Source organism: Martes martes (genome assembly GCF_963455335.1).
Source record: "Martes martes genome assembly, chromosome: 13".
Lineage (NCBI taxonomy): Eukaryota > Metazoa > Chordata > Mammalia > Carnivora > Mustelidae > Martes > Martes martes.
This window is the reverse complement of record NC_137901.1, coordinates 24653993-25208080: the sequence shown is the minus strand read 5'-3', so window position 1 is coordinate 25208080 and position 554088 is coordinate 24653993. Positions and strand designations below refer to the sequence as shown.

The 554088-nt window shown below is 44.5% G+C and overlaps 4 protein-coding genes and 2 pseudogenes across 11 annotated transcripts; 1 reads left to right on the top strand and 5 right to left on the bottom strand.

Annotated features, from left to right (window-relative positions):
• Window positions 1-52478: 52478 nt before the first annotated feature.
• SMAD7 (SMAD family member 7) lies at window positions 52479-82611 on the bottom strand. Its single transcript, XM_080820867.1, has 4 exons — window positions 81314-82611; window positions 79946-79999; window positions 73937-74011; window positions 52479-54363 (listed from the first exon to the last, which is right to left on the bottom strand). Exons 1-4 carry the CDS (start codon window positions 81924-81926, stop codon window positions 53825-53827), a joined length of 1281 nt encoding a protein of 426 aa, XP_080676993.1. The 5' UTR covers window positions 81927-82611; the 3' UTR covers window positions 52479-53824.
• A 77347-nt stretch (window positions 82612-159958) lies between these two features.
• Window positions 159959-494066, bottom strand: DYM (dymeclin). Its single transcript, XM_080821087.1, has 17 exons — window positions 493763-494066; window positions 467218-467409; window positions 440064-440116; window positions 430595-430688; window positions 429474-429607; window positions 417340-417412; window positions 397506-397631; window positions 395982-396124; window positions 363580-363762; window positions 359508-359686; window positions 357618-357743; window positions 346147-346260; window positions 344525-344619; window positions 266601-266703; window positions 225137-225319; window positions 212974-213087; window positions 159959-160958 (listed from the first exon to the last, which is right to left on the bottom strand). Exons 2-17 carry the CDS (start codon window positions 467355-467357, stop codon window positions 160809-160811), a joined length of 2010 nt encoding a protein of 669 aa, XP_080677213.1. The 5' UTR covers window positions 467358-467409; window positions 493763-494066; the 3' UTR covers window positions 159959-160808.
• LOC308353925 (tropomyosin-like) lies at window positions 228209-229077 on the bottom strand (annotated as a pseudogene). Its single transcript has one exon. The product of its transcript is annotated as a tropomyosin-like (transcript).
• Window positions 494067-503483: 9417 nt separating the features above from the next.
• Window positions 503484-504059, top strand: LOC308354242 (large ribosomal subunit protein uL22-like; annotated as a pseudogene). The gene has a single exon. The product of its transcript is annotated as a large ribosomal subunit protein uL22-like (transcript).
• An 8473-nt stretch (window positions 504060-512532) lies between these two features.
• On the bottom strand, window positions 512533-518200 carry LOC308354433 (UPF0729 protein C18orf32 homolog). Of its 4 annotated transcripts, none has more exons than XM_080821869.1 (3): window positions 518076-518200; window positions 514410-514600; window positions 512533-513236 (listed from the first exon to the last, which is right to left on the bottom strand). In XM_080821869.1, the coding sequence occupies exons 2-3, from the start codon at window positions 514572-514574 to the stop codon at window positions 513171-513173; spliced, it is 231 nt and encodes a 76-aa protein (XP_080677995.1). In that variant the 5' UTR covers window positions 514575-514600; window positions 518076-518200; the 3' UTR covers window positions 512533-513170. The 4 variants fall into 4 exon arrangements, with proteins under 4 accessions (XP_080677995.1, XP_080677994.1, XP_080677996.1 ...); XM_080821868.1 differs by having other exon boundaries at window positions 514410-514597; window positions 518076-518182; XM_080821870.1 differs by lacking the exon at window positions 518076-518200 and adding an exon at window positions 517495-517624.
• An 840-nt stretch (window positions 518201-519040) lies between these two features.
• RPL17 (ribosomal protein L17) lies at window positions 519041-523367 on the bottom strand. 3 transcript variants are annotated; one of them, XM_080821866.1, is made up of 7 exons: window positions 523277-523367; window positions 522484-522536; window positions 522356-522396; window positions 521280-521414; window positions 520935-521033; window positions 519895-520086; window positions 519041-519126 (listed from the first exon to the last, which is right to left on the bottom strand). In XM_080821866.1, exons 2-7 carry the CDS (start codon window positions 522521-522523, stop codon window positions 519079-519081), a joined length of 555 nt encoding a protein of 184 aa, XP_080677992.1. In that variant the 5' UTR covers window positions 522524-522536; window positions 523277-523367; the 3' UTR covers window positions 519041-519078. The 3 variants fall into 3 exon arrangements, with proteins under 3 accessions (XP_080677992.1, XP_080677991.1, XP_080677993.1); XM_080821865.1 differs by having other exon boundaries at window positions 523005-523292; XM_080821867.1 differs by lacking the exon at window positions 523277-523367 and having other exon boundaries at window positions 522484-522815.
• Between the last annotated feature and the right edge of the window lie 30721 nt (window positions 523368-554088).

Genomic DNA, 554088 nt, shown 5'->3' with positions numbered 1-554088 from the left:
CCATGTTCTCTGTGTGTTCGGCGAAGGAAATCTTTCCCAGAGCCGCCTCTGGCCTCTGCCAGTGCTGGCAGAGACCTCCAAGGAGCCCCTGGCCAGGCAAGGAGCTAATGAGAAGATTTCCCACAGTCTGGCCGTCTTGGAGAGCGGGGGCATAGTCTGGGGCCTGGGGAAGGCTGGGAAGGAGTGGTCCAGCGAACGTGGGTGGAGGACACTTGTGCCCCCCACCTCTCCAAGCTGGGAACTCTGGCCTGTCCGAAGGCATGGGATCCAGCCAGTCCCGCAGAAAATAGCTTTTGCTCTAAAGATGTGGCGTGCCGCACGTTTAACCACCCCACCCCCCAAACCTACCCCTTCCTTAGAAATCTTACTGGAGCATTTGGCAAAGACTTATTTTAGAAAGATGGAGACTTGGGCCTGGAAGCTTCTAAAAGTCAGCAGCAAGTGGCTGTCCAATCCCAGTGGGTCAAACCAGTCTTTCATCAAAGGGGCCCAAAGGGGCCCAGTGATTTATTTTCCTGTGATGACATGTCCCTGTTTTGCACAATCCCTCCCATAGCAAGACACTGGGGACACTGCCTCCTGGTAACAGATCCCCCTCAGGGGTTCTCTCTGATTAGAACTTGCCAGTCTTTTAGCATCTTGGGGCAGCGACAAGAGCGTCCAGCCCCCACTTCCTGCGTCCCTGGCCTGGTCGAGACGGCAGCCAGCCCAGCCAAGGAGCCTGGCGAGGGCGAGCTGAGTTGGTCACTGCCTGTGACCGAGTCACATGGAACTGTGCAGGGACAGCCAGAAGTGCACAGATTGGTAGAGGGAGATAACGTTTTAATTAAACAATCGAGGCATTTGTCAAACAAAAGTTTCTACAGAAATGCAGTTTACAAACACGCAAGGGTGTAGAACAAGAACGTGGAAATCAGCGTGAAAGGCGTTTGAAGGTGGGAGAGAAGGTGGGGAAATCCTACCAAACAACTGTTCACAGAGAGGGAGAGGAGCTTTTTCTGGGTGATGTAGTCCTGGTTCCAGAAGCTTCTAAGTTACTGAAAACTGTGAAACACATCGTCCAAATAATAAACATTTCGATCCTGCATTTCACCACCGTCTCTGCTGATGGGTGTTATCCGTCCCCCTGAGGGTATGTTCCATATGTCCTGGGGTCTGTAGGAGGGAGGAGAAGACAATTTGGGATGCACGAGGTAGGATGTTGTGTGCACACGCACCCGGGACTGGGAAGAGCCTTTTATGAGCCAAGGTAAAGAGCAGGAAAAGAAGAAATTGAGAGGGAAGACGGTGCTGTGCCTTTAATACTAAGTCTATCGCCCCCGCAACTCCCAGGGGCTTCAGAGCCCTCCACACAACGTCTCAGGTGGCTGGACAAAGTAAGTGGGTATTTTTGATCCCCATTTTACAGATGAGAAAGCTAAGGCTTAGAGAGGGCTCATCACTGACCCAAAGCCAAGGGCTGGTCAGCAGGAGAGCCAGGAGCACTGTGAGAGCCAGGTGGCCCCTCCCCTAGCCCAGAAGGCCAATGAGCCCTGGCAGCCTCTCCCTATTGACCCCGCTGAGCACAGCCCCCGGGAGCCACCAGCCACACCAGCCAGACAGTGGGCTGCCCGCTGGGACCCCGGGGCAGCCGGCACGGTCTTCCCTCTGCGTCTTTTCTGGCAGAAAGGAGGCACGTGATGAAATCAAGGGATTTGGGTGGGGTGGGGAGAAAAAGCCGTGTCGCAAAGTTTGGTGCCATTATGTAAAACGATCCGTTGTAATATATGCAAACCGTCCCCTTGGATCTCCAACACACCAGCGGTTCTCAAGGTGGGTGGGAGGGGAGGGAGATTCTCTTCAGGAGGCTTCCGAGCCAGGCAATCAACATCTGAATTGCCTGGGAACTTCTCAAACTATACTTGGAAGGAGGACACCCATATACACCAGAGTTTTCAGAATCCTGGCCTCAGGGAGCCCCTCTTCTTACCGGTGGGGACACAGGTGCCGTGCCCTCTGTGGGGAGTGAGAGAAGAGGTGTTTAAGGTCTCCCGTTCCCTCCATCTCTCCATACTCACTCCAGGACCGTAGCTCAGAGGTAAGCACGAAGAGCTTACAGCCATTCTTCCCGTCTAGAAACAGCAGGCGATGCCGCTGCAGTCCTCACCTCCGTCCACTGGACAGGTGTCACCCGCTTCTCCGAAGTTTGCATTAGCCGCTCCGCATTACAAAAGACCCACATGAGTGCCCGTTTTCCCTAACCTAAAGCAATCCGAAGAGGATTTTCACTTTTATGATAAAACAAAGCAAGAGGTGAAAATGGCATTCAGCGTTTGCTGGCAGAGCCTGGAGAGAGGCAGAGGTGCCCCGAGCAGGGAGAGCCGAGCAGTCAGGCACCTTCCCCGGGTTAATGGCAATTGCTTCTTCACTTTGTGGCACACCGGCTTCTGCAAGTCCTCATAGGAACATAGGTACGCTCTACTTTCAAACAGCAAAGGAGGCCTGTATCGGAATTTGCCGTCCTAAGTGGAGTGAGGCTGGCCGGCAGGTTCACAGTCGGGGGAAGGGCTCCAGTAAGTAGCTTGAGTGCAGAGCAGAATAGATACCACAGACTCGGGGCTGTGTTAGGACTTCTGTGGGGCCCCAGAGCACCTCGGCCTTCGTCGGCTCTCCTCCTTCAAATAAAATTAAAAATGTGGGCGTGAAGACAAATAGATTCCTGTTACTTACTAAAACTTTTTTTCAACCTAGAAATTAAATTCTTGCTTCTGATTTTAAAAGACATGAAAAGTGTTTTGCAGGCCCCTAAAAGTGTCATGTGCCTGAGGTACTGGGTCTAATGGGTCCATCAGCCCTGAGGGAAGATCACACCTTCCCTGCTGCCTGCCTGGGTGAGCAGGGCGGACGGGTGTGCACGGAGGTGGTCAGCAGGGCGCGCATGCTGCCGTCTGCCGAGGAAGCAGCTGGCCCCCTCTGGAAGTGGTTGCAGTAGGGCTTCTGCCCCAGACCGGCTGCTGGGCAGATGGCCCGGAGCACACGACGAGCAGCAGTGTCTGCCTGGCCCAGGAGACTGGCCCCGAGAGCCCAAGGCGGCACCCAGCCCTAGTTCCTGTACGCAGCACTTCCACACACATGACCTTGTGATGGGCTCACCAGAGTCCGGGAAGAGACTAATTAACATTCTTCTACCCATTTTACATCTGGGAAAACTGAGGTTTAGAGAACCGTGATAGTTGAATGGCACTTTCTGTTTTCAAATACATGTTCTGGTTTGATCCTCACAACAGCTCTGCCAAGTGACAGACACTTTGGACTCCATTTTATTTCTTTTTGTTTGTTTGTTTTTAAAGATTTTATTTTATTTGTCAGAGAGAGAGCACAAGCAGAGAGAGCAGCAGACAGAGGGAGGAGCAGGCTCCCCACTGAGCAAGGAGCCTGACCTGGGACTCAGTCCCAGATCCTGGGATCACCACCTGAGCTGAAGGCAGAAACTTAACTGACTGAGCCACCCAGGCGTCCCTTGCCTCCATTTTAAAGGTAGGAGGGGCCCTGCACTGCTGCCTTCCTCATCCAGAAAACCTCCTGGTGGGTGTGTATGCGGACCAGGATCCTGGCTCCTGGCCTCCAGTACCCATGGTCACCTTTGTGCCCAAGGCCCCTTGTTCTGCTGTGTCCCCTAGTTCTAATTGACCCACTGGCTCCCAGGGACAAGTAGGGGCTCAGGCCAGGACACTTGAGCCCAGTGGTCATCCAGCAAGACATAAGGGGCACAGCCCTCAAAGGGATAGGGATGGGTGGGAGAGGGGTTCATGGCTGGCACTTCACTGGTGCCTTTAAGCCAGAAGTGGATTCTGCCTTGAGCTTGGCTCAGAGGAAAAGGACAATTGCTGGGGCTGAGGAAGGGACAGTAATTCCTGAACCATGTCAGGAGAGGAGAGGGTGCTCGGGGTCTATGTCCGTTAAGTATCACCGTGCAATTCTGTGTACCTAACTATGAACTATGTAACTATAAAGCTTGAAATCTCGGCGACTTCCGACCCAGATGTTCACTGCTTTTCTTTATGGGTCTACGGATGGGTTGGGGTTTGGATGATCTTGGTTGACGGGCAGGGGAGTCAAGCCCAGTCTCGACCACGGACAGTGGTTGGAGGTATAGTGTGCACCTTCCCTTACTGTTACTTCCTCCAGGAAGTTCTCCCTGACTGAAACTCCTCCACCGTGCTCCAGCAGCTCCCAGGGATGCTCCTACCATGGTCCTGCTCACTGTTTGTGACCATGGGCATGTGGGTGGCCAGTGCCCACAGATCATGAGCTTGACCTCATCCCCTTTGCATCTCCAGCAGCAAGCCCCAGGCCTGGCCCAAGCAGGTGCCAAGCAAGCATGTGGGGGACAAGTGGGTGAACCGTGACAGTGAGGTCCAGGCAATAAGTGACAGAGGGGCTTGGGAGGGAAGAGCTAAGCTACCCAGACCAGTACAGGGTCGGGGGGTGCCCACATGGGACAGGGACTTCCAGTGGGGAGGGCTGGAGGTGGCCTTGGGGTCCTGAGCTCTGACAGTCCCAAGAGGCCCCCGGGGGGTGGATTTTTCTGTGGTTGGGGCCAGAGCCATGGCAAGTAAGCCAGGGCCTTTGTGTAAATGAGAAGGCGATGCCCTTCCTCCCTCAGGGCTGCTGGTCCTAGCCTGGACCCGTCAGCCACCACAGATGCGTTCAGCCAGGCCCTGGTGTGGGACACACTCTGTGCGTTGTGTGAGAGATTCCTGAGGGCGTGGGGGGGTCTGGGGAAGGGTGTGTGCACGCATGTCTGGGAGTGTGCGAGAGTACGGGGGAGTGTGTGTGGGGAGGTGTGTACACACGTGTAGGGTGTGTGCACGGTAGTGTAATGATACGTATACATTTGTGCCGCAGTTTCTCAGCGCCCTCGCTGGCTGGCCTCTGAGCAATGAGGGGTGAAAGCAGAGGCAGGAGGGTCCAGGTCCCAGAACTAGAAATGGGGTGTCTCCCAGAGGAGGTGACAGTGGTTTTCATCCTGCCCCATGGGGACGAGGCTGATGTGTGCCCCTCAACAGGCCATGAACAAGCTGATGGTCGCCGGATGGGCAGGCCACACGCTGGCCCTCTGCTCAGGCAAGGCCTGCCTTCCTCAGCGTGTTGGCTACTCAGTGAGGGGAGCGGTGGGGACAGGCTGAGCAGAGGACTCTGGGAAGGAAAATGTCCCACAGCGGGCAGAGGGGCCTGGTCTCAGAGGACCGTGGCTCAGGCGGAGACCCCGGAGGGCTTGTGGCCAGGGCTACAGGAGGGACTACCCTGGGAGAGGCCTGATTCTCCGAGGAAGGGGCTGCACGGGACCAGCAAGGGAAGACTGGGGCTGCCGGGCCAGAATGCGCCACAGTCCCCTTCGGTCGGCCCCAGTCGGCCTCCTCCCCGCAGTCCCATCACCCCCTCGGACTGTGCAGCCTGAGGTCTCAGAGAGGAGCCGCAGGACCTGAGTCTCCTCTCTCAAGGGGATGCTAGGACTGGGCCCCCGCGATAGGGAAGCTGCGGCGTCCAGGTGGCCGACCCTCCCCTTGCCGCGGAGCCGGGCTCACGGGGTCCAGGAGAGGGTCGGTGGCTCCAGAGGCCCGAGGGCAGCAGGGGTCCCGAGCCAACACTTGCTGGGGAGAAGACGCCCCCCAGAAGAGCTGCGCTAAGACCAGAATGGGGTCTGCAGGGGACAGACAGCTGGCTCCCCTTCCCTGGTGAAGCTGCTCCGGGAATATGGGATTCCCCTTTGGGAACTCCATTTCATTAGGCCCCTGGCCCAGGGTGGTCAGCAGGCTGGGAGGGAGAGGGGAGCTGGTGCTCAGTGAGCAAGGACAGGTGGCAGGAGCCCCACGGGTGCCTGAGAAGGTGCCAGGGGGATGCATCTGTCCTCACAGCTCCGGGGAAAAGGACTGGGGGGCTGGACACTGAGAGTGGATGGTAGACCTTCCCACCCAAGGACAGGATGGGTGGGGCCCAGCAAGTGGTGCGGCGGGCAATGGCCGAGGGTCCACACACGTGCACCAGCCTCCCCAGGAAGGCTCCCCCAGGAGCTGCGACCCACCCTCCCAACAGTGCGGGAAGCACCCCTCCTTTGTGCCGCAGAGCTCCCGCTGGGAAACTCCTCACTCCCCTTCTAGTCAGAGGTGCCATGAACGGAATGGGGCCTCCTGAGAAGCCTGCCTTCCCTTGATCCCTGCAAACTACTTCAGCCTTCCTCGCCCCCCAACCCCCACCCTCCAACTACTCCAGCCTGTCAATCTGTGGAGGGGAATTGGGCGCCCACCCTCCCATCGTACAGATGAGAACACTGAGGCCCTACCGCGCAAGGTCAGCAGGGCGGTGGCCACTCACAGGCATTGGACTGAGCACTTCTCAGCGTCTCACCACAGCCCAGGAGACCCTCCCTCTGTGTCAGGGAGACTGGGAGAGGTCAGCTGGCCCCCGCTGGGACCATGAGGAGGAGGAGCGGCAGCATTCTAAGAGGGTCCCCTCTGCCTCCAAGCCCTGGCCTGACTCCAAACCCCAAAGCTCACTGTCTCACACACAGCCATCAAATCAGAGAAGTCCGCTGAGACACACAGTGTCTCTCAGTAACGTCTGCCAGGAGACGTGTAGTGAGACTGGCAGGTCGTTCAGTGTGTCTGAGCCTCAGTTTCCTCTACTGAAATGGAGATACCGTTGTTACAGTGCGCGTCCTCAGAGCCCTGCACAGGTGACATTTCTCCTCCGTCCGAACCACCAGGCTGTCCCACCTCACCGGCTGCGTGTGGCTTTTCTCCTGGATGGGAAGGGAGGTGAACTAGCACATGTCTGCTCTCCCACTGGGATCTGCCCGGACAGGGGTTGGGGTGGGGCTTGGGTGAAATTGGAGTGCTTTGAAATTGGAACTTCGAGTGTTGGCCTTTCCACCCCCCATGGAGGCCCTGACAGGTGAGCTGATGTGTCCCCCCCACCTAATTCCCCCTCAAGCGTCCCATCAGCCGACCCTGATGCCAGCTGGGTACAAGACACAAAATGGGAATGGAGTCTTACCCTAGAAGACACGGGAAAGGTCCCCTCCATACCACTACCTCCCCGCACCCGGTGTTGGCAATCTAAACACGTACTTAGGACCAGTCGGGGTTCAAGCCAACAGGACAGCCCTCTCCCGTGCCCCCGCCGTCCACCAGGTCTGTGCTGGGGATGAGGACACTGTGAGCAACCCAGGGGTGGAGGCTGGCTGGCGAAGGAAGCCGGCCAGGAAAGAAGGGACTGTGACTCCCACAGAGCACATAGAGCTGCACCCTCTGGTGACAGGGTCATTAATCCCTGGGCAGCGGGGGGCCCCCCATCAGATGGGGGGCTGACCCGGCCCGTGAGGTCAGCCTCAGGGTGGGCTCACGGTGTGCAAGCACATGAGAGCAGGGCAACCGTGCTGGGGGAGGACCTCGGAAGGCAGGGGGTCGGCGGGGGGCAGCTAGTCTCGGATGCACCAGAGAATTAGAGGTCGGGTCTGGGAGGACCTGGGGCTAATGTGTGGGAGGAGTGGCCTGGCAGAGTCACCAGTGAGTGGACATGGGCTTCAACTGCAGGAGCAAAGAGGAGCCATGGGAGGCTCCTTCCTTCCTTCCGCCTACAGAACGGGGATTCAAGGGGAGAGACACGGATTACCAGCTCCTCACGCAGGTGGGAGACAACTTGCTGGGGAAGAGACGGGCTGGCCCGGGTTCCCCAGGTTCTGATTCCCACACGGGGTCAGCCCTCCCCATCCGGGGCGCCTGGCCGGGTCCAGAATGGAGGTGTCGTTACGGTAACTTACCTCTTTTCATAGAAAACTTTCCTTGACAATTTTTTGGGCAGAAAAGGTCGGAGAGGGGATCATACACACCCTCAAGTTCTCAAACAGGGGCACTGTGCGCTTCACACTTTCTTGATGACTCAGGGTCATTTCGACAACACTAATGAGCAGACGGGACTGTAATACCGAATTACCCTTGGGGAAGATCAAGGTATATCCCGTCTGCTTTGCGTTTTTAATGAGTGCATCTGCATTTTACAATTTTCCTGCCTCCTCTCTCATCAAGCAGCTCTTCTTGCTACTATCAGTATACCTGTCGTGGCCTGAGAAACTAGACCACCGGACTTGTCAGAACCGCGCGTCAAGCAAGAGCAAACGGGCCCCGAGGGGGGCCCAAAGGGCATTTTTATAAGCAAAGTCTATGAGCCTTCCTTCGTAAACAGACTTTTCATCCTCTCAGAAACCATTTTTGCCAGCTTTCCGTCCCATGATGACTTCCAAAAGTGGTGGAACCACCAGATAAGGAAGGTTTTGCGGACTTCAGATTCAAGTTGTGTCAGTTCATGTGATCCTCCTCCTGGCCTGGGAGGCTGCCGGGCTGGGTCTTACACCAGTTTTCCAGGGAGGAAAGCAGAGCCTGAGGCTGGGGTGGGCCAAGATCAGACAGTGAGTCAAAAGGAATCTCATGACCACTGGCTTGGGCACGTCGCCCCAAGGCCACAGCAGACCTCCCATCCAAAGAACTGAGGAGAAGGAGAAGCCGCAGCCCTGAGTTTGTGGAAAGAGCCACTGCTCCCAGTGATCGTCCTGGTTTCACACCCACCAGCTAGGCGCCCGTGGAGGCATTGCTTCTTTGGGCCTCAGTTTCCCTATCTGTAAAAGAAGCATGCGTATATCTGTGTTCCATGGATCCCCTTTGTGGTTCTAGAGTTATCTTCGCTAATTAGCTGGAGAGGGAAGGAGGAGAGAGAGAGACAGCTAGAGTAACAGTTGCTTTGTCTGAAGTCCCCCTCAAGCCCCCAGAAGCCCTCGGCCCCATGATTTAATCTCCCTTGTGATGCCTCCCTTCCAGTCTAGTCTGCACCTAGGCTGAGCCACCCAGTAGAGCTTCTAAATTTCAGATCAGTGAGCTAAGGTTCTACAGGCCTTGGGGGAAAGGTCTAGAAATAATGACAGCCCATAGATGCAGCGTGTCTTGCCGCCCCGGGGAGAGACCACAGCACCGAGAAGGGCTTGCCGGTGGAGCTGGACCCCCAAATCAACAATTCTTTAGCTGCTTTTGTCTTTAGCGCCCTCCACCTATGTCCTGGGCCAGTGTTCAGCTTTAGTGCACTTTCCTCACCTGGCAGGCTCCCAGGTGGCCCAGGATGGTCCCAGGAAGGGGAATCAGAAGGTGGGTCCTGTCACTCTGGGGTGAGTCCGCGGAAGGCATTGCCCCTGGAGAGGCACTGGGAGAGAAAGCCAAGCGATGACTAGCTGACGACACCGGCAGTGTGTCCCGGGCTCCCCATCCGCCAGCTGGACAGCCGGCCCGGCCTCGTGGCCCCTGCCTGCTGGACCCCTTCCCAGCCGGGGCGGACACAAGCAGAGGCCCGCTGATCTGCTCGCTGGAGCCCCAGCCCTCCCTGCCCGCCGCGACAGCACGGGCCGCCCGGGGTTGGCGGCTTTCCCGGGCTGCTGCCTTATTGATTATTTCGGCTCCCTTTCTGCTGGGGATGTCAATTTAGCGGGTTCCTGGGATGGCTGTGTTTTAACCTCTCACCCCGGTCTAGACTCCGTCGGCTCCCGCTGTCCCTCAGCCGGGAGGAGATGGAGGGCCCCGGGTCTCTCGGGCAGGCTCTGGAGCCAGCGGACTTCCAGGAACAGATGCTGGGACCGCCCGGCGGCTCCGCGGCCCCGCCAACCTGCCTCCCTCCAAACCGGCCCGGTGAATTATTAAAGATGCAATTTCCTTTCATCTTTCCAGTAAAATCGCTCCCTGTGCCGTGATCCACTGCCTTCCTGTCACTGGCTGGGCAGGGGCCTTGGCAGGACCCTTCTTCACCCCACTCCTTCCTAATGCCTGGGCCCTTCTAGGAGGCTGGAGGGGGCTGACCCCCTTCCTAAGAGGGTCCAGGAAGCCCAGGAGTCTTGAGAAAATGGGTGAGGCCGAGGAGACTTGGGAGTAGAGTACTGGAGCCTGCGGTCTTGCAGCTGAAGGAAAAGGAGCCCAGAGAGGGGTGGCGGGCAGCCCCAGGCGGCACAGCAAGCCACCGGCAGACACGGGGCTAGAACGCAAACCCCGCTGACGGTCTCTCCTGCTCCAGCCCCAGAACAGCCTCGGGAGTCCCAGCCCTCTCCCCCAGGACGAGCCCCCCAGCACCTCCCAGGACAGGGAGCTGGGTCAAGCTCCTCATTGCATCGATCAGTCTCTGAGTGTGATTTACAGTCTTGGCTTGTTATTTACCAGTCAGTCCCCAGCCCTGCTGCAGCAGGCTAGCTGAACGTAAAGCCATAATTATTCCTGCCCTCTTGTCAGTATTTACTGCTTCGGTTTTTGCTGTTTACTCTTGGTGACCATCACTGAGGGGCTGGTCCTGGCCCGAGCCTGCAGCCGCCGCATGATCCCAGCCCCAGGCCCTGCTCCTCCCGGGTCGGAAAGCCGCCTCCCAGGTTGCCCCAAAGACACCAAGTGCTTTGCCCTCTCCTGTGCTCCATCCAAACTCTTCTCTGAAAGGGTGCTTGGAAAGTACTTCGGGTTTTCAGCTGGTGCCCTGGTGTCCAAAAAGAGGGGATGCCCTGTGCCCCACCGTGAACCAACGGTTCTGGGGCTCCAGATAACCAAAGTCTCTTAGTCCAGGAGTCAAGTTCCCTCAGCCCAGGCAGAGGGATCCCAGAGCGGCCCTCGAGGCCACCCACTGCCTCCCCCTGCTTGGGCTCAGCTGCATGGGCACAGGCTGCAGGGGGAGAGTGGGCCCCAAGGCTTTTCTCCATGACGGAACAGAAAGCCTCTCCAGACGAAAGGGGCCTCCAAGGACACAGAGGAAAAGCCTGCTCAAGAGGCAAACCCGCACCCACCCCCTTCTTGTGGCAGAAAAGGTTTCTGAGGCCCCTGTTAAACTCTTGCTCAGACCCTGATGGGCCAGGGTTCGGGTTACTGGCCTTTGCCCACAGCTTGACCCAGCCTGGCTGGTGCACCCCACCCTCCCCTTACCAGACTCCTGGTCCTAGGGTACCCCAGCCCCTCTCCCAAACCCTCCCTACATCCCTCCAGCCTCTGAGAAAGGGGAGTCGGAGTCCTCCCGAGAGGACTCTGAGCCCTTCCTCACCCACCTGTCTGGAGCACCCGCCGCCTGAGTTCAACTCTCCCTCTCGTCCTTAGTGCTGGAACCAGCTGCATGGACAGCTAACCTCTCCTGGCCACTTCTGTGTGTCCGGCACTGTGGTGGATCCCTTCATGGTCTACCTTTTACTCCATTTCATGGAATGGGGCCCTTACAACCGCCTGTGTGGTGGGGCTCATCATCTCCACTTGGCTTAACATACAACAAATCTTCTTCTTTTTTTTTTAAGATTTTATTTATTTATTTATTTGACAGAGAGAGAGCAGCAGAGGGAGAGGGAGAAGCAGACTCACCTCTGAGGAGGGAGCCCAATGCGGGACTCGATCCCAGGACCCCGGGATCATGACCTGAGCAGAAGGCAAACTGAGCCTTCAGGTGTGTCAGCAAGTCATTTTAAAGCGAACAATTCAGTGGCACTTAGTACCTTCAGGGTCGCACAGCCACCACCTCTGTATATCTTCAAATCCTGCTCATCGTCCCCAAAGGAAGCCCTGTACCTATTAAACCCTTTCTTCCCATTCCCTCCTCCCAAACCCTTGGCAACCAATAATCGGCTTTCTGTCTCTGGATTTACCTGTTCTGGCTATTTCATATCAATGGGATCCCACACTGTGTGATCTTTTGTATCTAGCTTCATTCACTCGGTGTAGCTTTCAAGGTTCATCCGCATTAAAGCGTACCTTGTGAGGACTCGGTTCCTTTTTACAGCTGACTATTCCGTTGTATGATCTATGCCTTGTCCATTCACCCCTTGGTGAGCACTCCCATCTTACAGACGAGAAAACTGAGGCTCCAGGAGGTGGTGGAAGGTCCCCTTCACCCTCGGGTCTGCTCCTCCCAGGTAGGGGCCCCACCTGCGCTTCCCCCATACCCAGGACAGGGCGAGGCCCTCAGGAAGAGAGCCTGACTGCCAACAGTGGAAGCGCCGCTGCCGCCGGAGGGGAGGTGGGGTCCCAAAGCGTGCCTCTGAAGCCGGCTCCCACGTTTGAAGCCTGGCTCCGCCCCTCCCTCGCCGTCTGGCTCCGCCCCTCGCCGCCTGGCTCCGCCCCCTCACTCCCTGAGAGCTGTGCCTGGGGCAAGTCACCCAACGTCTCTGTGCCTTTGTTATCTCATCTCTAAAAGGGAGATGATGACAATAATCCTGCAGAGGGTGTTGTAAATATTAAAGGAGCTACTCCTATGCACAATTCTAGAAAATGTATACTTCCTAGAGTGACACAAAGCAGCTCAGTCAGTGGTTCCCTGGGGACGGGAGGAGGGGTGAGGAGAGAGAGATTCCAAAGGAAGGGTTCTGAGGAAACTCCTGGGGCAAGGCATTCATTCATTATATGAATTGCAGTGGCTTCAAGGGTATGTATGTGTGTCGGAATTTATCAGCGCCTTCACTTCAATACGCATCTCTTATTCTATGTCAGCTCAGCCTCACTAATGCTGTTTAAAAATCTCACCTGAGCTAATCCACCTAAATCACTTAGCGCTGTTCCAGGCACGGTGAGGGCTGTGTGAATATTAAGTACTGGTGTTCTGTCCTGACCCTGCCACCAATGCCCCCCACCCCAGGGGCTCCCCTTTCTCTTTTTATCATGAGCACTTCAGGGCGCCCCAAAAGCCCCACAGGCTCCAGGCAGCCAACCATGTGTCTGGCTAGCCACGTGGGTACGTGCCATCAAACTCCTGAGATACTTCGGGGACAATTGATCCATAGCCACCTGCCCCTCTTCTTACACCCCTCCAATTCCCACTGTCTCCCCCAGCCCCCCATCTACTAACTCAGGGGCTCTGTTCCAGCTCGGTCCTCACCATTCAGTGCCAATGGGTAGCAAATATTTTCTTTTTTTTTTCTTTTTATTTATTTTTTTGACAGAGAGAGACAGCTAGAGAGGGAACACAAGCAGGGGGAGTGGGAGAGGGAGAAGCAGCCTTCCCGCCAAGCTCGGAGCCGGATTCGGGGCTCGATCCCAGGACCCTGGGATCATAACTGAGCCACCCAGGCACTCCAAGGATATCAAATATTTTAAATATCACCCCGTGTTAGAATATCTTCACCCACGATCTGTCCACACGGTAGGTATAACTTGGCCATGTCAAGACCCTCCCAAGCCCATGCATCCAGCAATGCCACTGCCTGGGAACCCCGCCACAGCAAAAAGGAAAAGGAAACCCCAAGAACGTCAAAGACTCTCAAAGACTATCTGGCCCAGGACGGTCCTATCTGGACATAGGTGATTATTTGGTTTTCTTGGCTTTTCTTAAACATTTCCTCTTCCTTAAACTGCTCTAAACTCTGAGCAAGAGACTTCTGCTGAACAGGGACCAAGGAGGATATAGACCTTGACTCCATTTCTGAGGCTGGGCTGGGTTGGGGGAGGGAGACAAGTGCAGGGTCAGGACCCCGGGCAGGAGGCTCCGCAGCCTCCTGACTCGTGCCCTTCCCAAGGACACCGACGCACTTGGGCAGGATGCTCCCTGCTGTCAGGAAGCGAACCATTGCACCATGCTGTCTTCTAGGGCTACATGAGTGTGGTATAGAGCAGGTAAGCATCCAAGAATGGAAGGAAGAGATACAGAACACACGCCTTCAGGCCCCGTGAGAGACCCTGGGAGCCCAGAGCCTGACAAGCATTTGTGTCTTCTTGCATGAAGAGGAGGCTGCAGCCCTTGTAGGCGGCCCTCACCTCCTCCACAGGAAGACCTCCTTCCCCCCTCTTGGGCAGGGCCACCTATGGCCTTCCCTACTCCCAGACTGTCCTTCTCTCTGATACCACTCTTTCCCCACCTCCCCACAGACCTTGAACCCCTAAATCAGCATCTCCTATTTGGCCGTTCACCCTTGCCCCAGTACCCTGGGATCACCCTCTCCTTGCACACCTAACAGACACATGGCCAAGAACCCATGTTGCCCAGGGGCTAGGGCAGCCAGGTCTGTAGGAGAAAAGACCAGGTCTGGCCTCACAGCTCCAGTCCTGCAGCCCCTCGTCCAGTCTCCTGTGGCCCCACACACTCACAGCTGGGTGACAACGCCAGGAGGGCAAACGCGTGGGGTTTGGTCTAACACACCCTTCCGAGCTGCACTGATGCACCTGGCTTTGCCCTGCTGCCTGGTCTTGAGCCCGTCTCCGCCCCCTAACTTCAGTTCATAACAACCAGGAGACAGGCCAGAACAGAGGTTTTAACATAGGGTCTGGGACACAGGGCAGGCAGGATGGAGGGAGGGCTGGGCACTTCCCACCCTGTCCCTTTGGTTTTAGTCTGTTTTACATACGGGGTGATGGGGACCACCCAAAGGGTCCTGCTGCAGAAATTCCTATTCTAACAGACCATGTTCCTGTAGGTGCACATGACCCCAGGCTGGTGGGGAGAGCCAGACCAGCCTGAGCCAGAAAAGATGCCCCAGGATGCCCCTTGTCTTCTTCCTCTGTCCTCTTCCCATCAGGGGCTCAGGGGGTCCTCCTCCTCCTTCTCCCAGAGGCTTCAAAGTAGGGAACCCGGCCTGGGAATCCCCACACAACCACCCCAGCTTCCCCAGTCTCTTAGGACAGGTGCCTCAGAACCAGGACCAGGGGGGACAGCTTTCCTGGCCAAGGAAATGAAGGACAGCTTCATTAGTCATAGTCCTTTAGCAAGTGGCTCCCATCCCATCTGCCCTGCTTGGGCTAGGGAAGAATGTCCCCTTCATCCCCTGGCCACTCTCCAGTCACCCCCAACCCCGCCCAACAATCTATGGCTGGCTTCAGGAAGCCCCTCTCTGGCAAGGGGAGGGATGTTGGAGGATAGACCAGGCACCAACCCCCTTGCCCAGGCTCTTTGGACCTTTTGGGATTCCAGACCTCTCTGAGAATCTAAGGAATGCTATGGATCTTCTTTCTAGAAAAAAACCACACACTTGCAGTCTTCTACTCTAATCTCAGAAGACTTTCAGGTCCATCCATTGGCACCGTGTGTGTCCCCAGACCCTGGTTAATGGCACTGGAGGCCCTGGCGTCAGAGCAGCCCAGGGTGGTTTTAGATGGCAGGGTGCTGGGCTAGAATCTTGATACACAAAAGGTGCTAGACAAGCTTGGATGAAGGAAAACACTCCCTACCTGCTGTGATGTGGGCGGTAAGAAGGGTGGGCCGGGAGGCAAGAGCCAGACGTTCTGGCCTCCACCATAAATAACCTGGAGACCGAGGTCTTATTTATTCCTTCAAGGTCTGCCCACCCACTCTGTGCCAGCAGGGGGATATGGCGAGAAATCAAACATGTGGACCTTTAGAGGTGTTCTCTGCCCTTGCATTGCCTATGGTCTGAAAATCATCATCAAGAAAGTTAACAAGTGAACAGAGAGATAAATATACTTTTTTTTTTTTAAAGATTTTATTTGTTTATTTGACAGGCAGAGATCACAAGTAGGCAGAGAGGCAGGCAGAGAGAGAGGAAGGGAAGCAGGCTCCCCGCTGAGCAGAGAGCCCGATGCGGGGCTCGATCCCAGGACCCCGGGATCATGACCTGAGCCAAAAGCAGAGGCTTTAACCCACTGAGCCACCCAGGCACCCCTGAAATAAATATACCTTTAGGAGGGGGTAGGAATTCTGGCCAATCTCCGGGGTTTCAGTTTCCTCACCTATACAGTGAAAATAACTCGAGCTATTTGCTGGTGTTTCTAAGATGAAGAAATGAGACAACTTTTGCAAAAATATTTAACACTGAGCCTCGCACAGGAAGGCTCCGTCTGTAGGAGGTGTGGCTGATCGGCAGAGAGAAGTAGGCCTGCCCTCCCTGTGGTGCAGAAACCAGACCACCACTGCCCTGGCCAGCCCAGACTCTGTGGCTACATCATTAGGCAGCATGGAGGGCAAGCAGGTGCATAGGATGGGGTGGGGGTGGGATGGAGCTCCACGCAGGATGAGACTGACCCCTTTGAAGGTCAGGTTGAAGCAGTGGACTAGAATTGCGTCTTTGCAGGGCTGGGTTCTAAAGTCAGTACAAATTTCTACTTGTGGCTTCTGTGGACCAACTTTCTCACCAACAACAAGTGAAAAAAAAAGAGTAAAAAATATATAGTTTTTAGGGATTTTATTTCTTTATTTGACAGAGATAGAGAGCACAAGCAGGAGAAGTGGCACAGGGAGAGGGAAAAGTAGGCTCCCTACTCAGCAGGGAGCTCAGTCTCAGAACCCTGGGATCATGACCTGAGCCGATGGCAGAGGCTTTAACCGACTGAGCCACCCAGGTGCTCCGAGTAAAACCTATTTTTAAAATAGGTTTGGAGGGGCACCTGGGTGGCTCAGTGGGTTAAAGCCTCTGCCATCGGCTCAGGTCATGATCCCAGGGTCCTGGGATTGGGATCCGCATCAGGGCTCTCTGTTCAGCAGGGAGCCTGCTTCCCTTCCTCTCTCTCTCTGCCTACTTGTGATCTCTGTCTATCAGATAAATAAATAAAATCTTAAAAAAAAAATAAGTTTGGAGCCATTATAGAGGCCTAGAGGCCATGATCCTAAAGAGAAATCTGCAGAGACGAGTTCAACATTTTGGCCTTTTTCTCCCGCTTTGCTGAAGTTGAGAATATACAATTTTACTGGGTTTGGGAAAAAGGGCTGGAGTAGGTGGAGTTTGAGTATCTCCAAGGGAGAGGAGCAGCCATTATTTTTTTAAAAAAGCTTTTAAGTGGGGACCCTTGAAAAGCACATCAGAAATAGATCAGCCTTCACAAAATCGAAACCTAACGTCAAATAAACTTAAATCCAGATTGAGTTAAATGAGCTGCCTCTTCTCTCACTCTCTTCCAAAAACAAGAGCCAATCCTCCATGGACCATACAGAACCTCGGATTGTTTTTATAATATATTTTCCATACACATGGCTGGCAGTCAATAGAGTTTACCGGGCATACTAGGAGATAAAATCATATGACTGAAACCAAGAGGGGGAGAAAAAATGGATAATATCAACAGACCACAGGAGATTCAGATACTGGCATTTAAAATAACATTGTGGAATAATTGTGATTAATATATTCAAAAAATAGAAGAGACTAAAAAGTTGAAGCAGAGAACTGGTAATTTTTTTAAGTTATCTAATGGAAATTTTGGAAATGAAAAGTATAATAGTCATAATTAACAATGTAATGGATGGATTTAATAGCAGGTAGATAGCAGGTAACAGAGGATGAGTGAATTGGAAAACAAGGCAGTATTAAATATTGAACACTGAAGTACAGTGAGAAAATTTGATGGAATATAAAATCAGGGCATAAGAGGAAAAACACTCTTTAAAACAAAACAAAAAAATCTCTGAATTTGCCCCCACAAAGCACAGTGTATATGGCATGTATGTTCAGCATTCCACAGTGTGGTGTCCGTGTGTGTAATGAGATGTGAGCTCACAGACAACATGTGATAAAGAGCGCATCTCTAAAATTTAATTGCAGCATTTAATTGCATAAAAGATAAGAAACTGGAAGCTTCATGCATTAAATATAAACTTGAGACTCCATGGTGTATCAGATGGAGGGAGAAAGCGAGCTTTGGAGCCTGCTGCTGGAATCCTTCTGTCTCCTACTCTCTGGTGGCCCTTAGCCCTGTCACATAACCTCTCTGAGGCTGTTTCATCCTCTATAAAAATGGTGTCACGGCGGTGGAGGCGGGGGGCGGGGTGGGGAGCCTGGGTGGCTCAGTGGGTTAAGCGTCTGCCTTCAGCTCAGAGTGTGATCCTGGGGTCGTGGGATTGAGACCGGCATTAGGCTTCCAGCTCAGTGGGGAGCCTGCTTCTCCCTCTCTCGCTCCCCCACCTGTGCTCTCTCTCTCTCTGTCAAATAAATAAATGAAATCTCTTTAAAAAAAAAATGGTGTAACCTTGTCATGAGGATTGAAGGAGGTGGTTTATGTGCAAGGTATCCAGTGGGCCCACCGCAAGTGACAGAGAAACCAATGGCTTTGTTTGGTCTTCAGGAGCTGACTTCTCTTGGATTCCTTTAGCACTAGAGCTCTTACTCCAGGGAAATGTCTTCATTCTAGATTCCCCCACCCCAGCTGAGAGAAGCATGTGGTATATTCATTTATGCCCGGGAAGTCCTTCAGAATGTTTGCTTCCAGAGGGAGCAGTGCAGGGAAGAGACAACACTTAACTACTAGGGAAGGTTCTGGAGTGGTGGGCCTTCGGACACAGGCAGGCCTTTGAGGAGAGGAGCTATGGGTCGGGGATTCTTCCTCAGGTCTCTTGACCCACAGCATGTGGGTGATCTCCCCAAGGCCCACCTGTGGCTCTTACCCTACTGACCATCTTCATCAGGTCACTGGCCTTCTTTTGATACCATAACTGACAGATCTCTTTCCTACCTCAAGGCCTTTTCCCATGCTTTTCCATGAACCTAGGTGGTACCTGTCCCCACCTTTTTCATGTCCTACTCCTACTTCAGGTCTCAGCTCAAATATCACTCACAGGGGACCTTCCTTGACTGTCCCAGCTGAATTGTGTCCCCTGTCATGACCCTGACTTCACTAAGAAGTCACTTTGTGTTCTTATTTCTTATCTATCAATTCTTTCTATTGCTGAAGACAGCTTCTCTGGGGCCCTGACTATTATCTTCATTCTGACTCTGAGACCAGTAGTGTCAAACCCCAGGCTCTCACTCACAGAATATCTCTGGAGCATTGACTCTGTGGGGCATGACAAAGGTACTGGGGGCACAAGGTGAACAAAACAGACCAAGTCCGTACTCTCGGGGATCTGGAAAGAGACAGGCATAAACAGACACAAAACCTGCGAGAGGTGCTTGTGCAGTTGAGGAAAACAACTCTGTAAAAGGACACGCAGAGGGAGCCCGAGAGGACAGATTCCATTGCATATGGGGGGAGGCACAAAGACCTCTCCGGGAAGGTGATAGTCAAGTAAATCCTGAAGGAAAGGATGATGTTGGCTAAGACGAGGGGTGGGGGGTGGGGTGGAAACTTCCAGAGCTTCAGAAAAGGGTTTGTTATGCTTGGCAAAATAGGAGATCGTGTTTGTGTTTCTTTGGTTTCCAAAGCAAATTGTCTCTTGTGATTTAATAACATAAATCAAAAGCCTGAAAATATGCATACCCTTTGACCCACAAGTCCACTTAGGAATCCAGCCACAGGAAAAACAACGTATGCACATATATTTGTGTATAAAGACACTAACTAAATGGGAAAAATTAAAAATATGGAGATAGTATCAAATGTTCGAGGTGAGGGAAGGGGTTAAGTCAATGAAAGTCATCCACACAATGGAATACAGTGCAATTATTAAAAACACGTAGAAAAATATTTCATGATTTAGGGAAATGTTCACAACCAATTGTTAAGTCGTAATCCAGCCAAGTACCATTTTGTAAAGAAGAAACTGTGTAGAAGCCTTTCAAAGGTGTAAATACCAAAGTGTCGACAGTAGTTAAATTCATGAACGGTGGAACTCTGGTTGACTTCTGCTTTTTCCTCTTTTTACTATCCTATCGTGTTGCGCTTCTCCCAGTGGGTGCATTCCAAATTAATTTTGCAATTTGAGAGTGTTATTAGAGTAACCTAACTGTCCCTGATACATATTCGTTTATGCTCTGAAAAGCTGTGTATTGAGCACCTACTTTGTGCCAGTAAGTAGTTTTCTGGTGATAATGCACAAGCAGACAGTGACATGACTAAGCCACTCACATCATACTGGGCCAAGTGCCAGGAAGGGCCCTGGTGGGGGGCCGAAGGGGCCAGCAAGATTCCCCTCTGACGGTGGAGTGACCGAAAGGACAGGGCAGTTTTGAGAATGATGTGGAAGCAGGAAGGACGTTCTGCTTGAAGCACGAGACAAAGTCAACAACTGAGCGTGGGCAAGGGTGGGAGGGTTGAGGAAGTGTGAAGCTCGAAGGACAGCACAGTTCCCAGAAAGCTCAGAAGACCTTCCAGGCAATGACGAGGCCCTCTTGGAAGTTTACGATGTGCCCAATCGGCCCAGCTATTGGATTTTCTCTGGCAAATTTCGACTATTTGGAAAGGTCGGGATTCTCCAAAGATGTACAAGAGAGAAAGAGAGAAGCCAGGAATGGGGAGGTTGGAAAATTGTAGCTGTTGAGTTGGAAGCCTGGAGGATGGGTGGGGTGGTCAGAGAAATCGAGGCCTGAGACCAAGTCACACCATGCCCCTGGGCTGCCTGGGGAGGACGGGTGTGCGGGAGGTGAGGCAGTCAAGGAACCAAGACTTGGACCACGGGCAACCCCATGGAAAGTCCCAAGAGGCTGAGGACAGAGCCAGCATCCCGAGGAATGATGGTGCGTGACCAGGATCAGAGGTCAGCAGGCCTCCAGCGGGAGGAGGCAGAGAGAGAGAGAGGGTGAGCTCAGGATGTGAGCGTCAAAAAGAGCTGGGTTGGAAGCTGCCATATGAGCAAAAATGGGGCCCACCTGCCCACTGGTCCTGAGATGGAAGTGGAGGAGAGAAACACTGCCTCAGCTACAAGGGCTGGTGGAAAGCAGCGTCCTCGGGGACCACGGGACATTCACTCAAGAGACTGAGGCTCCAGGCATGCTTGTAATGGCAGATCTGGAGAAGGCCAAAGAAGGCGGGAGGCTGGGTCAGATCGGGGATGCCCAGAAGAGGTAAGCATCCGGGTGACAATGGATAATTCTAGAAAGCTGGACTCCTTTCAGGATGGAGAAAAAGAGGGATGTGAGTTAGCTCTGTTAGTGTCCCCAAGTCCAGTGCAAGTCCAGAGCAGGTCCAAAGCAGAAACAAGACTCATGAAGTCTGGCTCTCAGTGGGGATGGGAAGCCCTAGTCACCACGGTTGGCTCTTCTGGGGCTCCGTCTCCAAGCATGAAGCTGGATGAACACCCAGCACCAATGAGGAAAGTCACACGTCCTTGGGTCACACAGAGCAACAGAGAACTTGTGTCCTACAGCCGACTCAGGGAGATTCACTCCAGGCCATGCAGCCCAGGGCTCACGCCACCCACGAGGGGCTCTGGGCACCCCACCCCCCAGGAGGAGGAGACAGGGTGCATGGGGCCTCCTCCTCTCTCTCTGGGAAGCAGTGCTGCTCCCCCCCCCCCCCCACGCATAACCCAGCAGGCTATGCATGACTGTCCTGACTCACTGGCCCTGGGTGATCCTCCCCTTCCAAGCATTCCTCCGGGTTTTAATGCAGTGCTGGACTTGTTAAAAGAGTAAATTTAGCTTTTATGGGAGAAGCAGCCGGGCTTGGTCAGAGAGGCTGAGGCGGGACCAGGGGTCCCCGGGCTAGCCCCCGCCCCTCAGGGAGAGCCTGGGAAGATGCCTCCTGTCCCCTTCCTCACGGACTACCACCGGCCCTTGCCACTGCTCATTATCCTGATGAGAGCCAGCAAGGAGAGAGGAAAGATGGGGAGGGCATCCCCACAGGTTGTCACCAGCTGCGCAGCTGGGGGAGGCCAAACCACGCTCCTCCCTGGGCCTCATCTCTAGAACGGGAAGATCGTGCTGCCGCATACCAGGGTGGCTGTGCTCTCTCCAGAGTGACAGGAGAGAAAGCTAGAGGGCCAAGTTCTGACCCAAGTCAGGGTCCTCAGATCCCGAGACAGGATTATGTCTGAAAGAAAATGGGGGAAATGATGGGAAAGTGTGATAGAGCCCTTACATCAGGGTACACATCGGACTCCAAGTGAGAGATGGGAAAAAATCGGGGGGTGGAAGAGTCCTAGACCACTGTGGGGTCTAAGGAAGGCTCAGCCAGGCCATCGGGAGTCCTAGAGCCGAAGTCAGTCACTGACAGTCGAGTATCTCCCAGTAACGGGCCTGCCTCAGCGTCCCCGCCGAGCTGGGAGCAGCCTGTGGGCCTCGCAGCCATAATTCCAGTAGGCAGCCCCCAGGGCCCCGGGTCAGTTCTGCTCCCGTAGTTGGGAGACTAGAGCAGGAGGCCCAGATCCAGCCCTGGCCTCCTCCTTCCTCCTGTGGGGCCAAAGATTGCCTGGGTCAGCCTCTCTATGCCTCTGTTTCCTTGGCAATCGAACACCCACCCAGGGAGGAGGCCCTAACTAACACCCAGGGGGTGTTAGTTAGTTCCAGGGGAAAGTAGTGAGGAGTTCATTATGACTAACAAAGCGACTAGCCAGGCCTGAGTACATCAGCACTTGGGTTCCCCTCTACCCACTGAGGCTGACACAGGGGTTCTCAACTAAGGAAAGAAAGCAGTGCCCCAGGGGTTTCCCCTGCTGTCAGGGGACCAACAGACCTCTCTCTCATCCTCTCCCATTTCTTCTCTCCTCCTTCTTTCTACCCCTCCTTGTCATTCCCTCTCAGAACATCCCTGAGCCTGGTGACCACCTCCTCTGGGAAGCCTTCCTGGCTTTCAGTTGCACAGCCCTCTCCCTCCTCTTTGGAATCTCACTGGCTTTTAGAATCCCACTAGCCAGGAAGGCACTTACAGGATTTAAACATCTTACCCCCACTTGGCATGGAGCTCCCAAGAGGCCTGGCTTGCCTCCTGCCTCCCTTAGCACGGGCTGAGCACACGGAAGTCTCTGGATTGATGGATAACTCTCCAGAATGCCAAGCCAGCCCTTGGCAAAGCCTGCTACCATGGGGGCAGGGAAAGACTTATGTGTCCTGATTCTATTAATTAAGCTTATCGCCTGTCTGCTTGGCCTCCCGAGCCTGCGTAAGCGTTCCCGTCTGCTCTTTGTACACGCGTTTCCGCAGGGCAGGTGAGCAGGACTGGACAGCTGTCTGAGGCCTGGCACTCCACCAGGCAGGGGGCATCCGTATCAAGGACTCGACCCGCCCACCCCAAGATCACGGAGTCTGGGGGACATGGCCCCCCGTCTCTAAAAAGTTTGCCCCTCGGGTGCCCGGGTGGCTCAGTTGTTAAGATTCTGCCTTCGGCTCAGGTCATGATCCCAGGAGGGTCCTGGGATCGAGCCCCGCATTGGGCTCTCTGCTCAGCGGGAAGCCTGTTTCTCCCTCTCTCACTCCCGCTGCTTGTGTTCCCTCTCTCGCTGCGTCTCTCTGTGTCAAATAAACAAACAAAATATTTTTTAAAAATAATAAAATTATTGGAGTAATCTAAATCTATTTTTAAAAAAAGGTTGCCCCTGTCAGAATGGGACGGAGGACCTGGGACCAGAGGAGTCGAGAACCCTCACCTCTGTCTTCCCAACCCTGTGGGAATAAGACGAGGGTCCATGAACAGTGCTCCTGGGGCAGGAGAGGCCGGGGAGCCCTCCCCGCCCCCCTGCCCCGGCCCCGACCCGACGAGGAGCAGCAGGCCTGGGCTGCAGGCAGTGCATGTGTCACACGTGTGACTGGTCTCGAAGTCTGTTTCCTCCCCTGCAAAGCTCTGGAGGGGCTTCCCCAACACTGCCTGTCCGGCCCCCGCGGGGTGCCTCGCTCTGCGCTAGGCCTCAGGCTGGAGGCTGGGAAGTGTAGGAAGCCTTCTGGCAACTCCAAGCTTAGGAACCCAGCTGCACCCACAGAACCGCCTTCAGGGACGTGGCCATGGCCCAGGATTTGCCATGTTCTGAAGAGAATCGGGTTTACATGGCCACCCCGGCTTGCCCTTTGTTCCTGCTCCACTCCCAAGGACACCGGGAATCCCCCCCTGCTCGGGTGGGCCTCCTAACCAGTGAGGCTAAGCCAGCTGTGGACTGGGAGACCTCCTGCAAGGCCTCTGAGGCAGCCACAGGCTTCCCTGTGAAAACAGAAGTCTGTTCCAGAGGGTGTCTGCCCCTGGAGCACAGCCAAGTCTCTGCCCTGCCTCTCCCAGGCTGTGTGACCTTGGGCGGGTCATTTCCCTCTCTGGGCACAGATTCCTGTCTCCAAGATCCCTGCCTCTGTAAGTGAGGGTAAGGGGCTTTGGTTTGGGAGGCCTGGTGGAGGCTGGGGAGAGTTTCTTCCTCCTGTAGAAGAAGGCAGGTGTGAGCCTCCTCTGAGGCCCAGTGCAGGTTTTCCAGGCCCCCATGGAAGCCCAAAGGTCCTGTACACCAGAGGTCCAGGGGCTCTGCAGGACAGACAGGGAGGGGGATGGAAGGAAAGCCAGGGCCACACCAGCCTGGGCCTGCACTGGTCCGAGAAAGGACTGCCTCCCCGAGTTCCCCCTGTGTGGGCCTGCGCTCCCCAAGGAGGGCCAGCCCTCTGAACCCCTGGCTCCCTTCGGCTGGCTCAGACACCAGATGCCTCCTTGAACCTCCAGCAAGTTGCTTCCCAGGCCAGCCTGGGCACAGAGCACCCCTGCTCACGCTCTCCCACTACCAATCTACCTGCCCTCCCCCCACCCCCACCCGGCTCAGCACCCTCCCTCTTACCCAGTGAATGTCTGGGCTTGGGATACCCTCAGGCCTTAGCCTGTGTCTTGTTCCCAGACCACCAGGGCCATGCCCAGCCCAGCCCAGCCCACCCAGCCCTGGGAGATTTGAGCCTCAAACAGCCACTCAGGGACCCTCCTTGGCTCTCCATGTTGTAAATAATGTCCAAAGAGTACTGTTCACTGCAAAACATCTCCCTAGCCTGGCTGGCTTCTCTGCCCTGTTCACGACCACTCCCGAAGCATCACTGTGGGATCCATTAAACTGAACCCGGACGGTGTCAGAGCAGCCCTCCCTCCTTCTGGCCTCTCTTCCCAGAATGCTTCTTATCCCTGCGTGATTCCAGGCACCCTTAGCTGCCTGGCCTCCCCTCTGCACCCCAGTCTCAGCTCCTGCTCCCACAGAGCCTGCCTGGAGCCCTTCTCTCAGTTTCCCCAGTGTCTGCCCAGTCACTGCCTGTTGAACGAATGAATGAGTCAACAAATGAACGGGCACATTTCTATCGAAACCATGTTGGCAAGCTGCCTAGGCCCCAAAAGAAAGGGGTTGCATTAAGCCTTAAGTCAAATAATGAAACAGCAGGGAATTGGGTGGGTTGGGCCAGGCAGGGGATCGAGATGCTCGGGAGGCATGACGTGAGGAACAGTGGCCTTCTGGGGAAGGAGGAGTCCTAGGGGCGAGGTACTGTGTTTCCAGACGGAAATCCACCTTGCGGTGGGCAACTGGGTCACGCCACAGAAATTCCGAGTCTGCACAGAATGTGGCTTACAGAGCAATCCAGGCAGCACACCTGTCCTCCCTGGATGTAGGATCTGTTCCATCCTAGGGACATTTCATTGTATCCCACCAGAACCTGTGGGGCAGGCCTTACTATCGCCATTTGGCAGATGAAGAAACTGAGGCTCAGAAAATTTACTCTACCCAAGAACTCTTAGTTAGAATGTGAGGCAGAATTTGAACCCAGCTCCCATCTTACTCCGAAGCCCTTTCTCTTTCCTCTGTAATTCTCTGCCCTTTGCCCCAAATGTAGTCCTCCTACCCATTGTTCCATCCTATGACCCTGGAGGGTGGCAAGACGAGGATAAATGGGGACACCTGGATGGCTCAATCGTTAAGCGTCTGCCTTCTGCTCAGGTCACGATCCCAGGGTCCTGGGATCAAGCACTGCATCAGCCTCCTTGCTTGGGGGGTGGGGAGACAGGGAGCCTGCTTCTCCCTCTCCCACTCCCCCTGCTTGTGTTCCTTTTCTCGCTGTGTCTCTCTCTATCAAATAAATAAAATCTTTTAAAATAAAATAAAATCTTTAAAAAATTAAATTTTTTTAAAAAGGGGGGTGCGCCTGGGTGGCTCAGTGGGTTAAGGCCTCTGCCTTCGGCTCAGGTCACGATCCCAGGGTCCTGGGATCGAACCTCGCATCGGGCTCTCTGCTCAGCAGGGAGCCTGCTTCCTCCCTTCTCTCTCTGCCTGCCTCTCTGCCCACTTGTGATCTGTCTGTCAAATAAATAAATAAAATCTTTAGGGGCGCCTTGGTGGCTCAGTGGGCTAAAGCCTCTGCCTTCGGCTCAGGTCATGATCCCAGGGTCCTGGGATCGAACCTCGCATCGGGCTCTCTGCTCAGCAGGAAGCCTACTTCCTCTTCTCTCTCTCTGCCTGCCTCTCTGCCTACTTGTGATCTCTGTCTGTGAAATAAATAAATAAAATCTTTAAAAAAAAGGGGGGGGCTGGGGCACCTGGGTGGCTCAGTGGATTAAGTCTCTGCCTTCAGCTCAGGTCATGATCTCGGGGTCCTGGGATCGAGCCCCACGTCGGGCTCTCTGCTCAGTGGGGAGCCTGCCTCCCTGCCTACTTGTGATCTCTGTCTGTCAAATAAATAAATAAAATATTTTTAAAAAAAAGGGGGGGGTGAATGCATGTAGTCACAGGGTCTGTGGTCTCCCTCCAGATGGATCTAAAACAGCCAAGTGCTCTGACCAGCCCGTCAGAGTTGTCCCTACCCAGACCGGCCACAGGGCCTGGGATCCACCCCATCTGATGCGGGCGTAGAAGAGGTTAGGAACTCTGGATTGTCATCTCAGCACGGCTGCTAGCGGGCTCTGCGACCTTCTCTGCCTCTAGAAATCACACCCACAAGTTTGAGGCTATGTCTCTCTCTCTCTCTCTCTCTCTCTCTCTCTCTCTCACACACACACACACACACACACACACACACACACACCTTGCCCTCCAGGCCACTGCCGTTCATTTCTTTAGCTGCTCAGAGCAGGGCCTGCTTTGTGCCAAAGAAGTGGTCTTCAGCACCAAAGGAGCCTTCCCAGACCCAGAAGCGCCTGCAGGTAGAGTGTCTCTAGGAAGAGCCAAGACCTGAGTTTATAGGTCACCACAGATTCTGGAAAGTTCCTGTCTTTCAGGCCAGTCCTGAACGGCCAATCCTGAACTTTTGACCTTCACCTCATTCCTTTATTCGTTGACAATCTCCTGAGCAGCTCCGATACACAAGGCCGCAGACAGCCAGGCAGAGGGGCGCCAGCCAGGGCATTCCGCCCCCCCCCCCCAGGCCTGCTGGAGGGGCGTGAGCTGCGTCGGAGGACTGGGGCTGGGGGGTCTGGCAGTCAGAGCATTCAGCTTTAAACCCCAGCTCTGCAGGACCCGGGCAGACCACCTAACTCCACTGAGCTACCCTTGCCTCATCTGTGAAGCTAATATTAATATTTTCTTCGTTTGGAACTGATACAGTTTCAAAAAATTAAATAAGAGGGGTGCCTGGGTGGCTCAATGGGTTAAGCCTCTGCCTTCAGCTCAGGTCACGATCCCAGGGTCCTGGGATCAAGCACTGCATCAGCCTCCTTGCTTGGGGGGTGGGGAGACAGGGAGCCTGCTTCTCCCTCTCCCACTCCCCCTGCTTGTGTTCCTTTTCTCGCTGTGTCTCTCTCTATCAAATAAATAAAATCTTTTAAAATAAAATAAAATCTTTAAAAAATTAAATTTTTTTAAAAAGGGGGGTGCGCCTGGGTGGCTCAGTGGGTTAAGGCCTCTGCCTTCGGCTCAGGTCACGATCCCAGGGTCCTGGGATCGAACCTCGCATCGGGCTCTCTGCTCAGCAGGGAGCCTGCTTCCTCCCTTCTCTCTCTGCCTGCCTCTCTGCCCACTTGTGATCTGTCTGTCAAATAAATAAATAAAATCTTTAGGGGCGCCTTGGTGGCTCAGTGGGCTAAAGCCTCTGCCTTCGGCTCAGGTCATGATCCCAGGGTCCTGGGATCGAACCTCGCATCGGGCTCTCTGCTCAGCAGGAAGCCTACTTCCTCCTCTCTCTCTCTGCCTGCCTCTCTGCCTACTTGTGATCTCTGTCTGTGAAATAAATAAATAAAATCTTTAAAAAAAAGGGGGGGGCTGGGGCACCTGGGTGGCTCAGTGGATTAAGTCTCTGCCTTCAGCTCAGGTCATGATCTCGGGGTCCTGGGATCGAGCCCCACGTCGGGCTCTCTGCTCAGTGGGGAGCCTGCCTCCCTGCCTACTTGTGATCTCTGTCTGTCAAATAAATAAATAAAATATTTTTAAAAAAAAGGGGGGGGTGAATGCATGTAGTCACAGGGTCTGTGGTCTCCCTCCAGATGGATCTAAAACAGCCAAGTGCTCTGACCAGCCCGTCAGAGTTGTCCCTACCCAGACCGGCCACAGGGCCTGGGATCCACCCCATCTGATGCGGGCGTAGAAGAGGTTAGGAACTCTGGATTGTCATCTCAGCACGGCTGCTAGCGGGCTCTGCGACCTTCTCTGCCTCTAGAAATCACACCCACAAGTTTGAGGCTATGTCTCTCTCTCTCTCTCTCTCTCTCTCTCTCACACACACACACACACACACACACACACACACACACCTTGCCCTCCAGGCCACTGCCGTTCATTTCTTTAGCTGCTCAGAGCAGGGCCTGCTTTGTGCCAAAGAAGTGGTCTTCAGCACCAAAGGAGCCTTCCCAGACCCAGAAGCGCCTGCAGGTAGAGTGTCTCTAGGAAGAGCCAAGACCTGAGTTTATAGGTCACCACAGATTCTGGAAAGTTCCTGTCTTTCAGGCCAGTCCTGAACGGCCAATCCTGAACTTTTGACCTTCACCTCATTCCTTTATTCGTTGACAATCTCCTGAGCAGCTCCGATACACAAGGCCGCAGACAGCCAGGCAGAGGGGCGCCAGCCAGGGCATTCCGCCCCCCCCCCCAGGCCTGCTGGAGGGGCGTGAGCTGCGTCGGAGGACTGGGGCTGGGGGGTCTGGCAGTCAGAGCATTCAGCTTTAAACCCCAGCTCTGCAGGACCCGGGCAGACCACCTAACTCCACTGAGCTACCCTTGCCTCATCTGTGAAGCTAATATTAATATTTTCTTCGTTTGGAACTGATACAGTTTCAAAAAATTAAATAAGAGGGGTGCCTGGGTGGCTCAATGGGTTAAGCCTCTGCCTTCAGCTCAGGTCATGATCTCAGGGTCCTGGGATCGAGCCCCGCATCGGGCTCTCTGCTCAGCAGGGAGCCTGCTTCCCCCTCTCTCTCTGCCTGCCTCTCTGCCTACTTGTGATCTCTGTCTGTCAAAAAAATAAATAAAAATCTTTAAAAAAAATTAAATGAGATCATGAACGCAAATTATTTTCACCAGATTTGGTCTGTAGTAAGTGGTCAATAAAAGTTAGCCATTAAGAGCTGAACGCAGCCTAGGAGCGGGACTTTGCCCAGCCACACCTCACGGCCCACCAGGGGCAGGAACAGGGCTGGAAGGCCAAGCCCTGGGTCTGTGCAGTGTGCTCAGGGCAGGCCCACCGTGCTGAGAAAGGCAGAGCCTGGGGGATCTGGCCTGTCAGCCCGAACGCTCTGAAGCACATCCTCACATTTGAATCCCCCTCCCGGAGTCACGGGCTGGGGCCCTGCGGCTCCTGGGGTTCCCTGAGGACCGCTCTCCCCTCAGAAGCACACAGGGACCGCACCTCCCCTCGCCAGACACGCACGCACGCGCCGGGCACCCAGGCAGGATGTGGGCCCCGAGTCTGGCAGGTGTGTGCGTGGCCCCTTCTGCGGGATGGGGAAGATGCCAGCATGGTCGTGGTGGAGGGTAAGAGCCCATTTCCAGACGGCGCTGCCAGGCCTCACCATGTTGCAGCTTGTTGACACGGTGATGGCATAATTATAGTTTCAATCACAGATTAATAATAAGTCATTTTTGCAAACAAGGAGGCAGGTCTGCACTGGAAAGGGCCCCAAAGGGCCTGTCGCCTCTGCTATCTGAAGCTGCTGGCCGCTGTTTGATGTTTTCTGCCTAGTCGAGACTTTTCGAAGGTCGATCATAACAACCACCACCACCACCCAGGTAATAATATCCCTGCCTGCCCCATGGGGCTCCAGATGGAAGGAGATGACAATGGAATTTGCTTTGGAGAAGGCCTGTAAGAGATACGTGTGTTGATCAAGATCCAGGGGGGAATGCCCACAGGTGCTGGTTTGTGTGCCTGGGATATGTCCATGTGTGAACATGTGTGTGTGTTTGGGAGTATGTGGGTTCCCGTGTGACATTAGCAACGCCCAGAGGGAACCCCACCCCAGAGAGGCCCAGGCCCTTCTCCTCTCCCTCCTCCACCCCCAGGGGCCTGTGCTGTAAGACTGGGAGCGGCTGAGGCTCTGGACCTCCAAGGAGCCCCTGGAGAGAGCTTTGGGGTCCAGCAAGGGTCCTGGCAGGGTGCAGGCAGCCTGGCACCCCCTGGGCCTCCCAGCTAGGGCTGAGAAGCTGCTGGGATGGCTCTGTTCGGAGAGGGGTTGGCCAGAAGCTAATAATAACAACCTTGACAATAGCAACCACTTACGTGTGTGCTGAGCTTTTCTCTTTCCTATTCTCTATTATCTCTGTGATCTCATTTGATCCCACAACTGCCCTGAAGGAAAAGAGCACAAACCTTGTGACTCCCACTGGCCCCAGTGGAAATGGGGGTTCGAGGAGGCAGGGGACCTGCTCAAGGTGACCCCCCTGCTGGGCTCTGAGCCCCGGACGATCCTGCAGCATAGACTGGAATCCTGGCCCTCTGCTGGGGCCCCATATGGGCCTCGGCTGGACCATCCACCCTCTCCGTGATGGGTGGCCCAGGGGCCAAGGGGCAGGCAGCACCCAGAAACCCAAATCACATTTGCCAACTTCTCTCTGGCGCCATGGGGATGACAGCTTGAATCTGGAGACTGAGGTTCCAAGAGCCGGACAACCTTGGCCGACCTCTCGGTGCCAGGCTCCACACCGGTGGCTGAACCTGGCCTCTCAGACGGGAGTGACTTTGTGAGCTCATTCTCCATGGCCCAGCCTGGCCCAGGTGGTTTTAACAACCCCGTGGGTGAGGCCCTGCCCAGGCACTGTCCTCCTGGTGCCCCAGGCAAGAGCGCAGAGCCCCAGCCAAGGGGAGTGGCCAAGATGGAGGTGAGGAGGAGATGCCCACACAGGCTTGGCTTCTTGCTGACTGGCCCTGCTCCAGGCCCAGGGGGTCCCCGGCTCTTCCTTGGGGAACCTAATTAACGTGCCTGCCTGAAGGTCAGGCCTGGTGTTTGTTCCGAGAGCAAAGGGGCCACCACGCTGCTCCACTGCTCAGCTGTCTGACCGCCATGCAGTTCAAAGCAATCGGAGGCGAGTTCAATGACGGCCAAGTGGAGGGAGGGCCGGGGGAGGTAGGCGGATCGTCCCATTTCTCTGCTGGGGAGACTGAGGTGGAGCATCACACAGAGGTGAGGGATGAGTCAGGCCAGGGCGCTGCCTGGGCAGCCCCATAGGGCCTCATGGGCAGGAAGCGGAGCCCAAGCATGGGTCCTGCCTGAAGGGCTCACCCGGAGCCTCTGACAGGGCAGGCCTGTGGAGCCCAGACGCAACCAAGCCCCTTGTCTTCCAGGGGCCATCCTGGGGCTCTCAGGACCTCTCCTCAAAATGCTTCAAGAATGGAGAAGAGTGAGCTCCCAGGTCTCTAACCTGGTACTCGAAGGCTCTCCCAAGGGTCCCCAGCCGACCACTCTAACTCTCTAGCACATCTGGAAATTACCTTCCTAGAGCCTTTGCCTGATCAACTCCCCCACCCTCGCCGCCCGCTCCCCGCTCCCCGCTCAGTGCCATTCCTCCTTCTCTCTCAGCCGGAAGCTCAGTCAAACCACTGCGCAGGTTCCTGCCTCCTTCTCCAGGTCCGCGCCCGCATCGTCTCCTGGACCACCAGACGTGCGGCTGCTTGCTGTGGCCTCGGAGCCCTTGGAGAGTGAGGTATATGAGCTATTCGCTAAGTCAAGTCCAGGCCCCAGAACCCAGGCAGGGCTGAGTACCCCCTTTCCTGTGTCCCCAGGGGCTCCAGCATCCCTTCCCCGCGCCCCCATGGGAGGGCTCCAGATCCACGCTCTGGTTAACAGACCCAAGAACGGAGGTGTTTCTCCAGCCAGTAAGTTTTAAAATACAGTTTCTGGGGGCGCCTGGGTGGCTCAGTGGGTTAAAGCCTCTGCCTTCCGCTCAGGTCATGATCTCAGGGTCCTGGGATTGAGCCCTGCATCTGCTCTCCTGAGCAGAGAGCCTGCTTCTCTCTCTCTCTCTCTCTGCCTGCCTCTCTGGCTACTTGTGATCTCTGTCTGTCAAATAAATAAATAAAATCTTTTTAAAAATAAATACATAAATGAATAAATAAAATACAGTTTCTGCTCTTCTCTACCCCAGAGCTTACTCCCCAGCATAAGAATATTAGACACATTCTTCCGTTTTGACTTTGTTTTTTTGTATTTTTGCCTCTGTTGCCTGCTTGTAATGATAACATATAAGAATTCTTAAGTGCTGCTTCGGGGTTGGGCACCGCCCCAAGTACATGGACAATATTAATACCTCTGAGTCCTACCTAACCCTCTAAGCTAGCACTTTTCAGTCGGGGTCAATTTTGTCATCACAGGACTTCTGGCGATATCTGGAGACATTTTCGGGTGTCACAGCTTGGAGCAGGGCATGCTCCTGGGATCTGTGAGTAAGAGGCCAGGATGTTGTTAAACATCCTATGGTGCAGAGGATAGCCCCTCACCACGAAGAACTGTCCAGCCCCAAATGCCCATAGTGTTGAGCCTGAGAAACCCTGCTCTAAGACCTAGCATCTAAGGTAAGGCCTATGATCCTCATTCCATTTTACCACTGAATAAACAGAAGCCCAGAGAAGTTAAATAACTTTCTGAAGGTCACACAGCTGGTCAGCAGGTGGCTTTGACCCAAGCTGTCTGAGGCCGCATCCACACATTTGGCATCTCACTTCATCCCTATGGCCGGGACCCCTCCTTGTGGGCAGCTCTGTCTGCCTACCCACAACACTGAAGCCATCTCCCACTCAGAGGGTCCCAAAGTACTTAGCCACATTCCACTAGCCCCAAGAACATGGGACATCCTGCACCAAGCCCTGCCCCCACCAGCCTTGAAGCCCACATTGACCCCTTTTCTCCAAATGGGGTCGCAGCCCCATGCATGACATCCAGTCATCTCACGTGCAGGGCCTTATATGAAAAGCAGAACGGCAGGGCCATTTACCCACAGTTGGGCCTCAGTCAGCCTTCTGTGGTTTGGCCTATGACATGGGGGAGTGGGTATGAAGGCTCTGGTATAGACAAAGATAGGATGCCTGGTGGACAGATGTGAGGCTAAGGACTGTCAGTTTGCCTCTGGGAACCATGGGGGCCTGAACTGGAGAGGAAGGAGCTTGAAATGAGGAACCTGTTGGGGCCTTCCAGACTGCAGGCAGGAGGAAGAGATCCAGAGGCAGAGAGATGCCGGGACCAGCTCTGGCTGTCTCGGGATGCAGGCTCCTGCTGGGCCAGGCCTCCAACCACTCTTCCATTTGGGAGGCAGTGGGTCAGGAAGAGGGGCCCGGCCTGAAACTAGATGCAGAAAAAGCCAGCGGGTGCCATGAGACATCTCCCCGCTGCTGGCTTGTTGCTTCTAGGGGGAGGCAGCAGAGAAAGAGGCACCTTTCCTTCTCTCCATCCAATCTGATGGACAGGGTCTGGCACAATCCAAGCGTCCCTGACAGATCCTGCTAGAGAGGCATGGAGGAGGAGGGAGGGAAATATGGCAGCAGGAGACGTGGGCCAAAAACAAGAAGACACTCCAAGGGGACATGAAATTGAGGAGAAGCCACAAGACGAAAGATGAAAACCCACGGAGGAAGAAGCCCAGCTCAGGGGTAAGATTAAGGCTCCTTCCTGCAGGAACCCTTTACAGGTAGCGCAGGCCTCCCCTGGGCTCCTCAGCTTGGCTCCCTCCCTCGGGCCTCCCAAGGATGCCCACTTCCCAGAAGCACTCCCTCTGCTTCCCTGGAGTCTACCCAGAGTAGGTGTGGCTGCCTCCCTTGTAAATGCTCAGTCCTCCCATGGCTTTAAGGTGCATCACCAACTCACAAGTCTTCTCTTCTTGTATTAAAGAGCTCCCTCCTGCCTCTGCAGGAGGTCTTCATGTGATATGCTTAAAGAAAAGGGAAGAGGCAGGAAAAGCAGAAATATAAAGTACATTATTATGCTTTCATATATTATCTCATTCGTCCTCATAACAAGCTTGCTGCTGTGTCGCCAGCACCTTGCGCAGTGCTGAACAGAATACACATTTGTTTGCAAATCCCTGGGTAATCCAAAAATGAAATTAAGAAAACAATTCTATTTCCTTTTTTTTTTTTAAGTTTTTTATTTATTTAAGTGATCTCTACACTCAACGGGGAGCTCGAACTCAGGACCCTGAGATCAAGAGTTGCATGCTCTTCTGACTGAGTCAGCTGGGCGTCCTAAACAATTCTATTTCCAATAGCATAAAAAAAAAATGAAATACTTAGCAATCAATTTAATAAAAGAAGTGTAACACTTATACTCCAAAAACTACAAACCTTCGAAAGAAATTTTAAAAGATCCAGAAAATTGGAAGAATATCCCAAGTTTGGATGTGAGGGTGATCTGGCTGCGACATCTGTCACCCCATTGATCGCCAGTGTTGATTCGGTGGATCTGGCTGGCTAGCGGGTGTCCCCTTCCTCCCTCACAGCTCCATGTGCTTCCCTCCCGAAGCTGTGCGCTCCAGCAAAGAGGACAACTATCCCTGACAGAGGAGAGGACTGTTCTTTGGTCAAGGGTATACGAGTAGCTGCACTCCCCAGCTAGGACCTCCAAACAAGCTCTCAAGACTCTCTGAAGTTTACGGGTCAGGAGACTTAATGTTAGGATGGCAGTCCCCACTAAATGCATCTACAGGGTGCCTGGGTGGCTCAGTGGGTTAAAGTCTCCGCCTTCAGCTCAGGTCATGATCTCAGGGTCCTGGGATCAAGCCCCGCATCGGGCTCTCTGCTCAGCGAGGAGCCTGCTTCCCCCTCTTCTCTGCCTACTTGTGATCTCTCTCTGTCAAATAAATAAATAAAATCTTAAAAAAAAAAAAACCTTTATAATAAATAAATAAATAAATAAATACATCTACAGATTCAGGGCAATCCCTATTAGAACACCAGCCAAGCTACTTGCAAAGATTGACAAGTTAATTCTCAAATTCAGATGGAATTACAACGGACCCAGAATAGCCAAAACAATCCTGAAAAGGACAAGGTAGGAGGACTCACAATTTCTGACTTCAAAACTTACTTCAAAACAACAGTAATCAAGACAGTGTGGTCCTGGCACAAGGCACATAGATCAATGGGACAGAATTGAGAGTCCAGACATAAACTCACCCATCTATAGTCAACCAATTGCTGACAAGGGTGCCAAGACCATCCAATGGAGAAGGAAGAATGGTTTTTCGACAAATAGTGCCCAGACAACTGGACATCCACACACATGAATTTTGACCATTACCTCACACCATAGATATAAATTAACTCAAAATGGATGAAAGACCTAAATGGAAGCATTAAAGTTATAAAAATCTTAGAAGAAACTTATAAGGGTAAACCTTCATGACCTTGAAATTGCAAAAGATTATTAGAGATGCCTAGATTTCTAGGTACATATCTAGCTACACTGGACTTCAACAAAAGTCCAATAGATGCATTGATCTTCAACAGAATTTAAAACTTTCGTATTTCAAAAGACACCATCAAGAAAGTTAAAGAACAACACACAGAATCAGAGAAAATATCTGCAAAGCATATATCTAATAAGGGACTTGCACCCAGAACACGGAGAGAACTCTTACAACTCAATAATAAAAGGACAAATTACTGAATTTAAAAATGGGTCAAGGAGGGGGCGCCTTGATTAAATGCCCGTCTTCAGCTCAGGTCATGATCAGGTCAGGTCCTGGGATTGAGCCCGAGCCCTGCAGTGGGCTCCCTGCTCAGTGTGGAGCCTACTTCTCCCTTTGCTCCTCCCCCATGCTCGTGTTCTCTCCCTCTCTCAAATAAATAAAAATCTTTAAAAAAATAAAAATAAAAATAGGCCAAAGAGATGAATAGATATTTTTCCAAGGAAAATGTACAAATGGCCAAAAGTACATGAAATGACGCTCAACATCATTAGTCATCAGAGAAATGCAAATCAAAACCACAATGAGATACCATTTCATAGTTTCTTGGATGTCTGGATTCAAAAAGTTGGATAATGATGAGAATGTGGAGAAATCAGAGCTCTCCTCCGTTGTTGGTGGGAATGTAACATGGTGCAGCCACTTTGGAAAGGAGTTTGGCAGCACCTCAAAATATTAAACATAGAGTTACCAGATGACCCTGAACTCCTAGGCATATATATATATATGAAGGGAAATGAAAACATATTGTCATAAAGAAACTCATACACGGATGTTCATGGCAGCATTATTCACTATAGGAAGAAAATGCAAACAACCAAAATGCCCATCAACTGAGAAACAAATAAATGAAATGTGGTATATTTATACGATGACAGACTTTTCAGCCAAAATCACTATACCTTAATATAAACTATGAACTTTAGTTGATAATGATATGTCAATATTGGTTCATTGATTATAACAATCCAATGCCACCCTGTACCACACGGGTGTGGATGTGTGGGATGGTGGGGGAATCTGTGGGGGGTGGTGGGGGGTAGGGTGGGTGGCAACTTTGGACCTTCCACTCAGTTTTGCTGTGAAATTAAAATTCTTGTTAAAAATATATTAATTTTTTAAAAGATTTTATTTATTTATTTGAGAGAGAGAGAGTGAGCCAGAGAGCACAAATGGAGGAGAGGCAGCAGGAGGGAGAGAAGCAGGCTCCCCACTGAGCAGGGAGCTTGACGTGGGGCTCTATCCCAGGACCCTGGGATCACAATCTGAGCCGAAGGCAGATGCTTAACCGACTGAGCCACCCAGGAGTTCCCAAAATATATTAATTTTTTTTAAGAGTTAAAAAAAAATTAAAGTGTTGATACAGGCTACCGCATGGATGAACCTTGAAAACATGTTAAGTGAAAGAAATCAGTCACAAAAGACCACATACTATATGATTCCATTTATAGGAAATAACCCAAACTGGGAAATCTGTAGAGACAGAAAGATTAGTGTTGCCTAGGGCCAGTGGTGGGGAAGGGATTGGGAAAAGTGGATGATAGCTAGAGACTACAGGATTTCTTTGCAGGGTGATCGAAAGGTTCTAAAATTGATGGTGCTGGTTGCACATATGTGAACATACTAAAAACCATTCAATTATACTTTTTAAAAAAGATTTTATTTATTTATTTGACAGAGAGAAACACAGCAAGAGAGGGAACACAAGCAGGGGGAGTGGGAGAGGGAGAAGCAGGCTTCCCTCCGAGCAGAGAGCCCGATGTGGGCCTCAATCCCAGGACCCTGAGATCATGACCTGAGCTGAAGGCAGATGTTTAACGACTGAGCCACCCACGCGTCCCTAATTATATATTTTAAATGGGTGAATTCTATGGTATATGAACTATATCACTATAAAGCTGCTAAGAAAATGACATTATTGGGGCACCTAGGTGGCTCAAGCTGGTTAAGCATCTGACTCTTGGTTTCAGCTCAGGTCATGAACTCAGGGTCGTGGGATCCAGCCCTGCATGGGGGCTCTGCACTCAGCAGGGAGTCTGCTTGGAGATTCTCTCCCTCTGTCCCTCCCCTCACTGTCTCTCAAATAAATATAAATAAATAAGCAAATAAAATCTCTTAAAAAAGAAACAAGTAGCTTTTAAAAAAATAGAGTCCATGAAAATATCTAGTACAGATCCTGGCTCATAGTGGGTACTCAATAGATATTTGGAGTTTGAATGGAGGGACAGGTGGATGGGTGGGTGGTGGGTGGGTAGACAGATGGGTGTGGATGGTTATCTGGAAGGGTGGAGAGGTGGGTTCTGGACAAAGGCTGACTGGGCCTGTCCAGCCTTACCCTCCTCACCTAGCTGCCTTTTCTCTCCTACTCCTCCCTCCTTCCCCTGTCCCTGACTCCAGGCCCATCCCATCCCATGCCGAGACCCACCCTCACAGCACAGACCCTCCTCTCTTCCTCCATGAAGGCTATTCAAACTTTCCCCATCCTGCAAGGCCCTACCAGGCCCCACTTCCCGCAAAGTCGACCTGGCCTGTGTGGCCTGTGTGGTCTGTACTCCTTCTAATGTACAATATTTGGTGGACATCCCATACCACCAGTTACTTCCTATAGATGACCCTGTCCTGAGATTCAGCTCTGGAGCTTGGGGAGGGCACGGGCCTTGGCTCCTTCCCCCTCTGCTATCCCAGGGGCGGTTGGTGGCAGGCGCTGGGTGAAGACACTGCATTGGCCCCATGGGTAGAAAGTCATGGCTTCTCCCTTGGCGGAGGCGGGAGGACCGAGGCACTGGTAGGAGGAAGGCCCTCTGTAGTACCAGCTCTTCAGGGAAGGGCTAGGCCCAACCCCAGTGGAGGCTGGGCCAAAACCTGACCCCTCAGCCAGCCTGGGGCTGGGCTGGCAGGGGGGACGCAGGCATGCTGGCCACAGCGGGGGCCAGGCGTGGGCGCCTCCCTCCCTCCCAAGCTGGGGCCGACCAGCCCCGGGCAGGCTGGAGGCCTGTTTGCCTTGGCCAAGGGCCAGGGCCGCCCCGCCAGTGAGTAATGCGTGAGGACCGTCTGGCTCCAGTTCAAGGGAAACGGGCTGGAGACGGGGCCTCCTCAGCCTGCACTGGGCTAGGTTCTGGGGGCGGCTTCCCAGAAAGTGCCTGCTTTAGCTGACTCGGGCCACTGCCCGGCCTGCCGTGCCCCCTCCTCCTCCTTCCCCTCTCCCCTTCACCTTCTCTTCCTCTGCAGAGACGCAGGAGAGATAGATCTTGAGCTCCCAGAAAAGGATCCTCAGTCATGGCCCAGTTCAGGGGTTAGGTAGGGCGGCAGGAGGGGAGGGGAGGCCTCAGAGGCTCTGGGAGCTCCTATTGGAAGCACTAGTGCTAGAAGAGGCCTTCCGCTTATCTGCCCACAGCCCAGGGTTCCAGATGAGGACACTGAGTCCCAGAGAAAAAAAGTGACTTGCACAAGCCCCACAGTGAGGTAATTGCAGCAAGATAAGAGCCCAGCCTCCTGCTCCGAAGGATGGCCTTGGTTTTAAAGCTGCATGGCTCTCCTGATGGAGGGACACCGCCTAGGACATTCCCGTCTGGAGACTGGGTCCTCCTGAGAGCACTCCCAAGGGCTTTTGTAACTTTACGACCCTGCCCCTGCTGAGTGGCCTCTGGCTGCTTAGGACCCCAGTGACCATCAGGTGGGAAGGACGCCATGACTGTCCCCACCACTGACAGGGGCAGGGACTCTCAGCCCTCCTGCCTGCAGCCAGCCACGCCCCATACTTCTCCCTGCCTCCATCCACGGTCAAGCTTCATAGCTGCAAACTGCAGCAGATCATCCTGGCCGAGTTAAACACAGAAGGAAAGTCGTGCCGGGATCTGGGTAGGTCACAGAATCCACAGCAGGCGGAGAGCTTCTCCATAGCAGAGGTATCTGCCAAAACCACACCATAGGGGCGCCTGGGTGGCTCAGTGGGTTAAAGCCTCTGCCTTTGGCTCGGGTCATGATCCCAGGGTCCTGGGATCGAGCCCCGCATGGGGCTCTCTGCTCAGCAGGGAGCCTGCTTCCTCCCTTCTCTCTCTGCCTGCCTCTCTGCCTACTTGTGATCTGCCAAATAAATAAATAAAATCTTTAAAAAAAAAAAAAAAACACACCATAAACCTGGCCTCCGGAGAACCCACTGGCCCCGCCACGGAGCGGCAGATGACTCTTCTCTCCCCACTGACATCAGCACCGGACACCCAACACTGGACCGCGCCGCTGGCCCTGCAGACACTGCTGTTCCCCCAGAAACAGGATGTGGCTACTTCCCACCCTCGAATGACTCTGCTGCATCCCTGCTTCTCGGTTCCCAGATCCTGATGCCAGGGCGGAGCGGGGACATCTGATTGGCTAATCCAGCTCACGTGCCTCTCCTTGGCCGCTAGGGAAGCCGGGAAAACAGGTGTTTTTGTCCTTTAGCCTCCCCCAAGCCAGGTGGAGAGCCCAGGTGACATAGAGCGAATCAACAACAGACATCCTCTTGATTGCGTTCCCTGCCCCGCCAAGTCCTGGTTTCTGACGTCCCCGCCCACGCGATCAGAAGTGAACAGACGCACAGAAGGCTGTTGCAGAAGGGCTTCGGGGTTCGGTGCGTAATTGTATTATGTAAGCAAGATTCTTAGCGTAGGGCATGGCACACAACCGGTGTTGAACGCAGTCAGGTTCTTGTCCATGAAGAGTGTGCGCCGACGGACGAGCAGAGGCTAGTTGGTGACGGGATCTGGCCTGGGTTGCGTGACTCCTCTTCCTGCCCTCCCACAGCAACAAAGACAGAGGTTAGAAGAAAGTGTTGTATAAAGTGGTGTAGAACGTGTTTTCACACCAGCAGGAGAGACTGGAAGGCTTCTTGGAGGACTAGATTTCAGCTGAACTTTGAGAGGAAAAATGAATTTCATCAGATGGGGCAGCGGTGGAGGTGGGGGTGCATGCCAGGTGAGGGGCCTGTGCCAAGGTGTGGAGGTATGGAAGTGCATAGCTTTTACAAACAAAACCGCTAGGGATGTCTGGGTGGTTCAGTCCGTTGAGCATCTGCCTTCTGCAGGTCATGATCCCAGGGTCCTGAGATGGAGCCCCATGTTGGGCTTCTTGTTCAGAAGGGAGCCTGCTTCTCCCTCTCCCTCTGCCTGCCTCTCCCTCTGCTTGTGCTGTGCTGTGTGTGTGTGTGTGTGTGTGTGTGTGTGTCAAATAAATAAACAAATAATAGAAAGAAAGAGAGAGAGAGAAAGAAATTTCTAGTCCAGGATGGGAGAAAAGCACATGGTGGGGGAGGGTAGGGAGCAGAGGGGGAAAAGAGGAAGGTGACTCAGCTTTCCAGCAGATGGATCTGAGCTGCTGGTTTCCATGTTCAAGGGCCCTTTATACGATGGGCACCAAAAATCACTGAGAGGGGCACCTGGGTGGCTCAGTGGGTTAAAGCCTCTGCCTTCGGCTCAGGTCATCATCCCAGGGTCCTGGGATCGAGCCCCTCATCGGGGTCTCTGCTCAGCAGGGAGCCTGCTTCTCTCCCCACCTCTCTGCCTGCTTGTGATCTCTATCTGTCAAATAAATAAATAAAATCTTAAAAAAAAAAAATCACTGAGAAAGCAACAGGAGAGGTCATTTCTCTGCAGAGGGCTCTCCGATGAGAGGTAAGCTGTGTGGGGCAGGGGGTGACTCCCCGATAGGGAAGATCTGGTCACAAAAGGTGCCCCAGAACAAGCTTCTGGCTGGGGACAGTCTAGTTACCAACAGGGCTTTAGCACTGCCGAGGAGACTCTGCAAGTCCAGGGCCAGAGTGGAATTGCTAGAGATGACAGAGCAGAGGCGGCTGATGGGTCCTTCCTTTCCCTTCTGCCATGCAGCCCTCAGGCAGGTTAAGGGGGGAGTGGGGAGGAAGGGAGGGAGGGAGGGAGGAAGGAAAACATGGTACATACAGTATTCAAAGATGATTGGCACCCAAATGAGAGACTAAAATAGCATAGGTGAACTCATGAGCCCTAGGGAACAAGCGACCCCAGATTCCAGAGAGGAGTAGGGGTGCTGTGCGCCAGGCCAACACGGCAGCCTGTCCAGATGAAAGCAGAAGGATAGAGGCCTGGGGAGAGAACAGTGCTGTCTGACAGGTTTGATGTGCAGCAAAACTGTATGGAGAAGAGCCTGAGGAGTGTGAAAAGCAATGGCAGAAAGTGCGGTGAACTCTAAGAACATGAAAAGAAGCTGGCAAGTCTCAACTCCAGGTATATCAGGGAGTTGTGCAAGAAAATAAATACAGGGGCACCTGGGTGGCTCAGTCGGTTAAGCATCGGCCTTCAGCTCTGGTCATGATCCCAGGGTCCTACTATCCCCGTGAGGGGCTCCCTGCTCATCGGAGAGCCTGTTTCCCCCTCTCCCTCTGCCTGCAGCACCCACTGCTTGTGTTCTCTCTCTGTCAAATAAATACAATCTTTAAAAGGGAGGGAAGGAAGGGAGAGAGGGAAGGAGGGAGGGAAGGAGGGAGGGAAGGAAAGAAGGTAGGAAATGCAATCAGAGTCTACTCCAAGGCTCAACAGTGAAGAGTCCTGGCAGAAGCTGACTTAAGTATTGATGAGAAGGGACCCAGTGTGAAGATTCAAGAGAGCTAGCCCCCCAGCGAGAAACTGACTAGAACTTAATAGATAATATCTAAAATTGGTGCATTGAGAAATACTAGAATAAGGGAATTATTAAGAAACATGGTGATGATGGGGCGCCTGGGTGGCTCAGTGGGTTGGGCCTCTGCTTTGGCTCGGGTCATGATCTCGGGGTCCTGGGATCGAGCCCCGCATCGGGCTGTCTGCTCAGCAGGGAGCCTGCTTCCTCCTTTCTCTCTGCCTGCCTCTCTGCCTACTTGTGAGCTCTGTCTGTCAAATAAATGAATAAAATCTTTAAAAAAAAAAAAAAAAAGAAAGAAACATGGTGATGGGGCACCTGGCTGGCTTGGTCGGTGGAGCGTGTGACTCTTGACGTCAGGGTCATGGGTTCGAGCCCCACACTGGGCTCAGAGATTACTAAAAAAATAAATAAATAAATAAATAAACAAACTTTAAAAATTTTATTGAAAAAAGAAACATTGTGATATAATCACAGTTGTAATGTAGATTACCTCTGAAACTGTCCTGAACACACTGAGAAGGGCTTTTACATTTTTCTCAACACACCTCTGCACCTGTGGATATTTGCTGATGAACATCTTTTTACATTTTAAACCAATAAGATGGGGCACCTGGGTGGCTCAGTGGGTTGAAGCCTCTGCCTTCAGCTCAGGTCATGATCCCAGGGTCCTGGGATCGAGCCCCACATCGGCCTCTCTGCTCGGCGGGGGGCCTGCTCCCTCCTCTCTCTCTGCCTGCCTCTCTGCCTACCTGTGATCTCTCTCTCTGTGTCAAATAAATAAATAAAAACTTTTTTTAAAAAATCAGTAAGAAAAAAAAATCAGTAAGAAATTTTAAAATACTAAAAAAAGGAAGAGGAAATATGGCCATAAATACCAAAAGAAACACTAGAAGAGTTGAAAGCATTTTCTGGTAAACTTAAGGGAGGGAAGGAAGGACAGTGAACCACTGGTTTTCACTGTAAGGCTTTCGGTAGTCTTTGACTTTTTAAATTTTGTGTGTGAATTATTTTGAAAAAAAATTAATTGAAAAATAAATGACCATAAAGAATAAGAAACCAAGAGGAAAAAATAGGCAAAGATATAAATAAGAAATTCATATGGGGTGCCTGGGTGGCTCAGTGGGTTAAAGCCTCTGCCTTTGGCTCAGGTCATGATCTCAGAGTCCTGGGATGGAGCCCCCCACTGGGCTCTCTGCTCAGCAGGGAGCCTGCTTCCCTTCCTCTCTCTCTGCCTGCCTCTCTGCCTGCTTGTGATGTCTGTCTGTCAAATAAATAAATAATATCTTTAAAATAAATAAATAAGAAATTCATAGAAAAAATGCAAATGTCCCTCAAACACATGAAAATAATTCACCCCTCCCCTGCTCGATGAGGAGAGAAAATGTCGGAAGTGGCCAGGCATTCCCGGACCTGGAACGTGTCCTCAGGATATCACGGAAGGGCTGGGGCTGAGGCTTGCAAAACCATACGATAATGTGATTTTATAACAATTTAACAAATTTTCTTAGAGCATCTCCTACATGGTGGGCCCCTTAGAATGTACTTTTTAAAAATCCAAAAGGGATGTGCTCAGATGTTAGCAGGTGCTCTGTGATTGTGGGGCCAGAAGTAATTTTTTTAAATTATTTTTTCTTCTTATTAATTTCATCTCTAATTTTTAAATAGTGAACATAGGTTGCTAAAGAGATCAAAATAAATAGCAAAACAAATGGAACTTTATTTATACATTTACCTATTTTTGAGCACCCCCAAAATAAGACCTAAAACGAAGAATATTGGCTTGGAAAAGCAGCAGCTTATGAACCTGCTCAGACACTGGGGATTGTATGACACACCAGTGTTCTGCCTCAGTGCCCAAAAGGGTCTAGTACCTATTAGGTCCTCAAAATGAACAAACTGAACAATCAAAATTAAGCAGGGTCTGGTGGGAGACTGTACGTACGTGAGCCTCCAGGATGCACACGGGATACTAAAAACTACCCAGAGAGGTAATAAAAGGGTTACAAGGAGTGTTGCACATAAAGCCCTTAGCACAGTGCCTGGCATTTTGTAAGCGCTCAAGAAATGTTAGCTCCTAGGGACGCCTGGGTGGCTCAGTTGGTTAAGCGGCTGCCTTCGGCTCAGGTCATGATCCTAGGGTCCTGGGATCGAGTCCCATATCGGGCTCCTTGCTCAGCAGGGAGCCTGCTTCTCCCTCTGCCTCTGCCTGCCTCTCTGCCTGCCTGTGCTCGCTCACTCTGACAAATAAATAAATAAATCTTTAAAAAAAAAAAAAAAAAAAAAAGAAATGTTAGCTCCTATTAGTACTATCAATAGTAGAGGTTGTAGATATTGTTGCCGTAACAGTACCCAGGATCCCAGAAATGCCACCACTCGCGCCAGCAGCCCATCCACGAGGCTCTTTGTCAGTCCCCTCCCAGTCGTGACAACAGTTTCCTTTTCAGCTGCCTGCTGCTCTCCTCCTCCTCTCCCTTATCTTCCTCCTCCCCAGCTGCCCACTGACCAACCCGAGGACGGCTGCGAGGCAGGACAGCCTGAGTCTTCACCTGACACTGGCCACCAGGTCCCAGGGATGCCACCACTGGAATGTCCAACGCTCAGGCGTGGTGCTCCTGCGCGTGCGCTGACTGGGTCCTGAGAGAGAGGGAGAAAGAGACACCCCCAGGGGAGAAGGGACTGCATGCCATTGAGTCCCTCCTTAAAAAACAGACTCTAACAGCAGTACACATGCACAGAAAGTGTGCCGGTCCTGGGGGTACAGCTCAGTGAATGTCACAAACTGACATCTCACCTAAACAGCCCCTTGATTGAGCAGAACCTCATCAGCCCCAGGAGCTCCTCTCCCGCTCCCTTCCTGACGTCTAACACTGGGATCCATTTTGCCTGATGTTAGCGTGATACACGTGAACTTCACATTCATGGAATCACGGACCGTGCGCTCTTGTCAGACGCCTTCAGCTCAGCGTTCTAGCCATGAGGGTCACTCTGCTCTTATGTCTGGTTGTGGTCCTTCGTCCCCGCTGCTGCGTGATGCCCACTGTATAAATTAACCGCATTTTAAAAAAAAAATCTGTTCTACTTTTGATGGACATTGTCTCCAGTTCGGGACTATTTGAAGAGCCCTGCTATGCCTATCCTTGGACACATCTTTTGTTGCATGTACATGTATGCATTTCTGAAACAGGTGTGGTTATCTTTAGAGGGTACTGCCAGTTTTCAAAAAATCACTCAACCATTTCATACCCACACCATCTTCAGAAGAAGGTTCGAGTCATCCTGCTCTGTCAGTCCCATCCATCATCAAGGGGTGTATCTTTTAAATGAATACCAGCATCTTTTAAACTCAGCTCCAATACTAGACATGAAAATGAACGGTCTGCAGAAATGTCTGGGATGTATTATTAAGTGACATAAGCAGGTTGCAGGCCGATGTGTATACCACGGCTTCATTTATAAGACGTGTATATGTGTGTGTGTGTAGGAGCTGAGGCCAAATTTAGAAAGGGGATGTATTAAAGCCTCCGTAGGCTCTGGGAGTGGCTCTGGAAGGCATAATTTTAAATGATGACATTGAAGATGGTTTTTACCTTTGATTTGGGGGTTTGGGGTATTTTTAAAATTTGAAAACAAAAGTCTGTATAAATAAAAGGAAACTCTCCATCCCCCATGCTCTGTTACCAGTACACACCATTCCATTACCAAGGCTGGCAGCCCGACCCTGTCTTTCTTGTTATTCCCAGCATCCTCTCCTGCTCTGGAATTACCCTGGGCAGGGCCTCTGGGACAAGTCTCCCAGGCACTGTAATTTCCCTGGCTGCAGTGTGTCATTAAGAGATCTGGTGCTGATGACACAAAGCCCAGATGCAGCGAAGATTCCAGGCCCTGATGGGACAGGAACACCTGGCCAGGAGCAGGCCTCCTGGCAGAGATACGCCTAGAGTCTCAAGCCGCCTCAGCGGGATGTGGGCCTCAGGAGGTCTCTGCACCTCCTCAAGGAAACAAACCCAGAAAACTGCACTTGCCAAGCGGCAGCCTCCCAGGGGTCTCGGGGCTCACATCAAGGGGTGTAAAAGGAGGCAGACCTGACTGCTGCTCTGCTGCTCGCTAACTCTGAGGCCCTCCCCGGGCCTCCATCTCCTCATCTGTAAAATGGGATAATGACAGCCCTTACCTTGGAGACACTACCAAGTGCCTGGCAGAGAGTGCCTGACACACACTTAGCCTTTGGTAAATGCAGCTTGCCGTGACTGCTGGGCCCCGGGCGGGGTGGGGGAGCTGTCATTGTCACGGTCACTCCAAGAGGCAGAGTTTCACGTTCACCTTTTGGGGGACAAATGCAAGAGTGCACTCCTTTCTTTTCGCAAATATAAAGCAAGCAGACTCACTGTTGTTGGGGGAAACTGAATTCACCTGAAACTCAAATGCATGTATTTTAGCTGAAAGGTAAGTAGTCACTCCACATTGGTTCACCCAAGGAATATCTTATCTATCGAATGCTAGGCCCTGCTCTGGATACTAGGGATATGGCGGTTACCGGAGAGAAGCCTGGGCCATCTCAGAGCCTTGTCTCTGCTGGGAGAGTCAGCTGCTAGCAGAACCTACAAACAGATACATCATTAAGTGTTAGACAGGTAGGGTTCCTACAAGACAGATGACGTCAAACAGTGCTGTGAAGACCACTGAGGCAGGATAAGAGTGATAAACCGGGAATGCCCCCTGAGGATTCAAATCAGTGTGTTCACTTGAGCCGGGCCTCTGCTTCCGGAACTTTCTCTCCTTGGCTGAGAGAGGAAGCCCAGGAGGGTGCTGGCCTTGGCGGAGAGTCGGCGGAGAGTCAGCGGCCCTGGGCTGGGCTCGAAGGGTCCAGGTGGCTTGCTCTTGAGGAGATGGGTGGGTTGAGGAGGAAAGGGGCCTCGAGTGCTTATAGGAGGTGAGGAGCAGGCTGGCGGGGGGGTGGGGGGTGGCATTTTCAGGAGGCCGTGGGGAGACTGTGCCCTCAGAGGGCACCCCAACAATCCCTCCAAGGGCACCCGTGCAGGCGACCTTGCGGCTCACACCCTCGACAGTGGGTACTTACTGCTCCCCTCCTACAAGCCCAGAGCCAGGTATGTGCTCTGGAAGCTTCCAGGAAGGATGAGCGCTGGGGCCCGACCCGCAGGAGCCCCAGCCGAGCTGCAGATACAAGACCCATCTTCACGAGAAGCAGAGGGCACCGCGGATTCGGGGAGCACAGGAGTGTGAGGAACAGGTCCCGGATGCATGTGCACAAGCAAACTGCCCGATCTCAGCCACGTAACACGCAGAAGGTGTACCTTCACACGAGGTCCGCCGTGGGCCCTGTGGCTTCTGGGGGCTGGGATCCAGGGATCCGGGCTCGCACCTTCCAGGTCCCTGGGGCAGGGGGACGGGCTGACCAGGCTTGCGATGCTTCAGCCTAGACAGGGCCCCCCCGCCCACGCATCGGCCAGAGTGAGTCGCATGGCCCCGTACAAACTACAGGGGCGGCTGGGAAAGCAGGAGCACATGGCTTCTCCCCAAGTGACCCTTCCTTCCCGCCAGGATGTGGCAGGCTGAGCGGTGGAAGAGGAGTCCCAAAGGGATGTCCTCGGACAGAGCAGATGAGTGTCGTGTTTTGGGAAGGCTAGTCCTGGGATAGACTTAAGGAGAGCTGCCCGGCCTGGCTCTGCCATCCCCAGGCTGGGTGACCCCGCTAAGCCACTGACGTCCCGGGTCCTCAGTTTCTTATTCCAACATGGGGTTGATCAGAGCCTCCCTCCAGCACCATTAGCAGAACGTGTGCGAAGGTGACATCATTATCTCCGAATTAGCCATATTTTCATTCAGGTTCAATGCAGCCCTAAGAGACACATTCTCTTTCTACCTCCAGGGCCTCTGTGTCCTGCCTGCAAATCCAAGGCCCAGTCTCCGTCTCCTACTCTTCTACCACGCTGGACCGGGGATAGGCACCAACGTGGCCCGTCACCACCCCCCCACCGAAGCCCTCACCTAGCTTCTTCCCCAGCCCCCTACCCCCGCCAGCCAGTAAATCGTCCCTGAATTAATCAAAGTTCTTGCCCTGGTCCGAACTCACCAGGGCCTCCTCCAGTGGCCACTTTGGGTTCAGCACATTAATCGCAGCTGGGGGTGGGGAGAGACCCCATTTTTAGAAAATCATTACTTTCAGAAAGAGAAGGGGGGCTCTTCTGGTTGGGGAAAACTGCTGAGCTGGTAGCTCAGGGCTGCTGTCAAAGCACCAGGAAACCCGGGGCTAGGCTGGCTGCTTGTGGCTCAGTGGCCACAGCTTAGGGGCTCCCCCTCCCCAGGGCCAAGGCACCCCAGCCCCCCACCTGACTCCAGCTAGCATGTACCTCCTGCTCTAGGCCTGGGCTCAGCAGTTTGCTGGTGTTCGGAGCAGGAAGGGATCACCCTGGCCCTGACCACCTCCCCCCCCTCCGCGGTGGATTGTCTTCCTTGTGTGGCCAGCTTGGGCTACAGCCCCTGCCTGCAGGTCCGGGACAAAAAGAAGTCTGGGGACCCCTGATCAAAGCTGCTGCCTTGACTCGAGCATCTAGCAGATTAAATGATATGAAATTGCCGTCCTTGTAGGTCACGATGGTCAGATCGTAGCTGTCCCACGTGGCTCAACCTAATTACCATATGGCCAGCCCTTCAGAGGTATCTTCTCGCTGATCCCCCCTCGTGGCCCCACGAGGCAGGTATAAGGTCCATTTTGTTTCAGAAATTGAGGTTCAGAGAGGTTAAGTGGCTTGTCTGAGGAAGTACTCAGACCTGGTCTATCCGACTGCAACACCTCAGGGCCAAGTCACATCCTACTTGGGGTCAGACCCCCATCCCACCTGCCCCCACGCTCACTCATTCAGGAGCCGGGCTTCGGCTGTTTTCTGCCAACAAGCTCACTGACAGAAAGCCCCTCGGCAGGCGGAGTGTGGGACCCAAGTGACCCACAGGGGAGGCTGCGTGTGCTGGGCTCAAGGGTGATCAGATCAGTTCAGTCCTTCCAAACCAGAACTTGTTTTACAAAAAAACATGCCCAACGCAGTCACCTCACCCCATGACCCAGGCCTGCCCCTAGAGATCAGAGAGCAGAGAGATGGTGAAGCCTGACACTGCCACAGCCAGGAGCTGTTAGGATAGCGGGTCCTGAGTGGGGCCCCAACCAAGGCTTCAGAGTGCCAAGAGCTCCTGGGTTCAGTAGGGGAAAGAGAATCCTACACTGGGGATGGCTCTTTAGGGCAGGCATTTTTAAAAGGCGGAAGGCTTTCTGGAGGAGGTATGGCCTGAGTTACATCCTGAAGGTGCAGGAAAAGACGGCCAATGAAGAAGCTGGCAAGCACTTGCTTGGAAGCCAGGAGCAAGGTGTGTTTGAGTCTCCTGGGGCCAAGGGACTGTCAGGGGGAGGTGAAAAGGTGAGGTCTGCAGGGGCTGATGCTAAAAGGCCAGCCCCTGGGACGAGAGGAAGGCAGGCCACGGAGGCGTCCCAAGGCCCTGAACTGAATCATACGAGTGGAGCCTGAGAGAATGTGGGTGACAGATTTTGCATTTTTTAAAAATATTTTTATTTATTTGTCAGAGAGAAAGAGAGCACAAGCAGGGGAAGTGGCAGGCAGAGAGAGAAGCAGTCTCCCCGCTGGGCGGGGAGCCTGATGTGGAACTCGATCCTGAGACCCCAGGATCACGACCTGAGCTGAAGGCAGCTGCTTACCCAACTGAGCCACCCAGGCATCCCAGACATTTGCATTTTCTAATTACAGATTGAATAACACAGGAATGGCAGGATTTGGTTATTTCACATGGCAGCCAGGGCCAGGGAGATGAGAGAACCCGGGTTTCTGGCTGTGGCTGAGGTAGCCACGGGTGAGGGGAGATACGGCCACCAGAGGGATGGAGCTGCCCGGGGAGAGGGCAGAACCCTGCAAGACACCCCAAAATGTGAGGGGTGAGCTGAAAGACAAAGAGGAATCGGGCAGCAGGAAAGCTTTCTTCCAATGGGGGGGGGGGGCACCTTCCCTGCCCTCCGTTAATCCAAACCCCAGCTGTGCCGGAAGCCCGGCCTCCTCTGGGAGGCCCAGGTGGTCCAGGGTACTGGCCTCACTCCCCTGTTGGGTGGGCGTGTTGTCCTCCAGCATCCCCCGAGGGAAGGTGCCCCCCACAGCAGTCCTGGTACTCCTGGCACATGGAAGGCGTTCGGGGAGGACTGGGTGAAGGGGATGACCACGGTGGCCAGCAAACCCCCAAGCTCCCCCTAAGCATTGCAGCCAGCCATGCCTCCAGGGGCCATGTGCCCCCACCCCAACTCCAGCCTCCCAGGGCTGCAAGTCGAGTCCAGGTAACACAAGAAGGCAGCTTTCTGCCTCCGGCATCAGAGGCCCTGCTGTCCAGGCAGGTGGCATCGTGGTGGCCCACCTTCTGATCTTGAGTCTTAGGGCTGTCACCAACAGGATCCCATCAAATAGACGTCTCCGCAGGGTCCAAGGACGAAGACCTCTCAACCCTGGAGTGAGATCCTGAGCTCTCCAAGCGCCATCTCCCTAAGTGACCTTTGGCAAGTCTTTTAACTTCTCAACACCCACATTTTTGCAGAGGGGTCCTAGTGGGGATTAAGTAATTCCCTTAAATGCTTAGCTTAGCATCATGCCCGGCACCTGGTTACGCATCCAGTAAGTGGCAATTATTATTATTATTAAAGTGCTTCCTGCAGGCCGATGCAAGTCAAGAGTAAACGAAAATGGCTTTGCCGGCTCCCTAAAGTAACACCTCCCACCCCCACCCCTCCTCCACCACTACCACCCCAGAGTTAATTAAAACCCTCCTTGGGTGTTTTCCAGACAATGGGATTTTACACTTATTCTGGGTTGCAGAACTAGAATGGAGGCGGTTTCACTTCAACCAATAAAAAGCAAAAAACTGCTTTGATAGGTAGTAAGCTCCCCATCACCTCATGTGTAACAAGCCAGTCCGGACCATTTGGCAGACAAGCTCAAGCATAAATGAGAATGCATTAGTATTTCTCACTACACAACTGTATAGTAATTCTACTGAATGACAGCGGTGCCTGTAGGCCGTAGGGCTTTGTGTCATTATTTGGCAAAATAAAATATTGATAATCCTACTTTGGCCCTCCAAAAAGGTTTTTTGAAATTGTACCAGTTTGCAGTATCCAAATTTTTTTTTTTTTTTTTTTTAAGATTTTCTTTGAGAGAGACCAAGAGAGCACAAGCAGTGGGAGGAACAGAGGGAGCAGCAGACTCCCTGATGAGCAGAGCCCAACGCAGGGCTCCATCCCAGGACCCTGAGATCATGACCTGAGCCAAAGGCAGATGCTTAGCCAACTGAGCCACCCAGACACCCATGATATCCAAAATCTTAACTCCCACTCCAGAGAGACCTCCCCATCCCCTCGATCTTAGGTTCAAGATCTAGACACCCACACAACCCTGTCTGGTGCCCAGTTTGGACCCACCGCTTGTGCCAGAGGCCTTGAAACCAAAACCTGGCTTAGATCCAACAGCAGAAACCCCAGGGGCAGGGGCAGGGGCAGGGGCAGGCCCAGGGAGGTGATTCAGCTGCAAGTGCCACTGGAACTGTGGCGAGCCAGCAAACAGAGAACAGTCACAGGAAGAGCTCTGGCAGACAAGGGAGAGATCGCAGAAGAGGACCTGGACCGGGTTCCCTGCAGCCAACTCCACGAGTGCCCGGTACAGAGCTTGGGAGAGACCTAGGAGGTGGCATGATCCTTTGCCCACCATCAATACTCAACCTCCATCAACCTTCCCTCTAGGTCCTTAGCCCTCAGGGAAGCAGTCTTGAAATCCAGGGTGACAGTGACCTTCCTCTGGGAAAGGTGCAGTGGGGCTTAGGGTTTGACGTCAAGTAAGGAGTAACCACCAGAATCCGGAGGGATCCAGGTTCCTCCCTATATCCCATCCCCCAGTGCAACCTCCTCCCCAATCAGCGAGATGAAATTCCCTCTCAATCGTTTTGAGCTGAGAAACTAGCCCCCCACTTTGTAACTCAGGGATCCCTGAGGTTAATAAATTCAGGACACCAGGCCAGTGACAGCCTAGAGTCACTGGGTACTAACAAAAAGAGGGGTCTTTGAGCTACCGGAATAGATGGTGGCCGAGCAGGCTGTCCTGAATGTCCCTTTTGTGGCCCACCTCCCCTTCCTCCCCAACCAAGCACTGGGCCAAGACTGACCCCACTGTCCTGGATTCCGATGGACGTCCCCTCCTACTCCCCTCCCACCAGAAGAAAAAGGAGCTGGAGGACATGGAATCAAGTATACGTTTTAAAAATTGTTTAATGGAACATAAACTCCTTTAGAAAAACATTCAGCCAGGTGATAACACCCATAGAAAAAAACACCAATCTCGTGTTTATCTTTTTTTAATTTGGCATTTGTTATTTGCATTTATATTAAAGCAAAGTGCATCTTTTCTTTATTTTTCTTGTTTATACACATTGCACAATACATAAATAATGATGCTTATAAAACGTCTTTATATTTACAAGTAATAATATATTTATATATAACATAAAATACATTTTTTCTTTAATAAATCTCAGGGTTTTTTTTTTTTTCAAGGAGTCCTTTCTCTCTCAAAGCACTACAATGCTAAATTTCCAATGAGAATGCTTCTCTTGTTCATTTAAACCTTTGTAGTTAGAAAAATAGCTTATGTTAAAGTCTAAACATGCTCATTGAGCTAAGAGCAGTGTCAACGTATCATACGAGTGTATGAGTTGTAGAAGAAATGAAAAGAAGAGTTAGGTGTCAGCCCAGGGCGGTACCTTGGGTTATGATGGACCGAATCCTTCTTGGTGGGAAGGGGGGCTGCCGAGAAGTCTCCCTCCCAGGGCTGCTCCCCTCGCTGGTCTAACAGCAGAGCTCAACACATAGGCGGCAGAGGGGAGGAAAGTGCTGAGCTGGTTTTCTGAGTTGGGGTTGGGGGGGAGGGGGCACGACCTGATGTGACCAGGGCAAGGGAGAGGCTGAGGGGCTTGGGAGGGGCCCTGGGAGGGCAATACTGCACGGGCAGCCCTCGGGAAACCCATCTCAGAGATATCCAGGAACAGATGACCAAAAAAGACACAAGGACAGCAGGGTGGCTGGAGGGGGAGAAGACAAGCATGAAACAACTGGTTCTGGTTCAGCCTCTTTGCAGGGCTGCTTCTAAGAAGCCTGCAGACAGGCCCGTGTCCTAGAAGGGGAGAAGCAGGGGTGGGGGTGGGGGGAGGCTTTTCCAGGGATGGGGGACAGAACCTGGCTCCTGGCAGCTGTTGGAACCCCAGCTGCCAGCTTGCCCAGACACTGCCGCTGCCCCACTGAGCATGTCCACAGGGCAGGAGAGACAGAGCTGGGAGCACAGACCTCCCCGCAGGGACACCTGTACGAACCACAGACGCACATGCACTCGCCCACCCGTCCGCCCTGACAAGGGAATCGAGGACCCCCAAGTGAGGGCCTGCTCCCCATTCTTACACTGCGTCTGGCGGTACAGATTCTTGCCTCCCTTCTTCCTCCTGGGCTGTCCTGCCGGCCATAGCCCGCCACCCCCGTCCCCCCGCAAAAAAACCCTGACCGTTTTTTTCATAAGCTATTTCTCAAAGTTAACAAAACAAACTGAACATAAACAGGAACGACAAGAAGCGGGGCGGGGGTGGGGACGACGACGACGACGACGACGACGACACGCGACGGACCAGAGAGTCTGCATGAAAAGCAAGCACTCGGGAGGAAAATATTAGCAGCAACGTCGTTTGGCCTGGGCCCGCGCGGCGCCCGCTCCGTCCCCGGCCCGCGCGGCTACCGGCTGTTGAAGATGACCTCCAGCCAGCACGGGCAGCTGCTGATGAACTGGCGGGTGTAGCACTGGCCCCAGCCCTTCACGAAGCTGATCTGCACGGTGAAGCCAGTCCACGGCTGCTGCATGAACTCGTGGTCGTTGGGCCGCCGCAGGCTGTATGCCTTCTCGTAGTCGAAAGCCTTGATGGAGAAACCGGGGAACACCTTGTGTACCAGCAGCGTCCTGGAGTCCGGGTTGTCCAGTGTGGCTGACTTGATGAAGATGGGGTAACTGCTGCGGTTGTACACCCACACGCCGTCCACCTCCCGCGTGAGCTGGATGCCGCAGCCGATCTTGCTCCGCACCTTCTGCACCAGCTGACTCTTGTTGTCCGAATTAAGCTGTCCAAGGCAAAAGCCATTCCCCTGAGGTAGATCATAGAAGATATCCAGGGAGGGCTCCTGGACACAGTAGAGCCTCCCCACTCTCGTCTTCTCCTCCCAGTATGCCACCACGCACCAGTGTGACCGATCCCCAGGCTCCAGAAGAAGTTGGGAATCTGCAAAACAAGATGGCGGACATGGTTGGTGGTGATGGGGGCTGACGGTTCCCTCTTCCTCCGCGACAGCCCATGCCCACCTCAGCTCTCGTCGGGGATGGTGGTGGTGCTGGGTATGCGGCCAGCTCTGGAGTCCTCGTACAGGGGCGAGGGATGGAACAACCTGCCTTTCAACACGGGGCTCCCTGGGGCACCTTGTTCCTCTCCCTACACCCCACCCCACCCCCCACAGTCAAGTCAGGGACCCAGGACACCAGTGTGTTTGCCTGTGGGGCCAAAGGAAGCCCTTCCCTGCAGAGCTCAGAAGCCAGGGAACCCTTAGGAACTCCACCAGTCCCAATTTGGGGACAAGAAAAGGCCTTCCGATGGCCTGGAGTTATAGCCCTTTAAATTCAATGGGACCTGAAAAGCTTACGGCTCTAAGAGCCCCTGGTCCTCCTCAGGAGAAAACCAGGACCCAGAAGGCCTGTTGTTCGGGCCTCACAGATGACACAGCCGGACCCAGAACCCAAGTCTCCAGACTCCAGGGTCCCCCCACTAGGCGGTGTCTGTGTTTGTCACCAACTTCTCAGATCAGCACCTCGGTCATAAAGGAGCGCCATCTGATAAAATGAAAGTGCAGGTGGTTTGGGGCATAAACATCTATCTTCCTCACAGAAAGAACTACGCTCTCAGTGTGTCTGTCAGCAGCAGCTCTGTACACAAAGGGCGAATTCAGTCAAAATGCCAAATCACAACACACGGATTGGTGTTAACCCAGACTACCTTGACGAAGCTTCCTCCAGCCCAGACAGAAGATTATGTGTCTGGGATGGGCTGACCTTCCCTCAAGTGCCCTTACTCTGCCTGTTGTACCCCCCTCTCCCCCATCCCTCCTCAGAAGCATGGAGACACCTTGCCCTGCCCCCCTCCAGGTCCCCCCTGCCCAGCTTCCCTAGACTTGGTTCTTCCCACACGCAACCAGGAGACCGGGGTGATTCTGGTTAAGGTGACTTTCCTAAACAGACACCCAGAGCTCTTTAAGGGTGTGGGGGGGGGGGATCCTATGGAGGGAAAGGGAGGCCCCAGCGGCTGGCATTCCAACTCCTCCTTAAGCTGGAGCCAACGGGGCAGGCCTCAGACTGGGAACCATAAATCTCCCCAGCCAGGCCAGGCTGCAGGAACGCAGGAACGCTGTGGTCTGCGGCGGCAGGGCGGAGACCGGAAGTCTTGTATTTGTTAACAAAAATGGGGAAAGGCAGAGGCCTCCTGCCTTCCCCTGCAGCCCCGCTTCTCACTCACTGGGGGTTCAGGGCCTGAAGGTGGGGGCTGGCTGTGGGATGGCCGATGCCGACAGAGCACGGCAGCTGGGGGTGGACGAGGGCTCAGGGACCTGTGTCCTGCTGCCCCAGCAGACTGGGTAAAACCCAGGGCAGCTCTGCACACAATTGCTTCCAACCTTTTACAGGCATGTTAGGACCTGGGAAACCAGTCAGCTCCATTAACTTTTTTTTTTTTTTTTTTAAAGCAGTAGCCAGTCTCGCATGGAGGTGTTCTGTGAGTAAGTCTGTACAACGTGCACTGTGACCCACGGAGGCAGCCATACACACCCTCACTCTGAGTGGCCACTGTCTCCTACAGACACCTTCCCCCGCCCAAACTGGCCTTCCCAAACGCCGACCCAGCCAGCCAGACAAAATGGGGAAGCTGACGGCTCCCTGCTCTCTCTCAGTAACACCCCCTCCAAAAATCAACCCCAGAAAACCGGCCTGTCACCCCCAACCCGTGGTTCTCTGAAGCCTCAGCGTGAGAGAGGCTGTAAGTCCGTGAGTGCGAGCAAGCATGTGAGCGTTTGCGTGCGTACACTCTGGAACATATGGAAAAACAAGAGAGGGACAAGGGCTCCAAGCAGAGGTGACTCATCAGGCATTAACTTGTTTCTGCAGAGTATCCATCAACTGCTAATAAACTCCCCGAGTGCTGGCAATCTTTGAACTTTCTTGTCGAGGGAGCTGGGCTCGGGGGCCTGTACCGAAGACCCGTGAGATCTGTGTCAGAGTTCTCTGGCGTGCAAGTTTGCTGGGGAGGAAGGCATGCCCGCCCTGCTGTTTTAGGGAGGAGGGTGTTTTGAAATGTAAGAAACTCTACCTTATGCTTATTATCCCCACTCGGGCAACAAACCTGGTCTGGAAAGATGATGGGGAGATGGGCAGGGGTGGGTGGGGGGAGTCGCTGGGAGGCTGGTTCAGGAGACCCTGGGTGGAGCCTCAAGATACTTTGTTTCATGGAGCTCCTCCTGAAACCTGGCACCAGCTGGCTGGGAAGAGGAGGAGGGGTAGGAGGTGCAGGGTAGGGTTGGGTGGGGTGGGGGCCTGGATCAAGTTGCCTGTGCCAGGCCCACCAGAAAGGGGTGGGGGGCTTCCCACCGGCTGCCCAGCAGCCTCTGGGGGCGGGGGGGGGGGATGGGCCTGAGGTTAGATTGGCCCAGAGCCCTGGGGGGAGGGGGAAGGGGAGGGAGAGAGAGAGGGACCGGGTGGGCGGAGGGGGAAGAGTTCTGGCACATTTCTCTTTCATCTGTGTAGCCCTCCAGTCCACCCAGCAATTTGCCACTAGACATCCCTGGAAAAAGCCTTTTTTTCTGTTGAGGTTAATGGCCAAGCCCAGATCACCAGCAGCGATAGGTGTCCCTGTGCATGGACAAAACCCTGGGAAGCCCACTAGGTGCCCTAAGCCGCCCTAGGACCCTCGCCAGCTCCTTCCCAGCCCTGCCCCATGGCCACCCCCAGCCTCCCAGTGGCCAGCTACCTCCTCTCAGAAACATGCCTTCCAGCAAGACCATCCCACCAGCGAAGGCCTCTTTAACACATCACACTTCTGGGGGCCTGGGACACCACCCTACATTGCCAACTCAGAGATGTGCCCCAAATTCCCCACCACTTGGGCTCATTTCTGGGAAACACTCAGCATCACCTTCAGAGAAGCACAGTTCCCTGAACTGGGCCACAGCCCACAACCATCTCCCCACAAAGGTCAAAAGGTTTAGCTCCTAGAGGGGCTCCCCGGGCCTCAGGGGGAGAAACGGGGAGGCTCTCACACAGAAAAGCGTCCCTCATTCCAAGAACTAAGGAAGAACCTCAGAAGCCTGCCTCTGACTTTTCCTCATGGATGCTGATACTTATCCTCCAAAGGCAAGACTCGCAGGCCCTTGTTAACTTCCCTCAGCTTTACAACCTTTTCCGGTATTTTCAGCAACTTCTCTGCCTCCTCCCGAAAACTATACAGGGGCTTGTTTTAAAACTGTATTTGTGCATTTTAAAGCATCCAAAAGAAAAGCTGTGTTGTAAAAAGCCAACTAATCAGATGCCTGCTCACAATTTTTTCTTTTTATTACAGTTTAGGGAATTTCTGGAGCAACCCCAGAAAAATGCTGAATCCGCCTAAAATTCCTTTAAGGTTGTTTTCCCCTCCCCTTCCTCATTTCCCTTAAAGCATAAAAACCTACCCCTTAAAAGGAAGGGGGGGGCTGCTGAGAAAGGAAAGGATTTTGCTTGTGTTTGCACTTGCATTAGGGAAGACCACTTACCAAGAAGCTCCCTGCCTCTTTACAAAGAGTTATTTAATTACCCTGGTCATGAATGAACAGTCCTGACCCTTCTAGAAGACTGGAGACTCATGAATGACTCGCACGCCCAGGGTTCTCAAAGGCAGTGGGTGACTAGACCCCAGAATTTTCCAAGGCGTGAGGACATGAAGAGAAATGGAGGGAGAGAGGACAGACCAAGCTCAGTGCCTCAATGGTACCATTTCTGGTCTCTTGCTTATGAAGTTGACCGTAAGGGCCAGAGAGGCAGGACTGTTCTAAAACACCCCGTGGTGCTCTGGGGACAGGGCACGGACAGGAGGCCACTGGTGCCCGGCTATGCCATACAGAGGAGTGCTGCTGCAGAAGGTCCCCGAGATTCTGGCCTTTCCAGACAGGAACACAGTGGGGAACCAGGCCAGTACAGACTGAGCCACAGCAGTGGGGCACACTGTGTTACCCGTGCCCAACTGCTGGGACACAGGGGACAGGAGTAAAACGTGGGCAAGGAGGGGTCTAACCCACTCTCCTCTCTGCAAGGCTCTTATAAAGAGGGTATCTCGAGGCACCTGGATGGCTCAGTTGGTGAAGCATCTGCCTTGGGATCAGCTCATGAGATCCCAGGGTTCTGGGATCAAGTCCCACATCAGGCTCAGCAGGTAGTCTGCTCTCTCAAATAAAATCTTTAAAAAAATAAAGAGAGACATCTCTGCCAAAAATCCCACAGTGGGTCAAGGCCTGTGTGCCCCCTCCCCAGCGGCCCAGCAGAGGGAGACTGGGCAGAAACAGCTGCTTTCATGCAGATGGCTAAGGGCAAGCAAAGGGCACACAGGGAGACACACAAGTTAAACCCAGCAACCCTGGAACGCAAACACGGCCACACCTCGCCTGCCACAGGTCCAGGGTCCTCCCTCCTCGGGACTCAGGCGCCACCAAAGGTTGCCTCATCCCGTCCTCCCCCCACCTCAGACATCTCAAAGGTTAACAGCACCCGTCAGCCCTGTTCCCCACCCTGGTCAGGAAACTGGCTGTCCCGAGAGCAACCAGCCCACTTTGGAGACAAGGACTGAGATAAGAGGGGCCATCTGTCCCATCTACTCTCAACCCAAACTCTCGCAATGAACAAGGAACCCTGCTGGGTCTACTGTCCAAGCCCCAAAGACTGAAACCTAAAGCAGCCATGGAGAAAACCCATTGGGTCTGAGCTCCACTCATGTTCTGGAGGGAACTCCCATCTGCCATGTTTACGACCTCGTCCAGAACACCAAAGATTCTGCCAGGGCTCCCTCTGATTCCTACAGACAACCCTGGAGTTTGGAACGTGTTACCCATAGGGGTTGAAACAAACTCCAAACACTTCCCAGTTAACCCTGAAAACGCTCAGACTCAGCCCATCACCACGAACCCCAAGTTCCCCCACCAAAGAGATCAGGAAATGGATTCTGGTTGGTAGAAGGCAGGACCGAGAAGGTTGGGCTGTTTCCAGACTCTGCAACAAGATCTCTTCATTGAGGTGGATGGGGGTGGCGGGGGGAGAGCACAGGAGGACCACAGGGTCTGCTTCAAAGGCCGGAGAACTTGCTCTGGGGTCCCTGTGGTCCAACCAGCTGGGATCCCCAAAAACTGGCCCCCGGGGAACTCGGACTGTGCGATACCCCCACACCCGGGGAACTCGGACTGTGCGATAACCCCACACACAGGGAACTCAGACTGTGCGATACCCCACACCCAGCTAGAGTCCGACACCCTTTCAGACCCCTCTCCCACAGCACCTTGGCAGTGACTTAAGCTCCCAGAGCTCCCAGGGCCAGCCTCACAGGGCTGTTGTGACAATCTGATACAAAGTGGCCAGGGGCCATGACCTGGCTTGTGCTATACATGCTGGTCTCATCTCTCAGACATCCTGCCTTGGGTTCTCCAACTTCTTGAAAACGCTTCCCAATGCTAGCCACCCCTTCTCCCCCCAGGGGAAAGAACGGTCTGGGTCATGCCCATACCTAATGAGCATTTACTACGTCCGGGCCCAGGTGGAAGGGATCACATGACGGTATGCGGTCGCATCCTATTAGTGTTTTTACGCTGTGGAAGGGGGGAAAGAGGCACCGATCACTTGCCCAACAGAGCTGGAACTCCGGGCCAGAACAGTGGCCGACGTGAGCCGCGGTGGGCTGCTACCTCTGACCTCTGACGTTCCTGGCCCTCTCCAAATACTGGAGGAAGAAAATTAAGTGTCCTTCAGAACACGCCTTGGAAACACGATGCCTACTTCCCATTTGACTTCACTACTTCCCTCTCAATGAGGACCCCGAGCGTGGGGTCCAGCTCCCCTGCACCAAGCGGGGGAAGGAACCGGGTTCTTTGCCAGCAAGCCGTTCTACGATCTTGGCCAAGTGGCTTGCCCTCCCAGAGGCTCAGTCTGACCCAACCCTAACTAATACAGAGGAGGCGAGGACACAACAGGTCCCCCCCTCCAGGCTCTCCAGTCTCTGGCTACACTCTTGTGATTCACAGAAGTGCCCCATCAGTATGAACACAGGTTCCATTTATTTTTACTACCTTCCGGAGAATAAGAAAATCACGCTGGGGAGCCTGGCACATTTTTGCATTTAATTTGCAACAATAAGACAAAACAAAATCAAAAGGGAAAAGAGATTTGAGCCAGATTTTGCTGTGTCCCTCTGTAAACTGGTTTCTTTTTAAACGTGGGGAGGTACAAGCTGTATGTGCTCTTTCGTCACTCACGGCTCTCAGGAAGAGGAGGATCCCCAAGGGGAGGGTCTCTGCCCGTATCACCACTATGCTTCCCAATGTCCACCCAGGCCTGGCCCCCTCAAGTTTCTCGCCCATCTCCTCTCTCCTCCTGCGAGCTCTTGAGCTCACCGGTCCGGCAGATCCTGCTTATCATCTAGGAGACTGAGACCTGACTGTGCCTTACGACCAGTTACTAAAGCTAAAATGGACTCCTCTACCCCCGACTCCCCCAACGGGCCCCACCCATGTTCCCCAAGGCCCCTCAAATGTCCAAGGCCAGCCCCCAGCCCAGGGGACCCTCCTAAGAGCAGTATCTGGCCAGCAGAGACTATAACGGAGGGCAGTGCCGGGCAGGGGAGGGAAGCCACACAAATCAAAAGCTCCCGTCTGTCTCGCCAGCCGGGCTGACACGGCTTCCTGTGGCCCAGCCTTCAGCCATGCAAATTATAGCGTGTACCCGGCTGCCTGCCTTCTGAGGAGGCCCGCTCTGCCCAGCTCCGACAGGACTCAGAGGAAGGGTGGGGACTCCCTGCCTGGCCAACTCCATTCATAATATTTACAGTAAATGGGCCTCTGGCTGTTGAGTGTGTACCCAGCCTCATCATTTCAAGTTCGAATCTCAAGACTATTCCCCTCCGTGGCGCACCCTGAAGTTCCCACCGTGACCCACCCTCCCCCTAGAAAGGGCATTCACCCACCTGCGTACACACAGCCCCCAGACCTGCACGGCACGTATCCACCATGGTACCAGGTAGGACCCCGGCCACACTCCCAGAAGACACAACAAGCGGGACCATCACCCAATAGGAAAATGTCCAAATCATTATCTCCAGGCTTACCCCCCCCAGCCTCCCTCCTCGAGAGAGACCAGAGATCCCCCCCGCCAAATTCCACATGTGGATTCCCTAGTGGGAAGGCATACATGAATCCAACCAAAAAATCATTTCTTAAACGAGCAGAAAGTCCCTCATCTTCTTCTCTGCACTGACCCCGTCTAAGTATGTGGGCTACATGTTCAAACTCCGTAAGCATCTTCATAAAAATGGATGCATACGTCAAAGGTTTTGAAGGACACGACTCCCAGAGGTACAGAACACTTCCCGCCTGGTTCTGCGGGTCTTGGGGCTTTTGCTGTGGGGCCCTTTAATAAAGCCCCATGCACAACGACCTCCAGTACCCCGAAAAGCAGCACAGTATTACAGGACCCAGACACGGGCCCTGCCCCTCCCATCCCCCACAAAGCTCCTGCTGGACTCCAGCTTTTCTAGAGGGTAGGAAAACCGTCGAAGACGTGGAAAAACACAGGGAGAAACAAAAGTCCTTTTCATCCCTCCCCTCCCCCAGCTCCCCTTGTTCCACAACAATTATGAAAACTGTTGGATGGGATGGCATTTTGAACATTTACTGCATTCCGGCCAATAAATTCCAATGCAGGATCCGATGGAAAAGCCTCCCTCTCCGGCCAGCTCCTGGCTCCCCGCCCCCATGCTCGCTCCCAGAGCCATCATTCCTCCTCTTTCTTTACAACCCAACACCGGGGCCTGGCCAGGCCCGGCCCGCACTGTACTCACAGGGAAAAACAACAGTACGACAGACTGGAGACAGTGTGCAGACTGGAAAAGTTAATCATTACTTCTGTCTACCTCTGTAATCTAATCTCTCTGGCTTTGACACACTGGCTGTTCAGCCACCCCAGCCCTTTCACCCCCAAAGCACCCAGGGCCTCCCAGGCCTGGGGGTGCCCGCCCCGTGAAAGAGGAATGAAGCCTCCCCCACCCTTGACTGCCATGGCGAGGCCCCCAGAACCCACCAGAAATCGCCCGCCGCTCTGTGCCGTGTGCCCCACGTTTCATAGGACTCTGGGCCTCCCATACATTTGGGTTCCAATCTGGCTTGTATTACTTGTGGAGAACCAGGCCGCCCGTCCCCCACCACCCCGGGACAGACTCGGCACCCCCACCCCTTGCGCTGGGGCTCCCCTTCAAAGCCATCTAGCTGCATCAGGGAGCATGAGGGCTGATCTGAGTCCCCCGCCCCACGCCACCAGTCCACAACAGACACACGGGCCAAGATGGCGCTGCCCTACGATGCTGCCCCAAAAACCAAACCCAGAGTTACCCCATGAGCCAGAAATCCCACTTCTGGATGTGTATCCAGAAGGGCCCTGAAGGTTAATGGCACACATGTTCACAGCATTTTTCACAACAGCCAGAAAGTGGAAGCAACACAAGTGCGTCCACTGAAGGATGAATGAAGGAAGATGTAGAGACACCTACACTAAGAAAGGACCGACACTGTGACGCAGGCTAGGACACGGACGAACCTTGAGGAGGTTCTGAGGTGTGCCATCAGCCAGCCACAGAACGTCACGTCACGTGTGGGATGACTGCACCCCTATGTGGTACCGAGCACAGTCAAATGCAGAGACCGAAGCAGAAGGGGGCTGCCCAGAGCCCGGGGTGGGAGGCCGGCTGGGGGGCTAGGGTTTTGAGGGGACAGTTTCAGTTTGGGAAAGAGAAGTGGTCCCGGAGAAGGACAGTGGGGGAGGCTGCCCGGCAAGGAGACGGACTCATGCTGCTGAGCTATGCACTTCAAAACGGTCACGATAGGAAATGTGGAGTGTATTTTGACCAAAAAGAAGTTGGAAGGGAGGGGCACCTGGGTGGCTCAGTGGGTTAAGCATCTGCCTTAAGCTCAGGTCATGATCCCAGGGTTCTGGGACTGAGCCCCCATCCCCCATTGAGCCCCGCATCAGGCTCCCTGCTTCTCCCTCACACTCCCCTTGCTTGTGTTCCCTCTCTTGCTGTCTTTAACAAACAAACAAACAAAAAAAGTTGAGAGGGAAAGGGAGAAAGAAGAAAGAAAAAGACACAAAACAGAAGGCCCCACCTCTTCTAATACTTTCCGGTGCTCCCCATTAACCTGGAGGCCTTATGTACAGGTGATTCACGGGTGGGCTTCCGCCCATCACAAGCATAAAGGCCCCCTGAAAATGCATGCAAATTTTGGTATGCATATGCATTTTTATGGGGAAGGATTCCTCAATTTTCACTCATTCTTGGGAGAATTTGCAAGCCAAGAAATGTGAAGAACTATAATGTTTTTTTATTCGAGCATTCAAGAGGCCATTATCTACCCACCACCTCAGCAACAGGGGGTCTCATTACCTCCCCTCAAAATCCAAGAACCAAAGACCACACAAATCACAGGATGCTTTGCAAGTTCTGCAAGGCGACTTGCTAGAGACCAGTCCAATCTCTTATTTTGCAGATGAGAAAAACTTGAGGCCCTGGAGGCCACCGGCAAGCAAAAAGCTCCACCTTCAGCCAGGAAAAGTCAGCCAGCCCCTAAGGACAGACACCTTGGGGGGGGGGACCTCTCCCTCCCATTGTCATTCTCCAAGGCCCCTCCCGGGACTCTTGCATGCCCCCCACCACAGGCCTCCTCCTCCAGGCAACACCCCACAGCGGGGGTCTTCACTGTGACCCCACTGAGCTGGAGATGGGGCCCATCTATTTTTAAGAGCTGAACTGTGCACCCAAGCTCGCAGAAGACTCAAATAGCTCTTTCGCTCTGGGTTACTGATTAATGAGGGGGAGGGGCCGTGCTGGCGAAGAGGCTGCCCTGGGGCTGGCAAGGTCCCCTAGCACCTTGAGACCCTTCCTGGCCCCCCCATTTCACTCTGCCTACTGTGCAAGGAGACACTTCCAACTTCATGAGGGCCTGTGGGAGCTGGGGCGGGGGGTGGGGGTGAACGGGACAGGGTGACAGGAGCCGCTTGTGACCTCTGAGCGGCAGACGCAGGAAGGTGCGTCCAGAGAGCCCAGTCATCGCCCGGCGTCATGTTGTTTCTGTTCCTGCTGAGCGGCCATCCCAAGTTCAAAGTAAAAAGGCAATTCTGAAATGAACAAACCCGAGAGCCACGAACAGTCCCTGGCCAGTGAACTGGCCTGTTTGCTGACAGGAACTCGACAAGATGAAACCGGAGTGGAGATCAGTTCTTTCCTTTTCTGCCCTGGATCAAACCCCACACCAAACCAGCTCTCGGACTGTTCCGGCCGGTGGGGTTCCACGGCAGAGCGAGAAGATCAATGGAGCGAGTGACCTCCACGAACGGAGCCCTCCGGTGGCCGGGGGCGGGGAGAGCGTGGAAACCAACGTGCTCTGGTCACTGCCTATTAGATCACCCCACACATCACCACCGAGGTGCGCCGGGACCCCCCCAACCCCCCCGCATGCTGCTGGCATCTCAGAAACGGCCTTGACCGGCAGATTTAAAATTAAAAAGCGCGAGATGCACCCCCAACTGGGTGCATTCAGAACCGGAGTTCTAAAAGGAAAGTCACGCTCTAGGGCGTTGAGATTGCCCCTGCCCTGTGGCTGTCCAGACATTAATACTATCTTCAGAGACATCAGTGTCTCTATGGACCTTTTCCCCCCACCCCGCCCCGGGGCTGTGGTCCCACAACCCAGCCAGGGCGCGGCTGGTCACCTCCCCTCCACACTGCACACCCAAGTACTATCTACTATCAGAGTCTGGATTATAACTGTACCTCCTAATGCCACTGCTGTTATCTTCGAAATCAAGGGGAGGATGGGGGAGGGGCTGGAGCGGGAGGAGACAGACCTCTGTTTATCCACCAGCTTTGTTTTATCTCAACTCTCTGCAGACCACACAACCAAAGCAGAGGCAAAAGCCATTGAGAGCAAAGCTCTGCCTACCCTGCGTGCTCAGACAATCCCTCCAGGGGCCCATCCCTGCACCTCTGCCTCGTCTTACAACACCTCACCCCACCGCCCGCCTCCAGAGCCCAAGGGTCCTGGCTCCTTCCGTCCTGTGGAAACCGCCTGAGAAGCTGCCCTCCATCTGTACTCCGGACAGATCCAAATCCCGTTCCAGAGCCCTCTACGCCTCACTGACCCAAAAACACCTCCAGGAAAAATTTCTACCAGGGGCCCCCAAACTGCATCCTCCACACCTCACGGGGCCTAGCACATAGTAGGTACTCAATAAATCATCACTGAACCAGAGACATGCTGGCTTCTCCTGAAGCAGCTGGGTACCCCCCACCCCACCCCAGCTTTACACCCGCCAGAGGGAGGTACAAGTGAACCTAGCTGGGAGGAGAACACGCCTTCCAGCCAGGGGTCAGCCAGAAAGGCCCAGGCCCCCCTCCCAGTGCCTGGTCGGGGTGGGAAGAGAGAAGCCCCTGTCCTCAGCGACTTCCCAGCCAGCTGCGGCAGATCCACAGAGAGGGGTTTCCAAGCCAGGCGCCAGCCCGGCAACCTCTGTGGGCACACCACCTGCCCACAGCATTCTGCCTTGGCGTCCTGCTCTGTTTGGACAAGTTCCGCTCACCGAGTGTTCTCAACAATACTCTTACACACCCCATGGCTCTTGTTGTGTTATGAAAACAAAATAATGCACGCTAAGGAAAAAAAGCTGGGGTGCGGGGCGAGTGAGTGGGGAGAGGAAGCATGGCACACATGAATCTCCTTCTGGTCTCCATCCTAAAGGGGGTCCCTTAGCAGCACGTGTTGCAGCACTGGCCTGTGTCATCCGAACAATGACATCATGGGGTGGGGTGGGGGACGACTCAGAAACCCACAGATGAGTAAATGGAAACTTGTGTTTTTATACCCAAGGACAATATCCCACCTACTTCTCCATACCGCATGGGACTGTGGCAAGCCCTCTTGCTGGGGGAAGCTTCTGGGTGACTGGTGGGCCCCATTACCCCCTTCCCCCACCACTCCTCAGTAGCACCCTAGAAGCGTCGTCTCAGAAGGTAAGGAATTCCTGGGGGTTGTGGGGGTGGACACGGGACTGGGCTCTGGCTGGAAAAACCAAGCCAGCCTTGACTCCCCACCTGCCCCATGCCAGGCACCCATGTTAGGGGAACGTGAGGCCGGGGTAGAGAGCTGCAGGCATGAGCAAATTCTTACCTCCTACCCCTGACCAAAAAAATAAGTTTTTTTTTTTTTTCCCTTTTGCAAGTTAAAACTGAGCTAATGACACTGGGTGGGGCTCCGTGTTGAGGACCTCAAGCAGCCAAACCAAAATTCACTTCCAGCCAAGAGCTGCTTGGCCCCACCATTTGGGGAAGGAAACTGAAAAAGTCATGAAAGATTCTTTAGTGAACCAGGAAATAAGGCTGCAGTTAACATTTCAACTGAAGGTGACCCTTCTGGTCAAATATTTTTTTTAATAATAAAAATAACATAAAGTTCTCAAACAGCTCCTTTCTTAAAGAAAATGGCCTAAAAGTCCTCGTGGGAGTAGAAGGAAGAAGGGGGGTTGAAAACCTGAAGAAACAACACAACAACAACAAAAAAATTCAGGGCTGGCCTCCTCTTAGCCATACCTTTCACGAACAACTTTTTTTCTGGAGTTCTTATAAAAGGAATGATGCAATTTCCTGTCTTATCCCAATATTTCCTGTTCGCTTACAAGGTGAAAGTTATCACTGTTTTAAACTGTCCTGAACTCCACAAAAAGCTCCTTTTTCCATCCAGGGCCCCCATTCCCAGCACAGAATCTCCCCACCTTAGAATGGAAACACCTTTTTTAGAGTCGGCTTCGTTAAAAAGTCTCCGATCTTTGTGTGGCAGACAAAATCTCCCGGATCACAACTTCCCCACTCCAGATCCCCAAGGACACCCCACAGGGAGACGTGGAAGGGGGTCGGGGGCAGCCCCAGCGTGTTTGGGTACAGCCGTCGCTGACAAAGTCAATGTTGCTTTCTTGGTATGTTAGCCACTAAATTGAGAACTGGACCTCAGCTGTTAATAATATCTTCCCGCTGAAAATAGCCCCGAGAGGAAGCCTCTCTGTGACAGTAGGCACCCGGCCAGACTCTGGGCTGGCCATTCAATCCCGCGCGAGGAAGATGGTAGGACCAGGAGTGACCTCCCAGTGGCTGTGATGTACAGTAACCTTTCACGAGGCTCCTGCAAAGGGAGGGCCCCCGGGGCAAGTCACCCGCCTCCCTCTGCAGCCCTGTAACCTCAGTGGGGATGTCACACAGACCAGGGGTCCCAGGCTTTGGGGGATGGGGACAGCCCCAGCATCGTACTTGGTTTCCAATCCCTGGGCTGGCCAGGCAGCAGGGAACCAGGCTGGGTAGACCTGGGGGGAAAATACTATCTGGGGCAGAGAGGAAACAAGGGCACTCACCTCCCTTGCAAAAAGGTCAGGCTCGGAAAGAACCACAGGGAACTTTCCTGCCTCTCATTTCTGCAACCCACATGGAAAAGGGAAGGTCAAAAAAAAAAAAAAAAAAGAGGGGCGCCTGGGTGGCTCAGTGGGTTAAAGCCTCTGCCTTCGGCTCAGGTCATGATCCCAGCATCCTGGGATCGAGCCCCGCATGGGGCTCTCTGCTCAGCAGGGAGCCTGCTTCCCCCTCTCTTTCTCTGCCTGCCTCTCTGCCTCCTTGTGATCCTCTGTCTGTCAAATAAATAAATAAAATCTTTAAAAAAAAAAAAAAAGAAAAGAAAAAAGAAAAAAGAAAAAAAAAACACTGAGAAGTGCCTGCTTCTCCCCACTTCTTCAGCGAGTTAAGAGTTAGAGAAGACAGGCCCATCCACGGGAGCCCCTAAACCCAGGAAACCTCAGAGGTGCTCTGGGAACAAGTGCTTCTCAACAGTAGCTCCCAGGTACCTAACACAAGTCTCTCCATGTTTATTCTCTGGAATCACTGTTCTTGATTATCCAAGTATCAGCATGCATTTAAAAGTGACCACAGGTCACTACTTTTAAAAACTGGGGTAGAATACATGGAACATAAAATGTACCGTTAGTGACAGAGTGCATTCCCAGAGTTATGTAAGCATCAGCAGTACGTTCATGGTTCCAGAACATTCTTTTCACCCCAAAAGGGAACTCTGTCCCACGGGCCACTTTTACAATCTCATTAACAAGGGCAGAATCAGCTGGAGGAAGGTGCAAAGTTAACACACCTTGTCAAGCTTCTCATCAAGCAAAAATCTTATCTGAGAAGAGGCTCATTCAGCGAGATACTCAAATTCTTCCCTAGAGAGAATGACACCTGCGTGGCCACCAGGAGAAGCCACCAGAGTCCGTCCCCCCACGCCCCTACCCCGCCGCAGGAACACAGATCCCTCTGTCCCTCGTCCCAGGGCTTCCTCAACTTGTCAGCACCTGGGGAGCTTCACATCCTGGAAGCCCACCCGCACACTGTGATGCAGAAGATCCCAGGGTGTCTAACATGCAGGAAAGTCTGGGACCACCACCCTAGGCCTCGTGTCCCCCCACCTGCTTTACAGTTGCCGCTGTGGGTTCCAAGCCCAGACTGAAGCGAACAGCTCAGCACGGCTGTCACCGCGCACTGGCAAGAGCCGGATTTCGGGACAGCGACAGTGACAGCAACAATAAATGCAAAGGAAGCCAAACTTGAGCATGACTTTGGCATTTCTTCCCTTTCCGTTGTCCTACTGGCTTGGAGCTTGCCACAGAGCCGCCCCCCTCCCCCAATAGGTCTAGAAGTCCACCCGGCTACAGCCAGGCTCTGCTAAGGAAAGCTCCAAGGAGGGCGGTGAGATTTCATGTGCTAGACTACAGCTGGACGTGACCCTGGAAACTGGCCCTCACCTGGCCCTCTCCCCCTTTGTTAGGAGGCCCTGTTCTGCCTTGGTGACAGAATGCAGGAGGCTGAAGCCCGTCTAGTTCTGGCCAGAAGAGCAGCCCAGATTTGCTCCAGAGAACTCTGTCTCCCTGCACTTAACCCTTGCCTGCCTACCTCATTCTTTCCCGGACAAAGGGGATTTCATGAATGAACCCTCATCCAGGGCTGAGAGCATGGCCCAGAGCGTTGCAGATGCCTGAGCTGCTGTCCAGAACTGGTCTTCACGGGGGAGTGGGTGTGCACCAGGTGAGCTGGTCCAGGCCAGAGTCATTACACTGGCATTTAGGGAGCTGTGGGCTGGGTCCTGAGAGATCCAGACTGTCTGGATCTGGCAGGTTAAATAAAGAGTGGGGTAGGTAAGGAGCTCACTCACAGTCCCATGTGCTGGTACAGCTGACTCCCCCCAGAGCCTGCTTGGATGAGCTCAGCCGTCCTTCTCCACCACCACCACCCCTGGCATTAGAGACCTCAGTGAAACCACAAGCTGCTTGTTCCCAGGCAGAGGAAGGAGACATGAAAAACAGATCGGCACCCAGGTCCAGATCCCCAGTGTGCCATCATCATTCCAAGCTGGACAGTAAGTAACTGTTCCCATGGAGCTGATGAACTTTGCTTAGAAACAAGATGGAATCATCTTTCCTAAGCTACTTGGTTTGAATCAAAGTTGACCATGGACTGAGCCAGAGCACATTTCCAGATTATATACAGCTAATTTTGAAGACTTCTTTCTCTGTAGCAATCACACACGCCAGCAGGGATCAGAGAGAAGGAAGAGACAAGTCCCAGGAGTGCCCACTGACCTAAGGACACTCCCATCACCCAGAAGTGGGAATGAGAAGCCATACATGCTGTGTGTTTGTTTGTTTGGGGTTTTTTTAAATACACGGTTCTTAAGGCCCTCCCCTGGGCTGGTGGGACCATGTCTCTCCGATAAGCATGACTCTGAACAGCCAAGAGTTGGGGCTCCGTCAACGCACTCCCAACCCCTCAAGACACCTCAGTACCCACATCAGCATTGCCCTCCACCTCCTTCCTTGAATTCCATGGTGGCATCTCTCTAGAAGTTTAAATAACTACAAATTGTTGGCCTCCAATCCTGGCCCCAACTAAGGCCAGCTCCAGACATGAGTACGTACAGAGAGGAGGACGGAGGTCGGGTCTACAGCTGAACAGCCCAGAACTTGCAGGTGAGAGAGACAGTGTTCCTCCAATCCACCCAGAACAGGACAGATGAGCTGAAGGAAAACTCCACAGGGAACTCCAGACAGAGACTGCAAAGATGGCAGCTTCTAGCACATGCTTTTGATTACCAGTGATACAGGCAAAGCTCTGGGAGCAAAATCCTCCTGCTTCCACCACCGGGCCAAACCTAGAAGCTTCCCCTCTGCATCAGACCTCTCCAAGGTGGGTCCTCCCCAGGCCAGGACCTGCTCCAACAGCAAGGGCCCACTCTGAAGCTCCATGCCTTTCAAAAGGCATTACACACACAACTGAACTCGGGGCTGCCAAATCAGGGCCCAGAACCAAACCACAAACAACTCCCCCACCCCCAAAGCACATATCCTCATGGAAAGGCTGCTCTGCCATCCACCTACCCCTTCCCAGAGGAAGGAACCCAGGCCTATCCCACAGCCTGCCTGGGGGCCCCTGCCTGCTTATGTGCCGGTGCACAGTCGTCTATCTGTACGTCTGCAGCACATACACGAACACGCACACACACAAAACCATGCACCAAGCAATCCATCTGTCTCAGAGAGCCGGCTGTCAGAAATGAAAGTACAATCTCCTGGAACCGAGTCCCAGCCTTCTAAAAATGTGCCGTTTTCCCAGACTGAGGAAACTCGCAGGGGTGGGGCGTGTTTCACTGCGAAGTCCCGAAGGCCTGGGCCCATCGCCTCCCCGGCCAGACCCAAGCTGCAAGGCTGGATTCCAAACGCAGGCAGTGGGCCTGCGCCCAGGGCTCCCAGCCACCCACTCCCCTTCCCCGCAGGAGAGGGAAGGGCCAGCCTCGGAGTCACCCCGGCAGTTCAGGAGGGGAATGCCTTTGAGCACACCCCCACCCCAACCTCCGAGGCACCACATTTTCACATGTGGCTGTTTTTTCTTTCCCTTCTTCCCTTGCCAAGAGAATCAAGCTCTGGCTCCCGCTCCCGACCTTCCTCCCACCCTAAACTGAGCCCCATTCATGAAGCCTGCTCTCAGCCAGGGCAGGACAGGAAGGAAAACAGCACACAGGGCCTGTGAAAGACACACTCACAGAGGTTATTTCAAGGGGGAGGAGGGGGCAGATCCTGGCGGCCGCTTTCACCGCTCCCCACCTTGACTGCCGCTTGCCCCCCCTTCCCGAAGCAGGCTCCCACCCTCCAGCCTCCTCTGACCCCTTCCCTTGGGCAGCCTCGTCCCACTTGGCCACGGGCCCTGCCCCATTCAGCCACGCCGCCACCACAGCCCCCACCAGCCTCATCCTCCAAGGTGGACACACCCAGGCCACCCCCCTCCCCTGATGGAAACATCAACTTGGGAAGGAGGAGGTTTGGGCTCCCTCCATCTGCAAAACCCTCATCCTGGACCCGGGCCATTAAATCATCTTTTAGGAGGCACTCTCGCTCCAAAGGGCATAGCTCCGGGCTTTCTCCGTGCCCATCACCTCCCCTCCTGACACCCCCAAACCACTGGGCACCAACCCAAAAACCAAGTTTCTTCAATTTCCCCACACAACACATTATTAATAAACTGCTCCAACTCTGAACGGAAAGAAGAAAGAGCTCAAACTTTGAAGCCTTGGGAATTAGTAAATTAAGAGCTAAAATTCAAAACAAATGCTCTTTCATGTGGGGGCCCCCTGGTCTTTTTCCTTTTGCAGTTTGGTTAAAACCATTGGATCCCTTCAGAGACAACCACTCCTCACTAGCAGCTCCTTAGTGATCTAAATGGTTCCAATTACCTTAGGGGGTAGTGATGGGGGCAGCAGTTAAGTCACTGTTTTACACACACACCCCCTCCCCGTTTGGGGAGGGCTTTGGGGACGTGAAGTCAGGCGCCCGCCCATCTCCGACGGGGCTGCCGGGGGCATGCTGTGCTGTCGTTTGGCTCTTGGGCCAAGGGAAGAGAAGCTCGGCCTGGTGTCGTCACTTCCTCCAGCAGAGGAGACAGACAAGATGTTATCAATGAGACAACCCTTCCGAAAAGCCCCCCCCCCCTTTCAAAAGCTACCACTTCCCTTGCTTATTTCATGTGGTTCGAAGGGGCTGGGGCTCCTCCCTACACGTTCAAGATCTAAAAAATAATCCCATCTAACAACATCCTGAGTGTGTTCTTTTGCCCAGACCCTCTCCTCTTCCTGGCCTTCTTTCTTTCAGGAACTTTCTCAGTCTTAGAAAGCAGAGAAGACGCAGTTCACGCGTTCCTGCAAGGGGCAAGTGTTCCCTGCTTCACCGCTGCGGTCCAGCCCCGTCCTCATGCCCGAAGCCCCGCCCCCTCTCCAAGTCCCCTCTCCTTCCTGCTCACTCCTCATTAGGAGCTTTGTGTAAACAAAACCCTCCTGTCCCAGACAACAGTCAGAGTAAATACTGCCCTGAAATAAAAACAAACAAGGGTCTTCCTAAAGGCGTCCTCCAAGCTCAGTTACCAGAGGAGAGCCTAGGAGGGTCTGGCCGGGATGAGCTGAGCATGACCGTGGCATGGAAGCAGCGCCTGACTCCCAGAAGTGACCTCACAGAAGGGGGTACACCACAGTCCCCCCTGGAGATAAATTCTACTGCTTCCATCCAAGCTGCCACGATCCTATACCAATGTCCCAAAGCAAGAAAGACAAATGCATGGAACTCTGTGGAATTCCGCCCCCCCCCCCCCAGTCTACTTTGCCTCTTGCTCTAGCGAGCTCTCAGAAAACCTAGTGACACCATACTGGGGTGCGAAAATCAGGTGTAAGCCGGATGTCTTTGGAAAAAGAGGAAAATGCTTCCCACTTACACTGCTAATGAGTTTCTCCAAGTTTATGACTCTCTTCTCCTGCCTCTCAGGGACAAGGATGCTGGGCTCCCCAACGCCCCTTCCTCAATCCTGTGACCCTCCAGCACGCCCATGGACCCTGAGGAAAAGCTTCCCTCCCAGGTAAGCCCTGTGAGGTCTACGGTCTGCAGGGCCTCCATCCTGTGGCTCCCGGGCGCAGATATGCACTAAGCTAGACCGGGAATGGAACCTTTCACAGAGGCATAGAGGACAGCTCCAAGTTCCAGAAAGGTGGATCCGTCCCTTTCAAACTGCTCCATGCACTAAGGACAAGTTGGAAAAAGATTTAAACCCATCAACTAATGAGACCCAAGTCAGCCAAGTGCGACCCCCCTGAGCCAGTAGCTTCTTTCACAATAACCAGGAAACAGAACCCCGCCAGCCCGCAGCTGGCCCCCACTTCCTCATCCACGGAGCAGGCACAGGGGACCACAGAATGACAAGCTCAGGGGCCCGAGTCAACACGGACGCATCCAGTTTAAGCACATACAATTGAGAATTAATCCCAGACCCGCGGGGACAGCAGCAGGCCACCCCCATTCCTCCAGCGTTCAGTCATTTCAAGAGGTCTTGAAACTGCCAGGACAAGTAAGAGAAAATGTCTCACCTGAAAGCCCCCCAGGGGCCAGATAATTCGTTCCCCCTGTTTCAGCGGAGGAAGGCACAGCATCTGGACAGTCCGCTGTGGATTTGAGAAGGAAAGGGAAATAAATAAATACGCAAATAAATAAAAACACCAAGATGAATTTTTAAGCACATTCTAAACAGCTTTAAAGAGAAACCACACATTCCAAGCAGCTGACTCCTGCTGCGACGCTGATTATTAACGGACTGCTCAGGCTTCGCTGCCCACGGCAAGACAGACCACAGCACCTTGTCACCCGTCTGGGCTCTGGGCAGCCAGTTAATGATTGGTCAAGTCAGGCTCCATCACAGACTGGCTGGAAATTTCTCTTTTATTGCAAATCCCCCATTGAGAAAACCAGGTAGTTCCCAAGGTCAAAGAACGCCTGGGTTCTGTTCTCAACCCCCACTGCGGTCTGCCTACCAGCTATCCCTCCATCAAGGGTGAAGACTCTTTGCTCAAATCCTGTGGCCTCTCTGCCACTCCCACAGACCAATCTCTCCCTCACCTTGTGAAAGACAGATTTCCCAGTTCTTTACGACTTTTTCAAGACTGCCCTTGGGCTGAAAATCTTTTTTTTTAAATCTTATTTATTCGAGGGCCACATGGAAAAGCAGGCTCCCTGCCCCACGCCTCGCTGAGCAGGGAGTCCAACGTGGGGCTCGATCCCAGGACCCTGGGATCATGACCCAAGCCAAAGGCAGACGCTTAACCAACTGAGCCACCCAGACCCCAGCTTTTCCCTTTTCAATTGACGTATTTAAGTAGTATGGGAAAGCGTACACATCTCAGAAGAACCCCGTGAATCCTACTCGTGTACACACCTGCGTAAAGCCACCACCACCAGATCAGGACAGAGAACATCTCAAGGCTCCCAGCCAGAGGGGAAATGTTCTACCTCCTTCCAGGGCTGGTCCAAACTCCTCGTCTCTGGAAACCTTCCCGGGCAGCCCCAGACCTGTAAGGCTCCCCCTTCCCTGTCCTCAGCTCCCATAAAATCTTCCTGGCACCCAGCACTTGGGAGTTCCCTTCTGCCGTCTTTCCTGATCGTTTACCTTCAGATCCCGCCTGTCCTAGCTAGACTAGAAGCTTCTCTTCAACATCTGTCACCCTCGGGTGCTCAGCACAGTGACCTGAATGTTCACGAGGATCATTAATGACAATTCTACCTGAGAAACAGACTCGACAGCCTCCCTCCAAGCAAATAACCAAAAAATAATGCCTCCGAACCACAACTAATTATGCCCATGAAACAAAGATACACACAAGACCCTGTAAGCTCTGTCACGCACCACTGCCAATGCCAAACTTCCAGAGAGCCCTAAAAAAAGGCTGGCTCAGGAAAGAGGCTTGCTTCCTGGTGTCACCCAAGCACACAATTCCAGCCCCCCAACCACCCCAGGTGACCAGCAGCATGTCCCCGGGGTGTGTCCTAACCAGCTTCCCACTGGATCCACTTGGCCAGATGGGCCAATAGAAGCCAAAGTCAAGAGCAGCCCGGAGGCAAAGAGCCCATCAGCAGTCTCTGTTCCCCCCTCAAAAAAGAGGTGGGGGGCTGAGCAGGGCTTACACAGGACCCCAAAACCACCAACTCTGGGTTTCTCCCACCTGCCCTTCCAACTACTAATCCCAGGACCCTCCCCTCCCTTCCCAAACGTCCCTGCATTTCTTTGTGGCTGGAAGAACAACTTTTCAAAAATTCTCACCAGGGGAAGGGGGAGCGCAGGCCCCGCAGCGGTGGGCAGGGGAGAGAGAAAAGACTGCGTGTAATCTCGTTTTATCAGGGTGAAGTGTAATTCCTAACAGGAATATACAGTTTTACAGGATACACTTAATCAAATGCAAAACAATAGGGGGAGCAGGAAATGGAGCTGCTTGTTAACTGGTGGAGACCCTGCTCTTTCTAAACTACTTTGATGGCCTTCACCATGTTCTAGAGATAGGCCCTACCTACCCACAAGCGGAAGACACACCTCCCCCACCCCCGATAAAGATGACAACTGATCCACGGCCACGGCCCCCTGCCCTCCTTCAGCTTTGGGCTGGCTGAGTCCCAGGGGCCAAGTTGTTTCAAAGGAGGAGCCCAGCATCTCAGGGCAGAGCTGGGACCACATTCAGGGTGTCAGCCCGGCTCAGATCAAAGGTAAGCCAGCTCGGCACCGACAACCACAAGCGTTTTTATGAAATGGTGCTCTGCCCTTCTACAGAGCCTTTGATCTCAGGAGGGATTTACAAACATTAATTAGGCCTCCCTACCACCCCTGTGAAGTAGCAAAGTATACCTGTTCGACCCGCACCCGGGTAAACTGAGGCGTCCCTGACAGTCCAAGGGGCCACCCAGTGAGCTGGGCCATGCCCAAGAGTTCGGTGCTCATCTCGCCCTTCCCACAGCTCCCCATCCCCAGGCATACCCCCCCCCCCCCACAGGCGGACAGTCCCAGCATCCAGCCTGGCTTCGAGCTACACAGCTGAGCTACACAGCCAGGTGCTCATAGCTCGTACAGGTCCAAGAGGCCACACACCTCCATCCCTCACCCACTAAAAAGCTCCAGCAAGACAGACCTCCAAAGTTAGTGTCGAGGTCTCCGCCCTGTGTCACCGTTCTCCAGAGCCCAGGCTGCACACACACACAGAAGTTCTAGGCCATTCCTGGCTCTCATCCATCGTTAAACATTATCAAGCACCCAGTAAGTGCTGGGTTTTCTGGGAGGAAAAGACAGTCCTTAAAAGACGCAAACCTGGGGACCAGGCAAGGAACAAGCTGTTCAGAGGGGGGTACAAGGTGAGGGAGCTGGAGATCCAACTTCTCTCACCAAGAGAATGGTTCCTGGAGAGCCTGGATGTTCTGTCAACTTAGTTCTGAGCTTCTTAAGGGGCACCAGAGCCAGAGGAGCTCCAACCCCACTCCCCGCCAACCACATCTGTACCCTCAATGTACCACCTCTGCCCCCAACCACAAGCCCCATGAACCCTGGGGACAGCACAATCCACGGCATCAGAATCATTCACATTTTTAGACAGGCACATCACCAGGCATGTAGAATGAATGAATGAACCAGTTAATGAGCCAATGAATGAATCATTTAACTCTTCACTCTTTGATCATCTAGATTTAAAGAGGTTCAGAAAAGTTAAAAGGCATGCGTTAAGAAGTAAAAACAGGGCTAGATCCCAGACTTCCCAACTACGCTTTGGAGGCCTGATCCACCCAGTGGGTACCGATCACCTGGGTCCCCAGCCTACTCAAGTGGTGTCTCCAGCAAGGACCCCCTCCCACCAGTCAAGCCGTCTGCACCATCAGATACAATACGGAGGACACAGGGAGCGGAGCCCACAGAGCACTCCCCTCAGCAGCGCCAGCCCATACACCAACTACTACTCTGAAACAGCACATCCTTATTATCCCTTGTGGGAAGGGAGGGAGTCTTCTTGACTTCAAATAGCCCCAAGTCCCAGCCATCTTGCCCCTAGGTTCACTTAATGTCTAACTCTTTCCCGGAAAATCCTGCTGGTTTGGGACCACCCGGCACCCACATCTAGAAGCTACCCCAGGATGGCTTGAACCACAGCAAAATAGGAGCTCCCAGCTTTAAGCCCTGGAGTTCCTCCAAAGGCCGCAGAGGTACCAGGCCCCAAGGCCTCTCTTCCCAAGCTGGAGACTTCCAAGAAGGGATTCTCTTAGCTGTGCGACTGGCTAAAATTTTAACAGTTGTCCATTGTAAAACCTTGCAACTGGTTCTCACCTAATCACCTAAGACCAAAAATCCAGCCTAGAGCTCAGACGCTTAGGAACACAAGCAGCTGATCTCAATTCCCCAGCCAAGTATTCTCCTCCCGTGTGCAAAGTGAAGACAAAAACCTGGGGCAGCATCACATCTGTGTGTGTGACTTCAAGGCCCGGGTCCCTGCCCTATCTCCAGCCCCACCATTCCCAGACCTGGCTGCCCGCCAGGGTATGAAGATAATTCTTGGGGGGGCGGGGGGTGAGTGGTTTTGCCCCTTACCACCTCCGGTCCCTACACAACAGCTCCTTTTTTCTTTTTTTTTGTTTTGTTTTGTTTTAAACAAAACGTTTTTGGGTGAGTAACCAGCTTGTTTGAGTTTCCGATTGGCAGGCTAATCACTTCCTACTGGCTGATCTTGAAAACTTTTCTCCCCCTTGGAAATGGCACACTCCTGTCTTTGTGGCTTCTCTGTTTACACACATTTTGCTACCTAATGTCAACACTTGCTAATGAATAAATCTATCACTCCACTCACAGAAAATGAGGTCCTGTCCCTGACAAGGACTGCCTGCATCCCATGAACGGATTTATCCTCATGTCCCTGCAGGAGACCCAAGACAACGACACCCTCCCTTTCTATGCTTTCAGGTTTCCACAAGCATTTATCGACCCCTAGTAATCTTTACTCCTGGGGCCAAGGTGAACGGTCTCTCTCTCCTATAAGGAACCCCTCCAGATGGGAAGGATGCAGAAGTTAAAACCAGAACAGGGCAGAGATGGCCCCTTGCAGGACGAACCTCACGAACACTAGGTCTCGATGTCAAAGCCCAGCCAAGCTACGTTCTAGAACGGAGCTTTGTGGTGATGTTTGTTACAAATACACAGAGCCGGTTATCTCCTCATTAATGACCATTTATCTGGTGTTTTGTAAATCGAAAGCAAAATATCACGGGCTTTGCAGGCAGTGGTTAGCCCAGCACCAGGCAGGCAGCAACGCCTCCCGACTTCAGGGAGCGGAGGAGTCCCGGGAGGGCTGGCTGCAGAGCACGGGCTTCGGTTACACCGTTCATTAAAGTATTTAATTTATGACAACGCCCCAGCAAAACTTTTAATTAGTGGGGGGAAAGGCCCAACAGCCAAAACTCATGAGGCGGAAGGACTTGTGGAATTCCAAGAGAGAACTGGGGCCCAACCCTTCATGTCTCCTGCGCCCAGAACCTTGGCAAAACAAAAATGTCACAAGGGTTGCAGTTTTCAGGTACCGGGACACGGGCCTGAAGGCCCAGGTTATACACAGTCCCTGCTTTTCAGGGGGTGACTCCCTCCCCCCCCTCACCGTGCAAGAAGGGGCTCGAGGACACTGGGGCCCATCCCTGTTGGCACTCCCGAGCCCCCGTTTCGCTGCCCCGCTGCCCCCTGGCAGTGTGTGCCCCACAGGGTGAGCCCCTGCCCAGTCAGCCAGCAGCTGAAAGCAGACGACCGCAATGGGGCTGGTGCCAGTCTCAAATGGGCTTCCGCTCTGGCCCCACGCCACCCAGTGACAAAGCAACAGGCAGGCAGAGCTATGCTGAAAACTTGTGTAGTCCCAAGAATTCTGAGAAAACCCAGGGACGAAGTGACTTCCAGGTGTCCTCTGCTTCTGTCGCCTTTACTTGTTTTTGTTTTGTTTTGTTTTATTTTAGAGAGGAAAGGTGTCCCAACCTACTGGCACAGAGACATAGTAACAGAAACATCATTTCCCTGATAAAACATCTCTATTGGCCAGGTAGGAAGGCTTGTTTACAGATTTTCTAACCTCTTACTTTCAACCAAAGCCTTCCCTGCACCTTTGAAATAGTCTTCCCTCTCCTCAAATTATCCGTTCTTCTCACTGACTCTTGGCGCTCACAAGGTCTGCATTTTCCCAGCAACCTGTCCTATTTGGCGCTGGAGACACTCTGCGTGGATCAAATTCCACGTGTTAAAGCTGAGCCAACACTGGTGAGAGTGAAAATACATTAAAAAAAGAAAAAAGGAACACAACGTAAAGAACGCCTTTGCAAAAAAGAAAATCGAGATAGATATTCATTCTCTCTCTCTCACACACACACCCCAGCCACAACAAAAACAGAAAAATCCACCAAACTTCCAACAGAGGAAGCCCAGAATCACCTCGGGGCAAGCCCAGCGCCTCCCCAGAGCCGCTGCCTCGGCAGAACGATCCGCGGTCTAGAGGCTCCATGTCTAACTTAAGATAGGAAGGGTATTTTTAAAATCATCCACTCACCAGTTGGTTTGAGAAAATCCATCGGGTATCTGGAGTAAGGAGGAGGGGGAGACTCTGGAATTAAAAAAGTAAGAGAAAATAAAGGCCGAGCCATGAGAGAGAGAGATAGAAACTTATGATAACAGAGGCATTCTTTCAGCCCAACTGTTTGTCTTAGCTGTGGGGGTTGGAGGCAGGGCCGCGAGGCGGTGATTGCCTTGATATTTAGCTGTCAGATAAACAAAAGAGGCCGCCTGGCGCCAGCCTCGGCGCTCCGCTCCTCCACGTCTGCAGCCGCCCCGCCGCCGCGCTCCGCCGGCCCGGCTGGAAAGCACCGGCTCGGCCCGGGCCGCGCACTTCACAGTTCACGGGGCGGGGAAGGGGACAAAGCCCCCTCCCCGTCCCCGACCCCGCCCGCCCGCCGGGGGTTGCAATTCACCCCCGCGACCCCCGCCCCCGCCGTACACGCGCGCAGAAAACTCGGGGATCCCCTTTCCCAGCCCACCCGGGAGACGCGCCCCAAGTGCGCTGGCGAACTTGGGAGGATCTGCGGGAGCCCGAGGCACATCCCCCGCCGCGCACAGAGACGTGGAGAAACGGGAAGCGGTGGAAAAGGCTGAAGGAGGCTGGGGTCTCAGAAGGGAGGCCCAGGCCCCCGGCGCAGTTAAGGGGCGGCAGAGGCTCGGAGGAGCTGGGGACAGACCACCCTACAGTCGATTCTCTGCTTTACTGTACTGGAAGAAACGAAAAAGCTGGGGATACCCAACTTCTGACCACTGGCTCTTTTCCATCCTGGCTGGCGGACTTGAGAGTGAGAAACCCAGCTGGGCCTCCCATCCTAACCCCCTCTGCCCCAAGACCCCAGGGCTGCGCGGCCAAGGAGGATCCCGACGTAACTCTCCTTATTTACTAAACACAGAGACTTCCAGCCCCTACCACTCGTTTCTCCCAACCTTCCTTGGCGGGCTTGGCCAGAATCCAACTCGGCCACACACCTCAACGCTTTTCCGGGTGCACGGGAGGCTTGACCCCCACTTCTCTCTGCACCCCCTAGCTGATGTGGAAATGAAGGCAACTCATTTTTAACCTCGTGCCTGGGAAAAATGTGCCTGGGCAATGCCCACAACCCACCTAGGGGCAACAGAGGAGAAAAACCTGGAAGGGAATACCCAGGGAATGCCCTTGCAATTTCCCCATGTCCTGTCTCTACTTTTGTCCCCAAAATCTTCCCAGGAGAGAATGTACATCGCCCCCCTCATCGCGCGCGCGCGCGCGCACACACACACACACACACACACAGACAAGCCCCGGGGGGGTTAGGGGGTTCTTCCACGACTTGAGCGCCAGCGGAAGGGAAAGGGAGGGGGTGCGCGCAGATCAACTTCTTACCTAGTTCGCAGAGTCGGCTAAGGTGATGAGGGTTGCAGCACACCAGCTCGGGGTTGATCTTCCCGTAAGATTCACAGCAACACAGCCTCTTGACTTCCGAGGAATGCCTGAGATCCGGCCACCTGAACACTTTGCACAGCAGGAGGGGGAGCGAGTAGGACGAGGGCGGCTGCGCGAGCTGCGAGCCGGCGGGCGCCCCCAGGCCCAGCCTGCAGTCCAGGCGGCCGGGCAGCAGGAGGCACGCGGTGCGCGTACCGCCGCGGGACTCCACGGCCTGGAGCAGCAGCTCCAACTGCCGTTCCTTCAGTTTCTTGAGCACCGAGTGCGTGAGCGCCTTCAGATCCGCCTCGGCGCCCCCGGCCGCGCCGGCGCCCGTGGCTGGGGGGTGGGGATGGTGGTGACCTTTGGCACCTCGGACCGCCTTGCCCAGGCAGCAGCCAGCCCTGCCCGCGCCGCCGCCACCGGCCCCATGTGCCCGGCCGTCCGTCGCCCCTTCTCCCCGCAGCTCGCCTCCTCCTCCGCCTCCCCCCGCGCCCTCCTCCCCGTCCTCGCCGCCGGGCGCACGGCTCCTCCAGAGACGCCGGACGAGCGCAGATCGTTTGGTCCTGAACATGCGGGGCGAGGAGGCGAGGAGAAAAGTCGTTTGCCGGCTAAGGAGCGAACATGACCTCCGCACACCATGAAGAATTCGGGCGCCGAGTTGGGGCAGCAGGCGCAGGCGATAGCAGCAGCAGCAGGGGCCCGGGCAGGAGCGGCGGCGGCCCGAGGGGCGCTCCGTGGCATGCGCCAGTCTCCCGGAGGCCGGGGCGCGCGCGGGGGCCCGGGGGCGCCCGCCGGGGCTCGGGGGCCTGCGCTCTGGCTGCCCCACCCCGCGCGGCCCGCGCCGTGCGCGGCTCTCGGGCTCCGGAGCACCCCGGAGGAACGCGGCCGCCGCTTCCCTGGGGGCGGCGAAGCCTACCCCGGTCGGCGCCTCCCAAAAAAGAGGCCCCCCCGCAGCGGCTCCCGAGAGTCGGGCTCGCCAGCCTCGGCTTCCTACATGGAAGATCCGCGGGGGCAAAAAACGAAAGGCGTTCGGCTGGGCTGCTGGAGGGAAGAAAAAGCCTCTTTCCCCCTTGCTAAGCAACTTAATTTGGGGGTGGGGAGAACAGGCAATTAAAAAAAAAAAAAAGCAGGCACGCGATTTATTTTTTTCCTCTATATCCTTAGTAACCGGATCTCCTCGAATTCCGTGCACACGAAGACTCGGGGGAGGGGGCCGAGTGGACTTCACCCCGCATGAGATGTCTGGCGAAATAGGAAGGCTCTCAAAAATCTAAGAACCAAATATGCAAAGCCCAAAATGAAAAACACCACCTCCTCGCACCCCCGGAGGTCTGGGGGCGTCCGGCTGGAGCTAAGGTTTAAAAAAAGAAATGTTTACAAAGTAGAACAAGACGTTTGAGGGGTGGAAAAAAACGTATCCACGAGTTACATCCCCCTTTTTTCCTTGCAGAGCCCCGCTGATCTTCCTCTCCTTTTCTTCTGCCAAGAAAAAAAAATCGTATATTTTTTTAATCCACAGAAAGCTCTGGCTAGGCTGCTTCAATCCGCGGCATCTGGGTGTTTCAGGGGAGTCTGGTCTTTCCTCCTGCGCTCCCGGGGGCCCCGGTCCTCGGCGGGGACTTCCTCGGGGCTGGCGGGGGCGCAGGGGCAGAAGATGCTGCTGCTGCGGCGGCGGCGGCGGCGGCGGCTGCGCCCGGCGGGGCTGACAGCGCGGGGGAGGGCGGCGCGGCGGCGGCGGCGGCGGGCCCCTGGCGGGTCGCGCGCTCTCGCCCTCCTGGGCGCAAGCTGTTCACTGACGCGGGGGCCGCCGGCGCCCCCTCCCGTAGCCGCGCCTGGCCGCCGGGACTCCCCGCAGGAGCTGCTCGCCCCGACCCGGCTGCGGCGGCAAGGAGGCCCGGGTGTCCTCACGCCGCCTCCTCCACCGAGACTCTCCTCGTCGCGCCCGGGAGCCTCCTTGTCCCCCGTCCGCCCTCTCCTGGCGCTCGGTCCTTCTGCCGCCGCCGGGGGCTCGCCGCGCCCCAGTCAGGGTCTCCGGGGCCGGACGCTCGGCAGCTCGGCGCCGGCGGGCTGGCTCTGTCTCGGGCAGCTCTCTCCCGCGCGGCGAGCGTACCGAGCACGGCGCCCGGCTGGCTCGACTGGCGCGGCTCGGGGACAGGGTGCTCCGTGCGCCGAGCGAGTGAGCGAGTGTGCCCGCGGCTCGCCGCCTCCCGCAGGGCCTCCCGCCCCCGCCCCCTTCCCTCCCCCTTCCTCCCCCTTCGCTCCCCCGCCCCCAGCCGCCGCCACCGCCGCCGCCTCCTCCCCGCCCCCCGCTCCCCCCACCTCGGGCCCTCTGCTCTGCTGGTTCCACTGCGCAGTGGCGCGCCCGGCTCCGGCCTCGTCACGTGGCCGTCTAGACACCCTGTCGCTTTAAAAAAAAAAAAAAAGCGATTGTGTTTCGCAAACAACAGATCGGGTTTCTAAAAGCTATTTCGCCCCCCCACCCCCCCGCCACCGCCACCCCCTCCCCGGTCTGCAGAAGGGGGACCATGGTGGGGGGGGGTAAAGGTGGGGAGCCTTGCAGCTCCCAGAATCGATTAGCCCTGGCAGGATCAGAGGAGAAACGGGAAGACCCGACAGCACCGAGCGGGCTTCGCTGGCGGGTTTTGGAGCGGAACGAACCGGTCGGTGACCCGATTTAGACCCAGCCCGGGGAGCTTCGCGGTGGCTGTCCCGCGCGCGCTCGCCGTAGCGCTTCATTCATTCGTTTTGTTTTAAAGGCCCTGGCGGTGGATCCCCTGGCCGCGCGGGAGGGAAGGGGGAGGAGAGTGCTGTCTCCGTTTAGAAGACATTTACACCGGACTGGACCCAGGCCCTGGGAAGTGTGCGCTGAAGGGAACAGCCGGGCTGCCGAGGGCGGGGAGGCGGCGCGAAAGTGACCTCAGCGGCGGCCGCGCGCTCCCTCCCGCCCTCTCCCGCTCCGGGCTCGGGTTTCTAGGACTGCCTGGAGAAGTGTGTCTTGTGCACAGCTCTGGAATGCATTTGGCAGGCTGACGGGCTGCGAGGGGCAGCATCCTGGCGGGAGAAGGGGCGGGGGCGGGGGGGGGGGCGCTCTCCGGCCGGCCGCCGGCAGGTTTCCTCCGGAGCCCGGAAGACCTCCGGCACCCCGCCTCCCGGCGCGGGAAGGTTACCTTTCCTAGCCGACCTGCCTGGGGCATGCATATGCATGCAGGGCCTGTTTCTGAGCCCTTCTCGGCCCCGAAGCTTTCAAGGTGCTTAGGGTCATAGAGTTTATCGCCTGACCCCACGTTCGGGAGAAGCACAGACCCAGCTGGCAGGTTACTGCAAGGAAATGGGTAAGGCCTCGGAACGCACAGGACCAAAATGCGTTTATTTCGTGAAAGCTGATGGTACTGAGAAGCGAAATGATTTAAATATACACACATCACTATTGACGAGGCCACTAGTTGGCATGGTGATCTAACCTCTCAAATTATTCAGTGAAATAAAAATTTTTTAAAGTCATTTACAATTGTACTATCAGGACAATAATAAAACTCATGGGGATGAGATGAACGACGAATCTTTATAAAAGGTAAAACGTACTATTTTCATTATCCCAGCTAAATTATACGTTCTTAGAAGGAAAAGGGATAGATAAATCTTAGCTTTACAGACCCTTCCCGTCCAACAACTTCAGAGGCCCATGATTTACCGTACATCCTTAGTAAACATTTAGGAATCAATTCAGGACAACCCAGAGGAGCATTTGGATCACTCCCCCCAAATCTAACAAAAGCACCTTTGGAGGTAAAAATGTGAGAGAAAATCAGCAACATTGATTACACGATCATCTCCAGGGAAGGGAGTCCTGGAGCTTATTCACGGCTGCAGAAATGTATGTAGGAGAGGGCAGAAGCTGGCATTCTAAACATTTACTTTGAAAGGCCACATAGCTGCAGTTGTATAAGGTCATAATTTTATTGTAAATAAAAATGTTGCCTACTGAAAATGGCACTGAGACTGTGGGGGTGGGGGGTGACTTTGTAAAGAAGCACCTTGCAAAGACAGCAGCCAAGAAAGCCCAGAAGGAAATGGTCAGAGGGGAGGTTTGGCTGTGGGTGATCCTATCATCACAGGTGGGAAAGACAAAAGAGACAGAAACCAGATTTCTGGGAAATGTATAATATAACTCATCTTAAAAAGGCTTCTTAAGAATCCCAGACTGGAAGTCAGAAAACCTGGTTCCAGGCTGGGGCTCTGCCCTCCTTGTGCAATAACTTGCACCAGTGGGGATCCTCACGTTCGACTTACACTTGGCAGGGATTAAAAAGCTTTCTGGCAAGTTTCCTGCCCTCTCAGGGTCCCATTCCTTCTCTCTGCTCTGGGCCTCGCTGGAAGACCTTTGCTTTTCAAGAGAGGCTAGGCAAGGCTGCAAAGCGACAAGAAGACATAAACAAACAGAGAAATCAAATGTCATAATTCTAATGAACCATCTCCGCTAAGTGGAGAACGTGCAGTCTTTGAGAAATCTGGCCAGTGGTGCCAATACTCTGAGATGAGAGGCCAGAGCACACACACAGGGCAGGTAGGCTTAGTGGGTGTTTCAGGAGCTGAATCTGACATCACAGCTTGTCTGAGTAGAACATGCATATACTTGCAGAGCTATGTTCCCATATAGTGTAATTGTGGGTGTTTGAATTCAGGCGTCGCCTCTGCCTTACCCTCTGTACACGGCTTTCCTCCATTTTACTACCCTAGGTAGATGACGGGTGGGAGGAAGGACAAGTTAGCTACAGTGAATGATTGGTCCTGCTTTATGGCTCCCGGGCATCCCCTGAATCAGTCGACATCCCAAGCCCGCCTGAGAGCCAGCCCCACTGCGCAGCATTCTTGCTCCTTTCCTTTCCAAGAAAGCAGCCTGGCCATGGAGGACCTCCTGGCCGGCTGGTGTGCCTAGAAAGGGAGTTCCTTTCCTTTCCACCGGAGCAAATGAGACTGACAAGCACCCCGTTTCAAACTATTCTGATCCTTAGGGGAAAAAAGAAAAAAAAAAGAAAGAAGAAAAGTTTAGGAGTTCACCAAACTATTGTGAATGAGTTTGATTCTAATCACTTGCTGGCAGGGAATATGGAATAAAATCTCTCATTTGCAGTTGTTTATTTCCTGTTGTGGCTTCTATTTTCATCTTTTAGTCACTTTGGTGATAGTAATCAAACCCTAATCATGGTGCAGCCACAAGTCACAGAGACCAAAATAACTTGCAGCAGAGTTCTGACAAACAAGGATGGAGTCAGCTGAAGACCTGGCTACTTCATCACTGGCCGCCGGCCCCCAGAGGACGGCAGGGGCTGCCACTTGACTGACCGCCCGGCTGAGCATCTAGAGGCAGGAGGAAGCCGGAGGGAAGCTGGTCCAAGGCCCCTGGGCTCCCAGGAGTCGGGGCCCGGGCGTGCACGAGGAAGACCTGCCGCCCAGCGGCAGACTCGGAGGAGAAGCAAGCGGACCCTCCACACTGTCAGGGGAGGGAAAGAGGCAGCGAAAGAGACTCTGCCAACTCCACACCTACAGGCATCCGTCCACCGAAGCCAGCTTCTTCCTTTCCGTCCTTTCCTCATCGCCGGCGGTTCCGGGAAGAGAGGAGCCCAGAGGCCCCAGAGCACACGTGGGTGGGTGTGCGCTGGTATAGGGCTGAGGACAGGGGTGAGGCAGGGAGGAGGATTTTCTTCTAGCAGAAGCCAAAAGAAGAAACCGTTGAAGAGGCCAAGAAAGTGTTGGAAAATATCGACATTTCTTGCACAACCGTCCCCTGAAAAATGTGTGAGTGAGCTGTAAACCATCCTGAGCTGGCAGCAGGACAGATGGAAGCCATGGTTCATGCACAGAAGACCGCACGAGTGAGGCCGATGCGACAATCGGCACTTCTTGGCTTCTCTTAGAAGAGCAAGAACGTAAGTGAATGAAAATGCATCTAATTCACAATCCAATAGAGATGTTATACGCCCCAACTCATCAAATATTCCTGCAGCACAGACACGCTGTCAGCTGATCCATACCGTTTGCCAGAATGAGAAGAACATCGTTATGGAGGAATGAAAGAAACGTCCAGAAAAAGTAAAGATCGAGGACCACAGAGCCATCCAGATACATGGTCGTGTAGGGGATATGGTTTCTTCCAGGGAGGGGCACCGGACAGCTGGCAGAGTGGGCTGGGAAACCACCGCAGAGAACTTTCTGTACCTTGATGAATTTGGCACCACGTGAATGTGTTACTTACTCAAAAAAATACAAATTTCACGATTTATTATTATGATTTTTTAGAAATCCCTGCCTGTTTTTCTCATTTCCTGAAATTTGCTGTTCTGATGTCCTTGTAGAAAAAGGGCTAGTTGGCAAGGTCCCACGTGGAAGTGAGGCCGCAGACAGCTTCTCTCTCTGTGGGGCAGTTACTACAGGAAGGCTGATGACAACAGAGGCCAATGTGTCATCCCAGACGGCATGGGTGGAGGCTGCCTCGTCATGACCCTGGCAGGAGTCAGTGAGGAAACACGCCAGTCCTAATCAAAAGTCATTCTAGATATCAGTCAGGTGCAAGTTCTAACCCAGGACGGAGGGCCTCATAAATACTGATGTCGCGACGACCAGAAGTGCAGGAAGGAGCCTGCCCCATCTGAGAACATGAGAGCTTTGCTTTTTAGAACAGAGGTGTGTCCACATGTGTCTCCATCCAGTCAGCTATCATCGATTCAAGACCTGGTGCCAGGCACCAGGGGAGACCGCTGAGGGATCTGAGGGTGGTACCAAAGAGCCTACGCCCTCAAGAATGATCTAGAAGGGGGCTAGAAGTAGGGAAATAATCAATCCTCACCAAACGTGACCAAAGCTTTCCCTGACAGTAAATGCAGGCACTTGCCTGGAGAATGGAAAACCAAGCCATTTTTTCTGTCTGGGAGGGAGAGGTATTGAAAGGTTTCTCAAAGAAAGAAAGATTTTAGACTAGATGGGCTGAGCTGACTAACCGGGCAGAGGGGCTCAAGGTATGAACGGTCACATTCAAAAGGAAAACACGAAAGAAAGAGACAAACTGTAGTTTTCTGCCAACTTAGAGCTAACTCCTCAAAACCCACGCCATGCTCGTCACTGCAAGTGTACCACTATGTCTAAAAACATCCCTGAGCCTCAGGACGTCCGTGATGGATGTGAGGCCCCTGCCATTGGTGTTCTGGGGATCATCTCCCTCAGAATAAAGCTTTCTTCATAGAAAGGGATGGCAGGACCCACACTAGAACATCTGCAGTTACAGGAAATCTTCTCCTCAAATAACCGGAGAAATCTCCATGATCTCCCCTTCTCAGATCAACAGTCGGGCCTCACCTGTGTGGGACTGGTTCGTGTCATGAAACGATGCCAGTTTCAACACAAGGGGAAGGGAACTTCCACAGTGACGTAGGCCTCTGACAGCTCAGAAATGGGAGTTCTTAAGATAATGCTCTCAAATGCCAACGACAAAAAATTACTATTCACCACTGCAGGATACGCAGACATACGATTTGGATGATTCGCACAGGCACTAAAAAAGTAGGATTTTAAAGACAGCAAAGCAGGGATGCCTGAGTGGCTCAGTCGGTCGGGTGTCTGCCTTTGGCTCAGGTCACCTCCCCAGGGTCCTAGAATCAAGTCCCACCGTGGGTCTCCCTGTTCAGCGGGGAGTCTGCTTCTCCCCCTCCCTCTGTCTCTGCCCCCAACTTGTGCTCATTTGCGTTCTGTCTCTCTCAAATAAATAAATAAAAATCTTCAAGATATTCAAGATAAATAAATATATAGACAGCAAAGCAAGAAAATAAACCTTGAGCCTAACTTGGACGCCCCTTAATGAGCCCTGGAGTTATTCCCTGCTGTCCAGGCCTCAGGCAGCACAAAGTGGGTGGGGGGGGGGTGTCTTCATTTGGGCCTCCATTTTGACCTCAAACTTTCTAGCTGGTATCTTCTTTCCAGCTTGTTTGCTCTCCTCTCAGGAAAAAGACCCTGAGGGTGAAAGCATCCCGTGATGGGAACCGAAACTACCCCCTCAAGCTACAAGGACTGCCCAGAGCCAGCAAGACCCCGCCCAAGACTGACCCTGAGACCTTGACGGATTTTACCTTCACAGTCTACCTGCGGGTAGGTACCCACCCACCTTTGCCCCACCTGGTCCTTGCATAAACCTCAATTATTTCCAGCACTTTGGAGACAGTTTTTGAGATTCATCCACCATCTTCCCAGGATGGGTCTCCCTGAAATAAATTCTTATTTCACCACGCCTTATTCCTTTGCCTCTGGATTTTTGACAGTGGGGAGTGGCTGGACGTGATCTGTATGGGACCCCCTCAGTCTCTTGCACCCCTGTGCCCTGGCTATAAAGCCACACTGGAAACAGATTCTCCCTCCCACCAAAAAAAAAAAAAAAAAAAAAAAACACCAACCCCCAAAAAACCAGATTCCCAGCTCCTGGTAGAATTGGATTCCAGGGGCACCTGGGTAGCTCAGTGGGTTAAGCGGCTGCCTTTGGCCTCAGGGTCCTGGGATCAAGCCCGGCATTGGGCTCCCTGCTCAGCGGGGAGCCTGCTTCCCCCTCTCTCTCTGCCTGCCTCTCTGCCTACTTGTGATTTCTCTCTCTATCAAATAAATAAATAAAATCTTTTTTTAAAAATTGGATTAACAAATTAACCTGAGCTGTTTTTCTGATTCTCTCCCCGTCCCCAACCCCATTTTTATCTTTCCCATTCCAGAAGTCCAATTAGGAGATGGATTTGGTGCTCATTTCTGCCTAGAAAGTGCTGGGTTGGATCCAAGTAATGAGACATCTGGCCATGGTGAATCAGCCGGGGCTGCGTGCGGAAGGGGTGAAGGACGTCTGTAGTAGGAGCACAAGTCATGCTGACCACACACGCTGGTCGTGGCCCGTTCTGGGACCCACCAAAGGAGCCCGGCCCCATGAGTGATGGTGAAGGAATTTCTACTGGTGAGTACCTAAGGGAGCGGAAGAGACCCTCAGCCCTGTCTTGGGATCAAATATACTTTTCTGCCATGACTAGTTTTGAGGCCCTAGGAAAGCCCATTTCCATAGTCTGTCTGCTTGCTTCATACAACAAACACTGCATTAACAAAATCTTGTGTGTGCCAGACCTGGTGTGAGGTTCCCAGCACAAAGCCCTCACCCCGGGGTTGCTGGGTTCTGGCGTGGACACCGCTCCAGCACAAGCACTATGTAAACGAAGTCGTATACAGATGCTAATTATCATGATTATCATGGATTCTGAGGTGGGGGGGGCCACCCCGTAAGCTCATTTTGCCTAACCTTCCTGGTAGGAAATGAAGTTTTAACTGGAGATCAGTGCCCTAGGGGTAGGGTAAAGAAGGAGGGAGCCATTTTTCTGGTGTCTGGGACTTTGTGTGGGTTTCCCTGGGACGAGTCAGGACCGTGTCAAAGGAAGGCCGGCATCAGAGTTTAAAAGCAACGAACCCAATAAGCTTGGGAAGTCGTTTTCCTAGAATGAGAGAGCATGAACACAATAAAAAGTGTTTCTTGTTCTTTTCTAGCATGACTATGAGTCAGAAATATTTTCCTATGTCCTAGAAATAACTTTGTTGGGAATTATGACTGGCAAGGAAGAAGAAGTAAAGAAGAGGGCCACCTTCCTGGGGAAAGACATGCCCAGCGGGTGGGGATGCCGTGTGCGGAGTTCAGCCCCGGTCCACCACCAAACCCCCCATGAACTTTGGCAGTGAAGGCTTTCCAGGTCGGGGGAATGTGATTTAGCATTGCTTGTCCGGTCTTCGGTGAGAGGAGATCAGAAAGCTGAAGTCATGTGAGGTGGGAGCTAGCAGCAGTTTTCAGGGTTACCTGGCCCAGATTCCTCATGTAGTACGTTTTTCACATGCTTCATTATTTGGTATTTTTAGTTCTTTTTATATTTTATTGCTCTTTGAATAGGTAACATATGCATAGTGGGACACAATTTGGAGAGTCCAAAAGGACACAAAGAGGTAGAGTAAGACTTCCTTCTACCCAGGACCAGGCTGCACACACTCCTCCCCCCCGCAACCCTCCCCCCAACCCCCGACCCCCTGGAGGCAGCCCTCCTTATAGCCAAAGATGCAGAAACTGAGTCAGACGACCAGGCTCACCTGTGCTTTGAAGAGCAGCCCTACAGAGCCACCTGCCCATGTGACATCTCCCCTTGGATGTCTCAAAAGTGAGCTCAAGTTTCTGTACCAAACAAGGGGTCATTTTTTTAAAAGACTCTATTTATTTATTTGACAGAGGCATAGAGAGAGAGAGAGAGAGAGACCACAAGTAGGCAGAGCGGCAGGCAGAGGGAAAGAAAGCAGCAGGTTCTCCACGGAGCAGGGAGCCCTATGTGGGGCTCGATCCCAGGACCCTGAGAGCATGGCCTGAGCCAAAGGCAGCTGCTTAACTGACTGAGCCACCCAGGCGACCCCCAAATAAGGGGTCTTCTTCCCAGAACCTGTTTCTCCTCCCGAGCTCCACCCTCAGAAACTTGCCTCTGTTCAGTAGTGGGAATCTGTCTTTCTCCCTCACTTCATATCCAAACCAGACTTCAGCACCTTGTCAGCTTTACCTTCAAGATGCACCTCAACCCCTCTGCTTTTCCCCAGGTCCTCCCAGTGCAACCTGCACAACGCAGGCCACCAGCACTCTCTGGTGGGTGGTGCACACAACGCTTTGTCGCCTCCGCTCTTCCCTCAGATCCACTGCTAAGGTGGGTCTCGGTGCTCGCCCGGACTACACCACCACTCTCAATAGTCTTCCTACAACCCTTGGAACAAGGACAAAATTCCCTTCCTTGGCCTACAAGCCTTGGGTGACGTGGTACTCCTCCTTCCCTTCGCCGTCACCTCAGTGTCCTCCTTTCACCACAGGGCCTCTGCACATGCTTTCTCTCAGCCTGAAATGTTTGTCTCTCCTCTCCTAAGGCTCTTCTGAGCTCCCCAGTCTTTGAGATCAGGTCACCCCACCCATATCTATGCCCCAGGCATCTCCCTTTGATAGCACTGACAATACCTGAACTTCTAGATTTAATTCTAATTCCTTGGTTAATGCCTGTCCTCCAGTCCCCAACTGTAAACTCTTGTGAGGGCAAGGGCCATATGTGACAGGACCTCAAGCACTGTGAGAGCATAGAATGGCGACAATTATTGTACCAGAGGAAAGCACAAAGCACCTTACCATTGGAGCCAGGAGTGCTGTGTTCAAGGACCAAGTCTGTCAGCATTGGCTGTGAAATGGGGAAAATAATACCAACACGGAATGGTCTGGAGATGAAATGAGTGAACTTCTGTCCAAGGACACTGCAGAGATGGAGCTACAGAATCATGACGTAAAGAGAAACTTCAATCAGGCCTTTCCAAGCCTAACATTGAGTAGTGTCTGCTTCTACAGGCCGGTTGACCGGAAAGCACTCTCTTTGTGGAATTACTGCCAGATGCGTTTGTACAGTACATTTGTTTTGTTTGTTTGTTTTTCAAGATTTTATTTATTTATTTGATAGAGAGACAGGGAGAGAGGGAACACAAGCCAGGGAAGAGGGAGAGGGAGCTTCAGGCTTCCCGTTGAGCAGGACTCCAGGATCACGACCTGAGTCGAAGACAGATGCCTAACAACTGAGCCACCCAGGTGCCCCTAAATTTGTTATTATTTCATGGCTATATATACAAATATACAGCTCAGGCCCCTTCCTCTTTTTCTCCTTGAACGAACAAGAGCATATTAAGTACATTCTCATGGTGAGGATGGCAAAGAAAGTGACACCAAAACAATCTGAAATTGATCATTTGTTTAAAATTGCACAAACGCGCAAACCTTACTTTTTGAAAAAAACAAAAGAAAAATTGCCAAAAGAGGCCTAGGAAAACACATATAGGCTCGCTTGGAAAAGCCCAGAGCCCTAAATTGTTGACAAGGTTCTGGCCTTTCCAAAGGAGCCCCATGTCCTTTGCATGTGCTTTTGCATCTAACAGATCCTGATGCAAAGAGGGGACGGTCTCAGGCAGTGGGTGGGGTTAGAGATCCCCAACTCTTCTTCTAACCCTCCTCAGGCTGAAGGGGAGGGCTTCCTCCTGGCACATCAGTCTTCTACTGGTTCTCTGGTTCTCTGTCACACCAGAGACATTCAACAGGCACCTAGTCTATCTGCACACTAAATCCCTCAGGATGCTAGAGTAGGGGGACACACCCATTCCATGCCCCCCCACCTCCCTCCACCCTGCCACGAATCACACTCACCCTTCACCCCAGTCAGCTGTCTCCCAATGTACTCCCCTGGCTTGAGAAATGCAGAAGTAGATGATTCGATTAAATCCCAGCTCAACTGGGAAAATTCAGGCCCCAGAAGGCACTCAACAAATGTGTGTTCTCTTCCTCCTCCTCTCCAGGTAATGGATAGGGACTGCCAGGAGTTTCCTCTTCCAAGAGAATACAGTCCATTGCTCCAGAATTCCACTCTCTGCCTCCACACAGCCTTCCAGCCCAACACTCAATCTCTCACGGAATATTCTTGACACTTGAAAGGATCTGGCCAGCACATAAGCCAATGTGGCTGCGTTCTTTAATTAATATTTATTGAGTGTCCCTATTCGTTGCCTGGCAAGCACAGTATATAGCTAAAATATCTATTTCCTTTCCTCTCCAAGAAAATACATTCCTGGACAACTCAGGATCATTGACAAGCCAAGTAAAGGAGCAGCACACTCTGACAACAGTAACACTGAGTTGGGAGTCAGGGAGGGGACAGAAGCAGCACACAGGGGTCAGGAGATAGGAGCTGGAGTCCTCTGATCCCTGCCCAGCTACAGTACATCCAACAGGTAGTGTCTCTTCTTGGAATCTGTCTACACAGGTGTAATTGATAGTATCAACCTGTCTGCTTCCTAGGGATCTTGTAGAAACTAGGTGATATCGTGTAAGTGATGTCTTTTGCAAAGCTTAATACACTCTACAAATTCCAGATGTTTCTCCCAAGTAAAATCTTCGGTGCCTTTCTTGGTAGACACAAAAATTGAATCAGGTTTAAAGAAAGGAAACCCAGGGAGGTAAAAATCTGACAAATGCCAGTTTGAGCATCAGTTTAGACTCTGAGGCTCTGATCCAAACTACAGAAGAGCTCCTTTATTCTTGGAAAAAATACTAACTATGTTTATCTTCAGTTATATGAGTTATCTGTATGTACATGTATATTATACCCCCTCCGACACACACACATTTGGAGGAAGGGGAATCCATTGGAGGTCCCTTTGCAAACACTGGGAGCTGCGTAACTGCAAAAGAAGAAAACTCTAGGCAGATACAGTATGAATAAATTAGACCATGAATGAATATGATACAGAGTTAGGTGTGCAAACTTCAGAATTTTAACTTCATACAATCCTGGCAGATATGTAAATTGGTATGATCTTTCTGGACAGCAGTAGATAATTTCAGTCAAGAGCCCTAAAGCGGGTGCCTAGGTGGCTAAGTCGGTTAAATGTCTGCCTTCAGCTCAGGATATGATCTCGGGGTCCTGGCATCAAGCCCCGAGTCGAGTCGGCTCCCTGCTTAGCGGGGAATCTGCTTCTCCCTCTGCCCCTCCCCTACTCCAGCAGGTGCACACACACTCTCTCTCTCTCTTTCCCTCAAATAAATAAATAAAATATTTTAAAAAGCCCTAAAAATGTTCCTATCAATAGGGGCATCTGGATGGCTCAGTCAGTTGGGCGTCTGACTCTTGGTTTTGATCCGGTGGTGATTTCAGAATGGTGGGCTCGTCCCATGTCCAGCTCCAAACTCATCAGGAAGTCTGCTTGAGATTCTCTTCCTCCCCCTCTGCCCCTCCCCCACAAAAATAAATAAATAAATAGTCTTTTAAAAAATTAAAAAATATTCCTATCAATAAACAAAATGTGGTCTATACACACAATGGGATATTATCCAGCCATGAAAAGGGAGGAAATGTTCTGAACACGTGTTGTAACATGGATGAATCTTGAACAGATTACGCTGTGTGAAACAAGCCAGTCACAAAAGTCCAAATATTCTGTGACCGCGCTGAATCTGAAGTACTTAGAGGAGTCAAACTCATAGAAACAAAAGGTTGAACGGAAGTACCAGGGGCTGGGGAGAGAAGCATACAGAGAGTTAGTTTAATGGGTTTAATGGGTTAGTTTAATGAGTACAGAGTTTCAGTTTTGCAAAATGAGAAAAGTTCTGGAGGTGGATTGTGGCACAACAGTGTGAATGTACTTTAATGCCACTGAGAAATGGTCAAGATGGTAAATTTCAGGGGCGCCTGGGTGGCTCAGTGGGTTAAAGCCTCTGCCTTCGGCTCAGGTCATGATCCCAGTGTCCTGGGATCGAGCCCCGCATCAGGCTCTCTGCTCAGCAGGGAGCCTGCTTCCTCCCTTCTCTCTCTGTCTGCCTACTTGTGATCTGTCTGTCAAATAAATAAATAAAATCTTAAAAAAAAAAAAAAGATGGTAAATTTCATGTTATGTATATTTCACCACAATCTTTTTTAATTCTAAATATTTTATTTATTTGTTTGACAGGGGGAGAGAGAGAGACAGAGAAAGAATAGGGGGACGGGAGAGGGAGAAGCAGGTTCCCCACTGAGCAGGGACCCTGACACAGGGCTCCATCCCTGGACCCCGGAATCATGACCTGTGCCGAAGGCAGACGCTTAACAAACTGAGCTACCCAGGCCCCCTATTTCACCACAATTTAAAAAAAATTTTCCTAATTTATAACCCAGTAATCCATCTACGAATGTATCCAAAGGGCATAATCAGAAAAGACAGTCTTGTTTGTACAAGACTGTTGACTTAAGTCCTATTCTTGAAAGACTAGAAACAACCTAAGAGCAAAATAATAGTAGAATCAGTAAATAGATTACAGAATATCTGTTGGGAAACACCATGCAGCCATTAAAAATCTTGCTTTAGAAGAATACATAATGACATGGCAAAATAGTCAAAGAAAGAAGATCCAAAACTATCTACCCAGGGTGATCTCAATTTTGGAATATGCATACTGCTGTATTTGCAAGGGGAAAAGATCATAAGAGAACAAACCAGGGGTTATCTCTGGGTGGTAGCGATTATAGAAGCATTCTTTTTTTTTTTTTTTTTTTTTTAAGATTTTACTTATTCATTTGACAGAGAGAGAGATCACAAGTTAGGCAGAGAGGCAGGCAGACAGGTGGGGGGGGGGGGAGCAGGCTCCCCGCTGAGCAGAGAGCCTGAAGCGGGGCTCGATCCCAGGACCCTGAGATCATGACCTGAGCCGAAGGCAGAGGCCCAACCCACTGAGCCACCCAGGAGCCCCTATAGGAGCATTCTTATCTTCTTTATATGTTTCCTAATGTTCTGTGATGAGTATGTAATAATTACTTTTATATGGGGAAAATGATAAATTAATACAAAAAAGACGTTAGAGCCTACAAGAGTGTCTCTGGATCCCTGCTGGATACCAGCATACCTAGGTTCGCTGAGGAAGTGAGGAAGCACAGGTACAAGGTATGACTCCATTAAGCTCTCTTGCAGATGAGTCAGACCTGTGATGCCCATTGTCTATCTACAAAGTACCCAGGGCACGATGTGGATATTTGTGATGAATATTTGTGCTTAGGTAACCGTGGCCCCACATATTTCGTGCTGCTTTGGGGCCTCTGCAGCAGTCTTGCTGAAACTTTGGGGATATTTATATCAGCAATTGCCTAAAGATTATTTGTCAGAAGTAGGAAAGAAACATAAGGTCAGATGTGTATTTCATGCTTGAAGAGGATGTGGTTGACAAGTATGATTCATATGGGTTTAGCTAAAATGTCCAAAACAGTCTTCGTTACATGTTAAATAGAGGTATTGGAAGTTGACCAACTGAAACTATAAAATATATTTGAAGAAAAGCTTCCATTTTCAATGGCACCCAAAAAGATAACATCCTTAGGGAAACCATTCCAAAAATACGCATGATCTATATGAAGAAAATTTTCAAACACAAAAGAAGACTTGATTAAATGGAAAGACATACCCTCTTCTTGGATAGGAAGATTCAGTGATACAAAGTTGGGAATCTTTTTCAAATTAATGTATAATTTAACTTGATCCCAATGGAAGTGCCAAAAGGATTTAAGCAAGGGATAGGCGGGGGTGGGGGGGGGTGGGGGGTGGAGAATGACCAGGCTAATAGACTAAGCCTAGAGTTTAAATGAGACACAGATGCCAGGTAAAATTTGAAAAAGCAGGGGCACCTGGGTGGCTCAGTCGGTTGAGTGTCTGACTCTTCGTTTCGGCACAGGTCATGATCTCAGGGGTGTGAGATGGAGCCCACCCTGTCAGGCTCCACACTTAGCGGGGGAGTCTGCTTGAGTTTCTCTTCCCCTGCCCCTCCCCTTGCTCACGCATGTACACACACACACGTACATGCTCTCTCTCTCTCTCTCAAATAAATAAATAAATCTTTAAAAAAGAAGCTGAAAAAGCAGAGTGTGGGACGGGATGAGTCCGACCAAATGTTAAAAAACAATATAAAGCTGAGTAATATTCCATTGTATATACACACACCACATCTTTTTTATCCACTCATCTGTTGATGGACGTCTGGGCCCTTTCCGTATTTTGGCTATTGTGGACATTGCTGCTATGAACATCGGGGTGCATATGCCCCTTCGGATCACTGCATTTGTATCTTTATGGTACATACCCAGTAGTGCGATTGCTGTCATTTGTAACCACGTGGATAGAGCTAGACAGTCTTACGCTAAGCAAATTGAGACAGAGAAAGACAAATACTATATGATTTCACTCATATGTGGAATTTAAGAAACAAGATGATGAACAGAAGGGAAGGGAAGAAAAAATAAAATAAGATGAAAACAGAGAGGGGAGCAGACCATAAGAGACCATAGGCAACAATGGAGGGTTGCTGGAGGGGAGGTGGGTGGAGGGATGGAGTAAGTGGGGGGATGGGCATTAAGGAGGGCCCTGGATCACCTGGGTGGCTCAGTTGGTTAAGCGACTGCCTTCAGCTTAGGTTGTGATCCCGGAGTCCCAGGATCGAGTCCCACATCGCACTCCCAGTTCCATGGGAAGCCTGTGTCTCTCCCTGACCTTCTCACCTCTCATGCTCTCTCTCTCTAATAAATAAATACAATCTTAAAAAAAAAACAAACAAAAAAAAAAAAAGGAGGGCCCTGGGTGTAATGAGCACTGGGTGTTATATGCAACTGATGAATCACTAAATCCCACCCTTGAAACTAATAATACACTATATGTGAACAAAACTGAATTTAAATTAAAAAAAATTTTAAGACACTCTAAAGCTTTAGTAATTAAAATAATGTTTTACTGACACTGGCATAAATACAGAGATCCATGTGATGGAATTGAGAGGCCAGAAATTGGTTTAAATATAGTGCTTTTGGTCAATTATTTCTCAATAAAACTTTTGAAAAAATATATAGTTTTTTCAAAGAACCCACTTATGGCTTTGGTAATTTTCTATATCATATGTCCACTTTCTACTTTGTTAATTTTCACCCTTTTTAAAGTGTTTTCTTCCTTTTTTTCTTTGTGCTTAATATGCTCTCTTTTTCCCCTTCCTAATTGAAATCTATTAATTTGATCACTGATTTTTCACCTTTCTTCTCTTGTAATATCTGCATAAGACTGCATGTCTTTCAGTAGGACTTTAGCTGTAGCCCTCAAGTTTTGACACTTCATGTTTTCATTGTCAGTTAGTTAAAAATATTTTCTAGTTTCCACTTGGCTGTAGGTTATTTTAATTAATCTAAAAAAATTTTTTTAGGTTGAATCATTTATTAGTTTAAGTACTCTCTACACCCAACATAGGGCTGGAACTCCTGACTCTAAGATCAAGGGTCACAGGCTCTTGCGAATGAGCCAGCCCGGTGCCCCACCCCATCCCTCCCCCCCTCAGGTTACTTTAGAAGTATGTTGCTTGGTTTCCAAACATTTGGGGGATTTTCTAGCTATCTCTTTGCATCTTAGTTTCACAGTGGTCAGAGAACGTACTCTGTATGATTCCAGACATATATGGAATTTAATTTTGTATGGAAATGGTACCTCAAACCAGTGGAGAGAAAATTTATAAATAAATAAAATTATATTTATATTTATATTTATATTGTATTTATATATTATACATAAATATATATACATATATTATACAAATATACACTATATATACATATATACACACATATATATATTCTATAAAAATTATTTATCCAATAAATAGCATCGGGACAACTCATGAGGACATGGAGGAAAAGAGCACTGGTTATCTACTTCATTCCATAAAACAGAGGAAATTTCAGATGGAGCAAAGATTTAAATAGAAAAACTAAAGCCATAGCTGTATGAGAAGAACCTAAGGGGGAATTCTAAAATCTCAGAGTAGGAAAAGTTTTTCTAAACTCAGAAGCCTTAAAAGATTGGCAAATTTAGCCTACATGAAATACTCAAATCTTTGCTGGCCTAAAGTACCCCAGACTCGCTCTTACAGGTTTAGGTGAGAGGGCAAATCCTGGGGAGGGTATGTGCAGAACTCTGCACTGTCGGAATTTAGGACTCAGGAAGTCTCATGGCCATGAGAGGAAGTAGGGGAAGAATTTAAAATCCTGGGACATGAGGAGAGCCAAGCATCTCACCGGGTTAGAACAGCATATGGAGGGCGACTGCGTGGCTCAGTTGGTTAAATGACTGCCTTCAGCTCAGGTCATGATCCTAGAATCCTAGGAGCGAGTCCCGCATTGGGCTCCCTGCTCAGCGAGGAGTCCGCTTCTCCCTCTGATCCTCTCCCCTCTCAGGCTTTCTCTCTCACTCTCTCTCTTAAGTAAATACATAAAACCTTAAAAAAAAAAAAAAAAAAAAAAAGGAAAAGAAAAAGAAAAGCATATGGAGGGGTGCCTGGCTGGCTGAGTTGGAAGAGCATGTGAGTCTTGATCTCATGGTCATGCATTGGAACCCCACACTGAGTGTCGAGATTACTTAAAAAAATAAAATCTTAAAGGAAGGAAGGAAGGAAGGAAGGAAGGAAGACAGGCATATAGGAATCGTCATAACTTTGTCCCCAACTTGCTGGGAGATCTGGAACGTGTGCCTCGGCTTCAGCACAGCCATGTCAATTAAAGCCATCAATTGTCCAGGCTCCTAACTGGATGTGTGGTCACAGTGGTGGAAGCCCTCCACACTGAGCATATTGCTCAGGAGACTGGGTTCCATCCCTGTCTAGGTACTACCACTCAACCAGCCCCATGACCATAGCCTAAATCCCAATGGGTCCCAGTTCCTCAACTATCAAATAGGGGTGTCATGAGAAGCAGTGGTGAGGAGCACCAACACTGGGGTCAGACCACCTACCTGGGTTCCAGTCTTGGCTCTGCCCCTTACTAGTGATGTGCCTTGTATTCACATCTGTAAACGGGGTTGACAAGACTGGTTCCTTCCCCGTGGGATTTTCCTGAAAATTAAAGAGATTAATAATTTTATTAATATATGTAAAGTGCTTAGAAAAGTACCTGACACATAGTCCACGGTCTGTGGGTGTTAAGGTAAGTCTCTCCTGGATCTTGTTATGATTATTTAAATGGAACTGAATTTGAAAGAGACCAACTCTTACTCTAAGAGGTAGATGACTTCATTTGTAGTCAAAGATGAAACTTTAGATCCTGACATAAGAGATGCTAGAAAGTCTTTCTCCTTGGGAGTTATGGACTCGGAATCGGGGAGAACTTTAGAAATGATCAATAAGAGAGATCATCCGGCCTGTTGGAGGACTTTCAGGGACTGAGAATTCTCTGCTTTCAAGGAAAACTGTTTGTCCCTTGGCGGACTTTTTAGTTAAAAGGTTGACCCCAAAGTGAGCTGAAGTTTGCCCGCTGGTAACTTCCATCCATTCATCTACTTCCTGCCTTCAGCAGCTGTGCGGCAAACAGTGTGCGACCACGTGCCAGGTCTTGAAGGCTCTCACTCTCTCCTCCCCTCCACGCTTATGCGCCAAACATGCCCTGCTCTGTCAGGTGATTGCCGCACACCCCGCACCAGCATGGTCCCCCTGCTCTGGGGATCCTCAGTTGGTCAGCACTCTTGCTGGAAGTTGGAATGGCATCCAGATCACAGTGGTTTGGGTCTGGAATATCCTAGGCGTGAGAGTTGAATGAATGAATGAATGAATAAAGTAGTCCAAGTAGTAACATAACATACCAGAACTATCATCTCCCTTCTATCAACACAGCCTCTGATTACATCATTTTCAAGAAAAGCTTCCAGAACTCATTGGTTGGGGGATGCAGGCATGCCTCCCCAGTCTTTCCCTCCCTGGGGAGGTACGGCTGTGGGACCCACTGATGGCTGCTCCCCCTCTGGGAGATGGCCAAAGGAGCAGCCTAACACCAAAAAATAAAAGAAGATGAAATCAGAAAACAAGCATCCTAATCACACAAAGAAAGAAGCCTGCCAGTGACCAACTCAAAAAGACTTTCTCTTCTGATAGATTCAGGGTTATTGGGGCATTGATTAGTGCTGCCCCACAAATAATTCCGATTCCATTCACAGGCACAGATTGAAACGCATTTCCTTGCGCCCCTAAAGTACGTGTAGCCACGTGACTTGAGAGTGCAAAGCCAGTGGCAGAGCCAACCTCTCGTCCCATTTTCCCGCCCTTGGCAATCATGCACGCTCAGAGATGAAACCTTCTCTGTGGGGGCCTTGCAGATCAGCTCGGCCCCTGCCCCTCCGCCCCCTCCCCCCCGCGCGCCCTGCCCCCACGCCCCCGCCAGCCCACTATGGATATCCAATACAGGTGAAAAATAAGTCTTTGTTGCTTTACCACTGGGGAAGAAAAAAACCCCAGAGGATGTCTACTTCCACCCGTGAAACCAGCCTATTCCCAGGCAGTTTGGAGAACAGAAAATGAAACCCCATGTGCACAAAGGCCCAGAGGGAGAAGGTCTAGAGCCTGCCATTCCCAGCTGTGGGCCTGGGAAAGTCGCTTGCCTACCCCAGGCCTCAGTTTTCTTACCACTAAAAGAAGGGGATTTAGCTTGATGATCTTCCGCTAAGGTTCTTAAGTCCAGTGCATCACACAGAAAGACATTCTTTTGAAGAGTTCACTTTAAATAAACTCTACAACTAATGTGGGCCTCGAACTCACAAACCTGAGATCAAAAGTTGCACCTCTACTGACTGAGCCAGCCACGTGCCTCAAAAAGACAATCTTAACGTGGGATGCTCTCACTGGGGGAAACTGAGTTAAGGGTCTACAGGATCTCTCCATTGTGTTTCTTACAACTGCAGATGAATCTATATTGCTTTAAAAAAAAGGGGGGGGGCACCTGGCTGGCTCATTTGGTAGAACATGTTACTTCTACTCTTGATCTTGGGGTTGTGAGTTCAAGCCTCATGCTGAGGGCAGAGCTTGCTTAAAAACAAAAAATCTCTGGGGTCTCTGGCTGGCTCAGTCAGAAGAGCATGTGATTCTTGATCTCAGAGTTGGGAGTTCAAGCCCCACTCTACCACTTTGGGGGTAGAGTTTACTTAAAAAAATAAATAAATAAAAATACTTAAAAAAAAAAAAAGATAACCCAACTTTAAACCTGAACTCAGTTCTCAAAAGGACAGATTTATGAGTTTGATGGCATAATTCTGCAAGAGAGGAAGCCCTCTAAAAGCCTCCACGGGATGTCCTGGGTGTAGGGCAAGTTGGCCCTGTCCCCTGTTCCTCCACCCTGCCCATGACTCTACTCCACCCATCTCCAGACCTCCGGAGAAGTCTCTGGAGACCCATTCAACTCCCAACAATGGCAAACCAAGAATTCCCATTCTCCTGCTTAACTTAGCCACAAAAACTAAATATTAAAAAAAATACAAAAAGGTAATGCTGTAATACGTGTCCCTTCACAATGTGAAAACTTTCAGATAGCTGCATTTTTTATTTTTTTTTAGATTTTATTTATTTATTTGACAGACAGAGATCCAAGTAGGCAGAGAGGCAGGCAGAGAGAGAGAGGAGGAAGCAGGCTCCCTAAGTAGGGAGCCCAATGCGGGGCTCAATCCCAGTCCCAGCACCCTGGGATCATGACCTGAGCCAAAGGCAGAGGCTTTAACCAATGAGCCACCCAGGTACCCCTCAGACAGCAGCATTTTTTTTTTTTTAAAGATTTTATTTATTTATTTGACAGACAGATCACAAGTAGGCAGAGAGGCAGGCAGAGAGAGAAGGGAGGAAGCAGGCTCCCCGCTGAGCAGAGAGCCCGATGCGGGGCTCGATCCCAGGACGCCGGGATCATGACCTGAGCCGAAGGCAGCGGCTTTAACCCACTGAGCCACCCAGGCGCCCCAGACAGCAGCATTTTTGAGTGCTGGAATGACAAGTAAATTCTGGTTGTCATGCTTTTCACTTTTCTAGATTTTCTTCAATAAAAGAAGTTATGGAAACAAAAAAACTTTCTTTAAGGAAACAATACAACTCCTAGTCAGTGGCAGCCGGGTGAGCCAGATTGTTAGAGGACGCGGTAGAAATAAGAACTTTAAGGGAGCATTAGCCTGGTGACCCTGGGAGAGTCGCTTTATCCCCGGGCGGCTCAGCGTCCCCTTCGCTGGACCTCACGTCAGTCCTCTGATGGCCCTTGGAGGTCAGAGCTTGAGACAGAGCCGTGGGCAGACTCTGTCCTTCCAGCTCTAGCGTAGCCTTTGTTGAGCTGTCAACAGAGCTCGAGTCATTAACATTTCTCCCAGCCCCAGTTTTCCATGCATAAAACTTCCAAGGACCTAAGCACGCAATAGAATCTGAGGAATCTGAAAGACTAAGACTAGTCCGATTAACGATGACAGGGTGACATTTTTGGTGACCTACAGACAGTACAGTAGTGGGAGATCCTCTTTAGCAGTGGGCAAACTGAGACACAGTTGAATAAAAGTTTGGTGCTGGTGTTGCTGGTCCTCGAGGTTTCCTCCCTGAAGACGCTCCTGTGTCCAGATCCATGGGTTGGTTAAAGGATTCTTACTGCCCCATAGAGCCGAGTCGAGTGGAAAACCCTCGTAAGCGGGACGGGCACAACTATTAGACCACTCTGTTTGCCTCCTGTGGGGGGGTGGGGGGTGGAGAGAGGCATGGTGGTCTTTCTCAGTTCTAAAGTTTGATGTTTGAAAATAAGTTGATTTTATCATTTGTAAATATTTCATGGACGTATAACTCACACTCAGAAAAGTGCATGAATCATAAGCATACGTGAATTTTCACAAAGTGAATACATCCGTATTTTGGTGAATTTTCACAAACTGAATACATCCATATCACCCGCTCCTAGGTCAAAACCCAGAACATCGCTAGTACACCAAAGCTCCCTCATTCGCTTCCTGCCTGCTATCCCCAGCGCCGATATCTACTCTTCCGACTCCTCACACCCGAGATGGCTTTTGCCTGCTTTTGAACTTTATGTAAATGGGATCATTACATTACTTTTTTTTAGGATTTTAAGTAGACCCTACACCCAATGTGGGGCTCGAACCCACAACCCTGAGATCAAGAGTCCCAAGGTTCACCAACTGAGCCAGCCAGGCACCCCTAATGGACTTTCTTTTTAAGCAGCTAAAAATTTAAGTTTAGCTGTAGAGAAATTTCAAGACGGTGTTGTTCTTGGTTTGGGCAACATGCAGCAGGCTGCTTTAAAACCACCCTATACAGACCATGAAATGATTTAAAAGCCAAATTATTTCACTCTGCCTGATCACCTCACCAACCGAGTCTCAGCAGTCTCTCTCAGGGTCTCTGTGCTCCGTTGCTAGCCCATCCCCTTCTCCTGAGAACATCTAAGTCCTGTGATATTAAAACCCTACCCAGACCAGTTTTTGTTTTGTTTTGTTTTTTACTTTTTCTTTTAGAACAGTTTCATTTATGTATCCTTTTTTAAAGAATATTTTTTGAAGAATATTTTTAAATTTTAAAGAATATTTTTTAAAGAATATTTGAGAGAGAGAATGAGAGAGTGTGAGCACAAGCAGGAGAGGCAGAGGGAGAGAGACTCCCAAGCAGGCTCCATGTCGGTCGCTGAGCTAAATGTGGGGCTCGATCTCACGACCCTCACTCATATCAGGACCTGAGCTGAAACCAAGAGTTTTAACGGTTAACCGACAGAGCCACCCAGATGCCCGGGACCGTTTCAGATTTACAGAAAAGTTGCAAAGAGAGTGCAGACAGTTCCCATATATCCCATACTCACTTTCCCCTATTGTTAACATCATAATGTTGCTATGGTGCCATTCCTCACGAGAGCTCAGAAACTACATCAGTATACAGTATGCTATTATTAACTAAACTCCGATTCCACCAGTTTTCCCTAACATCCTTCCCTCTTCCAGGATCCACCCAGGATACCTCATGTCTCCTTAGTCTCCTCTGGGCTGTGATAGCTTCTCAGATTTTTTTTTTTTTTTTTTTAAGATTTTATTTATTTGACAGACAGAGATCACAAGTAGGCAGAGAGGCAGGCAGAGAGAGAGGAGGAAGCATGCTCCCTGTCGGGCAGAGAGCCCAATGTGGGGCTCGATCCCAGGACCCTGGGATCATGACCTGAGCCAAAGGCAGAGGCTTTAACCCACTGAGCCACCCAGGCGCCCCAGATTTTCCTTGTTTTTGATGAGCGTGACAGTTTTGAGAAGTTCTGGCCAGGGATTTTGTAAGATGTCCCTCGCTTGGGTTTGTCTGATGTTTTTCTCATGGTGAGACTAGGATTTGGGGGAGAGGGGAAGTGCCGTTCTCATCACATGAGATCAGGGATGCCTGCTAGTAATAGGACCGACCACCAGTGATGCTGACCTTGGTCACCTCACTGGGGTAGTGTTTGCCAGGTACCTCCTCTGCAAAGGTACTCTCTCTGACTACCTTTCTACACTGCATCCTTTGGAAGCAAGTCACTAAGGGCTCTCACTGAGGGGAGATAGGATTAAGCTCCACTTCCTTGAGGGGAAAATATCTACATAAATTGTTTTTGTTTTTGTTTTTGTTTAGATTTTACTTATTTGACAGAGAGAGTGAGACAGCACAAGCAGGCAGAGCAGCAGAGGGAGAGGGAGAAGCAGACTGCCCACTGAGCAGGGAGCCCAATGCGGGGCTCGATCCCAGGACCCGGGGATCATGACCTGCGCCAACGGCAGTTGCGTAACCAACTGAGCCACCCAGGTGCCCCAATATCTACATAAATCGTTGGAATTTTCTATATCGGAGATTTGACTTTTCTCCCCCATTTATTTATTTATGCACCGATCATTTCTTTGTATCAGTAGGAGTTCCTTCGTAGATGCTTATTTGATACTCTGGATTAAAATCCAGTGTGACATTATTTATTTATTTACTTATGCTCACACTGTTCCAGCCTTGGCTGGCAGGAGCCATTCTGGTTGGTGCCTTGGACATATCCCCACCCTTTTGATCTTGGAGCACTTCCTTACTTTCTGGTGCTACAACCTACTCTAGGCTCATCTTGAGGATTTCCTGCCCCAGGGCTAGAATCAAATCAACCACTTGCTCAAAAAGTAGATTGGTGTTTTCTTTTTTTAAGATTTTATTTTTTTATTTGACGGAGAGAGACAGTGAGAGAGGGAATAAGCAGGGGGAGTGGGAGAGGGAGAAGCAGGCTTCCTGCTGAGCAGGGAGCCTGATGCGGAGCTCCATCCCAGGACCCTGGGATCATGACCTGATCAGAAGGCAGAGGCTTAACGACTGAGCCACCCAGGTGCCCCTAGATTGGTGTGTTTTTGTTTTTGTTTTTATAAGATTTTATTTACTTATCAGAGAGAGAGAAAGCACAAGCGGGGGGAGCTGCAGCAGAGCAAGTAGAGGGAGAAGCAGGCTTCCCGCCGAGCAAGGAGCCTGAAGTAGGACTTCATTCCAGGACTCTGGAATCAGTCTGAGCTGAGGGCAGATGCTCAGATGGTTGTCTGAGCCACCCAAGCATCCCAGATTGTCGACTTTTTAACTCATCTTCTCCCCTCAAGATGCAAGCATTCCCCAGGGTGGGCAATAGCCTAGCCTTATTATCCAGTAAAAACCAGCCATTTGTAAGCAACTTTATTGTTTTTTTTTAATGGATTTTATTTACTCATTTGAGAGAGAGAAAGCGGGAGTGAGCAGGAGCAGGGGGAGCGGCAGAGGGAGCAGAAGCAGCAGACTCCCCTCTGAGCTGGGAGACTGACACAAGGCTCCATCCCAGGACCAGGAGATCATTACCTGAGCCCCCCAGGCACCCCTGTAAACAACTTTAAATCTAGTTTGGTGTTCTGCGGGGGTTTCCCCCTGTTTGGGTTTGTTGCTATGATTGAAGTAGCTCTGTGCTCACCTGTGTGCCTACCTACTGCCTCTTCTTCCCCATGGGTTTCAGTTTGCTTGAAGCCTCCTTCATCGTTCACTGTTCTTAGACTGTGGTGTAGACCCGCCCCAAGTGAGTCAGGCTGTGGAGCTGGGAGAGTACATTAGAGAGGTCCTCCTCTGGCAAGGCCTCCGGCCTGCCTGGCTGGAAAACTGCTATATAAAGATAGATAAGTAGCCAGCTAGCTACACACACACACACACACACACACACACACACCCAAAAGGGAGAAGGCACCAGAGGGAGGGCGACAGAGGCATTTGCTCTGAGAGCTAGTGTTCAAAGGGGAAAAACAGGGAGGCACTTGGGCAATGCGGCGCTGCAGGTCTGAGCTGGCCTGGGGTTTTAGCACAGGAGGAGTGAGTTCTTCAGAACAAGACCAATTAAAACCTTTTAAAGTAATTGTTCCCCTGCCTTCTTTCAAAGTTGAGCCCTAATCACCTTCTCTTCATTCTTCCCACCATTTCACCATTTGAAATTAAACCCTTTGCTTCTCTCCCACTGCCACATCTGGCCCTTCACAAAAATGCTACTTCATGCATTTATTTGCTGGGGGGGAGAGTGGGGGTTCGCGGGAGGGGACCCTGACACTTGCTTTGCTTACCCGGAAATCACTATGGGCTCTGTCCCACCGGCATCCCCTCCAACCCCACACCCACAGAGCAGAGGGGAGGCGGCAAGGGGCCCCAACAGGCTTCCAGAGCACCCACTCACTAGGTGGTAAAGCCTTATGGCTGTTCCCCCCAGGTGTCCACATTACTCAGCCTCTCCAAGCCTCAGTGATAGGGTGGGCAGGGCCTCCCTGGGTCAGGGCCATAAACCTGTTATGGCTCCCTGAAACATGACACATCCAGTTGACATCACCTGTCCACCTTCATTCTTCTTTCCCTCTATCAAAAGTCCCTTCCCCGTCAGGGCCTTGGTGCTCCTCCCCACAGGTCCCTTTGCAGGAGGATGGTACAAAGGTCTGAAGGCCCTGAAGGGACAGGATGTTTCCCCATCCTGATAGAATAATATATAATTAATGGACCTGTGCAGATCTGAAGGTGACCTTGACCTTGACTGAGGCATAAATATCACCGGAGCTGGGCACAGAGTACCTCACTGAGAAAAGCAAACTGCTTTCACCTCTTTTATTCTTACTTTCATTTCCACGTTGCCTCTGCATAGTATCCGAACACTTTAAGAAGGAAGACCCAGTCTCTTAATGGGTCAGACAGCTCTCTGGTCTCTCCTTTCGGGGTGGAGGGGGCGTCCACTCTCCTAACACGGGCCGAGAGGGGCGGCGATGTGCCTCAGTCGCTCAGCCGGTTGGTGGCAGGGCTGTGACGGGAACCTAGGCCTCCAGACGCCTCTCGCGTCTAGTAGGCGCTTCCCATAATGGAAGGCTTCGCTCCATTAAAAGTTATTTTAGGGATTCCACAAGCCCACCACCATCCCCCCCAAAGTGGAAAATTTATGTAAACGAGTCAAAATAAAGCAACAGTTTCTTAATAAGTATGTTTGGAGTTTCACTCCGGACTCAGGCGAGGGGATGGGAACTTAAAGCTTCCAGTGTTCTTCTCTATACAGCGAGACTATTTTTAACAATTTAAGGACGTATTCAGGTCCACAGTCAAGCCCAGCAGAGCACACCCCCAGACCACCCCCCCAGGTTAGGCAGGGCGCTGGTTCCGCCCCGCCCTCTCCGACGCATCCCCTCCGGGTGACCCCGGCCCCGCCACCCTCGCCGCCCCCACCCTCCCGGCACAGGGTGCCAGGCGTGGCCGCGGCGTCAGCCCGGTCCCCTCCATAACTGCATCCTTCTCCCTCTCCGCCCCCCCACCCAGCCCCGCCCGCCGCCCGGTCCCCCTGGATGTCGGGGGAGGGGCCGAGGGACGGGACCCTGCGGTCGCGCCGCAGCCCGCACCCGCGAGGAGGCGGGCTAGGAGCCGGGGAGGAGAGGGCAAAAGGAGAGGAGCATTATTCCGCACGGGGTGCGGGGGAGGCGAGAGGGCGGGGCTGGGGGGGAGGACGCTCCCGGGGGACTGCAGGAGGCGGGGTCGGGGGTGCTCCCTACTTGTCTGAAATAGCCGCCGGGAACAGCCCGGCTCCCGCCCGCTTCCGGGCCGCGGGGGTCGGAGGCCGGGGTCGCCCGCCGAGCCGGGCTGTGCGCGCGCCCCGGGCCCCGGCTCTGGGGGCGCTCGGCGGGGGGCGGCGGGAGCGCGCGCGCGGCGGCGCCGGGCGGAAATCGGGCCCGGCCGTACGCCGTCTGCCCGGCGCCGCGCTCCCAGTGCCCGCGCCGCCTCCCGGGGCGCCGCGCGGGTGGCGCAGGTAGAAGCTCGGCGGGGGCGGGGGCCACCCCAGGGCTCAGGTTCCAGCCGCTGGCCGGGCCCCGAGCTGGGCGCCGCCAGCGGGCCGGCCCGGGAGCCGAGAAGGCGGAGCTGCGGCGCGGGCGGGGCCCGGACTGACCCCGCCCCCAGGCCCGGCCCCCGCCCGGCTGCTCCCGCCCCCCGCGGGTGCAGCAGCCGCCGGTGGGGGCGCCCCTGCCGGGCGCCGAGGCGTGGTGGCCGAGCGGGGCGCGGGGACCTGGGCGGGGCGCGGGCCGCACAGCCGCGGTGGCGGCGGCCGACCTGTAAACCTTAATGACAGCGATCTCGCCCGTCTGCGCCGCTGACTCACGCGGTGACCCAGCCTCCAGTCACCCGGCGGCCTCCCTCCCGCCCTCTGGCCTCAGTTTCCCCGGCCGCTGAACAATGAGGCCACTGTGTCGTTATTCATTCCTCAGAGCCCATTCACCCGGGGAGCACCGCCGCCTCCCCAGGGAAGGGACCGAGGCGTCGAGCTTTTAATTATCCCTGGTGGGGGCGGGCGCGGGGAAGGCGGCTCGGCGGGATAATGAACACAGGGACTATTCCCCAGTCGGCTTAAACTCTTTTAAACCGTCCTTCCCACTTCATCCTGTTTGAGTTTTACCCGTTCCTCTCCACTCTGGTGGGGCTGCTTGCAAAGCAGTGAGATGACTCACCCCCTGATTCGGTGGTTTCTGCCTTTCACAAACATGGCGTGGTTGATCGATTTACTCACGACAAACTTGAGCGCCTACTACGGGCCAGGCCCCGTGTGGTTCGCACTGAGGATCCGGCCGAGCCAGTGACCCGCCGGGGCTTAGGCCCAGCCTGTCCCAGGAGCCACGATGGAAGCCTCCCACTCACTAGTTAGGTCCTTGTGTGGGAATCATAGGATCGAATTGCTGATACAAGCAACAGTGGATGAGTGTCAGCCGGGTGCAAAAGAATACGTACTGTGTAGCTCCTTTGCGAAAACCCTAGAAAAGGCCAATCTACTCCAAAATCCATGGAAAGCCCATCATTGGTTGTCTGGGAGTAGTGCCACGGGAGGTGACTGGGATGGGACAGGGAACTCTTTGGAATGATGGAAGTGTCCCATGGCCATTGAAGTGGCTATGTGGGTGTATATAGTTGTCAAAGCTCACCATACCCTAAGATGCGTGTGTTTTATTGTACGTTGATTAAACCTTAATAAACTGACCGAGGACGCTCCTCTCCTCTCCTGGAAGCTTTGTCAGGGTCACATGGCTAATCAGCTTCTGCATCATTCTTAACATTGAGAAAGCTTTCAGATAAATAGTTTAAAATATTATACTCATGTCACTTCGGGGAGGAAAGGGGATTCAGGAAGGAGGAATGAGAGCTTCAAAAAGAAGGCTTCGCTTGGGTTATTTACCGAAATCTTTCAAGCCCTGAATATTACTGTTACTATTATTATCCCCACTTAACAGTGAAGGAAACAAACCCAGATAAAATGACTTGCCAGCCTCACTACACTTCTCCTGGCAGACGTTACTGAGAGACACTACGTGTCTCAGCGGACTTCTCTGATTTGATGGCAGCGTGTGAGACAGTGAGCTTTGGGGTTTGGAGTCGGTTCAGGGCTTGGAGGCAGAGGGGACCCCCTTGGAATGCTGCCGCTCCTCCTCCTCATGGTCCCAGCGGGGACCAGCTGACCTCTCCCAGTCTCCATGACACAGAGGGAGGGTCTCCTGGGCTGTGGTGAGATGCTGAGAAGTGCTCAGTCCAATGCCTGTGAGTGGCCACCGCCCTGCTGACCTTGCGCGGTAGGGCCTCAGTGTTCTCATCTGTACGATGGGAGGGTGGGCGCCCAATTCCCCTCCACAGCTTGACAGCCTGGAGTAGTTGGAGGGTGGGGGTTGGGGGGCGAGGAAGGCTGAAGTAGTTTGCAGGGATCAAGGGAAGGCAGGCTTCTCAGGAGGCCCCATTCCGTTCACGGCACCTCTGACTAGAAGGGGGGTGAGGAGTTTCCCAGCGGGAGCTTTGTGGCACAAAGGAGGGGTGCTTCCCGCACTGTTGGGAGGGTGGGCCGCAGCTCCTGGGGGAGCCTTCCTGGGGAGGCTGGTGCACGTGTGTGGACCCTCGGCCATTGCCCGCCGTACCACCTGCTGGGCCCCATCCTGTCCTTGGGTGGGAAGGTCTGTCATCCACTCTCAGTGTCCAGCCCCCCAGTCCTTTTCCCGGGAGACAGTGAGTCGGAGCTGTGAGGACAGATGCGTCCCCCCAGCGCCTTCTGAGACACCCGTGGGGCTCCTGCCACCTGTCCTTGCTCACTGAGCACCAGCTCCCCTCTCCCTCCCAGCCTGCCGACCACCCTGGGCCAGGGGCCTAATGAAATGGAGTTCCCAAAGGGGAATCCCATATTCCCAGAGCAGCTTCACCAGGGAAGGGGAGCCAGCTGTCTGTCCCCTGCAGACCCCGTTCTGGTCTTAGCACAGCTCTTCTGGGGGGCGTCTTCTCCCCAGCAAGTGTTGGCTCGGGATTCCTGCTGCCTTTGGGCCTCTGGAGCCACAGACGCTCTCCAGGGACCCTGGGAGCCCAGCTCCGCGGCAAGGGGAGGGTCGGCCACCTGGACACAGCAGCCTCCCCATCGCGGGGGCCCAGTCCTAGCATCCCCTTGAGAGAGGAGACTCAGGTCCTGCGGCTCCTCTCTGAGACCTCAGGCTGCACAGTCCGAGGGGGTGATGGGACTGCGGGGAGGAGGCCGACTGGGTCCGACCGAAGGGGACTGTGGCGCATTCTGGCCCGGCAGCCCCAGTCTTCCCTTGCTGGTCCCGTGCAGCCCCTTCCTCGGAGAATCAGGCCTCTCCCAGGGCAGTCCCTCCTGCAGCCACGGCCACAAGCCCTCCGGGGTCTCCGCCTGAGCCACGGTCCTCTGAGACCAGGCCCCTCTGCCTGCTGTGGGACATTTTCCTTCCCAGAGTCCTCTGCTCAGCCTGTCCCCACCGCTCCCCTCACTGAGTAGCCAACACGCTGAGGAAGGCAGGCCTTGCCTGAGCAGAGGGCCAGCGTGTGGCCTGCCCATCCGGCGACCATAAGCTTGTTCATGGCCTGTTGAGGGGCTCACATCAGCCCCGTCCCCACGGGGCAGGTTGAAAACCACTGTCACTTCCTCTGGGAGACACCCCGTTTCTATTTCTGGGACCTAGGACCCTCCCGCCTCTGCTTTCACCCCTCATTGCTCAGAGGCCAGCCAGCGGGGGGGCTGAGAAACCGCGGCACAAATGTACACGTATCATTACACTACTGTGCGCACACCCTACACGTGTGTACACACCCACACGCGCACACCCCCCCACACGCATACCCCCACACATGTGCACACCCCACAAGTGTACAAACATGCACACCCCCACACGCGCACCCCACATGCACACACACCCTCCACCCCACACGCACACCCCCACTTACACCCTACCCCACGCCCCCGGAAATCTCTCCCACAGCGCACAGGGTGTGTCCCGCACCAGGGCCCAGCTGAACGCATCTGTGGTGGCTGATGGGTCCCGGCCAGGATCGGCGGCCCTGAGGGAGGAAGGGCATCGCCTTCTCATTTACACAAAGGCCCTGGCTTACTTGCCATGGCTCTGGCCCCAACCACAGAAAAATCCACTCCCTACTGGCCTCTCGGGACTGTTAGAGCTCTGGATCCCAAGGCCACCTCCAGCCCTCCCCACTGGAAGTCCCTGTCCCATGTGGGGCCCCCCACTTTGTACTGGTCTGGGTAGCTTAGCTCTTCCCTCCCAAGCCCCTCTGTCACTTATTGCCTGGACCTCACTGTCATGGTTCACGCACTGCCCCCACATGCTTGCTTGGCACCTGCTTGGGCCCAACCTGGGGCTTGGGGCTGGAGGTGCAAGGGGGACGAGGTCAAGCTTATAGTCTGTGGGCACTGGCCACGTACATGCCCATGGTCACACAGTGAGCAGGGCCTTGGTAGGAGCATCCCTGGGAGCTGCTGGAGCCCGGATAGGGGACCTGTAACCCCAATGGGGGGAACAGTCAGGAGAAACTTTCTGGAGGAGGTGGCATTACAGGAAAGTACACACTTGCACCTCCCACCACTGTAACTCACTGCATGTTCTCTGTGCCCCCATCGTCGTAAAGGGAGGCCTTGGTGTAGGCCAGAGACTGGGCCTGAATCTCCGGCCTTGGGAAAGGGTGTCTGACTCAGCCTCAGTGTCCTTGTCTATGAAATAAGAATGTCAGCTTTGTCCTTGTGAAAGAATAATTGAGGTAGCCTAGAGAGGTGGGCGCCAGGGCCAGATAAACTGTTTTGGAATCCCAGCTTCATCACTATGAGCTCTTCAGCCTTGGGAAAGGGAGCCCATCCCTGATTCAGAGTCCTCATCACGTGCTAGGCTGGAGCACAAACGTGTTTGTTGTGCTCCCCTGAGACTCACAGCCCGCGCCCTGGTTCGTGGAGCGGCATGGCAGTGACCAGGAAGTGCCGCGGCCACTAGGTGGGTGGCCACAGATGCGGGCTCTGAACTTGTCTCCTCCAAGCTGGCACGGTGACTGGGAAGATGGCGGTGCCACTCATGGTGGTCTGATCGCTTTTGTAACCTCGCCCTTCCCTGAACACAGTGCTCATTTGGCTGCAAGCAGATTTCTGTTATCATCGGCAGCCTGTCATTCATCTTCTTCTTCTCGGAATAAATATATAAATACCACCCAGTCCAGCTGTTCCTCAGACAGAGTGTCCCTATGATGCAGCCATGCCACTCCTGCGTACATACCCAGCAGTTGTGGAAATGTGTGTCCTTGTCTGTGATGGGGTCATAATGGGAACGACTTAGCAGGGAGGTTCATGGCGGCACTATTCACTATCGTCAAAGGGTGGAAACAACCCAAATGTCCATCAACAGACAAATGGGTCAACAGAAAATGGTTATTCACCCAGCGGAATATCATTTGGCCATCAAAAGGAATGACGTGCAGATACACGCAAAAACATCATGATGGGCCTTGAAAACATTATGCTAAGAGACAGAAGCCAGATGCAAAGGTTGCATATTGTCCAATTCCATTTATTTCAAGTGTCTGGAACAGGGAAACCCATAGAGTCAGAAAGTCATGTTGGTGTGGAAGTGGGGAGTCTTGGTGGAGACAAGTGGGTGGGAGAGTGATAGCTAAACGATAGGAAACTTCTTCCCTTTTTGGTGGGGGATGAGAGAGAGAGGAGGGACAGAGGGAGAGGAAGAGAGAGAATCTGAAGCAGGCTCCAAACCCAGCGCAGAGCTCAATGCGGGGCTTGATCTCACGACCCTGAGATCATGACTTGAGCAGAAATCAAGAATCAGACACTCAAGCAACTGAACCACCCAGACTCCCCAGAGCTGCTGCTGCTGCTTCTGCTTCTCCTTCTTTTTTTTTTTTTTAAAGATTTTATTTATTTATTTGGCAGACAGGGATCACAAGTAGGCAGAGAGGCAGGCAGAGAGAGAGGAAGGGAAGCAGGCTCCCCACTGAGCAGAGAGCCTGATGCGGGGCTTGATCCCAGGACCCAGAGAGCATGACCTGAGCCAAAGGCAGAAGCTTTTAACCCACTGAGCCACCCAGGTGCCCCCCCAGAGTTTCTTCTTGAGGTGAGGAAAATGTTCTAAAATTGACGGTGGTGATGTCTACATATGCTTGTGAATATCCTAAAAACCATTCAGTTGTATACCTTGAATGAATGAATTGCATGGTATGTGAATTATATCTCAGTCAAGATATTAAACAAATACGTGTGTAATTATGAGGCCATTCCTTCTGCCCAGAGAATTTATTGGACTAATAGAGATCCACACCATGAGTGGGGACAGTCTTGGGTGCAGAGGCCCAGCGTGGGGTCCTCCTGGTAGCCCCCAAATATCTCTCCAAGCCCACGGACACCCCTCAGCCAGACCACCCCCTTGTCTTTCATCTGTGGCTTTGCGCGCCCACAGCTGCTCTGACCCTCCCGTTTTCCTCTCTCTGCATCTACTGCCTGGGAAACCCCTCCTCGTTCACTGTTCTGTGCCAAATCCACACACCACCCCGCCATGGCCAGGCTCGCCCCGAACTCAGTGACCTCTGCCATTTCCCAGGAGGTCTTCTTGTTCCTAGGGAGTAAGACTGTTCAGTTGTCTCCTTCTCCAGAATGAGCAGACACTGTCCCACTCCCACTCCTGGAACAAACTGGGTGCTGAGTAAGTGCTTGTCGAGTTCAGTAGAACAACAGGTACTTGAACTGAACCAGAAATCAAAACCTTCCACCTGAAATGCTCAACCCTGAATTCAGATTTTTCTTTTACTAACTCACTGCTTAAATTAATTTTTTTCCTAAAGATTTATTTATTTATTTTGGGGGGGGTGGAGGAGAGAGAGAGAGCACACAGGGAGAAGTGGGGGAAGGGACTGGGAGCGGGAATCTGAAGCAGACTCCCTGCTGAGCTCAGAGCCGGCTGTTGGGCTCAGTCTCAGGACCCTGAGATCATGACCTGAGCCGAAACCAAGAGTCAGTCACTCAACCAACTGAGCCCCCCAAACACCCGTAAATTCCTTTTTTTTTTTAATCTTGAAAAGCACCTAATGAACCAGTTTGAGTTGAAACCAAATTTATGCATTTTCTAAGTGCATTCAAGGTGAACCAGGATACAATTAGCACATAATGTTTTCCAAGCTGCAAATTTCCCAGGGTGAAGAAGGGCCTCACGTCCTTTGATTTGGGTGTCTCCCTTCCTCACCCTCTCTTGCAGGTCAGAACCCCTGCCTAGCCCTGAGGGCCCTAGAACCTCAAGGTTCTCACCCCTCCTTGAAGCTTGGTGACATTGAAGCTAAGGCCGATTATCCCCTTTTACAGATGAGAGACAGAATGGGAGCGGGTAAGGCCTCCGCGAAGACCGCAAAGGCAGCACTGGAGGCCGGATCTTCCCCCCAGCTCTTTGCACCCACGGCAGGAAAAACATCTGTCCAGTGAATTCCCTAAAGATGTCACTGTAAAAAGGCTCATGGTATTAGTCCTCCCTGGGGAATTTGTAGACGGTTCTTGGGGAGCAGCGGTTTGTTAAAAAGGCTCACTGTTTACGGGTCTAAATGATAAACTCTCCGTAGAAAAGCACCTGCAATCGTTGGCTTTGTGTCCTCGGCTTTGTGCTCTCCGTGGGGCAGGAGCACAGGCTGGAGGGGATTCTGATTCAGCAGGTCGAATGGGTGGGGAGGGGAGCTCTGCATATTGTAACCGTTGGGGTTCTGCCTCTCACTGTAGTTTGAGAACAACCGAGGGGTAGGAAGGAGCACTAGGTTTTCGGAAGCAACCAGATTTGCTTATGAAAGGAGGGAAGAGCAGAGAAAAAGGGAGGGACCGAGAGCCCATCAGACTATTTCCTGTGATAATCCTTTTCTGGTTGGTGAGGTGTATACAGTAGATGCTTGATAACTGTTGCATATACAAAAAAAAAAAAAACCCTCAACAAACAAAACACCTGTTGCAGGTGCAGAGAATGAATGCCTGTCTGGGACAACAGGGCAGCGAGCAGTTTCTCTGTGCAGCCTCAGAGAGCCCTGTAGAACCCTACAAAGGTCAAGTGCTGTCCAGAAACGCTGCCACTAGCCACTTGTGGTTATTTAAATTAAACTAAGAGGCCAACTTCCTCAGGTGCACTTGTCACCTTTAGGGAGCTCAGTAGCTCCCCCAGGCGCCTGAGTGCTGATGGGTCGCTGGCCTGGGAGGGCTCACGGATGCGGGTGCCAGGGACCAGTTCTCATCTTGCCTCCAAGTGGGCTTCAGGGGAGCCCAAGAGCTTGCTGGAATCAGAGCCTCCTGCAGTAGAACCTCTAGCCCCGGGCTCAGTGGAGAAGAAACCCGATGCTCTGATACATGGGTATTTATGCCATGAAACGATATAGCTATGTTCATTGTTTGGTTTTGAATATAAATCCACCTTAAATCTATCACATCCTGCCCCAAGCAGAACTCAATGCTTTCTTGGTGAGTGGTGGTCTGTCCTGCATGTGAATCTCACTTCCTTGGGCCATGGCTCCAGAGCACTGTGAAGGTGAGCCCCTCATCCTGTTCCAAACTGACCAGACCTCCAAGTCTGATCTTTATTCCCCCTTTGAACAGCACCTTTCCCTCTCCTTTCTTCATTTACTCAACCTTGGATTGGGTATCTGTTCCTGCGGGCAGTTACAATTGTACATAAAGTATGAGTTCAAAGGTTTTGACTGAGGTCTCACCAACAAATAAAGAGCTTGTGTTCCAGAGCATGGGTGTTTGACATCTTTTCTGGTTCAATCCTGCTTCTAGGGGGGGTATTTTATTTTATTATTTATCTTTTTTTAAAAGATCACTTATTTGAGAAAGAGCAAAGCGTGCAAGAGAGAACACGAGTAGGGGGGAGGGGCAGAGGGAGAGGGAGAAGCAGACTCCCTGCTGAGGAGGGAGCCCAATGGGGGGCTCCGTCCCAGGACCTTAGGATCATGACCTGAGCCAAAGGCAGACGCTTAACCGACTGAATCACCAGACACCCCCTCCTATGGGAGTTTCAGAGCTTGGACTTTTAGTCCGCATGTTACCACTCATGGTGAATACAGTTACTGTGCTCAGCAATTAAGCGGCTCCTGCCCCCGAAGCTTGCTTTAAGCTGCCCACGCCTACCCTGTGTCTGACAGTGGGGACAAGACCTAAGACTACCTTGAAAGTTCTGCTCCTCCTTTCCTTCTTTTCTTTTCCCTCCCAAATATGGGGCTTTGAGTTTTTCTATACCATGAGGCACCAGATCCTGGCTTTGAGGCCATAGGGAGAGCTTTGGGGAACAGTTGGCTCTGCCAGAAAAGGGAACAGCTAACCCACACCTCCTGGGGTCAGGTCAGGATACTCCCATCCATCCGTTCCTCCTTTCGTCAGAGGCACACATTCTGGGCATCAGCCCTCTCAAGCGGATTTGCATTTTCAAGTAAGAACTTGGGGAGAACAGTGTTTAACTTAATAGAGTTACTCTCTAAGGGTGGAATGTCATGTCTGGGGAACGTATTTTTAGGCCGAGTTTGTGGCCCCTGGCAGCCCCGCCGGGTCCTCAGAAGTGGCAGTGGCTGAAGGGGGGACACAGCTCCCCAGGCCCAGGCACCCCAGATGGAGCCCAGGCCCAGAGCTCTCCAGCCTTCTGCTTCGCCGCTTCCTTGGAAGACAGGAACAGACCGTTGTTTTCTTCCTGAACGCAACATGGAGGGAGTGGGGCGTGGGTGTAGGGGGTGGGGTGGGGGACGAGCACGGATTCATTGCCCCCCACCAGATCCACCCTCGGGAGCCTACCAGGCACTCAGTCTAAGGGAGGATCTAGGAAAGTGGTCACATTCAGGCGGCCTATTTTTAGGATTAGTTAGGATTCTTCATACCCCAAGATGGCTATCCAAATGTTTTGACCTGTAACCTCAGAAAAAGTTGGGGATTTTTGGCCTCCGTTTAGTGGTGCTCTCCCGCTGTCATCCTATTTCTGTTTGGACCACCTACCCACCTGCTTCAGCCGGGGTGGGGGCCGGGGGAGCAGGGGTGCCACAGTGCCTGGCTCCAGGGGTCCCAAGCAGTACATTTGGCCACTCGCCACCGACACAATCCAAAGGCAGAGGAACCAGCGAGCGGTGGAGAGACAAGAAAGGAATTTATTTCAATGAGGCCAACACCAGGAAGACCCAGGACTAGCATCGCAGAGACAGAGACTGTCTCCAAGCCCCGAAAGCCCCGACCCTTCCTTTCCTCCCGGTGCTTGGAAAAGCCCCCTGACCAGGCAATGTCAGATTCTGTTCTTTCCCTATTTGCCTGTTTTCCTTAAGAGTTTATTTATTTATTTGTCAGGGAGAAAGAGAGCGCGCAAGCAGGGGGAGCGGCAGGCAAAGGGAGCAGCAGACTGCCCCACTGAGCTGGGAGCCCGATGCAGGGCTCGATCCCAGGACCCTGGGATCACGACCGGAGCCAAAGGCAGACGCTTCACCGACTGAGCCACCCAGGCGCCTCTGCACTTTCCCTGTTTATAAAGGTCTGTTCCATTTTGACCAGTGAGGCTCAGTTCAGCCCTTCATTGCCTGTGGCCTGGAAGATTTTTCCATCTTGAGTTTCGCAGCAGCCATGGAGCTGGGCCTGTGGCTCGGCCCTTCCCCTTCTGCCCCACAGCAGAGCCCTGCAGGGCAGGAGGCACCCAGAGGCCCGACGACAGCCCCGTCTGTGAGAACCAGACTCCCCTCCGGCAGAGAAGAGGATTTGGTTGAGGAGACACGAGGTGCGAGGGTGCAGCTCAGGGAAGGCTCAGACCCCAAATATGATTTTATACAAACAAGACGGTCCAGCAGCTTCTGGCTCTGACTGGAAACAAACTGGCCTTTCTGCCGTCCTTTTTCCCTCCCTTCAACCAAATATGCTCTCTTCTGTTTTCTCCCCCACGCCGGAAACTCTACTTAGGATTTTTAAATGGTCCCAACTGGGGAGAGGAAGTGGGGTGGCCGAGGGGAGAATTCCACACGCAGTCCCAGTCCGCATCCCGCTGGGCCGAGAGTCAATAGAACAGCCCTCGGGCTCCCGGCGGCAGGAGACCGGACAAGCCACGAAGTATTTATTTTCTGTGGCTTTGCTCAGGCCTCTGCAGACAAGAGTTTTTATTGAATCTGGCCCCAAAACGGCTGGGATTAGGCCTTGCTTGGCTACTCAGAGAGAAATAAGTGTTCTCCAGAAAAAAAAAAAAGTGCCCTCTCCTGCCCTCTCCTGCCCTCTCCTGCCCTCTCCGGTCCTTCCCTTCTTCCCCCTTTTCCACTCTCCCCACGTGGTTTCTTTGTTCAAAAGTTTTCCAAGATGTGCTTGTACTGAGGGAGAGAGTCGTGTTTTTCTGAGAAGCCCAGCATGGCTCCTCTCTCTAGACCTGAGCTGGGCGGGGGTTGCCACAGCTCCTGCCCCCCCGGCCTTCACTTCCCCACAAGCCGAACTCCAGGAGAGAGGTCCCCGGGGAAGGGAGGCCTGGCCTCTCTGCAGCCTGCCAGGGATTGCGGCCCTGCACGGAGGGCGGCGGGGTCATTGCCAGGCCTTGCCCTACGGCTCTGAGCTCGCAGCCAGCCCCAGGCTCCAGGGAGCCCCGGTCACAGCAAATGCAGCCTTGTGGAAGGGACAGCTAAGGGGGCATGCTGAGGGTCCTGGCGGGCCGCCGATTCTTCCCGTGGTCGGAGGCCCTGTCCTGGTGGAGCCAAGATTGGAATCAGGCAGAGCCGAGCTCCCCCAGCTAAGGTTCTGGGAGTCCCTGTTGGACCCTGGAAAGTAGGCTACCGAATGCTCTAGGAGGCACACAAGTTGGTGCCAAAATCATGCCCTGTGGCTGTGCCTTGAAGGCGCTGGCCCGCTGTCCTGGGGGCCCCTGGGGGCCCTTGGGGCTATGAGAGGGTGCATTCTGTCTAGGAACCTCTGCCACCCTGCGAGCAGGAGAAGGTGCCAGGCCCCAAGGGAGGCACTGACGTGCCAAGCCCAGGGGTGCTCCAGCCCCTGCCCGTGCCCCCGGCCGTTTGCTCTGCTTTCACAAACTTGGCTGCGGTGTAATTGCTCTGAAGGCCCTCTCCGGCAACCGGGTAGCCTCATTTCTGTGACTCATTCATTCATTTATTTACCCAAGGAACAACTGCAAACACGTAAAATAGCTCTAAGAAGATGGTGTTTGGGGGCCTCAAAGGGGAGTGGCTTGGCACTTGCGAACTGGAAACAGGAGAATCTCGGGGAAGGAATTAGATCACCCCCCAAAGCGTGTCTCTGCCTCTGCCTGGGCCGGAAGACAGCCTGTGGGGGGCACAGAGAGCCTCCCTGGGAGAAGGGGCTGGGACTGGCTGACTGGCCCAGGGTCAGCTGTGGGCTGGCAGGAAGAGGGGCCACATCTCTGGAAGAAACACCAGGGTGGGATGGACGTTGCCTCTGGAGGACAGAGACACACGGACACGGGGGTCCAGTGAATGAGAGACCTCTTGGACACAGGCTGTGGCATGAAGCCAAGGAATTGTCACGGACCGAGCCCAGCCATGCTGGGTCTGGCGGTTTGTTCGTCTGGTTCCTTGTTCCCAACTTGAAGACTGTCTGTGTTGGGGGGATGAGGTGGCCTATCGCTGGGGTTTATTGTGGGGTTATTATTAATAATGCGCACACTCTTGCTCTAGGGATGGGGGAGATCGGCCTGCCAGCCCAGACCCTGGAGCCCCTTCCTCCCTTCTCTCCCTCCCTGCCAGATTCCTCAGAGCCCAGTGGATAAGATTAGCGGGTTCTACTTCCCAAAGGCAGAGCCAGCCCTTGGAGGCTGGGAGCTCCAAGACCCGGGTCAGGGGCCAGACCGGGGCAAGGGAGAAGCCCTCATTCAGAAATGACTTGAGTTGGGAATCCTCGGGGTCACTCTGTATAGCCCTCTGTCCCGCTCCGTGCTTCCAGGCCCCCACTACTCTCCAGAGTCACAACCCTAAAGACAATTCTACGACAGGGTGAGTGCTGGGGGCTCACAGAGCAATGGGCAGGAAGGAGAAAGGGGCAGGGAAGCCAGGGCTGGATGCAACCCCAGAGGCCCCGCCTGCTCTAGGCCCTTGTTCCTGTCCCTACTCCCTCCACCCCCATCCCGACGGCTACCCTCGCTCAGGACTGGCCACCTCCATGCCCATCTACCTCTTGTGCCTGATACCCCCAGGGACCCCTCATACGCCCTTGGCCTATCGGCTGTTCACCCAGGCCGTACCAGCCTTTCACCACGACTAGTCTGAGCAGAGACACCACTGAATTTGCAAAGGAAACGTGTCCTCCCACCCCACCTCCAAGCCCTGTGAGCTCAAGGAGGGCTGGAGAGCAAGCACCCTGGGTGCCACGTTTGGCCTGCCTCAAGGCGTTTGGTTGTTTTTCTGTGTGGATGAAGGGTCTCTGCCACTCAGCTGCCGGCTCCTGGGCCGTGGACACACACACACACACACACACACACACACAGACACGTCCCTCCCTTCAGTGAGCTTCAAAGAGGGGAAAAGGGCACGGACCCGATCCTGGCTATTCAAATGACCATGAAATGACTGGTGGGGTGCACCTAAAATTCTGTGCTGGCAGCCCTCAGGAGCCCGGAACTCTAGAACTGGTTCTTCTGCTTGGTGCTGTGGGATCTTGGAAAAGTCACCTGACCTCTCTTAGGTCTCCTACTCAGGGAGGAGATTAGATTAGCCTATCTGTAGAACCTGCTAGGAATGAGGCCAGGAAGAGGTCATAAGTCACAGCGGGGTCAAGTCATTCCCAAGTTCCTCCTGGGAGGGGTGTTAGGGCCACCCAACCTCGAGGCTACATAAGATGCTGATGTTGTCTGCAGTTTCTAGATTCCCAGCGGATGAGTGTCTCCCCTGAACTCCCAGAAGCTCTCTTCCAGGAGGGAGGGCCACCACACTGCCCTAGACCCAGTCCTCCTTTCTCCCCAACACCAGCCTGCCAAGACTGCTGGTCTCCCACTTGGAGCAGAGCTTGACTCTGAACTCAGTGACCCCAGCAGGCTGGCCCCCCACTGTGTCCTGATTTAACCTTCAGATGGTCCTCCACCTCCCTCCCTCCATAGGTGGGGACCTTCGGCAGCACAGGAGCCCAAACAGACTGGTTTTCTTTTTTCTTTTTTTCTAAAGGTGTATTTATTTATTTTGAGAGAGAGAGAGAAGGGAGAGAGAGAATCTAGGGCTGACTCCCCACTGAGTATGGAGGCTGACGCAGCACTCAGTCTCACCACCCCAAGGTCATAACCCAAGCTGAAATCAAGGGTCGGACACTCAAATGACTGAGCCACCCAGGTGCCCCCAAACAGGGTGGTTTTCTAGAAATTCTAGGGTTGCCTGGAGGCCCACCCAATGGCAAGGGGAGGAAGGGGCCTGAATGGACACCATGGGTTTGTCAGCCTCCGCCGCTTGCCTATCCAGCCTTGGCTGAATACTGTCCCCCACCCGCCAGCCCGCCACTATGCAGACCATCACCTCCCTGGCAAGAGGCGAGTGGCCTGTCATGGTGAGAGCTGCAGGCCGGGCCAGCCTGGGGTGTCCACATCTCCGGTGACCCGCCTCTCCGTGGTCCCCAGCTATGCCTTGTTGTATGCCCTTGCCGTTTCCTAGGCCCTCCCACCGGGGACTTTTCCAGGATGGTGATGCCATGGACCATTTTCTCCTCTGACTCCTGCCTTGGCTTCTAGAATGTCCCCAAGGCTCCACTTCTTCTTTGGGGGATGCCTCAGTTTCCCCTGCATTGTTCCCAATACAGGGTCCCTTGGGGCCCGTCATCTGCCCCATCCTCCCTTTAATGCTCCCAAGAGTGACACGTTCTAAATCAAGCCTCCAAATGCTATCTGCGCCCGGTTCCTCTCCCAGCTGGACCTCTCTTCTGGGCTGCAGACCCGCGCACCCTGCTGCTGCCGGGACCTACCCCGGTCTCCCGCAGAAACATCCAGCCGCTCCATACCCACGCTGCCCTCTGCCACTTTTCCCTGTCTCAAAGCCAGAGTCTGTCCAGTGCTTTGCCTCCGCCTCGTCCTGGACGGCTGCTTGCCCCACCCTTCAGCCAAGCCCCTGCCTCAGCTCAGCACCTACCTGCATCCCTTCCATGGCTGTTTGCCCCCCTCCACCAGCCTGGTCCAGGCCACCAGCATTTCTCACGCAGACCCTGCAGAAGTCTCTTGACTGAGTTTCCTGCTTCCCTTCTGGTCGCCCTTCAAACCTTCCTCTACGTGACAACCACTGGGAAGTTTGAAACGTGGGAGCCTGGATATGCCACTTCTCTATCCAACCCCTATCCAAGCCCCTATCCAAGCCCCACTGCTCGTAGGACAAGATCCTCTTTAAGCAGCTTGGACCTTTCTTCTTCTCAGCCCCTGGCTGCCCTCCTCTCCTCCTCCCAACCTTTTCTCCGACTCCTCCACCCACATTCCAGCCCTTCTGCCTCCTCCGAGTTCTTCCAATATACTGTGCTTGACATTTCTGATATATCATCCCTGCTCTGGAATGCCCTTTCTCCCTTCATCTAGCAAACTCCTATTCATTCCTCAAAACCCCACTCAAGTGCCCCTTCCCCTCAGAACCTTCCCAGGACCTGCTGGTCTGTATGCAGGAGTGACTCCGACTGTACTTTGGTGTTTCATGGTGGGAAGCACATCTAATTAGCTTTCAAGGTGGCAGCTCTTCCTATGGCCATGGTCCATGGGGAATTCGGAGCCCTGAGAGGGAGCCATAGAGTGTTCAGATGGGAAAGAGGTCATCACACAGCCCTGCACTGGGTGGGGCTTATTGGTGGGGACTTATCCACCGATAAGTGTGATGCACCTGGCAGAGCCTGCAGGGTTAGCCATGCCCACACTGTGTCTCAGGTGAGAACTTTGTCGGGAGCCTTCTCATGTATGAAGCAGTGGCCCACCCTAAGGGAACTTTCTGGGGTGCGTGCGCTGTATCTTGCTGGGGTTTGGTTAATGCGGTGTGTTCATTTGTCAAAACCCTGAAAATATATACTTAAGATTTTTGCATTTCATTGTATGTGTATTTTACATCAAAAGAAAATACACTTTAAACAAATATTGGATTCTGGGGAGTGACACGCACACTGAAGTATGTCGGGGGAGGTGAACTGAGGTCTGCAATTTATTTTGGAAATGTGTCCTGCAAGTGTGAGGGATGGAGAGAGAGAGGTTGACGGAAGAGTGTAGAGCAAGGACCGTAGATGTCCGTGACGGAGTCTAGGTGGTGGGTGAACACGGATTCCCTGCAGAATTCTTTTAACTTGGCTGTATGCTTGCAATTCTAAAGCAAGTTTTATAGTAACATGCTAGATGGAGAAAGTGGGGGTCCAGGGCTGGAGGAGCACCCCTTCCCACTCCTGGGGAATGCAGCCCAGGCTTCCACTGGGAATCGTTCCAGGTCCCCTCGGAGGAGCCTGAGACTGGTGGGCACACAGTTTTTGTTTACACGAACTACGTGACCTGGAGATGCTTTCTCGGATTCAGGAGAGGTTCTGCAGCCCCCTCGGGTGTCCTCACAACCTCCCAGGGAGGAGGGCTGGGCGGACCCTCCTGTGATTGCCGTCAGGGTAAGTATGGCTGCCGTGTCCGTGCCCCCTCCCCGCCCGCAGCACAAGGCTCTGTTATCGTGACTTCTGTCTGCTCAGGGCTGACCGCTACCCAAGGAGGATTCTCCGTGTCCTCCAGTGGCCACCCCTGCACGTGGACTCCCCGAGGCAGGGGCCAAGCTGAGTGTTCTCTGCACCCCCAGCACTTGGCCCAGTGCCTGGCATGTGGTGGGGCTCAGAACCGTTTGCTGAGTGAGGGAATGTTCTTGGCTATTTCTTGTCACCCACCAATTTGGCCAGCCTTGGCACCCTGCCTGTGCGTGGAGCTGAAGGTTACTCCAGCCCCCAAGAGTCGCCAGGAGAGACGCCCTGCAGTCACTTCCCTAGTGGGTGAGGGCGGTGTCTGGAGCTCAGAGGCCCTCTGTAACTCTTGTCAGGATGGAGCTACCCAGTCTGGAGCTCTGAGCATTCCAGAACTTTCCTGCTCCCAACCAGCTCCATCTGCCTCCCGCCACCCCGCTCCGGTCTTGCCCCCAACCTCCACCTGGCGTCTTTCAGCCTCTGTGCCTTTGCTCACCCCGTATCCCCTTCCTGGAATGCCTTCTCCAGCTCCCCCATCTATCTGAACCAACGCCAGCCCCCACTGCCCCCTGCCTCCCAGGCCTTTTCTTTGACTTGGGTGTTGCTCACCGGCCTTTCTGCCGGCCTAGCGCCAGACGGCATTAATTAATTATCCAGCACTTTTTCTGTGTGCCCAGCTGATCTCCCAGGCTCTACCTGCTATCCACACCCCTCCCCTTCCCCCGGGCTTGGCATGGTGACCAAAAGGGACAGGCACCCCGGTGAGCTGGTTGACAGAGAGAACCAACCTTCGGAGCCAGGGTTTCGGTCCCCGGTCCAGCATGGGAGCCATTTTTATGAATGAAGCATCTGAAATTGAAACCCGCCCACATGAGGGCAACAAGCAAGGCCCAGTGCGGCTGCCGGGCCTCCAGCTGGAGAAGTGGGGACGGGAGGAGACGGGTCTTCTGGTTCTCGTTTCTCCAGCGCCTCACCCCCACCTCCCCCTGGACCCAGAAGGGGTCTCACATTGGCTGGCTCCCCCACCTCCTCCTGAGCGGCCTTCTGTAAAGTGATCTTTCTATATTGACTTAAACTTCTATTTAAAGAGGAATTCCTCATAATTACTCAGCCGCAGAGAGCTGACGCTGTTTGGCTCTGTTTATTTCGTTTCTCCTAGTGACTGGCAAGATGTCCTCAGTGGCTTTAAAGAGCAGATATAGACGAATGACCTGTTGGTCATAAAATAAAGTATGATGCTCTTTTCTGTCCTCATGGGAGACGGCATGAAGAAGGGACGTGCCTCACCATCCTGTCCCGTCAGAATGCCAAACCCAGTCGCTTCTGAGGCTGGATTAATACAGCACTTTTACAATTTTTGGAAGGTACGCGGATTCCCCGGATGGGAACGTGGGTCGTGTGCAGTGTGTGTTCTGCACACGTGCTATGAAACACTTCTTATGCACACACACAGACGTTCACACCCACACACGGTCTCACAAACGGCGCAGGGCAGACACGTCGCAGAGGGATGAAGTGGGGATTAATACGTCTATTTTTTTCTTCAAAAAAAAAATTTAATTGATACTTGGCTTTCAGTCTAGTAGTGAAACTAAAATAGTTAAGTTATTTATGTAGAAATGTTCCCAAGGCACTTTCCTCTCTTCCCCCTGCCCGCCTCTGTCCCCTTCCACCCCCACCCTCCACACAATGACCTTACAGAACATTCGGGGAAAATTCTGCTCTGACAAACCCACAGAGATATGCTGGGCTTGGAGGTGGTGGCAGTTTGGGGGATTGGGGGTGGGGGAGGGGTACCGCACTGTGTGCTCGCCAGTTAATCCCAATGAATCTGGAAGCATGCAGACGGTAGGGACAATTGTCACGCTTCCTCAAATGTGACCCAACTCACCTCACACCCACCCCTGCAGCACCCCTACCCCCCCACTCCCCTCCACTGCCCCTGCTTCCCGTGAGCCCTGCTCAGTGCCACCACACCACAAACCCTACAATGCCTGCCTTTGGGGGGACCTTCCTGTCACTACAACCCTTTTTGCATCCCTTCCTGAGGTTTCCCACCGACCGGTCCTTGAGCGGACCCCTTTGTACTGGGGCAGCCCTCAGAGACCCCCCTGCCTTCTCAGTGCATCCTTTTCCAGCGGCTGTGTGTGGCTGCCTTTGTCCCCTCTGAACGAACAGGGCCTGTGCCTTGAGCCCCTGCAGTGTCTCCACATCACCTGGCACACAGGTGGGGACCAACGGGGAGCAGGTGGGACAGGACAGGCTTGCCGCCTTAACATGACCCAGCTCAGGAGCCCAAAAGATGTCTGCTGTTGACCAAGTGCCCTTTCTGGAAACCTCCTCTCTGTGGGCACACACGGAGGCCAGCCATGCAGGCTCAGAGTCAGACTGTGGGTCGGACAAGGAGTAAATGGCACATCCCCCATCAGCTCCTCTGTTTCAAAAATCGTAGACAGGGAGTCAGTCCCCCGAGTCCCAGGCTCGTCTCTAATGTGTGGCGATGCCGCTTCCCTTCCTGCTCTTTCAGTGGCCTGGCTTCCCCTAAAACCAAGAGGACCACGTCTATAGAAGAGGTTGGGTGGGTCAGGCCAGCGTGAGAAGGGAGGGCCTCCCCACATCTGCTATAGGCCAGGAGCAGCCCTGCTCGGGTGTCCAGAAACAGAGCAGGTGGGGCGCTGCTCTCATGGGCTTACAGTCTAGCAGATCTGGGGTGCATCGGGATCACCTGGGAGGCTGTGAAATACAGAATGTTGGGCCCCAGCTCCAGGGTTTAGTAGGTGTCTGGGGTGAGACCTGAGAATTTGCTTGTCTAGAAAGTTCACAGACAATGCTGACGCTGTTGGTCTAAGGACCACACTCTAAAAACCACTGATCTAGCAAATCCCCCAAGGAACAGAACCCGGGGCAGTGGTTTTAAAGGAGAAAAAAATAGGTGGTATTGAAAAAGAAAATGGTGTCTGAGGAGCCAACAGCACGTGGCCTCCGGACCCTCCGCCCGTCAGAGCCTTATGACCTCATCGGAAAAGCCACGGGAGTCACCGACCGGAGGATGGGAGAATCGGCCCGAGGCGGGAGGAGGGTTGGCATTTCAGGAAGTAGGCTGTGGGTAAGGGTGGACAGGCCGGGGCCAAAGATTCTGGAAACCACAGAGGGTGGGCAAGGGATGAAGAGGAGGCCCCGAGCCTTCCTCTGCTCGTCTGGGCTGCAGCTCTCCTCCCAGACACCCCCCCTCCCCGCCCCCCGGCCCCCAGACACGGCCGAGGCCTGGCCCGGGCCGGCGAGACCTGGGAGCCTTCGCTGCCCACGACACCTACTGTTTTAGAATCTGGAGAGCAGATGGCTCTCCTCGCTAAGCAACTCGGGAAACAAACAGTTTGCTTCAGGGCTTTCTTTTTTGAAGCTGACTTTGTTGTTGGGGTGGGGAGATGTGTGTACAGAGAAGCTTCTCAAAGTGATGACATCACAAGAATAATAAAATTGCCACTTTGCACGCTGTGTCTTTCACCTCTGCGGCGTGTTCTTCAAATAACCCCAGGTCCATCCCCCTTATCACCAGCTCCAGGGCCCCGGGTGGAAGCCGGGGGAGAAGGTGTCCCCCGACAAACAGGAGGCTTCGCGGCCACTCTCTGAGGGGGTTGGGGCCTCGCCTCTGACAGCCTTGGTTTCCCTCTCTTAAGAGTGGGCTGAGCCAGGTGGCCTTTCGGGTCCCAACCCGTGGCCTTTACCTGCACAGAACCGATCTTCACCGGGAAGACTTTCTTCCTATGGAATTTTCGCTTTATTGTAGGTGAATTTGACCTGGATACACAGAAGTGTTTCTTTTTTTTTTTTTTTTCTTCTTTTGTGAGGGTATGGTCAGAGGTGGCTCCAGGTTCTGGGGGGCCCTGAAGCTTCGACGGTTTGTGAGGGCGTCTCCCTAAGAGGAGTCATACAGAATTACTACTGACAATTAGGTGCCGGGCCCTGGCAGCAGCACAGGCTAGGAGGTGCCCCGAGGCCTAAGCTTCTTTGCCCCGTGGAATATCTTCTCCGGGTGCGGTGAAAGGCCCGCTATTGTCCTGGCCAGATGTCAGGGTCCGGAGTCCCCGGGACCCTTGAGAACGTCACGGGCTTGAGCTGGCACTTTGCAAACCTGAGTGTCTCCTGCGCCCATCCTGTCCTGGCCCATGTTTTGGCCTTGACATTGCGGTTGCCAGGCAACCGTCTATCCTATAGGAATTCACACTCGTCCTTGCAGGCAGACGCACATTTAATTTCAGACCCAGAGCACTCAGTGACACGGGGTGTCACCAGCCCGCGCCCTCACAGAAATAACCCGAAGCACGAAGTCAAAAGTAGCCGGGGGAACTGATACCCGCATTTGATCTTATTCCCCTAAAATAGCTTGGTCCTGTTTATGGGGCCTCAGCGCGAGAGGGGACGCGGGAGCTTGGCTGTGCTTGCGGCTTCCTCCCTCCCCCTGGCCACTCGCCTCTCTGCTCCCATCGCCAGAGGCATGGCAGTGACTCAGGGCCCCGAGCGTGATGTAACACCCTTGGCTCCCGGGCGGGATGATGGGGAACGTGTGACAGCCTTGGAATCCCAGGCTGGACCCTTGGTGCCCGCCTGCCAGTTCTTGACCAAGGTCAGGTGCAGCTGAGAGCTGGACTCTTGAGCCCCATGGGGGCGGGGGAGGAGGGCCCACGGGAGACAGTCCCAGGCCTCGGCTCCATGGGAACGCGCCTCTGTCCATTCTCCAGAGCAGCGGTTCTCCCCCCTGGCCCCACACTAGAATCACCCAGAGAGCTTTAAATAATAGAGATCTGACCTAACGGGGAATAGATTCTCACATTCGGCCTTGACTCGTATTAACTCCCCAGGCCAGAGGCTGGGCTTTTCCCTCCTGGCAAGCGTGTCTGGGGCTGGGGCACCCCTGGGCTCTGACATCCCAGGGCCCTCGTCTGACTGGAGCAGGGCTGCCTGTCCTGCCCAGAGCCCACCCTCCTTAGGCGCCCAACTCCTGGCCAGGCACCAGGGCTCTGCTGCGGGCATGCCATGGGCCTGCTTGGGGCCAGGCTTCCCTATGTGGGGGCACCTGGCCCTCAAGGGTGCCGGGCCTGGCCTGGGGTGCCGGGTGGTGGGGCTTTCTTGGGTGGCAAGTCAGGAAAGCAGAGGGCAGAGCTGGCTTTGGAAACAGCATCACGGCGGTGCGCGTGTTGGCAACAAAGGAATGCTGGGCTCGCAGACAAGCACACAGAAGCGTGCACTGGACTAAGCATTTTTTTTCCTTGGTCAGTTTAGTTTTAATTTTTTAAGTGGTAAAAACACATCAAACCTGCCCTTTTAGCTCTTTGTTAGTGGACAGTCCAATAGTGTCACCTATACTCACATTGCTGGGTCTCGGATCCGCAAAGCGTTTTCCTCTTGCTGGACTGAAGCTCTGTGCTTCCGGAACACCACCTCCCTGTTGCCCCTTCCCTGCAAACGTCTTTCTACCTTCTGTGTCCCTGAGTTTGACTAGCGGTTTCATGGGAGTGGAACCCTACAGTATCTGTCTTTTGGTGACGAGCTTGCTTCATTCAGCATAATGTCCGCAAGGTTTATCCGTGTTGTTGGCCGGTGACATGATTTCCTTCTTTTTGTTTTGTGTTTTAAGATTTATTTATTTATTTGTTGGTTTGACAGATAGAGATCACAAGTAGGCAGAGAGGCAGGCAGAGAGAGAGGAGGAAGCAGGCTCCCTGCTGAGCAGAGAGCCCAGTGGGGGGCTCCATCCCAGGACTCTGAGACCATGACCTGAGCTGAAGGCAGAGGCTTAACCCACTGAGCCACCCAGGTGCCCCTGATTTCCTTCTTGTTTGAGGTCAAATAATATATAATCCACAGCGGGCTTTCCTTACTCACTCACCCGCCAGGGGACATTTGGGTTGCTTCCGCCTCTTGACGAAAGTGAACAAGGCTGCCACGAACATGTGTGCGCATGTATCTCAAGACTGTGCTTCTAGTTCTTTCGGATAAATGACCAAAGTGGGATTGCTGCATCAGATGGTAATTCTGCTTTTTAGTTTTTTGAGGCATTTCCCTATGGCTTTGCTCAGTGGCCTCACCATTTTACATACTCACCAACAGGGCCACAGGGATGCCAATTTCCCCACATCCTCACCCACACATTTTTTTTTCTTTCTGTATCTTTTTTTGAATTATGGCCATCCTAACAGGTGTGAGGCAATAGTTCATTGTGGTTTTGACTTATATGCCTTTAATGACTGAACATCTTTTTGTATGCTTGTTAGCCTTTCATATATCTTCTTTGGAGAAATGTCTAGTTAGGTCCTTTCCTTGTGTTTATTTTTATTTTAAGGTTTATTTATTTATTTTAGAGATAGAGAGTGAGCATGAGTGGAGGAGGTGCAGAGGGAGAGGGAGAGAGAAATCCAAGCTGACTCCATGCTGAGCGTAGAGCTGGACACCAGGGCTCCTTCTCATGACCCCGAGATCATGACCTGAGTTGAAACCAAGAGTCAGACGCTCAACCAACTGCGCCAGCCAGGTACCCCCTTTCCTCATGTCTAAAATCGGGTTCCTTGGTGTTTTGTTGTTGAGTTGTAGGAGTTCTTTATATATTCAGGATATTAACCCTTTTTCTGATATATGAATTGCAATTATTTTCTCCCATTTTATAGGTTGCCTTCTCACTCTGTGGACTGTTCCCTTTAACGTGCAGACCATTAGTCAGTTTTGCTTTTTAAGTAAGTTCTACACCCAGCGTGGGGCTTGAGCTCACAACCCTGAGATCAAGAATCACATGCTCTACTACTGAGCCAGGTGGCGTCCCCACAATCAGTTTTGAAGGACAATATAGAGCTGGCCAAATAATTAGGAGCATTAATTTAAATACAAAAATCTCTTTGGTCTATTTCAAAATTACTCCCAGACAATATGACACATGTTGGGTATGAAAGATTCCACCATCGTGAGCCCTCTTCTCCCCTGTCCTGTGCTGGCAGCAAAGCACCCTTTTCCTGCATTTATGGGCATCATTGTATCCACACCCTGTTCATGTGTATTTATTTTGTTGGTGTTTTTTTAATCCGTTCTGTGACTTTCTTTCCTAGCTTTTTTTTTTTTTTTTTTTTTGAGAGAGAGTGAGTGGTGGGGGAGGGTACGGGGGGGCGGGGGAGAGAGAGAATTTTTTTTTTTTTTTTAGATTTATTTCTTTATTTGAGAGAGAGAGAGAGAGAGAGAGTGGTGGAGAGGGACAGAGGGAGAGGGAGAAGCAGACTCTTCACTGAGCAGGGAACCCACGTGGGACTCGATCCCAAGACTCTGGGATTATGACCTGAGCTGAAGTCAGACGCTTAACCGACAGAGTCCCCCCAGGTGCCCTTCATTCCTAGCTTAATATAGTATCTTGGAGGGCTTTCTGGGGTCAGTTCACAGGGGTCTCCTTGTGCTTTTCAATGGTGAGGTGTTATTCCAGAATTTGCAAGGACTACCAGTCTTTGTTGGATGGAAAATATCCTGAAAAGACAAAGCTTAGGAAACATAAGGGAGCCGGTGACGGGGTGAAGGGAAGGGAAGCTGGATGTGGCGGGGAGAAGGGAGCTGTTTGTTTCCTTCATGTAATTCTGTTTCATCTAAGGGCTGTTGTCACAAATAATTAGATCTCCATGTCCTGAGTAGGCCCAGTGAATGGGGCTGGTTGCGGGGCTGTGGGGAGGGGGGTGCGTTTAGTTGAGGCCCACCATAGCCTTCAGAGCCCCAGATCCTGGGTTGAGCCTGAAGTTCTTCTCCCTTGCAGATGCAGGTTTTGACCCCTGTAAGGAGCCCAGGGTCACCGTGCCCTTTGGCATGACCCAAGGCTTTCGTCACACCTGAACACTCCACCCTTCGTAGGCAAAGGTTTCTTAAGACTTAGGCCCCAAGTTGGGGATGATCTGTGTGTTTTACTTGAATCTGAGCCTGCCCTAACTGGGACCTGGGGCCGGCCCCCCAACCCTGGCTTCTGGAGCAGGTGCTCCCTGGTGGGGTGGGGGTTTTGGAGCGGGGCCTGAGAGAGAGAGAGAGGCAGGGAAGGAGAAGGAAGGGCGGGGGGTCATCAGGGAGCATGTGAAGACATTGGGGGAAGGACCCACATGCCCCTACCCAGTGCACTCCTGACTTCATCCTCCCCCAAGTTAGCATGTATGAAGCATGGGAAACCGTTCTATCATAGGGGATTAGTCATTAAGTTACATTAGAGACTTGGGAATGCCGGGGCCCTGGCCTACAGAATGGGGCTAATGAATGTCCTCTTCCTCCAACGTGTGTTTGTCAAGAATGGGGATGAAGAATTTCTGCAGAAACAGCCTGTCGTGGCCAAAGAGCTTTCTGTGAGGAGGGGTGCCCTGAACCTGCCTCAAGGGAGGAGGAGGGCCGTCGCTTCTTCAGGGCCCTGCCAGGAGCCGGGTTCACAGCCTAGCCCGGGGTGGGCGCTCAACCCCGAAGGCATCGTGACTGGGCGAGTCAAGAACCTGAAAGAAGGGCCTCCGTCAAAGCAACCCCACCTCACTGGCCCTCACGCTTTGTTCCAGGGCCTCACCTTGCTTCCTCTCTTACTGGCTTTCGGGAGGTCAGCCCCTCCTCCTTGCCTCACCGGACACGGACACGGCACTCAGGCTCTCCCCTCCCGCTGCCTCCTCTCTCCCTCCTCCTCTTCCTCCTCTTCCCTCCCAGCTTCATCCACCTCTTCTCTGGCCCTTCCTCCGGCTACAGGAAGGAGCCCCTGGTGGTCTTCTCCATCCCAGCTGTGTGTGGAGGACTCCCACGTGCATATGCGCACCCCCCCCTCCCCGCTTTCTCTCCTGACCTCGGGGCTCGCACATCCACCTCCCCAGACATCCAACGACCTTCTCAAACGCAGCAGGATGAACCTCAACTCCTGACCTCCCCCGAGGCTGCTCCCAGGGAGGGCTCCCCACAGCTTGGTCAGTGGCAAGTCCGTCCTTCTGGGACTCAGGCTAAGACCCTGGCTGCCATCCTTGAGCTCAACTCTCTCATACCTCACATCCAGTCGGCCAGGAAATCCCACTGCCTCCAGAAGTTTCCATTACTCACTGGTGTCCCCGTGCCCACCTTATCCCCCCCACCCCCACCCCGCAGTCTAGTCTCAACAGAGCACCCGGGAGAATCCTTTTAAAATGCAAAGGCCATTTCACCCCTCTGCTCCAAAGCCGAAACCCTCCAATGGCTCCTTGTCCCACCCAGAGCAAAACCTGAAGACCCTACTGGCGTCTGTTACGGCGATTCTCACAACAGTGTTCTCACACCAGCTGTATCCACACCTGGGAACCTGCTAGAAATGCACGTTCTCAGGCCCTGCCCCAGACCCACTGAGTCCCGGGCTCCGGGGGGTCGGGGAGCAGCAGCCTATTAGTAAAGCTGTCCAGGTGATTCGGATGTCCACGCGAGTTTGAGACCTACTGTTCTACCAGTGACCTACTCCCTCCGGTCTCCCTGACTTCATCATCTCCCCTCCCAGATCAAGGACTCCCTTCCGGCCCAACAGGACTCCTAGTTGACCCCCAACCGCTGCAGACACACCCCTGCCCTAGGGCCTTTGTCCTGGCTGTCTCGTCTGCTCACTCCCTCCCTCCTCCCCCTCTTAAGTCTAGGCTCAATGTCATCTTCTCATCTGGGCCTTCCCTTCCCACCCTACTGATGACATCCATTCTCGTCCTCATTAGAGCCTGGGTTACCTCCTGATGCTTCATACGGTTCACTTACTGACGAGGCTGCTTGCTGGTGGCTGACTTCTCCCTCTAGAACTTTTCCCAGCTCCACTGGGGAGAGACTTGCCTCGAGTGTTCACTGATCATCCTGAATAGGAGTCAAGGTGCTGGGCGCAGCATGTGTTTGTTGAGTAACGCATGAATGAACGCACGAATGAATGAAAGTCCACACAACCCCAAACAGCAAAAACTAACACTTATGGAGGTTGTACTTTGTTCTGACCTTTTTCCAAACATTAGCTCTACTTCTCTCAAGTCCCCTGTAGGCAAGCAACGTGATGCCTACATCAGAGAGGTGAAGTGTTTTGCAAAAAGTTGCCTAGCTCGAGGGGGTTGGTGCTGGGTGTCTCTGATTCTGAAGCTTCTGCTCTTTCCCTGATACCAGGCAGCTACTTCCAAATGCCCTCTGCCCATCCCCCTAGAAGGTCACTGCAGCCCCCAGCCTCATGACACTGCATACGGAAAAAATGACACAGCCCCCCCTCCATGTGATCTGTGCATCAGAGCCTGAAGGAGGGAGCACCTGGCCCTCCCAGGTCCGCCAGTGGTGAGGAGGGACCTGGAGAGTGGGGTGGGCTGTCGTGGCAGCCGGCGGCCTTCCAGCTTTCTCTAGATTCTCCTGCAGCCTTTCAGAGAATGTGCCCCTTCACCCAGTCGCTAAGCAACCGCCTTCTGCAGTGGGTGGGAACCGATCCGTTCAGGATACGTTAGGAAACCCTTACTGAAAATAATTACACCCTCCTCTGAGCACGACGTGTCAAAACACGCTTGGAGGATCCTCAGTTCAGGCAGAGCCCAAAGGCCAGCCCCGTTCCTCAGCCCCCTCCCTCCCACTCGCTCTTCTCTGCCGGGTGCACAGACCTCCCTCCTCCTACCGTTGGCAGAGCTGGGTCGGCGGGAGGTGGGGGGGAATGGGAGGGGGGAGAGCACCAGAAAAATCCACATCCCATCTCTCTTTGATAAAGTTGATTTATGTATTTATTTAAGTTATCTCTACACCCAACGTGGGGGTCAAATTCACAACCCCAAGACCAAGAGTCACGTGCTCTACCAACTGAGCCAGCCGGGCATCCCCGGGCCATATCACACCCCATTTCTTTTATAAACCACACTACTTAGCTGTCACTGGGCTCAGAGGATGGGCATCAAGTTTCCAGTAGGGTTGAAATCAGGGCTGCCCTGGGAAACCCAGGCAGATGTAGCTGTGGGACCTGATACACAGTCCCCGTGGCAGGGTCAGGCAGACCCACGCTCCAATCCCGGCAGGACCTTGAGCCAGTCATTTGACCTCTCTGTGTCTCAGTTCCCACCTCCATAAAATGGCCATAACAGTTCTGCAGGGTTTCGATCGTTCTCTGCCATTGAACCGACCAGTGTTACTCTGGTGTGACAGAACCGGGCACGTGGTAGGGGCTTCCTGGAGGTGCTTGACCCCCTCATGGGATGAATGTGGCTTCACAGTGAACGATCACACACAGAGCATGGCTTGGTAGTGAAGACATTTGGAAGAGGAGACAGATCGGGATGGGCTGGGATAATCGGGGACAGCCGGCTTGTAGGATGATTTGTAAAGTCAGAGGCCCAGGCAGGGAGCCAGCCAGGGTGCATCAGGCTGGAGGGTGAAAGAAACACTCAGCCACATCCAGGGGCATCTTCTTCACTTACTCTCCATCATCACCGTTCAGCCTCCCTGGGATGGCAGTCTGTCTGTGTGGTTGTCTGTCCTCTCAGTGCCTGCCTACAGCAGACACCCGGTAGTAGTTGTGGTCTAAGCTGGGGCCAAGGGCAGAAGCACCCGGGCACATCTAGGGTGAATGGGGTTTGCTTGGCCACCGCGCTGGGAAGGGGAGCCCAGAGGGTGAGGCAGAGGCCTGCCCCAGCTGTGGGGGTCAGCAAGGAACTCGGGCTGAGTGGGAAAGGTGGGGTGGAGAGGCTCAGGGCTGAAGAGTCAGGACCCCACACAGGGGCTTTATCCTGCCGGCTCTGGGGTGGGAGGCAGGGACCCTGCGGATTCTGCATTTCCTGAAGATAGAACCCAGCGGGGAGCTGCATCCCTGCGAGGACCGCACCCCAGGACAACAGCTGTGTCGCTGCCTAGTGCAAGTGGCCATGAGTGGCTCAGAGGGAACAGAAAGATTGAGGCCCTGCCTCATCCCTGCCCATGACCCACCACCTTACTTCGGCTCCCGGCTCTTTCTCACAGACACCTACACAAGTACCTACGGCTGACAGCTTGGCCAGCTTTCTCAAGGTTGGATCTTTTTAATTTTAGTTTTTCTTTGTGAATTTTTAGAATATCAAATAATACATGTTTGCTGGAAAATACTGAAGCAACACAAAAGTATGTAAATAAGAAATGCATGTCTACCCCGACCCCAGCGACCTGCTTCTTAAATTCCACTCCCCGGGAGCTAAGAGTTCTCTCTCCCCACATCCTCCCTCCCTGCCCCCCAACAATCACAGTGTTCTATTCTTTATTACTGTTCAGTTTTTCAGCTTTGATTCGTCTCATTTCCACACATTTGGACTCTCCTTACACATATGTCTCCATGACTTGCTTTTTCACTCAAAGCACAACATCGTGGAAATTGCTGGAAGCCAGGGCCATGCCTGACATTCGCAGCGTGTGGTGGTCTGGTTAATTGCATTGATGGGCATTTGGGTTGTCGCTCATGTCTTGCTAATTCAGACAAAGCTGCACGGACATCTTTCCAAACCCTCCTGCCGAGCTTGTGCCCGAGCTTTGGGGCGCTGTCTTCCCAGACGTGGAGTCGCTGGGTTGAAAGTCGGGTGAGTTTAAGTGTTGGAGACCTGTTGCTCAATTAACCTGGCAAAAGGCGGCACCTGTTTCCTTTAAAGCTGCGAATGTAGGCTGTCTTTTCCCATCCCGCACAGCCCTGGGTGGTAGTGGTCTTTTCTTCTCCCAAACCGATAAGGGAAAAATACCATCTCATTGGGGCCGTTTTGTGTTTCCTCTTTTCATGCGTTTACAGACCATTTTATTTGAAGGGGGGAGGATTTCTTCTCCCCATCTTTGGCTTATATTTCTATCGGGTTCTCTTTTTTTCTCATCTATAGATTCAGGATGGAAATCCTTTATATTTTACTTATGGTGTCAATATAGATTTTCTCCTGCCGTGTCATTTGTCTTTCAACTTTGTTTATGACGTCCTTTACCCGTCTCTCAGTGTTTAATTATCCAAAGGATTCCTTTCTGCTCTCCGGGAGTCCCGCACCTCTCCAGTCATACCCCTGGGGGTAAAAATGATGAGGACTCAGCGCTTGTTGGCCTAAGAGCCAGCCCGAAGGAGCTTGTTGTGACAGAGGCATTTTTGTCAAGCAGGAGCAGGGGGACCCCAGGCCTCTGGCTGCCCCTGGAATAGCCCCATCTACCTGCAGGAGCCCCCGACTTCCCCTCCCCCACCGCCGGGCTGTGGACGGACTCCGGACTCCACGGCCCATCACGACCCCATCACCATCCTGCTGGGAAAGGAGAGCAGGACAGCAATGGCTCCAAGGCACCCAGATAAGGGAGGTATGTTAATGGGCTTTTCTGGAAGGGGTAGGGCTCTGGCTGCAGTGAACAGACCCATTGACCACAGCACAAGTCTGCTGGAGGTGTCAGTGTTATCTCCCGGGCCTCTGGAGGGCACCTCCGGAGAATGGGTCAGCAGCGTTGGCCTCTGGAGCACAGCCTCCCCATCTCGAGGCCAGTCCCACTCAGGAGGAATGACCACAGCCCTTTTTCTGTTAAATGTTTGGGGTTCTTTCTGTTAGAAACCCATTATACCTAAGCCGTTACAGGTACTGTATACTAAAAATACTGTGTGCTAAAAATCATAAACATCACAGAAGTGAGCCGCACGGAAAGTGCCAGCCACGTGGAGCTTCCCCCAGGCCTGGCGTCTCCAGAGAGCTACGCAGAGTTTCTGTCTCCTCTTGCGGTTCCGTCCTCAGCAGTTCTGAGCAAGCAGCGTCCACACCAGCTTGATTTTCCGGGGTCGCGCTGTTGCACTACGTACAATAGTTCCCAACAACCTGTGAGCCTCACGCTTCTCTGTGGTCGGGCTCCCGTTCCCGGGCCCTATCGTTCTGGGTTTCCCCCCACCTCTTAAAAAAAAAAAACCTTCCTTATCATGAAATAGGCAGAGATAAATGTGTGTTAAAGACAAATGTACAGCTGAATAGAGGATTATCAAGGAAATGCCCACAACCAGCACACAGATCGTGGGGATGTTTCCACCACCCAGAGGCCCTCCCCCACCCCCCCACCCCAGGCCCCTTCTAGTCCCAACCTCCTCCTGGCCGCCCCCTCCAGAGGTGACTGCCATCCTGACTTCAAAAGTGATGGTTTCTTTGCTTTTCTTCGCATTTGTCCCACCGTGGTTTGGTTTTGCCTGTTTGTCTCCTTCTTTGACTCCCCGGGTCAGGCTCACTGGGCAAAGGCAAGGCCTTGTGTCTCCTACGCCTAAGCCTAAACCTAATCCTAACCCTAACCCTAACCCCTGCCCCACCCTCCCAAGCGCTCTGCGGGCCCACCCTTCACCCCACGGAGAGAACTCCCCGGCCTCCAGGCCCATCACCCAGGGGAGGGAACTCCTTCTCTGCTCTTCCCCGAGCAGTACCGCCTTGGCGGCAGCGTCTTCCCTATAAAGTGAGTTCTCAGGAGGACCGAAGGTGTTAGCGGCCAGCAAGCGTTTGGCCCAGTTTCTGGCATTTAGTAAGCAGGACACAAACGTGGGCTTTTATTCTTGAAACTTCCCACCTCCCTGACTCGGCTACTCCTACCCTGAGCCCTTGCGGGCCGTCTTCCTTCCTTCCCCAGCACGGGCCAGTACGAAGGCCTGGCTTTTATGACTCCCTTTGTCTGGTGACTTTCTCCTCCGAGGCTCTCTGCTCACACTCTCTTCTACTTTCTGAAAGGCAAACAGATCTCCGCTACGTATCGGCCAACTACTCCATGCAGGCTCTCTCTACGCGTTATCTGCCATTCTTACGTCAAACAGAAGTAGGCTGCAGCTCTCTTTTACAGATGAGCAAACCGAGGCTCCTAGAGGTGAAGGGATTTTGGCCAAGGTCATGGAGTTGGGAGGGACAGAGCTGGGAGTCAAATCAAACAGGGAGGATTCATCCAGCACTGATGCAAGCCCATGAAGCAGCAAACCCCTGACCACGGATCACAAGGGCTCCAGAAGGCCCTTGTGCATCCTAGCCTTTCCAGGACGCCAGGCACTAGACAACATCCAGAGTGCACATCACTCTGGGTCCCCAGCCCTCCCTAGGCCTGGGCCTATCCCAAGGCAGGTGCACCCATCTGACCCAGGAGCTTGAGCAGAGGAGAGAGGGCACACGCAGGCAGCTAACCTTGAATGAGCTCCTCCTGTGTGCCGGACCCTATGAGAGGTGCCTTGCAAACACTTGTTTTACTTGTTTTTCACAACTCTGAGATAGGTGATCGCTATCCCATCTTGCATAAAAGAGGCTCAGGGAGGTTAAGCAACATGCCTAAGGTTATACAGCACTGGGGTTCATTCCAAGTGCATTTGAGTCTGGGCTTCCCTTCCACAACTAACTTATTGCCCTAATGTGGGCAGACTTCTGGGGTCAGCTGTGGGTGGTCCTGAGCAAATGACTAAGTTAAGACCCATACTCTTGTAAATAGAAGGCACCATCCCTGACTCATGGAAATGGACATTTGTTGTTGTTGTTGTTGTTGTTTATTTATTTGACAGACAGAGACCACAAGTAGGCAGAGAGGCAGGCAGAGGACGGAGAGGGGGAAGCTGGCTCCCTGCTGAGCAGAGAGCTCGATGTGGGGCTCAATCCCAGGACCCTGGGATCATGACCTGAGCCAAAGGAAGAGGCTTTAACCCACTGAGCCACCCAGGCACCCCAGAAATGGACATTTTGGAGACTTAAGAGATGGGAATTACGTTGATACCCTAGATCAATTTGGGGAGTACTGTCATCTTAACAATAGTAAGCCTTTTTTCTGGTTTTTTTTTTTTAGATTTTTTATTTTTGAGTACACCCAACATGGGACTCTAACTCACAACCCTGAGATCAAGAGTCACATGCTCTATCAACCAAGCCAGCCAGCCCCCAAGCCTGTCAATCCATGAGCATGGGATGTCTTTCCATTTATTCCAATCTTTAAACTTTCTTTCAACAATATTTTGTAGTTCTCAAATTACAAGGCCTACCTTTGTTCCATCAAATTTATTCCTAAGTGTTTTATTCTTTTCGATGTTACTATAAATGGAATTGCTTTCTTAATTTCATTAAGAAAGAAATTAAGAAAGATTGTTCATTGCTAGTGAACAGAAATTTTTGCATATTGATTTTGTATCCTGCAAACTCGCTGAATTGTTTACCAGTTCAAATAGCTTTTTTTTTTTTTAAAGATTTTATTTATTCATTTGACAGAGATCACAAGTAGGCAGAGAGGCAGGCAGAGAGAGAGGAAGGGAAGCAGGCTCCCTGCTGAGCAGAGAGCCCAATGCGGGGCTCGATCCCAGGACCCTGGGATCATGACCTGAGCCAAAGGCAGAGGCTTTAACCCACTGAGCCACCCAGGCGCCCCTCAAATAGCTTTTTGATGGATTCTGTAGGATTTTCTATGTACAAGGTCGAGTCTTCTGCAGACAGAGGGAGTTGTATTTCTTCCTTCCATGTCTTTTCTTGCCTAATCACTCTGGCTGGAATGTCCAGCACAAGGTTGAACAGAAGGCATGGTAGCAGCGGTCTCTGTCTTGTTCCTGATCTTAGGGGGAAAGACTTCAACATTTCACTGTGAAGCACCATGTCCATGGTGGGCTTCTCATAGAAATCTTTTATCAGGTTGAGGAAGTTCCCATCCATTCTTTGTTTGTTGAGTGTGTGTATGACAGGAAGTTTTAAGATACAGTATCACAGTGGCACCTGGGTGGCTCAGTGGGTTAAAGCCTCTGCCTTTGGCTCAAGTCATGATCCCAGGGTCCTGGGATCAAGCTCTGCATTGGGCTCTCTGCTCAGTGGGGAGCCTGCTTCCTCCTCTCTCTCTGCCTGCCTCTCTGCCTACTTGTGATCTCTGTCTGTCAAATAAATAAATAAAATCTTAAAAAAAAAAAGATACAGTATCATAAGAATGGTTCAGAAATGACAAGAGGACCAGCTCCCACCAGGGCTGACTTGCTCGCTACCTGGGGAACTCAGGGCCACCTGCCCCACCCTTTGCCCCCCCACCCCCACCCAGGAGGGAAGTTGTCTGGGTCCTCAGATTCTACTCAAGTCTCAGGATAGGAGGGCTCTGTCTGCATGAATGTACCCCCTTCCAAGACAGAAAACATCACAGCGCTGAGGCTCTCTGGGCTCAGACAGGGCTTTCTTCCTCCTGCCTTGTGATTGGACACAAGCCGAAACCCCGTTCTCCTGCTTCCCTGGTCCCCAGGAGAGGCCCCATTCTTCTGGGGCAACTCATGCGCCCCACCCGCTCTGCTGTCACGCCTGGGCTCCCGGGGCCTAATGAAGATAATGAGACCAAGGAGGTATTTACGGCGCGTCTTCCTGGAGGAACCTCATGGCTTCCCAGCCATGACCTCAGTGCTCACGGGAACAGCCTCGGGGGCACCAGGCAGGTGCTGACTCGCAGGAGGAGGAAACTGAGGCCCAGGAGGGAGAGGGTTCACCCAAAGATGCTGCCCTGAGGGTTCTGGGGAAAGAGAAGCCTTCCTGCTCCTCCTTCACCGAACCCATGGGAGTCAGAACAAAGATGCAGTTAGGTCCATTTACTCCTCGTGTGAATCTGGGGGCATCTGGTTAGGGTTAGGGGAGGTGGGGCATCTGGTTTCCACCCCCCCTGCCCGCATGCCCCTCCCTGTCTTCAGGTACATTCATGGGACCTGCACGCCAGCACCCGCCTGACTGGGCATCATGGAGGAAGCCAAGGCCAAGGCTTTGCCCTCATCCCTCAGGGAATCTGAGGGGCGGAGCGAACCAGCAAGGCCAGACTGGGGACAGAGGTGGAGGGTGGGGGGTTGTGCCCAGAGCTCGCTGGAGCAGCTGAATTGAAGCCCTAAGGGGCCTCGATCTGGGGCTTTGAAGGGCCGGTCCCGGTGCCCACTCAGCAGGTCGCGAATGGGCAAAGTGGTCTTCGTTCAGGGCTGCTGCTCCCCAGCCCCTGCCAATGGCCCTGTTCAGGGTTAGGGGAGAGGCCTAGACAGCCCCCTCTTCAGATCCAGGTCCACCCTCCACCAGCTTTGGCACTGGGGGCTGGTAGGCCCCGGGAAGGCCCTGTGTCTCTTTAGCAGTGCTCGGCCGGCCTCCAAGCCAGGGACTGACCCCACCCCTCAAACCCTGCGCAGATACACAGCTCAGGGGCCCCGGGTGCCTGCCGGCCCGCCGGCTCTTGGGCAGCAAGGCCTCTTGCTCCCTGGGGCCCTGACCTGGCTCATCCCCACTCTGCACCTGAGCTCAGGGTGTGGGGGCTCCCGGCCCCGGAAGAACGGTTTCTTTCTTTCTTTCTTTCTTTCTTTCTTTCTTTCTTTCTTTCTTTCTTTCTTTTTTTTTTACTTATTTGTTTGACAGACAGAGATCACAAGTAGGCAGAGAGGCAGCCGGGGGTGGGGGTTGGGGGGAAACAGGCTCCCCGCTGAGCAGAGAGCCCAATGCGGGGCTCGATCCCAGGACCCTGGGATCATGACCTGAGCTGAAGGCAGAGGCTTTAACCCACTGAGCCACCCAGGCGCCCCAAGAACGGTTGGATCCACCGAGCCCCCCCCCGCCATGCTCTCTGAGCATCATCTCAGTCAACCCCACAGAAGCCTTCAGAGGTGGATGCTTTCATTAGAGCCTGTCACAGATGGGACATTTGCTGTGTCCCGAGGCACCCCCCCAGCACCCTCCCTCACCCCCCACTTCCTGGCCCAGTGGAGGGGGAGTTGGCGTGGTTGCAGCTGGCCAGGAGCTTTGAGGCTGGGGTCCTCTGCTGTGGGAGCTGACATCCCTTTTGTGGCCCCATCATCGAATTCTTCTCCTTACTCCTCAGGTTATGGGGCAGGGCACAGCTCCAGCCGTGGTGGTGGTGGGGGGGCTACGTGGGAGGGAAACCCCATCTGCCCAGGAGCTGGAGCTCCATGTGCACGTTGGGGCCAGCCCCTGGGGTGGGGTCCTTGGGAAGGGACTGCGGCAGAGGAACCCCCTACCCTCACCTGCCACCAGGCTCCAGCCTGCAGAGGGCCCAGCCTGGCCTGGAGGGGAGCCGAGGCCCAGGGGACAGCAGGGGAAGTGAGCCAGGAGTCCGGGGCAGGGGCTGGGAGCACCTGCTGCCGAGCCCTTGAGCCCTCGTGGGCCCTGATAGGCCTTGGACCAGCCCTTCCCTCTCAGGGTTGCAGCCACAGCTGCAAAGCACGACCTTCCCTTGAGTACGCCCAGCACGGGTCCCCCCGACTCCGCATCCTGGGACATCCCCGACCTGAGCCTCCATCTTGGCTGCAGGTGTGCATGTGTGTGTGACAGTGTGTGGTGTGTGTGTGAGAGTGTGTGCGTGTGCGCGTGTGCCAAGTATGTCTGGGAGCTTGGGAGTGAACATAGGTGTCTCCAAAAGCCTCGAAACCAAGCCCAGCCAGCTTCCCCCCTCCTGGAGTTGCTGAGAGTGAGACTGCCCCCCAGCCAGCACCGGGAGTGACCAGCGCCATGTGCCGCGGACATAGGGGGTGTGTCAGACAGGAGGGTGGGCAGAGCCCACTGGATGCTCTGGCTCTAAATCGTCACCCCCAGCCCCTCGAGCAGCTTCCCCAGGGGAAGGGGTCGGGGCCTGGAGAAGAGCACGGAAAGCTACCCCCCCCCCCCAGCTCATCCCAGTTCTGAATATGAGGTCTCTGGGGGCACCTTGCTGTGGTCTGGCCTGACGTCCGATGGCCTGCAGGCCCTCAGGATGACACCTCGGCCCCATCCTCTGGTCCTGGGCGGCTCTGCTCTCCAAGCCCCCTGAATTTCTGAGGGCCCCGCTGGTCCGGAGTCATCCCTCCGGCTTCTGGGGAGTTGGCTTCAGAAGCCCGAGTCCTGGCCTGTTCCTGTTCCAGTCGTTTCCCCACGCGTGCGTGGATGCCTTATTCCCATCACAAAGTCCCAGGTGTGGAAGCGGCCTCCTCCTCTTCTCCGCTCGCCCCCAAACTCCCGCCTCCCTCACTGACGGCCGCTCCTTCTCTGGGCCGGCTGCATGGGGCCGAGTCTCATCACTGCGGAAAGAAGGGGCACAGCTCTGGAGTGGGGGTGCTGGACTGAGCCCCTGTGGCCCCCTGGTGACCTTCTCATAGCCTCGGTTTCCCTTCTGGAAGCTGTGGCTGGCTTGTCTGGGTCAGGGTTGGGGGAAGATGGGTGACTTTACGGCAACAGTGAGCTGCTCCGTGTCAAGCAGCCAGGGGCTCAGCCAACGCGGGTCCTGACCCTTCCCTGCTCTCCATTCCCCATGGGGCCTGGTGGCCTTCAGTGCCCAGCGGCACCTGCCTTCACGAGGGCCCCTGCGAGCCTGGGGACAGTTCCACGGTAGGGCTGCAAGCCCTCACCTGTGCCAAGCCACACTCCTGCTCAGAACCCTGGGGTAGATTTGTCACCTGTACCCATCTAGCACCAGACTCTGACTTCCTTCCCCTCCTCCCCAGACTGTCTCCTCCTCCCCAGGTGTCCCCAAGACACCCCCACCCCCCAGGGGAAGACAGCCCTGCCCTTCCCCCTCTCTGTCATGGTGCACTGAGTGCCCCCCTCCTTGCGGAGCCCCACCAGCCTCCTGGCTTCTCTTTCAAGTGGAAGGGACAGGAAGATGGAGGGGACCTGAAGGCCGGAAGGAGAGGCGAGCCCCCTCCCGCCTGTTCCAGCGTCCAGGTCAAGGCGAGTCGGTTCCCGGAAACATGCGCTCAGCTGCCACAGCACTGGGAGGGGCGGGGACTGTGGTGGACACGACCCATGACCTCACCTCTTCTGGCTCCGGGGTGCAGCCCTGCCCACTCTGGAGAATTCCATGACTCAGGTAAGAGGGGTGGGGCCTTGCCAAAGTTTCAGAGCCAAGGTCACACCGCCCTGCCCTCTATCGTCCCTGCTGCGTCTATAGGAGGAACGTAACAGGACCACTTGGCTGAGGGAGCAGCCTCGTCAGGAGGACAAAGAAGGGAAGCCAGGAGGGGCCCAGAGGGGATTTTTGGGCAGTTTGGGGCTCTGGGGAGTCGGAAGGCACAAGATCCTACCTGATTCAGCCTGCAGGATGGGGAGTCTAGGGAGTAGCTCAGGAAGGCAGGGGGTGGGGAGTAGGCCCTGGGCCTCAAGGGCTTCCTTCGCAGATGGGAGGCAAGGCTTAGGGCAGTCAAGTACATTTGCATGGGTTATGCACTGCTTAACTCCAGGGGGCACCCCACACACAGACTTTGATGTGATGATGGCTCCATTCTCTCTTTTCCACACGCACACTCATGCATGTGCATACACCCATACACACACACACACCATTCACATGGCACCTGGAGAGTGACTTCCCATCAGTGTCCTTATGTGCACACATTTCTTCTGCCCCGTTTAAAGATGGCAGCGGCGAAGTAAAGGTGTGACTGTAGAATGGACTCCATTAATGAGAGCAACAGGTTTAGAATGGAAGAATGAATTGCCTTTCCTCTTAAACCCCTTTTCCAGGCCTGCTCCACGTTCCCACAGTCAAAATTACCGTCACAACCCTCACTAGGACCTACTAGGGTCAGGCTTGGGGCCCCTGGCCTCTTTGGCCCAGGCCTTGGCTGAGCAGAGCCACTTTCCAACCCCAGGACTTGTCTCTTGCCTTTGCACCAGCAGGGCCCTTCCTCATGGTGTCGCCTGTCCAGACTTAGAGGCACAGTGGAAATGTGACCTCACATGGGGCAGCTACCCTGCGCCTTGAAAGGTCTCATGCCAGCCACCCCCACCACCCTACCTGAAACTACAGTCTCTCTCTTTCCCCAGCTCCTTCTCCTAAACCGGGGACACAGAGCCCCTGTTCCCCATTACTGTCTCCCCTCCCCTGCACCGGCTCTGATTCTGAGTGTGTAGACAGCAGCTGGTAGCCGTTCTGCAGCAGAGGATGGAAATGTCCTCCAGCGTGTCCCTGGGATCTGGTGCTGCCCCCACCGAGCACCCCACTGGACGGGTAGACCATTCCCAATCAACAAATTCATGAGAAAGATACACAAGGGAAGGAACAAGCGTGTCAAAGAAACAAGGCAGCAGAGCAACTTGCTGAAGGGTCAAGTGGGAGGAGCTTCTTCAGGCAGGGTGGGCCGGGGAGGAGGCGGCCGTCAGAGGACCGGGATGGAGGGCGGCCCCGCCGGGGACTCGGAGAGGCCGCTGGGAGGCGTTGGTGCCGGCTCTGCATCTAAGGGTAGTTCCAGGGAAAGAGGGGTCCAGCTTCCCAGGCCGGAGCTGGAGGATGGTGGGGCTCTGTCCTGAGTGAGTGTTGGTGAGTGTTGTGGGAGTGTTGGATGTGTGTGTGGGAGCAGGGACACTGCCTGGGGGTGCCCAACAGGAGAAGGAAGCAAGTAGAGAGAGTTAAAGGTGAAGGGGTTGAAGTGGGACCACAGTGGGAACCAACTCCTTCATAGGTGAGGGTCCGAACCCCCAGTGTCACAGAATGGGACTGCATCGACCCTTGGATAGCGCAGGGTCGGGGGCCCTGACCCCCATGAGCTGAAAATCTGATCGATTGATTGATTTTAGAGAGAGCGAGAGCACGAGCAGTTGGGGCTAGGCAGAGCGGAAGCCGACGCAGGGCTCGATCTCACGACCGGAGCTGAAACCACGAGTTGCACGCCTAACCGACTGTGCCACCCCAGCGCCCCGAAAACCTGCCTGTGGCTTTTGACACCTTCCCACCTAGAGACCTAACTCCTTCATAGCGTCCTGTTGCTGAAGCCTTACCAAGAACAGAAACAGTCGACTAGCACGTGGTTTGTGTGTTCTCTGCATTATACACTGTATTCTCACCATGAAATAAGCTGGAGAAAAGAAATGTTAAAGAAAATTCTAAGGAAGAGAAAACACTTACAGTACCGCTCTGTGGAGAATCCGTGTTTAGGTAGACCCGGGAGGGTCAAATCTGTGTTGTTCAAACTGTATTTGGAGATAGGGTCTTTGAAGAAGTAATTAAGGTAAGATTGCAGAGGGTCCGAAGCCAGTATAAGGAGTCCTTAGAAGAAGGGATTAGGGCACAGCCCAGAGCACACACAGAGTGGAGACCATGGGAGGGAGGATGCGGGGAGAAGCCACCACCCGGGAGCCAAGGAAAGAGGGCTCTGGAGAAACCAGTCCTGTGGACACCTTGACCTTGGAATTCCAGCCCCCAGACTGTGAGAAAGTAAATATCTGTGGCTTAAGCCCCCTAGTCTGTGGTATTTATTACGGCAGCCGGAGCACACCAACACATCTGGGTTCAAAGTTGGGGCAGGAGAAGGGGCATGTAAGTGTTGGAGGGTGGGGTGCATGGCCCTGATTTCCCATCTGGCTACGCTTCCCACCCCCCACCCTAGGCAGGGAGGCCTCCGGCGCTGCCCCCATCAGGCCTCGGCTGGCGCTGAGGCTCAGCCCTCTTCCCCTACCAATTCCTGAAGGAAGGCTCAGCTCCTTTGCAACGCACCATGAACAGGGGAGCGAGCCTGGTGGCTCTTTCAGAAACACCCCCCAGCGCACCCGCATCCCAGGATACGGGGGCAGCAATGGCCCCCACCCAAGATGCCCAGACATGTGTGTGCATGCGAATGCACACACACACACACACACACACACACACACGCGTGCACGCACGCCAATATGTCATCTATTAAAATTCCAGTTTTACGAACTTGTTTTAAAATTGCCCAAAGGACATGGAAAATAGCCGTGCTTTGAAGATGTGTGCATTTTGGAACGGCCGCCTCAGCTGACATCTGGTTTCCCGGTCCCTGGACTAGGGGGAAGGCTGGGTCTGGGCTTCCTGTTCTCTGGCGGGGGGCGGGCTGGTGTAAAGGTGTCTGCACCCACCCAGCTGCTCCTCGCTCTGCCAGCATCCGCTCCGGCCGGGGCTCGTGCTGATGTGGGGCTGGAGGGGGGGCAGATGGCACCTGGACTTAGGCCTGAGAGGGCCTGGAGGGGCCAGGCCTGGTGCAGCCAGGGGCTGGAGCCCTAGTGTGGGACTCTCCTTCCAGGCTGTCCTCCACCCCTACGCACTGGGGAGCACTGCTCCTTGGCTGGCCTTGGTAAAGAAACACCTTCCCCAGCCCCCGTCCCCCGACATCCCTTTGCCCCCAGGCCCCCACCAGCCACTCCCTCCCCAGCACGTGCCTTCTGAGGCCAGCTCTCCCCACACTCTGTGGGCAGCAAAGGCGCAGCGAGTGGGCACAGACGCAGAGTCCGGAACGAGAGCCGGCTCATTCTCTGGGCCTCAGTCTCCTGTCTGTCTAATGGGGATGACCTCCGGCTGCTCTGAGGAGGCGGCGAGGGCCAGGGACTTCCAGACGGCAGTCTGGCTCACTTGGAGGCCGGGAGGAAGATGCCATTTGGCAGGGGCGCTGCCCCCTGCTCCCCCCCCAACTCCCTGGAGGACCTCCCGGGGTGGCAGGGCTGTGGTTGGGCCACGGAAGCCCAGGAAGGGAGAACACGGGGCTGGTCTGGTCTGGAATGGCTTCCTGGAGGAGGCTGGATTTAAACTGGGTCAACTGGGCGAGGCCTCATCAGAGGCAGCCAGGACCCACTTCCACTCCCTCTACCCCCCACCCATGAGACAGACAGCCCCTGACAAGGTCCTGCCAGGCCAGGCTCTGGGCAGAGCTTTCCAGGGCTTAGGGGCTCCCCTGCCCCTCCCCCATCTCTTCAACACTCGCTCTGGGGGAATTCCTTCCATGCCGCTGTCATCTACGTGAATTCAGGTCAGAACCAACATTGCCGGCAGCCTGCTGGGGGCATCTGCCTCCACTAAGCCCCCTACCATCCATGAAGCCCCCATGCCCTGGGCACTTCTTGTCTTTCATCTCCAATGTCTCCCCAGCCCTGGTCCCCACATGCTGATCCTCCCATTCCAGACCCCGGACCAAGGCCCAGGGCGATCTTGCGACAGGCCCGTGCTGCAGAGATGTAAGCTAGGTAACCAGATTCTCTCCAGGACAGCCAGGGGACCACAGTGGTCTCTGCTGCAGCAGCAGCGGCCCTCGTGAGAGCTGTATGTGTGGGTATCAGCTTTTGCCGGTGGGACCCCCAGGCCTCAGCCCCCGCCAGGCACCCTTGGGCCCAGGTGCACGGCCTCACTTCTCCTGCCCTGCTGTCCCCGAGGGCTTGCAGATGCCGGCATGGCCCTGGATGGGCCCCTGGAGCTCTCTGGAAGAGCTTCCGTGTCTATTGGAGTAGGGGCCCTGACAGCGACTCTGGGGGCACCAGTGTCGTCTAAGCAGCAGGGGCTGGGCTGCCTGGCCGAAAACGACTTCTGATCCTGGCCTGGAAGGGGGACAGGAACTGGGGGGGACACAAGGTGGGGAAGGGTAGTCCAGGCAGAGAGTGGGAGCCGAGACAACTGGATGAGTAAGGGACAGTCTTGGGGACTGAAGCTAGAGCTGTCCACAGGGATCTCCCTTTCCAGCCCTGGTCCCCAGTGTACATAAAATCAATGGTCGCCCCGGGCTCCTGGGGGACCATCAGTCCTAAAGCCCCCATGGCCTGGGGTGGGGCAGTGCTGAGGCCAACATGATTAAGGCTAGGAGTTCACGAGGCTCTGGGGGCCAAGCTGGGAGCTTGGAGACCCTCCCAGGCTGGGGGCTCCTTCACGTTATCCCTAAGAAAGTTCTTGGGTTCCCCAGCCAGGCCGGGTGGGCCCCCTCGGGAGCCAGGCTGGGCTGGGCTGGGGAAGTTGTGCTATGGTGAGGACAGATGTTTCCAGTTTGAGGGCTGGGGTTGTCATAAACTGTTTGTTCCCCACCAAATCCTGTTTCCTATTAAGCGGACTCTGGGAGACGGGGAAGCCGCCATTCGTTCATGCAGCCTGTGTGTGGGAGCCCGGACGAGGACGGGGCTGTGGATGTGTGAGTGACCCCCACTCCACACCTCCTGTGCTTCCATAGGCCTTTGGCCTGGGAACTGTCCCTGGGGTTCTGACCCGTCTCACCCAACTGTTGGGTCTGAGAGCTGGGACTCAGGAGCCCTGGATGGGGGTTCTTAGGGGCAGCCTGGCTCTGGCCTTTCCCTCTGCCCTGATCATAGCTGATCTGTTGGTTATCTGTCTACTCTGCTTCCCACTCTCTTCTTCCTGTAGGAGTCTGATGTATATTCTGGTATTCATTCTCGTCCACACAGCTGAGCCAGCCTGGCTCCAGATCCTGATTAGTTTGCTGTGATGGTGGATTCCTCTCCTGGCACTGATGGTTTAGGGATGGGGGTGGGAAGCAGGCTCGGGCATGAAAACGTGAGGGGACTTCTGGGAAAGGAGCCCCACTCCCAGGCTGTGTCCTCAATGAGATCATGCCTTGATGCAACACCAGGAACTGGGCAACCCTCTTGTGACTATGAGGGGAGCCAGCCAGAGGGTGTCAAAAGCTATAGACAGGCAGAGTTGGTGTCCTCAAGATGGTGTTGGGTTGCTGTATTAGCTTTCTCTGGGACTTCTATCATGTGAAATAATACTAGCTCCTCCTTATTACTGCTTATCATGTTTTAGAAACTGTGCTAAATGCTGGCATCATTCAACAAATATTTCCTTTTTTTATTAAAGATTTTATTTATTTATTTGAGAGAGAGGAGAGAGAGAGAATGATAATGGGGAGGGGCAGAGGGAGAGGGACAGAATCCCCACTGAGCAGGGAGCCCCATGTTGGGACTTGATCCCAGGACCCCGAGATCATGACCTGAGCCAAAGGCAGATGCTTAACTGACTGAGCCACCCAGGTGCCCCTCAAAAAATATCTCTTTTATTTTTTTTTATTTTTATTTTTTAAAGATTTTATTTATTTATTTGACAGAGAGAGATCACAAGTAGGCAGAGAAGCAGGCAGAGAGAGAGGAGGAAGCAGGCTCCCCGCCGAGCAGAGAGTCCGATGTGGGGCTCGATCCCAGGACCCTGAGACCATGACCCGAGCCGAAGGCAGAGGCTTTAACCCACTGAGCCACCCAGGCGCCCCAAAAAATATCTCTTTTAAAATTTTATTTTAGTGGGGGAGAGAGAGAAAGCTAATGGTGTTGGGTGTGGGGAGGGACAGAGGGAGAGGGAGAGAATCTCAAGCAGACTCCTTGCCAAGCATAGAGCCCAGTGTGGGGCTTGATCTCACAACCCTGACATCATGACCTGAGCCGAGATCAAGAGTTGGACGTTTAACCAACTGAGCCGCCCAGGCGCCCCTCTTCAATAAATATTTCTTGAGGTCAGGTACTGTGTTAGGTGTGGGATGCAGACATGCAGAAATCAGACATAAATCCCTGTCCTCGAATTTATATTGTCCATGCTTTAAGTATTACCTCACTTAAGACTCAGTAGCAGGGGGTAAAATGACAGCGGCCACAGTTGGGCTCATGCGACGCACTCCTGACCCCGAGGGAAGCTAAAGTCTTCACCGTCTAGGATTCCCTGCAGCTGGGGCTCTGCATGCGGCCAGCTTTCCCCAAGCAGAACCAATCAATTGGCTGATACTTAGTGTGGAGTGAGCATTGAGGGTAGCAGGTGCACGGGCACTAGGGCAATGTGGTGGTGCTGGTGTCCTCTGAGGCAACTGCGGGCAGTTAGTGACTGGCCTCTAGCTGCATGGGTGGGTGCTGGTGCTGGGTGGGGCAGCAGCTAAGCTGTCTCAGTTGTGGGGAGCGGATGGGTGTTTCTCCGGGCTGAGCAGTATCCAAAGTTAGTTTCCGGTCTACCCCAGAATTTGGTAGCTACCTAATGCCCAGAAATAAGTCCTTTTTTGCCTAAATTAGCTCGAGTAAATTATGTGATCGCTGTAAATAGCATCACGTTAAATGTGCCATTGACTTCAGAGGAGATGGCCAGTAGATGGTGAGAACCCACCAATGGTGGGTGAGAAGCCGGAGGCCCTCATTACCCACTGGGAGAGTATCAGGCCAGATGGGTTCCTCCCGTGCTTTGGAACAAGACCACGATCAGATGTCAGGCTGAGTGCAGGAGTGGGATGGGGCTTTGGGATTATCTTCTTTGAGGAGGGTGCATGGTGCTCTTGGTGCGGGGCAAGACTGTGTGGATGCGGGGTGGGCGAAGGGAGGAATGAGGTAGAATCCTCCTGCCTCCCAGACACAGGAGCAATGTTAGCTTCTAACCCATGAACCTAACACCCTCCACCTGCTTAGGTTTTTCATTTCTGTCACTATTTTCTTTTTAGGTGGATCCCTGAGTACCTAATGAATTTCTGTGTATGTGTGTTTTAAATATTTGAGAGAGAGAGCGAGAGAGCGCATGCAGGGGGCAGGGGGAGAGGGAGAGGGAGAATCTGGAGCAGACTCTCCGCTGAGAGCAGAGGGGAGCAGTGAGCCCCCGCCCCCCCATGCCCCTGAGACCATGACCTGGGCTGAAAGCAAGAGTCGGACGCTTCACTGACTGAGCCACCCACGAGCCCCTGGATTTTTTAAAATTTTTTTTACCTAGTGGATTTCTAAAATTCTATTGTAGATGGTACATTTTTAACATTACATTTTCTGTTTTTTTTAAAAATATTTATTTATTTATTTGACACACGGGGGTGGGGGGAGAGAGAGAGAGAACAAGTTGTGGGAGTGGCAAAGAGAGAGGGAGAAGCGGGCTCCCCACCAAGCAGGAAGCCTGATGTGGGGCTCTATCCTCGGACCCCTTGACTATGGCTTGAGCCGAAGGCAGACGCTTAACCAACTGAGCCACCCAGGCGCCCCTCATTTTCTGTTCGTTGTTGGCATATAGAGATGCTAGTGACTTTTGTTTATGATCTGGTATCTGGAAACCTTGCCAAGTCTACTGGTTTATTGGTAGATTCTTTTAGATTATCTACATAATCATGTCATCCGCAAATAATGACAGTTTATTTTTTTTCCCAATCTAATCTTTTTTTTTTTTTTGAAACATATTGCACTGGGCTAAGACCTCAGGCACTATTTTCCCCCAACATGCAATGATGTTGAAAGAATTTTTACAGTAGGCACCTGTATATCCACAACCTAGACTTTACCCAGTCTACCGTAGACGTATTATATCATACATCTATCCATCCTTCTATCCATCCATCAATTCATCCTTTTTTTCCCTTTTTGTGATGCATTTCAAAGTAGCTGCAGGCATCAGTGCTTCTCCCCTAAATGCTATAGAGTGCATATCATTACCTAGTATTTTTTTTTTTTTAGATTTATTTCTTTATTTTAGAGAAAGAGAGCACATGAGCTCGAGTGGATGGAGGGGTAGAGGGGAGGGAGAGAGCGAATCTCAAGCAGACACCTTGCTGAGCATGGCACCGGGCTGGATCTCATGACCCTGAGATCATGACCTAAGCTGAAACCAAGAGTCGGACGCTCAAACGACTGAGCTATCCAGGTGCCCCTACCTAGTACTGTTTTGAATAGACGTGTTCTTGGACATCTTTTTCTTGCTCCCAATCTTAGGAGGGAAGTTTTGGTATTTTAAGTAGGATGGGTTCACTCCAGGTTTTTTGTGGCTATCTTTATCAGATGACACTTCCTTGTTTTTCTAGTTTGCTCAAAATTTATATTATCCAGTGACTTGAACTTTATAAAAAGCTTTGTTCACATCTATTATCATTTACTTCTCCACCTTCATTCTGTTAATGTGAAGGACTGTGAGTTTTGAATGATAATCCAATTTAATCATGATGTATTTTTACATATTGCTTTTTATACCTTGCTGGTTAGTTTGCTAACTTTTTTTTTTTTTTTTTTAGATCTTTTACATCTATTATGACGAGAGAAACTGGTTTGCAATTTTCATTTCCTATACTGTTCTTGTCAGATTTTTTTATATATATAAGGATATACTGGTCTCTTAAAATGAATTTGGTGGTTTTCTATTATCTAGAAGAGTCTGGGTAAGATTGGCATTATTTATCTCTAAGATGTTGGTTGAATTCACCAGCGATGTTATCTGGGCCTATAGATTGTCTTGTGAGATTTTAAATCAGGGATTCAATTTAGGCAATAAATGTAGGATAATCCCAATTTTCAAGATTTTCTAATGTCAGGTTTGAAAAACCACTTTAAAAACAAGAAATTTGTTCATTTTATCCAAAGTTTAAAAACGGCTTTATTGAGGCAAAATTGACGTATGAAAACTGCACATAGGCAAAGTGCACAATCTGATTAGCTCCGACATACGTGTGCACCACCGAAGCACCTCTACACCCAAGGCTGTCCCACCTGTTTTCCTCTGGTTTTTCACCTTGCCCGTTCTCTCAGTTGTGAATCTGCTCTTAAGTTCATCCACCGAATTATTAATTCTTGTTATATATTTTTCCCATTCTAGAATTTCCATTTGGTCCTTTTTCATAGTTTCTAATTCCCTGAAATTCTTGGCCACACTTTTTTCTTTTCGGTTTTAAGCAAAGAAAGCATAGTTGTTTCAAATTCTGTAACTGATACAGCTGGCGACAGTGGGAGTTTCTTTATTCTTGTTATTTTTCTGTGATGATTTTAATTCATATTATCTGATCTTCTCACATACCTGGATTTTTTTTTTTAAAGATTTTATTTATTTGAGAGAGTATGTGTGAGCGGGGGGAGGAGCAGAGGGAGAGGGAGGAGTAGACTCCCCACGGAGCAGGGAGCCTGACCCAGGGCTCCATTCTAGAACCCTGGGATCATGACCTGAGCCGAAGGCAGATGCTTAACCGACTGAGCCTCCCAGGTGCCCCGTGGATATTTCTGATTTTAATACTAGAAGTTTTCTTCCTGGCTCATAGATGGTGGTCTTCTTGTTAGGTCTTCACATGGTGGAGAGGGAGAGAGGTCCCTCTCATGTCTCTTTTTATAAGTGCACTAATCCCATCACAGTGGCTCCATCATCATGACCCCCTAAACCAAATGATCTCCCAAAGGCCCCTCCTCCTAATACCATCACATGGAGAGTCAGGGCTCATTATATTAATTTTGGGGGGATACATACAGTCCATAACCCTCCGGAGATAATATACATTTGCTAGCACCGGGACGCATTAGTAATTTGGTTTCACCTCAATTCACATTCAGGGAATGTGATTTAGAAGCCGGGCCACAGCATCCACGGATAGTCTACTGATCAGAATGGAGAGTTAGGTACTCCAAACCAACCTGCCAGCAAAGAACTCAGAAACCTGGCCAAAACATTTTAAAATTTTGCTTGAAGTCCTGCCAGAGCCAACAGGATGGTGAGGTAGTACCCGGTCAGTTGTCAGAAACTGCTTTTTTTCTGGGGGTCTGTGCTATTCCCATAGTCTAAGGAGCTGGCCCTTCAACTTCCTTAAAGTCAGGAGAATGGGTAGTGGCTGCCATGTAAGACCTGACCGACTGGGAAGGGCAGGGCAAGGCGGGTAGTTCCTGATGAATCTCCCTTGCTTTGTGTGAACCCCCAATGGATATACCTTGAGATTAAATTTTATGCCTTAGTAAAGTTCTTAAAAACATACAAATGTATTAGGTGCTGTGAATTGTGTGCCATAGTCCACTCCTCGGCTCTTCATGTTCATAGGAAGCTTGGCTCTTCGTCAGAGAATAGAAACCCTGACCTCCTTGACTCTTGGAGGCGACATAGGACACTGGAATAACCCTGAATTTGGCGTCAGAAAGCCCAAGGATCAGTCCCGAATATCAAATGGCAGCTCCTGAAACTGCAGGCATGGTGCCTAGGAGGGAATTAAAGAGACCCAAAGGGTTGACCTTGCAAACTCAAGCCTATAAAGTATCAGCAAGTACCACAACTCTAATTTATGGCTCTGGAAAGGAGCGCAGAATGACTCAGTTATGCAGAAAGATTTAATGCCTGAGGCAAAACACTGGCTCCCCAGAACCTAAAGGACAGTGTGTTGCCTAAAGAATTTTAAGAGATCCTTGCCCTAGAAGCATCCCCCCCAACCCCCAGCCTCTGAACATTTCTCTTCACCTTAGCAAGCTTGAGGAAGTTGCTAAGGGTCCTGATCGGTGCTGGTCCTATGTTCCTCCCTCTCCCCACCTTGCACGTTTCCAGCTCCTGCGATTTCCTTCAGGAGCAGTGGGCTTTCTGGACTTCACCCCAGGGATCTTCTCCGTCTCTGCCCCTGAGCTCTGCCATAGCCCTGCTTCTGCCTGCACTGCCGAACCAGGAGCACCCTGGGGTGCCAAGGCTGCTGTTCACAGTTCCCACACCAGCCTCAACGGGGGACTGTGGGCACCAGAGTTACCGTTTTGCAGCTTTTTTGCACAGCGCCTTGAACTCCTGATAGGAACGGTGATACCGAAAGGGGCCCATGCTTTCAAAAACAAATATCGTGGCAGAACCATTTGCTGATGACACAGCGCAGTAACAGTTTTGTATCTTGGGGAAGATCAGACGTTAACTTCCATCCAAACACAAGATGGGCCTGTACTGCCTCATTCTACACATTTTTACTTGGTGGAAGACACATTTCTAAGCAAATTAATGCAAGCGCAATTCAAGTTTGTCAGTTAAATTTATTGTCGCGTAATAAATCTTTCACAAAAACCAGGAGGAGACTCCCGGTGGGTCTCCCGAGCTGAGGCAGTGACGCAGTGGAGTCTGGAAGCGTGTGCCCACGTGCTGCCCGAGGCTGTGGCCGCGGCTGAGCTTTCAGGCCAGTGAGCACTTCCGCTGCTTGGTTCATTAAGAGGGGGGCGGGGGAGAGGAGCCTGCTGGAGAATAGGGCTTTGGAGGCACCTTGGTGAGCCAGCTGGCCTGGGGAGGGAACGGTGAGATCCCCTCATCAAGGGCTCTGTGGTTGTTGGGCCTCTCTGACTTTTGGGGGACCCTATTTCCTCCTGCCCCAAGAACCGACAGGCCTGCAGCCTAGTGATTATCCCATGGCACTGCCCAGCCCTCAGTCTGGGACCAGTCAAGGACAGGTCCAGGTCCTGACAGAGGTTCAGGTGCTGCACATGACCCTTTTAACATTGTGTGTTTTGGTTTAAAGGAAAGGAAGCAAATCAAAATGCGCTGGAAACAAATTCAAGCTGTCTCTTGTCTCCCCATATGGGGAACACGAAACAATGGCTACCTAAAATGATCGCCATTCAGACTGGGAGGACGGATCCTTCCACCTTCAGACTGCCTCGCCCCCGGGGCTCGACTGAACAGGAGCCTTTACCACGCCTCGTCTGTCCGCAGCCCTGTCCGTGTGATCTCACAGGAGCCACCCAGCCACCCGCGGTGACAGAAGAGGACTGCACAGAGCAAGACCCTAGGAGGCCGTAGACCACCTGCACTTGCCTCCTGTGCCCAGACACCAGCGATGCCCCTTTGTCTGTCCGTCCGTCAGTCAGCCTCAGGGAGCTTCAGCTCCAGTGCCTGTGCTGATGATGAAGATGAAACTACCTGGTTGGCCCCCAAAAGCCCACCAAAGAGGTAGAGCAGCCCAGGCTTTCCACGGGTAGAAGCCACACAGATGGGCATGATGTGCTGCTGTGTTTGTCACCTTTCCAGAGCTTGCTGTGACTGAAGATAGTTCCTCCTAGGCCCTCTGAGATTGGGATGGACCAAAAGGACCCCGGCGTTCAGCCCAGGGACACAGGGAGAGGAGAGAAGCTAGTTCCCGACAGAGATTAGGCAACAGCCACCTGACCTGGGGTGCTCAGTCTCACTTGGGATTACATGCTTTGTATGCAGAAAAGCAAATACTTTTCGTGTCTTTGAGAATGAGACGAGGCTCCTCATTCGGGTGGTCGTGGACTCAGACCCTGACTCCAAAGGCCCATCCCACTCTGCCCTCAGTGCCCGCGGCTTCGGCAGGCATGCTCTGCTCAGGGCAGCCCGGGCATGGTTTCCCTCAGAGAAGCTTCTTCCTCTAGTTCAGGGCCCAAAAGAGTTTAAACAAAGTCAGAAATGAAGAGAAAAACATGTTTTTAATCTCATGTGGAATACTGTATTAATCAAATTGGTCTCCTTTTCTCCTAATAGCCTGGTTGAAGAAAAAAGATTGCTTTCAAAATGAAGCTTTTCTTTTCCCAATGATTAATACAGAGTAGATTAACTTAATTTGTGCTAGACTCCAATTTAATTCAGCTACAGCTCAGAGGCCAAAGCCACAGTAAAGCTAATCTGAGCTTTATAAGGAGCCACTTCTTTCTTTGAAAGATGCAGAGGATCTGATCTAAAGGCTCACATCCCATGGCCCCGGCACAGTGTCTGTTCAATCATGGGCCCTCTAGAAGGCAACCCCGCATACATATGACTTTATTTCCTTACTAATTCCTGTCTCGTCATCTTTTCAGATATTTCTCTATGTTGAAAAAACACACGTACACACACACACGTACACACACACACACACACACACATGTGTGCATACACTGGACCAAAACAAAAATCTTGAACATGCAAAGAAAAAAACAGTATGTACTGGTGAAGTGTTACATGCCTAAGGCATCGGGTTCCTGGAAAAGCTCTAGATTTTTGGTTTAGAAATAAAATTGCATGTGGAATAGCAGGTTTTTACATTTATTATTGTTGCGTACCCCCCTCCCCCCTTTTTTGCACTACAATCTAAGCTGAGTGATCTCCTGCCAACCGGCACCAATTCTCCACATCCAAGTGTGTCAGGGAGGCACGCCTGTGTGATCCTCTCTGCTGGAAGGTACATTTGGCAATCTGTCTACTTCTGTTCCCCCAGGAAGAAAGTAACTAGAAGGGCTGCTCGGCTGGAGGGAGGTGAGGGTGGGAGATGGTGTCGGCCCTCAGTCGGAATCCATTGTGAAGAGTTGGATGTCCTGGGGGTTCCAGTAGAGGCCTACTGCTGAGTTGTAGACCAGAGACCACACATAAGGGATAAAAAACTCTTCAGGCTGCTCCTCTTCCACATATTTGAATTTCAATTCTGGAAATTTCTGCAACAAAAACAAGACGATTTTGTGATCTCACAGTTCTGTGCAAAAGCAGTGTCGAGGTGTGCGGGGAAGCCCGCCTCCCTCACTGGCCACAGGGCCCCAGAGCTCTGGGGCTTCCCTGGTCATTCGCAAATGACTCCTGAGAAAACGTGAAGGACACGGAGGAAAGACGAATAAGCCCGTCAGTGCCTGTCTGCTGAGTGGGGAGCAGGGACCCGAAGAGGGGGAGGCAGGAGGACAGATGTCTGAGTGGAAACGGGCCCTGCATGGGTGACAGACGCCTGGCTCCTCCTGAGAGGCTTTGCCTTCAGGGCTGAGTCACCGTGAGGACGAGAGCTTTCCTTCACAGTTCCTCAGCCTTGACTGGCAGGGACAGCCCCGCGTCCCGTGCAGACGGGTGTTGGGGCGGCCTGCCGTGCGCGGCTCTGCCGGGGCCTCCTCCTCGGGGCCCCGGTGATGGCTGTGGCCTCATGGAGGGAGGCTGGGTGATCCCTCGCCGGGGCTCAGTGAAAGCTTCAGTCTGGCTCTGTGAACACAGCCAGGCGACAGGGCCTGCGCTCCGCCGGCCAGCTGGTGAGCGAGCACTGTGCCTGGAGCGCCTTCCCAGGATTTGGGTTTTTCAGTTTCTAATTTTTCTCCCACCAGGGCGGAGGAAGGGATTCTCACTCCAGCGGCCTGAGGAGCCGCCGGTCTCCTCAAGGCCCCTCTGGGCACCTTCCCTTGCCAAGGTGACCTGGGCAGGACTTGTGACAGTCGGGGCCAGGAGAAGGGCAGGCGACAGTGTCCTAAGAGGAGGGGAGTGGCGGAGGGCAGGCGGGGCACCGGAAGAGACGAAGGGGAAACAGACGTACGGGGAGCGCATGAGGGGACGTTTTTGCCCGCCCGGCTTGCTGCCGTTCACCCACACACGGTGGCCAGGCACTTAATAACCTGATGAAGGTGTGAGTGACTGCGACAACTAACCACATCCTGAGGACCAAGCACGTGCCAGGCAATAGTAATGCTTTACGTATATTGTCTCATTCAGTCTTTCATTCATTAGGCTGGCCGGGTGTCTGCAGCTCTGTGCCGGCCCAGGGCTGCGGGGGGCAGCGGGGGGCAGCGGCCATGGGCTGTCCTCTCCTCACGGAGGGTGCGCTTTCCTGAGGGGGAGACAGACTGCGGCAGCAATGACAAAACAATGAGAACAGGTTAGTCAGACGTGGAAAGACAGGACGCTCCAGAGGCCTGAGGGAGGCCGTGGGGCAGCCAGGTGAAGAGGGAAGGGTGTTCCTCCTGCAGCGCCAGATGGAGGCGAGGCCTGTGTGAGGCAGCGGCACAGCGGGCCGGAGGGGGGAGGAGAAGGAAGTGGAGGCGGAGGAGGTGGTGGAGGTGGAAGATGTGGAGGTGGAAGACGGGGAGGAGGAAGCATTAGAAAGCAGAGTCCAGACCCAGGAGGAAGGGGGTGGGGACAGGCCTGGTCCAGGGGAGAGGCAAACAGGCCTAAACTAAGACGAAGGAGCGGGACGAAGGAAAGCCACTCACTCACCCATACAGAATCGTAGGAATTTAATTTTTATTTATTTATTTAATTAAAAAAAAAAAAGATTTTATTTATTTACTTGACAGAGAGAGACAGAGATCACTAGTAGGCAGAAAGGCAGGCAGAGAGAGAGAGGGGGAAGCAGGCTCCCTGCTGAGCAGAGATCCCGATGCGGGGCTCGATCCCAGGACCCTGGGATCATGACCCGAGCCGAAGGCAGAGGCTTAACCCACTGAGCCACCCAGGCGCCCCAAATTTTTATTTATTTTTAAAGATTTATTTATTCTATAGAGAGAGCATGTGTGAGTGGGGGGAAGGGCAGAGGGAGAGAGAGAATCTCAAGCAGACTCCCCACTGAGCACAGAGCCCAACACGGGCTCAATCCCAGCACCCTGAGATCATGACCTGAGACAGAAGCAACAGTTGACCGCTTAACCGACCACCCAGGCGCCCTTTATAGGAATTTTAAGAGAGCATTTTATAGTAACTGAGACTCAACCCCTACGTGCTGGATCTTCAGAGTTCCAGAAAGATGAGAGAAGGGCAGAGTAAGGAGGAGATGCTTCTGGCAAGGTGAGTTTTGAGTTAAATCCTCAAACTGTGTACAGGAATTCCTGAAAGGGGGTTACTCTGGTCATGGATGTTACTTCGACATACCACACAGAGCGCAGTCCCGTCACAGCTTTAATGAAAACCAACTCTAACCCACGGCTCTGAAGGCACTCGGTAAACACACACTACACACAAGCGGGGTTGGTAAGTGGTCTGAACTCCCCCATTACCTACTCCCACACCCTCCCTCGCACTCTCCATACCCCATACTTCGGAGGCCCATGCAGAAGGCCTCTGGTGTAATGAAAACCCCAGCCTTTTCAGTCCTTTGTTTTCATCAGTCGTAGGCTGAGACGACAGTGGCGGCAGTGACTGCCACTGAGGGGACAGCTCCTCCCAGCGGGCTCTTCCCGGCCTTCTGGCTGACACGGTTTGGTCAGCTCAGGCAGATGACGGCTGCCGACACTTACTGATGTGACTGGGCTTTAGGGGGGCCCTCCCCACGCCCTGTGCTGCTTCCGGCCTGGCCCGGCATCCTCAGGGATGATTTTCGGAGGCGAAAATGTACCTCTGTCACGGAGTCAGTTGTGTTGTCTTATAGGTCGCAACACAACAATACTCCTTCCCATGAGAAACCCATGTTTGCAGCAACAGGGCGCGGGTGGTGGCAACCAGCAGCTGAGCGCACCCGAGCACCACGCTGTGGGCAGTCACCCCAAGGTCCTGCTGAGGCCGACACGGCCAACGCCGCTGATGGAAGGTGAAGCAGGGCCTGGAGAGGCCAAGTGGGTTCTAGGTCGCGTAGCACATGGGGTGGAATTGGGATTAAAGTGTAGGTCTGACTGGGTGGGAAAGTCAGCTTGAAAAGTGACAGAGAGCTGTGGCCATGCAGTGGCCAAGCTCTGTCCTTCAGTTCAACTCTCCTAGGCTGCATGGGGCCCCTCAGGGAGAGCACTGTCCTCCTCGGCATGGCACAGACCCCGGCTCACTGCTCGTCCTTAAAGAAAAACCAAGCCACAGGGACGTCATCATCATCAAGAATGAGGAACTGTGTTTGAAGAAGAAATTTACCCTCTAATAACAAGGATGAACATACTAGTTCTTAGAACGGCCCCAAACTTGAGAAAACCTCTCACACCGACCCAGAGAGAAGTAAGGGGCTGGGGTGGGGGTGGGGGGGTGGACAGAGGTGGTGGCCTGAAAAGGTCAGAGTCCCCATACTGCTCTTTAAACTAGACTAACAACACCCTACATTTCTAAGTGGTAATGTTGCCAACACGATGCACTTGCCGTTAGAGATAGGAATGACTAAAAGTGTGCAGCCTTTTCTCCATCCAGTGATGTATCTGGGGGTTTTCCTAAGGAGGCCTTAGGAAAGGGTGTCAGACAATCCGCACCAGGCTGTTCCCTGCCTCTCTGATGGTAGAATGGAAAAGGGAACCAGAAAACCAATGGCTTTTGTAAGAACTCCCTCTGACTTAATTAAAGACGCTTAGGCTAGAGTCACTCAGTGGCTGGCACAAAGTTTTCTTGCCTTCATGATTTTGGGGAAATTCTGATGACTGTTCAGTGTGAGAGAGTAATGAGTCCAAGCCTGCCCTTCGATCGTGCATGGGCAGATCTAGGAAAAGGCCACTAGAAAAAGTACCTGGCATCCCCACTACTATCCTTCCCACCACTTCAGCCAACAGAGCTGAAAACACCTTGTTCTCACTGTGGCTCAAGTTTACGTCAAAGAGCAACCCCTCTCTCACTCTGGTAGTAAACGTAGTCCAGACTCTGAAGAGAGGAAGGCACCCAGGTTGGCAAGAATACCCGGTATACGGTATGTAGCAGCAGATGAAAGACAGCATATAAAACGGTATAAACTTTACGGCTCACATCTGTAGCTCACAGAACTGATCACCTATTATGCGGTGGGCAAGTTCAAACACTATATTTAGTCACTCATCTAATCCTTGAACTAGGAAAAGCACTTAAAAGGCAAGCAGATAATTTGAGTTTTAGCCCCATCTTTTCCCACTAATTCATTCGTTCAGCGAGTAGTTCCCAAGGCCTGTCGTGTCATGAGCTCAGGACTAAAAATCGAGCTGAGTGACACACATACGATCCTAGCATTTAAGAGCTGGAAGTCCGGGCCTCGGGAGCTGGGTGACCTGGGACAAGGCTCATACCGTCACTCAGGATCTTAAAACATAAAGTTTACTCTGAGATTTTGAATTTAACCGTCCCGTCTCCTTCACAGGGTTGTGACAAACTGAATGAGCTGGTGGCAGCCTGGGGGAGAGGGTAAACGTCAAAAGGTCCTGAGCTGTCCTGTGGGTTGATGAGAGATGGTTTTTAAGTCTAAGCCCCCCAATTGCTTAAAACTGAGACAAATGCGGGGCTGTGGCTTAGCTGCTCTGTGGCCCGAGAGCTTGTGGCTAACGGCGTGGCGGTCCAGCCATGACCCTGCCGTGCTGGCTTGTGAAGGGCCAACCCCTACCAGACACTGGACGCCTGCGTCACGTCGCTGGAGCAGGGACCACCAGACACAGCGGAAGCAAAAGAGCAAGTCCAGACAAAGCGGCATGAATGCACTTCTATTCCTGCAAAACCTGGATACTGTGGCTCACGCACACGCACACGCCCCTGAATTTGCAGGACCAGTTCCCCTCTCCTCAAAGGAACAAGTGAGCACAGGGGTAGTATTTCTTGGGTTCTTTGCGCAGATCTTTTCACCGACACTTAAAAGGTTCAGAACAGAGGATAAACCATAAATAGCAGGAAAAAGAAGAGCACGTTCTCGAAATCTGGCTACACACATTTTCAAAGCACAAGGTAAAGAGCTTCCTTTTTCCTGCAATGAGTTGTTTTTAAGACAGTGTACTGGGAACATTTTAAAAGGGTGAAATAATAGAAATTATGAGTGTTTTGGAAACACTCTTCAATCAACCTGACTGAATGTGAATGTGGCCTCCGTAGAACAAGCCAGGTTCAAGCTGCAGTGAATTTGCGCCCCCATCAAATTTACCTGTCTTGCTGGATAGAGCCAACATGGTTAGAGATTTAAATAGACATTCTTAAAAATATGTGCTCCTCTAATATGTCTTAGACATCTTGAAAGCTAAGGAAAACAAAGACAAAAGGTTTTATTTAGCACTAATGACACTGGGGACACATTTTGTCAGGATTCAGTCCAAGAAATATCATAGTTTGAACGTCAGATCAACAACCTAGAAAAAGTCACTCTTCTCTTGATGTTCCTTTTCAAGCCTATGGAGAACAATAATGCCATCCTGTGATGGCTGAGGGAAGTCCAACTTCCTCACTTGAGTGTCTTCGTTCTGACCGGGCCGCCTGGGCCCTCCCAGGCCTTCCCAGCTCCAACATCCGTCCACATGTCCTCTAAGCACAACTCCTCTCTGGAGTTCCCAAGCCCCCTTTGGGCTCTAGCCAGGGGCTGTCGGATGGATGTGCTTGAGGACCACAAAAGCTCTGGGAAAGCACAGGAGGGCCCCTGGGGACACAGGGGCTTTGACTTGATAGTTATGGCAAGAACTCTCTGGAATGGGCTAGCAGAGGGCAGGGTGCTGGTTTCCTTGGGCCCAGGCTTTTGTCCCTTTCTTTCTGAGACAGTTGTCCTGTGACTTAGCTCCATACGGAGAGAAAACCCATCCCTCAAGCTCAGAGCTTGGTCTCAATCCAAAGCTACTTACAAACAATCCGGTTGTTTTGATTTTTGGAGCCAGAGGTAATGCTAGACTCTCAAGTTTGGCTGGAATGTTTTTATCAGCTCCAGTGAATCAACCCACCACAGTGGGACATCCGGACGCCCGGCCCAGACACAAAGCAAAGGTCTGAGTTGGTGATTGAGACTCGGGTATAACAAGCAGACCAAAAGCTTTGAAGACCAAGTCTTTCTGCTGTCAGTCATGTGATTTGGCGAAAACCCACAGGAAGTTCAGTAAGCAGATGTAGGGCTCCACTGCAATAATTTTGATGACCACGAAAGTTCAATGGAGCTTTCCCTGTTTCACCTAAAGATGACAGAGATAGCACCAGAAACTCTAGCAAGCTCCTGGCCTGGCTCCAGAAATGCAGTGCCGTGTAAAATCAAACCGCGACATAGCACGTTAGAAAGAATTCTTTAAAAGCCCACATTTAGCCTCTGAAGGGAGTTGTGAGGGGCAATGGTTGGGGGCAAGGCGGAGGGCGGAGGGCAGAGGGGAGTTCCTGTTAGGGGCGCACGCAGTGTTGGCGGTGGGCAGGTTCTGTGTCGATAGAAAGCCAACTGGTTTCAAGATCTGTTGTGAGACGGCAAGGTGAAAGCATTTACTACATACAATGGTTTTATCTGGGGGTGCGTTTGGGGAGGATATCCAGCTCCCCTGCCCTTCTCTCCCTCATATGCTATGACTGTGCAACACCGAGTCCCTCTGTGATGGACCCTTAAAGTAAACCCCAGTAAGTACCAGCTGCATCTGAGGCGCCGTGCTTGGGGCTCAGGAAGAGGGAAAGGAGGAAGAACTGGTGTTTCTCTAGCAGGGGGTATAATCTGGTAGGAATAAGAACAGACGGGAGCATGGCACAAGAAGGAAGGACAGTGCCCCGGGAGGGCGCCCTCCCCAGTCCCTCTGGCTAATACCCCAGGATCACAAGATGTGAGGTGGGCTTGGGCAACAAACTCCAGGAGAAATAAGGAACGGACAAATCAGGAAGCATCTATATTCAGCTGCATTATCATCCACACAAGCCTGGGCTGCAGTCTCTTCCACGTGTAACGGAATGAGTTACAAATGGATCAAACGTCATTACTGAACTGACAGAAAGAAGACAGGCTCTGGTCTATGAATAATGGAGATGCAGAAGGGGGACTTCTAGTTTATGTCAATTTCAAAAGTAATGAAAAGCTCAATTCAAAATATAGAAAATTAGAAAGGGCTACTTTTTAAAAGTTAGGAATTAGGAAATACGATGCTAACATTACGAAGCCCATGATGAGGGTGGCTCAGCAGAGAGTCACTAAACACTGCAGATCTGAGAGCACTGCAGCTGGCTAGGAGTGCGGGGGGGGGCATCTGAGAAGCAAGCTACCCCCTAAAAGGAGGGTTACAGGTGGGCAGGCACCTGTCCTGGAAGCTCGTGCCAGGCAACCACCCACCTCTTGCTCAGGATAATGGCTGGTCACCTCTATCTGCAAGTGACACTAACAGCTTCTGTGACCAGTGGTCAAAAAACTTTTAGGAAAAAATAGATGGAGAGACTAGAAGGATGAACCCACGCTTGTGACGAGCTCTCCCTAAATCTACCATCATGCCCTCAACCAGAATCTGAAACCCAGCTGAGTGTGAAACCTGAGCAAATGTCCCTGGCTAGACCCCTCCCTTACAGAACCCAGGTTAAGGGGATCACAGAAAGGAGGATGTCATCAATTTTAAATTTCTCTCTCTTTTCTGAGGGCTGGTGGGATGGTGCGAAGGAGGAAGGAAGGATAGGTAGGCTCTCCGGCTGCAGGGGAAGTTGGAGAAAAGCCCAGACAGGTGGGTTCTAGCCTGTAGGGACGGGTCTGGGGACAGGGAGGGAGCTGACACTGGGTGTGGAGAGACCCTCATGAGCCCCGAGCACACCTCGGGGCCTGGCAAGTAGTGTGGGGCTAGTGCCCCGGGAAGACGGAGGGTGGCAACAGGGAGGTGGGTCTCCAGGGCTGGGATGGCAAGTCCAGTTCATTTGGTGAGAGAATAGGTTGGGGACGGATATTTGTAATTTAAAAGTCATTAGCTCCGAGGCTACAGTCCAGTTTGCTAAATGTGTAAACTCCTCAAGACTGACCTGCATTATTGAGTCAAAGCTCTTGTTCTGGAGGCGAATCAATTCCAATTCAGGAGGCTGGGAGGAGGAGGGGGACAGAGGTTCCAGGGTGGGAGGTGAAAGGCCAAAGTGGGGTGTTTACTGGCAGGACTTTGTTGAAAGCAGGCCCATGGCTGGGCTGGTGGCAGGAAGTGCCTGTCCTTCTGTAGGAGCTCATCAGTTTGGATAGGACCCAGTTCTCTGACCCGGAGAGTGCGATCCCAGAAAATAAACCTACTATTAGATAAAATTCCCAGTAGAATATATGCTCCTGGAGGGCAGGGATTTTAATTTTTCCACTGATGTGTTCCCCCCCCCCTCCCGACCCCCCTCCTCCCTGCTGTGCTTAGAATATTGCCAGGGGCTTCAGAACAGTTTGCTGAGTAAATGAATGAAGGAGTAAATGAACAAATGTGTACAAACGGTTGTTTGTAGAAAAACCTAGAGCTGTTTGGGGGTGGGGCAAGGGGAGGAGTTTGGGAAATGGGAGTCACGCACACCGAATGAACTAATGGAGTAACTGCCTCAATTTATTTGGAAGAGTGAGCCAGATTAAGCCCATGTCACTTTGAGAAGCAGATGAGCTGACTTACCGGGATTTGGGGGGCAACAGTTCAAATCTAATAGATTCATTTACTTCTCAAACTGCCATGCTCCTTGCCTACCACCATTCTGCCATATTGGATTCCTGCTGGTAGAAAAAACCAGCCCATGGATAATGGATAATGTTGGTATACATTAAATCAACATTAAAATTAAAATATGTTCAATGTTCATTAAACTATGTTCAAATATGGTCAATGCCATGTTTTATATTTCAAAATACATCTAAATATGGAAAATGATGAACTGTTTGGATGTAAATTACAGTCATGGACTAGACAGATGCATAATATGTTAACAGAGACAAGTTCCAGTTTTAATCAGCCTTTTACGGTTACCTTGTCAAGGTCACGATGTGGCCAGATGCCCTCAAATGAACACTTAAGTCCTAAGTGCTGTTTCAGTGATAATCTTTCTTTACACTATTCTTTTTTTCATAATAATATGTGAACTAGGGGAGCGAGAGAGAGACAGATTTGGAGAAAGATTCTGAATCATGTTTAGATAAATTCTAGCAAAACAAGGATCCTTGCTGAGTTTGAAATGGCCATGCATGAGGAGTTACATGAGAATGACATGTAGAGGACATGGGGATGTGGGGACAAGGGCAGGCAGGAGGCTTCACTGGCACACCTCAGCCCAGGCTGGGGTGAGTTCAGGTGATAAAAACACAGCCTTTGCCACAGTATGTCAAAGACATATGTGGAAAGACGATTCCAACTGAGACAAACTGGGAAAAGCTGCCTCTAATTTCTTACAATTAACTTATTGAGTTAACTTCTTTGAACATTCTCATTAGGATTTAAGTTATAAGCAAATGTGATAGTTTTTCAAGACTACAAGGGGATCATCCATTCTTAGAAAAGTCACGCCTTCATTATTCCTTCCTTGGCAAGAAGTTAAAACTAGCCTCTGATAATCAGCATTCCCAGGCACCAATTATAGATAGGAGGATTTTTCCCCCTGCTTATGGAAAGAACAAGCTATTCCAAGTGTTATGTGAGAAGCCTGGTGGTTGCTAACCCAATGTTTTCCTCACTCTAGCCGGAGAAAATCCTACTTAAAAGCCATGATCCTAACGGCAAGTGTTTATCACCTAAAATTCGGGTTCAGTATCTTCTATGGCCGTACTTCCCAGTGACCCAAGCATGATCCATGAGGGGGTGACCCAGATCTGTGACTTCCTGTCAAATGCCACAGTCTTGGCCCCATGGTTATTACAACATGGGTTGTCAATGAATTAAAAAGACAAAATGAGATTTGTTTACTTCTGCACAGTCGTGAGGACTAACAAAGAGTATCAGGGAATCTAGAGGAAAGGAAACAGAAGCAGAATGCTCTAAAATGAGCCGAATACTACTTTGTGCCAAAAAGCAGAATTTGGTATGAAATGAGTCTTAGATTCAAGGATGACTGTGTCTGGGAAGTTCCAAAATCATAAATGTGAGGTAATTCCATCTAGAAGATGTGATCCCCTAGCTTCCAAAAAGACAGGTTGAGGTCAGTTAGAAAAACCCATATTACATTCCTGAGCCTTAATTTTTTTCCTTCTTCTGAGCCTTAATTCTAAGAACTCGGGGAACGACAGAATGTCAGCACTAGAGGGACTGAATACCCCCACTCCCACATACTTATTTACTCCTACCTTTTAAAAAGAAGGTACAAATAAAACAACAAAAATCTTTAATAGTCCTAAGGTATACGAAGTTAACTGAAATTTACATTAAATGACTACTAGATATGTTTACTTTTTTTTAATACCTTAACTTTTTTTTTTTTTCAAAGATTTTATTTATTTATTTGACAGACAGAGATCACAAGTAGGCAGAGATGCAGGCAGAGAGAGAGAGGGGGGGAAGCAGGCTCCCTGCTGGGCAGAGAGCCCGATGTGGGGCTCGATCCCAGGACCCTGAGATCGTGACCTGAGCCGAAGGCAGAGGCTTTAACCCACTGAGCCACCCAGGCACCCCTATACCTTAACTTTTTAAAGAAACTGTTCTAATATAGTGAACATATTCATTCCCTCCACCCTCCACGCCTTCAAACTCAGGCTGTTCTTTGAGAAAGCAACGGACACTTCTCCAAGATTAAAAAAATGCCATTGATAAATTAGTTGTGTTTTTGGTCTCTTGAGGTCAGTAAACACACTGACTATAGTTAAGTGATCCAAAAGCTTGATTTGGTGTCATGTATCAGAGGATGCTCTCTTGATTTGTGAAAGAGCTAGCAGTGGTGAGATGTCTAATTGGTTGAAAACCTTAAGACGGTAGCCGAGCAATAAGTGCATCAGAGAGAACGAATCAAAACACTTCGTCTGATTGTTCTCCGGGAAAATACCAACAGGTAGAAGCACACACAGAGCAAAGTGGGAGGTCGGGCAGGTCCCTGAAGAAGGGGGCATGAGAGAAAACACTAGCACAGCAGAGCTGTGACTGAGAACTAGGACTGGAAAAAGAACAACAACAAAGGGGAAACCGACCCTGCTCTATATTCAACTACATAGCCAAGAGAATGGAATGGTGTAATCCCTCTCCAACTGGACTATCACAGATGTATATAATTTAGAATTTATACCCGCTATGTCAAACTCACAGGAGAATAAAAAGGCCTGTACAAAATATCCAGGGAATATAAGCTACATATTATTATTTTTTTATTTGGAAAATTTTTTTTAAGATTATGTATTTATTTGAAAGAGAGCACCAGACAGCATGAACAGGGGGAGAGAGGCAGACTCCCCACTGAGCAGGGAGCCCGAAGCGGGGCTGGATCCCAGAGTGCATGTGTGCACAGGACATTTCTCCAGGCAAACTCCTCCCATTCCCTCGCCCCTGCCAAAAGATACTGATACTGGCATCAGTATCAGCTGGGTAGGCACTTACTAAAACACGAATTCTCGGGCCTCACATAGTCCGTGATTCAGGAAAGCAGAAGGAAAAAAATTACCAGAGCTAAGAAGAATTTCAGTTTTGGAGACAGAGCCGTTGATGGGAGTGAAGGTTCGGGATCTGGGGTGGGGGCTGAGACCACAGATGGTTAAGGTATACCCGAGAACTGGACGTGGAACGCTTTAGACACCACTGAGACAGCTCCCTCATTTAGAATGTGGGGAAAGCGAGGCCTACAGTAACAGTGATTTATTTCAGGCCTCAAGGCTAAAGCGTGACAGAGATCTAACAAGAAATCAGTATTGGGGCCACGGGTGAGGCTGGACCCCAGACACAGAGGCCCAGAACCACTGGCATGGACCTGAGAATAAAGTGAGAGCTTTCGGCAATAAAAAATGGGGGAAGAATCAGCGGAGAACGGTGCGTCAAAGCCTATCCGGTGGGTCCAAACTGCGCAAGGAATTTCCAGGCTTCCCTTGCATGCAGCCATTTCACGGATAATGAACTGCTTTTACGCTCTGGCTGTCTACGTGTAAGGACATGGGCGCTAACAGGGGACAGACCGGGGCACAAAGCATGCTGAGCTCCGGCTGGCCCACAGCAGCAGGACTCCTCCAGGCCTGCAGTTCTAGCGGGACTGTGCATGCAGGACCCCACCTAACAGCTCAGGGCCACGCTGTGCAGCTGTCCCAAAGCCCGCCGCGGCGCCCCACGCAACGTGGTCCAGCGCTCTGGGAACAGAAGTTCAATTCCCCTTCTTGGACAAAGGTCTCCCTGCAGCGAGAATGGGAAGGCAAAGAGTATGAGGAGCTGAAGGACGGATGAGGAAGTGGTTCCTTCTAGGGTTCCAAGAAACACTCCGAGAGGGCGCACGCAAGATGAATGAACTGGCCCTCGGAACAGTGGCCCTGGTGCCAGCCGGGGGTCGTGCTGGCGCTGGCCCTGCCATGGGAGTGCATGGCCCCCAGCCTGGCCTGGGTTTGAGGGATGAGGAGGGAGGGAGGGGGAAGGCTGCAGCAGATTTCAGTGTCTTTCAAGTCCTACTGGTCACAGGCCCATGTCCTCTGCCATCACCGTCTCCTGCTTTCCTGAGGTCGAGGCAGGACCTTGACGATAATTCCGAGACTGGAGAGCCACGGAGTGTCTCAGGGTCCTTCTTTATTCTAGCACTGAAACTAAGCAGAGCAGCTCACTGGAGAGAGTATTTTTCTTGTCAGTATTATGGAAGGAAGGAAAAACACTTCAGATGCTCGCTTTCCAAAACCCACACAGAGAGAGGGCACCACAGGAGAGCCCGGTGATGTGATCGCAGGTCATGCACGACCGGGGTCTCGGGCCACAGGCTGCCACCGAGGAGCCACCCAGAAAGCTAACACAGGTAAAGACGTTACTACCTGTGGCCTGAAACGAACATCGAAGCTTCCATTTATGAAAGCCTGTTCTTTTTTTTTTTAATTTTTTTATTTTAATAAACATATAATGTATTTTTATCCCCAGGGGTACAGGTCTGTGAGTCGCCAGGTTTACACATTTCACAGCACTCATCATAGCACATACCCTCCCCAATGTCCATTTCCCCACCACCCTCTCCCGTCCCCCCTCCCCCCAGCAACCCTCAGTCTGTTTTTTGAGATTGAGTCTTTTATGGTTTGTCTCCCTCCCAATCCCATCTTTTCATTTTTTCTTTTCCTACCTCCCCCCAACCCCCCCCCCGCCTTGCATCTCCACTTCCTCATATCAAAGAGATCATATGATAGTTGTCTTTCTCCGATTGACTTATTTCGCTAAGCATGATACCCTCTAGTTCCATCCACGTCGTTGCAAATGGCAAGATTTCATGTCTTTTGATGGCTGCATAGTATTCCATTGTGTATATATACCACATCTTCTTTATGAAAGCCTGTTCTTTACGATCGGTGTATCCCTGCATGTCCCCCTTCCTTTGCAAAAAGGCACAGGTTTTGTGTCATTCCTTCCTGTGTGAATTTAAAAATTGGCCCACATCTAAAACGCTGGCCTCCGGGCAGGTTAGAAATGGAACTGCACAGATAGAACCCCACACGATTTCAATGTTTTCCCACAATTTTCTTGAGAAGGGAACATTTCACAACTTTGTGAATGAGCCACACACCACGGGCAGGTGAGAAGGTTGTCTAGAGCGGGCAGAGCAGCGGTACCGTGCGGCAAAGCCAGGCCAGGCCAGCCCAGAAGGGCGAGCGTGCAAGGGGGCGAGGGGGGAAGAGGGCTGCTCCTGGGGCCACAAACCTGAGCCACGGTGGTCAGGAAAGGCAAGACAAGGAAGCTGGGAGTCCTATCTGTCTCTTTCCTCCACGGCAGTGGCTCTGTGTGCTACAAAAACGGGCAGAGGAGGTAGAACTGGAAACATCAACGAAGGGCGCTGGTCAGGGCCACGGGGGCCTGGGTCGGAGAGCTGCGGCTGGGCCAGACGAACGCTTTGCCCCCTGTCCTTTCTGATTTCCTAACTGACACGGACTAGAAGTTGTAACAGGCAGGCAGTTGGTACTTAATGCTCCTCACGGCAATGGTCACACTTACCGGTTACTTGAAATGGAAATAACACCGGGATAAGGAAGCATAAACTTTTAAGATTAATAACGTATCTCTGCCATAGAAGCCATGAACAGTACAATGGAGGGGAAATTCGGGACGTCTGAATTCAGACCTGGCTCCAACACTAATTAACTCGGACAAATCATGTCACCTCTCTGACACTTAGTGCCTCATCTGTGAAGCATTACTGCTGACGAGGCTCACGTGGGGCTGGGGGCCCAGCCGGCAGAGGGGGCGAGGGCACGCTGGGCTAGCACCTTGCTCTGCTTCGTTCAAGACATGCCACAGAAGGGCTCGGAAAGAGCCCGTCTCTTGCCCTGTGACAAAGGTCATGACCACCAGCAAACTGGGAAATAGAGGGACTCCTTCCTTCTCCGTTTTGGTCTCTACCATTATCTTTTTTTTTCAAATGGGTCCCCCAGAAGGGAAGCAAAATGTCTGCAGGTGAACCCTTCAAAGATCTATAGTCATTTCCACAATAGGACAGTGGCTTAGCAGGAAGGAGCTTCTAACATGGGCTCTAATTATGCCACATTTACATATTTGAATAAAGGAAGACACAATGCTTATCTTTCCGTTCACTTCCAGGGACTAACCATGGATAACTCAATTTGTTATATGCTGCAAGCATGAAAATTAAATAAGACTGAATTTACCTGGAAAATATTCACAGAACATTCTAAAGGATATTTCTAAGGGAAATCCTAAATTTAAATAATCAACATACTGTATTTCAGGATTTGGATATAGGAAGCAAATAATAAAATGTTCTTTTATACTTGGAGTTTATTTAGAAAAGAGAATATAAATGTATGTCTTTTTTTTTTTTTAAATCACAATTTGGGATAAATAAGAAAACAAAGTAAAAACTATAAACTTGGGCACCTGGGTGGCTCAGTGGGTTAAAGCCTCTGCCTTCGGCTCAGGTCATGATCCCAGGGTCCTGGGATCGAGTCCCACATCGGGCTCTCTGCTCAGCAGGGAGCCTGCTTCCCTTCCTCTCTCTCTGACTGTCTCTCTGCCTACCTGTGATCTCTGTCTGTCAAATAAATAAATAAAATCTTTAAAAACAAAACAAAACAACAACAAAAAACTATAAACTTCCCCTAAGGAGAATACTGTGTGCTCAGCACGAAATGGATGACATCTAAATTCTGGGGCTTTTAAAATAGAGCTTTACTTTTAAAAGAGACAGACTAAGGGAGAAATCTGGCCTTGTTACAAAGAGTAACTAACATTGTTAGTCATCTTTCCGTGGTCTCCCCATCCTGGTGGGCACAAACACTTTCTGATGAAGAAAGATGTGCTGAGACAAAGCTTCTGATTCAACCCCTCCTGCAAGGTGACCTGCTCATCTCTGAACCCTCCCCTCCTCTGCATTAATATTTACTTTTTAATTACAATCGCTTCTCGGCCTTTTGGCTAAGATCAAGTGTACTTTTTAATTACAGCCACTGATGCTTTAACAGTTATGGTATTTTAACACAATATTGGATACAAAATAATGGTCTTCTTTGCCATCTGGCTGATGGGTCCCTTCATTTGTTGTGACTATGCCAAGACCCTGACCAAGTGGCTGATTTGTGGCTGTTTTCCTGGCTGTTCTGGAGCTCTGGGCTGCGGAGTGCCACGGGAGGCACAGGCGGCGGCCACACGGGGCTGCAGTGCTGGGCGGCGGGCTGGGAGCCCAAGCCGAAGGCTTGCTCAGGACCATCGGGAGGCCTATTTCCCCCATGTTTCAGTAGGGACAAGTGCCCGCATACACAAAAGTGGAGAACAGTGTGCCCATCAACCAGCTACAAGTTATCGACTCAAGGTCACTTTTGTTCATTTATCTCAAACTTCCCTCCTCTGAATTACTTTGGTGCTAATCCCAGACACACACTTTTATCCCTAAATACTAACTGATATATTATCAAACAGGTTAAGAACTTTTTGCTCTTCCTTTAAGATACCCAATATGAGACTAAATTAAGTTATAGAGTAATTTTTTTTTTTTTTTAGAGAGAGATCACAAGTAGGCAAAGAGGCAGGCGGCGGGAGGTGGGGAGCAGTCTCCCCACTGAGCAGAGAGCCCTATGTGGGGCCAGATCCCAGGAAGCTGAGATCATGACCTGAGCCGAAGGCAGAGGATTAACCCACTGAGCCACCCAGGCACCCCTAGAGTAATCTTTTGTATCAACATGTTTAAAAAAAAAAAAAAGAAAGAAATATGGTCCCTGCTGCCTAGCATGAACGCAAATAGAAAAAAGACTCACTAGGGCCTCAGTCGGTTAAGCATCTGATTCTTGATTTCAGCTCAGGTCATGATCTCAGGTCGTGAGATCCAGCCCAGTGTCTCAGCATGCAGTCTGCTAGAGGTCCTCTCTCTCCCTCTGCCTCTCCCACCACACTCTGTCTTTCTCTTATTCCCTCTCTCTAAAATAAATAAATTTTTTAAAAAATCACTTAAAAAAACCAAACGATTCTTTAACATAACATACTGTCAGAAGACACGATGGACTAACTGCCCGTTCTGACTCTGAGGGAGGGTGGGATGTGCACAAACAGATCCACGTGACCTCCTAGCCCCTGTTGCCTCTCCTGCACATGAACCATCAAAGTGAACTCTTCTAGGTCCACTGAACATTCCAGGTAATTCCCACCTCCATGCCTTTTCTGAGACTGCTCTTCACGGCCACCATGTCCTTCCCACCCCATTATCATTTCCTGCAGAGCTGGCTCAGACGCTCGCCCTCCTCTACAAAGTCTTTCGTGGTCCTGTCCGGCGCTTGGCGCCTGCCCGCCCGCCACGGGCTCTGTCTGTCCATTTCCCACAAGGGCCTTGGCCTGGAGAAAAGGCAGCTTCTGGTAGCATGCCATCCCAGTTAGGGGGCAGCTTTACTGAGGGAGGAACGGTACCCCCTGCCAAGGGCTATGTGGCTCAAGACAGAGAACAGAGACAGACCCCGTGGACAAGAGCAGTTAGAAGAGGCTGATGAGACAGTGGATGTGGGTGGTCCTGAAGGAGGGACAGTGGGGTGGGAGTGTATCCCAAGCAAGAAAAAGGTTTGAACCCTCGTATCTACTGACCTGCCCGAGGAGCTCCAGTAGCGAGGGGCACGTGAGCAGTGATGAAATCTAATCATGGTACTACTCTGTGGCTTAAATAATCCTTATGGTTCCCATGAAAACTCAAGGCAGAGAAAATACCGAAAAAGACAGGCAGAAACTCTGCACCAGGGCGTTTATAACTTAGGCGTGGAAATAAACCATCTACAAAAACAACTGTAAGACAACATGGAAGTGTTAAGTATCACATGAAGTGTGCAAGTAAGTGCAACTTATGGAAGTCCAGAGAAGAGAGAAATGACATTAAGTGAGGGCATCAAGAAAGGCTTCAGGGAGGAGGTGGCAGTTGGGTGGTGTGTAAACAATGGGTATGATCTGGCATGTGAGTGGGGGAGAAAGAACACTCGGGCATGGAGGCAGAAAAGGACAAGGCTGACCAAGGACCACCCGGCTTTCAGGATGCTTGGATATGGGTAATGGGACTATAAGGAGTGATGTGAGGGCAGGTTCAAGGAGACTTGCCAAGCCCGACTCGACCAGTCTGTGCAGAGAGCCACTGAGTCTTTGTGAGCAGGGAGGGGCTGCACGTGGTTTTGGAGGATTACTTGGGAAGCAATGGGCTGCATCTAGAGTAGGGGTAGCGAAGTCGGCCCCAGGAGCAGAGGGGCTGGGACGGGAGGGCAGGGGTCCAGGCGACAGGGGCGACAGCCTGAACCCAGGCCATGGCAGTGGGAACAGAGCAGCAGTGGCCAGGCCACTGAGGGAGAGGTGGGGAGCCTTGGCAGCCTGTCACAGCTGCCAAGAGAGATCGGGGGCGGGGAGCGCCTGGGTGGCTGGGTGGATTAAGTGTCTGCCTTCAGCTCAGGTCATGGCCCTGGGTCCTGGGATGGAGCCCCGCATCAGGATTCCCTGCTCAGCGGGGAGTCTGCTTCCCCCCAACCCCGCTGTTCCCCCCCCCAACTTGTGCACACATGTGCACGCACACTCTCTTTTGCAAATAAATAAAATCTTAAAAAAAGAAAAAAAAGAAAGGGAAATGAGGCCTTGCAAGTGACCGGTCCAGAAATAATTCCAAGAGTCTCCTCTGTTGACGGTCATATGTTTGGAGTCCATGAGCTTTGTTACTTTTGTTTTTCACTAGAAACAAAGGAGCAGACAAATAAAACCCAGTCTCTCCTCTGTCTGGCTCCTTACTAATGAGTCTTTATCTTGTGATAGGGTTTCTTGGAGCTTACTCGCCTCTGGGAAAGGGCCCTCGGCAGCACACTTCACCATGCCTTTGTGTTTAGCTCAGCAGCAAGTGCCGACACAAGCCCCCTCCCTCCTCCTCCCAGCCTCCCCCAACCTGCCCCCACCCTGATAGCCTCACAGCCCAGGTTAAGCGAGCTGTCTGGAAGGGCCATCAAAATTCTGCCCTTTCGGCCTCTGTCTTTCAAAGTTCTAAAAACGGGAACGAGCGCCTGGGAGAAAGTCCCAATACCTATTTCTGAAGGGAGACATCCTGCTTAATTTTGTCGGGTCCCCCTTGTTCAGCATCCTGTAAGTATTCAAGGGCAGTAACGATGGCAAGGGGCAAGGACAGGCTGATCGTCACTGATGGGCTTTTTGATCAGAGTCTAGGAAGTACACCCTTCTCCTGCTCAAGTTCAGGTCCTGCTGGCAAGTGCCCTGGTCAGTCCCCAGGCCTTGACTCTGGGATCTCCACAGCCTGCAAATACACAGAGACTGATGCACAGTCCTCCTGCCTAAGGGCAAAGCCAGGAAACTGCCTCCCACAGTTGGGGGAAAACCAGCAAGCCCTTAAGGCTCCAGGGATAAAAGTTAAAATGGATTGGACTCAAGGTGCCTCACAGCGCCTGGCCCATCTCTCATGCCCAGAACACACATAGTTGGTAGTGCTGTTTGCCCTGTGGCTTTCCCCCAGCTTCACTCCTGACATAGTGGGAAAGGAAACAGGAGCCTTTGGGACACATTAGGGTCAGGGTTCCAGCTTAGAAAAACGGATTCTTCTTCAGAAACGTGCTTATAAACTTCATTCCTGGGATTGTTCCCCATCGTATTCCCTCTCATTTCTGGAAGTCAGGGATAGGGATGGAGTGGGTAATGGGAAGGAGGAGATATTAATAACCTTGGAAAGCCACTTAGGTACCTTGATTCATCTAAGGGTGGAGGGCAACACTGTACCCAGGTAGGAGCTTTCTGCACCTGGAATATTCTGTTATCACCCTTTCTTATTCATTTCTCAACTTCCCTTTCTCCAGTGTGGCAAAGTCTGGATTTACGTAGAAACCTACTGATTGGGACTTTCACTAAAGGGGACAAAGAGTACAAGCACATATGCGGTAAGTGCAGAAAAACACAATAAACCTCCTCAGAACCCTCCCCTGGAGATTTGTGTATCTGTATGATTTGCCATACCTCACAGGGGCCTGTACTGGAACTCAAGTGAGAAGGACGAGGGACAGAGAGCAAAACTGTGAATTCTTCACAAAAGATAAAAAGCAACATGTTCCTCATCTACGCCTGAAGAATTTCTCTCTCTTACCACGCAAAGCCCAGGAAGTAAGTTATGTTGAAGTTATAGTTTGTAAGTAAATGAGTATATGGACAGAACTAAGGAAATATGTAAGTGAAAGACACTGTATCCCCGAGCCAAGAAGCTGAATGTGGTTTAGGACATTCCCCGACCCGGAAGAGCTTCCGGGCTAGAGGACAGCCCTGACCAAAGGGCTTGATTCAAAGCACGCAGCGCTCTCAGAGCTGGGCTGACCAAGTGGGAGGGGAAGACTTTGCTGAAATGGTGATAACTTCCAAATCCTGAGAGAAAGGGGGTAGTTTTGGTAGGGAGGAAGCACTTGAGACATCAGGGAGAAGCATGAATAGAGGCTTGTACACAAAAGCAACCACAGTGACTTTATCTTTTGAAGGGAGATAGTAAACCCAGTCATTCCCCAAGGGATGAGATGTTTTTATATTTTACTTCTTATAAACTGACAACTTGTAATTTACAAGCTGATACAGAACCTTAACATAAAACCATATACATCATAAAAATTTTTAGTAGAATGACCGCAATGCCTAGAAAGGCAGCATTTTTAGGCAGGTTCCAGCTTGGAAATACAAATTCTCTGATTTCAAAATGAGGGGTTTCATAAAGCTATTCACTGGCCAAAAAAATTAACTTCTGAGATTTCAATTATTTTAAACTACCATTTTTTAAATTTCATTCTTCCCAAAGTCACTTGCTGCTTATAAACAAAGTGCCTTTGAAAATAAACATGCAAAAATTTATATAAAATGCATAATTCCAAAAATAGATGAACTTTGGGAGGCCCTCAATAGCAAACTCTATGATTTCATATTCCTTAAAGAAATTGTTAACAGTTAAGAAATTTTACATTCACTTTCTTTTTTTTTTTTTTAAGATTTTATTTATTTATTTGACAGAGAGAGATCGCGAGTAGGCAGAGAGGCAGGCAGAGAGAGAGGAGGAAGCAGGCTCCCCGCTGAGCAGAGAGCCCAATGTGGGACACGATCCCAGGACCCTGAGATCATGACCTGAGCCGAAGGCAGAGGCTTAACCCACTGAGCCACCCAGGCACCCTTTACATTCACTTTCTAAGGGCCACTCTGAATTTTCAGCTATGATCTCTTTGATTAAATCCTACTTAAAAATTAAAAATAATATAAATCTCTACTAGACTGATAACAAGGGAATTTTTGGCCTTTGTGCTTATGCATAGAGAGGCTAACATGTATTTGAGATCTCCAGCAAGAGTGTATTAAGTTCTATTAATAAATCTTCTGGGACACTGTGTTCCAAATATACATTTTTCCTTTTTAGACTTCTAAATCTATAATTGAAATAAATCTAGTTTTAATTTTTCCCATGTTCAAAATTGTAGTTTCTTTACTTTCAAATGCTGTTTTGCAATTCAACTCCTTGGTTACTTATTATATACCTAGTATTAATCTATAGTCATAATTAAATATTGACTCTTAACACAGATGCCCCATCCCTACGGGTTGTTAAGTTCTCAACACATTATTTTCTCAAAATTTTTACTTGAAGAATTTAAGTTAGCTAGTCTTATTTCTCAAAGTACTTAACTATTTAAGGTGTACTTAAAGCTACTTGTTTAGGGGCACCTGGGTGGCTCAGTCATTAAGCGTCTGCTTTTGGCTCAGGTCATGATCCCGGAGTCCTAGGATCGAGACCCGTGTTGGGCTCCCTGCTCAGCGGGAAGCCTGCTTCTCCCTCTCCTACCCCCACTGCCACTTCTCTCTTGCAGTCTCTTCCTCTGTCAAATAAATAAAATCTTAAAAAAAAGCCCCTACTGTTTCGCTAATCCGTTGCTAGAGCTGAGATAAGAACTCAAGAACACAAACTGTCTGAAAATGTTCACTTAAATCTCAAAGCCCTGGCTCGGGTTCTCTGTGCAGCATTATCACTAAAACCCCCACACAGGGTTTGGGTCTTTATTTGAGAGAAGGCAGGGGTATCCTTGATTTTTCCCATTCTCATTTGCATTAAAACCATTACCTCTGTTAACCCTGAGGTCCATACACTCATCAGCATAACCTCCTCTCACTCGTACTGCCTTGCTCATCTCTCTCTTTTTTTTTTTTAAAGATTTTATTTATTTATTTGACAGACAGAGATCACAAGTAGGCAGAGAGGCAGGCAGAGAGAGAGGAGAAAGCAGGCTCCCCACGGAGCAGAGAGCCCGATGCGGGGCTCGATCCCAGAACCCTGGGATCATGACCTGAGCCGAAGGCGGAGGTTTTAACCCACTGAGCCACCCAGGCAACCCTCTTTCTCTTTTTTATCAGTCCTAAAAAATACACCATGACATTTACCACCTTACCTAATTTTTACAATTCAGCAGTGTTACGTACATTCACATTGTTGTGAAAAATCTCAAGAACTCCTTCACGTTGCAAAACTGGAACTTGGTACCCACTTAACGCCTCCCCTTCCCCCCAATCCTGGCAACTAACATTCTGTGTTTCTGTGAATCTGACTACTTAGGTTTCTCGAATAAATGAAATCATCTGTCTTTTCATGCCTCACATGAAACAATTCACATGATGACCTCAAAGTTCATCTCTTATTGTATCATGCATGTGACAGGATCGCCTTCCTTTTTAAGGGTGAGTAATATTCCACTGCTTGTATGTACCACATCTTGTTTATCCATTCAACCACCTTCTGGCTGCTGTGAATACTGCTGCTAGGAATGAGGGTGTGCAAATATCTCTTCAAGACCCTGCTTTCAATTCTTTTGTATATACATACACACAAGTGGGATTGTTGGATTAAATGACAGTTATATTTTAAGTTTTTTGAGGACCCTCTAAACTATTTTCCATAGTGGTTGGACCATTTTACCATCCTACCAACAGTGCACAAAGGTTCCAATTTCTCTACATCTCACCAACAATTTTTACTATAATGGTTGGGCTGTTTTGTTTTTGTGATTTTTTTTTTTTAATAAACTCCATGCCCAGTGTGGAGCCCAGTGTGGGGCCTGAACCTGTGACCCTGAGATCAAGACCCAAGTTGGAATCAAGAGTTGGATGTCCAACTGACTGGGCCACCCAGGCATCCAAGATTTTTTTTTTTTCTTTCCCCTAAATTAAAAAAAAACAACTGCTATTACGTGCCTCATAGTTAAAATATACTATTCACTGAAGAAAAATTTTAAAACAGGGATTAAAAAAGTATTAGTTCCACGATCCCAATATAACAAATGTTAAACATTTTGATAATATATTCCTCTAGCCTTTTTTTGAGGGGCGCAGAGATCATATTTCAGGAGAGGGGAAACAGGTAGAATAATTTGATTTTCATGTGCAAATAGAATCAGAAAAGAATCTTACATATTGATAAAAATATTTTTACCTTCACTGAAATCTCTTTAATGCTTCATCACTTACCATACACACTTCATTCATTTTTTAAATAAAGGGGTCTTCATGTACTCCCTCACTTTTTTAGCCTTTTAAGACTTCTTATTTATTGGGATGCCTGGGTGGCTCAGTGGGTTAGACCTCTGCCTTCGGCTCAGGTCATGATCTCAGGGTCCTGGGATCAAGTCCCGCATGGGGCTCTCTGCACAGCAGGGAGCCTGCTTCCCCCCTTCTCTCTCTGCCTGCTTCTCTGCCTACTTGTGATCTCTCTCTGTCCCTGAATAAATAAAAATCTTAAAAAAAAAAAAAGACTTCTTATTTATTTATTTTAGAGAGTGAGAGAGCACAAGCAGGGGAAGCAGCAGGCAGTGGCAGACGGAAATGCAGGCTCCCCCTGGAGCAGGGAACCAGACGTGGGGCTCCATCTCAGGACCGTGGAATCATGACCTGAGCTGAAGGCAGATGCTTAACCAACTGAGCTACCCAGATGCCCCTGGCCTTTTCTACTGTGAAGTACAACACACATACAGAAAAGATTGTGAGTACAAACATATGACGATGAGATCAGCGTAAGGCAAGCATTCACATCACCATCACCCGGCTCTGCACAAGCACATCCACAGCCTCCCTGGTTACCATGAAGTGATGGTAATCACTTCCTTCGCTCTTATAATCATACCACCTACATTTGAATTCCTTAACACTACAGATGAGTTTTGCCTTTCCTTGAACTTCATATTAGTGGACTTTTAGTTATTATATTGTACCTGGATTCTTTCATTTGCATTGTACTCATGAATTGCATACATATGGGGTGTGTGGTGGTTCATCATTTGCATTCCTACACAGAATTCTATTGTTTGAATATACCGCAATTTATTCATTAATTCTGCTGCTAATGTCCAGGTTATGTCCAGGGTTTCACTATCATGAACAACGATGTGATGGACATGCCTGTACATCCTTCCTGGCACACGAGGGCATGCACTCAGGTCAGAGGTATGCTGAGGGGCAGAGCAGAGTGTGCATGTGTTCAACTTTAGTTCAACCCCTTTCCTACTGTCTGTACAATGTCGTTTTTTTTGTTTTGTTTTGTTTTAAAGACTTTCAACAACCGCACTAGCCCTAGTCTGTTGCTTTTCTTATCCCTGATCCTGCCGCTCTATCAAACCCTCACTGGAAACTGTTAAAGTCTCCTTGGTGGCTGTCACACTTGCATCCTGGCCAATGTGGCCTTCTGTACTCTGGTCAGACTTGTACCTTCCCAACACACCACGAAGAAACGACTGTGCAGCGTGTACCTATTGTATGCAGGGTCTCAGGCTGAGCGTCAGGGATAATAAAAAGGAAGACGGCAGGGCCTTGACATCATGTGTTACGATGGAGCTGGGAAGATGGGCGCACAGGAAAGAAGGTGAGTCTCACTGCAGGCAGCACTAAGCGGCTAGGAACTGGGGTAGATGAGGAATGTTATGGAAGGAGCGGGGAGGTAGGGGCAGGGTGTTACGTGAATGCCTTGGGGAGGAGAGTTGATCTTGGCTGGGCCTCGAGGGAAACACAGGCTGAGCAGATGAGCAGAGGCCATGGCTGGGCCATGCTATGTTTAGAGAACAGGCAAGGATGAGCGTTACCTTCTAACAATGATCCAAGCCACCTACGGCTGCACGGGGACAGAATCTCTCTCCTGAATGGCCACTTGAAGAGGAAACTTGCAGCCAAATAAGATATATAACATAACAAAAAAATTAAAATCTGCCCATTAAAAACATTGCACTTAGTCACAAAAGTGACAGAACTCCAAAATATAGTTCTAAAAATATGTATGGTACTAGGCCACTGAGAAGGGACCACTTGGAAGGGTCACATTCCCTTCCAAGGCCTAGAAAGATTAGCGATGTTACTGTCACAGGCCACACAGGACTCCAAAAGTGGCCCTCACATTCTGTTGGTCATAAAGGGGCAGGTCAGGGAAAGACTATTTGACCACAAATACACCATCAGCAGCTAGCAAAAACTCACAGCATCATCTTTCCATGTAAACAACAGCAAAGGACTTGCACACTTTTTTGAGGCTTCTCTGCTGGATGGCATAGCCTGATCCTGGGGGTTATGGCACCCCCTGAATGCAGAAGTGAACCGTGGTGCACATGGAGGCAGGAAACCTGGATCTGGGCCTGCACGTGCCCCTACCAGTCCTGTGACCAGGGGCAGTGAGTTGATTCCCGTAACTTTCTCTATTTGTAAAATAAAGGCCTAAAACAAGGTTTTCTAAAATATCTTATCACTCTGTTCTTGCAACTGATGCCAAGTGAAGGAACATTTTTTTGGCCCACTTCCTTACGAATGAGGGAAGCTCATGCCTCACTTCTCTGTAGCTTTCTTTAAACAACAAAATTTCCCACAAACCCTGAGACTTCAGTGCTTGATGCCGCTCCTGAGAAATGAATGAACTCCAGAAAACATTGTTTAACACAGATTTGGTTAGCCTGGGCTCCTGGAGAGGAGATGTTTTAGGACAAATCAAAACCACCGAAGAAATGAACTAGAAGCCCTGAACTTGGCTGCCTTTTTCAGACCTTCAATAACACGTGCACGCTCCTCTGCTGAGGATAAGAGTGGAAAATTAAAACAAGGAAGTGGCTTCTCCTATTTCCCCTCGAGGAGTGACTGCATTCCAAACCATCTGTTTTATTGGACTGGAAAGTGGCACACTTGTGAATGGAGTCAGGTCAACTCTTATGGGGAGGATGGATATATCTGCATGGAATTGATAGGTCTTTTCACAAGTATATACACTAAAGTGTCTTTTGAAAATCCCAAAATCAGGGAAAAATCCATTAATAGCGAGTTTTCAGCTTCTGTGTCCTGAGAATAGCATGTATCCTGAGGAGATATGGGCACAACAAAACAGGTAGTACAAGAAGTTGGTTATGGAAAGACCAGAGCTTCAGAGCTGGCAAATGCGGCTCAGCCTTACTTTACAACACAGAACTTTCTAGATGGAGTGATGGGTGAATGAAGTAACTTAGTCCTGCCAGAGCTACTGATATGAGCACAAAAAACAGTGAATAAACTGTAAATTATTATAAATCAAGGCATATTTCCAAGCTACTATTTAGAAAGTATCTTCCTATAATTCCCTTCAAACTAAAATGTCAAACCTACCAATGAGTTGACTACAATCACTCAGGAACTGATCTGTTGTGAGAGTTCAGACTAGTGACTGAGCCTGGGGCTGAGGTCACTCACTTGCTATTCGAAAAAACGAGGCCTTGAGATCCTTAAGGACAGAGATGGCATCAGCCCGCTGTCCTTGAATGACCCCAGCTTTTCTTCAGGGTCACGACCTCCACAGATGTGCAACTTCTGCTATCTTTTCATGAACAGTACATAAAAGTTCTTATAAGACACCAGAAAGTGAGATTCACATGTGTTGTTTTCTTTTCCTTCCTTCATTGTGCCAGGACTAGGGGCCCTTGGTCTTCACTCCCGCTAACGCTACTTGCGGGCTGCAGGTCTCATGAGCTGTGGCTCCCGATCCCTGACCTAACGTGCGGATCAGAGAGCTGAGCTTGGTGAAGGTGTATCAAGTAAGGCATCTCAGGCTGTGAATTAAGGGGCTCACAGCCATCAGCTGGTGATGGAGTGCATGACAAGGACCTTGAGCCTCCTATTTTGGTAGTTTAGAACTTACTGTCCTAGTTCTTGGCTTTGTTCTAGGGAAGTGCGGTTGATGGATAAGCGGGAAAATAACATTGGCTAATGATTACTGAGAGCTTACTTCGAGCGAGGAACTCTGTACTTACTGTCTCTTGAAGTTCCCCAGCTACCTCAGGAGGCAGGTCAAGGTTATAAGACAGACCCACCCCTGACGTGAGACACTGCACAGAAAGGGTTAAGTAACCTGCCCAACACCACACAGGTGTGAGACTCGCTCTGAAGGCCTACAGCATCCTACCTGCCTCCCCATTTCTGCGCTTCAGGGCACTGGTTTTGGGGTCTGTATTTGGTCCACAGCCATCCATCATTTCCACATTCTGGGAAATCAAGGTATCTCAAAACCCTGAGGGGTTCGAGCCGTTTCTTTCCTTAGTCATTTGCTTACCATTCCTTACTATTTTTAAAAGATTTATTTATTATCTGAGAGAGAGAGAGAGAGAGAGACAGAGATAGCAAAAGAGAGCACGAGTGAGGAGGAGAGGGAGAAGCAGGCTCCCCGCTGAGCAGGGATCCGGACTTAGGACTTGATCCCATGACCCTGGGATCATGACCTGAGCCAAAGGCGCCAGACACTTAACCGACCAAGCCAACCAGACGTCCCATGATTCCTTCTTTAAAAAGGAACAGAATAGAGGAAGTTGTTTCTTTGAATGCTACGTTAGAAACTGTGCCCGTCCTATGCAGGAAGCCTCCTTAAGGGACAACCACCAGTGGAGTGAGGAGCAGTTCTCAGTCAATACTAGTTGAACACATACACAAGAGGCAAGAAAATCCCTACTGCAAATAGCAGCTTTGTAAAAAGAGGAATGCTAGCCACTGGATGTTGGAGATATTTATTCAAGGACTCAGAGGTCCAAGGACTGTGGGGGCCATAAATAAATACAATGATCAAGAGCTCACATGGTTCCTTGCACCCCACTCTACCCTGGTCTGAAAAACCCTCAACATTGGATTTGGTGTTTTTCTTCAGTAGGGACTGTTATCAGTGAGAGGCTATGGAGGGAATGAAAAGAACATGTACAGAGGACCAAAACACTCACTGGTTTTTCATTTTCAGATCCCATAGCTTAGGGCTGGATGGTTAGAGATGAAAGCAAATCTTTTACAGCGCCTACCTGGCATTATTTCTCATCTCTCTGTCAAGAGGAAGAATGCCGAACGTACAAATTTGGTAAGACTGATATTTAATGGCAGGAATCATTAGAAACGATGAAAGAACTACACAAACTATTTGAATACCCTCTTTGGTGAAATTCCTCTAAGGCACATTAAAAAAAAAAAGATTTATTTATTTGAGAGCAAGAGAGTGAGAGAGAGCATGAGAGGGGAGAAGGTCAGAGGGAGAAGCAGACTCCCTGTTTAGCCGGGAGCCCGATGCGGAACTCGATCCCAGGGCTCTGGGATCATGACCTGAGCTGGGGGCAGTCGCTTAACCACCTGAGCCACCCAGGTGCCCCTCCTCTGATGCACAGTTTAAAATACAGACTGTGCTTTCATTCCCCCAAATATGGTCTTTTGCTATAAACACATTAAAACTGAATGGAGATCACCCCTGACTAAAAGTTACCACCCACACTAGTCTGTGTAACATTCTGGGATACAACTGAAACCACCGCCACAACGCTCTGGATGCAACTCAAATTCACCAAAGCTGCTCTCTGAGTGATGAAGAGAGAAAACCATTTATTCATTAATCCTTTATGGAACCCGCTTCTCTCTTCGGGGTTCAGGCTATGAGCACGGCAACCAGCCAGCAGAGGCTCAGGGCTGGCTTTGTGACCGTAGATACATTTTTAGCAAATAAGAGCTATGCCTTTCAAGGGGAAAAGTGCTCACTGGTATTAAGTTTTTGCTAACTTGGGGGCCTAAAATAAAAGTTAAATGGAGACTGCAGAGCGGCAAAAAACAATCGAAAGGATTTCACTCCTACCTATTATCCGGCGTATCCATTAAATACCTCCTGTTTAGTGACAGGGAGAGGGAGATAATAATGGCAAGACTGCGAAAGGTCTCATTCACAGCATCTTGTCATAGGAACTCCTGAAAATTCAACAAGGCTGTTTCTAGCGGCTCCCGCTATCAATTAGCCGGCAGCCACTTCCCCTGCAGTAATAACTGCCACATGAACTCCGTGCATTACCTCTGGGCCTGCTAATCCCAAACACAGGAGGTCGCAGGCAAATGCGGCACCGAACAGACAGGCCTACGACCGCACGCCCTGCTAGTCAGATTTTGTTGTACAAAATGAAATGATTCAGGACGTCAGAATATCTGAGGTAATTTAGCCTAGTTCCGCTCCTTAAACATATGAACTAGATTATATACTTTGTAATAGTTTAACCTTCACTTACCCAAATATCTCTGCCACAGAGCTACATGCTTCTCTTTTTTTGGGTTCCTCACAGTTCCACAAAATTTAAACACCGATCTGTGGTCTACATTACAAGGCCATGCTGCCAATAAGGTGACTCGCGTCATGTGTAAAGGCCTTCAGTTTTGAAAATCAAAGAAGTCAGTCCTGTGAAACTGACACTTTGGGTTGAAAGACGAAGGTCATGTGCAAAAATATAACAATCCTGTTCCCCAAAGTCACCTTTTTTTAAAAAAAAAATCTATGGAAGTAGCCCCTGACCCGATGTGCGATCTGGGGGCTACTTCCATAGATGTAAGCCCTCTCCCTCCAGCAGCACCTTCCCCGGTGGGGTTCCTCAGACCCTGGTACTGATGGAGTCCCCACCGCCCGAGCCATGAAGTACTGGACACTAAGAAAGAGTTAATGCTCCTCCTGAACTCTGGAAGAAATCGCATTTCGTCAGTGAGGTTTGGCAATGTGAGAAACCCTGTAACCAATTTCATTTCCTGATAAATGAATGGTCCATGGGGGAAAGTCGGCCAGTGAGTTTCGGAACTGTTGAGAGCTTAGCCTTTACTGAAAGACTCCTGGAAGGAGCCAGCCTGTCTGTTGCTTATCACGGCTGAGCCAGCCGGCCCCATGCAAACAAGGCGGCCGCCAGACTCGGTTCCCAGCTGACGGAAGCACCGGGGAGAGGCGGGCACAAACATGTGTGATCCCTTTAAGAACTGACACTGCGAGCGTATCACCCCCCCCCCCACCCCATTATACTGGCCTTTTTAACCTGTATGTCTGGAAACACATGCCTATTAAAATTATTTTAGAACAGCAGGTTTAATGGTCTTCATCATTTACACTTAATTCCACCCCCCAACTCAAACCAAAACACCCTCAGCATCCAGTTCAGATTCCGATTTGGGGGAACGCAGTGTCTAAAAACAGACAAAGGCTCAGATAAACAGCAGTCACATGCAGAAAGTCAATCGGAGGGCAGTTCTGGAAGCCAGAAAGTACTTCAAAGTACCCACACCAGTTTACCTGAAATGTAAGTAGCCTAATGAATCACAAGGCCATTTACCTTCTAAGCTTGAAATGAAATAAATACTTGTAGGTTTAAGTAAACCCAAAGGCAATTCTCATAAATATAACCATATATGCTGTATTTATACTTCAAGTTTTTAAAAATCTTAAAGAATACTTCTTCACATTAATTCAGAATTGGTCAAAGCATATACTTTAAGATATACTCGCTGAATTCAAGTAAATTTTCATCAACGGTTAACCGGACGTTTAAAATATCTAATTTGGCCTTGCTTAGAAAACACACAAAATTACCCTATATAAAATAGTCAAATGAACACTCGAAGGCAGAAGAAGGGAAAAAAAAAACCCCTCTAAATAATAGCTTGAGGCCCTTAATTATAAAAAATAAAGCAAACAAAATCTGAAACTAGTGAGCTTTCAAGAGACTGGCAGGCTTGGCCTGGCGGCGAGAAAACCTGGAGCTGATTAGCCCCTCCCTTGCAAATTCTCGTCCCAGCCTGGAGGAGGAAATGCTGGGGGTTTACAGGGAGGGGGAACGCTAATTCCATCTCCCAAGAATAAGGCATAAAATAAGGGAAGAGGGAAAGCCAACGGGTCCTTCAGCTTCTACTTTCACCATTGAATCCATAGTTTCTTCCTCTTTTTCCATGGTTTTGGGACCATAAGATACATTCTTTCTTTGACTTCCATTATAGATTCTTGGTGACAGTGGGCTGTTCTGTCTTCAGGCCCAGGCTACGGAGAGAAGTCTATGCATTCACTCGAGGGAATCAGTACTAAGTTGGCTTGATTTAGGACAAATAATCTGGTGACAGAAAGGAGAGAGGGAAGGGAACGGGAGTTTCCTAGATCTAAGTTGTGACCCTGATCGGTCATGCGAATTGAAAAAGATGGCCACTTTCACACCAGGTCTCTTTCGGGTCTATACAGTTTATAAATCAAGAGCAAAAAAACACACTTATAAATACTGGGTTTTTGAACCACTTCAAATTTTAATTATCCATGTGTAAAATAACTGTGCGTGGTACTCCTAAATTCTGAAAATAAGCAAAACTGGAGAAACTGAAAGGTTTAAAAATAGGGCTCATTACCTGTGGTAGGGGCATTAGTCTGGTTCTTAACATGAAAAGAGTTATTTAAAGGTTAATCGTCAGTGCTTTGTAGAACAGAGCTACAAATGACTACTGTATTTAATAGCCAAAAGCACATCTGAGGCCTTTAATTAATCTCAAGAACTGTTTCTTGTAAGTATTCTGCAAAGCACATGGGTTTCTTATGCAGTAAGTTCCAGAAGAATGAACATGTTTTTCTGTTTTCTTCTGAATGTGGCTGCTTTTGGAACCTTGTTCAGAAGCTTGATGGGATGGGCTGGGGTGGGGGGAAGGATTAAGGAGTGGTGGGGGGGGGGGATGCTGAGATCGCTGTGGGAAAGGCCTGAACATTGTGGGTGGGGATCCGGGGGCGAGAGGTGGGTGGGGGGAGTCAGGCAGACAGGACAGGATTTCCCTCAGAGGCTCATGGACTAAAACTGTTGCTTCAACTTCTGCCTTCTTGCTGGTGAAGGGCGGCCAGCAGGCTTTTTGTCAGCTAGGAGATGAATGAGGACTCAAGATCCCAGGGTCTGGACAGTCAGGAATGTGTACTCAGGGTTACACATACCCTCCTGGGTACTCAGGAGGAGGAGCCGGGGAAACCCCCTCTTTCAGTGTGTTTTTCCATCCTTCAACGTTCTTAGTATACTTGAGTCACAGTCCTCACCCCTCTGAGAGCTAAGCATGCCGGGGGCACGCCAAGCCTGAAATGTGGGGTCCTCTCCCACTCCCACTATTCTGTATGCCCGTCCTCAGACTTCCACCCAAGGATCAGTCACTTGGAAACGTGAGTATAGCTTCAGCAAACAAGTATAAGCTCTCTATAGCCGAGGACATGTACGCACAGACAGACTCAGTGAAGGATGAACAGGGAGCTGACGACAGGGTCAGAGAGAAAACACATTTCTGGATCCTTCCTTGGGAACCTGGCAATGGGTACGATGAGCTAAACTATAGATGTGAAATTCCATCCACGTTTTGATGATGGCGGGAGAGGGTGATGCTATAAAATGTCAGGATTTTTCCAACACTGAGAATTCAAAACATTTACTACTGTGAGTCTTGGAAAGGAGGAATGGCAGTTTAAGTTTTGAGGTGGGGAAGCAGAGGGATCAAAAGAATGTTTACTCTGTTTTATAGAAAAAAGAAAGTTTTATGAAGTGCTCTTTCCAGTGGAAGACATAATTATTATTTTCTGCTGGGAAACATTCTGGCTAGTTTACAGTAAGGATCTGATATAACATGGGAAGAGTTTAAACCCCACACATTTAAAAGCTTGCTAGCACACATTTTCCTCTGTTGAGACTAGGGTAATGTTTACCCTTCATTTTGATAGAGCAATGTCAGAAATGTGTTAGCAGGAGCACCCTGTCACCGCAGAAGCAGAACGGCATCCACATGAATTCTCAGCAAGCAGGCAAACAAATAAACCCGACCCACACTTAATCTCACTACTCAAAGTAAGTAAATGTTTTCCTTTTGGGGAAGGATCTTCCCGTCTGTGCGTGTGTGTGTCCACATTTGGATGAGTGAACGCACAAACACATACACACAAGCATGTATGTATAAATATAGACACGAACATCGTTGCATCATATGAAAAGTGTTATGATGTTTTTGAGTCTGGAAGACACATTAAGAAAAACTGCCATGGCTTTCTAGTTTTAGATGACACTATAAATTATTTTCCTACTTTTGGTTTACTCTCCATGCTACAGAGATTATGCCAGAAGTAAACTACTGAATGTATGTTCTGGTAAAACATCATATTGTAATTGTTCAAGTAATTTACCCCCCCAGTGTAATAAGAAGCACTGTGTTGTCTAGGGTTTGAGACTATAGGCCACACAAAATGAGCTTCATACTTTTTATATGAACGTTTATCATATAAAAAGGCAGGAACAACATAAAGTGTAGCATGTTCCCATCCTGACAACTGGGAAGAAGTGAGTCATACATTCTGCCTTCAAACAATCTGTGGAGGTGCCGAATCAGTGTGGTTTCAGTGACTCCCAGAGTTCTCCCTGGGAGCGCCACAGACAGGCTCCGGATGCCACATGGCACACCACTGCTGCCAGGCCCGAGAACTTTCTGGCAGATGAGAGGCTTAGATGGAAAATCTTTTTCTTGTTCCACCTAAAGCAGCTCGGTCTTTGAGGGCAGGGGTTAAATCGCTTTTATTCTGGCATAAGGACGAGCTCTAGGATCTGCGAGAAGGGACACAGAGGAAGAATGCTCTTGAGTTCTCTGGAGGACTGCAGCCTGTAAAGCTCCTTTTTCCCAAATGTGAACTCTTTAAAGGATCCGACCGCCAATTAGCTCTTTGCATAAGTGGTGAAACACACAATACCCTGTACGGCCAGGCAGCCTCAAGAAAGTACTTTTTCCTCTTGGCCATGTTTTTCTGGTCTCTGGTTACATTTTTGGTCTTTTGTTTGGTTTTGTTTCTTAAAGATTTTAAGTAATCCTTACCCCCAACGCGGGGCTCGAACTTACAACCCGGAGATCAAGGAATTGCATGCTTTACTGACTGAGCCAGGCAAGTGCCCCTCCGGTTAAATTTCTAAATTGAACTCCGGCATCTGTTAGGTGAGAATGACCAAACTGATTGCTTCCTTTTTGTTTGTTTATTGAGATTATCCTATCATGACATTTGCTAATTTCAGTATTCAATGTGATCAGTTTTGCTATTTGGATGCATTTCTGTAACCGTCACAACAATGATGATATAGTCCAGTTCCCTCACGCTAAGAAGCCCTCTCTTGCCTCTTTGCACCTACCCTTGGCCCAAGGCAGCCACGATCTGCTTTAAGTCACTGTTTTGCCTTTTCTAGCATTTAAAAAAAATTATTATTTTAAAAGATTTGACAGAGAGAGAGAGAGAGCTAACGAGCGCCCATGTGTGAGCACATTGGGGGAGGGGTGGGCAGAGGGAGAGGGAGAGAGAGTCCTAAGTAGACTCCGCACTAAGCGTGGAGCCCAAAGCTGGATTTCATGACCCTGAGATCATGACCTGAGCCGAAACCAAGAGTGAGATGCTTAACTCACTGAGCCACCCAGATGCCCCGTATTTTATTAACTTCTAATCATTGGATTTAACTTTGATGATGCTATATTACAGTAATCGTAAAGTGTTTTTACAATTACTGAGATTTGCTCCATGGCTCAAAATCTGGTCTATCTTAGTCTAAATGTGCCATGTGCATTCAAAAAGAATGTGAATTCTCCACTGTTAGGTGAGATGTTCTATGAATACCAATCAAGTCAGAGAGTATTTTCCAGATCTCCCATGTCTTCGTTGATTCTTTTTTGTTTAGTTGTTCTACCAAGTGCTGAGAGAGGAATGTTAAAATCTCCGACAATGATAGCAGAAATGTCTCTTTCTCCCTTTAACCCTGCCAGTTTTCTGCTGCATGATTTTGATGTTCTGTTACTGGTCCCAATACACCTACAATTATTTATGCCCTCCTGTTGAACCATCCTTTTGACCATTATGAAATATCCCCTCTTTCATTCCAGGTTTTGGTGTGAAATCTGTTATTATCTGATATTAACAGACACTTTAAACCTTTTTATGCTTCCTGTTTGCATGACACCTTGTTTATCCCCCCATCATTTGCTTTCAACCTATCTATACCTTTAAAGTTAAAGCACCTCCTTTGCAGACATCATATAGCGGGGTCTTATTTTATCCTTTCTGACATACCCTGCCTTTTAATGAGTGTTTAGTGCATGAACATTTTATATAATTATTGCTATGACTGGGTCTGGGTCCACCACCTTATTTCCTGTTTTCTATCTGAATCTTTTGTTTTGTTCTTTTGGTCCTCCTTTCCTGCCTTGTAGGGGAGGGTAGAATCATCTAACTATTTTTTAGATTTCTACTCTGTTGGCTTTTTAGCTATTCACTTTTGTATTATTTTTATAGTGGTTGCTCTAGGGATTACAATATATACTTCTTTAACTTTTCACAGCCAACTTACAGATAATAGTTTACTTCTTCATGTAAAATACAGAACATCCTATGGGACCACATCCATCCTTGCCTATCCTTTATGCTATAATCAGCATTTACTCAGACAGCTACCACTCTGGTAAATACTCGTTCTTTTCCAAAAATCTGAGTTTCCATCTGGGATCATTTCCATTCAGCCTAAAGAACTTCCTTAGCATTTTTTAAAATGCAAGTGTGCTGGCAACAAGTTCTCTTGGTTTTCTTACACTTGATGTGTCTTATTTGCATTCTTGAATGATCTTGTCACTGGATATAGAATTCTGAGTTGACAATTGTTTTTCTTTCATACTTGAAAGATTTTGTCCCATTCTCTTCAACACTCTACAGTTCCTAACCAGAAGTAATCTGTTAATTGACAGTTGTCCTTCCCTATGTACTATGCTATTTTCCTCTTGGTCCTTACCACTGCTTTCAGTACTTCTCATGATGGTGCGCGTTGATGTGGGATTCTCTGTGTTTATTCTGCTTTGTGTTAGCATCTTATATTTGCAAATTTCTGTCTTTTTTTCCACTTGGTTCTTTTTTATTGTTTCTATTTCTCGGCTGAGACTTCTCATTTCTCTGCTGAGACTTTCATGCATTGAAAACACGTTTTATGCAATGAAAACATTGAGGAGAGTTCTAGTAACTGCTTTAAAATCCTTGTCTGTTAGTTCCAACATCTGGTTCATCTTGGGGTTGAATTCAATTGATTTTCTTTTATGTAGAGAACGTGTTCCATTTTCTTGGTTCCTTGGATGTCGGGAAATTTTGGACTGCATCCTGAATAATATTAAGTTGTGGAGATTCTTGTCTGGGTTTGAGCTGCAAACTCTGTATTTTATGTAGCAGCTCTGGTCGCTCGTTCAGAACTTTTTCTTTAGCTCAGCTGCTCAAAGTCTGGTCTATAGACGTGTGGTTCAAGGTTTAGCCAGAGGTGTGGGCAGATGCCATTTAGGATCCCCTTTTCTGATTTCTCTTCTCCTGAGATTCCTCCACTATTTTCAGACTTCTTAGATTCTCTGCTTCTCCTTTCTGGTTCTGCAGGATGGAAAGGTTACAACTTTCCCCACACACCCCTTTTCTGCGGTGTGGGCCACGGACTACAGTTAGCCCCAGGCTAAGCGTCTCAGAGACAGGAGGTAAGTCTGCTATTTCCCATCCTCCAAGTCAAAGTACAGTCGTCACTAGAGTCTTCCTGCGTCTGCTCACCCTTCCTTTCTTCAGGGTGGCAAGTCTGGTCTTCTTTCAGACTTCTGGTTTTTGGCTGAGCTGCTGTGTTTCCGACACATGGTTCAGGGATCACTCGGAGTTGGGGACAGACACCAGACGCTGTTTGGGGATCCCTTCTCATGCTCTCTCCCTTCTGGGATTCCTCTACTCTCCTCAGCACTCATGCTTTCCCAGCTTCACTTCTGTGGTTCCTCAGGCCCGAAAAGCCAAGTGTTTCCACGTAAGCCCCTCACCACCATGGAGTAAACTCCAGGGACAGTGCTTAGCCCCAGGCTAAAAGCCAATGACATGGAAACTTATGTATATAGCTCCAAGCTCCCTCCCCTAAATGAGCAAGAACTCCCTGTGGGAGTTTGTTTGCTTCTACTCACTCTCCAGTGCCTTCAATACAGCTGTATTTTGTATTATTTGTCAAGGCTTTATAGCGGTTTCTGTAGGGGGTGTCATGTGGTGGGATCTTAGTTCATGAAACCCAGAAGCAGGTGTTCTCAAGCTGATTTTCAACCACACTGTCTTCATTCAATAATATTTGATGAGTAGCTATACTGTGCAAGGCAGTGTATTGTGCTAGACGCTATGGGGGGATGTAAACAAAGAAAACGGCGAAGAACTAATAATGAAATGGAGAGATTAAAATATATTCACATATTTGTATATAAGATAGCATGGGAACTTTTTTTTAGTAGCTTAAAATTGAAAATAATCCGAATGTCTACCAACAGTAGAATGAATAAACCTGGACTATTTACACAACCTAATACTAATACATGGGTGGAAAGAAACAAACTTCAGGTAAGCAAAAAACATCTCATAAATAATCCTAAATGAAAAAAAATAAAGGTGCAAAGAAAAATAAACTGCATGATTCCATTTAAGAAAAGTTCAAAAATGGAAAACCATATTGTTTGGGAATATACACACAGATGGTAAAATTATGAAGAATAAGACAGTCACCTCCAAAGTCAGGACAGTGTTTTTATTTCTAGGACTTTTGGGCGGTTGGCAATATTCCATTTCTTTGATCGGAATAGTGACTTCATGGATATTCACTTTATAATTATGTAGTCATCTATATATGATATTGCTCACAATTAAAAAAGCAAGAAGGGGGGTGGCTTTATTAATAAATGAAAACTTGATTACATTCTACACACAATGCATGACCAGGAACCGGTTATATTATTATTCTTATGATTCAAAAGACTTCTGGAAATGGGTATAAAACATGTTTCTTCCAATCTCACTGTAAGACTAGTGAGCAATAATATAGTTTGATAACAAACACAGGTCAGGTTTAACTTCTCCAATGCCAAAGGAAAACTCACTTTAATTGCTTTTTAAAAACTGTTTCTTTATTTTAAATGTAAAAAGGTCATTTCTATTTGAAAGAGCATGGAAGAAATCTTTTTGATGAGCACAGACCCTTTCTGGACACAAATAATTAGCCCCTAATTTATCATTTTTTAATCGTGGGGTTTTTGTATCTTCGATTTTTTAAAGAGGGGCACACTGGTAGTGATCTCCATAGTCTAGTAATCGGCACTGTATTGGTCAGAGATTAGGAAATCCCCTGGAATAGTTGTCCACATTCATGTATTTTGCTGTGATTGGGCTGAAGATTTTACCTATAAGTTTTCAAAATGGATTAGGCTGCTTCTAATAATCATGCAGTGCTTAAGGTACTCCTTGCTACCCTTAGAGCTCTCAGGCAGGAATCCTGAAAGGAAGCTGGATGTGAATTGCCAGGAAAACAAAAATTGTTACATTCGTTAATTATCCCCAATTCACTGATAGGCATGAACAGTATTACATTCTTCATAGAACCAGGCTTTCACGGTCCTGAGTCCTCTAACAACAAACGCAGTATAAAGAAACTTTAACGAGAATGGCCAGATGCGCACCAACACCCTCAGTGTGACTATTTATGTGCCAATCACTGCTCTTTCCAACTTGCCCCAGAAATTAAAGCCACCATAACGAAAGTAGTTTTGTTCCTCCAAATGAACCAGTTTTGCTATGTGTAAGGCATTAGAGTAGCGGACTTCAGTTTCTTTAAAAAGTCTTTTATCACCTTAAAATTTTCAGAAGCTTTTGGGATGTGTAAGCTCAACTAAGAACATCTCTTTAAAAGTCACTAGAACCAAACACAATTATTTCATTTTCTTATTCCTTCACTTAAGAAAATTATATTTTTTCCCTCTGACTTGAGTACTAATAAGCAGAACCACAGAACAAATTATTGTAATTCATTAGTCATCCTTTTTTCAGAAATAGTTCATTTTTCACTTACTACCCATTAAAAAGAAGTAATTTTGTAACTAACAGGGAGCTTTGGTCATTACACAATACTTTGTAAGGATTACAGCAAATGACTTGAACAGTAGCTGTAAAGGCACTGGAACAATCTCAGTCATTAGCCTACGGTCAACCTAATGGAAAAGTCAAGACAGAGACAGACGAGAAATGGATCTGGGTCGATTTTTTTCTAACCACCACAGTAGACTCTCTCCTTAGGAAATTCCTGTTTGTGAATTACAAAGTTCTACCCATACCAAAGCAAATAATCCTATCAAAACCAATAGCAGAGATTTAAAGATAAAACCACACAGTTTTGGGTTTCCTTTTCCACGGGAGAGTATCAACATTTTCCACAGCTGCCCTTGCAGGGCAAACATGTGTCCCTCGGTCGCTGGAAACCATGGCTGGAAAACTGGGCAAAGAATTCTTTGACTACAGAACAGTCAGATTTTTATCACTTTTCAATTATGTGTTTTGGTTTTCATGACTATATTTGAGATGTAATGATAACAAAGACTGAGTTTTATACTTTGGGGTAATGAAGTAAAAACTAGGTTTAATCTATTTCACATTCATTGCAAAGAAGAAAAAAATCCCATCAGCTGCTTATTAAATCTACCAAAGGTTTAATTAAACAAAAATAATGTAAAATACTATAGCAAATACCATGTGTCAGACTGTTTACTAGGAATGGCTATTCTAAAAATAAGTATGACATGAGGTTGCTGCAGGTGTAGTGCCATTTCAATACTAGGTATGAGAAAATGCTCTATGAACGAGCTTTCGATAAAGTAGCAATGGGTCTCACTTCGAACATTTTAGGGTTACTCTACAACACTGAGTAAGGTACCACTGAAACCAAGAACTAGGTGTACTATGAATGCTTTAGGTTAAACAAATTGATCTGACAGGCATATAGATTTGTGATTTAGGAGGAGACAAAAATTTAAGATTTAAAAGAAAGAACAGTTGAAATTTATGACCCAAAGACAAGACGGAACTGAAATAATCTTGGACAAGCCATTAGATTCTCTTTAGCCTGCTTCCTCACTTATAAAATATATAAATTATCTTTATATTTCTTACAATTGTTGGGAAGACTAAATAAGAACACTCATATAAAAATACCCAGCACAGGGGTGCCTGGGTGGCTCAGTCTATTAAGTGTCCGACTCTTGGTTTTGGCTCAGGTCATGATCTCAGGGTCATGATATCGAGTCCTACGTCAGGCTCCGCGCTCACCGTGGAGTCTGCTTGAGATTCTCTCTCCCTCTCCCTCCACTTTGCACATTCCCTAATAAATAAATAAACAAAATCTTAAAACAAAACAAGACCTAGCAGAGGACCTGGCACAGAGCAAGCTCTTAGTAAATGAAATTAGTTGATAAACAACGAAGGAAAAAGAGCCAAAAGAGGGATATTTATGTCAGAATGAAGAGCAGATACAACATTTTAAAAGACACAGATTCTAACTTTTTCCTACTATTTGTTTAATTTATAAAGTAATTGCATTATCTTATATTGGAGTTACATGTAAAAGAAATCTACTTTAATCATGTAAAAGTTTTATGTCTTTTGTAGGAAAGGAAGATAGAACCACTCTGAGTCTATCAAAGCTAACCAGTAACCCTAGCCATGACCTCCTTAGCTTTCATGAGGGCAGGGATTTGTTAAAAACCAGGCCATACAATTGATGCCCTAATCTGGTAAGTCATCTGGATCACTCAGAGAACCACTTAAAAAGACAGACTCCCAGAAAAAAATGGGGCACCTGGGTGACTCAGTCAGTTCAGCATTCTTTTTTTTTTTTTTTTTTTTAAAAGATTTTATTTATTTATTTGTCAGAGAGAGAAAGAGCGAGAGAGCACAGGGAGACAGAGTGGCAGGCAGAGTCAGAGGGAGAAGCAGGCTCCCTGCCGAGCAAGGAGCCCGATGCGGGACTCGATCCCAGGACGCTGGGATCATGACCTGAGCCGAAGGCAGCTGCTTAACCAACTGAGCCACCCAGGCGTCCCAGTTCAGCATTCTTGATCTCAGTTCAGGTCTTGATCTCAAGAGTTGTGAGTTCATGCCCCATGTTGGGCTCCACGCTGGGTGTGAAGCCTACTGAGAAAAATAAAAATAAAAGATTCCCAAGTTCATCACAAAACCACTGAGAATCTGAGGTGAGAGGCAGAAATTTGCATCTGAAAACAGTGCTCTAGAAGAAACCCTCATCTTGAAGGAAGGAGAAATGGCATGAGCAGATTTGTTCTTACATAAGACCCATACAGAAAGGATTCTAACATCCACATTATCAAAGTTCTATCATGCTTTCTACAGTCCTTGTTCTCAAAAAATTGCTCAGAGGGATTTTACTGAGGGACTGACTCTCCCTGGATAAGATTTCCTGTTTGCTTCCCCACCAATGTGTAGACTGGTGACTTGGAAAGCTCAAACAACATCCCGCATGCGTGTGTGTTGGGGGTGTGCGCGCATGTGCATTTGACATCACGTACTTCCGAAGACAGTTCTCACAGGAGGATCGAATGGTCTTAAAAATCAGCTGCCAGCATTACCACAGTGGTCTCCTGAACCACTAATGAGCTAGTGTTTATTGTTCCGGAAGACAAAGATGTAACTTATGAGTAAGACTTGGTCTTTGTCTTTCCTGGACAAGAAACTCAAGAAGCTGAGAGCAGAAGGGAGAACCACTCTGACTTTTAAAACTTCTGCAGAGATAATTTTGAATCTGGGAAAACCTCAACAGGAATGTCACCAGCGTACCTTTTCTTAGGATGCAAGCCCAGGACAGCCCTGTACTTTTCACGCTTAGTGCTTCCTAGAGTCCAGCCAAAAGTAAAAAAGAACTGATAACATTCCAAAAAGAAGAGAGAAAACAGTAAGAAAAAATTAAGTCTAAATTCATAAAAAAATACAGAAGAAAAAGCCAAAAAGGCCACTGGAACCATTAAAGTAGTCACAAACTAGCAGCACACTGAGTTTGAGGAAGAGGCTATTGGCTGGTGGGATGGTGCGGGGCACTGGAGCTCTAATTTCCCTGTCGGAATGCGACCGGCTTATTATCAGTGTTTGTCTGGACCTGAAAACATGCATGCTCTACATATCCCGAGGAAAGCAGAGGGCAGTCGTCAGAACGATCAGCCTGGTAGCTCCACCATGCTCTTCCCTTTCCAAGAAAGATTCAGAAATAGAATGAGGTCACTATCTGAATAGTTTCCTCTGCTTGAACTATAATGGAATCCGTGCCAGCAACAGCCAAGAAGAGATACTATTAAAAATTCAGTGGGGCCCATCTGCACAGGCAGTATCCTGTTGACGGGGACTCCGAAGTGGAGGTCAGATCAGTGTTTTGTAGCTCTCAGAATGCATGAGTGTGGACTGATACTATAGGCTTGAAAAAAATGTAACTATTTCTACAAAGTGACTGGGACTTCTGCTTTGAACTTTGCTCCACTATGGTATTTTGGCATGAAAGCTGACCTTGCAAAAAGTCTATGGAGAGTTGTTCTCTAAAGAATGTTTAGTTGAAGCAGCATCCTGGACCCCCACCCAGTGGTCAATGAACCCCCTTCTCCGCCTGCCTCCTTTCCAGCCAGTAAATGGGAAAGTGCCCACATGGGCCAGTGTCGTTTCAGATACATCAAGTTAACAAACCATGAAGGTCCCTGCCCTCCTGGAGTTTCCATTAGCTGCAGAACAGGAACGCAGTATGGTAGGTAACAAATAGCGTGGAGAAAGAAATACAGGAGAATTAAGGGGACTGGAAGTGTGAACACTGAAACCAGAGGTCGGGGCAGCTCTCAAGGGGATGGCGAGTGGAGGCGTGTGTAGACATCAGGGAGAACAGTGGAAATGCAGAAGAGAAACCCAGTGCAGAGGGTCAAGAGTGGAGAATGATCTACCGCTGTGCTTTTCAAACTGGAGCTGACATCAGAAATCACCTTTGGGGCTTGTTCAAGCATGGCTGGGTACCAGCCCTGGAACTTCGGCTGCAGGAATTCTGGGGTGGGGCCCGAGAATGTGCATTTCTAACACATTCCTATGGGATGCTAATGCTGCTGGTTCAAGAGCTATGCTTTGGAAACCAATGCTCTAATGCTTATTTCAAGCACTGAGTCACTAAATAATAGTAGACCATTAAATTGATTTAATAGGTCTGCCTGGCAATTTAAAAAAGTAAAGAAATAGGAAATATCAGAGCTCATCACATTTACTAAGGGCAAGTGAAACTTTTATCTTTTATGAAACTTTTGTTTCAGTTGTATAGAAATATGTATGATGCATTTTTTGTTGTGGGTGGTGGTCAGAAAAGTTTGAAAGCCACTAGTCTAATGACATTAGTGTGTCGTTAAATAACATCAACCACATGAATCTGCTGGCGGGAATCTGAGATTCCTACTCTTTTAGTGGGACATGAAGCTGAATTTGCCTTGGGTCTTCTCTTTCACTCACCCATAAATTTCCCTCTGTTTGGATTTCTCCCTTTTCAACTCAGTCTATGGAAACCTCACCATCCCTTCAAGACAGAGAAGATCAAGTCCAGGTTTCTCCTTCAGACCCTCCCAGGGATGTCTCCTTTCCCTGCTCTGACCTCCTCCAGAGCTTAACTTCTCTACCGCTCATCGGACATGCAGCATAGATGGCCCTGCTTTGTAAGTGACCTTTGCAAGTGGTGCCTTTTCTCTCTTGAAATGTGACACCTTGTTTGAAGGCAGGTTGGTGTCTTAGACACCTGTGTTTCCCCAACAATGCCCTGGTAATGTCCTGTTTAAAGCAGACTAGCAGGGCGCCTGGGTGGCTCAGTTGGTCAAGTGTCTGCCTTCGGCTCAGTTCATGATCTCAGAGTCCTGGGATCGAGTCCCACATCGGTCTCCCTACTGAGAAGGAAGCCTGCTTCTCCCTCTCCCTCTCCCCCTGTTTGTGATCTCTCTCTCTTGCTGTGTGTCTGTCAAATAAATAAATAAAATCTTTAAAAAAAATAAAATTATAATGTGTTATTTGTATATGTGCTACCAATGATGATGATGAAAATTTAGTAAAGGAACAAGGGAATGAACACAGTCTGAGATATAAGTTTGGGGACAGAGGTACAGGGGTGGTAGAAATAGGGCAGAATGCATGGTAAACAATCGGCTGGGGGAGCTTAGTGCTTAAGGGCAGGCACAGCCCCAAACCACCCCCTCTCCGCTCCAGAGCCTGGGCCAACAGCTCCTTGGTACAGTATGCCACAGAGAAAATCCTCACTTCTCACTGGGGTAGGACTAAGTCCTCTTGATGCTTTGCTCTGATACTGTGAAATGGATTAGAAGAGCCAAAGGACCAAAGAAGAAATCAATATTTTGGCCAAGAGGAAAGAGATATAAGGAATCAAGAGAGGGGGTGGCAACGTTAATTTGTTCAGCGTCTGTGCTGCCTGGGTGAATCAGGGTGGGCTGCGCTGGAACTTGAAGCTTGAGTAGTTCACGTGACAAAAAGCCATGAAGCTGTGAGACTGTGGGAGGACAGGAGGGAGGAGGCAGGAGCAGCACGAGGAAGGCACAGATGTGCAACAATACCATCCATGTGGAGGCAAGTCAGCAGTCTGGAGCACAGGAGCCACGGGGACAACAAGAACCAAAGTCAACAGTGAGGCTCCGAGGGGCCCTGCGCGTGGGTTCAAAGCAGTGTGGGCCTAGGAGATACTTCTAGCTAAGGGAGCCTCGGGAGGAAGAATGGGGAAGTGGGGACGCCCGTTAGGAGGCTACGGTAACACACTGTGTGAGATGTGGGGAAGCGAAATGGGGCAGTGGGAACATGGAGGGAAAAGAGAGATTTGGGAAATCATCAGAATTCACAGAACTCAGGGTCTAGTGGCACTTCTGAGTGAGAGAGGATGCTGACTGGTTGCATTCCCAGGGTAAAAATCCATGGAGACACAGAATAGTGTGGCTGTCAACCGCTGATGGTAGTTCCTGGGGGACCCGGAGAAGGGACACCCAACAGCAGGTGGGCACACCAGGGTGGCCCTCAGAAAGCAGCTCTGGGGATAGAGAACGGACAGAGAAATCACAGACACTTGGGATGGGGATGGGGAGAGACTCCAGCAGGAGAATGGGGGCAGTTTTTAAGCAAGTCAGTAATAAGAAGCTATGAAAAATTCTTGAAATTTCAGTTAACTGTATTTCTCTTTCTATAATAAGCAACAGTGGAAGTAGTCTAAAAAGTGAATATAAAATAAAGGCTGTAAAAATAATTTAGTGTGACACTGGCTATCTACGCTTAATTCCTATGGTTTATCAAGAGAATGAAATGAAAATTTCAATTAATGTCAATAACTTACATTATTCCATAACTTCCTATTTAGACTAAAAGGGAAACTAATCTTCTGGTTAATTCTCCCTGCAAGACACGACCTATCTTTCAAACTCGAGATATATGGTTAAATTCTAAGTGCTCAAATGACAGATAATTCACGAAACCAAAGAAAAGAGGGAACCTGGAGACTCTGTGTAACTGAGAACAGGTTGGAGCGGAAGTGGAACGAGAGCCTGCACAGACGGGGATGCACCCGGCCCCGTTGTCAGGACACTCAGGCTGCTCGCTAGCAAGTGAGATGGGAGCCAGGAACATGCCCCGCTGTGGAGGCAGACAGTGAGAACTTGGAGCGGTGGCTTCCAACTCAGCTCCCGGAGGACACACTAACTTTATTTACTTCCTTCCAAACCCTAAAGGAGAAATAAGCAACTTAGGATTTCAGAGCCTGTCCTTTATGTCTCTGTTTATGCAGGAGAGTCTGAAAAAACTAATTACCTGGTATCGCCTTTCCCAGACTTCACTGAATACCAGTAAGAGGAGGATGTTTAGAATGACATTAATACTATTTACTCTGAACAGCCAAGTTGTTTAACAATATAGACAGATTTATCCAAAGAGTATATGTTCCCACACAGGATATTACACAAATATTTTAGAAGGCTATGTCAAATAACGTTTGATTGAAAAATATTTTATTTGGTTGAAAGTCAATTACTATGCCATGGGCTTCCAGATCTTCATGTTTACTTGCCCAAAATTGGAAGAATAATTCTTCTACAAATTTGGCTTGAGTTCTATAATGCAAGGGAAACTTCAAAAACTTTTGGCTCATCTGCAGTTGACATTAGCTAACTATTTCTCATGAGTAAGGAGCACTGTGCTTCTCTTAACAACCCAAAGGGTAGTTGGAAAGAATTCTGAATTTTCTTAATGTTTAATTTATATTTTAAGAAGGAACAAACCAATAACTGCACACTATTCCACACTTTCATAAAGACCTTATTAAAGCAGCATTTCCAATTTCAAACAACCTCTTTTATATGTGTTGCATACAAAGCTATTATTACATACCCGACAATTATTTTATCAGTATATATTAGTAAACCACCCAAAAGGCAAAATAATGTGCTGTCATGTTGTATAATACAAATATTATTCAACACACAGCTTGAATTTTCAATCAACTCTAGATACAGCGGTATTCCATGAATTAAACTCTAGAGGTTTTAAGTGATTCATTTTGTTATAAACACTCAATCCAAAAAGATGATTAAAATAATTGAGATAAGACTTGATTATAAAGATAAACAGCTTTTTTTTTTTCCTGGTAACATCTGTGGTAATAATGTGCTATCATTTAAACCAACTGAAGATGACTCACCATCTGTGAATAAATATAACTTAAGTTTCTTTTCTAGTACTGGGGATGGTTTTCTTTCTTTTCTTTTCTTTTCTTTTTTTTAACTACATCATCCCTCCTCCACCATCTGTCCCTCTTGCAATCACAGAGTGAGATGGTAAACTCAAGTAAGAAGTACAGTTTCTCGCTATGTTTCAGAACAAAACGAACTGGCCCACTTAAGGGATTTATCCATGACCTTGGTTTCCATAGGATATTAGTCTAAATAAGAGTGAACTGGCCTGGGACTTTCCACAGATCAATTAATCTCTCTTTAACCATACTCCTGAAAAAATGAAGTTATATTTTCATTTGTATGTTACTGTCTCCAATATAGAGAAGTCTTTTTCTCCTGAATATATAGTATAATGAAGGAACACCATATCAACATTCAAACAAACATTCAAACTACTACCTAGTGTGGTACTTCTAGGTAGTATAGTATAGCCTGTGTACTATAATTCATTTCACTTTAAGTATTGTAGTGAACTCATTAACGTTCGCTATCTGCTACAGCCTGGGGAGGGGACTTTGGGCCAGTAGCATTCACCAAAGGAATTAGAAAATAAATCTGGGATTGGAAACAGTAGGAAAAAATGGACTAAAGACATGAGTAATGAGCAATAAGCCAAAAGAGAGGCGCTAATAAGGTTTACCACAGGGTAGGGATAGATATAAAAGAAGAGGAGTACCTGGTCTGACAGCACAGTAAGGAAGCAGTGGTTGTCCACAGAACAGAAATGAGACGGGGAAAGGATGAGCAACTGGGAGGGTACATAAAATTCTAAGAAGGTGGCCTAGTGCCCAGGCCTTGTTTCCAAAATACCATTTAATAAAAAAATAAAAAGAAAAAGACGGGGGAACCAGAGCTCACTGGAGAAGTAGTTGATTCTAGGACTGGGGCAGGAAAAACACAAGATGAATCTGAAACACCTTGTGCCGCAGAAAACCAAAGGTGTGCTCAAAACAAGAAGGGGGCAAGTCAGAGGACACTGGCACCAACCCGGAGGAGCGCCCACGGGCCAATGCTAGAACCGTTCGAACAACAAAGGAAGTGGTAGAACTGAATTATAATCTATAACAAAATACAGAATTATCATTAGGTAAACACCACAGTAAGAACTGTGCAGGTAAGATCCACTGATGGATGACAAAATGGGCAAAAGTTTGAGGAGAAATAGAATATTAGCAAAGTCTCGATCCTAAGACCATAATTAATTACAAAGGGCAGAACAGTGACTGTTCACAGGAGAAATCTGGTAGACACCATGTTAATCAAATAATCAAGGATACTCATCACCAGTAATGGGACATACTGACATCACGTACCTCCTGATTCTAGGAACTGAGAAGGATACAATATCACCTCTGTGGGTACTTTTCTCAAATATGCATACCTTCAGTGTAATCATGAGAAAACATCAGGAAAAAACAAACTGAGGGACCTTATGCAAAGTGACTGAGCAGAACTATCCACACCATCAAGGTCACGAAAGGTAAGGGAAGACGGAGCAACAGTCACAGGCTGGAGGAGAATAAGGAGACATAACGGTTAAACGCAAAGTGAGATCCTGGACAGGACTGGGGAGCAGAATAAAGAACACCAGGAGAAAAAACTGGTAAAAATTACATAAGGTCTATAATTTAGGTGACAATATTGTACTCCCATTAATTTTCTAGTTTTGGTAGTTGTAATATAGTTACATGTGTTGTTAACATTAGAGGAACCTGGATGAAGGGTTTACATAAACTATTTCTACTGTTTCTGCAACTTTCCTGGTAAGTCTAAAATTATTTTAAAAGAAAATGTACAACAAAAAATAGCAAAGTGGCACAGATTCAAATATCTTCTGCCCACCCCAAACAAAAATGTTTCTTCCCTAACACCGTCCTTGTCTTTCTCCTCTGTATTTTTCCTCCCGTTCACTGCTGCCTAAAGTAGCAAGCATTTTACTTATTTATCTGCTTGTCTTATTTATTTTATTTGCTTATTTCTCTGATTATCTGATTACTTATTTACTTATTTATCTGGTTGTATTTACTTATTTATCTGATTATCTCCCCCACCAAAAAAATAAGCTCTGTGAAGACAGGTATTTTTACCTATTTTGCCCATCGTTGTATCTACTACCTAGTGTGCTACTTCTAACAAGTCCCCATTTCCTCTCCAGAGCATTTCATTTATCTTCTCGTCACATTTACTGAGTAGCTACTAAGTACAAGGCATTGAACCAGGCATCAAGGGGATGCAGATAAGCAAAACATGACCCCCCCTTCTCAAGGAAGTCAGAGTTGAGAGGGAGAGAGAAAACATTTGAACAAATACGTACAGGCTGGAAGAGGACAGGAGTCCCACCAAATTAAGTATGAAACACTGTGGCCATGTAGAGGAAGGAGGCCTAGGCAGGGTGAGAAGTAAAAGAAAAGGTTTCATACAAGTTCTCAAACTCAGCAAGGCCTCTGTATACTTAGGATTTGGATAAGCAAAAAGCAAAGGGGTGAGGGACTGATACACTGAGAAGAGAGAACCAGGTAAGCAAATCCGAACTCCAAACATGCAGGAAAGAAGCAGCAAAAGGCACAGAGATCATGCTGGTTGGCTGGCACACTGGATAGGGAAAAGGAAAAAGAAAAAAGAAAAAAAGGAAAAGACTGGAACAGCACCTAGGGGTAGACTGTGCACGGTCTAGCATTCCAGTCCAAGGACTCTGGGCTCTGTCTGGTAGCGACAGGGCACTGCCCTCTAGGTAGTTTGGAAGAGGAGGAGGATGTTACTAGAGCTCTGCTCTATAAAAATTCTTCATGGCACTTTAGAAGATGGAAGTCTAGACTCAAGAATTACAAGAGATCTTTGGGGTCATCCTCTATGACTTTCTACAATAGGAATCCTTTCAATCTATTTTCCGACGTTGTGGATTTGAGTCCCTCTGCCATCCGGTGCTCTTCTCACACTTACGATCACGTACTGAACTAACACCTGTCCTGATTCAACTTCTACCCACTGTCCTCTGGCCTACAACGCACTGCGTAGTTCCTCCTTTACAGAATCGTCCTTACAGTAGCTGAACACAGTTTCTCTATTTTCCTGAAGTCCTCCCTTCTCAGGCTATACATCCTCTCTTCCTCACCGTCCTTGAATTACAAGTTCTTTCCAGTAACGTCACCCGCTTCTGCACACAGCTTGGTTTACTGACTTGATGCTTGCCACATTGCTCCCATATCCTACAGTGCTCTTCCGAACGCCTGTTTCAGGCTCGTTAAATATCCCTACATTCTCGGTCCATGCAGGGAGTCTTCCGACCTTACTTCTTAAGTGAAACCCAGCTCTCCCCTTAGGACTCTGTATCCCCCAGAGCCTTCGGAAGTTAGACGCTGCTCATTCTTTCACATTCCGGACTTCTACCAGGGTCTGGAGGTGGGGGTGGTGCTTTGCTTTCATTATTGTTTCATGATTGTTTCCTGGCTATTATTCCTCTACCTCTAAACAGAAAGCTCTGCCCCTATGAGGCTGGTACCAGCTTCCTCTGGCCCACGCGGCTGGCACCTACTGCCTTCTGGGCTATGGTCCCCTTGGCTCCAGCATCTGACTCACAGTCTTTCTCTCCACCCCACAGCTTATTGCCCTGAGGGACTATGAAGCCTATGTGAGTGGGCCATCCTCGGCTTCCCAGTCATGCGCTGCTCAACCACACTGACTTCCGTTCACAGGCATAGCACTTCCGTCCCTCACTCACGGCCAAGGCCAGACCGTGTCATCACTGAGCTATGCTCAACTTCTGATGTCTTCAGTCTAAATATACTGTTCTTGAGGCCCATTGCCATGACTTCCACCATACCCACTCTTTGCTTGCACTCAAAGCCCCTTCCCGAAGCTTCTGTGACCCTCTCCTTCCAGCCTCCTGAGAGCTCCACTTCTCTCTCGACTTAGCTTAGACACCAAGATCCACCACTGCCTGCGAGCAGCCACTCCCATCTTTACGGATTTCTGTATTGGATCCCATGGAGCAGTTCAAGTAAATTGGAAAACCCGTGCACGCACATGCAAACACACACACACACACACACACACACACACACACACACCCCTCAGAACAAAAAGTCCTCCGAAGCCTTACTTCACATAAGAGTGGAAACCATATGAATTCTTACATTCACAGAATTGTCAGGAAGGGAGGCAAATCCCAGCAGGAGGGTCTGGCGAGCTGTCACCACCAGTGTTCACTTTACTGCCACACGGTGGTGCCATTCCAGCTGATAAACACGAACCCCACTGCTCTTTCCTTTCCAGAGAACTTCTCTAAGTGGTTACGATGACTCACGTGCTATTGTTTTACAAACTCTGTTGTTATAACTGAAAATATTTTCATCTCCTACAACAATCTCTCTCTCAAGCCTTCATAAGCAGTGGTGTTCTGTGATAGTGCTGAAAACATGGCCCCCAAAACAGTCACTCTGGACCAGAAGTTAGCTGTGATAAAACACTATGATGAAGAAGGCCACGTGCCTGCTAGGATGCCCTGTGTTTTTAATTCGGGAACGAGCACTCCAAAAAACTGAGAGGTGATAAAGGCAAACACTAATAAGAAGCGTTAAAGCAAAGACAGGCTACCGTGCTGCACGTCTTGAGATGCCACTCAATGTGCCCTTCACGTCTTTTCTTATGAGAAGATTAGTCTTGGAGTAAGAGTTTTATATCATGAGATCACTTTGGAAACACACTGACATGCAAAAGGAAGTGTGTTCTTTTTTTTTTTTAAATAAGGGTTTTTTGGTTTTTTGTTTTTTTTTTTTTTGTTTTTTGTTTTTTTTTTAATTTGGAAGAGAGCACACGCGAGAGAGCATGCACAAGCAGGGGGAGCAGCAGGCAGAGAGGGAGAGGGAGAGGCAGGCTTCCCACTGAGCAGGGAGACTGACGTGGGATTCGATCCCAGGACCCTGGCTGGAATCATGACCTGAGCTGAAGGCAGATGCTTAACCAACTGAGCTACCCAGGTGCCCCGGAAGTGCCTTCTTAAGATACAATAGTTCCCCTACCTATGCAAGAAATGCTTCTCTTTCCAGAGCTACATGCAGGCAGGCAGTGAATGTCGTGGGGACTCGGAGTGTGGACTTTGGAGCCAGACTGCCTGAGCACAAATCTCCCAGTTCCACACTTTTCTAGTTGTGTGGTTTTCGGGAAGTCATTAACCTCTCTGTGCATCTGAAAAGTTAGGGCCAAACACTACCTACCTGTAAGGCTCGTGCGGATGGAAGGAGTTCATAACTGAGCCGCTTGCAGCTCCACGGGGCCCTGAGGACACACCACATGTGGGCCAGCGGTGGCAGTCAGCATCCCCACCACCAGTGGGGCCTTCCCATCAATGCTTGATACTTACAAGACCGAATTATTTCACTGGGTCAAAAAACATACGGTGCTTCTTTATTCCCAGTATATGGCTTACTCACAGTATATGAAGGTGTTAGTCCTCCTTTGGCAAGACTGTCAGACTCCTCTGCATCGCTGTTCTGTGTGCCAGCATGGAGGAGAGGACGAAGTGCTTAAAGAGCCTTTCCTAGCGCCAGTACTAGAAAGTGGGACGCCTCTGCCCAGCGTCTGCTCAGACACAAACGCTCAGCCCAAGTGATACCCCAGGGCGAGGTTCCTTCTCCAGTCTTACCTTCAGCCGGTCTTTGGGCAGCGCGACAGCCCCCTGCTTGATGATTTCCAGGACCCGCTCCACCGACAGCTCAGCCCCCGCCTGCAGCAGTCGTGAGCTGAAGAAGGTGATCACCTGGAATGCAAAGGGTTCGTTTATGAACAAGTAGTTGTACCAGCTGTGTTTTTAGGAGGCGCCCTGCTCCCATGGAGGTCCCACTTCCCAGGGTGACCCGGCTTGACTTCACGAGCTCTCCTCCGCGCTGTCCTGTCTGAAGGGGTCGAGGACTGCGTCAGAGCCGGCCTCGGAGCCCTCCGGGCTGATGCCCCCCACTGTGGCTGCGGCAAGCCTCCCGAGCCCGGCTCTTTCTGCCTGCGGCCTCGCCCTTCCTTAGCCAGACTTCAGTGAGAGGGCAGCCCCCCTCAGAAGGTGGGAAGAGAATGCTACAGCTTTAAACCCGTCAATTTTGAGGCTTACTAGTAACTCTCAAAAAAAAAAAAAAAGGCTTAAATGAGAAAGGAATTGAAGCTAATGGTGAAAATGATGTTCAGGGGATTGTTTATGAATTTAATTTATTCACTGCACTCTTCTCCCTGAGCAACGCGATAATGAACAGCAAGCTAGGACTTCTCGTTTTGTGCCCCAGCGCAGCCGGATGCTGGTAACACAGGAGCATTCTCAATGTAACACTGTCCTTTAATATCTGTCCCTCAAAGTGAAAAGAATGTCATTATTTTTTTGAGGAAATCATTTTAAGATCACGATGCTAATAAATCAAGAAGACTATATGTCTTTTTCTTTTTATTCAAGAGAGTAACTTAAGTATTTATAGTCAGACACGCAAAAATATAAAAATGTTCTGTTAAAAATTATACATTTTCATGTATAGGTTTTCTGTTTTATATGTAAAAGATAAACACTAGTGTAAAGAGATTACCTAACTGTAAAAACAAAATAGTTTTTTAATACTCATTAAAGTATGATCATTAAAACTAATCTGGACGATTAGCTATCCTGTGCCTTACTAATCCTGAAGGCTTCACATTATCAGCAGCAAACACAGTACTGGTCACAGTAAGGACACTGTTTATCATAGTAAGTCCAAATCTGTAACGCAAACATGCTGCCTGGTAATTTCTGTGCATCCGGCTCTGGTGAGATGAGGCTGGTTCATTGCTGCTTCTACCCTGTAACGTAGCGCCTGTTCTAGGATGAGGGGGACATCAGCTCAGCCATTTCCTTCTTGACACGTGTACTTATATTGTACTGCCTTTGATTTGTGGTTCTTTTGCAGGAACCATACCCACCCTCCCTTTAGAGGGTTTATTTAGTTAAATCTAGATATTATAACCATCAATAACATACATTACAAGGACCTGTAAGTGAGTGATAGGTGAGAGCACCAGCCAAGCCTTCCAAGCTGAGAACCCCCCTCTCCTCCTGGGGATACTGTTGGCAGCTGGCACGGCTGAAGCCTGGCAGGTTGTCCGTGCTAATACTAAGAATGAGGAAAACTCCATGTGTTTATTTTTAGATGAAGAAAGGAAAGCTCTGATACTATCTTCCCAGGCTTCAGTGGATGGTGGCTGCGACCTCTGGGGTGTGTGTACCCATCCACTTTGGAGATTCTGGATGGAGATAACAAAATGTGTACAATCAAAGCTAGGCAGACGGCACAGCGCTCAAGCATGGGTACCTCAGGCCACCATGAGAGAGTACGGACACGTCGCATCATCAAAGCAGCAAGTGATGCAATGGGAATCTACTTTGGTTCACTCTGTGGTCTACACAGACTTGCCTCTAAGCCTCAAGGAACTCGTGTTCCCAGTGGGAGAGCCGTGGAGCAGGCAAGAGACTCCCTCTCTAAATAAGTTCCTGTTTTCAAACTGGCTCTCATTTGTATGTCTTAGGCGGATATTCAGTTCTTGCATTTGGATGCACACTACTTTAAAAAATGATAAAACTACCAACTTCCAGGAGAAAAGTAAATTTATGCATCGAAAGCAAAGGGAACGGACAGCTACTGCATGTTTACTATAGCCGGAGAGCTCCTCTATTAATTAATTCTCGTCACAATCCAACAAGCTGATGAAAGCTCTGTCCTACAGACTCTCCGGGATGAGAGAGCGAGTTGCTTGACCCAAGTCAACCAGGTAAGTGTCCGAAGTGGGACTGGTACTTGGATGTTCCTTCTCACTTTACCATGTTGTCTCCAGCAATTCTTGAGTAACAAAAGGCTTCGTTTTCTTCATGGAAAATATTCGAGATGAAAGGTTTAAGTTGCGTAGCCCCAAATTTCATTTGGAGTCAGGCTGCACCATTAACAAAGAATGTGAAATGAATTCATTCAAAGATACAACTTGTAATTCCTATCACCCAGTTAGAATTTTTGCAGACAACAGTGTATTTAGTGATGATGATTTTAATAGTTAGGTGGCTTTTACCTACTTTCATAGGAACCATTAAAATTGTTAAGATTGATGAACTTTTTCCCCTCTGAAAATGTTTGCAGAAGTTACAGTTAATAATAGAAAAAACTGAGAGTGAAACCTTTAGCAAAATGGGAATGAATGATATGTCAGTGCAATTTAAAGGCAACCTTTTCAGAGGAAGTTTCTTCTCCGTGGGTGTTACACAGCTTCCCTCCACCCACCATATTTGGCCACAATTCCTAAAATCTAAGTAGAGCACATTACCTTCAATTACACTATTAGTTGTGCACAGTAATTATCCAAGGTCATGTTCTGATTAATCAGCTGTACCCTTTGAGTAATGTCAAAATCACATTTAACAACCACTTATTATGAAACCAGTGAGTGATCACTAGAACACAGATTTATAGAAATGAGAAGTTAAAAAAAAAAAACGAGAAGCTTTTGTAGGGCAGATGAGGGTATGTATTAGGCATTCTTGCTTGCTAAATGGTCACTCTTCCAAAAGGTAAAAGTAGAGAGCTAAGCCATTTTCTTCTCTTCTATAAAAGATAATAAAAATGTTTTTAAAAGTGAAATCCATATGTTTTCTCATTGATCCTGGGTTTTCCTCAAGTTTTTGTGTCTTAATCAATACATGTGTTAACAACCTATTCAGTGGGAGAGATCTCCAGAAGATTTACAAAGAAAACAGACATTTTCAAGAAAGATGCAATGTAATTGGGAGGACAAGAAGCAGATTAAATAGGCATAATTAAACAGATTAGACATCATGGTACTGTGTACAACTTCAAACGACTGTGAAGTGCACAAAGTCAGAAGGCATAGTTGGGGTCCTGTCTCTGATACTGACAAGCTACCTGACTTGTAGAACTCAGGGTCTAGAGCACCTACCAGGTGTCAGAGGCTTAGGTTTAATTCCCAGCTCTGCTTATGAACGTAGACAGGTTATTTAACTTTTTTATGCCTCAGTTTCCTCATCTATAAGTGAGGAAAGATAGAGTGCCTGCCTCATGGATGGATACTGTTAGAATTAAATAAGTTAATACCTTCAAAGTGCAAAGAACAATGCCTGGCACATGGAAAGGGTTCATAAAATGTCATTATCATTGGGTGTATATCTCAGTATCTTCACTTATAAAATGAAAAAGTTGCCCTACCTACCACATAGGAAACACTTATAATACATGTGAAACTTAAGAATAAATCAAACCAGACAGGAGTAGCAAGTGTGATCTACTGAAAGTAAATTCCAGGAAAGTCTGCTGGTTAAAACCAACATGATCATTATCAGTTTAATGCATTACTGAGGGTCAATTTAAAACTCTTCTATTTTTTTTTTTTAAAAGATTTTATTTATTTGACAGAGAGGGAGGGAGAGAGAGAAAGAGAGAGAGAGAGCACCCACATGAGCAGATGCAGAGGGAGAGGGAGAAGCAGGCTCTCCGCTGAGCAAGGAGCCCAATGTGGGGCTCGATCCCAGGACCCTGGGATCATGACCTGAGCCAAAGGCAGCCGCTTAATCGACTGAGCCACCCAGGTGTCCCAAAACTCTTCTATTTTTACTTGGTGAGTTTATGTATTACCTTCCTCTTTCAAAAACAATTTGTATTTTATTATTTCCAGAAAATTTAAACAGTACAGTGTTGGGGAAGTTTTCATAGTTTGCAAAGTTTTCTTTTCTCATGAAAGAATGCTGAATTTTGACAAATGTTTTTTCTGCATGTATTGGGATGATTGTCTGGTTTTTATCCTTTAGCCGTTTAATTTTGTGAAGTACATCAGCCTTGAATTCCTGGGATGCATGATAACTGAGCATGTTGCATTATTCTTCTGATAACACTGCAAGATTTGATTTGCTATTTTGCTGAGGATTTTTTGTGTTTCTATTTATGAGTGATACTGACTTGTAATTTTCTTTACTTGTAAGGTCTTTATCTACGAGTAGCATTAGGATAATAACGTCCCCATAAAATGAGTTGGGAAGTATGTCCTCTTTTTGTATTATCTGGAGGAGTTTGTATTGAAATAGTAATATTTCTTTCTTAAAATTTGGAAGAATCCAAGGGTGAAGACATCCAGGCTCGGAGTTTTCTTTGTTGGAAAAATTTTAAATACTAATAATTCAGTATCGTTTAAAGATATAGAACTATTCAGATTATCTTTTTTTCATGAGTAAGCTCTGAAAGTTTGTGCCTTTCAAGGAATCTGTCCATTTGATCTAAGTCATCAAATTTATTGCCAGAAACTTATTCATAATATTACCTTATTATCCTTTCAATGTTCCTGCTATCATTCCTGTCACTGGTAATCTGTGTTTTCTTTCTTCTTCTGGGATTAATTTTGCTACAGATTTATCAGTTTTATAGTGTTAAGGTTTTTTTCCCTCCCAAATAACCAGCTTTTGCTAACACTGATTGTCTTTTCTTTTTTAATTTCACTGATTTTTTGTTCTTTCATTACTTCCTACCTTTTTCTTGCTTTGGATTTAATTTACTCTTTGAAGTTTCTTAATGTGGAATCTTATTAAGACCTTTCTTCTTTTCTAATAGAAGCACTTAATACTATAAATTTCCCTTTAGCTGTATTCCACAAATTTTGATATTTTTCATTTTCTTTTTTACTAACTTTATCATTTTTGCTGTTTCCTTCTATCTTTATTTTTTTAGTTTTGAATTTTTTGAACTTTTTTTTTCATGTTCATGTTCTTTTTTTTCATATTCAGTTAGCCACTGTATTGCTAAGTTTAAAATATGTTCTCTTTAGGGCACCTGGGTGGCTCACTTGGTTAAGCAATTACCTATGGCTCAGGCCATGATCCTGGAGTCCCAGGATCTAGTCCCACATCAGGCTCCCTGCTCAGCAGGGAATCTGCTTCTCCCTCTGACCTCTCCCTCATGTTCTCTCTCCCATTCTCCTTCTCTCTCAAATAAATAAATAAAATCTTTTTTTTAAAAGATTTTATTTATTTATTTGACAGACAGAGATCACAAGTAGGCAGAGAGGCAGGCAGAGAGAGAGAGGGAGGGAGGAGGAAGCAGGCTCCTCGCTGAGCAGAGAGCCTGATGCGGGGCTCAATCCCAGGACCCTGAGATCATGACCCGTGCCGAAGGCAGAGGCTTTAACCCACTGAGCCACAGGTGCCCCAATAAATAAAATCTTAAAAAAAAAAATATGTTCTGTTTACCTTTGGCCTCCTCTCTTTGATGTACAGGTGTACTGTTTACTTTCCAAATATCTGGGGGTATTTTCCAGATATATCTCTTACTGATTTCTAGTTTAATTTCATTGTGGTCAAAGAACATACTCTATTATGATTTTAAATCTTTTAAATTTGTTGAGGTTTGTTTTATGGTCCTGTATATGGTCTATCCTAGGGACTGTTCCATGATGATGATGGGTACAATGTTTTATAAATGTCAATTAAATCAAGTCGGTAGTATTGTTTGGGTCTTCTATATTGTTACTAATTTTCTATTTATTGTATCACTTACTGAGGAAGAAGTGTTGACTTCTCCAATTAAAATTATGGATTTGTTGGGGCGCTTGGGTGGCTCAGTGGGTTAGGCCTCTGCCTTCGGCCCAGGTCATGATCTCAGGGTCCTGGGATCGAGCCCCACATCAGGCTCTCTGCTCAGCGGGGAGCCTGCTTCCCCCTCTCTCTCTGCCTGCCTCTCTGCCTACTTGTCATCTCTCTCTCTCAAATAAATAAATAAAATAAAAAAAAAATTATGGATTTGCTAATTCCTTCTTGCAAATCTATCAGTTTTTTTGCATATTTTGAAAGCTCTGTTGTTAGGTGCATCCATATCTAAGACTGTTATGTCTCCTTGCTAAACTGACCCCTTTATCATCACACGGTTGTCCCTCTTTATCTCTGGCAATGCTTCTTTTAATGAGGTCTACATAGCTGATTGTATACTAACTCCAGCTCTCTTTTAATTAGTGCTTACATGATAAAACTTCTTTCAGCCTTTGACTTTTAACCTACCTAGCTCTATTTACAGTAAGTTTCTTACAGAGAGAGAACATAGATTTTATCTTTTATCCAATCTGAAAATCTCTTTTAATTGAGGCATTAATGGGATTGTTGACATGACTGGATTTAAATCTCCCACACTGCTTGTCATTTTTCTTTGTTCCACTATTATTTAGTCTGCTTTTTCCACCTGCCTTTGGATTAAATATAATTTATAATTCCATTTTATCTCTATCTTGGGCATACCAGTTCTCTCTCTCTCACTCTTTTTTTTTTTTTTTTGGTGGTTGGCCTAGAGTTTATAACAGCCATCTTGCATTTATCAGTCTACCTTCAAATAATACCATAGCATTTCACGTTGTCAAGAACTCAAGAATTTTGCCCTACTTGCAAGTGAACAAGTCAGTTTTGTGGATCCTGGAAGGATATGGAGATTTCTGGGTCAGTGATGAAGGACAGCTGTTTGTCAAACAATAGCAGCGACCAGAACATTAGCATTTTTTTTAATGGGTTCTCCAAGCCCCAATTTGCATAAAAGTGGTTTGATGAGGGATGGGTGACTCCCTCACATGTAGTGGGTTATAATATAGGAAGAGAACTCTGAGCTTAGGGAACCCAAATCTTTTACAATGGTCAGTAAGTAGGTTTACCTCTTGCTCCTGAGGGAGACACAGACATGCCCCCACCCCACCCCTATGGTTCTCTTTGCCTGGCAGACTCTGACCCTAGATTATCTGTGCGGCTCACTCTCTACCTCCTTCAAGTCTTAGCTCAGATGCACCTTCTTGGAGAGACTTTCTCTGACTACGCTCTTTGGACCTGCAATTCCCCACCCCTACTCCGACCAGCACTCATTCCTCTTCTTTTTTTTTGGGGGGGGGCTCAAGAAACTTGGTCGATGTTGATGTCATTTACTGAGATAAGGAAGACTGCACAAGGAAGAGCTGATTCATTTTGTTTGACTTTTTGAAGAAAATAAGGAATTCTGATCGAACCTTCTTCAACATTTGTGGGATTGTCAGGTAGGCAACTGGACGCACTTGTCTGGAGCTCAGTAAGGACGGTCGGGTTCGGAAATACACAAAATCTAACATGACTTTTACACTGCCCAGAGATAAGAACAGTTCTTGCCTTTAACACACTGCACATGTTACTATTAATTGCCTCTGCTCTTTACTTATATTCAGCTATGAAATTCCTTTCACATCTTCTCTCATTTGGTGTCACAATTCTATTGTCCTGTTCCTTAATTCACCCAGATCATATCACCTATGGGTTAGATGGGAGGGATATACAGCAGTGGCTCATAGATATCTGGTCATTTGGAAAACATGTTGGAAGGATCTGCGGAAGTTGAAAGTGCTCCAAGGTTAGTGCCTCCTGTCTCAGATATTCAACACTGCTGACTGTCTTAATGAAAAATATCAACTCTGAACTCCTTGTCAGCTAAAAATAACAGTAATTCAGATTCTCTTTTACCAATACTTTTCAAGGTTAACTCCATGAAAAAAGATATAGCAAAGGCTTGCTGGAGCCAAATTTCAGGGGCATTTAGGGCAGGGAAGGGGAAGGCAAAGTGCTGAAAGAAGCAAAAAGTAGAGATGCTATTTACAGCTCTGACATGGCATTCTTTTCAAAATATGCAAAAGAGTTTAAACAACTTTTTGAATGAACTTCCATTGTGCCTGCACTATTTTGGATGGCAGTATTCAACAAAAAACTGTTGGACAACCTGACCATTTGAAATTTTACTTTAGGTTTATCTAAGTGCACACTGTAAGCATGGAGTTTCTAATCTGGCTTCAAGGCCCGGCTGAGTGACTTACCGGCTAAGTGACCTTGGGCCAACAATTTTTCCTCTTAAGCCCTGCCGGGCCTCCCTGTTTTAGGGGTCACATGAGATACTGTATATGCAAATTATCTACAATCAGGACCTACTCGAATATGTAATCATCATTTAAGACAATGATTCTTAGGCTGGGATTTGTGTAAAAATCACCTGAGAAACTGTCACTCAACATCCTGGTTTTCTTATCCACTAAGTGGGATAATCAAACCTAGTTTACTGTTTACTGGTTTAAGAGGAATTAAAAAAAAAAAAAAAGGAGAAGAAAAAAAAGAGATAATGTATATGAAAGTACTTAGCCTCATTCCTAGCACTTAGCAGGTGCTCAACAACATTCAGGCATTTATTTGTGTAGTTTAAAGAAGCGCGTAACAGCATATGGCCAAATGTTTACCATAAGAGGCCCTTTCTGCTGAATACATGGGAGTATAAGTGGCCCATTCTTCTGTCAGCCACAGGAAAGTGAACCCTGGATGTAAGTCCAATTAACACCCTGCTTCCATTTCCACATGGTCATCCACCGTGTGATACGCAGTGAGGTCCCTTCTTTTCCTCACCTGCACCTTGATCTTCACGTCTTTCAAAGGAGACTAAGTTTTGAATGGGGGTAGTGTAAACCCTTTCCATGGTTCTCGTGTGCCTTTTCAAAAACGAATAATGGTCTTTCTGAGATGTTTTTAAGGATGTCAACTGTTAATCACCTTGTTACTAAGAAGGATCCTCAGTTCTATCATTGGGGGAATAAAGACTGATTTGACATCAGAAGTGATTTTGAGAGAGAGAAAGAGAACTGTGAAGTCTCCAGGTTTGTGGATATGGCTAGATGTTTTCAGGCAGTGAGTGAGAAACTGTGGGAACATTTAGCGAAGGGGTACAGTAGTTAGGCCTGATGATTACAAACACGAGCATGGGCTTTGTCATCAAACTGCCTGGTCTGAGTCCTGGCTCTATGACTTTCTGAATGTGTGACTGTGAGCAAGTAAAAATCTTTCTAAGCTGGTTTATCTATAAATTGAAAATTAAAATGAAATATACCTCATTCACACCCTTTTCCCAGAAAGCTACTACGTGGTCTATGCTCCCACCAACACAGAGCAGTAAACCAAGAAAGAGGAAGACAGAGCGGCCGATGTCAATCAGAAGAGCCAAGTGAAGGAAATTCCCAAGAAGATGCCACAGCTGGGCATGAGAACCAGAGCACAACATGGCTGGGGCAAAAAGCAGGAAGCAGGTCTCCAAGAAAAGGATAGAAATGAAAATTTTATTGGGTCTGCTTGACCATTTTGAGAGGAGTTTAGAGTTATGTCTGGAAGTCTGAGGCTGTATGAGAGACTAGATGTCTGTAACACATAATCGAGAAATTTGCCTAGAATCCAGAGCACATCAAGTATCTGCAAGAAAATAAACAACAGAAAAACTGGAAAAGGACTTGAATGGAAACTCACAAAAGAGGAAATCCAAATTGGGGGGCGGGGGAATATTCATCCTCAATGGGAATCAAGAAACTATAGATGGAAACTATAATGAGATGCCATCACAAAACTGACAAAACTAAGTGTTCATGGGAAGTAACAGAACCTCTCACACACCACTGGTCGGACAGTCAAATGGTAGGACCCCACATTAAACAGTCTGGCATCATACCCACTGCCCAGGAATTCCACTTCTGGGTGTCCATCCAAGAAAGAGGTATGTGCATATGCTTACTTACGACCGAACTTGCATATTTCTACCTGTGTGAGCATACAATGATTGAATGTCTTCCTGAATATGAGTAACACAAGGCCAAGGATGTTGGCTCTTGGGTTTACTCTTGTGCCTGGTACTGTGAATCATTATTAGTTACTCAAGGAATGATTGTGGAATCATGAAAACATGAATTCAAAAAGACATATGCACCCCCATGTTTAAAGCAGCATTATTTACAATAGCCAAATTATGGAAGCAATCTAAGTGTCCACTGATTGATGAGTGGATAAAGAAGATGTGGTACAGACACACAATGGAATATTATTCAGCCATAAAAAGAATGACATCTTGCCATTTGCGACCACATGGATGGATCTAGAGGGTATAATGCTAATGAAATACGTCAGAGAAAGAAAAACCATATGACTTCACTCATCCGTGGAATTTAAGAAACAAAACAAAGAAAAAAAGAGACAAACCAAAAAACAGACTTTTAACTATAGAGAACAGACGGTTACCAGAGGAGAGATGGGTGGGAGGATGGGTGAAACGGGTGAAGGAGATTAAGAGTACACTTATCCTGATGAGCACTGAGTAATGCACAGAACTGCTGAGTCACTGTATTGTACAGCTCAAACTAATACAATGCGATACATCAGTTACACTGGAATTAAACAAAAGGAAAAAATAGAAATATCCTACATATAGTTTTCCTCAGAACTGTTTTCATACAATATCTTCAGCATTTAAGATTTATTTATTTATTTATTTATTTTTCAGGCGGAGATCACAAGTAGGCAGAGAAGCAGGCAGAGGGCGGGGGGCAAGCAGGCTCCCTGCTGAGCAGAGAGCCCGATGCGGGGCTTGATCCGATCCCAGGACTCTGGGATCATGACCTGAGCCGAAGGCAGAGGCTTTAACCCACTGAGACCCCAGCATTTAGTAAGCATTAGCATTTAGTAAGATGATCCTATTATATATGGATGATTTTTTTTTTCCTACTCATTTGCTCTACTACAATAAATAAATTACCAATAAGAAATGTTAGTTGTTTTCCAGAGTTGAATGCTACCTGTTCATGGTATTTGGTTTGCTTGACAAATTACTGAATATATTTTTTGCCATTTTCTTTAAGTTTTTCTCTAGTATCCTAATGAAAGAGATTAATCTGTGAGGAAAAAAATAGTTGTTGAATCAAACTGAATTAGAAAACACTAATACAACAACAGAAAATTTAGCAAAAATACCTTTAGAAAAGATAGAAAGTAAAAGTCTACAGACCTGTGAAAAATATTCTACCATAGTAGAAAAGAAATTAGCCAAAATTATAATGAAATGCCGGTTTTGGTATAAAAAGACAAATACTAAAATAAGTATAATACTCAAAGCTGCAAGAGTGTACGTAGTGGGACAGGCCCTCTCATAAATCAGGTGTGGAAATATAAGATGTTTTACAGGTGCATAAACTGCCCAGTGTTTCTGGAAAGCAATCTGGCAGCATGTGTTGAGTCTTAAAAATACAGATACCGTGACAAAAATTAGTATAATTCTAGTCCTAAAACTATGCCAAAAATGTAACTGAAAAATAAGTTGAGATAAGATTTATTTACAAACTGTTCATAAATTATGAAGTAACATAAAGTAAGTGAAACACCCAAAATGAGTAATAATGGGATAATGGTTAAATATTCTTTTGAGGGGTGCCTGGGTGGCTCAGTGGGCTAAGACTTTGCCTTCGGCTCAGGTCATGGTCTCAGGGTCCTGGGATCGAGCCCTGCATCAGGCTCTCTGCTTGGCAGGGAGCCTGCTTCCCCCCGCCCCCCTCCCCCCACCTGCCTCTCTGCCTACTTGTGATCTCTGTCAAATACATAAATAAAATCTTTAAAAATAAATAAGTAATCTTTTGGGACATCCATAATACAGGTTATACAGATATTAAAATGGGAGATTTTCAAAGAATTGATGATACCACAGAAAAATGCTGATGATCTAAATGCTAAGTAAAAATGGCAGAATACAGAACTATATAAAGAATGATCTCAATTCTATTAAATATATGTGTGTGTGTGTATAATATACACAGACAGAATACAATAATTACTATGGCAGAAAAAACTACAAATATACACTTTATGTTCAAAGAAAGGATTTTAACTTTCGTAGTTTTTGGCAAGGTTTCTTCAACTTTTGCTGCTTTGATACTTAAAAAAGAATCATAATGTCTCCATTTACACTTACCAGATCGATATTCTGCATTATATCCTGAAATGAAGGATGCGTTCGAAACTGTTCAAAGAGATCTCGTTTGTAAAGCAGTGCATACACCAAGTTTGGATTGTGGTGAAGAGAATTTGTCAGGCAGGAATTGATGATCTCTAACATCATTCGAATCACTTCTTCGATGACATTCAAGTCTTGTGCCTAATAAAGAAAGAAAAGCCACACGCACAGTGTTTTTCTCCTTAACACAGAATTAATCAAAACGAGAGTAACTGCTTTAAAATTGAAACTTTAGGGGCACTTGGGTGGCTCAGCTGGTTAACTGTCTGCCTTCAGGCTCAGGTCATGATCCCAGGATTCTGGGATGGAGTCCCATATGGGGGCTCCCTGCTCAGGAGGGGGACCTGCTTCTCCCTCTGCCTGCCGCTCCTCTAGTTTGTGCTCTCTGACAAATAAATAAAATGTTAAAAAAAATTATAACATTGAAAAGATAATGCAAAAGAACCTGTCCAGGTGACTTTTGTCAAGAATCTTCAGAATTAGGTTTATCACTTAATAAAGTATTTGAGTAAAAATCCTTTGAATTCAGATGGTCTCAATTAGGAACTGAACATACTAATATATAGACTTGCCAATCTGGAAGGAAATTTGGGGCTTCCTTCCCCTCCCTTACTAGATCCTTACTGGCCTTCTCATTGTAGCATCACCCTAAATCATGAGACTTCCACAGTGCAAAGTGGTGGTTGGGTCTTACCAAGTCCAAGAAAAGTGCCTAATTCAGAACATGACCTCACTTCTCTACACTGTCATTTCAACCTTTCTATTTACAGATAAATTGCCTATTGTTTTGTCTCTTTTTCCTCAGTCAACAGTCTTTGGGAATCTAAACAAGTAACAGTTACAAGATGGCAAAAACAATCAACAAATCTCTTGGAAGAAAGAACAATGGAAGGAGCAAAAATACAGGTAAATACAATGGACTTTCCTTTTCCTCTTGAGTTTTCTAAATTATGTTTCAAAGTTGTAGCAAAAAATTATGACATTGTCTGATGTGGTTCTCAACATATATAAGGGAATATATAAGACAATTATATTGTAAAACAGGGAGGGCAAAAGGATATAAAGACAGAAAAGGTTTCTACTCTTGAATTGCTAAACATCAACAATACTAGATTGTGACAAGTCATGCATGCATACTCTTTATAGCAAATCTACAGAAATCCACACAAAAATACTACACATACATCAAAATGGAATTCTAAAAAACTGTTCAAGTTTTTTGGGCAGGCAGAAAAACAAGACAGACATATGAAAAAGAGGGAACAAACAGAAAAAAGCGAAATGGCAGACTTTGGCAGAGTAGATAAAAAACACAAGATGCAACTATATATGCTACCTGTAAGAAATTTCAAATAAAACTCACTTCAAATATAGTTAGGTCGAAAACAAAAGGATGGAAAATGATATATACCATGTAAATATTAATTGAAAAATTAATCTGGTAGTGACAGATGAAGTACAACTCAAAGACTGTGGCCTGCAGAGTAAAAAATATTTACTATCTGGTCCAGTAAATAAAAAGCTATGCTTATTCCCACACAATTTATCTCAGCCCATACAGCATATACAGAGTATAATGTCCAGCATTCAACCAAAATGTATGAGACAAACAGGTAAAAATAACCCACATCCAAGAGACAAATGGGCAGTATCAGACAGAGCTACAAAGATAATAAAAATATCAAACAAGAAATTTAAATGAACTATGATTTACAAAATCTATATATGAATCTACATATGTTTGGATCGATGGGGAATTTCAGTGGAGTTGAAAACTGTAAGAAAGTGACAAATGTAAATGCTAGAATTTAAAAGATACATGGTATTAGCAGTAAAGAACACCTAGATGGTTCAACAGTGGACTTAACAGAGTCTTTTTTTTTTTTAAGATTTTATTTATTTATTTGAAGAGGTAATGGCTGAGCATTAAAATAATGAAAGAATCAAACACTGGTCCAAGAAACTCAGAGACTATCTCCCAAATCCACTCAAAACAAAACAAAACAAAAACACACACATAAACACATCATCTTAAACTATGAAAACTAAAGACAAAGAGGAAATCTTGAAGGCAGCCAGAGGAGGAAAAACACATGAAATATGGAGACACAAAGATCAGAATTACAGTAGACAGCTCATGAGAAATTAGGCAAGCCGATCTAAAGTGAGTGGCGCCATTACAGTGTTGAACAGGAGTCTAGCCACCCTTGGTCACTTCTGATGGAAAAAAGAAATTGAAAATAAAGTTGCTCAAAGACACCTTGAAGCTGAAACCCTGAGTCACACTTTTTGGGCCAACTCCTCTTGGAATCACTCTTCTAATTTGCCTGGTACTTTGGACAGAGCAATGGCGCTTCCCAGCCTGGGTCTCTTTCAGGCTCTGGCTCTCAGTAAGGTTGGCCCCTGAAGCTTCTCCTCCTCTGTGGTGAGGGCAGTATGCATTAAGCTGAAAAGTTACTTTCCAAATGTGAGGAAGAGGTCAGACTGCTGGTTCAGAACTGGGGAATTATCTGGAATGTTTTACAAATGGTCGCTACATCAACAACAAAAAAGATAATTACAAAATGTATACATTACAACACGTTTTTAAAAACACTTAGCATGGGGGCACCTGGGTGGCTCAGTGGGTTTAAGCCTCTGCCTTCGGCTCAGGTCATGATCTCAGGGTCCTGGGATCGAGCCCCACATCGGGCTCTCTGCTCAGCGGGGAGCCTGCTTCTCCCTCTCTCTCTGCCTGCTGCTCTGCCTACTTGTGATTCTCTCTCTCTCTCTGTCAAATAAATAAAATAAAATCTTAAAAAAAAAAAAAAAACACTTAGCATGGTGCTGGCATTCCCTTAAGACATTGTTCCCAAGGGTGCTCATCCTCAAGCCCAGCTGGAAACCCTAGGGAGAGGCAGACAGTCTGGCAAAAAAGACATGGGTTGGGATAGCAGAAGCAGCAAAAGGAGAAAGCAGCCTTCCTGTTAAAGATTAGCTCTAGGTTTCAAGGCCAGCTTCCCGCAGGCTGGGGGCCTGGGGGGGCGGGGGTCAGAGGGAGGAGCAGCAGCAGGGCGGGCCTAGGGTGCTCGTAGTCTCATTCAGACCAAGCAGAGCCTGGTCCAGCGTCCTTTGTGTATGGAGGTGCTCCTCTTCGATGCATTTCAGCTTATCTCCCAAATCACCGATCGTCTTCTCCCACTTGGCTACCCATCTCTCAGCAAACTCAGCACTGGTCTCTGCCTCCTTGAGTTTAACCATGAGAATCTTTGCGTCTTCCCCACCGCTGTCTTCCTTCTCAGAGTGCTGTTCCTCAGCAGCACACATACCCCTCGGGTTCTGGTCCGTCGCTGGGATCCGCTCATCCCCCTCCCAGCAGCGGGACTCCGCCAGCTCAGCTCGTTCCTCTGGGCGTTCCGGGTCCCCCTCTATAATCACCAACTTCTGAGCCACCTCTTCAGACTTCGATCGGCCTCTTCTGCAACGTGCTTGGTCTCTTTGAGTTGGATTTCCTGGCGTTCCATCTTTTCTCCATCTCTTACAGCTCAGCTCTCGAGAACCTCCACACCTCTCGCTCTCATCAGCAGCTTTCTCTGCTTCCTCCAGCTTTTGCAGGGCTGTGGCCGGGGCTCCTGGGTGTGGGCCAGCTCCTCTTCAACCAGCTGGATTGTAGGGTTCAAGGAGGCCACCTCGGCCTCAGCCTGCTCCCGGGCCCGCCTTTCCCCCTCCACCTCCAGCCGCAGGTGCTCTGCCCTCTCCTCTGCGTCATCTTGCTGCTGAAGACCCTGGACCTTGAGCTTCACCGCCGCCATGGTGGTGGTCCCGGCCACGGTGCCCACCTGGCCCCGGCTCACGCTCGCCTGCTTCCCTCCTCCACTTGGCACTGCAGCTGCCTCTCCCACATTTTTATTTTTATTCATTCTGAAAGACACTGATTTCAAAAGCAAAAGAATAGCAACGCATTATTGGTTTATGGCATCCAATTTATTTCTGTTTCCTCATTTCTATGAGCAAGGAGGCAATAAGCATGTTGGTAGATCTGTCCTTCTGTTTCTCTGGGACAGATTCCAGGAGCTGGTAAAAATAGTGGATTTGTATTATTAATAAATGTTGCTAGATCACTGCTTAAAGAGCAATGACAACACATGTATGCTGACAAGGGAGGAAGGCTCTTGCCCTCACTCTCACCCACACGTACACTTATTCCGTTTAACACTCATGGTCCGAAAGACTCATCACTTCTGAATGGTTATGTCAAAATTTCCCAAAACGGGAAAGGATTTATCAGTTCTTCCAAGTGATTCATATATTCAGAGTGACTCTAGGTTCACAAGTGTCATCTTTTAAAAAACATTTTTGTCATTATGTACTGTGTCTCTTAATCCATGTTGTTTATTAAAGTTTACATTTTACTGATATTGCTATACCATCTTCCTTTTTTTTTTTTAAAACATTTGACAGGTATATGTATAACCTTCAGGCCTTTAATTTTCAAACTTTCTGTATTACTGAAAACATATATAGTTCAAAGCAACTATATGGCTAGGTTTTAGAATTTGTAGCTCTAACCTGATAGTTTCTGAATTCTAAGTGAGTCTGATTCACTTATATTTGTCATTGCTGGTACTTTCCATTTATTCCTACCACCACGTTTCGTGACTTTTAAATCAGTTAGCTATTGCTGTGTAAGGAACTACTCCAAAGCTTCCCGGCTTAGAATAGCAATAACCCTTTGTCTTGCTAATCATCTGGGCTAGGCTTGATGGGCCAGCAGGTCTCTGCTCCACGAGGTCACTGGGATGCTCAGCTGGAGGTGGGAGGATCTCCTGGTAGGACAGCTCGCAGGGCTGGTAGGCTGGTGCTGGCTTGTGAGGAAAAGGGTGGAGGGCACAGCTGGGCTGGGGACCAGGGTCTTTCATTCTTCTGCACGTGGTCTCTTTGGGGCAGCAAGAGCTTCTTCACAGCATGAAGATTCTAAGAGATCTAATTATCTATTATCAAACTTTTGCTTAATTTTAATTCCCAAGGAAAACTATCCCAGTAATCATAATTTACAATTTATTTGAATCTTCAAGTTGCTACTATGACAGAATCGGATTAAGTGAAATCCTATATGCTTCATCTTTAAAAAGCATTGTTGGGTAGTAATTACTACCGTGTAAAAAGATGAAAAATTAGCATGAATTTGATAAGCATTTCTTTACAACTACAAAATCATCCAAATCTCAGTATTTAAACAGACCTAAATGTTATCTAATCACATCACCATTTGGGTGTCAGAATTTCAAATGGTATTTAGAGAAGTTTGCTATTTGATTTTTTTCCCAGGAAGATTAAATGAGGTACCATTTGTAAAGCTCTTAAAATAGTGTGTAACACACAATAAGTACCATGTGAGTGTTTTTTAAAACAATGTATCTGAAAGAAGAAAACTCATTTTAATCTTAGACATTATTATAATAAGAACGAAAAGATAAATGCCTTTCCAAAGCTGGTAAGTTAATTCAATTACTGTAACTACGAAGAATGTAGAAATCACATTTCTTAGTGTTAAATAAGCCCCAGATACCACCTCCATTAATTTGCAAAACTGGCCCCTTTGAGGAGTTGTATAGAAAAGCTGACTTCCATTTCTGGAATAATTTAAGGTTTTATAAAAAGACGTGTTTTAAAAACCAACCACGTTTCCTCTGTATTGTGTCAAAATTAGCTTTGTCAGAGATAAAATCTGATGGCTCACTGGTGGAGCAGCAAAATATGTGCAGAATATCACGTCTTTTTCATTCATGGTTTTTTGTTTTTTTTTAAAGTACATACAGCTTCCATTCCAGAGCCCAGATCAGACTTTCTTCTCAAAAAAAAAAAAAAAAAAAAGAAAAAGAAAAGCATATTTTGTTATAGAACATCTCAAATGTTAAAACAAATATCCTTAAAAAAAAAAAAGGTCCCATTTTCAGCTGCTGCTGCTGGGTTTTGCCCATGCTGGTAATGACCACTATACACGTTCTGTGCTAACCTGTGATTTTATGTCTAACAGACAAGCTGGTAGTTACCGGAGTATCTTACCCTGTCAACAGTACTCAGAGTTGCCTCATTATATAAACTTCCTTTTCCTTTTAAGAGGGAATTTATACAGTTAAATAGTTTCAAATCATTTATTTTTAGTTTCCTTAAGAGAAGCATATGTATCTTGTTTGTATTAGTTTTGGGGGGGTTCCAAGAGAGTTGTCTAAATTTCCTGCATTTTCAGCAGAAAATAAAACCTTCAACAAAATTAATGGGACTTTGCCAAAGTGGGGAAGAGGGGGGAGGAAATGCACAGGCAAGCCTCTTTTTAAAGTTAATGTGCAAATGGCCTTCAAAGCCAATCATTTGGTGATAGACTCTTGTTATCGTTATGTTGTTAATTTACTGGCACACATACTAAAAAGCTTTGTGACCAGCCAGAACTGGATTTGTCCCCACATCTCCAGCTTCTGATAGCAAGAACTAGCTTTATGTTACATGCAAAACCACCTCTGAAGACGAAATCCTGCGACCAGAGGAGACAATGTGTAACCTTAATAATGTGGGGGCCAGAGAAGGGGGGCAGGGGAGGGGAAGGCAGAGTTATGGTGCCATGGTTCTTGTGTGGGGATGTAAAAACGATGTGGTCTTTTTCATTCCTTGGACAGGGTTTGAACATGGACCACAAGCCTGAACTGGAAGCCTGGGAAGTCTGTTACTGAAAACATGCTTACTGGTAGCAGGAAGGCAAGAGAATGGTGGCTGCTAGTGGACACTGGCTAACTTTCCATGTTTTTCCATACTTGGAAAACAGCCACAGAACTCACAAAAAAGGAATGTTCTGATGGAATCCAACTTAGCTGCAACTCCCAACAATCACATTACTTGAGCAGGCTACCCACACTGGGCACAAAGTGGGGTGAAGGCAGTGCCTCTCCTACTTCCCCAGGCCCTCCTCTGGTAGAGAATGAGCATGTATCTGAGTCTCCAGCTTTTTTGTTTTGATTTTTAATATTTAATGTTTTGCCTTAAGAATTAGTATTCATTTCCACTCTTCTTCAAAATATATTGGTGTTTTACTATAAAAAGAACTACTCTTTCACATCCTATGAAAAGTAAAATCTGAGTAAAGTAACTCTCTAGGAAGATGTATCTCCTTTTATAATGGCTTTGACATTCTCTTTCACCCCATCAGAGAGAGAGGAGCCCCCCATTACAGTCTCAGCTCTGCCAATAAAGAGCTGTGTGACCTTTGCTCGGTCACTTCGCCCGAGTGGAAGTTATTTTTAAGTCTCAGCTTCCATAAGGAATGTAGAAAATACTGAATTTCGAAAGCAAATTTTATTAGAGGAATTGAACACGTAAGCAATGTAGAAAAAGCTTTCGGATGACCTCAAACTTCAGTAAAATCCAGAATTTACTTTAGATCATCCTAGCACTTTGAACTGAGTCACTGTTAGTTTAGAAGGGAAAAACACTCAACTACCTTTGAGAGTAAAAATGTGGAAGGTGAAGTTTGAAAATAATCATCCTCTAAACCCAGAAACCTACTGGTTCTTCTAGAATGCATTAAATTTCAAGGCTTATTATCTTTGATATTGTTAATGCACAAAAGGGAAATAATCTCTACACTTTTGTGCCCCTTTTTCATTCCCTCTCGGGAAGAAGAGTCAATGTGCTCTGAATCACATACAGGAGAGCTACAGCCCAGTTTAAAAAAAAAAAAGGAAAAAGGCAAAACAGAGGTAGCTACATGTCAGTGGAGAGAAGCTCTAGGTTGGGTTTTGCCCTAGACTGGACAATTCACCGCCTGGGCCTCAGCCCCTTCCAATGCAAGATAAATGGGCTCTCTGGGGTGATGCAGGGAAGCATTCTAAGTGACCCAGACAGGCTTCTGCTTCGGATATGCAAAGACTGCCTCTCTTACTCTACCAGTGAGAAAAAGCCAGATAATTTAATAAATCATAAGTCTTCCCAGGACCATCAGAGAATGATTCTGGAAGGCAATCAAGTGAAATGAATTCTCTAGAGGGACCAGCCCCTCTAAAGAGAGAAGGAGCACAGATACTCTTGCTTTTGACAGAGCACAGGAGGAAGACACGTCCTCACGGAAGTTGACAGAAAGAAATCAGATAAGATTTCAGTAAGTTCTTAAAGGCTACGTGTGGTCTAATGTGTCAGTCTGGAAAGCTGGAGCCCCAGGTACAGTGGGGTTTGCACTCACTGGAAAACTCTTTTTCCACCTGCCTTCACCAGGTGCTCATGAGAAAGATGAAGTGTGGAGGAGATGGGAAAGAGCCGTCTATCTAACCCTGCTTCCCAGACCCTCCTCTCACACTAAGCAAAAGCCTTTAGCTCCTGGGGCAGCAAACTCTATTGGCCCAGAGCACCAGGAAATTTCCATTGCTTCCAGGGGGAGAAGTAGAAACATAACCCATGTGCCTCTGAATGAGAAGCAGGAAACTAACCTCCAGGACACAGGCAGATATCTGTTCCTGCAGGTGGAGGGACTGAGCAAAACCCTCTAACACGGGGTTAGGGCAAGAAACCGTGTTGGGTGCAGAATCCTATCCCTCGATCCTATGCTGCCACTACGGAAAGGGCAGGAACCTCTCACTCAAGGCCAATCACAGACACAGAACTGCCAAGACGAGGAGGGATAGAAATGCTGGGGAAGTCCCATTTCTAAGACCCAGGCACACACAGGGACTCCCCAAGAAAGAGCCTGGACCAGGACAACAGAAATACCCCTTCTCTGACTCCACTGCAGGGACTGCTAAAAGCAGAGGTTGGTAGAGCAACACTGAACAGAACCCAGGCCCCACTTTCACGCACAGGCAACAACCATGGGGGCATGTCAAGCCAGTAGAGTTCTAAAGACAAAACCCAAACCCACCCCTGGTCCTAACCAGAATGAGCCAACTCCACATCAGCAGAGGTGTGCCCATTTATAGGCATACTTTTCACTCCAGACTCTACTGTCTTAGACATAATGTCTGGTATTTAATAGAAAATCGAGACACATAAAATAAATCATATGTTCCTAAGTAACATAGAGAGTATGATGTGGTAAGTGCTAGGGAGAGAGCAGTGATCCACACAGGTTCATACCTTCACATGGGTTATCATTTAGAGGAGATTCACCCTGGGGGGTACAGGTGCTACTTGGGGGACTTGGGGAGAAAGGGGAGAAGTATAGCAGAGTGGTTAGGAACACGAGTTCTAGAGTCAGGCCTGGATTTGTGCCCCAGCTTTCTCATCTGAAAAATTAGAATATTACCTATTTTATAGGATATGATTAAATAGTAATGTATTTTAAAAATCTGCTGTCCTGCTTAGCAGATATAAAGTGCTCATTACATGGTAGTTACTGTGATTACTTATTATCAACAGGCAGTGACCTGTCTGAGTTCGTGGGCAGGTAGAAGGAAGTGTACGCACAGAAAGCCTAACAGTGAAGAGGACCACACTACAGGGAGGAAATCCAGTTTGGCTAGAATGTCAAATGTTGGGGGGAGGTGACAAGAGGTGGAACCAGATCAAACAGGTCTCACAGGTCAAGTCAGATGAGTGCCAGACTTCCCTGAGCACAAAGAGGACCTTCGGGCCTCCTTCTGCTTCAGAAACACCCAAAAAGAGAAGGAAAAAACCACTTCCGGCAAAAATGCAACACTGGAGGAGAAGATGATACAATTCTGGAAAGGTCCAGGGAGAGGCGTTTTGTTTTGTTTTAAGATTTTGTTTATTTATTTGACAGAGAAAGACACAGCGAGAGAGGGAACACAAGCAGGGGGAGTGGGAGAGGGAGAAGCAGGCTCTGCTGAGCAGGGAGCCCGATGTGGGCCTCAATTCCAGGACCCTGGGATCATGACCTGAGTCAAAGGCAGATGCTTAACTGAGCCACCCAGGCGCCCTGAGGGAGTGCATTTTGAAAACCTACAGGGATAGACATTCGGACACATGATTTGCTACCCACAGTGCAAAGGGCAAAAGAAATGGGAAAGAGCGAGCAGAAACTGAAACTCAAGAGTGAACTCTGGAACTACCATCCAAAATTTTGAAAAAGAACAATAGGCTGACATTTTCTAACAGAACAACACATAGTACAAAGCTATACTGCATAATATATTAGAAATGGCACCATATACAGAGGATAAAAACAGTGAGAGACAGAACCCAGAAATGCACCCAAGGATGTGTGGGAATACAGTAAATTATACGGATTGAATTTCATACCAGAGGAGACAAATCATCGAATTATTGCTACTGGGCTAAGTAATAATTAAATAGAAAAAAAATGTAAAGGCTAGATCTCTAATTAATTCCTTCAACAAAAAGAATTTCAGAAGATTAAAAGGTTAAGAAATAAGCTTTAAGGGGTTAGAAAAAATACAGGTAAATATTTTCATCTTCTTGATCCAGGGATGGGGTGAGAGACAGGGACGTTTTTCAGTGTTTTAGAAATAGAATCTCGAAAGGAAAAAAAACACAGTTTGGAATACATGAAAATTATAAGTCTTTTGAAGTGAAAAACGGAGTCTCATAAATGTAGAGGAGACTAATAGCAGCTAAGAAAAAATATTAACAACATATTCAGGAGGAGCAAAAGCACATAAAGAAATTCTACAAATCGGTAAGAAAAATATAAACAGCCAATGGCTTGGTGCTAATCAGGGACACAGATGCAATCAGAGTTGTTCTTAACAGAAGAATGCAAGGCCTCCAAGTCATTCAGAAGAGCACAAGTCATATCAAGAAAGCAAACAAAATCAAGCCAAAGAAAGCAGGACAGAAGAAAAGACCAAAAAAATCAATCAATTGATTAATCAGTTGGAAAATAGAGTAATACCATAAGAGATAGGTACATACATGCATTTGTCTCTTTTAAAAGCAGACAACATGCAAAACAGGAAAAAAGGGGGAAAACACACATATAAAACATTAGGGAAGGGAAAAGAATATAACTATAGATATGGAAAACATTTCAATGAAAATTCTCTGTATAATTCTCTAGGAGAATTGACAATCTGTGATAAAAATGTAAAAATTCAAAACAATAATACGATATATCAGTGAGGTTGTAGGAGAACAAAAACCTCTCATGAAATGTTAGTGGGAATGCAAAAATGGTACAACCTCGCCGGAGGGACATTTAGCAACATATAACAAATAATATGCATACGCACTCTGAATCAGGAATCCCACCTTTAGGAGGTGAATACGCGAGCAGACTCACACAATTATGAGACAGCATACCCACAAGGTTAGTCATGATAGCATTTGTAAATAATGAAAGAAAACAAAGTGTCCATCAATAAACTATGGTATCTCCAAATAACATAATACCATGCAGGCAGGAAAAGCAATGAAGAGGTCTCTACACCAATATGGAGTGACCTCTGGGAGATATCATGAATACAGAAAACAGTACACACTGTGTCATCTTTGGGGTAAGAAAGGATCTGGGACTGTAAAAGTGTGTGTGTGTGTGTGCATACAAAAAGAAACTGAAAGGATAAACTAAAAATAACAAAAGGGTGCCTGGGTGGCTCAGTTGGTTGAGTATCTGACTCCTGGTTTTGATCCAGGTCGTGATCTCATGGGTTGTGGAATCAAGCCCTGAGTTGGGCTCCTTGCTTAGCGGGGATTCTGCTTGAGAGATTCTTCCCTTCTGTTCCTACCCCTCTCTCTCTGTCTCTAACTAAAAACAGAGGAATCAATTTTTAAAAAAGAAAAATAAAAAAGAAAATAATGGTTACCTACAGAGGAAGGGAGGAAACAAGGAAGAAGAAATATGGACAGAAGCAAGAACTTTCTGAGTAGATCCTGTTACACAGTTTTAACTTTGGAAACAAACATTTTACATATTCCAAAATTGAGACTTAAAAAGAATTCTCTAAAACTTGACAATAAACTGAAATGACTTATCAGAATTGTGACATTCCGGTGTCTTTGAAACACAGTATTATTTCGACTGTACATAAATAGAATCTTATTAGAATACTAAGTAGACTGCATTCTAAGGACAAACAGATAGGAAATCTCAAACTTAATAAATGGTCTAATTTTTAGGAGACATATAGGTGACAGTATTTTCAAGCTACCGATGATCTAATGAAAGTAAACAGGGTTAAGGTTTTTTAAGAATCAAGGTTTTCAGTGTAAGAGAGGAACGAGAAACATAAGACCAAATAAAAAAGGAAAGCTATAAACTTCTAATGTTAAATACGAATTTGAAATTGTAAACATGATGTTTGTTTTAAAAATATGTATTTTCTAATATAGTCCACTGAAAAGGTCTAGTAATGATAGCCAAACAGCAACAAAGAGTATCAGCGGTCAGATTATATTCTCTAGACAACATTCATGACCAAAAAAACAAGCAAACATACAAAGAAAGAAAACCCAAGTCTCCTTGAAAGGATGACTTGACTAGGTCTGTGGCAGAATGTACACAATATTAGTTGGGACTTCTCACACTAGAAATCAAGAGAGCTTGCAATGACTAGTAGATTGTGTTAAAGGGACACAGAAGTCAATATGATGTGTTATCCAGTGACCAAAGATGAAACTTCAAAGAGCGATGGGATTTCTGGCAGGTGGATTAGATGTTTTAGGCCAAGTCTCCCACCTGAGAATGGCTATAAAAACTTGACATGTGTGGGGCACCTCTGTGGCTCATTTAGCTGAGGGGCCGACTCTTGATTTTGGCTTTGGTCACTATCTTAGTGTCCTGGGACTGGGCTCTGCCTTGGGCTCCATGTTCAGCAGGGATTCTGCTTGAGGACATCTCTCCTTCTCCCCCAGCCCTTTACCCTACTTGTGCTCATATTTTTTCTCTCTCTCAAATAAATAAATCAACCTTGAAAAAAAAAAAAGTAAACATTTGTATATACACAAATGCATATTCATACACTGTTTAATGGCCTCAGAAAGCTATCAAGTTAGTAAAAAAATTGTAGATCCAAGATTTGGGAAAACAGGAAAGTCGAGAGAGGTGAGCCTGGCATTTAAGCCATGTTTCCCTTAAAGATATTTGCTGAAGTATAGTTGGGAGCCTCAGAAACTGAGTAGGTAGAGAAGCTTAGCAAAAGGTTTGATGGGCTCATTGGAATTAGAGATGGAAAGGGCAAATACTGGGATTCAGGATCTGTCAAAAAAGAGGGACCCAGGTAATTCCTTCCAATTTTTTTGTGGAATTCCAAGGGGTACACCTGAGTTCTACAAATGAAAAAGAAATAGACCACCCCTCAGACAGACTCATGTACAGCTTTGAAGCATCTCTATCAGATTGGACTAAGTCAATCTGGGTGTAGTATCATTCCTAGCCTTGGCAGCTACCACAAGCAAAAATCCTCTCTGGAGAAAGATAACATCATCCAAGTCCTCAAATTATCTCCATCATTCTTCATATAAAATGTTCGGCACTCAATAAAAATAACCAGGTACATTAAAAGATAAGACCACATAACTGAAAGATAAGAGAAACAACAGACAATAGAAACAAGCCCACAGAGAAACATCAAACATATGCTTTAAAATAATTGTGCTTATTAACAAGTTTGAGGACAAGACTGAGAATTTTTACAGAGAACTATAAACTACAAAAAGAACTACATGAAAAAACCTAGTAGTTAAAAAATACAATAACTAATGAAGAATTTAATGGTTGGCTTAAATAGCATCTGAGACATAACTGCAGAGAAAATCAGTAAAGTCGAAAATAGTTGATAAGAAAACATCCAGAATAAAGAGAAAGGAGGAGAAACAATATTTTAGAGATCAACACTAGCTGAGAAATACATTGGGCAACAAATTCAAGAATTATGAACTCTAAGCAGGATAAATCTAACAAAAATCACTCTAAGTACATAACAGTAAAACTACAGAAAATCAAAGAGTAATTTTACTAACAGTCAAAGGACAATCTGTGATAATCCTCTGTCTGTGTACTTAAGATTTGCACATTTTTCTGTATTTATGCAACATTTCACGAGAAAACTTTTTTTTAAAGAATGTAATGAGTTCAAACACATTCAATATATAAAACTCCATGAGTTTAGTAATGTAATCCTTTGAAAAATGAGAGAAAGAGGAATCTCTCACCTCCCAAACCCACCAATCCATTGGAAGGCATTATAAATAAACGGGGCACCAGCTTCTTACTCTAAAAACTGGAGATTAAAAGGGAATAATAAGCCTTTGGCTTTCCTTTATGAACTGTATTTCAACCACCCCATCTGATGAAGAAATGTTCTTCTAGGAAAAGTATAGTTAATGAATGTAGAAGGAAAAATAATGTTGGGGAAAAAAAATGTTGCAATTCTTAACTAATTGACTCATTTGGGCAATACTCATCAGTGGTTAGAACTGTGCTTTGATGTGAAGCAGAACTTCACAGAGCAGAAATCAGGCTGTCCCCACCTGTAACCACCGACCAATCTTAGCCTCATCAGGAGTAAGTAAGACAACCACGCCTCCTAATGTGTGGACCAAACAGTACCACCTACGAAGTAATCTGGCCAAGAAAGAAGAATCTGAATCTACTCAGGCCTGTAAAGCTAACTTCCATTTACAGTAAATATGAGGGAGAGAACGAGGTAAACACTACCAGAGGAAGCCAAAAGACATGCTTGGGATGTGGAACATTCTACAGGACAAATGGCTATTTCTGCAACATAATGATGGTATGAGGGGAATAAAGGGGGGGGGTCACTCTAGATTAAAAGAGACTTAATAGACATAACAGCCAAATGTATGAATTTTTATTTAGAATTCTGATGTTAGCACTGCCGACAGCCTTATGAGACTGTCGGAGAGATCTGACCATGCTGTGTATTAGATCACACCTAGGAAATATTGCTACTTTCATTAGGTGTGATAATCATACATGATTATGAAAGAAGATGTTATTTTTAGAGATACATATCAAAATATGAGAGGTTAAAATTCCAATATTTACTCTGAAATACTGAAGCAAAGAAGAAGGTTCAGATGAAAGATATATGATGAAATCTAATGGTTGAATCTAGATGGTTGGCATATCGGGGTTCATTAAATACCTTCTGCATTACATCTGAATTTTTTTTTCACAACAAATATTTTGTTAAGTTGACAAACTGAATGAAAGGGAAACTTGTCTAGGTAAACACAAGTCATTCGACTTGTCCTATAATCAAATTAAAAAGAGACAATAATGAAAAGAATAACACACAAAAAAAGTGAAAGTTGTTGGGGGATAAACTGTTGAAAATGGGGACTACGCTCATCTAGTTTTATGAGTAATGCCTTTCTTTATACCTTAAGGGAATATGTAATTACTATGCCATTTAAGCTTTTATTTATTTTATTTTTTAAAGTTTTTCTTCTTTTCTTTTTCTTTAAGAGAGAGTGAGCAAGTGCGTGAACAGGTAATGGGGAGAGTAAGAGAGAGAATCTTAAGCAGGCTGCATGCCCAGTGCAGACTCCAACTCAGGGCTCGATTTCATGACCCTGAGATCATGACTTGAGCCGAAATCAAGAGCTGGATGTTTAACTGACTGAGCCACCCAGGTGCCCCTAAAGATTTTTAAGTAATCTCTACATCCAACATGGGGCTTGGATTCACAACCCTGAGTCCAAGAGTCACACTCTCCACTGTCTGAGCCATCCAGGTGCCCCACCCTTTAAGCTTTTAAATCAGAAAAAAAAGTTTCTCATTTTTTCCTTACATGAGGATAGCATAACTGATTTCAAAGTATGGTAAAGTTAGCTCAAAAATGAAAACAAAAGCCAATGTCACTAAAATACTCAATATATATATATATATACACATCAAAGTCAACGCTGCTGAAAAAATTCTATAACCCAAGTAGTTTTAGGAATTCTAGAATTGTACAATACTAAGAAATCTATTGCTGTAATCAGAGTAAATACTCAAAGGAGAAAAAAGTTATGGCTGTCCTGGTGGATTTTTAAAAGTAATCTGAGAAAAGTTAAATTAAAAAGTTGTTTGGTAGGGGCGCCTGGGTGGCTCAGTGGGTTAAAGCCTCTGCCTTTGGCTCAGCTCATGATCCCAGGGTCCTGGGATCGAGCTCTGCATCAGGCTCTCTGCTCAGCAGGGAGCCTGCTTCTCTTCCTCTCTCTGCCTGCCTCTCTGCCTACTTGTGATCTATCTGTCAAATAAATAAATAAAATCTTTAAAAAAAAAGTTGTTTGGTAAAGTAAGAGAAAGGGCCTTCATTTGAAAAATGCAGAGTGGACACAAACACATAATTCACAAAACATAAAAACATTAAGATATATTCACTTTTGTTAGATTAAAAATACCCATTAAAATGATAATGCTATCCCTCTCTTTTTTCCCAACATTTCACACTGAACACAAATAATAAATCTAATTCCCAGTGTTGTTAAGAAGAAAGGAAATGGGATTCTCAACAGAGTCCTGATGGAAGTATAATCTAACACAACTTGTCCAGGTTTCAATGTATCAATATATACTAAAAAAGCCTTTAAGAGTGCACAGACTTCTGTGCCTGCAATTGTAGTATCAGATATTTATCCTAAAGACGTAAGACTGTGCTCAAGGACTTAGCCTTGTGGATGTTTACTGTGTAATAATGAAAAATTCTCATTACCCCTGAATTCGTTTTCTATCGCAGCCATACCAAACCACCACAAGTTCAGTCGCTTACGACAATGCAAACTTATTATCTCACGGTTCTGAAGACATTTGGGTACGTTTGGCTGGTTCCTCTGCCCTGGGTCTCATGAGGCCAAATTCAAGGCGTCAGCTGGGCGAGGCTCTTATCTGGAGGCTCTGGGGGAGAATCCATTTCCAAGTTCATTCAGGTTGTTGGCAGAATTCAGCTCCTCCTGGCTGCAGAGCTGAGTTTCCTATTTTCTTGCTGGCTGTCAGCTGGAAGTCTCTGTTAGCAGCTTCAGGCTGCCTGCATCACATCGCCCCTTCCATCTTCAAACTGGCAATGGCGTGTCAAATCCTTCTCAGCTTTGAATCTCTCCAACTTCCCCTTTGGGCATATCTCTTCTACTTGAGCTGGAGAAAGTGCTCTACTTTTAAGGGCTCATGTGTTTTGATTGGGACCACCTAAAAAAGCCAAACTAATCTCCTGATCTTAAGGTCCATAACCTTACTTATATCTGTTAAGTCCCTTTGGCTGTGCAACTTACCGTATCCACTAGTTCTGGGGATTAGGACCTGGACACTTTTCAGAGGTCATTACTCTACCACAATTACTCAAGGGTCATTACACCTACCACAATCCCAAATGTCCAACAGCGGATGATTGGTTAAATAAACTGTAGTACATCTGGACAATGGAATACCATGTAATCAAATGATGGATGTCAGACAACTTAGAATGGACTGATAGAAGGGCAGAAGTGAAGAAGTAGGTAATAAAGCAAGTTCAGTAACATGTTAATTGTGGAGTCTAGGTGGTAGGTATATGGGTATTCACTGCAAAAATTTCTCAGCTCTTTTTGAATATTTGAAAATTTTCATAATAAGATGTTGGGGAAAAAACAATCAGCCCAATCTTTTAAGCCCTACCTCCCCCCATCAATGGTCTTCAAACGGAATTGGGTGAAAATCTAGGCGTCTATGAGAATTCTAGCAAAGCAGCAGCAAATAAGCTTTTGCATAAGGTTTACAAGGAGACTAAGTTTCAAATAGCATTAAATATCCCTCCACTTTATTTTTCAGATAATTGGCCAAATTAAAATAGGAAAACAATAATACAGGATGCATTTTTTAAATTGTTAATTTAAAAACCAACGTATATCTTATGCTTGAGGCATTTTTATTTTCAAAAAAGAAGTTCTCTTTAAAATAATTAACACAGGGGCACTTGGGTGGCTCAGTGGATTAAGCCGCTGCCTTCGGCTCGGGTCATGATCTCAGGGTCCTGGGATCAAGCCCCGCGTCGGGCTCTCTGCTCCGCGGGGAGCCTGTTTCCTCCTCTCTCTCTCTCTGCCTGCCTCTCTGCCTACTTGTGATCTCTGTCTGTCAAATAAATAAATAAAATCTTTAAAAAAAATAATTAACACATAAAACAAAAGTTGTCTCGATTTAATTATTTCTCAATGGGAAACAACAAACCTACCCCACAGTTCAACAAAATTTGATCAAACAGATTCTCGGTTGTGACAAACAAAATATCAAATAACCACAGAAGACAATGATTTCGCAAACAGTAACGGAGGGCCCACATGGTGACCTGCAGCATTGTCTGAAGCACTGAGAACAGGTAATGAGGATATAAAATAAGTGACGTCCTTGACCTTTATTTCACCTTGGGAGTTAGAAAATTCTGTCTAATTTTGTAAGGTAGAAATTTCTCAAAAACACTTCTTTCAAGATACGTAAGAAATTTTACATAAAATTTTATAGAAGGTAAATGTGAGGTTTTACATAGAAACATCACATTGTGGATGTAATTGAGGAATGCTGAACCTCAATGTAGACACCAAAAACTATTTTCATGGCCTCAAATCAGGAGCAATTACTCTGTATCTTAAAGACTTCCCAGTGTTATGGAAACTTAGCCAGAGCTACAGAAGAGGAGTACTGCCACAACAGTGAACAGCCTAGGCTCTGAGGTCAACCTCACTGGCCTTGGAATCCCTGTTCTACCATTTACTGCTCATGTGACCTTGGGAAAGATGCTAAACCTGGGCTTCTTTATCAGCAAAACTGTTACAGTAGCGTGGCAACAAGATAATGAATATAAAACACCTACCCCAACGTCTAACACCCAGTAGCAGTTGCTAACTGTGCTCTTACTAGTGAAAGCAACAGTAACAGTGAATGAAAGTTTCCTGTTACATGCTGATGTGCTTCCAAGGTACAGGAACTCTGCTGGGACTAAGACAAACAACTGTGATGTTTCTGACTTACGCTTTCATGTCTATTCAGAGAGAAGTGCCTCCATGATGCTGAAATTTGCATTCTAGAACATCTGCGCACATTGCAGTGAAGTGCACCGAGCTACCGTGAATCTGAGATCTTTAAGAACCTAAATGCTACTGTTATATTAAATGGCCCAATCATTTAGGAAATGCTGTGTTCAAAAATACTCCAAGTCTAATGCTGAAACACAGGTGACCCCTGATGGAAGACAGTTTGATTTGAATCCCACTGCGTTATAACTATATTCCACATAATGTCCGAAGTTGTATTTATGGTTATCTAATGACTGGGATCAATGCCTACATTTTGCCCAAACAACTGCCAATACTTACAACTCAGTCAAGGTCAGCAGCAATGAGGGTGACTCGGTCTTCTGCTACAATCAGAGCAACAGATCACTGAGAAAGTTACCATGGAAACTGCCTATCACCCATTCAGAAACTTCGGGAGGCAATTCTGTATTAAATTTGCAATTTATTTCTTGTGGCAGAAACAAATTTTTTAAAAAAGCAATTTGACAGTCCTTAGAGTAATGAAGAAGAGTTACAAGAAGAGTTACTAAAATAAGATGTCTTTAGTCTGTCATTGGATTTCCATTTTCAAAAAGCCTCAAAGGCACCCAAAAGTATATATAAACTCAGTTTTTATCTTACTATTGTCTGTGATATAGGGTGATAAAATACAAATTGTTCATTCGTTTTAATTTACTTTTGGGGACTGGAACTTATTAACCTATGACACTGACATGGATCTAACAGTTCACCTCAGGATCAGGCTTAGCAATCAAAGATGCCATGCACTGGGGCTGCCTTCCATTTTGCTAGAGAGTGCCGACTTCTTTGTAAGAGAAAGATGCCTAATTTTACTCTCTGGATATTTTTCCTGGAAAACAGTTTGTGGAAACAACTACCAATATGTAAAGGATAAAATCAAAATAGGATGGGAAAAACCCAAATGTGGCATAAAGGAAATCCCTTTTTAGAGGCAAAGAGAAAGTTGATACTCATACAGAAGCAGAGAAAAAGACTATTAAAAGGAGTCTCTTCATCAAAATCTACTTGGCAAGAAGGAAAGTGATTCCCCCTTATCTCCTGTTCTACTTCTTTCGTCTACTTGTAACAATTGGGAATAAGGAAAAGATTTTGTTATCAGGAAGGTATGAAATGCCAGCAAAAGACATTTTAAGATAATGAGAGCAATGTTAACAAGAAAACTTTCAAGCACAAGTCTTAGCATCAATGGTAACAACACTCAAATTCACTTGGTGGCATTTCTCTTAAAAGCACAGTGACAGTACCAGGAAGTAATATAAAGATGTAGCTTTCCTACAGTTTATAGACCATTAAGTAGCAATTTAGTGAAAAGCCTTTTTGGCCGGCTGTTTTTAAGTAGGAGACTGGCAGTTTCAGTCCAAAGTCAGAGATGTTGTCAGACCCGCACCAGCACAAGTGGGACACACTGTGGGTGCTGCCTCACCACGTGGGCATCCATCACAGGCTGGGGTGGCAATACAAAGCTTTTTGTAGTGGATGCCATTCGCTTCACTTCAGCAAGGACCCAAATGTTCACAGCAGCAATTCCAGAACAATCTCTACCTCATTTCATCAAAAAAGCCAATGTTCACTTAAAATTTTCCTGAATATCGTTTGATTTTACCAAGAGATCACACCAGAAGCTAGGTGAACCAGAACTCTCAAATATCCAAAGAACTGGAAAATGGCGGTGTAAAATCAATTTTAGCAATTTAGTTACACTTTTCTATTAAAAGTGCCTCTCCAAGCAAAATTTTTCAGAAGCAGTTTTTCTCCCTATAGGTGTCTGATTTATACTGAGGGAACATGTTATGACATTATTTGAACTAATTCACTGGTTCTTATTTATTCAACAGTCACTGTTAACTCTCTCTGATGTGCCAACAAGCCAAACAGACAAATGATGATAACCTTTTTAAAGACCTCAACTTTATGTCAATTAAAATTTGAGGAAACTGGATGGGGAATCCATCCAGCTGGACAAAAAGAGTACAAAGATTTTTAAGACAGACAAAGACATGGAGGGAGATATTAACAATGAATTAACTGCATACACCAAATGCTGGTTACAAACTGCCTTTTATAAAAGCTCTCAAAACAGTTGCTGTCTGTTCTGTACCCTTCTAAGAGCTTTGGTAACAGCAAGGACACTGAACACCTGCCCAGGATTCTGTGCTCCTCTGTAATTTACTGGCCATGGTAGGTCTGGTTCAATGTACTTCAGGCAGCTGGGAAGTTTTATTAACTCCTTCAGGTTACCGGGCTAATTGATGCAATTTAATCAATCCTCCCAGTAGCTACCCATTAGCCCACACAATATATTCCCAGGTGAAATCTGCCATTCATTTAACAAATACCAATTGACGGCTGTTATGAAAAGGTGCCCGACTAGGAGCAGTATGGAAGCAGGGACCAAAGATGTGACCCCTGCCTGTACAGAGTTTTGAGTCCAGTGGGAGAGGGGTGAATTGTGGGAAATGTAATGAAGGCAAAGAAAAGGAAGAAACAAGAGTATAAACTAATGCAATTTAGACAGAGACTTCGAATAAAACAGCACAGGAAGGGTCCCCCATTTAAGACTTCACATCAGAATGCTTTTGGGAGTTCCAGTCAGTGTCCTTAGAGATCTCCGATTAAATAAGAAAACCAGAAGTAGGAGAAAACGCCTAATTGCGGAATGTGTAATTTTTTTTTAGCAGTTTTAGCTAATCTCTCTTGAATTACCAACAATCAGACGAAGGTTTACGGCGTGAGGGTGCTGATGAGTCTGTTACTCCTCAGACTCTGTCTAATTAGACGGAGAATAATGCATTAAACTCAATTTTGAAAATGATCCCAAATATTTACTGCACATGAGAGTTTGGTTTCCTGTTCTTATTTTTCTTTTCCCTAAACTTTAGTTTTAATTTTATCAAAGTAACGAATGAGCCTAGTTTAAAAGTCAAGACTACTACTAGATTTGAAACAAAACAAGAGCAGTCTGAAGCCACCTTCTGCCTCCCTCTAATCTCCCCGCCCCCTGCATAGAGGCAAGGATTTCTGAACCATTTTATCGGTTTCCTCTGACATTTATATTCTTAATTCTGAAAGAGTGTGTGTTGGTCTCTCAATTTTTAATTTAAAATCATCTATTTGACTTCTCACCCTTAAAAAGAGGTTTTTCCTCTTCTAAATTAATTTTAAAATCAGCTTAAATTTTTCTAGTTTACTATACTATTGAAAATACCCATTTTTTAAGCCACCACATGAAAATGAGAACGAAGAAGAACTGACGTCTTTCTAAAGTGCGGAAAGAATTGAAAGCAAGATTTAACTGGGAATTTGAGAAAAAGATTCTGCCTCAAATGTTACGACCCTGCTTTGAGACAACAGCAGTCGACCAAGGGGACTTTTAACTGTGTTATCTGCAAAACAAGGGACGGGAAGAATCATTTCTCATGCTCTTGGTATTAGAGTTGAATCTGAGACTGTGAGACTTGGCATATTTTCCAGAGCACCTTCTAAATTCTGTTAGGCCTCTCTTAACTGTACCCCATGGTCACTCCTTTTGACGGACAGATTTCTTTTGCAACTCTCAGAATATGACGAATCCTAGGTGGTTGTTTTATTCCTTTTCTTTTTCCTCTTTTGTTTTCTCCTCTTTTCTTTCTTAAGAGTCTGGCATTCCCGACAGGCACAAAAGTGATCCTGCTGGCTTTCTCTCTTGCTCCTGTGCTATTAGATTTAATTTGTGTGCTTTTATAACTTTGTACTTACGCCCACGGGCTTTTGAACAATGGGCACCCATTCAATGAATCTAAGAAATAAATGACTTGATGATTGTAAGTGCTTTGAACTCAATGGACAGAAGGCTCTACATAAGTAATATAATAGTAAGGACAGAAGAATATAAGACTGAAAAGAAAAAAACAACCTAAAGCTTTTTTGGAAGCCGAACACACACACACCCCTCTCCCTCCAACATCCTTTGTTACACAGCATGCATTTTCCTCATTTGTACTCAGTTCTTAAAATCTCTTCCTCTGTATTTTTATAGATGAAAATGACAAACATTTGTAAAGCAAAAATGCTTTAAGGAGTATTTCCTTTGAACCATGGATGTGATGGTGACTGCGAAGCTTCCTATCTTATGTAAGAGATGCTTAAATAGGTTCAACAATCTCATGGAAGTCACCCCAGGGCTACCATGGGACTCTCTGGAGCTTCCTATAACAGGAGTTGTATAAACACACTTTTGATTTTAGTTCTTTCCACTTGATTTACTAAGTTTACTAAGCATAACTTAGTTAAAATCTGATATATAGATTTAAATTAATCAGGATATTTAGGTGCTGTGACGCTTATTATTATAAATTATTAAAGTACTAATATAAAACTTGCATTTTCAATAAGCTTCACTCTTCTTACCATCCGTCCACATAAGAACTTCATAAGCTGGGTATGTTAATAGAAACAGGGGTACAGACATATTCTAAGGTAGGAAAGGCTGAACAGGAGGAGATTGAGAATAATTATCTTTGTATTTTTCTTTCCGTCCTAGACTTCAATTTAAAAATCTAATCTCCAAAAGATTTTTCTCATGATTCATCTAGGTACCTATTAAAAATAATTCCCATTTTTACATGCCCAGATACCATCTCTGTTTTGTCAAATCCAGTGGATGTGTTTCAACCTTCATGTTGTCCTCAGTCTTTTTTTTTTTTTTTTAAGATTTTAGTTATTTATTTGACAGAGAGACAGCGAGATAGAGAGAGCACAAGCAGGGTGAGTGGGAGAGGGAGAAACAGGCTTTCCGAGGAGCAGGGAGCCCGACGTGGGGTTCGATCTCAGGACCCTGGGATCACGGCCTGAGATGAAAGCAGCCGTTTAAAGACTAAGCCACCCAGGCGCCCCCGTCCTCAGTCTTCAACCCATAGTTGGCTCACCATTTCTTCCTCTCTAAGACACACCTACCTGGTACCACGCACATGGTGTTTCCCCAATTCCCTGTTACAAGCATTTCCTCTTCTATCCAACTTCTGAAGGTTGGAGGTCCCTCAGAGCTCTGTACTGATCCCTCTTTCCCTCTCATGCCACTTTCTCTCGCACTGTGCTCTTGTCAATTGCCATGACTTTGAATATCTTGTTCAGGTGGACAACACCTATATTTCCACCTCCAGGAGAGACTTCTCTTGAGTTCCAAGCCACTGTACTGTCATCTCTCACCAAGCTGATTTAACTGGCCTTGGTCTCAACTCTGACCTCTTTAGAATCACTTGTCTAAAACGCTTTTTTTCAAAGGTACACCTGACCAGTTGCTCCACTGCTCAAAACCCTTCAACAACCTTTTCCTGAAGTATGGATAATACCCAACTCCTTTCAATGAACAGCCTGCCAGGCCTGGCATAGTCGGACAATAACCTCTGCCTCCAGTCTTATTTAATGCGACTCTCCAAGACATTCTGGCTTGTGTACATTTTGCTGAATAAACAGAACTCTGTCTACCTGCAGGGCCTTTGAACATGCTGTTTAAAACACTCTACCCCCACTCTTGCTCTGGCTCTACCAGGTGTCGTTTAAATCTTCACAGAGCAAATACTCCATCTCCCCAACACCCCAAATTTAAATTAAGATTCTCAAAATTCTCTTGCATTATGCTGCAGTTATTTTCCCTAACCCTATTTAAAATGTTGTCTTTATTTGCTTGCTAAATGATTGTGGTTTTTTTCCCTCCATCAGATCCTGAGGCAGGGTAAGGTCCATTTCTGTTCATTCATCACTGTATACTCAATGTCTGGAGCAAAACATGGTATAAATAAAATCATGTATTTTGGATGGATGATGCCCTCCTTGAATATATACTGTGTTTCGCTTTTGTATTTACTGTTTTTAATCCTATTTAAAAACAAAGATTAAGTCATTGATAACAGGACTGTCATGCTTATTTTCAGATATAGAAATTCAAACTCAAAAAAATTAAGTAATTTCCTTACTATCACACAGCTAATAGGACACAGAAGTAGAATTCAAATCCAGGTATGTCCGAGGCCGGAGTCTGGACAAATCTTGTTTCTTTTCTTTTTTTCCACTAGTGTCTTTTAAAAAATTATTTATTCGAGTACCAGTCTTGTTTCTTTATACTCCATTTCCTCCCCTCAAGTGTTATTTTGAAGCAAACTCCAGACACATCTTTCAGTCATTAACATTCAGTAAGTATTTCCAAAAGATAAAAATTTTTCTTCAAGGGGCACCTGTGGGGCTGAGTCAGTTAAGCATCTGACTCTTGATTTCAGCTCAAGTCATGATCTCAAGATCCTGAGATCAAGCCCTGTGTTGGGCTCTGTGCTCAGCAGGGAGTCTACTTGACATTCTCTTTCTCCCTCTCCTTCTATCCTCTCATCCCCTGCGTGTGAGCGCTAATAAATAAATCTTTTACAAAATATTCTTTTAAAAATACAACCACTATGCCATTCTCACACATAAAAGAGTTAATAGTCATCTCTGAAAATTATCAAATGCCCAATCTAATCTAATTAGGTTAAGAAAAAAAGGCCTTTTTTGTTCTTTTTTTAAAAAACAGAATGAGGATCCAAATAAAATTTTTATAGTGCAAGTAGTTTTTATTAAAGTGTGTTTCTCTCTTTTTCATTGCAATTTATTAGTTGAATAAACCAGGTTATTTGTCCCATATAGTTTCTTGTAATCTGGTTTTTGGTGGTGGCAGTTAAGGTTTTTCTGTTCTGGATCTTTCCTGTAAATTAGCAGCTTAATCTAAAGGCTTGATCATATTAGCTTTGATTCTTTTTTTCTTTTAAAGCAAAACTATTTCATAAACGGTGGTGTGTTCTGCAACAGAAGGCACATGATGTCTGCTTGTCTGTTTTTGCAAGTTTAGCAGCCACTCATGCTCCATGCTTGGATGCATTCATTTATTAAGGTTTGCAAAATGGTCATATTCTAATTCTATCTTTTTTTCAGTTTTTGGCTGTAAAACTTCTCCAAAGAGGAACTTTTCCTTATCTATTGTTTTCTTCCATCTTATAATAAAAGGCAGGATAAATTCTTTGTTCCTTTTAGTGTAAATCTGGTTGCTAAGGATGCTCAGTGCTATGCGACTGGGTTGGTCACTGTTTCCATAAGTTCAAAGGACAGAAGTAGAATGACTAGACATAGCTAAAGATATTAAACAAACAAAAATATGAGTCCATAGAAATAGTTCCTATTCAAGCTAAGATCAAAGGGGTTTTACTCAATCTCTTCTATTTTACATCTGCATATACTGTTGCTGTGCCAAGAATCCAGGTTCCCAAGGCAATGGAGGAAGCAAAATTAGAATACTGCACAACTATTCATTTGTTTTATCTCACATTACACACGTGTTTCTTGAAATAACAACACCAAGGCTTCTACATAAATATGACTAGTAAAAACAGTTTAATTTTTTTTTTTTCCAACTATGTTTTCAAGGTATAGCCTAGAGTCACTTGGTTGGTTGGTTATGCCACCAACTGGATATATATTTAGGTTTATTTATTTCAATGTATTTCAATGTTAGAGGCTGCTCTTTTAAATTTCCTTTTATAACCATGCTATATGTGCAATCACTAATATTCAACTCAATTCTATAGGCGGAAGTTTTGTTCCTTTAAGAACTATCTATGTAGTTCTTCAATTAAATCTAAAGAATAAGGATTATTCAGAGGCTCATTTTATCCCTGTCACTTTCCTTCACTCTTATAGGTAGGTGTTCAAAAAAATTTCTACCTTCTCTTTTTTTTTTTTTAAAGTAAACTCTACCCCAACATGGGGCTCGAACTCATGGCCCCAAGATTGAGAGTCACATGTTCTACTAACTGAACCAGCCAGGCATTCCCACTGTTTTGTTTGTTTGTTTTGTTTTGTTTTGTTTTAAATACAAATAGATACAAATGGATATCATCAACCTATCCTGAGGATGATTATGTGGTGGCACATAGACTTTCTACAGAAATATCTCTCATTCATTTTTACAGTTGCATAGTACCCTACTGTGCAAGTGCACCAAAAGTTATTCAACCAGTTCTTCTGGACTGAGTTTTAAAGATCAGTTTGGCTGGTTTCAGTGCTCCCATATAATTTTATATTATATTTATATGTAACTAAGTCTTTTTAATAAGTAGACTTTTGATATGTATCTATTTTGTTGCTTTCTTTTCATATTTTGTTTTTTAGGTATATTTTCTGGTATTTAGGAAGTTTGTATTTTTATTCTAATGGTAATCTTTATATGAATAACTGTATTAAATTTCTCTCATCCCCTTATTTTTTTTTTAATCATTTTCTATTGGTTCCCTATCATAAGCAATACTGAAATTAGCTAATTTCTTTTACTGCCTACTTCTCTTCCAGGATCCAAAATGAAATAATATCCTTTAACTCCCAGCTAACTATAATCAGCAAGCTTATTTTACTTTTCACATGCTCTCCCCATTTCCCTCTCCACAGTTTAAGAGTTATATCCCTATTGTCAGAAAAACAGCCTTTACTTACTATACTTGCTCCTTCAGGTATATCATTAAGTGTTCCACTAGTAAAAAATGTAGATAATGCTCACCACCAGCCTTTGTGACTGTCCAATCAGCGTGGTTGTCTAAAGCTCTTTCTCGATACAGAGGCTGGCAAACCATGAACCATGGGCCAGATTGTGTTTGTGGCCTATTTTAATATGACCTTTTGAGCTAAGAATGGTTTTTACATTTTTAAAGGGTTATATATAAACCAATCAAAACAAAAACTAGATACTCCATACAAAGATAGGCAACAGAGACTAGCATGTGTCCTACAAAGTCTAAAATATTTACTCTCTGGCTCTTTATCAAAACCCTTTGCTGACCACCACTCAGAGAGAGTAGTGGGAGACGGACCTTAGGAAGGAAACAATATTTGAGTTCCTAGATTTAGTAAGATTGTCTATGTCTGTTATACTTGGAAGTCGGCCTGGTGGGATATAAAACCCCTGTGCTTTCTTTGAGTATCTTAAAAATGTGATTCCATCTTCTTCTGGCATAAAACACTGTTGTCAGAAAGTCTGCTGAAAGCTTCATTTTCTTCTGTTTAAAGTGCCTGGTCTTTCTGCCAGCTATGCCTGAACTACCTTCTCCTTATCTCTGTGTTGGTACTGGTGGCCCAAAGCACAGAATATGTGCTTTCCACATGCAGTTTTGACTCTTTTTTCTCTTCTTAATTTTAGGAACGTTTTCTTGAAGTATAGCTTTTAGCAGTTTTCCTCCTTTTTTAGGGATTCCTATTTTATAGTTGTTGGATCTTTGCCTATATTCTTCAGTCACTGTCTCTCAAAGCCTTTTTCTTTCATTCCTTTTTGCTTTCAAGTTTTCACCTTTTCACGTTCTATTACTCTTAAGGCATTATATTTATTTACTTAGTAAATACTTGTATACAGCTGACATTTCTAAAATGATTCTTTTATTTAGAAAAAAATACATTGTTTAATAATTCTGATTTATGTTTTTCTGGTTTTTTTTTAAAGATTTTATTTATTTATTTGACAGACAAGTAGGCAGAGAGGCAGGCAGAGACAGAGAGAGGAGGAAGCAGGCTCCCCACTGAGCAGAGAGCCTGATGCGGGGCTCGATCCCAGGACCCTGAGATCATGACCTGAGCTGAAGGCAGAGGCTTAACCCACTAAGCCACCCAGGCGCCCCTATGTTTTTCTGTTTTATCTTTTTTTTTTTTTTTTTTTTAAAGTAAGCTCTACATCCAACATGAGGCTCGAATTCACGACCCTGAGGTCAAGAGCCACCAGCTCTGCTGAATGAGCCAGCTGGGCACCTATTTTATCTTGTATGATTTTCTTAGTTTCTTTTAGTTATTTGGAAAAGTTATTAAATAGTTTTCATCTATTTTATGGGTACATCGCATGCTTTCATTATCAGTACAGATATTCTTATTCTCTTACTCTCTTTTATCTTCTACCTTTGCACTGCATTTGAATGACATTCTCTTTTGCTCATTTCTAGTGAAGTTAGCTTTTTTTCCTAAAGAGTTTATTTATCTGAGAGACAGCATATGAGTTAGAGAGTGAGAGAGAACATGAGTGGGGGGGAGGGGCAGAGGAAGAAGCTGACTCCCTGCTGAGCAGGGAGCCCCATGTGAGGCTCGATCCCAGCACCCCACGATCATGCATGACCTGAACCAAGGGCAGACATCAACTGACTGAGCCACCCAGGTTCCCCTGAAGTTAGTTTTCCTAACACTTTAGGAGGGAGAGGTGGGTCAAGGTAGCACTTTTCTAGTCTCAGGACTGTAGGGCTATAGTATGAAGTGTTCCTAAATATAGTCATGCCCTTTTTGGGATCTCATGGCTCTCTTTTCTAACCCTACATTTATCTGAACTTTCTTTTTCTTTGCTTAGTGTCCCTGACCTCCTCTGTGGGCTTATTTCTAGTAGCTTCACCTTAGTGTGGGGCTTGGCCTTCAAGGAAAACTTGAGCTGTTTAGTTTTAAAGGTTCCCAGGGCCCACAGTCTAAAACTCCTTCAGCTCTTACGGCAGACAGCTTACATTCAACCATGAATTAGAGAATGCAAAATCCCTAGTGGTTTCATATTGCTTTCCTCAAACTGGTCTTTCCAGAGAGCCCATTCTGGCTACTTGGGGATCCTCCTGTTCTCAGATCTCTCAGATATCTCTTTGGGTCCTTCTAGCTCCTCCCACACACACTACAGGGATCTTGAAGCTCTCGGTAGTCCTGGTTTCACATGGCTACCCCGCATTCTAGTTTGCTGCAGATGTTAGTGTGAGTGAGTGAGTGCTGATGCATTCTATCTGCTGCTTCCGTAGGAAAATTTCAGGAAACTAAAAAACTGTAAAGCTAGGTCTGTCTTCCAAGAATTCTCTTCACAAAGCTGATACTCTCAACCACTCTCTATACTGACTCTAAGTTAAAGGCCCTTTCACTATGTGAGATTCAAATGAAAACCTCCCAAAATTTTTACAATGCCTTCTCAGAGAAGCCTTTCATTTGCAGCATTCTATAAACCATAAACTGATTTATCTTATGTACAAATATGTCCATCACTCAGTGATATCTACAAATGTCTGTCTCAAATCCTTAAAGAAAGGAACGGCACCACGATTCTGTATTTCTTATTGAGCTCTTCCTGTGCTGGCCCGCTACTGTTCTATAACCCTAGGGCACACTATTCACACTATATTCCAGGCTGTGTTTTAGGGGCCATTGTTCACACAGAATGTGATGTGGGTGGAGTCCCCTCTGACTGTGCATTCCCACAATCCTATACAAACCTGTTGCTATCTGCCCAGTGTATCCTCACGGAAATGATGGAACCAGAGAATGCTAATGTTAAGGAAATCACACTAAAATATCTACCTCAAGCTAGATTTTATTTTTATTTTTTAAAGATTTGTCTATGTATTTTAGAGAGCGAGAGACTGCATGCACGCAAGAGCAAGGGGCGGGGTGGGGGGGGGGAGACAATCTCAAGTAGACTCTGGGCTGAGCACAGAGCCTAACACAGGGCTTGATCTCAGGACCCTGAGATCACCATCTGAGCCAAAACCAAGAGTTGGATGCTCAACTAACTGAGCCACCCAGGCTTTCCTACTTCAAGATATACTTCAAAGGCAAAGAAATCAAGGGTCAGGATGGTGAAATAAGTTGCCCAAGCTCACAGCAAATTAAAGGTAAAAAACACAGAGCACAGGTCTTCTAATTCCCAGGCTGTTGCTGTACCTAAAATTTTTCTGGTTTACTCCTCAATCAGCAGTGGTTCAAGACGATTATCAATGTGATCCAGATCATGTCCTTTCCGGCCACAATACCCTGAATTTTTGAGATGTGAACACCACCCTGTCAAGCTCCAGGAGGCTCCTTCCTCAAGCCCTCTGGCTTCCCTGTTCCATCTTGCTAGAACACGTCTTCTGAGTAGCCACCCGACTTGTCTTTGCCCAAATGTTACCTTCTCAATGAGGCAAGCACCCCACTGTCCACGCATTTACACTGCTAATTTCCCATTGCCAGCCCTCTCCAGCCCTTCATCCTGCTTCATTTTCCCATGGGACCTTCTAACATTTCATTCATTCATTCACCCGTGCTGACAGTCATTAGATACTGCTCTTCATTAGAACATAGGCTTCACGAAGGAGGAGATTTTTATCTTTACTGGTATCTTCACAGGGCAGAGGGAAGTACCTAAAAAAATAGTAGTAGCTAACAACATGTGGGATGAAAGAATAAGGAATTTTAGAAACCATATGGAGTGTGTTTATACATGCATTACTCTTTTGTAGCTGTTACTACCAACTGTTAACCTGGAGAGTGTTAGTAATGATATGATGGAGCATTCACAATGGGTATGGGAAATTCAGTACTTGGAATTGGTTAATGAGCAGAAGCACTACTCATAATGAAACAAAAGTTACTCTTATCTGAATTAATGAGCAGTATAAAACAACTTCATAAGAGAGACAGTCCTTAATTACTAAAGGCTCAGTACCTTTTAGCCTTAGAATATGACCCTAAAAAGGATGCCATTAATTCAATCACAAAAATGGTCAGCTGGCATTGCATATTCCAGAAAAAAAAGATAGGTTTGAGAGCAACACAATACTCTCCTTGTGACCTCAATCAAAATGCAAACTTGAGGTCATAGAAGATACCAGGTGAAAGATTACAGGGACCTCACATGCGTGAAAATAATTAACCATGTCCCAAAGATTATTGAACAAGCATGCTAAGTAATTTCATTTCCCTGGCACCAAATGCATCTAAGGACCAAATTTAGTTCTTATAGGTCAACTTTCCAAAAATAACTCCTTTGCTGTATTAACAAATGAAGAAAATACATTCCAATCATGAAAAAGCATCTAACAATGGTCAAAGCACAAATTAAACTGCCTTTCTACTTTCCTACATGTACCATTTCTCATGACTGAGATCTCCAAATTCACATCTCAGAAACTCAGGTAATCCATGAATAAATTAATAAATAATTTAGGCTAGACTCTCTCTGTTGTTAATGGAATCTTCTAATAGCTGAAGTCTAGATAGACACTGATGCTTTCTTGTCTGTCCTTGCATTTGTAAGGTGATCCTCAAATGTTCCTGTGAAGATTAAGAATTTTCCAGAAATCCATGAAATTTCCAGAAAAACAGGCAGAGCTGAATTCTCAAATATAATTTGTTTTCATAAATTTAATCAACTAAGGAAAAAGCTGAATTTCTACTCATACAATGAGTAAGATTACTGGTTTTTCGGGGTCTTATTTAGAGAAACAAAAATAAAGTGCCATTTATAAAACATTTGCAGCTTTGACTATAATCAACTGTAATAATAAGATACCAGCTCAAAAAAATTCTTTTCATTTAAACCCCTTTTGTAATACTGCTTTTTAATAACCTTCATAATAGCCGAATTAAAGGACCCCAACAGAAATCATTCATCCCACATAAAACAAACATTGCCTTTTCTTCTTAGCTTTGTTTTACAAGCTACATTATTTCCAGATGACGCTTGAGGGGACTATGGTTTCAAGAATTAGATGCTTAAATAGACAGCTGCTTTCTATTTGCCATGTAAATCAAGGATATATCAAAGAAAATTCCAAATAGTAGACTTCTTTTCTTCCTATTCAGAACTACCAACTCAGGCAGAAAGGGAGAGATAAAGAAATCAATAAAAATGTAAGCAAATGGAAAATTAAAATTTGGATTTCTTAAATAAATAAAAGAAAATTTGGAGACTGTCAGGAAAAGGTATTTTCATATAAGCTCTGCACAGCAGCAGGTAAGAATTTTTTCAGTACAACAGGAAGGGGAAAACACTGTGATCACTAGTTTTTACAAATCTATCACACAGAGCTACTGAATTTAATATGCATGGTTTTTCTGTACTCTTTAAACTTTGCTTAGAAAGTTAATTAATCATTGCCAGATTTCAACGCAAACGCATCCCATTTCCTTTTATAAGCCAGAGGAAAGAAAATAAGAGTTATTTAAGTATTTCTGATGATAATTTTTCTTAAAAAAATCCTTAAAAAGAATATTTTGCCATACTCCTTAAGAACAGATATAGGACAAATTTCCTCTTGAGGAATAAAGAAATGGGAATCATCTTTCCCTCAACAGAGGTGTGTTTTCTAAAAACAAAGAATTTTTTCTAAACAAGAGGGGAATCCTCCGACTAAATATTGTCCTTAGAATCCTAAGAACATTTCTGAAACTTGTAATTCAGAAGTGTACTTAAAGATTTTTTTTTTTAAATTTAGAAGTGTATTTAAAGCCAAGTTATAATACAACCTAGAAAACCAGTCTGATTATGTTAAAGTCAGGTCCAGTTTATAATTAAAGTGGTGGTGGCAGAGGGGGGTTGTTCACTTGCTAGAAGCTTTATTTATTTGAATTTTAAAATCAATTGTAGTAAGGAAGAAACTTCCTGGGACCTAATCAACGTGGGGCTTGAGACCTATATGAGATCAAAACAGTTGTTTCTTTCTTTCTTTTTAAGATTTTATTTATTTATCTGACAGAGAGAGAGCACAAGCAGGGGGAGCAGCAGAGGGAGAGGGAGAAGCAGGCTTTCTGCTGAGAGCAGAAAGCTGAGAGCTTTTTGCTGGGAGCCTGATATGGGGCTCGATCCCAGGACTCTGAGATCATGACCTGAGCTGAAGGCAGGTGCTTAACTGACTGAGCCACCCCGGGGCCCCAAAGCTGTTGTTTCTTTTAGAGATGTTCACCAACCTTATTCAGAAGATTTTTTTTTTTTCAAACAGCAGTTTCTACATTATGAAAATAACTATAAAGATCTTGATTCAAATTTCATGATCTTTCTTGAAGATCTGGTTGATCCTAGAGCTGGAGCAGGGGAAATACCTGATGAGTTAGAACATCTTGAAAGTCTCAAAGGAAAAAAAAAAACCAACACAAAATCACCAACACTTGTGATTTTCTGTCTTTTGAGGACAGTCATCTTGGTGGTATAAATGTCACCGTGGCTGAAATTTGCACTTCCTGACCATGACATTGAGCATCTTTCAATGTGCTTACAGGTCACTTGTATTGTCTGCTTTGGAGAAATGTTTATTCTGTTCCGTTGCCCATTTTCTTTGTTAATTGCTCTCTTGCATCACAGTCCAACAGGGTACCCAGTTGGCTTTCAGTGAGATGATTCAGGGGTCCATGCACTGCCATATTGTTGGACCCTGGAGTCTCACACCAGATTTCCTGCATCCAGCTAGCACGTGATGAGAGACATGTGGAAGATGGCTCGGGGTGGTGGTGGCGGGGGGTGGTGGTGATGATGACATCACTTCCACCTACATCCCACTGACTATAGCTGGTCTGATGCTCCCACACCCACCAGACACATGTATCATGGAAAGTAGTGCTTAGCTGTATAATTAGGCAGAGATGGGACTGGTGAGCATCCCAATCACTGGCTCACCCAAGGCCTCGTGGGACATCTGGCATTCAGGAGGACTGGCTGACCGACTAGAAAAATGCCAGTGTGAGCCACTGCTTTGCTCTTGGTGGCCACTCTGGTGTGGTTCACCTTAGGGGCTCTGGGACACACTCAGCCCTGGTATATTTCTAAGATCAGGGAGCATGCTGAAAAGTGAGGGCCTCCCTTTGGGGTTGAGATTCACCCTTTGGTGCCAAATAACAACTGAGGTGTCCCCAGACAGATTAAAGACGCTTCCTCATGCTGCTGCTCAACTATGAGTTTACGGTGGCTTCCGTTGTCTCCTCCTCTACCTGATGTCATAGCTCTCCTGATGGAAGTCTTCCCCGTCACCAGAGGGCACGCACACATCTTCGTCTCCTGAGCTGGCTCCTGTTGTCCCAGAATCCCTCCCCCAAACATGAACTGCACAGCGTAACTGCAGTAGCTAAGGCTTACTCAACACTTGCTATGCACCAAGGATCCTCCCTGGACTCGTTCATTCATTTAATCCTGACAACAACCCTGGGTAGTAGGTTCTACTGTCACTCCCATTTTACAGATGGGGCAACTGAGGCCGGGAGAGGCAAAATGACCTACCCAAGGCCAGACAGCTATGTAAGATACATAAACTACAGAACCAGGTTACAAAACAGTCACCATTTTTAAAAGATTGGACTATTTGTCTTTTTTTGTGACTGAGCTATTAAGAATTCTTTACATATTCTGAATACTAACTAGTCCTTTATTGGATATAAGATTTGCAAACATTTTCTCCCATCCTGTGGGCTGTCCTTTCACTTTCTTGATGGTGGCCTTTGAAGCTCAAGAGTTTTAAATTTTGATGAAGTCTAAGAGTTGTCTGTTTTTATTTTGTTACCAAAGATTTACTCCCATATTTGCTTCTAAGGATTGTACAGTCTTTGCTCTTACATTTCATGGCTATGGTCCATTCGGAGTTAATTTTTGTGTATGGTGTGAGCACCTATCACATGCCAGACATTGTGCTGGACACGAGAAATCCAAGGGCGATGACGTGCTGTTTTCACCTCTATGCCCTTATTCAAGAAGCATAACCCCAGACTGTTTTCCCATTTCAATCTCTCCTTTCAAAATACTACCTGGCTCAAATTGCAACTCCTTGCCATGAAAACTGGCACAATTCCTTCCCTACTTCCCCCAAACTGTTCTCTCCCTTTTCCAAAACCCCCAAGTTTGGTTACAGACCTCTTACAAAATTTGTCATACAGAATTGTATGTAGCCACTGAGAATCCCGGTGTATAGGTGCTAGGCCCTCTTCGTTTTTACCTCTCATACCATGCTAAAGTAATCCCCAAACAGAAGTTTTAGCAACATCCTGATTAATGTCCCCATCACTGGAATAAACACCCAAAAGTGATTCCTTCAAAAGTAACAACATCTAAAAGGAACGGTTTTAACAAAGGCAAATTTCATCATTTCCAACTCCTTGGATATGACAGCTCATCCCAGATAGTCATTCCCATGTTCTAGCAATGTTAAACTCTCTATCCCAGCCTCTATACCCCACAGGAACATCTCCAAGTGACAGTCTCACCCAGAACCAACATTGAAATACAAAAAGTATTATGTAGTACGTATGCATATTTATGACTATGTATGTGAAAGGAAGTGTTTTAACACTAGCTCAGTAAAGGCACACACGTGTAAAACAAACAGCTGAAGATATTTTTCAAGATTACCTATCCATCAACTGTTTCAGTCAAATGAATTTAAGATTTGAGTTAAACAGTACACGCTAACAAGGAATCTTAAAAATATAACTGCCTAAAATACAAGGGAGGAAAACTGAAAAATCCCTGAATTCAAGTTTTCTTGTTATGTGGAATCAGTTCAGAATATCTTGTAATATATTTCTGAAGAAATGAAATGTCTAAAAGCAAATATAAATGAGATAAAAGACTCTGAATAAGAGTTATTGGTTCAGGGTGGCTCAGTCAGTTAAGCATCTGACTCTTGATTTCAGCTCATGTCATGATCTTGGGGTTATGGGATCAAGCCCTGTGCTGGGCTCTGCAGTCAGCGGGGTGTCTGCTTGGGATTCTCTCTCTTCCTCCGTCTCTCCCCCACCATTTGCTTGATGCCTGTGCATAAGCTCCCTCTTTCTCCAAAATAAATAAATAAATAAATAAATAAACCTTAAGAGTTATTGGTTCAGAAGGTTAGGTCAAATGGCATACTCCAGGGTTAGCAATATCTTAGGATTTCATGCCGAGTGATAATGATAGGCCATCAAGACTTGATCAAAACAAATTTCAAATACATGGTGCTTGCTCTTTAGGAAGTTAGAATTTAAGACAGCGAATTATTAGATCAAGTAGAGGTCGAACAACCTGTTTTATGTGTACTGAACTAAAAGAAAGAATACTACAACTACCCTTTGAAAAGAAAGAAGCAATTTAAACATGTTTTTAAAGCCATCGCTATACCCACTGTGGGGCTCAAACTCATGACCTTGAGATCAAGTCACATGCTCCACCAACTAAGCCGGCCAGGTGCCCCAGAAAAGAAGCAATTCTGACATAAAGATCATGCACAAATTAATGAGAAAATATATAATTCAGCTTAAAAATTACACATGTCCCCTACATGTGAGAAACTATCTTTTTTGACTAGGGAAACAACCAAACCACTCAAATTTCATGTCTTAGAGATATAATTTAGATCTGAAATTCTGCAGTTTCGGATGCCTGCAAGAGAAGCAGAGGTGTGGACACAGAGCTTCATCCTCATCAATTAATTGCTTAATATTTAGCCTACTTTTTTCAGCCCAAGACAGAACAGACTCATGCCTTCAAAGTACACTCAATCCTACCGGGAGAGAAGAATATCACAGACAAAAAACAATCATAGGATATGAAACAGCATATATTTACTTATTCCTTCTGTGTATGTGTGCATGGATGTTTGTGCACGTCTGTGTGAGTGTGCTTGCGTGTCTGTGTGTGTAACAGATCATATATTCCACTGAAGTATTTTGATCTCAAGACCCTTTTATATTCTTGGAAATCTCTGATGCTCTCAAAAAGCCTATTTTTATGTCGATAATATGTACTGGTATTTATCATATTATGAATTAAAACTAAGAACAATTTAAAGCACGAGAATACGCAAGTACATGTTCTGTGAGCTGCCAATGAAACGATCACTCATCATGAAGCCTCTGGACAACTCTACTGTTCAGTCATGGGTAAAGGAAAGTAAAACTGAGAACTTGGAGAACCACTGGAATGTGTGTGTGGACACATACACAAAGACACATATACAGACGTTAGTAACATTATACTTGCTTAGCATTCAATGATAAACTCTTAGCTGCTATTTACACTCTAGCTGATTTTTCTGATTCTGTCTCCTTCATCTTTTTGGCTGCGTCTTTTTAGCTTATGTCCTTGCGATTACTGTTTAAAATTAGATGGCAGAGTCAGTCCTATAGAAAGGTTCCCAGGTTGGTTGATGATCAAACGACAATATAAGGGGCGCCTGGGTGGCTCAGTGGGTTAAAGCCTCTGCCTTCGGCTCAGGTCATGATCTCAGCGTCCTGGGGTCGAGCCCTACATCAGGCTCTCTGCTCAGCGAGGAGCCTGCTTCCTCCTCTCTCTCTGCCTACTTGTGATCTCTCTCTGTCAAATAAATAAGTAAAATCTTAAAAAAAAAAAAAAAAAGGACATTATAATTTGGTTCCTTATGGTTCCACCTAGAATAAGACTTAGATTCCTCTTATCCTAAATACTTGCCAAGATGATTGTCAGAAATTAGGGGAAAAAAGCTTAGAGGACACTGTAACAATATTCGTAATTTAAAAACCACAGGTATAGGTTTAAAACACAATTACAGCTCATTTATTATTTTTGTTTCACTTTATATATTTAGGTCTGTCGTACATGACTCAAGTGGCTTTAAAAAAAAAAAAAAGATGCAGAAAGATTCTCCTTTAGCAATTCTCCCCTGCTCTAGTCACTGAATTCATTTTTAGGAAACCCTAAAGACAGCAAAGTGCAGCCACGTGGCCGGCTGGACTGCACATGCTTTCCCAGATGTCTTTACCGTCTCTGGAGAGAGGCTGCAGAAACAGCTCTCTCTCTCTCTACTCAGCATTCTCTCTCCCAAAGAGGACTTGAGTGCAGTTTTTGTTTTATTTCCCCTTCAGCAGCCAGGGCAGTCCCCTCATTATCTAGAACTTGGGGGAAGGCTTCGGTCTCCCCCGAGCTGTCCCACCAAACAAGCCCGTACTGAAGGATGAACACTCATGCTTTTTTAACTTGCTATTTGTTTTCTATGTTGTTACTCAACGGACTTGTGAATTACACAGTACAATGAGAATAAGTGTTTTCTTAATAAACTCAGAAAGCTCCAGGCAGACTAAGAGTACTCTGTGTATTACAGTGAGAAGAACACATGATTATTTTTGAGCACTTATTCAAACCCATCTGATCCTGGTGGGAAAGGACAGTCACAGCTCGGATAGAAGTGACCTCTTACGCTGTCAGGGACCCACTGCTGCATTTTGACCTTTTCCTTCTCCATCTTTTACAAATACGTGGTCTACAGCATGAGTCCAGGACACAGAGTTTTGTGTGGCTGTTGGCAGAGATGTTTAATTAAGATTTCTAGGGAGGGGAAAAAAGGGAGAAACATTTTGTTTTCCCAGTTAATGACCAATTTCAAAGGGAATGACAGTGGGAATATGGTTTCAAATACACAGATCACTTACAGTGTTTTGCACTGTGGGAATGACAAGGGAACACACTCAGTTACGATGAAAGAAGAACACAGAGCAGCACTGACTTCTCTCGTCACCACACGGCTACCTGGCAGGAAGGACCCCGCTGCCATCACCATGGACCCCGCTGCCATCACCACTACCGAATCGGGGTGACCCACCCTCTGCAATGAACTCTGAGGAAAGGCGGCAAAATTCGAGTTCATTAGCCCATCTGGAGTCTGTTGTGATTTGTAAAGTCTCTCACACACAAATGTTAAAATAAAAACTGTCAATGACAGATTCCACGTGGAGTTTTCCGTGTATTTCTATGAAGCAGATACTTTAAAAAATTCATTTTTACCTAGTGAAAATTTAATGCACGAACAAGTAAGCAACTTAAAAACTATCAGGTTCAATAGTAGAACTGGTGTATCTGTTAGGAGCTTAACCTGTCCTTTCATTGTATAATCACTTTCATGACTGGCAGATACCATTAAATATGATCTATTTTCTCAAAGACATAGTGATTTTCTGGTCTCTGATTACAGGAGAATGCTGCTAGCACACCCTCAACACTAAATTCATTCAACACATTTTTGTGGAAGAAATGACATAGAAGTGCTATGTAAGCAAATGGTAATTATATAAAAATAATAAAACATTTATAGAGGAATTGAAGGGTTTTTTTTTCTTTTCTTTTCTTGGAGAGGGAAGGGTAGAGGGAGAGAGATTCTTAAGCAGGCTCCAGCCCCAGCACAGAGCCTGATGCACGGCTCGATCTCACAACACTGAGATCATGACCTGACCCGAAATCAAGAGTTGGACGCTTAACGGACTGAGCCGCCCAGGAGTCCCTGAATTCAAGTTCTTAATAAACGCAATCCCCACAGCCACAGAGGCCCCAACTGAGGTTTTCAAGGAATGATTAGGAAGAAATATTTTTCTTATAACAAGTTCCGGCTCGGATAGAAGTGAGCTATTATGCTAATTTTTGGAAAAAGCTGAGAATATTCAGTTAGCAGGAAAATAAAGATACTATTTTTCTTTTCAGTAAAAGAGAAGTCCTTTGGAATTACAAACTTAATACCTTAATGGGAATGACAGATCATCACATCACACGCATACACAAAATAAATAAAAGGGAAGAAAAACAGCACGAGTCGGGCTGTGGCTGCACCCAGCCATCTCTGTTTATCAGCACCGCTATCGGGACTGGGGGCCGTTCCCACAGTCTCGTATCAGCACAGCCATTTAGAAATGAAACAAACCACAGGAAACAAAACAAGTCGCCGGCTGTCTGGTATGCATCACCACTTCAAACTCCCAACTTAAAAATTCTCTCATGAAGTTTCTAAATATCAACCCACTGAGAGTTGTCCTTGTTAGAACTCGATGGACTACTTCTGTGGTCTATGACAAGATAATTTTTAGCATCCTCATCCAAGCCATGTTCCAGAATGTAAGGAAGGTCCCGGACAGTGGCTCTGCCCTGAAGGTGCTCCTGGTATTCTCCTTCCTGTCATTCTAGCATGCTCACGCCTGTGCCGCTCCCATTCCACTCTGCTGTCATTCTCTGAGGTGAGGTGGGAATAAGCTCTTTATCTGTAAAGTGGACGACACCATGGCAACACACGAGTGCTGTCCTCCGCTGACCGCGGCTCCCAGGACCAGCGTGGCGCACTGAGCCGAGCGGAGCCATTCAAGAGTGTCTCTCCCCGGAACGGAGAACTGGGGCTTCAAGACTGGTCAGGTGGCTAACGATAGGATGCTTCCAGGGCGAGAGGAAGGCTGGAGTGGCTATTTTAGGTCCAAGTCAACACATAGGGAAATCTGGCCAATAGAGAATAATAGCTCAAGAGTAAAGCGGAAGCAAAGGAACCAGAGCTTAGAATCTGAAGAGCCTCAGAAAGACAAGATATTCTTGAATCCAAAGGCTTCTCAAGTTCAGGTTCTGGTTCTCTGTGAAATCGAGCCCCTGTACCTCTGTCCCTCGAGTTCAGTGACAAACCTCTGCATGTTTTCTGTGAAACCGCTCCTTTTGCTTCCGTGTAACTAGTCTGAGTGGGTTTCTCGCCTGAGGTAACAAGGGTCCTAATTATTAACAGTCACTGGCTTAGGCTTAGGGTTGACTTTCTTTAACCACTTGTTAATAATCACTTAAAAGTTTCCCCCTTGATGTGAGACAGCACTCCTTTATCTGCATATTAGAGGCACCAAGATCATAGTCAGACCTTGAGAACAGAGATCGTTACTTCTGAACCTAACAATGAAAGGAAAACTTGTTACTGACAATGTAAGGTTAACTACTTACGTAATCTGGTAGAGGAACATCGTTGGCACTCAGTGACCCTCTCAAGGACTGTGTGGCTTGTTCCAGAACCTTGTTGTGTTTTTTAGACAGCAAGGAAAACAAACTGAAAGAAACAAAAAACAAAAAAGGAGAGAAATAAGTGTCTCCTTTTCTGGGTTTTATACGGTATTATAGTTCTGCAGAATGTCATATTCTAAAATACACATGTATGATTTTTTTTTCTTCATGCCTGTGTTAACAGCAGGATCAATGATACTATTGATATAACAAAAAATAAAGTGAGGAGAATGTTTAAATTACAGGATTCAAAAGAATAAAAAAAAGTTTGACAGCTTAAAATACTACTGCAAACATAGGAGAATTTTCCAGTATCGAGGAAAGAATAGTGGACAGAGATTCAGACAGACTGAGGGGCACTGGGCTTCCTGAGTCACTCTGAGGGCAAGCTATGACTAGCCCCTTGGACTTGTACCTCAATTTCCTCATCCTTCAAAGAAGCGTGTTGGATTAAATTATTTCTCTAGGATAATAGAGTCAATCACTTTCTATCACAGCTTTATCTTCTTCTTTCTTAAAACAATGACTTTAAATATATGTATTATAAGATTTCCACTTCTGGTCATGATGGACTAACCAGCCCCAAATAACCTTCCTGCTATTAATAGTTTAAAAAATGGACAAAAGATATGAAATGACTGTGCTGGTGCACAACATCTGCAGTGCAGGACTGGGATCCCTAGAAGAGAGTAAAGAAACGTTCCAGACTGGGACCCAGGGAGTGCACGGCAGCATCATGACAAGCTGAAAACCCAGAGGTGTCAGGGCTCGGGGATGTGTGGCCGGTGGAATTTGCAGGCATATTATTCAACTGGGGAGAACTCCAAGAGGGAGGTCCAGAAACCTGCTCAAGAGTCTTCTCCACTTGAGGTTCAGTTTTGTTTTACCTTCTGAGGTTAAAAGTAAACCTTACACTTTCTGCTCACACCCACTGCCATGACGCACAGGTAGCTACTATGTACCAGCACTTTATTGTCTGTGATCCCAGAAATGTTAAAGGTGGCAAGGCTGTACATACACATGCATCTTTTTTATTCCACCCAATGTGTACTGTTCCGTACTTCACACTTTTTTCATTGAACAATATAGTCCTTGATCTATTCAATAAATGTTGAGGGCGAGGAATGGACATCTAAGCATATGGATATACTATAATTTATTTATCTTTAGCCCATTATTAATCAATCATTGCAACGTTTCCAGTTTTTTTTTAAACAGCACTGTGATGAACACCCTTGTATATAATTTTTTAGCATATTGAAGTGAGACTATGTACAGGATAAATTCCTTGAAGTAAAATTGCCAAGTAAAAGAATAATGGAATAGGACAGTAAACTGCATTAGCCGTATACATTTCAAATATACAAATTATTTTGTAAATGATGAAAATAAAAGGCAAAAATTTGTTGGGGTAGTGTACAAAGCATATTCACATGGAAATGCATGAAGAAAAAAATTACTAAGGTTCTTTTAACTTGTTAGCAGCACATTTGAGGAATAAAGGGAATTTCAGGAGTTTTTTTGAGACCAAAGGAACTTTGACGGTCAGTTCTTGCACAGGGCATGGCAAGTCTCAGAGGCATGAACTGATGCCCAAACAAAAAGGGAAAGCACTAAAAATGCTTGGAAGAAGTACACTTCTTGGTATTAGTCAGAAGAAGGGGGGCAAGTGAAGACAGACAGTGGCCTTTGTTGAGTTTACAAAATACCAGCAACCTGCGGTTCTGTCTGCGTCCTCCCAGCGTCCCTTCAGAGGACAGCAGAGGTAATCCATGGTACCTTCCATCAAAACTGAAGAGAATTCTTAAACAAGTTGTAGGAATCAAAGCAAAAAGGATCTGAAATTGTTTCTTTAGGAGAAGAAAGGCTAGTTTTTGTTTATTTTCAAAGAGAATACTAACAATCTGCTCTCCTTGTTAGAAGAAGACAAAACAAGGAAGTGAGACTCAGTTCTAATGTAAGCTCTTTCATTTGGGTATCACAGAAAATCTGACTGGTGAGGGCCGAAAGTGTTGACCGGTCCACCTCAACATGCTGTGGCTACTGCTCCCAGCTGTTCCTAAGAAAGCTGGTGTGGGAACAGCTGATTTGAGGCCACTTCACGTTTCCTATCACGAATGAGAAACAGCATTCACATTTGACTTCAAGCTGTTATTCTACAACTTAACAGGCTTTTCCCTCAGGTCTTAAAGCTAAAGAGCTTTCAATTTTTTTTTTTTTAAACATTCTAATTCTGGCTCGCATTTAACTTTTTTTTTTTTGTTTTAAGATTTTATTTATTTATTTGTCAGAGAGAGAGCACAAGCAGGCAGAGCGGCAGGCAGAGGCAGAGAGAGAAGCAGGCTCCCCGCTGAGCAAGGAGCCCTATGCGGGACTCGATCCCAGGACCCTGAGATCATGACCTGAGCCAGCGGCTTGACCCACTGAGCCACCCAGGCATCCCCGCATTTAACTTTTTAAGGCAAAAGGACCTAAATGTATATGAGACATGGCTTGTAAATTGCTGAGAAAAGTAACTTCTGGTGAAAACTTTGCAATCAAACTACAAGTCCCTTAGCTTACTGCCAGTTAGAGTGAATGGTAGAGATGTATGGTGTTTGCGTGAAAAGGGGTAATTCTGAGCGAAACTGGCTTTCAAGTGTACTATTCACTCAGGATATCGCTGCCAGAGTCCTTGTTTTTAATCTTAGAAAAAGACTATGTTTTTCTTTTATACAAGTATGTTCACTACAAATTGGCTTAACAATGGAAAACTGAAAATCAGAACGCTGACAACCAACAGCATGGGTTAACACTGTGGGAGAGTCCTATAAGGAAACCTACAGAGCAATGGAAAGTTATCTGGGGCTCCGTGCAATACGGATAAAGCTCCAAAACAAGGGTATTTTACACACAAGGATTCTAGTGGAAGAATGCGGCCAAAGTAGTATTATTTACATAGTGTATTAAAAATGCAAAAATGATATTACCGATCTTCTACAGATAAAACGTGAAATAATAAACCATATGGAAATGATAAATACTATATTTAAGACAGCCATTCTTCACAGAGAAAGGGAAGGAAATGGGATCAGGAAGGAAAAAAAATAAGGGATTTAGCTCTCTCTCTGAATCTTTCTCTTGTTCTCTCTCTAAAATGTTTTTGTTATGCTGGATACATACACAGGGGATTGCTGTATTACTCTATCTCTTTGATGAATGCCTGAAATATTACATACATTTAAAAAAATGGAATGAAAAGAATACACTATCCTGAAGAAAACAGAGCCCCTGCGAACAGCAAGCACTTCAGAACAGAAAGGAGCATGTGGATAGACTCTGCATGGTTAGTCCAACATGCGATATGCTCAGAAAACCACCAGCTGCTTTTGCAAAGGGCTGCCGTTCAGGGCTCACAGGCAGCGGCAGGAGACGAGGCCAGAACAGAGATGGTTAGGACGGACTGTGAAGGACCACTTAGAGCACACTGAAAGCCCTGGACTTGACTCAACATGGAGAAGCAGCTAATGGAACATCAATCTTACAAAATGACAGAAGAGACACGGTCCTTGCTCCCAAGGAGCTGAAATCTGAGGTGGTAAGAAAAAGAAAAGGCCTGTAATTCCGAAATCGGAGGACGCCGTGGGTCTCCAGAGTGCGCTGCGGGAACACAGAGGAAGGCTAGGTACATGTCAGAGGAAATCTTCCCTGTGGCCTCGAAGGTCAGGGGCTTGCTGGTGGGGAGACATACGGGGGAGGGACAGTACGGAACTCAGAAGGGGAAATGGTGTGCCCAGAGGCTCAGAGAGGCTCAAGGGAAGGAGTCCCATGGCCGAACGATGCGAGTCCACGGGGTGAGGGCCGCAAGAGAGGAAGCACAGCAAGACAGCGACGCGCCTGTTCGAAAAATCATGCTACGAGGTTTGCATCTCCACTCAAGTCACTGAGGCAGGCAGTAAGTCACACATTTATCAAGAACCTACGATGTGCTGGGCAATGTGCAAAATGCCCGGGAGACAGTGACAAGCAAGGGCAGCATGGTCTTTGTCCTGCCCTCCTGGAGGGGCGGCTGGTTGGGGGAGGACAAACCTACACAGAAGGTTCTACTGGCCGAGCACTGAGGGCCGGCGGGACACAGATGAGGCTGCCCAGCTGCCCCCAGAGACAGGAACAGGAAGGCACGGCTGGAGGGGACGCCTGAGCTGGCTCTGAAGGAACCGTCAGGAGTGAGCCAAGCAAGTGAGGCAAAGGTAGAGGTCGTCTGCGCAGAGAAAGGAGTGCAAGGGAGGACAGAGACATCTGAGCACTATCGGCATAGGCAACAAGATGGCACGTGCATTCACCAAATGTTGCATTTGTGGCGGAGCAGAGCATTAAGGCTGGGTCAGCAGTGGGGACAGTTTATGAAGTGTCTCTCATGTCTCACTTAGATCTTGGACTTTATCTTGAAAGCAGAGGTTTTTGTTGTGGTGGTGGTTGTTTTTTTGTTTTGCTTTTTAAGATTTATTTATTTCTTTGAGAGAGAGGGTGGGATGGGCAGAGGGAGACAATCTCCAGCAGACTGCCTGCTGAGTGCAGAGCCCATGAGATCATGACCTGAGCTGAAACCAAGAACCAGATGCTTGACTGAGCCACCCAGGTGCCCCTTGAAAGCCAGAGGTGTTTTATGACAGCAGGAGACACGAAAGCAAAGCTGCTGTGTCTGGTGTTCAGGTGGAGAGTGTAGGGCAAGAGATGGACAGGAAGCGATCAGTCCTTGTTCATGTGTGTCCTCGATCTCTCCCCAGTGTGCTCTCATCCCATGGAGGTGATCCAGTTCCTGCCACAGAACCTCAGGGCTCTAGGAAGCCACGTCTGAAAAACACAGGCCCAAGCAGTGAGGCACAAGCACATCACTACTGCGTTTGTTTCAGAAAGATCCCTCCACCCCTCAAGGGGAGGATGACAGGCAAACAAGTGCCTAAGCAGAAAGATCCTTTAGGTAACTAACCTCACGGCTCAAAATAAGAGAGCAGGAGGTAACCAAGCTAAGGCAGTACGGGCCACTAGGAAGGCAGAGAGATACAGAGACAGTGACAAAAGGGAGTCCCGGGTGACTCCAAAGTTCCCGAATGGGAAACAGCAGCTGGCTGAGAATGTGACCGAATGTGCCGGGAAGAGAAGAGCGTCAGAGAAGGCAGAGAGCCCAGGAAGCCCACGGCTGTGCCCCAGCAGCAGGAGGTACTAGGACACACACACACAGCTCGCCGCTCATCAAACCATTAGGTGAGGCCAGTGCTATCATTATCCATCCTGTGTTTGGTTTTTAGGGAGGATAATCAAAGCAGAGAGGAGTTAAGTACTTTGCTTAAGGCACAGGACTACTAAGTGGTGGGGTTCAGGAGTCAAGTTCAGGGGCAGACCAAGTTCCAGAATCTGTGCTCTTAATGATTCTGCCATGAAAGCCAGAGATGTGCAGGAATATCCAGATGGAGATGGTAAGAAATACACAGCGGGCAGTTCAGAAATACGAAACTGGTGCTCCGGGAGAGAGCAGGGAACTTTTGAGGGTTATCGGCATCAGTGGCCATCACACAAGTACACGTGACCACCCAAGGATAATGTGTCAAGTGAGAAAAGAACAAGGTCAGGATTCTGGGAAACACCAAGACTAAAAAAGGGAAACAGCAAAGGGGCCTAAGAGAAATAGAAGTGGAAGAACAAAAAGTGAAAGACATTTTGGAAGCCAAGAGAATAGTCTCAAGGGGAGAGTGGTCATCACTGTCAACAGGTAAAGAAGGATTAAAGAAAAAAAAAAAAAGAAACAAACAAAATCACTGGATTTGGCTCAAGGAAAGAAAACAATGGTGACCTTACCAAAACCTTTCTTGGAGTGGAGGAGGAAGCTGAAGGGAACCCGCGTGGTTGAGAGAGAAGCCAGATGTAGGGAAGTGGGCAGTGGGGGGGGCAAAGAGCTAGAGTAAGACCCTGAAGGGAAAGCAACACAGAAGGGTCACTTCTGAGGAGGTGGCAGGGGGGCTCCCTCCCTGAGGACTGCAGACCTTCCCCACGACAGCCTCGCCCCCCTCACAACTTGTAGTCACGCCCCCCCTTCCCTCATCATGGCGGTCACCAGAGAGACAAGGAGCACCTCAACTCCACAGAAGAATGGGAAGTTAGGAAACTGAGGTACAGAGTTGACAGTGCATCTGAGGTTAAAGTTATACAGTGTAGTGAACTCAAACTTCTTGACAAAGCCTAAAGAGTTATTTTAAAATGTCAAGATATACAAAATATTATTAAAGTTATTAAGAGCAGAGCTGCAGATAGAAACCAAATCTCCTTACGCCAAGCCTGAGACTTTCTCCTCTGCAGGCAGAAACTCCTTCTTCATGCAGGAAGCCCTCCTTTCCTCTCTCTGCGCATCTGAATGCTACCCATCCCTCAAGGCCCAAGTGTGCACTGCCCATTCCATCCCATCTGTGAAGCGTCTGTCTAACCTGTGCTCACCCTCCACCTGAACTACACTAACTTCACGCCTCAACCAACACTTCCATATAGTCTCACACTGTGCTTACCTTGCTTTAATCAGCTTTATTGAGGAATCATCAACATAGACTCCAATTATCGAATTTTAAGTATACAATTTGATGAGGTTTGAAAAACTGAAACAATCATGGGCCTCACCACCGTAACTGTGATGTAGAACGTTTCCATTCCCAGGACGCTCCCTGTAGCCCTCTGCAGTCAATCCCCTGCTCCACCCCGGGCAACTGCCAACCACAGACCTGTTTCCTGTCACCGCGGTTCTACCGTTTCTAGATTTCAGGTAAATGGGATCACAGCCATTACTCTTTTGCGTCTGGTTTCTATCACTTTAGTGTTCCACCCACGTTGTTTGGTGTATCTGGAATTCATTCCTTTTCATTGCCAAGTACCTTTCCGTTGCATGAACAAACTTCAATTCGTTTATTTATTTATTAGTTGATGGACCCTTGGGTTGTCTCCCTTTCTGAGCCATTATGAATAAAGCTGCTATAAACATTCTCGCAAGTTTCTTTGCAAACAAATGTCTTCATTTCTCTTGAATAAATATCACGATATTTGTTTAACCCCGTAAGAATCGGCCCACCTGTCCTATATTCTTGCTGGCACTTGCTAAGCCAGTCTTCTTAGCGTTAGCCCTTCCCGTGGGCGTGAAGATTTCGCTGTAGTTTTAGCTTGCGTTCCCCTAACCGACTTTCCTGTGCTCCTAGTTCTGTTTGCTGCTGTGCGTATTCAAACCTTGTGCCCATGTAAAACAATGGGCGGTTTCCTTCTTCTTCCTGAGTTTGTAAGAGTTCTTTATAATATTCTAGATATAAGTCCTTTATCAGGTATTGTTTTGTAAATAATCTCCCCCAGACCGGCAGTGGGGAGGGAGGGCGGAGAGGTCTTTCTTTTCATTTTCTTGACAGTGTCCTTGGAAGAGCAAAATTTTAGAATTTGAGGGCATCCAATTCATCAACTTTTAAAGAAAGATCTGTGTTTTTTGGTGTCCTAAGAAACCTTTGCCTAACCCAAGACCCCAAAGATTTTCTCCCATGATTTGATGTATATGGTTTATAGTTTTAAGTCTCCTATTTAAGGTCTGTGCTCCATTTGGATGCAAGAGTCAAGGTTTATGTTCTCCCAGTTGGTTTTTTGCATATGAATATCTCACTGTTCCGGTGCCATTAGTTGATAAGACTATTCCTTCCCCCTTAAATTACCTTGACAAGCTTGTCAAAACTTCACTGACCATATATGCATGGGTGTACTTCTGGACTCTATTTCATTCCACTGGTCTATAAATCTATTGCATACCAATAATACCACACTGCCCTGACTGCATTAGCTGTAATTTATAGTACATCTTGAAATCAGGTAGTGTGAGTTCTCCGTAAGTTTTCTTTGTCAAAATTGCTTTTGGGTGTTCTAGGATTTTTGTATAGCCACATAAATTTTAGAATCAACTTGGCAATTTCTACCAAAGAACCTGGTGGGATTTTGATAAGACTGTGTTAAATGTATAGATAAATTCTAGGATCTTAACAATACTGTCTCTGACCCATGAACATGGGATCACCTTGTTTATTTAAGTCTTTAATTTTTTTAAAAAAAGATTTTATTTACTTATTTGACAGAGACAGACACAGCGAGAGAGGGAATACAAGCAGGGGGAGTAGGAGAGGCTAAGCAGGAAGCCTGATGCGGGGCTGGATCCCAGGACCTTGGAATCATGACCTGAGCCCAAGGCAGACGCTTAAGGACTGAGCTACTGAGGTGCCCCTGAAGTCTTTAATTTTTTTAAAAAATGTTTAATTAAAAAAATTTTATTATTGAAATACAGGTGACACACAGTGATATATTAATTTCAGGTGCGCAACATAGTGATTTGACTGGTCTTTTAAAATTTCTTTCAGCAATGTTTTAATTTTCAGTATACCCATTTTGCATGTATTTTAGTTATGGTTTTTCCTAAGTTCTTTCATATTTTTATGCTACCATAAACAGTATTGCTTTTAAATTTTGATTTCTGATTGCCACATGAATATCAGAATACAATTACTGTTATATACTGACCTCTGTATCCTTTGACCTTGCTAAACTTATCTCTTTCAATTTTTTTGCAGATTAGGATTTTTTTTAAACATATGACCATGTTTTATGTGAATAAAGCCAGCTTTAAGTGTTCTTTTCCAATCTGAATTTCCAAAATTTCTTTTTCTGTCATTGTACTGCCTAAGACTTTTAGTACAATGTTAAATAAATGTGAGAGTGGATATCCTTGCCATTTTCTTGACCCTAGGAAAGAATATATTCAGGACTTTAGCTATAAATTGTCCATAGATGCCCTTTATCATGTTGAGGAAATCCCCTCTACTCCTTGTTAACTGATTTTTTAAAAAATCAGGAATAGATGCTGATATTATTAAAGTTTTTTCTGTATTATTCTTTATCATTATTATTATTTTATATGTTATTATTATTATTAAAGCTCTTTCTGTACCTACTAAGATGGTCATATGGTTTTCTTCTTAAGTCTTTTAAATATAGTGTATTGGCTGATTGATCATGGAATGTTGAGGCAACCTCACATTCCTAGGATGGATCCCACTGGTTATTCTTTTCTGTGCTGAGGAGAAATCATAAGAACGACGCTAGCTGTCACTTACTGAGAACATACTCTGACTCTATGCGAAGCACCTTACTTACCTTTCATAATTATTAACTAAATTAATATACAACAGGCTTAAGGGGGGGTACTAATACTTTCATGACATTACACAAAGGAAACCAAGGCATTAGAGAGGTAAATTAACTTGCCAAGGATTATACTTCTCATGAGTGGAAGAGGTAGAATTTATACCTTGGTAATCTGACTTTCGGTTCCGCACTCATAACCACCTCATTATCTCTCATCGGGAGATTTGTTTTACTGATTATGGTGACGATTCTTTTTCTAACCTTCATGATTCACTCCTACTCCCCTCTTTTATGAACGGAACTAACCACTCTCCTGAAAAAAAGTGACTTCATGACACAAGGCTGAGTCAGTTACAGTACCCCTTCCCTGGATCACAAAAGATAGGTCACTGGACATATGCTCTAAGCTGCGCCAGATGGAAACTTTCCCTAAGATTTTTTCTACCTAGGAATGGTGACAAAGACTGCTTTTCCCCTTGGTGAGAAGACTGCAGAGATGTGAATCTGGACATGCCTATGGCCACAATTTAGCTTCATGGAGAAAACCCACCCGCAAGGAGAGAGAATGAACTTGTGCTGAAACAGTGGAAGAGAAAGACACAGAGAAGGAAGCATAGGAACTACTCTGGGGGTGCTCACTCCTCAGTTCAGGTCTCTGGAACCTCACCTCTGGACCCCCAACATCTGTATTTCTTTTGTGAGCTATTCTCCACTGAGCATCTCTTAAGACAAACCTCCTTCTTCATACATGCTAGGGTCTGGTGTGGCTTACTCCTTCATCTGAATGTATCTATCTGTTCAAATGTCATCTCATCTGGTTTCTGACTCTTTAGACAAATACCTAATTTTTTATGGCCAGGACATTATCCGCCCCCCCCCCCATATTTTACTGCATTAGAAAAACAAATATTCTCTCTCACTGAGATAGAAATACAATCGACTTACACGTCTAGTTTTCCTGGGAGTAATCTTCCAGTATTTTTCATGTGTGTTCGAAACTAGTTGACAGCAAAGCTGAGAGGGGTTGCTGCCAGACCGGATTTGGGGTATAAGAGGAGAAGAGTCAAGGATATCATCAAAGTCTTTACCCTAAGCAAATGGAATGATGAGCACATCATTCACTGAAAAAGGAAAAACTTTATAGGGAATAGGTTCTAAGGAGATCTTCAAAGGTTCCCCCCTGGATATGGTAAGTGTGAGATGCCTATTTGTTACCCAAGTGGGAGCTTCGAGTAGACATTCTGGCTCAGGAAAGAGATTCTAGTTAAAGATATGCATTTGGGAACTGAAACATGAAACTGGAATTTAAACCCATTGCAATGGATGAGAAAACTCAGTATTGAATATAGAGAGAAAAAAGAGAGACCAGGAAAGGCTCAAAACCAAGCTAGAAGTGAAGGAAGAGTAGGTGCTATGTATTTATACTCTGGAACTCAGGCAAGGTCCAGGTAAACAGAAGGACCAGGTATTAAAAAGTGGGGTACGGATGAGGCCAGAGACAGGAAGAGAGACTGAAAATCTGTATTTAAAAAGTCAGACTTTCAGTTCCCCTCTCCTCCCCTGCTCAGCCCAATGAGTGCCTTCCTTTTTGCTGCCAGAAAAAGAGAAGTGTTCACCCTTGAAAGGATGAAGCAGAAAGTGGGTTCTGACATATAAGGCACAACTAAGGATGAGTGTGGTGTCCTAAAAGAGGGTGTCTACGTAAGAGTCTAGAGGTCAAACACCGAAACCTCTGCCTTCAGCAACAACCTCCCTTGCCCCCAGCTACGTTTGTACATTCAGGGGAAATACCAAGGACTACTCTCAGGAAAAATTGAGAAGTATAATAAAAATACTCCACAGATACAGACACGGGGAGAGGGGGTGGTCCTCCAGAAACCCAGTCCAGCTGGAACAGTGTTAAGGAAGCCACCAGTCAACAAATTCCAAAGCGAGCACACAGGACTTCTAGTCACTTCTTTAGTGCCTCACTTTTACATATGAACTCCGCCAAAGATCACCAGACACAGCCACTAGTAACAAGGAAGAAAGAAAAAAGGAACCCAAATGAAACCAAGATAATGCAGGGAGAAGCTGAGAACTCCCCAAATGTTACCATTACTAAACTAAAGGAGGGAAGTAAACATGTCAGCTGTGAAACAAGGAGGAGGTGGTATCAAAAGGAATATCGGACAATAAGAACTAACTCTTGGAAAGTGCAAGTATGATAGCAGAAATGAAAACTTCAACGAAAGAGCTGGAAAATAAATCAGAACTTTCCCAGAAAGTGGGACAGAGAAGACAAAGAGATGGCAAGCAACAGAAAAATGGCCAAGAAATGGTCCACAAAATTTAGCAGAGGATATTTTAAGACAAAAAAGAATATGGAAGAAGGAAAAAGTGGACATTATTAAGGAATTATTTCAAGGAAACTTTTCAAAGCTGGAATATATGCCTTTCCCGAAAGAGCCCACCAAGAATCCAGAAAATAGGTAAAAAAAAAAAAAAAAAAAAAAAGAAAGAAAAAGAAATACCCCCCCCTCACGATAGCATATGACTGGAATTTTAAAACACTGAAGACAAAAGAAGGTCCTAGAAACCAAGAGAGAAAGAGAGGGAGGGCCATACACAAACTGTCAAGAATTACTATGGCATTAGACATCTTGACAGCTACAAAATAGTGAGTAGCGCCTTTCAAACACAGAATGAAAATGACTCAAAGGGAGAATTTCGAACCCTGATACATTTTTATTCTAAAGGTTAAAATAAAGATATTTTCAGACAAATTGTCTAAGAAAGTACATAGCATATACTATATGGACCATCGGTGAATAGTATCTCGTTACAACACTATAAGCACCAGCCACTGATCTAACCTAAAAGTATGTGCACTTGTAGTGGGAGAATGGGAGAACATGCCCCCAGCGTGCGTGCTGAGTGCGTGCGTGTGTGTCCAGCTGCAGGGAGTCTAAGGAGATGACTACTACTTTTGCAATATTAGTATGTTCACATAAAATGTTTTTCCAGATCTCTGCTTCTCGTGAAGAATCCTTCTATTTATTCAGAGAAAGTCAAGCAGACCAATGATTGCCAACAAGAGCCAGGGAGCTTGTCGAAGACAGACCGAATTGGAGGTGAGGGAGATGGAAACAAGTGCTGGATGGCTCTAATAAACGTGGGAAAAACCGGAGAAGCTAAACACCTTTGGCAAAATAAAAACTCATCAAAGTCTATAAAGATTATTACTCATCTTATGAAATATGTCCCCTTGTACTTAGAGAATATGATATAATTAGAAACTTCCCAGGCTTTTCCTCTCAAACAATATATTATTTGTTTTAATATGCTGCTTCATGCCCAATTGCTATACTTAAATGTATGTTTTATTATACATACAATACATTATGTGTATTGTAAACATGGGGTTTTCTCCCGAAATGCTAAGTTCATTTATAGGCCTTGATTACAGATATTTTTTACAGTGTTCTGCATATAACAGGGTCTAAAATATGCTTGCTACTAATGATTTCTCTTTCTTCTTTTCTCTTCTGCCTTTCTTACTCCAATAAAAGAAACTGCGAAGACATCAGTATTTCTACCTTACAAAACTGGAAACACGAGACCTTTATTTTTAGTAAAAAAAAAAATAAATAAAATCTTATTTTTAAGGATCTAAAATTAAAATGAAGGAGATGGTTAACTACATAATTATCTTCACTAAGAACACTGACATTTATAAAAGAAGCAAGGTCAGAGGAGAATAAACTGCCCATTCACCTTTAATTGACTTAATAACCATAAACATTATTTTACATATATAATAAATAGCTTAAAACTCATTTCTATCCAGGACAAGTGCTAAAATGACATTGATTTTATGGCAAGTAAGGCAGAGGACAAAATAGGAAACCTCAGTACCAATAAATAGCTACCTGACTGTGAAGGAAGTATCATGAAAATGCAAATGTTTAGTGGACTCCCAGTATGGACAGCAATGGACAGAAATTTGGGTCCATCCTCACACTTGATCAGCTCGGATCTATATTCCATATTTCAATACTCTAAGAAAAATTCAGTAATTCATCTTCTAGAAAAACCCTGAAGGTAAAAGCAAAAGATACAAAGATATGCATTTATAAAACCTAGTAAGGAAAGTTCCCACCAAAAGGGCACACACTGTACAACTGTGTAACCAAAAATTATATGTAGAACCAAAAATAGCTAGCCATGCAACAGGGCAAGGGAACTGACTAAACGATGGGTCTTATTAAAAAAATGCTGACGGGCACCTGGGTGGCTCAGTTGTTAAGCATCTGCCTTCGCCTCAGGTCATGATCCCAGGATCCTCGAATCAAGCCCCACATTGGGCTCCCTGCTCAGTGGAAAGCCTGCTTCTCCCTCTTCCACTTGCCCTGCTTGTGTTCCCTCTCTCTCGCTGTGTCTCTCTCTCTGTCAAATAAATAAGTAAAATCTTTAAAAATAAATAAATAAATAAAAATTAAAAAAATTAAAAAATGCAGAAACTCAGGAATTGAATTTCTACTGGTTAAGGTAACAAAATGAGGAAGTCATTAAGAGAAAACTGAAAGGTAATTAACAACTTTAAAAATCATGCTACATGAATTATTACGGGTATAAATATTTTGAAAGTAATGGATAAAATACATGATCTGTCAATACACAATCTGGTAACTACATTACAAAAAATATGAGTGGGTGAAATAAGAGATTCCATCTTTAGGTTAAAGTCAATTTTATTTTTTTACAAATGTGTTCATGTGTGTTTTTAGCTTTAAAGTCATTCAGTGGAAAAATGTCATAATGCAAAAGGTTTGTTTTCTAAAGTAGATTTTTCCAATTTTGACTAAACTTGGTTAGAAATGCTATTTAGTAAGAATGATCTAATTAAAAATTTTGTAATTTGATTTATCTCAAAGGAAAAACTTTATCCCTAATTTTAACTGGATATTATACTTAAAAATGGATACTTAACTGGATACTATACTTAAAAATGATATTCTTATATAAACTTAAGTATAATGAAAGACCCGAAGTATGTTCTAATTAGTACACATTCTAAAGATAACAAACTTACTAGAAATTTTATGGTATTTTATGGTATTTTCAAGTGTATTATGTAACAAACAGAAACTGATTTCCTGACTGGAAAGAGCTTAGGTTGTCTTTCTCAGTTACTTTCTTCGTCCCTTGAGAAAACTGCACGCCGAGCAGACAGCAAACTCATCCACTTAAAACAAAAAAACCAAATTCTGTAGCACAATGTCACTAATTTATGGCAACAGTTAGGACTGAAATAATATTTAATGACAAAATTCATCTGGAAAGTGGGATTATCCCCCAGTGAACACAAGCAGAGTCAGGACAGTTTAGAAGTTACTATCACAAGTTGGAAGGCACTTCCTAAGTAGAAAGAAATTTCCTCTCAGGGGAAGCCTACCAAATCAAGTATGTTTACTATATGTCAGATTTTACAAAGATAGTCACAGGAAACATGACACTAATCACTGTATTTAGAAAATGTTGCAGAATACCTACTTTTCTATTATAACACCATTTATCAGGAAGATATTTTCCAGGTGTTGAATCCTTAATAGTGGGGATCCCAACTAGAACTTTGGGATTTCTTTTGCTTAGCTCTTAATCTTAATTTAGCAAATATAATTAGTCTTTGGGAGGGCTATAGGAACAGGAAGTCTTAATTGGAATTATAGGTCTTTACTAGTAAATGCCTTTTTTCAACTTCTGCCAGACTCATTACTATTAAAAAATCTTTAGATTTATGAAAACTTTTTACTTCAACTTCCTTTCAACCTTTGTGTACTTAATTACTAATTTATACTTGCTCTATATGCTTTTAATATATATCTTCCTTTATCTTTTGCTTGTATATTTATCCCATTTCTTCTCTGAACATAATTTTAAGGGCACAGATGTCCATTCCTGTTCTTTTCAACTCTTCTGCAAGGCCTATTGTGTACACACAGTAAGTTAGTTACTCCCCTTCCCCCACATTCTTTTTAAACAAATATATCCTGATCAGCCAAATTCTTAAAAAATATGGCTGATGATTGGTGGAAAAATATACTTTTAAGTTCAAGTTTAGAAAGACCTTTTAGAAAAACCAAGAAACCAAATATATATTTATAGTAACTTCATTGGAAACCCACCTCTACACCATGACTCATTCTCAAATACAGGAGCAGCCCCCGCCCCTCCCCTAAAGACATAAGCCCAAACCACAAATAGAGAGAGAAAGATTTCCATGTATGAATCAGTGCCCCATGGAAAGCTATGAACTTTAAGTCAAAGTCTTATTAATCTGATTTAACACAATTCTCAACAAGCTAAATTATTAGCTTTCCTTAGCTAAAACTTCTAAGTAAAAAATTAATAATAATAATAAAAAAGGAAAAACTTAAGTGTAACCAAAAACATGGAGAAGAGTTCTGACGGTAAAGTAAGAGCAAACTTAGAAATCCGCTATGGTTTAGCATGATGGTCCGTGTTTCTAGACACTACTCTGCAGTATCAAGTTTCAAATGTACACGAGGTCTTGCAATTAAAAACCCCAGGAAGACGGCAACTGCAAGCTCTCTTATCTAAAATACTTTTAAATCATTTTAAGGTAGTGTTTTCATGAAACATACTTTTGTTATCTGGAGTATGTAGAACTCCTAATTCCCAGGGACGCTAGATAAACAGGGTATCACTTAATATCACTTAAATAGCACTTTAAAACCCTGTAATGTTTGAAAGCAGAGTCCCTTTCAGTTCTGGGTTAAGTTCAAATGGCAGAGTTACCAGAGTATCAGAATATTTCTGATATAAAGTTACAATGTGTTTTAATTAAAACATATTTCACAATACAGGACATAAACCAAGTGATCCTCACAAATAATTACTATTAGATGTGCTTTTAGAACACAGCTCTTTCTTATAACTGCCAGTAAATATAGAGGTAGAATTCTACATCGAGTTGTAAAAATATCACCATTTCCAGACAAATTAGAATGCAAATGAAGTTGGGCATAACCTGATAAAAAATAATCTCCTATTTTAAGAACTGTGGTTAGTATTGAACCACATAAAACCCCCAATTTTCCTAAGACCCCGACATAAATTCATGCTTTGTGCTCCCTCTGCTGGCTCTAAAGCTATAGTTAATCCCAGTCTCAAGAGGTTTTTTGGTACAAGGCAATCCCATTACAACACTGAATGGCACTGGTATATTGTATTTGGGATCTCAAAGATGTAAGCCAGCTCCCTCCTTTAAGTACTGAGGAAAAACAAAAGAAGAAAAAACAACTTGACCAAAGGTCACTCAGGGTGCTGAGAAACACACTTTGGACTCTGATCCAGTGGTCCTTCTACTCCATCACGATCTCAGTCAGTGTCTCATGTACAAGACTACTACTGAATTATACTTTGCTGCGAGCTACCTAAAACGTGGTATCTTTGAGCCACACAGGCTTTCCACTGCCCCATAATTACAACTGATAAAGGCATTTGACCAAAATTCAGTGCAGACATACCAGGCTCAAAGAGTTCCGTGATTCTAATTTTCTTGGACAGGCCCTAATTAAAGTCACCTATTGTAAAGGTTCCTAACACACTGAATACTTAAATTTCTCCAGTGTGCTCCTACCATTTGCTTACAGGAAGTCATATGCCACCATATTTGTCTCAGAATACCTGGTCACCATATAATATGTCTTCATGTTAGTAAAAACCATAAAAGTCATTTTGTTGATGATGGGAAGGGACAGCACCATCTATCCAGTGCCTATTACAAACCAAGGATAGGGCTGGGTCTTTATAGAAATTTTTGCCCTAGGCAATCTGTGAAGAAGGCATTACAGTCCTTGTTTTACAGAGAAGGAAGCTGAGGGAAAGTTAACTTGCCCAAGATCTGTTTGATAGCCAAGTCTCTACCACTTCCTTTGTACCTAACTCTTTTGGTATTTTGTTCATTCTTCAAGCAACAGAGATAGTTACAGTAAACGATGCTCCCTTACCACCGGCACCATCACCACCACCTCCTGCAGAAAAACAAGCTTTGAGCAAAAGAGATTTTATTAAAAACATGAAGCTGTGAGATTTCTTTTAAAAGGCGAGGGTTAATACTTCATTTTTAACAGAGTAAAGTACATGGCACATACCGCAAATATTCATTAACTTGTAGCCTACGTTAGTATTTAATTCCAATTGACTTTTGTGTAATGGATGCATTTAATTATTTGTCTTGTAGTCAGTGTGTGGAAAACTGAAAACACTAGCTCTGGTCTGATAACAATACTATTTACACAGACACAAACAGTCTGGGATTAAAGAATTTAATCTGTTCAGACAAAAAGTAAATATTTATTAAGCTAAAATATACAAGTCTATCTCTGTAGGGAAGAGACATTTGTTTCTTGATGAAAGATATAAATTGTTATCTAAATCACTGGGAATTTTATTCAAAGTGAAGTTTAAATTCTGTGTTCCTCCTGAAAACAGAAAACGAAAGACATCAGTGCCTATCCTTGTTCTCTGGGAGTGTTACTTATTTTCACGGAAGGGAATCATGTTAAAGTATTCAAACAGGAAAGTGGTGTTAAAATGAATACAATTCTCAAGAACTGACTGGTAACCTATTTGGACAATACAAGGGATGTCAACATTTTAGATACGAGAATGTCGGGGTACCTGCCTGGTTCAGACAGTAGAGTATATATGACTCATGATCTCGGGATCATGAGTTCAAGCCCCACGGTGGGCATAGAGATTACTTTAAAAAAATAAAATAAATTAAAATATCTTAAAAAATCGCTCTTTTAAAAAGATTTAAAGAAAGAACAAGAAATGAGAAAGTAGCCTACGTTAAATGTAGACTTAAGGAATTTAGTGGAAATGACAAATGAATGTAAATCTTGCATAATATAAGTAATGTGATAAACTTGTTGCCCGAGGCTCTATAGGAAGCATCATATAATATTTATGGATATTGATTTTTCAACTGAAATGACAGATAAAAAAAGCCCTGTGTTTGATGATCTGAAGAAAGGAATTTAAAATAATTCAGACACACTTGTGTTCAAACACCAGTCCTTCACTTACTAGCTGTGTGAACTTGGGCACTTGACTTTCCTGCGACTCAGTTTCCTTCCATGAGGACAGCGACTGCCACGGAGACTTGCTGGGACTGCTGACTGAGAGGAAGAGAAACACCCTAACTGGGAGTGTGAGGAAAAGGCCACCAGTCTGTGCCAACTGATTATCAGCATGGAGAAATGAGGGCGCTGGGTTACCAGCTATGTCAACTTTCTTTTCCTTTTTTTAAGATTTATTTATTTGAGGGGGCAAGGAGGGAGAGCCGAGCAGGAGAGGCAGAAGCAGAGAGAATCTGAAGCAGCCTCTCCACTGAGCATGGAACCTGACGTGGGGCTAGATCTCACGACCCTGAGATTATGATCTGAGTGGAAACCAAGAGTCGGATGCTTAACTGACTACGCCACCCAGGCGTTCCCTAGCTATGTCAACTCTTAACCGATGTATGTTAGCAACGAATTCTGACTTTTTATAAATACTGTGCAAACCAAATACACCAGCTGTCAGGGCTGGGTCTGGACCACCAGCTGCCAATATTAGCTTCCCTTTTGCAGAATTATAGGAAGTGCTCCATGCCACCCAGAGGAGAAAGCACCTGGACTCAAGGTTGTTCTGGGGTTACACAGATATTCTAAAGCAAAGAGATGTGTTCTGGCAGGAAAAGTCAAGAGCGGAGCTTAAGATGATTTTATGAGAGAAACTCAAAGCAAAAGTGTGTCTCCCTGACACAACATGGTTTTGATATAGCTGAGAACTATATTTACATTCCAATTTAAAATCTTTTTTATATAAATGTATTTTTTTATATAAATGTATTTTAATCACTGATTCCGCATCTAGTTCCTTGCCCTCTGAACCTCAGCAATATAAATCCAAATTTACTCAACATATGAATGTTGACCAGACATGTATTTCTTTTATTGACCTTTTCAAGAAATGAACTTCTGGTTTTATTGATTTTCTCTTATGGCTTTTCGGTTTTCTATATCACTGAGTTCTGCTCTCTGTCTTTAGTCTCCTTTTTGGGATTTAATTTGCTCTTCTTTTTCTAGTTTCTTAAGGTGGAAGCTGGGGTCACTGACTTGAGACTTTTCTTCTTTTCCAACATGCTATAGGCATTTCAGGCTATAAATTTCCCTCTAAATACTGCTTTAGTGGCATTTTGATCTGCTGTATTTTCTTTAGCCGAAATTACTTTTTTTAAATTCCATTCATTTCTTCTTTGATCTATGGGTTATTCGGAAGTATGTTATTTGATTTCCAAATTTGGAGGATTTTCCAGAGAGACTTTTGTTATTGACTGCTGTTACAATTCCTTCATGACCAGAGGACATGCTTTCCATGACTGGAATCTTTTTTGTACTTACCAAGTCTTGTTTGATGGCACAGAACGAGATCTTTCTTGATAAATGCTCCCACGTGCAAATGAGAAGAAACTGTATTTGGCTGTTATTGGTTGGAGTGTCCTATAAACGTCATTTAGGTCAAATTGGTTGATGACGTTGTCTGAGTTTTCGATATTCACACTCATTTTCTGTCTACTTGTTCTACCAATTATTCAGAAAGAAGTATTTAAATCTCTAATTGTGGAAGTGTCTCTATTTCTACTTGGATTTTTTTTTTTCCTTTTTAATTTTGAAGCTCTGTTCTTTATTTGGTGCATAGATTTAAGATTCTAATAGTTCTTCTGTCGAAGTGACTCCTTTTGTCATTATGAAATGGCCTTCTTTATTTCTTTATTCCTGGAAATACCCTGTGCTCTCAAGTCACTCTGTTTCTTTTGACCACTGCTGTTGATAAGGTTATGTCTAGCACTTTGCCATTATTTTTCTCTTGGTCCCGCCCATTCTTTCTTCCCCATTTCCTTTTTTTCTGCCTTCTTTTAGATTATTTTTATGATCTGATCTGTTGGTTTATTAACCACTATAATAGTGGTCTGGAAATTCTATTAGAACAGTGAGCTGTGATACTCACAGGACTCACCCCCTTCTTTTCCCATCCATTAGGGATTAGTTTCTTTTGCTGTCTGATGCCCAGTACTCTGAAAACCGTGGTTTCTTATGTTTTATCTGTTTTTGTTGTTGTTTTGGGATGAAGGGTAAGTGAAAAGCAATTTTTAAATACTTATATAAAAAAATACAGTTTTAGAAATTTTGTATAGAAGCTTATTAAGGAACGCTAGAGAAAACCAAAGATTTTTTATTTTCTTCTTCACTTGAAGTTGTACTGTACAATTTTTCCCAACCTCTCATAGTCACACTATTTTAAATTTCACCCTGATTTCTCAAATATGACACTAAGTAAATGTTTACCTCACTTTGTGTAGAAAATTTATTCCCTTAAAATAATCCCACTAATTACGTGCTTTGTAGCACCATCTTTTATTTGCACAATTAGTCTCATGTTGTAGATTATATATGCCAATCATTCTAGTCTTTTAAAACTCATTTTTCTTCACTGTAGAAACCAACATACTAGGTATTCTCTACTTTTTCAGATAACACTGGCACCGTGAGGGAAGACCATAAAGCAGTTTTGCATTTCTGGTTCAAGCCCACCATGCCCTACTTCACTTCAAACACTATCCATGTTGATCTGCTCATTGGTGAACAGGTCACGCCTTTGCTCACACTGACCTCCTGGCCTATACTTCCCTTTCCTACATCAGTCTGCCCAGCAAATTTCCACCACCCTTCAAACTTAGGGAAAAAAAAACACTCATCATATTTTCTAGTTAGCTGTATCCAGTTTATCTCCTTTACTAAAATATAAAGTTCTTGAGCAAGAAATAATTCACTTTGGCCTTCTTGGTGCCCAGTACAGTACCTATATATTTAAAAGGTTCTCAAAAAATGTTCAATTGTGGGTGCCTGGGTGGCTCAGTCAGCTAAGCACCTGCCTTTGGCTCAGGTCATGATCCCGGGGTCCTCGGATCAAGCCCTTCATCTCGCTTGCTCTAATCTCTCTCAAACTTTAAAAAAAAAAAAAAAGTTTAACTGAAGGAAACTCAGAAATAGAAATAATTTGGGATGCAGCATGTTATGGACTGAATGTATGTGTTCCTCCAAAATTCATATGTTGAAGCCCTAACTCCCCAGTGTAGCTGTATTTGAAGTAAGGAAGTAATTAAGGCTAAATCAAGGTCATAAGGGTGGGGCCCTGATTAAACAGGATTACTGTTCTCCTGAGGACAGACACTAAAGAATGACCCCCCCCTTGCCCCTCTGCCTACGACCCTGCACAAAGAACAAATCATGTGAGCACACAGCCACAGAAGGCAGCCATCTGCAACCCAAGGGCAGAGCCCTCACCAGACACCAACCCTACTAGTACCTTGACCTTAGACTCCAGCCTCCAGAACTATGAGGAAATGAATGTGTGATGTTTAAGCCTCTCAGTCTGATATATTTTTTTTATAGCACGTTGAGCTCACAGATACAGGGAGGTGGTTAAGATGAGGCTGTTCCTCTCTCCCAACTAGAAGGCAGGTAGGGTTCTTGGGTCTCCAGGGCCAGTAGTACAAACTCTTCAGTTGAAAAAAAAAAAAAATTATTTCTGCCTTTTCTCCAGAGGGCTATACTTGAAACAGTGCTGCTCTGCTGTTTCATCCTTAGTCATTACCAGCATGACTCCCTCCAAACCAAGATCAGATTGGCTGTAACCCTGTTTACATGCAAATTAACACTAAAAGAAAGCTCAATTCCCTAAGGACTGGGTTACTGAGGTATCAGACAAGCTCACATTTTTATTCCATCAAAGAGTTCTAGTTACTCTAGCTACATCTCGGAGGTGTGAAGAACAATCACAGTGCTTCTAGAATGTCATTTATAACAATAAAGCGGAAGAAAGAACGGAGTCTGGACAGGGCTCTGGTTTCAGAATGGGGTAACCAGAGAGGGCTCTACTGAGGAGGTGATATTTAAGCAAGGACCTAAAGAAAGTGAGGGTGTGAGGTGTGCAGCTATTTGAGGAAAGAACATTCTAGGAAAAAGGAATAATAAATGCAAGTGAACTGAAGAAGGACACGTTCAAGTCAGATTATTGGTAAACATTTCATGAATCTCTTTAAATGATTTTCTGAAGCTTAAAAAACCTAAAACACATCACTATTATTTGCCAAGATCACTCCATCTCACTCCTAGCAAAAGTAAGTTTCATCTTTCTTACTTAAAGCTGGAAATTAAATTATTATTCTTTAGCCATCAATCCCCTGCAGAACGGGAACTGGAAAAGCATGCTGCTGCTGAGAACATCTTTAAGGTTTACCTTAATGCAAAATGAGAATTACTATATTCAATAATTCAAAACAGGATGGTGAAAAGTCTGTTTGCTTCTGAAAAGTGAGAACTGGCACAGACAGTGAGATGTTAGCTGTATTATGTTGAAGCCAGAATGAAAAATAGTTTTCTAAACTAACTTCTCTTTAATTCCTGAATTATCATCACAAATAAAAGGCACAAAGCTGCCAGCAACATCAGAAAGCTCCAAGTACTTAATACTTTAAGTTAACCCAAACGGAAACCAGGCTGAGCATGGATAACTGGTTGCTGGGGTCACCGCGACAGCAGAGCGTGGGCCCCTCGGGTGCAGCACCAGCACTAGTGAAGGGTCCTGCACACATCCCCTCATTTAAACCTAGACTCCACCCCCCACGAAAACGCCAGCACCTGCAAATCAGACTCAGCAATGGGTCTGCTAATCCTGGCCAGAATGTGCTACTTTATTCACAGTTTCTTTTTTTAAGGGAGGGTATGATGTACCACTTTCAAAATTTGGAACTTTAATTTCCCCTGTTTTGGTGATCTATTGAGCTCCAAACGGAGTATTTAATAATAACAGGATAAGGTCCGTGCCAATTTGCCCAGGATAGTCCCAGTTCATGCATTCTGTCCTCGTGGAACGATAAATAAGAGTCCCCTTTTCTTCTCCTAAAGGGTCCTGGTTTGATGGGTAAGTTATATGGTCACCCACTTGATGATCACTTCCTTTTTTGCTTTGCCCATTCACTGTCTTTCTCATTGCGTGAAGAAACATGCTGATCTGCCACCATTCTTTCCTCTGGGGATGAGAGTTGCCCACAGCTCTCCTCATCGCCGGGGCTCTCCGTGTGCACAGCACAGCTGTCTCCAGATGGCCCCACGGCACTTCCACTTGAATTTTCGGTCTCCTCTCCTCCCACACCCGGTCCCGTCCCAGCTCCTTCCTCCTAAGTGAACCCTTTGTCTCCCTCGCCTACTCTTGCCTCTGTTTTCTTTCATGCTGCCCCCCATGCTGGGAACAACCTACTGATCTACCAAATTTCTATCCTCAAATCACTTTTTAAAAGTCACTTCCGTCAGTGAAGCCCACCTGAGAGCACCCATCCGCCCACCTGTCCTATTTATGGATCAAATCTGTCAGACTAACCTCTCAGAGGCTCAAATGTGAAATGTTTTTGCTATTATATTGAGGTTTTCACCATATTCACTCACATCAAAAACAATGCGACTCCTGACAAACTTTACAATATCCAAGTAGGGCTTTTAGACCTATACTATAGCTATAAACAACAACAACAACAACACGGAAAATACATAAACCAGAGAGGGATCTTACTAAAAATGATAAATCCAACTCCTGCTTTCAGAGGCTCGAGGGATAGTCAGATGTGGTTATTTGGATGCTGAAAGGAAGACCATCCTCATTGGTAGTACACAATCTAAAAAAAGACTCTTTCCTGGGGCGCCTGGGTGGCTCAGTGGGTTAAGCCTCTGCCTTTGGCTCAGGTCATGATCTCAGGGTCCTGGGATCGAGCCCCGCATCGGGCTCTCTGCTCGGCAGGGAGCCTGATTCCTCCTCTCTCTCTCTGCCTGCCTCTCTGCCTACTTGTGATCTCGCTCTGTCAAATAAATAAATAAAAAACATTAAAAAAAAAAAAAAAGACTCTTTCCTAGACCCAACTTTAGTCAGGTTCCTGAGTATGAACACCTTCCATCCCTGGACATGTCCTCTAGGAGCCCAGTGTTAAGAATCCTGTCAAGCTGATTTGGGCAGAGTCCCTCGACCCTTAATATCTGGTTAAATATTCATCCTCTAAAATCCCCCCAGGTCATAGCTAATAGCCCTAGCCTGCCTTCAGTAAGAATCCTGTTGCATCAGTTTAGTAAAAAATCACCCTACTTCTGGGCGCCTGGGTGGCTCAGTGGGTTAAACCACTGCCTTCGGCTCAGGTCATGATCTCAGGGTCCTGGGATCGAGCCCCGCATCGGGCTCTCTACTCGGCGGAGAACCTGCTTCCCCCTCTCTCTGCCTGCCTGCTTCTCTGCCTATTTGTGATCTCTCTGTTAAATAAGTAAATAAAATCTTTAAAAAAAAAAAAAAGAACTACCCTACTTTCTTAATAATTTTCCTTCTGCTGACACCGACCTCCCCCCAGTTTGCTGTTTGACTAGAAGCCCATTTTCCTTTGTCGTAGTCAGAGTTGAGAGCCTAATCTCTCTCCCTTATTCCAAAACCCCAATGAAGCAGTCCCCCTCAGTTAAGTCTGCCTCACCTTCTTCAACAAAACCCAGAAAGAAGTACACAGGAGATGGGTATTCTTATGGGTATGTCGTCAGTGGGTACGTCGTGGTACAAAGACAATGAAAGAGATAAGTGAGTCTTTAAGATGTGGCTGTTCATAAGTGAGAAATTCCCCTCAAGAATATGGGTACAGGGGCACCTGAATGGCTCAGTCGGAAGAGTGTGTGATTCTTGATCTTGGGGACATGTGTTCGAGCCCCATTTGGGGTGTAAAGATTACTTAAATGAATAAAAACGTAAAAAAAGAAAAAAGAGTATGGGTATAGTTGCTACGCCTTCTTCAGGGCAAAACAATAATAACAACAACTTTGGATTTATAGTTCTGGTCAAGCTTCTATAGTTCTGGTCAAACACATGGAGTACCCAGGAAGCAACAGAGGATCTACCGTAACAGTATTTTGCCCCCAATGCAGTTTTAAAAAGCAAGCAGTCTGCATGTACTGTCTGCTGAACAATAAGTTAAGCCCAGAAATGACCACATAACAAGAATGCAGGCAAAGAGAGCAAAAGGAGAATAAGAACAAACAACCCAAGAGTCACTCATGGGCATAAATGAGTTGCTTTTACAAGTCTGTAATCAATGCCTCTTAGTTTCTATCACGATTCTAGCTCATGTGGACCCTCCTTCAGTGGAACCACAAGTTATTAATGCACACCCGTTCGGTGCAGACACAGGTTGCTATTGTCATCATTATATCCACAAGAGGAAGGGAGGGACTAGAAAACCAGACAGTGAGGGTAAAATAAAATGTCTCTAAACCATGGTAACAGGAAATGCCACAGACTCTTGCAATAGTCATACCAAGTGTCATACAAAATTTTGTAGCGTGGACACCTCCTGTTGCAGTTTAGTGCCTGGGCACAGAAATCCAAAGACACTGAGTGATTCTTCAGAAGGCATATTAAAAAAAAAAAAATTGGTGAAAATTAAGGCTCTTTTCTTTCCATTAAACTAGACTACCACAACACATTGCTTCAATATCTTGTTTGCTATAGTAATGTTGTTATACAAGACAAGGAAACAGCAAGAAGGAAAAAAAAAAAACCCACAGATGATTGCCCATTGAGTTTCACTGACCAGTATTTAATCCACAGTGAGGCTCTCCAACCTGACCATTCAAGGCTAGTAGAGACTATCGTACAATCAGCTAACCTATGAAAAGTGTTCCCCAGATGCGCTTTTCTTATTGAACACGTTGAAATAAATACACCGGCAGCCATGTATTCACTGGTTCTAGATTGATTTGTTGATACTTCCTTTACTTTCTACAGAAAAGATACTAACTGCTACCTTTAAGTGCGATTTTGTAAGTTCAGGACTGAAGGATATGACATGAATCCTAAAAGGTGGGCCTACCTTAACAAGACACAAATTGCTCTCTCTGCCAGATTCCCACTGCTGCCACAGGCCCTGTGTGCTAGGATGGACAGACCATATATTAAATTCTTTAATCTTCTACTGTCAGGAGTAACAGGACTTGAATCTCCTACTGGCTTATACTTTGTGCTACTTGAAATGAATGCACATAAGAAATTCCTAGCGTCAGCCTGAGGTACAACAAGTTTAACAAACATTTTAAAACTCTATATAAATGTTATCTGGACTAACACACACATGCATATATAACAGTTAACTATACTTCTAAATTCCCAGGAAAACTTCTTATTTGGTTTGCTTGTCTAATGACAGAAGAGTAGCACAATTCGTAGACACTGAATGGAGGAATAACAAGGGAGCTCTAAGACTTTAAGTCACTATTAGAAATTATATCCAGTTGCAAACTGCTTGTTTCTTTTCCTAGTGGCAAGTAAAATGTACAATTTATTCTCTGGGGTGCCTTGAAAACCTGCCTACAGATGCTTGCTTTATGAAATCTGGTTAAAAACCTTTTGAGAACAGCTTGTATCTGCTATTACTTTGAGAAAAAAAAAAATCAAATCTATGTCAAAAATTAACACCAAACTTGGACACCTGATACATCAAAGTAAGGATTTTTGTAAGGATTAGTAGCTTTGAAAACCAGGAGAGACTACATGTTTAGACAGTAACAACCACACTAAATGGTCCATACACAGAATTTAGAGGAAGAGAAATACAGTTTTGAATTTCTGGATCTATAACCTACACTCTAATTTTAAATTTTCATCAGTTTTATTAACTATCTCCAAGTGAAATTGTGAGTGTGCAGAGAACAAGAAGTTCAAGACCTTAAAAACAATTAGTTTAAAATATATAATCATCAAACAATATCAGATTTGTAGTGGGCTTTTTAAGATGGGTCAAAATAATTTGAAAGGCAAAGTTACTTCATAAAATCATACTGTTGTTAAAAAGCTTGATGGGAGGCAGTAAAATGTTAAAGATGGGACTTTTAGGGCCAGAATATTTGCATTTCCATATTGGCTTTACCATCTTCTAGCGAAGTATTAAGATAGCCCATGCATCACTTCCCTTGCGTATGAAATGGGGATAATTAACTATCTCAGAGAGCTGCCTCGAGGATTAAAATAAAAATAGTTAATAATTAGAACCATGTCTGTTACAAAGCAAGAGCCCAATAAATAGTGGCTACTATTATTAGCATTACTGGGCAAGGAAAATATTTTGTCTGCATGCTCCACGATACAGCCTTTAGAAAATCTATACTGTACATCTCAAGTTCATTTAAAAATTAATTTTTAATGAACTACCTATTATAGACGGCTAGTTCATAGAATTGTTATAGAAAACGAGCGGCCTGTTGGAACACATCTGACTCTAGATCAATGTAAGAATGCACGGGGGACAAATGCCTACGAAAATGAGGAACTCTTCAGTTCCCATTCCAGCTCAGATCTACAGGGTGGAGACTAAAAATGTAACAGGAGTGAACTGAGATTTTTAAAAAATAGAAGCAGCTATCTATTGAGAGCAATTCATTCTGCACACATGTGGTGAGATGCGTTTCTCTCTCTTTCTCATGCGGTGACATTCAGTGAAGATGAAACTCTGATCAGAGTAGAGACTCTGAGAGACTTGGATTCTACTTCTGCTTTGTTGTGTGGTCTCTGCCAAACCATTTAATTTCTCTACAGTCTCTTCTGCTTCCTCATCTTTTATAAGATAGAAATTAGTAATTTTGTTGTCCATCTAACTTAGAGGGACGGTTTTAGAACAAATGCCACTCCTACTCAGGGCCACACTTAAAAGAATTTACCTTCCTCATCAAAAGCATGACAACAGAGTTACTGAGTACCAGTATATTACTTCAACAAATGTTAACTTCTGATTTATGTCACTGCCTATTTAAATTCTGGAAGTCAAATAAATGTAAGGGCTGGCATCATGAAGTGCCAATGCATGGAGAGTAGGCGGAATCACTTTTCTTCCATATATGGGAAACCCTGTAAGTTTCAGTCTCTCGGACATTTAGTGACCAAGAATATTTCTCTAATAAGCAGTTATGCAAATCTGCATGTCTGAATATGCACATGGAATTCCCTACAAATGGCAGCCCCAGGGGAAGAGCATCTGATGGCGGAATTCTGTACCCTCTCCAAGTCCTCCATACACAGTCTAACCTGCACGAGAAATTTTAATTTGTTATTTTCCCTGTTCACCTTCAGGAACTCCGGTTATACCTATACACCCACAGGTAAAATGCTGCGATGTGAGTGTCTCCTTTACCAATGCTCTATACCTGAGAACATTTGCAGGGGGGAGGAATCACCATTTTTTTGGATCACATATGAATTTCATACTGTTTTTCCCTAAGATTCTGTCATTTCTTTCTAAGTTTGTTACCATATGCCCAAATTCTCATAACATCTTTCTCCCAGAATAAGTATCTTCTGTTATGTTTTAATTATTGATTTAATCTAAATTTCTTCCCTCTGGACAATACACTGTACACCTGGATGATAGTTCAGGGCACATGACCATGGCGGGCTAGAGCAGCATTTGTTTTGAGTGGGGTTTTAATGCCACTGTAGGTCTTCAATAAATCTTACCAATATTTGTAGACATAACACACTGAAAACATTTTTAAAAAACATTTCCAAGTAGGAATAGTGTAACAAATCTGTCTGCTTCTCTACTAAAGAATTTTGAATTAAAAAGGAAGTTAAATAGAATTTTTAATACATACTGTGATATACTTTCTTATTTCTTATCCATATTTCTGAACCTTCATTCTGTTACCACTATTATGGCCGGTAGCCTCCATAATTTATTTATGCCAAAGGAAAACTGCAGGGGTGGAAGGTGGTGATAAAGCTTGTTAAAACTACTCTATTTTCAGGTTATTTTATAGTATTGTGCTTAAATTTCAAGAGGCAAAATTTAAAGTAAAATAATTTTACTTTTCCCTTTGAGTTTCTTCTGCTTGACTACAGTTACCTGAGAAAATATTATTTTTGTATTTTTACGAGGCACCTTTCAAAGCATACTGATACTGCTTTGATGGTCATGGTTTACCATATAAATCCAAAAAGTAGAAAGTTTATAAAATATTTAAGGAAAGGAGTAATGAATGGCATATGCCAGGCAGTTTTACTACATAACTATAGAAACTATCACCAGGATACTTCATTATCTAATGATGCTATCTTGAATGCTTTTTTGAAGATGTAGTAGCTTTATTTATTTATTTATTGAGGGAGAAGGTGGGGGGCAGAGGCAGAGGGAGCACCTCAAGCATGCCCTATGCCCAGTGCAGAGCCCAATGTGGGGCCTCATCCCATGACCCCAAGATTATGACCTAAGTGGAAACCAAGAGTCAGACACTCAACCGACTGAGCCACCCAGGCGCCCCTGCAATAGTATTTTAATAGGATTGCCACCTATTGCTTCTGGCCAAGAAATCTCTGAAGAGCGGCCATTTTGTGGACCTAAGTATCACATTACATGCTAATGATGAGCGGACTAAAAACCACACATTTTCTGTCCTCCTGGAGCTTACAGTATACTCTAAAAGAGAGAGACAGAGAGAGAGAGAATGTGTGTGTGAGCAGAAACATAGTATCAAGCATAACAATGGATTTGGGTATAAGGGAAACCCCCCGTGTAAGGAAGTAAGAAGTGTAGAAAATACGGAGTAGAGTAGAAAAAGAAACATTCTGAACATGTACAAAGGCCTAAGATAGGAAAGGGATCAGCAAATCTTGGAAAAGAAAGACCGTTGGTGTGGCTAGAGAGTATGCCATCCCAAAGACAGAGGGTGGCCACGGAGGCCATCTGAGCAAGGAAGAGACGGAATCTGATTTCGATTCTCTTCAGATGCTTGCTTGGTGAGGGACTGGGGGCGGGTGGACTGTACTGAGAGCAGAGGAAACCACCACTACGCGTGAGGTGGGGATGGTCTGAGCTGGCGTGGCTGGCAGTAGGCACAGAGGAAAGAGGACACGTTCCATTTACATTTTAGAAACAGAACAGAAATGGATAGAGGATGGATGCAGGAAATGAGGGAAAGAAAATCCTGATGATTCTCACGAGATGGGCATAAGTGTCTTGATGGCGGGAGATACCACGCCAAGACAGAGGAGACAAAAAGAAAAAGTTTGTGGAGAAGGGTTTAAGAGTTGGCCTGGGAGATGGGGTGTGAGAGGGGTGAGTGGTGATGTTAACACTGGCAGCTGACAGTGTGGGGTTGGAGCTCAGAAATGCAGCTGGAGTTGGTCATTTGGGACATACTGCCACATGGATGATCTGTAAAGTCATAAAAGGAGATGGAAATGCCTAAGTAAGAGCTTAAGTGAAAAGAGAGGAGGGCCTTAGGAGCCGGCCTTAAGGAATTCTAATATTTACAACAAAGGCCTAAAAAGAAATGGCAAACCTGTGGGAAGAAAGCCAGGAGTACGCTGTCACAGAAGCGAAGAGAAGGTGGTGGGCAAAGCCATCCACCTCAGCTCTGAGACCAAGCAAAGATGGTGGCCGGTTTGTCCAGAATGCACAGCTAACGATTCATTCTTTTAATTCTTGAGAAAAGAAAATCCCAAGTCCCCAAACCAGAAAACATGCATTAAAAGAGTGATTCTAAAAAAATTTAACTACATGTTGTTTATTTTTCCCAACTTTTCTGATCTGAATTTACCTGTTCTGTTTTGCCTTACAGGCACTGAGTACTAAAGAAGTCAGTCTGAAGACCGAACACCACATTACAGAACACAGAATAAGCTTGATGACAGGATCAAGTAGTGAATATGTAATTCAAAAGGAAACCATAATGGTTTAAGTGGAATAATGCATTTCATTTCATGCTGCAGAAGTGGCACAGAAATCAATAAAGCACAGAGCCACAACAGAATTATTAAGACAGTATCATATGCATGAAAAATTATTACTATGGCTTCAAATATTTATTCATGACTGATTTAGTGAGTGGTATACACTATGACAAGACTGTTCTAGTAATTTAAAAAAAAAAAAAACTCTTTTGAGGAAACTCATTAGAAGATTGTCCTAGATTTACGCTTAAGATGTAATCCTTTTTCAAAGCAATCAAATGGCACCAGATGTCATTTTTCTAAACCACAGTATAAAAGACATACCAAATGGCGAAAACACTCCTAAATTTGAAAGTACTACAGTTTAGACATGATTTAACATTGTGCTTATTTAGAATAATAAACCAATTCAGTTAGAAAAACGTCCCTTCCCCCCCAAAAAAACACTATAAAAATTCTAAAATATGCTGAGAGAAATTTTCTGTGATCACAGATCAAGGAACTATGTCTCTTTCCATAAACCACTGTATGTCTTTGCCAACTAATAAAATGATATTACATTATGCTGGTGAAGAAGAAAAAAAAGAAAAACCAGAGATACACACTTAAATTGCGGCAGTGGAGGGAGGGCAGAGAAAAAACAAAGGAGAAACTTATAATTTAAATTTACATAATTTTTAAATGCTTAAAAAATTTAAAATTCTTAAAATGTCATGTATACTTCACTAATTTCCACAACTATTTGTATATATCATCTAGTTTTTGTCCAGATGCATATAATATATAGTTGTTTACAGCAGTATATCATTTTACATTCTTTCCTCATTTAACATTATATCAAAAGTTTTCTGTATTTCTATTTTTCTTCATAGTATTTTTCAAGGCTACATCATATTCCCTTGAGTTGACAGAATGTAGTTTCCTTGACCAATCCCTTATTTGGTTCCTAAATATAACTCTTTCCTAGAGTTAAGTTATTCCCCTAGGATAAATCCCAAGACATTAGCATTTCAATAATTTTTGGCAGATATTTCTTTATCCACTATTTTCTACCATTTTTTACCTTACATATGCAATTACAAAATAATCCAGGATTATACCATATCTCTAGTATACTAAAACAATTTTTTAAAAAAGATTTTATTTATTTATTTGATAGAGATCACAAGTAGGCAGAAAGGCAGGCCCTTTAACCCACTGAGCCACCCAGGTGCCCCTATTAAAACAAATTTTAAGGGGTGCCTGGGTGGCTCAGTGGGTTAAGCCTCTGCCTTCGGCTCAGGTCATGATCTTAGGGTCCTGGGATCGAGCCCCGCATCGGGCTCTCTGCTCAGCAGGGAGCCTGCTTCCTCCCTCTCTCTCTGCCTGCCTCTCTGCCTGCTTCTGATCTCTGTCAAAATAATAAATAAAATCTTTAAAAAAAATTTTTTTAAATGGTTGAAAAGTTATCGGCAGGTGGACTTAACAGGACAATCTAACATTGAAACAGTAAGAACTCCACCACCTCCTGAGATTGGAAGCACCCAGAAGCATTCTCTCAGAGATGCTATAAAAACAATTTTTATACTGGAAAGAAGTCTGCAGTACAATGACCGAGGTTTCTATCTATAGCAGTAATTCCTGTTAGACTAAGGCAAAGTTCTTTAGGGATAAGCTGATACCTCTATCCAGGGACTCAGTTACATTTTAAACACTGTGCACTTTTGGTGAAACACTTTAAACCAAAAGCTATTTGAGACTGTTCGGTGAGTCTGAGATTGCTCCATTCAGGCATCTGGCTTGCTCTGCTCTTCTATGTAACAGTTCTGTTGAAAGAAAAATCTGTCACCTGCAGACTAGCATACATTTGACCACGTGTCCGCGTGGATGCAGAATGTTAGTCATCTACAAACGAACACGGCACAAAGGCGACCAGATCTCTCCTTTTGCGAAAATCCCACGGTGGAGGTTCCTCGCCCCCTGTCCCAGACTGCACGAGCTGGCACGTGGTGGCGCGGGAAAACCGGTGCGGGGAGGGGGGGGGGTCACTGCCTTCACTCCGGGGTCTGTGTCGCCAACTACTGTATTTCCTCTCGGCCATTCAGAAAAACTGGTCCAGGCCTGGCAGAACTTGGGGGCTGAGACAAAGCACATTGGGTGTAACAGGCCTGGAATAAGGTGAGAGAAGACGGCTGACAGCCAGAGAGGGGGCAGGCTTGCAAAGGGACAGCATTTCGAAAATGCCATGAAGTTCTCTCAGACTATTTCCTCAGGGGATCGACCTGATCTACCACAGCCTGACATTTCACAAGGGCTTTTCAGTCCTAAGGAGGGCCCTCCCTGCACTGAAAACAGACCCTTTGGAGGTACAGACCCCCCCCCCCCCACTTGGCTGGGAGTACTGAACACCTGCCCGCAGATGAGAGAGGGACCAGAGTGGGCAGGGGCCGAGGCGCTGCAGGAAAGGTGCTAAAAGAGGAAACAGAAAACATGAAAGAAACGCTGTTCCAACTTGCAAACAAAGTGCACTTCAGCTCTGCCAGGAACTGGGTGAAAGGGGCTCAGGAATCACAGGCGGCTTGGGCGGTGCGCTGCCTTTACCTCTCCCCTCCCTACCTTCTTTGCACCTCCTGACTTTGTCATCCTGGTCCCTTTCCCTCCACTGCCTTGTAGCTCTCCAGGTGTCCCCGTATGCCTCCCTCTCCTGTCTGTTCCTGTGATGGGAGGGCTGTGACCCCAAAGACAAGTGGATAATGGCCTCCATCACAAATGGCAAAAGACCCAAACTGCTGCCACTGGTGTTAAAGCAGGTGAACTGCGCAGTTGTGAGGTGTGGTCAGACACATGAGGAGGGGTATGACGGAAGATCTGCAATGAGGCTTAGTGTCTGGCAGGACAGATGTGTACATGAAGACATACACAGAGAAAACACAGGAGAAGTACAGTTGATGGCAGCCTTACGTGCCAACTTAGACAGGCTATGGTACCAATGGTGTGGTTGAACACCCACCAAGACACTGCTGTGAGGCTATCTGTGGGTGGGATTAACATTTGTAATAAACGAGATTAACATTTATAATCAGCCAACTTTGAGACAAGCAAGTTACTCTCTATAACATAGGTGGGTCTCCTCTAATCAGCTGAAGGCCCTAAGAGCAGAGACTGAGGTTTCCTGAGGAAGAAGAAATTCTTTCCCAAAATTCTAACACAAAAGTCCCGTCTGGGTTTCCAGCCGCCTGCCCTGCACTGTGGATCTAATATTTAAGACTGCAACATCAATGCTTACCTAAATTTCCAGCCTGCCCCAACAGATTTCAGACTTGCCAGCCATTACAATCCAAAAGCCAGTTCCCTAAAGTAATTCCCAATTTCTCATTCTCTCTGTACACATGACTGCACATGTGTACATCCTACTGGTTCTCTTTTTCTGGAAAAACCTTAGTCAGGTAGGTACGCTGGTAAATAAGAGCAAGAATAATTAATGTTGCCTGTTCAAGAGGTTCAGTGAGTAGGGGGCAGCTCTCTCTGTTCCTTGTAAACAGACAAGTTCTGTCCCTGATTCATAAAACTATCACTTCCCCAGTACTCCCTTACTTTACCTAAGTCAGTTGAAAGTAAATGGTTTTACTTTGGTAAATTCTTCCATATTATATGCAAAAGAGTTTAACTCTATTATTTTCACTTACTTTTCTATCTCTGATTCTTTTGTTTCTTTCTTTTTTTTTTTTTTTTAAAGATTTATTTATTTGACAGAGAGAGCGCGAGAGAGCGCACACGCACACATAAGCAGAGGGAATGGCAGGGAGAGGGAGAAGCAGGCTCCTGCTGACCAGGGAGCCTGATGCAGAGCTGGATCCCTGGGATCATGACCTGAGACAAAGGCAGACGATTAACCAACTGAGCCACCCAGGCTCACCCCTGACTTTTGATTTCTTAAAAATGTCTCTACTGACTCAATGAGTCTGACCAATATCATTATGAGTCTACAAATGTTTCTGCCACCAAGAACATGCTGTCAACTTAGATGTCACACTATCTTCTACTCTTTTTTCTTTTCTTTAAAAGATCTTATTTATTTGAGAGTGAGAGAAAGCAAGTGAGAGCAAAAGTGCACAAGCTGGGGGGAGGGGAGGTGGGAGAGGGAGCAGCAGACTCCAGGCTGAGTAGGGAGCCCGACGAGGGCCTCAGTCTCAGGATCCTGGAAGGCAAGACGCTTAACTGACTGAGCCACCCCACCCAGGCACCCTATCTCCTACTCTCAAAAATCAAAGTGTTTTCACTTAGATAGCCCGTGTAGAGTAAAGCTTTTGTATGTTTCTTCACCTGAAAAGATCTATTTTAATTCAAAACATCTGCTACTTTCAGAAGATGTTTGTGGGGCTTTTTCCTTCTTCCTCTAAGTCATTCCACAGAGGAGACACTGCCTCAAGCATCCTACCTAGCTAACAATACAGGGCTGGTGTAGAAGTCTTCTCTGACTTACAGAAATGTGCGTTTAAAATGCCAACTGCAAGTACAAGGCAGTAATGTCAAACTATCCCTCTATTTTGGTGCATGACAGACATCAAACAGCAGGTGCTGGTTTTCTCTGATACTTGACATCAATGCCTTGTTTCTTTCTTACTACTCCCACCATTGTTCTGTTTGATCTACACTTATCCATGACACACTGCATTTGCTGATTTTATAACCACTCTGTACATAAATAAAAGGAGGAAGAAGTACAAAACCCAATGGATAATTTCTACCTTCTTATAAAATCAAATTTGCTTAGTTGAATGTGCTTCTATCAAAACATGGGGGGAAGTACAGAGCCAGCTCTCAGGAGAGAACTCAAAATTCACGTGTAATTAATGGCAACTGTAGAGTCCATTCATACACAAATCAGAGTGCTCCCGACTAGTATATATTAAATTAAAAGATTTCCAAATGGAGCAAAGTCTAGAAAAGTTCTGTCAAGTTTACACGACAACTGTGTGGTTGAGAGCTTTTCTCTCTCCCCTGAAACATAAAGTACTTAAGAAGACATTTGCAAGGAAACAAATCCCAGCCATTATTTTAAGGAATCATTTCGCATCATTTCAAATATAAATTATCATCTGTCATCATTTCACTGATACACGTCCCCTTCGAACATGCAATCAGCAGTCACTTAGAGCATGCAGCATGCAGTAAATGGACAGCAGAGTTAATAACCTGGAAGCATAGGATCTGAGAATGTGAGAGCAAGTTAAAGACAAGAGTTCCTCTCCATTGTCACTGAGGGTCGAGAAGCAATGCTGAAGCGTAGAACAGTGAGAGTGGGGGAAACACAGTTTGTCCAACACATAAACATATCTCCGCAAGTGGCGGCAGGTATAACTGAAAGACAAAGGAAAAGGAGAAAAGGAGAAAGAGAGGAGTTTTCCTTCGAAAAAATAAACCATTCTCAAGTCCTCAGAGCCCTCTGTGTATTTCCACTAGATGGTACCCAAGAAAAAACAACTGTTAAAAGAGAGTATTAAAAAGATAAAAAGGAATACAAGCAATCTGATTTAAAAATGGGCAAAAGATCTAAACAGACACCTCATCAAAGAAGATATACCGATGGCAAATAAGCATATGAAAAGATGCTCTACATCATATATCATTAAGGAAATGCAAATTAAAACAATAAGATACTGCTACAAACCCATTCGAATGGCCAAAATCCAGAACACTGACAATACCAATGCAGGGGAGGATGCGGAGCGCCAGGAACTCTCCATTACTGCTGGTGGGAATGTAAAAATCATATGGCCATTTTGGAAGACAGTTTCAGCTTTCTTACAAAATCAAACATACTCTTACCATACGATCCAGCAATCACGCACCTTGCAATTTACCGAAATGAGCTGGAAATTTCTGTCCACTTAAACACCTGCACATGGGTGTTCATATCAGTATTCGTAATCGCCAAAACTTGGAAGCAATCAAGAGGTCATTTAGTAGGTAAACAGATCAACTGTGGTACATCCAGAAGATGAAGATTATATTCAGAGCTAAAAAGAAATGAGCTATCAAACCATGAAAAGACACGGAGGAATCTTAACTGTGTTATTACTTAGGAAGGAAGACAATCTAAAAAGGCTACCTACTGTATGATTTCAACTCTATGATGTTCTAGAAAAGGCAAAACCCTGAAGAAGGTAAAAAGATCAGTGGCTGCCAGAGGTTAGTGGGGAGAGAGGGATGAACAGGCAGAGCACAGAGGATTTTAAGGGCAGTGCAATATTCTTTTTTTTTTTTTAAGGATTTTATTTATTCATGAGAGACGGAGAGAGAGGCAGAGGCAGAGGGAGAAGTAGGCTCCCCGAGGAGCAGGGAGTCCAATGTGGGGCTCAATCCCGGGACCCTGGGATCATGACCCGAGCTGAAGGTAGATCCTTAACCATCTGAGCCACTCAGGTGCCCAGTATTTTTTATGACACTGTAACGGTAGATACATGTCACTATACATTTGTCAAACCCACACAATGCACACCACCAAGAATGAACCCTAACATAAACTATGGTCTCTGAGTGATAATGGTATGTCAAGGTAGGTTCATCAATTGTAACAAACGTATCACTTCCAGTGTAGACAGATGACAGCAGGGGAGGCTGTGTGTGTAGGGAGACGGAGTACATATGGCAATTCTCTGTACCTTCTGCTCCATTTTGCTATGAATTTAGAACTGCTCTTAAAAGGCTATTTAAAAGTGAGGGAGATACTCTGATGGGGGAAAAGTTACAAAAATACGATGGTGTAATTAGTTAACCATATGAAATCTGCCTTGCTAGAGCAAAGTGGTCTGAGAGATCCTCTCCCCACAATAAGACAAATACGTTCCTGGAAGACAGGCAATAATAGTCCCGCCATTTGGAAGATACCACAGTAGAAGGAACATGGAATCAGGAGTTGGAAAGCTTCAAAATTTGGATCCAGCCCAGCCACTGGAAGTTTTGTGACCGTGAGGATTTGATCTCTCCAAGCCTCAATCCCACAAATTGTAACACAGAAGTAAAAATATTAAATTATTCCAAAATTTTGAAGTGATATTTAAAAATATAAAAGAATTATTATCATCAGAGCAATTTCACTCATGCCACATTTCAGACCACTTGAAAAGAACAAGTTTGAAAGAGGGAAATGCCAAGTCAGTCTGACAAGGTGAATCAACAAAACCGTGAACACATTAACATCAACGGATATGCTTAAACTCCTAGTCACTGAGAACCTTGTCTAAAAATGCATGCCAAAAGTACACCAAGTTCCCAACTTTTATTTTGGGAATAAACTAATAAAATTAAATTAATAGATTAAAAGATTAGAAATAGGCACATTTCCAAAACTTGGGACATTTCAATCACCCACTCAACCTATTAACCAGCCCATCCACTCACTGGCAAGCAGCATCTACTATACGTGGCAGGTAGGAACTATGCACGGCCCTGAACATGGCATGAGGAAGAAATTACACACAATTCTTTCCCGGGGAGATTACAAGATAGAATCAAGACACATATTAGACAATAACAAAAGCCACACCGAAACTGTGAAATTAACAGCCTTTCTCAGTTCAAAAAACGAATCGATTTTTAAAAAAATTGAAGTATAGTTGATACAGAATGTCATACTAGTTTCAGGTGCACAACATAGCAATTCAACAAGTCTACACCCTATGCTATGGTCATAAGTGTAGCTAGCACCTGTCACCATCCAACACTATTTATAATACAACACTATTTACAACACGACATTCCCTATGCTGTACCTTTCAACCCCGTGACTTACTCATTCCATAACTGGAAGCCTGTATTTCCACTCCCTTCACCCACTGCACTCATCCCCTTACTTCCCTCCCCTCTGGCAACCATTAGTTTGTTCTCTTTTGGGTCTGTTTGTTTGAAAAAACAATCAGTTTGTTGCTGTTGTTATTAAGAGACAGTTAAGTGCGAGGGAGGGGGAGGAGGAGAGAGAATCCTAAGCAGGTTCCATGCCCAGTGCAGAGCCTGACATGGGGCTCGCATGACCCTGAGATCATGACCTGAGATGAAATCAAGAGTTGGACACTTAACCAACCGAGTCACCCAGGCATCCCGAAAAAACAGTGTTTTTCAAAATATAGTGATTCTAGCCCAATGACAACAAAATAAGGTGAAATATCCAAGAATAATGTACAAATATCTATGAAGAAATCTTTAAAAAGGTAATAAGAAAAATTTAAAAGAAGTGATAAAATGGAAAGAAAATTTTAGATAGGAAACTCGAGGATTATAAAGTCACCAAATGGTTCGGGTGTCTAAAAATTCATATTCTCAAAAATATCAAGAGTTTTAAACAAAGAAACAAGACATGTTAATTCTGAAGTCCATATAGGAAATTAAACATTTAAGAAAAGCCATAAAATACTAAAAAACAATAGTTCTAAGATGAGACTAGTTCTATCATTTATTAAAAAAATATTTAATAATAATAATAATAATAATAGTAGTTCTACCATTTATTTAAAAAACACTGTAAAGTGGCACTACCAGAAACAGTTTGGTACAGTGCATGAGTACAAGAACAATAGAAGAGACTGAAATAAGATAAGAACAGAGTACAAGGTAAAGGTAGTATTTTTTTTTAAACTGGTTTCTGGTTTCTTTTCTTTTTTAATTTTTTAAAAAAAGATTTTATTTATTTATTTGAGAGAGAGAAAAGGAGAGAGAGAATGAATGAGGGGGAGAAGGTCAGAGGGAGAAGCAGACTCCCCATGGAGCTGGGAGCCCAATGCAAGACTCGATCCCAAGACCCTGGGATCGTGACCTAAGCCGAAGACAGTTGCTTAACCAACTGAGCCATCCAGGAGCCCTAAAGGTGGCAGTTTATTTTTAGTTTTTAGGATTTTATTTATTTGAGAGAGTGAGAGAATGAGCAAGGAGAGCGGCAGAGGAAGAGGGAGGAGCAGGTTCCCCCACTGACCAAGGAGCCCAACCTGGAGCCCGATCCCAGAATGCTGGGATCATGACCTGAACTGAAGGCAGATGCTTAACCAACTGAGCCACCCAGGCGCCCCAAGGTGGCACTTTAAAACAGAAGATCAGATGAATTATTCAATAAATTGTATTGGGATAACTGAGTAGGTAACGAGGAAAAAACAGAGATGACTCTTAGCCTCACCTCCTAAATCAAAAGAAATTCCAGGTTGATCAAAGATTGTAAGGTAAAAATAAAACAACAAAAGTTCAAAAATAAGCCATATACTTGAGCACCATTAAAAAAATGAGTCATAAATCTGACCACATAAAAATGGAAAATATAGAAGAGACAATCACTTTTTCACTGTACACCTTTTGTACAGTATGAACTTTCTGCCATTTTCATGTATCACAGACATAAATTAATGACTGAATAGTTTTTAAAAATTGAAAGGGGCACAGGAACAATTATTTCAGAGGGAACATGCTAAACGCAGGGAGACTTAGACAAGTTCAAGAATCTGAAAGAAGTTCTGTATGGCTGAGGTATATTGGAAAAATGGTAAAGGTAAGGTAGGTTCGTGCAGTGCCTTGCGAGTTATAAGACTTATCCAACATGGAAAACTAATGAAGGGTCTGAGCGGGGAGCAACCAGATATGGCTTACTTCTTTTAAGATGCATTTCTGCAATACAAAGATAAAACTGGCAAGGGGCAAAAGTTAAAAGATATAACCAGAAGCACCAGGAGTGGCAAAGCAAAAAGACCGTGGAGCAGCCCGTGCAACAGTTGATGCAAGTATTGCTGACGATGGCTTAGAGCAGGGGACAGCAGACTTAGAACTTTCGGAGGTGAAACCAGTGGGCCTTGCTAACTGATTGGAATGGGAGATGGTGTCAGTGAAGGAAGATACCAAGAATAATTCCCTGATTTCTGGTATTAGGGGATGAATGAAAGTATATTTTCTGAGATAAGAGAAACCAGAGGAGGGACAGGTTTTATGGAGATGATGAGTTTAGTTTGGGATATGCTCAGTTTCAGATACTGCCACTGTGAGATGTCAGCAAATGCTGCTATACATGTAAGCTTGAAGCTAAGAGAGCTGTGGACTAACCCAGAGATAGAGGTGGACATAGACAGACACATAGATGGAGGTCAAACTTTGGAGAATGTATATGAGATTATGTAAGGTCAGAGGGAAAAGACAGGACCCGGACTAAGAAATTCCAGGATTTACAAGCTAGAGAGAGAGAGCTGCTGGTGGAGAATACTCACTGGTAGCTCGAGAAGTCAGAAGAGAATCTAAGAATGTTGTCAGAAGGTGTTTCAAGAGGGCCATGGTAAGGCTATACCTTTAAGATGATTTCCATCTATGCTAAGCATATAAATCTTCAACTTTCAAGCTGTGTGACTGAAACAGTGAACACATTCTTAGAAAAGGAGCTCCTGTTCAATTTAGAGAAGTTCCTTCCTCTTAATTTAATAACCTTGAAATATTCTTTATTATTATTTAATAGAGATTGAATGGAAATAGCCCTGGTGATTAGCAGACGCATGAGAGATGTAGTCTCATTATGAGAAAAATCCTTTGGTCCCACCACTTTTAGCTTACAGGGAGAAAAAAAAAAAAAAAAGGAAAAGAAAACAAAAACCCAAGAAATGACAAACGAAATACAACTAGTTCTTAATGATTATCTTTTAATCACAACTCTATCATGAAGTCTGCCATAGTATTTTCACAGCAACTGTAATAATGGTAAAAAACGAATTCAAAAATGTAGTCAGACCTAGACTTTGACACTGTTACTTTGAATTCAGTTCAATTAATCTGTATTCCTTAAATATATATCAAGGCACACCAAAAAACGGGCTTTTAATTACATTACGCTGTCATTATTAGCTATGAGCAGCCACTGGATAAATAGTATTTATTGCTTGCTGAGCAAGATTTTAATTATGAAATTATTTTAAAAATATGTAGTCTACATAAAATCTTTCAAAAGAAAGGCACAGATAAGAAAATGCATTTAAAAATAGTATGTTGCACTTCAGCATTTCACAGCTATACCCAACAAAAGAATCTCTTCCAGTCATTCTTAAGTAGTTATATGGCATCTGATTGAAATCTTGCTCTGACAAAAAGATCAACATTCCAGTTATCTTTTTCTAAATACACTCATTTTTAAATATTCCTAAAACATAGTGGTAATATTACTATTACCTTCTATGAACTGAACAGTATAATCCCTTTTGAGAGCACAGGATCACGTAAGTTTTTAGCAATTGCTCATATCAAGCTGGTGACCAAATGCAATGCATTACAGAACAATCTTACCAGTCCTTTGCTTTGTAACTGATCTTTGGAATTAAGTAAGTAAAAGTCATCTTGCTGAGCTTGACTTCATTCTAAAATGTGAAGCTCATTTTGAATACAGATTCTCTCTCATCCTCAACACTGAGAATACCTTCATGATTTCTTCTAAGAAAGTTATTAATAAAAGTACTGAATAGGAATAGGTCAAGGACAGATCTAGAAAAACGTACTGTGAGATCTGTGTCAGCCACTGGGCCATATACAAACTTACTAAGCAACAGCTGTTTGAGATGTATTTCAGCCATTAATATCTGAAGAAGAATCCGAAAAACAAACAAACAAAAAAACAAAAACACTTTTTACTTCTTTTTCCGACCTCATATTCCACTGTGATAATTAAAGAGGTATCACAATCCCCATTTTAAAAACGACAAAACTGCAGAATAAAGAAAAGAAATGACGACACAGAGACTGTCCTGTCACTTAGTCATGGAAGAATTCCACCCAGTGGAATCCACCGACAATTCAGTCATACTCAGGGCCAGAGGCTCCTGACTCCAGGAACCAACATCCAAGCTCCGGACCGCTGTTCTCTGGAATCCCCGCAAGTCCTGTCCCCGCCCATTTCTCCCAAACCAAAGTCTTAAGGGGCTGATAATGTCTAAGACAAGGTAGGGTTAAAAAGGGTTTTAAAAACAGGTTTATAATTAGCTATTTTTACTGAGTCCTGGAAAAGACTCTAGGACTCAACTCACTGAAGGAAAACAAAACTTTAGAAAACATAAAAACTGTATTAATGTGGTAGAGATTCACATTTTGAAGCAAGTGATCACAGTTAATATTAACAGTAAAGAGACACCATGTATCTCCTGATAGGATCACAGCAGAGCTTAAATCTCATGCTGAGCAATCAAAAGAATCCAAATTGAAGAGTATTACACAAAAAACAAAAACAAAAAATGTTCCATATTCTTCAAATTTTAAAAGACAAAGAAAGGTGGAGGAGCTGTTCCACACTAAAGGAGATAAGAGAGGGCAACTAAATGTAACATGATTCTGGGATTAGATCCCAGACCAGGGAGGGTCACAAGGCATTTCTTTTTTCTCTAGAAAGGAAATTAGTGGGGTAAATGGCAAAATTTGAGTGTCTATAGATTAGACAATGTTAATTTCCTGGTTTTGATAAATGTTTTTGTTTTCAAGAAATAGACACTGAAGTACTTGGTGGTAAAAGTGAAGGTATATCATGTCTATAAATTCTCAAATGTTAAAAAAAAAAAAACAGACACAATGCAAATGTAAAATTTTACCATTTCAGGACTCTAAGTGAAAGGTGAATGAGAAAACTTCATACTTGTTTGCAAATCTGCAATTTCAAGATAAAAGGTTTTTAAAAATGAATAGAGTATTAAAACATGAAAGTCATTTTTTTAATATAAGAAAGAAAACAGAGCTAAATCTTTTTGATATACTGGATAATATCCATTTTAAGATTACGACATTCAAATCCAGAGCACTAAAATGTCACTCTGACCTCTATACTTAAAGCTTAGGACATCAGAAAAACTAGAGCGTGGGAAGTAAGCAAATGTGGTCTGGAGCTATCCCATAAAAAACAGTCACTGTTACTTAAGAGTTGCATTTTCATAAAAAATAAAATCTCTTTAGTGCCTTCTTATATGAAAATGTCCAAGATTATGCAATGTATAGTCGTGAAATGTTATTTGATATGGTTATGCTTCACCAAAGTAAAGTATGAAAATGTTCTCTTCTAGAACAACACGTAAATCTGTAAAAGATCTCTAAAACCACCAGTGAAAGAGTGATGCTTTAAAAAGATCCCCGAGTCAGGCTTTCTAATAATGTATTTTACAGCACTTTAGCAATAAAATTATATTCTCATAGCAACTTTTTAAATGATTTATATGCTTAACAAACTTTAAAAAAAAATTGAGGTTGCCAAGGAGATTAAACTTTTTGGGCTATCTAGAATATTATGTGCATCCCTTTCCAATGTCTATTTAAAAAAAATTTTTTTTTAGAAAAAGCTTGTTGATAAATTCATTAGTAGGTATAAAATACCAAGAAATTATATTAATAATGAATGTTTAGAACCTCTATGAAGAAAATTACAAAAATCTACCATTGGGCATAAAAGAAGCCTTGATTAAATGAAGAGACACCAGCATGGTTCTGAATGGGAAGACAAACAATTATAAAGGACACCATGATCCTTTACAGACTTGAAATCCCACTAGGAGCATTAAGTTGAATTTCTACCCAGTTATGACATCTGGAAATAGAAACAAAAGTCCAACTTTGTCTCTACCTGACAGCCTTTAAATATATGAAGAAACTGTAAACCTCTTAATTTTTTTTCTCTGATTGATATTAAGCATCTTTTCTTTCATCTTTCATGGGCTATGGTTTCTAGATTCTTCAGTCTTATTACTCTCCTCTGGAGAATCACGTTGATTAACTTTTCAGCAGTGTAACAAGGGCAGAGAGGAATATTTTCTTACTGACAGTATTTAGAATTGCTGGCATATGATGATGATAAAGAAGGAAACTTTTAGTCAGTTTTATTATAGTTTTAAAATTCTTTACAGATACAAGACGGAGCATTGCCAGAATCACTGGTATCATCCCACCCTTTGTTCTTAAAATATGGCAACATAAGTGAACACATTATTCTAGATGTGTTTTGGGCAATGATGAGTAATTTATATTCTATTAGTATACCTTTAAATTGTATATGTTCAAAAACTAAAATCAAAAGGGGGGCAGCACCTGGGTGGCTCAGTTGGTTAAACATCTGCCTTGGGCTCAGGTCATGATCTCAGGGTCCTGAGAAAAAGCCCCAGGTTGGGCGGGGGGGTCCCTGTTCAGTGGGGAGTCTGCTTCTCCTCCTCCCTTGTCCCCCCCCCTCAACTAAATAAATCTTTTTTTTTTAAGATTTTATTTATTTATTTGACAGAAAGAGATCACAAGTAGGCAGAGAGACAGGCAGAGACAGAGGGGAAGCAGGCTCCCTGCTGAGCAGAGAGCCCAATGCGGGGCTCGATCCCAAGACCTTGAGATCATGACCTGAGCTGAAGGCAGAGGCTTAACCCGCTGAGCCACCCACCAGGCACCCCTCAAATAAACAAAATCTTAAAAAAAAAAAACCTAAAAACCAAAAGGAAAAAATCTCCTCAAACTGAAAACCGAAACAAATGATTTAACTGTATATTGAGTGATAAAAGTACACAAAGATTTTAAAGTTATAACAAATTTTTTTAAGATATAGAACTGATCATATATATTCAGTGGCATATATTCTAAGGACAGAGACAAAAAATTGTAAACTTAATTCACTAAGACGTAGTAGTAATGTTATTATTACCTTGAAGCAATTAGTTGTATATAGAGAGACATACATATATGGAAAGAAGAATAAAGAGAATATATTAATGCAGTTCAAAAAATCAAATTAGAATTTATGTTAAATAGCCTTAAATCTGAATCAAAACCGTATGAACTATCCTTTAACCCTTTCAAGAATTTGTATTTTATGGACATTGGGGAGGGTATGTGCTATGATGAGTGCTGTGAAATGTGTAAACCTGGCGATTCACAGACCTGTACCCCTGGGGATAAAAATACATTATATGTTTATTAAAATAAAAAAATAAAAAAAAATAAAAAGAATTTGTATTTTACTAGTTTTGTCCACTGAAGAGATCTGAAAGAAATGACAGACGCCATAGCAATTAGCACCCCTATCACCCACCACCAACTTGTGGTCTCTAAATTATTTAGATAGAAAGAAACCAGAGCTTCTTGAAAGAATGGTGGTTTCAGGGGGCCTGAGTGGCTCAGTTGGTTAAGCAACTGCCTTCAGCTCAGATCATGATCCCAGAGTCTTGGAATCGAGTCCCACATTGAGCTCCCAGCTCCACGGGGAGTCTGCTTCTCCTTCTGACCTTCTCCCCTCTTGTGCTCTCTCTCAAATAAATAAATATATAAAATCTTTAAAAAAAGAAAGAAAGAAAGAAAGAACGCTGGTTTCTAGGTCTGAGGCAGGAAATGTGCAAGACGAGCCTGACACATTCTACTGGCCTCAGAGCAGGAAAGCAGGGTAAATATCAAAGAAGAAAAGTGTCCTATCAAAAGACAACATAAGAGTCTCCCATTGGCCAAAGACGGCACATTCAGAAACCAAAAAGATCACTCTGCAAGTGATTGCAATATATAGTATTTATATAAAAAATGAAGAGTTCATAATAAAACAACTGAAAAACCAGAAACCAAAATGTTTTGTTTACTACTGAAGGTAACAAGGACATTAATCACTCTTTCTGAAAATTAAATATTAAAGGAAAAGAAATAAGCATTAATGCTATCTTTCCAAGCAAACCTACTTGGGAAGAAAGAATTCTATCTAAAAAATATGTGCGTGATATTATAATTTAAAAGTTTCCTGGGGCATCTAGCTGGTTCAGCCAGTAGAGCGTGAGACTCTTGATCTCAGGGTCATGAGTTCGAACCCCATGCCACGTGTAGAGATGACTTAAAAATAAAATCTTAAATTTTTTTTTTTCCTTTTGGCAGCCTGTAATGAAACAACTAATTCAATAAGAGATCATCAATGGATGAAACCATCACATGAAAGAACAGTGGGGCAATTTAGAAGGAAGAGATTAGGCTATCACCAACTGAACCTACCAATTAATCTTAGTATCTCTGGGATAATTAGACATTATATATCTTTTGATACACTGCAATATGAAATATACAGGAACGCTTATGAAGAACTTTCGCCAAATCAGTGAAAGTAAAAACAAATTAAAGGGCATAGCAAAATGCAAACAGATAAACCCAGAATGTGGGATATTCTATAAAACAACTGATTGTTGATCAACTTGTCAGAGGTGTGAGTTAAAAGAAAAGAAAAAGAAAAAGGAAGGTGGGGATACAGGTCTAGATCAGGGATCAGCAATCTTTTCCTAAAGAGCCAGACAGTACATACTTTAGGTTTGTGGGCCATACCATCTCTCTTACAACTACTGAACTCTGAAACTAGTGCAAGAAAACAGTGATAGACAAGATGCAAATTAACAGTCATTGCTGTGTTCTAATAAAACTTTATTTTTAAAAATTCTGACCCTGCTCTACATTGAACTAATCCTAAGAGACACAACTATTTAATGTGCTGTGAAGACCTCATCTGAACCTTGATTTGAACTAACCCAAAAAATGAGGTATTTTTAAATCAGGCACAACGTGAATATAGATTTGGTATCAGATTAAGGAGCTGTTAATTTTCTTGTGTGGACAAATGAATCACACTGATGCAAACAGGTAACAGGTGCTACAAATGAGAACTAAACACAGGGAGACTTCAACGGATCATAGAGGTAAAGAATGATTTCCCTACGAAAGTAATGATCCAGCCAAGATTTACAGGATGAATAAAGACAAGCAGGAGAAGAATACAAGCAGAAGGAACAACAAAGACTAAAGATCTCTGTGTTGACCTGGAGGGAAGGAGCAGTAAAAGGGGCCAGATTACAGATGAGTTTGGTTTTCACCCTAAGAACAGTGAGAAGCACAAGAAGGGTATTAAGCCATTTCAGGATGCGATTTGCATTTTGAAAGGATCAGTCTGGCTGCAGACTGATGAGCCAAGAGTTGGTAACAGACCTCATGGAAGTTACTGCAGTGGGATTGGGAATCAAGGCGATGAGGTAGAGAGAAGGGGCAGATATGACAAAGTTATTCATAAGACTCAGGAAAGCATGCGCTATGGTAGTGAGAGGAAGGGAGGGTCAAAAATGACTCCCGGGCAGGGCACCTGGGTGGCTCAGTCAGTTAAGCACAAGTCTTCAGCTGGGGTCATGATCCAGAGGTCCTGGGATCTAAGACCCAGCCCTGCATGGGGCTCCCTGGTCAGCAAGGAGTCTGCTTCTCCTTCTCCTCCCTGTGCCCCCCGCCCCCCACATCCCCACTTCTGCTCTCTCTCAAATAAATAAGATCTTTAAAAAAAAAAAAAAATTAACTCCCAGGCTTCTCGCTTACATAAAAGGTGTTGTCATTCACTGAGAAAAGAAACAGCAAAGAGAATCAGGAAGGGCAAGAAATGGGCAAGATTTCCATTCTAAACACATTGAGGTTTGTGATAACTCTGAGAAACTTGGAAGGATGGTATTAGGCATTTGAATGGACAAAAAGGTCTCAGAGATTCAAAGATAGGGTTTAGCCTGAAGATACATTTGGGAGCCATACAGGCCGGAGTGGCTAAGATCACAGACATGAGGAGTAGAGAGAATAGAAGGAGGTCTAGGAGTGACCTTGAGAAATGCCAACATTTAACAGTATCATAAGATCACTTTATTTTTTTTAAAGTATTTTATTTATTTATCTGAGAGAGAGAGAGAGAGAGAGAGGGAGAGCACAAGCAGGCGGAGCAGCAGGCAAAGGGAGAGGGAGAAGCAGACTCCCCGAGGAGCAGGGAGCCCAGTGCAGGGCTCGATCCCGGGACCCTGGGATCATAACCTGAACTGAAGGCAGTCGCTTAACCAAGTGAGCCACCCAGGCATGCCTCGTAAGATCACTTTAAATCTAGATTGAGGAAGATGACCCTTCACAGAATTGTGAGAAGTGGCCGAAAAACCAAAACAAAACAAAATAAAAAAACAGAACACAATGCAACAAAAACAAAAACGCAATGAAAAGAAAAAGAAGAAACCAAGAAGAAACTGTCTTAATGAAGAGTCATTAACAGTGTCAAACACAGCTGAGAGGGCAAATAAAACAGAAATGCCCACTGGGTTTAGCAATATAAAGTCACTGAGGAGCAACAAGGACTGAGGTTAGTAACGTCCAAAAATACCATTCATTAAAACCCAACCCTGGGTATAAGACTTCTTAGCTTCAATCCCACTGATTAGGTCATCCACATGCATTAAATTTCATTAAGTTTCTAGGGGAGATTTTGACAATCCCCCAAATTTATAAAATAACTCACACAACTTTACACAGTATAAAACTTCTAATACAATGTGGACATGTCATGACATCCAAGAAAATAAGCAAAGGAAAATCTGAGACGAATGTCAGGAAAGTACACAACAGTGGTGCAAGCACAGCCCTTGAATCATTTAACTCCTTGGCAGCAGAAGTCATTTTTCCTGGAGTTAAATCTACTGCCAGCAATGAAGGTCCTGGGAATCTCTAGTATGAAGGATGAACAGACTGGCCCAAGCGCCGGAAAATATATTGAAAGGAACAATCTAGTGCTAGCTCAGAAGGGATGAAATGACCTCATATCCCACCACCAGATCTAGAAAGTAATAAAGATTGTAACAATAAAAAAGGATCTCTTAACAATAAACATTACAATGTAAACATTTCTATGATTTATTTCTCAGTTGCTAAAGAAATCAAAATAAGAAAAATCCCCAGGTTTTGTGTAACAAACATTTTAATCAACTAGAATGTACACTATCACTGACACTTGAAATTTAATCAAATTCTCTGCTGATTTAAAAAATCTTCCAATAAGATCTTTCATCCTAAACTAGCTACTTATTTTGGGATATACATGCATCAATAAAGACCTAAAATGTAAACTTGTGGAGGAGCTTAAAAGATAGCCAATTATTTTAGGTAGCAATTTCACAATGTTTTGTCAAATTACTTGCTTCCTGTCTCTAAAACATTTGTTATAATCACATATAAATTTGGTAGTATCTATAGAACTAATCATATGTTCCTTTAGGGACATATTTTATTTCCAAGAATGTTTTGAAAACTTCAACCTGTCTTTGATGACTTGATCACAGTTCACTTAATAAAATCTCATTCTCCTCTTTTTATAGAAAACAAAGTAGTTAAAGGCACTGATCTTCATACACTACCAAAGTAAAGGAGACACAGCACTTGAAAGTAATTTAAAGTTTTGTAAGCAGTAACAAGTCATATGTACCAGATATCTAAGTATTAGTTAGACTAAGCAGATGGACACTTACATGGTACTCATTAAGTATACCACTGTCCCTTGTCTTAAAGATGATGTGACAATCTGTATTTATAGGTTTGGATAAGCAAGATCTGCATTCCCTCCTATGTGGCATATGTATACAAAAAATGTCTTTGACTTTGGACAAAGCAACTATTTGAAAAGAACGCTGTTGTGGCTTTCCATTACAGACATTTGCTCTGCAAATGCCCAATAAGGCCATGTAGCAATGTACAGCTGGCTGGGTTCCCAGCAGTGCAAAGTTATGCTATATGGCTTGAAGTTGTACTTCCATGTGTTAATGGCATGTTGCTGTCTGCTCTACTTGTGGTCTCATAAGACAGTCTAAAAATCTACAAACACAGACATTCATTCCAAGTTCCCTGCTAACATTTTCATGACCTGAGAGTTAGGAGGAGGGGAACACTGATGGGCATTTCATAAGGAAGGAAAATTTACTTGGTAAGAATTTCTTGATTGGATTTGTTTACAATTATATTTTAAAAGGAGCATTTCAATATGTTATTATGCTCCTCCTTGTGCCAAGGGAAGTGGTGGATTGACAGAGCAGCCATTAAGATGACGACTCCCACAGATGCCAAATTGGTTCCAGTGGGGGTGGAGTTGATTGAAGGGGGGGAGCACATGTTCATTACAGAATTAGCTATCAAAGAACTCAGCCTGAAAGTTAAAATTATCTTTATACATCATCTGGAGACATGTTCAAAAATTAAAAGACATGTTTTTAAAAATCTGGACTTTGGGGGACATTAATGATGACTATACACTAGATTCAGAAGTGTTCCTCAGTCCACACACATCTGTCTACACGGAGTAATTTGGGGTGTAAACACTAAGAATGTAATGGAAAGACTGGGTTCGCAAATAAATATCTATAAAATAGCATATTTAGCACATTTTATGACCATCAAAAAGCTTGCTCGCTTCTAAAGTATTTATATTTTTACAAACTCCTTCTTGACAAGAAGGCATGAAAGGATTTACAACCATTGTAAGATTCTCCTGAACAATCAAGAGTTCTGAGTCTTGATTTTTCAATACACATGCCGCAAGTATTAGATCAGGGGGGTTAGATAATCTGGAGCCATGGAAAAAGCCCAATTCTGCTGAGACTGATAAAATATTTATGTCACATCCTTTCTATAGCAGAGCAGGAAAACGTACACCCCAGATAGAGCGCTCTACAATCAGAAGAGTTGAAAATCTATTAAGGTCATTAAAAATCTGGACAAGTCTTCTTATATCAAAGTTATGCTAATAACTCATCATTAGGAGACCAACTCAGAGTTGTTTTTCTGCTGTGGTCATGGATGTACGCTGTAACAGCCACACTCCCTCACCCTTTCACCCACATGGGTGTGGTGACACACACACTGAACCCACGTCGGTGAGCTGGCGGCAAGGATTCTGGGTGCTGTTACAGGAATGCGGTCATCATGAAACTGAAGCTCACTGGCGTAGGCGGGTGGAGATGAAAAGCCTGACGTTGGTCCCAGTAGCTCAAGCTCTCATCAGCGTAACTACAGTACGAGCCTGCCTGCCACAGTAACTGCCAGACACACCAGGACACCTCTCTGGGTGGGGGAAGGACAGGCCATACCTTCTTTTGCCCCCGGGTCTTTGCACCTGCTGACAACTATCTGGAGATGTTCATTCCATCTCCTTCCTTCTGGCAACCCTGTCCGCCTCCATTCTCCAAGTGCGACTCTTCTGAGGCTTTCCCTGACTGCTTCAGACACATCTAGAGCTGTCCCTTCTAGATTTCCATTGTGCCTTGCACTTACTGCCAATATACAACTTAATGAAATGCTCTTATAAGCGTCTTTATATCTGTCTCCCCTTTCAAACATAATCTCTTAGAGGGAAGATCCTGAATTTTTACTCTTCTTTTCCTAGCACCCAGCACAAAGGCTGGCTTTAAGAAAGCACGATATTGATTAATTCACTAGAGAAAAGCTGACAAAAATTAATGTTCCATATCCAATGATCCACAAGTTACTTTATTTTGGGAAGTTTTCATGCATTTATGCTACACTGACAATCACACCTCAGGCTGGGCTGGGAGAGTCATAAACATAAAATTACATCCTTCCTTAGGAGTGAGCAAAGGCCTATAAATCATTGGGAATAGGAAATCGCACAAGTTCCTAAGGCCTAAGTTTCTCAAAACTGCTAATTTAAAAAAAAAAAAAATCTTCAGAGAAGGGGTGCCTGGGTGGCTCAGTGGGTTAAGGCCTCTGCCTTCGGCTCAGGACATGATCCCAGGGTCCTAGGATCGAGCCCTGCATCAGGCTCTCTGCTCAGCCGGGAGCCTGCTTCCCCCCCCCCCCCCCGCCACCGCCTGCCTCTCTGCCTACTTGTGATCTCTGTCAAATACATAAATAAATAAAAATCTTTTAAAACAAACAAACAGATACATAAATAAATCTTCAGAGAAGTCTAGGATTTGTCCACTTTTCAGAAGTAGAAAAGAACCAATTGTCTTAATCACCTCTACCCTCCAACCAAACAGTTCTTATTTTCTTTGCACGTTACAACTGCATATTCTTACTAAGTGGCCAAATAAATCTAGGACACTAAGAGGTGTAAGAACAGAAAAAGAAGAGAGTATAAAGAATTAAGTATGAGAAGAAAAATAAGTAGGTAGCATGGGTTGAAATGTATCATGCAAAAGACATGTGGAAGCCAGCACCGCAGGCCCTCACCTTCTTGAGAGATGGGCTTGTCACACCTACTTAATTAAGATGAGGTTATTCTGGAGCAGGGTGGGCACTTGATCCAATATGACCGGCATCCTTAGGAGAAGTAACAGAAACACACAGAGAAGATGACCATGGGACAAAGGAAGCAGAGACTGGAGCAAGGCACCCACAAGCCAAGGATGCTGAGGACCGCCAGCAAACACCATAAGCTCGACGAGGAAAGGAAGGCTTCTTTCTCCTACAGGTTTCAGGGGAAGCGTGGCCCAATTTGGGACATCTACCCTCCAGAACTGTGAGACAATAAATTTCTGTTGTTTTAAGCTCCTCATCTGGGGTCATTTGTTACAGCAGCCCCAGGAAATGAAAACAGTGGGAAAGATGTGTCCATTCCATTGGCAATGACATGGCCATGACGAGGTGCAGCCATCACAACCCCTTCCCCAGAGGGGAGTGGACTAGAAGATAAGGAAACAGAGAGGAGGACTTAACCGCAGAGGTGGGAACAGCAGTGACGGGAAGGCCTTTCCGCCTGCTTCAATTTTATCATCATTTAAAATGGAGGACTCCAAACCGGAAGAAGACGGAAAGGTCACCCAGCAGTTCTCAAGCACTTCCTGCGACCAGAATACCGACAGCTGCCCTCCCCTTGCAGTTCAGGCTCTACCGGCCCCTTCTCTCCGCTCTAGAAAGCACATGTGCAAGCAAGAACACTGAAGGGACATTTCAGGGCTAACTTTGGATCCACTCTCATTTATTCTACAAAATGAACAATGACCTCATAATTAGAAACAAATTACCTTCAAGTTACCTCAGACCTTAAAGACGACGTCTCCTGACCCACCAATTCACGAGGCTCCGCTGTGCCTTCCCTCATCCAGTCTTCATTTTCACTGTTCTCAAAGTCCCTAGTGTGTTCATTCACTTGCCTATTATCTGTGTTCCTACTCAGCAACCCCCAAACTTCTAGTCTACAGGGCAGGGAGGGAGAAGGAGAGTCAGCTGATTACAGCACAGCCTCATGTTAAAGATATCACAGGGGGCGGGGTGAATGGCAGTGGGGAGGAGGAGACAGGAAAAAAGGATTTCAGGGGACATGACACCTAGGCTAGGAGCTGAGAGATGAAGAGGAGAAAGACACAAAAATATCGTCTCTGACCTAGTGACATTCACGAAGAATAGTATTAAAGCAGAAGCAGAAGCAGGTTTTTCAAAAAGGCTCCCAAACTCTCAGATTCAGGCCACAGATTTTAAGTCTTCTTGAGGTCCTCTTAAAGTCCTTCAGTATTTTCTAGGAACAAGTAATATAACTTAGAACAACATAAATTTAAAGGAGCAAAGGGCCCTATCTTTTCTAAAATGGCCAGAATTACACACAAGATATATAAAAATCTGCTGCGCAAACTTTATTCTCCAGAAAGGAGAGCAATTCTCCCTTCACACTTCAACTGTGTATAGGTGCTGACTTATTTTAAATCCGAGTGATGCTGGCTGCTTTCAGCATCATTTTTCACTTAAAAAATGCTTTGATGCTTATAATCTATCATTTCAACATTAAATTGATTTATAAAGGTAAAAAATGTGGCTTTAATAATTTGCAGTTGTGGCTTCTGTGTTTCAGATGGTAATCAACTCAAGACAGACCACCACCAGAGCAGAAATCTGGAGGAGAGTGGCGGGGGAAGGGACAGGATGCTCACGTCTCCTTCAAGTAATAACGCTGAGGCTCCGAGGTGCAGCTGGAGAGGGTAATGTTTCTCAGTGTTCCTGGACATGTAATGATTAGCTCAACCTCTCAAGAAAGGGGGCACAGGGTTCAAACACTTGACAATATTGTGATTTTTTTTTTAAATTAAATTTCTCTTTTACCCATCATTAATCCTTAGAGGTGGTCAATAGGAAGGACATTGTTGGTGACAGACTCATCTCCATAAATTCCATTTAAAAAAAATCAACTACTAGTGTGCTGCCAGATTCAGTGGAGAAAGGATGATCTTTTTGACCAATGCTGCTGGACTAATTATATACCCAAGTGCAAAAATGTGAACGTTAATTCATACTTTGTAACATAGGCAAAAATTAACTAAAAATGAATTACAGACTTAATGCTAAGAGTTGTAACTGTAAAACTTCTAGAAAACAAAGGAGAAAAATTTTGTGGGCCTGGGTGAGGCAGAAGAGATTTTAAATACCAGAAGCATAATTTGTAAAAGAAAAAACTGGACATTTGGATGTCATCAAAATAAAAAATACCTGTTCTTTGAAGGATGTTGTTAAGAGAAAAGACAAGCCGTGACTGGTAGATATAGCTTCACAAAACACACACCTGTAAAAGAACTTGTATTCAAAATAGATAAAGAATTCTCGAGGCGGGGGGCGGCGATGGGCAGAACAGGTGATGGGGATCAAGGAGGGTACTCATCAGGATGCGCACAGGGTGATGTATGGAAATGCTGAATTACAATATTGTACACCTGAAACTAATAATACAATGTATGTTAAGTGTACCAGAATTTAAATTAAAAACAAATAACACCAAAAACCAACCAACCAAAAAAAAAAAATACAAAAAGAACTCTCAAAAGCCAAACATAAAAACCCCAAACAACCCAACATAAAATGAACAGACATTTCATGGGTGGCAAAAGAGCACAAGAGAAGATGCTCCACACTATTGGTCATTAGGGAAATGCAAATTAAAAGCATGAGATACGATTACACATCTCTTAGAATGACTTTTACAAAAAGACAGTACTAATTGTTGGTGAGGATGCAGAGTGACTGCAACTTTCTTACACTGCTAGTAGGAATGCAAAATAGTACGGTCACTTTGGAAAAGAGTTTGGCAGTTTCTTATAAAGTTGACCATACATGTACCATGAACCCCAAAACACCATTCCTAGGCATTTATCCAGCAGAAATCAAAACTTACATTCCTCCCAAATTCTCTACCCAAATATCTGTAGCAGCTTCATCATAGCTGCCTCAAAAGAAAAACAGCCCAAATGTCCTTCAACTGATAAGCACGTCAATGGTGGCATCCTTCCGGGGTTACTACTCAGTAATGAAACAAAAGGAATGACACAACAACATGGATGAATCTCCAGACTCCAAGATGACATTCTGTATGATGCCATTTACATGACAATCTGGAAAAGAAAGAACTACAGGAAGAGAATGGGGTTCAGGGGGCTGGCAGGGTGTGGCTACAGAAGCGCCAAGGGAATCTTTGGGGAGAGGACCCTTTCCTTCATCTCGAGTGTGGTGGCAGATACCCGACTCTATGTGTGCGGCAACTCAAAGGACTGTGCGTTAACAAAGGAAAACTTTCTGCGTACAATAGAACAGATTATTTACTGTCCTAAAGAAATAGTAACAACCATCACCTACAGTGAAAGAAGAGCCTGTGCTAGTCAAATAGACCAACTGCTTTCAAGGGAGGAAGAAAATCCGGCTGCAGATCCCAAGCTCGGCTCTATACACCCCGTTCGAGCCGACCACGTGTCTCAGCAAAAACCTTTCATACTCAGCCCTTTGTAACCTCTGTACACTCCTGAAGTTTCTTCTTCCGTGCCCTCATCAAAAGTTCCTTTTTATTCTCAAAACAGGACTACTATTAGACATCTGGGAACAAAACCAAGTGTTTTGTGCAATGATAGAAACTGAACATCCCACCATAAATGAACTACGTAGTCAAGTTAGATAGGTTACTGAGAAAAGCTTACCACACCCAAAGTACTACAGCGATGGCTCTTTCCACATCAATCTGTGTATTGGCCCAAAACAAACAAAAGGCTTATTAGAGAAGAATTATTTCTAGAGGTCTTAATGGAAGTCAGAGGAAATAGTCAATGAAACACTAAATATTTAATTCAAAACACTCAGTATACTTGGTTGGTAGCCTGATATATGCCTTATAATTAATAAAACAGACTTTCTCCCTAAGAATCTACATTCTATCTGTTAACAGATAAAACTCTACAGAAGGCAGAGAATGGGAGAGAATAAATAATAGAACCAATTACAAAACTCAATCTACATGTAGAAATAAATAAAACAGAGAGTGCTTCTACATTACAAATATATAAGAAAATGCATAGCATTTAATCAAATGGACCCATTATTTATTATTTTTTACAAAAATGACTTCACTCATGACACTAAAATACTATTATTCTACTGTGTGATGTCCATCTTTTAGATGGATATAATACCTTGAATAAGACATCACCTTTCGAGAAGTTTGAAGACCTTAAGATCAACGTCATAATTCCATCATTTAGAGAAGTATCTTCTAATTTTCCCGAGTTCCTTATGCACGTTGCTAAAGACAGAAACATGTACATAAAGCAATGGTGCCCCTTCTTCACATGCAATCTGACATGAAAGTAGAGTATTTCAGGGATCGTAGCAGAGGAAAGCTGCTCCGGGAGCAGTAAGGGCCCTGGGAGCTCCGGGTACTCATGTTGCCACTACCAAGGATGATATGAAATCTAGAGAACAAAACACAAACTGCAAAGCCATAGTCACCCAATCCTGGACGTGGGAGGGACCATACTTAACTTTCCATCAGTCTCTTCTATGGCGCCTCCGAAGCTGAGTCACCAGTGTCATATTAGTCCTTTCCCCAGTGAAGCCAAAACACAGGCCAGAGTCGCACTGTCCTACGTGAGACACTGAAATGTATGAACCAGCTACTGCTCCCCTTCTGGTTATTGGCAACCACATGCCCACTTGGCACAACCGAACACAGTGGGGCAGATCTATCTGTGTCTGGTTCCTCTAAATCAGTGACCCCTCGAGGTCCAACTCGAATGACACAGCCACTCAAATGCCTCATGCTGTACTAGCACTAGAGCTGAAAGATTACCAGAAGAACCTCACTCAAAGTCTTTGGACTGCAAAACTAATGAGTTTGCCCTGAAGGGGCCCACTTTGAACAAAAATTGATAGTGCCCGGGGGACCTGGGTGGCTCAGTCATTAAGTGTCTGCCTTTAGCTCAGGTCACGGTCCCAGGGTCCTGGGATCGAGGCCTGCATCAGGCTCCCTGCTAGGCAGGAAGCCTCCTTCTCCCTCTCCCACTGCTCCCCCTCCTTGTGTTCCTTCTCTTGTCTCTGTCAAGTAAATAGATAAAATCTTTTAAAAAAATCGATAGTGCCTGATCTGATTTTAATTCTGCTAACAGGAAAAGTAAGAGGTAGCAGACCAGAAAACTCCAGAAGCAAACATTCATTGATAAAAAATAAAAAATTCTTCTTATAGTGACAGGTAGTTCTATCTACCTCCCCAAATCCTTCTTCCTTGCCAGCCCAATGATGTTTTTAGTTACAAATGTGATTTTGCTTTCGCCTACCTTTACCTGATGAAATATTATTCACCTTTTAGGGTCTTGATTAAATTTATCCTAGGTTAGAATCACCCCTTCATTCTATGTACCTATGGCATTCTGTACAACTTCTCATTTTCTGCCTTGTATTACAGTTGGCCACATAGAAATTCTACTGGATTCAAAGAGAATTTATTCCTAAACTATATTTTCCTCTTTTCCTTAGGCAGAGAAGAAACTTTGATGTTGTAGGCATTAAAGACCCAGATAACGCAAAAATGGATGGACTGGTTATACACGGTTTCTAGTTGGAATTCGATATAATACCCAAATAAGAAACTTTTAACAGTTGGATTAAAAAAAAAAAAGTCCACTGTAGCTTTATAAAATTGCTTATCTTACTCCAAATATCATACGGGTAGCAACATTTTTATTCATTCCAAAAATATTTACTAAAACTTACTCTGTAAAAACATTGTGCCAGGTACCCAAGAGTAGAAAAATAAACCCAGGCCAGACTAAGTTGAGCAACATAATATACTGAAGGATTTCTCTGCAGTCTGCCCCTAAGGGCCTTGACCTTCCCAGAAAGCCATGTGACCCCACTCCCACAGTCCATGGTTGTACTATTGCAATCCCCTCTAGTTTCTTGTTTTCCAGTGATTAGAAAAATGTACTTGGTGGGGGAGGGGCAGCTGTCTGTCTTCCAGTGATCCATTTCTCTACTAACAGACTTTTAGTGAGCACATGTGGCAGTAAATAAAAACTACACTTCTCAGCTTCACTGCTGCTAAATGTGGTCACATGATGAAGTTCTGGCTTACCAGACTTAAGTATTTCATGGCAGCTTCTGGGCATCTTCCTCAAGAGTCACCTGGTGCTTTGTCTTGCTTTTTACTCTTTGGCCCCTCCTCTTACCTTATGGCTTGAACTTAGATGCTAACTGGGGCCAGATCAGACCCTAAGGATGGTGGAGGCATACCAAAAGGAATTTCCCCAAAGGTGTCCATGCCCCAATCCCTGGAACCAATGAATGATACAAGTCAAGAGGGAACTGGCAGATGTAATTAAGACTACAGATCTTAAAACAGCTAATTCTAAACTATCCAGATGTGTACAGTCTAATCATATGAGCCCTTTAAAGCACAGAACTCCCTCTGGCTAGAGTCAGATGTGGCAAAAGGATAAGTCAGAGTGCTTCCAAGCATGAGAATCGCTGGATGTGCCACTGGGCTTTAAGATGTAGGAATCCATGTGTAAGAACCAGAGAGAGGCTTCTAGAAGCTAAGGGAAGTTCCCCAGCTGAATGCCAGAAAGGTAAAGGTGACCTCATTTCCACAATCACAAGGAACTGAATTCTGCCAACAACCTGGAATCTAGAATAAGATTCTTCCTAGGCCTTCTGATAATAGCCCAGCAGGGCCAACAACTTGGTTTCAGCTTTGTGAAACACGCAGCGGACACCAGCTGAGCCACAGAACTATGGAATAATACATTTATGTTGCTTTAGGCAGTTTAGTTGGTGATGATTTGTTTTAGCAGCTAAAGAAAACTAGCACTTACTGGAGCAGAATTTCCATCAGACCTTGAAGGCATGATCTGGACTTCTATTGGGAGAAAAATAAAATTCTTTCTTCTTGAAACTACTAGGATTGTCAGTTTTTTTCAATTATTCACAGCTGAACCTAAATTTGACTGATATACTTGATGAAATCCTTTTAACATAGCACAGTATCATCATCACTAACATCTAAAGAATAACAGAGGCAAAAGTGAAATACTATTTCAAGCTGTGAACACTTTATATACATATATATGTAATGACAATAGTTCGCTTTTAAAAAGACTATTTTTACTTTCTCAATTGCAACAGAGAGATTGTGTGTTATCTAACACTTAGCATGTGACCCAATTTTAAGAAAGTCTTTAAAAAATGGTGTCAGTTTGCATCACTACCAATGTCTAGACCAGTCAGGATTAGTAATTACTTACTGGATACAATAAGGTCAGTTTACATCAGCAAAAGAGATGCAAATGGTTTGGAAGGAACGAAAAGCACAATTTCAAGCAAGCACTACATGTCACTGTGAAAGAAAAAAACAGTTAAGGCTTAAAAAAATGCCTAAAATCTTTCAATCATTACAAAATATTCCATTTCATGACTGCAATATAAAAACATACTAGAAAACCCTCACACCACCTTTCTTCTTCATAAGGAATCAAAGACTTCTGCAAACAACATTTCAAGCTAATTCAATCTTCATTTTAACATGAAACATTTGATTTCTAGATATGTAAGGAATGCAACACTTGTGTCAAATCTTTAATAATTTAGTTAAACATTTTTGGTTTTGTTCTGGAATCTTTTATTCACACTTCAGGTGTCACTTTTGGATAATCTAAAAAATTAAAACCTTTTAACGCCTTTCAGAAAGGACTTCGGTTCTCCCTTTATGTGAAGGTGGTCTGTGAAATATCCATTAATACATAAATGAAAAAAAAAATAAACAGCCATTCTCAGTCATGTTACTTGTATTTTAGAACTACTTTGATCAAGTATACCCAATTTAAAGAACCAGTATGTGGAAAGAAGAAATTGCTTTACAAATGGTGAGACTCAGGAAGGAAAAGAGAAATGAATTCTGTGAACTGTAACAATGAATAAGAAGCAAAAACAAAGCCTTTTAAAAATAATCATGTAAGTAGGTAGGAGAAGGTGAAGCGTGCACCCCAAAAGGCAACTACCAAGGGCTGGGCCCCTGAGGCAGTGGATGGACGCAGCTGCAACCCCACGTACACCCAGTTGGGTCAGATCAGTCCAATCAGGTCTTCTCTTTGTTAATATCACTTAGCAAGGGGAACCGAGGAAGCAGCGGTCAACCATTTGACCTGGCTCTCCCCAGATCCAGAAACAATTCTACTCCTTGCTGCCTAATGAAACACAAGACACACCTGAGATTTAGGGGCAGTGACGCTAGATTCGTGTCCTTGTAGAGAATTCTCCTGCAGCGGCTCACTCGGGATATCCTCACGCTAAACGATATAAAGCAAGTTATCCGTAAGGGTCTTCTATTGTGAGCCCAGGGATCACTTGAGGGGACAGCACCAAAAGGACAAGTTACAAACAAATGCCTGGGAAGGGCTTTGAGGCTCATGAATAAGGAACAGTAGTGGTCACTCAGAATCAAGTCTACCATTTTTCCCAAACTCTGTATTTGGAGAAACGGAGGGTTGGTTAATGCTTCAATATGTTAAACATTGTTCTAAATGGTTTCTATATTGTTACTGAATCCTCACAACAATGCTACAAAATAGAAACTATTATTTCCCACATTTTATTTAATTTGAACAGCTAGCAAGAAGCAGAGGTGGGTCTCACTCTGCCTATAATATTGCTCACTTTCATACACTGACTCTCCTATACGCACAAGAATTTTCTTTCCAGAGCTGTAAGTGTACATATGTGCAAACAACTTAAACGTCCAAATACATGGCATTATTTATTTTATTGGATAAATCAATGATATTTCAAAGCCATGCTATGAAACTCTCTCTCCCACCACAGGTGATACGCACACAAAAATGCTTACAAAATTATATACGCTATAGCCTGCTTTTTTTTTTTTTTAACATATACACACGTATGAATAGAAAATCATCTGGACTGTTACATACTAAGGCATTAGTCTAAGGATTACTCAGAAGTGGGAACTATGGTTGTCTTCAAGCTTGGCTGTATTTTTGTAGTAAGTCTGTGCAGCCCTTTTTTTTTAAAGGCAGGCTCCATGCCCAACATGGGGCTTGAACTCACAACCCTGAGATCAAGACCTGAGCTGAGATCAAGAGTCAGACGCTTAATGGACTGAACTACCCAGGTGCCCCAGAGCCATATTGCTTTTTTAACCAAACTATTATTTTTGCATAATCATTTATTCTACAATTATTACTTAGGTGCCAGGCACTGTTATAGGTACTTGGGATACATTCATGAGGACAAAGATTCCTTTCTCTCTCGTGCTTATGTGGTTAGAAAAGAGAAACACAGGCAGTGAAAAGTCTTGCTTTGCTCTCACCCCATAACCATTTTAATCAGTTTCTTGTGTATCCTTCCAGATTTTTTCCATGTAAATAAGGATAAATACAAACAATATTGTTCATCCCAACTTAACAATCATGCACTACACATACTCTCCCCTGCCTTCCTTTCTTCGTCTGTCTCACAGCCTATTAGTACCCGTACTTTGTTATGTAGCTGAACACTGTCTACTGGGTCAGTGCAGCACATTTTTATTCAAGTAAATCTCTACTGGGGCGCCAGGGTGGCTCAGTTGTTAAGCATCTGCCTTCAGCTCAGGTCATGATCCCCAGGTCCTGGGATTGAGCCCCACATTGAACTCCCTATTCAGCAGGAAGCCTGCTTCTCCCTCTCCCACTCCTCTTGCTTGTGTTCCCTCTCTCGCTGCCTCTCTCCTTCTCTATGTCAAATAAATAAATAAAATCTTTTTATAAATAAACAAATAACTAAGTCTCTACTGATGGGATACTTGAGTTGCTTCTACCCTTTTGCTGTTATTAAAAAACACTGCCCAAATAAACTTGTATACTGTCATTTTGCACAAATACAGGTATGACAGTTGGGCCAAGGAATAATGTATTTGGAATTTGGATAGACAGTACCACACGGTTCTTCAAAGGAGTCGTACCAATTTATAGTCCCACAGGCACAGTTTGAGAGTGTCTGGATATAACTGCACAAAAAGATTTTTCTAATCCAATACATAAAAATATAATCTCGGGGAAGTTTTAAATTGTACTTTTCTCATTAGAGTAAAACTGAGCATTTTAAATATATTTAAGGGTTGCCCGATTCCCTTTCACATAACTTTAAAAAATCCTAATTTTTGTGAATAGGTGACCTTGAGGCAAATTGCTCAGTACCTTCAGGGTGTCTAGATGCAGCTATGGGCCTGGCTTCAATTCAAGTAGGTATTATTTTTCCTCTTTTGAGAAAATGTCAGGAAAGTGAATAGCCAGGATTAGACTATGTGGACAGTAACTGTGTCTTATTAGTTCCTCTACATCTAGCCATAAGGCTTGGTGCTCCCTAGGTGTCCAATCAAACATGGGCGAAGTAAAGAAGGCACCAAGAAAATATTTTCTTTGGAAGTTTATAGCACAACAGCACCACCAAGGGGAGCTTCAGCTCAAGCATTCCCCCCATCGAATTTCCTGCAGACAGATCCTAAGCCACAGCAAACACATCATCAAATTGCAGACAGTAAGACTGCTGTATAAAAGCTCCTTGCAAACCATCTCTGGGTTCCGCCCTCCAGATTTAATGGTGCCCCTTCACCTCCCTTTACAGAACGTCTGGGGCTGCCGCTGTCGGAGTGAATGTGCGGGCAGTCACACTGCCACAGGATAACCCTGCTCTGTTTTCTCAGTCCAAAGGCAAGATCAGGCCAATATCAACCACTCAGGTGACCAGCAAGGGCAGTGACTTGAGCATTCACAGGCTAGGAGCTCTGCCCACTTACTCCAAGTAAAGACACCATGACTGGAAAGTGGGCATTTCCTTCGGAACAAAAGAAACTGAACACAGGCAAAAATCAAGGGAGAGGACGTCTATGTCAAATGTAGATTAAGCAAGTAAAAAAGAAAAATGCAAAGATAGCATTTGAATGAATTCAGCTGAATTTTCTATTTTGAAGAGAAATACAAACATTGATCTTAAGCCTAGAATTTAAGACTGAAAGTAGTCATTCATTTTTCCCAGCTATACTGAGGAATAATTTACGATGGCCCTGTAACAAGTAGGACCCAAAGACGGCTACAAAGGAACCGAGCCTTCCTGTGTTTATGTCCTTCTGTGGTCACCTCCTTTTGAATCCGGGCTGGTCCCGAGACCTGCTTTTGACAGATAAAATGTGGTAAAAGTGATTTTCTGGGATAGATGAGCTAGGTCAGTTTCTGTCACTCTTGGGATGCTTCCTTTTTTCTTTTTTTTAATTTAATTATGGTCAACATAAATATTATATTATTTTCAGGTATACAACACAATGATTTGCTATTTAGGGGATGTTTCCTCTTGTGAGAAGACCAAGCTTGCATGGAAAAGAATGAGCGGCTCTAGTCAACATCTCAACAGACCCCCCCAGCTAACAGCTGGCATCAACTACCAGTCATGAGCCAAGGCCACACTGGACATCCAGCCCAGCGGCTGTCTAGCTACACGTGTATAAGAGACTTCAAGCGAGCATCACTCAGCTAAGCAATCGCTCCACAGCACTGTGAGACGGAATTCTAAATCGTTGTTTTAAGCAGCTAATAAGTTTTGGGATGGGTTTGTTATGCAGCCATAAACAACCAGAACATATTTTATAGCCACACCCAGGCAAGGTGAGCAATGAACTTATCAATTTAGTACAGTAACATTCCCAGCTTCTGACTTTTAAAGAAAGAGACCAGGCCCTCTTAACGGGGAATAAACATGATTTATGTATTCTGTGTATCCCCTTTCCCTTCCAACTCCTTGATAACTATGTTCTCAATAAATATTTATTAAATGGAAGCATGAATAATACAAAATAGCTAACTATTGATTATATCGATGGAAGGAAGTAAGGGTATAATTAATTCAGAAATAGCAGATATTTAAAAGTACATACAATGAACTCTGTAATACAGACACGTTCATATTCACTCCTCTCCTCCATCCTCTGAAAGGGTATTAGAGCAACGGTTCTTAATCTCAGAGCCCCTTTAGACTCCTAAAAAAATTATAGAGGACCCAAAAACTTTCCATGTCAAGATTATACCTATAAGCATTAACTACAGCAAAAATAAAAAATGAGAAGTATAAGAAATATTTAATTCATTTAAATCTAATGATTAACACATTACATGTTAATATAAATAACATTTAATAAAAAAGTAACTCCTTTTGAAAACAGAACAAAATGTCTGAAGAGTAACACTACTTTCTATTTCTGAAAATCTTTTACTGTCTGGCTTAACAGAAAACAGATCCTCATTCCTGCTTCTTAAGTCAATCTTGTTTTAGTTGAAGCATATTAAGAAAATGCAGTCTTAGACTATACGTGATTAGAAAAGGCAGGACCTTTTTTTTAGATTTTATTTATTTATTTGAGAGAGAGAGAGCGAGAGCGCGAGCACGCATGGGCACAAGCAGGGGGAGGGGCAGAGGGAGAGAAAGAGAGAGACAGACTCCATGCTGAGCAGGGTCCACAGACCCTGAGATCATGACCTGAGCCAAAGGCAGACGCTTAACCAACTAAGCCACCCAGCCACCTAGTGCTGGAGGACTATTTTAACATCCTTTCCAGAAAATTGTACATATTCTGCTTAGATACTATAATAAAATTCAAGTGGCAGTTTCTTAAAGATTAGTTAAAATATGAAATCAGAAACAGTAATAGAAGATTTTTTTGAGTCTTTTGCATTAAGACTCATTGGTCTCTTTGTACATTCGATGAATCTTTTCACACATGCTTAATTTTGTAACTTCATGCTTTGGCCATCTGAAAAATATTGGTTTGCTGAGTTATACAGAGCTCACAAATATTGATACATTTCATCACACAACAGCCCAAATTGCCACACTTACCACCATCTTCGATCTCATCACAAAAGTCTTTAATTATTGGGAAGCTGTCAAACCCATGATCCCAGTATGAGTTTTTTAAAATTCTAATTTTTGCTTGTAAGTTCCAATTTTATCATTGGCAACCAACACTAGTGGTTGTTTTCTCTGAAGTGACAGGCTCCTTTTATTCACTTTAACGAAAATGTCTGCCAAGTCTAAATAACCACAGACTGTCACTCATTCTTTAACATAAAAATGGTATCTTGTCCCAAAAGTGGCTAGTTTAGTTCACAACACAGTCAGACACTCACATTCCTTAAGACAACCACGACAGCCCAATCTATGGTAGAAGTGCTTTATGTGAATCGGTTTTACCACACAAAATATCTCAAAGACATGTATCCAAAGGTCAAGATTTATCACAACTAATCAGTTTTACTATGTCACCAAGGACATAAAATAAAAGTGGCTTTCACCCCTTTCACTGCAAGTGTGCGGTTGTAAAAAATCAGGGAGTATTGGTACAATTCATGGCCATTTGCCCTGACTTGTTGTACCCCAACGTTGCTTTTATAATACTGGTTCAAAATGTCAGCACAGTGGAAATGCCAAATGACACCTTATTATAGAAATAGCTTAGACCCCAGGGAACCTGGTGGTCTGTGGACCACACCCTGAGAACCTCTGCATTGGTGTGAGCCAAGAAAGAAGACTATGGAAACTCTACAGAGTGGATATTCGACTCTTTGTTAACAGAAAATCTGAGTTTAATGTGGTTGACACCTGTTCCTCCTGACCAATACTTGTCAATGCCAGGTAGGACATAAAGAGAAGCACGAACACTTCTGGGCTCAGGTCACACCTGGATTCCAATTTCAGCTCCATCACAGCAGGCGGGAGAGTGTGGTGACTCACATGAGTCGCCAATGACTGGCAGTATCTAATATGTGGCAGACATATAGAAAATATTTGATACATGATTAAATGATCCCCAAATACCTACCCTTACTTTATTTTTATTTTTAAGATTTTTATTTACTTATTTGTCAGAGAGAGAGAGAGCACAAGCAGGTAGAGGCAGAGAGAGAAGCAGGCTCCCCACTGAGCAAGAAGCCCGATGTGGGACTCAATCCCAGAACCCTGGGATCACGACCTGAGCCCAAGGCAGCCACTTAACCGACTGAGCCACCCAGGTGTCCCTCCACCCTTATTTTAAAACAATCACATATCACATTATAAAATATTCTGTGAAGAATCAGGATATGTTTTGAATCTCAGTGACTGAGTGGTTCTAAGTGAGAAATTTAGAATGATGTATTAAGGTACCATTATTATGTTAAGTAAAAAATGTACAATGTTCTTATGCTTCAATATGCTCTTGTCTGGCTAATAAAGGTTAAGAAAATGGGCACGTTTTAGATGGAAAAACAACACTAATGGCCATGTCATATCGGGTTCCTATAGATGTTCATCTTAATTTGTGGTCCTCAAGCCGGGAAGCCCCTCAGATCTTTAAAGCAGGGTTCCTAAGAAAGTGTAATTTCACCATCAATTAACTCCTCTCCTACGTGGTTAGAAAGGTTTTGGCTATGTGCTATCCTTGGGGAAAACTGTCACTCATCTTGTTCTCCACAGGGAGAGTCTCTCACTGAACCCCAAGTGACAAAGCCTGCGAGATGATAGGAGCTGTCTGAGACCCCACAATTCACCCTCCAATCTTCTCAACTGCTACTAGAAGATCAGCATTGGTTTCTTAAAAACAACAAGGGGATCACAGGCTTAGAAAGGTTGACAGCAACTCACCCAAGGCAGGATATAATAATAAATGTCTTGTACACAGATTATTCGCATGCTTTTAGTTTAAAACTTCCTTTATAAGAAGCACTTGGCAATGGAAGGTAGTATAGTATTGCGGATGAAAGACAGATGAAGGTTTAAATCCCAATATTGTCACTGTCCAACAAGGTGATCGTAGATAAATTATTTTTCTGAGATTTAACTTCTTCTCTATAAAATGGAAATAGCAACACCCGTCCATCAGATAACACAAACAACACTGTACAGGGCCCAGTACGTAGCGCATGGCAGAGACCAACGGTACAAAAACCCTTAAGTGGTCGTCCATATGGCATGCTGTTTCTACCTCACCTGTCGCCAGGAGATTTTAACTGTTTCAATCCAATTAAAGTGTCAGAATGTCATCATTCAAATACCGCCTGAGCCACCAGGAACAAGGCCTGCTGCTGTCTGTCCTTGAACCAGGAAGATTAAGCACCTGGTGATTGCTATTCGTAAAGCGATTCACATATAATAACTCATTTATTCCCCCTGACAGCTCTGGGAGGGTATGCCCACTTATAAAAGAGGAAACTGAGGCATTTTAAACAATGGACCACTGTGACTGCTCGGAGCATTTGTTAATGTCTGCGACAGAGAGTACTTCCCTACCTTCCCAGCAGCTACCTTTCCTCACCTCTCTCTTCCTCCCTTCCAGGAGGCAGTCTCTCCTCCCTTGCGCGGCCCTGTCCCGACTCCATGGGATTCTGCACGCCCTTCCACTAGACACACGAGTCAAACTCAATCTCCGAAACTTCTGTTCACTCCTATTTCTCCTATTCACACAACCCTTATTTCTTTGTCATGGAAAAGGTGCTTTTTACAAAACGTCCATGAAGCATGTGCAGTTCGCCAAAAGGAAAATGCTTCCTAAGTCACTTTATTTCTCTTATCTGGCCTTACCATTTTCTAACATATCAGGTATCACACTTATGTTAGAAAAGGGAGGGGGAGAGAAAGAGAGAGAGAATACAGGAGCATAAATGCATGCCTTTTTTCTGTCTTTTGTTCCAGGAAGAACACTAGGCAAGGAGCTGGGAGATGTGGTTTCTACGTCTGCCTCGGCCACAGCGTTCCCTTGGACTAGTCACATAATATATCTAGGTTTCAGTATTTCTGTGTGCAAAACATGCAAACTTATCTTGGATGTTCTATAAAGGTCCTTCTAAACCTAAAATTTTGTGACTTGTGTTTAAAACCAAGATATTCTGTTTACATCAAAGTCACTCAAAAACAAGGCTTTAAGGGCCGTGCTAATGACAAAGACACCTGAGCAGGAGATTCATTATGACACATGACAAAGCTGTGTGTGGTGAGGCCATTCAATCCTTTACTACTTCTTCTAAGACACATAAATCCAATCCTTTGGCAAGTGACATACGAAACCTAAAATAGTATCAGCTAGCTACCTGAATAACACGGTGACAGGTTTTTCCAACTGGCAACAGAAAGGCATAACTAGGTAAAGACTGTAGGGACATAATTTCCCATGGGCCTCTCGAGTTTCTACAAATCTTGAAAGCAGAGGCATTGCTGGCCTTGTGCTCTGGACCATCTTTCCATGGATGTCTGCAGAGCGAACAGATGTCAAAGGTGGAGACAGTGTCTCCCTCTAGAGTAGAGGGCAGTTTGTTTGCTATCAAATACATTAAAGATGTCTCCATGCAAAGGCTGGGCAGGCTTACGTGGACCCTATAATAAAAGATCGGAGTTTCCGAAGCTCACGGTCCCTCTTCTGTAATGCAACCCACTGCATGTACAGATGTCACCTGATCTTTGTCACACTGCTCTGTGAGCATGGGGAACCACACAAGAAAATAATACTCTGGCTCCTCCCACTGCTGTGGTTAATAGGCTGTCCTCTGTCTCTGACCCAAGAATACTGAGTCTCTACCAGGACCCATGAGGCTGTGGGATCTAATTTGTTAGCTTATAAGTTGGGTAAAAATCTCAGATCCTTTATAGCAGATAGGAATAGGGGCTTAATAATTCATGGCTAAAGGACAAAGTATGAACTCTCCCCATTACCTCTACAATATGACTACAACATCCTATAAAGCTCTATGCAAGTTATTTCAATGTTTAATATCCCATGTGACAATTCTGTTCATAAAAGTCTGTACTTCTAAGAAAAATTCAGATAAATGTAGCCCATGCTACTTTAAAAGTTGGTATTTTGAATGGGCCAGCAGTCTAAACCAATTGAAATTAAACCAATTATTAAGTTTTCACATGTCCCATCAAGTCTACTGAGACACTCTTATTGTAAAATACTAGCCATCTCTGATAGTTAGAAATTTTCTATTGGAAACAGATTTTCAACTGGGAGCTAAGTGCTCTCAATGGAACTTCTTAAGAAAAGGCTAAACTAAAAAGCAAACTATGTCAGATTTTAGTTTACTTACCTTCAAAGTAGCACTTTGCAGTGCTACTTTGCACTGCACTTTGCAGATCCTACTTGCAGGAAGTGCAAGAAGACAGATTCTCAAGGCGAAACATTTTTCCTTCCTTTCTTGGCTACTGTTATGCCAACATCAAATAAGGATTGGCAAAGTCCAAAGCCATGGAGAAGGTGAAAGTTTTTTATTGCCTGGGTATTAGGCAAAAAACACTTAATTTTGTCTTTTAAAATAAATCATGTAAGTTTAATAGAAATACTTCCACTGCAAAACTATTGCTCAGACCTCCTACCAATGTAAAGCATATTCTTGAGAACTCTCTATATTCAGTGAAGTTTTCATTTAGTGAAATATTTGGGAAATACAGGCAATGTGATGATTCTCTGGGCAAGGATTCAGAATCCAGGAATATTAACAGAGTGCAAGAAACTTTTTTGTAGAGATGTTATCCAGATTTATTTTTAGGTTAAAATTATTTCAAAAATGTCATAATACTGTAATAGAAAAAAGAGAGCTGTTAAAGACTTTGCAAGCCTCTGATAACTCTCGCAGCACTCACATGAAGTGCACATATGCTATTTTAGAGATGGAAAACAGAACTCACCAGGATTTCAGAACAGAACTAAACTATTTCTTATAACCCTTAATAACATAAAATTCCTCCCCTAAAGAAATAATTTCCTGACTACAATGATATCAGATAATGATAAGCATACAAACTGAATTAAAGATTTGAAAAATAAAGCCAATATGAGTATAAACTAACAATTTCTGGATACAATGAAGGGCCTTAGGCTGAAATTAAAATGTAAAATATCTCAAGGAGAACTTCGGCAGTGGTAGGCACACAGCAAAACTTGGTAAGTACTTCAGTGAATTAAAAATAAATTCTAATGTCAAGGATTAGGTGGAAGAAAAATATTAGAGTCAGGGTGGAAAGATACACAGTTTTTGTCCTCTTTTCCACATTCACCTCCCAGGATAATATCTGCAGGACCTCAACACATCTGTACCTTCCTCAACTAGCAGGTTTAAGAAGGAAAGAAAGAAAGAGAAAAAGATTTTCCACAGTCTTTGCAACTGTAACTCTATGTATTTAGATATATTATTGGAAGGAAGTTGAAATGAGGGGTGAAAGTGGCAAATGGAATGATCAACAAGGGCTTGGTCTCCTTATGGCAGAGAACAATCTGTTTAAGAAAACCCCCAGCAGCTTGGATACATGATCCCATGGCAGGTGAATTACTCTCAGAGACAATGCTTCGTGGGTCTCACTCTGCCAGTGCCATGCAAGGAACACAGGCTTTTAATCTGGAACATTTGCCAGTTGTGTTGCACCAATACCCTAAACTATTTAAGCCTCGTCTTCTACTAGTCTTAAATATAACAAAAAAGAAACAAGTGGTGAGATACTAATGGTGATAGGTATGAACTTACCATTAAATGGACCTTATTTTAAAAGACAGTCCTCCTGAAATATCATAACCAAGAGAAATAACCAGATAGGCTACTATATTATATATTTGAGTATTTTATGTTGTGTAATATAAATTCATCCCAACAACAAACAGACCATTTGCTTCTTAATATTCTCTTGTATGTTTTCAGTTCAATGTATTGTTTGGTGCAGAAAAAAAAAAAAATCAATCCATGAAAACGTAATTCAGTGGGGAAAGTTGTGAGGAAGCCTGACGTGGTAAGGTAATATCAGAAAGTATTATTAAAAGCAAACTGTCTATTTTCCTTTGATTCCATGAGCCATCCTGAAAGATCTTTATTTGTCCAAAACACTAGCGCTAACCATTCAGAGTTAAATAGCCAACCTGGTTTTTGCAGTCTTCAGAAGAACACTGGGTGACTTCAATGTCTATTGTTACATATGCAGAGCAGAACAAAGACGCTTACATAAACTGACACCTTGGGGTTGGTTAGACAGACAGAAGAAGGAGAATTTGCAAGAGTCTATGTTCATTACTGGTGGCTGTAAATGGTAAGAAAAAGTAAAAGCATAAATCATGGATTGAAGAATTTTTAAATTCTCAAATTACATGATTAGATTGTACTCCCCCCAAAAAAAAACTCCCTCTGTACTACTATTAAAAGTCGTAATTAAAAATCTAACCTATGCTTTATACTATTTTATTGTCAAGAGGTTTGAAAGACCAGAACATTTTCGAGGCTCTGTACAGTCATCAACTTCCCTAGCTCCAAGCAGCAAGAGGTAGGTACAAAATGCAGCCCAAGACCAATCGACTTAAATAAAGTCTCAGAGTGATGGCTGCCAGAACTAAGCCTAAAATCTCAGACACCAGCCCATCCTCTAAGAATCAGTCATTAAGTACTTATTAAAAGTCTACAGTGTGCTTATCTGAGAGTTGATCTCCGTAAAGGAATGCAAAGAAGTATAGCACAAATCTTTTCTTTCCAGTAATTGCTACTCTGCTTAGGCAACAAGATTCGCAACCTCAGGCTTGGCCCGTGGGTCACAAGTACCTGCACTGGTCAGGTCAAGATGTTCAAGTTCTCTCTCTCCAACACCCACCTCAGGAAGGAGCCGCATTTCTCAACAGGTAACTTTCTCCTTTCCTGGCCCCCTGTCCCTGCTCTTCGCCCAGAAACCGACTGTGACCCAGGTGATACACAGGGCTGGTTGGGTTCTTACTCTTTGTAATCTGAACAGGGAAACAGGAGCTACGGGGATGGGGGGGCAGGAGAGGGGGTGTCATGGTGGGAGGTTGGCCATTACAGGTTTAAGGTAAAACGTAACAGAGGGGCAGGAAGCTGGCAGAAAAGCTCTACAGAAGGAAGAGCTGATACCAAGAACTGCCTCAACTTTTTCCCCAGGTCCAGACTGCATTTTATTCTGACACAGAAGTGTGGCTGTGAAAGGACAGGGAACTGCCACGACTGGGTGAGGTCAGAGCAGCAGACACCTGCCAGTATGCTACAAGGAGTAATGGAAGACTGAGTGCGAGAGGCAGGACCCCAATCATTTACTGTAAGGCAGGCTTCCTCAGCCTTGGCACTACTACATTCTTTGGTGTCCTGTGTATTACAGGATGTCCCTGGCCTCTACCCGCTAGATGTCAGTAGCCTCCCCTGCCCAGTTGCAGCAACCCCCCCAAAAAACCCCAATCAAACCAACCCAAAACCCCACAAAACAATGAAAAAACAAAACCTTATTCCAGACATTGCCAAATGTCCCCTAGGAAAAAACCCCCCACGGCTGAGAGCCGCGGCTCTAAGGAGGTTGAATTGTAACCTCTGGCAAAGGGAAGCCATGGACTGATTTTAAGCACAGAGAGTCATTTTGTCAGATGCGCTTTTCAAATGGAAGCGGCAGCGCAGAGGCCGACCGTGGCAGGACGGGTAAGGAGGAAAAGGACCAGGCAGGCTAGTGACACAGCACAGCTGAGGATGGTGGACATGCGGACCAAGGCAGGCGTGGTGGAGACAGGACACTGGGCACAGATGAATGCGAGTTTCAACGGCACAGTTAGACGGAACTTCTCCAGGACACAAGTGGATAAAGCATTTAAAGGAAAGGGAGAAATGAAGGAGAATTACTTGTAGGGTTCCGGTGTGGTTATTTAGGTGGCTGGGATGAGGGCTATCACATTATCACTTAGGACAGGGAATTTAAAAGGAAGAACAGGTTTGAAAATGAGTTGTTTTCAACTTAATAACAGTTTGAGGTAAGTGTGGGATATCCGAGTAGTGAGGTTAGTAGAGTTTGTGTTCGCTCAGTTGAGACTTACATAGACTACGTGGTACGTGCTGGGGCCTCTACAAATATTAACTTCACTTAACCCCCACCACATCCACTGAGAGAACAACTACTGTCACCCCATCTTACCACAGGGAAGCTGCTGCACAGAGAAGTTAAGTAACTTCTCCAAGGCTCCACAGCCGGTAAGTTTTTGAGCTGGGATCCCCAACTCAGAGTCTGTACTCTTAGCCACCAAACTAGCATGCCTGCCTCAGGAAAGAGGACTGTGAGTGTAGATTTGGATGGTTTTCTGTACACAAGGCCTGGTAGGTGAAGTCACAGGCATGTATGTGAACTCCTAGGGAAAATGAGCAGAGAGAGAAGAAGAAAACCAACGTGGCATGAAATACTGAAGGAACGTTATGCGTTAAGTCAAAGGTGAAGGCGAAGCCAGAGGAAGGAGCCAGTAGGAGAAATGGCAGGGGCAGTAGAGAAAGTCTTAAGGGCAGGAAGTAAGTAATGACGTCTTTGTAATCCCTGACATACCCTTGCATATAATCTACTCTTTATAAATGTTTTTAATTAAGTATAATCCCAAATAATGTATCAAATACTCATACTTTCAGAATAGTCAAAAGACTTCAGAGTTGAACAAAACTCAAATCATACATGCTTGAGATTTTTCTAAAATACCAAGAGTTTATAGAAGATACATTGTCAGAGAATATGAAACAATAGCACAGAAACCATATGAAATCATTCCTTACATTTATGTCCAGCTAAAGCAGCTTTGAGAAGCTTTATTCACACCCTACTTCACAGCAATGTAACATGTTACTCTATTTTGCATTTTGTTGAAGATCACAGGAAATATTGGCTCTTCTAGGTTTTGCAACTGACAAATACAGAACTGTGTGGTCTCTTCCTAAAGCAGGATTTAGAAAATGTGTATATGAAACTGATTACTTCTCACTTGAAGGAGTTACTGGAGCATCTGGTGAATCTTGAGCTGTACTGCTATAATGAGTCTGTGTATCTAAACAGCTCTCGTTAGGCATTCCTCGTCATACTTTACAATCCTATACCCTAAACACAAACATTTAGTAGAAAATGAGTTTCCTCAAGATGAAAAAAAAAGTTGGCCCCCATTTCCAATTCAAAGCAAGTATTTCCCACAGGGATAAATCTCGATTTCTAGGTCCGAACTCAAGAGTATTTTCCAACCATTACTGTGTACAGAAATCATCTGGGGATCTTGTTACAATGAAGGCCCTGATTCAGCAGGTCTAAAGCTGGGCTGACACTCGCATTTCTAACAGGGCTCTCTCCCCTCCTGGATGAAGATGTCCATCCACATGGGCTACTCACGTGTGGCCCCTTGAGCCAGGAGCACTGGCAGTACTTGGAGACTTGTCAGAACTTCCAGCCCTCCATGGGACAAACACACCATACTGACATCAGCTGCTGAAACTGATGACGCCAGAAACTTACTTTCAATTATTTCTTTTAAAAATCCATTTATTTACAACTCATTCAGTTTTCTTTTTTGTTACTGAAGATAGGACCTTCTTTTCTCTCCATTCCTTCCATTATTCTAAGCTGTGCATCTAGTAGTGAAGCACCTTCCACAAGGCAGCCCCAGCTGGTTCTTCCCGGCTTTTCTCTTCTAATCCCTACACAGGTCCACAACATGCCAGTTGAATGGAACTGGTTATTTTCTAAACAGAATGTCCTTTATCACACTCCCTCCTGTTCTGTGTTGTTGTGGTTGGTGCTCTTCCCCCTCAGGCCAATCTCGAGAGTCATCTCTCTCTACTCACTTTGCCAGATTTCTTAGGGAGATGTGATCTCACCACTCTCTGAGCCAACTACTCACCCTCATCCGAGGAGTTTTTCTCTCATTCTAATACTTACTGCATTCTGCTATACACTTGCATATACTTGTCTTATCTCAGCTACTGAAGTAGAAGCTACCTGAGGGCAGGAATTTTTAAAACTAATTTGGATATACCTTGCAAGGTGTAACACAGTTCCTCACTAATACAATGTTAAATAAAACGCCATTAACATCAAGTAAAGCAGTATTCCTTATTGATGATAAACTTGATCTAAATATTCCTAGGTTACAAATCTAAATTCTGTTTATTTCTCCAAGTACAACTGGTTTTCTTCTTTACTCATCACAGATAGAAAATTGGGCACAGTATTTTATTCGCTTTTCAACTCTTAATACCTAGAAAACGTTTATTTAATCTTGCTTTACATATGTTATCAGAAAATAAATTGTAAACCAGTTAATTTGCCAATTTCATACTGAACAGGCCAAACATTGGTGTATCCATTGAGGAAAATGAATCCTGTACTGAAACCTTCCCCAAACCATTATGAAGCTCCACATACACACAAAAAAAGAGACCGCAAAACAGCACAGTATCACTGAATCTCTCTCATTAAATCTCTGAACTACAGCATAGTAACAAAAATTAATATTTAGAAACTAAAGACTCTTCAGAAGACCTGGAAGAATCTGAGGCATGAGGAGATGCTATTTGTGCTTTAAGTCATCGCGTTAGTGTTAGTAAAAAGTTAGTCAATAGACAATCACAAAAGTACAAACCCAAAAAGTAATCCAATATAGTATTAAGTCCAACCTAAATTAAACAGTGAGTCACTGGAAATATCCTCTGCTAAATTCTGAGGATAAATATAGAGACCAAGAACATAAGTTAATGCGGAGCAACTGCTAAAGAAGAGGCCAGGTCAATGAGCATCTCTAACCAATGGATGCCAAGTGAGATCTGAGTTTAAAAGTGATATGGACTTGCTATCACCACCAATGACAGCAACACAAGACCTCATTATCAGAACCGCACTGCCCCAAAAGCAAGACCCAGAGAAACAATCTGACTTCACTGACTTATGAAACAAATGTTCTATTTGAGAGCCACTACAACAATCTACCTTAAAGACCAAAAAGTATCCACACATGTTTAAAAAAAAACAAACAAAGAAACCCTACAAATGATATTCATTCATCATTTGTTAATTAGGTTTCCTACCTTAAAGAGCATATCTTTGACCAAGGGTGGAGAAGGGACAGGAAGGAGTTTCTGGTGATGTTGTGAGAGGCAGAATAATGATCACCCCCAAAATATCCACCTCCCAACCCCCCAAACCTGTGGATGAGTTGCCTTATGTGGCAAAAGGGACTCTGTGGTTGTGATTCAGTCACGGACCATGAGATGGGTAGATGAGTCTGGGTTACCTGGACAGGGCCAAGGCAATCACAAGGATCCTCAAAGTAGAAGAGGGAACCAGATGAGGAGATCAGAGTGATGAGATGTGAGGAGGACGCAACAGCTTACTGCTGCTGGCTCTGAAGGTGGAGGAAGGGGCCAGGAGGCAAGGGAGACTGCAGCTTCTAGCAGCAAGAAAAGGTTCTCCTCTACAGCCTCCAGAAAGGAGCCCAGCCCTATAGCATCTGGATTGTAGCCTGTGTTGAACTTTTAATCTATGGACTGCATAATAAATTTGGGTTGTTTTAAGACACTAATTAGTAGTAATTTGTTACAACAGTAATAGGAAAGTGAGCTAACAGTAAAGTGCTATTAAGAGAATTCTCTAAAACAAACACAGCTACCCTGTGTAATGTGATGCTCTGCAAATATGCGAAGATTTAGTTTGCATTACTAAGAAATATACCCGCTCCTCTGTAAAATGCTAACACACAAAGCCTAAAATTAGATTTTATGAAAAGACGGGAGAGGTAAATCCAATTAACTTTGATCAAGAAAGTGGGTTAGAAAATAAAGCAGAACAAGGTATGTTCAACTAAACAAGAAGGTGATAAATATTAAGCAGGAAAATTTGATATTCCTTGTGCATAACATTAAAAAGGGAGCAACACAGTACCCATTCCACTGAGTCAGCCAAAGGCAAAGTGCGGTATTTCTCTTCAAGCTCCTATTTACCTGATGATCCTCTGGGCAGCGTACTGATGGAGAGAACGGAACTGCGCCGACATGTTCGCTAAAGCAGCCAGACAGTTGGTGTGAAGGTACTTGTCCTGTAAGGAAACAGAAGGGTGAAAACAGACATCGAGTCTTCTCTACGTCTGAAGCAAGATTAACTGGAAGCAAACGTAAACTCGATTGTCACTGATTTTTAGAGCGTTCAGGCCCACGATCCCTTTCCTCTCATTATAAAATCCTGAAAACTCCGTTTTATTCACTACACATCTGGAAGCTACATCTGGTGCAAAAGATTATGATGCTATTTGTCGTCGCCTTTATCCCTGTCCTGGTGCATATCAGAACTATTTCACTGCAGAAACATTAATACTTAACTATAAAGAGCTGCTGAAGAACCTCACAGTTACACAGACTGTAGCATATACACCAAAAACATCTTTTTTTGTTTTAAAGATTTTATTTATTTGACAGAGACACAGCAAGAGAGGGAACACAAGCAGTGGGAGTGGGAGAGGGTGTAGCAGGCCTCCCACCAAGCAGGGAGCCCGATGCGGGGCTCAATCCCAGGACCCTGGGATCATGACCAAAGCCAAAGGCAGACACTTAACGACTGAGCCGCCCAGGAACTCCCATAATTATCTTTCTGAAGTCAAAACATTTTCCATTTTTAAACATGTCTGACTCCTAGAGTTTCAGATAAAAGACTGTGGACATGTATCCACGTTAGCCTCATTATAGTAAACATGACCATTTCTCTGAGCTACAAATTCTGTACATTGTTTCTCTATCAAGCGGAACTGAAATTTGCTCCCAGATGCTGCAAATACAATCCAGCTAAAATTTTCCTTTTGCTCTTTAAAGTATTCATTCTACTTTTCTTTTCCATTTAAATTCATATTTCTTGTGCTTGTATCTTCATACACTTTGTTGTTGCTGCTTTTAAAGAGCAAATCAGGGGCGCCTGGGTGGCTCAGTGGGTTAAGCCTCTGCCTTCGGCTCAGGTCATGATCTCAGGGTCCTGGGATCAAGCCCCGCATCGGGCTCTCTGCTTGGCGGGGAGCCTGCTTCCTCCTCTCTCTCTCTGCCTGCCTCTCTGCCTACTTGTGATCTGTCAAATAGATAAATAAAATCTTAAAAAAAAAAAAAAGAGCAAATCAGTTTTAGCAGTCTAGCAAAGAGACATCTTTTTTTTTTTTTTAAAGACAGACATCTTTTATCTAAATATGCCCCACTGCCCATTTTATATAAAATAACTCTAATCCACACAACCTATTAAATATTAAGAAACAGACACTATATAAGGTAGAAGGAAACATCAAAGCAAAAAATGATGATCTTTTTATAATGTGTCATTAATATTTATTAATATTTTAATATTATTTTATGTTGAAGTATATATTACATTATAAAACATGAATTACTTTTAATTAATAAAAAAGAAACAGACACTATACACATTACTTTAGGATCATGTATTTCAGTGACTATACGTACATCTGTTATTTTTTTTTTTACCATATTTCCTGAAAATGTTAGTATTCTAAATATTGAGATTGTTTTAAACTACAGGCCCAACTGTACTATACATATAAAGATAAAAATAATTGCTATGGAATACTTACTCTTGTCCTCGTCATGTTGTACTGAATGGTTCTTATTACAACCAGTATCAGAAGACTCCCCAGTGAAATTTCAGTTAAAACCCGTTCTGAATACCAACTAATATTTTTTAATATCTGTAATGGGGAAGAAAAGTTTAAGTAAATATGACTGCTTCAGGGAAAAAAGGATTATCCATGTCTACAATCTCAGATAAGCCATGGCTTTGCTCTGAAGGTGAGTTAAATAATATAAAAGTAAATTGTGAGACTTTCAGTTCAAGATAGCAAAACAGTGCTGAGGTGTTCACTTCTCTTTCCTCCTTCCTTCTTAAATAGAAAAGAAAAGAGATCTGGAAAACAGGAGGATATCATTAGTACACAAAAAGGAAATATATTTGAAAGACAGGCAGCACAAAGGCAAGACAGAAAAATTGGAAAAAGTGGAAATAGGAAAACTGAGGAGTCTCTTGAAAAGTAGAGTTCTCTCAACAACCACAGAAAACCTTCATACTTGTGCTCAGGAAAAGCCAAGAACAAAAATAAGCCAAGATCCAGAAGATCCATGCCATGTTCTGCTCTGGCTGCTGAGAGCTGGTAGCTCTGGTGCTCACATCCAGGCACCATAAGCAAGAACTGTTTTCCAGCTTAAGCTGGTGCAGTTCTACAGTGGATATGAAGGATGGACATCAGAGAGAGACAAAAACTGGACACTGCAGATTTGTGATTTGAAAGACTAATTGAAAAGTTCTCTCAAACAACAGCAATAAATAGGCAAAAAGACAAAGTATGAGAGAAAAGCAGAGACCTAATGTCTACTTAGTAAAATTCCAGAAAGTACAGACTAGAAGGAAAACAGAAAAATTAGTAATAACTAAAGTTTTGCTGAGGAGAGGAAAAACTTCCAACATTATGAGGAGAAATAATGAGGAAAAGTAAAAATAGTTTGGTAAAACTTCTGAATTTGTAGTATGTAATAAAATTTTATTGGCTCTCAGATAGAAGAAGCAGGTTATCACCAAAAGAGAAACAAGCAAACTAACATTAGATTTCTTGTCCTAAACACTATACATCTGCATAACAAGAGAACAAGGTCCATACATTTCTGAGGAATGGATTATGATTCTAGAATTCTATACCTAGAGAAACTACCACACAAGTATACAAACAAATAAAGACTTGGAAGTATGCAAAGAGTCAATATGAACTGCTCATGCACCATTTCTGGGGGAAAAAAAACAAACCACCACACATGTAAGTATTTAGCTGTCCATCCTCTCCACTGTGACAACAAAAGAAAAATGACAGATCAAGAAATTCAAGAGGAGTGGGGCACCTGGGTGGCTCAGTGGGTTAAAGCCTCTGCCTTCGGCTCAGGTCATGATCCCAGGGTCCTGGGATCGAGCCCCACATCAGGCTCTCTGCTCAGTGGGGAGCCTGCTTCCTCCTCTCTCTCTCTGCCTGCCTCTCTGCCTACTTGTGATCTTTGCCTGTCAAATAAACACATAAAATCTTAAAAAAAAAAAAAAAAAGAAATTCAAGAGGAGAATAAGGACTACCAAACAAAACCCAAAAGCAACAACCAACCACAATCATAATCCATGAAGTCAGAGAAATAAAATTAAATCTAAGTAATATGGTTGTACCTCAGTTCTTCCAAAAAATCATTAAAATGGACATTTCTCTGGTAAATCTGCCCCCCAGAAAAGTCCAAATAATAGGAGGAATGAGAAAGGGGGTGTCAAAACAGACCAGAAGAATAAAAAATAGTAGAGATACTGTGTTCAACTTCATGCAAGTGCACACGAGTGCCTCCACAAAAGATTTTCACTCAGTTCAACTATCTGGCAAGAGTCCCAGATCACCTAGTACCCGCCATTACAAATAACCAACCCTGACCTGTTCTGCAGTCTCCACTCAGAGGCTGGCACACGGCAAACACCCACTAAATGGTAGCTGAGTATTGTTTGTGAGGTAAAAAATGTAAATGTGTACGCATCCTCATGTATTCATGACTAAGGATGTAAGTGGAAGAGATAACCTAATGCGTAAAACAAATAACAGTTGAAAAAATTCAAAACAAGGAGTTTTGCCAGTTGAACCTTTACAAAGAACAGTGAAGTGCCCAGTCCCTCTGACTTAGTATCTAAGGCACCAGTTCTCAAAACGTGGTCCTGGGACCCTGTAGGGGTCCCACAGACACGTGTGGACAATTTTCAAGGCCAAAACAATTTTCATGGTAATACCAAAACATTACTTTCCACTCTCATTCTCTCATGAGCATACAGTTGAATTTTTCAGGTGGTACATAACATGGCTGATAATGTAACAATTTTAGTACAGAAGCAGACATGAGAATCTATCAGTCTTCCGTTAAGGCAATTTGTTCAAGAGATTTGTAAAAATGTAAATGCCATTCTTCTTGCTAAATTTTTGTTTGGCAAAAACAGTTATTTTTCATAAAAATATATTATTGATGTATTTAACATGTATTGGGGTTTATTATAATAACTATTACTTCCAAATGACCTGATTAAATATTTTTTAAATATCTCAATTTTAATTTCTAGTATGCTAAATGTACAGAACTAAATCCCACAGAAAAAAACTATTTGGTGTCCTCAATTATTTTTAAGTGTAAAGACCAAAAAATTTTAGAACCAATGCTCTTAAGTCTCCAAATAAATACTAACACAGGATACTCATTAGGCAACTTTACTAGTGAGAGAAGTCTCTGTCTTTTTAAAGGCCACACATTTGAATATAGTTCAGTTTCTCCTCTCTCAGCTCCTTTATTTAGAAACAAATTGTCATAACCCATCCTTATTTGAAACAGAGGTCATTAGTTCTTAACATCTGCTTGTGTGTGTCAGTTATAAACCTGGATGGAAGAAATGTTTTGAATAAAAGTAGTCTTATTCATTTAACATTCAACAAATATTTAAATGGTATCCACATAGTAAACTTATAATGTCACTCTAAAAATTAGAAATCCAATTTAGTCTTTACATAAAACTTTTTCTTCCTGTGAAAAATATATTATTGTTTAGAAATTCTGGTTGTGTTTAAGAAAAATTATAAATAACTGGTTACAAAGCTCACAAAGCTTCCCATGGGACATCAATGTGTAATGGGCAACATACAGAAAATTCTTTTTGGTAACTTACCTGTAGTCATTGACCTATTCAGAACCTATTTAAACTATTTAACTTACAAAAGCAATTCCCCATTTCTTGTACCCAATATTCAGACATACAGTTTAATAGTCATAGGCTGGTATCCTGATTATACAATTTCATGGACAACTAACTCAAATAATATGCAAAAGGAAACCTCTCAAGGATCTGAAAATGTCTTCCTTCTTAAAAAGGATATGAGAATTGCTTGTTGTAGGTCTTTTCCTAAGCTTTCCCGTCATACAGATTTGGTTTTATTGAGTATCTCTTCCAAATGTTTCTATGCTAGAGTACAGTAACATACTGTATAATATCAACTCTTTAGAATATCAAGTATGTTTAGAAAGGCAAAAAATAATTAACTTCCATATTCCCACAACTGACATTAACTGTTAACATTTCACTTTTTTAAAGATATAAATCCCATTTTAGTCCCCCAAAGTGAGAATACACTATCAACCTCAAATCAACCACTACCTTGATCGTAGTCTGTACCTTTCCAGTCCCCTTCAAATGCCTTCTATGTACACACACTCCCTCCAAAGCCTAGGAGATTCCTTTGTGTATTTGCTAGTTTATAAAAACAATACCATGGTGTCTTAGGTTGAATAGTGTCCCCCAAAATCCATGTCATCCAAAACCTGTGAATGTGATCTTACTTGAAAATGGGGTCTTCATAAATACATAACCAAGATGAGGTCCTACTGGGTTGGGATGGACCCTAAATCCAGTATGACTGGTGTCCCTAGAAGAAGAGGAGGACACACACAGAAACAGGCACCCACGTGAGAGGAGGATACGACATAACAGACACACAGAAGCTGCAAGCCAAGGACAACAAAGACTGGTCACCAGAGACCAAGAAGAGGCAAGACCTGTCTCCTAGGTCTTTCAGAGATACCATGGTCCTGCCGACACCCTGCTTTTGAACTTCTAATTGCCAGAACTCTGACATCAATTTCTGTTGTTTTTAGCTACCTGGTTTGCAGTAATTAGTTATGGCAGCCCTAGGAAACTAGTACATGTAGGTATTTGTTTGCATCTTATTTTTTTTTTCACTCAAATGTTCTCGTAACCTATGGTCATTAATAAGCAGCTGTTGCCCCAAGCCACTCGCCCAGGACCAACTGGGGGTTCCGCAATTAATGTAGAGAAGACAATGAAGGACCATGGTTGATATCCTTCTTACTGGCTGACTTTGGTTCCATACTAGTTAAATATCTGAATATCACTCCTACTGCATCCCATCTAAGTACTGAATAGTACTATAACCACATGTTCTTGGGTCCACTCTTCTATTAATGGAAATTGGGGTTATTTCCATTTTTCCCCTAGTAAAAAAAAAACAATGTTACAAGGTAGATTCTTACCCTTACTACCCAAAATCTCACTACAGGATACTCAGAAACCAGGGACTCCTTACTCTCCGTATTTTCATACTCTGAACATTAATTATCAGTTAAGTCAGTCAGGAATCAAATAAATTTTAAAAAGAAAAATAATCTGTAAAACACCCGTTTTAAGCGACTCATTTTTCAGTACTTAAATGACTTCAAAAGCGAATCTCCAAGAGTTTTCGAGGAGGCAAAATTGCAAAGTCACTGAATAGCTTTTTTTTTTTAAATAAACGTAGGCTTGGGTCACTATAAACTAAAAAGCATAGAGCAGCAGTGTTCATCACAACAGCATGAATCACAAGCAGGTATTTGACTTCAATTTTTTTCTTTAATTTTATTTATTTATTTGACAGAGAGAGCCAGTGAGAGAGGGAACACAGCAGGGGGAGTGGGAGAGAGAGAAGCAGGTTTCCAGCCTGCCCTGATATGGGGCTCGATCCCAGGACCCTGGGATCATGACCTGAGCCAAAGGCAGATGCTTAACAACTGAGCCACCCAGGTGCCCCTAAATTAAGTTTTATTAAAATTAAAAATTCAGTTCCTCGGTCACACCAGCCACACTAAAAGTACTACCATCTCAGACAGCACAGAAATTTCACAGAAGTTAAACAGCCTGGTATAAAGAACACCACTGTATCCAGCACTGTTTTCTTAAATGCTAATATTTTGCTTCTGACATCCTGAAGTCCCCTAGCCACTCCTCACTGATCCTGTCCTCTAACCTCTGGCAGCATGAATTTGATACTTCACTATCATCAGATTTTTGAGATTTATTATTATCAATACATGCAGCTCTATTTGATTCACTCTAGCTGTTCTACAGTATTTCATTTATGTTAGCATTTATTTGCAATTTTTGAACACTACAAACAATGCTATAATGCACATTCATTCAAATAAGCTATTGTGACTCTCTGAAAAAGTTTTTCTTAGGAACCAGGAAATGGAATTGCTGGGAGGTTCAGTATCTACTTCTGCAGGTCTTGAATAACCTGCAGAAGTAGATACTCAACCTCCCAGCAATTCCGTAAGGAACATAAAAGGCCAGATTCCTTTCAAAAGCTATTCTGCTCATTTATATAGTATAAGAGCATCCTCCTTCTCTACAACCTTACCAATTCTTAACAAAGCTTGTAATTTCTGCCAAACTGATGAGTACAAAATATTTGTTATTTTAATTAGCATGATCCTAACAAATCAGCAGTCTGAATATCCTTTAAAAATGTTTGCTGGTCATTCAGGTTTTTGTTTTTGTTTTTTTTTTTATTTTATTTATTTATTTGACAGAGAGAGAGGTCACAAGTAGGCAGAGAGGCAGCCAGGGAGAGAGGAAGAGAAGCAGGCTCCCTGCCGAGCAGAGAGCCCGATGCGGGGCTCGATCCCAGGACTCTGGGATCATGACCTGAGCCGAAGGCAGAGGCTTTAACCCACTGAGCCACCCAGGTGCCCCTATATTCTGTTTTTTTATTACTTTGCCTATTTTTCTATCGAAGATTTTGGTTTTACTAAATGATCATGCTAATCCATCTTCCTGTCTACATCCTGTTTTCACTTTTATTAACCATGAAAGTTTTTCATTGTAATGCAGTCAAATTTATTAATGTGTTTATTCATGGTTTATACATTTATGCTATCTTGAGTTCATAAAAACATTATCCTTTAGTTTCTCCTTGAAGATTTTAAAGTTCAGCTTTTCATATCTTGGCCTTATTAACACAAGTGCAGTATGTCCTTATATGGGGGCAAAATCATCTAATTTTACTCTTCCTCTGAGATAAGCCAAGATCTCAATCTCAGCACAATTTACCTACTTCCGTCATACATTTGTGTTGCCATATGTGAGTGTGTAATTTCTGCACTCTCCAAATTCTTTTGCATTTATCTTTTTTTTTATTCTATTGTTAATGGAACACATTTAATTACTAATGTTTTATAACTAGTCTTATCTGGTAGGATAACTCCACATTGTTTTTCTTCAAAAACTTTCTATGCAAAATGTTCTTCCATGTGATTTCAGGGACTGCAATTGACACTTGAACAAAGCAGAGGTTGGGGTGCCCAACCCCCTGCATGCACAGTCAAAAATCCATCCAAAAGTCAAACTTTTGACTTCTGAAAATTTGCTTAATGCTAAGCTTACTAAGGAAGAGAACATACATTTACAGTACTATATTTATTGAAAACATCCATGTATAAGTACACTCATACAGTTCAAATCTATTTTGCTCAAAGGTTAACTGCAGTTGATTAAGTCTCACAAAAATCTTGAGATTTTGATCAGGATTGCATTCAACATAATGATTAATTTGAAAGCAAAATTAACAACTCTGTCACTGAGTCCTCCTACCCATGAACATGGTATCTCTATTTATTAAGTCATATTTAATATCCTTCATTTAGGTAATTTTTGTCATAAAAATATTATACTTTCTTTGTTACACAATTCTCAAGTTCATTACAGTTTTATTGGTATTATAAGTAGCATCTCTAGATCACATTTTTGAAGATTTATTTTTTGAGAAAGAAAGGGGGGCAGAGAGGAAGAGAATCTCAAGCAGACTCCCTGCGAAGCATGGAGTCAGATGGAGGGCTCTGAAGCTGAGATCACAACCTGAGCTGAAATCAAGAGCTGGACATTTAACCCACTGAGCCACGCAGGCACCTCTCTAGAACACATTTTTGAAGAGCTTGGTTACTGGTGTGTAGAAATTGTATTTGTTTATACATGGATCTCAGATTCAGAAGATTTGTTCAACTTTCCTAACAGTTCAAATACTAGACTATCTTGAATTCTCTATGTGGTCAATTCTAACATCTGTAAATACAGACATTTAGATTTCCTCTCTTTTCAAGTTTAACTAACCTGCTTAGAGTTTTGATACAACACTGAAGAGGAGTGGTAATACAGAACATCCTCTTTGTTCTAATTTCCAAGAAAATATTTCTAAAATTCTCCAATTGCGTACAATGCTTTTAACTGTAGATTTTTATAGATGCACTCAATTAAAACAAAGAATTTCTTTTCTACCCTTATTTTGTTGAAAATTTTGTTTTGTTTATCATGAATAGGTGTTGAATTTTATCACATCTTTTTCTGTATCTATTGAAATGAATGTATGGGTTTTCTCTCTTAAATGTATAAGTTACATTAAGAGATTTTCCAATATTAAATCACCCTCACATTCATGGAATATTGTTATTGACAAAGATAACATAGACACATTCCCCCCACCTGCCTCTCCCTGCTCATCAGGGAGCCTGCTTCTCCCTTTGCCCCTCCCCACTGCTTGTGCATGCACATGACTCTCTCTCTCAAATAATAAAATCTTTTAAAAAAATTTTGTAAGTATAATTTTTATAAAAGGGAAAATTTGGAAAGATACTTCACAAAAGAGGATATATAAGCACATGAAAAGTACATGAGGTCTGAGGAAATGCAACTTCAAGCCAAAATGAGATACCAGAATCTATTTCATGGACAATTATATCCACAGCTAAAAATTCCATGTAAAGAACTTTGTTAGAAACATTTACTTACTCATTTTTCACTACTACATATGGAAAGGAAAAGAAAAATAAACAAAGGTCAATATGAAAGTCAAATTCTAGAGGGGAAAGAAATTTGTTTAAATACCTGAATTTGAAACGTCATCTGGAATATCCAGAAATCCTTACAGAACTGAGTCTGAATATGAACGGAACCTAATGTCTTATTGGAACATAAACATTTTTAACTCTTTCTTTTCTTGATCATCTTTCTGGGGGGGGGGTTATCTTTGTCTTAAACGGATCCCTGTCTTATCATCTCCTATTTTGGCAGTCAGTAAAGTTTAATTTTAATGCGAACTCCTACTCTAACTTTAATTACTAAATAAGAATATAAAAAAGCACAGAAAACAATATAATAAAAAGTGTATCCATATTTGAATTTTGTCAAATCTCAACATTTTTGTCATATTTGCTTCAAAGTTCTTTTTGGTAACTTCTTGTTTTATTTTGTTTTCCATGCTGTTGAAGCAAATATAGCATTACAGACATAGGTGAAACCCTGCTGTGTACCCTTCCGCATATTCTTTCCCCTTTTGTACTCTCCAGATGTAGCCAGCACCCTGCTGGACTCTGCAGGGTGCTCTCAACATTTTCAATATTATCAACAGTGCTGTTGGATGATCGTTAATCAGCATGTGCGCTCTATGGGAAAGAGCACATACGACCTTGGGGTAGAACTGCGAACTTAGGGTTAGACACTGCTTCAGTTTTATTATAGTCTCTTCAAGCTAAACACACACCTGCCCTTGACCCAGCAATGCTACCCTAGGTATACACTCAAGAGAATGAGGGCACATGTCTGCCGATGTACAGGTGCAAAAATGGGACAGCAGCCTTATCAAAAATAGTTCCAAACTGGGGGGAAAAGCAATTATTTACCACCAAGAGAATGGATAAATATACTGCAGCATATTCATACAATGGAGTAACACCTAGAAATACAAAAGAACGAACCGGTAATGCAGTAACACAGGTCAATTCAGCAGTACTCTTGACTGAAAGAAGCCAATACAAAAGATAGCACACTGTACTTCAAGGAGAGAAAAAAACTAATCTGTTGGGAAGAAAGTCAGAATAGTGGTTCACTGATTGTTGTGGGGTACTGGCCAGGAAAAGGCATTTCTGTTATGTTAGAAGTGTTCAGTAACTTGATCTGTGTGGTAATAACACAGGTATACGCATATGCAAAAACTCCTAAGTTGTACCTCCAAAATTTGTGCATTTTATAGTTCAATTTAAATGTTTTTACTTTTTTAAAAAAGATTTTATGTATTTGAGAGAAAGACAGAGACAGCAAGAGAGAACACGAGTGGGGAAGAGAGGGAGAAGCAGATTCCCCACTGAGCGGGGAGTCTGATGTGGGGCTCGATCCCAGGATGCTGGGCTCATGGCCTGAGTCAAAGGCAGATCCTTAACTGACCGAGACACCTAGACACCCCAATTTAAATGTGTTTAAAAATTATATCAGTTTTTGTTTCTTATTAAAGATTATAGGGGTGCCTGGGTGGCTCATCATTAAGCATCTGCCTTTAGCTCAGGTCATGATCCCAGGGTCCCAGGATCAAGGCCCACATCGGGCCCCCTGCTCAGTGGGAAGCCTGTTTCTCCCTCTCCCACTCCCCTAGCTTGTGTTCCCTCTCTCGCTGTGTCTCTCTCTGTCAAATAAATGAAATCTTAAAAAAGAAAATGCTATAAAAAATGAGAAAATCAGTACAAATATATTCTCTGTGGTACTTTACTAAACCATAAGAATCGAGAAATTTGTATGTTTTATCCTCTTTCTACAGTGTAAAGATTCCTTAAATCTTAGTTGAAATGATGGTCACACCATATAAAAGACAAAAAATAGTTTTAATGGAACATCTTCAGAGAAGAGTAAACATGCCACAAAAACCCTACTGAAGACAAGAAGAAAGAAGTGTTTGTAGCCTATGAAGCATGAGATCCCTAACCCCTTCTTCCACTAGACCCCCACAGCAGTTAGACTGGAAGAGCCCCTCTGAGAAACTGATCAGCCCAAAGAAAAGGCCTACAGAGAACAGAGAGCCCAGAGAAACAGACCATGCAGAGAGAGTTAAAAGCAAGTAAAAGTCCTGCCCACACACAGAACTTACAATCAACTTTTTAGTGCCTTACTTCTAAATAAAACAAACACTGATCACCAAACACTTGACTTAAGCCTCCAACATGGCCAAAGACAGAAGTCAAAAAAGAAAACAAAACTAAGAAGATATGCAATGTATTTTAATGTACCTAGAGGGAATTCTCCGTTTTGTTGAGGTATGGGAGCTGAATTAGTGATGGATACATGAATAAAAAACTGGGCAATCGTGTGCTACAGAAAAACCAAAACATGAACAAGAAAGGAAATGCAATGATCATACATTACATGGCTGAGCTAAGAATACTAGTTAATCATAAGCATGAAAAAGCTGAGTTCTCAAGCTGAAAATGGTAATAAAATGGAAGAAGGGGTAAAAGCCTATGAGTGGAAAGGGGGCTGGGGAAGTCAGAAGGAACAGGCATGATGTGCAGGAAGGAGAGCTAATTATGACTTATTTTCCATTTTAGGAAGAGGATAGCTAATATCTAAATCTGGAAAATCAAGAAATAACAAAATAAGAACGTTATTTAGAAACATGGGCAAAGCACTGGTCTTTGGGGAGTGGGAATCAGGTGTAGTAGGATAGACATGGGATGTATTATGTTGCACTAAAACCTGGTACATAAGTTTTAAACCTTCTATATAAGTTTTAAAACAATGTGTACATGTGTTGGGGTGCCTGGCTGGCTCAGTCAGTGGTTGTAAGTTTGAGCCCCACATTGGGTGCAGAGATTACTTAAAAATAAAATCTTAAAAAACACTATATACATGTGTTGCTTTGACACAAAGAAAATACAAAGAGGAAGATAAAAATCAGTTTGGGGTTGGAACTGACCCATAAGACTAAAACTGAAAGAGTTAAATTATGTTACATTGTTTTCAAAAACATAAAACAACTTTTCAGGCTTCTCTTTATTCCCTATTCTTTCATTTACTCTGTATACAAGATGCAACCTGTTTGACAATTTCTGCCACAACTAAGAAGGGGAAACGAAACACAGAGGAAAAATGAACTCAGTGGCAGCAAAAACATTTGCCTCAGTTACTGAGGAAACCATTTTGACAGAGTTTTTAACAGTGGCTAATAGTCATTCAGAAAAAAAGCACTTCATAAATCTGAAGACAGGCACACCATTTCTAAGTCAGAGTCTTGTGGAAACATCTACCAGAAGGAAAAGCAGGAAGAAATGCGAAGGCTGCAGTAAATCTTGTGGAGGGACCTGCCTATTCTGTAACTCTGAAACTCTAAGCAAAGTAACAGTAACTTACCACTTCGTGAATTGATCTATTAAAGCCATCGTCTTCCGTGAGGATCAATAATATTATAAGGGCCATATACACATGGTGTGAATTTCTTTCTTCGACATGATACAGAATCTCAAGAATTGGTAAAACCTATCAAATAGAAATTTTAATTTACTATTTCAATTACTTTAAGACAAATGTTCAACCTTTATGCTTTTATTATACACTGTTTTAATTTCATAGTTATAGGTTTCTTTAAAGGAAAAAGAAAACCACACAAACCAGCATACGTCTGAAAGTACTTTCCCCACGTACAGCTCCAACACCGATAGAGAAAACAATCACCCTGGATGACAGTGTGCCACCACGTAAAGAGTGGGTCTGCAGAGATCACTTAGTAGAAGTGACACTGAGTAGAAGCAGGTCTGCCTCTAGCCTAGCAGGAACTTATACACAATAATGTATTCTTACAAATACTAATGTGTCAAACATTACCTTAATAGGAAAGATTGTAGAATAAAATTATTAACAAAATCAGATCAGCCCAGTAAATTTCCTACCAATAACACATTTTCTAATCATAGTCCCAATATTATAGAATAAAGGTAAAAAGACAGATAAGGACCTAAGTTGAGACATTATCAAAATAATCTATATAAGTTAAAAAACAAAAATGAACATTAACCCTCCATTCCCCACTCCAAAAAAAAGCCCTCAAAACAAAACCTTTTAAGTGTTCACTGGTGTATGTCATCACGTAGAGATGTCTGTTCCTGCAAATTCTTAGGTACCAACATACTTACCATGGAACTTTCTAGAACAGGTGGTGTTCTGGGCTCTCTGCTCACTGCCGTCATTTCCCTTAGGATACATCATGCTCAGAATTGTCTCTGCTTATTCTCACTCACGCCTCAGTAAACAAGCCATCTCGCAAGTTTTTACTCACATAAGCAGTACACTGTTACATCTAATTTTACTACTTAAAATAACAATATTTCCCATAGATAGCTGGTGCGCAGACAGGTTAGCTCATCACGTTTTTTGTCCTTAGTGTCACTTTGACATGGAACATACTCTTCAAATGAATTCTAACATTCCATGTTAACTCATTATTTTATCTTTAACACTGAAAAAATGGCCACCGAATCCCTGGTAAATCCTGCTGTCAACCTGTAAAACCTGGTACAGAGGGAACATTCCTATTGTCACCAGCAAGCTGCTGGCTATTTAGGGATGTTCACAATTCTATTAACGTATAACTAACCCACAGGTATCTCTGTAGAATGTATTTCAATTATAATATTAACACCTTGGTGAGGTAAGGTTACTTTCCACTCAGAGAAACATTTTTGTTTACACATTAGTTGCAAAGGGAAATTCGTGATTCCCTACCAGAGTTTTTCACTCACATAATAAAGGAATAGTGTACATGTAAGTTGCTATCTGGTATAGGTACCCTAAAGAAACTCTAACAACACTCCCAGAACTGAGTTCAGGCAGACCTCAAGCCTAAGCCTCCCAAAGGGCTGGGACACATGGGAAACCAAGCTTAGCCATGTTCACCAGGAACTTGCTGTGACTGGGACTGGCTATAGGAACTTGGTGGGTGGACATTTAGCATCTGAAAAGAACCACCAGGGTATAAAAACTTGAGAATGGTGGCGGTGCTTCCTGAAGGACTCCATCAGGCTGGATCCTGGGCAGGGAGAGACCTGGAGGACAGGGAAGCCATGTGCCGTGTCTCCCACACTGTAAACTTCATATCCCCGTCTGCGCCTGGTGGCAGGTCCCTGTCAATCTCTCAACCATCACCTTTGCAACCAGGCAAACGTACCTTACCGTCCTGGGAAAAGAAACTGCTCTTCAAAAGATTAAACAATACAGAAAGTTTGAAATGTGTAGTGTGATACTTACAAGATTTTCCATATCTGTGCGAGCCAACATGTATGTTCTAACATTACTATTCTGATGGAGCAACGTGTACAAGAGGAGAGTTGCCTGGTCAGATGTCTGCTGTTCACACAGGGCTGTGTACAAACTGTTGAAGTTAATCTGGAAAGTGTGTGGAATTGATGAGGGGAAAGGACTGCTGTCTGGAACAGAGAAACCACAACATTTTTAAAATATTATGTCAGTATTTTCTGGACCATGCCTCATGTAAATAAGAAAAACACTGTTCACATGTACCATACATTTCCCATCAACTTGGTATGTCGCTACATTTCAGATTCAAAATTTCAATTTATATTTTAAGTTTTACTTGAAGAACTAAACTAATGTAAAGCATGGTGCCTAGAGTTGATCATACTATTATAAAACTGAAATTTGTTGAGAGAGTAGAACTGAAATGTTCTCACCAAAGTAAAAAAAAAAAAAAGCTGGGACAGTTTAATTCTCTGTACTATCTAAACCGAGGCTTTCCAATGACTAAATATATGTGCAAATACTACTTGAGGGCAACTTTTTATCTTTAAAAAAAAAAAAAAGGCAAGCAAACTAAGTCACATACTTTGACTTTATTAGGATTTGTGCATTGATATAGCTGAACGAAACTGGCTATAAGAACACAGGAGCTTAAATAAGCAGAGCTACAGACCCAGGCCAAAGGTGCTTTAAGAGATATAATTTAAACATGGCAGCTTACATGTTCTGTTACCAAAACTATATAACCACCAATCCCAAATAAAAAATATGGAGACAACGAATACAGAAGTTTCTAAATAAAACAGTAAATCCTCTTGTAAGGGTTAAAAAAAAAAATACAGGGGCGCCTGGGTGGCTCAGTGGGTTAAAGCCTCTGCCTTCGGCTCAGGTCATGTTCCCAGGGTCCTGGGATCAAGCCCCACATCGGACTCTCTGCTCAGCAGGGAGCCTGCTTCCTCTCTCTCTCTCTGCCTGCCTCTCTGTCTACTTGTAATCTCTAGCTGTCAAATAAACAAATAAAATCCTTAAAAAAAAAAAGAAAAATACAGAAGTTCCTAAATAAAACAGTAAATGTTCTTGTAAGGGTTAAAATATCTTTTCCAAAATCAGCCCTACTTCAAGCTGAGTTAATTTTTTTCAAATGAATAAGTATGGCTCATTCACCAATATCCCTAATCTATTTATGAAGAAAAGAGCTAGGATAACATCATATCATTCAGCTAGTTTTATTTTTTTTTTTAGTTCTTATTTTTATTATTTATTTGGTTAGTAAGTTAACTCTACATGGGGCTGAAACTCATGACCCTGAGACCAAGAGTTGCACACTCCACTGACCGAGCCAGCCGGGCGCCCCTCTCTAGTTTTAAAGTATTATTAGCATCAGTATGTTCAGCATTAGGTTCTACACTAGAATATGGTGACTCTCAAACAACTATCGGAAAATGTATATAATTTTTTGGTAAACCTTTTTTTAAAATAGAGTGACCAACATCATGAAAACCATAAATCACAACCCATGTGGGAAAATTCCTGATACTGCAAAACTAACAGTGCCCTTTTCCTACCAATTAATTGGACTTGCTCAGACACTGAAGCCAGCAGAGTAAGCAAGCCAAAAACGAAGGAAAGACAGGTCCATGGACTTGGAGAAAAGTATAACCTTATCAGATAAAACACCAGAATGTGATAGCACAACAAATTGATATTTTAATATCTTAAAAAGAACCAAGACTTTTTTAAAAAAGAGACAGAACCACTAGCAAAAAATAACTAAATAAAAATAAAAATTTAAAAGTACTGCTTTAGCGTCTCCAAAAGCTTAACTCTTACTGAAAAGAAATGTGTGCCAACGCCGTCTTTGATAGTACAGTCCCATACCTCTCAGATTCTTCTAAACTGTACATTTGTGAGAATTATCTTAAATATGTCTTCAATTTTACTACACAATGCCCTCACTTTTCCTCCTACATTTAAAATACAGGTTATTTTTTCACTAACACTGTATTTTTGACAGTTGTTTTATGTGACTAACTTATTTTTGCAAAGGATGGTGAAAGGAAGCATTGCAGGTAATCTGTGAGTATGCAAATGACTAGAGCATCTATAGAACTCTCAGTGGAGGAAGATTCTGGAAACGCTATGCCTCATTATGCAGTATGTGTTCGCCAGCTGTATACACCTGGCTGCAAATGGAATACGTGTGTTGTGTGTCTCCATAACATTTAAATATTACTAGCTAAGAAGTGCTATGAACTAAGTCATTATACTGACAGCTTTCCATGTATTATCCCTAATTTAATGCATACAATGGTCATGTCATTATTTTGACCAGTTTCACAAAGGATGAAATAAAGGCTTGTAGAGATTAACTTTTCCAAGATCAGCCCCAGGTAAGTCTTCACTACTCCATTACACTGCTTCTTAAAATTATGGCAATAATATAGTGACTTTGTACTATAATAAAAACCCGCTTAATTTTTATAAGAACCCTGTGAGGTAGAGATTATAACCCCTGCTTTACAGATAAATATATTGGTCTTTAAAGAATAAAAAATGGGATATGAACCCAAGGCAGTCTAACTTTAAAGTCAATGTTCAGAATCATTGCACGAAACGTTCCACCAGAAAGATGGCTATCCCCAAAAAGTAACATCTGGCCTGAGCATCAAAAGTAACAATAAATACCATATACTGAACATCTGGTTATGTTGTAGAATGTGAGCTTATTGCTTTCAAACATTACCTTGCACGGTACTTATACAAATCCTATTAGGTGATGTTATCCCCATTTTACAGACAAAGCCAGTTAGGCCTGATGTTAAGCAAACTGTAGGAGGCCTCACAGCTCTGAAGTGACAGAATTGTGGCATAAACTTAGATCTGCTTGACTCCAAAACTTGCTCTCTTAACCAGTAAGCCACGATGGAATGGTAATGGAAACAGGAAAGCATTCTCAGATACATGAGTTTTCATTTTTTTCTCTATCAAATTGTTTGAGACTCCCTATTACTGTTTTCCCCTACAAATAATAATACTAGTTGGCAAATGTACCCCCAGCTGGCACACTCATGCACTAGTAAGAAACATGCATGAGAACTCTGGAAAGGAACATGGTAACACGTATCAGAAGCTTTAAGAATGTTCCTACCCAATAACTTCACTTCTTAACCCATCTTAATTATACTAGTGTTCCATAATTCTTGAAAATCTAGCTACTGTATTAATCTGGCCAATGGCGTATAATCCCCCCCTTTTTTAATGGGGTGTAATCTTTTGATTAGAGATTACTCTTTCAACATGGAACTAACTACTCAAGCTCTACCTCAGGGCAAGCTAGAGCCCATGGGCAAGCCCATCGCCTGTTCTGGAAATAAGTTTTAGTGGAAACCAGCGATGCTCACGTCCTTATTATCTCTGCCTGCTTTTGTGCTTCGACAGCAGAGGTAAGAGGTAGTGACAGACAACGTATGACCCCACAAAGCCATCTGCTCCTTTGCAGAAAAAAGTTTGCAGAGTTCTAATTTTTAGTTTTATAAAACTCTAACTGGAATACAGACTTTAAATGAGAAACCTCAAACAACCTATCATTTGGAGTTTTCTGGTTAGTTCCTATGTCTAATAGGTAGGACAGGCAGATCTAAATTAAGCAAACTCTGGCTTGGTTATCTCTAGATAAAAATGTAAATTTAAATGGCTATAAAGAACCACAGCTCTCATCTAAGTTTTATTTGACCTTCCTGTGAATACAGGAAGAAAATACAGGAAGAAGAGTCTGTGAATACAGACAGAAGAGTCTGTTTTTCTCATCTTTAACCAACATGAAAATATACAAATTGAGAATCATCTTCACAACTACAAAAAAATAAACAATATGTATAAGCAATACCCTCTTTCCTCATAAGAAAGACTATTCAGGGGTACCTGGGTGGCTCAACTGGTTGAGCATCTGACTCCATTTCAGCTCACGTCTTGATCTCAAAGTTGTGAGTTTGAGCCCCGTGTTGGACTCCACAACGAGCGTAAAGAAGGGAGGGAGGGAGGGAATGAACAAAGTAGCACAAACCTTGCGTATTCTTAAAGGACATAATGGCTTGTCTGTAGGGGTTTGGTGCCTCTGCAGCATCAGTCAGGTTGGCCAGCACCAGCAGAAGCAAGAGACTCTGGTTGGCTAGAGGGGAAGACAGTTCTGGAGAGGCAGCTGCTTTGCTGCCCACACCACCCAGTGTGAAGACAGTCCAGAGGCCAGCTTGAGAAGAAAACACACAGTTAAGATGTGCTGGGAGTAGTAAGATGGATGTACATATTTCTGTATGATATTCTATAATTTTTAAAAATTCTATAATTTTTAATTCTATACTTTTTAATATTTAAAAGTTTGAAATAACCCTTTTCAATTATTAAACAGAAACAAGTTCATTACTTGAAAATTCTCATATTGCCAAAGGAGGTAAAATTTTTTAAGACTACCACTCCCTACTCCCATAATTCCACTTCTACTTCCCGTAGATAACCACTAATAAGTCTCCTATATCTTTCTAGATTTTCTTAATATAGCAAAACATCTACATAATTACAATAAAATTTCATGTATAATTTTATACCAATATCTTTGAAAACTTAAGCAAAATATTAAAATATCTAGGAAGATACAAAATACCAAAATCGGCCAAAGACAAAAATCTGAATGGACAAATAACCTTAAAAGAGTGGGAAATGGGGTCAAAGAGCTAGCCCTAAAAACCAAATCAAGTCCAGATGTTTACAAGTAAGTCTACCAAGCTCTCCCAGTACAGACAATTCCTGTATTATCTAAATAGCTCCTAAGTACACAACAAGAGGCATATTCACACAACTCATTTGACAAAGCCTGAAAAAGGTACAGAAACTGAGTAACGACTGCATTTAAAACAAGAGGGCATGGACTGCATGGAGCACTGGGTGTTATATGTAAACAATGAATCATGGAACACTACATCAAAAACTAATGATGTACTAAAAAAAAAAAAAAAACCAAAAACAAAAACAAAAACTAATGATGTACTGTATGGTGACTAACATAATAAAAAAAATTAAAAAAAATTTAAAAATAAAACAAGAGGGAGAAATGCAAAGCAGATGAAACCTTAGAGAAAAATTTGTTAAAGGAACAAATTCATGATAATCAGGAAAGTTTTGTCTCTGAAATGCAACAACTGTCCATCATTCTAGAAATGTATTAATTTACAGGCGTACCTCAGAGATATTGCAGGTTTGGTTCCAGACCACAGCAATAAAATGAATAGTATCGTGTTAAAGTGAATCAAATGAATTTTTGGTTTCCCACTGTATCTAAGAGTTATGTTTACACTATACTGTAGTGTATTAACTGGACAAAATAGCATTATGTCTAAAAAATCAATGTACATATCTTAATTAAAAAATACTTCAATATTAAAAAAATGCTAACTAACCATCATCTGAGCTTTTGCTAGTTCTAATAACTGACTACTGATCACCATGACAAATATAACATTAATGAAGAAATTTGAAATATTGTGGGAATTACCAAAATGTGATACAGAGATACAAAGTGAGCAAATGTGGTTAAAAACATGGGGATGATAGGCTTGGTCGATTCAGGGCTGTCAAAAACCTGAACAAACAAACAAACAAAAGGCAGTACCTACAAAGCACAATCAGCCAAAACACAGTAAAATGAGGTATGCGTGTATTTCTAGTCAGTTTGAAAAGATTGAGAGAAAGATAATCTGGCCAATTTTTAAAATTAAACCTAAAACCTATTAAGAATTCTTACAAGCCAGAAAAGTAAAGTAACCTCTTTTGATTTTAAAGTATATCTAATCAGAAATCCCCACTGACCACACACTGGAAGAACTCCCATCATTATCACCCACATTACCACCACACTACTGGTGCTCCAAGCAAAAGCTTTAGGGCAAGGGGAAAAAGAAAGACCACCTCCTCACCCCCCAAAAAGGAAAAATATTTCATTATTTGCAAGCAACCTGACTATGCACTGTCCAATAGAGTAGCCACTAGCCACAAGCCACTGTGGGAACTAGGCAACTGAAATATGTTTAGTCCCAAATGCATTGTGCTGTAAGTATAAAATACTGAATTCTGAAGACTTAATACAAAAGTAAAAATTTCACACTAACTTTTTAATATTGATTCCATGTTGATATTATAATATTTTGGACATATTAAAGAGTATTGTTAACATAAACGTCAACTGTTTTGTTTTTTTTTTTACTGTCTGAATAAAGCTACTAGAAAATTTTAAATTACGTATGTGGTTTGCATCTAGGCTCACATTTCTTTCAGACAGAGCTTCTCTAAGACATCAAGAGAATCAACTGACACACTATTAGAAATAATAGATTTTGTTCTACAACTAAAAAGATCAACATATAAAAAAATAAAAAACCTACCTAACACACAAGCAATAAATAACTATAAAGCCCGATCACTATAGCAACAAAGCCAATAAAATCTTCAAGAATCAACACAAAAGAAATGTGTAAGACCATCAGAGAGATAACCACAGACTTTGAGACTGAATTAATATATAGGCACAACATATTTCTGGACAAGAAGGCAATACCCCTAGGGGCACCTGGGTGGCAGTCAGTTGAGCAACTGACTCTTGGTTTCAGCTCAGGTCACCATCTCAGGGTCATGAGACTGAGTCCCATGTTGGGCTCCATGCTCAGCGTGGAGTTTGCTTGAGATTCTCTCTCCCTCTCCCTCCGCCCCTCCCACTCATGCTTTCTCCAAAATAAATATGCTTTTTAAAAAAGGCAATACTGCAAAACTGCTCCTCAGTTAATCTAAAATTCAGTACAACTGCTATCAAAATGCCAAGAGGAATTTATGCAGTATTTTGTAATACAGAGCAAATAAAATATTGCTGGATATAAAAATACATAGGAAATGGTTTCTAAGAAGGACTAACCTGGAGAGGAATGTTCTGGGTTAAACAGCAAGGCTTTTATAAAGCTAAAGTCACTTAAAAGCATGATACTGGCAGGAGACAAATTAGTCTGATGGACTAAAAATGTGCTCAAGTTCAGAAACAGAACCACATATATTTGGGAATTAACCTTATGATACAGGTAGTATTCCAAATCAGTGAGAAAAAAAAAATTCTAGAAATGTCTCTGGGACAGTAGAATTTAGTCATTTCCACAGTATTTAATTTTAAAAGTATGTGTGTAAAACTTGAGTTGAGAAAGGCTTTTTCTCATACAGAAAACAAAATCAAGAAGATAAAAAGAACAGTAAGTTGACTACTTAAGATATGAAATACTTAGATGTGATTAAATATATCCTAAACAAGTAAGAGAGAAGAAAGTATCTACAACATACAAAACAGAAAAAGATATTTATTTTTTAAGAGACCTCCTGTAAATCAGTAAAGAAAGCCAACAACCCAAAATAAAAGTGGAAACTAAAAATTCAAAGCAATAAAAGAGAAATTAATGTGATAATAAGATCATCCAAGAAAACAAAAAAAATTTTTTAAAGATTGTAACACAGATTGGTAACGGTATATAAGAAAATAACCAACAGTGAGAAATCAAAGTGGTACCAGATTTTTGAAGGATATTTGGCAGTTCTCCTGGAAACTAAAAATGCACTCCCCTATCAACCCAGCAATTTTTTTTCTTATACTAGAGAACACTTGAACAGGCACACAAAGAAGCATGTATAAGAATATTTAATAATGTTTATAAATGTCAGATAACAGAGACAATGTAAATGTTAACCAACAGTAAATGGTTACAATAAGCTATGGTTTATCTATACTATGGAATACAGTATGAGTTAAGATATCTACGTATTAACAAGGAAAGATCTCTAAGATATACTAAGTTTAAAAAAAAAAAAGACAAGCTGCAGGAAAACTGAGACAATAATTTAAAAATTACCCACCAAAACCACGTGTGCGTGTGTAAATATTAAAAACAAAAACAAAATAAAATCTTTAAAAGGGGGGGGCGGTGCCTGGGTGGCTCAGTGGGTTAAGCCTCTGCCCTCGGCCCAGGTCGTGATCTCAGAGTCTTGGGATTGAGACCCACAATGGGCTCTATAGTCAGCAGGGAGCCACTTCCCCCTTTCTCTCTGCCTGCCTCTCTATCTACTCGTGATCTCTCTCTGTCAAATAAATAAATAAAATCTTAAAAAACAAACAAACAGGAAGGACTCCAAAAAGCAGACTCTTAACTATAGAGAACGAACTGATGGTCACCAGAGAGGAGATGGGTGGGGGATGAGTGCAAGAGGTGAAGGGGATTCAGGAGTGCACTTGTCATGAGCACTGAGCCAAGTACAGAACTGCTGGACCAGTATACCACAGTGCACCTAAAACTAGCAGAACACTGTTAACCTTATGGGAATAAATTTAAAACTTAAAAAAAAAAACAGGAAGGAAAAAAAATTTTAAAAATTTTAAAAATAAAAAAATAAATAAAAATAAATAATAATAAAAACCCAGGAAGGACAAAGTGTACACCATATTGGTAACAGAAATTACCTCTGGCGTGGAATTCAAGAAAGACTTGTGCTTTATTTGTATACTTTTTTTGTAAGAAGAATATAACCATTTAATTATTTAAAAATAAATGTAAGACAATAAAATTAAACAGAACAACACAGACCCCAGGGATATATGATTATGTAGGACATGGAAAAACTTGATTAGTATCTCATTAAGTGAAAATGCAAATCACAGGACAGTTATATACGCACACAAATAATATGCCCCCTTGTTTTTTAAAAACTGTAGCTACATCCCTCTGCACGTAAAGGCAGCTACAGGTGGCTGGCAGGGTACACTGCTAACCGCAGTTAGCTCTGGCCACGGGCAAGGGTGAAGGGCACCTGAGGAGTCTCTTACTTCTTCCCGTGTTTCTTCAGTGGACTGCTCTTCTACAACATGTACGGATTCAAGCACAACTCTGTTAGGAACATGAAAGAAACAAGCAAGGGAAGAAGAACATTCCCTGGTCACCAGCCCCAGAAAATGTGATGCAGTGCACACTGGGGATAGGACTGTAATTTTGAAAAATTGAAAAAGCACTTTCTGACAATTATGGAGGGATAAACACCAACACATGAACACTGAGCAGACCTGAGGGGGTGGCAGTGGGCGTGATATTTTAGTCTTTGTACTCGGTTAGTTTTTTTATTATTATTATTACTTATTATAACGGGCAGATGGCATTTGTAAAGAACACCTTTGTTAGGGAAATTAAATGTTTTTGTAAAGAAATTTTAAATGGATGGCAAAATAAGCAAAACTGAAAAATGCTATTTTGCTTCAACAAACATAAGCAGATACTTTTAATTTCTTCTTTATTCCGTCAACAGTTCAGAGTGAACATTTATTCATTCGTTTCTAATATTTTACATCTTCAATTGAGCACACCGTACAAAACGACCGCACGGATACCGACAATTTATCTTTTCTTATATGATTGTGGTCCTGCAAATCCCAAACTTTTCCTGTGAGCCAGTGGAATGACTACTATTTACTCTGAAGAGGCTGTTATTGCGGGGTGGGTAGAGAAGGTGAAGAGTCTTCCTGAACAAATTTTGGAGGTCCTAAAGGTGTATACTGGGAAGCTCAAAGTGCGCAGCATATTCGGAATAAACCTTCAGTGTAGGCACAAGCAAACTTGAGGCCCAGCAAGAGAAGTGAGGGGAAGGATTTTTTTTTAATGTAAGAAAGACTTTGAGATGATTGAGACAGAAGAAAAATTTCTGTTAAGCACTGTTCTCCCTGCTTTTCATTAGGAAAATCCAGGTATTTGAATAAAAATTATCAACTGACAACTGATTATTACACATCACAAATTTAAATTTATTCAAAACAATCTTCGTGAGACAGCTGAAAAACTTGAAGCATTTCATAAGAAACTCAAAATCATTTAAGAAAGTCCAACCAGCCTCCAAGTATTATTTGCTTTGGGACTGATTTGTTGTTTATCTTAACATTATAAAAACTTTCCAGTCACTTCCTTCCACTCAGAGTATGCTCCATGACTGTGTACCCCTACGTCCACCACCTGTGTGTTCCAGGATCGCAAGCAAAGAAAAACACAATTAGGAAGTTCAATCTGCAAGAAAAATGATCATGAAGTGCTCTCCGAGGTAAAAGATAAGTGGCTTTTTGCTTGTTTTTTGGATTCTCTTCAGAGCTGCACATCTTCATGACTAGGAGAAGAAATAAGAGCTGACTGGCACTGGAAGAATTTCACAAAATTCTGAGGGCACAACTTCACTTCCCTTTTTCCCCCCACTTCAGGTTTCCCCAAGCTGGCGGAGAAGCCACATATAATGTCAAATTCTTTATTGAGAAGCTAGCACAGCCCAGCCGGCCCCACCACACGCAGCCTCCTCCCTATCCCTGGTAAATATTACTGCAATGCTGCCTCTCCTTATAGGGAGAAAGGAGGCAGCCTGCCATTGCCTACATTGTCGTTTAAACTGGCCCATAATGTTGGACCAGAATTCTTCCAAAAGTTCGTTTCTTTTTGTTGATCCAAGCCTCTGATCTATGACCCAAGAATCTTAGTGGAATTGCATTTTCCTGTTGGCAAACAAAATTTCTCTCCACCAGAAAAATAAGGGAAAGTTACAGTATATTTCCTTCTGTTCTAAAAAAGCAAATTAAGGATGGTCTCCCAAGTTTTTTAATTGTATCCCTCAGGTCTTCCAAATAAACTCTTAAAATAAAATTGATCTAACTAAAACCAGAAAGTACTGAAATCAACTAAAAGAACAAATCTGGTGTTGTTGATTCAATTTTTTTTAAAAGCACTGATTCAAAATTATTTATTCTTAACAATAAAAATGTGAGGAAAACACAAAGTATGACAAACAGAAACATCAATAAAATAATCAAGGAAAAAAACAAAGTGTTGAACTGAAGCTTAAACATTATTTTACTAAGCCAATGAAATTAAGGTAAACTGCTATTTTTTTATGTTACTGAACATGCTACTTGCCAAACTAAAATTGATCTTTTACATCTAACAAATGCATAACATTAATTATTCAATTGGAATTATACAAAAAATAGTGATACTATACCATCTTTGGTTATAAAACCAATGCTAAAAGGGACATATTCATACATTTGGACCTATAATATCATAACGAACCAGGTATCAGGAAATTTTAGGAGAAAAATTTAAGGAGAAAGTAGGTCAACTGTTAGAAATATGTATGAAAGTTCTGCTAGAGACATTTCAGTCAACACAAGTAAAAGACTATAATCAATCGATAAGTACATAGTAAGTACCTATTAGGGTGAGGTGCTATGACAGTTACCAAAAGTACAAAGAATAAAAGAAAAAAGTCACACTGGGCCTCTAAAGAAGTTAACAGCAAAAGGAGAAGATGAGCAAACCACCACAATCCAATTTTAATTTTTAATTTCCGTAATGATCGAACAGGGGCACCTGGATGGCTCAGTCAGTTAAGTGTCTGCCTTCAGCTCAGGTCATGGTCCTGGGATCGAGCCCCGAGTCAGGCTCCCTGCTCAGTGGGGAGTCCATTTCCCACTCTGCCTCTCCCCTGACTCGTGCTTTCTCTCTCTTCTTCTCTCCCTTTCAAATAAAATGTTTAAAAAAAACAACAGCTCATAATGGTCTAACAAATACATCTAACTCTTAAACACCTGTGCATTACCTGGGCTATGTGTAAAATAGTAAAACAGTAGGAAAAGACAATGCTACCATAAAGAAATGGAACAGGGCAAACCTGGGGGGGGGGGGAAGCCAGCTACTTGATCCTAATACCACACTCCCTTTTTTCCTTTTTATTAATAAAATGCCCTGGGACTGAGCTGGGCAGGACTACATTTCCTGGTCTTTCCTGCAGCACACTACAGCCATTTGACTAAATTTCAACCAACGGGATATGACTAGGAGGAGCATATGCAGTTTTTCAGTCATATCCTCAAAAAGCAGTTATTTTCTCTTCACATCCTCACTCTTCCCCTGGGCTGGAACCAAGGCTTATGGGAGGCAGACAGATTCAACTTTGTCCATGAGGACACCACCCAAGGGGATGGCAAAACAAGACAGAAGGAACTCTGGTCCCTACATGACCTCAGGACACAAACCTGCCCACACCCCTGGACCAGCTTAGAGTTTTGTGACAGAAATGTAAACCTTCTATCTTGTTCAAGCCACTGGTATTTGACCTCTAATGAAAAGCCAAACCAATATCCTAACATCATTATGTGTTGTAACATTCCAGAATATTATTGCTTGGGTCTCACTTTTGTTTTTAACAAACAATCATAATTTTAAAAAAAAATTCCTTGCACAAAATTTTTAAAAACTTTTATAGGTGAGTGTAGATTCACATGTTCTTATAAAAAAAAAAAATACAAGGGCCCCTGTGTAGCCATCACCCATTGTTCTCTAACGGTAATATCTTATGAAACTATAGTACAGTATCACCACCAGGATAGGACATCGATATAGTCAAAACACAGAACAGTTCCATCACCGGTTAGGAGTATCTGCAGGGGAAAAAAAATACTTGTCTGATGATCACTAACTTTGAAGTTGATTTCTTTTAAGGGTCGCATACCAACCACGCAGGAAACTCACCATCCCCAGCTCTGTCCTGACTGCCCATGCATTTCTATGCGGTCAGTTCACCGTGTAGTAATGGCCTGCTACAGACTGGGCAAAGTGCAAGACACTGGACTGACCGTGATGAACCCAAGGACACTGAGGCCCTAGGCATGGAGCTCACAGTCCAAAGGAGAAATGGACACAAAACAGAGACAAGCAAATAAACTGCACTGCATTTGTGGGGGACAAAAAGCATGTTACCTAAACGTCCGGATGATCCTTGAAGGTAAAAACCAGCCCAGAAATCCATCAATAAATAGACTTACACACTCATTATGAGTCTCAACCAAAGATGCTATTCCACTTCCTCCCATTTTTTAATTTTCTTTCTTCTTCCACATCCTTTCTAGCTTGGAAAATCGTTTAAGGTCCACAATAATATATCTGCTCTAATACATAAAGCAAAAAATAACTCTTGCCTCCTCTCTGCTCTCCTGGCACTTTGGTTACGTCTTTCCCCATCACTCACTGCACCTACGGACCTCCATTACACTTGTGCACGGTATACATGCCCGAGACCTCCTGTGCACTCCCTGATGGAAAAGAGCTCCATCTTTTTCATGCTTTATATCCTTACAGGGGTCGGCCTTCTTTTGTTCCTTTACTTACTGATTTCACTTACTTGTTTTTACTTTCTTACTTTGGTTACTTACCAAAGAATATTTTCTTTATTTTTTTTCTTTATTTTTATTTATTTGACAGAGATCACAAGCAGGCAGAGAGAGAGGAGGAAGCAGGCTCCCCACAGAGCAGAGAGCCGGATGCGGGTCTCAATCCCAGGACCCCAGGATCATGACCTGAGCCGAAGGCAGAGGCTTTAACCCACTGAGCCACTGAGGCGCCCCCCCCCAAAGAATATTTTTAAAGTGTATAAATAATACAGATTTTTATATTTGATACTTCTAAAAGTTCATAAATACAGATTTTATATTTGCTATTTAAAGGAAAAGCTTGCTATTTTTAAAGTTCTAAATACTGTCAAAATTGGCTTTAATCCTGTATTTTAAATTACAGTGCCTTCAATGCTGATGAGGGTACTATGGGACAGGTACTTTTAGACACTAGTGGTGGGACTATAAATAGGTACAATCTTTATAAAGGACAACCTAAGCAATGCATGGAATAAGCATCAAAACTATACAGATCAGGGTGCCTGGGTGGTTCAGTTGGTTGAGTGTCTGACTCTTGATTTCGGCTCAGGTCGTGATCTCAAGGTTGAGACTGAGCCCTGCATCAGGCTCCACACTGGGCATGGAGCCTACTTAAGATTCTCTCTCCTCTCCCTCTGTCCCTTCCCTTTCCCTGCTTCACTTTTTTTTTTTAAATACTTTATTTATTTGACAGAGAGAGAGAGATCACGAGTAGGTGGAGAGGCAGGCAGAGAGAGAAGGAAGGAGGCTCCCCACTGTGCAGAGAGCCTGATGTGGGGCTCGATCCCAGAACTCTGGGATCATGACCTGAGCCGAAGGCAGAGGCTTTAACCCACTGAGCCAACCAGGTGCCCCTCCCTGTTTCTCTTTAAAAAAAAAAAACAAAAAACGAGGGGGGCGGGATAGTCCTCAAGTGACTCCTTTTTCTATGTAACCAACTTTAATAAGAAAACATGACCATGATGAGCACTGGGTGTTATATGCAATAGATAAATTATTGAACGCTACGCCTGAAACTGATGTACTACGTGTTGAAAAAAATAAAGCTATAAGTCAATTAAAAAAAGAAAACATGATCCCTGCGACAATTATTTTTTTCATTTTAAAATGAACATAAAACAACAATATACACAATCTTGAACTATGGCTGCTCATACTACAGTACTGGGGAAGAGGGAGAAAGTCGCTTTTTACATGTGTTTACATTCAAAGCCTCTTAAAATATCTGATGACTGCTAGTTCCTAAAACAATTTTGAGCCAAATTCAATTTTCCTAACACAAAACAACATGATATTACTACCCTCCAACCTGTCTCCCAAAAGGAATGCTTCAACTATTTCAAAAAAGAAAAAAAATATATACCGTAAAGGAACAGAGGAAAATATTTTAAAAACTGATAGGACAGTAAAACATTTTATCTACCTGAGTGTCTGAAATCTTTCAAAATCTCTGATGCACAATATAAGCCATATGGAACTTTTTTTAAAAAAGTTTTATTCCCAGGGCTCTTGGATGACTCAGTCAGTTGAGCATCTGACTCTTGATTTCGGCTCATGTCATGATCTTAGGATCATATCATGCCCTGCATTGGGCTCTGCGCTCAGCACAGAGTCTGCTGAGAGTCTCTCTCCCTCTGCCTTTCCCCTAACTTTCTCAAATAAATAAATAAATAAAATCTCTAAAGTTTTACTCCTTTAAGGAAACAGAACTGTTAAAAAGTGAAAAAAAAAAAGTCCACTGAAATAATTCAGTATTTACGAAGATGATACCTGTTTTTGAAAAGGAAAAACAATGAAAGGTAATAGAATTCATCTATCTCAGTGAAACTCCACAATCACACATCCCTAAAATATACATTTACAAGATCCTAAGATCCATTAGACACTATATTAAAGTGTAAAGCAGGGACGCCTGGGTGGCTCAGTGGGTTGAGCCTCTGCCTTCGGCTCCAGTCATGATCTCGGGGTCCTGGGATCGAGCCCCACGTTGGGCTCTCTGCTCAGCAGGGAGCCTGCTTCCCTCTCTCTGTCTGCCTCTCCGCCTACTTGTGATCTCTCTCTCTCTGTCAAATAAATAAATAAAATCTTTTTAAATAAATAAATAAAAATAAAGTGTAAAGCATTAAGAAAAACAAAATGAAATCTAGTGTCCTCAGAGATAAATCCTATCTCATGCAAAGATACTAGGTAAATTAACTGTGATCCATGAAATAAGAAAGGGGTCCTGTGAGTTCAGAGGACCAAGAGCCCTTCCTTCCAGAACAGGCCCCTATCCAGTTCCCAGTAACCTCATTCAATCGGGTTCCGATGCTTGCCCCTAAAGCAGTGTTTCCCAAAACAATGCACTGATGACCAGAGGGATGGTTAAGTCTGGCATTTAAAAAGAAATCTTCAGTAGTTATGCATATTAGAAATATAAATAATTAGCACATCAATCTCAATTTTCAAAGATATTACCATTTGGTATAAGGATAGAGTAAAAATAGGCTTAAGATTTTGAAAAAATGGGGCGCCTGGGTGGTTCAGTTGGCTAAGCAACTGCCTTCGGCTCAAGTCATGATCCTGGAGTCCCAGAATCGAGTCCCGCATCGGGTTCCTTGCTCAGCAGGGAGTCTGCTTCTCCCTCTGACCCTCTCCCCTCTCATACTCTCTCACTCTCTCTCTCTCAGTAAATAAATAAAACCTTTAAAAATAAAAAAAAATTAAAAATAGGGTATTTACTCACCTCATAAGACTTTTTTTAAAAAAAGATTTTGAAAAAAGAATCATTTCAAAGTGAAATAAGTAAATGAAAATTCAAGTTGTTCTCACATAACACAAAATCATAGTGGTTGCATGGATGTGGCTGAGCTGGGGAAATGCATATCATATCACTAAGCATTTGGCAGGTACATGTCCACAGGAGTCCCCCTCTTCACACTGAAAATGCCCTGTCCCCACAACATCTGCCCATGATGCTTCATGTGTAACTCCTTGGCATCCTGGCCACCCTTCCACATGCTGGTGATGAGGCATTTCCAACAAATGTAAAATGTAGGTGTGTGCTGATGACAGAAGAGTAACAGCAGTACCTTTCAACAAGTTTTAACCAAACACACCCATTCACTCCTCCTTCCGCTGGGGAAATTCAACCAAGTAATAGGTCACCCCTGTGAAAATCCCAGGGCCTTATTATGTCTAGAATTTTCACTGTTACTATAAACCTCTTTGGTCTCCTGCGCATGGCCATATTACTGCATACTCCTGGCTTACATGACTGTTTTTGTTGCTAGACTGTGGGTTCGCTGAGATGAGTGGTTTCCATTCTTCGCTGTGGTTCAATTCCTTTGTACCCCCCAGGGCCCAGTACCATTTTTTATATTAAATAAGAAAATAATGAGTAATTTTCAGTTTTTCACTTCTGCAAGAAAATTTACTTTTTATGTAAAAATAATATGAAATTCTTCATCTTCTCCAAACAAAAATCAAGATTGAAGTGTGAATCATGTATAAGATTTTGTCAGAAACTATCTAGATTAACACTATGATTAATACTCAAAAACACAGAGAATAAATTTAAACACAGTATTAGTAACCAAAGAGAATAGATTTGGAATCTACAAATAAGTTTCTACCCAGTAAAATCTTAGACTGACTGCCTATGTTAGCATTCAGCGTCCACTGGCGAAGGCGTAAATATGAATCAAATGACTGCCCATGAACGATGCAGTACAGGTGTACAGTATAAAGCACAGACTTAGTCCTAACTTCAGGAGCCGACATTTTTTTTCCATGTAGGTCTCCAGGTGTTACTTTTCTGGGGATTATAAACCAAGAATCTGTAACTGCTACTTCCTGGTTGAAAAATGACATTCCAGAAAAGATGAAAAGAATTTCTTCTCAAAACTCTGATCGTTTCAACTTAAAAAGAATTTTTAAATGCTTTAAAGATATCTACCATTAAAGAGCAGGATGGGAACTTAGGAGACACTGGGAAACTAGAATCTTTAAAATGAGAGGACAGGGGCGCCTGGGTGGCTCAGTGGGTTAGGGCCTCTGCCTTCGGCTCGGGTCATGATCCCAGGGTCCTGGGATTGGGTCCCGTGTCGGATTCTCTGCTCGGCGGCGAGCCTGCTTCCCCCTCTTTCTCTCTGCCTGCCTCTCTGCCTACTTGCGATCTCTGTCAAATAAATAAATAAAATCTTTAAAAAATAAAATAAAATGAGAGGACATCCATCCACAACTATTTGAAAAAGAGGATTCGAAATTCATGAATCCAGAAAGTTCCCATGATATAAGTGTGGCAAAATGGGAGTTACAGGTGGTAAATCTGGGATATGCAACCTCCAGAGTGAGTGCTGTAGATCAAACGGTCCGAAAGTTCTCATGAAATTGAAACACCCCCAAGGCATTCAATATAATTCAACATGCGGTTAATACACACACTGACAGTAGTAGTCTGCAGAGTGAGTGAGAGGGAAAAAACAGTAGAACCCTGTGTTTCCCCTAAGAAATATGAAGACACTAAGCTTTAGTGGCACACGTTATCCAGACTGACACCAGTACCCACACTCATCCCATCTGTCAGGAAGTCACGTGTCTAGCATACCAGTAACCCAGGAACTGTGAACAGAAATGGGGGTCCTCCTTGCAACAGGGGTAACACAGGCAACTCCTTCCTTCTCTTGCAGCATAAAGACATGTTCCATGGGTTAGGCTTAATTAACTAGGCTTAACTAAACTGACTCTCATAAACATCTATTTTAAAAATAATGGAGCCATAAAACCGTTTTAAACTTTCTGGCAAAGAAATCACATATAGAATATATAGCAAACATTCCAGTTGTAAGCAAACACCACCACAAAAGACAGCAGAGGCAACCTTCTGTTACCTGTGTGGGCCCTGTGAGATGCATTTTGGAAAATAAAAACAAAGACAATACTCATCAGATCTCTGAAGAAAAATGACTCTGAAATACAGTTATACCCACCATTATTAACAGTGAACATGGCTGTAAATGTGTATGTTCTTTGGGATATTAAATGATGAAACTATGAAGCCATCATGATTAGCAAGACTTTTAAATACTCATCCAGATGACTGTTAATAATAATTTCTGTAATATCAAAAAAGGTTTTCTATATTGCTAGACATAATTTTATATACTTAAAGTTTGTACTGATTCGTGTTTTTCGGAAAACATCAATTTTGTAGATGTCTTATACATGATACAATAGTATAACAATTCGCTTACATCGGGGCCCGCTATAGGAGGTTATGCGGATGGGATGATCAATAATGTGTAAAGACCACCATGCTCCTGGGACTGCTGAGGGGAAGGGGTATGAGCGAAGAGAAGGAAACTAAGGAGGAAGAAAAAGAGGAGCTTCTGCCATTCAATGATGACCTATACTAATTATGTTAAAACCTCACCAAGCATTACATTAATTCGCCCAATTTTACAGACGAATTAAACTCAACACTAAGTTCTTTACTCAAGTCACAGAGCTAAGCAGATCTGCACCCTGTTGCTCTGAGTCTAAGGCAGATAGTCTCACCCAGTACCCTCACTGCCTTTCTGGCTCGAAAACACTAAAGGCAGCCCCTGGCCTTAGTTGTGGATTACTAGTTGAAACCTCACCATAGATCAGTTCTTAAAGCATCTGGGATAGAACAGGCCTAAATTCAATGGATTTGCTACGAGGAGCATTATTCTGTGGTTCACAAATGAGCCCAGTCCCAAATTATCAGCCAGATTCTTGACTTTTCAACCCCATCCACGGAACGCTGCTTATTGTTGTTGGTTTTGCATGGATTGCCTTTTAGGTTCTCCTACCTTCTGTCCATGTTGGTAATGCATCTGCATTTTTTTTACTTCCCCCTAAGGAACCATCTCTCCCGGGCACTTTGCCCCTTCCTTATGGTGAGTAAACATCTCCTAAATTATCTCTTTGGCAAGCATGCTCAGATTCTTCAACGAATCCACTGTCAGCACTACGTTCAGGGTGCCCACCACCCTAAGACAGGAGACAGGTAGGGGTGTCCTTGTAACACAATGTACTGAGAGTGTTACTCAGTCACATGGGGAAAAAAGATCTTGCTCTCCTAGGACATTCCCAGCAAAGCTTCCCCCAAACAGCCTGTGAGGTGCTTTCCTGCCTGTGAGCTGGTGTGCGCAGGTGAGTGACCGAGCTGCAGGTGGAGAGGACGAAGGCATTTTCAGTGCACGGACGGTATCACACAAAGCTGGTCAAGCACGACCCTTCTGCATACCCAGAGCTTCGGCTGGAGGCACGGAGCGAGGTAAGGCTGGAAAGAGGACGGGCTACGAGGAGCCCGGAGGACAGTGCTTCTCTGGGAATGCTCGCTCCTCTGTCCAACTCTGAAGGGCACCAAGCAGGCCAAGAATTCAAGTACTTTCTGAAGTTCATGCAGAAGAATGACCATTGTATAAGATTCATTTTCAGGTTTACCTATGATGGATACTGACCTATTATTAACGGACTAAATCAGTCACGGGATACTGTATTTGGTTTTCATAAACTAGAAAAAAGAATGACTAGAGCTTAAGGAAATCCTAAGTCAGCCTCCTGTCACAGCCTGCCTGCTATGCAACGCTTGTCCGTGCTACCCAGCTCCTCATGTGCACACCTGCACGCCCGGACCCACGCACAACAGGTGTTTGGGATTCCGGCACTACCCCTTTTGTTTTGGATTGGTCACGGTCTTAAATGATGCACTTCAAGCTTTTTAAATTATACATTTGTTAAATCAGCTTCAAAATGGTCAATTAAGAGGTTGTGGGTTCTCTGGTGAGCCCTCCGGAACACAGTGATGCATGACTGGCAAGACCACACTCTACCAATCAGACACTCGTCCCCTGCTGGGATGCAACCAGCCAGCAGGCTGTAAAGGGAGGCTCACAGTGCTCGGAGTCCCTCCGATAAGATGCCTCTCTCCTGGGCCATGAGGCCAAAAGCCTCGCGAGGACAAACTGTCCAAAGCTGTATGTAGAACTGATTACTTACCTCCCCCTAAGAGAGCATCAGGACTAACCGTATTATGTCCTACATCCTTGCTTACCTCCATCCGCAAAGAGCTCCGAAGCTGCTTCACACAACCAGGACAGCTCTTTCTCAGAAGACTTAGCAAGTGCTGACTTGCTTTTTCTCTCTCTACAGCCCATGTGCCACAGAGATGAGACTCCATTACTGGTCTCAACTACCTCTCTCCCGACAGTCCAGTGACCTTCCGACACCCCCATCAAGCCTTGCTACCATCATCTACAGACATCACTGTCCCTTCTGCTCATTTTCTAGTAACTTGAGCACCTGACTTCCTACCTCTCCCTCAACAGTACTCCGGTCCTCATTTTAAGCCACCCAATAACATGCCTCTTAAGCCCTGATCTGCTTATTCACTTCCTCTGTGCTACCTCAACTAGCCATTCCCATGGCTGCACCCTGCCACGAGTTCTCTTTACTAATAATGGCACCACTACTACAACTCTGAACCCATGCATTCCACTCCCTGGCCACCACCTCCCAGCTTTCCAGGTCACCTCCTCTAGTACCAGACTCACACGACTTTTAACCTTATCATGTCTATCAACACCCCCACATCCTTGCTTCCCTCCTCACCCAGCTAAGATTCTACAGATGGCTCCAGGATCGCTCCCCTGTCCCCCTGTATTCTTCTTCCCAACTCCCCTACTCCTCTCTTCCTCATCATATTCACCTAGCCAAATACCAACCTTGATGAAACCCAACTTTCCACCAACACCATATCCGAGAGCAGATCTACGTAGCTGAAGAGCAGCACACAACCGTTCCAGTGGCTCTAAGCTCATCACCACAAATTTCCAGTGAACCCTAAGCTCTGCCCACACTGCTCAGGGCAAAAAGAAAAACCCAGTGTGGGAAGAAATGCCATGAGGTTCCAATCACATATCTGCTACTTCTCCAACTGGGCTGCATGAACCCTTGGAGATGGACCATGATGTGCTAAGAATAAGTGAGGCCAGAAAACAGACATGGTATTTTTTCCTGAACTACTGACTTTACACAAAGATTTCAAGGAAGTTAAATAAGTCAATGAACTGGCATAGAACTGCATCTTAATAGAAGTGAAACAAACATGGATGTGGTCACTGAAGCATAACTTAACGTGCATTCACTCATAAGATAAAATATAAAACCTGAGTGTGTGCCAAGTGGCTTCTGACGAACTCCTACGTCCTTAAGGTTGCACGCTCCTTTGTCTCAGCTATTACAACTAGGTTAAAAAAGCACTGGTAATAGCTCTTATGGTTTTCTCAACAATGCATAAATTACTATGACTGGCAGAATTCAAATCTGTTTAACAACAAAAAAGATTCTTTGTGAAACTGTTTTTCTTTTGTTCTTTCTTAACTCTTAACATAAATGCTGTCATTTGTGGGGTGCCTAAGTGGCTCAGTCAGTTAAGCCTACAACTCTTGGTTTCAGCTCAGGTCATGATCTCAAGCTCCATGTCGGGCTCCATGCAGGGTGCAGAGTCTGCTTAGGATTTTTCTTTCTCTCTCTTTCTTCTCTCTCTCCCCCTCTCTCCCTCTATCTCTGGCCCACCCCCAGCCCAAAAAATATTAAAAGAAAACATTATAGTTTATGAAGAGTATAGCAAAAATGCTTGGGGAATGGGCCCCAAAAGTGGTTTGCAGAGAAGGAGAGATACAAGGTTCTAGCTCATCCCACTGTTTTCTGGTCACTATGTTCTGATGATAACGCCTATAAATAAACCATCCTAGAAAGCTGGTTTATTATGATACTGCCTTGTCTTCATCCACTATATATTATCACCCAAGTGTAAATTAGGATTAGGCTAGTTAAAAGTAACAGACCTGTGTAATAATGGCTTCAATAAAACTCTAAAAGTAGGTACAGCAGAGCTTGCATTTTGTTCCATGATGGTCAAAAGCCATGATACTCTCTTGTTGTTCCACTATGTATGGTCTGCATTCCTAAATTTACTCATGGTCCAAAATGGCTAAACCAGCTCCAGCCATCACATGTTCATTCAAGTCAGCAGGACAGAGATAAGTACACACATTCTCCTTAAGAACTCTACCTGCAAGTTTGCCCGTATCACCTCTGCTTATATTCCCTTAGCCACAATGCAGACCATACATGGTTGCAAAAGGTTCTAAGAAATGTGACCTAGCCTTGGCATCCATGTAGTCAGCTAAAATGAAGGAGGAGACAGACTAGCAGTCAGGGTCAAACCATATTTGAATAAATCCTTTGCCATGTCCCCTAAACATGCCCTTTCTACATGAGATGAGGGAACAGCTAGTTTGTTAGACATACCCTGCCTTTTTGAGCCCTTTCTCTAACTTAGCTCAGGGGAAAGTGTGTCCCGATAAACCAGTGAGTTTTATGAACATGAGAGCTGGCAGAAACACTGGCAGACTTACCAAGACACCTTAAAAAAAAAAAAAAAAGATTTATTTATTTGAGAAAGAGAGCGCGCATGCATGCATGCAGTGGGAGATGGTGAGAGAGAATCTCAAGCAGACTCCCCACTGAACATGGAGGTAAATGAGGGGCTTGGTCTCAGGAACTTGAGATCACGACCTGAGCAGAAACCAAAAGTCGGCTGCTTAAGTGACTGAGCCACCCAGGAGCCCCCCTACATGTCCTTAAAAAACAAATGACACAAGCAACAGGATGCCTCAAGGGTTGTGCTACTAATCATACAGCAAAAGGAGCAGGTATAACTTTGGCTGTAATGTGACAAGAATCTGCCTGCTTCCTGATTTGACCAAGGCAGGAACAAAACTAACAAAAGTTACCGCTTGGATTTAAATTGTACCTTTTTTCCTCATTGGGAATCAAACTTTTCAAGTATATAGTAATGCTCTTTTATTTTCATAATGTACCCTAATGACCAAATAAAACTTGGTATTATTTGCACATTTTTGGTGTCTCCTACTTTAACATTTAATTTACTATATGCAAATATATACATATACAGAGGGATAAGGACTGAAAAAGAATGAGAAAAAATGGAAACCGCTGATTTGTTACACAGTGAAAGAATTATAGCCTAGCTCTTTAAAAATTCATTATTCTAATGCTCTTTGTGCAGTAATGTTTTAAAGATTTTTTATAAACACACACTCACGGTCATATACAGCTAGCTTACACACAAACAGCATACAGTATGGACAAAGATAGATGGTATCATGAAAACATCATTGGCTTTGAAGCCACACATAATTTTAAAGCCCAGTCTCACCACCTACTGGCTGTGTGACTTTGGGAAAATTAAATGATCTTTGTAAAATAAGGATCATACTCGTAGCCACTTACTGTCTATTGACTCTCATTTCCCCCACTGATCCATAGTGTAGGGGGCCAAAACCTGCAAGCTCTTATTTTCCAAACTCCTTTGCCTGCTGTCCTCAGATCAGAGCAGACAATGGGAGACACCAGCAGGAGATAGGATGGGGAAAAGAACAGGGAAGCCATTTTTCTTTCTGCTTCTGGTGGGATGGCTAGCAGATACAACCATGGTTCCAATGCCTTCCCGCTCAGGTAGGAAGGCTCCGGGGTAGCGGAGCAAAGTGGGATAGTCTAGAAATTATCTCAAAAAGTAAACAATAGATAAACCCGCAAATTGTTATTTACTCAAACAGCACCATCTCATGAGCAGTATAAATATGTACACAGGCAAAATTATTTTTGCTTTTAGAAATATTCCTGGAAAGTTATATACTTTAGAATAATTACTATTGAAAAGACCTCCTCTCTTAAAGCTGGTATCTGTCAGTCTCTCTAACTTTCTAAGATAAACTGTGGGTTAAGAATTGATTAACATCAGAAAGGCAGAGGAAGTATTATTAGAAAGAGTTTTAAAAAGACAAGTTTAAAACGTGCCCACATTTACCCTCAATCTATATCATCAGGACTGTGAAAGTATAATACATCAGACTATGAAAATAATGTAATTCAGCAATTTATGAAATTTTCAATTGCAAAATTATCTCAACTTGGCTTGCTTCTGTACCAAATGGCCCCCAAAATGGTACTGAGAGCCAGCAAGTCTTCCAACTGGACAAAGTTATGGTTAAGGATATTAAAGAGGAAGCCTACTAAATGTGTTCAACATCCTTTTTAATCATCAAGGCAAGGGGGTGAAATTACCTTAATTTTTAAGCAGAAAGGCTGAGGGAACAGTACATAAGGTGTTTAGAAAACAAAAGTAAGACAAAAGTACATAAGGTGTTTAGAAAACTAGAGAAATGGACACAGGTGAGAGGGGAGAAAAGATGAGGAAGAAAAACGGTGAACAATATGTTTAGCATTTAGCATGTTCTAGGCACTTACTCACTACTTATATATACGTTATATAAATGTAACAAAAGCCCACAGGGTAAAGACAGTCTAAGTTCCGTTCTGAAAACGAGGAAAAATTAGGTTTCAGTGAAGTTAAGTAACTTAATCAAAGTGACACAGCTGGTAGGAGGCAGGGCTTGGTTTCCAGCTCACATCTTTCTCTCCCCACTGCTATCCCACTGGGGAGGACGGCTAGCTGCTTCTCTCCCTCCCTTTCTTTTGCCTGGTCTCTGCCAAGTACAGGACCCCTACTGCTCACAAAAGTGAGTCTAGAGACTCCCAGGCACCACAGTGAAAGGTACCTCCCCCTCGCTCCCCACCACTCATTCAACTGGATTCAGTGAGCCTTCTAGGATCAGGGTCTGGCTTACAAAGACTATAAACAAGTACAAGAGGAGAAAAATGAAGAGATGCTTACTAGAATTCTGCAAGGAATCATCATTTCATTTTTATAAATAGGGAAAGGCTTAGAGAGATACTTAACTTTCACGAGATTGTAGAGATAATTAGCTTACTCATAGTAAGGGTTTGAATCCAGGTCTGGTGGTCTAGTCCAGATTATTCAGAATCTTACCTAGCAATTCTGGAAGGCTCAAGAGTGAAGATAAAGCTGAAATGTACAACACTAATTCTTCCTCCTAGTGATTCTATTCTTTCCCGAACATTTTATTATGAAAACTTTTAGACATACGGAAAACTGGAAGAATTACACAGTGAATACCCATAGACTCACCACCTAGATTTTACATGAACATTTTGTTACACTTGTAATAATATCCCTAACCACCTATGCATCCCTACATTCATCCATCAATGTAGCTTATTTTATTAATGCACTTCTTTCTTTTTTTTTTTTTTTTTAAGGATTCCATTTGTTTACTTGACAGAGAGCACAATCAGAGGGAGCAACAGGCAGAGGGAGAGGGAGAAGCAGACTCCCCCCGCCCCGAGCAGCGAGCTCGACACATAGCTTGATCCCAGGACCCCAGGATCATGACCCAGTTGAAGGCAGACATCCAAAAGACTGGGCCAGTCAAGCGTCCCTTATTAATGGATTTCAAAGTAAGCTGCAGAAACATTTCATTTTTTAATTTTTATTTATTTTTTAAAAGATTTTACTTATTTATTTGACAGACAGAGATCACAAGTAGGCAGAGAGGCAGGCAGAAAAAGAGGGGGAAGCAGGCTCCCTGCTGAGCATAGAGCCCGATGCAGGGTTCGATCCCAGGACCCTGAGATCATGACCTGGCTTAACCCACTGAGCCACCCAGGAGCCCCTGCAGAAACATCTTAAAAGGGAGTCTTTGAATAACTCCTAATACTGAACTTTAAAATATTATTTGTTCATGTAAAAGGTGGTCTCAAAACTGTATCAGCTATAATTTATGAGTATTTTACTACCATTCACAAATTCTGTCAGCATGTAATCTTAAATAGATCAGCCTTTTTTTTTTTTTTGGTAAGATTCTATTTATTTATTTGACAGAATGCGAGAACACGAGTGGGAGCAGCAGAGGGGGAAGCAGAAGGAGAGGCAGGCTCCCTGCCAAGCAGATCCCAGGATCCTGGGATCATGACCCGAGCCAAAGGCATCTGCTTAACAACTGAGCCGCTCAGGGACCCCTAGATCAGCCTTTGCATTTGCTCCAACATCCATGTTGTAATTAATACAAATTAAAATGGCTGTTTAATAAAAGCTCACTAACTTGTCTGTGATAAAATTAAGCAGTTTGAAAGCATATCTATTTTAATTGCTTCATTTTTCAAATAAGATTTACCTTCTCAAAAAATTGGAATTCCCCGATTTTAATGTTCTTATTTTTAATTCTTTACTATTTTAAAATTCCACAATACAATAAATTATGTCACAGAAGTCTTAAAAACAGATGAAATCAGTGCCTAATAAAAAACACATCTAGCAAGCCTTAGAAATTTATTCCTAGGATTTCATCTGAAATTGACTGCTTTATTCTATAATTTTCCTGGTGAATATGAATGAATTTATTTCCCAACTATGTGTAGCAGCATGAAAGAGGCCTCAATCTTCCCTTCCAATCTGTTGAGAAGGAAATGAGCATAGAGGGCTGGCATATTGACTTTCAAAGCCATTTCTGGAAACTGCCTGAGGAGTGGTTGTCAGCAAATTATGAGAATAAAAGAAGTAAAAACTGTTGTTTTGACACTGTATTACTTCCAATGGATATCATCTAGTAAACAGCTTTTTTAAAGTCTAAAATCTGAAATAATACTTTTTTCAGAGAATAATTAAAAGTGAAATAGCTTATGTTACTACTCTCCAACTAAATCCAGGCATTTTGGGTTGCAGATACTAATCTAAATGATCCGTGTATCCCTGCAAGGAATCTCTCCAAGGAACCACCACAACGAAATTAATTCTATTTCATACGTCACAAAATTAGTTCAGTCCTGAAAATAAAGGAGGAGGAAAAAGCCATTCTATCACCTGGTCTATAAAATCTACCAAATCATTCCAAGCAAAAATGAATTGAGAATATAATTACTGTTTATAAAGCACTTTCTTTTTCTCAAAGTTCAAAGTGCTTTAATTAGAAATGTTTTCACAACTATGCCTCTTTCTGAGTGCCACATACTTTTTCTCTTACTGTAGTTTTTCTTTCTCTCAGTGAGTCAGCCCAGAAAAAGCCAAAACTGAACAGAAAAATAACCATCACATAAAATAAGTTACAACTACTACACAGCATACCTTTCGTAATGAATTCAATAACTTTCTCAATAAAAGTAACAGGGAGAGATAGTTTTAATCTTCAAATTCTACTTTATTGATTTCTCTACTACAGCATTTGCCTAAACAAATAATCAGGACTTTGGCCTTATAATTTGGCTGGGACACCCACCACTGCAAGCAAAGGGAAAAAAAAACATTTTTGATGGCTCATTCAAATGGAAAAGCCATATATCAGAAGTTATTGTGTAAAACCTCAGTACTTGTGATGGAAAGCGCAGTCTGGCAGAACACATTTAATTAGGGTTGGCTCTTTAAAACACTAAATACTCAGTTATAATCACATTACAGCTTTGTCTTATAAAGAAAAAAACACAACAAATTTCAAGGTCAACCCTTTCTTGCTTTTACTCTTTTTTTAGGCACCAGGGGTAATTAAAAAGCTTGAAAATATAAGAAAAGACAAGGTCAAAGAAGGACAGCATCAAAAGAAAAACTAAATAAATGTTACATTTTTCTAGCTCACAATATTAAGTATTCAACATTATCAGTAATTCTTTTAGTGACTATCTGAAGACTCTATTAAAACCCAAATAGCAGATTTTCATAATTTATTTAAATTAGAAATCTGAGTAAACTTCTAAATCACTATAAAATCATTGGCTTTTTCCAAAACAATTTTTTAAACAAAAGTTATCTTTTAAATATTACTATGTAATATTCGTTATCTAGTAGTGACCATTTTTGTGCTCCTCCTAGGTGCCTGGCTCTTTCTACACTTGCTCATTTGATCACCTCAGTATCCCTACAAAGGAAGGCATTATCCTCATTCACCATGACTAATCCGAATCACTAAGAGGTTAAGTAGCCCAAAAACACCTAGCTGAAAGACTGCAGGGCTGGCATTCAGTTCTAGGTCTGCCTGATACCAATAGCCAGTCTCACACTTGCTCCTCTTCCATAATTCCAATTACCAAAATCTAGAGCCAGTCCCTCCAAAGGTCAATGTAAATGGTAGCCTCGAAATCAGTAAAGAAAATAATCTGTTTCTGGTTGTTGTTAAGATTTTATTTTTAAGTAATCTCTACACCCAACATGGGGCTTGAATTTACAACACCAAGATTAACAACCCCAAGATCAACCCACATGCTCGACTGAGCCAGCCAAGCACCCAAAAAGAATCTGTTTCAATCACAGAATTACTTTTGGAGGGGCTCCTTAAACATCCCTTTATACATATAAATGCCCTTTATACACACCCCCAACACATTTGCGAGGTTGGGATAGGCTGTAAGTGACCTGCTTTGGCCACACCATAAGCAGGATTGTGGTTTAAAACAAAGAATGACTGACACTGAAAGATGTCTTAGCTATCAACCTACAAGAGACCAGTGGCCTCCCACACAGAATTTCAGCAACGGAATTCCAGCATGACCTACTTAGTACTATTATGAACTGAAAGTGTCCCCGTAAAATTCATATTATCAAAGCCCTAACCTCCAATATGATGGTAACAGAAGATGAGGCCTTTGGGAGGTGATTAGGTCTACAGGAGGTCATGAGGGAAGAGCCCCCATGTTGGGATTAATGGCCTTAAAACAAAAGGAAGAGACACTAGAGCTTTCTTTCTCCACCCTGTGAAAATATAGGTTGACCATCTGCAAGCCAGGTTGAAGGCCCTCACCAAAAATTAAATCTGCCAGCACCTTGATCTTTCCAGCCTCTGGTACTGAAAGAAATAAATATCTGTTGTTCAAGCCATCCAGGCTATGGTATTTTGTTAAAGTAAGGTGATCTATTTGTCACCACCACACAGCTGGCTCCATCACATCACAAATCAGAGGGGTACGGGTCTTCAGTCATTTGCTTTGCAGAAGATCTTTAATGGGGGGGGGATACTCTTACAGAGTAAAGGATTAAGTATCAACTGCTTTACATACTATAACTAAGACTACCAATAGTACTGGTATCTTTGATTAAGTGAACGCTTGAAATAGTTATCAGAATTCAGGTTAGGTCAGCACCAAGTCTTTCTGTATTAAAATCTTTGGCTAATTTTATACACAAACTATCAAAAAGAAAACATAATCCTTTCAGTTAAATTAGTGAATAAGAAATGATCCCATAGCAATGGTTGTCAAGGCAAGTTCATTTAGGAAGCAAGGAGAAATCCCTTGTGGGCAGTATCTATTTAACAATCAAATTTTCCTTTCTGACTGTCACTGGCCAAATTCTGCACCACATAAAATGACAAGCCAGTTGGAGAAAGAGCAAAAACATGGCTGGTGTTTCAAAACGTCTTTTACATAAATTTTAAAGTATGAACAGACCAAAAAGATATTCTCTTAAATTTTTAAACTGTCTTACATAAGTTTTTCAGAGATTGTCTGACCACTCATTTCATCTAAATTATTTTGATTTTAACAAGGAGCAACAGAGCTCCAATGCAGGTTAAAGAAAAAGTTATTTACATGAGGAAAAATGGTGTATCATTTTAGAAGTGATTTCGTACACAACACCTCATTTATTCTTCAAAATAATCTGGTAGGAAAAAAAGTCTTATTTATCAGCTTTAGAAAGTAGGATAATGAGATTCAAAGAGTTAAAGAATTTGTCTAGGATCCATGCTAAGCTGGGACTCCATCCCAAATCATCGGAGTCTCAATATCAAGCTCTGGAAATCTCCCTTTACCCACAAGGACTTCCAGGAATGCCAGAGAAGTCCACTGAGAGATGCCTGTGCTGTAATCCAAGGGCCCTGGTGTAAACTCACAAGAGGCCCGGCCAGCACCTCCTGCCACTGGGGGGCTACCAGCTCCAGCCTCGTGAAGATCCTTGTGGGTAAGTCCTACAAGTCAGGTTCTGCGGGAACCCTCATGAACTCTACCGCCTGCTGCCTGGGAAAAACCGGCTACTGCCCTCACCGCTAATCCTCCCTGGGATTCCGGGAAATGAAATCCAGTCTCTGTAGAAAAGTCACAAAATCCCTAGATACCTTAATTTCCTTTGTTATTTTACATGTGCCACCTACAGAAATGACCTGCTTTCCATAAAGGAATCATAATGCGTCCATGCGGCCGCAATATGGTGACAAGGACATAACCCTGAATGAAAGAGGAAGCCCGAAAATGTGTTTAATGATGATCCAGAGCTGAAAACAAGTGCAAATCTTATCTTTGGCTGAAATTATGGACCATAATACACCTAACAAAGTGATATTTGAGATACACTGAATGTTGTGTGTATGAAACCTTAAGGGGGTTAGACAGGACATAAAACTACAGGCATAGCAAAGAGGAAGAAGATGAGGCTAACAAAAATTCATTAAAAACTGAATATTATCTGCCAAAAGAGTTAAGTAAGATTTTAGTGTAGATTAATTTTTTAAAAATGCAGTGTCCAGAATCCGCTCCAGTCTGTGCTGGAGTACTGCAGCGATGGTTAGACTTCAGGAAAAACTGGGTAAACTGATAGAGCAACAGAAAACAATGACGAGAGCAAGAGAAAGAAAAACCAAGATGATACAAGAGGAGGAGGTCAGTTGAAACCATTGGAGCTGCTCACAACATGTTGCCCAGCAGGTAACAGCACTGGCTCAACGGTCTGCAATGCTGGGCCTGCAGCAAAACAGATCCAAGCATGGGGAAGGGACCTGGACCATGTGAGTGGTGCTAAAATGGACCGGCTACATCAGAATCATCCAGAAAGCTTTCTGAAAATGGATATGATCCGGCCTAAGCACAGGTGTAATGATTCAGAAATTCCAAGGTGTGAGTACATGCATGAGCATTTTTTTAGAAGCATGCCAGGTTGATCGCTGATGTTTGGAAGGCACTACAAGACCTTTATCCGCATTTCTCCTAATCTTCGAATTCTACAATTCATTAAAAAACACCACACTTGGGGCGCCTGGGTGGCTCAGCTGTTAAGTGTCTGCCTTTGGCTCAGGTCGTGGTCCCAGGGTTCTGGGATCGAGCATCTGCTCAGCGGGAAGCCTACTGCTCCCTCTCCGCCTCCCCCTGCTTGTGTTCCCTCTCTCGCTGTGTCTCTCTCTCTCTGTCAAATAAATAAAATCTTCAAAAAAAAAAACCCAAAACACATTAACTGAAAGCACTCTTTCCTAAACAGTAAAGTGACGAATCAATTGGTGCCTCTTCCATTTTGTCAGCATTTTAGAGATATATCTAAACCAAAAAACTATAAAGAGGAAGAAAATAATTTTTTTCTTGTACTGCAAAATTATGAAAAGGCTTGTTGACATGTATTACTATTACAGGTACTCCCAGGTAAAGTAATATATTAATGTATAATTGATTCTAACCGCTACTTTCAGTGAATGACATAAATCACACATAAAACATCTGAAAACAATTTTTTTAAAAAAGAACAAAATCCATACAAGTAATTTTCATTACTCTCATTAACTGGAAAAAAAAAAAACCTAACTCGTGGTCATTAAAATATATTAATAATTCCTCCATTCATTTACTAGCTTCTATTCAAACATCATGGAAGCACTCACCAAATACCGCAGGACCCATAATAAACAGAAAGGAGCAGGGATGTGCTGCATGTTGGAACAGCTAGTCCGGGATACACAAACTGAGAGCAGCCTAGTTATAAGAACACCTAATTGTCAAAATTCAATTTTGGTGCAACACAAGTGATACTGTATTAAGAAAGTAGATTTTAAAATGCAGAGGAACTCTCTATTTCTTTATTTTTGCTGACAAAGAAATAAGCATCTGTTTTTAAGGGTAGTTCAATATTTAATCTACTCAAGTTGATAAGTGTGCTGTAGTTGTGTAAGAGATGCCCCCTTTCAGGAAATAACACATCCAAGTATTTAGAGATAAAGGGCCATGACGCATGTAACTTACCCTCAAACAGTTAAAAAAAAAAAAAAAAAAGGGTGTGTGTGTGGGGGTGTGTGTGTGTGTGTGTGTAGAATGAAAGAGGAGGAGGGAAGGGATACAAACACAGAACTAACAGGATGAAATGGTAATACTAAATCAACCTGGATAAAGGCGTAATTTTTTGTAATACTTTTGTTTTGGGAACTTTTATACATGCATGAACTTATTTCCAAATAATTTTTTTTTAAAGATCATGAGACAGATAAATGAGAAAAAAAAAAACAGCAAAATGTTGATCATTCTTAAAGATGGGTTATGGATAGATGGTCATTCTCCCAACCTCTTGCTTTTATCCATCTTTGTAATTTTCTACAATAAAATGTTAAAAAATAAAAATAAAGAGCATGTGAAATTATGTACGTAAGTTAGCTACTAAAGTGACTGGAAAACAGAAGGCATTTAATCATGACAGATGTGTTATTATAAACTGAATTCACTCTATCTGGAGTGTAGACGAGTTACTAGCATTTAGTATTTCGGTACGTGCAGCAAGTATTTACTGACAGGCCACAGATGTAAGGTGCTCTGCTGGAGACAGCAGTGAACGCGCTCACATTAAGTCAAAAAGTCACATTAAGTCAAACACCAGCTGACACACTCAGGACTCAGGTTACGACGAGAAAGGACAGGAAAACAAAGGTTAAGAGTCAAAGGAACTGAGCTCAGTTCCAAACCAATAACACCTCTTTCCTAGGTGATCTTAGAAAAATCTTAACTAGGAACATCTCTTCATTAACCATACTATAAAAAGGTAAAACCATGTATTTGACAAGGTTGTTATGAGAATAAAGTGAAATATATGAAAAGTGCTCTATAAACTCTCAAGGGTTACACACATCTTAGTTTTCGTTGTATCGTATGTAGAGGCCAGGTATGGAGAATAAGGTCTGTACACCATAGTCCATGGCACAAAGAAGAGTTAAGCATGCCACAGCAGGGGCCCCTGGGTGGCTCAGTGGGTTAAGCCTCTGCCTTCGGCTCAGGTCATGATCCCAGGGTCCTGGGATCGAGCCCCGCATCAGGCTCTCTGCTCAGCGGGGAGCCTGCTTCCTCCTCTCTCTGCCTGCCTCTCTGCCTACTTGTGATCTCTCTGTCAAATAAATAAATTAATTAAATCTTTAAAAAAAAAAAAAAAAGCATGCCACAGGTGAAGAGCACACCTGGCTAGGAGAGAAGAGGAAGTCTTCGTGGGGAAGGTGGTACTTGAGATGCCCCTTAATGGATGGATGGGCAGAATAAAGTCAGAAGAGGAAACAGGATTCTAAGTGAAAGAGATAATCCAAGGAAAGACATGAAAGGGGGAGAGCGCCAGGCATGTAATGAGTAACAGAGTTCCTGCTAGAGTCTGGGAAACAAACAGCAAAATAACCAGAAATATATCTGAAAAACTGAGACTAAACTGGAGAAAGACTTGCCTAACTGCTGGGAGGGTCCAGACGTGTGGTTCACTACTTAGCTAGCACAAGGAAGCTCCTCTTCCTCTCCCAGTGCCAACAAGACTTCACCATCCAAAACTAGAAAGTCTCCAAAATAAGGCGCTCTGTTTCAAAGGGAATTACTCAAGCAGCAGATACCAGGCATATACTGCTATGTAAAGAAATGCTTTCTACTGAGTTTCCAGAAAAAAACTCAATCCCAGTGCAAATAAATTTAATCCAAAAGAGTTTATAATTTACATTTGGCTTTGGAGTTGTTTTTTTTTTCAGTGAGGAGCTTCCAAATCATATTTTTCTCAAGCCAATATTAAAGTAAGAAAACTCCTTAACTACCAACCAAAATATCTTCAAAAGTGATCGCACAACTGAAGTTAAATTTCCTTGTCAACTTGACTAATTTTCATGGAATGTGACTTAATTCGAAATTACACAACCATATTTTCTTTTTCTTTCCCCCATAATACATAGCTGTGCTTTGGAAGAGAACACCCTTTTGCTGTTTTTTATAAAATTTTGAGTCGCATATTGTGAAACAATGAATAATCACTCTTATCATTACTTATACCTTTATATGAATAGATTTATGAAGATGTAAGAAGCTATATAAAATGTCTTGTGACCATAGTACACTAAAAATCTAGGTCCATTTTCTTTACTTTTTTTTTCCTTTAAGATTTTTATTTATTTATTTGAGAGAAAAAGAGAGCACAAGCGGGGGAGCACAGAGCAAAACACAGAGGGCTGGATCCCAGGATCCTGGGACCATCACTTAAGCCAAAGCCAGATGCTTAACCGACTGAGCCACCCAGGTGCCCCCATAAGTCCATTTTCATGTCGTTAACTAATATTATTTTTTTTTCACCACTACCTCCCCCAGACTCTGAATATTACGTTTTTTAATGGTAAGGGGAAAGGCCATAGAATCATCAAAAGTTATATGGAAAATAATCTTAGCAAGTATCCATCCTGATCTTCTCATTCAGTAGACAAAGAAACTGGAAGCTGGGAAAATTAAGGGACTTCCTTCTGGTACCCTGCTAACTAGATAGGGCAGAGGTAAAGTGTAAAAGCTCTTTGGCACCTAGTACTAATGACACCACATTACCATACTGGACATTATTCTGATAACACGTAACTCCAAGAAAAACTAAACATAACACACGAATCTATGTTTGTCCTTATAAAAAAAAAAAGAGTGCAAAGTATTGCCTTTGTTTTGAAGAAAGCAGTTAATGAACTTATACTCCCATCTCTTCCCCCCAAATTTTCAACCAGGGGCATCTGGGTAGCTCAGCTGGTTAAGCGTCTGCCTTCAACTCAGGTCATGATCCCAAGGTCCGGGGATCGAGCCCCACATCGGGCTCCCTGCTCAGTGGGGAGTCTGGTTCTCCCTCTGCCTCTGCCCCTCTCCCCTGCTCATGCTCTCTCTCTCTCTCAAATAAATAAAAATCTTCAACGAAATTTTAAAATCTTAAAAAAAAATCTTCAACTACCCTGAAATATTGGAAAATATTAGCTTTTATATACTTACACCAGTTTAATGATGGAAAAAAAGAAAATACTAATGGATTATGAAGCCTTTCCACAGGATGAAAGCAGCCATTGCTGTGCTGCCTTCAGAGACCATGAGTGCGCCAGCCTGGTACAGCCTCGTCATCTGAAATGAGGGCAAGTCAGAGGACGAACCTCGGCAGGTCCGGCTTTCTAGGGAGCCTGCTCATCACCAAACACAAAGCAATGAGGGAGCACAAGTGTAATTCAAACCATAATATTAAAAGAAATCAAGGGAAGGCAAACCTAGAAAGCCTGGCCCTCAGATCAATTCCAAAAGTCAACAGAGGTCTCTTAACCCAAAGATGTTCCCAAGACCACTACCAAGTCCATTATCAAACAGGACTACATTTTCCTATCGTACTGATATTCCTTCTGGAGTGCGGCGAGCACGTCACAGCCATAATTTTGCTGTGGATTTCAGCCCTGGGTAGCATTCCTTCAAACAGCCCAACTGTGCACGACGTGGTACATGTACACTGCTAGTTTAGGAAGAGCGCCCGTGCCAAAGTACCAGTCTGCTTTTTGTTTCTCCTTTAGAAAAAAGCAAAAGTTCAGTTTCTGAGACTTCATGTGCCACAGACCCGCCCCACTAACACCAGGGAGAGCCAGAGCTAGACTTGCCACCCCTCATGTCTTCATGTCCAACATCGTGAAGCAGAAATGAGGCTTTACTGTTGGGTGGGAAAGGATTTTCTGCAGTTAATGAAATCTGCTTCCAATCTGATAAAACCCACATTTGTGCCACTTTAGAATTTAATAAAAAACTCTTCAAAATGTGCTAATTTGTTGCTGAGCAAATGAAACCTTGAGTATAACAAGAAAACTACACCTAATTAGCCATGTAAGATCTTAAGCAATAAAGCCTCTAAAATAGCACGATTTCCTCAAAGCACAAGCAATAAAAACTTCCTAAGAGCTTAATCGCATTTATCATGTGCAGCTAAAATTCATATGATGTGCAGATTTACAAACATTATTCTTGAAAAATGGTGTCTTACAGGTAAACAATTATTTGCATACATTTCACTGCATCAATCATGGCACTAAATGGAAAAAAACATTTTAAATTACTTCCAGTATTTCACATTTAGCCAGCTCCACAGAGCCACCAGTGGTAGCCAGACAGAATTTCTTATGACGAATTAGACAAACTCTGTCTACATCAAAGAACGGACAGAATCTGATTAGACTTACTTGCTACTCCTGACGCGAGCCCATAGAGCAGTCCTCCCCCATCCGACTGCTGTGGGAGCACATGTGCTCCTGGAGGGGGTGGCTTTTCTTGTCTGATAAAGTTATACAATAAGGTTTTCACAAGTTTGCTGGTATATGGAAGACTACACAAAAAGAAAAAAGAAGAAAATCAAACTCATGGTTATGGAAGTCCCCTGATTTTGTATAGTATCATCTATATAATCTGTTAATAGCAAAGGGATTAGCACAATTCAAAGAAATGTAGCACTGTCACATAAGAGGGAAGGCTGTGGGCTCTGAGATCAGACTTGAGGCTTAATTCCAGCTTTCCTGTTTCTATGCCATAGCTGTTGGTCAAATCACTTCAACTCTTGAGCGCCAGTTACCTTACTGGTAATCTGTGTAACAGGTGACAATATTATAAATTCAGTGTATTATATAGTACCTGGTACTCGAAGGGAGGTAGTAACACAGAATCAGTAGGGAAAAGCAAGAATTAAAAAGCAACAATATAAAAGACTACATATTTTAAGCATGAAATTATTCAATTTATGCACGCATATGAAATAAATATATATATATCTACTCTTTCAAGTAATGGAATGAGAGAAGGGAGAGAACGCAGGTGAAAAAGGTACGTGTCCACAAAGAAAAGCGATAAATCAATTCCAGCCATCTAGAGAAAACTCTGTAATAGACTCCTGAGCCAAAGTGCAGGCTCCTTCTCTATTACCAGTGATTTGCAAATATGTTCCAAACAGCCTTACAGGATTCTGTGACCGTATCACAGGTACAATCAAGGGAGTGAGAAGGTGCCACACAGATAACCCAGGCAACAAGATGTGAAAAAGACAAAGCTCCTCCCACTCTCTGAGAACTGTAATTGAAGCTACTTTATTTGTAATTGTTTTGCATTCGCCAGTTCTGTGAAGAATGTGTTCACAGAAGACACGTGTGTGTGCGCGTGTGCACGCGTGTGTATTTTATCTACCCCAGCCCTGTTAGGAGACTGTAAGCTGCTACTCAAGAGCAGAACCCCCCCCTACACGTGCCGGCACATGGTTAGCGTGCAGTAAGTACCGTGACTGCATGCGAGTAGGAGCAGTCAGCTAAGAGGCTGCTGGAGTAGTCCAGACACAGGGTGACTGCGTGGAGATGTGGCAGTTTCGACAGGACTGGTGAAAAGGGGAAGATATGAAATAATTTCAGTGGACAAGCAGGACTGGCTGAGCGCATAGACATAGAGAATGATGCAGAAAAAGAAGAAAGAGGGCTTCAAAGTTTCACTTCTAGAAAGAAAACACCAGAGAAGTGAAAAGCCATGGAGATGAAAGGGGCAAGGAGGATGGACAGCTGAAACAGGAAAGTGGAATTTGGTTCCTTATGCATTGGGTTTGGAGTGTGGACAGAATCACAGAAGGAAATGTCTGGCTGGACAGCTGGGACAACAGCGAGGTTAGAGGACAAGACCAGAAATAAAGATTTAGACACTAAGAAGTAGAAAAATGTAAAAGAGAAACGTACCATCGACCTTGCATCAAGTACTTGTGGCTGATGCTCTGTCGCAAAACTTCCTTGTGGAAGAGTTGACAAGAAAGGAAAACCACCATTGTTGATACAGCTTCAACCGAGATTTCGTACGTAATATCTCTGGAGAAATAGGAAACAAACAGAATAATGATCCCATGGGAAATTAGGACTGCTCTTTTCTAAAGAAGCTATACATTTAAAAACACAATCTAAATATTCAACGTGTTACTAGATTATAAAGAAATACTAATACATTTAACATAAAAATTAAGGGGTGCCTGGGTGGCTCAGACAGTTAAGCAGCTGCCTTTGGCTCAGGTCACAATCCCAGGGTCTTGGAACTGAGTCCCACATCAGCAGGGAATCTGCTTCTCCCTCTCCCTGCCACTCTGCCCATTTGTGCTATCTCTCTGTCAAATAAATAAAACCTTAAAACACACACACACACACAAACACACAAATTAAGTCAAGCAAATATATGAAGCCCTTTCCCAGCCATTAGCTCTTATATGTGGGTCAGGCATCCCATGACTTTCCTACTTTCCAGTTCCCACCCTCCGCTGAAGAGCAAGTCTATTGGTGTGTAACGGAAGAGTTACCAGCAGTGTTCGGCTTGGAAGATTCACCCTAAAGCTCTACATTCATCCTTGTTTAGTTATAATGCAGAATATATTCTGGAATATGCAGAGTGCCAAACTGAAGAGAAGTCCCCAGTACAGGAAAGAAAACGATGGCTTTTCGCAGTGATAATCACTTTACAATGAAAACAACGGTATATCCTAACAACCTCTACCTCTACTGTCTGCTGCCTCAAAGCCAGCTCTGCATGGTCAGCAAAACGTGTACAGGGAACACAATATACCTGTTTTATTAAGCATGTTTCTCCCAAGATCATCAGCCCCCCTTCAGAAATAAATCTTAGATCAAATAAAAAGGAAACAAAGTTTTGGCTGAGCAGGAAGCACAAACAGGAATAAATGCCTTGAGAAATCTTTAGTTATTTCAAAAGTATAACATGATTTTCAGGGGGACGAGTAGCAGATCAGGAAAGTGGAAATCTCAACCAACACAGCAAAAAGAGTAACAGCTCCAAAGGAATATCAAAATACTGTGACACGACTGAAATACTCATGGAAAGTACCCCCCACCAAAAAACACTTAACACCTATTTAAATGAGGCTCATTAACCAAATTAAACATGACTTGATTCTAGAATTGGGCAAGTTTAAATTCTGCCAGATATTTTAAGGAATTATTGCTTATAGAAATCTCTTTTAAAAATAAAGTATATGAGGCTGCCTGGGTGGCTCAATGGGTTAAAGCCCCTGCCTTCGGCTCAAGTCATGATTCCAGGATCCTGGGATCGAGCCCCGAATCGGGCTCTCTGCTCAGCAGGGAGCCTGCTTCCCCCCACCCCCTGCCCTGCCTGCCTGTCTTTCTGCCTACTTGTGATCTCTGTCTGTCAAATAAATAAATAAAGTCTTAAAAATAAATAAAGTATATGAAACAGAAGAGGTCCAGGCAAGTGATATTATGTAATGAATAAATCTCAGTTCTACTCAGAAATCTCACATTCAAAAGTACTGTAGAACAATTCCCTCTCCTGAAATTTTCATAAGTAGTGTTGTAAATATTAGCCACAAAAAACACAACTCTTATATTTGTTCTTACTCCTTGAACTGAATGAAAGACAAGCCTGACATGTCATGCTATGATTCATTAATTCTTCATAATGCTGATCTGACTGCTTAGAACCCAAAAGATTTTGCATCACAGTTATCATTTATTCATTAGCCTATGCCAGTCAGAAATCCACTCTCAATGTCAACTGGCTAGGCTTTTAGCTAGGTCAGGGCTTAAAGCCAAATCCTGAAGAGCAAAATATGTTGCTACAGGGTAGAGTCTACCTAGGTAGGTGACCACCTACAGGACATTTGATAATATATTCAGTTACTGCATCAATAATAAATAATCAGCTGCAGTGGTTTCTAATTTATAATTTAACATATTTTTCTATGTCCCAAATCCAAATTCTGTAAAGCTATAGGAGTGAAGGGTAGAGGGTTTCATGCTGGGAGGCAGGGAAAGCGGACAGCACATTAAGAATATTGACTCAACAGGACATTTGTAGTTTCATATCAAGCTATAAATCCATTCCCGAAAATTCCTAAACAGAACTAAGTGATCCCCCTTGTGTGCTTCCGTAGGTCTACGGATAAAAGTTCTATTAAATTGTTTATTACATTGTACTCCACTTTGTAGGTCTTTCAACAAATATTTACAAAGACCTTATTCTTACTATGTCTAGACAGGCATTATGCCCCATATTAGAGACACATCCATCAACAAATAGATAAGGTTCCTGCCTTTTTGGAGCTTACAATTTAATGGAGAAAACAGAACTCAAGAAATAATTACACCAAAAAGGGTTGTAAAGAAAGAGAGCAAGTCACACCATGAAAGGATTATAGGGGATTCTGGTTGTAAAGCTCTTCTAAAAGAGTGACATTAAGTTAAGCCCTAAAGCATGACTGGCAAGCAGTTATATGCAGACGAGTTTTTGTGTGCTTTTTTTTAAGATTTGTTTGAGAGAGAGCATGTGCACACGTGCAAGTGGGGCTCCATCTTATGACCCATGAGATCCTGATCCGAGCTGAAATCATGGCCTGAGCCAAAATCAAGGGTTGGACGCTTAACCAACTGAGCCACCAAGGTGTCCCAAGACGACTCTCTTTTTCACTAGAACACACGAGATTCTAGCTAGGATCCTTCCATTTTTTAGTTATTTGTATCCCCAACCCTAGTACAAATAGACACTCAATAGATAAATGGACAGAGAGACAGAGAGATCTTTTCTTTTTTGTGAATTTTTGAGGGAGACAGAGAGAGGGAGAGAGAGAGAATCTTAAGCAGTCTCTATGCCCAGCATGGAGCCTCACACAGGGCTCAATCTCACAACCTTGAAATCATAACCTGAGCTGAAATCAAGAGTGAGATACTTAACTGACTGAGCCGCCCAGGTGTCCCAAGACCAAAGGATCTTTAATGCTCTGATTTTTATTGGAACTGACTGACTGGGTCTTCCTGAATAGACTCACGAGCATAGTGGACAAAGCATACATAATTTGGAATAGCAAAAAAAGGAAAAAATGTGTGAGGCCATGTAATACCTGATCATAATACAAAAGAATAATGATTGCAAACATAAAGGGAATTTCATGAAGGATCACGATGCTGCTGATTGACTGAGAGGGTATCTTTTATTCATTTTTCTGACCAGCATCATTTATCAGCAGTAAAGGACAAATAGGATGATCTGAACGGAATGATTTAATGCCATGAAAGTAATAATTCTACACAAATTAATCCTAAAGTTAAGTCAGGAACTTTTTCAGGGATGTCCTCAAGTGACTCTAAACTTTTTATGCAAGAATAAACATGGCCAAGGCAACCTTGAAAATAAAGAGTGAAGAGAGGGACTTTCACCACCAGGTATCAAGCCATGCCACACAGCTGTTACAATAAAAACAGCAGCATGATTATTTGCGTGCACACGCGTGCGCACACACACACACACACACACACACACAAAACAGGTAAATGAATGAAACCCACCTAAGAACCAAACATATGGTTTGGTGGCGCAGGTGTAGACAACACACAACAAAGACAGATCCATGAATCAATGAGGACCGAAGAGACTACAAGGAGGATGGTGCTAGGAACAACGGGCTCCTATAGGAAGAAAACAGTGATGGGTCCCTATCTAACAACACACTCAAAGCTCCATTACAGATGGGTGAAAGACCTGGATGTGAATGGTAAAGCTAAAGTTAACACAGGAAAACGTAGGATGGTTAAGTTTGGAACATAAGCCACATGGAAGGATTTCTTAAATAAAAGCCTGAGAGCACAAACCATAAAGCCCAAAAATGCACTTAATCACATCAAAATTAAGGATTATTGCTTAACAAATGAAATCTTGGACAAAGGTAACAAGCAGATGATAGACTAGAAGAAAAAGAAACTCCTATCTAGAATGTTACAAACAACTCCTGCAAATGGCCAAGAAAAAGACAAGAACTCCACTAGGAAAAAAGGGCAAAGTATATTAATAGTTTAAAACACTGTGGTACCCTTTTCTGCCCTGGGAAATATGAAGTATTGGTAGGCATATGGTGATATAGAAACCCTCAAGTAGTGCTGATGGGAATATTAACCAGAGTAGTCATCCTCAGACAGCAACCTATGACCCAACATACGTATATATGCCAAAGAGAAACTCACAGAAACTGTTTGAGGACTGTGGTAGGCAAACTCTAAAAGGATCCCCAGTAAATCCTGCTTCCTGCCATTGATATGCCCTTGTGTATTGCCTCCCCTTGAGTGCAGCCTGAATCTAGTAACTCACTTCTAATAAACACAAAAGTGAAAGGATGCCACTATCACGTGGAGGTAAATGTACAAAATGACCATGGTTTGCACTGGGCACCCTCTCTTGCCTTTCTTTTCCTTTTCTTTTTTTTTTTTCTCCGCAGGAAGCCAGTTACCTTGCTGTGAGCTGACATGTGGGAGAAGTCCACCCAACAAAGAACTAAGAAAGGAGGCCTCCAGTGCACAGCTAAAAAACTGAAGTCCAATTTCCCTCGAGTAACTGAATCCTGACAACAGCAAGTGGGAATCTAGAAAGCAGGCTCTCCCCCTCCTAGATGAGGATTCAGATGAGACCACAGCCCCAGCAATGAGCTTAAGCACAACGTCGAGAGCTCTCGGAGTCACAGGCACCATGTCGGCTGCACCTGCACTCCTGATCCTAACACTGGGCATGAAGCCTACTTAAAAACAAACAAACAAAATGCATGTACATATAACATTTAGTTGCGCATATATATAAATGAACAATGCATTAAACACACTTAAAATGGCTATTTACAGGAAAGGAGATCAAGGAATGGGAATAAATGGGAGTAAGTGAATGGATTAGCACCAAATGCTGGGAGCGATGGGCCTCACAAGAACCAGTGGTGATAATGACCCTTGAAGCGAAGAATGTGATCCACTCAATCCTATGCCTGACGTGTCCAAAACCAGGGACAGTGGAATGAAGGGGGGCATCAGAAGTCGGACGTACAGAAGTGGGGAAATGCTTTAGTTAATTCAAGAAACAAAGCGTGTGCAATAAACTGTCCCACTGGAGCCCTGTGAGGACTCAAGGAAAACAGTGACCAAAGGAATGGCAAAGAGCAACCAGACTTGAATGACGCGGAACAAATGAAACTAACAGCACTCAGTGACAGATCGGATGCTTAAAGCGGGCAAGAAAGACGAAGACTAATCAAGTAAGACAGGCTTCTAGATTTAGAACTCGGAGACAGTGATAGCAACCTAAATCAAGAACACTTTTCTTTTTCCATGAATGGATGTTGAATTTGGTCAAACACTTTTTCCACACTTACTGAGACACCTCATATGGCTTTTCTAATTTATTCTTCAATATAGCAATTTACGTTGATTGAATTTCAAGTGTTAACCATATCACATTCTTCAGGTAAACCGCACTAATGATGATGTACTGCCCTTTTCATATATTGCTGGATACAACCTACTAATTATTTTTTTAAAGATTTTATTAGGGCGCCTGGGTGGCTCAGTTAGTTAAGCATCTGCCTTCAGCTCAGGTCATGATCTCAGAGTCCTGGGATCGGGCCCCACATCAGACTCCCTGCTCAGCAGGGCATCTGCTTCTCCCTCGCCCCCCTTCTCATGCACACATGCATGCTCTCTCTCTCAAATAAATACACTTTTAAAAAATAAAGATTTTATTTATTTATTTGAGAGAGTGAGTGCTAGCATGAGCCAGAGGAGGTACTGAGGGAGGAGCAGAGGGAGAGAATCTCAAGCAGACTCTGCACTGAGCGTGGAGCCTGACGTGGGGCTTGATCTCATGACCCTGAGACCATGACCTGAGCTAAAACCAAGAGTTGGACGCTTAATCAACTGAACCATCCAGGCGCCCCAACTTACTGTTTATTTTTAAAAGATTTTTCTCCTATACTGATAAAAGACAGAAGTCTGTAACTTTCTTTTTATGTAATGTTTGTTGGGTTTTAATATCAGGGTTAGGCTAGCCTCACAAAACATTATCCCATCTACTTTTGAAACATACTTTATGGAACTCTTTGCTTCATGACACAACACTGAGCAAAGACAGCAGAAGATTATGTACCATACGAATGAATATGCATGCAGATGCTAACAGGCAAAAAATTTAAAAAGCCACCCTGAGAGATGAGATTATAGGTGACTTATTACTTTAAACTTCTTAAATGGGAAGGGCATGAAGAAAATGAGTGGGAGAAACATTTGCCCCAAACTGATTATCTCTACTGTGAAATTTCCTGGGAAAAAAATTTCGTAAGTAACAGTCTGAGGATAATATTTAACCTCGTTTTGACCATAGGTCTTCTTAATAATTCCTCTCTCTCTCACTTTACTGCAAATAGTCAAAGTAAAAGAGACTGCAACTAGGGAAAAAAAATCCAACATGAGTATCTTAGTGCTTGTGGACTGCAATAAAACTAACAGAGACTGGGCGGCTTATAAACAAAAGACTCTCTTCTCACAGTTCTGAAGACTAGAAAGTCCAAGATCAAGGCACCTGCAGATTCAGCGTCTGATGAGAGCTACCGTTCTGGTTCACAGACAGCGAGCATCTTTTTGCTGTTATCACACGGTGGAAGAGGGGCAAGGGACCTTTCCTGGGAATCTTTTACAAGAGCACTAATCCCGTCCATTAAGGCTTTGCTTTCATGACCTAACCATCCCCCACCTCCCCAAATACCATCACCTTGGAGGTTATGAATTCGGGGAGGACACAAACATTCAGATCATAGCAATAAGTTAGCCACACTTACTGTATTAGTTAGGGCTCTCCAGAGAAACTATCCACAATATATGAAGAGACATATACAAAAAGAGATTTACTATAAGGGATTGGCTCATACAATTACAGAAGTTGAGAAGTTCCATTACAAGGCATCTGCAAGGCGGAGGCCCAGGAAAGCCAGTGGTACAGTACGCATCCAGACCCAAAGGTCTGAGAACCAGAAAAACCCTGTTCTAAGTATGAAGGCCCAAGAATCAGGAGCACCAGTGTCCAAGGATAGTAGAATACAGATGTCTTAGCTCAAGCAGGAAACCAAATTCACCCTTCCTCCATCTCTGTGTTCTACTCATGCCCTCAACAGACTGGATGATCCCAGCACTGGTGAGTCTGATCTTTCTGACAAAGTCTACCAATTCAGATGCTAATTGCTTCCAGAAACATACTCATGGACACACCCAGAAAAAATGAAATAATGTTTGACCTCTGGGCACCCCTCAGCTCAGTCAAGCTGTCACACAAAATTAACTATCACATTTGCCCATCAAAGATGTAAGTTAAACGTTTAAATACTGGCAGAGTGCACAGTCACAGATCGTTTAAAAGCATTTAGTCATTAAAAGCATTTAAACACTATTTGAAAGATTTTACACCTAGAAATGTTGTTCCTACAGAAGAAACAAACAGCATTCCAACACTCACAGGCACCTTTAATTTGTAATAGCCATAAAAAGCAAATACATACTTTGGTAAAAAAAAAAAAAAACAACAAAAAACTTTTTACTCAATATAAAGCTTGGTAGCAGAGCACATACAGCATTTACAATTCCTAGTCACAAAATAGCCTATAACTATGAGCCAAAAACCAAGCTATTCCACATGTCAATGTACCATTTAATATGAATAAAAATATAAGATTTAGAGAAAAAAATTACCTAGAAAGAAGAGCATCTAGCATCTTTTTATGTGTGCATAGAATAAAAAGCAGTTTAAATATATTACAGTCACTCAGATTTGATAATGACTGAGAATACAATGATCTCTCTTAGAAGAAATCTACTGAGGAGACAAGCAGGCATTTCTTATTTGTAAATCATTGTTATATAAGTTATAAACGGACTTCATCAATATGATACTAAAAAGATAGTGAGATACATACACACTGTCGGAACAACTATATAGCCTTCTAAAAGGGGAAAAAAAACCCCAAAAGCTTGAATCTATACCTCAGACCCTAAACTAAAAGAAATCCCAAATATATTAGAAGTTTAAATCTTAAAGGAAACAAAACAAAACAACCCTACAGGACAAGATGGAAGGTTCTCTTATAGCATGCTTTATAGAAGGCCTTTCCAACCATTCATTCCAAATATTCACTGAGCACTTACTATATGCCAGGCCTCCTAGAGCTTATATTCGAGAGGGACAGGCAAATAAATATGCTATATAATAAACTAAAAGGTTGTAAGTGCTCTGAAGGAAACAATCAGTGCATGAAGGCTGGACAGGAGTACCTGGTTAGGGAGGAAGGGTAAGGAATAGTTAAGCTAAACCACTATGAAAGAAGTCCAAAATCATCTTTTAAACCAGATCAAAGTTCATTTCTCTGCCACTTAACAATCAGATAAAGCAGGATCTACTTAATAAAATACAAAGGCCATGCTGGAAAGGAAGTTCTGTCACCTTCTGCACGTACTTCCAAGTTTGTTCCTGCTATCATTTCCCATCAGAGAGAAGGGAGAAAAATCACTCCAAGGCATGTCAACTCTTTTTAAGTAATACAAATGTTGTAAATATCACTTCCTGGGGTACACGTGTATCTCGATCTAGTCGGCAAGCAAGGCTGACCAGCAACATCTTTACCTGAACAGCTTCTGCCCAGCCAAAGTCTAATAAAGAGGAGGAGAATGAATCTGGGGGGCCACTGACAATCAATCAAAGATGTGTTACAATTTTAAACAATAAGACTCAACATGAAGTTGACATTTGAGCAAAGACTTGAAAGAAGTGAGGAGGCAAGAGAAGGGTCTGCCAGAGAGTGGGACCAGCACATGCAAAGGCTCTGAGCTAGAAACATTTTTATTTAAGGATATTTAGCATATTTAAGGAAGTCAAATGGGGCTAGAATGAAAAGTGCACGAAGGCAATCAGTGGAAGAAAGGCCCAAAATGGTCAGCAATGAGCCAAAAAGCCCATTCAGAAGGCCTAAAATCTGTAAAAGACAGACAAATTCAAATTCTTAAAAACCGTGTTTAAAACTTTATTATGGCAGGGGCACCTGGGTGGCTCAGTGGGTTGGGCCCCTGCCTTCGGCTCAGGTCATGATCCCAGAGTCCTGGGATCGAGCCCCGCGTCAGGCTCTCTGCTCAGCGGGGAGCCTGCTTCCCCCTCTCTCTCTGTCTGCCTCTCTGCCTACTTGTGATCTCTCTCTCTGTGTCAAATAAATAAATAAAATCTTAAAAAAACCCAAAACTTTATTATGACAAAACAAAAGCATACTATATGCCAATAAGTCAAAAGGCAAATTTAGAAAAACATATAACTTTAAATTCATGTCACAAAGGGCTAATCTTCCTAATATAAAATGGATCCTAGAAGCAGATACAACAGAGGCCCCAATATGAAAATGAGCAAAGGATAGGAGCAAAAAAAAAAAAAAAACAACAACAATGTTAATAACTCTAACGTCCAACAAGAGGGGAATGATTACATATAATTTGATATTGACCTACCACAGATCATACTGTTGTTGGTTTTTTTTTTTTTTAGAAGAATGAGAAAGGATGTAGGAAATTAGACAGAGCTCACACGCAAGGCTAATGGGAATGTAAAATGATGAAGCCTCTGAGGAAAGTTAAACAAACAATTACCAGATGAATAGCCATTTTACTTGTAGATACATGCCCAGGGGAACAGAAAACGTAAGTCCACCCAAAACCTTGTATAGGAGTGCTCGGAGCAGCATTATTCGTAATGGCCAAAAACCAGAAACAACCCAAATGTTTACCACCTTACAAATGGATAAACAAAATGCAGTGTACGCATACAATGGGATATGGCTCAGTAATAAAAGGGAATGAAGTACTGGAACTTGCTACAACAGGGGTGAACCTTAAACTCATTGTGCTAAGTGAAAGCAGCCAGACATAAAAGACCACATAGCCTAGGTCTAGGTCCATTAGTAGGAAATGTCCCAGAAGGGCAAATCCACAGAGATAGCAGATTAGCTGTTACTAGGGCCGGGCAGAGGGAGAAATGAGGAGTGGCTGCTCATGGGTGCAGGGTTTCTCTGCGTGGTGGTGAAGATCCAAAATTTGATGGTGATGACAATTTCACAACTTTTGTGAATATACTAAAAACCACCTAATGATATACTCTGGAAGGGTAAACTTTGGGGTAGTTGAATATTCTCATAACAAAAATGAGAAAGCTCTATAAATTCACGTGTACAGAAGCTGCCAGGATAGACCATTGACTAGAAAAAGAGGAAAGTTCAAAACAGTATGTACGATTTCCCACCTTTTGTGTGAATGCAGGGAGAAATAAGATTCTGTGCTCATAACCACATCTACATCGCAGGAACATCCTCAGGAAGGACAAGTAAGACACTAAGCACAGTGGTTCCTTATGGAAGCAAATGGGACAGCTGGACAGATGGAGGACCAGCATAGGCAGGAGACTGTTCACATATATTTTCATGCGTTTGGATATTTAAGCAATATGCTCTAAAATTAAATTAATCAAGAACTAAAAATAGAAGACTGTCATAAATGTTAAAATTAAACTTTTCTTGATTCAACTCTAAGGACATATTGAAATAAGAGCAAACAAAATTAAATCAGATTGTGGTATGCTATAAAAGTCACTGAGCCAAAATCAGGAGACCCAGCCTCTGCTTCTCAGCTCTCTATTAAACTCATTCTTTCAATTTCAACAAATAATCCCTCTGGGTCTCAGTTTTCCTATTTTTAAGTAAGTACATCAGGCAAGATGATCTCTACTGTCATTTCTTGCTGTAACTTTCTATAATGCTCAAAAAAGGGAATTCAAGGCAATGTTAGACTTCTGTGAAAACAAAATCTAAAATGTATTAATTGGCCTATCCTAAATGCCAAATAATCAGGGAAAAGAGCCAGACAGGCCAATACTTGAAAGAAACCAAAATGCTACCATGCTGAGTGTGGCGGTTTTTAGAAGATGAAAAATGTTTTAAGCCAACAGATCTTTCTTGTTTTAATGTCCTTGTATGATCTTCAGAAGATTTTCACCACACAATCGCCAAAACAAAGTCAACTTTAAAAAGCCAAAGTGTTGCTTTGGCTGCCATATTATCCCAAGAACTTTCCACCATCTGGGCTGGAAATGTCCTAAAACAAACTACTGTTGGAGCAAGTTATTAATTTCATGTGAAGAAAAAAAAAAAAAAAAGACAGGCGCCTTGACCTTGTGCTGCTCTGCTAGGGCAGAGTGGAACACTTGGATAAAGACAAAAGCCTTCATGAAATGGGTGTTAGTGTTGGCTAAGGACAAAGTCAACGAATATGGAGGAAAAAAACATCCTCTTCTGACTTACTACTGGGTAAGAAACCGGACAGTATGTAAATGGAACATAAGTTTAATAAAAACAACAGACAAGTTCAAAGGATTAAAACCCAAATTTAGAAATATCAGTGTCATGCCACCACAGAGAGTGTGAAAGTGAAACACGAGGGAAGACTTAAAAGTGGTAGAATTAAAGATACCATCAATGGTGGTGGTGGGTCATTTTCAAAGGTAACAAAATCAAAGACATGGGAATGCTTCTAGTTCATAAAAGTCTTAACAGTGTAACAAAAGTGCCTGGAGGTTAGGAATCAAAAACCTGGATTTTGGTCTCAGAATGGTCACTCACTAGCTCCATTAGCCACCTTCCCTGTCAACCTCATCATATGTAAAAATCAAGGGGGTAGATCAAATAAACTCAATATCCACTCCACATTTTCAAGATTTCTCAAAGAACTAGTGCTCTGCATCTAACACTGCATCAAATGTATCAATAAAAATATAGCCACATATCTTCCTGAAATAAAGTTCAACAAATTAAGTTTTTAAAGATAACCTTAAAGATGAAAAATTAGGCTGGACTGATAAGATGCATACATAATATTAAAAAAAGATGGATACATAATAATAAAGCAAATATACCAAAATGGTTAATGAGTGTCCATAGCGCTGTCACGCCAACCGAATATGCTGCACTCATAAAACAAGAAATAATCAGAGGAAAAGAGCTCTCAGGAATGAAAAATGATTACTAAACCTTCATAAAAAGTTAGAAATGGCTTCTGAATATATGAAGAGATGTTCAATTTCACTTGTAATGAGGAAATATATATAAGTATCACACTATGGGGACACCTGGGTGGCTCGGTCAGTTAAGCCTCTGCCTTTGGCTCAAGTCATGATCCCAGGGTCCTGGGATCAAGCCCTGCATCGGGCTCCCTGCTCAGTGGAAAGCCTGCTTCTCTCTCTTCCACTCCTGCTGCTTGTGTTCCCTCTCTCGCTGTCTCTCTGTCAAATAAGTAAATAAGATCTTTTTTTTTTTTATTTTTTTTAATAAGATCTTTTTTTAAAAAAAATATTAATATATATAAGTCCCACAAAAAATTAAAAAGAAGAAAATCAACTCTTTGTGGTAGAATTAAAAGTTTGCAATTATTAGTGTACTCTGCCACATTCATACTTTGCCATCCAGGTATTAATAACAGCAAAAGAAAGTACAAATGTATTCTGTACCAGTCTTGGTTTTATAAGAGTAAAAACTCTTTCAAGGCAGAGTCAAGTGTTTTCAGGGCCACCTACGAATCCTGCAAACCTACCTTAGGAAAGTCACTTCCCTTCTCTCTACTTGAGTGACATCATATATAAAATGAAAGGGCCAGAATAAAGAAAAGCTTAATTCTAGTCCTAAAAACCCAATGCTCATCTGGCTCTAAATAGCCCACTACCTGCAAGGAAATAGGCAAACACAGGCAAAATGACAGCCAGGATCCAGGACCCGGCTTTTGTGGCTGCTAGTCTTTCTGTCACACCTAATGCCAGGAGAGCACCAGCCCTCCTAAGAAGCCAGGCACTCCAGAAACTTCCTTCAGCTTCCAAATGAGTCAGCCTTGTTCTTTTGAACCTCTCACATCCCGTGTCCTATGCCTACTGGACTTGTTAGTGAGCTAGTGCTACTCTTTTTTACTGAGAAGTTTAAAACAGGAAAATTAACTCAGAAAGCAAATACATTCAATGTTTCTGAGTACTTAGTATGGGTAAGACAACACACTTTTATAACCCTAAAGCATCTTACAATTTACAAAAGCATCTTCAAGTGCACTGCTTTGGTCCCCAACACAGTCTGAGCAACACAGTAAGACAGTGCGGACACCAGACAGGGGAGGAGACGCTCCCTCTCGGCCACTGTTCCCTCCATGGCACTGAAGGACACGAGGTACGTACAGCCTGGCTCTTCCTCCAAAAGCTACAGGAGTTGGTCTCCAAACTGAGGCACTTCAATTTCCTTCTCTAAAATACTGAACAGCTGAACTAGATGTCTTCAAATGTCTTTTCCAAGAAATGAGTTCTGGTCTGTTACCCCTACTTTCGAAATGAGAAGCCCGAGGCATGGAGTGACGTTGCCGGTTAGGAGGAGAGCCAGATTCGAGCCCCATCTTCCGCATTCAGAACCAGAGAGGTTTTTCTCCAACTACAGAATACTTCTACGCTTCTTAATGATAATCATGAACAATAATTCACGAGTTATGAACAATTTGAGCATGTAACTTATAAAATCAACATTTTTAAAGAAGATTTTATTATTTGACAGAGAGAGACACAGAGAGAGAGGGAACATAAGCAGGGGGAGTGGGAGAGGGAGCAGCAGGCTTCCCACTGAGCAGGGAGCCCCATGCGAGGCTTCATCCCAGGACCCCGGGATCATGACCTGAGCTGAAGGCAGATGCCTAATGACTGAGCCACCCAGGCACCCCTAAAATCAACATTATATGTGGTACTAGCTATATTTAAATCAGACTTCAATAAACATGTGAAGGTCTGCATATTAAAAAAAAATTTAACTGAGATCCTCCCTTCCTCGCCACACCAGAAATCAATTTTCCACCTAAAATGCTACTGTGAACTTAATATATAATACTGCCTTGACGTATGGAAATGCTATCACCTTTAATTCAGTGTTGGTAAGGACTTAAATACCTCACTGATTGAACCAGAAAGCTATACTAGATATTTCCCTTCCAGCACCTAAAACTTAAACGCTGACTTGCTTTAGGCACCCGCTCTGCCGAGGCTGCATCTTGAGGGTGCTGAAGTATCAACAGGCAGGGCTATAGAAAGGCATTTTTCCAACAGTTAAGCCCTTCAAGGCCAACCCAGGTCCCTCCAGTTCCTTCATTCTCCTCCATCAACCATTCACGACTTTTCACATTCTTGAACCACCTTCTCACGGTTAGCAACAAGAGTTTTCAATGTTCAAATTTTCCACAGTATAACAGTGAGGCCAATATCATAAGTTTACAGGTTAAATAATAAATATGCATTTCCTATCATTTTACTACACTTCAGAAACCCTATGAAGAAAGCAAATCTCATAAATAAGATTCTTAATCAGTTCCATTCCCCCCCCAAATACTTCCAGAATGGATTTTAGAGAAAGAGTATATATATATATATATATATATATATATATATATATATATACACATAATATATATAATATACAATATTAAAAAGTATATATATAAAGAGTATATATATAAATATAAATATGAAAGAATATATTCCTTTACATCTTAATAAACGAGAACTCTAAATGTAATCAAACCGTTAGTCCTTCTAAAATTCAAGGCTCAGGTGCCTGGGTGGCTCAGTCGTTAAGCCTCTGCCTTCAGTTCAGGTCACGATCCCCAGGGTCCTGGGACTGAGCCCCGAGTTGGGCTCTCTGCTCGGCAGGAAGTCTGCTTCTCCCTCTCCTACTCCCCCTGCTTGTATTCCCTCTCTCACTGTCTCTCTGTCAAATAAATAAATAAAACCTTTAAAAAAAATAAAGTCTCTGCCCCATCGAACAACACAGCTTGTCCATCCCTAATCTCCCACAACCCGTCTGCTCTACTCAAACTAAATGCACTTGTGATTCTTCAGATACATTATTTACACCCAAGAAATCCTGAGCAGACCACTCTCAGGCTCTTCACTGACACAGTCACTACTAATCACTGCAGCTTCAAATGACTCTCGAACTTAGGAACAGTTCCTCCTCCTGGGCTATCTTTTTTTTTTTTTTTTAAAGGATTTTACTCATTTGCGAGAGAGAGAATGTGCACAAGCAGGGAGAGAGAGCACAAGCGGCAGGCAGAGTGAGAAGTAGGCTTCCTCCCCACTGAGCAAGGAGCCCAGGACTGCGGGATCATGACCTGAGCCAAAGACAGACGCTTAACCGAGACACTCAGGTGCCCATGGACTATCTTTCTATATTATCTGTCCGTCTCTAAGCTCCAGAAGCCACACCTTTCTTTGTCTAGGGCCTAGTACCTTACAGACAAATGCCATAGTCCCAATATACGTTTTTCAGAATGAACTTAACAAAAGAGAGATTATTATACTGTTAAGGGATAATGTAAGGACTGCTGAGCTATAAAGCTGATTGTCCCTACACTACATAGTCCTGGACCACTCAACATTTATATAACTAATCTACCATTTCCTCAAATATTGCTATTTGGAAGTATCTGAGGATATTAGTTCTCAGTGTTTCTGCTTCTACAGCCCCTTTCTATTTCTCCTGTCCATGAGACACCTAGTTTTTATAATACAATATACCAACTGCAAAGGGTTCTGAGCCACTTCATTTGCAATGGAACGCGCCTTAGCACTATACTGCGTTTCTGTACAGACTAGATGACGATGAACAAACAAAATGCTTTAAGCGCACCGAACAGGTTGTACCCCTACCATCTTATTCAGTCAACAAGTATTTGTCGAGTTTACCACATGCCACGCTAGCCTGAATACTAAGGATAACAGCAGGGAGCAAAACCAATGCAAGCACGAGAAGAGTCCTTGTTTTCACAGAGTCTTCCTTCTAATGTTATTTGAGAAATACAAGCAAGAGAGATAACAGACAACGTGCAAAGCCGTGTTCAGTATAAAGACAACGAACAAAGCAGATGACAGAACAGAGAATGAGAAGCGTGCTCCTATGTTAGGGTGGTCAGAGCGGTTATTCCTGAGAAGCAGACCTCCCCTGAGCAGAAGGAAGCGTGAAAGTCAGGACAGGAGCCATGCAGATATCTGAGAGGAGATAGTCAAGGAGGAAGAAGCAACAGCAGCAGCAGCAGGGGCAAAGGCCCTGGGGACAGGGGTGGGTTGGTCTGTCCCAAATTAGCATGGACCCTGATGTGGCTGAAGCAGCAGGAGCGAGATGGATGAGGTCAGCAGATAACAGCAGCACCCCTGTATTAGAGACGTAGACAAAGTCACACTACACAATTAGATACACCCAGAAAAAGGCAGTGAAGGCAATCGACTACGAATGTCTCAGCTTTATCAATAGAGAACTTATTAAAAAAAAAAAAAAAGATAAATGTTCTCGGGCACCTGGGTGGCTCAGTAAGTTGGGATCTGACTCTTGGTTTCAGCTCAGGTCATGATCTCAGGTTCGTGCGGGATCGGGCCCCACATTGGGCTCAGTGCAGAGTCTGTTTGAGATTTTCTCTCCCTCTCGTGTTCACTATCTCTCCCTCTCCCCCGCCCCACAAATAAATAAATAAATCTTTTAAAAAATAAATATTCTTATAAAATAAAATTATAACTGAAAATAAAAAAGAAAGAAAATTATAACTGAAAATCTGCAAATGAGGGCCAGGCTAAGAACTAAATGACTGAGTTCACAGGTTGCTAAGAAGAACACAGAAATGGATCTCAGAGGAAGAGGCTGCATGTCTGGCCTGGGGCCAGCAGAATGGCCCACTCCGAGCAGACTTCACAGGGACCTGTTTGGAATGGTGGCACTAGAGAAAGGGGAGGACAAGAAATAGTTGACAAAAGTATCACCATATACAGATAAGAGTGACGGCTTTCACAAAAACAGGTACAAAGACAGGTTAAAAGTTCTCAAAATAACTTCTACTTCATACTAAGCATCATGAGCAAACCTAAGTATTGGGCCCACCCAGCAATATGGCTCCGCTGCTGGGGCCTATCCGAAGCCCCGTCACTGAGCTGAGTCACCCGGGTCTCATTCAGCGTCTCAACAGTAGCACTGTGAGAACTGATCCACGTCACAAATTTTCTAAGTATTGCGCTTTCAACCCTAGCATGCCAAACCACGTTCTTTCTGTTACGCTTTCTATTAGCGTCTTCAGGAAAATACCTTCATCTTACTCTATTCCTTCCCATGCACTTCCCTAAGATCATGGACAAGGTATAACAGAAACAGGCTTTTACTTCTGGCAGATTCATTTCAACTTCAGTGGGATCAACACAATACACACTGAAAAACATCAAGTGATGAGCCTGTGAATTACTTAATCTTTATTTTAAATATATAAATGCTGAGAGGTATGGAATTTAGAAAGGATTCCTAGAAGATGTGTATTTCAATCAGACTTTGAATATTAGAATCTCAGAGAATGAGAATCTTATCAACACACCCAATCTTTCTGAGAAGCAGTATCCACTAACTACTTGAAAGTCAAGCTTTATTACAAGTGAATTTCCCATAAATTCTGGGAGTTTATCTAAACCACTGCAGTGGACTGTTCTCTTAATAATAAAGAATCATTTCAAACTTAGTGTATAGAGATCTCTAAGTATCTATCTATGCTCCTGGTAAATCAATGGCTTCCAATATCAACGGGAATTTCACAGCCTCGCAAAAAATGTTTAAGTGAGTTCTGAATTGCCCTGGGTGGACACGAACATCGCACTCCTCTTGCTGCGCACCTGCCGATGGTGCACAGGCACGCCGACGTTAAACATGCCAACGAGCCAAGTCTACTGTGAGACTGATGACAGTCAGGAATGAGAGTGTCCCCACTTTTCAAGTTCATAATCCCCCTTCAGTCAGAAGCTGATCCACAACACTGCACGATGGTTATAGTAAATGAAATATTTAAATAGTAATTTGGTTTCGCATGGAAACCGTTACCAAGACAAACCTTCTTGTAGGATGGAGTTCCAAGAACATTAAATCATAAGAAATTGTTTCAGCAGCTGGTTAAAGCTGAGTGTACATAATACAAGACATCTGGTTGTCTGTGCATTTTCAGTTCATTTAAAAAGTATAAACACATTAAAACACTGAAATGTTTGATATATTACAACACTGTCTGCCTGCTCCTCAAGAGTGTTTTAAGTGATTGTTCTAGTCACTGAATTCAAGTCTTACTTACCAGCTAAAGAGATTTACTACTACTGTTCCCCTTAACTTCACCAAGACATTTTATTAACAAAGGAGGAGGGATGAATGTCCTCACTGAGGATATATACTAAACCCCAGGTATTTAGTAATGACATAAACACAATAGAGATGGAACTATTTTAAAAATTAAGTCAAGAACACATGAAGCATCGCACATACAACGACAAGTAAATAGTAGACAGTCTATGTGTTTCCCTTCCCACATCTGACCACATGTAACAGAAACCTAACCACAGTGGCTTAACCAAAATAAGTGTATATATATATATATATATTTTTTTTTTTTTTGGTACTTAAGAAGAAATCCAAAGATAAGCCATCTAGGGCTTGTAGAATAGTTCCACAGCATCATTCAAATCCCATACTCCTGGGACCCTGTTCTTTGCATGTGGCAATCATCATCATCGTTTCAAGATGGCCCCAGCACTGCCTCTGCATCCCAGGAAGGAAAAGAAGGGCAGCAGGCCAAAAAGCTGGAGATACATGCCCTGCAAGCTCACGACTTCTGCTTACACAGCACTGGCCCAAACCACATCACAGGGTCACATTTAGTTCCCATGGGGCCTGAAAACTAAGCTGGGCACACAATGGCCCCCAAACAATATTGGAGATGTGTCAGAAAGAAGGTAAGGAAGGACATCAGAAATTCCAGTTACCTGTGTGTGCCGCACGAGCTCCACCTGCATGGGACCCTCTCCCCTGTGCCCTTCGGCACCAGGTGATTCCTCAGTGGCTTCAGCCCTGCCTTCCAGGTGCGCATCAGCAGATGGACTTACCACAGGGCTTGGTGGTTCTCGTTTCTAAATCTAGATTACAATTCTGGATGCTGTACTTATGCACAACAGAGGCCAGGAGGCCATCTTCTCACAAATACCTGGTCCTTCCTTTGTGGGCCACAGGCAAGCAGCACACATCCAGTGATATCCTCATGTTCACAGCGATTCCATCATGATCAATCTTACACTCTTCTTTATTCAAAAAAATAATTCCTTTAGGGGTGCCTGGCTGGCTCGGTCAGTAGAGCATGTGACTCTTGATCTCAGGATTATTAAATGTGAGCCCCATGTTGGCTCTTAATTAAGAGATTACTTAAAAATACAATATTTTAAAAAATAGTAATAATTCCTTTAAAATATGCATTCTCCATGGGGTGATATCACTCCCAAGAGAGTGAAAATTCATTCTTCGGGGGTGAAAAACTTCACAGATATTATAATGATCTGCGGCCCTCCAAAGGGCCACAGTACATAAAGAGACATTCAGTGTATCTGGGGTATTCAAATGTCACTAGTGGGGAGAGGCAATTACAAAAATGTCTGAAAAGGCTCCAGAGAGACAATTTTTTTTAAAAAATGAGAGCAACTGCTTTAAAAAGAACACTTTACAGCATATAGGAATTGCGGTCACAAACTCTTCAACATGATCAGTCACCATCTTCAATATACAAAGAAAATAAAGCAAATCCTGGCTTGGCCAGAACTTACAGGAGTGGAATATCAGTGATCAACTGCATCAAACAACAGAGCAATTCTTCCAAAAGATCTTCAGAATCAGAACCTGGTAAGACACACAAAAAACTTTTTAACAAAATATGAAATAGAATAGAGCTTTGTACAAGTTCAGTCTTCATTCCTAATGAGAAAAACAACAGTTATTATCACATAAACTCGGACACTAATGGCGACCTCTAATAAAATCCAAACCGTAAGTCAGTACATACTACAATCTTAGTTTAGTATAAGAATTTTGAACATTAGCTATTAATTATATAACTTTTAATGTGTCCGTCTCTTATGGTTCCTGTAGACCAGCAGTTTTTAAATCTCTTATTTTACACTTTTTTTTTTCAAATGAAATCTTACACTGAAGTGAAATACATAAAACAGACCAAAAAAAAAAAAAAAAATCAAGCTGCCCTAGCTACTCTGTTTGAGTCAATAGAATGCTTATACCTCTTTCCCCCAGTAAATACCTGATCAAACACCAAATCTCCTTGATGGCCCTCAAAGCACCTTTTCTGAACCTGTGGGGCTCCAGAGATCACAGACTGAAACCCAGTGAGAGGGTTTCCATCCCTTTACAAATAAAGAGCCAGAAGTAAAATGGCTTTCCCAGGTCACAGAGTAAGTGGCAAGGATAAGAGGCAAATTATCATTCCTGTAGAAATGCTCCTCTGTCCCAAACTGCTCTCAATGATGGTCTAATTTCCAAGGCCAACCAACAGCTCATGTGACTTCTGGCTTTGGACACTACTGACACCTATTCTTTCATGAAATTCTTATTCCCCTTGGTTCCTACAACACCTTGTTTCCGGTCTATATCTTTTTCTACTCATTCCCACAATCTGCCTCCTCAGAATATATCTTTCAACTATGGGCGTGTTCCCCAGAGTTCCACCACTGACTTCCTCCTCTTCCCACTCCCTGTGTCCTCCTTCGCCATCACTCCTAACATGCTGGTGATTGCTACAGCGACAGTTCTCCTCTTGGTCTCTCCAGTGAACTCCTCCTTATCTTTATTTCCAATTGCCTCCTGGCCTTCTCCATTTAGATGCATCACTGGTACCTCAAACTCCACATGTTCAAAACTGAACCCATCTTTCCCAGTACTTGAAACCCACTTATTGCTTCTTTCTACTTCCTTTTGGGGACCACATCAAGAACCAGGGCCAAAGACCAGGATACTCACGTGTATGATTTTTTTAACCAATCTCTGGGTCCACTCGATTGCACAGCCTACCTCTCTGATGTTTCCTCTTTTCTGTACTCCTTGTCATGCTTTTGTTCATTATTTCATCATCTCAGTTCAGTTAAACCAGCTTACTATATTAAAACTCACTGCTGAACTTCTTTCAACCTTCCTAACTAGTATTCCTACATCCAATCTTACTTCTCTCCAACCCAAACTCTAGACTGTTGTCATACGGAGCTGACTAAACCCCCTCCGTCCCTCTCCTGGCTTACATCTTTTCAACTGCTTTAAGCTAAATACTAGGAATCAGAAAAAACTCAAGTGCTGTAAGTACATTCTACAGGAATGATGCTTCAAGACACAGACCCTGTACCTTGTTCTACCATGATCTCCCCCCATTACTCACAATTTATATTCCAACAATACCCAGCAGCCTGCTGCATGCCACTTCACGCCTCCTCAGTAACATTCCCTCTGCCAAGAATGCCCTCCAACAATCAAAACCTGACTTTTTAAAAAGCCAATCTTTATTCACCTGCATCATCCTCAATCTTCCTCTCCTCCATAAAACCCAAACCTCTGGCCTCACTCTGAAAAAAAATAATCACCTACAAAGCATTTTGCCTCGTTCATGTCTTTCACTGTATACATAGGTTACATTATACTATAATTTCTGTCTATACGTGGGCAGGCAATTGGACTCTATCTTGTTTTTTTTTTTAGAGTAGGCTCCATGCCCAGTGTGGAGCCCAGTGCAGGGCTTGAACTCATGACCCTGAGATCAAGACCCGAGTTGAGACCAAGAGTCAGACACTTAACCCAGGAACCTCTGGACTCTGTACTTCTTAAGAATGACAAGTGACAAAGAGCTTAACACATAACGTATACTCAAAACGTGTTTGCCAAACCACACCTAAGATCTAGCACAAATCTTGTGCTTACTTCCAAAGCATCAAAGGACTGGGAATTTCAAAGTTTAGCAATTCTTTTTTCTAGACCACACTATCACCTGGCATTCAGAAATTATGAAGAAATTCCTTCCTGACTTTCCATAAATGGAACTGGCACAGTAACCCTCTGAGGTGAATACAGAGCTGGAAGAGAATACTGAATCATGAAAGTACCAATCAATGCTACAAAGAAAACATGGCAAGAATCAAATTCAGTAACTACATTAAATCGTACTCTAGAAGTGCCAGGCTTAGCTCAACCAGTGAGAAAATAGAATTTGGAAATAAGTAACACTGATCTCTGAGGCTACACAATAAAAAGTAGATATAACTAAAATCCTTCTCACTGCCAAAGTGGTCTGACACAACCCAAGTGAGTCAATAACCTGCTCCAAGTTCATCTCCTGGCATACGAGACATACCTAATACAACTTGCTGCAATGTCATCCCTTGGCTCATCCTACAGAATGCAGTAACCTAGACCCAAGTAAGGACATTTAAAATCATTCCTTCATTCCCTAAAGAATATCCCAGACCAAATCAGCAGGAGATTTTAACAGCATATCCTTGTTCAGCCAAGTAGTCAGAAGTTTTTTAATTACGAAAAGTGAGGGAACAAATACTAAGGACCAGAAAGGGTTGGATTTTTTCCTTTCAGGGGTGCAAGCACATCTCACCCTCAAATCTTAACACAGTGAAGAGGATTCTGTATTGTAGTACATGTGCCATCTAAACCATGACTTCTGTCAAGATTACAGCTTAGGTCAATTAAGGAATATATTCACAGCATCATTATCAACTTAGTAATGAAAATTATGATAAATACATTTCATACAAGGGAAATGTACCATTTTAAGGCCAAAACTCTAACAACAGAATACAAGAACAGGCGATCTCCAGTTAATATCTCAGACAACTTCTATTTACTAAAACAAAAACATTGTTACAGAATACCATATTCTTGGGGTGCCTGGATGGCTCAGTGGGTTAAAGCCTCTGCCTTTGGCACAGGTCATGTTCTCAGGGTCCTGGGGTCGAGTCCCGCATCGGGCTCTCTGCTCAGTGGAGAGCCTGTGCGTCCCCCGCCCCCCCCCACCTGCCTCTCTGCCTACTTGTGATCTCTGTCTGTCAAATAAATAAATAAAATCTTAAGAAAAAAAAAAAAAGAATACCATATTCTTATTTCTGGGACTAAGCTAGAAGCAAATAATTGTGTATCAAGTGAAGAGTGACAAGATTTGACTGCTTACCAGGTCTGACATTAAGCAAGTCACTCACAGGGCGTTCTTTTCCAAGCAACATTTATATCACTCAGCTTTCATTTGAAGCCAAATATCTTCCTTAGCGCCAATAAAAACAAGTAAATATAAACTCACCCGCCAAAAATTATAGTAACACTCATGCATTTCTCACAGGAAAGAGAATCTGAAAAGTCCTTGAAATCTTCAGGTCAGTGACAAAGTAAACTAAAGATCTTTGAGCAAAGGACTCTGAAGACATTTAGTACGTTTAGTGTGAAGTTTTAAACCCATGGTTTTTCTCTCTTAAAGATTTTTAAATTGCCTCTTACAGCTCCAGTCAAATACGCTCATATTTTCAATGTCAGCTTCTCGGAGATCATATTCATAGCTAACAATTACTGAGTACCCTCCTCTTGGAGAGGCACTGTGCCAAGCATTTCATTCTTCATGTCACATTAATCCTGACAAGAACTCTTAACGAGAAGGTATGATCATCATCATCATGTCACAGATAAAGAGATCAAGGCTCAGAATGGTCGGTTAACTTAAAATAAGTGGTGGAGACTGGATTTGAACCCAAATCCAGACCAAAAAAAAAAAAAAAAGAAAAGAAAAGAAACTAAAAAAACCAAAAACCCTTACAAACTATTTTTAAAGTTGGAAAAAATCCAGTTGGTCAACCATGTTTCACTGAAGACCCCAAATACAAACCCCTGGTAAATCTGAGGGGAGAGATACGAAATACCCCATATTCGTTTACGCATCAAGGTGATCTGTTACACATTCATCAACGCACACTGGAAGTCTTTGCATTTAAATACCCAATTTAGAAATAGCCTCTGACAATGAATAAATATAAACTGTTATTATATGTATTGTGCAGAATAAGGTTACTGAAATCTCACTCCCCTACCTGGGGTTCCCCTACTTGAAAGCCCTAACCTAACTTCTCTGGTCCCTGTGAGTGACACCAGGGGGAAGAAGCAAGTGAAAGACCGGATGATAACCATGGTCCCTTACAACTCCTGTCATCTACCCGTGAAACTGAGTCGTTCAGCACCCATTCATACACACCACACTCTCCCTGGGGAGGGAGCCAGAGAAGACAGGATGCTGTCCTAATCAAATACCTTCCACCAGAGTAGGAGAGAGGAGAAAAGAAAACAGCGCTCACTCGAGGAAGAGGCAAGAAAGAGCACTAATGGAAAACAAAGAAGCAGCCAGAAAAAAAGAAAACATATGGGTCATTTAAATCAGGTAACATGGAAATATTAAAACACAGAGAGCTCATTGTTGCTTACTTTGCACGCAGAAAGTCAAGCTGTTGGTTTCTAAATGCTGCTCAGCTGTGCCAAAAACAAGTATTAAAAACATAATCGAGAAATACCAGAGCTATATTCCAAAAACAGGTTCCCTGAGTGCCTAAAAAGTTCAGAGCAAAACTGACTCCCTTACGATGAAAGACACACACACACACACACACACACACAAATGAAAGACACACAAGCTAGAGTGTATTTACTACAAACCTATATTCAGAAAACCATGGCAGAGTCTGTAATTGGCAGTTTTAATTGTGAAACTAATATTGGAATTATTCTAAAGTATTACAAAATCATATTTAAACTTCTAAGGAGAAAAACTGAGTATGTGTCTATGAAATAATCGTAAACGAAAGAAAAGCAGATGGACTCACTTTTCTAAAATTCAAATTGATGTACATTTTAATGCATTACAATATTTATAAGACTACGTCCCACATATTCCAATAAAATCTGTAATAATTCTGGCTGTCTGCTATTATTGTAGTCAAATGGAAATGTTTCTAATTATACTCAAGGATAATACAGTCTTCCAGGTTCTATTATAAAATATGCCTTCTTTATTCTGTGTTGAGCATAGTATAGAAACTGCCGGTAACAGAAGAGGGTACAAAACGGTTTCATGGTAACTGAGAACGTATGGAAATAGATTTTAGTAAGCAACTACAAACTACACAGAATATATATGTGACAGGCATTGTAGTGCATTACACATACTTAGATTCTAGGCCAATTTAAAGTATTATCCTCTTAAATCCCAGTTTTATTATTTTTCATCCACTCTGGCCACCATGCTCTCACTGTGGGTCAGCAAGGAAGGGAACCTGCCAGTCTTATTCAGGCCTGGGCCCAGGATTCAAGGGATCTACTTCCTGGTCAGCTTCTTGACTGATTTTTATTTCTTGTTGAGTTTCTTCAGCATCTCAGTGTCCATGTGGGAAATATCCACAGTCCCGGCCTCATCAAGTGCTGTTGATCCCCCAAAACACATACAGAGAACTTGGGGCTAGGAGTGGACTTAAGCCTGACAGTGCTGAGAGGCATCTGTCCTCCTGACGGTCACTGTTCTTCAAGAGGATCTGCAACTCCACCATCTCCCAAAACTTCTGGCACTCGCACGGGTCCCGTGCAGGACTTCCGCACCAATCCGTGCAGAGTGATGGAAGCTTTGCTGCTCACAGGGCCACGCACCACAATAACAAGACAAAAGGTCTAAGATTTTTGAACCCTTAGGATTTTTGTTGTTGTTGTTAAGTAAGCTTTACAAGCAACGTGGGGCTTGAACTCATGACCCTGAGATCAAGAGTTGCATGCTCCATCAACCGAGCCAGCCACCAACTGAGTACCCTATTTTAGATATTAGTCCCTTATCAGATATATGATTTGGAAGTAACGTCTCCCATTCAACGGGCTGTTTTTTCATTTTCTTGATGGCTTCCTTTGCTGTGCAGAAGCTTTTTATAAAGTTTGATGTAGTCCCACTTGTTTATTTTTGCTTTTGCTGTCAGATTCAAAAAATCTTCTCCAAGACCTATAGCAGGGCGCTTACACCTAGGTTTTCTTCTGTTAGTTCTAAGGTTTCCGGTCCTACATTCAAGTCTTCAGTCCACTTTGAATGAATTTTTGCGTATAGTGTGAGATAGGGGTCCAGTTTCCCTCTTTTGCATGCGGCTATCCGATTTTCCCATCCCTATTACTCCACTCCACATCCCTTTACTCCACATCCCTATTTACTCCACTATATATACAAGTATATATACTTGGCACCTTTGTCATAGACTAATTGGCCACATATGCATGGGTTTATTTTTGGGCTCCTTGTTCTGGCCCATTGATCTGTATCGTTTTAATGCCAATACCACACTGTTTCAATTACTATAGCTTTGTGATATAGTTTGAAATTGGAAAGCAGGCCTATCAATAAAGTTTAACGATTCTATTCCACTGATAACAGAAAAGAAAGGGAGAGAAAAGAGAGGAATATCGAAAACACTATCACTTATTGTAAGGCCAAGAACAATTCAGGAGGTCCTAGAAGCACTTTAATTTTTCTGCAAAGACGGATGACAAATCTTATATGCAAAATATTTCAAAAGAATAAATCCATGCTTTCGTGAGTCCTTTCTAGCAACTGGTTTCTTTTTCTTCTTTCTTTCTTTTTTTTGCATTACTCAACTAATGAAATTAAACTTTCAGTTTTATACTAAGACAAAAATAAAACAGAAACAACTCATCTACCAATTTCAGGTTTACCTCTTGAGCTACAGCTTGCCCCAGGCCCTAAGGATTAATCCAAGCAAAAACAAGCGAAGAGTGAAACCCTACTGCCTTGAGAGCCAAAGCACTCTGGCCATCTGAAAGAATTCAAAACTAGTTTCAAAAGATGGAGTTTCACCTCTACCGCATTTAGTTAAATGAATACATCACGGGTTTTGAATGTATTTCCAGAGAGTCTCAAAAAGGTTTGCAGTCAGGGACACCTCGGTGGCTCAGTCGGTTAAGTGTCTGCTGCCAGCTGAGATCATGATCCCACAGTCCTGGGACTGAGTCCCATATCAGGCCCCTTGCTCAGCAGGGAGCCTGCTTCTCCCGCTGCCTGCTGCTCCCTTGCTTGTGTTCTCTCTCTCCCTCTCTCTCTGACAAATAAATCTTCCAAAAAAAATTAATAAAATAAAAACACAAAAATGTCTTTGGCCAGAGGAGAATGAAAAGGAAAGTAGTTGGGATGCCTGGGTGGCTCAGTCAGTTAAGCACCTGCCTTCAGCTCAGGTCATGATCCCAGGATTCTGGGATCAAGTCCCACGTCAGGCTCCTTGCTCAACAGTAAACCTGCTTCTTTCTCTGCCTGGCACTCCCCCTGCTTGTGCTTGTTCTCTCTCTCTCTCTCTCCCTCCCTGGCAAATAAATAAAATCTTTAAAAAAAAAAAAAAGGAAGGAAGGAAAGGAAAAGAAAATAGTTTATATTAGAGAAGTATGATTATGGATTTTTTAAAATTTCCATAAATATTCTATCTTCTACCACTTTTTTCTCATTTTGATCTCTCAGAAGTTGTTTCCAATTGTTCAGGATCCTTGATTCTCCATTTATTTGCCAGGAGGAGGCCAATGCTGATGGAAGCTCTGTGTGCACAGGCACAGCCTGCCAAGTGGTGGCTCCCACTGGAGGGTTTGGAGCTGTATCACTGAGGGACACCCAAACATCAGCATCTCTACATCTTTTTCTTGGTTTTGGTTCATTTTCTTCAGAAGAGTATGCATTAACCTTCTGGAGGGAAGGGGATGTAGTGGGTACAACCCCAGTGCCTGCATTTAGAAGCCATGTCAAGATGCCTCACTCCTCCATTTGTAGCCTTTGCTCTTAGCCCTGTTCTCAGTAGACCACCCCTCCACTGCATCCCAGAGCTCCCACAGGAAGGTCTTCTTGGTTCAGCCCCTCGGAGAACCGGGGAGGGGGTGGTCTCCTGACTGCGCGTGGTGCTGGAGAAGAGCTGAGCATCCAGCTGCTCCTTCAATCACTCCTCCAAGGTGTCTGCCTTCAGAGACACCTGGTACTTCCAACTCCTAAGTCTTTCCAGGGTTCTACAGCAAGAACTGGCTGTTTCTTAGAGTTCTCCGACCCTAAAGGCATTTAGCTTTCACTGATCCGTAGAGTTCATCATTACTCAACTTTCCAACTTGAAAAATGTTACTAACATTGTGTTCCCCTTTCCTCCTCTTTAAACTAATAATAAATTCATGCCTTTTTAAAAGTCCCTTCACTGATATTTTATTGGGGTTTCAGAATAAAGTAAAGATAAGCATGTGGGTTCAATCCACTATGGTTGAGAGCAATTCCTACAAAATACAATTTTTAAAAATACATCTATATTAAACTATTTTATGCTGAGGAAATGTGGATAAGCAAGCATTTTACCTGGACTCAACAAGTCTCCAGTCCCTTTTCTACTCTCCACAGAGCCGCGCTAACTAGCTGCCATGTGCGCCAGCTCTTGGCAGGTGACCGGGTCCTCCGTCCCCCCCACTGCCCACCCACAGCGCTGCTGGCACAGGTGGCATGCTCTTGCAGTGCAAACCCACACTCCCGCTCTGTGCTCTTGATCCTAGTGCCCCCCACATCCCTGGGCTTTCCAGCCAGCTCTCTCCGCTCTGTGTGTGTGTGTGTGTGTGTGTGTGTGTGTGTGTGTGTGTGTTTCTATCTTCAGTCTCAATCTCCAAAGACTTCTTCCCTCATCTAAAAAAGATGTAAAAATATTTGTAAAGAAACTGTAATTGCCTTCCACTGGCGACAATATTAGTAGAGTAGTTACTCCAAAGAGGCCTCCTGTACAAAACAACTAGTTCTTGGCTAAAATACACTTTTTAGTGCACTGATGGGTTTCCAGAAAGTAGAGGAAATCTCCAGGGACCCTTGCACCATAACCAAAAAGAACAACCACAGGCGAACAGACTGTGGCTTGAATCCACAGTAAAATACTGAGCAGTAAACAAACCCGGAGGGTAGGGTGACCCAGACGATGAATGCCAGTCCAAAGCTGCCAATACAAAGGCGTGCCACCAGCTTACCACTGGGGAGCTGAACCCCAAGTGGTCACATTAAGCCAAGAACCTCTGAAGGAGGTTAAATGGCCTCAGGTTGATGCAGTTTAGATCCCTCTAAAAGCAAATGCAAATCCCTCCTTTATTTGGGGCCTCAGATTAAGATGAACAAACAAAAGCTCACAATCAACATCATCAAACACATAAAGAAACAAACCACCATAGTGTTTGTGGAAACAAATTACAAATTCATATCCCTAAAAAAAGAAAAAAATCATATCCCTAAGGACTTAAAATATTGGATTTATGAGATACAAAACCTATCAGTTACTACCTTGGGGTAATGGGGGATGATCCGAAGACAGAAGGCCGTACTCACATTGAAGGCAAAGGGAAAACAGACAAAATTTTATAGTACTTCATAGTTTTGCCCAGGGCTAGTTTTGTCCTCTTTGACTATGCTCAAAGGCATGCACTAGTGGAAAGAGTTATATTTACAAAATGATACATATTCCCTCTAGCAAACAATCTGCCACCCCGCAAACAGAGCCTGTGGGGAAATGTTCATGCAGGACAGTCTCACAAATTTCTATTACAAATGGGGAGCTTGTGAAGAGTCACATGACCCTCATGTGCCGGCAATATCCACTTCATCACAGCAGAATTACAGTGAAGTGGAACCAAAAAAAGCCCTCAAATTCCTCAGATGACTTTGCTCAGCTGTTTGTAGGTGGTCCTCGGCTTCTATCAATTCAACCTCTGAGCAACCCGTACTACTGTCTAGTCTCTCAACCCTTGCGCAGTCTCCCACACGGTCTCCCGCACATCTGATTTCAAGATTCACATTCTAAATGATAAACAGATGTTTTTAGGTACTGCATAGTGAGCTTTTTTTTTTTTTTTTACCATTTAACAGTATCTATGTAATCATTTAATTTTATTACTTCTATAAAAAGACATTAAAAGAAAATGTAAAAAGGACTTAACACCAGTGATAAGTGGATATCTCAAACTAACAACATGTATGACTAAAATGAAAATAATTACACGTGCCAAAAATGGGAAGTCTTTAACCTCAAAAAGATATTTACTGGACTTAAAACTAGTGGATCAACAGCAGTCTCAACTGTAAAGGAAAAGAATAAAACAAAACAATGTGTATAAAATCCTGAAGTGCTAACTCCATATTAAAAAAAAAGTACAATCTGTCAGTGCACAGACAAAATTACCAGTATCAGACCTCACAGATGGCTCTTTTGGTGAGATAAATATCTTGATAATGCACCCCCTGGCTGAAAAGTGTCATTTTTACACTACCCTCACTTGAGGTTATGTAGGATGTACAACAAAACCATGTTTCCCGGGATGGCTGGGTGGCTCAGTCAGTTAAGCATCTGCCTTCAGTTCAGGTCATGATCCTAGAGTCTGAGAATCAAGCCCTACATCCAGCTCCCTGCTTAGCGGGGAGTCTGCTTCTCCCTCTGCCATTCCCCCATTCGTGTGTGCGTGTGTGTGTGTGTGCACATGCGTGCGTGTGTGCTCTCTAATAAGTAAAATCATGAAAAACAAACAAACGCCATGCTTCTCCAACTGGGATATGAGTGGAGAGCATGGGTTCAAAGAGGGTCCTTCTGGGCCTCAAAATAAATACAGTGTATCTCTGAAGTGCTTCAACTTACTTAATGGTATGTATGACAAATAATTTTATGTCAACACAATGTTATTGTATTTATTTTAAAGTACAATGCATGCATAACTGTTTTGACATAAAGCAGAACAAACGGCTGGGTTTGCAGGTTCTTGGTTGGCTCAGCTCTCAGGCACCATGGGGTAAACATGGACTCCATTCTTGCTGTTAGAACTTCTGTGGAAAGGTTTGCAACTCCCCAAGCCGGGCTGCTCTTGGGACTTTCAGCACCACAAAAACAAAGCCTAGCCTTACAAAATTAACACATGCAAGACACAATTCTGATTAAAAGCTCTGTTTAAACATCAGTATATGCTTAACAAATACAGATTCTCACAATAGTAAATGGAACACATTTATTTCTTAAAACTCCAAAATCAACATATAAAGCTGTAGGTAGGCAAAAAGCCTAAAGAGGGCAGAGATGTGTTTTGAAAAATGAACCCAGGGATCTCAGGAGCAACACTGCCTTTACCCTCAGAGATGTTAGCGTGAAGGTGGGATGCAAAATACTATATTCCCCATATTTCATGTAAGAATCCCACTCTGCCCTTCTACTCCTTGGTTATAAGTTTTAATGCTAAGAAATGAAACACCATCTGGAAAACTACAGACCTTCCTAACTACTGGCAAAAAAACCCATAACACAACCCCAGCAATATCATGAGAGAATGGTAACCTCTCCCCGTGTCTTCAGAAAAAGACCACACATTGCAGCATCGTAAAATTGTCCTTTAACATTATATCTGATCAAGTAGTCCCAAAGACCCAGAGACTGTTCTGTCCTATGAAAGTCATCTTTAACATTTACAAAATCTGCGATTCTGATTGGCTGTCTTCCTTAATACATCACCCTGGTAATAAAACCAAAGTTGACATCTTTGTTTTCTGAAAGGTATACTTGTGGTTTTTAACTTTATTTTCCATATTCATGGAAGTCCAAAGCAAATAAAAGTTTCAATCCTACTTGCTTTCTTATATAAAAAGCAAAAAGAAAAAAAGAAAGAATTTGTGAGTCTTGGCTTACTGTAATTAATACAGGAGGAAAAAAGAGTGAGAGGGCCAGGTCACTTAGAAATGAAAATTATAAAAAGAAAAATAGAATTTTCAAAATTCTACTTTTATTCCTCAAAGTCTATCCTTCCCTGTCATACACGCTATCCCTAGAACATCTTCAAAGGCAATACTTACTGTAACTGCCGGGAGATTTTTCTTCGTAAGTAAAATGAAGTTGCAGTTCTTCCTCTGACATCTCACAGATGAACACTTTCAGCAAACAGCAAATAATAAACAAAGCATTGTGTGTCTGCCAAATGAAGATGTGGCTGCAAAGGAAAAACCAAAATCACACAAGAATCCATACTGAATCAAGAGCATGAGCGCTATCTAGTTCATTTCTCAAGCATTTTGCCCCTTCCACTTGTAATATAAAGACGATAACTATCTCTTCATGGTTCGTGATTTATTACACTATTCTAGTCTCCTTCATGTTTCATTCTCTGTATTTTAGTAAGTCAACCTAATAAAAATATTTTCCTTAGGCATGACTGCTCATTGTTCTGAACTTCATACTTGTCCCACACACAGGCAGTTCAAGGAAAAGTAAAAAAAAAATTTTTAAGTATAATAACAGAAAGAGAATATACGCAAGCACACAACCGAAATTTTAAGTAGGGCACTATCAGCAGCCCCGTATAATACTTGCTACTTGTATTAGTAACCATGAACTCAAGAGAAATTTTAATTTTTAATTTTTTAATTTTTTAAATTTAATTTGTTTGGAAGCAGGGCAATGAACAATTTTTTAAGAGTCTGCCATCCAAAATGGTTTTAAAAAATGGTTGAGTGCATAGATTAACTTTCCAATGTATCAAATATAAAATTATAATACCTATGTTAGCTATAGTGGAATTAAAATAATATTACAATGTCTAATCTGAGCCTTCTTTCATCTACTAGGAAAGATAGAAAGGAAATAATGTGGAATGAAATAATCCTCAAACTTAGTCATTATTTAAACTAAATACGAGCAACAGTGATATGGAGAGGAACTACCTTTTTTAATAATAATTACATCACTATTAACCTTAAGCAATGTATTTCTGAAGACTGTCTAAAATACTGAAATCAAACAGATTCCAGAATTCATAATCCCACCACAATGACTGGGACAGTAAATTATAACCTCTCTTTTACTTTTTAATAATGAGAATTCCTTTACAGCTTTCAAAAGACCATAATCTATTTCTACCAAAAAAAAAATACTCATATTTCTAAATATAAAGAGAACAGGATTTAATCAGTCAGCTTACTTCTGACATTCTGCTGAAAGTTTTAGTTCTTTGGTTCTAGAAAGGAAGACCTTAATCAGCGCACCAAGGTTTCCTGTTCGAGGGTTGTTTACAACTGCAAGAGAAGATAATGTTTTAGAAAGTTAAAATTCACTGAAATCAAAGTGAACATATTATAGCATTTATAAAACCAAGTTGTCAAAATGAAGTTGCTCCACAGACAAACCTTACTGTACTTTCAATCTAATTAGGAAAAATAAACAATGAGAGAAATTGCTATTTGGTCTTAATTCTGAACCAAAAATGATCTGTAAACTGAAAATGACAGACACAGTACGAGAAAGTAGGTAATTCCTCTCAGAATTCAAAATAATAGTTGATATATAGTCAATTTATACACATATATATTTTTCTCTTTAGAAAAGCAAATGTTAGGGACCTCTGGGTGGCTCAGTCATTAAGCATTTGACTCTTGAACTCAGCTCGAGTCTTATTCAAAGGGTCTTGAGTTCAAGCCCCATGCTGGGCTCCAAGGGCATGGGGGAAGGAAAAGAAAAAGAAAAAGAAAAGAAAGGAGAGGAAAGGAAAGGAAAAGAAAGAAAGCAAGCAAATGTTAAAAAGACAAAAACAAAAAATGATCCCCAGTATACAGAATACAATAAACTAGAATGGTAAAACTCTTTTCAGATAATCATAAATCATTCTAACGAAAAATAAACAGAAACATAAAGCAATATGGCCAGGGAGAAGTTATTTGATCAGAAAAAATTTTAAAGAATTTGTTTTAAAAAAATTTTAAGTTTAAAGGTGAGCATTTCAGCATATCCGGCCAAAGAATCAAGCAGATACTGTCATGAGAATCAGAAGATCTGATTTCTAGATCCAAGTCTATAATTAACGGAATATTAAAACTCAAGTTACTTTTCTTCTCCAACCTCACTTTTCTCATCAAAAGAAACAACAGGTAACAGACACTGACCAATATACACTAAGCGCTTTACACACATCAACTCATTTAATCCTTAAAACCAACTATGGGAGAAAAGCACCAATATCACCTCCATTTCACAGATCCTCGTGTCTCTGTTGTTATTGCTCAAGGATACATCCTTATCTATTGGCTCCAATCCTTGGCTCTAAAATGCTGTGCTATACCAATCCCTATAATCAAAAAATTAGATTCAATGAAAATATGAAGTTCTATCAGTCTGCACAGTAAGACATATGTGACGGTTAGTTTTATATATCAATGGGACTGGACCACAGCACACCCACATATCTGGTTAAACATTATTTCTGGATGTGTATGTGAAGGTGTTCCTGCACTATAATTTTCAACTGAGCAAAACAGAATGGCCTCTCCAAAGTGGGCAGGCATCCTCCAACACATTAAAGGCCTGAACAGAACAAAAGTCAGAGGAAGGCTCAATCCTCTCTCTCTGCTTCACTGTGGAGCTAACACATTGGTCTTCTGCCCTTGCACAGGGAGTTACAACACTGGCCCTTACGGTTCTCAGGTCTTTGGATTTGAACTGGAATTTACACCATTAGCTTTACTGGGTCTCTGGATAACCCTAATACATGACAGAAGGACAAAGGTTAAGAACCCATCAGAGCTAGATAGTATTATGCTAAGTGAAATCAGCCAGAGAAAGACAAGTACCCTATGATTTCACTCATATGTGGAATTTAAGTAACAAAACAAACAAGGAAAGGAAAAAAAGAGAGAGAGAGGCAAACCAAGAAACAGACTCTTAACTCTAGAGAACAAACTGATGGTTACCAGAGGGGAAGGGGTGGGAGGATGGCTGAAACAGGTGACAGGGAGGTTAGGGAGGGCCTTTGTTATGATGAGCACCAGGTGCTGGACGGCAGTGTTGATCACTGTATTGCACACGTGAAACTAATACTACACTGTCTGTTAACTCACCGGAACCTAAATAAAAACTTAAAAGAAAAATCTCTTCGGAAGGGAGAGACTGTTTAGTCAGCACCTTTAATTTTACTGAAGAAAAAGAGGGCGCCTGGGTGGCTCAGTTGTTTTAAGTGTCTGCCTTCAGCTCAGGTCATGGGACCAAGTCCTATACAGGGCTCCCTGCTCAGCAGAAAGTCAGCTTCTCCCTCTCCCTCTAACCCCCGCCTCCGGCTTGTGTGTGCTCTCTCCAGCACACTCTTTCTCTAATAAATAAATAAAATCTTTAAAAGGAAAGAAAAAGAGACCCAGAAAGTTTAAGTGTTGGGCCCAAAGTCAACAATGTTAGTGACAAATGCCCAGTCTTTTTGCTTTACAAATGGTTTTCAAACAACGAAGATTCCAGACTTCTGAATATTTGTTTTTCTTCTGAAATATATTTTTAACTGCTTCAAAAAATGGAAATGCAAACACTCAAACACACTGGCCTATGCTGCCAGAAAAATTCATTTTTATGCAGACCTGAGGTTTATGCTTTTGCTGCCATCTCTATGCATATATTTGAACTTCTTGAAAATGTGTCAAAGATTTGGAAAGATGTACCAAGCTTCAAAAACATTTTAAATATTTTAAAATCCAGGTATGTATACTTTAAAAAATCATGCATGGGAATAAGTACACCATAACAGCATACCTGCTTTGTGCTCAGTAACTGTCAAGTTGACTCAGGTCGGCCTGCTGGCTAAGTGTTCTTGTCACAGCTTGAGTCAATGGAAGTTACTGTGTAACTTTCTCATTGTCATGAAACAGGAGCACCTTGCTATTGGATATGTGGTTCACAGAGCAGTGGCAAGAGCAGTATCTGGGACCCACTTGCCATGCAGAATCCCAGGTCCATCTCCCTGCACCTACTGAAGTTAACAGTGCTTCCCAAAGTCTAATGTGCCTTTCAATCACAAGGCAGTCATTAAAGTTTAAATTCTGGTCTTGCATGCGTCAAATGGGACCGGAGATTCTGCTCCAGTCTCTCCCAGGCAATGCCCCTTATTGCTGGATGGAGAACCCCGCTGTGAGCAGCAAGTGCAGCATGTGCTGGCGGTTAGGGCAGGTTCTGTCCAACTTTTACCATCAAGAATAGATATATAATTAGATATTAAATCTAGTCCGTTTCACTTTGAGACAAAAATTTCCTACTTCTCTCTCAAGCTTTGGGGTTTAATGAGAGAATACCCTGAGATATCAAGATAAACTGTTTAAGATAGTTCATGTTCACCAGTGCGTCTCTGTGTGAATCAATATTATTGAGCTATTGTAAATAAAAATACTGAAACAAAGAGCTAGGGATGCTAGGACTACAAGCATAATTCAGATCCCCAACTTCACAATCTTGTGTTCACTCAATAGCTCCTTTATTACTGAATGACTTTATAAGTAATTGTTTGAATTTATAAATGGTTATCTATTTAAAAACAAAACAAAACAAAGCAAAATAACCCGTATTGTTGGACAGAGCAACCAGTTATTGGACCTATGTAATTGAAGCTTCATACACCTTCTGCATTTGTTCATTCAGCACGTGTTTACTGAACTACTTATGTGGACCCAGCACTGTCTCAGGGACTAAGAAGATACTTAGAACACCAGGTCTTGATGGAGCTAACACTCTAACACAATTAAGTTTTCACAGTACTCTTAGACAAGACGTAAAGGGGAAAGTCAACTAATAAGACAAAGTATGCTCCCTGATGTTTAAACACCACCACCCAATGGCAGACTCACTACTCTAAAATACCTTGACGGAATTTAACAGGATCAAAGTTAATTGGCAAAAATCAAATGTTATGGGGCACCCGGTGGCTCAGTTGGCTGAGCACGCACATCTTGATTTCAGCTCAGATCATGATATCAGGGTCGTGAATTTGAGCCCCACGCAGGCTCTGGCTTCAACAGGGTGTCTGCTTGGGTTTCTCTCCCTCACCCTCTCCCTCTCCTACCCTGGCACACTCTCTCTTTTTCTCTCTCTAAAATAAACAAATAAATCTTAAAAAAAAAAAAAAATCAAATGTTATGTTGAGGTTGAATAAACTTCAGAAGCCAAAGCAGGAAACAGCTGACAGGAAGACAGAAAAACATAATGGAACTAGACTACAGAGTCTCACTAGGTTCAAATCCCAGCTCCACCACTGACTGGCTGTGACACCTAGCAACTTACTTTAGCTCCCTACACCTTAACTGTGTCCTCAACTGTAAAATGAAGATAACAATGGTACTTAAATTAAAAACTAACTCATTTGGTCCACAACAGCCAATGGAAAGAGCCTAGATGTCCACTGACAGATGAATGGATAAAGAAGATGTGGTATATATATATACAATGGAATACATGCAGCCATCAAAAACCCCGAAATCTTGCCATTTGCAATGACGTGGATGGAACTAGAAGTATTATGCTAAGCGAAATCAGTCAATCAGAGAAAGACAATTATCATATGATCTCTCAGATATGAGGAATTTGAGAGGCAGGGCAGGGGGTTGTGGGGGGGGGGAGGGAAAAAATGAAACAAGATGAGACCAGGGAGGGAGACAAACCATAAGAGAATCTTAATCCCAGAAAACAAACTGAGGGTTTCTGGGGATGGGTGGTAGGATAGGGAGAGGGTGGTTGGGTTATGGACACTGGGGAGGGTATGTGCTATGGTGAGTGCTGTGAATTGTGTAAGACTGATGATTCACAGACCTGTACCCCTGAAGCAAATAATACATTATATGTTAGTAATAAATAAATAAAATGGTTAATTTTATGTTAAGTTTCACTTTAATAAAAAAATTTTTTTAAAGATTTTATTTATTTATTTGACAGACAGAGATCACAAATAGGCAGGCAGAGAGAGAGGAGGAAGCAGGCCCCCTGCTGAGCAGAGAGCCCGATGCGGGGCTTGATCCCAGGGCCCTGGGATCATGACCTGAGCCGAAGGCAGAGGCTTTAACCCACTGAGCCACCCAGGCGCCCAAAAGATTTTTTTTAATTAAAAAAAAAACCTAACTCATTTGCCACTAGAAGTTGTAGCAATCCGTTAACTTAAGCAGCTTTTGTGTAAATAAGGGACTTCCCTATCTCTACAGGAATTCAAGCAAAGTCTGAATAACACTCAGATAAGGGTATATTATAAAGAGAATTTCCATCTGGGTGAGAGACTGGGCTTGCTCCCAGCCCCTGAAAGAACCTTTCCCAATATTTCATTATAATACCCCTGTGTCCCCAAATCCAATACCAAAGATACAGAAAATAGAGAGAACAGAGAAAAGTTAACAATCCGTTGGGATGCAATCAACAAAATTTACACTGGGGAAACTCTACTACCTACTTTCTTCCATAAATAGGAGAAAAAGAAGAGAGAGACAACTGCCAGAGGAAACTAGTTATGGAAAGAACTGTAAAGATATACCAATAATAACATACAGACTCTATACGGTTCCTGATTCACAAAAACTAAGACAATTAGAAATCTGAACACTCAGTGGCTTTTTGACAATGCTAAAAACGGTTTCCCATTAAGATAATGGCATTGGTCTCCTTTAAAAAAAATTCTTATGAGATATTTACGAATGAAATGATAGGACTCCTGAGGTTTCTATCTAACATGTGAGAACACACAGCTTTCTGTTGTTTGTTTTGTATATCCTTTTCAGTTGTCAGCTTTTCTGTACATATTTCATACTTTCAAGTATGGGTAGAATGTAACGGTGAGAGACACAGATGAGGCCTGCCCGTGAGGTCAAAATGAGTGAAACTGAAAGCTGAGCTTATGGCCGTTTACTGGGTTATTTGGCCCTCATTTCTAGAAGTGTGAAACTTTTAAAAAATCAAACACCATGAAAACATACAAACAGATACAAATTCACAGAAATGCTAAATCCAAATAGTCCTTTTCCCCACCAAAACAGAGAATACTTTCACTAACGACAGAGTTTATAGAAATGATCTAAGTATTTACTTGGTAATCAATGGACGGTTCGCAAGGCTAACGGCTTCAAAGTACCTCCGAAGACAAAATCTCCCCCCACTGGGGCACCTAGGCGGCTCAGTGGGTTAAAGCCTCTGCCTTCCGCTCAGGTCATGATCCCAGGACCCTGGGATCGAGCCCCACATTGGGCTCTCTGCTCTGCAGGGAGTCTGCTTCCTCCTCTCTCTCTGCCTACTTGTGATCTCTGTCTGTCAAATAAATAAATCTTAAGAAAAAAAAAAAATCTCCCCCCACTGTCTTCTCCAACCAGAAAACTCCCACCAAGTCACTTGCTACACCAGCTCTGAGGCTACAACCCCCAGAAAACAACTGAGAAGAAATAAACACCCCGGACACAGAACAACATATGCTGGAAGGCACCAGGAGAAAGACTGTTGAGCTGGATGTTCAACCCAGGAATTTTGTAATTCCCTCACACTCCAAAGCCAAGGAGTAAGGGTACAGGACGGTCCCGTTTAAATCAAGCAAAATCTACACAAAATAAAACCTTCTTGGCTTCTAGAAATTAGGTTAGAAAACAGAATCAGCCCACCTTCAGGCTAAAATTAACAGCAGATTCAACAGGCGCCTACAGGATCCACATGAGGGACAAGGTTAAGAAGCACACTCTCTCCAACAGCAAACAACGTGCCGACATGGGTGCTCCCTGTGCTTCACCCTGCTTTGTTTTCCTGAAGAGACGTATTACATGAGAGTAGGTGTATTTATTTATGATCTGACTCCCCTACTCAGACAGACCCATGAGGTTAGGAATCCAAGTCGGTCTTCTTTGCCAGAATATAGACTACATTATGGAATACAAAGCACAGGGTATAGAAAAGAGCCTAAAATATAGCAGGAACTCAATAAATATTTGCTGGTTTAAGGAATAAGAAAAAATAGTAACAGTAACACTCAGGTAAGGAATAAGTTACACTAGAATTTCACCCAAAGAGCTGAATCAAAACTATCAGTGTGGCTCCTGGCTGGCTCATCAGTAGAGCGTATGACCCCTAGGGTCCTGAACTCAAGCCCCACATTGGAATGGAGCTACTTTAAAAAAATAAAGGACTGGGGCACCTGGGTGGCTCAGCTGGTTAAGTGTCTGCCTTCGGCTCAAGTCATGATCCTGGAGTCCTGGGATCCAGACCAGCACTGGGCTCCCTGCTCGGCAGAGAGCCTAATTTTCCCTCTGCCCCACACCCTGCACATGCTCTTTCTTGCTCTCTCTCACTCTCTCAAATAGATAGATAGATAAATAGGTAGATAAATACATAAATAAAAATAAAGTATTTTTTTAACTGTCAAATGAATTTAGTAACAAGCATCATCAGTGGAAGATGAGAAAGTCATCTGTTTAAAACAACAACAACAACAACAACAAAAACAGAAAGCCATTGGGAAAAATGAGTATAATGAAAAGAGAGCAGTCTAAAGTTCAGGAAAAACAAAGACTGATTAAAACAAAGAATGACTGAAAACCAAAAAATGAAGTAACTAAAAGATGTACTAGAATCTTGACAGAACTGTTTATGTATAAAGCATTGATTGAATCAAAGACATAAAGGAGTAAATTCAAGAAACAAAAGATGACAACGAAAAAAGAAGATACAGAAAGCAAAGAACAGACATCAAACCTGAATGTTAACAGGTGATCCTACGTTGGGGGAGAAGAAACTCAAACACAAGTAAAATCAAAGCCATAACTATAGAAAACTTTAGAACTAAAAAAGATCTTAATAAACCAATAAAAAAAACTTCATCAAATTACAAGCAAAATCATAAAGAAAAAAGTATAATGAGGAACACTTAATTTTAACAGTTTAAAGAAAAAGTCTAATGAACAAAGAAGAAAAAAATAAGGGTCCTCTCAGGTAACCACCTTCTTACACCATACACAAAAATAAATTTGAAATGGATTAATGACCTACAAGTGTGACCTGAAACCAGAAAACTCCTAGAAGAACACACAGGCAGTAAATACGGAGTTCAGTTGTAGCAAATTTTTTTGGATCTGTCTCCTTAGGGAAGGGCAACAAATGCAAAAAATAAACAAGTGGGACCAAATAAAACTAAAAAGCTTCTGCACAGTGAAGGAAATGTGAACAAAATGAAAAGGCAACCTAGTGAATGGCAGAAGATATTTGCAAATCATATATCCAATTAGAAGTTACTATTCAAGGGGTGCCTCGCTGGGTCCGTCAGTGGAACATGCAACTCGTGTTCTCACCCTTACAAGCTCAAGTCCCACGCGGGATACAGAGATTACTTAAAAATAAAATCATTAAAAAAAAAAAAGTTAATATTCAAAATGTGCAAAGAATTCATACAAGTCAACATCAAAAAACCCCCACATGATTAAAAAGGAAGCTGAAGACCCAAACATTTTTCCAAAGAAGACATACACATGTCCAACAAACATAAGAAAAGATGCTCAACATCATTAGTCATCAGGGAAATGTAAGTCAAAGGCACAATGAGATTTCGCCTCACATCTGTCAGCATGGCTAAAATAAAAAAAGACTAGAACTGGGAAGTGCTGGCCAGGATGTGGAGAAAAGAGAACCCTTGTGCCCTATTTGTAGGAAATATAAACTGAGGCAGCTATTGTGGAAAACAGTATGAAGGTTCCTCAGAAAAATTAAAAACAGAACTACCAAATGACCCAGCAATTCCACTTCAAGGTATTTATCTGAAGAAGGCAAAAACATGAACTTCTATAGCTACCTGCACCCCCATGTTCATTGCAGCATCTACAACAGCCAACAGGTGTCCACTGATAGACGGATGGATAAAGGCGATGTGGTGTATACATACAATGGAATATTACTCTGCCATAAACAAGAATGAAGTCTTGCCATGGGTAATAACATTGAGGGACAGGGAGGGTGCCGTGCTAAGTGAAAGAAGTCTGAGAGAGATCAATACTATATGATTTCACTTATATGGGGAATCAAACAAAAAGAAAAAATCAAACAAAACAGAATTATAAATATAGAGAACAAAGTGGTAGTTGCTGGGGGCAATTGGGGGGGAGAGGGGGGAATGGGTGAAATGGGTGAAGGGGATTAAGAGGTACAAACTTCCAGTTATAAAATAAGTAAGTCACAGGGACCATAAAGTAAAGCAAAGGAAAGAGTCAATAATATTGTAGTATCTGTGTATGCGGACAAATGATAACAAGACCTATCATGGTGAGCATTTCCTAACTTATATAAATGTCAATTCAAAATCAAAGCACTATATGTTGCACACCTAAAGCTAATGTAACATTGTATGTCTACTATTCTTCAATTAAAAAAAGAAAAGAACAAGCTGAAAGACCATGGCTTAGCAGAGTCCATTACCACTCCTGCAAGAAAGCTAAGCATGTGTCTCTTTTCCTATTGACTAAATGTTCCGTTCTAGTGGCATCATTGAGCACCATAAATTGAAGTAATTATTATTAAATATTATCATCAAGAATATGTCACTTCATTAATTCAATTCATCTTACACTACCAAAACCTGGAACAGAAATTTTGAAACAAATGCCACACGCATACATATATACCCAGGCTCATTTGCCCCTTACCTAGAGACCTGCAGACTGAAATGGTTGCTTCCTCCAAAAGCTTCAGCTCATTGCTGGAGAGAGAGAAAAAAGGTAATTAATAACTATAACACTAAATATGTACATGCTAACCAGTTAAAGGAATATACAAAAATAAAGAGAAAAACAATTTAGGAGGAAAATATGGTATATATAGCTGTAAACAATAAAATCAACAAAATAAAGTTAAGCTTCTGTTTTCAACATAATTAGAAAATGTACTATAATTCTCAATAAAAGAGTCCATTTTTTAAAAAGATTTTATTTATTTATTTGACAGAGAGAGGGAACACAAGTCAGGGGAGAGGGAGAGGGAGAAGCAGACTTCCCGTTCAGCAGGAAGGCCAATGCAGGGCTCAATCCCAGGACCCCAGGATCATGACCTGAGCCAAAGGCAGATGCTTAACGACTGAGCTATCCAGCCACCCCTCAATGAGATTCCTAAAAGAGAAGCACTCGAGGAGCCCCACCTTTCAGGCCCTGGGGCAGGGGAAAAGGAAGAATGGAGAGACTTAGAAAAATGCAAGAAAGTCACTCCAAAGTACCAAGCACAGAGCAGGGGCCCAGCTGCCCAGTTCCAGGAGCAGTACCAATCATGGGGTTATAGTTATTCGGGGAAAATGCCATTATTTTTAGGAGATACATGGAATCTCCTGATATCTGCAATACCTTCAAATCAACAACAAAGAAAGGAACAAGGGAAGAAAAGAGAGAGAACATATACATAAGCTTCAATAATTTATAAACATATAGGAAAAACAACATAGAAAAACAGAAACAGAGACAGAGATAAGAGGTACAGACACAGACAGACATAAAACTCAGAAATAAAAAACATAGGGGAAAGCTTTATGACATTGGATTCAGCAATGAGTTCTTAGATATGACACCAAAAACAAAGACATTAAAAGAAAAAATACGTAAGTTGGGCTTTACCAAAATTAAGAGCTTTTTTTTTTTAATTTACCTTGTAACTTCAGTATTTTTCTTTTCTTTTTTTTTTTTTTAAAGATTTTATTTATTTACTTGACAGACAGAGATAAACAAGTAGGCAGAGAGGCAGGAAGAGAGAGAGGGGGAAGCAGGCTCCCTGCTGAACAGAGAGCCCAATGTGGAGCTCGATCCCAGGACTCTGGGATCATGACCTGTGCCGAAGGCAGAGGCTTTAACCCACTGAGCCACCCAGAATTAAGAGCTTTTGCACATCAAAAGATACTATCACAGAGTGAAAAGTCAACCCAACAAAATGGGAGAAAATATTTGCAAATAATGTATCTGATAAAACAAACAAACAAAAATCTCTGACTCAAGAGCAGTAACAAAAAAACCCACAAAAACAATCCAATTTAAAAATGGACGAAGGATTTAAACAGATATTTCTCCAAAGAAGACATACAAAAAGCTAACAGGTATATATGAAAAGATGTACAACAACACAAGTCATTAGGGAAGTGTAAATCAAAACCACAATGAGATACGGCTTTCAAACCTATTAAAATGGTTATTTAAAAAAAAAAGGAAAGAAAAAGTAAATATTGGAGGGGATGTAGAGAAATGAGGACCTTCATGCATAGCTGGTGAGCATGTAAAATGATGCAGGGGCTATGAAAAAGAATATGGCAATTTCTCAAAAAATTAAATATATAATTACTATGTGACCAAGCAATTCCATTCCTGGATACACATATACCCAAAAAGGACTGAAAGCAGGGATTCATAGTGACATATGTACACCATGTTCACCAGCATTCACAAAAGGCAAAAGCAGAAGCAACCAAAGTGTCCATCAATGGATGAATCATGGTACAAAATATAGTACATCAATACAATGAAGTATTATTCAGCCCTAAAAAGGAAAGAAATTCTGATACATGTTACAACACAGATGAACCTTGAAGACATTATGCTAAGTGAAACAAACCAGCCACAAAAAGACAAATACTGTATGATTCCACTTATATAAGGCTCCTAGAGTAGTCAAATTCATAGGGAGGAAAGTAGAATGGTGGTTCCCAATGGTGAAGTTGGAGGCAGAGGAGATGGGAAGTCAGTGTTTAATGGGTAGAGTTTCAGTTTGGGAAGATGAAAAACTTCTGGAGATGGATGGTGGGTTAAACAACAAAGTGAACATATTTAATGCCACAGAAGTGTCCACTTAAAAATGGTTAAAATGAGGGGCACCTGGGTGGCTCAGTCCGCTAAGTGTCCAACTCTTAGTTTTGGCTCAGGTCATGATCTCAGGGTCGTCAGACTGAGATGGATGTTGGGCTCTGCGCTTGGCATGGAGTCTGCTTGAGACTCTCTCTCCTTCTCCCTCTGCCCCTCCCCACCCTGTGTTCTCTCCTCCCCACTCTCTAAAATAAATAAGTAAATCTTTCTTTTTAAAAAATGGTTAAAATGATCAATTTTGTGTTGTGTGTATTTTGCCACAATAAAAAAAGAAAGCACATTCCACTTCCAATTCCAGCTCAACTAGTTACGACCTACGTGACTTGGGCTAGTTTCTTAACTCTTTATGTCTTCATTTCCTCATTTATACAACAGAGATGATAATGAGCACACCTGCTCCACAAGCAATGTCATCATTAAATCACCTAACACATATGAAGTGCTTAGAACAGTGTCCAGCACAGAGTAAAACCTCAGGAAATGATAGCTAGTTATTGATTCCAAAATGTAGTGGGTTTTTCCCCCAGTTAATTAAAATAATGCTTTATGCTTATATAACCCTTTAAACGTTTCTCACAGCACTTCCAAATTTATTAGCATATTTAAATCCCATGATGACTTCTTCTAATAAGCAGAAGAGTTACAAACCCTCTTTTTATGTATACATAAATACATATGAATGTATTATTAAAATTCATTTCACCTGCTTCACTTTTCTAATGTGGTTGTTGGAAAACTTTAAATTACGTGGGTCTCCCCTTGTATCTGCATGAGAGCCACTCTAGAACCTGTCTCCCAACAAGTGAAGACAGTATCATGTCTAAGTATTATACACACACACAAAGCTAAAACCTACTCATTACTTCAGTGAACATGCCATTACTTTAGGAATCTCAAATTATATTCACACTCAAAAAGGTAAGTATCTGGGGCGCCTGCATGGCTCAGTAGGCTAAAGCTTCTGCCTTCGCCTCAGGTCATGATCTCAGGGTCCTGGGATCAAGCCCCACATCGGGCTCTCTGCTCAGTGAGGAGACTGCTTCTCTCTCTTTCTGCCTGCCTCTCTGCCTGCTTGTGATCTCTCTCTGTGTCAAATAAATAAATAAAATCTTAAAAAAAAAAAAAAAAGGTAAATAGCTTTTCAAAATTAAGTAAGTTTCTCCCAAGGTTGAAAAAGTTTAAGGAAAATAACCCCAAAATGATCCTACAACAAAGCGTGTATGGGTCTCTAGTCTTTGTCACCGTATTTTTATTTACAAAAATATTTTTAGTGTCTGCCCGCCTCACTGTGTTAGTCTGCTGATCTCCCCATCCTTTTCTCCTATCTTCCCACCTAACAGGGTTGTTTAGCATAACCTCACTGCCTGGTCACTGCTGATTCAATCAGGGATAGAAATCTACGATCGGCCACTCCAGTCTTGGGGAATTTGGATCTGAGATGGAAAGACGGATTTTCCATACACCTGGAATTTGGCTGCAAAGCTGAGGGTTAGAGGAAACCATCCTCTATCCACTGAGAAGCAGAGAAAGCCGGTTAGTAAGAAAAACAAATGAAGGAACTTTGAGGAGAAAGCAGAGACCAACAGAAAGGACTCTTGGAATTCCTGCTGGCCTTCTGATTCTTGGGGTCGGTTCTTCCTAGAGCCCAGCTATGTTCTCGATCTTAGATTCAATGAGACATCCCTGTCTCTTCCTCACATATGCCCCTCATTCTGGCATATGCTAAATCAATTGATTTTTGTTAATAACCAAAAGACTTCTAATTAATAAATCACTGTGGTCAGATTTAATAATATACATTAGCAGTTGGCAGGAAGTAGAAACTATGAGTTACTCAATTTATTGGTTACTCGGGCAAAAAATAAAAGAGGTATAAATGCAAAAGACTGTAAATAGCTTTATGAGGTTAATAACTCAACCACATGCATAAAATCTGTCTCAGTGGTGCTTCTACCTTCTTCAGTCAATAACACTCTCTTAAAACTGGCTGGAACCAAGAGCTTCAATTATATACATGAGGCTATAATCTTCAAAAGCTTCTATGCCTATTCATTCAGCAAACACTGCCTGGACACTCGGGACATCCCGGGTTCTCTGAAAGATGCTGCCTCTGCCTTCAAGTTACATTTAGAAATAAAGAAGTAGACAGACTATCTGGTGGAGGGGAAACCCCAAGATCAAGGCTAGCCCTTGAACTCATAGGAGGTGCCTCCAACCTACCCCAGGAGCAGTCAAGGAAGACATCCCCGAGGAAGTGACTGCAAAAGAAATCAGTCTGGCAAACAAAGGGGAGGGAAAAGGGGAGGGTTTTCTAGACATGAGTAACAACGCATGCAAAAAGCATGGCCATCACACAGCCAGGCACGTTCTGGGAAGCAGAGGCTAATCTACACTGGAGAATGGAAAACCAGAATACTAGAAAATTACCCTAAACAGATGAAGTCTGGAGTTCAGTTTCTCAACTTGTTATCAACAGAAAGGCACTGAATGGTCCCAAAACAGGGTTCTGATTTATTTTTCATAAAATATTAGCCTGAAAAAATGATTAATTCCAACATCTATTAGTAAGGCTGGCTTGGACATCACTTCCTCCAGAAAATCTTCTTTGATCACATAAGAACAAGTCTCTGGTCTTTGCCCCAAAAGCAACCAATTATAAAACTGAGTAGTTAGTAGCAACTTTGCCCAACTCCTTGTCTGTGTCTCCCTCTGCTCCAAGACTGCGGGGTCCTCATTCATCCCGGCATTCCCAACCTGGTACAAAGCAGGCACATAATAAAAATGTCCTGACCGAGGGAATGCCATCATCAGACACTTTGTTAGAGGACAAAACTAATTATTTCCCCCTATTCCTCCAGAAGTACTTCACACTCTCCAACCCTCGAGGCAAGGTCTGCCCCAGAGCTTAAATTTTTATTAAAATATTTTAAAAATACATCTATTTAATTCCAAGTATGAAATAATATTTCTTTCTGAAGCAGTCTGATTTCTTTGTCACTCAAGGATGAAGAGAGGGGAAAGGTAGGGAATCAGCCCCCCTCTCTTGGAAAGCGCCCTCTTGCGGTGAGCCAGCCAGCACCTGCCGGCGACGTGCAATCAGGCTAGGCAGGCCTGGGTCCCCTCCACAGGGCTGTGAGCTCAAGGAGCACCACTGCTGCTGCCCCCGCAACAATCACCACTTTGGGTCAGAAGCATCTCCAGTGCCCAAACTGTAAGCGAAGGAGGCCAGGGAAAATGTCTCAATCACCCACACCTCCCAGAAGACTAACACTTGGTCATGACCCAATAAATCACAGGTTCACAGAGCCGTGTTTGTAGCAGGAGGAGCACAGGTCCCACACCCTGAAGCGTCACTTACTTCTACAAAGGAAATCAGCCAGGCACATGGCCCCGGCCAAAAGCAACATGCTGATGGTTATAATAGAATTCCCCGTCCTCTCATCCCTCTATCCTCCAATTTTCGAAACCTCTTGGAACATTTTAGGAATAATCTTCGTTTTCATTTGCTTGATTTAGAGCTAAAATGAGGTGGTAAGCAACCGGGGTGGTTGGTAACTGTTGCAGCGTATTTAGGCATCTATGCGCAGGGCTGTTTTAGTTAAACAAATGAGCTCAGATGCTCTGGCAGCAGGCGACTAACAAATCATCATTTGCAGTAAATAAAAGTAAAATGGTGCCGCAAAATCAGCCAATGTTTCCAAGACAATTACAATTAGAAACCGAATGTTTCTGAAGGCAGATTTGGGGCACTGGGAGAATGCAAAAGGGGGCAAAAGGGCAGCAAATATTTATACCAATACAGATTTAATAAATGAGTACCACACAGGGAACTGCAAACTCATTATACACAAAACTCTACAACTTGAGGTCAATTTTTTAAATGTCGATAATGGGATGTTAGGGATAAATACTCAAAACTAGTCATCTCTTCACTTGATCTTAGCCAAACCCGAGAAGCGATAAAACTAGTCATCTTTTTTTTTTAAGATTATTTATTTGATAGAGAGATAGTGAGAGAGGGAACACAAACAGGGGGAGTGGGAGAGGGAGAAGCAAGCTTCCCGCTGAGCAGGGAGCCCGACGCGGGGCTTGATCCCAGGACCCTGGGATCATGACCTGAGCTGAAGGCAGACGCTTAACGACTGAGCCACCCAGGCACCCAAAACTAGTCATCTCTTAATCAGACTTCTGTACATGAACTAAACTCTAGATAAACAACCACACTGATCAATTATCAGGCGTGGCTCAGTCTGAAGCAATCCTTCTTGTGATAACGTAGTAGGCTCCTCCCACCCAGGGTTTGGCCACTCTTCCCACAGCAACACAAAGGGAGTCTCACAGGAGTCTCAGTTTTGCTGGTGACACTGGGATAACAGTAAGACCCACAGGACTGGAGAGATGTTCCCCCAGAATCACACGCACGTATCTCAAGAAACTGTGAAACTGCTAGGGATTTTTATAGTTCTAAGAACCTTCACTGAACTTCCCTAAAGGTAATTCAGCAGTGAAGTGGTTATTAAAATTTTCACAACTACAGCCAAGTTCTTAAACATTACCACCGCCATTTCTGTTCCTTTGATTTCCTGAAGATAATCTCCCTAGGAGAACTCTACCAACCTCAACATCAGCTTCCAAGACAAAATTCCCCAGTGAATACCAATAATACAGCTCAGCAATTTCTGAGTTATGTCTCAAAAACCAGTACAATCGATGCCTCCTCGGTTGAATGTGCTAGCACACAGCAAAACCAACTTAAATAACCAGGAAGCGTAGGCAGAGAACAGTGGTAGGATAAAATACAGCCGAAGAGTGGAGAACCTCAATGTCACACTGAGTTTGGATTTCACCCTGCATTAAGGGGCAAGCCACGGAGCACAGAATCAAAAAACACACAGAACACGACTCTTAGAGCAGCAGCAACGTGCCCCAGGTACATAACAGTTAAATGTCTGACCCTGATTCCAACCATCTTGAGATTTTTAGAACAAAAAAAATGACTCAAACTAATGCTCCCAGGGACGTATATGATAAAGAAAGCCTGAACACATACTCACAATGCTAGAAATAAGACTACGGCCAAGTGTTGGGCCTGCAAACTTAGATAAACCACTATCTTAACTGTTACTAAAGCAGAACATAGTCAAGTTTAAATGTTTACTGTTTAAAAAATCTAGTTGAATTCCATAAAAATTATATACCAAATTGGAATACTGGGCAGGAATACCAACAGGAAGTCTAGAGAATGTCTCTGCATCCACTACATTCACATGCCAGTCACTTCCAGTACCTGACCAAGCATACAGCCTCTCAACGGTTCCCATCACTTCTGCACACTAGCACATGACTTTCTGACCATGTTAATGATTAATGATAATGATAATTATCATTGGTATAACCTAGCCAACTTACTTTATTTGAGAGACTCAGTTTCTCATCTGCGAAATGGAGCTAAGGATACCACCAACTCATAGGATAGATGTAAGGAGTATACAGCAGGGTATAGAGCATGCAGCACACGGCTCAATGAATGTGAGTTCCTAACCCACCACACAAAAATAAAACGAAACTGTATGTAGTAAACTATCAAATCTGCATAGATTTATTCTTTTTTTTTTAATATTTTATTTATTTGACAGACAGAGATCACAAGTAGGCAGAGAGGCAGGCAGAGAGAGAGAGGGAAGCAGGCTCCCTGCTGAGCAGAGAGCCCGATGCGGGGCTCGATCCCAGGACCCTGGGACCATGACCTGAGCCGAAAGCAGAGGCTTTAACCCACTGAGCCACCCAGGCGCCCCTGCATAGATTTATTCTTAAACACACCTGACGAGTCATTTGTCAATCTTCCCCTGTCTTTCCTCCATGACAGAGAAGGAAGGATAAAACAAAATTCAGTAACTCTTTAAGTAGTGTTATACTTTTTGTGTCAAACAACTGTAGGTGATCTGCTTTGATCTTACTTACATTCATGTTTTACTACAGATGAACAACCCTAATGGATTACCAAGGAAATCAAAAGTCCTTAGTCACCTAACAAAACTTCTCAATTTTACGTAACTTTTAATAAATGGCAGAACGGAGGCTTACATCTAGGTAATTTTTCTTTTTTTTTTTTAAAGATTTTATTTATTTATTAGACACACAAGAGAGAGATCACAAGCAGGCAGAGAGTGGGCCCCCCCCCAACCGCGGGGAGCAGGCCCCCTGCTGAGCAGAGAGCCCGATGCAGGGCTTGATCCCAGGACCCTGAGATCATGCCCTGAGCTGAAGGCAGATGCTTAACCGACTGAGCCACCCAGGCGCCCCTAATTTTTCTTTTTTAAAAGAAAATGTTTTGGGGGGCACCTGGGTGGCTTAGTCGGTTAAGCATCTGCCTTCGGCTCAGGTCACGATCTCAGGGTCCTGGGATTGAGCCCCACATCAGGCTCCCTGATCAGCAGGGAATCTGCTTCTCCCTCTTCCTCTGTTCCTCTCCCTGTTTGTGCACTCTCTCTCAAATAAAAAAAAATTGTTTTTAAAAAAAAGTTTTATTTTTGTAAAAATGAGCCATACTAAATAAAGACAGAGGTAACACTATACAGCTATCAGAACTGCTAAACAAAGAAAAAAAAGGAGTGACAACAGCAAATACTGGCAAGGACACAGAGAAACTGGATCTCACATACATTACTGGTGGGAATATAAAATGATATAGCCACCAGGAAACAGTTTGATAGTTTGTGTAACATCAAACGTGCACTTGGTAACTACACTTATCATGGTGAGAATTTTGTTATGTATACAATTATCATCTCACTAGGCTGTACAGCTGGAACTAACATAATATGCCAACTATACGTCAGTTAAAAATAAATTTTAAAAAATAATTAAAAAAAAAAGAAACTTCAACCTGCACTTACCATACAACCCAGTGACTGCACTGTTGACCATTTATCTCAAAGAAATAAAAAACTTATATTCACCTGAAAACCTGTACACAACTGTTCACGGCAGGTTTACTCATAACAGACCCAAACTAGAAACAATGCAAACGTCCTTCAGTGGGTCATCGTTTAAACAAACTATGAGGGGTGCCTGGGTGGCTCAGTGGGTTAAAGCCTCTGCCTTCAGCTCAGGTCATGATCACAGGGTCTTGGGATCGAGCCCCACATCGGGCTCTCTGCTCAGCGGGGAGCCTGCTTCCTCCTCTCTCTCTGCCTGCTTCTCTGCCTACTTGTGATCTCTGTCTGTCAAATGAATAAATAAAATCTTAAAAAAAAAAACCAAAACTATGATACATACACAACACAGACTACTACTCAGCAATAAAAAGGAATGAACTACTGATATACACAACAACTTGAATGGATCCCAAGGGCATTATGCTGAGTGAAGAGAGCCAATCTCAAAATCTCAAAATCTACATAACTTTCTTGAAATAACAAAATGACAGAGATTGAAAACTGATCAATGGCTGCCAAGAATTAGAGATGAGGGGGTGGGGGTTCATGCAGCTATAAAGGGAAAGCACAAGGGAGTCTTGTTGGGATGAAACAGGTAAGCATCTTGATTGCAGTAGTGGTTATACAAGTCTATACACGTGATAAAATTGTACAGGGCTATATAAACACACAACAAATGTGTGCATGTATAACTAACTGCTGAAATTCCAATAACCTTCGTGGATAGTACCAATGTCAGTTTCCTGGCTTTGATACTGAACTACAGTTATGGGAGTTGTTACCACTGCGGGAGATGAGTGCAGTATGCCAGGGACCTCTATGTACATTTCTGGCAACCTCCTGTGAATCTGTAATTACATTAAAATAACAAATTTTAAAAAGCAAATCATAAAAATAAAGCTACACAAGTGTTATATGAATAAACACATTTTTAAAATCCAGACTTCTACACAATTTTGCTTGAATAAATTACACTATATGAATGGTTTTATAATTGGCTTTAACCACTTAAAACGCTGTGGATCTTTTCCCTTTTGTATAAACATATGATCATTTTTAATGGCTGTGTAACGTTAACAGTGTGCAGATGCACCATTTTCATTTTTTATCAATCTCCTTACTCACGAACATTAGGTTGTTAGCAATTTCCTTTCATAAACATTGCCTTCACAATGTATCTTTCTGCATATATTTCTGAACCTGTCCAATTATCTCAACATAAACTCCAGAAGTGCAACTGCTAGGTCAATGAACACTTCTGTTCCAATGAGTACTGCAAATTACATTGCAGGATGATTTAACGAATTACCACTCCCCACAGAAGTGCATAACTATGGCTTATAATCCCACACATATTCCTAAATTTGCAAAATCATATGCCCAGATCTTTTGACAAGAAATCCTGTGATCTTAATACTCGGGAAAACATATACCGATAGAAAGCAAGCATAAGCACCTATATGACAACCCCAGAATTTCTTTTCCCTCTAAAACAGCCTATTCAAAGGAATTCATAAAGGATGTGATGTCTAACTGGCAAATTATCATCACACCACTGTAAAGTCAGAGCAGAGACAATCGAACACCACCGGCACTCTTTCATCACACCAGGCAGTCCATTTTTGTATTAAATAACATGGGGGCCCACCAAGAACTACTGTACAGAGAGTTTGCAACTGCTTTGAACTTAAACTCCATGTCATGGTCCTCCGACAAAGAACTCTGGCCTTAACTTCAAAAACGGTACAGTGGAGGGCATACAAAAATGTTCAGTTTTGATGGAAAAAGAAAATAATAGCAAATATTAAGTAAAAAATAATTGTGTCTATTTTTTCATTACAGAAATAGATGATCAACTATATCAGCCACTTATGCAGAAAATGTCTCCAATGTCTTCAGCCACAGTTCACGGGGTGATAGGAGAGAAGAGAAACCACCTTGTCCCGGCTGGTTAGGTCTACTCTCCACCACCACCTTGCAGAGACCCCGACATCCCTTCGTACACGGAAGAACAAAAAGGCCGGAGCTCAGTGTTAGGAGCACACATCCCTCCACTCACCAACACAGCACCCCTGTGAGGTGGCAAGCAGTTTCCAAAACTGACCGATAAACAAGAAAGAACATTTGTTGGTAGGGGAAAAAAAGCTAATTTCATACGAAGCCTGTAGTTCAAGAATTCTAGTGTCGGCAACCAAAATAAATATATAAAAAGGGTCATCTAATAAACTAAATACCTATTCCTGTTAATTGTCACCCGTGAAATTATGGAAGAGTTATTTACAATATTTTAGTCAGCTGGTGTAAGAGGTCAGCCAGGCTTCGGCTGCCAACCCAAACACTCGCCACTGCTGTGAGCAGGAGCGGCACACTTAGGCTGCTAACTGAACTCCCCCGTGACCTGTATCATGGAGCCAATACGACCCACCAGGACGAATTGTTTGTGAACCTTCAGCGGGTCCCACAATCCACCATCGGTTCCCTGCCCATGCCTGGACTCTTCCATTTCTCTTCTACCAACCCATCTGTCTCATTCTTCATCTGTCCACACTTTGGATTTTTGAGTAACACAAGAGGTACTAAGGGATGCTGCCAGGCCATAGGGCTGGCCCTCGGGGGTTAAGGAAAGAAAGAAGAGGTTGCATAACACATAATCTTAGAAAACAGTCTTACCAACTGGTTGTAAAACAACACTGCAAACCCAAGTAAGAGTCTTACCATACTCTCAAATACGCAAGGTATGTGGGTTCCCACATAAAAGCAAATTTTTAAATTTTATTTGTTTAAAGATTTTATTTATTTATTTGACAAAGAGAGAGAGAGAGAACGCACAAGCAGGGGGAGCAGGAGAGAGAGAAGTAGGCTCCCTGCTTGAGCAGGGAGTCCGACTCGGGGCTCCATCCCAGGACCCCGGGATCATGAGCCGAGCCAAAGGCAGATGCCTTACCGACTGAGCCACCCAGTTGGAGCCCCAAAGGCAGATTTTTTTTTTTTTTTTTTTTTTTTTCCAGAGAGAGTGAGCACAGGCAGGCAGAGTGGCAGGCAGAGGCAGAGGGAGAAGCAGGCTCCCTGCTGAGGAAGGAGCCCGATGTGGGACTCTATCCCAGGACGCTGGGATCATGACCTGAGCCGAAGGCAGCCGCTTAATCAACTGAGCCACCCAGGCAACCCGGCAGATTTTTTTTTTTTTTTTGAAGTTTTTACACTACAGATAAAAGTATTTTTAAAAACTAAAAATGTGACTAAGTATACATTAAGCAGGATTTCACTAATTTGAACTCCACTAATTGAGAATTTCAATTGCTTGTCTAAAATGAAGTTCAAACTGACTTTCACATTCTATTTTAAAGATAGTATTTCAACAAGAGAAAAGAAGGTTTAGGAAAAGTGTTTCTTAACTTCTAACAACAGAAATGTGTTTAAAGGCACACCCAGCTGGTTCAGTCAGCAGAGCAAGCTACTCATCTCAGAGGGTTGTGAGTTCAAGCCCCACATTGAGCATAAACCTTACTTAAAAGAAAAAAAAAAAAAGACTTTCTATTTTTTTTAAGTGAAAAAAGGGGTGTCTGGGTGGATGGCTCAGTCAGACGAGTGTCCAACTCTTGGTCTCAGTTCTGGTCTTAATCTCAAGAGTCTTCAGTTCAAGGCCCATGTTGGGCTTCACGCTCAGCGTGTAGTCTACTTGAGAAAAAAAAAAAGGAAGGAAAAGAAATGTGTTTAAGGACGCTGGCATATTAATTGTTGATATGGAAATAAATTTGCTGATTAGCTCTAATTTGCCATCTTTACAGACCTGTAAACAATTCAGAGTGCTCTCACAGTGGTTATTGCACCCGATTGCTTTCCAAAATCCTGAGAAGCTGACTGAGGAAACTGGAGCATTCTCATTTTGCACATGGCAGGAACAGAGAAGCCAAGCAACTTGCCCAAGGTCACAATGTAAGAATAAACACATCTAATGTCTAATACTCTTTCCATATGAATAGTATTTAACTCCTTTCTTTAAATTTTTTTGAAGACTTAATTTGAGAGAGAGAGAACGTGCACAAGTGGGGGGGGGCAGAGAGAGGAAGGAGAGCAGCAGACTCCCCAGTGAGCCCAACTCAGGGCTCATACCCATGAGGATCATGACCTGAGCCAAAACCAAGAGTCAAATGCTTAACTAACTGAGGCACCCACCCAGGCACCCCTTAGCTCCTTTTTTATTAAAGCAAACCCACATAACATCAAACTAAAATATTACTACTAACTATGTGGAATTTCTATACATACCTAAAAGAAGTTATGCCATACATGCACCATCTACTATAAAGATTATATCTATGTTATGATTAAAATCATGTAAAGCCTTTGGGAATGATAAAGAACTAAAGGAAACAGAAAATTTTAAGCCTAATAAGGAAAGTGGCAGGATGACAGAGGGACTTTTTTCTAACTGTTACGGAATCATAAACTATAGTTTCGTCAGGAAGCTAAACTTTTAAATTATATATTTCCTAAGTCACAGCTTTCAGCAATTTAGACTGGTTTTACTGTACTTACTTCAAGCACACCCACCTTATATGTGAATCTCAATAATAACAGATGATAAACTCACAGTTCAAAACTTATTTAATGAAAAGCTGATGGACAGAAAGCTGTTGGGGGTAAAATTATATGTAGATTTTCTGAACACAGATCTGCTGAGTGATCAAACTACAATTATGAGGTTCAAAAAAGAAGCACTGAAAATTTTGTCATGATTTCAAAATCAACATTAATAATGTTATTTTCAGCCCACAACACACATACTCTGACAAGATATAACATTTTTTGTCAGTTTAAAACACAACCTGAGGGACGCCTGGGTGGCTCAGCTGGTTAAGCGTCTGCTTTTGATGATCCCAGCATCCTGGGATCGAGTCCCCCATCGGGCTCCCTACTCAGCGGGAAGCCTGCTTCTCCCTCTGCCTCTGCTGGCTACTCTCCTGCTTGTGCTCTCTCTCTCTCTGACAAATAAATAAATAAAACTTTTTATAAATAAATAAATAAAGCACGACCTGAGTAAATAAACAAGTAACCATTCAGCAAAGGACGGAAGCATTTCTGAAGCCTTTTCTTCCCCTTAGCAAAGAGAAAATTACAGAAATCATTCACAAAACTAACTAGAATCAGCCCATTCAGTGGTTAAACTGTGGGAATGTTAATGCTTTAAAAGGGCCTATTCATGGGAAAAAGTCAAAGGATAAAAACTGCATATAAATTTATTATAGCAGTTTTTAATGCACCAAGCAGAACCAAAAAGGTGTTTATATTCATGTGATTCACAGACAATCCTAAATGTTGTCATTCAACTGCCAAAATGAAAGGAACTATAACTATTAAAACGTCAAAGTTTCAGCAGCCACCATGCAAGATAATATTGTCTTTATTTTCTCAAGAAAGGAACAGAAAAAAAATGACTTCAAAATCCAGATTCCAACCAACACACCGAGAAAAGCAAAGAAGGGAGCACCCGCATAAAACGTACTTGCCCCTTACTTTAATGTTTTAAACAAGGTTAGTTATATTGCCCCCATTTAAACTGGTAGTTTGAAGGAGCCATCAACCCGGCCCAAAGTCAACGAATCTTCTAAAGGGATCTTGCACAGAAAGGTATCAATGAAAGAACAGGAAATAAAGGTTTTTAACTCAAGATGTAAAAACTGAACTTCTTTTGGGCCCTCAGTTGGAGAAAATAAGACGCCAAAAAAAGAAATCTCTAATTATTTCTTCCCTTAGTCGAACAGTGAGGACATGCAAATGTCTGATGGAAGAAACGGAGTTTAGGAGGCGGTCAGCGGTGCCCCCAGGCCCACCTCAACAGCACAGCAGGCGGCTTCACCTTGACAGGTGCTCATAAAACCACACAGCAAGTACGCCAAAGAGAATAAAAACACAGCAGCGGAGACAGGTATCAAAAATTCAAAGAAAAAAATAGTTTTACAATGACTGAATAGTTTCTGTCAGTTAAAAACTTGTGACCGAATTCAATAAAGTCTCTTTTCCTGTTTCTCAGCTGAGGAAACAGATCAAGGACCTCTGAGAAAGGATCATTCAGACAGCTCCCTGGGAACAGAGAGAAGCCCCACTCCACGCAAGGCAAGGTTAAAACACCAGACGGACTATCCAGCCGCTTGCGTGACTTAAGCGTAAATAATGTAATCATTACCTTTACGTTGTGAATAAGGGAACTCAAACATTAAAGTACCAGCGCTTGGGACATACTGGGCTTTGAAAATGCTTGAAAATGTGAACAGATAATCGGGTGATTCTCTACTCAAAGACTGTAATTAGATACGGCAGGTCTTTAACTGTTATTTAAAGCTCAGTCTTCGAGCTACACAGTGGAGACTGTGTAGCAGGAGGGTCAACAGAATCCACGTCTACAGCTACAGAATCTGGGTTTAAATCTGGTCAGCACCAGCTATGAACTGTGTGATCCTGGACGACCCCCAGGTCTCTGTGTACTCGCCTGCAGGCCCTATATCACAGACCTGATGGGAGACGTACACAGGGACAGGCAGTAAGGGCAAAGAGAGAGCACTGGGCCACACAGTGAGCGCTCAGTTAAGAACTGCTGAATTAACCACTGTGTTTGCGTTAGAAAGTCTTTTGGCTGAATATACGCATTTTTTTTTTATAATGTAAGAGGGATCCCCGAAAAAAAAAATCAGACTGGTAACTGGAACCTAACAACTGCACAGAAATGGCGAACCGGGGCACCTGAGTGGCACAGTTGATTAAGCACCTGACTCTTGATTTCGGCTAAGTCATTGATCTCAGGGTCGTGAACTCGAGCCCCATCTCGGACTCCATGCTCAATGAGGAGTCTGCTTGAGACATTCTCTCTGTCTCTCTCTGCCCTCCCCCATGTGCGCTTTCCCTCTAAAATAACTTGTTTAAAAAGTTTATTAAAAAATAAAGTTTAAAGACATGTGGTAGTACAACAAACTGAAGTTTTAAAAACATGATATGATGTGGTATGTACATACTATGGGTATCATTCGGCTTTAAAAGGAAATTGAGGGGCTCCTGGGTGGCTCAGTGGGTGAAGTATTTGCCTTTGGCTCAGGTCATGATCCCAGCGTCCTGGGATCCAGCCCGGCATCCGGATCCCTGCTCAGCGGGGATTCTGCTTCTCCCTCTACACCACTCCTCCCCCATCACTTGTGTGCTCTCTCTCGCTCACTCTCCCTAAAACATAAAATCTTAAAAAGGGGGGGGGGAATAGACATGTGCTACTGCATAGATGAACCTTAGAATTATGCTACGTGAAAGAAACCAGATGCAACATGACAGATAACTAAATGGTTCCATTTATATGAGGTGCCTAGAATAGGCAACTTCATAGAGACAGAAAGTAGACTAGAGGGTACCAGGGGCTGGGGAAAGGAGGAGTTGGGAGTAATTATTTAATGGGTACAGAGTTTCTGTCTGAAATGATGAAAAAGTTCTGGAAATGGACACTGATGATGACCGTAACTGGGAATGTACTTAATGCCACGGAATCACACATTTAAAAACGGCTACAACAGTAAATTTCATGTTATGTAAATTTTCCCATAATAAAACAAACTATGTGAGTAAAATCTTTCCATATATTATAGGAGAGTTAGTAAATTATAACAGACGCAATTCAATTCTCAAATATCAACACGAAAACATGCTCATCTCTGGACTATCATGCAACAGAAAAAATCTCTAACACGGCCAGAAAGTTTCCTTGCTCACTGTTTGCCTTTTACCACTCCTCTAACAAGCAGAACTTACTTCTGCTGCGGGTCCATATTCATACTTGCTGTTCCTCTACCTGGAATACTCTTTCCCCAGAATTTGCATGGCTCAGTCCCTGATTTTGCTCATGCCTCTGCTGCTTCCCTGCAGACCCTCGATCTAAAGATATCTAAGGAAACCTCCTGCTTCTATCTGCTCCCATTCTGTCACTCCCCATTACCTTGCTCTGCCTTATTTTTCTTCACTGCACTTGGCATTTTCAGAAATGATTTTACAGATATCTTTCCTTTTTATTGCCCATCTCCTCCCCTAAAACGCAAGCTGCAAGAAGGCAGCTTCATTCCTCAAGTTCACTAAAAGATTTCCAGCTCCTAAAAATAGTGCCTGGGAAATAGGGGGCTTTCAATAACTATTTTTTTGGTAAATAAATTTTTTAAATTCCCATTTACTGGAAAGGAAACATGTCATACAGAATACGTTATTTTTTTAAAAGATTTTATTTATTTATTTGACACAGAGAGAGAGATCACAAGCAGGCAGAGAGGCAGGCAGAGAGGGAGAAGCAGGCTCCCTGTTAAGCACAGAGCCCGATGTGGAGCTTGATCCCAGGACCCTGAGATCATGACATGAGCCGAAGGCAGAGGCTTAACCCACTGAGCCACCCAGGCACCCCCAAAATACATTATTTTAAGTTGCATATTAATAATAGAGTTTAATCCCATATTTGGAGGAGAAAAAAGGCAGATATAAATAAACATGACTATCTGCAGGTATGTGCATTATAAAAAGTATGGGAGAATATATTCTAAATATCAACAGTGACATTCTCTATGTGATGAAAACACATGACCATTTCCCCTTTTGTTTTATTTTCTAACTTTCCTACAATGAAAGATTTGTGTGATTTAAAAAAAAAAAAAAAAAAGATGATTTTTACCAGCAAAGCAACTACTAGAAAGTCACTCCCCTTACACAGTTAGAGATATGCACAAAGACTTGGCTACTATTAAGTTCATCAGAGTTTTACATTTAATCACAAAAAAAGAAACGAACAAAAAGTCCAACATTAGTTAAATAAATTACTGACAGAATATTGTACAGCCGTTTAAAATCTATATTGTAGGAAAACAATGACATGAGGAAAATGTAAGTTAAAGAACACGTAGAATACAATGCATTTTTTTTTTAAAGATGTTATTTATTTGAGAGTGAGTGGGCAAGAAAGAGGGAGCGAGAGCACAAGCAGGGGGAGGAACAGAGGGAGAAGGAGAAGGAGGGAACCCCCCCTGAGCAAGGAGCCGGACCCCGGGACTCCATCCCCAGGATTCCAGGATCACCACTGGAGTAGAAGGCAGACACTTAACCAACTGAGCCACCCAGGCATCCCCTGATGCAAACATTTTTTATGAAAGAACTGATGGAATATACACCAGAATGTTAATAATGGTTACTTCTTATTTCTTTTCTTTTTCTTTTTTTAAGTAGGCTCCAGGCCCAGCGTGAGCCCAACACGGGGCTTGAACTCAGGACCCCGAAATCAAGACCTGAGCTGACATCAAGAGTCAGATGCTTAACCAACTGAGCCACCCAAGCACCCCAATAACGGTTACTTCTTATCGCTATTATTTTTTACCTTTTTTGCCTTTGTACTTTGCTGTATGCAAAGGTACCAAAAGCACACACACATTACTTTAGTATTCAAAAACACGAGCTTAAGTGACCATGTTGACAGTGCCAAAAACCGCCTTCTTGCCTTGTTTGAGCGCCATCTAGTGCTCAGGACACATAATACCATTTTCACAATGCAGTCGAGGTTTCTACAGGTACTCTTTACAAACAGGGCATTATGTAAGCACAGAGACAAATGTCACTATGCTCTGTGTCTGACCTGATTTCTACAACTGAACAACTGATTCAAAAGAGTCAGAGGATTTCTGATCTTTAGGATAAAGTAGTTATCAGAAAAATTGGTTAGATTTCTTTTTTTCATCCCTCAAATATTTTAGGCTAACTCTGAAGACACACTAACTCCTTGAAGAAGTGGAAATTCAGACACTGTACATGCATTATAGTGTTTAATCTAGACGGTAGGCATTATTTCCATTTTACAGAAGCATCAAAAGGCCCAGTGAGATGAAGCAGCTTGCCTAGATTCACAAAGCTGGTGAGTAGCAGAGCTGAGATGTAAGACGAAGTTGGGCTGCTCCAAAATCCATGCTCCCCCAACACGCTTCACTGTCTCCATTCTTTACAGGTCACCAAAAAAATCAATGCACCTTTTAGGAAAATTATTCTCATTCTCAATTAGTATACATGCATATGGGACTCTAAAAAACAAAACCAACACACAGACCAAAAGCAGAAACAGAGTCATAAATACAGAGAACTGGTGGTTGCCAGAGGGGAGGGAGGTGGAGGGATGGATGAAATACGTGAAGGAGATTAAGAGGTTTAAACTTTCAGTTATAAAATAAATCAATCATGGGATGAAAAGTATAGCAGAAAACATAATCGAGAATATTATAATGACATTTGGTGACAGATGGTGACTACACGTTGAGGCAAGCACTGCACAATGCATAGAATACTGAATCACTATGTTATACATCTAAAACCAGTATAATGTTGTATGTCAACTACATTTCAATAAAAATTAAATATACAAGCTATCACTATATTCCGGAGTGTTGCTCTCAAATCTAGAACTGTAAGCTCATTAAGCATTTAGGCTCAAATCAAGTATCAATTTAAAACAAAAGAACATTTAAAACACACTGTGCTATCTACTCTTCTGTTGGCCACTCAGTTTCATGAGGACAGCTGTCTCTCATTTGGTTCTCCTGCCCTACTTTCTCCTTTCCTGCTCCTTCCAATCTAACATCCAGCCCACCCAAAAAGTAATGTCCCTAAAACAATACTTTCACTAAACCCACTAAACAAGAACCTACAGTTCTAATCCTCAGCTTTCTAATAGGTGTGGCCAAAAAAATAAGCACCCTTCTCCAGGTCACCAGACCTGGGCAGCCCCATCACTTTACCCTGCAACACCATGAATCATGTTGGGAAGCGCTTTCAGTGATCCGTAAAATCCGTTCCCAACCTATTACACTTGTTTCTCATACCTTGCCAACACAAACTAGAAGAATTAATGGAAGTCATTTGGTCATACTTTACTCACAGCACAAGAATCACTTCTTTTTTTTTTTTTTAAGTAGGCTCCACACCCAGCATGGAGCCCAGCTGGGGGCTTGAACTCACAACCCTGAGATCAAAACTTGAGCTGAGATCAAGAGTTGGATGCTTAATCGACTAAGAGCCCCAGGTGCCCTCACAAGAATCATGCCTACGCAGCTATTCATTGTGGCATTTGTTTGCAATGTAGTAACAAAATACTGGAAGCAATCCAAATGGTTAAACTATACAGTTGTAGTAATTTTGGTATGTACAGGGATGATATGCTATGCCTTCATGAAAAAGAATGAGGAAGCTAATACATAAAAGGTTCTCCAAAATACAATCAGAGGAAAAAGCACAAAGTGCAAAAGCATATATAATACACAGTATCGTCTAAAATAAGGGGGATGTTTGTGCATGTGTTTGTAAATGCACGTGCTATGGTCTGAATGTTTGTGTCCCCCACCATAATGTATATGTTGAAATCCTAACCTCCAGAAGTGATGATATTAGTAGGTAGGTCTTTGGGGTGATTAAGTCATGAGGATGAAACCCTCATGCATGGGATCAGTACCATTATTAGAAAGGCCCCCAGAGAGCTTGCTCACTCCTCCCACCAAGTGAAGAACAGAGAAGGTACTGGCTGTGCACCAGAAGGAGGGCCCTCACCCAGTCATGCTGGTACCACAACCTCAGACTTCCGGTCTCCAGAACTGTGAACAATAGACTCCATTTGTTTTTAAGTTACCCAGTCAGTGGTATTTTATTATAGCGGCCTAAACAGACTAAGAAAACAGAAAACATCCCTTGAAAGTACACTTAAGATGACTGGTAACATTGGCTGCCTCTGGGGAAGAGAACTAGATATACTGGAGGAGAGGAAGAGAGACTTCCCACTTTTTAATCTCTAAGTCTTCTGAATTTTGGACAAGAATGTGTTATCGGGTGCCTGGATGGCTCAGTTGGTTAAGCATCCAACTCTTGATTTTGGCTCAGGTTGTTATCTTGGGGTCGTAAGATCAAGCCCCGTGTGGAGCTCCATGCACAGTGGAGAGTTTGCTTGAGATTCTCTCTCTCCCTCCGCCCCACCCCTGCGCTCATGTGCACTCTCTTGCTCTCTCTCTCAAATAAATCTTTAAAAAATAAAGAATGTGGGGTGCCCGGGTGGCTCAGTTGGTCAGGCGTCTGCCTTCGGCCAGGGTCCAGGGATCAAGTCCCACACTGGGCTCCCTGCTCAGTGGGGAGCCTGCTTCTCCTTCTCCCCATGCTTGTTCTCTCTCTCTCTCTCTCTCTCTCTCTCTCTCTCACACACACACACACAAATAAATAAAATCTTTTAAAAAGTAAAAAATAAAGAATGTATTATCTTTTCAGACAAAAATAAATGACAATTTTTAAAATTCCATCCACAGACGCCATGGTTCTTCCATTTCTTCCCACCATCTGCCAATGCTGGAGGAGGCTCTAACCACAAGACAGGCCCCTGTGATCAACATTTTCCTCAGGCAGGCTCGTGTCCCACTGGTCCACACCCACACACAGAACTGTGTCCTGCCTCACTGCCTCTGTCCATGCTCTTTTCAGAGGCATTCGAATTCTCTCTTTCCTTTTCTCTCCCTTTCTAAATCATTCACCTCCCCGGGGCTCTGTTCACATTCCATCACCTCCAGAACGCTTTCCAGGACCCTGTAATCATGACTATCCTACATGGTTATCCATGTACCTCCTAACACTGTTTGTTTGGAACATAACTGATCCTGTAACTGAATTATTAAAAAAAACAAACACTGAAGAAGTAATACCGTGGACCCTGAACAATGCAGGGGTTGGGAGCACCAACCCCCACAAAGTAGAAAATCCACATTTAACTTCTTACCCAGAACTTAACCTCTAATAGCCTAATGTTTACCAGAAGCCTTACCAGTAATATTCAGTAGATTATCACATATTACGTATAGGTATATACACTGTATTCTTTTTTTTTTAAGATTTTATTTATTTATTCGATAGAGAGATCACAAGTAGGCAGAGAGGCAGGCAGAGAGAGAGGGGGAAGCAGGCTCCCCGCTGAGCAGAGAGCCAGATATGGGGCTCAATCCCAGCACCCTGGGATCATGACCTGAGTCAAAGGCAGAGGCTTTAGCCCACTGAGCCATCCAGGTGCCCCTATATACTGTATTCTTATAGTAAATTTAACTAGAGAAAAGATTATGCCATTAAGAAAATCATAAGGAAAATACATTTACAGTACTCTAATTGCAGTACAGTACCGTACCACATTTATTGGTAAAAGATCCACATTTAAGTGGACCTGCAGAGTTCAAGTCTGTGTTGTTCAAGGGTCAACTGTAATTTCTGCTGAAGGAGAGAGTAATGACCACAGGTGATGCAGTTAGGGTATCTAGTAAAATGAAAGCCTGCTCTTAGCCTTTCTACTGAAAATCTTTCAGTGGTTCCCACTGAGACTGGGACAAAATTGAAACTGCTTAATATTTTCTACAAGGCCCCTCAAATCAGCCAAACCCCCACCCCTTACTTCTTCAGTTTTGCACACCTGCCACGTTCTTCCTCACCACTGGGAGACTCTGCAGCTCTCCTACTGTGCCAGTCCTCCCCTACTCCCGCCCTCTTCCCTCTGGCTCAGGACTCTGAGCATCACTCCTGCTTTGGCTGCCTCCTGAAAGGAGTACTGGCTGAGGGACACAGGGGTGGGAAGGAGGCTTTCATTAAACATCCTTTGGTACCTTCTGGGATTTGAGCCAGAAGTGAAACAAACCTATGCCACTTCCTCCTGAAAATCTGGGACTCACCCTGTCCGATTCTAACTCAGACACTGAGCTCCTGCTACTGCTGCACTCATGCTTCCCTGTACTACTTCTATAACAGCTTTTACCATAGTTCACTGCACTCATCTACTGGTTTACAGGTAGATTATAAGTCCTTTGAGGGCAAGAGACTTGACCTAGTTCTTCATTATATCCTGAGAAGCAAGTGAATAAATAATAGCTTATAAACAGTGAAAGGTCATCTGGCCCAGTCGATCTCAGGGACAAGCAGGACACATATTACAAATGTAATAAGCAGGGCACCTGGGTGGCTCAGTGGGTTAAAGCCGCTGCCATCGGCTCAGGTCATGATCCCAGCGTCGTGGGATCGAGCCCCGCATCGTGCTCTCTGCTCAGCAGGGAGCCTGCTTCCTCCCTTCTCTCTCTGCCTGCCTCTCTGCCTACTTGTGATCTGTCAAAATAAAATCTTAAAAAAAAAAAAAAAAATGTAATAAGCATACACCATACACTCACGCAGGGATACTCAGATGCCCACGAACCAAAAAAATAACAAGCATAGTTCTGTTTCTTGTTTTTGCTGCTATTATTTAGTAATCTACAAATGTGCAAAATCAGACATGCAAGTAATTTAAAAATATTTTATAAGAAAAATAAACAGCATATTAAACTTAACTTTTAAATTAACCTTGATTTCATTTCAGACTTTTGCTTCACAAGTAATTTTTTTTATTATTTTTTTAAAAGATTTTATTTATTTATTTGACAGACAGAGATCACAAGGAGGCAGAGAGGCAGGCAGCGAGAGAGAGGAGGAAGCAGACTCCCCGCTGAGCAGAGAGCCCTATGCGGGGCTTGATCCCAGGACCCCGGGACCATGACCTGAGCCGAAGGCAGAGGCTTTAACCCACTGAGCCACCCAGGCAACCCCACAAGTAATTTTAATAAGGTGAAAAGTTAAAAACTACTGAAGAACCTAAACAGGATTTTGCAACCATACCTGGAAACGCTAACAAAATCTGATTACTCTGGTGCCAACAGTAATTTATAGTAAGGAAGGATTAGATTAGTCCTAAAGGCCTTATAGTTTCCAAAATATTGGCAGACACCAGTATTTGGCTGCAAAAATGGGCTGCACTTGAAAACCGCACACATGGGTCCAAGGAGTTCCAGACGTGAGCAATCTCAAAAACGTCTAGGTTCAGAGATTCACCTCAATCCTGAGTAATTCACAAACTCGGTATTTCCATCCCAGCCTCTGTCAATGAGGTGGCACCTGCTAGCTCAGAGTAAAGGTTCTACAGGTCACACATCCAACACCAGCACTGAGGGGGCGAGTGTCTCAAACCAAGCGACAGAGGGGCACCACCACAAGTGAAGACCCTGGGACTCTTCCCCCCACACCTGCCACATGCAGTGTGTTCACTTTCAGCTTTTCACACTTCCTGAGATTCCTACAATACTTTTCTGCGTAAGCTAGGGTGAATTAAGAAAAAGGAACGACGTCCAAAAGAATAAATATATGAGAGCAGCAGGAGATTTTCGAGAAAGAGCAGGAATTAACAAAGCAAACTAGAGAGCCATGGTAATTCAAACCGTGAGGCAAACTCCAGAGGTTAAAGAAATAGACAAAAACGGCTAACACCATATTTGCATCACTGTTTCTTAAGCAATCCATCCTGCTGCTAGTACTCCAAAGTGCCAGTTCGGCATAAGTCAAGCACATGGGCACACAACACACCCTTCTTCTTCTCCAAAAGTACTTGGCTATTAGATTCTTTTCTTTGCCATTTAAGTTTTAGAATCAGCTTATCACGGGGCGCCTGGGTGGCTCAGTGGGTTAAGCCTCTGCCTTCAGCTCAGGTCATGATCTTGGGGTCCTGGGATTGAGCCCCGCATCCAGCTCTCTGCTCAGCAGGGAGCCTGCTTTCCCCCTCTCTCTGCCTGCCTCTCTGCCTACTTGTGATCTCTCTCTCTGTCAAATAAATAATTAAAATCTTAAAAAAAAAAATCAGCTTATCATGATCTCTCCACCTCACCCCCTAACCAAGAAAAGCTGTTGGGATTTTAACTGGAATTGCCTTCTCTATAGGTCAACTGCGGAAGAACTGATGTTTTAATGACAGTCTTCGAAATCTTTAAATGTGGTATCACTCTTCATTTAGTTAAGTCTTCTGTATTGTCTTTCAGAAGACACTGCACTGCAGTTTACAGAAGTGAGAAGAGAATTTGTTTTGACAACAAATGATGCGGTCTCTCTCTGCCCTTTTTTCTCTTAGTGTTATTTCAATAGGAACAGCGGTACTCAGTGACATCTCCTCAAAAGTTGCTGACACTAGAGCTGGCTCCAGTTTGACCTCTCCTGCCCCTCCACAGCATCTTTAATTTTCCAAGGATCTCAGAAGCAGTAGTAAGTAGCTGCTTCATATAATGTGCAACTAATCCATGCTATCCCATGAACGGCAAACTAAGGGAAACTCCTGGGGCGCCTGGATGGCTCAGTGGGTTAAAGCCTCTGCCTTCGGTTCAGGTCATGATCCCAGGGTCCTGGGATCGAGCCCCGCGTCGGGCTCTCTGCTCAGCAGGGAGCCTGCTTCCCCCTCTCTCTCTCTGCCTGCCTCTCTGCCTACTTGCAATCTCTCTCTCTCTCTCTGTCAAATAAATAAATAAAAATCTTAAAAAAAAAAAAAAAACAAAAAACTAAGGGAAACTCCTGAGGCCCAATTCAGCCATATCCAGGAGTTAGAAATTAAACTTTATTGCAAAAATATATAAATAGTTCACAAAAAGGAAATGCCAATAATCCTTGATCCTTAAACTCGTAAAAACAAACATAACCTTGATCACTAAAGAGAGGAAAATTGAAACCATAAGGACCACAACACACATGCATACATAGATTTTTCTTTTTCTTTTTAATTCACCATCAAAAAGAGAAAGAGACAGACCTTCCAAGCGTGGGATTAAGGGAGAGGGAAAGTACTTGTCACCATTATACTATTTTCATTAAACTGGTAAAGGAACAGAATTAAGTGTTTACCCTTATTTAATAATATAGTAAAAACTGTATTTTATATAACCTCAATGATGAAGGAAAGCTCTTCTTTACAGAAAAGTTCCACTTAATAAATGTACAAGAAATAACCAAATTAGAAATATCACCATTTTGTAATTTCTTATGAAACAGGTGATTCAGAACAAAATCATCAACATTCTCAAACCTCTGAGCAAATTTAGCATAACTAAAACCTCACATTTTCTGTGTCCTGATGTAATACAGTACGAAGTATATAAAATCACTCATATAATACTCTTACCAAAACTGTTTAAATTTTATCAAGCCTTTAAATCTGTCTTCCAGTTTACAGAAAACAAAAATCTTTTTTTAAAAAAAGTTATGGTATGAGAAGCAATCAAGTAAATCAAGAAGGTAAAACATTCTACAGAAAAACAGACCCAATTTGTTCTTAATAGCACAGGAAAAAACCTGTGGCAGGGGCTGGAGAGTGAATACCTCTATTCTACAGATGTTTAGGAAATATACCAACTGCACCGTACCCACCTTATTTGGTTCTTAATGTTAGCAACCTTTATAAAACAACGGGGGAAATGTCAATATGGACTGGGTAGGAGGACTTATTGTTAATTTTGTTAGGTCTAACAATGGTACTAGGTCACAGAAAAAAACGTCCTTATTTTACTTTAAAATACTTTAGAGGGGCTCCTGGGTGGCTCAGTGGGTTAAAGCCTCTGCCTTCAGCTCAGGTCATGATCTCAGGGTCCTAGGATCGAGCCCCACATCGGGCTCTCTGCTCAGCATGGAATCTGCTTCTCCCTCTCTCTCCCCTCTCTCTGCCACTCCCTCTGCTTGTGAGCTGGCCCGCTCTCTCCCTCTGTCAAATAAATACATAAAATCTTAAAAAAAAAAAAAAGATAATTTTACTTAACTGTGGGGGGGAAACGCAAGGGACAGCAACAGAAAAAATAAAAAACAAGGTATGTGTAGGATGCTAGCACTTGTGTTCAACCAATTTTCTAAAACTATATGCGATAAATGCTTAAGTAACCTTGTATTATTCTAGAGATTCAAAAGAAATTGCTATGAGGAATCATCGCTGGGGAAGGGAGGTGGCTAGGTGGAAGAAAGAAAAGAGAAAAATGTATTTTCTACTTGCATCTCTTTATTTTCTACTGGCACATGTATGACAGGATAGACTGATGGACAGACAGAACATTTAAAACTTTCTTTTTTTAATAAGCATACCACACAAGTTCATGTGGCCTTCTACATGGATTTTCAATCTCCAAGTAACCTTTTACCTGCTGGTTGGTGCAGGGAAAGAAAACGAGAGAAGCTGATTCCAGAATGGGTCGTTCTCAGAGACAGATTCTGTGCCCGATAACTTTTTTAAGTACTCATTTTTAGGAAGATCACCGATTCTGCTGCTGTTCGATCCCATCTTCTAATCTGGTAGATAACTTGCCCTTAAGCCTTCATTTCCACAAGACAACCTATAAAGAATGAAAAGAAATTTCAAACTTGTTCACAATTAACCACATTTTTCCTATCTTTGAGACAAACGTAAGAAAGAAAAAAAAATATGGTAAACTTACTTGAAGAAATCACACTTCTATTTTTAAATATATTAGACACCAGATACAGAGTTACAAAGGAGGGAATAGGGATAAAATCTGTCTTAGCCAACACATACACAAAAATCCGAGTCTATGCTTGTAGATCTTTGAATGGGCATACCTCTGCCTAAGAATATATCTCAAAGCAAATCCGTAATAATGACAACTTATTATAAATTGTCTGAAAATGAGGCTCCTTTACAACGTAGGATGGTGATGGATAAAGACTGGATGTCTTGAATGTCCTCAGAAGGAGACAAGTAGTTGAAGTGATGACCACGTGCTACCTACACTCAGGGGAAAATGAGGCTTGAACTGAGTCACATGCTGAATGAGAATGGGCTCCCTGTTCCAAAGCAGTCACTTAGTGTCCTTTTCATTCTGTGGCCACGCACATCAGCATTTGTTGGCATGCCTCTTCTCCTAAACCATTGGTTTTGGTGGGGTTTTTTGCTGTTTGGGTTTTTTTTTTTGTTTTTTTGTTTTTTTTAATTTTTGTTTTCATTTTGGAGAGGGTGGGAGGGACAGAGGGAAGGGGAGAGAGACAATACGAAGCAGGCTCCACGCCCAGCGGGGAGCCCAACATCAATCTAAGGACCCTGAAATCATGACCTGAGCCCAAATCAAGAGCTGGACGCTTAACCCACTGAGCCACCCAGGCTCTTACCTTTCTACCCCCAATGTCTAGATAGCATGTAACAGGCATTCCCTAAGTAGTATGTTGAAGGTAAGAGTAGATGAATAAATGATTAGCATCTTCAATATTTGTTGTAGTTGGTCACTAATGGGAAAACTAATAGTTAAAATACCAATCACTATCTCCATAAAATCACACTTAACCTAGTTCCAAATCATGTTCTATCTCAATTTGTTCAAGAAAAGTCTCTCACTGATGATAAAATGGTGGTGAGATGAATAATAAATTACACTATGTTAAAATTACCATTGCAATGAAAGCAAGTGATATCCAAAGGAAGCTTGGGTCGGATGAGAACTTATATTAGTAGTGACTTACTTTCTCATGTCTGTCCCTCCTTACTCCACAGACACATTGGAGCCAACATCAGAATTTGGAAGCATGCCTTCCATGTTCTCTTTGGAACTCTGAGACTGGCTTAGCCTCAATTATCTAAAGACAAGAGGCTTCCCCAATGCGCATGGACAGCTGATCTTCTGAATATGAGGGAGAAATACTGATCTGGCTTCTTGTCACCTGCCCCTGAAATCAAGACCACTACTACCTTCCTCTTCCCTGCTCAGGGGACAGAGACCCCAAAACCAGCTAGCTAGCTCCAACGAATCCTCCATATCAAGCCAGCTAACCATAAAGTCTTGATTTTGGTTTAACTTCTTAAATAAGAATTATTAAGCCTAATGAGAAAATGCTATAAAAATATTCTGCAATATATAAATATCTTACTCGTTATAACTTATTCCAAAGCTGTTTTATATATCTTAAGCAATTTAAAATGAAATTTTTTAATATAATTTTACAATGGGGTACATTACACTAATGAAAGTGAATTAATGAGAGCTACAATTATCAACATGGACATATCTCAAAAGTATATATTTTAAAAAGTGTTACAGAATAACAGACATGGTATGATTTCATTTGTAGGATTTTTACAACATGTGAACAATATTATTATATATATATTCATAGCTACTACAAGTATTAAAACATACATAGGAAAAATACACAAATTCAGAGGAATGCTTTTTACATAATGTTATCAGGAAAGGATCAGAGGGGCTTTAGCAGTATCAATAAATACCTTCTCAAACAGGAAAGGGGAAAGGAATAGAAGGAAAGGGATGAAGCACATGTAGCAAATATATAGGTCTGCTGAAAACTGACAGTATGGGGACACCTGGCTGGGTCAGTCAGAAAGCACGTGACTCTTGATCTCAGGGTTTTGAGTTTGAGCCCCATGTTGGGTGTAGAGAGTACTTGGGGGAAAAAAACAGTAGTAATAAAAGAAATGAAAATGGACATTATATATATACATATGGGTTTTGGCCCATTACCCCTCTATTCCTATCATTCATATACACACACACACACACACACACACACACACATATATATATATATATATATATATATATATTTTAAAGGATAATTTCTCAATCTCTCAGTAACAATACTGGAAGCTAGATAACAGGGAAGCAATGCTTTTAAAATATTAATAAAAGTAATTTAAGCTAGATTTCTATAGCTAGCCAAGCTACCAGTTAAGTATGAAAGTAGAATAAAAGCATATTTTAGACTTGCCACGACTGAAAAAACCTCCCATGGATCCATTTTCTGAAGCTACTGGAAGATGTATCCTTTCAATGCAAAGGAATAAAACAAGAAAAAGGAAGACAACAAATTCAAGGATACAACATGAGACAGGGAAGACATGTACTACAGGCTAGGACAGGAGTCCAGACAACCCCATGACCTCCATGGTAAGCAAATCAGAGAGCAAGAGGTCACCTGATGTGTCTGACCTTATTCTGTGGAGGATTACAATATCATAGGAGAATCTGGCAGGATTCTCTGAACTGATACCATTCTCTGAATGATAGCTACCTAGAAAATAAATGATTTTTTGGTAACTATGTACTTTGGAAAAAACAAAAATCATTCAAAAAAGGTCATGTTATCATAGTACATGACTCAATTCAACAGCTATCAATATTTATGTAATCATCATAATAGAAACAGTAAATAAAGACTTAACCAAAAATTGTGAGGTAACTGTATTGGGAAGACGCTTTAAAAAATGAAGTGGGAGTGGATTTAAGAGTGTGAAACCCTGGGGCGCCTGGGTGGCTCTGTGGGTTAAGCCTCTGCCTTCAGCTCAGGTCATGATCTCAGGGTCCTGGGATGGAGCCTGCCTCAGGCTCTCTGCTCAGCAGGCAGTCCCCTCCACCCCCACCCCCCCACCCCCGCTTGCCTCTTTGCCTACTTGTGATCTGTCAAACAAATAAATAAAAATCTTTAAAAAAATAATAATAACTTTAAAAAAAAAAAAGAGTGTGAAATCCTCATCTTCCCTAATAGGCAGGAAGTCAACAGAAACATCTAAAATTCCTAAATCAGCAAATAACAGTAAAAGCGTATTATTATGTGCTTATACTATAATTATATTGTAATATAATTATAATATAACTATAAGTAAGGAGGCAAATAATGAGAAACCACAGCTAAGAGATCTAAGTGTGGCCCATTCTGGGGAAAAAGATTCTGGAGAGGGACAGGTGGTCATGCAGTCTTTTTATTTTATGTCAATCACATTATCTGATTTTTTTAAACTAAATATATTACTTCAATTTTAAAAATTAAATATTTTTAAGCTCCTTCACCTACTCAAATTTAAATTTTTAACATATATGGAAAATACAAAGTTACCATCATAACTAAATTCACAGTGACAAAAATGTAAATTATTCTTTACTGAGGCAAACCAGCAAACTTAAAAAAAATCTATTTGTCTGATATAGTTCAACGTTAGTATTCAAGTCACCACCCAAAATCAAAATTTCAAATTTCCACCATTTATGTGTTTACTGATAAGCAACAGTCATAGCTTGGCCAGAAAAGAGGAATTAAATTAAAACCTATGGTAGTGATAAACACAGAGATCAGTAAAACAAAAGAGAAAATCCAGAAACAGACCCACTACAGTATAATCAGCTGATTTTTGTCAACAATACAAAAGCAATTCAATGGAGGAAGGGCAGTTGTTGGAACGAATGGTGCTGGAACAATTGGACATCCACAAGTCAAAAAAAACAAAACAAACAAAAAAACCCTGTATCTTAAAAGCTAACTCAAAAAATCATAAATCTAAGCATATAACATAAGACTCTAAAACCCTTTCTTTTTATTTTTTTAAGATGTTATTTATTTATTTGAGAGAGAGGGAACACAAGCAGGGGGACGGGAGAGGGAGAAGTAGGATCCCTGCCGAGCAGGGAGCCCAATGTGGGGCTTGATCCCAAGACCCTGAGACCATGACCTGAGCCAAAGGCATATGCTTAACTGACTGAGCCACCCAGGCGCCCCTAAAACCCTTTTCAGAAGACAACATAGGAGAAAATCTTTGTGACCTGGGGTCAGGAAGTGCTTAGGCATTACACAAGAGCAGTACCCATAAAAGAAAAAGTTGGTAAGTAAGCTTTACCAAAACTGAAAACTTTTGGTTGGTGAAAGACCCTACTAAGAGGATGAAAAGAAAAGCCACAGGCTTAGAGAAAATATTCATAAGTCACACACCCAACAAAGGACTTGTATCCAGAACATATAAGGAACTCTAAAGTCAACAATAAGAAAACAATCCAATTAGAAAATATGCAAAAGATTTTAACACATCACCAAAGAAAGCATGCAAATGACAAACACATGAAAAGGTATTCCATCATTATTAGCCATTCAGGGAACCACAAATTAAGACCATGATGATGTACTGCTACACATCTACTGGAATGGCTTAAATAAAAAAACTGACAGTACCAAATGCTGCCAAGGATGTACTGAAAGTAGCTCATATGTTGCTAGTGGGAATGGAAAATGGAGAGCCTCTCTGGAAAATAGTTCAACAGTTTCTTATAAACACAGGGGTGCCTGGGTGGCTCAGTTGGTTGTCTGCCTTCAGCTCAGGTCATGATCCCAGGGTCCTGGAATCAAGCCCGCAAGCAGCCTGCTTCTCCCTCTCTCCCCTGCTTGTGCTCTCTCTCTCACTCACCATCTCTAATAACTAAATAAAATCTTTAAAAAATTTTTGTAAAAATTAAACCTATACATGCTATTGATACCAGCAGCTGTATTCCTGGAATATGATCCCAGAGAAATGAAAACTTAGGTTCACACAAAAAACTATACCCAAATGTTCTTTCAACACGTGAATGAATAAGCAAACAGAAGTACCTCCATATGATGGAATAAAAAGAAGGAACTATCTGATATGCCCAATAACTTGAATAGAACTCGAGGGCATTGTGAGTGAGAAAAGCCCATCCCAAAAGGCCACATATTCAAAATAACAGCAACCCTGTGTTTGATGATTATATTTTATCTATAAGTGAATAAACAACAGGGATGATAAAAGGGACAAAAGGGAGGAATCAGGAATATGTACTTTGTAGTTATAAGGTACTTCTACTACCTGTGAAGTGATAGAGTGTTATTTGAAAGTGATCTTGGGGGCATCTGGATGGCTCAATGGGTTAAGCGTCCACACCTCCTCCCTGCTCATACACACTTTCTCTCTCTCTCTAGCTCTCTCTCAAATAAATAAATAAAATCTCTTAAAAAAAAAAAAAAAGTGGGCTTGGATTAGCTGTAAATGCATATTGCAAACACAAGGTCAACTTCCAAAAAGTTTTAAAAAGTGTAAGTGACATGCTAAGAAAGGAGAGAAAAAGGTAAGTAATGTGCTGCATTAGAACCACAAAAGGCCGAAAAGAGTAGAAGACAAAAGTAGGAAAAAAAATAAGGGCAATGAACAGAAAATAGTAACAAATGTTGGTAGACATTAATACAACTTTATTGTGTATCATTTGAACATCCAGAGTCTAAATACACCAATTAAAAGAGATTGTCAAAGTGGATCCAAAAAAAAGAAAAAAGACAACTATATACTGTCCACAAGGAACCCACTTTAAATATAAAAGACACGCACAGATTAAAAGAGATGGAGAGAGATATACCATGCTAACACTAATCAAAAGAAAGCAGGAGAAGTTATATTAATATTAGACACAACCAACCGCAGAGGAAGGAAACTTACCAGGGGTAAAAAAAACGGCATTCCATGCTGATAAGGAGTCAACTGTTCCAAGAAGACCTGCTCCTTAATGTGCACCGCCTAACATTGCAGCATCAAAACGCGAGAGGCAAAAAGTAACAGAACTACAAGAGAGAGAGGAATGCCCTATACCGCAGAGGAAGACCTGAGTACCCCTCTCAGAAATGGTCAGTAAGGACCTAGCTGATCTCAACACCATTATCAATCAAAACTGGATCTCATATCTATGGACTACTTCGTCCAATGACAGGGGAATGAATACACATTCTCCTCCTGCTCACCTTGAATATTCACCAAAACAGACCACATGCTGGGCCATAAAACACATCCTACCTACTTTTTTCTTTTTTTTTTTTTTTTTTAAACAAGCCACATAGGGGCGCCTGGGTGGCTCAGTGGGTTAAAGCCTCTGCCTTCAGCTCAGGTCATGATCCCAAGGTCCTGGGATTGAGCCCCTCATTGGGCTCTCTGCTCCGCGGGGAGCCTGCTTCCTCCCCTCTCTCTGACTATTTCTCTGCCTACTTGTGATGTCCGTCTGTCAGGTAAATAACTAAAATCTTTAAAAACAAGCCATATCCGTTATTTTTTTTGAGATTTTACTTCTTTATTTGACACAGAGAAAGAGAGATCACAAGTAGGTAGAGAGGCAGGCAGAGGGAGGGAGGAAGCAGGATCCCTGAGCAGAGAGCCCGGTGTGGGGCTCCATCCCAGTATTCTGAGACCATGACCTGAGCTGAAGGCAGAGGCTTAACCCACTGAGCCACCCAGGCGCCCATCCTACCTACTTTAAAAGAAGAGATACCATAAAATGCTTTGAGTGTTCAAAACCAAGAAGCTAGAGAATGAACAATTTAGATGACCACACGAGGAAATAGTCTGATGAACTCAGAATACAGGACATTGTAAAGAACCATCACCATTCGCCAAAAAGTCAGTACCATGGTAACTAAAATTGTGTGCATGGCATGGGGGGCTTTTCTAAACCTAAGGAGACTAAAGGGATATTGTAACAACCAAACGTGTATTGAATCTTCAATGAACCCAGGTTTGGAAGAAGGGAAAAAAAAAATTATAAAAAGACAATCTTGAGACCGAACCTGATATGGACTTAACAGAAGATATTACATGGACATAAGTGAAATAACAATAGCATAATTGAGTAGGAAAATGACCTAATCCTTGGGAAATGTGTGCTTAAATATTTAGGGGTGAAGTATCATCATATCTGCAACTTCCTTTTAAATGGTTCAGAACAAAACAGAGACAAAGCAAACCTGGCAAATAGAGAAAAAGCAAACCAAAGCAAACTATTAGACAATTGCAAATAGTTTAAATATGGATGGAAGAAGTAGGTGTTTATTATACCATTCTCTCTACTTTTCTGTATGTTTGAAACTTATAAAAAATGAGTTTTGGTAGGGGCACCTGGATGGCTCAGTCAGTTAAATGTCTGCCTTTGGCTCAGGTCATGATCCCAGGGTCCTGGGATGGAGCCCCACATCGGGCTCCCTGCTCAGCGGGAAGTCTGCTTCTCTCTCTCCCACTTCCCCTGCCTGTGTACCCTCTCTCGCTGTGTCTTTCTGTCAAAAAAATAAAAAAAAATTTTTTAAAGGATTTTATTTATTTATTTGACAGACAGAGATCACAAGTAGGCAGAGAGGCAGGCAGAGAGAGAGGAGGAAGCAGACTCCCTGCTGAGCAGAGAGCCCGATGCGCGGCTAGATCCCAGGACCCTGGGATCATGACCTGAGCCGAAAGCAGAGGCTTTAACCCACTGAGCCACCCAGGTGCCCCCAAAAATAAAAATCTTTTAAAAAGTTTTGGCAAACAAAAAAGGTTACACACTATGACTCCATACATATAACACTCAAGATGACAAAACTCGTGTTGAAACACAGATGGGTGCTTCCAGGCAGGGAACGGAGGGCAAAAGGTGATCATAAAGGGGAGCCTGAAGAAGTTCATTTGTGGGAATGGGAAAATTCTGTGTCTTGACTGTGGTGGTGGTAGTTGCTTGAATCTGTACACATTGATAAAATTTCGCAGAGCTATACTCACACAAGGGGAAAAGAATACATGTAAAAACTGGAAAAATTCAAGTATGTTCTGCAGTCTACTGTGTTGTATCAATATTCACTTCCTGATGTAGATAATGTAAAACCCATGTATTAACACTGGGGGAGAACTGGTGAAAGGTACACGGGATTTCTCTGTATTATTTTTGCAACTTATGTGTCTATAATCATTGCAAAATAAAAAGTTTAAAATCAGCTAAAAAAGTTCAACCCTAAAGTCTGATCTATAGGTGCAAGAAAGGGGCAAACAAATCATACTAACAGTACTTTCTGTCACAACTACTAAGTATATTGTTACATATGAAGTTACTTCACCACCTATAATATCACATGATGAGATATTATGATCTCACTTTTACTTAAGTGTCTTGGGATGCTCTTTTACTTAGACTACTTTCCCCAAATAAGTTCCTTCAAGTCTTATTCAAAACCAAACTTTTTCAATAAAAGCAGGAGAAATCATGTGTCTGGGTCCTTTAGGGATTCCCCATTAACTTCAGAACTCTAGAGAATACACAGATTTTTATGCTCAGCCACCTACATAAAGGCATCGCTATTTCCTTTTGCTCCAAACTTTCCAGTTCTTTTGTCGAATAATCCCTGACACTCCCGAAAATGCCTCAATGAAATATGTTTTACAAAAACAACAAAAAAGTCCTCCACAATTTGTTTATAGTCTTCTATTTATCTTGGAACTCGTGCTAATTACCAGTTAGCACTGAAGACCTAGCAGTAGTTCACCGGATAAATACCCAAGTGTGTGAATCAAAATGGGTTAGTTGAGAAAATACTGGTTTATTGGCATGTACAACTCAGCTATGGGTTCCCCTGGCTCTGCTGTGGGCTCAATTTCCCTTCTCTAGGCTTCATTACAATTAAAAGGATAAAAAGAAAATGAGGATCAGAACAATTTGTGTTCTCATTTCAACAGGCCAGTATTTTACTTTACTTGTAGTTCCTTAAAAGCAAGCAGTTAAAAACAATTTACTTTGTGAATTTAATTAGATATATGAATGAACAAAATTCCATCCCATGTCTCCTAGATAAGCAAGGTAACAATGAGAAACATTATTATCATGGTCTACTAATGAAAATTTAATAAAATAAATTTAATAAAATAAAGTCAGACTTTTTTATTTGCATTTAATTTTTGAATAAGTAATGCACATGGTGAAAAACACAGAGTTCACAGGGTATATAATAACGAGTTTCCCATCTCATCTCCTAACCAAACTAGTTTCTCACATTAGAAAAAATGTTACCAGTTTCTTGGGTATCATCCCTCAGATATCCTGCTGTATATACAAACACATATTTTCCCCTGTTTACACAGACCACAATACACTGTTCATACCTCTTTCCTTTTTCTAGTTACTAAATACTAGAAATCACTACATATTTGTATATAAAGTACTTTCTTATTTCTACAACTCTATAACATTCCAGTTTTTTAATTTAATAAATCCTATAGTAATGTGCATTTAAGTAGTTTATGGTCTTTTGCAATTATGAATCATTCTCCAATAGGTATCTAGCATGTGAGATATTTCACAGGTGTATGACATTACATGCAGGATAAATTCAGAGAAAGAGAACTGCTGGTCAAAGATTATGTGGGTAGATTAGGCCACCTCAAAATACACCACTTTGGCATTTTGATTATTCTGAGCTATAGGCATTTGAAAAACACCAAATGCAGGGTGAGGTTTTCCCTGAACTCCCTTTAGCTGCCTAAAGACAGCTCCTCCAAAAGGAACTTCATTTTCGTAAATCCCCTCCTTGAGAGTTTTACCAACCAGGTTACTCATCAAAGGAAGAAAGACTAGACACGGACACCACACCCAGACACATAGTTACAAACTATCGCACTTCCCATCTGTTTTTTTGTTTTTTTTTAAGATTTTATTTATTTATTTGAGAGAGAGCGTGAGAGAGAGCATGAGAGGTGAGAAGGTCAGAGGGAGAAGCAGACTCCCCATGGAGCTGCGAGCCGGATACAGGACTCGATCCCAGGACTCCAGGATCATGACCTGAGTCGCTCAACCAACTGAGCCACCCAGGCGCTCCCCAACCTGTTCCTCTAAGGGCTTATTCCTCTTTCCTAAAAACCATTTACTCACCCCTAAGAGGCCTACATCTCCCCTCCCCGTCCCGTTACGATGGTATTTAAGTCTGAATTCTATGGGTATCTCCCATGTGTTCATGAAACACACGTTAATAAACTTTTGTTTTCTCCTGTTAATCAGCCTTCTATTACAAGGGTCTCAGCTAAGAACTCAGAAGGGCGGAGAGGGTTATGTTTCCCCCCACCACCACCTGGCTGCCCTCTTTCGAACCTGCCAGCCTGCGCTCCTTGCAGCAGGCCTGTTTCTTCACACCACAGCCACCACCCTTCAATCAAACTTTCTGGTCCCCGCCAACTGATGAGACATAATAGTTTTCAGCACAGTTTTAGCCTGCATTTTGTTCACTGTGAAAGAGGCCATTGCCTGTTCTTACGCTTTGTCTATTTTCTATTAATTTATAGGAAATAAATTTGATTTTCAAAGCAGCTAGAATAGACCACAAAATTTTAAAGTAAGTTCAGTCCAGGACCACTACGAAACCTTTCTAAAAACAACAATATGAATAAAGCCTATAAGCTTATCAGGAAAGACTAAACGGAGTATTAACGAGCAAAACCATGACAGCCAACTGAGCACAAGGGGCAATGTGTCCCCTGCTGCTTTTCTTCACCAAACCCTAGAAATCATGCAAAATATTTTGCTTTATTGTCAGTAATTCCACAGCCATGCTCAGAAATTCACAGGAGACCAGAGGTTGTGAGAAATCCCTATAAACTGGAAAACAGCCGAAGATGAACGGAGAAGGGAAATGGCATTCCAAGGCAAGCACAAGAGCCTTCCATCAAGGGCAGCAAGATACTCTTTATAAAGCACAACTCCAGCCCAGAAGCAGAAGGCTAGAAAAAAAGAGCCCAGGGGCAACTGACAGCTATGACAAGGACAGCCTGTCCCATCACCCTTGCCCCAGCCCTCACTCCCCTAGGCAGCAACAAGAAAGTAACTATCTGCTGAGAACAGTGAAGGCGATGCCTGTGGCAGTCGGAATGCCCAGGAGGGAAAAGCGCAGTCCAGCACGACAACTAAGCCACGGAGGTACTGTTGCCTGAAAGTTCTACCTTCTCCCTACCCTCCCAGAAAGTAGAAAACTGAGGCCCATAGGCATCTTCTCTGCAACAGTTCATGCCAAAGATTCCAAACACAAATACAGATACACACACACACTAGCTCACCCACACACTCCACCTGAACGCAATTTACTTGGAACTCCCAAGACCCTTATCAGTGAAACCCAGAATAAAACGGAACTTGAAAAACCCACCATCCAATCACCTCACCTCTAAGAGCCCTGTTGCTTTTCCCTCGGGCCGTGCATCAGACTCCCTTGGCCTCCAGCTCCTCTTTCTCTCAATTTGTAACTGAGCCTATCTCCTGGGTTCACTAGCTGCTTCCATGATAGGACTTTCAAATCTCTCCCAGTCCCAACCTCCCACCAGAATGCCAGTTCTGTCTACATGCCTAAAATACTTAAGATTGTTTTTAACTCAAGGAGAATATATAATTTTATATACATATATAAATTTAAATACCTATATAAAATCAGTAATTTTGTGGATAACAAGGCTCCTTACGTAAGTCTAGATTAGAAATGAGAAGTGTGCCATCGCTGACACTTTCAGTAATAAACCTTTCAAAGGACCTATCTTTAATGCAGTGTAGTCAAGAACTTGATCTTGACACATTAAAAAACTCATACAATCCTCCTTCCCAAAACCACTTTCTCCTCTCAACTTCCCACCATCCCCCTCAAGTTCCCACTATGTAAGAACTACCTTGAAACTTTCTGTAGTATATATGACCTGCCTCGTGACGTAGATTACTCCTCTGAGACATAAATCAAGCGTCATTAATGCTTCTTCCCTAATTAACTTCCAGCACACTACTAAAAAAACAAAAGAACAAAAACAAAAAGCAACTTGTTGAAATGGCCAAGGTCAGATGAAAACATCTTCAGTATAAATTAGGAATAAAATATGCTAATTAAAATAAGGTATTGGGGCACCTGGGTGGCTCAGTGGGTTGAGCCTCTGCCTTTGGCTCGGGTCATGATCTCAGGGTCCTGGGACTGAGCCCCACATCAGGCTCTCTGCTCGGCAGGGAGCCTGGTTCCCCTCTCTCTGCCTGCCTCTCTGCCTACTTGTGATCTCTGTCAAATAAATAAATAAAATATTTTTTTAAAAAAATAAGGTATCATTTTTACCCATCATATTAGCAAAAGTTAAAAGGAAACAACCGTGATAGCGTGAGGGCAATAAAGAGACAGGCACCCATGAGTGTGTAGATATTTGACAATATCAAAATTTTAATTGCGTATACTCTTTGTGCCAAGGATTTCATTTTTAGAAATTTACCTCAGAGGTAAACTCATACCAGTTAACAAGTTCTAGGTATACAGATGTTAATCATCTCATTGTCTGGAACAGCAAAGACATAAAATAACCTAGATGACGGTCATGAATACACTACGGGTTAAGCACAGAAGGGACCACCGAGTAGCCATGGAAAAGAATTGCGGCAGAACTTATGTGTTGGTGTGTAAAGACATCCTAAATACCTCAAGTAAAAACAAACAAGAAAGACCTCATACAGTAAGACCCCATTTGTTTAAATAAACATGTTCATTCCTACATGCACCCAAGCCACTTCTCAAAGGGGACATAACAATGGTCCAAGACTAGTTACCTCTGAAGAATGGGACTGGAAATCTGGAAGGAAGGGACTTTTCACTCTATGTTCTTTAGTACTGCTTGATTCTTTTTTTTTTTTTTAACTATAAACATTATAATTTAAAGTAAAAAAAAAAGAGAGAGAGAAAAAGTTAAATAAATGCATTGTTCTCTGCACCTGCTCTTCCTCAGTAAGGATCTGAACGTGCTTCTAGCTGGTGCTTCCACCTCTACGTGAGAGCTGTGCCAGGACTAACACTTCGTCTTGACTTCTCAGTCAAAACCCAAGCATAGATCTTTACTTACAAGATATTTTAATCTGATGTCCTACTGTTATCATAAATTTAAAAATAGAATTTAACATCTGCCCCCCCCCAAAGTAGCAACCTTTCAGAAGTCACAATTTCTATCAATGTTATCAGCACTCTTGCCTCGAGTGAGCTCACACAAGCCGACACTTGTTCCCCAGACACCTATCACACACTTGCTGTAAATGCTAGGTGTTATGGTGGGTACTGAAAATGCAAATATGAATAAAAGCAGGTCCCTGCCATTAACAAACTCAAAGCCAAGCAGGCCAATAAATGCTTGTAACACAGAGTAAGCATTACCCCAGAGGTCACTATACACAAGAAGCTCTGGAAAGACACAGGCACATCTGAGGCAGAGGAAACAGTAAGCACAATGGGGCTTCTTCTTAGCCAATTTACTTCTGTGTTCTATATGCCAGGAACCACTCTCAGTTCTTTACAACTGTTGATTTATTTAGTTCTCGTTAACAACTCTTAAAGGTGAGCACAATTTTCTCATTTTATTGATGAGGAAATGAAGGCACAGATGGGTTAAATAAATCACCCAACATCCCAGAGACAACAAGTGACAAAGCCAGGATTTCTACCCAGGCGATCTAATTCCCTGATGTGCCCATATGGTTAACTCACCCATTCCAATCCGATCCCTGACCTTTCCCTTTACTATAGTGACTCTCCAATGACATCAAGTCCTGTAGGGCAGTGAAAAGTACAGCAATACAGTCAATATTTTAGGAACTTTGTATGGCAACAGGTGATGACTACACTTAGCGCAGCGAGCATTTCATTACGTATATAATTGTCAAATTAGTCTGCTGTACTCCTGATACTCATGCATTGTATGTTAACTATACTTCAGTAAAAAATTAAAATTAAAAAAAAATCCTGTGGGTTCTTTGACAGCAACCACGATTCTACATATCCTCTTTTATATCCACCTCTTCCTCTATATTCCCCCTCCCCTGCACTAGGCCAGGCTCCTGTAATCCCATGTGACCAAGTGCAACAGTATCTGATTTCTTTGCCTCCACCTCTTCTGGAGTCACTCTGCACCCTCCACGACTGCGCCAATCCTTAAAAGGAAATTCCGTCCAATGCTATGATTAAGACCGAAGGTTCTTAGTGTGAGACAGACCCTAATGAGTCTGTGTAGAGTCAGGATGTTGAGCCTCTGACTCTTGATTTCAGTTCAGGTCATAATCTCAGTGTCACTGGATCAAGCCCCATGTCAGGCTCTGAGCCCAACAGGGAGTCAGCTTGAGATTCTCTCTCCCTCTCCCCTTCCCACCCCGCACTCTCATGCTCTAGCATGCTCACGCATGCACGCTCTCTCTCTCTCTTAAGTAAGTAAATCTTGGGGGGAAAAAAAAAGCGCAAATGCCTGGGTCCCAAAAATTCAGAATGCTGAAGGGCCCATGCATCAGCATTTTCTAAAACACATTCATACTGATTTGGATACAAGTAGCCTGTAACCTCCGTTTGCAAGTAAGTGTCATAGCAAGGTAAAAGCAAGCAGTCTTCTCAACATTGAGCCTGCTCGTCCACACCTCTGCTCCTGCCACTCATACCACATCTGACCCACGGCACCTCCCACCCTATTCACTAAGCACAGAAGGGGCTCTGCTCTCTCCTTCCTCTGAAATCCTAAGCACTCTATCTCCACCACTCACTTCAGCAATCCTTCCAGTAACACCTGGTTTGCTGTCTGACTCTCACACTGCTACTTAACTTTTCATGTTATTTCCCCAAGTCAATTTTACCATCATGGACAAAAGCAATACCCTGACAGGAAATGATATGCTCAATATTTTATATTTAATTTAGGAAATATTTGATAGACACGTAAAATTAAATCTCCTCTTTTATGTGTACTGACTTGCCAACTCATGATTCAATGCGCCTTAAATGGAAAGTAAACATTAGTGGAACTGAAAAATCCATAACCAAATTCCATAACCAAATTCTGTCCTAACACCCTCAAAATATGCAAATGATACCCTACTGTATTTTGTCCCAACTCAGGCTGAGAATCCATTAACCATAACCTATATTCCAGAATTGCCTGCTTCCTGAGAAAGGAAAAAAAAAAATACACATGCCCCTCATTTGTACTTGAGACTTTAAGGTGAAAGCTCACAGTTGAAATAGGAGACTAAAAAAATAGTGGGCAATGGTCACTAGCCAAAGGACATGTTAAATGCACAGGTGCCATTAGTCCACCAAGTAATGGAACATTCTCTAAATGGTTACTATGTTCCACGTGCTATATTAAGTACCCTGGGGTACTCCACTCCATCAAAATGGGAGTCATGAGAATAAAAAGATTAAGCTCTCAAAGATCAGAGGAGGTGTGGAAGACGGAAAAGTGACGGGTAGGAACTGACCTGGCAGAGCTGAGGAAGCCCCAGTGAGCCTGCTAAAGGGGACCCAAACAAGAGGCAAGCCAGCCCACCTAATGGAGCCGCAGGAAAGCCAAAGAGCTGGAGAAAAGCATCATGCAGACAGGAGCAAGGTGCAGAGCTAAATAAAGTAAGTGGGCCCCCGCCAACCCCCCCCCGCCAATGGAAACCACGTGTGTGCTCTCTGGAGAAATGCGACTAGAGACACTCTGGCCTCCAGAGCCCAGGATGGGAGGGTGATGAGGAGGAAGATGAAAACAGGAGACTGAAGTTCAGGTGTGCTTGCTGCAGGCACATGGTGGGCTTCCCTGCCTCCAAGACAGGGGACTGGAGGTGTCTTCTCCAGAGAAGCTGAAGGGGCACCCAGGGAAAAGTTAACAATATTTGGGATCCCCCTCATTTCAAAAGCTGCCCTGCCACCCCCGGCAATGCCCACCACTCAAGAAAATCCACTCACACAAACCGCTACAATCTTAAGTACAAGTGAACAAGCAAAAATCATTGGACTTGTGAGGAAAGCCTACAACACTAATCATAGAAACCAAAATATACCAAAGGAATTCTCAGATACTCCAAAGAGGATTCTCAGAAAAAATTTAAAAATAAGACAGCCTCAGAGAGGTAAACCAGTAACAATAACAAATGCAAACATTTATTTAGCACCTACTATTCCCCAGGCACTATTCAATCCTTTACCTATATTAACTCATCTATACCTGAGGTAGTAGTGTCATCTTCTAGTTGTGTAGATCATGGGTCAGCAAATCACGACCCAAGGGGCCAAATACAGCCTGCCATCCGAAGAATGATTTTTACATTTTTAAATGACTGGGGGAAAAAAAGTATGCTGTGACATGTGGAAAGCACATGAAATTAAAAAGCCAGTGTCCATAATTAAAGTTTTACTGGAACACAGCTATGTTCAATTGTTCACATATTGCCTATAGCTGCTTTTGTGATACAACAGCAGGGCTGAGCAGTTACTACAGAGACCAGATGTGATGTTCTCATGCCTTTATGCTGCTGCTCACCACACTACAAATCTCAATGATGCAGACAGATGTCGGCATTTCAAGTGTCTTGGATGTTGCGATGCTTATTAACAGTGATATCTGTCATGTGGAAACAAGAAAAGAAGTAGACTTTGATGTCACGCTTTTAGCAGAGCATAGATCATTTTTTTTTAAATCTGATGAAATGTCAAAGCGCCGTGTCTGTTATGTAACAGCATCGTACTTGTACCAGAATACCACACAGGAAGACATGACCAGCGAAGCACTCATCGCAACAGACTGACGGGCCTACCACGGAGCAGGAACAGGAAAGCTAGCAAATCTAAAACACGACATTTCATCACAGCAGAGTGTCTTCTCATCAACAAAGGATAAAACTGAGGCTGCAACCAAAGTAAGGGAAGTTCCGAATGGCTCACGTGTTAACCAAACAAGAAAAGTCACAGACCAATCATGAGTTAAACTAAATCGTGTTTGATTACAGCAAAGAAATGTGTCCAGAAAAAGGAAACATCTTTCAGACCTGTCATTCAGTGAAAATAGCTGTTCAGAGAGCAGTCTGTATGCAACAATTACAGCTCTGAATATTTCCTCCCAGAATGGAGAAAAATACTAATTCAGTACAACCTGAAGCGGAATCTGCTAAGATGCATAATAACCGATGGCGGTAAAAATGCGTGTGAAGCTGGGCGCCTGGGTGGCTCAGTGGGTTAAGCCTCTGCCTTTGGCTCAGGTCATGATCTCAGGATCCTGGGATTGAGTCCCGCATCAGGATCTCTGCTTGGCGGGGAGCCTGCTTCCCCCCTCTCTCTCTCTGCCTGCCTCTCTGCCTACTTGTGATCTCTCTCTATCAAATAAATAAATAAAATCTTTTAAAAAAAATGCATGTGAAGCAGAAGAAATGTAGATGGATAAATTAACAAACCTTGTGAAAATGCAAGGTGTCTAAAACCTACTTGTTATTCACTGTATAATCAATGAGCAGGTAGGTGGCAAAAAATACCTGAATCTACCATGTTACTGAACCAGTTACAACAGTTAACTTCATTCTTTCATGAACTTTACCACCATCAGTTCCATGAAAATTCCGTCAGAAACAGAAGCTGAATATCCTGATCTGTCCTGGCTTAGCCAGGGTACAGTTTTTACGGAAATTTTTCAAGCTCAGGGATGAGAACAAAATTTTTCTGAAGAAGCTCGCTCAGTCACTGTTACTAAACACTGAATGGCTTTGAAAATTCATTTTTGCTGCAGATTTGCTCATATTTCTCAATGAATTCAATCTAAAATTAAAAGGCCAATAACACTTCCTTGTAAAACCTGCACTGAGGTAGTCATTTCAAGGACAACTGACACTGAGTCACAAGTGATGTTGGGCTGCCTTACACACTCGGCATGCTATAAAAAATTAAAATGAGATGCGAGATCTCCAATGCCACACAAATACGTAATAAATGCATTTTCCAAAATCAAACTACAGTTCCAACATTTTTCAGACCTCAATACAAGTTCCACATTTCAAAAACCATTTAACTGTGCGACAAGCAGCTTCTACCTAACCCTCAACTGGAAGGGATTAGTGATCAATGCGATGATTTGCTAAAAGGTAATTATCAAGAAAAGAATCTAGCAGAATTCTATAGATACTTTCCAAGCAATAATACGCTCCACTAAAATCCTATGTTCATGGACTGACATCAGTATTTGGAGATACCATGTAAAAAGATAATGTCAAAGGCAAAACACAAAAAATCTCATTACAAACCAACATTAAATATGGTCATTTTTGATCAATATTGACTACTGAGGTTTAAAGTTGGTATACCCTGGGGCACCTGGGTGGCTCAGGGGGTTAAGCCTCTGCCTTCGGCTCAGGTCATGATCTCAGGGTCCTGGGATGGAGCCCGCACTGGGTTTTCTGCTCAGCAGGGAGCCTGCTTTCCCCTCTCTCTCTGCCTGCCTCTCTGCCTACTTGTGATCTCTGTCTGTCAAATAAATAAATAAAATCTTTAAAGTTAGTATACCCTGTTAGACAAAATGTTATCCCCCTCCTCCAAAATGAGATTTCATTCTTCTCAGTAGCAAAACTTATTGCAAAAAAAATTATCCTCAACCATTATTCGTATTGTATTTTGAATTTCATCAGTAAAAAACTTGTGAAAATTTTTCTTCTCCCATTACATAAGTACCTGTATAATAGCCTTCATTTTGCCTTTTGGCCTACAAAGCCCGAAATATTTACAGTCTGGCCCTTTACACAAATATCTGCCAACTCTTGGACTAGACAAATAAACTGAGGCAAAGAAAGATTAAGTGACTTGCTCCAGACTACAGAGTTAGAAAGTGGTATACCAGGGTTCACAACTAGGCAGGCTGGGTGCAGAAACCACTAGGCCACATTGCTTCCATGAACCAAGAACAAGACGTCACAGGAAAGGAAACAGCTGAAGGACAAGAAAGGATACCTGAAAAGCCCTTTAAAAAACTGGACAGAGAGAAGATAAGGTCAAAGAAACTTCCATAATAAAGAACAAGAGACAAACATGGAAAATGTTAGTAACAGGAACTCCAAAAAGCAACTCCAAAAACAGAGGAGTGTTAAGACTGCCCCGCCGGGTATGAGTGCCCACCTCACGCGCACACTAGAAAGCCAGGAAGCCTCTGGGACAAGAACCAAACAACTCCACGCTCATGGCAACAGCAGCAGCCGCAGCAACATCCTGCATTAGTTTCCTGGGCCCCAGTCCCCACAGGCCTTTCACAGTATTTGGTAAAAATTAGTACTATGTTCATGAAAAAATACGCAAATGGGGGTGGGGTTCAGGGAACCCAGGTAAATTACTCGGCTCAGCAGTGAGCAATATTTATGTATTCCTAGCAATGTAAACACGGAGCACTAAATTAGCCAAGAATTCTCATGTCTCTCTACTAGAAGGGCTGGAAGAGAGGGGAGGAAGAGGAAGAGCACCTAATCCACCATAACAAGGAGTCAACAGGTGTCATCCACAATGGATAAATCGAAAAACAGCCACTGAGCCGTATGACATATAAACATGGTTAAGGGTAGTTGACTCTGGGAACCAGACTACGAAGGACAGGGAAGACAGGGTATGGCTCATTTTTTATAATGTGCCTTCTGATACTATCTTTTCTAAAACACAAGCATTACTTTAAGTAGAGAATTAACTCTTAAATCAGAGAGAAAGTGCTTTACTATTCACTATCATGATCACTGATTCACATAAACTCAATGTGCAAGTACCAAAGAGCAGTGCAGGGTTGAAAACACAAACCAGCATTACCCAACCTCTATCCCATCATGCTTATGTAAGCACAGGGGGTCTGTCATTTATCGCCTGAATGCCCACAATGTAGCCAGCATGATGCTAAGTGCCATGATTGCAAATATGAAGAATGGAATTTATTTACAGTTGAGTATAAGATACAGCTAAATCAACATGAAATTATAATACAACTATTCAAGACTCAGTGAAAGCTTCCCAGAGGTCAGACCACAAAAGCTAAGACCTGAAGGATAAGAAGGATTGGCCTACTTGGGTGTGGGGTTCACACAACTGTCCAAGCAAAGGGAACACTAAGTATAAAGACCTCAAGTGAAGACAAAAAAAAGGCAAGGGCCCATTCAAAGAACTGAAAGAAGGCTGGAGTAGGGAGGGAATCAAGAGTGGAAGCAAAAAAGTCCAGAGAGCAAGCTGATGATTGATGCTTTACAACAGGAAGACTTCCTAATGGGCTTCTACTTTGCCCACTGGAACTGCAAGATCACACCCAACCCTGAGGCTTGTAGATCAGAGAACTCTTCCACTATACACTGATGATTTCAAAATATTTAAGTCCAGTCCAGAATGTTCTTGAGGGCACCAGACCATTTATCTAACTGCATGCCATGCATCACCATCTGGACCCAGAAATCAAGGACCACATCCTAAGGATGGCAGAGTAAGAAACCCAGTCCCCTGTGACAGTGGAGCCACCATGCCAGCCCTGGATTTTCTATCTGGACTTTTACATGAGAAACAAACATGTTTAAACTATTACTTAATCAAGTGTCTGTTACCCACAGCCAAACCTAATCTTAACTGAAGCAGGAGGCTTTAAAAGTGTTCTAAGGTGGGGTGCCTCGGTGGCTCAGTCAGTTAAGTGTCTGACTCTTGGTTTCAGCTTAGGTCATGATTTCAGGGTAGTGAGATCAAGCCTCTGAGTCGGGCTCCACACTAAACAGGGAGTGGGCTTAAGATTCCCTCTCCCCCTCTGCCCCTCCCTCTCCTCCCCTGCATTCTCCTTCTCTCACTCTCTAAAATAAATGAACAAATATCTTAAAAAAAAAAAAAAGGGTATTCTAAGGCTAAGGTTGCAAGAGATATTCTGAATGAATTGTTAAGATTCAGTGACTGAACCAATCTAAAAAAGAAATTATCAGCCATATGACAAAATGTACATTGTTTAATTCTTCCAGTGTCTTTATTGAATTAACAGCCACTTTTAGTGTCTGCATTTTTATTTTCTTATTTATTTTAGAGCAAGTGTGGTGTGTGCCCACTGGGGGAGGGGCAGAGGCAGAGGGAAAGAATCCCAAGGAGACTCCACACTGAGCCTGGAGTCCAACGTGGGGCTCAATCTCACGACCCTGAAATCATGACCTGAGATGAAACCAAAAGCCGGACACCTAACCAACTGAGCCACCCAGGCGCCCCAGCATTGTTTGTAAGTTGAGATATAAGTGACATGTAGCATTATATTAGTTTCTGGTGTACAACAGAATGTTCCCTAGCTGTATATTGCAAAATGATCACAATTAAGTCTAGTTAATATCCATCACCATACATAATTACAATTTTTTCTGATGATGAAAACTTAAAAGATCTACTGTTAGCAACTTTCAAATATATAATTATTAACTACAGTCGCCATGCTGCACATTACTCCCCCAACCCATGACTTAAAATTACACGTTTATACCTTTTGAGCACCTTTTACCCATTTTGTCCACACACCCGGCCCCACCCCAACCTCACAACCCCCGCCTGGTGTCTGCATATTTAAAGAATATGATAAAAATTACATAAGATCAGGGATGCCTGGGTGGCTCAGTGGGTTAAAGCCTCTGCCTTCGGCTCGGGTCATGATCCCAGGGTCCTGGGATCGAGCCCCGCATCAGGCTCTCTGCTCAGCGGGGAGCCTGCTTCTGCTCGGCAGGGAGCCTGCTTCCTCCTCTCTCTCTGCCTGCCTCTCTGCCTACTTGTGATCTCTGTCTGTCAAATAAATAAATAAAATCTTTTAAAAAAAAAATTAGATAAGATCAAAAAGTACCAACCAAACTTCCCGAAAGGAATGAATTAAAAAATTTTTCTGTTAATAAGACCTATTTGTTAAGCTGTTCTCAACCCTACTAGCTTAGGTTATTTTGACTAGCAATAATAGTAAGTAACAGATGGATAAATTACACACTGTTTACCTGCAGTTTTTAAGTAGAAGTTCAGAGCATTAGCTCCACGAAGAACCTTCTAAGGGGAAACGAGTTGAAAGGCAGGAGCAGATAGTGAACAGTTCCCCTTACACTTAACTGAGAAGTGGTACACTGAAACACACCACCATCACAGCCAGGACCTTCACACCCGGACAGGGTCAAGACCTTGAGAGCTAAGGTGGAATGTACAAACCCCTCAGGAAGTAGGATACCAGACTACAGGAGTTCCTAAAGTCCTCTCTACCTCCCAGACTCAGTCTTCTCTCAGTCCTGGGAAAGAACGAGGAGCAACAGCCATCAGGCCCCTTACCTGTTCAGGCTCACAGCCCTTTTCAACCAAGTCACAGAAAGAAAAGTTGAGAAGGAGCCTCAACTCCAAGTCTGTCTGGAGCTCATTCTTCCTGCACATTTTCTCACTTTAAGAGTCTTTCTGGGGGCGCTTGGGTGATTCAGTCAGTTAAGCATCCAACTCTTGATTTCAGCTCAGGTCATGAAATCGGAGTCATGAGACTGAGCCCCACGTCAAACTCTGCACTGAGCATGGAGCCTGCTTGAGGTTTTCTCTCTCTCTCTCTGTCCCACTGCCCCTCCCAGGAACTCCCTCTCTCCAAAAACAAAAAAGTCTTCCTGTTGAATTTGGGGTGCCTCGATCACCCCTTGGGACTTGACTTCTCAATGGGAGCACAGGAGCCATCACTGCCCCAGACTGTCCTATGACTTCAAGAAGCTGCTGAGCATTACATACACTCTGATTACAAGTATACAGTACTTAAAAAGCATAAATACAAGGAGACCAAAACTAAATACAGAAACACTTTACACATTGCTTTAATGCTTAATCACTTTTAAAGGTCTCATTTTACCAAAACCTACACTGCAAGCACACAGGTACTTCTCATGTTTGTCAAAGTCACTGAAAAGGAAAACGGAGTGGTCCTCTCTATCGCTAACCATTCCCATTACCTAAAGTGAAAGATGACACACTGAATTTGTAGCAGCAAAGGAAGCCAATTCAAGGAATCAAGTCTCAGCAAAATGTCCCAAAACACACTATGGTAGGCAGAACAATAGCCCCCGAAGATGTCCATATCCTCATCTGTGGAACCTGTGATTGTTATCATACCTGGCAGAGGGGATTTTGAAGCTATAATTAAGTTAAGAACCTTAGGATGGGGGAAATTCTCCTAAATTATCCAGGTGGGCCTGATCTAATCACACGGGTCCTTAACCTTTCCCAGCTGTGATCAGAGACCTACTAGAGAATGGACGAAGAGATGCAATGTTGCTGGCTTTGAAGAGGAAGCACGAGGGAGGCGAGCCAAGGAATACAGGTGGCCTCTAGAAGCTGGAAGAAACAAGAATACAGATTCTCCCCTAGAAACCTCCAGAAAAGAACCCAGCGTTGCAGATGCACTGATTTTAGCCAAGTAAGACCCATTTTGGACTTCAAAATACAGAACTTAAAAATAATGTGTATTGTTTTAAGACACTAAATTTGTGGTAACATATTACAATAAGCATAGAAAACTAATATATGCGAAGGGCCAGGGTGGCTCAGTCAGTCAAGTGTCATAACTTCAGGGTCCTGGAATCAAGCCCCACTTAGGGCTCTGTGCTCAGTGCCAAGTCTTTTTGTCCCTTTCGCTCTCCCTCTGTCCTTCCTCCCCCTACCTCATGCCCTCTCTAAAATAAAATCTTAAAAAAAAAGAAAGAAAGAAAACTAATACACAGTAAACTTCTAACAATATGTGAAAGTATCTAAAAAAGTGTAATCAAATTGCCCAAATATTTAGAGCAATGAGACATACGTTATTAGTGCATGTATATTTCACTTTTTTAAAATTTGCACATGTATTTCACTTCTATTTTTCTCCTGCTCTCCTGCTTTCATGAAAACTCCATCAGTCAAAATGCCAGCCAAAATGACAATTCTTTGAACTTTCTGTAGAAGGATGAACCATATCAACCAAGAAAATAAGAGGATAACAGGAAAAAAATCAGGAAACAATTATACCATGTTTTTTAGAGCGTCAAACATCAAAGTGTTTGCACTACGTAATTCCCTTGTATCAAATGGATGTTACATTTTAAAAAATAAGTCCTTCTAGGGGCATGTGGGTGGCTAGTGGGTTGAGCCTCTGCCTTCGATCGGGTCATGATCTCAGGGTCCTGGGATGGAGCCCCGCATCGGGCTCTCTGCTCGGCGGGGAGCCTGCTTCCCCTCCTCTCTCTCTTTGCTTCCCTCTCTGCCTACTTGTGATCTCTGTCAAATAAATAAATTATTTTTAAAAATAAATTAATAATAAGTCCTTCTAAATATTGATATTAAGAGCTTACTATTAATTTTTCTAGATGTGATAATGGTAATGTGGACATACTAAGAAAAGAGTGACTCAACCTTCTACAGATATACACTCAAATATTTACAAATGAAATGGTATGCCTATGACCTGCTTTAAAATAGCTGGGAGTGGGGATAGGAATGGATAAGGGAGATGAAAGTAAATTAGCCTGAGTTACTAATCACTGAAGCTGGGTAATGGGTACATGGGCGATATTAAATTATTTCAATGTTTAAGCTTTTCTGTATTTAAAAGTTACATAAACAAAGTCCTTGGACTCTCATAATAATAGACTCAATATATTTAACAGTTGAATCTCCTTCTTGTGACATTGCCCCCCTCAACTCTCTGCCACTCAAGCCACCTGCAATTTATAGTTCAATCGATTATTTTTTTTTTTTTAAAGATTTTATTTATTTATTTGTCAGAGAGAGAGAGAGAGAGAGAGCGCGAGCACAGGCAGAGGCAGAGGGAGAAGCAGGCTCCCCGCCAAGCAAGGAGCCCGATGTGGGACTCGATCCCAGGACGCTGGGATCATGACCTGAGCCGAAGGCAGCTGCTTAACCAACTGAGCCACCCAGGCGTCCCTCGATTATTTTTTAAAATCAATTATTCTTAAATCCCCAACTCATTTTACCCTATTAACCTTAAGAGTTTCACCAAATCACTTAACATCTAAGAGCCTGTTCTTCATCTACAGAATGGCAATATTTATACTTGGCCATTCTGAGATGCCAAGAGATTATCTAAAATAAAAATTACAAAGAAGAGGGGCGCCTGGGTGGCTCAGTGGGTTAAAGCCTCTGCTTTCGGCTCAGGTCATGATCCCAGGGTGCTGGGATCAAGCCCCGCATCGGGCTCTCTGCTCAGCAGGGAGCCTGCTTCCCTCCTCTCTCTCTCTGCGTGCCTGTCTACTTGTGAGCTCTTTCTGTCAAATAAATAAATAAAATCTTTAAAAAAAATTACAAAGAAGAATAATCATTCTAGAAATCTATATTCACAAATTTCGTGCTCAGCAGCAACCATTCCCCTATTCCTATAGATCTCTTCCCTCCACCTCCAGTTTCCTTCTGGCGCCCTCCACCACCAGACCAAAGGCCTGGGTTCCTCTCTAAGATAACACTCCCCTCCACGGAGTCCATCCCCCATGTTTTCACAGCAGCTTCTCTCTACACGCCTCTCCCTCCAACCTCCCCTCCCCTTCAGGGGTCCCACTCCATCTACATCCCTAGTCCGTTCGTTCTGTGTACCCCATTGCCGGCCCTATCACAATCACCCCAACATTCCTCTACCCCAGTTCAGTACTTTCTGCTATCAGCTTTATCACCCACTACTGCCACCAGCTCTCAAGCACCTGGGCTAACTTCCCACCCTTTCTGTTAAAACACAACTGCTAGGTGCCAGGAAGTGGGAATGGGGGAAATAAAGAGTGGCTGTTAATGAGTACGAGTTTCTTTTTGCGCGATAAAAATGTGGAATTAAGACAGTTGCACAACCCTGAGAATACGCCAAAAACCACTGAGTTATACTTTAATTGTACTTTTAAAGGGTGAGTTTTATGGTATGTGAACTACTTCTCCAGAACAATGTATACCTCAAGAAAGAAAAGAAAGATCAACACTATTGCTCACCCTGCCCATTACACGCCCATTTGTCAGATCCACATCGCCCCATCTCCCGAAGCCTCTATCTACCTGCTCTTCGGTATCCCCCCAACTCTTAACACTAGACTCGGACAGAAGTCCCTCTCATTCTTGACTGACACACTCCCTCACCCTTTATGTGCCACTGTGCCCTGAAAGGAGGCGGGGGGAAGATGCGGGCGGCTCTTGGGGCCCAGGCACAACCCCTCCACGGTGCCCCAGTCCCCCACTGGCAGGAAAGGACCCTCTCCCCCGTGCCAGCGGAGCTGTCCCGACGACGGGATGTGTCCGCAAACCCGCTCAGACAAGGGGCTGGGGGCCCCGCCAGGCTTCCAGGGCCGCTCCGGTGGGGGCGGCGCCACAGCCCACCTGTCTCAACCGGAGGGCAGATCCGCTTCCAGCTCCACCGACACACGAGCTGGTGGCAATGGGAGATCGGAAGAAGCCGCCGTCGCCGCCGCAGCCAGGGTGGCGCACGCCGGCTCAGGCCTCCATGATTCCACGTCTCTGCGGCTCCGGCTTCAGCTCCGGCTCGACTCCGGCTCGGCAACCGCCCCAGCCGCGTCCGTGCGGAGGCCGGGAGGCGGGGAGAGAAGAGGGAAGCGGCAGAGAACGCCGCTGGGGACCGAACGGCCGGGCGCGCTCCGGCGGACGATCACGTGGCGCGCTGCGCGCAGACTTCTGGGAAATGTAGTCCTTCAGACGTTGGGCGTTCCTCCACCCTCCTAGTGCATCCAGGGCAACGGCAAAGCCACGTGGCAAATTCGAGAAGCGGCTAATCCCCCTCACAGATCGCTGGATCGCAAACACCACACCAGTGGTGTGACTTAGCTTTGTTAAGGCCCCTGTTTTTTCCAACTCGGATAACCATCCCAAAGTCAGCAGTTCCATGTAGGACTCTAAAGAGTTGGAAATAGGAAAATAATTTATCTTTGGGGTATTATTATTTTTTATCTCTATCTTTATTCTTTTCAAACCCTTGTGTCCAGAGCTGACTTTCAGAAAGTAATTTTTTTTTTCAGAAAGTAATTTTTAATGAAGGCAGGTAGTAGGTCTATAACTGCACCATTTACAGAAAGGGCAGGTCCCATAGGAAAGAGTATCGATACAGTGCATTGCCCAAAAAATGAAATTCAAAGTGAAATTAGCCTGTTACCAGACTGACATATGTCCTTGAGTTTTTCCCATCAGTTTCCTCTTCTTAAATAAATGCAAGATGATGATAATTCTTCTCATATAGGACTATTGCCGAATCGGTAACAATAATTAACAAGTCCCATTATGGGTTGTTTTCTATGTGCAGGACACTGTTGTTTCTCCAAATAACACTGAGATAGATATCACTATTACTTCTGTTTTACAATCAGTGTGTCAAATGCACTCTGAGAAGTACCATACAGATCTTCTATGTACTTTTTCTGGCATCTGTTGCCAATAAATTCCCTGAGCTTACAGATTATTTCAGGAAAACACACTAAAACACAAAGTACCTGAGAGCCTGGCTAAAAAGAGGGGGCACTACTTTTACAATGTAGCCACTGTAAAGGATACTAGGGATACATGCTCATGATATATCCAGTGGAAACAGTATGTATAATATCCAATTTTCATAAATGAATTATGTTTATGTTTATTATATATGTATATACACACACAGTGGGGGGGAAAGGCTAAAAGAATATTAACAATTATAAACTTTGAAGAATGAGATCTCGTGTAATTAAATTCCATTTTTCCCTGTTTCCTATTTTTCCTGCAGTGAATATATGTTACATCTATAGTTTTATAATTTTTATTTTTAAACTTTAGCAAAAAGAGAGGCCCCCAAACCAAACTCAAAGTACTTAATATTTTTTTTTAAGATTTTATTTATTTATTTGATAGAGATCACAAGTGGGCAGAGAGGCAGGCAGAGACAGAGGAGGAAGCAGGCTCGCCGCTGAGCAGAGAGCCCGAAGCGGGGCTTGATCCTGGGACTCTGGGATCATGACCTGAGCCAAAGGCAGAGGCTTTAACCCACTGAGCCACCCAGGCGCCCCAAAATACTTAATGTTTTTGCCTGTACCAAGAATTACACCCTCTAGCTACCCCAAAATGATCTAGAAATAAATGTGAACCTCTCTTCAGAACTAGTTTTATAGACCAAGAAACAACTCATCCTACTTTGAGGCAAACCTGTTATTAAAATTTAATGTCCCCTCTTTTTAATATTTTTTGGATAGCTTGAAATAAAAAGGGTCTTACCAGTGTTCCTCGGTAAATGTTATAATACTGCTAGGCAATCATCATAAATCAGAGTGTTAAATTAGGAATGGTTTTCCCAATATATGAACCATGAGTTGGAGTAGCAATCTTTCACAAACATTTTATTGTACATGCAATGTGCTAAGTATTATCTTTTGTCACCATCTCTCAACACTGCCAGAACCACTATCATGATAACTTTGACCAATTTGATTACATAAGTGTCAGATTAGTGCAGAAACACTAGCAGGAAAGTCATGAAAACCTACTAAATGCAACTGGGTGTCCTGGTTGGATCCTAGAACCAAAAAAAAGGCACTAGCGGGAAAACTTATGAAATCCAAATGAAGTCTGGAGTTTAGTTAAAGGTGTTATACCAATGTTAATTTCCTAATTTTGACAAATGTGTTACAGTTATTATGTAAGATACTAACATCTAAAAAAGCTGGGTGAAGGATATACAGGAACTCTGTGCTTTGCAACTCTCCTGTAAATCTAAAATTATTGCATGTGGTAGGCAGAATAATGGTCTCCCTGAAGACATCCATATCCTAATCCCCAAAACCTATGAGTGTTTTTGGTTACATAGCAAAAGGTTAAGATAACAGTAGTTTGCTAATCAGATGACTTTCAAATAGGGAGACTATCCAGCATTATCAGGGTGGGCCTAATGTAATCACAAAAGTGAAAAGTGAGAGGAAGTCAAGAGAGTCATAAATATGGCTCTGCAGCTGTACAGGGCTCTGCTCTCAACAGGGAGTCTGCTTGAGATTCTCTCTCTCCCTCTCCCTCTGTCCCTCCCCCACTCCTGCTCATGTACTCTCACTCTCTCTAAAATAAATAAATACACCTTAAAAATAAATAAATAAGGCTCTGTAAGAAGATGAAGTGATGCAGTGTGAGTACCAGACATTGCTGACTTTGAAGATGGCAAGACACTGGGAACATATGTAGTGGCCTCTAGAAGCTGAAAAAGACCAGGAAACAGATTATATCCCCTAGAGCCTCCAGAAGGGAATGCAGTCTTACCAGTACCTTGATTTTAGCTCAGTGAGAATTGTGTCAGACTTCTGACCTCCAGAACTATAAGATTATAAATGTGTGTGGTGTTAAGCCACTAAATCCATGGTAACTTATTATAGCAGCAAATGCAAAATGAATACATTCAAAAATATGAAGTTTAATTAAGAAACAAAACTTCCAAATGGCTCCTTCTTTTCCCAACACATTTTCAATCTCAGACTGTACCAGTATTCATCCTACTTAGAAAGTAACCGTAAAACAGAAAATGTACAAAGAAAACATACTTTGCTTCGGAAGGCATACAATTTTTATATTTTGCAGCAGCAGACCTATACCTTCCCAGCACATTTTGGTTAGACAATTATGAAAATCAACTATACCCAGAAATATGTTGGGTTCCCCAGGAAAGCCAGTCAGTCAGGCAGTGAAATATCCAATGAGTTATTGGAAAAATTTTGGTGTCTGAAATTGCAGTCCTACATAACTCTTCATGACCCTCCTTACTCAGAGACTTTCCAGAGAGATACTTAAAAGGAAGACTGGTGTTTCTGATTGACATCCTTTGGCTCAATCATTCAACACATATTTACTTAGCAATTCTCTGTGCATTGTGCTTTAGACTGAGCCTGACCTCAAAAGTTTAAAGTCTAGTAGAGCAGACAGGCATTATACAATTAAAAATTGGGTTAAATTGCCATGAAGGACAAGATTATCCAGCACAGCCTGGTATCCAGCCCCAAAGGAACAGCTTTTTGAGAAATAAATGTGAAAATTAATCACCTGAGACTGCCAGGATCAGAATTTTCATCAACATCTTAATTACAAGATTTACATCTGCAAAACTGAACTTTCCTTTGGTATTAGAACAAACAACAACAAAAAAAAAAACACAGAGTGGATCTAAATCAACAAGAAGACTGGGTGGTTCAGTCGGTTGGGCATTTGCCTTCAGCTCAGGTCATGATCGCAGGGTCCTGGGATGGAGCCACACGTTGCTTTGGACTCCCTGCTCAGCAGGGAGTCTGCTTCTTCCTTTCCCTCTGCCTCTCCTCCTGCTGGTGTTTTCTCTCTCGCTCTCTCTTGTGTTTACTCTCCCCTCTCTTTCAGATAAATTTTAAAAATACAGAAATAAATCAACAAGAAGTTATTCCAGAAGTGCTAAATGCCACTAGCTAAATGCCCTTTAGGAAAATAATAGCTCCCCAAATCATCAAATAGTCTTGGTTATGGACATCGAGTAAACATTTTACTAGGGACTGACTCCCTTTTTTAGAACCCAAAGGGCCAAAAAGGACCCATGCCTAAGAGAAGGCCCCCCCACAACCAAGATCAAGACTACTTAGAGATTATTGTTTCAAACCTATTCCAAGAACAGTGCTCAGATTTTCAATGCCCTGAGAGCAGACTATGGAGTCAGATCTGTATTTAAGCCTTGGTTCCATAATTTATGAGCTGAATTGTTCGGAAAGCTACCATCTTGGCCAGTTCAGGCTGCTCTAACAGAATACTGTAGAGTGGATGGTTTAAACAACAGACATAGTTCTCACAGTTCTGGAGGTGGGAACTCCAAGCTCAAGGCACAGGCAGATCCAGTGTCTGGTGACAGCCTTTTCCTGGGTTTGCAAATAGCATCTTTTTATTATATCTTCACATGGTAGGGAAAGAGAGCTCCAGTTTCTTCTAAAAGGAACACTCACCTCAAAAAAGAAAAAAATCTTTAAAAAAGTAAAAACACTGATCTCATCATAGAGGTTCCACCTTTATGACCTGATCTAAACCTAATTACCTGCAAAAGGCCCCACCTCCTAATGTCACCCCATGTGGGTTTAGTTTATATGTCTTTTCGGGGAACACAAACACGCAGTCCATAACAGCTCCTTGACTCCTCTGAGCCTAGTTTTCTTCTCTCTGTAAAAGAGGAGACAGTAGTATCCCACTCACATCTTACTGTTGCTATGAGAATTAAGTAATGCACGTAGCATGCCTTTTTGAAAAAAAAGATTTTAATTATTTGTTTGTTTATTTATTTGAGAGAAAGAGAGAGAGAGTGAGTGCGCAGGGGGAGGGGTAGAGGGAGAAGGAGAGAGAGAATCAGGAGCAGATTCTAGGCCGAGCACAGAGCCTGACATGGGACCCAGTCTCAGGACTCTGAGTTGAAATCGAGTTGGACACTTAACTGACTGAGCCACCAAGGCACCCCACATGCCTTTTTAAAATAAATGTTATTTTGGTCACCTGGGTGGCTCAGTTGGTTAAGAGACGGCCTTCGGCTCAGGTCATGATCCTAGGGTCCCCAGATTGAGTCCCACATCAGGCTCCCTGCTTGGCAGGGAGTCTGCTTCTCCCACTGACCTCTCACCTCATGCTCTCTCTCTCTCTCAGATAAACAAAATCTTTTAAAAAAAAAGTTATTTCATCTGCATAGTCCAAATTGTAATCAACTCACATGTTGTCATTGCCAGTCCCTGGGCTTTCCTCTGAAAAGGGATCAAGATTAACCAGAACTAGATCATCTGGGCAGGGCCGTCAGGTTGGTGAGACGCCTGGAAGTCATTGCAGATACAAAATGGCTGCGGGCACTGAGCATGAACAACTAGACTAAGACCTGAGATAAGTAACTGCTCTCAGGAGGCATGACCAGACTTCTTTCGTGTTGCCCCCGAGAACCAAACTGGGACCAGAGGTTTGAAGTATTGGATACAGGTTTCAGCTCCACAGAAGAACTTACTGACAAGGATATCAGTACTAACAAATAGCAATTCACACTACGGGCTGCTTGTTACGAGTTGTGCACTGTTCCTTTATTTAAATCTCCAAACAACCCTGCAAGAGAAGGGTTGGTATAGAAACTGTACTTGCTGACTCGGAAAGCACCTCACAACAGTTTAAGTGGAGGTCAGCTTATTGATAGCGAAATGGTTTACCTGGAAGAAACATGAGATTCCAATCCCTACATGTGCTCAAGCTGAATCCAGTTGAACGGGTAGTCAGAATTACAAGGGGCTAGGTGGGTTGGAGGGGCACCTGGGTGGCTCTGTTGGTTAAGAGTCTGCATTGGGCTCAAGTCATGACCCTAGGGTCCTGGGACGGAGCCCTGCATCATTGGGCTCCCCGCTCAGCAGGGAGTCGGCTACTCCCTCTCTCTTCCCCTCCCCCTACCTGCTTGTGCTTTCCCTAGCTCTCTCTTGAATAAATAAATAAAACCTTTAAAAAAAGAAAAAAAAGAAAGAAAGAAAGAAATTACAACTGGGAAGGATCATTGGCAATTAATCAGGTCTCTTCCCTGGAGAGAGGAAGAGCTGAGTGCCAGGGCCGTGCGAGGATTCGGACGAGGACACACAGCCAGTAAGCTGATGACGGAATGGAACATCATCTAAGGCCTTCCTGAAGTCCCAATAATGCCACCTGTTAGCAGGCAATCAGACACCGCCACGGACTGCTCGGGTGGCTCAAAAGGCCACAGTGACTCCACGGTTCTGGGCTGTTGCTTGGCAGAGTAAGAGGCTACACAATTACGTCTCCAGTCCCTCCAACCCCTCCCATAGCTCAGCGACACATCTGTGCCTCAGAGTCCCTGTTCATCTTCCCTTCTCCTGCGCTCTGAGGTTGGGCCTGGGGAGAAAGGGCTCCGGTCAGCCAGACCACCACAGCTCCCCACAGCTGCCCGCCGAGAGGAGCTGTCCTCTGTTGCACTGCTGGAGGAACAAGGCTTGAGGACAAGGCACACCATGCAGTTGTCACCGGCTCCTTCCTGCTGGGGACAAATCAGGATGAGTCACAAACTAATATTAGTTAAGGGATTCGTCTGGAAAACAGCTACCCGCGCCAGTTATGGGTCTAAAGTTGCAGTTGTATTAACTCCCTGATCATCACAACCCTCCAGAATAGGCACATTATCATCCCCATTTTACAGTCCAAAGTCAAATAGACTTCCCGACATCACAAAACTGGCAAGTGGCAATTCAAACCCAAACCCAGGCAGTCTGGCTGCAGAGCCCACGCTTCTTCACTGGAAAAGGCCGCCTCAGAGATCTTTTGGGCAACACCACTGGTACCTGAAGATCCACAGCGACGTCCTCAGAGTTCTTTGTCTTTCCAATGGCCACAGACCACCATGCCTGGGTGTGTTAGTCAGGGCTGCTCTGACAAAGTACCACAAACAGAGGGATTTAGTTTGTTTGTTTTTTTGTTTTAGCAGGCTCCCCGCTGAGCAGAGAGCCCAATGCGGCTCAATCCAAGGACCCTGGGATCATGACCTGAGCCAAAGGCAGAGGCTTTAAACCCACTGAGCCACCCAGGTGCCCCAACAGAGGGATTTAAACAATAGATATCTATTGTCTTGTCTTATGGAGGCCGGAAGTCCGAAATCAAGGTGTTGGCAAGGTTGGTTCTTCCAAAGACCATGAGGGGAGATCTGTTCTGTGCCTCCCAACTGGCATCTGGTTTCCTGGCAATCTTTGGAGTCCCGTAGCTTGTAGAAGAAGGTCACCCGATCTCTGCCTTCATCTTCTCATGGTGGTCTCTCTGCCTGCATATGTCTCTGTGTCCAAATTTCTTTTTTGTAAGAATACCCGTCATATGGGATTCCCGTCTACCCTAACGGCCTCATTCTAACTAATCCCATCTGCAATGACCCACTTGCAAATAGGGTCAGGGTCACATTCTGAGGTACTAGATTGAGACTTCAACACAGAAAGTGTGTGTGTGTGTGTGTGTGTGTGTGTGTGTGAGAGAGAGAGGGCTAGTTAGGACTTCAACAAAGAATTGTGTGTGTGTTGGGGTGTGTGTGTGTGACATAATTTAACCCCTAACTGAGTACAAACAATCCAAAGAAGATTTGAAAAAATGCAACTCATCTCAGATGACAGGGCCTGACTTATTGGTGCCAAGGAACAAAATTAGGTAAACGATGTCTTCACACACACTAGAAGACATTTTGTAGAAGGATATAATTATACAGTAATGAGACTGCTGGCCTCACCAGGCAGAGTGAATTTCCCAGAAGCCAGCAGCACGAGCCTAGACTTGGACCTAGTCTGTGCTAGCCTGCCATTGTGTGGAGAACGGGGATGGGGATATCTGGAGGAAAGAGCAGGAAAGACCACGGGAGAACAGATACCCAAACCTCCAAAGCCTCCACTGGGTCAGTCACCAGGTGTCAGAGTGGTGGCTTAGCTGTTTGGCAAGGTCACTTAAACTTAATGCCCTTACACGTGCTACTAAAATATCAGGGGGAGATATCCAAGTTAATTTTCTGGTTTAGCATTTGGTGATTTCTAGTTGTGCTTAATTTTTTTTTTCTATTTAGTTCCAAAACATCTAGAAAATGTGTTTCCCGAGGTACTCTAGGAAGTGTCTGTGTGCATGGAGCTCACCATCCTGTGAAATAGTCCACAGGTGCACAAGGTCACCTGAAGGAGAACCCCTGAAAGGAGACTGCAGGGCACAAGGACAAGAGACCCTCTGAGAGGAAGAAAGGAAAGGCTTCCCAGAGGTTGTGGCATTTAAATGCAGCTACTAAAAGTATTCTGGTACCGATTTCCAGTGTAGGGGTGAGAGGTTTCCCCACATCACCAAGCAATTCGGACACGACTACGTCTCCTATAATTCAGCTCCCTTCTGTTGCTATCTACCTGGAGAGAGCATCAGATCTCACACGTTAAGGGCTCAGTCCCACAAGGCTCCTTTCCACTCCCCCTTCAGATGCCAATCCCAAACCCAGGTTGTGCTTCTAACCAACTGGCAATAAAGCGAATGATCCCATGACCCCCTCCTTGGGTTTAATTTGTTTGAGTGGCTCTGAGAACTCACAGAAACATTTTACTTACTAGTGAAAGGATCGCTGATTTATTATAAAAGGATACAGGAACAGCCAGATGGAAGAGATGCTTAGGACTGGGTTCGGGGGAAAGGGTAAGGAGCTTCCCTGTCCTCATGAGGGCCACTCTCCTGCACCACCAACCCAGAAGGTCTGCAAACGCATATTTTGGAGTTTCTATGGAGGTTTCGTTAACTAGCCAGGATTGATTAAATCACTGGTCTTTAGCAACTGACTCCACCTTCAGCCTGTCTCTCCTCCCTGGCGATCAGGGGAGTGGAACTGGGGTAAATCTTGCGGTAGGGTCTCCCAGCAAGCAGCCCGCATCCCAAGACGCGGGTCAAATTACATCATTAACATATCAAAAGACACCTTTGTTACTCTGTTCCAGAAGGAAATTCCAAGAGTTTCAGGAGCTGTGTGCCAGAAACGAGAAGACCACAAATATATTAATTATAGATCACAATATCACCACAGCCAACCTATCATGGGTTCACTGCTTCCAACAGGTGGCAATGGCCCCCGAATGGCACACAACCCTCCTCTAGTAAAAGACTACCAAAAGATAAAGTTTCCTAAGAAGAGCTAAGTGAGGGAGTCACAAAACGTAGAAGCTTTTTCCTTGGACACAAACATCAGAATTAAAGGAGCATGGGAGGGAGAAGAGTAAGGAAGAGCTTTTGACTTTGTATAATATACGTACATCTTGAAATCACAACTTTTTGGAAAGAACATTCATTATGCATTCCATAAATATTGATTATTCTGGGCCAGGCACTGTTGTAGGTGCATGGGGTTCAGCATGTACTAGTCTCACAATAAAAATTAAAACATAAACATTGAGAAAAACAGATGAGTAGGTTTTGGAAGATTGTCCATGCGTTCATTTCACTTCTTGTCCTTCACATTGCTTAAAGTCTATTTTCAAAGTCAACAATAAAAAAGTCACTACAGAAAAACACCTAGGATGTCTTTTCCCGGAAGCGCCTGTACTGTGCTCTGAAAATGGTTTGCTATTCACTTGACCCAGAGCCCCTACCGAATCATGCAAATCGGGAGGTTCACATCCTCGTGTTCACTTTAAGAACACACGGGAAACCGCTCAGGCCGTCAAAGATATGCAGATCAGAAAAGCCACCGTGTGTCTGAAAGATGGCACTTTGCAGAGGCAATGTGTGCCTTCCTTTGCTCCAATGGCAGAGTTGGCAGGTGAGCCCAGGCCACACAGTGGGGCTGGGCACAGGGTCGGTGACACAAAGAGAGTGCTGAAAAATGCACAGGCTTCAAAGTGCAGAGAATGCTGCTGAACTCAAGTGTTTAGATGTCGATTCTCTGGTCATGGAACACATCCAGGAGAACAAAGCCCCCAGGATGCCGCGTACATCTTGTACACGAGTACAGGGCTCATGGACAGATTAACACAGACACGAACCTCCCTGCCACACTGAGATGATCCTTACTGAAATGGAGCACATTGTTCCTAAGCCAGAAGAGGAGGCTGCACAGAAAAAAAAAAAGCTATCCCAGAAGAAACTGAAAAGCAAAAATATACGGCCAGGGGGTAAATTCTGCATAAAATAAATGCAAATAAAAGTTAAAAAAAAAAAAAACAACAGAACAAGATGAGGGTGATTAGGAGGGATTTTTATACTATCTGCATTAAAAAAAAAACAAACTTTAACGTTAAAGGTTGTATCAGTGTATCATTTGTAGAATAACATTACATTAAAATTTAGGAATGATGCATTAGTAAGTGAAGAGTTTTGGAGAGGTGACCCATGCTGCTGCTGTTTCTTTTTTAAATTGTGAAACATATTATACATGAAAAGAAATCTATAACTGATATAGTTTATGACTAAGAGTAATGTGAAACCCACAACCCAGCTAAGAAACAGAATGACAATATCCCAGGAGTCCCCTCTGTGCTGCTGCTGCTTCTTCTTTTTCTTAAAGATTTTATTTATTTATTTGACAGAGAGAGATCACAAATAGGCAGAGAGGCAGGCGGGCGGTAGAGGGGAGGGGGAGCAGACTCCCTGCTGGGCAGAGAGCCCGATGGGATGGATGCGATGTGGGGCTCGCAATGTGGGGCTCGGGATGTGGGGCTCGATCCCAAGACTCTGAGATCGTGACCTGAGCGGAAGGCAAAGGCTTAACCCACTGAGCCACCCAGGCGCCCCCACCCTGTGCTTCTTGATCATATGTCTCCCCCAAAAGGGAACCACCATCTTAACTGCTCTAATAATTCTCTACACTCAGAAATTTTTACTACCTTTGTATCCCTAAATAACATATTGCTTAGTTTTGCCTGTTTTTAAATGATATAAAAACAGGATCATTCAGTATGTATTACTCTGTGACTTGCCTTTTTCTTTCAGAAGGCTTTTTGGGGGCGCCTGGGTGGCTCAGTGGGTTAAGGCCTCTGCCTTCGGCTCAGGTCATGATCTCAGGGTCCTGGGATCGAGCCCGGCTCTCTGCTCAGCAGGGAGCCTGCTTCCCCCTCTCTCTCTGCCTACCTCTCTGCCTACTTGTGATCTCTTTGTGTCAAATAAATAAATAAAATCTTTAAAAAAAAAAAGAAGAAGTCTTTTGGGGGTTTACTCATGTGGATTCATGCATCTAAGAATTCACTTTCTAAATTAATTTACCTTTTTTATTGATTAGCCTCTAGTAAATTGTCAAATGTTAGGGATATATCTAAGTCTTTACCACCTACATACTGGGTAACTACCACTCACATCAAGATATAGAAAATTTCCAATCAGCACCTGGCTGGCTCAGTTTGGAGAACATGGGGCTCTTGATCTCAGGCTTGTATGTTTGAGCCCCATATTGGATGTAGAGATTACTTAAAAACAAGATTTTTTTAAAAATATTTTATTTACTTATTTGGCAGAGAGAGATCACAAGTAGGCAGAGAGGCAGGCAGAGAGAGAGAGAGAAGAGGAAGCAGGCTCCCTGCCGAGCAGAGAGCCCGATGTGGGGCTCAATCCCAGGACCCTGGGATCATGACCTGAGCCGAAGGCAGAGGCTTAATCCACTGAGCCACTGAGCCACCCAGGCACCCCTAAAAACAAGATCTTAAAAAAAACAAATATAGGACATTTCCAGAGCACTAGAAATTTCGCTTGTTCTCCTTTCCAACTAATATCCCTCAGAAGTAATCACTATTCATACATTAACAACACATATTTTAACAATTCATACTTTAGCAACACAGATGACTTCTGAGTTCATGTATTTTTTATGGTTGCATAGTATTCTAGTATATGCATATTTTGTGAATTTGGATATCAAATAATTGCTGATTGGCTCTGGATCAGGTAAACTAAGCAAGCTTGTCCCATCATTTCATTAATCTCAAAGTGTATTATCCCTCTGTTTACACAATGGGATTTTTTTAACCCCACTTACAGCGTGATAATGGGGCTTATTCACACCAATTTATTTATCCTTCCTATTTTTAGATGAACTTTTTGTGGGTTGTTTCGTTTTGTTTTGTTTGGGTTATTACATAAACAGTGTTTTTAAGAACATTCTTGTATGTTTACTGATACACAGGTATATAGTTTTCTCTGGAATCTAGATTGTAGGAATATAAACTCTAGGAAAGAGTGTATAGGCATGTTCAGCTTCACCAGATTATGCCAGATTCTTTCCCAAAGTGGTTGTACCAATTTACACTCCCACCAGCAGTTTATAGGAACCTCTTCTGTTCATCCTCCCAACACCTGATCTTTAATTTTAAGCATTTTGGTGGCTTCTCATTGTAGTTTTAATTTGCATTTCCCAGCTAAAACATGTGTTTCTATATATTTGTGGCCCTTCTTCTATGAAATATACTATTTAATTACTTTTCTCTTCCCCTCTACCTGAAATTATTTCTAGCCATCCAATTTGGGGTCAGAAAAGGCTGAATAGCTCCTTGAATTTCAAGACTATAAACTAAACTCTTCAGAGTTTAAAACCAGTGAAGTCTGGGGCACCTGGGTGGCTAAGTGGGTTAAAGCCTCTGCCTTTGGCTCAGGTCATGATCTTAGGGTCCTGGGATCGAACCCCGCATTGGGCTCTCTGCTCAGCAGGGAGCCTGCTTCCCCTCTCTCTCTGCCTGCCTCTTTGCCTATAAAAAAATAAAATCTTAAAAACAAACAAACAAACAAACAAACAAAAAACCAGTGAAGTCTGGATGTACTGATCGGTGGAGATCATGGTATCCAGAGCCCAGATGGATTCCCAAGTGATTGAAGTACTAGAATAATTAGTCAGGAAAGGGGACAAGTGTAGTAGGCAGACTTCTAAGCTGGTGCCCCTGGATACCTGGTCCCTGATAGACATACTGTCTTTCCAACACCAATCAAATACCAATCAAATACTAACAGATGTTGAGGGGATTTTGCAGATGTAATTAAGGTCCCAAACTAGCTGATCTTAAAACAGATTATTTAGGCAGATCTAATTGATTCAAGGGAGATTAGAAGTCAGAGGGACATGCTCCAGCTGCCCTGGAAGAAAGCGAACACCCATGTTGTAAGCTGTCTATGGGAGCCACATGCCAAGAGCTACAAGCAGCCTCTGGGAGCTAACAGTGATCCCTAGCTGACAAGAAGGAAAACCAGGACCTGTCCTATGACAGCAAGAAAATGGATTCTGCTGACAACCAGCAAGCCTGGGAGCCCAGATGAGAACTGCAGGCCCGCCAACATCCTGTTTTCAGCCTGGTAAAACCCTGAGTGAAGAATCCAGCCATACAACATCAATTTCTGACCTACAAAAATTGTGAGGTGATGAATTTGTGCTGTTTTAAACCACTAAATTTGTGATAATCTATTATGCGGCAAAAGAAAAGGAACACACCAAATAAGTATGAAACATCACCTGCTGAATTACAAGTGAGGAGCAGGACTTCTGTCTGTAGCTGTGGGTGTGTAATGCATAGGTCTAAGGGCATCATTTACATTGTTGTCCATGTGAATGGTGCCCTCTGAAGTTGGGCAGTGCACGTTCAGCACAACTGTACATAGCAATCCTACAGGAGACCCCACTCTTGCCCTGTTCCAGCATCTTGGCTACCTCCCTTAACCATAGTAGAAATGAGAGCATCGGTCTAGAGGTAGTCAGGGATTTCTGACTACCTCTAGACCGATGCTCTCATTTGGTGTATTTAGTGTATTTTGTGTCTGCTCTACCACACACTGGCCCTTCCATTTCCCTACAGTTTTTTACCTACTTAACTTTTTTTTAAAGATTTTATTTATTTATTTGACAGACAGAGGTCACAAGTAGGTAGAGAGGCAGGCAGAGAGAAAGGAAGGGAAGCAGGCTCGCTGCTGAGCAGAGAGCCCGATGATGCAGGGCTCGATCCCAGGACCCTGGGATCATGACCTGAGCTGAAGGCAGAGGCTTTAACCCACTGAGCCACCCAGGCGCCCCATTTTACCTACTTAATTTTAACCTCTTGCTTCATTTAGGTTTTCCCAAAGTCTTTTGTCTTAAGAAGCTGTCACTATGCCAATGAATAAAGCTTTGAGAATGGAAACCAGTAGCTCCCTGGGGAGGAAACTACGAGGGACCTTCTTTCCTTTTGATTATGAATGCACTCAGAACATTTAGCTGTAGAGAGTTCAGAAGGCTTAAGATCAGTGGTTAAAAAAGTACTTTTCAATCCTGTCAATCTGTCAAGTTGACCAGCTGGTCAGTGGTAGTCTCTTTGAGGAAGTGCTGACTCACCTCTGTTTTGGAGGAAGGCAGCTTAGTAATGAAGAAAATGGGACAAAAACTGAGTCTTTCAGGTGAGCCTTGAAGAATTAGCTGGGAAAATGAGCCTGTCTCACAGAGAGACCGGAAGTGCTGTTAAAATGAGCTAAGGCAAAAATAAGCCACTGAAAACTAGGTAAGTCAGTCACACTGGTGCAAGGAGAGCAAAACTGAAACTTGAAAACAGGTCCACAAACACTGCCCGACGCACAGCCCCTCTCCATTTCTGCTCAGTTATTCCCACTGAGATCTTACAGGTCTTAGGAGCTGTGACTGCTTCATAAAGGATCAATATTTTAGACCTAAGAGGATAGTTTTGAAATTCTGGATGCTCCATGTAACATCTTTAAACTCTATGTTCCTATTTCTTTGTATTTCAAGGTTTTCCAAGAAGCAGATGAGACCATACATGTGACATACTAGTGCACAGTGCCAGGTGTTTGTGTTTAACACAGTAGATTTTACTAGAAATGCACCCTGGAAACATGACTAACAGATGGTGGGACAGGTATTTTGGGAGAAGAGAACACTTGTGTGGTATAGAACAGTGGCTACCAAATCCAGTCTAAGGGTAGGTGATGTTTTTACCAGTCAACTATAAAAAGAAGAAAAATAAAGGGGCGATTGGGTGGCTCAGTCAGCTAATCATCTGATTTTGGCTCAGGTTGTGATCTTGGGGTCTAGGTTGGAGCCCCGTATCAGGCTCTGCACTCAGTGGGGAGTCTGCTTGTCCCTCTCCCTCTGCCCCTCTCCCTGCTCGTGAGCATGTTCTCTCAAGTAAATCTCTTCAAAAAAATTTTTTTAAAGATTTCATTTATTTATTTGAGAGAGACAGTGAGAGAAGGAACAAAAGCAGGGAGAGTGGGAGAGGGCAAGCAGGCTTCCCGCTGAGCAGGGAGCCCGATGTGGGGCTTGATCTCAGAAGACCTGAGCTGAAGGCAGATGCTTAACGATGGAGTCACCCAGGAGCCCAAAAAAAAAAAAAAAAAAAAAAAAAAGGACATACAATTATGGACAAAACAGTGAATTTTCCATAAAAATTTTTCACAAATTTATTCAAACTAATGAGCTATTGTTTTCCTTTATTCTCATATTTTCATTCTTTTGGTGTCAAAATGTCTTATGAAATAATGGTGATAATATATTATACCTTCTTAAAATACTCTTAGCAGGCCAAATAAAGTTGTCAACTATGTATTAGTATCAGTCCCCCCAATCCTTTTAAAAACTTTTTTTTTTACTAGTTTGGAAAACACGAGACTGGGAACTAGTGCTTGGGTATGACTGTTAAGAAGGGCAAAGGCCTCAGAAGACCAGCAATTCTTAGGAAGGTGGACTTCCAGGAACCAGCATGATCCAGGGAAATTTTCAAAATTATTCATACTCAACCTCCAAGAATATTGAATTAGAAAACTGGTGTGCTACAGAAAAAAATGAGAGTGCAAATGAAGAAAGAGGATGTGGAATCCAGGAATCAAGAGATCCAGCACAGAGTGGTAAAGGAAAGTCCCCAAAACCGCCCCTGCGTGCCAGGCCTCCGCAACAAGTCAGGAGAGGATGTGTGTGGGGAGAGAGGTAATTAGTAACTCCCGGAAAGCAATGCTTGTATGTGAAACACAGTCACACTATAGTAGTCCCCCTTTATGTGTGGGGCATTCATCCCAAGACACATAGTGGATTTCTGAAACCGAGGATAGCACCGAACCCTAGACGTACTGTTTTTCCCTACACGTATATACCTATGACAAAGTTTAATTTATAAATCAGACACAGCAGGGCGCCTGGGTGGCTCAGTTGCTAAGCGTCTGCCTTTGGCTCAGGTCATGATCCCAGGGTCCTGGGATGGGAACCCGCATCGGGTTCCCTGATCAATGGGGAGTCTGCTTCCCCCTCTGCCCCTCTCCCCGCTCTTGCTCTAATAAACAAAATTTTTAAGACAACTTAAAATAAATTCCAGTAAGAGATTAACATTAACAGAACAATTATCACCTACCGTAACAAGCTGTGAATGTGATCACTCTCAAAATATCTTACTTCACTGTACCTATCCTTCTTCTTGTGATGACGTGAGGATAAAATGCCTACATGAGCTGAAATTAGGTGAAGGAGTTGGCATTGTGCTGTAGCTGTTAGGCTACTGTTGACCTGACCATACACCTGGAGGATCACCTGCTTCCAGATCGTGGCTGACAGCAGGTAATGGAAACCGTAGAAGCTGACGATAAGCGGAGACTAGTTCACGCACATACTCTACAGTGAGGAGTTCCTGATGCTAATGGTGTAAGTCAGCATCCCAGAAAGTGGATGGCACCCTTGAGATAACACAGTAACCCAGAACCAGCAGTAAGAGATGTGATCACCCCTATCAGGCCCGAAAGGACAGAGTGAGGGAGAGGTTAGTGACAAATGAAGTCACACGCAGTTGGCCAACTTGAGGTGCAGGACTTTTGGCTGAGGAACCAATTATCGGTGAAGAGAACCAGGAGAGAGGCAGCAGAGGGAGTAGGTAACCTGACCTTCCACTTGACTTCCCTTCCTCCCCTACAGAGCCCCACTGGGAAAACTCAACAGAGTCTAGAGTCTGTTGATGTAGTTCATAGTTTCTTGGGCATCAAAGTAGGGTAAAGGCAGCAGATCTGGAGGGGCAAATGGAAGGCAGCTGGTGTACTCGTGATGATATACTAATTAATGACAACCCAAATTTACAAAAACATATTAGAAGGAGGTGTAGACGTAGAGGGACTTACAGTGTAAGACCACAGAATCTGAACCATGGCAGAAAGTTAATAGCTGACAACTCCAAAAATAGCAGTATGTATTTATCTATTATTTAGAAATATGGAGATAAACGACAAGACACAGCAACAGCTAAATGAGTAATGCCTTTGGGGACTAAGGAAGTATGATGTAATAAGCCTTAAAATATGACAATTTTTTTAGAAATGATATATTTAATAAAAACAAATTAAGAAAGCTGCTAGAGGGGCACCTGAGTGGCTCAGTCAGTCAAGCATCTGACTTGTGATTTCAGCTCAGGTCTTGATCTCAGGGTCATTAGTTCAAGCCCTGCACTGGGCACCACACCCAGTGTGGAGCCTACTTTAAAAAAAAAAAAAGGTTGGTAGAAGGTACACAGAAAACTAACAGTGGTTACATCTTTGGAGCTAGAATAAGGGTAGAGAAAGAACATTAACTGTTCATTTAACTTGCTCTCCCATTCTTTTACTATGAACTTTTTTTTTCCTAAGAATTTAAGTAATCTCTACACCCAACGTGGGGCTTGGACCCACAACACCGAGATCAAGAGTTGCAAGCTCCACTGACTGAGCCAGCCAAGTGTCCCAACATTTCCTTTTTTTATAATATAGTTTTTAATACCTTAAAAAAAACCTAATCAGGGGCTACCCTATGCAAAAAACCCCCACCACAATCTAATCAACTGAATATAGTTGCTAAAGGGGATTTATCTTATCCTTTAGGTGGGTTGGAGCAGAAAAACTAGAAGCTACTGATTTGTATCCAAATGAAATCATTTGTATCAATGAAATCAAGGATGGATCAATGACTTAACCATACACACAGCTTAACAGGAGCCTCAGTTAGGACTGAGGACTTCTAACCCCACAGAGAATACATACGATATAAAGATAAGGTTCATCATCTTTGAATATTTATACATCCCCACACTTATGTGAAGGACAGGGATGAAAGACCATATGGAGACCCAGAGCAGCAAAGAACTACCCAGTCCTGTGTTAAAAAACACTAAATTCTTGGGGTGCCTGGGTGGCTCAGTGGGCTAAGCCTCTGCCTTCGGCTCAGGTCATGATCTCAGGGTCCTGGGATCGAGCCCTGCGTCAGGCTCTCTGCTCAGCAGGGAGCCTGCTTCCCCTTCTCTCTGCCTGCTGCTCAGCCTACTTGTGATCTTTCTCTGTGTGTCAAATAAATAAACTAAATCTTTAAAAAAACAAACACTAAATTCTGGAGTGTCTTGTTATGTGACAACAATGGATACAATGTACTCTTTAAAAAAAGACAAGACTGGGACACCTAAGTGGCTCAGTGGGTTAAAGCCTTCGCCCCCCGCCCCCCAAAATCGGGCTCTCTGCTCAGCAGGGAGCCTGCTTCCCTGCCTACTTGTGATCTCTGTCTGTCAAATAAATAAATAAAATCTTTAAAAATAAAAAAAGAAAAGATTGTTGTTGTAGGACTATGCAGATGCTATCACCGTGTATTTGTGCTTTTTGATATGGCAATAGATGTCCGTTTTAAATATTTAAACTGCAAAGGAAAAAAGAACCACAAACTAAACTGAATATTTAATATACTTTGTAAGAACAGAAGGAATGCAACAAGGATTAGAATTTTATAATATACATTAGATATTTTTGTAAAAGGTATTCCATTTTTCAAAGGCGTTTTCCCGATTTCCCCGTCTTTTCTATTTTCCTCAGAGCAATAAGCGGGAATTACTATCAGAAGTAGGCTGCTCCGTTCCACTGGGCAGTAATTATATTTTTATGTTTGAAGTCCTCATCATCTCCCCAAACCCCCTCCTTTCACCGTACAGTCTCACTGCGCTGTTTCACCGTAACACTGTACTCCGCTCAAATTCAAAGAGCCTGAACAAAAGGATTTTTGAGCACTGGTTTAGTAGCAGTGTCTACTGGCACAAACCTTCTATTTATTCATAACTGCGATAATAGAAATGGAAGCTACTTTAATGAAATAGGAACTCAGGAATGAGATCATTAAATATAACTAAACACTTTTTAAATATAAATATCATGTATTTCCTGATTAGTATCAGGGGAGTATCTAAGCCATCTATCCCAAATTCTGGTCTCAGAGAGAAAAAGGTCAGAGACAATTGCAAGCAAGGTGCTTCATATTATCCGGTCCATTTTTAAAACAATGAGATCCTTTGGAACAATCACTTTAGTCTTTCTTTTTATCAGAGATTTCCGTCGGACCTTTTGTTGGTAATCCATTTATGTCTGTGCCCTAAAATTAAAAAAAAAAGAACATTTTAGATATTACAACTCATTATAAGAAGTCGTCTATGAAAAAACTCTGCTTCTAGAAATGTGCAGGAAGACTAAATTAGTACAAAACACAGGTGAAGTCGAACTTAACAAGAACCAATGCTAAAAACAGCTGTCCAAATATTCATTTTAAAAAATAACTTCATTTTGTTTATTTCTTATTTTTTTTAAAGATTTTATTTATTTATATGATAGAGCGTACAAGCAAGGGGAGAAGCAGGCTCCTAGCTGAGCAGGGAGCCCAACAGCGGACCCAATCCTAGGACCCTGGGATCATGACCTGACTGAAGGCAGATGCTTAACCAACTGAGCCATGCAGGCTACCCATTTTGTTTTTTTTTTAAATCTCTATGATCCTTCCAACTGAATCTCTCACCAAAGTTATCAATCAGTGAAACTGGCATATTTTATCTCTTCTCGTCCATTAGATATTTATTATTATTACTCTTACCAGCCAAGAAATATTGGTAATTATCTTGGCTATAAGACAAGGAACAAACACACTAATCAGAAGTCTAGTTTAAAACCTTAGTTTAAACCAAATGTTAATTACTTAAAAAACACCCTAAATCTTTTATTTAAAAAAAAGAAATTGGGGCACCTGGTTGACTCAGTTGGTTGAGTGCCTGCCTTCGGCTCAGGTCATGATCCCGGGGGCCTGGGATGGAGTCCCTTATCAGGCTCCCTGCTCAGCGGGAAAGCCTGGTTCTCCTTCTCCCTCTACCTGCAGCTCCCCCTGCTTATGCTCTCTCTCTGTCAAATATATAAATAAAATCTTAAAAAAAAAAATTAAGCCTAAACTCCTGGGTAACTCAGTTGGTTTAACTCTTGATTTAGGCTCAGATCATGGTCTCAGGGTCATAGGAGAGAGCCCCACAAAGGGCTTGATGCTGAGCATGGAGACCGCCTAGAATTCTTTCTCTATCTGTCCCTCTGCCCCGACCCCATCCCCGGCTCATACTCTCTCTCTAAATAAATAAAATCTTTAACCAAAAAAAAAAAAATTAAAGAAAAAAAGAAATTAAAATGAAGTTTCTGGTTCCAAAAACATGCCTTTTCAAAGGCAAGTAATTTCCCCTGACTGTATCACCCTCCCCACCTGCCCTTAGTCAAGGTATTTTAATGTTCTTACCTTACAGTCTACCTTGCCTTTGTTTTTATCGTGGGATTCTCGAAGAGCTTTCTTAGGCCACATACGACTAACAAAGGGGGAAATCAGAGGGTATATGTAGGGCTCCAGGAATTTTTTGTAGATCCAGAGCAGAATCGGAATGACGATGCAAGGAATGCACACCATCCTCCCAGGCTGGAGCTCCTGAGCTGCTGACGTGCGCAAGAAAGCAAATCAGGTCATCACAGAATAACAACTAAAGGCATTTACCTAGATGAAGATACTTGAAAGGACTATTTCTACATTAAAGGGAAAATCTAAATTATTTATTAGCTAAATGCACAAATCTATTAAATAAAAGCGTTGCTTTCTATAAAGGAATAAGAGGCGGTAGACATGAAAATAACAGTGAGGTGCCTGCCTCCAAAACTCTCCAATCACTGCTTCCCAACCATAAATTTAAGGATAAAGCTAAGATATTAACTTCTGCTGAGTACTAGGCAGTTAGGCTCTTTGCCTTTATCAACTCCTGTAATTCTCAAAACTCCACCTCACCATCTTCAGAGACTGACAGTATTTATTAGCTAAACCTCCAAGGCTAAGGGCAAATCCTGTAATAAGAAATTCATTAAGATATCACTTTGATGGTTGCCTGGGTGGCTCAGTTGTTAAGTGTCTGCCTTCGGTTCAGGTCATGATCCCAGTGTTCTGGGATCGAGCCCCACATGCTCGGCGGGAAGCCTGCTTCTCCCTCTCCCACTCCCCCTGCTTGTGTTCCCTTTCTTGCTGTGTCTCTCTCTCAAATAAATCAATAAAATCTTTAAAAAAAGAAAGAAAGAAAGAAAGAAACAGCACTGGAGTTCTACTGCTGACTTAATTAAAAAAAAAAAAAAAAAAAAAAAAAAGATACCACTTTGGAAGACCTGTAGGCTGCAAACCAGCAGGACTTTCCTAGACAACAAATCTTTGATATATTTGCTTTTTTCGTTTTAATAACAATTAAGGTAAACTGAGTAATAAAAATATTTTATTTGGTGTTAGTATTATTGTAAGTACATTGTCCATTTCAAAAAATGAACACCTCTAGCGGGGCCTGGGGGGCTCAGTCAGTTAAGGGTCTGACTCTTGGTTTCAGCTCAGGTCATGAGATCAAGCTCCTGAGCTGGGAAATCAGCGCTCAGCAGGGAATCTGCTTGAGAGTCTCTCCCTTTGCCCCTCCCCCCATGCATGCATAGGGGCTCTCTCTCAAATACATCTTTTTTTTTTTTTTTTTAGATTTTATTTATTTATTAGTTAGAGAGAGAGCAAAAGCATGGAGAGCTGCAGGCAGAACAGGCAGAGGGAGAAGCAGGCTCCCTGCTGAGCAAGGAGCCCAAGGCAGGACTCGATCCCAGCACCCCAGGATCACGACCAGAGTTGAAGGCAGATGCTTAACCAACTGAGCCACCCAGGCATCCCTCAAACAAAATCTTTTTTAAAAAAGTTAACACCTCTAATTTCCTCAAAGATTAGAAATTATCTTGGAATTTCTTCAAATCAGCAATTTCTTGAAAAAGAACCAATACTACTTTCATAATGTACTACTGAACTAGAGACCTCTTAAATTTACAGGAATTTTTAATCCCTTAGAGTAGGCCTGAAAATCTAAAAAGCTTCAGAACACTGCATAAAGCTAATAATTCAGGATGTTAAAATTAATTTTCAAAATATTATAAATTTAGTAGCTTGCTGGCAAAGGAGTCAGCACCATGACTACACTAAAGCAATTGAAATATTCACAACACAAGTGAGCAGTGGTACAGATAACCCAAAGTAATGTCACTTTGAAACGAATTATAAGAGTTACAAACAAGTAGGGGCGCCTGGGTGGCTCAGTGGGTTAAAGCCTCTGCCTTCGGCTCAGGTCATGATCCCAGGGTCCTGGGATCGAGCCCCGCATCAGGCTCTCTGCTCAGCAAGGAGCCTGCTTCTCCCTCTCTCTCTGCCTGCCTCTCTGCCTACTTGTGATCTCTGTCTGTCAAATAGATGAATAAAATCTTTAAAAAAAAAAAAAAAAAAAAAAAAGAGTTACAAACAAGTAAATATAAATGTATATTAAGGATTGATCAGCTGTTTTATAAAGGATTCATAGCTGGATTCTCTAAAACAATCCCCTAGTCAAACTAAAGTTAACAACTTAAGAATTTACCAAAATATTGTTTCAAAATTTTAAAGAGCATATTTTCTAATAGAAATTGGTCAAAATGAGCAGTGAGTCTTTTTTAGCATTTTTCAAGGAATCATTTTTGTCATAGACATTTAGAATTTGACCTCGAGAGACGTAGAGGTGATCTGGTTTAGATCTCGCACTCTTACAGACACAACAGCCTAATAATCAGAGCCGACTGGCTGCAGCTGCCCAGATTTGAGACCTGCTTTCACCACTTTCGAGATGGTGTTCTTGGGCAATTTATTTAATGAGTCTGCCTTGATGCCCTCCTGTGGAAAATGAAGACAATAGCCTTATCTCCCAGGGATGTAAATGTGGATTAGATATGTCAGCAATGAATATAAAGCTCAGAAGAGTGTGTGCATGTATTAAGTCCTATGTAAAGGTTGTTACCACACACACACACACAAAAGAAAGTTGCAACGTGTCCAAAGTTCACACAGAGCTAAATAGTAACCAGAGTGGCTGTGACCAGAATTCCCAATTCTAGTTTCCTAGCTCAATGCTCTTGCCTTTTTCCCTAGCAAAAATACAGTGATTAAGTTATTCCCCTCCTATCAAGCCTTCAAAACCCAACATAAACCCTTCCACACAACTGATAGTGTTCCGAGAACTAGGTTAAGTTAATGACAGGAAGTCCATCACAGATTCATTTTTACCTACTTTACGGTGTTTTAAATTCTCAGGAACAAGTGCTACCAATCACTTATGTCATAATCATGGCTTTTATAAACATTGTTAGCTCTCTTCATGATGAAACTACTGTATTTTCTCTCTCCCTCAATCCTTACATGACTCTTTAGGGTGAGCTTTTACTTCACATATGTGGAAAACATAGCTTACAAAGGTTTAGAAGGTGGCTAGGATAAACTGATAAAATATTTTATTTGCTCTTACCAAGCTAATTCTCAGATAGTACAACAAAGCGAGGAAAATGGATTTAAACTGTTGGAGGAGAGAGATTTTCTTTCATTCGGCTTCGTCCAAGACAATGGAATACAGAGGAAAAGGGTGAGGCTCTGTGAGAAATCGGGCAGGTACCGTGGGGGAACGCCACCTCCCTCCAAGTAACCCAGTTTAGCACATCATTTTACGGGACAGGGTGAGTCCAAGACAAGGCCTGAAAAGACAGGAGAGAGTAAGAGCAAACGCTAGTGAGGATGACAGGGGAGCGAAGCGAAGCCGACAACCACTCCGAAAGAATAAACGCACAGAAAGACAGAGGCGGGACGCAGGTCAGCAGGCGGGTGGGGGGCGGTGGAAAGAGCAGACAGGGGCGCGCGTCTGGAGGACCAAGCAGGGTAGACCCGTGAGCGCCGGCAGGCCGCGGGGAGAGCAGAGCAGGCCAACTGCGAGCGGGTGGGGCTCGCTCAGCGCCGCCCGGGCTGGAGCCTGCGAAACGGCTCCACAGCACCAGGGCCATCACCCACCTCCGCCCGACCCCCAGCCGGCGCCCGGGCCCACCGGGCCCCACTCACCTGCGACCACCGGGTCCGAGTGGAGATGACCGCACTTCCGTGGGGAGGGACGTGCTGCCGCGGAGCCAATGGGCGCCGCAAAAGAGGCCGACAAAGGCGCGCCTGCGTCAGCCGCAGGGCCCCCAGGACGTAACGGTGACGCACAAGCGGAGGCGCGGCCTGGCTTCCGGCGCAGCCACCAGGCGCTCAAGCCCTGCGGAAGGCGACGAAGAGCGGGGCTTCTCTGCCCCGGATCCTCGAGCAAAATGCAAGACCGTGAGAAAAGATGAAGTTCACCATCGGGGAAGTCACTGTATTTGCATTTGAGGGCTACGCTGTTACCCAGAGCAGTCGTGGCTCTTCACAAGGTCGGAAATTCTTTAAAGCGCTGTAAAGGGTTCTACCTCTTTACACCGACTAGGACAGCGGGAAACCAACTGGAGAAATTGGAACCCTCACAGGTGGTAGGAAAGCTTTGGCAGTTTCTCATGTTTATCCTGCAGTACGCTCTTGGCGTGGACCCACAAGAAATGAGAACATGTCATGCAGTTACAAAGTCAGTGAAAGAGGGCTGTTTGCACGAAATGGCCAGGATAGGCAAATATACAGACATCCACACAGTGGTTGCTCAGGACTGGACAGGTTCTGGTGAGGAGTGACGGCAGACTGGCCACGGTTCCTCTTTTGGATAATGAAAAATGTCCAAAAATTTACCTGGCAATGGATGCTCAATTCAATCTAATAAAAGCTATTAAATTGTAATTGGATTAACTGTACTGTTAAATCTCAAAGTGGTTGGAATAAAACTCAGAAATATGCCCAGGCTCAAATTCCATTATGCAAAACACCAAGAAATTCAAAACAGCATGTTTGTTAACAATGGCACAGGACAAACAGAAGAATGTTTCTAATTCTAATCAGAAGAAAACTCATTTGATCCATTTTGTGAGGATACTTGAAATACGTTTAATAAAAGACAACCAACATTCTCTTTTATTTTTATTTGCATTTATTCTGTGCAAATTTACTCCCGGGCCATAAGTTTTTGTTTCTTCAGTTTCTTCTGGGATATCTGGGAAAGAAATAAAAATAAAAGGTCTGTTACAAGTTTCCTGGAGCAACTTGCACCACATCTTAAAGGAGTAGGTTGTAACTCAGGAAAAATAGGAAATGTTAATGTAAAGGGAGTCCAGTCTTTTGGCACAGAGAAATGGCACAGGGGGAGGGAGAGATGTAAGGAAATGAGAGTAAGTACGAAGTCTGCTGAAGACTGCAGGCAGCGAGACCATGTCTAAGTGGCAACAAGAATGGAAGACAATAGGGACATTTGGGTGGCTCTGTCGTTTAAGTGTCAAGTGTCCAACTTTTGGTTTTTGCTCTTGAACTCAGGGTCATGAGACCAAACCTGGAGTGGAGGTCTGTGCTTGAGAGTCTCTCCCTCTGCCCCACCCACCCCCAACTCTTTCTAAAAGAAAATAAATGAAATCTTAAAAAAAAAAAAAAAAAAGAAAAGAAGGGAAGACAATATATTTAAGCAGTAAAAACAGAAGTTAAATTCATTAGGCATGAAGGGAGGGGGTCTAGAATCACTCCCAGGTTCCCAGCTTAAAGAACTCAAAACAGTAGAAAAGAACAGTAAACTGATCATTTACTGAAAACAAGACTAGTTTGGAGAGGTGAGGAAGAGGGGAAGGGCCCATTTTTTGCCCATAGTGCATTTAAAGTGGCTATGGACATGTAGGTGGGGCCATCAGCAGATAATTACATAGTTCTGATATAACATAATACAAAAAAGCCAGTATCCTAAACAAACAAAACTGACCAAGACTGAGTAGTTTACCTTTTTCTTCTGTGCAACCTCCTCTTCTGGTTTAGGAACAATCTGCTCTTTTTCAGTAAGGATCATCTCAATGTGGCAGGGAGAGCTCATGTATGGGTTAATCCGACCATGAGCCCTGTAAGTCCGACGCCGCATCTTGGGGGCTTTGTTCACCTGAATGTGCTCAATGACCAGAGAATCGACATCTAAACCCTGGGAAGAGGGAGAACAAAATCAACACCTTTACCTCAACACCACAAACCCGATCACTGGTCAAGCCCTCACCTTTACAAAGCAATTCTTAATTACATAGCATAGCTGTTCAAACACTTGTTTTTACCTTTATTTTAAGCATCTTTCCTTAAGTCTAAGTAACTTATCAAAACCCAATGCTATATGCAGTTTTAAGTGGCCTCCCTGAAAGTCATTAAGGGGAGCAGATCTGATAGTGTCAATTTCTACGCCTTGATGAAAAACAGGATTTCGGCTGTGTGGTTTAGCAGCTAGAAGGGTTATAGCCAGACCTACATTAACTCCAGTTTTGGCCTAGATTTCCAAATGCAAAGGGTAATGGCTAATGCACAGAAGAGACAGACCCCTTTATTAACTAAATTTAATCTGTCTCTCCATTATGAACATAGGCAGCAAACCACATTAACCATTACTAAAGCAATAATTTTGGAACCTCTATTTGTTCCAAATGATTTCTACTGTTTGTATTTACAAATATTTTGTGAAATTCATAACTCTTGTCACCAAAAATTATTGTCTATGGTACTAGAGAGGTTATAAACCCTTGAGTAAAATACATGAGAGAAAGCGTTTTTTTCTTGCACTGGGCTTATAGGGGAAAAGTTAAGCTTGAAGACCATGCTTTTGAAGATCTTCACAGACAAAATTTTGGTCTTCTGGAAATTAGAGGTAGAGATTAAATAAAAAAATTAATGGGAAATTTAGTTACTGAGAAAACCAAGACAAAGAAACAAATGTGGGACAACAGCATCAGTAACTGAACAACCATCCAGGTTGTATACATATAAAGATGTTAATGGTTTGGGTACCTTAAGTTCAGCATTACTCTCTGCGTTTTTAAGCATGTGCAGTAAAAATTCAGCACTCTTCTTGGGCCACCGACCTTGTGTCCAGCCCCACTGTTTGGCCTGAAAGAAATCCAAGAGGTGATTACTCATTCCCCCGATTTAATTCAGTGTTACAACCAAGATGAATTTATTTTATCAAGGTTGCTCAGAACACAGTTTTTTTTTCATGGTTAATCCAAAGGTGTCCTAAGTTGGTCATCACAGCAACCAGTAAGAACCTGATTAAAGGCAGATTCTAAATATTCCTACCCCACCCAATCATGTTCTGTTACAATGTCATTTCAGATAGCAACTAAAAAATCTCACCTGGGCACACCTACCAACTCCACCATTGTAGCGACGGAATGGCACACACTGCTTCTGCAAAGTGACGTCTTTCAGATACTTGGTGGCTTTTCGGATATGCATACCCTTGATGGCCTGGGCAGTTTCACGTGTGTTCTAAATATAAACAGTAAAAACTGAGTTACCCATGTTAAAGGATAACAATTCTTCAAGTAAACATTCAATTCTAGGTTTTTCAAAATGTCTATGCTGAATCAGAATTAAAGGCTTCCCATCCTTTTTTTAAAAAAGATTTTATTTATTTGACAGAGACACAGTGAAAGAGGAACACAAGCAGTGGGAGTAGGAGTAAGAGAGGGAGAAGCAAGCTTCCCGGGGCTCGATACCAGGACTCTGGATCATGATCTGAGCCAAAGGCAGATGCTTAATAACTGAGCCATCAAGGTGCCTCAAAGACGTCCCATTCTTCAAAGCTAAGGTAATGTAGTGAGGGGAGAAAAAAAAAAATCTGTGGTTAAAAGCCTGGGAGGGGTGCCTGAGTGGCTTAGTTGGGTTAAGAGACTGCCTTCTGCTCAGGTCGCGATCCTGGAGTCCCTGGATGAGTCCTGCATCTGGCTCCCTGCTCAGCAGGGAGTCTGTTTCTCCCTGGGCCTTCCCCCTCTCGCGGTCTCTGGCCCTCATTCTCTCCCTCTCAAATAAATAAATAATATCCTTTAAAAAAAAATAAGTAAATAAAAGCCGGGGAGAATTGGCTTGAAGTTACAGGAAAATAAATCCCAAACCCCTATGAAGTGTACGTTTTAACCCCATCATGTTGTAACTGTTTGTGTCCCACTATTTTGATCTCTACACTAGCTTAAGTGGTTCTCCTGTAGTTTTACCAAATTCCATGAACCTTGAAGTGCTCATTATTAGACTGACAATTACAGAACCAATGTCTCAAAGGTGGCCGCTCAGAACTGATTCATTTTCATGGTAAATCCAAAGGTGTCCTAAGAAACGCATCACTGCAGTCACCTTTACAGAAGGGGGGGGGGGGAGGGAATGCACTGGAACATGTGACACAACCCTTAAACCATAAAAGTTGATTCCCATACCTTAAAGTGAACACGGAGATTTGAACCTCTTGACTTGCATGCTAAAAAAAAGAAAGTTTTGGTTAATTTTGGGTATCTCACTGTTCCTCTTACCACCCCCCCCAATAAAGAATATATTGTTCACTTACATTTCGTAGGGTTTTCCGGGTCAAGCGAATAGCGAACCATTTTCAGAGGTCACCTGGAAGGGAGGGGGAGGAATTCTGTCAACACGTATTTACTGTAACCGATGCAGCGTAAGTACGTACGAACTCCTACCAACAGCCGCTCAGAAAGTACTTGTTTTCACGGTTAATCCAAAGGTGTCCTAAGAAACGCCATCATCGCGGCCATCCTTTTCTCCCCCGGCATCTACCAGGGCCTGCGGCAGTGCTGACACAGACTAAAAACACGGACCCAGCAGCCCTCTGACCCTCCGCAGGAAAATAGTTCCAACCCCTGCTCTGGATCCCTCAAGAGTAAAAGGACCGGACGCCTCGGCGTGGCAGGGCGCTCCCTCTCTAGGGGTGCCGCCGTCTCCCCTGGTCCTTCTGGGCCATTACAAGAAGCGCCAGCGAACTTGAAACACCCGTTCAAACGCGTAAAGGCTCAACCCGACTTTAATTCCCCCCAAACGTTCTCTCGTTGCAGCCACACACGCGCCGCGTACCCGGCCAGCACTCATCGCAAGACACAGGCCTTCCGGAGTCAGAAACCGCACTGACGACAGGCCGCCTGTACCCCTCGTCACCCCCATTCCCGCCCATCACGGCCTTCTGCTCCGACACGTCCCCCTGCACCAAAGGACATCGCCCTCAGCGAAGAATCAGTAGCCGCAGACGCCTTCCTCCCGGGGGCACGGACATCAGCGCCACCGATGCCAGGATGGCGGCGATGACCGGGGGATTCGGCAGCCCGGAGACATGGCAAACACTCACTCACCCCAGGCCGCTGAGAGGAAGAGGAAGACCGGTGGCTCCTGGGAGAATTCATGAGAACTCGATCTCTCGCGAGATTTCCAGCCGAGAAACGTGATTCGGAAGGAGGCGGAGCTCTAGGAGAAAGGGAGTGTGGAATAAGTTTTAGAAGGTCTGGAAAAGCATTGCCCTTTTAGGGAATGTCTCAAAATTCTCCTTTTTCTGGTATCCCGAAATAAAGTTATGGATTTTAAATGTCAGTCAATTAAAAACAGGGTTGTAGTTCTAGGACAGGATTACGTATTATTAGATAGAGACGAGACATTTATTTTCCAACATTTGTTAGATTTGATTATGTGATCATGTACTCCTAAAAGTGGTTAGTTAATGGACAATTAAGAAGATGCAAAGGATTACAATAATCAGAAAATTCTCAGGGGGGCGGGAATATCACCCTCAGTTGTACTGCAATGGTTGAAGAGCGACACTTCTAGATCTTCTAATGGTGCAGAAAAACCCTTGGGCACAATCTTACCTTTCTTCTCACCCAAGTCATCTATCTGGTTATTCCCTCACAGCCATTGGTGGTGTTAGCACTTAGCCTCACACCACCAATGGCGCCCTTGAAATAGAAGGCACTCCAAGCAAATTAAAACTCTAAGTGAAAGAACTCTGGACAATGCCCTACGCACTCTTTGTCCCTTGACCTGGGTTCCAGAGACCTCAGTCCCAGATCACTCTCCTGGACTCCACTCCCATTGCGGGGTAGAGGATGGATTCCATGGTCTTGCCTCAGTAATTCTCATCCCTCACATGCTTCCACCACAGGCTAAGAACACCCAAACTAAATTTCCACTCCACGTCTCTTGCTTGAGCTAGCCCCAGACAGACATCAAATTACTCCCCGGTTTAAGTTCTTACATTTGGGTTGAATTAGTTTTTGTGACTCCGTTTTGTTTGACATAAGGGTCTAAATTAATCTTTTTGCATATGGATATTTAATTTTTCTGGCACCATTTGTTGAAAACACTGCCTTTATTGAATTGCTGTGGCACTTTTACTGACAATCAATTGACCCGAAAAAGGAGGATTTCTTTCTTTCTTTCTTTCTTTCTTTCTTTCTTTCTTTCTTTCTTTCTTTTTTGTTTTAAGAATTTATTTATTTGTCACAAAGAGACACAGCGAGAGAGGGAACACAAGCAGAGGGAGTGAGAGAGAGAGAAGCAGGCTTTCCGCTGAGCAGGGAGCCTGATGCTGGGCTTGATTCCAGGAACCTGGGATCATGACCTGAGCCAGAAGGCAGAGGCTTAACCCACTGAGCCACCCAGGCAACACTAGTTTTTTTATGCTATTGTGACTTTTTTTTTTTTTAAGATTTATTTATTTATTTGAGAGAGAGTGAGAGAGAGAGTGCCTGTGGGCGCACCAGCACTAGCATGAATGGGTGGGGGCAGAGGGAGAGAAGGAGACTCCCTCCTGAGCATGGAGCCCACTGCCCCGAGTTGGGGGGGGGGGGCTCAATCTCATGGCCCTGAAACCAAAAGTTAGATACTTTAGTGACTGAGCCACCCAGGAGCCCTGAGTGACATTATTTTCTAATTTCATTCTTGGATTGTTCATCATTAGTATGTAGAAATAGAACTAATTTCTACATTTTTAACTTGTATCCTTCACCTTGCTGTATTCCTGAGGACTCCTTCCTTTCTCGATATTCTGTTCACAGGGATACTATAGGTTTTTTTTTTTTTTTGTGATGTCTTCAGCTTTGGTATTCGGGTAATGTTAGTTTTACAGAATGAGTCAGGAAATCTTTCCTCTTCTGTTTTATGAAAGAGCGTGTGGGGATGCCTGGATGGTCCAGTTGGTTAAGCGGCTGCCTTCAGCTCGGGTCATGGTCCCAGGGTCCTGGGATCAAGCCCTACATCGGGCTCCTTGTTCAGTGGGGAACCTGCTTCTCCCTCTCCCTCTACCTGCTACTTTGCCTGCTTGTGCTCTCTCTCTGTCTGTCAAATAAGTAAGTAAAATTAAAAAAAAAAAAAAAGAAGAAGAAAGAACATGTGAAGGATTGGTATTATTTCTTCTCTTCATATTCTATAAAATCTGCTGTCTGTGGGATATTTTCAATTTTTGAGGGAAACAACAATACTTGATGTGGGTCAGTCATCATGCAAATGACTTGCTAGAGTTCGTTCATAATTTCAACATTAGATATTTACTACCTTCCTTTTGATCCATTATATCTTTGCAAAGGTGGGGTTTCTGTGGTTGCTGTGATGAAAAGAAAGTACTTTGTAAAAGCATCATGAAGAGGAAATGAAGATGGTGGAGTCCAATAGGATCCCAAGGTCTGCAGATTTGTACAATGCCCAGAAGATGCACATATCTCATTAGTAAGAAATTGTTATTTAAGAAGTAAATGGATTTTTTAAAAGATTTTTTTATTTATTTGACAGACAGAGATCACAAGTAGGCAGAGAGGCAGGCAGAGAGGGAGAGGGGGAAGCAGGCTTCCCGCTGAGCAGAGAGCCCGATGCGGGGCTTGATCCCAGGACCCAGAGATCATGACCTGAGCCGAAAGCAGAGGCTTTAACCCACTGAGCCACCCAGGCGCACCAAAATGAATTGTTATTTAAAAATAAAGTAAGTTTAAGAAATAAATACAATCTTTTTCTTCATTTTATGCATATTATTTTTTTCAGTTGGCTACCAAGGATATAAATAATATATTTATATTATATTATAATATATAATATAAAATATATACTATAAATATAAATAAAATATTTATAATAGGATATATTTATTAACTTTTGGGAACTAACTAGGAAATGGAACTGTTGGGTATTACTTTTGTCCTATAAATACTGAAAAATTCTGAACCCAGAAATTTTGGGAGCCTCTGCCCTAGGCCAAGCGTGTGGATAGAGAAGAATACAGGGTCTCCGGTTGAGAACACACACTCTACCATGTAGATGCTGAGGAAGGGGCATAGGCCAGCAAGAAAGGACTCAGAAAGAGCAATGAGGAAAGAAGGATACCAGGAAAATTTGGTTATCACGGAGTCCTGAGAAGCTCCTTTCAATGCTATGATGTTAAGTAGGATAAAGACAAGAAAGTGACCATTAGATTCTGTAGAAAGGAGGTCAGTCGTGTTCTACGCAACTGTTTGTAGAGCTATAGGATTGAAAGCCAGACAGGAGCCAGAGGAGACAATAAAGAGAAGGGAAATTTTACTGTGAAAGAGAAAAGAGAAAAGTTGCAGCAGCTTGAGGGAAATGTAAGAATGAGAGAGTCTTCTAAAAATACTTTGTAAGAGGCAGCAACCTCTTCGACCTCAGCCGCAGCAACTTCTTCCTAGAAACATCATCAAAGGCAAGGGAAACAAAGACAAATATGAACTATTGGGACTTCATCAAGATAAAAAACTTTTGCTCAGCAAAGGAAACAGTCAACAAAACGAAAGACAACCGTCAGAATGGGAGAAGTTATTTGCAAATGACATATCAGATAAAGGTATCTGATATCTACCTAGGTATCCAAAATCCATAAAGAACTTATTAAACTCAATACCCAAAAACCAAATAATCCAATAAAAAGGTGGGCAGAAGATATGAACAGACATTTCTGTAAAGAAGACATACAAATGGCCAACAGACACATGAAAAAGTGCTCAACATCACTGGGCACCAGCGAAATATAAATCAAAACCACCTTATACCAGTGAGAATGGCTAAAATTAACAAGTCAGGAAACGATAGGTGTTGGCGAGGATGCGGAGAAAGGGGAACCCTCCTACACTGTTGGTGGGAATGCAAGCTGGTGCAGCCACTCTGGAAAACAGCATGGAGGTTCCTCAAAAAGTTGAAAATAGAGCTACCCTATGACCCATCAATTGCATTACTGGGTATTTACCCCAAAGATACAAAGGTAGTGATCCAAAGGGGTACGTGCACCCGAATGTTTATAGCAGCAATGTCCACAATAGCCAAACTATGGGAAGAGTCCAGATGTCCGTCAACAGATGAATGGATAAAGAAGATGTGTGTGGGGTGTGTGTGTGTGTGTGTGTGTATTATGCAGCCATCAAAAAACCCCAAATCTTGCCATTTGCAATGACATGGATGGAACTAGAAGGTATTATGCTAAGCAAAATAAATCAATCAGAGAAAAACAATCATCATATGATCTCACCGATATGAGGAATTTGAAAAACAAAACAGAGGACTATAGGGAAAGGAGGGAAAAATGAAACAAGACGAAACCAGAGAGGGAGACAAACCATAAGAGACTCTTCATCTCAGGAAACAAGGGTTCCTGGAGGGGAGGGGTAATGGAGGGATGGGGTGGCTGGGTGATGGACATTGGAGAGGATATGTGCTATGGTGAGCACTGTGAATTGTGTAGGACTGATGAATCCCAGACCTGTACTCCTGAAACAAATAATGCATTATATGTTAATAAAAAAAAAGGAAAAAATATTTTGTAAGACATGCACATAGTAATTAATTCAAAAGAACCAAAAGGATATATAAGAAAATGAAGTTCTCCTCTGTTATGGACTATACTGTGTCCCCTAGAATTTATATGTTGAAGTCCTAACTCTGGGGCCTTAGAATATGACTGTATTTGGAGGAAGGACCTTTAAACCGGTAATTAAAATAAAATGAGTTTATATGGGTGACCAGTACGATTAGTAATCCAATATGAGTAGTGTCATTATAAGAAGAAAATAGGATACACACACATAGACTGAGGAAACATCTACAAAGTCAAGGAGCAAGGCCTCAGAAGAAACCAACCCTGCGGATACCTTGACCTTGGATTTCTAGTTTCCAGGACTATAAGAAAATAAATTTCTATTTAAGCCTGTCAATCTGTGGTACTTTGTTATGAAAGCCCCAACACACGGATATACCTTTGCTCCCCAAAACTCCCAGTTCCCTACTTTCAAGGCTTCCACCAATACCAGCATTATATCCTTTCCAAAAAATTCTTTGAATTACAAAGGCTCCCAGGATAGCATACTGTATACAATATTCCACACCTTGCGGAATACTGGAACCTTGGAAAAAGTTTCCACATCAGTGTATGTAAAGTTATTTCATTAAAAAAATGGAGTTGTATTCTGTTGGATGGACATAGCATAATTTATTTCTCTACCGATGGACATGTAGTTTGTTTTCAAACTTTTGCTTTTAAAAACAAGTCTGGAATAATTGCTCTGTATACAGGTCATTTTGCACATGTGAGATTATTTGTAGAATAAATTTCCCAAAGTGGAACTGTTAGATCAAAGTGCAAACACATTTGTAACTTTGATATACACGGTCAAATTGCACTCTGTCGAGTTAAGAAAAATTTATATTCTCAATAGCAATGTTTGAGAGTACATGTTTTCCACGCCTTCACAACACAGTGGATTATCAACCCTCTTTACCTTTTTTCTTTTCTTTTGTTTTTACCTCTTTACCTTTTCAAAAGTGTACAAAAAGCCGTTAAAAGGTGTAAAATAAATAAAAAGTATTTAAAGGTCATTTGTATTCCTTTTCTGCAAATTGTTCGTATTCTTTGTTTTTTACTGTGTTGATGATCTTTTTCTTTTTAATTTGTAGAATCTCTTTATACACTAAGGGGTTATCCATTTGTCCCTTGGTGGGGGTGGGGGTGGGTCGATGGGGGTGTGGAAAGGTAGGGAGTTGAGGGAAGGTGAGGGAGGGTGGGCGTGCATGGGGGAGGTGGGGGTGTGTGAAAGGGTGCTAGGCATACATACGCACCCCTCACCCCCACCTTTTCTGAGGGTCCCCCCGCTAGTTGGTAGAAGTGAGCTCACCGCCCAATGCAACAGGGCGTGTTGGCTCTTCTCGCCGTGGCCATGGGGACGTCCAGTTATAGCCTCTGCCCAGACCCGGAAGCTTCCAGAGAGTGGCCGCCTAAGTAGAATGAACCAGTATGTGTCCCTCCTTCTTGGGAACCTGGGGTGGCACCCACTCCAGTCTAGTTCATTAACCTGCAAAATACAGAGAATAGTTCCCTTCCTTATTGTAATCTGGTTTGGGACAGGAAGTCGTTGGGGAGGACATGGAAATGAGGTAGCAACTTTACGCCCAGTTGACATGATTACTTATCTTCCCCTCCTTCTGCTACTTATTTAAAACTTTCAAGACACAATTTTAGCAAAAAAGTTTCTCAGCTAAAACCTGTTTCCCTTCAACCCTAACCCCAAAGAGGAAATACAATTCCAGATGTACAACAACGACAAAAAGACTTTCAAATATCCATTCACCCTCAACCCCCCCACTCTTTGTAATTTGTACTTTGACTTTGTTTATGGTGCTTTTCACTTTGCCCAAAATGCTTTAGTTCTATGTTTTCAAGTTTCTCATTCTTTTTTTTTTTATGGTTTTGTGTTAGAAAAACCTTCTCTACTCTGATCATTTTAAGAAATTCTCTCATTTGGGGGAGACTCTATGGTTTTATTTTTCATGTTCGAATCTTGTCTCCATCTGCTGTAAAGCTTGAAATACCTTTTTCTCTTTGTCCAATCATCTTTGTTTTCCCTATCGATTTGCAATGCTCTCCTGATCATATGTTAATTAAGGGAATAGTTGAGAAAATGGGAGACACTGGAAAGAGGCACTCAGCTGTGAGTCCTCCAGCTGAGAGGAGAAACTGACTCTGTGAAAAAGAAGGCATAATTTTAAGAGCTGAGTTCTTGCACAGGAGAGTGGAGATGGATCAGGAACGTAAGTGTCCCAAGAGCAAGGCAGGAGCACATCATCGCTGGTAGCAGGAGAGGACCCGGAGACGGTGTGGGTGCGCGCAGTTTGATAGATACGGTGACAGGAAGAAACATGGTTGAGGTTTGACAGCCCTTGGCAGGAGCAGGCATAGCTTCAAGCATTTCATATGGGTTTTCTCGCTGAGCAAACTTTGAACTGTGAGGCAGATGTCCTTGCAATCCCGTTCTCTTAAACCACCCGAGGGATTTTGGAGAGAGGCCATTTACTGAATACTTCGGGGAGCGTGGGCCCCACTTAATGTCATTTTCAGAGTCAGAGACTTGGAGGGATCAACCTTGCAAGTGGATAATAATAAAATCCGGAGCGATTTGGCACTGGAGGTCGGAAGGAAGAGTATCTGGCAATAGAAGATAGTAGAAGTTTTTGCAGCAGATGATTCTGAAGGCATTGCAAAATGCAAGACTGATTTCCCATAGCAAGGAACATAAGAAGGAACATACTCCTAATACACCTAAATATGCAAGTGTCATAGCATTCTGCTCAGTTTTGTCAGCATTATCTCGAGTATTTCATAGTGTGGTGTTTAAGGGCATAGACACCGGAGCCGGACTTGTAGTTCAAATGTTGTCTCCTCCCACCTTGGCAAGGACTGTCATTCACGAGCCGTCTGGGCTGGAGAAAGTTGCATAAGTTTCCTGCATCTCAGTGTCCCTATCTTTATCTTTCCTTATCTGTAAAGTAGGAATGATGATAATAGAGCCTCCCTTACAGGGTTGTCAGGAGGATTAAACGAGTTCCTATTGGTAGAGCACTTAGAACAGTGCCTGGGATGTGGGAAGTGCTACATTAGTACTTGTCAAACAGAAAATTACTGTGTTTCAGAGAAGGATGTCCTAGGTTAACAGCGTGACATGTTATGGATTTCTTTTTTTTAAAGAAGCTTTTTCACAGCATTTCATACATCTAAATTCTGTTGCAAAGTTGTGGACATTTCGGGGTACTTTTCCGGCAGTAGTTCAGTACCCGTCTTCGTGGAGGGCATTGTTTTAGGATATAGGAAATACTTTCTAAATTACAGCAGGGAATATCACAATGTGATGTAAAATCAGGGATGTACTTAACAAACATAGTGTGAGTGAAAGCAGTCACAGAAGAGTATGACTGTAGGGCGCCTGGGGAGCTCAGTCGGTTAAGCGGCGACTCTTGGTTTCAGCTCTGGTCATGAGGATCTTATGCATCTTGGGGTCGTGAGATCGAGCCCCACGTCAGGCTTGGCACTCTGCATGGATCTGCTTCTGATTCTCTCTCCCTCTCCCTCTAGCTCACACGCTCTCTCTCTCTCAAATAAGTAAATAAAAATCTTTAACAAAGAGAGTATGATTGTATTTATAAGACTTCGTTTACATAAAAGAGATAACCTAATCTTTTCTGTAAGCAATCAGCATAGTGGTGGCCTCTGGAGGGGCCAAGATGCCTGGAAGAAGGTACGAGGTGGCTTCTGATGGCGGGTGCTGGTGAGGTTCTTTTTCTTGATCTGGGTGCTGGTTACACGGTTTCTTCGCCTGCGTACTAACCCAGTTTATGAAAATTCGTAGTTATACACGTGTAATAGGTGTTCTTTTCTTTATATATTTATTATTTTTTAATATTAGTCTTCCTTTTAGAAGTTTCAGTACTTCTAAATGACTGTGGGCATTAGTTCTTTTTTTTTTTTTTTTTTAAGATTTTACCTATTTATTTATTTGAAAGGGAGAGAGTGAGCATGAGTGGGGGGAGGGACAGCAGGCTCCCTGCTGAGCAGGGGGCCCTGGGATCTGCCCTGAGCTGGAAGGCAGATGCTTAATCCAGTGAGGCACTCAGGCATCCCAACAGGGTGGGCATTAGTCTCACAGAGCTGCCATAAGGAGGTGCCACAGACTGAGCGGCCAAAACACAGATTTTTAACAATTTCTTTCTTTCTGTCATCATGAATCCATTTGGCCAAGAAGGTGCTGCCTATACAGGGGGGTCATGCACTGTCTGTGTATACTAATGCCAAGGGACAGTCCACTGTCCCTTGGGGAAGACAGCAAGACACAGACACAGTCTATAAAGGAGTGAACACAGTGTAGCTGATGCCATAAAATAAACCAGGAATCACACCCTGAAGAGGTGGGCAGATCTTTTTTTTTTTTTTTTTTTAAAGATTTTATTTATTTATTTGAGAGAGAGAGAGAGAGAGAGAGAATGAGAGGGGGAAGGTCAGAGGGAGAAGCAGACCCCCTGCTTAGCAGGGAGCCCCATGCAGGACTCAGTCTCGGGACTCCAGGATCATGACTTGAGCTGAAGACAGTCTCTCAACCAACTGAGCCATCCAGGCACCTGAGGTGTTCAGATCTTATGTTGAGTTGCAGACCGTGTTCCGTGACACCATGAAAGTTTTGTGGCAGAGGGATACCATGCCAATACTGGTTGAATAAATGTTACAGTAGCCTTGGGGCCCCTGGGTGGCTCAGTGGGTTAAAGCCGCTGCCTTCGGCTCAGGTCATGATCCCAGGGTCCTGGGATCGAGCCCCGTATCGGGCTCTCTGCTCAGCAGGGAGCCTGCTTCCTCCCTTCTCTCTCTGCCTGCCTCTCTGCCTACTTGTGATCTGTCTGTTAAATAAATAAAAAATCTTTAAAAAAAAAAAAAGTTACAGTAGCCTTTAAGGGTTTGGCCGACCACGTACTTGGGTCAAGCTGGGTTAAATCGGGATAAGTGTTCTGCTCCTGAGACCAATAATGCACTGTAGGTTAATGAACTAGAATTTAAATAAAAATTTGAAAAAAAAATTTGGAGAAGGGAAAGAGGTTGACATTCATTATGCTGGGTGTTGTGACTAGATGCTTTATACTTGCTGCTGGAACCTCCTGAATGGATGAAGGGGGTGTCCCAGATGGTTCTTCCCAGGAAGCAGAGTCTGAGGCAAAGATTAAGTGGTGCTCATGGATTCGATGCTATGGAAAGGAGGCAGGACTGGTCAGAGGACCAAGTAGGTTGTGACGCGTCCCAGTGAAGGCTCCCGCCAGCACCCCAACCCCACCTAGGGGGACTCTGGAGCTGGATGTTCCTTCAGAGTTGTCCCAAGTTGGGTGGGGGCTGGACTTTTGTACCACCCATGGATTAGTCACTGGATGTGGGCTTACCCAGAAAGGAGATGTGACCTTGGCTGAGGCATTTTCTTCAGCTCATCCTCAGGATGGAGAAGGTCCTTCGTTCCTGAAGAGAAACTAGGGAGCCACATCTCAAGTGTCCACCACAGAAGGCATTATTGTTTTATTTTACAGATAAGAAAAACAAGGTTCAAAGGGGCTGGGTGGGGATTTGAACCCATATCTACCCTCAATGTCTATGTTCTTTCTCTCCATCCCGGCTGCCTTCCTGACTGCTTACCAGTGACCTCCAAATTTCCTGGAGCCCCTTGGCTCCCTTCCCCATTCTGCCTCGGGGCAGTCTGTTTAATGACTGGCTGTGAAGCTTCGCTCCAGCTTTTGGGAGACTCTCAGGACCTGGCCCACACTCCCACCTTCTCCATCCATTGTTGCCTGCTTTCTTCAGGAGGGACCTAACAAAAGCAGTTGAGGAGAATTATTCTGGCTCTGAGGTGCCGGGTGATTTGGGGAGGCCAGGAACCTCAGACTGAACTGTGGCAGAGCCCCAGAAAAACTAGTTGATATTTAGGCACGAGGTCTTGAGTTTGGCAAAGGTGAAGAAGGTGGGAGTGTCCGAGCAAAGGCCTTTGGGCTCCTCAAACATGACTGAAACACCACTCCCCCGAGATCTTCTACTGGCTTCTCTGCAATGCCGACCTCTGGGATTTCACTTACATGAAGATCTCCAGGGAGCAACAGGAAACCACAAACCCTCAGCGTTTCAAAGTAGTGGCCATTTTCCTCTCTGACCTGAGAAGTCAAGATGTCAAGTGGGCCCTGTGGGAGTCTGACAGTTTGTCCAGACAACTGTTTTTAGTTGATGCTATAAATCTCTTGGGAAAAAAAAAGTCTGTGGGACTGGTTGTGCAGTTGGCCAATATGGATTAGTCTGACCATCTTCTCAGAAAACAATGTCTTTGGGGATTTTCTTACTCGTGAATATTCAATGTTCTGTCTTTTAGCATTGTCATCCAGCTCCCTGCCCCTTTGTATAATACTCTTCGGTGGGTTGGCTCCTGGGCGCCTGGACAGCCAAGGGAGGAGAGTCTTAATCCCTTGGCAGACATTTACTCTGCTGTCCTCAGACTAAACCTCCCTCCAGTGCTGTTTGAACTTCACTTAGAAATGGGCTTTATTTGCCAGGCAAGGGGAATTCTTTCCATGACAATAAGGAAAATGTAATCTCTTATTCAGGGGGTCAGAGACCTTTTCTCTGCTTCTCAGGATGGTGGGCTGCTGCCCCCTCCTCCTTGCTGCCCGGTCCATCTTTTCTGTACCTCCCAGAGCTACCAGGGGGGCGGAGGAGATCACCCGCAGGGATCTTGGCATCTGTAACCGGGGATGGAATTCCACTACTACCCTGCTGGCTCTCTCAGCGCGAGTTGTTTAGTTTTGCTGAGCTTTGCTCCTTTATCCATAAAAAGAAAGATCACAAAGCCAATTGTACTGGGTTGCTGAGAGAGTTATAAGAGAAAGTTAGAAGACAGTGTGAATAGCATAGAATAGATATTTGGTTAATTTTGGTTCACTCTTTCTTTTTTCCTTTCTCCTTACAATGTATCCTTGGACATCACCTTATCTGATACTTTTCCCAAAGCAAGGATTTCCTCTATGATATTTTGTAGTGCTTATCCTCTGGGTGTCTCCCTCAGATCCATTCTCTGGTGTCTGTGCCCTGCTCTGAGTCCCATAAAGCTGAGCCTCCTGTCAGCCTGGGGACCCAGGCCTCTCTGTCAACTGACTTCTCATTGGCTGTGGCCAGTGATGAGCATGGGCAGAAGTTGGGAGGTCAGGGGGAAAGGAGACAGGCTATTTCTTCCCAGCTCCTTTGCTATCTTGGCACCAGGTTCTGGGGAGGATCTCTCCCTCTCAGACTACAGTCCCTGCCAGACTGCCCCTCTTCCCAGGCTCATACTTCCCTGGGGTCCATTACAGTTTCTCCTTTCCTCGTCCCATCAGTCCTGGGTGTGGAAACTTCTCTCTGTTGTTGTGAGGTTTCTGGAGGTTTCCACATCCCTTGTTAATTTGCCCACATCTATCGAGTTTCTCAAAGCCTCTTCTGGTGAGCTCTCTGCACGTGGTTGTTTCCTGCTACTGCTAGGGACTGGAGCTCAGTATTTATGTTTTTCACTTGCATTTCAAAAATAATGATGTACTTGGGAATGGAGCTAATACTTAGGGTGCATCTACAGCACGCTGAATGCTGGGCACATTTCATCACACTTCTTCCCCACAATGACTTTGTAAGGAAGACTGTAATGCCCACATTTTGCAGAAGATAGACTTGAGACCCTGGGAAGTTTTACAAGTTGCCGTGGATCCTATAGCTAACAGGTGGCACGGGATGCACCTGATTTAGGTTGGCCTGACTCCAGTGTTTGTTCTCTCCATTACGCCTGCCTGTCTTGGGGGAGAATTCCAGAAAGGGGACACTGGAAAATGGGAAAATGTGTCTTCAATTTCACAATTTTGCCAAGGGCCAGCCTGGATAAAAACCTTAATATTGTTCACAAAAACTTTTTTGAAACATGCATTCCGTTGTGGGCTGGCTGAGTGACACCATGGGCCACTAGATGGCACCCGTTCAGCATTGGGTAAAGATTTCTCCATCATTTCGTGGGCAAAGACTGTGGGGTAGCAAGTTCTGTTTACCTTGCCATGTAAATATGACTTTTATCTATTGAACTCTGTATTTCCTCCAAACTGCGCTGATTTTGAAGTTTTTCAAAGATGAGGCTCTGAGTGGACGGAGAGTGGGGTTGAGGGTAGGGTGGGGGGTAGTAAAAGCGAGGAGAAAGAATGATAAAGACTCACTCTGGGAAACCCTGCAGCTTAGAGCGAAACAGTACTGACTTATAATACCTAACCAAGCAAAATTCACTCAAAGGCAGTGAGACCGTTAGAGCTGGAAACGTCTGATAAGGTCTTTGAGTCCAACCCTCTCATTACCCAGAGGAAGAAACATTGTTCTGTTGCTGCCTGTGTAACAGAAAGTGATCCCTAACTTGCCCAACTGCACAAATAAAAAATATTGTCCTGACATTTCTTGCTTTGTGGTCTTTCTGGTGGTGGGGACCTTTTGTAAGGCACCTGGATAAAGTGTGTGGCTTTTGTTCCCCTCTGTTTCTGAAGGGGACGTCTTTTGGTTTTGCCCATGTCACATTCTCTAGACAAATTTTTCAGTTTTTTTCTTCTTTAAATTTATGAATTCAATGTTAAAAACAGGGAATATACATTCATCTGGTTCAACAAATCAAAACAATATTTAAAAAGTCAGATAAAATGTCTCACGCCCATCTCTTTCCCCAGGGTGATTTCTGTAGTGGCCACATTATTTCAAAATCAAATGTTGAGCCATAAGGTCTGATACATACCTGAAAACTGTGCCTGGATGGGGCTCCTGTCCTGGAAAATGTGAAAGCCATTGTCTCTGATGCTAGTCCGGAGCTCTTTATCTTTCCCCAGTTCCCGGGGTTGGGGGTCGGGGGCCCTTTCACTCCTGGAGGAAGGCTTGTCCCCTACTTCATGACCTGCAAGAGACCCTGTGCCTGTCTAGCCTCCTCACTTCAGAGCCTTTTGACCTTCCCAAGGCTTGCTTCTCCCAAGCCCGCCCCCACTCCCCGCTTCAGCATCCACAGGGCTCCCGCTCTGTCTTTAGACATACCCAACTTCTCTTCCTCTTCCCTCAACTCTTTACTGCCCTTTCTTCCCCTTTCTGCCATTAGCGTTCTCCAAAGACTAGCCACTGAGACTTCTTCATCCCTTAGTTCAGTTTGCTACAATTTAGTTAGCCCCTAGGATGTGTGAGTATCGTGCTAGATGAAGAACATTCAGAGATACAGAAGAGGTGCTCCCTGCCTCTAAGACTCTTAAGCCTAGACCCAAGTTAGTGACGTACCAGGGTTCTGTGCACTAACACGGGTGGTCCAGCCAGGCTGAGCGCAGAGCCGGGAGCCAAAAGTTCTGGGTCTGAGGATGATGAGATATTAAAGTCTGGATGCTGCCTCCTCAGACAGGGCCCCTGGGGTCAGTGTGCTCCCCTTTCTTGAGTTCTCTGCTTTGGCCACATGTTTGGATGCTGTTCCTCTAGGAAGCCCTCCCAGACAGGGCCTGTTCCGGATCTGACCTTCCCAGGGGCTGCTCCATGCTCCAAACATAACAAAACCAAACCAAACCAAACCAAACCAAACGAACAACAAACAAAAAAACTGTGCTCTTTTCCTCAGAGCACCTTTTCAGGGTGGCAGCCGGCTCATATGAAGACAGTACATTTTCCCGAAGGGCCCTTTCCAGCTAAGGAATGCAGGTGCGTTTCAGTAGAGCTCTGGAAAGGCACTTCTTTAACATGGAGGATTCTAGGTCACAAATATGTTTTGAAGATTAGTGATAAACTAGAAGGACTCTGAGGACGGTGGTTCCATTCCAGTGGAATGGATGCAGGTGTTGGTGCTGCGAAATGTTAGATGAAGAGCAGTAAATGGGGGGAAAAAAAAAACCAACCCTACCAAGAACTAACACTTAACTTATCGTATGCTAAGCATTGGCTGAGAATTCCGCTTCTATTATCCCAGGGCCTCTCAGAGTGTCCTTTTTCTAGTGCTGCATAACAATATCACCAATTTAATGGTTTAGAGCAACACATGTATTATCTTAGGGTTTCTGTGTGTCAGGAATCCAGGCAAAGTTGGATTCTCTTTAAGACAGCTATCAAGGTCTAGGTTCTCGTCTGAAGGCTTGGCTTGACTGGGAGAGGATCTGCCAAGTTCACCTGGTTGTTGGCAAGATTTGGGTCTTGGCTGACTGTCATGGAGGGCCTCAGTTTCTCACTGGTAAGCCCTGGAGGCCATCATCAGTTCCCAGTTTGTTCTTGGGCAGAGGCTGCCCTCAGTCCCTTGCCATGTGGGCCTCACCCACATGGTGGCTTGCTTCATCAAAGCCAACAAGCGTAGCGTCCATTTGTAAGATGGATGTTAGACTCTTACATAACATAATTATGGAAGTGATATCCTATCACCTTTGCCGTATTGCACACTTAGGGTCATGCGTCCTGCCCCACACTCAAGGGAGGGAGATCGCACAAGAGATTGCACCAGGGCACGAGACCAGGGGTCAGTGTCATAGGGGGCATCTCAGTCTGCCTGCCCCAACCTCTTAGAAGTGGGCATTTCTAGTCTCATTATACAGGGGCAGAAAAGGAAGATTAGCATATTAAGTACATTGCCGGGGTACACTTGGATAGAAAGTAGCAGATGAGGGATTCCAAATGTGGCCCATCCCATCCCATTGAAAGCTTATAGTCACTGTGTTACACAGGTAAGTTGCAGGTGTTTGACTTGGATCGGAGAAGACTCAGATCAGAGGGGGTTCTCATACCAACAGTCTTCTGGAACTTGGGTTGCCACTTAGTTGAGGGTATAGACAGAACTAAAATCAATACTGGAAATTGTCAGGAATAGATTTTAACGCAAATGAAGAATTTCTACCACTTCCGGGGACCTCAATAGACTAAGCTGGCTGCCTCCTGAAGTGGCCTGTTCCCTTCATTACTTGAGTTCAGCTGGCGTCCCTGGCAGCATGGACCGTGTCCTGGACACCGGGGGAAGTTCCATCACTGGATGGGAATCTGCCAGCTGGGAGCTGAGATCTCAGCAGGGGAAACTGTGTCTCCTGAAGGACGTTAACGGTGGACATCGCAGAACCCAACAGCCAGGTGGAGGAACGATTCCAGATGAAGTTGAACTTCACTCTGCGTGTGGCTCTGTCCAGGTCCGTAGACCCCTTGAAGAGGCCCCCAGAATGCTTCTCCTTGTCCCCACCGATGTCTGCCCATGAGGAAAGGTCAAGATGATGACAGTAGTCGTTCCCATGTGGTTGTGCCCTCGGAGGCCTTCAAAGACACTTTTTTTAGACTTTATTATTCTGACTGTGCAGATAAGGAGGTTGACCAACCAGGGAAGAGAAAGTGGAGGCCACTGTCCAGTATCTCTTGGCAGGTCACCCTCAGTCCTTTCCTTCTTGCATCAGCCAGGGTTGTAAGTTACACTGTATCCGAGCTGGTCACCCCATGGCAGTCTTGTCCAGTTGGAAGCCCCAGGCCAATGAGCTGGAGTGAACACCTCACCCCACTATTTACTGCTCCTAGAACAAATTCCTTGTCTCGCTGATAATTCTTTTTTTTTTTTCCTCGCTGATAATTCTTTGTGTGTAGCTGCAGTTATGCCAAATGTTATCAGTTCTGGAACAATGTGTGTAACTTTGCATAAATAATAGAGCTCCTTTCATTTATTTATTTATTTTGCTGAATAGTATTACTATTACTTCCTCTAGGAGTTTCTGACATAAAGTTGGCCCCAAGTGGAAGCTTTTGTATCATCATATTAATTGCTGAATGGGCTTGGAGCTGGGTTCTTCTGGGGGGCCAAGGGCCTATAGGTCAAAGCTGCCCTTTCGGATCCTGATTCAACTGATAGCTGATTCAGTCTTTGTTGCTGATCATAGTCTCTGAGGCAGAGTGTAATTTGAGGAAAATAAGGAGTCCGTGCGTGTGTGAGTGTCCTATGGAGTTGGGGAGTGAGCCCTCTTTTTTCTCCCCTTGTACCAGGGGGCCTGGTCTGTCCACTCTCTCTTTGTGCCTCGAGGCCTTTGTGTCTGTGGATGTCCTTGCCTGGGAAGCCTTGTCTGTTTCTCTCATGTAGTGAGCAGAGTGCCAACAAGGGTGTTGGGAAATCTCAGTCCAGCCCCAGTTCTCGCATTGATGTGCAGGATCCCCATGAGCCCAAGCAGCTGACCTCTCCGAACCTTCATTCCTGGTGTGTGGCAGGAAATGCTTGTTGACTCACCCACCCGGACAGTGGGAGACCTGCCGGAACAACCCACCCTGCTGGGTAGCTATAGGGATTAAATGATATAACAGACGTTAGAGCGGGATTATTCTTGACTCCTGTCCATCACTGGTGCCCAAGCCTTCAGAGCCCCTCCAGCTCACAGTGAATGCCCCCCTCTGCTGTGTCACTTACTTAGCCTTATACCGTTTTACTAGTTTATGATCTATTTATGTGTGTGCTTCATCTAATCCTCTTGTACATAAGCTCTTTTTCTGCTCCTTTGAATTCTTTCAGTGCCTAGGGTGATGCCTCAATCATAGACTGTGTTTGGTCTTTGTGGATTGAGTGCTTGATTGAAGCTGGACCCATGGAGGGAGACTTATTTTAAAGGGACCCCCGATGTAAGGACCTTAGGTTTGAGATCATTTTATGCCCCCTTTCATGGTGAAATGAAGAATGAATAACAGAGTCCAGATGAATAATTCAGCGTGTCCCGAGTTGGGAAGGGAGAGAAAAGCAGGGGATCTATACGTGTCATTTTCAATCATCTTGACTTGAATTGCTTGGTCTTATTTTGTCAAACAATAACCGCTGGAGGAAAATGGTTAAACTTTTTATTTGATTCTTTGAGACAAAGTAGCCGGCTGATTGGCAGTCCTCTCCACTGGGCAGAATGTGCTGGTCTCGGAGGGCACGACAGGGAGCTGAACTGAGGCCAATAGGATCACGCCCGGGGAGGAAACAGCGACCAGCACCACCTTCATCTTTGCCCTGTTGATGTAACCTTGTTCACAGAGAAGACACAGAACGAAAAGACCTGGAGAGCAAGAGAGGAAAAGCAAATGACAGATCATGAGGAAGATTCAGGAGGACTCGAAGAAACCTGTCCGCTAATGCTCAGGGAGTATCCCCAGTGTCTGTGGGAGGGCTTGACCCACATGCTGACAGAGGATGGGCATTTCTTTCAGCTCTGCCTCCTCAGCACGACGTTGGTGGTCATCCCCTGCCCTCTCCCTGCCAGGCGGCGAATGTCTCCTCATCTGCCTTTGCACAAGCCTGGCCTCAGAGATTCCCTCAAGCCCTCAAGTCAGAGTTCTCCAGGGAAACAGAACCAAGAGCACATATATACGGTAGCTGATAGAACTTAAAGCAGGGTTCTTTCTTGACTCTTGATTATTTCTTGACTAGATATATAGTGTGTGTGAGAGAGATCTATTTGTTTTAAGGAATCGGTTGCCACAATGATGGAGGCTTGGCAAGTCTAAATCTGCAGCATAGGCCGGCAGGCTGGAGAGCCAGGGAAGAACTGCAGTTCAGTCCAAATACCATTTGCTGGCAGAATTGGCTCTTCCTCAAGGGGTCTCAGCCTTTTTTCTCTCAGAGCCTTCTCCTGCTGAGATGAGGCCCACCCAAATTACAGAGGGTAATCTGTTTTTGCTCAGTCTACTGATCTAAATGTTAATCTCATGTAAGAAATACCTTCATAGAAACATCTGGAATAATGTTTGACTAAGGTACCTGGGTACCTTGGGCCAGCTAAGTTGACATGTTAAAACTAACCATCCTACCTGGGAAGGGAAGGCAGAGCTGACTCGGAAGGGAAGGGAGTGGTGGAGTAGCTCCTCCTCACCCCTTTCCTTTGTCATGGTTATTTATTTATTTATATTTTCTTTTTTTTTTAAGATTTTAGTTTATTTTTTAGGGTGAGAGAGGATGCAGAAGCAGAGGAAGGGGCAGAGGAAGAGAGAGAAACTGACTCCCCGCTGAGCAGGGAGCCCAATGCAGGGCTCAGTCTCAGGACCCTCGGATCATGACCTGAGCTAAAGGCAGATGCTTAACCAACTGAGCCATCCAGGGGTCCCTATTTTCTTTTCTTTTTTAAATCTAAAAAAATTTTAAAATCTTATGTAGACTCCATGCCCAGCATGGAGCCCAATGCTTGAATTCATGACCCTGGGATCAAGCCCTGAACTGAAATCGAGAGTCAGATGCTTAACTGACTGAGCCACCCAGGCTCCCCAGTTTATTTGTATTTTCAAACAGGAGTGTAGGCATGTGGTAAGCAATTCAAAAAGTCTAGAAAGGTATATGGTGGAAAGAGAGATGGCCTTCTACTCCTACTTCTTGGGAATTCTCTCAGAGATAGATGGATGTATAAGCACATTCCCAGAGAGAGCGACATAGGTGACACACGGCAAAGGCTATCCCTTGCTTTTTTTCACTTGACAAGAAGAACTGTAGTCTTTCTGTATCAGCCTGTGGTGGTTTACTGAATCCTTTTATTGGTGACGTAGTATTCCGCAGTGCACTGACGCACTCTCCTAGCGCTGTGGGACAGGTTATCTCCAATCTGTGGCTATTAAAAACTGTATTGTGGGACGCCTGGGTGGCTCAGTCGGTTCAGAATCTGCCTTCGGCTCAGGTCATGATCCCGGGGTCCTGGGATGGAGCCCCGCATCGGGCTCCCTGCTCAGTGGGGAGCCTGCTTCTCCCTCTACCTGCCACTCCCCCTGCTTGTGCTCTCTCCAATAAATAAATAAATAAATACATTCTTGAAAAGAAAAGTTTGTGTCACAACAAATGTCCTTACATACCTGTCCTTGAAGCAGCTCTTTCCCTACTAAGACTTCCCTGATGCATCATTCAGGTGAGAAAAATGAAGTGTTTCTGGCAGAGTCCCTGACCCTCCCCGACACACCTTGCCTCCGCTCAACCTTTCCGTGTGAAGCTTGTGCCTCTCCCACAGGCTCCATCCCTCTCTCCAGTAAGCTCCAGTAAGAAATTAATCTCCCTCCGGTTTCCTCCGCTCAGCCGGATGGTGTCTGCCCGCGGGTCTTTATCTCACCCCAAACATGGCTCTACAGACGCAGCCAGCCTGGCTCTTTGTTGAGGAGCCCCTGTATATTTTTCTAAGCTTATTTCAGCGGCAGGAGCATTCAGATTCAAATTTCTCCGACACTCGGCTTCAGTCAGAGTGACCTGGGAGAATAATTGTAGCCAGACAGGCCGCCCAGTCCTCCTGCTTGGCAGAGGGCTATGTTGGCGGCAAATCCTGTCACCAGGCCGGCGGACATCCTCATTGCTCCCGGGGGAGGTCCTGTGGGAGGCCGTGACAGACAGTGAAGGTCGGGCTACCTCCAGGCTCCCGAAGTAAGTTCTGGCACCCAAGGGCCTGGATGGTGTGCTAAGGGAGGGGCAGCAGGAGCCCAGAGAGGTGGCAGGAATCACACAGCCCAGCCCTGCTTGTAGCAGGCGAGGACACAGGAAAACCAGCTCTGGGCTGCACCTGTCATCCCAGGGAGCCCAAATTTGGAAAATCTGATGAAAGCGTGGGTCCTTCTTCCCAGCAAAACGAGCCTATGCAGACACTCACAAGATTTTGGACACCTTGTGTGTTTGGGTTCGGATGGTGGCAAGAGGGTATTCTGGGGGAAGGGTCAATTAAGAGGATGACTGTGAAACTTTTTCTCTCAGCATTCTATACAAATGCCAGGCATTTTAATTTTCTTCTCCAGGAGGGCTCAGCCCAAAACAATCCACTGCTAAGCTGTCTTTAGCTGGACTGGCTTTGAAATCATTGCCTTTCTGGGGTGCCTGGGTGGCTCAGTCAGCTAAGTGTCTGCCTCGGGCTCAGGGGTCCTGGGATGGAGCCCCCTTGGGCTCGGAGCTTAAGTGGGAGCGTGTTCCTCCTTCTGCCTCTGCCCCTCCCCCATTCCCTGCTTGTCCTTTCTCTCCCCACCCCACCCCCCAGCCAAATAAATAAATACAATCTTTAAAAAAAATCATTGCATTTCTGGAAGATGCTGGTTGGCATGTGAGGGCTAAGAGGAACATGGGTTTTCCCAGCTCGCTGAGGTGAAGTATGGACGTGCTTCCATTTTCTGTGGCTACCAAAAAAGCTTCATTCTTCTCACAGGGGCATGCGGTGTATGTCCAGCGTGAGCCAGTCACACTGAAAGTTCTGACCCAGCACCCACTGTCCACTTGAGCGTAGATCCTGCAAAACTGGGACCGATGGACACAAGACAGGAAAGGGACTATTTCATGTTTGTGAGAAAGACCTTTATCTCCCCACTGAGTTTAAAACATATGCATTACCTCTTCCCGCCTCACCAGAATAAAACTTGTTCATTTTAGGACATAGGGACAGACAAAAAGAAGAAATCACCAATAATCCCAATCCTCAGAGTAATAATATTTTATATTTTGATGTGTGATGTCCCAAATAGACTCATGTGCACACCCTACACACACTTACTTGTACTAGTGTGCCTCCTGCTTTAGTTCTGATTATTTCTCTTAAAAAATTTAAGAATCTTCCAACAACCAAAATGGTCCAATAATACAATCTGATGCATCAAAAAGTGTTTGGGCAGAGATTTGACGGGGGTGCCGTAGAAGAGATTTCTGCAGGGGGTGAGCAGTTAGACCAGAAGCTTTTAGGGATTCAGTGCCCTTCAGGCCTTGGCAGTTTCCTCTGTGGGTCGCTGGAACTCTTGGGCAGGTGGCTGTGGCGCCCAGCCTTCCTGTCTCACCCTCCTTCATCAGTTCCGCAATCCCTCAGCCTGGCTCTCCTGGGAGGCGGGCTGAGGCCAGACAACAGGAAATCAGCATTCTTCACTACTCCTCTGCCTGCATTGTTACAGCCCCTGGGAACCAGCCTTACTTGCAAAGGCTGTCATTAGTGGAGGCTTTACTTTCAAGCAATGACCTAATTGATTCTTTTCTTGATACAAAAGAGAGAATATTCCATTTCTATTCTATTGTAATCCTACTGTGGGGACTTTGGATTTTTTTATTTAGCAGTCCACAGCTGGGGTGTGTGTGTGTGTGTGTGTGTGCGCGCGCGCGCCTGCGTGCACGCTCACACATGCATATGCACTTTACGTGTGATATTGTGTGAGGTTTTTGGTTGCCCAAATCATCCCACTGCAGTAATTTCCTCCTATTCAAATCTTGTCACACTGACTCGTGCTTCAGCAAGTGGGCAAATGCCTGGGTTTGCAAACTGGTACGTACTGAGAATTTGGTCGAAGTACGTGTCAGTTTATCCCTTGATTTTAATTTTTAAGAGTTTAAATTATGAAGTGTTTCAAGAACACAGAACAGGACAGAAACATATAATTGGTCTCCCTATATCCCACTGACTGATTTAACAAATATGTAATATGTTGCCTTATTTCCTTCAAAAATTTCTCCTTTTGCAGGAAATAAAATGTTAAAGCCCAATACTCTCATCCCACCTCACTCCCTCCCTTCAGGTTAACCCCTAAACTGGAACTGTGTGTTTTTATGTGTTTACTCCTTACATGAATGAGGCTATGGACCCCACGTTACACTCTTGCTTCTCTTTGAGATGTACTCTATAGTGTTGCCCTGTAGGTAGAATTCGCAGCCTCGGGGCGCCTGGGTGGCTCAGTGGGTTAAAGCCTCTGCCTCCAGCTCAGGTCATGATCTCAGGGTCCTGGGATCAAGCCCCGCGTCGGGCTCTCTGCTTGGCGGGGAGCCTGCTTCTTCCTCTCTCTCTGCCTGCTTCTCTGCCTACTTGTGATCTCTGTCTGTCAAATGAATAAATAAAATCTTAGAAAAAAAAAAAAACTTAAAAAAAAAAAAAAGAATTCGCAGCCTCCGTTTTACACCCAACACTGTGGTTTTGAGATTGACTGTGTTGATCCATGAGGTCTCATGGATTTCATTTTCAATATTATGTAGTGTGCCGTAGTTTGTGGTGGTACAACTCATTTATCCATTTGCCTGACTAGACGTTTAGGTTGTCTCTCCGCTGCCGTTGCTCATGGTATTGGAGATAAGGCTGCTGGGAAATTCCTTCCTTCCTTTCCCGTGTGCAAGTGTGAGAACATTCCTGAGGTACAGATCTCAAAGTTGAATCAATGGTTCACAGGGCACACAACTTCATTTTATAATTGAGAATTAAAGGGTATTTCCGTTGTTGTTAGTTTTGTTTTCTTTATGGTGATAAAATATACATGACATAAAATATACCATTTTAACTATTTTTAGGCGGACAGGCCAGGGACATCACGTGCACTCACATCATCTGTGCCACCATCGCCACCTTCCATCTCCAGAACTTTCTCATCTTCCAAACTGCAACTCAGTCTCCATTAAACACTAACCCCTCTCTCAACGCTGTCACCACCCCTTGTTCTTGTTTTTCTTTCTTTTTTTTTAATTATTTTATTTATTCATTAGAGAGAGAGCATGAGCAGGTAGAGCAATAAAGGGAGAGGGAGAAGCAGACTCCCCTCTGAGCAGGGAGCCTAATGTGAGACTAGATCCCAGAACCCTGAGATCATGACCAGAGCCAAAGGCAGTCGCTTAACTGACTGAGACACCTACACGCCCACTTGTTCTTGTTTTAAATAGAGGAAGTCACCCTTATGCCTTCATTTATTCCATAAACTTTTATTGCACACCTATCATATTTCAAATATGTAAGTAGGTGCATGAAATTTAGTTTCCGCCGAAACAGACACAGGCGCGATTATATGGGACCAGTGGACAAATCCAAGGGCTGGGAGAGTCCAGAGGCAGAGCTGGGAATTCAGGGATGCAGCCGAGGTGAGACGAGGTAGGAGAGGGAGATGTGAAAGCCTTTAGAAAGCAAAGAAATTAAAAAAATATGAAATAAAAGAAAGGAAAGAGATTCTAAGCTGAATCCTGAAGTATGAAATATGACTTTTCCGGGCAAGCAAGCAAAGGTGAGGCGTGTAATGGATTTGCAAAACTGACTTCAAAAGCCAAACCAGTCCAATATATCTGTAACGTAGGGGGCTAACCAGGATGGGAGAAACAACTGGAAGTATGTGACCCAGAAGGAGCAGAATTGTATGGGTGACACAGGTGACGGTGGGGCTAAGGCCCCCGACAGGCTGATGAGGCCCCAGGGAACAGCAAGGGGAGGAAGCAAACACCTGTCACCCCTTTGTCAGAGCGTCAGAGCGAGAAAGTGGTGTTGTCAGAGCAAGAGGCTGGGGTCTCCCCAGGGAGACTGAAACCACAGCAGGTCTGACACAGCAGGAAGTTGCCACCACACCATGGGGGAAAAGAGGACTGTGCCTGGACCCTGGGCATTCTCTGGGTGCCTCTTGGCATTTCCATGTCCAATAATAGATTATGTTAAAGTACAGAAACTAAAAAAGGCAAGCCCGATCTTTCAGCAGCTGGAACCAAGGGGCAGATAGCCTACCCTGGAGAAGCTTCCAGAGACAGAGGGGGAGGGGAATAAGCATCTGGGCTTCTTCCTTTCACCCACCGTTCACTTCCCATTGGCTGGAAGAAAAAAACCCAGCAACACAGACGTAACCACAAGAAGCAGCTACCGCCCCTGGGGTGGGAGGGGGGGAAAGGAAGAAGAGATTGGGGGCATCAGAATTAGAGTCTTGGAGGAGGGGCCTCCTAGCTCTTTTTGGGACCTCCTGATGGGAGAGCACGCCCTGCTTAGCTGGTGCTCAGACTTCTGAGAAGGTCTTCCCTTCACCAAAACAAACATGGGTACGTTCTCGCTGACGGTATAGCCCATCCAACAGGAGGCACCATTGCTAAGCCCCCCATGGAGCGCTTTTCCCCAGGAGCTGAGGGTGGGGGGTTAGGAAGCAACCCAGGGGCAGGTTGATTATATCGGGTCTTTTTCATTAGGAAAGAAGCAATGTCTTGCTCTCACTGGAACAGGTAGTATTCTGAATATGGATTTGTCTTTTCCAGTGGCGACACATGGCACCAGCACCATCTGTGGAATTATGCAATGCCTTACACATGTAATGTATGCCACACATTGCTTGTGACCGAGAAGCTCATTTCATTTCATTTCAGGGGAGAAAAAAGTAGCAGTGGGCTCCAGCCTGTGGAGATCACTGTTCTTACCATGTGCCCCATTTGGACCGAGTTGTGGAATAGAAGATGTAGATGCAGTGCCAGTTGGATTAACAAGCTGAAATGCTGAGGTTTTGGCTTACAGGATGTGGTATGTGCTTTGAGTGGGTGACCAGAATATGGTGCTGTTTTTCCCATGGGCGGAGCATACGGGTTTAGGAATCAAGGGACAGACACCGAGTGGCTCCTTTAATAATTACACTTAGCCCATGCACAGAAATTTTGCCTGCTGTTCCTGCAACTCTGGGTTCCACTGGCTTGGAGGTCTTAATGCCCAAGGGAGGAAGGCTTCCACTGGGGGGCACCATCATAGTTCCATGGAATTGGAAGGCGAGAGCACCCCGTGGCTGGAATGATAGATCCCAGTGACCTGGGGAACTCTGGTTGGCACCACACCATGGGGGAAAAGAGGACTATGCCTGGACCCCGGGCATTCTCTGGGTGCCTCTTGGCACTTCCACATCCAATAATAGAAGTTAATGTTAAAGTTAACCAACTAAGAAAGGCAAGCTCACTGGGGTTGCCGATCTTTCAGGAATTGAAGCTTTGGGACACATCGCCAGGGCAAATGGAATAGGGAATGGGGTCGTGAAAGAAGAAAGTCATTAATATCAACGACAGCCTTGTGACCTGTGACAGAAACGCGGGTAGGAGCAGCTCTGTGATTCTCTCTTATTTACCCCCTCTTGGCTCTGGCTAACTTAATTATATGTCATGCATACATACTAAGTATTTTCTTGTCCCCTCCCTTTATTATCCTGTTATTGTGTCATCCTTGTAGAACTTACCCTTTGTGTTCTCAGGGTCTGCTATGGGTCTGCCTCCCTGTTGAGCAGAATCCTTGAGAGAAGGGACCTTTCGCCTGCCCCTCAAACACAGAGCCGGCTGGGCATGTCTTCTGGCCACCTTCTGCCATTCCTGGTTCCTGTCCATGATTATCACTAACTACTTGGAATTCCTTGCACAGAAACAAAGGGTTAATTCAGCTCAGGAGCTGTCACAGCCCATTAGTAACAATTATCACTTGGCTCAGCAGGCTTGCTGGTCCTGCTGGGAAACAACACAAGAGAGGCGTTAGGCACAGTTTAAGGAAGCTGCTGTGATTCACAGAAAATAATAATCAGTGTATATATATTATATTTATTTATTGAGTGCTTAATCATAATACCTATTAATAACTAATATTAATTGAGTTCCTAGGGCTGGAGATAGAGTGAAGACAGAGTCTCACTCTAGTGCGACATGAACTAATAAATCCCTGATTATAGGACAAGGTGGTAAGTGTTAGGCTAGAGGTTCAGGGGCAGTCTCAGCAGCACAGAGGAGGGACACCTAGCTTAGCCAGCGAGAGATCTGCCGGGAAGGCTTCTCGGAGGAGGTGGCCCTTGCGTTGAGCCTTCAACTAAGTGGAGTTCACTTGCCTGGTGGGTAAGGCTATATTAATTAGGCTCTTGCGATGTAGGAAACAAGATCATCTGCTAGAGAGCTTCTGCTAGCTGTAGCGGTGGGCTTTGTTGTCGAGAATCCATACTCGACATATGGCCAGAATCCATACTCAGGAGCCCTAGTGCAGCTGGGCCTCGCAGTCTAATATCTGAGGCAGTGGTTCTCAGGTGCATCAGAATCACCTGGTGGGTTTGTTCAAACACAGATTGCCAGGCCCCACCTCCAGAATTTTTGATTTAGTCAGACCAAGTTTTGCATTTCTTTTTTCTTTTTTAAAAAATTATTATTTTTGAGGGGCACCTGGGTGGCTCAGTCGGTTGAACGTCTGCCTTCGGCTCGGGTCGGGATCCCAGGGTCCTGAGATCGAGTCCCGTGTCGGGCTTCCTGCTCAGTGGGGAGCCTGCTTCTCCCTCTGCCTCTGCTCCCCCGCCCCCAGGGGCGCTCTCTCTGTCTCATATGAATAATTACAATCTTTTAGAAATAAAAATTATTATTTTTAAAATTATGTTTTGTTAGTCACCATACAGTACATCATTAGTTTTTGAGGCAGGGCTCCACGCAATCCATGCCCTCCTTAATACCCCTCACAAGGCTCACCCATCCCCCCAGCCCCTCCCCCTGAAATCCTCGGTTTGTTTCCCGGAGTCCATAGTCTCTCACGGATCATCTCCCCCTCCGATTCCCCTACTTCAGTTTTCCCTTCCTTCTCCTAATGTCCTGCATGCTATTCCCTATGTTCTACATATAAGTGAAACCATAAGATAATTGTCTTTCTTGGCTTGACTTATTTCACAGGCTTTGCATGTCTAACGGGCTCGCAGGTGAGGCTGATGCTATTGGTCTGAGGCCCACAAATTTTTGTAATTTTACATCAGCCTAATGTATTCCTATTTTTTAAAATAAATTAAAAATTTTTTTTATTTGACAGAGAGCAAGTACAAGCAGGCAGAGCAGCAGAGAGAGAGGGAGAAGCAGGCTCTCCACTGAGCAGGGAGCCCAACGCGGGGCTTAATCCCAGGACCCCAGGATCATGACCTGAGCCAAAGGCAACTGCTTAACTGACTGAGCCACTCAGGCACCCCCTTAAAATAAACTTTTAACTTTATTTTGAACTAATTTTTGACTTGTAGGATAGTTGCAACAATAGTGAAGAGAGCTCCTTGTCCCTCACCCAGCTTCCCCTAATATTGGCATCTTTTTTTTTTTTAAGATTATTTATTTGAGAGAGAGAGCGAGAGCATGCGAGCACAAGCAGGGGGGAGGGGCAGAGGCAGAGGGAGAAGCAGACTCCCCGCTGAGCAGGGAGCCTGACCTGGGGCTCCATCCCAGGACCCTGGGATCATGACCTGAGCTGAAGGAAGACGCTTAACTGAATGAGCCTCAGGTGCCCTAATGTTGACATCCTACGTAATCCCTATACAACGGTCAAAACAAGGGGCTCAACATGGGCACAGCACTCACAGCCTAACTGCAGACCTTATTTGGATTTTACCATGTAAAAAAATCTTTTATTTTGAACTAGTTTTTTACTTACAGCAAAGCCATAATTGAAGTTTTTGTGCTTTCTACTACTCGGGCGCCTCCAACAGATACAAGAACACAAACAATTAAGAAGGGAGTAGTCGTGGAAAACTCAGCACTGGCCAGTGATGCTGAGACAGCTGGTTTTCCACCTGTATTTGTAATTTTGTTTTCACATTGTGCTCCCTAGTGTGTAAATTTCACGAAACTGACGTTTTTAAAGCCATACATAGGAGCTAAGTAAGTGGTTTATGTAAGAGCATAGTTTATGGGATAGAATGAAATATTTCAACAATTAACACTCTAGAAAAAGCTTCGTGACCTCTAGGTTCTCTGCTTCTTGAAAGAGCTTGAACGCTATTGCACTCAACGCCATCTGTCTACTTAGAGAGGCAAGACACTGTGAGGGCAGTTGTTGATTTTCCTAGTGGCAGAGTCGAGTTCTGGGCTTTCTGGACCAGGCTCTTTCAGCTAGTTCCTGTTGAGACTGCGGTAGTCTTCAGACCTCAATTACTGTTATGTACTGGGATCATTATAATGTGTCTTTCTTGGAATTGTTCCTCCATCCCTAATATTTAGCTCCTCTTTGGTGTACTAATTTAATTTATATGTTCGTATTTTAATTATTCATTTTCTTATGCCTGCATATAGTGAAAAATTCAAGCTGTATTGAAAAGCATAAAATAGGGGCGCCTGGGTGGCTCAGTGGGTTAAAGCCTCTGCCTTCGGCTCAGGTCATGATCCCAGGGTCCTGGGATCGAGCCCCGCATCTGGCTCTCTGCTCAGCAGGGAGCCTGCTTCCCTTCCTCTCTCTATCTCTGCCTACTTGTGATCTCTGTCAAATAAATAAATAAAATCTTTAAAAAAAAAAGAAAAGCATAAAATAAAGAGTTAAAGTCTTCCTCCACCCCTTCCAACCAATCTACACCACTGGTTTTCAAAGGGGGCTGCTGTTTCCTGGGGGTGTTTTGGAAAAGCCTGAGAATGTTTGTGAGTGTTCCAACGATTACAGGGTATTACTGATTACTGGAATTTGGGGAGGGGGTAAGAATACTTTCATCCTGAAAAAAAAAAAAAAGAGAGAGAGAGAGAAAAAAAGAAAAAGTATTTACTGGCATCCAACACAATGTTTTAATCCTGATGGGTGTTCATGGAAGTGAAAAATACTATTTACAGTTACCCAAGTCTAGAATATAGATGGTGTCAGTGGTTGTGTGGGTTGTACACTGTCCAGCCTAGGGGATGTTACATCACAGAAATCAGAGATTTCAATATTTATTATGTCATTTTTCTGGCAGATGGCAGTAAAGCGTCTTGTCCTAACAAAATTAGCATTGTGTGGGCGCCTGGGTGGCTCAGTGGGTTGGGCCGCTGCCTTCGGCTCGGGTCATGATCCCAGAGTTCTGGGATCGAGTCCCGCGTCGGGCTCTCTGCTCAGCAGGGAGCCTGCTTCTCCCCCTCTCCCTCTCTCTCTGCCTGCCTCTCCGCCTACTTGTGATCTCTGTCTGTCAAATAAATAAATAAAATCTTTAAAAAAAATTAGCATTGTGTGATCATTTTTCTGAAAAGTGGAGGTAAAATATCTCAAGGGAGGGAGCCTTTTTGCTAATTTACAGCAAGGGGACATATTGGATTTTTTTTTTAAAGTCTTTGAAAATTGAGAAATGGGTTCTTATACATAAGAAATATGATAAAACTCAGTCTGAAATTGCCTTCTGACTTTTTAAAAAGTGCTTTTTTTTTTTTAAAGATTTTATTGTTTAAGTAATATCTGCACCCCACGTGAGGCTTGAATGAAACAACGCTGAGATCAAGAGTTATGGACTCCACCAACTGAGCCATCCAGGCCCCCATAAGGTGTTGTTTCCTGCAGGAAATTTTAAAAAATTTTTGGGTAGTCAAATTTGCTATGTTTTTCATTTATCTTCTGTGTTTATATTCTGCTTAAAGCGTCTTGCCTTAGTATTTTACTTAAAATATTTGAAAGGAGATAGCTTATAGTTTTTTCTATTTTCTTCTCTTTCCTTTTTTCTTCTTCTTCTTCTTCTTTTTTTTTTTTTTTGCATTTCAATCTTCGTCAGATTTTGGTATCAGTGTTATTATGATTTTGTAGAAAGAATTTTGAAGCTTTTATTCTTTATCTGGCTCTGAAAAAATTTAGTTTCAGATTTTATTCATGTGCTTCTTCAACAAGTATTTACTAAATCCTGGTTCTAGAGATACAGCAATGATCATAATACCCAAAAATCCCTTTCATCATTGCAGGGGAAGGCAGGCTGTAAACAAATAAGGAGTTAAGATATATCACATGCCAGACGGTGGTAAGTGCTAGGGAGAAAAATAAAGCAGGGGAGGGACATAGGGAGTGTTGGGGGGGTTGCAACTTTCAATGGGGAGGCCAGGCAAGCCTCATGAAGACATTCGAGCACAGATCTGAAGGCAGTGAGGGAGTGAGCCCTGTAAATATCTGGGGAGTCAGTAGAGGGAACAGCCAAAGCACAAGCCCCAGGGTGGAACATGGATGGTGTGTTCAGAGAACAGTAAGAAGGCCAGAATGAGGTGGGGGTTGAGCCAGGTGGAGAGTGCGGTGAATTATGGGGTGTCTCGGTGGCTCAGATGGCTAAGCATCTGCCTCTGGCTCAGGTCGTGATCTCCGGGTCCTGGAGTCGAGCCCCGTATCAAGCTCCCAGCTCAGTGGGGAGCCTGCTTCTCCCTCTCCTTCTGCTTCTCCCCCTGCTTGTGCATGCGCTCTCTCTCACTCTTTCTCAAATGAATGAGTGAAATCTTAAAAAAAAAAAAATAAAGGAGGATGAATTAATATCAGAGAGGTAGAGAGGAAGTCTTGCAGAGTCTGGTCTGTTACGATTAGGAGTCATCTTGACTGGGAATGAGTTGGAGAGCCACTGGGGGTGTTTCATGTGGGTTATTTCAGGTGACAAACGGTGGTGGGAACGATGGAGGTGTTACATGGTGGTCAGATTCTGGATGAATATTGAAGGTGAAGCCACCAGGATCTGTTCAATGTTGGATGTGAGACAAGAAGAAAAGGAAGAAGTCAAAGCCAACTCCAGTTTTTGGCCTGGGTGATTGAAAGGATTAGTTTGTCATTTATTGAAATTGGGAAGAAGACAAAGTAGGTGTAAATTTGGGGGAAAAGATCAGGGATTCAGTTTTGAACATGATATGTTTGAGATGCCTCGAAGACATCTAAGTGATGAAAAAACCTGGAGTTCAGAGAGAGT

Excerpts from the sequence above, each read along its gene's own strand:
- DYM (XM_080821087.1), bottom strand. The coding sequence starts at position 467,357 with ATGGGATCGAACAGCAGCAGAATCGGTGATCTTCCTAAAAATGAGTAC. Across the intron at positions 417,413-429,473 it reads AAAATCTCCCGGCAGTTACA|GTTCTGATTCTGAAGATCTT; the intron begins GTAAGTATTGCC and ends GTGTCTTACCAG. Across the intron at positions 160,959-212,973 it reads TGCCCAAAGACCGGCTGAAG|AAATTTCCAGAATTGAAATT; the intron begins GTAAGACTGGAG and ends TTTTTGTTGCAG.
- RPL17 (XM_080821866.1), bottom strand. The coding sequence starts at position 522,523 with ATGGTTCGCTATTCGCTTGACCCGGAAAACCCTACGAAAT. Across the intron at positions 521,415-522,355 it reads ATCTCCGTGTTCACTTTAAG|AACACACGTGAAACTGCCCA; the intron begins GTATGGGAATCA and ends GTTTATATTTAG. Across the intron at positions 520,087-520,934 it reads AGAGTAATGCTGAACTTAAG|GGTTTAGATGTCGATTCTCT; the intron begins GTACCCAAACCA and ends CCCTCTTCCCAG.
- SMAD7 (XM_080820867.1), bottom strand. The coding sequence starts at position 81,926 with ATGTTCAGGACCAAACGATCTGCGCTCGTCCGGCGTCTCTGGAGGAGC. Across the intron at positions 74,012-79,945 it reads GGATTTTCTCAAACCAACTG|CGGACTGTCCAGATGCTGTG; the intron begins GTGAGTGGATGA and ends TCAAATCCACAG. Across the intron at positions 54,364-73,936 it reads GGCCCCTGGGGGGCTTTCAG|ATTCCCAACTTCTTCTGGAG; the intron begins GTGAGACATTTT and ends CTTGTTTTGCAG.
- LOC308354433 (XM_080821869.1), bottom strand. The coding sequence starts at position 514,574 with ATGGTGTGCATTCCTTGCATCGTCATTCCGATTCTGCTCTGGATCTAC. Across the intron at positions 513,237-514,409 it reads AAGGCAAGGTAGACTGTAAG|GGCACAGACATAAATGGATT; the intron begins GTAAGAACATTA and ends TTTTAATTTTAG.